Source organism: Pimephales promelas, chromosome 24 (assembly GCF_988280905.1).
Source record: "Pimephales promelas chromosome 24, fPimPro1.hap1.1, whole genome shotgun sequence".
Classification (NCBI taxonomy): Eukaryota; Metazoa; Chordata; class Actinopteri; order Cypriniformes; family Leuciscidae; genus Pimephales; species Pimephales promelas.
The window spans coordinates 14,238,204-14,664,852 of NC_142792.1; the positions used below are offsets into that span (position 1 = coordinate 14,238,204).

At 37.5% G+C, this 426,649-nt stretch overlaps 24 protein-coding genes and 2 long non-coding RNA genes across 39 annotated transcripts; 14 read left to right on the forward strand and 12 right to left on the reverse strand.

Moving 5' to 3' along the window:
- Positions 1-30,485: 30,485 nt before the first annotated feature.
- Positions 30,486-55,318, reverse strand: apaf1 (apoptotic peptidase activating factor 1). 2 transcript variants are annotated; one of them, XM_039668366.2, is made up of 28 exons: positions 55,152-55,318; positions 54,558-54,778; positions 54,281-54,470; positions 54,005-54,202; positions 53,104-53,293; positions 52,868-52,980; positions 52,431-52,562; positions 52,067-52,305; positions 51,750-51,917; positions 51,541-51,672; positions 51,317-51,430; positions 50,993-51,177; positions 50,770-50,896; positions 50,567-50,692; positions 50,231-50,371; positions 47,971-48,096; positions 47,153-47,305; positions 46,727-46,855; positions 46,502-46,627; positions 46,282-46,401; positions 46,064-46,189; positions 44,302-44,418; positions 43,444-43,566; positions 42,488-42,616; positions 39,621-39,746; positions 38,687-38,812; positions 37,624-37,770; positions 30,486-31,259 (listed from the first exon to the last, which is right to left on the reverse strand). In XM_039668366.2, the coding sequence occupies exons 2-28, from the start codon at positions 54,693-54,695 to the stop codon at positions 31,101-31,103; spliced, it is 3,900 nt and encodes a 1,299-aa protein (XP_039524300.2). In that variant the 5' UTR covers positions 54,696-54,778; positions 55,152-55,318; the 3' UTR covers positions 30,486-31,100. The 2 variants fall into 2 exon arrangements, with proteins under 2 accessions (XP_039524300.2, XP_039524301.2); XM_039668367.2 differs by lacking the exon at positions 44,302-44,418.
- Positions 55,319-57,840: 2,522 nt separating this feature from the next.
- LOC148965189 (uncharacterized) lies at positions 57,841-59,036 on the forward strand. Its single transcript, XR_016149986.1, has 3 exons — positions 57,841-58,057; positions 58,142-58,400; positions 58,599-59,036. It is a non-coding gene; the product is annotated as an uncharacterized LOC148965189 (long non-coding RNA).
- Positions 59,037-59,088: 52 nt separating this feature from the next.
- On the reverse strand, positions 59,089-67,917 carry LOC120477014 (uncharacterized). Its single transcript, XM_089127051.1, has 14 exons — positions 67,406-67,917; positions 67,082-67,314; positions 66,071-66,171; positions 65,863-65,980; positions 65,579-65,659; positions 65,432-65,479; positions 63,673-63,798; positions 63,417-63,584; positions 63,188-63,345; positions 62,746-63,071; positions 62,470-62,648; positions 61,071-61,243; positions 60,774-60,988; positions 59,089-60,463 (listed from the first exon to the last, which is right to left on the reverse strand). Exons 1-14 carry the CDS (start codon positions 67,488-67,490, stop codon positions 60,216-60,218), a joined length of 2,259 nt encoding a protein of 752 aa, XP_088983177.1. The 5' UTR covers positions 67,491-67,917; the 3' UTR covers positions 59,089-60,215.
- Positions 67,918-72,678: 4,761 nt separating this feature from the next.
- Positions 72,679-75,152, forward strand: avpr2l (arginine vasopressin receptor 2, like). The gene is made up of 2 exons (XM_039668371.2): positions 72,679-73,574; positions 74,308-75,152. Exons 1-2 carry the CDS (start codon positions 72,686-72,688, stop codon positions 74,385-74,387), a joined length of 969 nt encoding a protein of 322 aa, XP_039524305.2. The 5' UTR covers positions 72,679-72,685; the 3' UTR covers positions 74,388-75,152.
- A 2,797-nt stretch (positions 75,153-77,949) lies between these two features.
- dnajb9b (DnaJ heat shock protein family (Hsp40) member B9b) lies at positions 77,950-80,352 on the forward strand. Its single transcript, XM_039668658.2, has 3 exons — positions 77,950-78,077; positions 78,576-78,806; positions 78,893-80,352. Exons 2-3 carry the CDS (start codon positions 78,590-78,592, stop codon positions 79,306-79,308), a joined length of 633 nt encoding a protein of 210 aa, XP_039524592.2. The 5' UTR covers positions 77,950-78,077; positions 78,576-78,589; the 3' UTR covers positions 79,309-80,352.
- A 1,690-nt stretch (positions 80,353-82,042) lies between these two features.
- On the reverse strand, positions 82,043-102,281 carry LOC120477023 (uncharacterized). Its single transcript, XR_016149775.1, has 7 exons — positions 102,132-102,281; positions 99,081-99,234; positions 98,344-98,469; positions 89,981-90,180; positions 84,215-84,305; positions 82,636-82,754; positions 82,043-82,489 (listed from the first exon to the last, which is right to left on the reverse strand). It is a non-coding gene; the product is annotated as an uncharacterized LOC120477023 (long non-coding RNA).
- spic (Spi-C transcription factor (Spi-1/PU.1 related)) lies at positions 86,375-89,291 on the forward strand. Of its 2 annotated transcripts, none has more exons than XM_039668388.2 (5): positions 86,375-86,501; positions 86,945-87,032; positions 87,139-87,260; positions 87,358-87,451; positions 87,698-89,291. In XM_039668388.2, exons 1-5 carry the CDS (start codon positions 86,481-86,483, stop codon positions 88,180-88,182), a joined length of 810 nt encoding a protein of 269 aa, XP_039524322.1. In that variant the 5' UTR covers positions 86,375-86,480; the 3' UTR covers positions 88,183-89,291. The 2 variants fall into 2 exon arrangements, with proteins under 2 accessions (XP_039524322.1, XP_039524323.1); XM_039668389.2 differs by having other exon boundaries at positions 86,375-86,483.
- Positions 89,664-92,632, forward strand: spi2 (Spi-2 proto-oncogene). The gene is made up of 5 exons (XM_039668390.2): positions 89,664-89,827; positions 89,984-90,080; positions 91,463-91,587; positions 91,674-91,893; positions 92,174-92,632. The coding sequence occupies exons 1-5, from the start codon at positions 89,825-89,827 to the stop codon at positions 92,485-92,487; spliced, it is 759 nt and encodes a 252-aa protein (XP_039524324.2). The 5' UTR covers positions 89,664-89,824; the 3' UTR covers positions 92,488-92,632.
- Positions 98,215-144,196, forward strand: mybpc1 (myosin binding protein C1). Its single transcript, XM_089126679.1, is given in 33 exon segments — positions 98,215-98,413; positions 104,707-104,724; positions 107,318-107,380; positions 108,189-108,464; positions 113,060-113,110; positions 113,558-113,599; positions 114,105-114,146; positions 114,851-114,961; positions 117,255-117,403; positions 117,493-117,610; positions 118,208-118,259; positions 119,603-119,659; positions 121,647-121,810; positions 122,386-122,518; positions 123,583-123,591; positions 124,243-124,367; positions 124,522-124,627; positions 124,719-124,885; positions 124,994-125,159; positions 125,872-125,978; positions 126,069-126,205; positions 126,290-126,449; positions 126,538-126,642; positions 127,731-127,919; positions 131,340-131,474; positions 131,563-131,730; positions 131,809-131,897; positions 131,993-132,185; positions 132,935-133,074; positions 133,258-133,417; positions 135,551-135,804; positions 137,251-137,437; positions 143,489-144,196. Coding segments are annotated over 33 exon segments (4,014 nt in total). The 5' UTR covers positions 98,215-98,391; the 3' UTR covers positions 143,608-144,196.
- A 1,374-nt stretch (positions 144,197-145,570) lies between these two features.
- chpt1 (choline phosphotransferase 1) lies at positions 145,571-153,301 on the forward strand. The gene is made up of 8 exons (XM_039668396.2): positions 145,571-145,995; positions 148,606-148,753; positions 149,018-149,159; positions 149,259-149,343; positions 150,831-150,962; positions 151,170-151,328; positions 151,430-151,555; positions 151,931-153,301. The coding sequence occupies exons 1-8, from the start codon at positions 145,762-145,764 to the stop codon at positions 152,045-152,047; spliced, it is 1,143 nt and encodes a 380-aa protein (XP_039524330.2). The 5' UTR covers positions 145,571-145,761; the 3' UTR covers positions 152,048-153,301.
- Positions 153,302-153,375: 74 nt separating this feature from the next.
- Positions 153,376-173,101, reverse strand: gnptab (N-acetylglucosamine-1-phosphate transferase subunits alpha and beta). The gene is made up of 21 exons (XM_039668391.2): positions 172,801-173,101; positions 172,473-172,558; positions 172,138-172,257; positions 170,884-170,934; positions 170,417-170,613; positions 170,118-170,182; positions 169,065-169,199; positions 165,719-165,880; positions 165,461-165,640; positions 165,166-165,336; positions 164,155-164,278; positions 163,775-163,981; positions 160,284-161,257; positions 159,429-159,628; positions 159,073-159,292; positions 158,512-158,625; positions 158,245-158,330; positions 158,063-158,161; positions 157,811-157,978; positions 155,478-155,568; positions 153,376-154,632 (listed from the first exon to the last, which is right to left on the reverse strand). Exons 1-21 carry the CDS (start codon positions 172,930-172,932, stop codon positions 154,561-154,563), a joined length of 3,654 nt encoding a protein of 1,217 aa, XP_039524325.2. The 5' UTR covers positions 172,933-173,101; the 3' UTR covers positions 153,376-154,560.
- Positions 173,102-174,842: 1,741 nt separating this feature from the next.
- On the forward strand, positions 174,843-178,899 carry dram1 (DNA damage regulated autophagy modulator 1). The gene is made up of 7 exons (XM_089127050.1): positions 174,843-175,071; positions 175,887-175,954; positions 176,516-176,658; positions 177,159-177,336; positions 177,529-177,587; positions 177,690-177,782; positions 178,382-178,899. Exons 1-7 carry the CDS (start codon positions 174,941-174,943, stop codon positions 178,421-178,423), a joined length of 714 nt encoding a protein of 237 aa, XP_088983176.1. The 5' UTR covers positions 174,843-174,940; the 3' UTR covers positions 178,424-178,899.
- Positions 178,900-179,729: 830 nt separating this feature from the next.
- On the reverse strand, positions 179,730-182,008 carry washc3 (WASH complex subunit 3). Its single transcript, XM_039668399.2, has 7 exons — positions 181,662-182,008; positions 181,427-181,525; positions 181,262-181,327; positions 180,975-181,085; positions 180,734-180,850; positions 180,565-180,629; positions 179,730-180,446 (listed from the first exon to the last, which is right to left on the reverse strand). The coding sequence occupies exons 1-7, from the start codon at positions 181,710-181,712 to the stop codon at positions 180,353-180,355; spliced, it is 603 nt and encodes a 200-aa protein (XP_039524333.2). The 5' UTR covers positions 181,713-182,008; the 3' UTR covers positions 179,730-180,352.
- A 320-nt stretch (positions 182,009-182,328) lies between these two features.
- On the reverse strand, positions 182,329-198,514 carry cwf19l1 (CWF19 like cell cycle control factor 1). 5 transcript variants are annotated; one of them, XM_089127044.1, is made up of 16 exons: positions 198,341-198,514; positions 193,977-194,052; positions 191,670-191,816; positions 187,967-188,051; positions 187,802-187,886; positions 187,609-187,710; positions 187,278-187,492; positions 187,081-187,196; positions 186,918-187,002; positions 186,201-186,350; positions 185,600-185,729; positions 185,342-185,421; positions 185,004-185,213; positions 184,529-184,648; positions 182,908-183,005; positions 182,329-182,767 (listed from the first exon to the last, which is right to left on the reverse strand). In XM_089127044.1, the coding sequence occupies exons 2-16, from the start codon at positions 194,003-194,005 to the stop codon at positions 182,623-182,625; spliced, it is 1,797 nt and encodes a 598-aa protein (XP_088983170.1). In that variant the 5' UTR covers positions 194,006-194,052; positions 198,341-198,514; the 3' UTR covers positions 182,329-182,622. The 5 variants fall into 5 exon arrangements, with proteins under 5 accessions (XP_088983170.1, XP_088983171.1, XP_088983172.1 ...); XM_089127045.1 differs by having other exon boundaries at positions 193,992-194,052; positions 198,341-198,513; XM_089127046.1 differs by lacking the exons at positions 191,670-191,816; positions 193,977-194,052; positions 198,341-198,514 and adding an exon at positions 189,237-189,373.
- Positions 190,059-193,082, forward strand: klhl42 (kelch-like family, member 42). Its single transcript, XM_089127048.1, has 2 exons — positions 190,059-190,194; positions 191,230-193,082. The coding sequence occupies exons 1-2, from the start codon at positions 190,161-190,163 to the stop codon at positions 191,685-191,687; spliced, it is 492 nt and encodes a 163-aa protein (XP_088983174.1). The 5' UTR covers positions 190,059-190,160; the 3' UTR covers positions 191,688-193,082.
- nrip2 (nuclear receptor interacting protein 2) lies at positions 195,752-218,880 on the forward strand. Its single transcript, XM_039668397.2, has 6 exons — positions 195,752-196,388; positions 208,032-208,394; positions 213,386-213,468; positions 213,779-213,906; positions 214,476-214,528; positions 217,545-218,880. Exons 1-6 carry the CDS (start codon positions 196,236-196,238, stop codon positions 217,662-217,664), a joined length of 900 nt encoding a protein of 299 aa, XP_039524331.2. The 5' UTR covers positions 195,752-196,235; the 3' UTR covers positions 217,665-218,880.
- A 10,697-nt stretch (positions 218,881-229,577) lies between these two features.
- Positions 229,578-237,630, reverse strand: itfg2 (integrin alpha FG-GAP repeat containing 2). Of its 2 annotated transcripts, none has more exons than XM_039668409.2 (12): positions 237,391-237,630; positions 237,134-237,229; positions 237,014-237,055; positions 236,084-236,258; positions 235,861-236,000; positions 235,637-235,785; positions 235,453-235,547; positions 234,398-234,451; positions 233,606-233,697; positions 233,267-233,384; positions 231,018-231,191; positions 229,578-229,726 (listed from the first exon to the last, which is right to left on the reverse strand). In XM_039668409.2, the coding sequence occupies exons 1-12, from the start codon at positions 237,484-237,486 to the stop codon at positions 229,647-229,649; spliced, it is 1,311 nt and encodes a 436-aa protein (XP_039524343.2). In that variant the 5' UTR covers positions 237,487-237,630; the 3' UTR covers positions 229,578-229,646. The 2 variants fall into 2 exon arrangements, with proteins under 2 accessions (XP_039524343.2, XP_088983175.1); XM_089127049.1 differs by lacking the exon at positions 229,578-229,726 and adding an exon at positions 229,898-230,656.
- A 365-nt stretch (positions 237,631-237,995) lies between these two features.
- recql (RecQ helicase-like) lies at positions 237,996-317,612 on the reverse strand. Of its 4 annotated transcripts, none has more exons than XM_039668405.2 (16): positions 317,473-317,612; positions 246,131-246,216; positions 245,626-245,669; positions 245,094-245,312; positions 244,707-244,886; positions 244,517-244,623; positions 244,234-244,432; positions 243,993-244,159; positions 243,849-243,924; positions 243,533-243,681; positions 243,330-243,447; positions 242,327-242,465; positions 241,396-241,490; positions 240,665-240,881; positions 240,461-240,587; positions 237,996-238,693 (listed from the first exon to the last, which is right to left on the reverse strand). In XM_039668405.2, exons 3-16 carry the CDS (start codon positions 245,639-245,641, stop codon positions 238,100-238,102), a joined length of 2,403 nt encoding a protein of 800 aa, XP_039524339.2. In that variant the 5' UTR covers positions 245,642-245,669; positions 246,131-246,216; positions 317,473-317,612; the 3' UTR covers positions 237,996-238,099. The 4 variants fall into 4 exon arrangements, with proteins under 4 accessions (XP_039524339.2, XP_039524337.2, XP_088983168.1 ...); XM_039668403.2 differs by lacking the exon at positions 317,473-317,612 and adding an exon at positions 246,410-246,512; XM_089127042.1 differs by lacking the exon at positions 317,473-317,612 and adding an exon at positions 239,068-239,207 and having other exon boundaries at positions 246,131-246,383.
- LOC120477032 (uncharacterized) lies at positions 257,603-318,439 on the forward strand. Of its 3 annotated transcripts, XM_039668400.2 has the most exons (17): positions 257,603-258,083; positions 263,209-263,328; positions 265,668-265,733; positions 271,249-271,432; positions 274,403-274,942; positions 275,032-275,484; positions 281,322-281,477; positions 284,542-284,757; positions 285,790-285,875; positions 286,433-286,541; positions 289,174-289,242; positions 296,129-296,362; positions 307,710-307,780; positions 307,893-308,003; positions 312,414-312,511; positions 315,533-315,602; positions 317,498-318,439. In XM_039668400.2, the coding sequence occupies exons 1-17, from the start codon at positions 257,931-257,933 to the stop codon at positions 317,747-317,749; spliced, it is 2,988 nt and encodes a 995-aa protein (XP_039524334.2). In that variant the 5' UTR covers positions 257,603-257,930; the 3' UTR covers positions 317,750-318,439. The 3 variants fall into 3 exon arrangements, with proteins under 3 accessions (XP_039524334.2, XP_088983167.1, XP_039524335.2); XM_039668401.2 differs by lacking the exon at positions 263,209-263,328 and having other exon boundaries at positions 257,626-258,083; XM_089127041.1 differs by lacking the exons at positions 263,209-263,328; positions 315,533-315,602 and having other exon boundaries at positions 257,612-258,083; positions 317,498-317,579.
- A 3,918-nt stretch (positions 318,440-322,357) lies between these two features.
- Positions 322,358-325,297, reverse strand: ascl1a (achaete-scute family bHLH transcription factor 1a). Its single transcript, XM_039668410.2, has 2 exons — positions 323,271-325,297; positions 322,358-323,176 (listed from the first exon to the last, which is right to left on the reverse strand). Exon 1 carries the CDS (start codon positions 324,271-324,273, stop codon positions 323,284-323,286), a length of 990 nt encoding a protein of 329 aa, XP_039524344.2. The 5' UTR covers positions 324,274-325,297; the 3' UTR covers positions 322,358-323,176; positions 323,271-323,283.
- A 2,985-nt stretch (positions 325,298-328,282) lies between these two features.
- pah (phenylalanine hydroxylase) lies at positions 328,283-343,278 on the forward strand. The gene is made up of 13 exons (XM_039668408.2): positions 328,283-328,436; positions 329,356-329,472; positions 332,684-332,867; positions 335,318-335,406; positions 335,851-335,918; positions 337,968-338,164; positions 338,268-338,403; positions 338,537-338,606; positions 339,597-339,653; positions 339,763-339,858; positions 340,955-341,088; positions 341,178-341,293; positions 342,554-343,278. The coding sequence occupies exons 1-13, from the start codon at positions 328,392-328,394 to the stop codon at positions 342,595-342,597; spliced, it is 1,353 nt and encodes a 450-aa protein (XP_039524342.2). The 5' UTR covers positions 328,283-328,391; the 3' UTR covers positions 342,598-343,278.
- A 106-nt stretch (positions 343,279-343,384) lies between these two features.
- On the forward strand, positions 343,385-350,811 carry th2 (tyrosine hydroxylase 2). Its single transcript, XM_039668407.2, has 12 exons — positions 343,385-344,072; positions 344,876-345,053; positions 345,139-345,227; positions 345,341-345,408; positions 345,754-345,804; positions 345,904-346,049; positions 346,129-346,264; positions 349,059-349,128; positions 349,284-349,340; positions 349,813-349,908; positions 350,266-350,399; positions 350,472-350,811. The coding sequence occupies exons 1-12, from the start codon at positions 343,842-343,844 to the stop codon at positions 350,635-350,637; spliced, it is 1,422 nt and encodes a 473-aa protein (XP_039524341.2). The 5' UTR covers positions 343,385-343,841; the 3' UTR covers positions 350,638-350,811.
- Positions 350,812-357,176: 6,365 nt separating this feature from the next.
- Positions 357,177-368,500, reverse strand: nup37 (nucleoporin 37). The gene is made up of 10 exons (XM_039668411.2): positions 368,368-368,500; positions 367,766-367,974; positions 364,149-364,273; positions 362,780-362,855; positions 362,389-362,483; positions 358,275-358,365; positions 357,962-358,143; positions 357,625-357,675; positions 357,448-357,541; positions 357,177-357,372 (listed from the first exon to the last, which is right to left on the reverse strand). The coding sequence occupies exons 2-10, from the start codon at positions 367,919-367,921 to the stop codon at positions 357,259-357,261; spliced, it is 984 nt and encodes a 327-aa protein (XP_039524345.2). The 5' UTR covers positions 367,922-367,974; positions 368,368-368,500; the 3' UTR covers positions 357,177-357,258.
- Positions 368,501-369,007: 507 nt separating this feature from the next.
- parpbp (PARP1 binding protein) lies at positions 369,008-382,474 on the forward strand. The gene is made up of 11 exons (XM_039667575.2): positions 369,008-369,192; positions 369,406-369,577; positions 370,533-370,766; positions 370,876-370,986; positions 371,809-371,979; positions 372,128-372,282; positions 374,682-374,859; positions 374,943-375,124; positions 375,655-375,736; positions 379,183-379,378; positions 381,769-382,474. Exons 2-11 carry the CDS (start codon positions 369,428-369,430, stop codon positions 382,071-382,073), a joined length of 1,764 nt encoding a protein of 587 aa, XP_039523509.2. The 5' UTR covers positions 369,008-369,192; positions 369,406-369,427; the 3' UTR covers positions 382,074-382,474.
- On the reverse strand, positions 382,426-390,164 carry pmch (pro-melanin-concentrating hormone). Its single transcript, XM_039667576.2, has 3 exons — positions 389,858-390,164; positions 383,776-383,944; positions 382,426-382,614 (listed from the first exon to the last, which is right to left on the reverse strand). Exons 1-3 carry the CDS (start codon positions 390,128-390,130, stop codon positions 382,565-382,567), a joined length of 492 nt encoding a protein of 163 aa, XP_039523510.2. The 5' UTR covers positions 390,131-390,164; the 3' UTR covers positions 382,426-382,564.
- Positions 390,165-399,770: 9,606 nt separating this feature from the next.
- igf1 (insulin-like growth factor 1) lies at positions 399,771-416,484 on the reverse strand. Of its 2 annotated transcripts, none has more exons than XM_039668413.2 (5): positions 416,175-416,484; positions 414,664-414,823; positions 405,467-405,648; positions 405,238-405,273; positions 399,771-403,332 (listed from the first exon to the last, which is right to left on the reverse strand). In XM_039668413.2, exons 1-5 carry the CDS (start codon positions 416,220-416,222, stop codon positions 403,273-403,275), a joined length of 486 nt encoding a protein of 161 aa, XP_039524347.2. In that variant the 5' UTR covers positions 416,223-416,484; the 3' UTR covers positions 399,771-403,272. The 2 variants fall into 2 exon arrangements, with proteins under 2 accessions (XP_039524347.2, XP_088982803.1); XM_089126677.1 differs by lacking the exon at positions 416,175-416,484 and adding an exon at positions 415,485-415,791.
- Positions 416,485-426,649: the final 10,165 nt, after the last annotated feature.

Below are 426,649 nucleotides of genomic sequence, written 5' to 3' on the forward strand. Positions count from 1 at the left end.
CTTAGACCTGAGTGCAAAAATGGAGGCTCTAGCCCCTTCCAGAGCTGAGATATCGAAACTCAAAAATTCGGCCCGAAAAAAAAACGACAGTGGTACCCCTTACGTTTTTTTTTTTGGGTGAAAAATTAAGTTTCTCCAATCTTCCCAAAACTCTGGATTCTGATAGAGGGCCATGAGACTTAGACCTGAGTGCAACAATGGAGGCTCTAGACCCTTCCAGAGCTGAGATATGGAATCTCAAAAATTCGGCCCGAAAAAAAAACGACAGTGGTACCCCTTACGTTTTTTTTGGGGGGGCCAAAAATTAAGTTTCCCCAATCTTCTCAAAACTCTGGATTCTGATAGAGGGCCATGAGACTTAGACCTGAGTGCAACAATGGAGGCTCTAGACCCTTCCAGAGCGGAGATATGGAAACTCAAAAATTCGGCCCGAAAAAAAAACGACAGTGGTAACCCTTACGTTTTTTTTTTTTGGGCGAAAAAATTAAGTTTCTCCAATCTTCCCAAAACTCTGGATTCTGATAGAGGGTCATGAGACTTAGAGCTGAGTGCAACAATGGAGGCTCTAGACCCTTCCAGAGCGGAGATATGGAATCTCAAAAATTCGGCCCGAAAAAAAAACGACAGTGGTACCCCTTACGTTTTTTTTGGGGGGGCCAAAAATTAAGTTTCTCCAATCTTCCCAAAACTCTGGATTCTGATAGAGGGTCATGAGACTTAGAGCTGAGTGCAACAATGGAGGCTCTAGACCCTTCCAGAGCGGAGATATGGAATCTCAAAAATTCGGCCCGAAAAAAAAAACGACAGTGGTACCCCTTACGTTTTTTTTGGGGGGGCCAAAAATTAAGTTTCCCCAATCTTCTCAAAACTCTGGATTCTGATAGAGGGCCATGAGACTTAGAACTGAGTGCAACAATGGAGGCTCTAGACCCTTCCAGAGCGGAGATATGGAAACTCAAAAATTCGGCCCGAAAAAAAAACGACAGTGGTACCCCTTACGTTTTTTTTTTTTGGGCGAAAAATTAAGTTTCTCCAATCTTCTCAAAACTCTGGATTCTTATAGAGGGCCATGAGACTCAGACCTGAGTGCAACAATGGAGGCTCTAGACCCTTCCAGAGCTGAGATATGGAATCTCAAAAATTCGGCCCGAAAAAAAAACGACAGTGGTACCCCTTACGTTTTTTTTGGGGGGGCCAAAAATTAAGTTTCCCCAATCTTCTCAAAACTCTGGATTCTGATAGAGGGCCATGAGACTTAGACCTGAGTGCAACAATGGAGGCTCTAGACCCTTCCAGAGCGGAGATATGGAAACTCAAAAATTCGGCCCGAAAAAAAACGACAGTGGTACCCCTTACGTTTTTTTTGGGGGGGCCAAAAATTAAGTTTCCCCAATCTTCTCAAAACTCTGGATTCTGATAGAGGGCCATGAGACTTAGACCTGAGTGCAACAATGGAGGCTCTAGACCCTTCCAGAGCGGAGATATGGAAACTCAAAACTTCGGCCCGAAAAAAAAACGACAGTGGTACCCCTTACGTTTTTTTTTTTTGGGCGAAAAATTAAGTTTCTCCAATCTTCCCAAAACTCTGGATTCTGATAGAGGGCCATGAGACTTGGACCTGAGTGCAACAATGGAGGCTCTAGACCCTTCCAGAGCTGAGATATGGAATCTCAAAAATTCGGCCCGAAAAAAAAACGACAGTGGTACCCCTTACGTTTTTTTTGGGGGGGCCAAAAATTAAGTTTCTCCAATCTTCCCAAAACTCTGGATTCTGATAGAGGGCCATGAGACTTAGACCTGAGTGCAACAATGGAGGCTCTAGACCCTTCCAGAGCTGAGATATGGAATCTCAAAAATTCGGCCCGAAAAAAAAACGACAGTGGTACCCCTTACGTTTTTTTTGGGGGGGCCAAAAATTAAGTTTCTCCAATCTTCCCAAAACTCTGGATTCTGGTAGAGGGCCATGAGACTTAGACCTGAGTGCAACAATGGAGGCTCTAGCCCCTTCCAGAGCTGAGATATGGAAACTCAAAAATTCGGCCCGAAAAAAAAACGACAGTGGTACCCCTTACGTTTTTTTTTTTTGGGCGAAAAATTAAGTTTCTCCAATCTTCCCAAAACTCTGGATTCTGATAGAGGGCCATGAGACTTAGACCTGAGTGCAACAATGGAGGCTCTAGACCCTTCCAGAGCTGAGATATGGAAACTCAAAAATTCGGCCCGAAAAAAAAACGACAGTGGTACCCCTTACGTTTTTTTTTTTTGGGCGAAAAATTAAGTTTCTCCAATCTTCCCAAAACTCTGTATTCTGATAGAGGGCCATGAGACTTAGAGCTGAGTGCAACAATGGAGGCTCTAGACCCTTCCAGAGCTGAGATATGGAAACTCAAAAATTCGGCCCGAAAAAAAAAACGACAGTGGTACCCCTTACGTTTTTTTTTTTCTGGGCGAAAAATTAAGTTTCTCCAATCTTCCCAAAACTCTGGATTCTGATAGAGGGCCATGAGACTTAGACCTGAGTGCAACAATGGAGGCTCTAGACCCTTCCAGAGCTGAGATATGGAATCTCAAAAATTCGGCCCGAAAAAAAAACGACAGTGGTACCCCTTACGTTTTTTTTTTTTGGGCGAAAAATTAAGTTTCTCCAATCTTCCCAAAACTCTGGATTCTGATAGAGGGCCATGAGACTTAGACCTGAGTGCAACAATGGAGGCTCTAGACCCTTCCAGAGCTGAGATGTGGAATCTCAAAAATTCGGCCCGAAAAAAAAACGACAGTGGTACCCCTTACGTTTTTTTTGGGGGGGCCAAAAATTAAGTTTCTCCAATCTTCCCAAAACTCTGGATTCTGATAGAGGGCCATGAGACTTAGACCTGAGTGCAACAATGGAGGCTCTAGCCCCTTCCAGAGCTGAGATATGGAAACTCAAAAATTCGGCCCGAAAAAAAAACGACAGTGGTACCCCTTACGTTTTTTTTTTTTGGGCGAAAAATTAAGTTTCTCCAATCTTCCCAAAACTCTGGATTCTGATAGAGGGCCATGAGACTTAGACCTGAGTGCAACAATGGAGGCTCTAGACCCTTCCAGAGCGGAGATATGGAAACTCAAAAATTCGGCCCGAAAAAAAAACGACAGTGGTACCCCTTACGTTTTTTTTTTTTGGGCGAAAAAATTAAGTTTCTCCAATCTTCCCAAAACTCTGGATTCTGATAGAGGGTCATGAGACTTAGAGCTGAGTGCAACAATGGAGGCTCTAGACCCTTCCAGAGCGGAGATATGGAATCTCAAAAATTCGGCCCGAAAAAAAAACGACAGTGGTACCCCTTACGTTTTTTTTGGGGGGGCCAAAAATTAAGTTTCTCCAATCTTCCCAAAACTCTGGATTCTGATAGAGGGTCATGAGACTTAGAGCTGAGTGCAACAATGGAGGCTCTAGACCCTTCCAGAGCGGAGATATGGAATCTCAAAAATTCGGCCCGAAAAAAAAACGACAGTGGTACCCCTTACGTTTTTTTTGGGGGGGCCAAAAATTAAGTTTCCCCAATCTTCTCAAAACTCTGGATTCTGATAGAGGGCCATGAGACTTAGACCTGAGTGCAACAATGGAGGCTCTAGACCCTTCCAGAGCTGAGATATGGAATCTCAAAAATTCGGCCCGAAAAAAAAACGACAGTGGTACCCCTTACGTTTTTTTTGGGGGGGCCAAAAATTAAGTTTCCCCAATCTTCTCAAAACTCTGGATTCTGATAGAGGGCCATGAGACTTAGACCTGAGTGCAACAATGGAGGCTCTAGACCCTTCCAGAGCGGAGATATGGAAACTCAAAAATTCGGCCCGAAAAAAAAACGACAGTGGTACCCCTTACGTTTTTTTTTTTTGGGCGAAAAATTAAGTTTCTCCAATCTTCTCAAAACTCTGGATTCTTATAGAGGGCCATGAGACTCAGACCTGAGTGCAACAATGGAGGCTCTAGACCCTTCCAGAGCTGAGATATGGAATCTCAAAAATTCGGCCCGAAAAAAAAACGACAGTGGTACCCCTTACGTTTTTTTTGGGGGGGCCAAAAATTAAGTTTCCCCAATCTTCTCAAAACTCTGGATTCTGATAGAGGGCCATGAGACTTAGACCTGAGTGCAACAATGGAGGCTCTAGACCCTTCCAGAGCGGAGATATGGAAACTCAAAAATTCGGCCCGAAAAAAAACGACAGTGGTACCCCTTACGTTTTTTTTGGGGGGGCCAAAAATTAAGTTTCCCCAATCTTCTCAAAACTCTGGATTCTGATAGAGGGCCATGAGACTTAGACCTGAGTGCAACAATGGAGGCTCTAGACCCTTCCAGAGCGGAGATATGGAAACTCAAAACTTCGGCCCGAAAAAAAAACGACAGTGGTACCCCTTACGTTTTTTTTTTTTGGGCGAAAAATTAAGTTTCTCCAATCTTCCCAAAACTCTGGATTCTGATAGAGGGCCATGAGACTTAGACCTGAGTGCAACAATGGAGGCTCTAGACCCTTCCAGAGCTGAGATATGGAATCTCAAAAATTCGGCCCGAAAAAAAAACGACAGTGGTACCCCTTACGTTTTTTTTGGGGGGGCCAAAAATTAAGTTTCTCCAATCTTCCCAAAACTCTGGATTCTGATAGAGGGCCATGAGACTTAGACCTGAGTGCAACAATGGAGGCTCTAGACCCTTCCAGAGCTGAGATATGGAATCTCAAAAATTCGGCCCGAAAAAAAAACGACAGTGGTACCCCTTACGTTTTTTTTGGGGGGGCCAAAAATTAAGTTTCTCCAATCTTCCCAAAACTCTGGATTCTGATAGAGGGCCATGAGACTTAGACCTGAGTGCAACAATGGAGGCTCTAGACCCTTCCAGAGCTGAGATATGGAATCTCAAAAATTCGGCCCGAAAAAAAAACGACAGTGGTACCCCTTACGTTTTTTTTGGGGGGGCCAAAAATTAAGTTTCTCCAATCTTCCCAAAACTCTGGATTCTGATAGAGGGCCATGAGACTTAGACCTGAGTGCAACAATGGAGGCTCTAGCCCCTTCCAGAGCTGAGATATGGAAACTCAAAAATTCGGCCCGAAAAAAAAACGACAGTGGTACCCCTTACGTTTTTTTTTTTTGGGCGAAAAATTAAGTTTCTCCAATCTTCCCAAAACTCTGGATTCTGATAGAGGGCCATGAGACTTAGACCTGAGTGCAACAATGGAGGCTCTAGACCCTTCCAGAGCTGAGATATGGAAACTCAAAAATTCGGCCCGAAAAAAAAACGACAGTGGTACCCCTTACGTTTTTTTTTTTGGGCGAAAAATTAAGTTTCTCCAATCTTCCCAAAACTCTGGATTCTGATAGAGGGCCATGAGACTTAGACCTGAGTGCAACAATGGAGGCTCTAGACCCTTCCAGAGCGGAGATATGGAAACTCAAAAATTCGGCCCGAAAAAAAAACGACAGTGGTACCCCTTACGTTTTTTTTTTTTGGGCGAAAAAATTAAGTTTCTCCAATCTTCCCAAAACTCTGGATTCTGATAGAGGGTCATGAGACTTAGAGCTGAGTGCAACAATGGAGGCTCTAGACCCTTCCAGAGCGGAGATATGGAATCTCAAAAATTCGGCCCGAAAAAAAAACGACAGTGGTACCCCTTACGTTTTTTTTGGGGGGGCCAAAAATTAAGTTTCTCCAATCTTCCCAAAACTCTGGATTCTGATAGAGGGTCATGAGACTTAGAGCTGAGTGCAACAATGGAGGCTCTAGACCCTTCCAGAGCGGAGATATGGAATCTCAAAAATTCGGCCCGAAAAAAAAACGACAGTGGTACCCCTTACGTTTTTTTTTTTTGGGCGAAAAATTAAGTTTCTCCAATCTTCTCAAAACTCTGGATTCTTATAGAGGGCCATGAGACTCAGACCTGAGTGCAACAATGGAGGCTCTAGACCCTTCCAGAGCTGAGATATGGAATCTCAAAAATTCGGCCCGAAAAAAAAACGACAGTGGTACCCCTTACGTTTTTTTTGGGGGGGCCAAAAATTAAGTTTCCCCAATCTTCTCAAAACTCTGGATTCTGATAGAGGGCCATGAGACTTAGACCTGAGTGCAACAATGGAGGCTCTAGACCCTTCCAGAGCGGAGATATGGAAACTCAAAAATTCGGCCCGAAAAAAAACGACAGTGGTACCCCTTACGTTTTTTTTGGGGGGGCCAAAAATTAAGTTTCCCCAATCTTCTCAAAACTCTGGATTCTGATAGAGGGCCATGAGACTTAGACCTGAGTGCAACAATGGAGGCTCTAGACCCTTCCAGAGCGGAGATATGGAAACTCAAAACTTCGGCCCGAAAAAAAAACGACAGTGGTACCCCTTACGTTTTTTTTTTTTGGGCGAAAAAATTAAGTTTCTCCAATCTTCCCAAAACTCTGGATTCTGATAGAGGGCCATGAGACTTAGACCTGAGTGCAACAATGGAGGCTCTAGACCCTTCCAGAGCTGAGATATGGAATCTCAAAAATTCGGCCCGAAAAAAAACGACAGTGGTACCCCTTACGTTTTTTTTGGGGGGGCCAAAAATTAAGTTTCTCCAATCTTCCCAAAACTCTGGATTCTGATAGAGGGCCATGAGACTTAGACCTGAGTGCAACAATGGAGGCTCTAGACCCTTCCAGAGCTGAGATATGGAATCTCAAAAATTCGGCCCGAAAAAAAAACGACAGTGGTACCCCTTACGTTTTTTTTGGGGGGGCCAAAAATTAAGTTTCTCCAATCTTCCCAAAACTCTGGATTCTGATAGAGGGCCATGAGACTTAGACCTGAGTGCAACAATGGAGGCTCTAGCCCCTTCCAGAGCTGAGATATGGAAACTCAAAAATTCGGCCCGAAAAAAAAACGACAGTGGTACCCCTTACGTTTTTTTTTTTTGGGCGAAAAATTAAGTTTCTCCAATCTTCCCAAAACTCTGGATTCTGATAGAGGGCCATGAGACTTAGACCTGAGTGCAACAATGGAGGCTCTAGACCCTTCCAGAGCTGAGATATGGAAACTCAAAAATTCGGCCCGAAAAAAAAACGACAGTGGTACCCCTTACGTTTTTTTTTTTGGGCGAAAAATTAAGTTTCTCCAATCTTCCCAAAACTCTGGATTCTGATAGAGGGCCATGAGACTTAGACCTGAGTGCAACAATGGAGGCTCTAGACCCTTCCAGAGCTGAGATATGGAATCTCAAAAATTCGGCCCGAAAAAAAAACGACAGTGGTACCCCTTACGGTTTTTTTTTGGGCGAAAAATTAAGTTTCTCCAATCTCCCCAAATTCTGATAGAGGGCCATGAGACTTAGACCTGAGTGCAAAAATGGAGGCTCTAGCCCCTTCCCGAGCTGAGATATCGAAACTCAAAAATTCGGCCCGAAAAAAAAAACGACAGTGGTACCCCTTACGTTTTTTTTTTTGGGTGAAAAATTAAGTTTCTCCAATCTTCCCAAATTCTGATAGAGGGCCATGAGACTTAGACCTGAGTGCAAAAATGGAGGCTCTAGCCCCTTCCAGAGCTGAGATATCGAAACTCAAAAATTCGGCCCGAAAAAAAAACGACAGTGGTACCCCTTACGTTTTTTTTTTTGGGTGAAAAATTAAGTTTCTCCAATCTTCCCAAATTCTGATAGAGGGCCATGAGACTTAGACCTGAGTGCAAAAATGGAGGCTCTAGCCCCTTCCAGAGCTGAGATATCGAAACTCAAAAATTCGGCCCGAAAAAAAAACGACAGTGGTACCCCTTACGTTTTTTTTTTTGGGTGAAAAATTAAGTTTCTCCAATCTTCCCAAATTCTGATAGAGGGCCATGAGACTTAGACCTGAGTGCAAAAATGGAGGCTCTAGCCCCTTCCAGAGCTGAGATATCGAAACTCAAAAATTCGGCCCGAAAAAAAAACGACAGTGGTACCCCTTACGTTTTTTTTTTGGGTGAAAAATTAAGTTTCTCCAATCTTCCCAAATTCTGATAGAGGGCCATGAGACTTAGACCTGAGTGCAAAAATGGAGGCTCTAGCCCCTTCCAGAGCTGAGATATCGAAACTCAAAAATTCGTCCCGAAAAAAAAACGACAGTGGTACCCCTTACGTTTTTTTTTTTTGGGTGAAAAATTAAGTTTCTCCAATCTTCCCAAATTCTGATAGAGGGCCATGAGACTTAGACCTGAGTGCAAAAATGGAGGCTCTAGCCCCTTCCAGAGCTGAGGTATCGAAACTCAAAAATTCGGCCCGAAAAAAAAACGACAGTGGTACCCCTTACGTTTTTTTTTTGGGCGAAAAATTAAGTTTCTCCAATCTCCCCAAATTCTGATAGAGGGCCATGAGACTTAGACCTGAGTGCAAAAATGGAGGCTCTAGCCCCTTCCAGAGCTGAGATATCGAAACTCAAAAATTCGGCCCGAAAAAAAAACGACAGTGGTACCCCTTACGTTTTTTTTTTTGGGTGAAAAATTAAGTTTCTCCAATCTTCCCAAATTCTGATAGAGGGCCATGAGACTTAGACCTGAGTGCAAAAATGGAGGCTCTAGCCCCTTCCAGAGCTGAGATATCGAAACTCAAAAATTCGGCCCGAAAAAAAAACGACAGTGGTACCCCTTACGTTTTTTTTTTGGGTGAAAAATTAAGTTTCTCCAATCTTCCCAAATTCTGATAGAGGGCCATGAGACTTAGACCTGAGTGCAAAAATGGAGGCTCTAGCCCCTTCCAGAGCTGAGATATCGAAACTCAAAAATTCGGCCCGAAAAAAAAACGACAGTGGTACCCCTTACGTTTTTTTTTTTGGGTGAAAAATTAAGTTTCTCCAATCTTCCCAAATTCTGATAGAGGGCCATGAGACTTAGACCTGAGTGCAAAAATGGAGGCTCTAGCCCCTTCCAGAGCTGAGATATCGAAACTCAAAAATTCGGCCCGAAAAAAAAACGACAGTGGTACCCCTTACGTTTTTTTTTTGGGCGAAAAATTAAGTTTCTCCAATCTCCCCAAATTCTGATAGAGGGCCATGAGACTTAGACCTGAGTGCAAAAATGGAGGCTCTAGCCCCTTCCAGAGCTGAGATATCGAAACTCAAAAATTCGGCCCGAAAAAAAAACGACAGTGGTACCCCTTACGTTTTTTTTTTTGGGTGAAAAATTAAGTTTCTCCAATCTTCCCAAATTCTGATAGAGGGCCATGAGACTTAGACCTGAGTGCAAAAATGGAGGCTCTAGCCCCTTCCAGAGCTGAGATATCGAAACTCAAAAATTCGGCCCGAAAAAAAAACGACAGTGGTACCCCTTACGTTTTTTTTTTTGGGTGAAAAATTAAGTTTCTCCAATCTTCCCAAATTCTGATAGAGGGCCATGAGACTTAGACCTGAGTGCAAAAATGGAGGCTCTAGCCCCTTCCAGAGCTGAGATATCGAAACTCAAAAATTCGGCCCGAAAAAAAAAACGACAGTGGTACCCCTTACGTTTTTTTTTTTGGGTGAAAAATTAAGTTTCTCCAATCTTCCCAAATTCTGATAGAGGGCCATGAGACTTAGACCTGAGTGCAAAAATGGAGGCTCTAGCCCCTTCCAGAGCTGAGATATCGAAACTCAAAAATTCGGCCCGAAAAAAAAACGACAGTGGTACCCCTTAAGTTTTTTTTTTGGGCGAAAAATTAAGTTTCTCCAATCTCCCCAAATTCTGATAGAGGGCCATGAGACTTAGACCTGAGTGCAAAAATGGAGGCTCTAGCCCCTTCCAGAGCTGAGATATCGAAACTCAAAAATTCGGCCCGAAAAAAAAACGACAGTGGTACCCCTTACGTTTTTTTTTTGGGCGAAAAATTAAGTTTCTCCAATCTTCCCAAATTCTGATAGAGGGCCATGAGACTTAGACCTGAGTGCAAAAATGGAGGCTCTAGCCCCTTCCAGAGCTGAGATATCGAAACTCAAAAATTCGGCCCGAAAAAAAACGACAGTGGTACCCCTTACGTTTTTTTTTTTGGGCGAAAAATTATGTTTCTCCAATCTCCCTAAATTCTGATAGAAGGCCATGAGACTTAGACCTGAGTGCAAAAATGGAGGCTCTAGCCCCTTCCAGAGCTGATATATCGAAACTCAAAAATTCGGCCCGAAAAAAAAACGACAGTGGTACCCCTTACGTTTTTTTTTTTGGGCGAAAAATTAAGTTTCTCCAATCTTCCCAAATTCTGATAGAGGGCCATGAGACTTAGACCTGAGTGCAAAAATGGAGGCTCTAGCCCCTTCCAGAGCTGAGATATCGAAACTCAAAAATTCGGCCCGAAAAAAAAACGACAGTGGTACCCCTTACGTTTTTTTTTTTTGGGTGAAAAATTAAGTTTCTCCAATCTTCCCAAATTCTGATAGAGGGCCATGAGACTTAGACCTGAGTGCAAAAATGGAGGCTCTAGCCCCTTCCAGAGCTGAGATATCGAAACTCAAAAATTCGGCCCGAAAAAAAAACGACAGTGGTACCCCTTACGTTTTTTTTTTTGGGCGAAAAATTAAGTTTCTCCAATCTTCCCAAATTCTGATAGAGGGCCATGAGACTTAGACCTGAGTGCAAAAATGGAGGCTCTAGCCCCTTCCAGAGCTGAGATATCGAAACTCAAAAATTCGGCCCGAAAAAAAAACGACAGTGGTACCCCTTACGTTTTTTTTTTTTTGGGCGAAAAATTAAGTTTCCCCAATCTTCCCAAAACTCTGGATTCTGATAGAGGGCCATGAGACTTAGACCTGAGTGCAACAATGGAGGCTCTAGACCCTTCCAGAGCTGAGATATCGAAACTCAAAAATTCGGCCCGAAAAAAAAACGACAGTGGTACCCCTTACGTTTTTTTTTTTGGGTGAAAAATTAAGTTTCTCCAATCTTCCCAAATTCTGATAGAGGGCCATGAGACTTAGACCTGAGTGCAAAAATTGAGGCTCTAGCCCCTTCCAGAGCTGAGATATCGAAACTCAAAAATTCGGCCCGAAAAAAAAAACGACAGTGGTACCCCTTACGTTTTTTTTTTTGGGTGAAAAATTAAATTTCTCCAATCTTCCCAAATTCTGATAGAGGGCCATGAGACTTAGACCTGAGTGCAAAAATGGAGGCTCTAGCCCCTTCCAGAGCTGAGATATCGAAACTCAAAAATTCGGCCCGAAAAAAAAACGACAGTGGTACCCCTTACGTTTTTTTTTTGGGGTGAAAAATTAAGTTTCTCCAATCTTCCCAAATTCTGATAGAGGGCCATGAGACTTAGACCTGAGTGCAAAAATGGAGGCTCTAGCCCCTTCCAGAGCTGAGATATCGAAACTCAAAAATTCGGCCCGAAAAAAAAACGACAGTGGTACCCCTTACGTTTTTTTTTTGGGCGAAAAATTAAGTTTCTCCAATCTCCCCAAATTCTGATAGAGGGCCATGAGACTTAGACCTGAGTGCAAAAATGGAGGCTCTAGCCCCTTCCAGAGCTGAGATATCGAAACTCAAAAATTCGGCCCGAAAAAAAAACGACAGTGGTACCCCTTACGTTTTTTTTTTTTGGGCGAAAAATTAAGTTTCTCCAATCTTCCCAAATTCTGATAGAGGGCCATGAGACTTAGACCTGAGTGCAAAAATGGAGGCTCTAGCCCCTTCCAGAGCTGAGATATCGAAACTCAAAAATTCGGCCCGAAAAAAAAACGACAGTGGTACCCCTTACGTTTTTTTTTTTGGGCGAAAAATTATGTTTCTCCAATCTCCCCAAATTCTGATAGAGGGCCATGAGACTTAGACCTGAGTGCAAAAATGGAGGCTCTAGCCCCTTCCAGAGCTGAGATATCGAAACTCAAAAATTCGCCCCGAAAAAAAAACGACAGTGGTACCCCTTACGTTTTTTTTTTTTGGGTGAAAAATTAAGTTTCTCCAATCTTCCCAAATTCTGATAGAGGGCCATGAGACTAAGACCTGAGTGCAAAAGCCCCTTCCAGAGCTGAGATATCGAAACTCAAAAATTCGGCCCGAAAAAAAAACGACAGTGGTACCCCTTACGTTTTTTTTTTTGGGTGAAAAATTAAGTTTCTCAAATCTTCCCAAATTCTGATAGAGGGCCATGAGACTTAGACCTGAGTGCAAAAATGGAGGCTCTAGCCCCTTCCAGAGCTGAGATATCGAAACTCAAAAATTCGGCCCGAAAAAAAAACGACAGTGGTACCCCTTACGTTTTTTTTTTTGGGCGAAAAATTAAGTTTCTCCAATCTTCCCAAATTCTGATAGAGGGCCATGAGACTTAGACCTGAGTGCAAAAATGGAGGCTCTAGCCCCTTCCAGAGCTGAGATATTGAAACTCAAAAATTCGGCCCGAAAAAAAAACGACAGTGGTACCCCTTACGTTTTTTTTTTGGGCGAAAAATTAAGTTTCTCCAATCTCCCCAAATTCTGATAGAGGGCCATGAGACTTAGACCTGAGTGCAAAAATGGAGGCTCTAGCCCCTTCCAGAGCTGAGATATCGAAACTCAAAAATTCGGCCCGAAAAAAAAAACGACAGTGGTACCCCTTACGTTTTTTTTTTTGGGTGAAAAATTAAGTTTCTCCAATCTTCCCAAATTCTGATAGAGGGCCATGAGACTTAGACCTGAGTGCAAAAATGGAGGCTCTAGCCCCTTCCAGAGCTGAGATATCGAAACTCAAAAATTCGGCCCGAAAAAAAAACGACAGTGGTACCCCTTACGTTTTTTTTTTGGGGTGAAAAATTAAGTTTCTCCAATCTTCCCAAATTCTGATAGAGGGCCATGAGACTTAGACCTGAGTGCAAAAATGGAGGCTCTAGCCCCTTCCAGAGCTGAGATATCGAAACACAAAAATTCGGCCCGAAAAAAAAACGACAGTGGTACCCCTTATGTTTTTTTTTTTGGGCGAAAAATTAAGTTTCTCCAATCTTCCCAAATTCTGATAGAGGGCCATGAGACTTAGACCTGAGTGCAAAAATGGAGGCTCTAGCCCCTTCCAGAGCTGAGATATCGAAACTCAAAAATTCGGCCCGAAAAAAAAACGACAGTGGTACCCCTTACGTTTTTTTTTTTGGGTGAAAAATTAAGTTTCTCCAATCTTCCCAAATTCTGATAGAGGGCCATGAGACTTAGACCTGAGTGCAAAAATGGAGGCTCTAGCCCCTTCCAGAGCTGAGATATCGAAACTCAAAAATTCGGCCCGAAAAAAAAACGACAGTGGTACCCCTTACGTTTTTTTTTTGGGCGAAAAATTAAGTTTCTCCAATCTTCCCAAATTCTGATAGAGGGCCATGAGACTTAGACCTGAGTGCAAAAATGGAGGCTCTAGCCCCTTCCAGAGCTGAGATATCGAAACTCAAAAATTCGGCCCGAAAAAAAAAAACGACAGTGGTACCCCTTACGTTTTTTTTTTTGGGCGAAAAATTATGTTTCTCCAATCTCCCCAAATTCTGATAGAGGGCCACGAGACTTAGACCTGAGTGCAAAAATGGAGGCTCTAGCCCCTTCCAGAGCTGAGATATCGAAACTCAAAAATTCGGCCCGAAAAAAAAACGACAGTGGTACCCCTTACGTTTTTTTTTGGGCGAAAAATTAAGTTTCTCCAATCTTCCCAAATTCTGATAGAGGGCCATGAGACTTAGACCTGAGTGCAAAAATGGAGGCTCTAGCCCCTTCCAGAGCTGAGATATCGAAACTCAAAAATTCGGCCCGAAAAAAAAACGACAGTGGTACCCCTTACGTTTTTTTTTTTTGGGTGAAAAATTAAGTTTCTCCAATCTTCCCAAATTCTGATAGAGGGCCATGAGACTTAGACCTGAGTGCAAAAATGGAGGCTCTAGCCCCTTCCAGAGCTGAGATATCGAAACTCAAAAATTCGGCCCGAAAAAAAAACGACAGTGGTACCCCTTACGTTTTTTTTTTGGGTGAAAAATTAAGTTTCTCCAATCTTCCCAAATTCTGATAGAGGGCCATGAGACTTAGACCTGAGTGCAAAAATGGAGGCTCTAGCCCCTTCCAGAGCTGAGATATCGAAACTCAAAAATTCGGCCCGAAAAAAAAAACGACAGTGGTACCCCTTACGTTTTTTTTTTTGGGTGAAAAATTAAGTTTCTCCAATCTTCCCAAATTCTGATAGAGGGCCATGAGACTTAGACCTGAGTGCAAAAATGGAGGCTCTAGCCCCTTCCAGAGCTGAGATATTGAAACTCAAAAATTCGGCCCGAAAAAAAAACGACAGTGGTACCCCTTACGTTTTTTTTTTGGGCGAAAAATTAAGTTTCTCCAATCTTCCCAAATTCTGATAGAGGGCCATGAGACTTAGACCTGAGTGCAAAAATGGAGGCTCTAGCCCCTTCCAGAGCTGAGATATCGAAACTCAAAAATTCGGCCCGAAAAAAAAACGACAGTGGTACCCCTTACGTTTTTTTTTTGGGTGAAAAATTAAGTTTCTCCAATCTTCCCAAATTCTGATAGAGGGCCATGAGACTTAGACCTGAGTGCAAAAATGGAGGCTCTAGCCCCTTCCAGAGCTGAGATATCGAAACTCAAAAATTCGGCCCGAAAAAAAAAACGACAGTGGTACCCCTTACGTTTTTTTTTTTGGGTGAAAAATTAAGTTTCTCCAATCTTCCCAAATTCAGATAGAGGGCCATGAGACTTAGACCTGAGTGCAAAAATGGAGGCTCTAGCCCCTTCCAGAGCTGAGATATCGAAAACTCAAAAATTCTGCCCGAAAAAAAAACGACAGTGGTACCCCTTACGTTTTTTTTTTGGGCGAAAAATTAAGTTTCTCCAATCTTCCCAAATTCTGATAGAGGGCCATGAGACTTAGACCTGAGTGCAAAAATGGAGGCTCTAGCCCCTTCCAGAGCTTAGATATAGAAACTCAAAAATTCGGCCCGAAAAAAAAACGACAGTGGTACCCCTTACGTTTTTTTTTTGGGTGAAAAATTAAGTTTCTCCAATCTTCCCAAATTCTGATAGAGGGCCATGAGACTTAGACCTGAGTGCAAAAATGGAGGCTCTAGCCCCTTCCAGAGCTGAGATATCGAAACTCAAAAATTCGGCCCGAAAAAAAAACGACAGTGGTACCCCTTACGTTTTTTTTTTTGGGTGAAAAATTAAGTTTCTCCAATCTTCCCAAATTCTGATAGAGGGCCATGAGACTTAGACCTGAGTGCAAAAATGGAGGCTCTAGCCCCTTCCAGAGCTGAGATATCGAAACTCAAAAATTCGGCCCGAAAAAAAAACGACAGTGGTACCCCTTACGTTTTTTTTTTTGGGTGAAAAATTAAGTTTCTCCAATCTTCCCAAATTCTGATAGAGGGCCATGAGACTTAGACCTGAGTGCAAAAATGGAGGCTCTAGCCCCTTCCAGAGCTGAGATATCGAAACTCAAAAATTCGGCCCGAAAAAAAAAACGACAGTGGTACCCCTTACGTTTTTTTTTTGGGCGAAAAATTAAGTTTCTCCAATCTTCCCAAATTCTGATAGAGGGCCATGAGACTTAGACCTGAGTGCAAAAATGGAGGCTCTAGCCCCTTCCAGAGCTGAGATATCGAAACTCAAAAATTCGGCCCGAAAAAAAAACGACAGTGGTACCCCTTACGTTTTTTTTTTGGGCGAAAAATTAAGTTTCTCCAATCTTCCCAAATTCTGATAGAGGGCCATGAGACTTAGACCTGAGTGCAAAAATGGAGGCTCTAGCCCCTTCCAGAGCTGAGATATCGAAACTCAAAAATTCGGCCCGAAAAAAAAACGACAGTGGTACCCCTTACGTTTTTTTTTTGGGGTGAAAAATTAAGTTTCTCCAATCTTCCCAAATTCTGATAGAGGGCCATGAGACTTAGACCTGAGTGCAAAAATGGAGGCTCTAGCCCCTTCCAGAGCTGAGATATCGAAACTCAAAAATTCGGCCCGAAAAAAAAACGACAGTGGTACCCCTTACGTTTTTTTTTTGGGCGAAAAATTAAGTTTCTCCAATCTTCCCAAATTCTGATAGAGGGCCATGAGACTTAGACCTGAGTGCAAAAATGGAGGCTCTAGCCCCTTCCAGAGCTGAGATATCGAAACTCAAAATTCGGCCCGAAAAAAAAAACGACAGTGGTACCCCTTACGTTTTTTTTTTTGGGTGAAAAATTAAGTTTCTCCAATCTTCCCAAATTCTGATAGAGGGCCATGAGACTTAGACCTGAGTGCAAAAATGGAGGCTCTAGCCCCTTCCAGAGCTGAGATATCGAAACTCAAAAATTCAGCCCGAAAAAAAAAACGACAGTGGTACCCCTTACGTTTTTTTTTTGGGCGAAAAATTAAGTTTCTCCAATCTTCCCAAATTCTGATAGAGGGCCATGAGACTTAGACCTGAGTGCAAAAATGGAGGCTCTAGCCCCTTCCAGAGCTGAGATATCGAAACTCAAAAATTCGGCCCGAAAAAAAAACGACAGTGGTACCCCTTACGTTTTTTTTTTTGGGTGAAAAATTAAGTTTCTCCAATCTTCCCAAATTCTGATAGAGGGCCATGAGACTTAGACCTGAGTGCAAAAATGGAGGCTCTAGCCCCTTCCAGAGCTGAGATATCGAAACTCAAAAATTCGGCCCGAAAAAAAAACGACAGTGGTACCCCTTACGTTTTTTTTTTGGGCGAAAAATTAAGTTTCTCCAATCTTCCCAAATTCTGATAGAGGGCCATGAGACTTAGACCTGAGTGCAAAAATGGAGGCTCTAGCCCCTTCCAGAGCTGAGATATCGAAACTCAAAAATTCGGCCCGAAAAAAAAAACGACAGTGGTACCCCTTACGTTTTTTTTTTGGGCGAAAAATTATGTTTCTCCAATCTCCCCAAATTCTGATAGAGGGCCATGAGACTTAGACCTGAGTGCAAAAATGGAGGCTCTAGCCCCTTCCAGAGCTGAGATATCGAAACTCAAAAATTCGGCCCGAAAAAAAAACTACAGTGGTACCCCTTACGTTTTTTTTTTTTGGGTGAAAAATTAAGTTTCTCCAATCTTCCCAAATTCTGATAGAGGGCCATGAGACTTAGACCTGAGTGCAAAAATGGAGGCTCTAGCCCCTTCCAGAGCTGAGATATCGAAACTCAAAAATTCGGCCCGAAAAAAAAACTACAGTGGTACCCCTTACGTTTTTTTTTTTGGGTGAAAAATTAAGTTTCTCCAATCTTCCCAAATTCTGATAGAGGGCCATGAGACTTAGACCTGAGTGCAAAAATGGAGGCTCTAGCCCCTTCCAGAGCTGAGATATCGAAACTCAAAAATTCGGCCCGAAAAAAAAACGACAGTGGTACCCCTTACGTTTTTTTTTTGGGCGAAAAATTAAGTTTCTCCAATCTTCCCAAATTCTGATAGAGGGCCATGAGACTTAGACCTGAGTGCAAAAATGGAGGCTCTAGCCCCTTCCAGAGCTGAGATATCGAAACTCAAAAATTCGGCCCGAAAAAAAAACGACAGTGGTACCCCTTACGTTTTTTTTTTGGGTGAAAAATTAAGTTTCTCCAATCTTCCCAAATTCTGATAGAGGGCCATGAGACTTAGACCTGAGTGCAAAAATGGAGGCTCTAGCCCCTTCCAGAGCTGAGATATCGAAACTCAAAAATTCGGCCCGAAAAAAAAACGACAGTGGTACCCCTTACGTTTTTTTTTTTGGGTGAAAAATTAAGTTTCTCCAATCTTCCCAAATTCTGATAGAGGGCCATGAGACTTAGACCTGAGTGCAAAAATGGAGGCTCTAGCCCCTTCCAGAGCTGAGATATCGAAACTCAAAAATTCGGCCCGAAAAAAAAACGACAGTGGTACCCCTTACGTTTTTTTTTTGGGTGAAAAATTAAGTTTCTCCAATCTTCCCAAATTCTGATAGAGGGCCATGAGACTTAGACCTGAGTGCAAAAATGGAGGCTCTAGCCCCTTCCAGAGCTGAGATATCGAAACTCAAAAATTCGCCCCGAAAAAAAAACGACAGTGGTACCCCTTACGTTTTTTTTTTTGGGTGAAAAATTAAGTTTCTCCAATCTTCCCAAATTCTGATAGAGGGCCATGAGACTTAGACCTGAGTGCAAAAATGGAGGCTCTAGCCCCTTCCAGAGCTGAGATATCGAAACTCAAAAATTCGGCCCGAAAAAAAAAACTACAGTGGTACCCCTTACGTTTTTTTTTTGGGTGAAAAATTAAGTTTCTCCAATCTTCCCAAATTCTGATAGAGGGCCATGAGACTTAGACCTGAGTGCAAAAATGGAGGCTCTAGCCCCTTCCAGAGCTGAGATATCGAAACTCAAAAATTCGGCCCGAAAAAAAAAACGACAGTGGTACCCCTTACGTTTTTTTTTTTGGGTGAAAAATTAAGTTTCTCCAATCTTCCCAAATTCTGATAGAGGGCCATGAGACTTAGACCTGAGTGCAAAAATGGAGGCTCTAGCCCCTTCCAGAGCTGAGATATCGAAACTCAAAAATTCGGCCCGGAAAAAAAACGACAGTGGTACCCCTTACGTTTTTTTTTTTGGGTGAAAAATTAAGTTTCTCCAATCTTCCCAAATTCTGATAGAGGGCAATGAGACTTAGACCTGAGTGCAAAAATGGAGGCTCTAGCCCCTTCCAGAGCTGAGATATCGAAACTCAAAAATTCGGCCCGAAAAAAAAACGACAGTGGTACCCCTTACGTTTTTTTTTTGGGCGAAAAATTAAGTTTCTCCAATCTTCCCTAATTCTGATAGAGGGCCATGAGACTTAGACCTGAGTGCAAAAATGGAGGCTCTAGCCCCTTCCAGAGCTGAGATATCGAAACTCAAAAATTCGGCCCAAAAAAAAAAACGACAGTGGTACCCCTTACGTTTTTTTTTTGGGCGAAAAATTAAGTTTCTCCAATCTTCCCTAATTCTGATAGAGGGCCATGAGACTTAGACCTGAGTGCAAAAATGGAGGCTCTAGCCCCTTCCAGAGCTGAGATATCGAAACTCAAAAATTCGGCCCGAAAAAAAACGACAGTGGTACCCCTTACGTTTTTTTTTGGGGCGAAAAATTAAGTTTCTCCAATCTTCCGAAATTCTGATAGAGGGCCATGAGACTTAGACCTGAGTGCAAAAATGGAGGCTCTAGCCCCTTCCAGAGCTGAGATATCGAAACTCAAAAATTCGGCCCGAAAAAAAAACGACAGTGGTACCCCTTACGTTTTTTTTTTTGGGCGAAAAATTATGTTTCTCCAATCTCCCCAAATTCTGATAGAGGGCCATGAGACTTAGACCTGAGTGCAAAAATGGAGGCTCTAGCCCCTTCCAGAGCTGAGATATCGAAACTCAAAAATTCGGCCCGAAAAAAAAAACGACAGTGGTACCCCTTACGTTTTTTTTTTTGGGCGAAAAATTATGTTTCTCCAATCTCCCCAAATTCTGATAGAGGGCCATGAGACTTAGATCTGAGTGCAAAAATGGAGGCTCTAGCCCCTTCCAGAGCTGAGATATCGAAACTCAAAAATTCGCCCCGAAAAAAAAACGACAGTGGTACCCCTTACGTTTTTTTTTTTTGGGTGAAAAATTAAGTTTCTCCAATCTTCCCAAATTCTGATAGAGGGCCATGAGACTTAGACCTGAGTGCAAAAGCCCCTTCCAGAGCTGAGATATCGAAACTCAAAAATTCGGCCCGAAAAAAAAACGACAGTGGTACCCCTTACGTTTTTTTTTTTGGGTGAAAAATTAAGTTTCTCAAATCTTCCCAAATTCTGATAGAGGGCCATGAGACTTAGACCTGAGTGCAAAAATGGAGGCTCTAGCCCCTTCCAGAGCTGAGATATCGAAACTCAAAAATTCGGCCCGAAAAAAAAACGACAGTGGTACCCCTTACGTTTTTTTTTTTGGGCGAAAAATTAAGTTTCTCCAATCTTCCCAAATTCTGATAGAGGGCCATGAGACTTAGACCTGAGTGCAAAAATGGAGGCTCTAGCCCCTTCCAGAGCTGAGATATTGAAACTAAAAAATTCGGCCCGAAAAAAAAACGACAGTGGTACCCCTTACGTTTTTTTTTTTTGGGTGAAAAATTAAGTTTCTCCAATCTTCCCAAATTCTGATAGAGGGCCATGAGACTTAGACCTGAGTGCAAAAATGGAGGCTCTAGCCCCTTCCAGAGCTGAGATATCGAAACTCAAAAATTCGGCCCGAAAAAAAAACGACAGTGGTACCCCTTACGTTTTTTTTTGGGCGAAAAATTAAGTTTCTCCAATCTTCCCAAATTCTGATAGAGGGCCATGAGACTTAGACCTGAGTGCAAAAATGGAGGCTCTAGCCCCTTCCAGAGCTGAGATATCGAAACTCAAAAATTCGGCCCGAAAAAAAAACGACAGTGGTACCCCTTACGTTTTTTTTTTGGGTGAAAAATTAAGTTTCTCCAATCTTCCCAAATTCTGATAGAGGGCCATGAGACTTAGACCTGAGTGCAAAAATGGAGGCTCTAGCCCCTTCCAGAGCTGAGATATCGAAACTCAAAAATTCGGCCCGAAAAAAAAACGACAGTGGTACCCCTTACGTTTTTTTTTTTTGGGTGAAAAATTAAGTTTATCCAATCTTCCCAAATTCTGATAGAGGGCCATGAGACTTAGACCTGAGTGCAAAAATGGAGGCTCTAGCCCCTTCCAGAGTTGAGATATCGAAACTCAAAAATTCGGCCCGAAAAAAAAACGACAGTGGTACCCCTTACGTTTTTTTTTTTGGGTGAAAAATTAAGTTTCTCCAATCTTCCCAAATTCTGATAGAGGGCCATGAGACTTAGACCTGAGTGCAAAAATGGAGGCTCTAGCCCCTTCCAGAGCTGAGATATCGAAACTCAAAAATTCGGCCCGAAAAAAAAACGACAGTGGTACCCCTTACGTTTTTTTTTTTTGGGCGAAAAATTAAGTTTCTCCAATCTCCCCAAATTCTGATAGAGGGCCATGAGACTTAGACCTGAGTGCAAAAATGAAGGCTCTAGCCCCTTCCAGAGCTGAGATATCGAAACTCAAAAATTCGGCCCGAAAAAAAAACGACAGTGGTACCCCTTACGTTTTTTTTTTTGGGTGAAAAATTAAGTTTCTCCAATCTTCCCAAATTCTGATAGAGGGCCATGAGACTTAGACCTGAGTGCAAAAATGGAGGCTCTAGCCCCTTCCAGAGCTGAGATATCGAAACTCAAAAATTCGGCCCGAAAAAAAAACGACAGTGGTACCCCTTACGTTTTTTTTTTTTGGGTGAAAAATTAAGTTTCTCCAATCTTCCCAAATTCTGATAGAGGGCCATGAGACTTAGACCTGAGTGCAAAAATGGAGGCTCTAGCCCCTTCCAGAGCTGAGATATTGAAACTCAAAAATTCGGCCCGAAAAAAAAACGACAGTGGTACCCCTTACGTTTTTTTTTTGGGCGAAAAATTAAGTTTCTCCAATCTCCCCAAATTCTGATAGAGGGCCATGAGACTTAGACCTGAGTGCAAAAATGGAGGCTCTAGCCCCTTCCAGAGCTGAGATATCGAAACTCAAAAATTCGGCCCGAAAAAAAAACGACAGTGGTACCCCTTACGTTTTTTTTTTGGGCGAAAAATTAAGTTTCTCCAATCTCCCCAAATTCTGATAGAGGGCCATGAGACTTAGACCTGAGTGCAAAAATGGAGGCTCTAGCCCCTTCCAGAGCTTAGATATCGAAACTCAAAAATTCGGCCCGAAAAAAAAACGACAGTGGTACCCCTTACGTTTTTTTTTGGGCGAAAAATTAAGTTTCTCCAATCTCCCCAAATTCTGATAGAGGGCCATGAGACTTAGACCTGAGTGCAAAAATGGAGGCTCTAGCCCCTTCCAGAGCTGAGATATCGAAACTCAAAAATTCGGCCCGAAAAAAAAAACGACAGTGGTACCCCTTACGGTTTTTTTTTTGGGTGAAAAATTAAGTTTCTCCAATCTTCCCAAATTCTGATAGAGGGCCATGAGACTTAGACCTGAGTGCAAAAATGGAGGCTCTAGCCCCTTCCAGAGCTGAGATATCGAAACTCAAAAATTCGTCCCGAAAAAAAAAACGACAGTGGTACCCCTTACATTTTTTTTTTGGGCGAAAAATTAAGTTTCTCCAATCTTCCCAAATTCTGAAAGAGGGCCATGAGACTTAGATCTGAGTGCAAAAATGGAGGCTCTAGCCCCTTCCAGAGCTGAGATATCGAAACTCAAAAATTCGGCCCGAAAAAAAAACGACAGTGGTACCCCTTACGTTTTTTTTTTTGGGTGAAAAATTAAGTTTCTCCAATCTTCCCAAATTCTGATAGAGGGCCATGAGACTTAGACCTGAGTGCAAAAATGGAGGCTCTAGCCCCTTCCAGAGCTGAGATATCGAAACTCAAAAATTCGGCCCGAAAAAAAAAACGACAGTGGTACCCCTTACGTTTTTTTTTTTGGGTGAAAAATTAAGTTTCTCCAATCTTCCCAAATTCTGATAGAGGGCCATGAGACTTAGACCTGAGTGCAAAAATGGAGGCTCTAGCCCCTTCCAGAGCTGAGATATCGAAACTCAAAAATTCGGCCCGAAAAAAAAACGACAGTGGTACCCCTTACGTTTTTTTTTTGGGCGAAAAATTAAGTTTCTCCAATCTCCCCAAATTCTGATAGAGGGCCATGAGACTTAGACCTGAGTGCAAAAATGGAGGCTCTAGCCCCTTCCAGAGCTGAGATATCGAAACTCAAAAATTCGGCCCGAAAAAAAAAACGACAGTGGTACCCCTTACGGTTTTTTTTTTGGGTGAAAAATTAAGTTTCTCCAATCTTCCCAAATTCTGATAGAGGGCCATGAGACTTAGACCTGAGTGCAAAAATGGAGGCTCTAGCCCCTTCCAGAGCTGAGATATCGAAACTCAAAAATTCGGCCCGAAAAAAAAACGACAGTGGTACCCCTTACGTTTTTTTTTTTGGGTGAAAAATTAAGTTTCTCCAATCTTCCCAAATTCTGATAGAGGGCCATGAGACTTAGACCTGAGTGCAAAAATGGAGGCTCTAGCCCCTTCCAGAGCTGAGATATCGAAACTCAAAAATTCGGCCCGAAAAAAAAACGACAGTGGTACCCCTTACGGTTTTTTTTTGGGCGAAAAATTAAGTTTCTCCAATCTCCCCAAATTCTGATAGAGGGCCATGAGACTTAGACCTGAGTGCAAAAATTGAGGCTCTAGCCCCTTCCAGAGCTGAGATATCGAAACTCAAAAATTCGGCCCGAAAAAAAAACGACAGTGGTACCCCTTACGTTTTTTTTTTTGGGCGAAAAATTAAGTTTCTCCAATCTTCCCAAATTCTGATAGAGGGCCATGAGACTTAGACCTGAGTGCAAAAATGGAGGCTCTAGCCCCTTCCAGAGCTGAGATATCGAAACTCAAAAATTCGGCCCGAAAAAAAAACGACAGTGGTACCCCTTACGGTTTTTTTTTGGGCGAAAAATTAAGTTTCTCCAATCTCCCCAAATTCTGATAGAGGGCCATGAGACTTAGACCTGAGTGCAAAAATTGAGGCTCTAGCCCCTTCCAGAGCTGAGATATCGAAACTCAAAAATTCGGCCCGAAAAAAAAACGACAGTGGTACCCCTTACGTTTTTTTTTTTTGGGCGAAAAATTAAGTTTCTCCAATCTTCCCAAATTCTGATAGAGGGCCATGAGACTTAGACCTGAGTGCAAAAATGGAGGCTCTAGCCCCTTCCAGAGCTGAGATATCGAAACTCAAAAATTCGGCCCGAAAAAAAAAACGACAGTGGTACCCCTTACGTTTTTTTTTTTGGGCGAAAAATTAAGTTTCTCCAATCTTCCCAAATTCTGATAGAGGGCCATGAGACTTAGACCTGAGTGCAAAAATTGAGGCTCTAGCCCCTTCCAGAGCTGAGATATCGAAACTCAAAAATTCGGCCCGAAAAAAAAACGACAGTGGTACCCCTTACGTTTTTTTTTTTGGGTGAAAAATTAAGTTTCTCCAATCTTCCCAAATTCTGATAGAGGGCCATGAGACTTAGACCTGAGTGCAAAAATGGAGGCTCTAGCCCCTTCCAGAGCTGAGATATCGAAACTCAAAAATTCGGCCCGAAAAAAAAACGACAGTGGTACCCCTTACAGTTTTTTTTTGGGCGAAAAATTAAGTTTCTCCAATCTCCCCAAATTCTTATAGAGGGCCATGAGACTTAGACCTGAGTGCAAAAATGGAGGCTCTAGCCCCTTCCAGAGCTGAGATATCGAAACTCAAAAATTCGGCCCGAAAAAAAAAACGACAGTGGTACCCCTTACGTTTTTTTTTTTTGGGCGAAAAATTAAGTTTCTCCAATCTTCCCAAATTCTGATAGAGGGCCATGAGACTTAGACCTGAGTGCAAAAATGGAGGCTCTAGCCCCTTCCAGAGCTGAGATATCGAAACTCAAAAATTCGGCCCAAAAAAAAAAACGACAGTGGTACCCCTTACGTTTTTTTGGGGGGGCGAAAAATTAAGTTTCTCCAATCTTCCCAAATTCTGATAGAGGGCCATGAGACTTAGACCTGAGTGCAAAAATGGAGGCTCTAGCCCCTTCCAGAGCTGAGATATCGAAACTCAAAAATTCGGCCCGAAAAAAAAACGACAGTGGTACCCCTTACGTTTTTTTTTTTTTTGGGCAAAAAATTAAGTTTCTCCAATCTTCCCAAAACTCTGGATTCTGATAGAGGGCCATGAGACTTAGACCTGAGTGCAAAAATGGAGGCTCTAGACCCTTCCAGAGCTGAGATATGGAAACTCAAAAATTCGGACCGCAAAAAAACGACAGTGGTACCCCTTACGTTTTTTTTTTTTGGGGGCGAAAAATTAAGTATCCCCAATCTTCTCAAAACTCTGGATTCTGATAGAGAGTCATGAGACTTAGAGCTGAGTGCAACAATGGAGGCTCTAGACCCTTCCAGAGCGGAAATATCGAAAATCTAAATTTTGACCAGAAAAAAAAAAACGACAGTGTTACCCCTTACGGTTTTTTTTTTTGGGGCAAAAAAATAAGTTTCTCCAATCTTCCCAAAACTCTGGATTCTGATAGAGGGCCATGAGACTTAGACCTGAGTGCAAAAATGGAGGCTCTAGACCCTTCCAGAGCTGAGATATGGAAACTCAAAAATTCGGACCGCAAAAAAAAACGACAGTGGTACCCCTTACGTTTTTTTTTTTTTGGGCAAAAAAATAAGTTTCTCCAATCTTCCCAAAACTCTGGATTCTGATAGAGGGCCATGAGACTTAGACCTGAGTGCAAAAATGGAGGCTCTAGACCCTTCCAGAGCTGAGATATGGAAACTCAAAAATTCAGACCGCAAAAAAATGACAGTGGTACCCCTTACGTTTTTTTTTTTTTGTCAAAAAAATAAGTTTCTCCAATCTTCCCAAAACTCTGGATTCTGATAGACGGCCATGAGACTTAGACCTGAGTGCAAAAATGGAGGCTCTAGCCCCTTCCAGAGCTGAGATATGGAAACTCAAAAATTCGTCCCGAAAAAAAAAACGACAGTGGTACCCCTTACTTTTTTTTTTTTGGGGCGAAAAATTAAGTTTCTCCAATCTTCCCAAAACTCTGGATTCTGATAGAGGGCCATGAGACTTAGACCTGAGTGCAAAAATTGAGGCTCTAGACCCTTCCAGAGCTGAGAAATGGAAACTCAAAAATTCGGCCCGAAAAAAAAATGACAGTGGTACCCCTTACGTTTTTTTTTTTTTGGGCGAAAAATTAAGTTTCTCCAATCTTCCCAAAACTCTGGATTCTGATAGAGGGCCATGAGACTTAGACCTGAGTGCAAAAATGGAGGCTCTAGACCCTTCCAGAGCTGAGAAATGGAAACTCAAAAATTCGGCCCGAAAAAAAAATGACAGTGGTACCCCTTACGTTTTTTTTTTTTTGGGCGAAAAATTAAGTTTCTCCAATCTTCCCAAAACTCTGGATTCTGATAGAGGGCCATGAGACTTAGACCTGAGTGCAAAAATGGAGGCTCTAGACCCTTCCAGAGCTGAGATATGGAAACTCCAAAATTTGGCCCGAAAAAAACCCCACAGTGGTACCCCTTACGTTTTTTTTTTGGGCAAAAAAATAAGTTTCTCCAATCTTCCCAAAACTCTGGATTCTGATAGACGGCCATGAGACTTAGACCTGAGTGCAAAAATGGAGGCTCTAGCCCCTTCCAGAGCTGAGATATGGAAACTCAAAAATTCGGCCCGAAAAAAAAACGACAGTGGTACCCCTTACGTTTTTTTTTTCGGGCGCAAAATTAAGTATCCCCAATCTTCTCAAAACTCTGGATTCTGATAGAGGGCCATGAGACTTAGACCTGAGTGCAAAAATGGAGGCTCTAGACCCTTCCAAAGCTGAGATATGGAAACTCAAAAATTCGGACCGAAAAAAAAACGACAGTGGTACCCCTTACGTTTTTTTTTTTTTTTGGGCAAAAAATTAAGTTTCTCCAATCTTCCCAAAACTCTGGATTCTGATAGAGGGCCATGAGACTTAGACCTGAGTGCAAAAATGGAGGCTCTAGACCCTTCCAGAGCTGAGATATGGAAACTCAAAAATTCGGCCCGAAAAAAAAAAAACGACAGTGGTACCCCTTACGTTTTTTTTTTTTGGGCGAAAAATTAAGTTTCTCCAATCTTCCCAAAACTCTGGATTCTGATAGAGGGCCATGAGACTTAGACCTGAGTGCAAAAATGGAGGCTCTAGACCAGTGTTTCCCAACCCTGTTCCTGGCGGCACACCAACACTGCGTGTTTTCTTTGTCTCCCTAATCAAACACACCCGATTCAACCCATCAGCTCATTAACCCACCTGATTATGAGCTGATGGGTTGAATCAGGTGTGTTTGATAAGGGAGACAAAAGAATACACGCAGTGTTGGTGTGCCGCCAGGAACAGGGTTGGGAAACACTGCTCTAGACCCTTCCAGAGCTGAGATATGGAAACTCAAAAATTCGGACCGAAAAAAAAAACCGACAGTGGTACCCCTTACGTTTTTTTTTTTGGGCAAAAAAATAAGTTTCTCCAATCTTCCCAAAACTCTGTATTCTGATAGACGGCCATGAGACTTAGACCTGAGTGCAAAAATTGAGGCCCTAGCCCCTTCCAGAGCTGAGATATGGAAACTCAAAAATTCTGACCGAAAAAAAACTAAGTTTCCCCAATCTTCTCAAAACTCTGGATTCTGATAGAGGGTCATGAGACTTAGACCTGAGTGCAACAATGGAGGCTCTAGACCCTTCCAGAGCGGAGATATCAAAAATCAAAATTTCGACCAGAAAAAAAAAAACCACAGTGTTACCCCTTACGTTTTTTTTTGAGGGGCGAAAAATTAAGTTTCCCCAATGTTCTCAAAACTCTGGATTCTGATAGAGGGTCATGAGACTTAGACCTGAGTGCATCAGTGCAACAATGGAGGCTCTAGACCCTTCCAGAGCGGAGATATCGAAACTCAAAATTTCCACCAGAAAAAAAAACGACAGTGTTACCCCTTACGTTTTTTTTTTGGGCGAAAAATTAAGTTTCCCCAATCTTCTCAAAACTCTGGAACTGATAGAGGGCCTAGAGACTTAGACCTGAGTGCAACAATGGAGGCACTAGACCCTTCCAGAGCGGAGATATCGAAAATCTAAATTTCCACCAGAAAAAAAAAACGACAGTGTTACCCCTTACGTTTTTTTTTTTTTGGGCGAAAAATTAAGTTTCCCCAATCTTCTCAAAACTCTGGATTCTGATAGATGGTCATGAGACTTAGACCTGAGTGCAACAATGGAGGCTCTAGACCCTTCCAGAGCGGAGATATCGAAAATCAAAATTTCGACCAGAAAAAAAAAACGACAGTGTTACCCCTTACGTTTTTTTTGGGGGGGCGAAAAATTAAGTTTCCCCAATCTTCTCAAAACTCTGGATTCTGATAGAGGGTCATGAGACTTAGACCTGAGTGCAACAATGGAGGCTCTAGACCCTTCCAGAGCGGAGATATCGAAAATCAAAATTTCGACCAGAAAAAAAAACGACAGTGTTACCCCTTACGTTTTTTTTTGGGGGGCGAAAAATTAAGTTTCCCCAATCTTCTCAAAACTCTGGATTCTCATAAAGGGTCATGAGACTTAGACCTGAGTGCAGTGCAACAATGGAGGCTCTAGACCCTTCGAGAGCGGAGATATCGAAACTCAAAATTTCCACCAGAAAAAAAAAACGACAGTGTTACCCCTTACGTTTTTATTTTGGGGCGAAAAATTAAGTTTCCCCAATCTTCTCAAACTCTGGAACTGATAGAGGGCCTAGAGACTTAGACCTGAGTGCAACAATGGAGGCTCTAGACCCTTCCAGAGCGGAGATATCGAAAATCAAAATTTCCACCAGAAAAAAAAAACGACAGTGTTACCCCTTACGTTTTTTTTTTTTTGGGCGAAAAATTAAGTTTCCCCAATCTTCTCAAAACTCTGGATTCTGATAGAGGGTCATGAGACTTAGACCTGAGTGCAACAATGGAGGCTCTAGACCCTTCCAAAGCGGAGATATCGAAAATCAAAATTTCGACCAGAAAGAAAAAACGACAGTGTTACCCCTTACGTTTTTTTTTTTGGGGGGGGGGGGGGGGGGCGAAAAATTAAGTTTCCCCAATCTTCTCAAAACTCTGGATTCTGATAGAGGGTCATGAGACTTAGACCTGAGTGCAACAATGGAGGCTCTAGACCCTTCCAGAGCGGAGATATCGAAAATCAAAATTTCGACCAGAAAAAAAAAACGACAGTGTTACCCCTCACGTTTTTTTTTGGGGGCGAAAAATTAAGTTTCCCCAATCTTCTCAAAACTCTGGATTCTGATAGGGGGTCATGAGACTTAGACCTGAGTGCAACAATGGAGGCTCTAGACCCTTCCAGAGCGGAGATATCGAAAATCAAAATTTCGACCAGAAAAAAAAACGACAGTGTTACCCCTTACGTTTTTTTTTTTGGGGCGAAAAATTAAGTTTCCCCAATCTTCTCAAAACTCTGGATTCTGATAGAGGGTCATGAGACTTAGACCTGAGTGTAACAATGGAGGCTCTAGACCCTTCCAGAGCTGAGATATCGAAACTCAAAATTTCGACCAGAAAAAAAAACGACAGTGTTACCCCTTACGTTTTTTTTTTTTGGGCGAAAAATTAAGTTTCCCCAATTTTCTCAAAACTCTGGATTCTGATAGAGGGTCATGAGACTTAGACCTGAGTGCAACAATGAAGGCTCCAGACCCTTCCAGAGCTGAGATATCGAAACTCAAAATTTCGACCCGAGAAAAAAAAACGACAGTGTTGCCCCTTTCGTTTTTTTTTTTTCTGGGCGAAAAATTAAGTATCCCCAATCTTCTCAAAACTCTGGATTCTGATAGAGGGCAATGAGACTTAGACCTGAGTGCAAAAATGGAGGCTCTAGACCCTTCCAGAGCTGAGATATCGAAACTCAAAATTTCGACCCAAGAAAAAAAAACGACAGTGGTACCCCTTTCGTTTTTTTTTTGGGCGAAAAATTAAGTATCCCCAATCTTCTCAAAACTCTGATTCTGATAGAGGGCCATGAGACTTAGACCTGAGTGCAACAATGGAGGCTCTAGACCCTTCTAGAGCTGAGATATCCAAACTCAAAATTTCGACCCGAGAAAAAAAAAACACAGTGGTACCCCATTCGTTTTTTTTTCTGGGCGAAAAATTAAGTATCCCCAATCTTCTCAAAACTCTGATTCTGATAGAGGGCCATGAGACTTAGACCTGAGTGCAACAATGGAGGCTCTAGACCCTTCTAGAGCTGAGATATCCAAACTCAAAATTTCGACCCGAGAAAAAAAAAAACACAGTGGTACCCCATTCGTTTTTTTTTGGGGGGGGGGGGGGCGAAAAATTAAGTATCCCCAATCTTCTCAAAACTCTGGATTTTGATAGAGGACCATGAGACTTAGACCTGAGTGCAACAATGGAGGCTCTAGACCCTTCCAGAGCTGAGATATCGAAACTCAAAATTTCGACCCGAGAAAAAAAAAAACGACAGTGGTACCCCTTTCGTTTTTTTTTTTTGGGCGAAAAATTAAGTATCCCCAATCTTCTCAAAACTCTGGATTCTGATAGAGGGCCATGTTTGTGTTCAAACTCAAACCGCTTCAAACTCACCTGGCTTCACTTCCTCTCGACGCTCAAGCAAGTCCTGCTGCAACACAAACAAATTCAACCTACATGCAATCCTGGACAAACATATCTTTACAGTCTCCAAACAAACAGCTTCAGCTCCAACCATACATATGCACTGCTCAGCTTGACATTGATATTCGGACATGACAGTGTGCTGCCTGTCTACTTACCGAGCAGCTGCCAACAGGAAGTGTCACAAACAGACGGAGCGTGACCACTGCCGTGTCAACACTGCCTGTGCATCAGAGTCCTCTTCCCTCTCGCATTCAATAAGCCACAAACATTTCCAGTTACATCTACTGAACCATTTACACTAAATACATTCACATTCATCAATAACAGACAGACAACTTTGCCTTGGTGTTCATTCACTTTATACTCACATTAAGACATGCCAAAATCATTTACACATTCACCCTTTGCTAATCCCAGGGTGTACTTGCATTTTTATTACACTTTTAACACAATGCTGAAAAAAAAAGTCATTCCACATTACATTTCTCGAGAAACCTACACACATACTGTGCTACATCTTACAAGTGAGCCTCTCCAGATTCAATAAATACAAAATCCATGGTTGGGACATAGTTTACCTCAATCACTTCGATTAATTAAAGCCCTTACGTGAAACGCCACTGCCACACATAAAACCTGAGCTTCCCAAAATAAAAATGCATACAAACACAGCTACAAAAAATTATTTTCACGCATTAAGGCATCGGGTCAAACACATGGGCTCAGATCAAATCCCACAATGGGCCATGAAGCTTTCACATCTTTCTCTGGTTCACAGTAGTTGCACTCAAACACAGATTGTCGTAGTAAAGAACAGATTATGAAACATCACAAAAGCATCGTTTTCAATACAAAAATCTTCAATTCATTAAGGAACAAAAGTTCTCCTGCTTTAAAAACATTACCAATTCCACAGTTTTGACAAATACTTTAGAGATTATAAAAAAAAAAAAAATTCTACAATCCTCCTCCCTCCACCTTTTTTAAATTGTAAAGGATTCCAATGCCGTCCACAGTCAAAAAGGTGCTGAAATCAGGCGACACGTGAACCTTCTTCAGATTGGCTCCCATCGTGTAAAACGTCTGCAGGGACTCTCCCGTCTCCACGCTCCACCACTGCAACGACAAAAAAAAAAACATACAATGAGCACAATTCCAAGGGGTGTCATGACAAAAATACAGATTTTTACCAACGCCACAATACGGAAACCATCAAAGGACCCAACACCCACACCTGAGGGTCTCCGTTCCCTACAGCTGAGCTCCAACGCTCTTATTCCGCTCAAAAATCAGCAAAGGAAATGTTGCTAAATGACTGTGAATACTAGTGGGTTACAGTGCCCAAGCGGCACCGCTCTCGCTTCGGCAGCTGACTAAATGAGGCCGCCGTGCAGCTACCGGCCAAACAGTCAGCGGTGATGACAACAGATGCCTCCAACCGCAGTGCTTGTTTTTACACTCTCTGCGTGCAGATGCGCAAACACGGCACCCCGGCAGACTCGTTAATCACGCGGCCCTTGTGAATTGATGGCTCTCGTTTGCATTTAACAGGCTCGTTCTACACAACTCGTGGCTTTGTGCTAAAATCTCACCGCCCTGATAGTGTCTTGTGCCCGGAGTACCGAACCTCCAAAAATAAAGCAGTCAGAGAGGGACGTTTCTTTTTCCCTTTCCCTGATGACCAGGCTTCAAACAACGCACAGAACAACAGCGTGTACAAACGCAATCTTGATGAAAGTGACGAAGCTTTTTACATAGTCGTGTTTGATTCGGTCGAATGAACAAATCACCCGAGAGCAAATCAAATCATGTCCAAATAGGTCTTAACGCTAATTTATTCTTTCCACTGGATGAACGTGTGATGTAGCCTAACCTTTAAAGTTAAGGAAAGTTGCTGTGTAAAAATTAAATCATCTTTTGATGCTGGTAGCCTACATTTAAAAGCGTAAAGTGCAAGCAGACATTGGCGTAAAGACGACAGTTGGAAAGAACACCTTTTTTGTCCTGTAAACACTTTATGCAAACCAAAAAAAATACAACACATTCTGCTCACAACACACGCACATTTCCAGACATCATGCTAAGAACAAGTGGTATCAGTAAAAGGAACAAGACCTGCTTCAATTATTCATCTGGCCAAGGCCAAGCCTCACACTCTTGTTTCTCACACAGTGTGTAGTGTAGTACAGTCAACAGACACACACCTGATCTTGTTCTACTCCTCTCCAGATGAATGATTGTGCACCTTAAATGCAAGCCAGATGACAAGAACCAATGGCAAAAACCAACCAAACTGATTTGTAACAAAGGCCACATTGTCCTCGGTTTGACGTGTAGCATCATTGTTTGGATTTAGCCAAAGTAGATCTTTGTAAAGAAACTTCTTGAAGTTTCCTGACCTCAGGATCTCAATCAGGAGAACGGGGAGAAGACATCAGATTGGTCTGCCGCTACATGACTTGTGTGTTGAATGAATAACGGGGGAGGGGGAGTGACCCATTTATGATTGATACAAGTCATGAACTGCAAATCTCCTGAGAAATAACATTTCCTCACACAGAAGCTGACAGCGATGGTTGAGGTCTGAAGATCAGGGGTTGGCCGTCGTCCTCCATACCCTTGGGTGCCTCACTCAAGTTGGGAAGTGGAAACGGCAACCCTGCTACTAGTTTCCTCTCCTCCCTTGCGCGTTCTGGGTTACAGACCGCAAACAAGGCTGGCCTATCAAAACCGCATGCAGTTGCCGGACAAAGTGATTTTAACAAAGTGAGACGGTTTCCAATTAAATGGAATATTCAGACCCAGAGAACAGATAAATTACTACTTTCCGTACTGCACTTCTACTTCTGTTCTCATTAGCAAGTAACAAACAATCAATCGACAAAATAAAAGCGAGCAATATTGCCATTACAACCAATTTTGGACCGACAACCACATGGGAGTCTTATGTTTGCAATTATCACAGCATCTATTTTTATACAGCACTTTTAACCACACTCACATCTGGAGCTGGAGAGAAACAAGAGGAGAGCCCACCTCAGACTTCAGCTAAATTATTCATTTAACACCTCAAAAGCTAAAATATTGATGCAGACACCGAGACGGACAGTAAAAGTCCCTTTTCCTTTATTTCCACCGTCTTTGTACTGTGTCCCCTCTCTCATTTCACTGCCTGCGGTGTGTGGAGGAAGCCTCCACTGGGACCCACAAACACCACAGTATGACAGAGTACGCCGTGGTGTCGGCCCTCCGTAGCATCGTTCCCATGGGAACGCGCTTTGACGGGTCATTTGCTGGGTGTCTGGGCCGAATCGCTGAGTCACGGCACCGACGCACGCGTCTGCCAGCCCCAAGCTAAACGTTCGGCAAATGTCTGCCAAAATAAAACATTTCCCTCAAAGTCAAACATCTCCCCTCTGGACAAAACCAAAATGTAGGACATCACTCATCAAGTACACTAGGACATGGGTGTAATGACATTTTAATAGGGAGTTAAAAGGGATCATTCATCCAAAAATGTCATCTACTCATTCCAAACCTCATTTCAGTCAAACAAATTGTATGGTTTGAAAATTGCTTGGAATATACTTTAACAATAGATGCATAACTGAAATGTTCAAATAAACTGATGCGTTTTATATAATAGTTGGGCAAAGCAGCCATTCCCATAGCACAAGAGAAATGTAGAAAGTGGAGCAGTGACAGGTGTTGCGATCTGTGTCAAGCTTTCCTACGACACAAGTGTTTGTTCTGCCGATTGCAAACACTGAAGCAAATAGATTGAGTGAATTCTCTCAGAAACTATTACATAACAAAACACCAAAACTCCCCCTAAAAATGCTTATTTTACCTACAAACAAAGTCTCACTTAAATTTGGATGAAAGATACCGAGCAGATCATTTTTATCACACATAGATTTCTCATACAATTATCGGGGCCAAGCACAAGTCGTGTCAACGTGACTGGAAGCATCAGAGCAACTGCAACAATGAACAATTAAAGACATTAACAATATCACAGTCATTGGTAATTTGATCTAATGGTTTTTCACTTTCAACCACAAGGTGGTGCTACCCAGAAACTGAATACCATCAGACCATGATGCCAAAGACTCAGAGGTTCGTAACAATACACCATTGGGTTTTTAATTTACAACTAAATTCAAAATGGCTGCCACCCAAAATGGAGATAAAGGAGATATAATGGACATAAAAATTGGGTATTGGATAATCATCCAATCATCCAACCGCATTATGCACTGAATGTAAAAAGAGACTAGCTTGATGATTTGGCCAAACCATTTAGAAGTTAAGCAAAGAGAGACATTTTTCACATCACTTGACCTCTTGGTGGCACTGTGAAGGTAGCCTCAGCTCAGGTCATGGTTATTATTACACACAAGCTTGGTCAGAATACACTAAAGCGTTGCAAAGATCTATACGCGCACTTCAAATTTGTTAGCACATTATTCAAAAACCGTTTGATGAATCAACTTCAATTCCTTAACTTTGAACCACATCATCTTCAGACCATGCCGACAATTTGCAAAATCAGAGCAACAGTCGAGAAGTTCTCATAAGTGCTATGGTGAGAGTTCAGCTGTGTGCCAAATCTCAACTTTCCCACAAGAGCTTCTATGGGCTGATAGATTTCCAAAGCAGAAGAATACGGTAATAGGAGCGGCAACACCTTCGGTGCCTGGCCATCAATAATAATCCTACCTTTACAGGCCTCTTTTGTGTACCGTTCCATAAAGTTACATCTCATCCCATTCACCAAAACTGACTTCAATGGGTTGACTGGGGATTTTTAATTAGTAACAGCAGGTTATCATTTAAACCTTTTAAAATCAAACTTCAAACTCACAACTTGGCTTATAGAAAATTAACAATCACCCAGCAACTCTTTCAGTCCCTGGCAAATCCATTCTCCCTCAGCTTCTCCTTTCAGTCACTATCTAAGAATGTCGGTGAACGCAGTGCAGAAACAAACAACAGTCCTGACTGCGGGACGAGAACAAGTTACACCTCCAGACCCAACGGCCCCAAGTGTTGCTACCGCTTCAAAACAAATGGCTTTTCTCACCATTGTTCAACAGTAGAAACAGACAAAGGAAATAAAGAGTCTCTTATTAGCAGGTGAATGCTGTTGTGGGACTCAGAACTCTTATATCACAGCAGTTTATTGCTCTGTCTGGTAGAGGTGAAGGTCTGGATGCCCTGGAGCTGATGTGTGTGAATTACTAGGAGTCTCCAAACAGCCAGCCAAATCCTCCAGAGAAGAAACACATGTGAGTGTGAGAGAAACAGAGTCAGGCAGTGTGATTTAATGCGTTTGAGCCTCTTCCTCAGTAAAGGTGTAATATGCTGTCCTCCAGGAAATATTTTTCTCTTGCAAACGAATATTGTCACACACCCACAGCTACAATCACCATTTGTTTATTATGAGTGAAAGCCTTTATCAATCACAGACATACAGAAAACATTTACCTCTCAGAGAGAAGGGCAAAATTAGTTATCCACACTCATACACGCATAAAGAATGATGCTATGCGTTACCCAAATATCTGTTGCCAGATAAAAATGGATGCGGACTACAGACATCCTGATGAATGAGACTGAAAGGCAAAAGTATAAAGAGACAGATGCCCTGCAGATTTGTCCCCTGTGTCTGTCCTCATTGAGACAGGACATCCAGCCCAACCCACTTATCCACAGAGAACAATTCATGCTACATTTTATTTCAATAAATCCTAATGCAAATATGTGTGTTCAACTTTGCCTTGGTGAGACTTGCAACAACTTCAAAACAGAGAAGTCTGATACTTTTCCTTTCCATAGTGTACGCATTTCAGAGATGAAGGAGAATAAATGCTAATTTGTAATATACAGCAGAAACTATTTTCACTCACTACATTATGAACTGCTTAATAGTGCCTGCATATATTTAATAATAATAATAATAATAATAATAGCCCCGCTTTGTTATTTTGATAAACTGGACACCATAACGTCACAATAACATTAAGAGCTTTTACTGTGAGCACTAGTGGAACTGAATGAATTTTTACAAACACGAAACATGTGATTGTACTTATCTGTGAATGAAGCCAATCGTGAAATGGCAGTGATCCCAGCTTGTGCTATACATCGATGTCATAACTTGACACGCGTCAACACCACATGACTAGCTACTACTGCAGCTCAAATTCATGGAGGACATGGTAGGCGTAAGCCACAGACCCACTACCTGCAGCCAAAGAGTCTGCTTGTCCGTGTCAGAGTAATAAGACGAATGCGTTTGACAACCTAGTCTGCAGGAAGTGCCAATCAACAGCAAGTCATTTTTGTACACTTTTGTAGTTAGTTACAAACCCTCTCCACATCCCTACGCACATTTTTTTTTGCAGTGATTCATTGCATTACATTTTATTTACTCAATTGGTGACAGGAGACGATTGGACTGGATTTGAACTTGCACCACTGCATGAGCAACCCAACTCTATGAAATAAAAGCAAATTATAAAATATGGAAAGGAAATAAGTCCAGGGATCATTTACACAAGTAGGCTAATTGACCAAAAACAACCCATTCCGATGAAAAACGGACGTCACTCAACATCCTCGTAAATTCTCAAATCAGAACGAGTGCATCTCTGCAAGCGTAACGCGTCACATCTCACACACCTTCCTTCGTGTGGTCCAAACAGATTTACAGCAGGTTTGGTTGGGTTTGATGAAGAGCTTTGGCTGGGGATGTGGAACCGACGCATTCGATGATTAATCTATCATTTGATATCACAGACAGCGGGATCCTGAGTGAGAGGACAGCCGGTGATCAATCAGAGCTTGTTATCGGGTCTCCGACGGACCCGTCGCTCACGCGCAAGAGCAGAGGGTCAGCGTGATGCACGAGCATTTGATAAACTGACGGATTGATGCGAGATGAAGCATCATTACGCCAGTGACACTTACACAATGTACAGACGGCTCAGAGTATATTAATTAAGTCGTCGCAATGTGTGATGGATAACGGGTGACATCTTTGATGGAAGTTAGTCTCGCTCTGTTCCTAACATAATGTGCCTCTGTGACATGAGCGATTGGACAAATGTCTGCCTGATAATAGAGATGAAATGATGACATCACAAAACAAACTAGAGAGAATGGAGGTACTTCATCCTGGTAGGCAAGGCTGCACCTTAAAAGTTACAAATAAAACATTTACGGATTTTTACTAAATGGCTAATATAAAGATTTTGTTCAACGTAGCAGGGTTTCAGACCAATTCTTTTACAAAGCACACTACAGTGGATTCACTCTTCAAACGAAAAACAAAAATTGTACCCAGCCCTAAACAAGAACCCTACATGCAGCTTGGATTGAATTCACCAATAAAAAAATACAAATAAAAACTCGTTCCCAATAAACCCAGAATTGTTTGTTTGTAAACGGCAATCGATCTACACGATGCATTTACCTTGACATATCCGCCAGTAGAGACGAGTACTGAGTCATCAGGTGAGAAGTGCAGGTCGGTCACCCATCCACCGTGGAAAGAGTCCATTGAGTCCTTCGTGTCCCGGGAACAGATCTTCAGGAGAGCTCCATCCAGCATGCTCCACAGCTTCAATACACAAAACCATACACCATTAATGTCACACAATCTAAAATCATATTGTACTGCACAATATAAAGTAGATCCACAAAGTGTTTTTTTTTTTAATAAAGCATCAGTTTTTGTACAAATTTGATCAGAAATCGCTTGAGAAAATAAAACAGCCTTTAGAATGGATATATTTGCATTTGGCATGATTTACAGATATTAAACTAATGTGCACATTTTCCACTTGTTTCTCAGTGGCAGTAAACAGCATTAAATAGAAATGTGAGCTTTGAAAAACAGCACCACAGGCCATGAATTATAACATCACAGCATTTCTCACACTCTCGGTTTGTGGTTCTCTCGCTTTCCCCATTTTCCCCTTTCTCTCCGCAAGCAGCATCTTTAATTGATGAGGTAGAAACTTTCCCCCAGTGCTGCTCAGAAGCGTAGAGACAGACAGTTTGACAAGTGACAAGCAGGGAATGCTGAGTTTTGAGAATTGTGCCATCGAAACGTATTTGTCCATATGTCGCTTATTTTAACATCTGTATTAATTCCAACATCTTCATTTGCTCTCAACATAGCCATAATATCCACACATTCAGTTTCAAAACTCACCATAATTGAAAACTTTGCAACCATATTTAACTACTGACCCTTAAGCATGCACTGCTGTTATTCTGATCTGAGAGTAGCTTTACTAAGATTTACTACCAAACCAGGTATTTGAGAATTGGAGAATAATTCAGAAAGCGTTCATTTCTTTTTAGAAATTCAAATTTAGACGTACAAGTTAGTCTAACCTGACCTTAAGTCAAATAAAAATCAAGTAACGCATTATTACCAAAATCCTTTTGAAATCTGATCATGGACTCGATCAGATCTTTATACCTCAAAACAGATGAAACAGTTTCAAGTAGTTTAAGATTTGATTCACCCTTATTTCTCCATTGTCATCGCCCGTTGCAAGTCGCTTGTTGTCCCAAGAAAATCTGCAGCTGCGGACACAGTCCTTGTGTCCCTTCAGCAAAAACGTCATCTCCCACGAGGCGCTGCTCCACACCTTAGGGAACGAAACCAGCAGTTAAAAGCCATTTTACTGCATAAACTGAATAGGAGCAAAACTGAACTCCCTCCGCCACACTGCTATTTTGTGCCATGTAAAAATCTAATCTCATTGAGAGATCACTTTGTGAGAAGATTAATAAATCTAATAATAAATGGGATGGGAATGCCTCAAGGGTGAGCAAATATCAATTTTCATTTTTGGCTAAACTGCTGCTTGAAATATTTGTTGTCCTAGCTCTAATTTTAGTCACTTAGTCATTGAGGCGGCTCCATTTGGCATGAATGATTTTTCTGATCAGCCCTCCAAATTCACATTGCCATTCTCTCTCTCTCTCCGGTCATTGAGAAGGTCTGGCAGACATACGTGAACATGGCGTCTCATTAGAAAGCTGGTAGAAGCAGTGTCTCACAGATCGAGAGAACTTATCCTCGCACTCTCAGACGAGCAGGCTGGACTCTGACCTCCGATAACACAAACAGAAGACGCTACGCCTTTGTACCGCACTCACGTAGAGTTCATTAGCGAGTATTTGGCATCGTTAACGCGAGCACCCTGGGCTCAGTGAAGATACGCCAGATAGTCACCTAGCCCTGTCCTTACACTGTAACAACACAGACGGGCATCTACAGTAAACAAACTAGCGGTGTAACAGGAGCAGGTGTTTGCACAGTCAGAGTCCAGGAACTAGACAGAGGCAGGTGAAGCTCTGACACTTTAACGTAAAGAATCTCTTGTCCCTGCTGGACAATGAGGCTGCTGTGACATTGATCTAATGTATGCATTTGTGCCCCTTTTCACTGACCTTAGCGGTCCTGTCAGCCGAGGTTGTGGCAAAGAGCCATCCGTCAGAAGACACGTCACATGACAAGACGGCACCCTTATGACACTCGAGGTCTTGCTCCATCTGCCCTCTGTTCAAATCCCAGACCTGCAACAGAAAGAAAGACTACTTTTGCTGAAAATGCCAAGAGACGCATCCCATGACCCGTGATTTGATTACATGAATTAGTTTAAGTTTTAATTAAAAAAAATTAATATCCATTCAGGAAACCTAGCATGAAAGGTTGCTAGTTTTATTTTAAACATTTCTGTATTTCCCCCTTAAAATAATAACTTTTCCAAACTCAGAGGATTAGATCCAACAACTGTAAATATATCCAATATAATACCATAGTTAAAAAAAAAAAAACATTCAAAAAGGGAATTGATCATTTTGGTTAAAAAAGTATTCTATTTGATTTATCATTATTTACTAGAAAGTTACATAAATACAAAAAAGAACAGAAAATAGAAAAACTCCCAATTTCCTTTGAGTTCCTAACAATACAAATCAAAGATTCAAGCACATCTTTTCATGGAACAACTGTTCAAAAATGTCATTTAAACTCACCATAAAATCCACTGACAAATCTTATATGGAACTGTTTATTCAAATATTTACATTTACATTAAAGATTACGATGTGAATTTTAAAAATGTAATTAAAATAGCTTCCGCTCACGCTGGCAACAACTTTTTATTTTAACCCTCAGGTGCTCTTTGTTTCGGAGTCACACTTGTTATTTTCCAGGTCAAAAGTGACCGGACACCTAAAAATTACATTTCCTCCATCCCAGTAAAACCAATGCAATTTATTTTTCTTCTATAACATTTATTCTTTGTAATTTAGTATTTTGAGACAATTTGACTGAATTTATTAATATTTATGCTATATTTATGGTCTATTTTTGCCATGGAAAAATGTATATATTTTTTCTATATATATATATATATATATATATATATATATATATTATTTATTTTTTTCAAAAATTTATTATTGCATTATTTTACATTCATATAGATTAATATTTTAGAGTCTAGGCCTTCAGAAAAAAAATATTTTTTTTAATAAAATTAGCACCATCTGGTTACAGTAGAGAGAAAAAGTGTACAATCATGGTGAAACCACTATGGAGAAGCATGTGAATTCCCCAGATGTTTATGAACACTTTTTTTTTTTGGTGGATTTAAATTCAAATTTGAGAATTTTTGTGTTTTTGTCAATTTCCCATTCATTTCTTATGGGGGTCATTTTTGACCAAAGACCACAAGTGTGACTATTTTTTTAAGACCACTTAGCATGCTCAGATCATGACCTAATTTTTTTTGTGTATTCACATACATAATGCCATAAAAGTCACCAAGTTTCGTAATATTCCGATGAAGCTGTGATTTTTAGAAATTCAAAACAGAAAATTTTTCAGTCAGAAATGACCGAAGAGCACCTGAGGGTTAAAGGTTGTTGGAAAAATCTGTTTTCACATCACAATAGAGAAGAAAAGACAACAAACTCCAATTTAAAGGAACCATATGTAAGAAATGCATTTCAATAAATCATAAAATGGCCCTGATGTCACTACACATTAAGAAGAAGTTGCAGCTGATGTTGACATGTGTTTTGGTCTGATGCGCCAAAACCTCCACCTATCTACCAATCATGAAGTCAGAAGTGTTGTATCCGGGTTGCCAACTCTGCTGTAGTTACCACAGCTGCAGCTACAAATTGGTCGGATAATTTTTTTTTTTTAAAGTCTAACGTCTAACTCGTTAAAAATGTAAAATGTTGAGTAAAATGTCTTCTCAGCCTGATTCAGACCTCAGTGATTAGGTACCCACTGTCCTAAGTGATAGCAGTGCAAGTGCTACCCCCTCCTACCCCCTTGTAGCCTGTGATGTGATGTGTCCCACTTTTTGTAGCCTGCTTGTTTTTTTAATTAAGTTTATCTATTACGTTCTACAGATAAAAATAGTAGAACGACATGTAATTTTCACATCACATTTTAGCATTATGGACATGTACTGCAGGGTAAGTTAAAAAATACAGCTGGTTGATTTCAAAGCGTCAGCTAAACGAATAGCTGTATCTTTGATATCGGTTACACGCAGTGACAGAGGCTTGTGCTGGCGTTAATGACAGATACCTACCGTTACAAGTTAGACTAACAGCTACTGTTCTAACAATGTAGATGTACAAGCGTACATCTTTACGATTATATTTGGCTAATCGCCATTAGTACATTTTTGCCATATATAATTACTTTGCAAACCATCTCTCATGAAGCATAAACCTAAATAACAGGAAAAAAAAACAACACTTGCTGTGTAGGACTCGTCACTCGCCATTGGAAGCTCCTTGTAGCAGCCTACGTTCCTGCTGGATCCTGCAGCCTATCTGGCAACCTCGAGTCAGGGAGGGGATACACCACTCTACAGTAACTTGCTGTTTTGGCCACAATCTTACATACGGTTCTTTTAATGCCCACTTTAAGCATCTCAAGTCCAATTTTGAGCCCTATTTGTGAAAAGTGGCAGGAAGTTGTGGACCATGTCAAAACTGTAAATGCCTACTGCCAGAGATCTTGAAGAAGTTTACAAGCAATTATCCGCATGCATCTAATTACAGTTGCCTGCGTTCAGTCCATAATTTGGCCTTGATGATGGTTCTTACTAAAAACGACAGTCAATAGAAACGACCTAAATGTGGCCTTCACGTCATCCTTCACACTCTGCAGTGTGTAGTGTTGTGAATGCAGTTAGTCACTAATGGTGCATTTCTTGCTCAAATATTCTTAAATGAAATTCAGAAAAAGATTTGAATGCAGGATAGAAGGTAGACGTTGCAAATACCTTAACAGTGCCATCAAACGACCAGGAGAATAGATGAGGAGAGGAAGAGGAGTTCAAAAGGTGGAACTTCCTGACTGGCTCCTTATGACCCTCCAGCAGTAAACACTCACCTGTCCTCCACTTCCACACCTGCAGACAGACAAAATGCTCAAACCTTCATCCTACTACATCCTAAAGGTCTTAATAGTTGTCACCATCCGTTCTTGCAGTATTTTAACAGGCGTGCAGCTGTTTACAACCATCAATTGCTAAAGTTATTCCCCTCACACTTCCTCTCCTTGTCATCAACACAATGAATAAATGAGCCCTGTAATAACCCACTGCCTAAAACTTCTCTAACAGAACAGCTGCAGCACGAGTTTGTGGGCATGTGGCGTAATTACTAAATTGCACCTGCAAATCAGTGTTGTCATTCAACTGTCCTTACAGCCAGAAATTTATGCAAATAAAGAGGTTATACTAAAAAAGGTGCAATATACCAACACACACACACAAAGTAATGTCTCTGTCCACACTGAAACGTTGCATAAGATGAAGGGAAAAACATTTTATATAAGCAGGTGTTGTAATTGTTTTTTCTTCTTCAACATTCCAATAACCACTAATTCATTCCCAATAGATGATTCTTTGCATTTGACTACGGCCCTGTCCCAAATGTAACCCTGGGCCCTTGCGGTCTTCCACGGGGTAATGCCACTTTGACTGTCAGGTAGAAGTCTACCGTGTAGCTCGCTTCAGTGTCACTATCGGTTGGAAATAGGCGAGCACCCTTTTGAAATGTAAAATGGTAAAGAGGACACCCTTCTGCTTATGGACTTAACAGTGGCCATTGTAAGTCCACAAGACCACAAGTGTGCCATTTGGGACAAGATCTATGATGTTGCATGTGGTTTAGTTATTTAAAGTATTTTCCTCTCAATGATCTCAATTATGAGAAACAGCTGCAAGTGAATTACCCGGACAGTAGCGTCTTCTGAGGATGTGATGAGGGTTTCACTGTCGTCAGTGAACTGACAGTGGTGAACAGTCCTAGTGTGACCCGAGAGCTTCACCGTTTTTCCAGATGGAACCTCAAACACCTTCAGAGAATGTAAAAAATTAAATTAGTGCATAATAAACCAAATTTCAATTGCATTTGATTACTTGTGCTTAATTACGCATTTCTCCAATGTTTATGAACTACAACTAAAACTTAGGAAAACACATGAGATGACAAAAATGGCTTAAGAGAGGGGTACGTAAAGAAAAAAAATGGAGAGAAATTAAATCAGAGAGACAATTAAGGCTTTTTTTTAGTAAGACTACAGATAGTTGTACCCTGCATTGACCTCGAGATAAACCACTCATTACGAATCTCAAACTTTGCCAGTTAATGCTATACATCCTAAGCAATTTATAAGAGCACACTTGAAGGTGGGTCAGACAGACTGACTATCGGCCCTCTCTGCTGCCTCTAAAACTTCAACACAAACTTAAAGCTGCCTGGGAGAACAGGCTGTATTTTTGAGGGGGAAAAAAAATAGGTATGTGTGTATGCTGCTGTTCTATTATGACTCGAGAGCATCGCCAGGATCAAATGCTGCAAAAAAGCAGATTCAGAAGTCATGGATGTATGTGTACAGAACACATGAGGTCACATGATCCTTCAGAAAATATTCTAATATCCTGATTTGGTGCTCAAGAAACAATTCAATGTCAATTTAACACAATCAAAGTTTAAAACATTGTTAAAATAAATGTCGTTATAATAATAAATCGCAAAAAATGTGAATGGCCTAGAATACATTTCACACATACACTTCCACTCACCATACCTGCACTGTACCTGTCTCTAGCCCTAGTGCCAGCACAAAATCACGCTGTAAGTTCAGCAGCTGCAAGGTTCTCCATCCAACGTTCTTCAGAAACTGTCTAACTTTCACTCTTCCTGTCTGCGCACACAAACACAGTGCTCATCTTTCTACAACTCTCAATTTGTCTGGGATCTCATTGATGCCAGGCTCTCCTTGGGGGTGGGGGGAGAACCTGCAAGAAATGCACCATTAGAGACTAACTGCATTCACAACACTACAGTTCATTTAGATGTGGGTAGTTAGTACGCTTTGCTCATGTTTTGCTCAGTAGCTATTTGGCGCCCTCTGATGTTTCATAATGGTACCGGCATTACTGCAGATGAAGTGATACATTTTTTCTAAAGAAAGTTTAGAAGTCAGCAACTATCAACATTAGAATGACCAAAGTTTAAATCCATAAAAGTGAATTGGGCTATTACAATAAATGACATTTAAATAAAAATAGTTAAACAATCACAGTGGCTTCTTTTGTATTGAATCTGGAACATTAAGTTATGCATTTTACATTATGCATTTTACATTACATAACACAATGAGGCTGATATGGAGTGGAGTGATCTAAATAGATGGTTGTCTGGCACTGATACCATCAGTTAGCTTAGGAAGCTTCCCCACCGTTCCAAACCAGTGGTGGAATGTAACGAAGTACAAATACTTTTTTCACGTATCTTTACTTTATAATAACTTTAGAATAAATAGCGCATACTTTTTACATTTACTTCGTTACATTTTGCAGCAATTATTATACTTTCTACTCCACTACATTTCTGTTACTTTTTCATTACATTTTCTGATCAGTTTTTCCCCTGCCAAAACGTAATCTGACCATCCGTTCGTTGCACGTTTGTCTCACCAGTGACGTTTGGTTGCCATAGATATATCAACCCGTCACACTAAATGCGTCTCGGACGCAGTGTGTTTATCGTGCAATTTATTCGCCAAAATGTGTTTTTACGTGCATAGGAAACGCACCGCGTGTAATATACGTTTGGTTAGGATTATGGCAAGCCAAGAGGTTCAGAATTACACCATAAATTAATCGCGTTTACTGCCAAACATAGTTATTAACATATAGTAAGGAGGAAAAGCATGATGTGTATACATTGCCTAATTGCAAGCTTGTTTCAGAAATGGTGACAACAACTTTTTTTCCATAATTATTGAACATCATTATAGGAGTATTAGGTTGAATGAGTTAGAATTAAATGTTTTATTAATAATTAAAAAATAGACATTAAGAGAATAAATTGTTATGCAATTACTTTTACTTTTTATACTTAAAGTACATTTAAAATCAGGTACTTTTTACTTAAGTATGGTTGCCATTGTGTTACTTCTACTTTTACTAAAGTCAATATTTATCTGGTTGTTTGTACTTTTACTTAAGTACTGAGATTCAGTACTTCCTCCACTGTTCCAAACATATCAGTCACATCCATTACACCACAGCACACAGGAGGACTACCCTCGCCTCCAGAACCATGACATTCACTACAGACAGAAGGGAAGGGTTTGGGAAAGGACGGGCGAGAGATTAGAGGGCTGAGTGCAGTTGACAGCCACTGTAAATCTCATTGCCTGAGGCGAGTCAAAACACCCAAGCATCTTGAATGCAATTTTTACCCAGAGTGCCTTGCATGTCCAGAGACTCCCATTCAAAACAAGTAGAATATTAGAATGAGACAACTGGCGATGAAGATACCCCACAGGTGAGCTGCAGTACCTGTACAGATCCATCCTCAGTTCCCATTGACACAAAAGCAGCATTTCTGCTGATACAAGTGCAGCGAATCCTGGACGGCAACTCTTCACTCTCGAACAGAATAGCGCCAGTGGATGCAGTCTGTACCTGACGTTTCACAATGCAACGTCACATGTCATAAAATGCAATCAAACAAAAAACAGCTGTAAGCTAACGAAAGATGCTCTGGTGGACCGTACCTGTAATCGGTTTCTGCTGTCGGCAGCCACTATCGTGACGTCGCTCTGGGAGAAGAGGACATCAGTGTCCCGCTTCAGAGCCACAGCAGAGGTGGTGTGAACTCGGTCCGTCTCCCATAGCTAGACAAGCGTTAAGACTTGTTGTGATGACAGATCAATACTGAAATAATAACTGCAAGAGAAACACTACAGGAAGAGACAGGGACCAAAGCTAGCTTACTCTGATGGTCTGATCATCAGAAGAGGACAGCAGCAGTGAGCCGTCAGGTGAAAACTGGACACAATGAACCCAGCTCAGGTGACCGTTGCATTCGGCTTCCTTTTTACTGGTCTCGAAGTTCCACAGCTGAAAACCCAGAGTTAGAAGACAACAATTAGGTTTGGAAATCGGCACTTAATCGGCACATTTTAGCGCTGTGGTGTGGTGTGGCGTGGTGTGGCGTACCTCCACAGTGTAATGAGAGAGAGCGACGGCCAGCAGGCTGCTGTTGGGACATGCGTGGCAATACTGAATTGTGCTCAGACGACTCGTCTTCATCTCCAGCAGCAGGTCTGATGTCTCGACGTCAAACACCTACATGCGTACAACAGACAATAAGACAGAACCAATGAGCACAAGCAAAAATCACCCAACACAGTACACTAATCTTTTCTGACAGCCCGAGTACTGAAAGAGGAAGTTTAATTAAACCTTTACCTTTAATTTGTGCATCAAAGAAATGTATCATAGGTTTTTCCTATCATAATTTTAATTAGTTTGTGTGATAGGCGTGAATCAGACTTCAAAAAATCAAGCTGTTACAGGCACCAAATCAAAAAAATTGAGTGGCAGTGCCAACTCATTTCACAACAACACACAAAAATCACTTACAAACACAGCGTTCCTGGCAGCACAAATGATCCGTGAGCCGTCAGCTGACCAAGTGCTGCATTTCACAATGGCTTTCACTTCATCGTCACTCTCTGGGAAAAAACTGTTGACGTCGATCGATTTCCACTCGTTCGCAGACGACACCTCAAACAGCTGCCGGACACAAAAGACAAGTGCAAGAAACGCATAAGAGGGATACAAGCCTCTGATACAGGTGAATTTAAATACACAAAACATCTAATTGTACATCAGAAGTCTTGTTATTTTAAATAAAATCAAATAAATGCATGCATTTAAAACTATTAAAAACAGAAATGTATAACACTATAAAAAGTTAGAGCCAGACCGATATATCGGCAGGCCGATATTATCGGCATTTTACAAACTATCGGTATCGGCAGTTTTAATGGCCGATAAATGAATATTTCAAAAATAAAATAAAAACGGACGAAACACGCTTGAACCATGTCATGAGTGTTGGAGTTGTATAGTTTGTCCAACAGAGGGCACTCTACACCGTTCCTGTTGGCAACACTCATTGAGTTGGTCACGATACATACATTGCTTGAATAACAATGAAAAGATCACCCCCATCAGTTCTCTTAACTCAAATAAGCATGACAAAATTTGTGACTATCATGTCCAGTTTCAAATAAATAAATAAAATATCGGCCGATATATCGGAATATCGGATTTTAAAACCCAAAAATATTTGTATCGGTATCGGCCTTCAAAATCCTTTATCGGTCGGGCTCTAATAAAAAGTAGAATTATAAGCAAGCAAAAACTAGGCAAAACCAGTTTTAAAATGGCCTCACCTTCAAGGTGCCGTCACTGGATGAAGTGGCGAGGTAAGCGTCATTAGGGGAGAAGCAGCAGTGATTGACCGGTTCCATGTGTCCAAACATAGTGTTTTGAGAGGTCTGCTTGTTGGGGTTCCATAGCTGGAGCAAAGATGGATAAAAAAGGAAAGCAGTGTAAAAAGCAGGACACGTGGATTCAGGAAGAAAGGGATGTGCGTTTTGTGTAGGGCTCTTGAACACTCTCATGTTTTATGGAGCAGGACAGCTAATATAAGAAAAACAGGAACTGTCTTGTGTTCAACACATCTGCTGTTACACTCTCTAAACCTCATTTCAGGGTGTTTCTTTCGCTTCTCATGCAGAGATATTCCACGAAATGCCCCTTTTGTGTTCACACCTCCACTGGATGGGGGGGGGGGGCTGCTCTCATTACGTTTTTGACACCCTCGATCACTGTTTTCGCACCCTCAAATGAATACAGCAGACTCCTGCTGTCACACTCCTACAGATCTCCCACAATTCTCTGAACATTTCACAAGCTGTAAAAATTACACGGCTGCCCCGTTCCCCTCCTCTGCTGTTCCGAGTGAGCATCCTACCAGCTGTGACTCGCATTACTCATGTTCGCCAAATCCGACTCTAAATGTGGAAAGAGGAAATGAATGGAGCAGAAAAAGCAGATAAGGATTTAATTATCAAACACTTTGGAGCACGTCTAACCCGCTATGCACCCATGATTTTATTAGAATATTAATACTCATTGGAGGGGTTATTGAACTGACTCACTGAACCAATCATGTCAGACTCTAAGGAAGGATTAGTGTTTACAAGTGCTTAAAGGGATACTCCACTTTTTTTGGAAATAGGCTCATTTTACAACTCCCCCAGAGTTAAACAGTTGGGTTTTACCGTTTTCGAATCCATTCAGACGATTTTCTGATATGTAGAAGAATATCAGTAACCAGACAGTTTCTGGTCTCATTGACTACCATCAGTGGTGGAATGTAACGAAGTACAAATACTTCGTTACTTTACTTAAGTACATTTTTCACGTATCTTTACTTTACTTAAGTACAATAAATAGTGCATACTTTTTACTTTTACTTCGTTACATTTTGCAGCAATTATTATACTTTCTACTCCACTACATTTCTACAACTTCTGTTACATTTTCGTTACATTTTCTGATCAGTTTTTTCCCCTGCCAAAACGTAATCTGACCGTCGAGCCCGTTCTCATCCTAAAGCGCCATATCAGACGCTTTTGCAAAAGCGTAAATATCCAACGCACATGGCACCCTTTAACGTGAAATGAGACGCAGATATATTTGGGCAGATGGCGCCCCCTAGTGGTCTAACCCTTACACCAGTGACGTTTGGTTGCCATAGATACAGTATATCAACCCGGCAGTATATCAACAGCACGGCCGGTCACACTAAATGCGTCTCACACGCAGTGTGTTTATCGTGCAACTCATACGCGAAAATTTGTTTTTACGTGCATAGGAAACACACCGTGTGTAATATATGTTTGGTTTGGTTAGGATTATGGCAAGCCAAGAGGTTCAGAATTACACCATAAATGAATCGCGTTTACTGCCAAACATAACATATAGTAAGGATAAGCATGATATTGCCTAATTGCAAGCTTGTTTCAGAAATGGTGACGTTTTTTTCCATCATTATTGAACATCATTATAGGAGTAGGCTATTAGGTTGAATGAGTTAGAATTAAATGTTTTATTAATCATTAGAAAATAGACATTAAGATAATAAATTGTTATGCAAGTACTTTTACTTTTAATACTTAAAGTACATTTAAAATAAAGTACTTTTTACTTTTTACTTAAGTATGGTTGTCATTGTGTTACTTCTACTTTTACTAAAGTAAATATTTATCTGGGTATTTGTACTTTTACTTAAGTACTGAGATTCAGTACTTCCTCCACCACTGACTACCATATGGAAGTCAATGAGACCAGAGACTGTCTGGTTACTGATATTAAAATGAGCCTATTTCCAAAAAAAAGTGGAGTATCCCTTTAAGGTTAATTAGAATTACTAAAAATATTCATACAATGTAGTCAAAAGTTTCACACTCAAAGGTTTAGCAATAAATTGGATGCAAAAAGCTTGTTTTTAAAAAAAAGAAAACGATTATAAAAAAGTAAATTCTATAAAATAATTTATTTAATCGTTGTCAATTTCTAAACTACAAAAAAAAAACAAAAAAACACTACATTCAAAAGTAAAAACCGAACTTAAAAACATCTGACCTTGGTGTTGGTGAATTTGTCGTTTGAGCAGGTGGCCAGCAGGACACGTCGGCCTGTGTTGGTGAACTGGCAGTGGTTTATCTGTTCCTCATGTTCCTCCCCAAACACTTTGATAAGAATGCCTCGCTCAACATTCCACAACTACAACACACAAGACACTTCTCATCCTCCTGACTCATTTTTGAACGATTTACACACACAACACAACCCTTTGTATTAGAAACTATATGGAGGTTTGGATTGGAACAACATGAGGTTGAATATTAAAACAATCATTCTGGAGACAAAAAGATAGTGACCTACAAATAAAATTGGCACGGGGACAGACACACTGACCTTAACCTTCCTGTCACTGGAGCAGGTTGCTATTTGACGGTCATCGGGGGAGAAGGCACAGCACAAAATATCTTCGTCATGAGCCTGAAGCTCCACAAGTTTCTCTCCTGAGGTCGTTTTAAACACCTAATGAGGACATATATATTGTCACATAAAACAGTCACATAAAACAGCACAGCGTCAGGACACAAACAGATATTTACCCGCAACATCTTGCTGGCCCCACAAGAGGCAATCTTACTCCCATCTTTGGAGAAGCAAGCGTAGTAGACGGACCTCTGGTGAGGATGCATGACCAGCCGGGACAAACTGTCCTTATTATTTTTGTTCCTAAAGGTGTCAAATCACACTTTCAATCAAAATGTCATTAACTACACGAAAGCCACTGGTCCTGGATGAGGCAGTCTGAGAGGGAGGGATACATACACCCAGTCCAGATAGAGCTGCCCTCTGCTGGCCCTTCTCTGCGCTTGCATCAAGGCCTGCCTGTAAACCTCGGAGCAAGCGGGCTGAGACAGAGCCAACTGCACTACATCAGGAAATGGCCTCTGCTCCAGCTGATGTCCGTTCAGAGAGAGGAACTCCTGAAACTGCAGTCTCACCTCACTATTCTGTGTGGAAAACACATTACAGGCCTTTTTATACAAGTTGCATTCTATGGCCATTTCTTCCCAATAAAAAAAAGTACATTTTTGATCAAGACATACAATTGAGGAACATCAGCAAATCTAACTTAAACTTTATAAATACCTCTTTGTCTAGTATTTCACCATATTCTACATAGTCGTTGATGAGATGGGCCGATCCCATAACCTGAGCTTTTTCTTTGACCCAGTCCAAGGAAAACATCAGTGAGTAAAGCTCCTAAAAAAAAATAAAGGATTAAAAATTATGTTCAAAATGGACACACATAAACACATAATGGACACTACATAAATTTCAAAAGGAGTGGAAGCGTTAGTGTAGGTCATTACCTTAGACAGTCCCGCTTTAGCCATGTGGTACGGCAGGAAGTGGTACCAATACAAACATTCCTTATCTCCAGAACTGGGTGGGCTTTCATTATAGAACTTCTGGTACTGACGGACCATCTTTTTATGTAGTTCCTACAGAGGAAATTAATTCAGACCATGTTATTTGGTGTTTTAAAAGAAAAAGAAAGATGCAATATAACGAAACTCACAGCAATTTGATCACGATTCTGTTCAGTGAGGAAGTCCAGCTGCAGATCGTGAAGGTAATAGAGATACGGCCGCTGGTTACAGTCCCGAAACAGCAGGGATTTATTCACAAATTCCTGTAGGACATCCTCCACCTCCTCCAACTCAAGACCCCACAGCACTGACAGAACCTGCATGACAAAAAACAAAAACAAAATAAACTTACAGACTAATTCACAAAAGTTACTTAAATGTCCATTTTAATGCTGTCATGCTTGCAAGTATGAGAACCATAAATTAGGAATAAAAATAAGTGACACCATGAGATTTTCTGTCTAACCTTAGCAGGCACTTTGATGTCTTTCTGCATGATGCTCAGGTCTCTGTATAGATTTTGGTGTTCAGGCTCCAGAACCTGCAGGCTGGCATCCATGGCCTGATCCAGGGCTTCGTAGTCATAGGACGATGACTTGCGGATCCGCTTGAATTGCTTCCTCTGCAGCAGCCGAAGATAATAGCTCCAGCGGTCAGGGAACTCCCTCAACAGAGCTCCAATCAGAGAAACCACCAAAGGAGAACCTAATGGAAGAAGAAACATTTACAACGGTCAGAGATGTGAACATGACACTGTGAACATAAGGTGAGATAGAGGACAGGTGAGAAATGCAGTGATCACATTTAGCATAAAAAAAACCGAGTTGTACCTTTACATTCGCTCACAATGCTGCGGGCCTGTTCTGGAAGTTTCTGTGGTTTCCCATTGACATACAAAGAAAGAATTTCCAGGGCTTTATCCTCATCTAGACCGTTTTCAACAGGCACTTCAAATCTTGTACCTTCACAAAAACAAACAGGATGAAACCTTACATTTCAATCAAATTAGAACGTAAAATAAATTATGCAAGATAACAGCAATAACACAGACAAAAAAAAAAAAAAACATTTCTCCCATAACCTCAACTGAAAATAGCTTATCTCCAAGACCAGAGTTAATGTAATTAATGTAATTTCATTTAGTGCACGATTTGCCAAGCAGGCACAATATCCACCTTGTCACTTGCAAAACTAGACTTTTTAGGAATAATCTCTCACAGTGTCAATCAATCAATGCAAACCGGACACACTAAAATTGAATACTCACCGCTTACGGAGTCAGTCAGACCTCGGTTGCGCGTGGTCAGAAGAACTCGGCACTGAATATCAAAGGACCTGAGAACAGAGCTGTCCCAGACATCGTCCAGAATCAGCAGGGACCTGATGGATGTACATAAGAGGAAGCAGCTGATTTAAAAGGGAAGGCAAGTACCTTAAAAAAAAACATTTTTATTCAGTTTTGAAGTGTTATAGTAAAAGAGACCATATGCGTCCAGCACTCACCTGGGGAATCTGCGGAGTATCAGGAACCGCAGGCGCTCTTTGGCCTCCTCCACAGAGCAGGGTGGCCGATGACTGGCTTCTGAACTTTGACCCTGCTCCAATCGGAAACATAGAGACTGCATCCTTACTAGCAGGTCTGACCGCTCACATTGGCCAACAGAAAGCCAGTGAATACCATCTGGAAAACAATCTAAAGAGAAAAACGCATAAAATAAGCTCACTTTTAGCCCTGTGGGATTTTAGGAAAATAAACTTTTATAACTTTATCTAAAAAGCTTATTTTTACTTGATTGATTCATCCAAAAAAATGTGCGTGAAATGTGCACAAACGATTTTAAGATCAAAAATTTCATCCTAACATGACTATAACTATATTAAAGTATGTTGCATTGATTGTATTAACCAGTATTATCCATATGTAAAACTAGATAATGATTAAATATAATTCCATCTCAAATACACTCCATCATATACAGTTAAAGAGTAAGAAAAGCTGTGTTATAGTTTCAGCTGTGAGGTTTCTCTGAATAACAGGATATATATATATATATATATATATATATATATATATATATAGATAGATAGATAGATAGATAGATAGATAGATAGATAGATAGATAGATAGATAGATAGATAGATAGATAGATAGATAGATAGATAGATAGATAGATAGCACTATGAGAGGTCTATAATCTGGGTCTGCATAAAATATATTGTGTTTGAACTGGTGAGAATTGCAAATTTGACACTGCTAAAGGATCGGTCGAGAGCACGTCGAAAAACAGCGGCGATTTTGACGAGAGTGCTGAAAGGATGCAAAGAAAGCGTGTGCTGAAAGCCCTTATATGGAGATGGTTTGTGCGCGTTATGCAAATGAGATTCTAAATACACAAGTTATTACCCTTAATGAGGGCATGGTCTCGAACAGCCTCAGCAGCCATCACGGACTTCCCTGAGCCCGCCATGCCAAAAACTGTAACCCAGCCTGATGTCTTCTGCAGCTGGTACAGCTTCTGCCGGATCAGGTTCAGCAGAGCGGGACGGCTCACAAACACCACGGGTCTCTGAGGCACCCCGCCGTCACTCAGAATCGCCTGGACTACAACAAAAGCAAATACGCTCATATCTCATACTTCAAAGACAAGTCCATACATGTGCAATTGGCTAAAGTGGTTACCAGAGGGAGACACTCCATCAGCAAAGCTCCTCTCTCCCTCGGGGCTGAGCAGTGGCAGGTCGCTGTGAAGGAGGTTGGCTAGATCTCCGTAACTCTCTCTGATCAGTGCATTGTATAAGGAGATGTATGCCCTGTTGTCTTTCCTCAACAGCACCTCGAGCAGGGCTGCCGCCTGCTCTCTTCTAGTGACCTGGAGAAGCAGAAATAAGGAAACTTGACTTGAATTCCCTCTTTATAGAAGTAAAACAGCATGTTTAAATTGAACACCACAACAAACCTTGTTAAGCACCATCGCTTCTTCATCATTCGTCAAGACGCCATCGCTGACCATGTGGTCCATCAGGTAGGAGGCTTTGATGTCCTGCTCCAGAGTGGCTTTGGAGCGCAGCAGACAGCTGCGAGCACGTTCCTCCATCTCCACATAAGCAGCGGCGCTCTTCTGAAGAACACGGCAGTTGATTGCGTGTTACTTAGCGCAACATGGCAGTCTGCATCAAACTAAGTGGAAGAAAGAGTACAAAAATACAATTTTATTTACACAAGCATGGGCCATATTGCAGACAATCAAAAAAAGTACCATCTGATCTGTTTAGTTACAATGCTGATTTCTGTTAGAAACTAAGTTATTGCATTTTTGAGATCCTATAAGGCCTGTTCACACCAAGGACAATAACTAGAACTACAAAGTTGTAATACCCATTCAAATTCAGAATAGGGAAGTCTACGCTACATTACAACTACTGGCTATTTTGTTGGGTACACCACCATTACACATTAGCCAATAGTACTGATTAATAACTGACCTCCGATCAGTTAGTTAAGAGAGGGAGAGAACATCTAAATTAATTTTAAAAGGCATGCGCATACTTACAGATATTGTGCTTCGCGGAGAAATAATGGGACATGACAGAATATTTCCTGCTAGACTGAAACCAGTGACGTTGAGTGAGACATTCCAAAGAAATCCAGTTTAAAAAGCATTCCAATTGTCCGTCCCTGAAAATGAGCGCTTCCTGCTTTTTGACACAAACAACTTCCCCGGTGCGCCTAGACCAATAGCGAAACGCCATGAAGTCACGTGACCAGCTGAGGTAATGCAGAGTTTGTTATGACCAGTCTATGGTTATGACTGTAGTCTCAGCCTCAGACGTCACGCCCACGGAACGTTGTCAGTCTGAAGGTCTGGCTACGCGAGACTATTATGACTGTAACTAGGCAGACAAACCACACATCCAAAGAATACATTTTTAATTGTTTTATTTTATTTGGTAAATTTTTCATCCATAAACAGAAATTTATGGGATCACTCCCTATTTTCTCACATTTTTTGGTTGAAGTAGACTCACTGCTTAAATCTTTTAGTTTATCTAGCAATAAAAAATGTAATAGATTCCTGAAAATATATGAACAATTATTTTGTATTGGATCAGATAGTCAAGATTAAACAGCTTTATATCATACATTGCTTATTTTATTTGTATTATTATTTTTTAATTTTTTATTTTATGTTTTATAATTGTGTAATGTAATATAATTATTTTTATGGCGCTTGATTTGGAATTATTCTGTATAATTTGTCTTTGCTTTACCTCTTTTATGTTCTCCTGAATGTATTTGTTAATGTATATGTTTCTTCAATAAAAAAAAAAAATAAATAAAAAAACAGTTGACGCTTTGTAGGTGCAAAGTCAAAACTATGGAGGACCAGGAGTGCCACTTAAAAAATCAAATGAAGATTTAATATATCAATTTAATAATTCACACATAAAAATGTATATAAATAAATCACTTTTAAATGGACAAATTAATAGACATTTATAAAGTTGTTTATTTAATTGGTGTTTTTAAATGTACTGCAATAAAACCATAAAACAGTAAATAAATAAATCAAAATTAAATGTATAAATAAATAGACACATTTAAAATTGTTTATTTAATTCATGTTTTAAAACGTAGATTAATAAAACAATAAAAACATACTTAAATAAGTGATTTTAAAGGCACATGTTAAATCACCTTTTTAAAGCATTTGTCAAACCATTTCTCTATCTATTTGCCAAACGCTTTTCTTTTTCGGTTTACCAACTGCTTTTCTTTATCCATTTGTCAATCGAGTAAAAAAAAATGCCATTGGACAGTACACACGTGGGAGCAACCAATCACCTTTCGCCTGTCTCCCGCTTGCAAATCAAATGTAACTCGCACTGTCATTGGACAGTTAGAGAGACCATACGTAACGTCATCAGCGGGAGTTTGAAGACGGGTTTGGCGAGCGACGGAAAAATGGCAGGTGTTTTCAGAGGGATTGCGAATGATTTATTGACTTTAGCTGATTTCTGCGGACGAAATTCTCCTCTTGATTATAATTATATATATAAAAGGGTTTTAGAGTTGAGGGAAGACGTTGCAAATGCAGCGAATAATTGTGTGTGCACAATAAATGGAAGGATTATTTACAATAAATAAATGTTTGATGAGGCTCAGAGTGTCTTACTTCCAAATATACTTGAACAACACCAGTCGTTGGATGTACCAGCAGAAGAGACGGCAAGATTTATCGTGTCGCTAAGGACAGTCCGACGAAACCTTGCAAATCATGGTTTACTATGTAAAAGAAAATGTTGTATTTTTTTCCTGGGGATTATCACGCTGATACGTAGTACTTCCGGACTTTGTGATCTTTGTGCACTGCCACTTCCGTTGAATCACCGATCTGTTGGTTGTATTTTATCCCAGCTTTTATGTAACGTTAGTGTTAAAAAACTGAAACAGGAAGTGCTTCTGGGACAGTGTTGTTTACATCTTGCAAAATGGTCTATATGGCATCCCTGGTAAATTAGTCTGATTTACTAAAGTGCCGGCTGCAAACAAACGTGCTACCTTGTTTTATTTTAAAGTTTTAATCCATTTCTTCCTTACACTCAATTCAGTCGGGAATCCATGAAAACTTAAGTAGGGTTGGCGTTGTTGTTTAGATTTACAAAGTGGAACAGAGTAGTGACATAATTAGTTTTCGTCTCGGGCATTGTTGAACTGCATCGGAAGTGGACATGCACAAAGTTGACAAATCCCGCCCATGAAACCCGGAAGCGTGATAATCCCCTTGCTAGTTTTAACCAACGTTACAGTGGACAGATGGTTTCAGCATGTAAACATTAGGCTGGATATTTAACGTTAAGTCACAGTTGAGTTGGTTACGTGAAGGTGGACAATTCGATTTTATGTGAATGCTTAGTCCCTGTAAAGTCAAAATTAAGTATGTGTTCTGAGTTTGTAATACCACAAAAAAAAAAGGTTTTAATAGCCACCCAGACCATTTTGAATGATAAGAAAAAGCCGCCAAATAGATATTAAAACCTTGAAAAAATAGATCAAAGGTAGGGGGCGTGTCCGTTGACTGTGCTGAAACCAGATTGTGTTAAGATTATTTGTTTAGAATTGTCTTTACAGGGAAAAACACATTTGTTGCAAATTTGCACACATTTGTTGGAATTTGTTTCATTATGATAAGATAATTGTATATAATTAAATCATACTTTGTTTTTAGGAAACGTGACTTGTACACCTCCATTACGAATGAGGAGTTGGATAGAATAACGACGGAAATACACCATAGATACCCCAATGCTGGCTACAAGATGATCTTGGGACACATAAGATCCAGGCAACTTCATGTACTGTAATGGTAATTCATGTAATGGTTGCCCGCTTCATGGTAAGAACCAGAGGAACAAACCGACATTCACACATCACAGGAAGAAGTGTGCACAACCAGAGGTTGGCTTGTTGCCTTGTAGCCAAATGAATAGCGTTTTCCTTTACTGGACTGCTTTAAATTGAAGTTTTTTTTGTTTATTTAAGAATTGAGCGGTTGTGGAGACATGTCTTTGAACAAGTAACAGACCTCTTCTACACCACTTTTCATCAGTTGGAAGATGAAGGATGGCATAATCCAGACCAAGATATGGACTTGTTTGCCTTGCACTGGTCTTGCATGCCACAAATTCAGAGGCATCTGCAAGAATTTCGGAGTGCCTGGAATAGTCACAGTCTAAGATCTGCAGGCAACAGAACTCCTCTGCAGCTTTGGTCGAATCATGAGAAGGAAGGCTCAAGATGGGTAATTATACAGTGATCTAGAAAATTACTTTGCTGGAAGCAGAGCCCATTTTTTCATTTATTATTTCTTCACTGATAAATTGTCTGATACAATGGAAAATCTAAAGAGTAAATATTTAAACTTAAGTACTGGTCAATTAATTTAATTACTGTTTTTAATTATGTTTTCTAAATGGTTTTCATATTGTTATTGTTGTAGATTGACATTGATGATGAAGTTAGGGAAGATATTCAAGGGCAACAAGCAGAAGGTGTTCATGTTCCTGAGTTGGATCTGCCTCGAAGCTTGACCGAAGATGAGCTGGCAGCATTACCAAACCCGGATGTACCTTTCTCGGAAGCATTATCTGTCTACAGGGAAACAGTTCTTGCTGTTAAACAAATGCTTGGTGAATCATAGTCTTCTTTTAAAGGTTTAAAAACTTTAGGCATAGATTTTGAATATGTATATAAGACAGACCTATCGTATTGTTGATCAGAAATCACAAACACAGTAATATCAGAAAAAGCATTTAATTTAGTTTTTTTTATGCATAACATGCTGTTAACTACATTTTAAACTATCCATTAAAACAATGTTGGTATGACGAGATTAAATCAACACTCCCACTTTTTGGGACTTTAGCTTATTCACCATATCCCCCAGCGTTAGATAAGTCCATACATACCTTTTTCATCTCCATGCGTGCTGTAACTCGGTCTCACGCACCTGCCGCTAGCCTAGCTTAGCACAAAGACTGGATGTAAATGGCTCCAGCTAGCATACTAATCCTCATAAGTGACAAAATTACACCAATATTTTCCTATTTACATGATGTGATTTGTAAAGTCACACATTTTCTAACCGTACACAAACTGGAAACTAGATTCTGAGAAGGCATAATCATAATCACTCCACCCAAGTAGCAGTGCTTTGCCTTCTGAGAATCTAGTTCCCAGTATGTGTACGGTTAGAAGATGGCTGTGTCTCATGTAGCCTTGTTATTGTAAATCACAACATGTAAACAGGAAAATGTAGGTGTTATTTTGTCACTTATTGGGAGCAGTATGCTAGCTGGAGCCATTTACCTCCAGTCTTTGTGCTAAGCTAGGCAAGCGGTGGGTCTGTCAGACAGAGTTACAGCATGCACAGAGATGAGAAGGGTATGTATGGACTCATCTAACTCTGGGGGATACGGGGAATAAGCTTAAGTCACAAAAAGCCTTTAACTGTCATGCATCAATTGTCAATTATTAATTGGTGTCAATGTTTACAAACTTCTTTTTTTTTGCTACTGCTTTTAGCAATGAAAAAATCCTGTTGTACGAACCTAAATGGTTCTAGTGCATTGCCATTGTCAATAAACCAGCGAAACTGTTACATTTCATGTTGTTAAATAAAACATCCCTGAATGATAAAATGCCCTAACAACTGTAACATTTCATTGTCAAAAAAACAATCATATTATTTTCAAACAACAATGTATTTAAACTCAACCCTTATGAGATGCACTCATCATAAGGTGGTAGTTCATCTTACTCAAGAGTGTATGACATCTTACTTTCTTTAACCAAACACAAATGGAGTAATAATAAATACAATTCTGTTCATAGCTTTGTAATGATACTGTTGATCACAATTCAATATGAAATTCTAGGATTTAGTTAAATGTTTCTCCACTAATGTTTGGCTGAGGAAATGAAGATGTTGTACAACTAGGTTGGACTGAAGGTGAGTAAATGAAGAGGTAAATTTTATTTATGGTTTAACAATTCCTTTAAATGGATGGTCTGGAGTAAATCCCTTTGTACATCCCTTTAATGCTCATGTGTTACACTACGCTACTCCAAATGTTGGTGCCCACAGTATGCCGTTGCTCATGTTTGTCTTGAAAGACTCGTAATTATAATGGATGGGTAATTTTAAAACAATGTTACATGTGTTTGCCTCTGGAAATATTTTCTCTGGTGCGTCGTGCAGAAATTCGATTTGGGGCTGCTGCAGAAAGCCATGGGGTGGAATGACTGAAGACCCTGAAGCAAACTCCAGCACATTCTCCAATGTCAGTGGTGCACATTCTTCATCTGTAACACATGTAGATATTCGGTCTAACAAGTGTACTGTTAGTGCCATTCCAAACAAGCAAAAACAATTACAAGGTGGGTTTTTCCACCTTTAAATAATTGTGTATATATATAAAAATAACTAAATAAATTATCCAATCATTCATTCACTATCAGTGGTGGAATGATTTATTTAATTACATTTTTCACATATCTGTACTTTACTTCAGTAGAATCAACAGTGCATACTTTCACTGTTATTTTTGCAACCATTATCATACTTTCTACTCCACTACATTTGTAAAATGTAAAAAAATATATTTGTAAATACCCTCAACATCAATGATCCAGTCTCTCCAGAAGCACAAGGTCCTGGTCTCTAGCTCTCTCTTATAGCTGTCGTGATCTGAAAGGTTTGCTTCAAAAAGTGATGCCAGGTCTGAAGATCTCAGGGGTTTTTTGTCTTCAACAAATATGATGTGAAACAGATCTGTGTGTGTCTGCATTTCTTGAAGAAGTCCAAGGGTCTTAAAACCATCAACAAACCTGTAAAAAAACATGTAGAATTTACAAAGAACAAGGTATGAAAACTATTTCAACAAATAAGAACGTTTTTAATACTACGTACTGTTGCAGTGCAACATTGCATCTCCCATCAACATAATACTCCACAGCTGACTGTACCAGCGTGTCCCGCTGCTTAAGAGTACTAATAGATCTAAAGGCTCCAATTATGGACAGGCAATCTTCTGCCATTTCAATGGCAGCTTTGGCTTCTGCAACCGTTTCAGCGTCTTTTATCTAAAAAATACAAATACAAACAGTCGTGCTACAGCTACAATACAAAAGTACTGTATTAAAGGAGTAGTTCTCTTTTGAAAAACTTTTGCTGATAATTTACTCGCCCCCATGTCATCCAAGATGTCCATGTCTTTCTTTCTTCAGTTGAAAAGACGATAAGGTTTTTGATCAAAACATTCCAGGATTTTTCTCCATATAATGGACATAGTGGGGTCCAAAAGACAGTTTCAGTGCAAACTGATCAAAGGGCTTTAAACGATTCCAGACGATGAATAAGGGTCTTATCGAGCGAAAGGATTGCTCATTTAAAAAAACAAGTTTAAGTTTTATAAGCTCAAATGCTTGCCTTGCTCTGTTCTGTGATGCGCGTTCGTGACTCTCCTGTTCGAACTCGTTCATCAAAACAAACAAATCTTTTTCCGAGTCATTTGGTTCATTCAATGCACAAAATGACTCAAAAAAAGATTTGTTCATTTTGATGAACGAGTTCGAACAGGAGAGTCACGAACGCGCATCACAGAACAGAGCAAGGCGAGCATTTGAGCTTATAAAACTTAAACTTTGTTATATATTTTTTAAATGAGCGATCGTTTCGCTTGATAAGACCCGGTTACACTTTATTTCGATAGTCACTTTAAACGTTCTACTAATTATAAATAACTTTTCAACTACATGGCAACTAACTCTCATTAGAGTATTGGTAAATTATAGCAGACTGTCAGTAGACTGTTAGGTTATGGTTAGGTGTTAAGGTTCAGGTTAGGAGAATAAGTTTACTTGTAGTCGCTTAGTTACTTACCAAATAGGGGGACCAACAAAATAAAGTGTTAGCAGATATTAAGCTGACAGTCTACTAATACTCTAATGACATTTAGTTCACATGTAGTTGAAAAGTTACTTATAGTTAGTAGAATGTCTAAAGTGGACTATCGAAATAAAGTGTTACCTAAGACTCTTATTCATCGTCTGGAATTGTTTAAAGCCCTTTGAACAGTTTGCACTGAAACTGTCTTTTGGACCTTGAATCGTTTGGTTCCCATTGAAGTCCATTATATGGAGAAAAATCCTGGAATGTTTTCATCAAAAACCTTAATTTCTTTTCGACTGAAGAAAGAATGACATAGACATCTTGGATGACATGGGGGTGAGTAAATTATCAGCAAAAGTTTTTCAAAAGAGAACTACTCCTGCATATCTATTTTTAACAATTTAAAAAAAATACTTACTTTGCAAAGCATTTCTTTAAAGGTCTCATCATCTACTTCATCCAAGGTTGCAGGACTGCTGGGTTTACCACAAACCTGGAGAAAGAGCTTTTCTGAAAAGAAATGTGGCCCCATTCCTCCATGAATTATACAAACTGATATCATTTGAGATATCTGCCTGTAGAGACCTTTATGCAAAGCTGTAAAGAAAATTTAATAACCAAAATATTTTAATGAACTACAATGACTTAATGTTATGAAATAATTTTAAATAAGACCTTTGGTTTAAATGCTTACCTTCACTGTCGAGCCGCAACCTCTTGCTATTTTCAGGGCCCGCAAATATGCTAGACTGTTGGACAGCCTTAAGGAGCAATCTGAGGTACTCTCTAGTTGGACCACCACCGTCCACAGCCCCCTCTGCTTCTTTTGTATCATCAACAAAAACGACATCCAGTCTTGCTCCGAGATTAAATCTTCGCCGACTAAAAGCCTGAACAGTGCTTCTTAAAATGTTGTGGGTATTGCCTTTGTAATCCCGTACTATATTGATCTGATTACTAGTGGGACTCTCATCGTCTATTTTGGCGGAAAGGCGACTCAGTATAGTTTGGAGGTCGGTCCTAGAAAAGAATTTATTATGAATGCAAATAATAAATGATGACATTTGTATATCAAATGGGATACAGGTATTTAGATGACAATGGGTTAACTGAAACTATAACACTTTAATTCTCACTTCTGAACAGTCTTTTCCTGCTCTGATTGAGGGCAGAACGATGTCAGATGTGCATTAGAGGTGCTAGGTTGATCCGATTGGCTGGCAGTCCCAGAAGAATTATAATCATCATTATCATGGTTCTCATAGTCATCAGGTGTAAGAATGGTCTGCATGAACTGATGAATTACATAAAACAGTAAATGACAAGCTAAGAAAAAAAAAAAAGTATAACTTTTTGTAAATCTACCTCTGCATCTTCAGATGAAATCCACTGCACAAAAAGTGTGGTTGGCCCTCTGATATTTCTTTCAGAAATTGTTCCACATAGGTCATTTCGAAGTGGTGGTGATAAGGCTTCCTGAATTTGGAACCATTCTGTAGCATCCTCCACCTCTCCAACAAAGTCAAACAGTGCCTATACATTTTGATGATTTCACACTTAAACAGTTTAGACTTTGCATGCCAAAAAACAAACTATAAAAAAAAAAAAATACCTTACCTACCTTAATTGATTCCGTTAAAATAAATTTCCTGGTTCTCATTAACCCACTCGGATATTTTACTTTTATTGGCACACCATGGGCAAATTCAGGTATACTCGCCATTCGCGCTCGTCTCTCATCTATTGCCTAAAATAATGTAGGTAAGTTTCTGAATCAAACTGTTATAACAAAACAAAATACAACCATCTTTTTTATTGTAACAAACTGGCAACTGCCCACATATCAATTTACAGAGACGCTAGATCTTCACCATCCTGTCTACATTTATATAAATTTAGTCTATCCCAATTTCTGAGGTCTAGGTGTGCCTTGTGTAAGGGTTTATGCCCTCCGAGGTGTCCATTGTCAGGTTTTAATGGACGACGGCGAGGCGTGAACCGGCCGACTCGCAGCGGAGGACGGCTGCCTCCGCCGAAGTCCATTAAAACCTGACAATGGACACCTCGGAGGGCATTAACCCACTTATACCATGGACACTTGACAAATAAAACATTTTTAAAGCATTAGTTTATATTTTAATTAGGCTAAATCTAGATTTACAAATAATAACTTGCCTGACGGTTTATTTAGCAACCGGAGATATTTATAGTCCGCTCAGCTTGTAGAACCCTTCAGGTTCAAAAACGCATTTTTTTTTCATGAAACACAAAGGTAGGCATAGTTATTTTTTTTATTACACATAAAACAATTAATCAAACAGGCTCCTTAGGCTTGAAACGCTGTACTCTCCTCATGCCTTGGTTGTCTGGACAGCTGCGTAAAACTCCCAATAGAGTAACGTTATCTCCAAACTCCCGCAGGGTCTCATTCAGAGCAGTAGCGGTGTAATTTTCAAAGCTTGAGTCCTTTTTTTTTTTTTTTTTTGAAAAATAAAGTCTCTGAGTGTATTTACTGCCCATTTCTTATTTTTTTTTTTTTCATCTTGATCTCATCTTTTTCGTCTTCTATTTGATTCAATTCTCCTGGTGTTATCTCTGTCTTTGTCCCTCATTGTTGTATTAGTAGGCTATGTAATATCTAACTAACGTTAGTTTGTTTTGATAGAGCAAATTGTTAACAGATACTTTGACTGCCTGTTGCTATGGTTACTCACAGCTGTTGTGGGCAGCGCATTTATTTATTAATTTCGAACGGTAAACAGGCAGTTTCACCAGAACTACTTTACTAGGTGTCCTCTATCATTTTTTAACGGACACCCTGCAGCCACTCAGAATCGAGTATTCACCCAGACCATGGTATAAAGCACTGTAACAACACCTTACCAGGACTTTTAATTACTCCCTTTCTCTCAATACCTAAATGATATTTTAATAATATCCAAAGACTATTTTCTCTATGATGATGCTTTTGTACAATTATTCAGCTTGTAATTTCGTTTAGTTTATCTGCTAAGCATCTACTATGTATAAGTTGTGTTACACATAAATATGTATTGTCTTAAAGGAGAACTCCGGTGCAAAATGAACCTTTGGTCTAATAAAACATCAGTACCTAGTCAACCGTTCTCTGAGATTTGATTTCATGATAATCGAATGTAAAGAGTTTTATCTTTAAAAACTGTTTAGCGTATAATGCTAGTACTAGGGGCATTGACTAACTAAAACAACATCGCCAGTTTATACCACTAACAAGGCTCAAAATAGCCCCACACTAACACAGTACTATGTACCAATGTTTTATTAGACTAAAGGTTCATTTTGCACTGCAGTTCTCCTTTAAAAAAGGCAGCAACATCCTGATTTCCTTTACTTAGACTTACCTTTTTGCGGTTATTTTCAGATTCTTCAGTATTTATCTTCTGAAGTTCCTGAAACATATTACAAATTCAGACACTCCATTGTAATGCAGACAGAAAGATAACACAATGTCATCAGGGGATGTCTGTTATCAAGTTTACCCTACATACTTTGGCTTGATCTGCAATCAGAGACTGGTTGTATTCCTCATCCTGCTCCTCACGCATCCTCCGCCATTCACTTAAAGCTTCCTGTCAAAATTATGAAATAGGAAATTTAGAAATATTAAAGACACTTCTAAAAGCATCTACCATAAAACCTGAACCACATAAATGTGGATAATGCACAAGATCACTCTCTTCTTGTTTGAGTGTTTTGAAATACTAATATTGTGAACCTACAAGCACAAACCTAATTTGAAGAAAAGCTCTTAGCAATGCAAATTGAAGTTTACCATGTCTGTTTTTTCCTCTGTTAAATCGATTGTCTGGTTGATGAATGAATCACTGTCTGAGGAATGTGGTTGGTGTTCGTTCTCTAATAATGGTAGCAGGGAACATTCAGTCCTTGGCCTTCAAAAACATGAAATTAAAATTTGTTAATAACCTACCTTACCTAATAAGAAACTGAATATTAAATCGACCAGTCAATGTTATCCATACCTGCAGCCCTCAATGTGAACTTTAAGTTCATTGAAATTAAACTCTTTATCACAGAGAAGACATCTCTCCATTGGGCCAAGCATGGGAGATTTACAGACAACCTTAAAAAATTCAAAAGCAATCTCAGAATTTTAGATAACGAATTCAAGGAGTAGTTCAGTTTTAAAAAGAACTTTTGCTGATAATTTACTCACCCCAATGTCATCCAAGATGTCCATGTCATTCTTTCTTCAGTCGAAAAGAAATGAAGGTTTTTGATGAAAACATTCCAGGATTTTTCTCCATATAATGGACTTTAATGGGGTCCAAATGGTTCAAGGTCCAAATGAAAGTTTCAGTGCAGCTTCAAAGGGCTTTAAACGATTCCAGACGATGAATAAGGGTCTTATCAAGCGAAAAGATCGCTAATTTAAAAAATAAATAGAAAAGATTTAGTCTTATAAGCACACATTCTCGTCTTGCTCTGTTCTGTGATGCGCATTCGTGACTCTTGTTCAAACTCGTTCATCAAAATGAACAAATCTTTTTTCGAGTCATTTGGTTCATTCAACGAATGAAATGACTCGAAAAAGATTTGATGAACGAGTTTGAACAGGAGAGTCACGAACGCGCATCACAGAACAGAGCAAGGCGACCATTTGAGCTTATAAAACAAACTTTTTTATTTATTTTTTAAATGAGTGATCGTTTCGCTTGATAAGACCCTTATTCATTGTCTGGAATGTTTAAAGCACTTTGATCAGTTTGCAGTTTGCACTGACAGTTTTGGACCTTGAAACTGTTGGAGTCATTGAAGTGCATTATATGGAGAAAAATCCTGGAATGTTTTGATCAAAAACCTTAATTTCTTTTCGACTGAAGAAAGAATGACATGGTCATCTTGGATGACATGGGGGCGAGTAAATTATCAGCAAAAGTTTTTTTTTTTAAAGTGAACTACTCCTTTCAGTTGTCTAGAATATAATAAGCACACATTAATTGAAGTAATTTACTGTAGTAAAAAAAACTTACAGAACTGGACAGTTCAATGTCTTTTTGCATAGGACGTATGTAGATGACAGCGTGTCCCATATTTTCTTTTAGAGTCTTAATTGTGTATCCTGTGTTTGGGGAAGGCAACACCACCAGATTCCTAGATCGGGTCATGCCTGATGTTTTTAAAATCTCGAATCCCCCACAGTTACCAAGTTTTGGATATGTAGTTAGAATGTAGTCTTTGAAATCTTCTGCATTATTTTCATCACCTGTAAAAAAGAAAAGATAAAGCAAACAATTTTAAGCAAAACTTTTGTTTAACAACTTTTGTTTATAAACAAAAACATACATGATACCCACCAAGAAATGTAACTTTTTTCTCTCCTAGTCCTGCAGCTTCCAGTTCCTCCCTTTCATATTTATTTGGTGCAACACTTTGTGTCATGCTACTTAAGCAGCAGAAAACTCTTGTGAAGCTACTGCGATGTCTTGCAGAACGACTACGGCGACTTAAAGGTCTCCTGCTGGGTTCTGCTCCATAGCTTGCGAAAAGTCTATTTACTTCAACTGTAAATTTGAAAACAATGTCAATGTAAACTTAACCCATAACAATGAATTTTAGAAATGCTTTGTTTAATGTGCATGTTTTTGTTTATTTTTAAATATAACATTGAAAAAACATATGACAGAAATTGTTAGACGTTATAGACCTTAAAGGGTTAGTTCACCCAAAAATGAAAATTCTGTCAGTATTTACTCACCCTCATGTTGTTCCAACCCCGTAAGACCTTCGTTCATCTTCGGAACACAAATTAAGATATTTTTGATGAAATCTGAGAGCTGGATCACTCCTGCATACTAGTCCATAGGCTTCTTGAGGGATTGAAACTTGCCGGCCTCGAAAAGTTATTAGAGACATCATTAAATAGTCCAAGCAATCTTAACTTTATCAAGCAACGAGAATACTTTTTGTGCGCAAAAACAAACAAAAATAGCGACTTTATTTCAACTATTCACTTCCTTCTCCATGGGCCTGTAGTCAGTTAACGTAGTGTGATAGCGTAGAGCTACGTCACATGTAGGCTCACTATTGGCCGACGCTGGTCATGTGTGTGATGCGTGTGACGTACAATAACAGAAGCTTACGCTAATAAACTAGTAACCTGACTCGAGGCAGAGAGAGAAGGAACTGAATAGTTGAAATAAAGTCATTATTTTTGTTGTTGTTTTTCGCACAAAAATTATTCTCGTCGTTTGATAAACTTAAGATTGAGCCACTGAAGTCACTTGGACTGTTTTAACGATGTCTTTAATAACTTTTCGAGGCCGGCAAGTTTCAATCCCTCAAGAAGCCTATGGACTAGTATACAGGAGTGATCCAGCTCTCAGATTTCATCAAAAATATCTTAATTTGTGTTCCGAAGATGAACGAAGGTCTTACGGGGTTGGAACAACATGAGGGTGAGTAAATACTGACAGAATTTTCATTTTTGGTAAACTAACCCTTTAATAGACCTACATAGATAGCCCACAGGAATAGGGTGACCACCCGTCCCGCAGCATTTTCACCCCTTGTCCCACACGTCGCATATTGAGAAAAAGTCCCGCATTTTCATCAGTCTATTGGTTTTTAATTGTCATATTAAGAAAACGTGCATGCGTTCTTTCACCTTTTTTAAGAAAGCATTTTATTTATTATTTTTTCAGCGTGTTTTTTCACCTAGGCTATATTTAACAGCGGTTCGTCATAAGTACAAATCCAACACACGTGTTTTATATCTTATCCAATGGCTGAAAAGAAAGGAGTAAACACGGTCACTAGTAGATTGTGACGGCTGTCAATCAAAATGTGGAGCGGGGATTCGTTCCATGTGTTCCCTGTCAGAAAACAAATGGATAATTCGGTCAATTAAAATTTTAATTTAACAGAATTTATCCTCTGTTGTTTATTGCCTGTTGTGGTTGTTTTAATTCACATCCTTTCTAAAAATATTCAAGTTTTTAATATATTCTTAATATATAAGACTGTCTATCTAATTTCATGTTGTTTTATATTTTATTTGTTCATTGTTTATTTTGTTGGATTTTAGTTGGACTTGGTCAGAACTATAATAGTTATCTACATGATGCCTGCTGCCTTTGGGCTCAGTGATGTTGAATTTAAACCCATTTACACCTGGTATTAAAATGCGATCTGTATCCAGATAAGTTATCCGGATAATAAAAAACGCATGTTAATGCAAGGTGTAAATGCGTTGTGATCGGATCTGGCTGACCACATCCGGAGGTAGTCTGGCTCGCATTGTGTTCGGATCTTTACTAGGTGTAAACGCAAAACTGATTTTTGTTAATGTTCATTGCTTTATGTGTTTGACCCGCTAAAATCCTGATTTATAACTGCGACATGACCTGACAAAAAATCAGCATACCTTGGTTAAAGAGCGGCTAACGTTAAATGCAGTGATTTGGCATATTTTAACGCACAGCGCAGGGTCGAAACAAACGACGACCAAATCAGCTGCGGTAAATTACGTTACGGCCAAGAGTCAAAGACATCAACTGAACTGTGGCTTCTTTCGGCCAAGACACCAAAGAAAGACGATCATGTGCCGAGAGAGCAAGACCTCGTGGTGGCGTATTGGCGATATATTTTTAACTGGATGTTAGCGAAGGGTTATTAGGCAAAAAAATAAAGTGACAAAATTGATTCGTTAGCAACATTGGTGGTTGTGTGCGCGCCTGTGAGAGACTAACGTTAGGCCAGGGAGGGGCGTATACGCGACAAATGCCTCGTTTTAATGGGTCATATTATTTATAATATCACAAATTATATGTCATAATATTGGCATAAATTAGATGTGACCAAACACATTCGCATAGAGTCAAACAACAAAATTTAAGAAAAGCAACTTTTCTTACCGTCCACTGCGTTCTCGTTTGCATGTCCTTGAGTTTCAGATGTTCGGTCTGGGACAGCATTAGAATTAGAGGTTAAAGCATCCACCTCATTGGCAAGTTTTCTAAGAATATTGGCTATATCTGCCATTGTAAGTGAAGATATAGCCAATATTCTTGAAGTAATTATTGTGTAATATCTATCTGGTAATATGCAAGATGTTAAAATGGCGCCACAGAAGCGAATTAAGCGGGACTAATGCCTTGGTCTCTCTAACTGTCCAGTGCGAGTTACATTTGATTTGTAAGCGGGAGACAGGCGAAAGGTGATTGGCTGCTCCCACGTGTGTACTGTCCAATGGCATTTTTTTAACTCGATTGACAAATGGATAAAGAAAAGCAGTTGGTAAACCGAAAAAGAAAAGCGTTTGGCAAATAGATAGAGAAATGGTTTGACAAATGCTTTAAAAAGGTGATTTAACATGTGCCTTTAAAATCACTTATTTAAGTATGTTTTTATTGTTTTATTAATCTACGTTTTAAAACATGAATTAAATAATCAATTTTAAATGTGTCTATTTATTTATACATTTAATTTTGATTTATTTATTTATTGTTTTATGGTTTTATTGCAGTACATTTAAAAACACTAATTAAATAAACAACTTTATAAATGTCTATTAATTTGTCCATTTAAAAGTGATTTATTTATATACATTTTTATGTGTGAATTATTAAATTGATATATTGAATCTTCATTTGATTTTTTAAGTGGCACTCCTGGTCCTCCATAGATTGGTTGCTCCCACGTGTGTACTGTCCAATGGCATTTTTTTAACTCGATTGACAAATGGATAAAGAAAAGCAGTTGGTAAACCGAAAAAGAAAAGCGTTTGGCAAATAGATAGAGAAATGGTTTGACAAATGCTTTAAAAAGGTGATTTAACATGTGCCTTTAAAATCACTTATTTAAGTATGTTTTTATTGTTTTATTAATCTACGTTTTAAAACATGAATTAAATAAACAATTTTAAATGTGTCTATTTATTTATACATTTAATTTTGATTTATTTATTTATTGTTTTATGGTTTTATTGCAGTACATTTAAAAACACTAATTAAATAAACAACTTTATAAATGTCTATTAATTTGTCCATTTAAAAGTGATTTATTTATATACATTTTTATGTGTGAATTATTAAATTGATATATTGAATCTTCATTTGATTTTTTAAGTGGCACTCCTGGTCCTCCATACAAAACAACATGTATTATGTATGTTACTTAGGCAAAAAATATGCAAATTAAACATGAGTTTTGTTCTTAAAAAAAAAAAAAAAAAAAAAAAAAAACTAGGCAGACAAACACATGACAGTAATTCCTGAATTAAAAAATGAGTTTATTTTTGCTCTTCATAATTTAGTCTTTTTTAATTGGTAATTGTTAATATTGATTATTCTTTAGTTTTTATTTATTCCATTTTATAGCCTTGTTCTTAATACCCTAAAAATTAATATATATAATTACCACAGAAGATTTAGAAATCGTGTTTTTATGCCTGTGTGTTCTAACTTCTAAATATAGCTATTTTGTCTGCAATAAAATAAAACACAATATAATTTTGTTATAATATAATTAACCTGCAGATTATAAAGATTTTTAAATGTCGATGCAAACTTTGTGCAGCAGCCAGCATTATGCTTTGCACTGAAAAACATGTCTACTCCAATACAGTGTCAATAGAAAAATAAAATCTAGAAATAATTCAATTCAATCATATATAGCAACTTATTAGTCACAAGCCTCTTTAGTTAAATCAAATATCAAAGTCAGTTCATTGTCTGCAGTGTTTTCTTAAGTTACCGTTAACATAAACACCAAAGGCTGAATGACTTTACTAAGTTCAGTGACCTCAAAATGTTCGAGATTCAATATGCAGTTTTAATATGAACTTTATTGTTAAATGAGGCTGTGGTTATGACTCTCTCTCTCTCTCTCTCTCTCTCTCTCTCTTTCTCTCTCTCTCTCTCTCTCTCTCTGTCACTACAGTTCACAGTGGTCTATTTGTGATCTTAATAATTATATATGATAGTACACTCAGTTATGCAATTTACACTCAATAGGCTACACTCTATGTATTTGAATCGCATATAACATTTAGATTAGACCGTTTTAACATTAATGCGATGCATATTTGTCTGTCAGGCTACACAATTGAAACGTACAAAAATATCATTATTTGCATCTTGATTGATCTAAATAATCATATTTTCAAAATGCATTAGAATCAGTATAAATCAGTTCATTGTGTGTGAGAGATACATTCAGTTAAAACGCATGAACAATTTTGAAATGTATGAGATTGACCCTATATCGGATTTATTGATTATAAACCTGGTTATTGTGTTGGCCTACTTAAAACACATTCGGTTTTTGAGTCAAATAGGCCTACATCACATTAAATGCATGTTAAAACTGCATAATTCGAAAGGATGAAAATGTACACGCAAGAATACAACCCTCACTGACAATTTTCAATGTGTGTGTGTGTGTGTGGGGGGGGGATTTGAATTAGTATTTCAAATTTTTATTTAACCCATTATTTGATGTATGACTAAATGCCTGACGTGCATGCGTGAACACAGGTCGTGTTGGAGTCTTGACCAATTTGTGCCATAGCGCACCGCGCCGCGTTTGCGTCATTGCTCAACACCTGCAGGAGTCAAACGCCCGAAACATTACAAATGAACGAGTCAGGTACTAAGGTAGGAAGGATTAAATTAACAATGACAGATAACCTTAATTGCAGCAGCGGTAACGTCTCCAGTGCGCACGAGGCGTTTAGTTTATCCGATGGACACTTTGCGCTCGTGAAAGCTGCAGTTCTTGGGGTTATTTTCGTGCTGGCAACATTTAGCAACTTATTCCTCCTCCATGCCCTCTGGAAAAGACGCAAAAGACACACCCGAACGCAGCTGTTTCTTCTGCACCTGTGCCTGGCTGACCTGGTTGTCGCTTTCTTCCAAGTCCTGCCGCAGTTATCCATGGAGATTACGCACCGGTTCAAAGGCTCCGATCTGGTGTGCAGATCAGTTAAATATCTTCAAGTGGTCGGGATGTTTGCGTCCACGTATATGATCGTGGCCATGACCATAGATCGCTATCACGCGGTCTGCAAACCCATGGTGTCGTTCTTCAGGGGGTCTTTCCGCAGGTATGTTGCCATAAGCGCCGCCTGGCTCATCTCACTGGCGTTCAGCGCTCCGCAGATGTTCATCTTCTCTCTCCAAGAAGTTGAGAAAGACGTTTTCGACTGCTGGGCGACATTTCTTGAGCCCTGGGGCAGCAAAATATACATAACGTGGATCACTTTATCCGTGTTTGTACTACCAGCCGTAATCTTGATGTATTGTCAGATAAAGATAAGCGCAGGGATCTATTTCAACATGAAGAGGAAAGCCTTGCAGGGCAGCACAGGTGATGGGCGCTCCAGCACTAAAGGGATATCAAGCGCAATGCTGAAGACTGTCAAAATGACTTTTATTATCATCCTGGTGTACACCCTCTGCTGGAGCCCATTCTTCGTGGTCCAGCTCTGGTCAGCTTGGAGTCCAAGCAGTGCACCCACACAAGGTAAGTCAAAGCTGTCCAAAAGTCACTCTGAGATGCTTCCATTTTACATTTATATGATTTAATACAGCATTTTTCGATACAAAAAAATAACATAACAGTGAGTCGCATTGAAAAAACAACAAGATGACTAATTATTAAAATTACAGTAGCATAAACTAAGTTTGATTTTAGATGATCCAAAGAGCATGTTGAACGTCAGTGACGCACATCTGACCCGCCTACCTGTAGAAAGAGTGCAGCATCTTAAATGGCTTTTAAATATTATCATAAAGTATTTTACAATATTTTATTTGTCAATACTTCTACCCGTTTTTGACTTTTTTTTCTAATAGATTTAATGTAAATAATGTTACAATTTAATGGAAATGAATATGTTGAATAAAATACAAATGAAACAAATATGCATTTCACAGTATAACAACAAAGCTATGATAACAGATGTGACTAAATGACCATTAATGTATATGAGCCATCATATGAGCATATAATTCTGTTGCAATAACAATCAATTTCCCCACAGCTGCAGATCTACAAGATACATAGCCATTAGTTAAACCATTCACTGGCCCACAAAGGACCCGATCAGATTAAACTGCATTACGTTTTGGTTGCCTGCAGACACCAGATGGTGCACACAGCTAATATTTTTTGCACAGAAAAGTTCCACGTTTGAACACTTAGGTGCATTTTGTTATTTGTAACTGTGATTCTTTATCTCATTTCTGTTCTACAGGGCCAGTGTTTGTCACTATCATGCTCCTCGCCAGTCTTAACAGCTGCACAAACCCATGGATCTACCTCTACTACAGCTAGAACCGCACAGACAACAAGGTCTTGCTGCTGAAGACTGCATGAATATGGCCCCATTTTTTAATAAGGGAAGTGATTTTGGCGATGGAAAGTTCTAGTTTAACTTGGCATGGTCATTTTGTTTCAATTTGTAAAAAAAATCTACTATTTGAACTGCTAATGAAAATGAAGGAGACCTGTTTCTCTTTTCATTTTTTTTTTCACTAAGCCGTCAAATGTAACTGTATATATTCACTATGATTTACATTTAATACAGGCCTTTCTGCACTCACTGACATCATTAAGTCTTGTATCAAGAAACAATGGCTCCTTTTTAAAGAAAAGCAAGGTACTGTAATTATTTCCTAGGATGCATTATGCAGGCAAGTGAGCAGTATATGTGATTGTCTATTATTGTATAGACTTGGTCACGTTTTGCATGTCTTTTGTTTCATTTTTTAAACATTGTGTATGACCCTACCTTATCTATGTAAATTAGAGATTGGGTTTTGGTCAATGCAATTCATTTAATTGTTTTACATTCCTCATTCAAACAAAAATGCAAAGGAGCTTGTGATAAAAAAAAAAAAAAATTGTGTGACGGTTTCCATTGTCACTGTGATGACGTCTTATTTTCACGCACACAAATTTCTTTGTACTGCAAAGCTTGTTTTCTTTGAAAGTCACTTCACACATTTTAAAATCCGCTTGAATCCCTATAAATAAAGCTAAATGAAATGGGAAAGTTCCTTCACAGAGAAACCCGGATTCATATAAACATCAGTCAAGATTTTCAGCGATCAGTTTCATAATCATATTTCCCTCCAGGAATTTCTCTCTTCTATTCACTTCTGTTCCCATAAATAATAGAGCAATTTTTAATATTTAATACACCTAATATAGTTCCTCACACATTTGGAGTATAAAAGCAGACCATCCTTTGAATGAGAAATCTCTTACGGGTTTAATTATTCCAAAAAATATGTATGTGTATTAGGGCTGTCAAACGATTAATCGCGATTAATCGCATCCAAAATAAAAGTTTGTGTTTACATAATATATGTGGGTGCACTGTGTATAATTATTTAATATGTATAAATACACACACATGCTTGTATATATTTAAGAAATATTTTCATGTATATACTGTATATAGATTTATATATAATTTATATTATATTTAAATATAATTATTTTATATATAAATATTTTTTTCTTAAATATAGGCTACATGTGTGTATTTATATATATAAAACATAATTTTACATAGTGCACCCACATATATTATGTAAACACATACTTTTATTTTGGATGCGATTAATCGCGGTTAATCACCCTATTTTAATAAGTCAGGGCCATAATTGTGCACTTATAGATATTTTTAAAAAAAAAATCCTATTTATGCACCAAAACTTCAACTTTCATTTGAAAAACAATGAGGTAAATTAATACAATGAAGGTCTTGATAGTCATGTGCTTATGATTGTAAAAGCATGCCAAAAAGTATCTAGGCCTTATAGAACTACCGAACAACACAACAAAATTTGGTTAGCCTTTTATTGCAAAAACACTCTTTGGATTAAAGGCAAAATGAAAGCCTAAGGCACCTGTATCCAAGGTAGCCGTTGGAAAATGGGATTAGAGCATATTTAGAGGCAGATAAAAAACGGTGGAAAATTGAATAGACATCATAGTACACAAAAAGACCAACGGCTATGAGACTGTAAGGGTTATGTTATTTAATGTTTTTAAGGCTACTAAAACCTTTGCCATTGCGTAGCCTACTGATGTCTCTGTTGTCAAAACGATCCTGCTCACACGGATGTACAAAAACAGCTAAAAATATTCTTTCAAATATTTTCTTTTGTGCTCAGCTGAAGTGCTTTTCTAAGGCACCTAATGACATAACGCTACCTTTTGCCATTCAAAACCATGTTAATTACTGTGAGCCATACACAAAATGAATAACTATTTTTAAGCTCCCTTTAGTATGTGAATGAACATCACTTCTATAATGATGGCATGACCTCTGCCACACTGACACCATGTGGCCACTAATGCATGAAAAGAAAGACAGGTTTTATTAAATCCATTTCATGTCCTCACACTAAAACAATATAAACCCCTTTAAATAGGCTTTATTTGTGCATGAGGACAAATTGTTTACAGAAATAATTAACTTGCAGTTTGTCACGAGGGAGCCTAAATGTACTGAGGCCTTAGACTGCTGATAGGACAAGGACGCTGTTTGTAAGATTTTTGTATATATTTATTACATATTCAAATATATGGGGGTAGGTTGTAACACATACTGGGGTAAGTTGTAACAATTACACAAAAGAAGCTAAAATGGATGCCATACTACATGATATGCTTCAAAAACAGGTTTATTGACATAAAAGAACAGTCTCACTCCCTCAGACTGTCTGATTGACTTTTTCAAGAAGTGTTATAACCCACCCCACCCCTGTCAGTCACTGTTTAGCTAGCTGTATTAGCATACTGGTTTGGAATTGGCAGGGGAAAACTGTCTCACATGTTGCCTAAGAAACTACATTAATGTAATTAAAACTATTTTATCTGCAATAGTTTAGATACTAGTCAAAAAAATTACTTTCTTACCTAAAAATCAGATTTTTCACTATAAATTCAGAATGTGTTGGTTTCCAAACTTGACAACTACCATGCAGTATCAGGGAATGAAACTATCACACAACTCCTATCTTATCCCTAAGTGGCAGAAATGGTGGTGTTACAACTCTCCCCGTGTTACAACCATACCCGGTCTCCCAAAGGACGTGACCACTTTAAATGTTTTCTAGGGATCACGTAGGCCTACATGTCTCAAACAGCTTCAATGTAGGATCTTCCGAAATAAGTTACATGACACCGCCAACTAAAATATTGCATCTTTTTAAACATTGTAACAAAATATGTATCAAAACCTTACTAAAAACAATTATGATAAATAAATAAAAATACTAAAGTGATACATATAGGCTATGTGAAATATAACTGCAAAGCTTTTATTCTTACTATATTACTTTTCCTTAAACTCCTGCTCCACAGACATGATGATCTTTAGTCTATACCCTTAGATCTTTAGTATCTATCTATCTATCTATCTATCTATATATGAAGAGTTCAGATGAAAAAGCCTCTAAATGCCATTTGAAATTTTCTTCTTTAATGATGATTTTTATCAAAATTGTATATTTAAGTTCAGTAATTTCACTTAAATGGCAATGATAATTACTTATTAATTGTTATTTAGGTGAAATTACTGAACTTAAATATACAAGTTTGATAAAAATCATCATTAAAGAAGAAAATTTCAAATGGCATTCAGAGGCTTTTGCATCTGAACTCTTCATATATATATATATATATATATATATATATATATATATTATGATTATATTATATATATTTTAAGGCGGTCCTCCGTTCCTCCCAGGTTCTTCCAAAGTTTGACAGCACAGAGTACACTTAGCGTGGCAGTGGCACACTGACCAGAATCCTGCTATAGAAACAGGAACTGACGCTCTGAATGTGCTCCCCGATCTGGACCAATCGAAACGCTTGTAGTCATTCATCCCGGGAATCGACCAATCGCGTTGCGAATCGTGGTACAGTAACTTCAGCGCTGTCAAGAGAGCTCAGAAAAAGCGTCAGCTGTTCTGTTTGATGTAACTTTGGGACAGAGACCATCAGGTAAGTTAAACCAGCAGATTTCTTAAATCGTTAATATTCTTAATATTATACATAAAGCTGCTCAGATAATAATAATATGTATGTCCTATTGCAAGTATTTCTCTAAGAATAACGAACTTGTATGAACCTGTCAAGAACGGCTACAGGGCATAAAAACACAATAAATAAATAGCAAATTATATTTTATGTGAAGCCCTTTTTAAGAAAATATATAGCATGTATATGTTTTACAGACAGTGCTATCTATCTATCTATCTATCTATCTATCTATCTATCTATCTATCTATCTATCTATCTATCTATCTATCTATCTATCTATCTATCTATCTATCTATCTATCTATCTATCTATCTAATACATAGGGCCTAAATAAATTCTAAATATTCTCATACATACATTATTACATAGACACTTATGTACTACTGTGAATTTTCTCTTGACAAAAAAAAAAACAAAAGCAAATGAACTGTGATCTTGACTCTTATTTCCTGTTGACAGTTTTGACCACAGACATGGCAACAGCTCAGTCAGTGTTCTCTGTGGCTGTGAGCATTCTGCTCATCGCAGAGCTGATTCTGGCCGAGAAAGATTACTACGAGATCCTGGGTGTACCCAAAGATGCATCTGATCGCCAGATCAAAAAAGCCTTCCATAAACTAGCCATGCGGTATCACCCTGATAAAAACAAAAGCCCTGATGCAGAGGCAAAGTTCAGAGAGACTGCTGAGGGTGAGTCAACACACCCATTCAAATCGCTTTTCTGAACATTATAAGTGTAGATCAGTTGTTAAAGCTTCATATTTTTCCATTCCCAGCATATGAAACATTATCAGATGACAACCGGAGGAAGGAGTACGACCAGACAAGGAGCCGTCCGTTCTCCAGGGAGGGCCCGAGAGGAGGCGGGGACCACTTCCGTCAACATTTTAGCTTCAACTTTGAAGATATATTCAGAGACACTCACACGCATGGACACAACCCTCACATGCACAATAAAAGACATTTCGAGAGCCACTTTCAGGCCCACGAAGAAGCACACAGGAGGCACTTCCAGAACTCTTTCGGCAGTGACATGTTTGATGATGTGTTTGAGAATATGGAAAGGATGTTCTCTTTTAATGGACACCAGACTCAGACTGAAAACAGGTTTCACAGATCCAGCAGGCAGCACTGTAGGACTGTCACACAGCGAAAGGGTAACATGGTCACAACATTCACCGACTGCTCTTGAGTTAATGTGCACGTGGAAATGTCTTCCAGTTGTCTTCATTGAAATGTTTTGGATCATTACTGATGACCTCGAAAAAGTCTTATGCAAGAATCACACATTACTGGACCAAACATCCTCAGTTCAGGGATCCTAAATCTGACTTTATACAAAATGCACCATTCACAACAAATTCATAATGTTATCAATAGTTTTCAACATTAACACATGGCGACCTGACCAGGTATTCTTACAATTTTAGTATATTTACATGAACATGTATTATTTCATCATTTATTTTTGGCCCTTTAAGTATATGTTTTATTTTGGCATTTATAAACTTAAAGAGTCGTTCTGTTCTTTTGTTATAAAGTCAAGATTTAGGGTCTTGAAGCATCTCTCACGGTAAAAGGCTTCCACGTTTAAATCTGAGGCTTTAAAACACAATTGTGTTTACCATGAAGTGCCGCTGCATGGCTTATTTGTGATTTTCAGCCTGTTTTAACTTATTTCTGAAGATCCTAGAACCTTGAAGCTGTTTGACACATGTACGTGATCACTAGAAAACATTTAAAGTGGGCATGTCCTTTGTTTACATAATTTGTATATCTTCCATCTCGGCTAACATGACACCAGAGCAAGTGGCTCTTTAGAGGGGGAAGTCCCTTACATGTGCAATAATTATTCAAATCTTCCTAATAGAGGGAGGATCCTGTTAGCTGTAGGGATTTCCTGGAAAAGAAAAAAAAAAAAAAAAAAGCAGCCATATGATCAAATGAAAAGCTGTGCTTAAAAAACGGTTACTGTTTCTCGCTTTGCTATCATGTTAAATTTCCATGTTAATAGGAAGGTTTGAGCAACTACCTGAGGCAGTTGTACAAAACGCCATGTACAATCATTCATTTTCATATAAATAACTATTGAAAAAAAAATCGTACACTCCTTGTAGTTCCGTAAATGTGGATATATTTATTTGGCTGTCCAAACATTTTAGCCATAGCAGCATAACCCGTCTCTCAGTAGTTTAATCTGAATGCTTGTATTTCCAATAAACAATTACCTCATTAAGCTTTGTGAACTGTCAGAATGAACAGCAATATTAACAACCATACTCGGGTTGTCTACTATTTCACTGTGTTAAAAAAAAAAGGCTTATAAAATAATATATAATTCAAGCAAACACATGCTTAGATACTGCATTAAATGGAACTTTTGTTCCATTATAGAGTAACACAGTGCCCGTCCACTTTTTTTTAGTATTTTTCGTAACACATTATTTTGATGGTCCACTTTAGACATTCTACTGACAACAAGTAACTTTGCAAGTACGTCAGCGAATTATTTTAACCCGAAAGTGAGTTGACATTTTTAGTTCAATTTAGCTCATTTGACAAGTTGCAGATTTACTTAAAGTTGCAGAAGTTTTTTGTTTTTTTTTGTTGATGGTCATGAAATATAGTGTAACAGTAAATTTTGAATTAATTTCCCCCATAGGGATTGTAAAAAAGTCAGTTAAGGTGGAGTAGGTAGAAATTTCCTAAAAAAAACCTTTTTCCCAAATTTGTTTAAACTGTCTATATATACTATACTTAAAATGTATATATATATATATATATATATATACATAATTAAAATGTAAGTACTCTGAAAAAGAAAGTATACAAATCGAGTGTCAGTACTCCTCTCAGTGTTGCAATAAACACAGCTCATTATTTCATTCACTCCCACCCCCTCCCATCTGGGATCCTTACAAAGCCACGCCCCCAAAGCACATGAACGCGCGCTGCCAACCGCGCTCAGCTGAAGGACGCGTTTACCAGCGCCGCGGAGAGGAGCAGTGCATATAGTGACATCATGTCACAATTAAATGTAATAAAATGCCTAACTTTATCATTATTAATATAAACAACTAACATGGCATCACTTTTCAGCCCCTGGTTGTCAGTTGTCGCCTTTTCAAATACTGTCTTCCTTTTTTGCCTGGTTTTCCTTTGCTGACTGTATATGGAGGTAACTGAGAATTTTGACTGCTCTTTCTTTGCCATAATTGTCATTCTTCCTAGCTTCAGTGCACAAGATGCACGTTTCCACTACTCAAGCAAACGTGTGCGCATGTGGGCTGCTCTTATGCAGCAATGCTGGTCGCCATGGTAGCGAGGGAGAGTGACAGTCGCCAAGCCAATCATTTCTTTCGTCCCGGTTGGAAATAATGAGAGGACTACAGACACTCGATTTGTATACTTTCTTTTTCAAAATACTTACATTTTAATTATGTATTGGTATACATAGACAGTTTAAACAAAAGTTTTTTTAGAAAAATTCTACCTACCCCACCTTTAAAAGCAATGGACCAAGACAATCAACTACACGGTGAATCATAACACTACAAACTTTGATTTGAAGCAAATGTTTTTGAAAATTTGTGTGCAAGATTTCTATAGAGAAAAACCAGGCTAAAACACACCGTAAATAGGCCTTAATATGTAGGGAAAAAAACACACCCAATTTAGCAACACAAGCCACTAGTGTCGCACCGCGGCCGCCGCATGTGTCCTCAAAACAAAAAGCAGCATGTAGTCGACAGAGCATCGAAGAGGCGTCGTACTATGATCATTTAAACAAGTTTTATGTCAAGGTCAGTCAAGATGGGAAAAAAATCATACATTTCTGTGCAAACTTTTTACGCACCGATACAATAATTGCTGTCTGTGGTTGTATATTGTATATTGTAAAATTTTTAAAAAATAGCTTGCAGCAATATATGGATAAAAAAGTATGAAAAGTGAAGTATGAACTATGAACTGAACTGGTTAATTTTAAAATTTGAACTAGTCCATGTAGAAAGTGAACTTTCCCAACACTGTGCATATGCAGGACAATGTTCCAAATGCTAATACAACGCAGTCCAGAAAACTTGTTACAATGCTCATATTTGTCTCAGTTTTCCCTCTTTTGCATCATGACTTGAAATGATCCAAAAAGCATAATCGGAAGGACATCTGATCATCATAATGAGTCACAAATGTGCTTATTTCATTAGTGACCAAGAAATAGTTCAGTATTTGAAAAATGTTTCCTTCATTTTACAAAATGTATGGGGAAATTGTACCTTCAAAAGATTATGCTGCAGACAATGTCGTGAATTCAACAGCAGTGTGATGGGATATCAGGAAGTACCTTATCAGGAAGACTCCTTAAGATGCCACTGACAAAAGAACAGATGAGGTATTTATTTACAAATTTGGAAAACAAGAAACAGATGTCAACAATCAACAGTGGAACAGGATTTTATTAACACAAGGTTATTTTAGAATGAAAATTCAGCAATTAAACAAGTTATAAATCACTCACATCAGTCCTTCAAGCACAGGTTCAGATGCACAACAACATCTGAAGAACGGGCTGGGTTATTGTAGCTTTGTTCAATTCTGCACTTGGGACCCCTCAACACAGCACAATTAAGGAAGTGTCTGAAATATGAAAAAGACAGTATATATTATGGCACCAAACTCAATATTTGCTTACAAGATGCATATTTATCAGGTTTTGCAGCATAGATATACCCTTAGGTGATTATGACTTCTCACAATGGTGTTCAGTTTAAGGGACATGGGACGACAGACTGTATGAAATTAAATATGCTGTTTATTGTCAACCCCGGAAAAAAACAAACAAAAAAAAAAACAAGGAACTGGAAAAAACCCCAACAGGAAAAAAAATTGTCAGATAATTGGGTGTGTTCTTGTTCTGGAATTCTGTGGCAGTTGATGGGAAAAAGCTTATCATAATATCATCGGCAAACAATTTAAAGCACAGTATGTTGCATATTTTAGCTGATATGCTTTTGTAATCTAAACAACTAATCAATAACAATAAATACAAATGTTTTAGCTGCTCTTAAAAGTTGAAAGGAATACAACAACTTTACTTTTGTAACCAAAACAAATAATTAAAAAAAAAAACTGTATATTCGCATTCAAGAGTACAAAAGGTTTGCTCACAAAAGTCTGCCATTATATATATATATATATATATATATATATATATATATATATATATAGCAAACAGGCTTAACAAGAACAGTTTCAGCAGTATTGTTTTCTTCCCCAGAATTGATAAGCCACGTTATGGGCTTACTTCATCAGACAGCTTGAGTGATCTATTTACCTGTGCAGGCACTTTGGGAACTTATTTTGATTGGGTGACTAGCAGTAAATAAAGAAGTTGAATAGGAGCTATGTTGTGGTTACACTGCCCTTCCCTCATTGGGTTTGGTATTAATGGTCCTTTTGAATAGGGTTTGAAGAGAAGGGGAAGGAAAGCAGCTCTTTGTTTGAAAAAGATAAAGCCCTCGCTACTGCTTTGCCAGAAAATGTAAATACTTCGGCAGGCGTGAGATGCATACATAAATTCATAAACCATTGGACAAATTCCCAGAAACATTTAGAGAGAGAGAGAAAGAGAGAGAGAAGAATCCAAAACATAGTTTAATTTTTGTTGTAGATTCTTTTTTTATAACTACACTGTACAAAAATATTGTTGGTTTAACTTACAAAAATTAAGAAACCTTAAAATTTTAAGTTGATAGAACAGGAGGAAAAAGTGACTTAATACAATGAAGGATATTAATTTAATAATCAGAAACTCAAAATAATAAGTTATCTGAACTAAATAAATAATTTAAGTTGATTTGACAAAAGAAAAAAAATGTTGTGATAACAAATCTTGAAAATATATATTTTTAAAGTGTACAGTCATCAATTCAATCATCATTTACATTTTTTTTATTGTTAAGTGCTCAATTATTGCATAACAAATAAAAATATATATTTAAAACAGGGAAAGGACTCATTGACACTGTGCGAAACAGATTACCTTGCAAATTGAATTACCTTACTTGTAAGTCACAGTGGAGGAAAGGTTTACATACCCTTCAAGCACAGTCTCCCACATTTTTATCATCCACAGCAGACAGGAAACAATTCCACACTTTACCACAGATGTTCCAGAACAGTTAAACCCTGACAACAGAAAAAAAAAAAAAAAATAGTTGAACAAATGTAACTTTCTTGAGAATATTTCCCAGAAATGAAACTGCACTTTAAATTATATTTACATTGAGGAAAATAAGTATTTGAACACCCTGCTATTTTGCAAGTTCTCCCACTTAAGAAATCATGGAGGGGGCTGAAATTGTCATCTGTCACTGTGAGAGACATAATCTAAATAAAGCATAAAGACACTTCCCTGCGTCCCAATTCGCTTACTTATACTACACCCTAAGGGTATGTACTCTTTTTGTGAAGAAAGAGTACATACTTTTGAGTGTGTAGCAAAAGAGTAGGCAAGCTTTGGGACATACTATCACGTCATCTTTAACGGACAGCTCTGTCGCGTGCTGCGTGCATCCTGCCAACGTAAACTGCCCTGTCAATCATCTTGTCACAGTTCAAATCCTCCATTCAATCTAATTTGATTTTCTACCGTTTCGGAGAGCACGTTGATCTGCCAGTCATGGGTCTTTCATGCAGATACTCTCCTCATGTTTGCAATTTGAATATAATGATGGATTTAAAAGGTAACGTATATTTAGAAAAGTTCACAATGCTGCTACAGATGCAATATAATGTGGACAACATTGAATAAAATCATTTCGTTTTCGTTAGATACTGATAATTAATCACACAAACCTCTTTATCTACACCTCTCAACATAACCGCGGGACTCGCGCGTCCTCCATGACTGTAGTTTCTTAACACTTTTCCCTCATCTTTGTAGTTCTAAAGGAATCCTCGTAGATGAAATCCTAGAAGATGTGCAAATTGAGACTAATGCTGTGTTACTTTGATTTGAATCCCTCACGTAACCTACATTAGTGAAAGTCTGACTAATTCATAGCATTTGTCTTTATTGATGTAGCTCCAATAAAGTTATCAACAAAAGTTACTTTCCAAAGCCCATTTTTACTCATGGTTGGTGCTCATTTTGGAGGTGCAACATGCATGCTGTCAGCTTTCACCAACAAAACAGTGCACAGTATTCATTACATATTCAAATGTTTGACTTTATGTTGAGCGCTTCAATGAATTTTAAGTGTCCAAACAACCAACATAACAGAATGACAGCAGAAATCATTTGCCTGGTGATTTACAGTACAACTGATTAACTATTATCAGTTGTTTACACAGTGTGGGGCTCTACATTTTTCAACAGCACACTTTTCTAGCATATTGATTATGCACCAGATCACAGCGGTATAATCTCAGTCGACCGAGGTCTCATAAAATGTATCTGTATCTTTTATCAGTTAGCCTCTTTACTTTCATTCGCTGCACACCTGAAAGGGGAACTTCAGGAGCCAGTCAGTTGATATTTAAAACTTGTGTCATGACAATGAGCAATGAATTAACTGTTGCTTTACAAGCTTAGAGCAAAAAAGAACTAAATGTATTAAAATAGGACTGCATTTTGGCGTTTTCCTCAAACAAAGTGTGTGCTGGAAGTGTGTACTCAATATTTTAATCTGTCAAGTCTTTCTATGCCTCTTTAGTTGACAATCGCACTAATATGAATGTGAATTGAATTGAAGAAGGAAATGATTATCTTTTTTCTTTGTTTGCTTTGTAAGAAATGATGCATTGCATTTATTAGAAAAACAGAAAAAGAGCATTAAAAATCCATGTTTTCTTTCAGTGTCCCAATTTCCCAGCATTCCCCAGGTTTTCTCTTGCTGTGATTATCAGAGCAGTTATTGTTTGGTGTCTCTCAAAACTTTTTTACGGGACCAATAAACCACAGTGCCGTTGACAGCTTCTAACCTGAAATGCAAATGTTTTCACAAAGGAGAAGGAATCCTTTGGATAAACTAGTGGTTAGTCACTCTTTCTCTCTCTCTCGCTCTCTCTATCTTTTTTTTTTTCATGGATGGAGATATGGAGATTATAGAATAGAGGGACTATGAGTTTGTGTGTCTTCATTTCCAAAAAGAGAAGTAGAGTATCATTGACTGCTCCATGTTATGTTCACGTGGCAAATTTAAATGGACCCATGTATATAACAGGCCGCATTGGTTAGTTGGACAGTGAAACAGAAGTCAATATATCTGTCCACTTATAATCATTGAGACATAGAGGCTATTACCAGTTCAACACAGTAGAGATCTACATAGATGAAGTGTTAGGTTTTCCAAGGCCAGAATGGTGAGTTCTTTGACTCAGGTGTGTACCAGTGTGATTATAAATTGTTTTGTAGTGTTTATTTGCCTGATTATTTAAAACGTGTTGATCCATACATTATTTAATACTTGTATTATACCATATGAAGAGTTCAGATGCAAAAGCCTCTAAGTGCCATTTGAAATTTTCTTCTAAAATGATCATTTTTATCAAGCTTGTATATTTAAGTTCAGTGATTTCACTTAAATGGCAATGAAGATTACCTATTAATTGTCATTTAAGTGAAATTACTGAACTTAAATATACAAGCTTGATAAAAATGGTCATTTTAGAAGAAAATTTCAAATGGCATTTAGAGGCTTTTGCATCTGAACTCTTCATATATAGGCTATATAAGCTATTTATTATATGTATTATTTACATATTTGATGGGAAGACAGATTTAAGATGTAGGAAATTCTGAATTGTACCTCTTTTTCTTACAGGGGTCTCTTGAAAATGACATAAATCAAGATTTTCAAGATGCCATTGATGTAATTCAGCGTCACTCTCAGACACGGCACTACGACACGGGTATGTAAATATAATATAAAATTAATATAAGTGTCAATAATGTCATAATGTGCTTAATAAAACATGTTATTATTATCATTCATTCTCTGCTGATTTGCTCTTTCAGAAAATAAATCCTATGAGAATTTGGAAAGTCAACAGTCTTCTGTGAGACACGCCATCTCTTACTATCAGTTCACACCTCATTTTGAGCCTCCGGGATCAATGTATGACTGGAATGAATCCTCAGTAGGTTTACAACTCCTACAATTTTTCACTTAGCAGTTAGGTTGTGATACTTATACTTGTGTTTTGTGACTAGAAAAGCTTCTCTCTGTATCAACAGGCATGGTCTCACATTGTACCAGATGTGTGTCTGGGGCCACCGAGTTCTGCTGAGCCGGTATTTTACTCAAATTTACCACAGCGCCACGGAAAAGGTACAACGTAACAACAAGTTTGTTTGTGTGTTTAGAAATGTGATAATTCAATATGTAGGAAAGCATGTACTGATGCTAAAGGGACGTTTTTTTAACTGAATAGCAATAACTGTAGGCCTACTGCAGTTAACTCAGCTGAAAGATTTTAGGAATCATAATCTAATTAATAAATAATATCCTATTTTTTCAACAAAATTGAGTTCATCATAATTCAAAAGTGCTGAATGCATTGCTTTTCCTCATTAGGTCGTAAGAAGTTGCGGTTATACGAATATCTGCACGAGGCTCTTCACGACGACAACATGGGTGACTCTATTCAGTGGACGGACCGAGGTAGCGGCATCTTCCACTTCATCTCGAAAAATAAAGAGAAACTGGCCGAGTGCTGGGGTCAACGAAAGGGCAATCGCAAGACCATGACCTACCAGAAAATGGCGCGCGCTCTCCGCAACTATAGCCGCACGGGCGAGATTGTGAAGGTGCGTCGCAAGCTCACCTATCAGTTTAATCCAGCTATACTGCAGCGACTGAGCTCACTGTCAGGCTACGGCTCGGGCCCTGCGTCCAGAGACATGGCCCTTCATCAGCAAGGCTCTGCTGAGCATGTGTACTACAGCTCTCCTCTCCCGGACTGTCATTACTGGTACGGCCAATACTCTTACCAGGCCGAGTATGATCTCGCGACTGTGCTGACAGTGCACGAGGATCCCAAAATAGGCGTTTCAGTATAGTTTTTCTCAAAAGAGCTGAATCCTAACGTTTCATAAATTCAAAGTTTAACTCTCTCTGTCTATTATAAGATAGGGGACGCTTTGAAATAAACCTTGACATTGTAAAGCTGTTTTCCTAGTGCATTAGAAATGTTGTAGGACGTGAACATAATGTTCAAAAGTTTAGTCACTATGAATTTTTTTTGTTTGTGTTAAAGGAAATTAATACTTTTATTCAACAAGGAAGCATTAAATTGATTAAAAGTGACAGTAAAGACAATCATAAAGTTTATATTTTAAATAAATGTAGCTCCTTTTTTTTTTATTCATCAGAATCCTGAAAAAAAAAATGTATCGCTGTTTCCACAAAAAAATATCAACTGTTTTAAATATTCATAATAATAAGAAAATGACCGCCAAATCATGCGACTCTGAAGACTGGAGTAATGATCCTTAAAATTCAGCTTTAAATCACTGGAATAAATTACATTTGAAAGTATATTGAAATGGAAAATAGTTCAATGGTAATTTTTCATAATATTACTGTTTTTACACTTTTTTATTTATCAAAAACATTCAAATTCTTAAAGTAAATAGAAGAAAAATATGCATTATTACTCTGTTAGGACGCCTGTGTGACTTCATAAATAAGTGAGTACATAAATTATTGCAGTAACTGCAATAAAGTAAAAGATAGTAAAAGATATTTTGCTATTTTGTATGCAATTAAATAACATTCTTACACGATCAAGTATCTAAAAGAGTCTTGCTTTTCAGAACTGTACTGTTTATCTACTGTTCTACAGCTATAAAAATGTATCTTCATATTTATATCTGCCTTTTTCAACTTGTTTACGTACATTGTTTTTGTGTTCAAATAAAGTTTGCCATTTAACTTGGTTTGTTTGTTAAACTCTCCATTGTATAGCCGCTGTATAAACCTTTGCGCTGATTTCTTTGCAAATTCATTGGGCCAAGCTTATCTAATTTCACAGCGAGAAGATAGTTTTGTGACTGTTTTGTGTGTCATGTTACAAACTGATCTCAAATCACCTTCCTCTTTGTAAGATACCAATCAAACACTAATGTACTGCTGCTGTATAATTTTCATACTGGACAATAAACACTTGTCTCCTAACAATTGCGCCCTTTCAAACTTTATGATTGAAGTTTTATCCATTACATTTCTCTCATCTATGTTGCTTTCATATTTTGTTCATGAATTCCAATTTCTCTATCATTTCAGCACAAATGAATGTGTTTTTAAGTGGAGCCTGCGTGCCATTGTTAGCTGGTTGTGGTTGTTATCTCTAAGAGTGGAGAGGATGTGGTTACTGGTTCCATAAAGGATGCTAGAGATGTGTGTTAGACGGAGATCAGGTTGTGTGTGTGAGTGTTTAGGCCAAAAGTAACTGTGGTTTTGGGTCAAAAGATGGATGGTTATTTATGTACGGTCGTAGATCATTCCAGAGAGGCCTGTTTACTCCCCCAGCCTTGTTACTGATAAAAACCAGTCTGTGCCATTTCAATGAGAGAGTTTTGTTTGAAAAGCACACTAATAGTAACAAATCTGTTTTTTTTTTTTAACTTATTGGTTATTCATTAATACTACAACACTTGAAACAGCAATACATTCAATAAGGATCACATCCGTAACACTAACATGGTAAGAACTGATAAGTTTTACAGTTTTGTTGTATAGTTTTTATTCTACAGTACAGTGGAGCCAAAACATTGCGAAATGTATCAATGTCAATATATCTAATCAAATATGTTTCGGGGGCCCACTTGTGTATGGGAAAAAAAAAATCTTTCTTACCAGAACAGTCCGCAGGAATATCAAACTGATTTGGAGGTGATTCTGGAATTTCTTGAGGAGCACTACAGACAGGAATCTCGAAGAAAAGCCATATGGAACAGTAAGAAAAAACCTTAAAAGCAGAATTCACCCAAAAATGAAAATTCTGTCATCATTTACTCACCCTCATATCATTTCAAGCCTGTATAGCTTTCTTTCTTCTGCGGAACACAAAACATGATATTTTTAAGATTTTTAAAACTTTTTTCCACCATCCATGCAATGAAAGTCAACCATTGTAAAAAAGCACTTCATTGTTTTGAATGTGCATGTATATATATATATATATATATATATATATATATATATATCACTGTAAAAAATATTCTTGGTTTAACTTAAAAAATGAAGTAACCTGGTTGCCTCAAAATGTTAAGTTCATTGAAATGAAAAACAAAAAACAAAAACGTGTTAATATAATGAAGGAGATTGATTTACAGTAATCATCAGAAACTCAAAATATGTTATCGGAACTACGTAAATGATTTAAGTTGATTTGATAAAAGAAAAAATGTTGTGATTACAAATCATGAAAATATGTTTTTACAGTGTATATTTAAACTGTACTTGCAATGTTTCTTAACACATTTTCTAACAATTTCTAATAACTGCTAATAGTCAAAGTTTTACTTTAAAGTACATTTTAAATCATTTTGTCATGCATAAAAAAAGTTGACAAACATACTAACACACGTCACTGTGTATTGTTGTTGGTTTAACTTAAAAAAAAAAATTAGTTAATACAATGAAGGAGATTAATTTAATCATCAGAAACTCAAAATATTATGTTATCTGAACTGCATAAATTATCTAAGTTGATTTGACAAAAGAAAAATGTGATTACAAATCATGAACATATTTTTTTACAGTGACATTTGGGTGAAATAAAAGTGTTGAATATGTACAAATCTGATAGCATTTTATTTTATTTTAATTCATTTAGCTGACGCTTTTATCCAAAGCGACTTACAATTGCTATACTGTAAAAACATATTTTCATGATTTGTAATCACAACATTTTTCAATTTTTTTTTCATTTCAATGAACTTAAAATTTTAAGGCAACCAGGTTACTTCATTTTTTAAGTTAAACCAACAATATTTTTTTACAGTGTACTTGATCATTACAAATGTGTAATTACAAACCTTTTGAATACATAGTTTAAACAGAAATTACATTAAAGTATATTTTAGTTTATCAATTTGTGTTATATGACATAATAATATAAATGTAATATAATATGAATACATTCTATTGCCATTAAAATACAATTAAAACATTGCATTCAGTATGGACTAAAGTTATATTAAGTGTGTACATTTATTCTTAAGTGCATTCTTATTATTTAATGACTTTTTTTTCACAAAAAAACACTGACATTAGTAGTAAGGATGACCTATTTAGGGTTTATCACAACTAACTTTTTTTGTAATGCAATGGCAGTGAGGGATCTCTGTGTCATGTCAACTGATGAAGTTGTGAACACGTCTGAAGAGAAGCAACCTGGTGAGGAGCACTTCAGCAATGTGTTAGAGGAGGAAAAGTCCCAACTGCAGTTTTCTGAGCAGGTGAATATATTCAGTTCAACATATCGTGTCGTTTTTGCACTCATTCTTTTCAATATTAAACCCAAGAGCTTTTGTCAAATGAATAGGTCATGGGATCTCTGGCCAAAGCCAACGGATCTGACTCATATACAGACTGCGGGATAAATTGCATCGGCCCCACCGTAGTCGACCAGTCTTCGGTCCTTCACGATGCACCCGACGGGCGAGTGTTAAATGCCGTAAACGGACCAGAGAGACCTTTAACTCCTAATACAACACCTGAAAAGTGTGCCGAATCATTGCCCAGCATTACACCTGCAGAGAAAGGTCAGTTCTGCTTTTGTGGTTTATTTAGATGCTATCTCAAAGGTGAGGAATAACCTAGGGGAACTGCAGCTCGGGAGCGGCTCGTCCTACCCATAACTGCCAAATAGAATCTCAGTTCTCTCTAATTTCTCTGGTCTTGTGCGATGCTTTAGAGATGCTTATCTTAATTACGCCTATCACAATACAAGCCTGTTTTAAGGGAAATAGTTTCCATAGGCATTCGGCCACCCCTTGCACACACATAAACGCTGTTCGACCGCAATTGTCTCTATGATTGCAGGGAAAAAGCTACGTCTTTTCCACTTCCTGTTCGAGATGCTGGAGGACCCAGGCATGGCCCACTGCGTGTCATGGGTGCCGGCCTCAGCTGGCGTCTTTCGCTTTTCTGCAAGGCACAAGGAGCGTGTGGCAGAGCTGTGGGGCCAGAGGAAGGGCAACCGAATGCCCATGACCTACCAGAAAATGTCCCGTGCCCTACGCAATTACGCCCGCTCGGGGGAGATCATTAAAGTGAAAAAGAAACTGACTTACCAGTTCAGTGTTGCTACCCTCTCTACTTTACAGAATCAACATAGTATAAAAAGAAAGCATTGAAATGAGAGCTCAATGATTGTCACCAGTGTTTTAAGGTCATTATGTTACTCTCATGATATCTTAATTGCCTTGGTAATGGGAGAACGGTAAAATTAGTTTCTTATTTTTTTCTTGCTCAATTATGTTTCATAAGAGGTGATAAATAGTGGGTTTTTTTATACTTTTAAGCAAATGATGTACTTTTTGCTGTTCTTTGCATATCTTGATACATAAAGTATGTCTTTTTATTATCATTTTCTTTTGATATTTTTCTATTTTTTTAATCAGCTTTTAAGCTGGCAGTTGAAAAGAACAAAACCAGATAAAAACAGACAAGATGTCTGCTTCTTCCCGCACTGCGCATTTGTTCCCAGTAGGTGGCAAAGCTGCTACACTGCTATTATTGTGATTGTCACTCAGTGATTCACTACAGTTATACAGTTTTTTTACTTAAATATTAACAACTTATTTTTTTTTACAGTAAAAAATCATTGATGCTGTATATTACAAATCCGCAAAAATCATTGCAAAGCATCTTCTATATATTTTTGTTCACTTTAGTGCTATTTTAGTATTATTTATATTATACTGTATACTATTTTAGTTTAGGTTGTAGCAATTTTTTCATTTTTTAGGTTTCCATTTAGCTTTAACTTATATTGTTCTTAGTACTTCAACTTATTTTATTACAATTAGTTGCCAAGGCAATATTTGTAATTGTTTTTTTTTTAAGTTTAGATTTTTCAATTCTTGATGCATTTAAAAAGCATGTCTTTTATAAACTTGTCTTTGATAAATAAAATTGTATTTGTGTACATTTGCATATATAGTCAATCCTATTTTTATTTTTTTTAGAAATGTAATGTGCTTTTATCATTTTTATATTTCTATTTAGCTTTCATTTTATTATTTTTAATACTTCAACTTATTTCAGTAATTTGCCAAGGGCACATTTGTCATTTTCATTTGTTGTTTTATAAATTTACATGATATATCTAATATTTGTACCAGCTTTATTTCAATTATTTCTATTATTTTTTACAGTTTTAGATTTACTTAACAACAAAGCCGGTTTCAATTCAGTGGGTCAAACCTGTTATGTTATTGCATAATACATTGAAATCTCAAGCAAGTGAAATCTGTGAACAAATTATGTTTTTCTCAGAACAAACTTTTTCTTATCGATTTGTCCAATTACACTGTAAAAAAAACTATTGTTGGTTTAACTTAAAAAAGTAAGTTAGTTATAAGTTAATTTAAGTTCAGTCAATACAGTTAATAATTTAAGTTGAGTTAATACAATGAAGAAGATTGGTATAATAAATAGAAACAATGTTATCTGAACCACATTAATTAACAAAAGATACAAAGTTGATGTTACAAATAATGATTTTTTTTTCATGCATGAAGCCAAACAATAACTTTTCGTCAATATTTTGAGCATAATCTAGTATTTTGACATTGTGAACTTATGAAATGTTAAATGTGCATCTGTTGTCTTTCTTTACAATAAATGCCATTCGGTTTGAGATTTTGTTGCATCTACAAATCATACATTTTTAAGCCTGGCTTAAGCATTCAAATGCTTTTTGGAGCCATGCACTGTAAGCAGCTGTTGTGTTTTTTTTTTCTTCACTGGCATCAGTGAAGATGGACGTAAAGCTGTTGACAGCACCCTACTAAAAGACACATTCTTGGTTTAGTCTCCCTGACTGACTGACCAGCCACAGTGTCCTCCTCACACATTGTAATTTGCCATTCAGAGATGGCGTTTCTCGCCATTTATAGTCCCACAGTGTTTTCTTTAAAGGAAGGAGTGAAATCTATTTCTGCAGCGAGTATTCATGCTTTACAGGCTCACTATATCTAAAGCACTGCCTCCATTCTATTGAACGTACTGAATCTTAAGGAGATGCCGAAATTCGGAGATGATATCAATTCGTCTTTTGTTTAATCGCCTATGTGTGAGTGTGTGTGTGCATTTGTCAAGGCAGGTGCCACTGTGACTCTCTCGTCTGAGCTTTTTATGGTGACCGTGAGAGCTAAATCCCCATGGGCGACATGAACCTTTAACCAGCAGTCTGGTCCAAATGGTTTTGTGTGAACTTTGTGGCAGGCCCACATGATACTTCCCCAGCAGCCTGTCTTAAGGGTTATAAATGGGCCCCTCGTTGGAGGCTCTGCTACCAACAAAGGCCAAAAAAAATCATGCTTAAAATCAGTCAAGATGGTTTGTGATAGAAGAGTATGGCACAACATTTATAACCTCCTTATATCACACATAGGCAGGTCGAGATTCCAATTTAATTTTGTTAATGCCATTGCGACCACACGCTTTTGAAAAATTCCCATTCTAAACGTGGATTTCTTTGATGGCAAGTGTCACTACGGATAGAATGGCTGCTGACTCATTCCCGTCAAGTCGTTCAGAACAAGAACAGCCTGAAATTACTAAAGACGTCTCCTGGCTTAATATATAATATGCTACTGGCTCAGCAGAACCATCTTATATGACGTTCATGTGACCGTTTGAGAAGTTGACTGTTGTTCTCAATCTTTGCCATATTCATGTCTGCAGTTCATCTAGACTTTCAGAGACAACACAAGTTCCACGTTCTTAGAAATGTTTTGTGTTCATATAGGTTTAACATGCTTTTGAAAACTGTTTAATTAATAAATATCAGTTACGAAGAGTCGCATCACATTTTGTCATGTCATAAAAATGAGAAATCATTTGACAGTTTAAGAGACTTGCTTGGCACACATATTATTCCAAACTAACTACGGAATATGGTTCTTTTTAGTAATGTTTGATGTTTGTTACCAGGACATTTGTATCACTTTTTAATATAATGCACACCAAAATATCAGTACGAATTTCTGAATATGAATTAGCATAATGTTATTAGTTCAAGGAGATTGATTTCAAATCTTTATTATTTGAGATGCATTTCAAATTTCTAGAAATAATAAATCAAATTAAATGGAACTGCTCACTAAGACAATTAAAGCTTTGTTGGCTCACTGTGTAATGGCTGTCACGTCTGCAAGAAGCAGGGCCTGATTTATAGTGAAAATTAAAGCGTTAACAGGATAATTAGAGTCTTGACAATGACAACAATCCCATCATCTTTCCATGCTTCATATGTCAAAAGTCAGAGTTCAGGATGGCCTTCTAATTATAGACTTTAAAAGCATTGCTCAGGCATCTTAGCAGAATTTATAGTCCCGGTTTGTTCATATCACCATCATCCACATTACATCCACATCATCTCTGGCACTTGAAGTGAATGTTTCCTATTTTTCTCACTAAGCCCTAAATATCACCCAAAGGCCTTCTAGGGAAAGGGTGGAGCTTAGACACTAGGAACCCCTGGATGACAGCATCACCTAATAATATCTATTTCACCCTATAGTCAATGCCCTTGACATGGGCCTTGTGGCAGGGTCGTCTCTTCAGAACAAACACATTGTTACTCTAGACGTTTTTATGTTTAAAAAGAATAAATACTTTTTTAAAAAAAAAGTATAAAAACAATGTATTATATTTTACTATTATCATTGTATAATTTCTTATTATATAATATTTTTAAATTATAAAAATATATATACATATTACATTTCTTCCATGAATTTTATAGCTTTACATTTTATTCAATGTTATTTATTATATTATTATTATTATATATTAAAAAATTAAATAAATGGAAAATGTGACATACAGTGGTGTGAATAAGTTTGGACACCCATGCTAAAGTTGCCTAAAAAGAGGAATAAAAAAATCATCTTTTGGATATTGATCTTAAAAATGAGGAAAACTCCAACCTTTAAGGACACAAATTTTCTTTGCGAATGAATAATGTATCATAAATAAATAAATGTTTTTCCTTAAAATACAGGGTGCATAAGTCAGGGCACCCCTATGTTAAATTCCCATAGAGTCAGGCAGATTTTTATTTTTAAAAGCCAGTTATTTCATGGATCCAGGATAATATGCATCCTGATAAAGTTTCCTTGGCCTTTAGAATTAAAATAGACCCACATCATCACACACCTTCCACCACACCTAGAGATTGGCATGGAGTACTTTCCATAAGATCATCTTTCAATGCAAATCAAACCAGCTATTAGGCTAACTGAAGTAAAACCATGCCCATCTCTAGGTGTGGTGGAAGGTGTGTGATGATGTGGGGATATTTTAATTCCAAAGGCCAAGGGAACTTTATCAGGATGCATATTATCCTGGATCCATGAAATAACTGGCTTTTAAAAACAAAAATCTGCCTGACTCTATGGGAATTTAACATAGGGGTGTCCTGACTTATGCACCCTGTATTTTAAGGAAAAACATTTATTTATTTATGATACATTATTCATTCACAAAGAAAATTTGTGTCCTTAAAATTTGGAGTTTTCCTAATTTTTCTAATTAAGGCATTAAGATCAATATCCAAAAGATGATTTTTTTATTCTTCTTTTTAGGCAACTTTAGCATGGGTGTCCAAAATTATTCACAACACTGTACTTTTTATATCATTACACATTATTATATTGTATTTTATTTTATATTTCATTTCATTTAAAAATATATAAATTGTACATTTTACATTTTATTACATTTTATTAAATATTATTTATTATATCTTATTATTGTATTATTATAAATTATAAAATATATCATTTTATACATTACAACTATGCCAATTATGAAATTATACATGTGGGGAGCAGGTCCCTCGACCTCGTCCTGCTCGCCACAATACACTTAGAATAGATATTAATTTTATTTTTATACATTATCATTTTGATTTTAAAGGAGTAGTTCACTTTTAAAAAAAACCTTTTGCTGATAATTTACTCACCCACATGTCATCCAAGATGTTGATGCCATTCTTTCTTCAGTCGAAAAGAAATGAAGGTTTTTGATGAAAACATTCCAGGATTTTCTCCAAATAATGCACTTCAATGGGAACCAAACGGTTTAAGTTCCAAAAGACACTTTCAGTGCAAACTGTTCAAAGAGCTTTAAACGATTCCAGATGATGAATAAGGGTCTTATCAAGCGAAATGATCGCTCATTTAAAAAATAAATAACAAGGTTTAAGTTTTATAAGCTCAAATGCTCGCCTCAAATGAGCGTTCGTGACTCTCCTATTCAAACTCGTTCATCAAAATGAACAAATCTTTCCCAGAGTCAACTCGTTCATTTCGTTCGTTGAATGAACCAAATGACACGAAAAAAAAGATTCGTTCATTTTGATTCATCGTCTGGAATTGTTTAAAGCCCTTTGAACAGTTTGCACTGAAAGTGTCTTTTAGACCTTGAACCGTTTGGTTCCCATTTAAGTCCATTATATGGAGAAAAATCCTGGAATGTTTTCATCAAAAACATTAATTTCTTTTCGACTGAAGAAAGAAAGACATGGATATCTTGGATGACATGGGGGTGAGTAAATTATCAGCAAAAGTTTTTTTAAAAGTGAACTACTCCTTTAAAGCAATACCAACTTGTCAACAGAAATACCGACTTTTTTTTTTGCAATGCAATGTTATGTAAAACCCTATCTGACTCCAGCTGGTGAGGAGACAGGGCACAGCGAGCCACATCTAATCCCCTGGACTTTAGGAGAGAAGGCGAGGGAGGTGTTAGGGATCTTTTTGGGCTCCATTATCAAAGAGAGAGAGGAGTGGCTAGGATGAGCGCTATATAAACCCCATTTATTCATCACCCCCAGATCTGTTCCTTTCTCCTTCTCGTGCCTGCGTTGCCCTCATCCTCATTGGCTTCCACAGACTCTGGTGCAGCTTTCCTCACCCCTGTTTCTCCATCATAACACCCCCTGGCTAAAGGACACACACTGGGCAGCCCAGACTCACCCCTGAATCCCTCCAACTGGTGCCAGGTCCACCGGAGAACGGCTCAACATGCCTGAGCCCACAAAGAAAGGTGAGAACCAATTCTGTCCATCATCACGCCACAGATCTCGTAGTCTGCTGGGAAAACTGCAGCAAAAGGTAGAGAAACATTTTAGGGTGGCAAGACATTATTAGCATTATTCTACCAAATCAAGACATACAACAACATTTATGAGTGATATCGCCTCAACCTTACTAACAAACATGCTGATAACACATTGTGCTGTTGATTTGCTTCACCTGTTTTGATTCTAATCTAAAGTTTATGAGCCGAATAGGCTTGAACTAACACAGACTTCACCTTGGTGAGTTTGCCCAACTCCATTTGAGACACACATAATATACAAAGTTGAAGTAAAGAATGCAGATAATTGTGTATTATCAGTTGTGTGAGATGAAATAAACAGTGTACAGAATATAACGTACTAAAAAATATAGAGTGAAATGTATAGGTCAAGTTGGTTGGTTAGAAGTATGTACTATTTTGCTGCATCCTTACAGTCATAATATGATCAGGAATTCTGGGAGCGATTTTGGGATTCACGTTGTGCTGGATGATGAGGTGATCCAAGCAACTTTATACAAAGCAACTATTGTCATGACTGTTGCTATGATGGATGGCACATAGTAAAGGCGATTAGGAGAGCACAGTCAGCTGAGCTACACAGGATTCTGGGTATGGAATGGTGATGACTTACCCGGCGCTGGGTTACAAGTCCTAGAGCCCAGCTTTACTGTGGTGCCAGAGGCATCGCTGATGGATGATGCAATGCCGATGGCCCAGTGGGGATGCTACGCCTCCAGATGGACAAATATTTCAGGGGTGATGATATGGAGATCAGCTTCCATTGCCTATTGGATGGATGGAGAAATATGAGGATGCGGCATTGTGTGTTCTTGTCCTTTGAGTTTCATTGCATTATTATTATTATGCCAGGCAGATTTGGAAATTTGGAACTGCGTCCCCATCCCTTATGCGATGAGATTTCATCATTCTTGACAAGCATTGACAACTCATTAAATTTTATTTATGGTCAGGCTTTAGCCTTTGTCTGAGGATGACTAATATTTTAATATCTGCCTCAAAACACATTCACATTGGAAAGGATCCGTCCACCAATGGACAATGGGGATTAAGAAGCAGAATGAGGCAATCTTGGAGACTGATGTTACGGCTGCTATTTTGATGATGCTTATAAGCATGGTCATAAACAGGATTCATTTCTGTAAATGGTTTGCAGACGTGCCCATCACCAATCACCAATGCCATCCAGTTGACTGAGCAGATTTTTAAGGTCTTGAATGAAGGGATTCTGGATAGGATGCACATGGTGACTAAAAGGCCTAAAATCATTTTCTTAATCAGTATTTTTGTATTCTGAAAGGTTTTGGGTTGATTACATGATGACTGAATTTTAATTTTGGGGTGAATTATCCTAAAGAGGATAAATAACATTATAATGTATCTTCAATTAATTTAATTTAATTTATTTTTAAAAAAGTACCTACATTTTAGCTTTAAAGGGATAGTTCACTTTGAAATAAATTTTTGGTTTGTTTTAGCTTACCTCAAGGGCATCCAAGATGTAGGTGTTTTTGTTTCCACAGTAGTTTCAATTTTGTTGTTTTAGGTCAAACCGTTGTTGTCTATCAGTCATATAATGGAGGTCTATGGGGTCCACCTTAAAGAGTATGCACAGAGAAGTCGAAATTAAACATGATTTAATGACTCGTAAATGTAAGTACACATTGATGGCCTAAGACACGAAACGAGCGGTTTTGTGTGAGAAAACGAACAGTATTTATATCGTTTTTACCTCTTGTAACCAGATCAGATCACTTGGACGTGGCTGTGGTTACAAGAGGTAAAAACGATATAAATACTGTTCATTTTCTCACACAAAACCGCTCGTTTCGTGTCTTAGGCCATCAATGTGTACTTACATTTCCGAGTCATTAAATCATGTTTAATTTGGACTTCTCTGTGCATGCTCTTTGAGGTGGACCCCATAGACCTCCATTATATGAGTGATAGACACAAACGGTTTGACCTAAAAATGTCAAAATTGAAAATACTGTGGAAACAAAGACACCAACATCTTGGATGCCCTTGAGGTAAGCTAAAACATACCAAAAATTTATTTCAAAGTGAACTATCAATATTGTTTAAAACAACAAATTTACTATTACCATTTAGCTTCTCAAGTAAATTTATCTTGTTTTAAGGTCGTTTCAATATTTTTACCGGAAAAAAAAGACACACAACTGTGATTAAGAAAATGCTTTTTACAGTTCAAGTAGTTCCTTTCTCAAGTAACAAACAATGAGACTTCCAATTGGTTACTGTGAAAGATGAAAACAAAGTAGTCGATGTGCCAACTGTAATATTTAAAGTACAATGGATTTCACATAGAGTAGATGCCTATCATAAATAAGCTAAAGGGGGAGTTTGAAAAATAAAATGATTGTTCTCATAAATTTGAGGGAACAGCTGATGGGGGGGGGGGGGAGGTTGGGGTTGCCGTGGAGCGTTGACTCCAGGCTTTAAAAGGCTGGATGAGGGATGAACAGGGCTGGACCCCCAGGGAACAGGATTCCAGACCCCTGGAATAGTTCAGAATGAGCAGACTTTTAATCCCCATTGCTCTCTCTTCTCTCTGTTAGTCCTATCTTTCATCCAGTGACTTTATGTCTCTCTCATCCTGAGAATCCCAAGCTTGTTTGTTTGAACTTTGATCTCTGTGATAAATAATATCGAAGGATGGAGGTTATGACTTTTCTCCACATATGACAGCATCCCATGGGAAAACAACAATGGAAGGAAACAAAAACTTTAGTAGCCTGTATCAGTGAAAGTTTATCTCTGGAGGCGCATCAGAGTAATAGCTGCCCTTTGACTAATGACTTAAAGATACAGTCAAAGGGGAAATAATCCGAATGTCAAACCCTTCATTAGGGTGGCGTACATCCAAGGTCCAAAATTAACTTTTTCACCGGCTAATGGTGAAACAGATCAGGTCATTGTGTCACTCGCAACAACATATTCTCTCTGTGAACTTAAGAGACCTTGTTTTTTTAATTCTACTGTTTTTTTATGTGAGAAATATTCAACTTTTAAATATATGAAATAATATTTTAGGTATCCTATTTGTAGATGGCCATTCGTTTTGAATTATGCACGTCAATAACTTTAACTATTGTGCATTATGTAACAGTTCCTTATAATGTTACCAGCCAATTGGAAACTTTTACTTGAGGGAGTGTTCATTTTTGGACCCTGCATGTCTCACTTTCACTTTTTTCTTATTCAAAGAATTCGAAGTGTCATTCCTTCATGTCAGTTCCCACTCATAAATCAACACCCAGAGAAACAACACATTCAAGCTGTCATCTGCTCTCTGATGTCTGTCATTATCAGTGCCAGCACAACTTCCACGTGCAATTGGACTTTGTTTCTGTAGAACTACAACAATTAAAAAAGACTGATTCTCAAACTAAAAGCTGCATCTATCCCCTTAACCTTTTGATTATGGAAGTTTTTCAGTCTGTGTTATTTGTGACAACCAACACAGTGCATTTGTTTATCAATTAAATGCATGTAACTGAAAAAGTTCTTTAACTGAAGGACTAGTAACAAGTGTTTGTGTGTGGAGGGGGTCAACATGAGCCTGTCTGTCCTCATGACAGCAGTAGGGACAGCTGAACATACCTGCATGCTGTTGTGCTGCACTGCGATGGTAAAACAATACCTTTCCGAATTGTCGTTATTGCCGGATGAGCCAGGGAGGATCTCGAAACGGGCACAATGCCACACAAGCTGGCTTAACGGTGACATAAATGACTCTTTAATAGGTGGAAGGACCAACGTCATTGCCAAATCTGAGCTAAGGTGTCCAAAAGACGTGACCTGTAGGATGGCATCATGCACATGATAAAAAAAGAGAGAGACATAAAATAAGATTAGATATCTCAAAAGACTAACTCACTTGCAAAAACGTCTTGATTTAATATTATTACATTTATATACAATAAGCACAAGACAAAAAAGACGGGATCAAAAAAGATGAATAAAAATCTAATTGTATTAATAATTACTATTGCACTGTAAAAATGAATATGCTTTATCTAATCAATATAATTGTGGCAACAGATTTCAAGCAATATTATTAATTAAATTTAACAAATTAGAATTGAGTAATAATTAATCAAATTATTCCTTAAAAGTAAACCATTTAAAATGAGTAAAGTTTACACCAAAAAATGTAACGTCAAAGATTAATTGAGATTTTTTTTTTAATATCTCTTTATTTTATATTGCCAACATTGAAGACACCTGATGTTAACAAGCAGAATCACTGAAGGAGAAAACCATATTTTTAAAACAAACACCGATCACCATAATGGTGACTTCAATTTATGTTTGTTTGGTTGTTGTTGTAAGTTTTACTCATTTTAAATGGTTAACTTTTAAGGAATTAATTTGATTAATTATTGCTCATTTTTAAAATTTGTTAAATTTAATTAATAATATTGCTTGTAATCTGTTGCCACACTTTTTTTGATTAGATAAAGCATATTCACTTTTACAGTAAATAAATAAAGTAAGAATTAGGTGTCTCAAATGACATGCAAAAACATCAAAATTTAGTTTTTTGCATTGTCACGTCATGCAACATAGTAAGGTGAACAAATTCTGTGCCTCAAAAGACTCATTAACATGCATAAAAACAAGATTTATATTGATAATTATTATTATTTACATACTGTTTAGTGGTGAGATCATTACAATAATAATAATAATTATTATAATCATCTTTTTAGAGATCAAATCCCTACTCTCAGATGTTAGTTAGAACATCTAAATGTTTCTTTACATTTCTGATGGTCCCATATAATTGTGCGTCAAGTCTCGTGAATTCAAGCAAACCTTATGCATTTTGACAAGTCTTTTGAGAAGTTTTTAGCTACTCCATAAGATGACGACTGAGGAGACAATGCAATATACGTAGAACACAAAACTGAGTGACAATGAACTGAAGATAATGAGATGGACTGAGAGAAACAGCAAAAAACGAGGGAGCTAAAAGCTGAGAGATGTCAAAAAAATCAACAAGCTAAACGCACAGGTGTTCACATTGGCTTCTGACAGCAGGGGGCAGGAATGGAGCGGTTGTTCTTCGAGTGTTTCATAGAGATCATGATTTGTGCCATGATCAGACTAGGCTGGCATCCTCGCAGAATTCACAGCAGCCCATGCCAAGGCAACAGAAGCGGGTCTCTGAGACAAAGCTGCTGACATTTACATCACATAATAACCCAGAGGAAGGTTTTGTTGCTCTTTAAGAGCTCAGAGGAGTTTGCGATGATCCAAGTTCAACTTGCTCTGAAATGTTTTAAACATCCCTGGAAGTTTGAGATCTCTGACTATGAGCGCAGATTTTTGAGAACTTTTAAAACATTTTAAAATTTGTGACAAAGTTCAGATCTCCTTTCTTTGAAACTATAAAGGGGACTTTGAAAATATTAGGTGTTTTTGTAAATCCGAGAAGCAGGATATTCCAAAAGTCTCCATTACTCTCAAGCAATTTGTCAATTTGCATTCCTTCTGTTCAGGTGTCTATCCAGCAACTGGGCAATGATTGCTCAAAATCCCATCGCATGACCTCATGTTTGTCTTTTTATATGCATAAATTTAGCATCACAGCTTTCTAAGTAAATTAAAAAATGATATTAGATCATTTGCAGCTTTGTCTGCTTTAAAAAGAGTCAGGTGCCCATCACGTGTCATATGGTGATCTATATATAAAACAGCTGGTTTATTTTAGAACTATCATACCAAGGGATGTATGCGCTCATTGATCTTGTTCGGCTTTTATTTAACTCCTCTAATCATATTAGGGTCTGTAAGAACACTTTCATCACGCTCTGCTGGGTTTACTGTCATCATGTGCTTCTTTAAACTGTTTGCTCTAAGTCTAGACGCACCGCAACTAACACAATACTGCACACTGAGACATGCTTTAAAGACAAATAAAGCTCATATATGTCTGTACAAATACGTACCGTAGCCCAAAAGGTATACAGACAGCAAAATATCATTATATTTGATAACAAAATATTAAATCAAGTGGATTTTATTTTAAAGACAGCACACGCACATTTGTTTCCAAATGACACTTGGATTTTTTTTTTTTTCATCAAGTGTCAAAAAATGTATAACCGGGGGCCAGTAGCCATCTAATATTGTAGAAACATTTAAAGCTTAGCTTGCCAAAGTTAAAGTAAACTTCATGAAGCTGTTTTTCTTTCTTTTTTTCCTGACAGATGATGGCCAACCTGAAGGTGAGTGGTGAATTTCTTCAGAAAACCGTTTGCCTCACCCTGAATGGATAAACGAGATTCAATAGTTGGGAAGGGAAAAACTTTAAACAGAGTCTGACTAGAAATCATTGGCTACTTAAATTAATAGAAAACAGAAATAACACATTTTATTCTAGATTTGCTAAACTATAGCTAATATATTTAGCTCCGGTGAAACAGTATTTTAAATGGGGGCTGCTAGACCTCAAAATATCAAAACATTCATTCTTATCATATAATCAATACTTTAGTAATCCCGGGGCATTACTAGTACAATTTGCTGTTGACGGTGTATTGGAAACTAGTGTCAAAGTGGAGATACTCGTTCAAGTAGCCGCGTTGGTGACAGTTAGAAACAGTGAAACACAAAGTTTCGAGGCCAAAACATTTAAGGTACGCTAACATTAAAACACTCGATTTTTCACATTTTTGTCATAAAAGGTCAATTGTTTATTATCAATACTGTAGCAATGTAAGAGCACAAAGATATTACTTAAAAATCAAGCGGCTTTCAGTTGTTCACTGAGTGCGTCGATCGATAATTTGAGAAATTCACGACAGCATGGATTTGAAATGATTGGATTTCGACCACAAAAATTTGCTGGAAACCAGTAAACGTGACTGAACACTCCGACTTTTTTGGAATTTAGATTATTCACCATATCCCCCAGAGTTAGATAAGTCCATACATACCTTTTTCATCTCCGTGCGTGCTGTAACTTTGTCTGACGCACCCACCGCTAACCTAGCTTAGCACAAAGACTGGATGTAAATGGTTGCAGTTAGCATACTAATCGCACATTTTGTCACTTATTTGGGATTAGTATGCTAGCTGCAACCACATGCATTTATTTACCTCATCCAGCATGCATTTATTTGATCAAAAATACAGAGAAAAAAAAAACAGTAATATTGTGAAATATTTAGGGCTGTCAAACGATTAATCGCATCCAAAAGAAAAGTTTGTGTTTACATAATATATGTGGGTGCACTGTGTATAATTATTTTGTATTATATATAAATACACACACATGCTTGTATATAGAAAAAAATATTATTTATATAAAAATATTTATATTTATATATAATAAATATAAATATTTTTATAGAAATAATATTTTTTTTTCTTAAATATACAAGCATGTGTGTGTATTTATATATAATACAAAATAATTATACACAGTGCACCCACATATATTATGTAAACACAAACTTTGATTTTGGATGCGACTAATCGCGATTAATCGTTTGACAGCCCTAGAAATATTATTACAATTTAAAATAATTGTTTTCTATAGCCTATAATTTAAAATGCAGGCTAATGTTTTCCTGTGATGCAAAGCTGCATTTCCAGCATAATTACTTAGTCTTCAGCCAGTGTCACATGATCCTATCTTTCTAATATGCTGATTTCTGCTCAGCCTCGGTTTATCATCAATGTTGGAAACAGTTGCTCTGCTTAATATGTTTTTGGGAACCTGTCATACTTTTTCCAGGATTCATTGATAAATAAAAAGTTAAAAAGAACAGTATTTGTTACATAACATTTATAATTTGAAATAAATGCTATTCTTTATAAAATGTATTCATCAATCCTAAAAAAAAGCATCACAAGTTCCAAAATAATACTAAGCAGCACAACTGTTTCCAACATTGATAATAACTAAGAATCAACTAATCTTAGAAGGATTTCCGAAGGATCACGTGACACTGAAGAATGGAGTAACACAGAAAAAATTATATTTTAAAGTAAGCTATTAAAATAGAAAACCAATATTTTACATTGTAATAATATTTCATAATATTACAGGGTTTTTTTTTGTATTTTTGATCATTTACTGCAGGCTTGATAGGCAAAAAGAAAATTTAAAAAAATATATTGAAGTATTCTAGGGAGTCACATAGGCTACCTAATAAAGTGAATAAATAAGCTAATTATAATCAGTAGGCTACATTCTTGATACAAATACACCACCGGTTGATTCTGTTTGAGTCTCTCTTTATATGACATAAGTTGGGTATTTCTGCTTTAAACAGCAAAGTACACATTCAATAAGGTCTTAAGCACACAGCACTGGTATAGCTTAATGTGCGATCATGCATGGTGGCCACAGCAGTGCAAATGGGAAGTGTTCACACAGATTAGTCAATGCTATGCCTTGATCAGTTATCAATGGTCTGAATCCCTGTATTCTGTCCAGAAGATCATGGGTTGTTGATTCAGATGACATTTCTGGCCCATGTTACCAGTCTACTGAAACATACATGTAAAAATTAATAATCATTGTTAAATTATGTCTATTTCATCCTTTAGAGATCATTTTCTTTTACTCTCCAAAACAGGAATTTTTTTTGGAGAGTTTTTGCCTGTATTTTATAATTGAGGGAGGTCCACTGTGTGTTTTTGTGTATGTAATGACATTTATATCTAGGCTATATATGTATATACGTGTCTGTGAGTGAGTTTGTATCGTCTCCTGTCCTTCAGCATATGTATGTGTCTGTTTGTGTTGCTGACGCTTCATGCTTTGAAAGAGGCACTTGCATTCCTCCGCTATGTCTGTCACATACTCAGAGAATGTTGCCCCAGTCTCTGGCGACGCCCCATCTGAGAACTCGGTTGAGATCACACCAAAAGGTAGGTGTTCAACCACATCCCCACTTTGCTTCCCTTCGCTTCTCAGTTTCACCCACGGCACTCTGACCTCACGTGTGTGAGAGTGTTTGTGCCACTGTGATTTCCACCAAATTATCACTTTGTGACCACAACAGTTCAGGTAAATCATCGCACATACAGTACAAACTATGGTAAACACACACACCTCATGGCCCAAAAGGTTCACGCGAACACTACGGTGGTCCACACACCTTAACCCACACCTCCGTCAGTACTAATGCCTGTTCTGGTTTATGGATGACAGGATTTTCTTGAGTAAATGCACATCTGTATATATGGAGAAGTTTGATGTGAAGGTATAGTATATGAAAAGAAGCAAATGACACCCGCAAAAAGGCATCAACTGTTTATTGTGCTTTCAAAATAAAGCTGACTGCATTAGAAATGCTATTGGTGTGTACAAATATATGGATATTTAAAATTTTAATATATGTATATTAAATTACTAAATTATATATTTGAAATGAATATGTCCTAAAACATGTACAGTGTACAGATGCTTGCACAGTTGGATGTACTTTGCTTCTTTTTGGGATTTACAGTTTCATATATGTACAGTGACTACATCTGTTTTGGTCACCTGACTAAATTCAAACGGCCCTAAAAATGCGTAAATGAAAATAAATATGTATATTAAAACACATATTTGACTTATTTAAGTGACCAGTTTAGTTACTGTACATCTATATGAGAGTGTGCATGTGTAATCTGGGTTGAAGTTGGCTTCCTGAAGTCTTGCTGCTCTAGCCTGGCTGTGTTTGCTATACAGAGGCTAAAGCGGCAACCAAAGACACAGAGGTCATAGTGACTGTCACAGAACCAGAGGCAGCCGTACCCATACCTGCTGCTGAGGCTCCACAGCCACAACCCATAACAATTGTGGTGACTGAAATAGAGCCAGTAGAGGCTGAGGTCACAGACACAGGGCCAATAGTGACAGAGCCTGTAGAGAATGGGCACAATGAGCCAGAGCCAACACGGGCTGAGAAGCTCGTCGAGGTGACTGAGGTAAAAGAAGAGGAGCCCAGCACCTCAAAAGTTCCTGGTGAGTATTACTAAGAGTAAAACTCCAATAACAAGTTGTCAGTGTTGGGGAAGCTATACCTTTAGACTGTAGTTTGCAAAGCTACAAAGCACATAAAACAATGAGGACTGCAATTGGGCAACAACATTTAACTTGCTTGAAAAAATAGCAGTGTTTCAATGGTTTGGAAAACTGACCATTATTGTTGTGAACGCTCTGCACTGTAAAAAAGAATATGCTTGTTTATCTAATCAAAAAATTGTGGCAACAGATTATAAGCCTTATTATTAATTCAATTTAACAAATTAGAATTGAGTAATAATTAATCAAATTAATTCCTTAAAAGTTAACCATTTAAAATGAGTAAAACTTACAACAACCAAAAAAACATAAATTGAAGTCACCATTATGGTGATCGGTGTTTGTTTTAGGTTTCTTTTAAATTTACGGTTTTCTCCTTCAGTGATTCTGCTTGTTAACATCAGTCTTCAATGTTGGCAATATAAAATAAAGAGTTCTTAATTAATCTTTGACGTCTGTCTGTTAGTGAGATATTTTTGTTAATTTTTTTGGTGTAAACTTATAGTTAACTTTTAATGAATAATTTGATTAATTATTACTAAATTCTAGGGGTGGCACGGTTCACGAAACCCACGGTTCGGTTTGTATCACGGTTTTAGGGTCACGGTTTTCGGTTCTGTACGGTTCTTGTTATTTTTTCTTTTAATCTTAACACTCCAGAAATGTACTTCAGCAAGTGATATATAGCTTAATTATCCACACTTTAGGATACAGTATTACAAATTATATTCATGCAATCATGCACAAACTGGATTTGACTCTTTGACTTTAAGCACATTTTGGGACTATCTCAGAGGAAAGCTAGGTGAGATTTAGATACAGCAAGAGAGAAGAAATTGACATGCTTTTTGTTTATTTGGCAAAAAAAGGAGAATGTGTATCACTATCTCTACAAGAACTTGTGCATTTTTATCACATAAATCTTATTTACACAAAGAAATTAACTTTCATGTATCAACTGCTAACTTAGCTCTTACCAAAATTCTATCTTTTAAAAGAAAAAGAGAGGAACTCTTAAAACACTGTCTTTTAAATGGCATTGCCTATAGATAATTAAGCTATAGCAATAGCAATGCCATAAACATAAAGTGAAATTTAAGTTCAACCTTAACACAAAAACAGTATCAACAATGCTTCTATTCCCAAAATGTGAGGGTACTTTTTTCCACTTAAAATTAAAGTGCAGGATTTGGAAACATATGACTGAAGCTCTTATCTAAACATAAAGTGCCACTGTAGCGTTATATTAAAATATCATAACATGAAATCCAAAATGTTCCCACACACCGGACTTATACCATAGACTTATACGACGCTGGCGCATCCTTTAACTCCCTCATCTCTCCCACTTGCCATTTCTCCGCGTGCCGTCCGTGACCGCGCTCCATACTTCACTTTTACTGGCTTGTTTACTAACTTGAACCGGCGCTGCACAGAGCGATCGGTAATGACATCAAATACCGCGAAAGTGATGAATGCATACAGAGCCGACTCGCGCTAGTTTGATGTTATTCACCGATCGCTCTGTGCAGCGCCGGTCCAAGTCGAACAAGTTTATGTCGCGCGAAAAGAAAACACACGTCACATACGGGCACGAGGTTACATTGCGCATGCGATCGAACCGTGAGACGCACACACGCACCGAACCGAGACAAGCGAACCGAACGGTTCGGGTGTTTTTTCATGTACCGTGCCACCCCTACTAAATTCTAATTTGTTAAATTTAATTAACAATATTGCTTGTAATCTGTTGCCACAATTCTATTGATTAGATAAAGCATTTTCATTTTTACAGTGTGTTCACATTCAGAGATAAGATAGATGATGTTCAACTGGTCATGTGACTTTTAAATAGTTAACCACCCCAAGACAACCCACTCCATTCAGCTTTTTTTAAGTCTTCATTAATGTGTAAAACATATTTTTCTTTCTTCTACTTGCACTACATCAATTCTAGCTGAGCTACTGTTACAATGCTAAACGTTTGTAGTGAGTAAGATTATAGTTACTTTCTCCCCAACACTGCAAGTTCAATACCATCCAGGTCAAGTACATGTGGGCAAAGTTGATTTCAAGCAAAACTTTCATAATCACTGATAGCAAAACAAGCATTAACTCGACGAAACCATTTGTATTTTCCATCATATTTTGTGTTATAATGGCACCACATGTTTTGACCCAGGTGTTCCTACAGTAGGCCAGATCTCTCACTAGCATGCAAAGAAGTTTTCTCACACTTCAACCTGTACAGGAAAGTATGGAAGCTTGTTTCTGCCACCGAGTAAAAAAATAAAATATATAATTGTGACTTTTTATCTCAGAATTCTGACTTTTTTAGAGATATAAAGTCAGAATTGCGAGATATAGTCAGAATTGTGAGATATAAAGTCAGAATTGCGAGATATAAAGTCAGAATTGTGAGATATAAAGTCAGAATTGCATGATATAAAGTCAGAATTGTGAGATATAAAGTCAGAATTGTGAGATATAAAGTCAGAATTGCGAGATATAAAGTCAGAATTGCATGATATAAAGTTAGAATTGCGAGATATAAAGTCAGAATTGCATGATATAAAGTCAGAATTGCGAGATATAAAGTCAGAATTGCATGATATAAAGTCAGAATTGCGAGATATAAAGTGAGAATTGTGTGATATAAAGTCAGAATTGTGAGATATAAAATCAGAATTGCGAGATATAAAGTGAGAATTGTGAGATATAAAGTCAGAATTGCATGATATAAAGTCAGAATTGCGAGATATAAAGTCAGAATTGCGAGATATAAAGTGAGAATTGTGAGATATAAAGTCAGAATTGCATGATATAAAGTCAGAATTGCGAGATATAAAGTGAGAATTGTGAGATATAAAGTCAGAATTGTGAGATATAAAGTCAGAATTGCATGATATAAAGTCAGAATTGTGAGATATAAAGTCAGAATTGTGAGATATAAAGTCAGAATTGCGAGATATAAAGTCAGAATTGCATGATATAAAGTTAGAATTGCGAGATATAAAGTCAGAATTGCATGATATAAAGTCAGAATTGCGAGATATAAAGTGAGAATTGTGTGATATAAAGTCAGAATTGTGAGATATAAAATCAGAATTGCGAGATATAAAGTGAGAATTGCATGATATAGTCAGAATTGTGAGATATAAAGTCAGAATTGTGAGATATAAAGTCAGAATTGCGAGATATAAAGTCCGAATTGCGAGATATAAAGTCCGAATTGTGAGATATAAAACCAGAATTGCGAGATATAAAATCAGAATTGTGAGATATAAAGTCAGAATTGCGAGATATAAAGTCAGAATTGCATGATATAAAGTCAGAATTGTGAGATATAAAGTCAGAATTGTGAGATATAAAGTCAGAATTGCGAGATATAAAGTCAGAATTGCATGATATAAAGTCAGAATTGGGTGATATAAAGTCAGAACTGCGAGATATAAAGTCACAATTGCGTTTATATCTCGCAATTCTGACTTTATATCTGGCAATTGCGACTTTATATCACCCAATTCTGACTTTCCATCTCACAATTCTGAGAAATAAAGTCAGAATTGCGAGAAGTAAACTCACAATTGCGTGATATGAAGTCAGAATTGTGAGATAAAAAGTCGCATTAACCTTTTATATTTTTCATTCTATGGCGGAAACAAGCTTCCATAGGAAAGTCCTTCAAATCAAATCATTTTCAAAGATCCTTTTTTTGTTTTTCCAACTTTAGGTTGCAAATGTTACATTTAATTCCACTTTCTGTAGTCCTTTAAGCTCTGTACTCACAGTGCCTGCAAGATACGTGACCTTTAGCATGCATGTGTGTGATGTAAATCCCAGAGCAAGCCGAAAGAGTAAGAAAAGTCCAGAATAAGACATAATCCAGTTTATAAGTAGATATGTATTTGTGTGTCCTCTAACATTTGAATTTATACTGATCAGCATCTTCACTGAAGAAGTCTGCTAAGACAATAGTTACCCCATTAAAAGGTATGCCAATGGAAGACAGAGAAGTATCAGTCAATTGTGCATTTTGTGTGGAGATGTGTGTATGCTTTTGTTTTCTCTGAAGCTTTAATTATGTGGCTTTTTCAAGCATACAGACACGTTGCTGAAGATTAAATCTGTTCCTGCAGCAACAAAATGAATCTTCTGCAATAGTTTCTTTGTGTATTGCAAAATAATGCTCATGGGTTTCACCGAAGCCAAAATATAACCTCACACTTCCTTCCATCCACCTGTGTTGCTTCATGGCCTGCATGGCAGGCCATCAGATAAGCATGTGGTCGTATACATATTTTGCTTCTGTCTTTCCTCGCACACGTATACACAACTGCAACATGCCATTCATCTCATTCTTGTCAAAAACACATGTAAACATTGCCAGCATTCCATCTTTTATTTGAAAGCGGGTTCATGGTGAATTTAAAGTTCATGTTTGACCGTGCAAAAGCATGCTGTGTTTTGCTCTACGGCTGGAAATGGAGTTTAGTGATAGGCGGGTGTATGTGTCAATCACACCTTTATTTCAGATAAAGATGATGATGTCACCGCCAGCACCCCATCACCTCCACCTCCAGCAGGTTGGTAGCCATGATGACCCATCCTCATCAAATCACTAATGTTGTTGATAAAACAAGCTAAATACGTTTTCGAAAAGGAACGCATGTATGCAAAAACATATGCACTTGATGTTTGTGATTTTGCCTGACTCCTAAGCATTTAGACCCTTTATATAAAATATAATCATATATCTTTATAAAGGAAGAGTTGACATCTGATCATGTCTGATTTCTGACATAATACTATGCTTGTGCATTGCAAACATGCATAAAGTTTTTGCATATAATACAATGATGTTTTTTAATGATGTTTTAAATGTATAGTAAAGGCAAAAAAAAGCGAATTAAAAAGGAAACAGTATTATTTAAAAAAGCTTTTTTTTTTCTTCTCTATTTTAGGCCGATAAACAACCCTTACCTTGGCGAAACAGATACTCATAATGAATAATATGTTGTTTTCTTTCACAGAGAATGGCAGCACACCCAAGAAACTTTCTATTGACCTTCCTAGTAAGAGTCTTTTTATTAATTAATGCCCTCATCACTCTTGATCCAGGAGTTTATTTTTAGATTATATGTGAATCTATTCATTTGAGCAAACAGGTTCAGGATTAATGAGGTTACTTACAGCAGATAGAGATCATTGCCCTGTGAATTTACATTTACTTCCAGTGCACCATGGCTACATAAGTGAAAATTCCTCTGAGGATGCTGGATCTTTTATGTCACCATAAAACGTATTTCTTACGTCATGAAGCATTACTAAAATTTTGTATTTTTCATTTTATAATAAAATTAAAGATAGGCTACAACTGTAATAGTTGTATGTAGATTGCAATCGAGCACAATGATTCCTGAAAAGACATGTACGGAATGACGCATGACATTAACAATCTGTTCCTGCTTTCAGTTCATGTTTATATGTGCTATTGTGTGTTACAGTGTGTTGGCCGCAATGGACTTTACAGTATTATTTCTTATAATATGCTGTAAATTTCTCTCTGTCTTTGTTTAGATGATAGCGACCCTGAGTCAACCAGGGGGAGAAAAGACTCAGGTAATTCTAACTACAGTAGACGCTTTAGCGGATCCCTAGAAACCAGAAACAAAGGCCGAGATAGGTCTAGTCAAAGCATCATAAGACGCACAGTGGACAGCCAAATGAGACCGATAAACAGATACATTTGGCAAGAGCGCTGTAATAATCCCAAACCCCATTTTGGAAGAAACTGATGGGTTTTGGAGATCATTTACTTTTTCATACTCCATGGGAAAATGAATGGCACAGTTCATTGTTTTATTTACACAAGATTTAATCTCATTGATCATTGACTATATAAAAAAATCTGTGAAATCTCATTGAGCAATCAGAATATTTTCCGAAATGATTTTGCTACGCAATTTATATTTACACATGTTAACTGATTCTCTCTTTTCCCTCTTAAAGGTCACTGTTCAGTGTCTTTATGCTTTCCATGTTGCTTTGTGGCAGCAATGTGTGATGATGATGTGTCACTGTGTGTTTGTTGAGTATGTGTGTCAGTACAAGCAATTGGACGATTGCAAGTTATATATGGATTTCAAACACTTTATAATAACTTTCAAATTTATTTGAATAGGAATATAGATGGGCATTGACATTAATATTTCAATTTGCTCTACCTAAGTATCTAAAAAGATTTACACATAATATGAAAGTTATTATAAAGCTACCAAAAATGTATAAGTGGGATAAGTATGATCTTTCTCCTAAATGATCAGTGTGGTCTCTGGGGGATGGACAGCCTCCTGAGGACATTGACAAACAGATTGATACTCCACCGCTCTCCACTCTGTTGATTGAAAAGCCCCAGGGTGGCTCCATCACTGTAGGTCAGTAAATGCAGCTTTGTAACGGTTCCCGTTCATTCTTAAAGTGCCTCTATTACACTATTATTTCAGCTAACTGACGCCTTGGGAAGCATTTTGACCATGCTTCAATATCTGACTCTTTAGGCACCCTTTAGCATCAGTTAGATGACGCCCTAGGATCGCGTCTAACGGGGTGGATCCACTTGTCCGTGCGATACTTCAGTCGTGCTGCACTCCACTTTATTCCTATGGGTGACGTCACACGACTTTAACACGCCCGCAAAGCATTCTGGGAAGGCAAAACTTCATTTAGAAAAATGCTGCACATCAAAAAGCTGGCCGATGCCCATCTTTATGCAAATTAATTCCGTTGAACGCGCCGCGACTATCCAATAGAAGTAGAGCATGTGGAGACGGGGGGAAGTCTCTCGCAGGTCCTCTGTTCTAGACTGGCCGCAGGCTCAAAACTTCGCCCATAGCGGTAAACTTGAGGAACGCCCATCAAAGTACAAATGTGGGGAGGCGTTGCGACACCACGCGACTGTCGTGTTGGACAAGTGGATCTCTACCGTTACCCTTAGGGTAGAGATCCACTTGTCCGTGCGATCCTTCAGTCGTGCCACACTCCACTTTATTCCTATTAGTGACGTCACGCGACTTTAACGCGCCTGCAATGCATTCTGGGAAGGCGGCGCTCCATTTAGAAAAATGCTGCACATCAAAAAGCTGGCCGATGCCCATCTTTATGCAAATGAAGTCCGTTGAACGCGCCGCGACTATCCAATAGAAGTAGAGCATGTGGAGACGGGGGGAAGTCTCTCGCAGGTCCTCTGTTCTAGACTGGCCGCTGGCTCAAAACTTCGCCCATAGCGGTAAACTTGAGGAACGCCCATCAAAGTACAAATGTGGGGAGGCGTTGCGACACCACTCGACTGTCGTGTCGGACAAGTGGATCTCTACCTTTACCCTACCCCAGACCTAAACGTACCCGCATCATCTAACTGACGCTTTACCTTTAGCGTCATATGACGCCCTAGGATCGCGTCATGTAACTGACACTAAAGGGTGCCTAAAGCGTCAGATATTGAAGCATGGTCAAAATTGTCAGTTAGATGACGCCTTGGGATGAGAATGCGTTGCCTATGCTTGTTTTTTCAGAAATGACCTTTCATGTAGTGTGTCGCAATGATGCTTGTGCAGGTCTGCAAAGTTTCAAAGATCAAAGTGTGCGAAAAAATATTTTCTCCCAAGAGGAAGAATCGAATCTGTCGTCAGTAATTCATTCCAGTCTTGCCTCCAGCACAAGGTTTGCAACAAATTTGCATAATGCCTGCCTATGGCTTTCATTGGCTGTCTGTAAACAACATCTACTTTGATCCACCTTTAAACACTAGCCGAGGCCTGGAAGAGTTTGTTTTGTGGGTCCCACTTTATATTAAGTGGCTTTAAGTACTATGTACTTACATTTAAAAATAAGTACAATGTACTTATTGTGCTAATGTTGTATTATAAATCACTTTTGCTGCTATTGAGGTGTAATACGGGTAAGGTTAGGGACAGGTGTGGTGGTATGGGTAGGTTTAAGGGTTGGTTTAAGTGTAAGGGATGGGTCAGCGTAATTAATTACAGACGTAATTACATGCTGGTATTTTTTAAATATAAGTACAATGTAAAAACCTGTATGTACACAATAAGTCCACTGTATCAAATTATTAATTTTAATATAAGTACATGGTACTTAAAAGCCACTTAATATAAAGTGGGACCGTTTTGTGTTTTCAACATGTCGAGAATATGCTGTTTTCTTGGCTGCAAAAGCAAATCCACATTGCATGTACTTCCAAAGCAAAGCAGGCTCTTGGAAAGAAGGTGTTTAGAGAGACTCTTTTAGAAATGAGGTGAAATGTAGCCTATATTATGAAACTTTTTCTTGAACTTGGATGCATGTAAACCTGCATCCAATGTAATGGTATTGGGGGTGGTGATGGCACAGTGGTGATAAGACACATGCCTTTGGTGTGAGCGACCCGGGTTTGAATCCACTGTGAGACACCAATGTGTCCCTGAGCAAGACACTTAACCCCTAGTTGCTCCAGAGGCGTGCGACCTCTGACATATATAGCAATTGTAAGCTGCTTTGGATAAAAGTGTTAGCTAAATGTTAAATGTTATTGTAGGAGACCTCCAAAACCAAATTAGGAACTTTTAGAGTAGCACAATAGAGGCACTTTAAGCTCTGATGCACATCTTTAGGATCTCGCAATGTTTATTCAACAAACACAACTGCAGTATGTTTTATTTTGTTGTTTGAAAGGTGGAGACATCAGCTTCGTTGCTAAAGTGGAGGCCAAAGACTTGCTTCGCAAACCAACCATTAAGTGGTTCAAGGGCAAGTGGATGGATCTGGCTAGCAAGACTGGGAAGCACCTTCAGCTTAAAGAATCTTTTGATCGCTTTTCCAAGGTGATCCCGTTCAACCAACGTATTGTAACGAAGCATTTGCATAACTTTCCTATTCTCTAAGTAATATTTGGCATTGTTTTTCCCTGTAGATCCACACCTTTGAGATGCACATCATTAAGGCGAAGGAGAACTATGCAGGGAATTACAGATGTGAGGTCACCTACAAAGACAAATTTGATAGCTGCTCTTTTGACCTGGAGGTCAAAGGTTTGTTTTCTGATTGAACACAACGAACACTTACTAAGACACATGCACTGCCAAGTTTGGGTCATTACGATTCTGAAGAAAAACTTTTATTCAGCAAGGGCACGTCAACATGGTCAAAAAGAGATACTTGTAATGTTAAAAAAGATTTATATTTTAAATAAATTATGTTTATTTTACAAGAATCCTGAATCAATGATTTCACACACACAAATTTGTCAGCGACAACTATTTTCAACATTGATAAACATAAGATAAAAATGAGTAGCAAATCTGCATATTAGAATTATTTCTGAAGGATTATGTGACACTAAAGACTCTACTAATAATGCTGAAAATTCAGCTTTGCCATCACAGGAATTCATTAGAATTAAAACATTTATTTTAAATTGTTATAATATTTCACAATATTACTGTTTTTACCCAACACTATTTTTGCTAATCAAATAAAAGCAGCCTTATGACCATTAGAGGCATCTTTCAAAAACATTAAAAAATATTAAAGACCTCAAACTTTTAGTATTATTTTAGTAATATTTAGTAATATTTTTTCCCTTTCGTATCGTATTTCATCCATTTTTTCTTTTTTCTTCTTCTCAGAAATCCCCGAGGGTTCTCAGAGCATTGACATTCGCTCAGCTTTCAAAAGAAGGTAAAGGGGGACCATCCTCCCCCAAATAATTTTTGAAGAGAAATATATAGAAATGTTCAGCAAAATGGCTGAAATGTTTTTTAAATAGTGCGGTTTAGTAAGTACTGTAATTAATCATTATAAAATATAAAATAATGATAATATTACTTTAAGTAGCTATAACATTTCTAAATTCTTGGTATATATCTTGGAATATTTGAAGGTAAAATATATCAGTGATATATCAAATTAAATAATATATTTATCAATTATTTACCATAGGGCTGTCAAACGATTAATCACGATTAATCGCATCCAAAATAAAAGTTTGTGTTTACATAATAATGTGGGTGCACTGTGTCTAATTATTTTATATACATATATATATATATATATATATATATATATATATATAAATACACACTCATCCTTGTATATATTTAAGAAATATTTTCATGTATACTGTATATAGATTTATAGATAATTTATATTATATATAAATATAAATATTTATATATAATTTTTTTTTCTTAAATATACATGCATGTGTATGTATTTTATATGTACGTATATATATATATATATATATATATATATATATATAATTATACACAGTGCACCTACATATATTATGTAAAAACCAACTTTTATTTTGGATGCGATTAATCATTTGACAGCCCTAATATATATATATATATATATATATATATATATATATATATATATATATATATAGATTATATGATACAATAGGGTATCACTCGAAATTTAAAAATAAATCCTCCTCGACTTTCAAAAACATAAAATATTCTTTTCCAACATAAATGAAGCATTACAGTGACATCTTCTCTGTGAATGTTTAATCAATTAAAAAAGGACTTCTGTTCCAGTAATCCTCAACAAACCGATGTATAAACATGGTTTGATGACGGGCTGGGTTACCAGAAAGTTCTCAGTTAACCATTTTTTTTTTCCAATTTATTTACCACCAAATCAACCCGTCGACAAAACCAACCAAACCAATGTGTTGAACTTGTTCAAAGGCCAACGCTTGCACTGGGAACTTCCACCCCAACAATGTATCAGAAAGCAACGCAAACTATCCAAGCTCATACTGTTCTCCCAAAGTAACATTGGGAGAATCTGTCATGAGAACACCCTTGGTAGTTTGTGCACAAATCAATTCGCCCAACGCCAGTGCTTTGGTACTCGGCCGCCAAGCGAAAGGTTATTGTGTGCACCTCAATCATGCATTCATTTGGATGCAGAGATTGCAGGCTCTTGCGTTGTTCTTTTAGCATTGTTTGATTCTGATGTTTGTGACTTTTCTGACTCAATTTCCATTAATCTCTTGTGAACAACAGCAGTGAAGGCCAGGACGATGCAGGCGAGCTTGACTTTAGTGGGCTTCTCAAACATAGGTGAGAACTCCAGTCTGGCCCCCAATGGGGTCCAATTCTTACTTTCTTTCTTTTTTTTTTTTTGGACCTTTTTTTCTGATGCCCTGACAGTGGTGTCTTTTTCTTCAATCCTTCTTTTACACAGTTGTTAAAAAGCCAACAATACATTTTTATGTCATTCACTGCGACAAAGAAACCACTCTGCCCTTAACCATCCTGTAATGTGGAAAACAATATTTATGTGCCATTTATTGTTATTATTAATACAGATATTGGCATATAATTAAGTGGAAGTGTATTTTGTAGCCAACATAAAGGACACAAAATATCATCAATCACACAAACTTATTTTTGGAGTTTTACCTCTTTTTTTGAGGTTTTGCTTTAGTATTTTGTTGTTAGCTAAATAGCAGAAGTTAGAGGAAAAAAGTTTGAAAATTATCTTGGCTTGTCTTTTTTTCTCCCTCACGCATTCAGACAAGGCAGGTTAGTATCTTAGGTAATTAAACGATTAGACGTTATCACTGGTAAGTATTATAATCCTTTAGCTTCCCAAGCATGACCTGAACAGGAACTGTATAAGCAAGAGTGTTGGCCTACTGTAGTCTGGTAACACTTTATTTAAAGACAGCATTCATTAAAGATTCAGCAACACTCAGCAATGATGGAAACGAACCTTTAGCATTCAGATCCTGACGAAAAGGGCACGTTTTCCACTCATTTGCGAGTTGTTGGTGGAAAACTTCTACATGAAGCTGTGAAATAGTGTTATCGCTACTTTTGTTAATGCAATCTTGGTTTATACTCGAGAAACGAGACACGCAACTGCAACTGCAAACCTTCGCTGTTCTTAATACTTGCTTGAGCAACTGCAGACTTGTTGAAACACACATTAAACACAAGAAAATAATAATGTTACCACCGGACATTCAGGGAAATGTCTGTGTAAGAAGAGGGCTGAATGACAAAAGCTGATGATTACTAATTTAACTGTCTCACCCTGATCATGTTTAAGGACTGTGATCATGTATAACAACAATATTCACTCCTAATAAACCCTGACTTCTAACCCTAATATAAAAGAAAACAACTACATTGACAAATGCGTTCAGATAGGACTTCTACAAAGAGATGGGTACAGTTTAAACTACAGGACAGAGTCAACAGATTACTATTAATGAATTATAATTAGGGCTGTCGATTCATTCATATCTATCTATCTATCTATCTATCTATCTATCTATCTATCTATCTATCTATCTATCTATCTATCTATCTATCTATCTATCTATCTATCTATCTATCTATCTATCTATCTATCTATCTACCTTTCTGTCATCATAATCTCAATAATAACGTTCTTTCTGCATATTTTAAACATTGGTCTATTTACTTATAAATCACTAAGACCAACAATTAAAAAAACAAAAAATTTTTGTTGTTGGTCTATATGCCATATCAAGTTGAAAAGGATAAACTTTTAATAACGTATTCTGAGGCCTGCGCTTAATTAATTTTACATTGACAGCTCCAATTATAAATGTTCCTAATATAATTTTCATTATAATGCATTGAATCAAATGTTACATTTTTAGTAAATGATTTGGTTTGGACATCCATCATGAGCTCGATCATGTGTTAACCACATGATAACCCAATGTTCTCCCCTTTTCACTGACTTTTCCACTTATCCTTTCCAATCTTAGTGGAATTGAATAGTAATAGCTTCTCACTAAATTCGTGTCCCCAATCATAAACAGTACCATCCCTTCCTTGATCATGTGATCCACCGTGTAGCTAAAAACTAGTGAGGCATCTCTCCCTGTAACAGGTTACCAATGACATAGCAGGGATTTTCCAGCCCATCTCTTTGTGAGACATGTCTTGAGGAACTAGAGATAAGGAGGATAGTAGTGGAACATCCCAATCTGGTTCCTCAACACATGTTGAGAGAGAGCCCTAGCCATGACCTCTGACCTCATACTGTCTTACTGCTCTGTGATGTCAGGGAGCATAAACAAGAGGAAACTCCTGATGTGGACGTGTGGGAGATTTTGAAAAAGGCCCGACCTGATGAATATGAGAAGATTGCTTTTACGTATGGCATCACCGATCTCAGAGGCCTACTGAAAAGACTGAAGAAAACCAAAAAGGAAGAGAAAAAGAGTGAAGGTGCTAAATTAACCTTTGTTAGATTGATAATGTGCAGTATGCACTTCAGATATATTGTTAAAGCGATAGCTCACCCAAAAATAAAACATCTGACATCATTTACTAACTCTCATGTCATTCCAACCTCATAAGACTTTCATTTATCTCCGGAGCACAAATGAAGATATTTTTAATCAAATATGAGAGATTTCTGTCCCTGACAGCAACGCAATATCACTTTAATGCTTCAAAAAGTTCTTAAAGAGGTTGTAAAACTAAGCCATTTGAATCGAGAGGTCACTTTATGTGATGAACAGATTGAATTTAGACTTTTATTCAAATATAAGCGAATGCTTCCAAGTTTTGTAGACTGTCAATGAAGGGACAGATTTCATTTAAAATACAGTATCTTCATTTGTGTTCGGAAGATGAACGAAAGTCTGACGAGTTCGGAACGACACGAGGGTAAGTAAATAGTGACCGAATTTTAATTTTTGAGTGAACTAACTGTTTAAATTGTTTCTTTTGAAAATGCCACAGAGCCAATTTCTTCACTTGAAAAACAGTTATTCATCTGCATTCATTTTCCACTGCAGCATTTGCCAAGAGACTGGATCCTGCATATCAGGCGGACAAAGGCGGAAAAATCCGGTTAATTGTGGATCTAGCTGACCCAACTGTGGAGTTAAAATGGTACAAGAACGGACAAGAGATCCGCCCTACTCCAAAGTATGTCGCCTCCTTTCATTCAGGAACACGCTCATATGAAACCCTCTGTAAATGCCAACCTGTTTAAAACCCCTTTATTTATTGTGTTCTTTGGCTTGCTGGTCACAGGGGATGCAGAAACACACACCTTCTGCACATGCTACACACACACACAAGTGATCCATCAGCATTTCATACCCGGCAAACACACAACGTTCTTAAAACATTAATCTGTGCCTTATGATAACTTCCAGAAATGTTTAAAGGACGTTATGTGAGTGAAGGCCAATGTGAAGCTCTTGAGCTACATTTGAAGTTTTAAATGTAGTGTACAATGAGAAATTAACAACAGGAAAAAGGCACCACCACCCTCACAGGACTTTAATAGAGTTGCAAAAGCTACCTGAAAATTTTACATTAAATGCATATTTATCTCTTATGATATGCAAAAATGTTTTATGGTAATATTGTACAAATAGTATATATATATATATATATATATATATATATATATATATATATATATATATATACTTATTTATTTGTATTATAAATATTTTATTTATATTTTTTAGTGCACCGATTAAGCTATTTGGCTTGTAAGCATATATTCCACAAGAAAAATATTCTTTGTAAAATGCTTAACAGCTTAAAACGTCTGCAAGAAGTACATGAACGCAAGTGTGTAGTTTATATAATGGTATTACTTAATGATATAAAACTATAAAATGATGCTATATACCGTTTTTTTTTTTTTTTTGGCAACAAGTTATTTGAAAATTATGGCAGCGTATATCAACCCACTAAAGCCATTTGGGTGGTCCATGCCGTTTTCTGTTTGCTTATCTTCAATGATGGTCATCCCAGGGATTCCCTGCTTTTTGGGGGAATCTCTCTTTTTCTTCTTCTCTCTCTATACAACTGTAATACTAACAGCTCTTCCAGTCCTGTTTGATCTAGGCATGATGTCTATCTATCCTTTCTGTCTGTTATGCAATGGTGATCCCACCTGTCTGCTATAACCTCCACTCCCACCAACTCCACCCTGTGCTCCGGCTGCTCTGGCTCCTCTATTCACCACAAAGTAATAGGAAGTAAGTCAGCCAGTCCTCGGTACTGTCTTGTATATCTGAACCAAAGGAGTGACCCCATTTCTGCTGTATGGATCACTTCCGATGATTTAAGGTTCCATGTTGTATATACAGTATAAAATATTGCAATGGAATGAGAATAACAAATCTACAAATGATTGAGCTTTCACAAAAGCAAGAGTGCTGCCGTACTGAATATCAGCACACACACAATTAACACACCACATGGACAGTTATTTAGTCATTTTTTTCTCTGCCAAACGAAAACCCTTATAAAAGATGCCAAAGCAGTGAATCTATAATTAGATCAACCAAATTAAAGGAACTGAACTACCTGTTGTATAATATCAATAATTTCTGCTTTCTTTTTCCTATCTTAGACTTTCAATAGTGGAATTCAATAAAAGAGATAGCAAAAGACTGACTGAATAAGAATGACTAAAAGACAGAATGAATAAGTAAAAAAAATGACCAAAATAAATAAATAAAGATGGGATAAATAAACAAACATTGCTGAAAGCTTTTAGCTTTTGACGCAACACCTAAATATTTTTCTTGACAATCCTGCTGTCAATATTTAACTGATCGTGCCATGATGTTCAACTCTTAACTTTGAAATGTTATCTTTCCGTAACTAATGAATTGACTGTGCAGGTATATCTTTGAGCATAAAGGCACTCAAAGGATAATGGTTATTAACAACTGTCAGATGAGCGATGACGCTGCTTACTCAGTCACTGCCGGAGATGAGAAGTGCACCACTGAACTGTTTGTGAAAGGTACATCCACTCACAAGCCTACCAGACCATTTCATACTTGAAGTTAATTGTGATGGGATTGATCAATAATGACTGGTTTAACATCTTTCATCTTTCCCCAACACTGTCTGCCAGTGTTTGATTATGTAATCCTGGTCTCATTTGGTCCTCCTAGAACTGCCTGTGAACATAGTGAAAGAGCTGGAGCCCGTAAAAACCACAGTGAACGAGAGAATTGAACTGGAGTGTGAGGTGTCTGAGGAAGGAGCAAAAGTTAAATGGTATGTGTGATGGACAGTTTAGATGTTTATGTGTTTGACACGCAAGTAAAACGAGTAAAACACGACCTATTATGCTGACGGTCTGGTAAAGGATGAAGAATGGAGTGGAGGTTCCCACAGGAGTGCGATCACGGTACCGTGTGAAAAGCGAGGGGACCAAACACTGGCTGATCATTGATGACGCCTCAAAGGACGACACTGGCACCTACTCCCTAATGGCCACCGGGGGCACCAGTCAGGCTCACGTTCAAGTTGACCGTATGATAATATTGTTTTTTTTTTTTTTACAATTATTGAAAGCATCTTTGTTTCATCCCTGCTCATTAAATGTTCTTCCTTCCTGTCACATGCGATTGGATGATTCAGTGAAGCCTCTGAAGATTTTAATGGATCTGCAGAGTGTGACTGTGATGTTGGGTCAGCCTCTTAAATTGAACTGTGAGATTTACCCCGGAAATGTCCCGGGCCGCTGGTACAAGAACGGGCAGCTGATCCAGCCTAATGACCACATCAACATTTTGCACAAAACCAAGTATGCCATCTTACACATTCAAAATTAAACCTTAATCACCAAGTAATCAGCTCATATAGTGCATGTAAATATTTTAGAAATATGTGAATAAAATGTTGCCACTGTTTCTAAAACTAGAACTGTATCAACTGGAGGCCCCTATGGGAAAATCAAGCTTAAAGGGATACACTTTTTTTTTTTTTTTTTTTGGAAATAGGCTCACTTTACAACTCCCCCAGAGTTAAACTGTCGTGTTTTACCTTTTTTTGAATCCATTCAGCCGATCTCCGGTTCTGGCGGTACCACTTTTAGCATAGCTTAGCATACATCATTGAAGTGCACAAGACCGTTAGCATTTATCCCAAAAAAATTACCAAAGTGTTTCAATATTTTTACCTATTGAAAACTTGACTCTTCTGTAGTTACATCGTGCACTAACTAAGACAGTCGGAAAATGTAAAGTTGCGATTTTCTAGGCTGAGATTTTCTAAAATGAGTGTATTTCCAAAAAAAAAGTGGACTATCCCTTTAAGCTAATAGCTGTGGAACATGGTAGCTGGCCAACCAGCCACCATGGTCCAAAATCCATCCTGACCACCTTAACTGGGTATGGCCAGGTGCTAAATGTTGTTGCAGGTCTGAGAAGGTCTATAACAGTGCTGCTTCTCAATAGGAGAGTGAAGGATGACTTATATATCCTCATTTTCATTTGTGCTTTATATTCAATCTACAGGAATCACAACCTCGACATTGAGAGCGCCACCATTCATGATGCCGGCGACTATACCTTTGTTCCTGAGGGATACACACAGACGCTGTCTGCCAAAGTGCACGTCATAGGTACCAGTAACAATCCAGAATTTCTCTGATTTTTATCGTAGTTTTGCTAATAAGCTCTCTGAAAGAATCCCATTTGGATTAATTCTGCAGATCCCCCCAAGGTGCACTTAGAGGCACTGAATGTCCAGGACAACACGGTGACCATTGTGGCCGGAAACAAACTACGCCTGGAGATTCCCATCAGTGGAGAACCAGCACCCAGAGTGGTGTGGATGAAGGGAGAAAGGGTGAGTGATGACCAGAAAATATAAAGAAATGTATATTTCAGAATCAGAAACACCTGGATTTAACTAAGCTAATGGGTTTTTCAGGTCATCCTTGATACAGGAAGTCGAGTTCGTGCAGAGACACATGCAGACCAGACCTGCCTAACTATTGATGTCACAGAAAGAGAAGATACTGGAAACTACAAGATCGTCCTTCAGAACGAAGCTGGAGAAGACACCGCCAGTGTTAAGGTCAAAGTTGTGGGTAAGACACTCTTCCCTGAGAGAACATAATATTTGTTTGGGTGATGTCATTAATAAGACGTAAATCTCAAAAATTTTGTTTCATCTAGATATCCCGGATCCCCCTGAGGCTCCTCTAGTTACTGATGTGGGTGGAGACTGGTGCACTATGACATGGGAACCTCCACGCTATGACGGTGGTTCCCCCATTCTTGGTAAATCAACTTCCTGTGCATAAAAACCGCATCAAATTTATATTTTAGAAGCCTGCTAATTTTAGACTTTGAGTTATTTTAAATTATATGTCGAAAAACACATTGGAATTTCTCTGTAATCTCATTACACTACCTATATTTTTCATGTCTCTTATACTCACCAAGGCTGTATTCATAAAAAGAGCATTATTGTGAAATATTACAAATAATTAAAAATAACCGTTTTCTATTTTAATATAAAATCATTTTTCAATTAAATGTAAATCATTTCCTCCATTATGCTAACATTTTAAACATTGTTTTACATAATTAGTCATCATGATGAATCAAGTGTTCCCTGATGAACAAATAAAACAATGCTAGTAAAGTTCAGAAAGTTACAGTATAATAGATTATATAGTAGATTACAGTATATAAGTAGACCTCTGGGAAAAAAAAGAAAAAAAATCATGACATGACCGCTTTAAATATGCAGTTGTGCATTTGAGGGTCTTATTATTATCATAACATATTTATAAGTTAAAAAGGCCATATTATGCCCCTTTTCAATGTCTTTATTTTGTTTTTGGGTTATACTAGAATAGGTTTTCACGCTTGAATGTTAAAAATTAAAAAAATTCACATATTTTACGTTGTTGCAGCACCTCTTTTTACAGTCTGCCAGTAACATTGTTTAGTTCCTGTCTCAATGAAGCACAATGTGCTTTAGCACACCCCTCCTTCTGAAAAGCACAATGTATTGTGATTGGTCAACCGCTTATCATAACATATCATATCATAATCGAAAAGCGTAATGTATTGTGATTGGTCAACCGCTTATAACATATATCATAATCGCTTTAACACACTTGCACCTTTCATTTGCTTATACCTTAGTTGGGAATTATCTAAATATTGCGGATATTATTATACGATTAAAATCAAGGCATTTTAGGGAGTCTAGAAACAGTGTTTGTTTACTGAAATACAAAATAACTCCCTTTGGAGTGGACTTTGTGTTTTTTATGCTCAAACAGCAACATTACACTCTAAAGTAAGTAGGAAAAGTAGAAAAAGGTCTTTAAAACATGATTTTTGATATACCACAGGATACTTCATTGAGCGAAAGAAGAAACAGAGCTCTCGATGGATGAGGCTGAACTTTGACCTTTGCAAAGAGACCACCTTCGAGCCCAAAAAAATGATTGAAGGTGTGCCGTACGAGGCGCGCATCTTTGCTGTTAACGCTATCGGTGTCTCCAAACCCAGTGAACCCTCCAAATCTTTCATTCCTCTGGGTGAGTACACAAGTGGCTCAGCTGTACTGTCAATGGGATTTTGTGTCTCTTTGAATCAGTTATATCGAGAGCACCATCTCTATTACGCAACACAACACGCAGTATGGTCATTTAGGCATTTGCCATTAAGCAAGACAAAAAGCACTGCAGAGACGCCAGCGCTTGTCTGTTCCTATTTGGGCTCCTATGCGACAGGTGTTGCTGTGTTCACACCAGTATCCAAAACATTCAGTCTGTGACCTCCACAGCAGAAGCCTGAGATTTAGAAGATACTGAGTACGACTTTATAATGGCTGCCAACTCATCTGCGGATTATTATGTTATGAGATCAGATACTGTCTCTACTTCAGTCACAGCTTAAACGCGAAGAGTTGTGCGAAAATAGAAGAGTCCAGACAAATGAGACCCCTCATGAAATTCATGACATACCAGGGTGATCCTCTCTTCTCACATGTGTTCGTGTGTGGAGGTACACGCGTGTGGCCATTAAAAAGTTCTTCAAAAAATATGTTTTACGTTCCATGAAAAAGAAATTGGAACAACAACAGGGTAAAAAAATGCTGATATGAAAAACAAGAAAACAATTATAATCTAGGTAAATGATTACTCCAACTGGAATTATCTAAGGCCCTGTTTACACGAGAACACTCGCGGGTGAAAACATAAAAATATTTTATCGGATGTGCCTTTCGTTTACGTGGCGACTGCGTTTTTGAGGCTTAAAAACGCAAAAAAGTGAAACCACCCTCCAGAGTAGAAATCTTAAAAACGCTCCACCGCCGCGTTCCCGTGTAAACGGTAAAAACGCAAAAGTTTGCTTGACAGTGAAGGTTGTACGCAGGCGCGTGGACTTGGTGTTGTAGTATGCACTCCTAGCCGCCTGAAGTGCATACTACATTGAATTTCACACACTTTTGCTTCACCATTTGCACGATTTCCCACACAAAACGCTCGTCTTAACGCAGAATAACGCCACTTTTGCGTTTTCTCTTCAGAATCGTTTCCATGTAAACATAGCCTAAAGCTTGATTTCAATTAGTTTATGGTCACAGAGGCTAAAGTGTAATATATTCATATTATACACTCTTGAATGTGTGAATCAAGCTCAGTTTTAATGGAAATAAAAACTAAGTAAAAAATAGAAATGATGCATGTAATGATGAGAACAAATTTACAAAAATACTGCAAAATATAATCAGTAACATTAATTATTATATGAATGGAATATATATATATATATATATATATATATATATAAATTATGTTTGAGACTATTGGTAGACTATATAGATCTGACTAAATGTAAGTAAGTAATTAAAGTTTATTTATAGAGCACTTTTCACAGATATAAATCACAAAGTGCTTTACAAAGTGCAACCACAAAATAAAACAGTATACAATCAGTAAAACTTACAATATTTAAAGACCCCAAAATAAAACCCAGTTAACTAAATGCTTGTCTAAATTAAGATGCCTTGTAAAATAATCGACCGAGTCGGCCACACGGAGGAACAAAGGCAAGGCGTTCCACAGTCTGGGGGCTACAACCTGAAAGGACAGGTCTCCCCGGGTTTTATAGCGAGTCTTTGGGACCATTAACAGACTCTGGCCTGAGGATCGGAGTGCACAGCCTGGGTAGTATGTGCATAACAAATCAGCAATGTATTGAGGGGCCTGACCATGTAAAGCTCTAAAAGTTAAAACTAATATTTTAAAATCAATACGCAATTTGATGGGTAGCCAGTGTAAGGAGGACAAGATGGGTGTAATGTGAGATCTTGTTGGGAGCCTTGCCGCAGCATTTTGAACCATTTGAAGGCGATTTAAAGTAGATTTGTTACAAAAAGTAAAAAGAGAGTTACAGTGAATCTAACCGTGCAGAAATAAAAGCATGGATAACCACTTCGAGGTCAGAGTCTGATAAAATTACCCTCAATTTCGCGATATTTCTTAGGTGATAAAAGCAATTTCTGACCAAAAGTCTAGAATGGCAATCCAAAGACATTGACTGGTCAAACCAGACACCCAGGTTTCTGATGCTCGATTGGACAGAGGAGCTCAGAGAACCAAGGTTTTGAAGGATGGAAGGTATTTTATTGTCTGGGGCAACAATTAGGGTTTCAGTCTTTTCCGAATTTAATTGAAGACAGTTACTAGCAACCCACGATTTAACTGAAGAAAAACATTCCAATAAATCTGTTAGTTTGTGGAACTCGGAGTCGTTGAACGAGCAATACAACTGTATGTCATCAGCATAAAAATGGTATGACACATTGTTAAAATGGCTCAAAATTTTTCCCAAAGGGGTAATGTACAGTAAAAACAAAAGTGGCCCTAGGAGAGAGCCCTGTGGAACTCCATTCAAGACTGGAGTGGCTTCAGACAGTATATTATTTACATATACAGAAAATGTTCTGTCACTCAAGTAAGAGGAAAACCACAGCATTCTGTGGTCCACTCTATCAAACGCTGATGATAAATCCAATACCGAGTACCTTCCAGAATCAGCAGCCATGTGTACTTCATTAGACACTTTGAGGAGAGCAGTCTCAGTGGAGTGCATCTTTCTGAAACCAGATTGATATTTATCAATCAACTCACTAAATGAGAGTATAGATTGAATTATTTTTCTTTCCTTTGCATTGCACATTGACATGACCTTGGCATTTGCCAAACATTGGCAATACAAAATGCAATTAATACATGACAATTCTTACATATAGCCCCGTTAAGGATAGATGTTATCTATGTTTTGAGAATGTATCAAACACTCTTGAATGGGGGAAGAATCAAGTGTTAATGAACAAAATAAATGGAAAAAGGCAGAAAATATGTAAGAAATTATGCATTTGAAATACATAATTTTTTATGGTTTTAGAAGGTTTATGGTTTAAGACTGGATAAGGTATTGTTCTTTTGCACACTGAAGAAGGCACGCGCCGAAACGCGTTTGTGTAATAAAACTGTATATGCAAAGTGCGGCCTCTCTCTTCCATACATGCATTGTCATTATTAGGCCAGCACTCTTAAAACAATTTGAGATATAAACTTTGAGTGAAGCCTGCTCCAACCTCCATTTATTTATGGTTTTAGAATAAAATGTATTTGTATACAGTATATAATATTTGTATGGTAGTCGAAAATTAATTGAAAAAATAATTTTGGGATTTTTTTTTTGTATTCATCTAAGGATAAATTTGAGAATTATAATCCTATACTAATCTAAAATAAACAGATTACTAAAAATTGAGAAAAAAACTAGTATCTAGGATGTATATTTTTGTGATTTTTTTTTTTTTTGAGTGAGACTTAATACTTCATTATGCATCTAAGAAAGCAACTGAAAAAATATTTTGTTTGGATAACAAATTATCCAAAATATCGACAACAATAATTACTACCTTCATGAACTCCTACTAGCTGTGACCAGTGAACCCACAATGCTGGTGGTGGATGACGTCACAGATGACACAGTAACTATGAAGTGGAGACCTCCAGACACGATCGGTGCTGCAGGACTTGATGGGTATCAAATTGAATATTGCATTGAAGGAAGTAAGACTACACACATATATGATTTGAGGAAGTGGTTTTTGGTGGCTTTTCATGCCATTTTGCCCTCATGCAATACTTCATTTTACAGCTGACGAATGGATTCTTGCTAATAAAGAGCTGACAGAAAAAACGAAGTACACTATAACTGGTCTGCCAGTGGAGGCTAAGATCTTAGTACGTGTCAAGGCTATAAATGCTGCTGGGGCCAGTGCACCACGCACCACCCAACACTCCATACTGGTGAAAGAGGTCATCGGTGAGGGTCAAGTTAACTACCACTTTCATTTTGCTATTTGAAACACCTTAATGTAAACTAATAACACGTATCTCACAGAGCCTCCTAAGATTCGCATACCTCGACACTTGAAGCAGACGTACATTCGAAAGGTTGGCGAAGTCGTCAACCTCGTCGTGCCATTTGTGGTGAGCCAACAGATCATGACAACAAACCCCAAGCTTATCGAATTCTTCCTGCTCATGACAGAAAATGTCGAAACCTTTTTTTTTTCATATTTTAGGGTAAACCAAGGCCAAAAGTAATCTGGTTGAAAGAGGGTCAGCCGATTGAACAAACCATCAGCATTCGTAACTCAGATTGTGACAGCATCATGTTCATCCGCAAAGCTGAGCGAAAACATTCTGGGAAATATGAACTGAGCGTACAAGTGGAGAATCATATCGACACGGCCATGTTGGACATCCAGATAGTCGGTTAGTTAAGAAAAATGCAGTTATTTTTATATAATATACTTACTATTTTAGTATTTATTAATATTTTGAATTAGGTTTCATTTTTATATTTTAATTTCAGTTTATGTTTTATTAATTTTGTAATTTTTATTATTTTCTAAATATTTATATTTATCTAAAATGTATTTTTATTTCAGTTTAAGTAATTTTAGTATTTATGTAGGTCAAAGTAATGTTTCCATTTTTTTAAATTTCTATTTTGTTTCAGCTTTATTTCAATTATGAAATGATATTTAATAGTTGCAGTTAACAATAACAATGCTGAATATTGATCATGTTAAAATTAATTAGATTAGTCAGATTAATGATTAATCTGATTAATTATAATACTGTACAATTTCAAGATATATAAGTGATTCAGAGAAATATACAGTGGATATAAAAAGTCTAGTATACTTTGTATATTTCACATGAGCTTGATGATTATTTAATTCTGAATCTGATAACAGTTTATAAAAGAGTGTGGACACTCACATGCAGTTAGCTTTTATTTTTACCTCTTTTTTCTCTGAATTGTATGGGTTGTAATTTTTACATTAAAGATGCAAAAGTTCTGATATGATTGATCCTTGTTTACTTTTTTACATTACAACCAGGTAGTTTAACATGGGTATAGACTTTATATCCACTGTATGATGTAGAGCTAACCTGAGCCCACCAAGTTCTTCATCACAGCACCATTGAACATATTCTTTTGCTGTCTGTCCCAGATCTCCCAGGCCCACCACAGGCTGTGAAGATCGAAGAGGTCTGGGGGAATAATGTAGCACTGGATTGGAGCCCCCCCAAGGACAGCGGCAATGCACCCATAACAGGCTACACAATTCAGAAAGCTGATAAAAAGACAATGGTAGGAACAAAACCTCTATGATACTAATATTTAACACACATTTCAAACTTGCATAATATAAAGTAAAAGGTTTTTTCTTTATTATATTGGTTACACACATACACGTTTTTGTTTAAAAAAAAAATATGTGTGCAATATTTTAAGGCAGAAAGACTGACCAGCATGTGTGTGTTTGTGGCACAGGAGTGGTACACATGCATGGAGCATTACCATCGTACCTGCATCACAATTTCAGATCTGGTGGTGGGTAACGAGTATTTCTTCAGAATCTACTCTGAGAACATGGTGGGCTTAAGTGAAAATGCTACTGCCACTAAAGACAGTGCTCTCATCGTGAAGGAAGGTAAGGCTCTGCTCTGCTCTACTCCTACACATTTGTAAATTAACTGCTTGTCTAAATCCTTTTTTAAAGCTGCAGCAAGTGATTTTTTTAATTAGATGCAATTTATAAAATGTTTGGATGTCCTAAGAATTAAAGAATCCCATTACTGTATACTTTTTTTACATTTTCAATGTTCTTTAAATTTTTGAGCATGAAAAAAGGTCAAAAGCATCTACAAAAAAAGGGGACGAGGCCTGGTTGAGTGACGTTAGTAGTGGGTATGGGGTAAGACGTGTGACATTTCCAAAACGGTTCACTAATCACAACACACTGATCCACCTGACCAATCAGAGCACATTGCGCTTTTCGGAATTCATCAATGAATTTCGGAATCATTGAGGCAGGAACAAAACCTTGTTACTGTCAGACTGGAAAGAGAGGTGCTGCAACGCAATGTAAAATATGTGAAAAATACGGTAATGTGTTTTCAACATTCAAGCATGAAAACATTCTAGTAAACCTCAAAAATAAAATCAATACTTTGAAAGGGGGAAAAATATAGCATCTATGATGGACCTGTAAAGAGCAAAACAGAATCTTTGCATTTTAGCCAATCTAAAAACTCACTTTCAGCCAACCTCAAATAATGGCATTCATTTGGGGTGGGACTACTAGGGGAAGTGTTTAAAAATAGTAAAGTAAACCTTGATTGCAGTTTATGTCGATTTGGATAAAGCTGTGTGCTAGTGGTGATGAAATAGCTTGCAGCAGTTTTAATTAAACAAATTTGCTTTTTAGTGGTAATTTAGGCCTTGCTAATGTGGATGTTTTTGTGTGTTTTTTATTAATAATCTAAGAAATTGCAGAGGATAGATTACAGTCTTGGTACCCGAGGGCTGATGTCCTAATTAACACTAATTTACTAATCAACGTCCTGCTTGGTCTGTCTTTAGTCAGGTTTTAATTGAAATGCACGCCCCTGAACATGGTGTAAAGGAGGGTTGCTCAATCCTGCTCTTGGAGATGAAGGATGTGTCCCAGTTTGGATACGTATAATATTAAAGTATATATGTTGCTGGGAATGTAAAGTACATCATTTGAGTATTTACAGTGTGCCAGTATCACAGGCCCTCTTACTGCATACTATGGCATGACGTCACATTTTGTGAATTTTCACGCCAATTCGGACCGGACTCCTCCACACAAAATTGAGCCAACACGCTGATAGAGGCAACCGTGGTGGACAGTCAAGAAGTCATTCTTTCTATTACATTATGGTTGGCTCATAAATGTACAAATGAAGACTCTTTTTTCTTAAAGATTTTTTTTCTTTAAAGTATCTTAAAGTATCTATCTTAAATTAAAAACCTCCACATAGCCTCTTTAACAACATGTACTTACTATAGGTTTAGGTTTAGGGTATGTTTTATAGGGTTAGTTGCATGTAATTATGCAGAATTTACTGTTATTACTATAGTAAGTATATGTAACAAAAATCTCTAAAAAGTTGCAACTTACTTTAAAAAGTACCAAACACTACAAATAACTGAAATTATAATAAAAACTGAAAGAAAGAAAAACTAAAACTAATGATGAAAAAAAAACTAACTGAAAATGAATAGAAATGATTAAATAAAAATGACTAAAATGCCATTAAAATTACTAAAAATACATGAAAATAAGGATACAAGCTAATTCTAAATATCAATAAACTCTAAAAGTATATAAATCATTCTCAAATAACACTGTTTAGGATGCACTAATCATAAACTTAGGTTGTGTTATAACGGAAAATATGCAAATTGGGACACTTGCCTGCAGAGTTTGGCACATGAACTACCTGAACCTGTTAATCAAGGTTTGGTTTTTGAGCAGGATTGCACACTCGGTGTAAAGTCTGAGTTTTGACTCAAAGGAACTATCCTGGAATGTTAAAGGTATGTTCTGCACTTTAAAGTAGCCTCACAATTTGATGATTCTCCCTGATACGCACTATATGCTACAAACATAAAAGATTTGTTTACTAGCCACAAATTACTGTGATGACAGTAACCATGTATGTTCCCAAGTGCAGATTTAATCTTTAACAGACTGTGTGCGTCACGTCTTGCCAATGCTGATGATGAATGTTGTCTCTTCCTCATCACACATAAGGGATATTCCCCCATGATACAGCTCTCGGCTTGTATCATGCAAAGTCCCACTCTCCCTTCCCCTCTCACTCCTCCTCCTCCTCCTTTTCCTCTCGCTCTTCCTCTCACTCTCAATCAGGCCTGCAACTGAAGAACCCACAGTATAATGACCGCGACTTTACTGAGCCGCCCACTTTCACTCAACCGCTTATCAACACCTTCGCCATTGCTGGGTACAACGCCACCCTGAATTGCAGTGTGCGTGCCAACCCTAGGGTAAGTGACTGGCAGGACACTCTACTAGAAAGGTATGGGAAATTCAGATCATCTGGGATACGTTTTGGCGAAAATACGTTTTGTGAAATAATGTCCCCTTAAAAAGTGTGCTTTTGCCATCATTTTTTCATCACCACACACTGTTGGTTTAACTTAAAAAAGTAAGTAACCTGGTTGCTTTAAAATTTTAAGTTCATTGAAATGGAAAAAGTAAGTTAATACAATGAAGGAGAATGATTTAATCATCAGAAACTCAAAATTATATGTTATTTGAACTAAATAAATTATTTAAGTTGATTTGACAAAAGAAAAAAAGTTGTGATTACTAATCATAAAAATATTTTTTTACAGGTAATTCCATTTTCAACTGTTATTCACGCACATTTAATTTAGATCAGAAGACATAAAGGCCCCGTTTACACCTGATATCACTTGCCATGTCATTATATTACTGCACTTGATAAAGCACAATATTATTATAAATAACTGTTTTCTATTTTAATATTTTTAAAACATAATTTATTCCTGTGAAGCAAACCTGATTGTTCAGCAGGTTTTAGGATTATTCGATGAATATAAAGTTCAAAAGAACAGCATTTGATTTGAAATAGTAAAGATATTTATAATTTTACAAAAGATTTCCGTAACTTCTGATCACTTGTAATGCACCCTTGCTGAATAAAACCATAAATATCTTTTTTTTTTTAAACAAAACATTTTATTTAGCAGATACTTTTATTAAAAGCAAATGATCTGTGTCACTGAATATAGCATAATGAGTCAGGGCTATATAAACAACTCTTCGATTGTATGGTTCTTAGCTCTGAATTCATTGACATGGATAGGCGGTCTTTCACCGACACATCCGGATGTACAGTATAATCATAAATGCAACACAGTCACATGAGTTTCTGACAACCTCCGAATATAATTTGACTAATCTAATCACCACACATTTGTTTAAATCTATATTTAGCACTGTCCATTAAATAGTTGCTAATACCAGGTTTAAACAGCGTCAAAGAAATTCAATCCCTGCTAAGTAATCTGCCAAAGTACAAAAAATAAGGGTAAAATTGATAAGCATTGAAAAACGTATTGCACGAATTCCAATGATCAATGGAAACCACACAAGGTTGTGGGTGATTCTGCAAGGCACCAACCATGTGCTCATGGCTTTACACCAGTAGTTAGCTCTTTGTGGCCTGAACTGCGAGAGTCCCAATGGGCTTAACAGCACCTGCTAGTTATAATCTTTGAGCACAGACTCACTGGATCATAACATTGTATTAATGTCAATAACTCAATACTCTACAGTAACTAACACATGTGAGAAGAGTAGAACACTGTGTGTTTGATGGATTGATACTGCTTTGGTTCCTCTTCACTAGTGATGTTATCTGTTGTTTCCTGTGTATTCATACTATACTCCACAACTGCTCTCAGCCTAAGGTGATCTGGATGAAAAACAAGATTACCATCATAGACGACCCACGTTACCGCATGTTCAGCAACCAGGGTGTGTGTACGCTTGAGATCCGAAAGCCCAGCCCGTTTGATGGAGGGGTTTACACCTGCAAGGCTGTCAATGACCTTGGAGAGGCTCACGTGGACTGCAAACTAGAGGTCAAAGGTAGTCTGCGCATTAATTTGATCATCAATATGGATATAACTTCTTAAGAACACTCCTTTAAAGAGATACTCCATTTTTATTTATTTTTTTGGCTCATTTTACAACTTCCCCAGAGTTAAACAGTTGGGTTTTACCGTTTTCAAATCCATTCAGACGATTTTCTGATATTTAGAAGAATATCAATATCCAGACAGTTTCTGGTCTCATTGACTTCCATAGTATATATTTTTTCCTACTATGGAAGTCAATGGGACCAGAAACTTTACTTCTTCTAAATATCAGAAAATCGGCTGAATGTATTCGAAAATGGTAAAACTCAACTGTTTAACTGAGGGAGTTGTAAAATGAGCCCTTTAAGGGGATACATGCCTAATATAGTCATTTAGTGATTCAATTGGGAATATTACATCTGATTTTTATTGAAGAGGGATGTTATAGGGATGGCCCTGATATACTTCACGAATTGGAACGAATTGGTCGTTTTGAACAAAATCAGAACAAAAACATGAACTGAACTTTCGAGAAAAGTTCACTCTAGCTGGTATACGCATTCAAACTAGCATTGGTCCGTGGTGATTAAATAATACGTAGGTAGGCGTGGCTCTGGGGCTCCGCCTTCGTTGACATGGAAATCTTCTAGTTCATTTCTTCTATTCAGACCATCGAGGTCAGACGTCACATACGCGAGTAAAACATGAATATACTGGAGAGCTGCTTTTATGTTTAATACTGTAAAGCTGCTTATTTTAAGGCAATATATTGTATTAAGTGGTTTATAAATAAGCATGACGTGACGATTGGAGACATCTTTTGTTCTTGAGAGGAAGATACGCCTCACATATTTATATATTAATCTAAACGACGCTACTGTGTTCACTAACAGAATATCGCTACAAACGTATTTCAAACTTCTTTTCATAGATATATTATTAGTGAAGAACGAAAATTAGGGTGTATGAGTATATCGGGGCCTTTACTGTTGAGTAGAATGCGTTTACAATGAGGTAACCAACAGAGCTTAAAGGGTTAGTTCACCCAAAAATGAAAATTCTGTCAGTATTTACTCACCCTCATGTTTTTCCAACCCCGTAAGACTTTCGTTCATTTTCGGAAAACAAATTAAGATATTTTTGATGAAATCTGAGAGCTGTCTCACTCCTGCATACTAGTCCATAAGGGATTGAAACTTGCTGGCCTCGAAAAGTTATTAAAGACATCGTTAAAATAGTCCAAGTGACTACAGTGGCTCAATCTTAACTTTATCAAATGACGAGAACACTTTTTGTGCACAAAAAAACAACAAAAATAATGACTTTAGTTCAACTATTGAACGAAGATTGAGAGTTGGAACAACATGAGGGTGAGTAAATACTGACAGAATTTTCCTTTTTGGGTGAACTAACCATTTAAACAAAAGACTGAATGAAGAGCCTGACAAGGGGGTTCATTTGCCTTCAAGAGTGCCTCAATACGTAACACAGTCTCATCCCAAAAAGTCATATAACTGACGTTTTGGGACGTATTTTGACCATACGTCAATATCCGCCTTTTTAGGGCCCCCTTAAACGTCGGTAGATGGCGATCCCGGGCCGTCATACAACTGACGCTTTCCCTTTAACGTCAGTTAGGTGACGGGTTAGGTTTAGGGTTAGGTTTAGGTATGGGGTAGAGTTAGGATCCCATAACCTCATCTACCGACGTTTAAGGGGGCCCTAAAAAGGCTATTATTGATGTATGGTCAAAAGACGTCCCAAAACATCAGTTATATGACGTCTTGGGATGAGACCGGGTTGCAATACGGCTTCATTTCCAACCTAAACACTGTTTTTACACCTAACCAACCAATTATTGTGCACACGATTCCAGCACTTTGGTCCACCGTAGTTCCAATACCATTTTTTGTCTTTTAAACTGGTAATATGAAGAATGTCTCAATCTCGTTTGTGGATTTCAAGGGTAAGTACATTGTTGGAACAAGCCTTAATTCTCTCTTACATGGTCACACTTGTTTATAATAGTACTGTGTAGCTTTTCATCATATCGTGTTTAGACAAAAAACAAAGCCGAGTTTGTTATGAAGCTTTTTTGAGCTATTTGTCTCATTTCTACAGTATGTGCATTTAGTACAGCTGTAAGATCTCTCTCAACAAAATATGACCATTTAAGTATTTTGTGTTCGCAAACTCCATTGAATTTGCAACAGCATGCAGCAAATCCAAATCAATTTCATCTCACCACTGTGACTGGACCACACATCCCATAATGCAACAGATTGTAGAAAGCAGATTCACATGGTCACACCCATTGCACATTGTTTAGCAGGTCTGTGAGAAATCCTAGACCTGATAAAAACTCAGATTACATTTGCATATTAGGGCCTTTATCATGTACTGCTGACATGTTTTCATACTCTGTCATACATTGTCATTTAGCTGTTTCCCTTTTGTTAGACTGTGGTATGTCCTTTAACTCCTTCATGTTAAATCTGTAATGACTAAGTCAGTGATAGACCTATAGCACATATAACTCCTCCATGTAAACTTTGGGTTTAATCCGTATTTTCTTTTCTCCCCCAGTCATCACTCAGGAATAGTTACTGTGTTGTTCTCATTCAAGGTAAGCTTTCATATGGTTTCGGGCATATGAAGCTTATTTTTTCATTCATTCTGCATCCCTTGGTTGCCAATAATTCTGCTTATGCTCTTTGCTGGTGTGTAATGCTCTAGAATTTGAGAATTATATTCCTGAATCATGAATGTTTACAGGATTCTACAAGAACTCCAAGAACCAGTTTAAGGTTCTATAGGACAACTGGGTGAATGTGATTTCACCAAGCGCAACATCGTTGTTGATCCTGGAACAACATTCCAATCAACCAATCATATTTGAGGAACAACTTTACTGTTTATGTCAAGTGTAGACTTACAACCAGGGTTAGGTGCTTCTACATCAGTGTTATTCACCCATTATGTCCCTCTGATTTAAGGGATATGTTATGGGTAGGGTCAGGATTAGGACTAGATTGTTGGACAGGAATGTTGTTCCAGGATCAACAAATTATGTTGATTCAGGTACATGTATTAAAGAAATCGTGGTGACCAGGAAAACAGAATTTATACTGTGCATGCTTTTGACAGTCAACCAGTGTTGGGGAATGTTACTTTTAAAGGGACACTCCACCCATTTGCATTAAGATTTCCATTGTCAGAAATCTAGTCTTACAACTGAATGGTCGTGCAACACTCTCTCATTTTCCCCTGAGACGAGAGAAATCCGCTATTTACGTTTTTCACTTCCTCCTACAATGACGCAAAAATCGTCATTTTACATCATTGTAAGAGGAAGTGTAAGAGGGGGGTTTGGGAAAGACTACAAGCACTAGATCCCACACTTTCAAACCCGCCCATAGGGGGTTGGACCTAATGCGCTAACAGACCTATCACAGATCAGTGCCAGTGCGTTTGATTTCACCGGCAGAAACTTTTTGAAAATATGGACAAAGGTACTGAATATGCAGACGGATGCATTATGGATAGGGTTGGGTACCGAAATAGGGAAACTGTTCCGACGTAAACAGTTATAACCAGACCGAATAAGAACGAAATTTTCCTCTATGTCATGAGGTGCACACACGTAAAGTCTCTCGCGCGCACTATACGGTTTGGAGCACAGTCTTGTCTCGCATACGTGCTCTTGCTAGCTCGCTCTACATTCCGGGAGATTTTAACTCATTTGCATCCATCAGGGAGCCATTATCAATATGCGGGAGACTCCCAGAACGTCTGATAGCGAGGGGATTAATGTAGATGCCGAAGACAAAACGCTCCAAGTTTTGGCTGCATTTCACATGTAAAATTACGCGTCAGAGTAAGTGTGGCGATTGTCTGAAGCCCATATAGAATCATGCCAATTCATTGGCTGATGGCGCGGGCGCTGCCTTGACGCTCTTACATCGTCCTATTATATTAGCGCGCATTATCTGATTTCATTGTGCAAAATGATTTCCTGGCGGTAGCGTATAGTGGAGCTCAACTCTCACATTGAAGGGTGGAGAAGTGGGAGTGGCCTGCATTGCAATGCACTATGGGGATTGTTGTCTACAATCCACAAGCACTAAGAAGTAATTTTCTGCCTTTTATCAGGCAAGGACAACCCAAATTAGAAATTTATGATACTATTATACAACATTTATGACCCACTTTCAATACATATTCATGTCTCCACCGGTGGAATTACTCTTTAAAAGTTAGAATTTGGTGCTAATCATTATAATTATAAATTCTTTTATAAATTACTTTTTTCTCAACAGCGTCTAACTGAGACTCTTTCTCCTCCAGAATGGAAGCACTATGCTTGGCTTGCAGGTAGGGCTGTAAAACGATTAATCGTGATTAATCGCATCCAAAATAAAAGTTTGTGTTTACATAATATATGTAGGTGCACTTTGTATAATTATTTTGTATATATATATATATATATATATATATATAAATACACACACATGCATGTACTGTATATTTAAGAAAAAAATATTTATTATTATTTATTTATATATAAAATATTTATAAATTTATATAAAAATATGTATAAATATTTATTATTATTAAATATTATTTATATATAAAATATTTGTATTTACATATATAAATTATATATAAATCTATATACAGTATATACATGAAAATATTTCTTAAATATATACAAGCAAGTGTGTGTATTTATAAATATTAAATAATTATACACAGTGCACCCACATATATTATGTAAACACAAACTTTTATTTTGGATGCGATTAATCGCGATTAATCGTTTGACGGCCCTACTTGCAGGCATTTTTTATACTGTAAATGTTACTTTAAGTGTTCGTCCACCCAACATAGTTTGCATGCAATGACACAGTTTATACTACAAAAAGACTTTTAAAGTGGCATATTTACCAATACCAGCACTATGTAAGTTTTAAAACCCAAAATATTGGTTTAGGTGGGGAAAAAAAAGTTTGCGCTCTGTACGTCAATGATCATGACGCACTCCTTAGACAAATATCCATCATGCTCAAACAACTCCCACAATACATGTGCACCTATTTCTCCCAACATGCCTAAGAGAAAGGATTTCAAGTGTACATTATTAAATAAAAAAGTAATGTGTATCAATTACTTGACAAAATAAATGTAACAAGTAACAAATACTTTATACTGCTAAAGTAAAATCCTAGTAATTATAGACACAGGAATTGCCACAAAATTGGATGTTACCCCTTTTTCTCTTGAGACTAAGCGAACAGAAGCAAAACTCGATTCTGATGTATAATCTCTGCAGGTGCTTTCACTGTGAACCTATATGTATGTGCTTTGTATATTTATAACGATGGTCATTTGCATATGCAGCTTCATTTATAGCACATTCAACCAACTACTCATGCAGCTCAACATGCTACAGCAAGCAAAGATAAGACATGCAATGATGAAATATGTTATGAGCGCCTGAATAGCTGCAAAAGCTTGCAGAGATTTGATTGTACTCACTGCCTCAACATTTTTTCTGCACTTGCCAAACACTGACACATTCCTGTCCTGATTTTACTGTCTTCTTCCTTTTCTTCTTGTCTGTCTCTACTTCTTCTCTCTGTATACATTAGCCCCCAAAAAGTTTTTGAAGTCACACTTAAAAATGGCTGAATGTCAATGCATTAGGGTCATGCTGAAATATATATATATATATATATCTGTAATAAGTAAAAGTGTGTCTGCAAACAAATGACGTTCAGGCTTTTAACTTTTGACTTTTTTCTGTATCAATATAATGCCGGAAGTTTAAACAGATGTCTTAGTAAACAACCATCTACATTTTGAACTATTGTTTATCATTTGGGGTGTCTTTCTTTAAAATAAATGACACTAGATATGGTATGTTATATAATACTAAGACTTTCAGACATTTTTAAGTATGGCTTATGGCCACTGTATATGTGAAGAGCCCACATAAATCTCATAGTTTCAGTGTTTTCAGTGTCATATCTCTGACTCTGTCTATCCTTCCCTTTTTCAGGAGGTTTTACGTTCTTTGAGCTGATGAAGCGTGGCGTTCCCTTACACCTCATTGATAAGTACATGAACGAGTCTAAGACTTCAGAGAAGTCCGAGTGAGAGAAGAAGGGATCCAACTGAAGGCTGGTTCACTGAATGATTACCCAGAAACCCATGTCACTACTACAAATAATGGCATATGTGTCTTTGGCATGGTATGCTTTGTTCAGAAATGGATCTATAGTTAGAAAGTCTGCGTCTGTCACTGTGAAATCATGTAAAGCTGTGTTTTAAGAATTGTCACTGAAACTCAGATGCATGCCTTTAGTAAACTGGATTGTAGCTTCAAAATATACCCCAAATAGACATTTTATTGTGAAAAACATTGAGCAGTCTGTTACAGATAAAATATGATGATGCAGTTCCTTTAAGTTTTTTCTGGGTTTGGGAGACGAGGGTGGTCCAAAGTCTGGGTTTTGCCGTTTCAGGCTTTCTTTTTTTTTTTTTTTTTGCCGTTTGATTTTACCCCTGAGTTTTTCAACCCCTTTCCATCATTCTTTAGTGAATCTACTGAAATCCACCTCGATTAGCAATGTTAATACTGTACTACTGACAGATCAGACATCAGACATATAAGTCAGTGTCAGAGAGACAGGTTTGTCAAAGGTTGCTTGATAGTACATGCCAATGTTCATTTTAGCATGACAGTTGAATAAATGTCTCTATATGATTTTTTTTTCTGTTTCTTTATTGTTTCCGAAAGTTTCTTATTTGAAAAATTACTTTCTGCAATATAGCTTTGCCCCTTTCTCCATTTTTAGCTTATTTTGGGCTTGAGTTTTTGTTTTGCTAGATCTGACAACACTGTTCTTTGGGCACAAAATATGTTTTATTATCAATCTATAGTCTATTATCTGGCTCTATATATATTTGGGTTTCAAATCATATAATTCTTAATTCTAAATATTACTTTCATAAAAATCCATCCCTTTTGTTTTTTTACACTGTAAAAATGTATATGCTTTATCTAATCAAAAAAATTGGTCTTATAAGCAATATTATTAATTAAATTTAACAAATTAGAATTGAGTAATAATTAATCAAATTAATTCCTTAAAAGTTAACCATTTAAAATGGTAAAACTAACAACAACCAAAAAAAAATTTAATAAATTAAGTCGCCATTATGGTGATCAGTGTTTGTTTTAGGTTTGTTTTAAAATGATTCTGTGATTCTGCTTGTTAACATCAGGTGTCTTCAACTTTGGGAATATAAAATAAAGAGTTGTTAATTAATCTTTGACGCCCGTCTGTTATTCATATGTTTTTGTTATGTTTTTTTTGGTGTAAACTTTACTCATTTTAAAAGGTTAACTTTTAAGGAATAATTTGATTAATTATTACTCAATTCTAATTTGTTTAATTTAATTAATAACATTGCTTGTAATCTGTTGCCACAATTCTATTGATTAGATAAAGCAATTTTACAGTGTAGGTAACCATTAGGAAATTCACTGTAAAAATTATGGTTGGTTTAACTTAAAAAAAGTAAGTTACCTGGTTGCCTTAAAAAAAGTGAGTTCATTGAAATAAAACATTTGAGTTAATACAGTTGAAGGAGATTGGTTTAATCAAAAGAAACTCAAATGAATATGTTATCTGAACCACATTGATTGTCTAAGCTGATTTGACAAAAGGAAAAAGGTTGATATAACAAATCATGAAAAAAATATCTATAAATATTTGACCCTAAATTATATCTAGTGCATGAAATGTCCAACATATTATTATTTGTAATTTCTAGTAGTTATTTTTATTAGCATCTAAACAAAACTTTAAATGTTTATGTAAGTTTTAGTAATTCGATTTAAGCCAAAATTAGAAATCTTGCCTTTGCAACTAACCTAAATAAGAAGTCAATGTTTTTCATCTAATATTTATATTGTATTTCAGCTTATTTCTTATTTTTAGAACAAAAAGATTTAAATAGATCAGATATGTTTTTAATAGATAATACATATTTAATAGATATGTTAATAACAACAAGACTGCCTCTGTTGGTCAGACGCAATACAGCATGCATTTAAATTTCCCGGCTGTGTCCTCTTCCGGACCGCAGTTTCCTGCACCTCTATGTTTATCTGCTCTCAACTATTAGGAACGGAGGAGCATGTCGGTTCCGCTCATCAAAATGTCTCTCCACACGTAACCACCGCAAGCTAATGTCGTCTTCTATGTGGTCACTTGGGGATTAGGACCAAACCATTGCACTGACCCTGCCAAAAGAGCGATCATAATGTGCGCGTGTCCGGAGCCGCTGTCTGCGGTCCAGCTCAAGCGCCTGGAGGAACACAAGTACAGCGCGGCCGGTCGCTCTCTCTTCGAGCCGCCCTGCCAGATATACTGGAACTGGCTGGTCCAGCAGATCCCGACATGGGTCGCGCCGAACACGCTGACCATCACTGGACTCATCATTAACATCGTAACGACGGTCATTCTCGTGTATTACAGCCCCACGGCCACGGAGGAGGTGAGTTCAGTTCGGGCGCGAGCGAAACTTTGAGTGACAGCGTTACGTGTTTCGTTCTATTTAAATGCTCTGACTGGCAACGTCAGTTTTAAAAATAAACACTCACATTTTAGGCTTGCATTGCTTTCAGCGGTGCTGAACGAAGACTATACACACACACAAGTAACGTTTCATAGCTTCGTCTTTGTGCATTTTTAGGACGCTGTTTCTAGTTGAATATTGGTTTATCGATTCATGTTAACTGATGTGTTATGAAACTGGGCTATACTTCCTTTTAAGGTGACGTTGCTACAGTGCTACAGTGAGCAATATTAGTTAGCTACATGTACTTAGTTGTGAGATTAGGGTTTGGTTTAAGCTATACTGTTATTACTACTATATTATAGCCTACATGCAACATGTTACTACAAAGTGTTGCCTGCTTGGAAGGCATTGTAAGCAGCTTTCTCAGATTTATTGACTGTGAAGGCCATGCAGATCATTGTTTGTTATTTTAGGTGTTGACCCTCTCTATCTGATTCCTGGCGGCCCTGTGACCACATGTCACAGTACCCTGTGTCATATTTCCAGAATCATAGTCCACTGGCAAAGTCCAGATTCTTCTGTTTATTGCTATGCAGTTTTGGAGATTGCTGTTGAATGCACAACTTTAACCCACCTGTTGCCAGGATAGAACATAGATAAAGGGGGTGAACTTTGACCCGGAGACAAACTTATCAGGTTGGTCAGGTATTGGTTATGTCATAATCATATATTATAATTAAACAATATTTCATGATGAGCAAGAGCTGCTGTATTGAATATTAGCACAAGGCCAAGCCACAGGTAATCACAACTGTGATATTCACTACTACACACTGTAGAAAAAGTATTGTTGGTTTAACTTGAAAAAAAGGTAATAATCTGAGTGCCTTTATTTAAGTGCATTGAAATAATAAAAAAGAGTAAATACAATGGAGGAGACTTGTTTTATTCAACAGAAACCCATAATATGATGCTATCTGAACTACATCAATTATCTAAGTGGATCAATGCTGGGATAATAAATCATGAAGGTCTGTAAGATTTAAGTAATTAATGCTTTTATCAGTAAAAGTGACAGTTAAACCTTTATAACGATACAATTTATATTGATTTAAAATAAACACATGTTCTTTTGAACCTTTTTTTTTTAATCAAATAATCCTGAAAAAAAGTATCTTGGATTTTCCACAGAAAATATAAAAACATTTTTAACACGGATAATATTAATATTACCTTTTAGTTTTTTTTTAGCGCAAAATCAGCATATATTATAATGATTACTAAAAGATCATGTCACACTGAAGACTGGAGTAATGATGCAGAAAATTCAGGGTTACCATCACAGAAATAAACTACATTTAAAATATACTCAGATTGAAAATGTCACTCAATTTTTGATCAAATAATTGCAGACTTGCAGACAAAAGGCCTGCCAGATAACACACACATATCACTATTTTAATCCACATTTTAAGGTCCACATTTAATACGACAAACATGCACAGTGCATCATCTCATATAATGTAAATGATCAGTATGTGTACTGCTGCATAGGCCTGATATTGAGTTCTCTTAACAACAATCACATCCAAAGTCACAGACTTAACATTATTTAACACATTAAAAGCCTTCAAGAGATTTTTGAATGAAAAGTACTGAAGTGATGGATCTGAAACACAGGGGATTTATTCTGTTTTGTGAATGTGCAGTGAAACCAGATGGCCTGCATGTAGGCTCTCTGGGATATCGACCCTGTAGGCCACATGGACCTTTGCCCATATTAGACTTTTACACTTACACACACAACCCTTGATTTAAACAACGTGTACATAGTCTTCTAATTTCGCATTATCCACGTTTATGGGTCTTTTCAAAGCACTACACAATGCCATATTGGTTACTCATGTCTTTATATGGTATTTTTTTCAACCTTTATCCCTTATTATCACCCCTGTTACTCTATTACACCCATGCTAATATGCTAAATCTTATATTTCCAATCTACATAGAGGCATGGAATGAATAATGGGGAAAAATACGCCTAGATAAGTAAGAAACGGAGCATTAAAGCAAACAATCTAGGGCAGACAATTACGCCCGTCTACTTAAATCATTTCACATTTGTACAGATTATTTCCTTCATATTATTTGATTATTCTCACTCTGCTTAGCTTGAATAATAAATGGCTGATGTGCTTCTTTCCCAATGGGAAAATAGTGGTTTTAACTGTATCTATTAAAGGAAAGAAGATAAAAAAAAATCTCCTTTGTGTCCTTGTTTGCTATCCTTGACAAGTTTTTTTTTTTCAGTCTTGCATAAAATAATACAAACCATCCATATCAGTAAGAGGTCAAAGATTAGTTTGAGGGTTTGTTTGCTCTCTCTTGGCATAAGAAATCTGCGAGCTTGAGTGGTTGAATGTAAAAAACTGCAGATAAATGAACAAAGAGCATTTAATATCATTTGGAAAAATGATTATGCCTCATTGGCTTTAGTTGAGTCAAACAAGAAGAACCAGGTCTTCAAAATGCTTATTTTTTCAAAGGCCTGGCCTTTATTTTTTCCTTCATATCTATCCTTTTTAGGCTCCATGTTGGGCCTTTATTCTCAGCGCCTTAGGTCTCTTCATCTACCAATCGCTGGACGCCATTGATGGAAAGCAGGCCAGGCGGACCAATAGCAGCTCAGCTCTTGGGGAGCTCTTTGACCATGGCTGTGACGCCGTTTCAACAGGTATAACCAGCCAGACAACTTTTCATCCTTTATTTACGAGTAATATTTAGTAGTGCTTTCTAAGGCAACCATCAGTATTATACTTACAGTTAGTAGTTTGATCAAACCTCTTTTAAATTGACCCAGTAAGCAACCAACTAGCTACACCCTAAAACATGGGGGATATTGGGTAATACTTTCATTGATTAGCAGTAGATTTATGCTGTTTGTTGTTTATTTACATCTGTATATATTAACCGCATTCTAATTGGATTGCTCTCTTAGTGTTTGTTGCCGTGGGAACGTGTATATCCTGTGGGATCGGCGCTCACCCTAACTGGATGTTTTTTTGTGGCTTTGTGGGCATGTTCATGTTTTTCTGCGCGCACTGGCAGACGTACGTGTCTGGAACACTCCGCTTCGGATTGTGAGTGCATCTGTTCATGGCTTATTCGACTGAATTCATTGAACCTGTTTGTGTTTTGTTTTTTTCAAACTGTGTTTTTTTCTTGAATGGTTTCTGCAGAGTTGACGTGACAGAGGTCCAGATTGCTATTGTGATCATGTATATCATGACAGCATTCGGAGGAGTGAGTCTTTGGGAGACTAGGGTACGTCAATCACCTTCTCTAACAGACAGACCTCTGAGTTTCTTTGTCATAACATTCATGAACTCACTCCCATTATAATCACTGAAACCGTCTACACTAGGAAAGTCCAATGTGGCCAGTCACAACACACGGACGATACAGTCATCAATATACTAACTAGATCATTATATAATTATTTTTCCTCATGTATGAATTCACATTAATTATTTTTAACTTGTTCAAAACACTAACATAATAATAGTATTAAATTGAGGTAAATATAATATAAACCTATCGATATAATTATAATTTTAGTATTGTGGATAAACAAATAAACATGTAAATAAATAAAAGCTCATTTATATTATATCTACCTAAATGTATTTAAATATAATAATGTAAATATTTTATTTATTTACACCGTTTATTCACAATAATAATAATTATAATAATAAAAAGATAAATGTAATATCTTTTTATTAGTGGTTTGTTTATTTACAAGTTTATTCTCAATAATAATATTATTAGATGGTGCATCTCAAGGGGTTTATCCTAATTAATACATTTGAATAGATATAATATAAATAATACATTTAGGTAAATGTATAACATTTATTCATAATGGTGATATATTAATACATATGATATAAGTAAATGTTAGGGCTGTCAAACGATTAATCGCATCCAAAATAAAAGTTTGCGTTTACATAATATATGTGGGTGCACTGTGTATAATTATTTTGTGTGTGTATATATATATATATAAACACACACATGCATATATTTAAGAAAAAAAATGTATTTATATAATATTTATATAATATATGTTATAAAAAATATTGATATTTATAATATATATATAATATAAATTATATATAAATCTATTCTTTAAAAAATATTTCTTAAATATATACATGCATGTGTGTGTATTTATATATATAAAATAATTATATACAGTGCACTCACATATATTATGTAAACACAAGCTTTTATTTTGGATGCGATTAATCGCTTGACAGCCCTAGTAAATATAATTTATTATACTTTAATATAATAACCTCAGTTGCAGTGTGACATGCAATTGGGTGCTTCCAGTGTACACATGGTTTCATGTAATTCTTTTAAAAGTGTTCGGACTATAATATTACAAAAAAATAATAATAATTCAACCCTTCAAAACTGTGAATCATGACAGAGCCCCCTATCTGAGTGTGTTCTTAAAGTAGACCTTCTGTCTTTTGCTCTCTGCCTCCAGTCCGAATACAGACTGTAAAAAGGTAAATGTAGGTAAAAACTGCTTCCATGGCTACCAGTCACCCATAGACATTATTTTGCCCAAAAAAGCAGAAAACAGCTGATTACTTCAACACGCGCATCAGTCTTTTCAAACCTCCCCATTTAAAAGCATACTCAGAGCTTCAGCCTCACCCTTTCCCAGCACCCCTGCTCACATGAGCCACGAACTAACAGATATTCTAATATTATATATTCTCATATGTTTCACCCAGTTGCCTGTTCTTGGTGTGAATTTGCAAACCTTTCCAATTCTCGGCATCATCGGCGGGTTCCTGTATTCAACCTATAACTACTTCTACATCATCCTGAATGGTGGCGTGGGCAAGAACGGCTCAACCGTTGCAGTAAGTGCACTCCAGCAGTGCTTGGGTCATTACAGTCTTTGTTGTTTTTGTTCTTTAAAAGCATCGAATCCCATTGCAGTCATGTTTTTTTTAGCTTTGGGCTTCATATGATGACTCATTTTCAAGGTTTAACAATGCAAAGTAAAAAAAAAAAAAGTGGTCTTTGTTAAAATATAGGGTAACTTAAACAGTGCACATCTTCCTCAGGACACAAGTGTGTTGTCTCCTGGTCTACACATCGGCCTCATCCTCACTCTGGCCTTCATCATCTTTAAAAAGTCCTCCAGTCAGCTTTTCGAGCACCACCCTTGCCTTTATGTTCTTACATTTGGCATGGTGATCGCCAAGATCTCAAATAAGCTGGTGGTGAGTGTTTCTCATGTAGCTGGTGCCTACATGAGCTTCTAACAGTCATCTAAAACCATCTAAAGTGTATCAGGTTTTTTCAGGTATGATTTGCTCTACAGGTGGCCCACATGACCAAGAGTGAGCTTCATCTTCAGGACACAGCCTTCATTGGTCCTGGACTCCTCTTCCTAAATCAGTATTTCAACAGCTTTATTGATGAACACATTGTACTTTGGATCGCCATGGTGAGCCGAAACCATTAGCGGGTCAAACCTTCAGTGTAGGAATTCAATTTAACTGCTTCAAACATAAGTTTTCGAACATACTATAAAGCTGTGTGGTTTCTGAGCAATGTATGTTATGAGCAAATTCTGGAAGCTTTTTCCTGCCTCAGAATAAAAAAATAAATTTTTGAGATATAAACTTTAAATAACTTTAATTTTTTTTTAAGTTTAAGTTTTTTTTTTTCAGAATTCAAACTTCATAACACAAGTTTATGTCTCAAAATTCTGAGAAAAGTCTTTTTTTTTTTTAATTCTGTCAGAAAAAAAATCTTCCATACAAATAGCATTTGAGTCAAAACTAAACAAGTCTGTCTCATCTCAATCACCGTTGTTTAGGTGCTGTCCCTGGTGGATCTGGTGCGTTACTGCATGAGCATATGCCTGCAAATCGCCTCCCACCTACGAATCCGGGTTTTCAGCATCACCCCACAGGGCCACACCCACAGAGACTGACAATTTGCCCGGCGGGAGGAGAAAGCAGGATGTAAGAATGAAGACGCCGTCCCGCTTCTCAAGCTAGAGCAGGAGAACCCCACAAACCAAAACCACAACGGCCTTGACAATGTGACCACCACAAACTAACAGAACTGAACGTTTTGCCAGGTTTGACCTGACCATCTTGAGTAAGAACAGCTCGTATTGTTTTTCCACACTAAATGTACACTAGAATCACTCACTGGATCAAAAGAAAAAGTTTAGACACAACAAAATGTACAAAACATGGCCTCAGGGCCAGAGCTTCACTTAGCCAACTTCAAGTTTTCTGTTGCCTTGAAATGGTTCATTCTGTGCTGGAACGAACTATAGATTGTTATTATTTCAAAGAATACATTGGAAATTGTTGGGAAATCAAATCATTCACTAAAGATGAATTGGCCAAAAAGTTTACATGGCCCAAATATTTCTAATCCAAAGCATTTGGTCAAAGATTAAGATTATCAATTATCAAAAATAGCCCAAAAAAATAATAAATGGGGGAATTTTGTCTTACTGTAGTATTCATCAAAATAGATTTGCTCTTTGCTTTTTGGGTTTGATCATGTTGTCAATTTTTTTTTTTTTTAAGAAAAAGGGAAGCTACAACTGCAGTTTGGGCGATCAATTAATCTTCTGCTTTTTTTAAATCGAATATAAACCTGTTTTTCTACATAATATAATATCCATAATTTCATTTAGACACATTTTATACCTCTGATCTTGGTAAAGTACAAAAGAAAAAAGTATTGCAAATTTCGTTGTTGTATTTAAGACCTCATATAGTCGACAAACTGCCAATGGTTTACATCACAGAACCTTTTTACCGTTTAGGATTTTTACGGTCATTAAAAAAAGCAGCTATTTGTAGATCTTGTGAGACTTTGCATAAAATAAAAATAAAAAATAAGATCCAGAAATCAACTTTGCCCAAACAGCCATTGTAGCTTTTTGTGATTGTCCAGTGATTACAGTGTATGTATTTATTTGAATAATCTGACTGAATTTAGTGTGAAATTAAGTCAAGCCTGTCGAACAGAACAAAAATAATAATTGAAAGAACTTAATTGTCAAGGATTGTGGCTGTGTTAAAAACAGGGACAAGGATTTTTTCGAGGGGGTTTAGAGGGATTATCCTTTGTGCCCGTTTTATGATGCACTATCTCTGCCTGCTTAGAATCATCTCCTCCCAAAGGGCTAATAAAAAAATAAATTTTGTGTGATTTGAATAGAGCTCTGTCTAAATTCATTTCCTCTTTCTGAAAGCGAGAAGCTTTCGAAGCATTCAAGGCATATCAAAGCATTCATGATTTTGAAAGACTTTTAATTGACAGATTTTGCGGTTTCATTACATTATGCCATTCAGATTATGTTCATCAAACTCTTTTTTCAGCTTGAGCAAATTCCCAAAAAAAATAAAAAATTAAAAAGAGGCACAGTTTCTGGTTAAATTTACAATTGACACAAAAGTGGTAAAGTGTCAGTATAATTTAGAAACCTAAAACGTATTTAGAAAGAATTTTAATAACCTACATTTCCAAAATAAAACAGTGATATGCTTGTATATTACGATTATGTCCTTCATAACCTAATAAATAAAAGTAAACAGGGAAATACGTCTCAGAACAGCATTATCATTCAATGCGTTATTATAAACTCAAACCTGTTTTATCAGGTACGTACGCCCTGCAGAGGTTTGGGGTCAGTAGTTGTAACCTATGAGCAAGCAAAAAACAACAATTCCCTTTTAAAGACAAGTGAAGGTGAAGAGTTAATTAATACACATGAGGGCCACAGGCAGTGGCATCTGAATTTCAGACAGTTGGTATTTAATGTCTCACAAAGAGACAAGCACGTGAAGGACTTCAAGCAAAAACGACAGTCATTAGAAAGAGAAAGAGAAAGAAATGGCTCCTTTTTGATGATCCTTGCTCGAATTACCAAGTTTCAGGATTGCCGTTTGGTTTTAAATACACTCCCGGAGATTTTTGTGCCACTTTGGAATAAGCAAGAGAGAGCAAGACAGATGCAAAAAGCCAAACACAAGGCAGAGAGTTCCAGCCGTGCATCAGAGTCCACCGCTTTCATTCATGTGGTAAAGAAAGGCACCAAGGATGAGAAAGGAAAGACAATACAAAGAGAGCAAGAGAAAGAACAACCCTTTGCAGGTAGTACTTTACCCTTGATGTTCCTATTTCAAATCATCACATTTCAAACACTTAAAAGGCAACTCACACTCAATATTGAGTTCAGTTCACATTCAAGACAACCTGGAGTGGAGTGTGATCGCGGGACGAGAGAAAAGCCGCTTGCCTCACGGCCCGCAGTGTGCCTCACTAATGCCCCTTTGTGAAGGAGGCCTGTACCTCGAAGTTTCTACATCAACTTCATCCAGTCACCTCCAAATGGGCTAGTTTATCTGACGGCATTAACGCGAGTACTTCTGTGGTACTTCGTATTGTCACGACACACCCTCTGAGAGAGGAATAACCTCACACCCGCTCTGGGTTCACATCCTTGCTGACCCTGCGTCTGGGGAAAAGCCGTCGTTTCAACATGATCAGCTGAGGGACAGAAAGAAGAGGAAGAGAAAGGAGTGTCAACCAAATCTGTTGTGAATGCTGTGGGTCAACTTGTGACCGACACATGATACGCGTACAGTATAGAAACAAGATTTGACACATGACCAAAAAAAGGGAAGGAAGAGGAAAGAAAGACTAATAATTGACTAAAACAGGATTCAGAAGGTGATTAATCATTAATAATTCTTTAAAATTGTTTTCATTGTACTTTTTGTCACTTCAAGTACTCCATAAACACTAACTAAAAAAATTAAAAAACAACAACAATAAGTGCTGCATATAAGCGGGAACTACATCAAGAGAAACAGGAAGTTAACGAGGGAGGCTGTAAATCTGTTCTGAAGATTGTAATTAAGCCTGTTAATGTGCCAGTCCGTCAGAGATGATGATGCAAATAAGCATGCATGTATGGCAGCAGGGGAAGCATCCACTGATAATGCATCATATCCATATTTGTAACTTCTAGTGAGTGTTCACATTACTGTTCTGTCACTAAGTAAAGACGAAGACATTCTGGTCTTTTAAAAGGTCACTGTGTCCATTAACCTCTCCAAAAGACAGAAACACGACCCTGCAATTAATAGTGTGACTATTTGCTGCAAGCTGCCTGGTTGATCAATCATCAGGATGATATTTTTGCCTTTAGCATATCCTTAAAAGAACACAGGTGGTTGCTGGGTAAAATTCGATATATTAGTTGCTAATGTTATTGAGACTATCCATTCCCGACTCAGCTGACTGGACACAGTGTGTGTGTGCGTGTGTGTGTATAGTGAAATAAAGAACGACAGAATGCAAAATGGACATGTAAGCCAAGCCATACTGACCTGCTCAGCAAAGAAAGACATGACAGTGAAGACGACTAATGTCACCAGCACACAGTGGGTCCAGAACTTCAGCTTGTCCCTGTATATTCGCCTGTAAAACAAGGGGTTAAGACAAGGTTACATGGTTAATTTAACCCCTGCTAAAAGATAGACTGCATACTACAATTTGGATACAAGCAGCATCAATATTCATTGGAAAAAAACTGACGAATACACTACACTGTCAATAAGATTTTTTGGTCACACTTTAGATTAGGGTCTAATTCTCACTATTAACTAACTATTAACTATGACTTTTGCAATCTCAAAATTACTGCTAATTAATAGTTAGTAAGGTAGCTGTTAAGTTAGGTATTGTCTAGGATTAAGGATGTAGAATATGGTCATGCAGAATAAGCAATAATATATGCGTTTTAAGTACTAATAAACAGCCAATATCCTAGTAATATGCATGCTAATAAGCAACTAGTTAGAATTGGAGCCTAAACTAAAGTAACACATTTTAAAAAAAATGCTTTGAAAGTCTCTTATGCTCATCAAGGCAAAAAATACAGTAAAAAATAGTAATATTGTAAGAAACATCTATATATCTATTTTTTTTAATTTTTTTTTAATTCTCTGTTGAACAGAAAATACAAAAGAGCAGAATTTAATAGAAATAAAAATGTTTTTGTAAATGTATAGGCTTCTAATCACGATCGCTACCGGGTTTGTCTCAGCCCGCCCAGTTACATCCAGTGCTGCGTCAGAAGCCGGTTTTGCATTAGATGGAGATAATGGCAAATTACACTTGCTGGTTACAAAAACGTGAATGACGTTAACACTGCGAGGTAGTTGAGTTAGCTGTCACACATGAGAGTAAAAAAGAGCAGGGCTTTAAATTATATATTTCGAGCTACTTCAGTTTATATTTCAGTTTCTAAAATCGTTGTCTCCATTTCTGAGAAAATGAATTTTATTAAAGTTTTGCCTGCAGAACGTGCTATGCGGCGGAAGTAAAGAAGCTGGCTGAGATCCTACCGGACATACGTCAGCAGGGTTCGTGCATAGAGCCTATTGACTGTACTTTTAATTGATTTAATGCATTCTTGCTGAAGAAAATTGTATATTAGATATTAAATGAATCGTCGAATCATTTGGGAGTCGTTGAGCAAATCAGTTAAAAATAAATGCATATTGTAAGACGAATAAAGTGTTTTTTAACCTTGCATGCACGTTAAACTGTTTTTGGGAACTCCTAAAACAAATGCTATGATAGGGGCTCATTAAAGTGAACTATCCCTTTAAATAATTTTATTTTCTAATATACTATTATGATTTTTTACTCTTAAAAAATAATAATTAAAAGACTATTAAAAAAATATGCCATTGACCCATAAATCCACAACTGGCCTGTACAGTGATTGCTGATATTCACTGCTGTCAGCGCACAAGGGACGGGATCAGCAATGCTGTTTTAACTCTTGCCAGAATCAGAACGGTATATTTATCAAGACTGTGATTGACAGTTCACAGTGATACAAGTTCTGATGTCACCCAGCAGGCTGTCGGAGGTGAGAGGGTGACAAGGTGACATCATCATCTGTGAGGAACACCGTTACCCCTTTGTCACCTGCATGTTCACGTCCGTCAGGCCCAATGGGGTGGGTTGAGCCTGGTAGAGCCCAAAAATAACACCCTTCCCCTCGGCCCAGGCAGGTCACACGACTCTGATGGGGCTTTATGGGGCATCTGGGTGTAACAGAGAGCCGCTCTGGCTGAGTGAGCATGAATGGTGAATGTACTAGTCATAATTTCCATCCTGTAACCCTCCAAAGCAGCGGCGGGCACACAAACCCTTCTTCAACCTCCCCCCCCCCCCATTCCCAGAATTCCAGATTGCGATGACAGCTATCACCCAACTTCACACAGTGATGACAGGAAGAAACGTTTACCACATTCACAGGAGTAAAGCAACAGAAACAGGCTATAAATCACACACTACTAGTACTAAATGTAAACAGACTTGTGAAACTCATTACAACAAACCAGATATATCACTGCAACAATAAACCTTTATAGAAATCAAAATATAAGAAGATATTTTGAACAATGTGCCGATTTTTTTTCTTCCCACTATCATTAAGCATAATAAACCTCTTTATTTAGTTAGCTTTATTCCAACAGTTTTGTTTTTTTCTTGTCAGCTACATCCATTACAGTTTCATGTCAAACTGTGGTATGTACACAGACCTGTTTGACTTGTCTTTGTTAAATGCCAAGCTACTTTTTCATCTATGTGAATCGCACATCGTCAACAATGCCTGTTTGTCTGTTTGTGACTGAATTCTTACCACTCCTGCAGCTCTGTCATGTGAAGGAAACGGTTTCTGTATTCTCTGGGCAGCTCAAACTGAGAGGACAGCGGGAACATGGACTCATAGAAGTCCCTCAGAACAGCTTTGACCGTGCCAGCGTCCTTATGGCTGTGGTCAATATTGTCATTCAGGCAGATAAACTTCCTGTGGTTAAAAAAAAAAAGGGGTTAAAGTGGACGAGGTTTCCCATTGTGCACAACAAAACAGGACCGCCGCCTCTGCACGTACCTAGGGTTCTTCCTGATGTCATCAAGCTGCCCAACTACATGAGAGACGTTGGTTCGTATCATCTTAAAGGCAATCTCCTCCTCGCCCATAATTTCAAACCTGAAAAGAACAAGCGCCTGCATAACTAACCCGGTCTTATAAGAGATGCTGAAGTGTTTTTGAGAAGGTAATGAAAGGCCTACTTGTATTTATTCTGGTCCCTGAAGGCTTTGTGGATCCGGTCTATGATGGGTTTGCAGTGGATTACTAAACCTTTTGTGACGGGTGGCTGCAGACACATCAAAACATTAACAGTACTAACACAGACACAGATAGAAGGGCTGATAATACAAGACTTCTGCCAACTACAGCATTTTTAAGGTTTAGAGACAAAAGCTATTCATGAAACAAGCTGTTGATCACTTAATATCCAATATGAAGTGTTAGCGGTTTTGAACAGTGGTTCTCACCATGCTGGGGTCGTAATAGGCCTCCTGGGTCGGGCTGACGGTATGGAGCTGCGTGAGGTTGGACGGCAGAGTCTTAGAGCAATTTATGAGCATCTGCTCCAGACTGGTCAAATCCTGTTTACAGTCAAATAAACAAGCATGCATTTCCTCAACACAGATAATCACATGGATGGTGACAACAAACTTGGTAACACATGTCACAAAATCAAAAAGTTTCAATTTAATTTCAATTAATTTATTTTATAAATTAAAATTTTTATTTTATATTTCTTTGAACTATAAAAATTGTATTAAACAAATTTGAATTAATTTACACTAAAAAAAATCAACTACATTTTAAATATATTTTTGCATCATTTTTATTAATAATTTTATTTTTACATTTAATCAAATGACATTTTAATTTAAAATTATATTTTATTTCAAATTACATTTTATTTTACATTTAAACACATTTCTTAAATAATTGTATTACATTTTCAATTTCAAATGAATATAAACAATTAAAATGACATGTAAATTCAATTTTAACTAAAAATTCTCCCTTCTGAGTGGGTGTACCTGAAGGCTTAAGGGTAATTCATGGATACGTGTGGCCAACGTGCGGATCTCACGGTCGGACAGCACACCCGAGTGGTCCGTGTCGATTTCGTCAAACACTTCAGATATATTGAGCTGCTGCAATGCGCTCATCAAGAAGTAGAAATAAGAGAAGGCAAACTGCATGTCCTCAGAGTGACGCACACGGTGGGATGAGGTCTTATCAAACTCCTGAGGGAAGCTGAAGGAGCAAGATATCAAGATAAAAGTCATGCCTTTCTTCCTAAAATCTGAAATTCGGTGGCCAAACTTTTGGTGCATTGCTACTCTATAATAATTTAGTCAATTCAACATTAGGTGTGTGTTGTGACTCTTACACGTCCTGTAGTTCTTGCATGATGAGTCTATCAATCATGTGAGGCATGTGGGCAGGCACTTTGCGGGAAGTGAAGCCGAATTGAGCGTTCAGGAGTCTGTTGACATAGCGGAGTGAATCAGCAAAAGTGTCCTGCAATCTGCGTCCAGTGGCAGTCTTGTCAGCCGCATACTGCAGTTCTCTTTGTAGACGCTCCTCTTCCTGTGATGCACAAAAAAAAAAAAAAACATTATTTATGAAAAGGAGAACCTGCAATACTCAGTGTAGCAGCAAGAATTCCTGCCTTTCAGTTACAAGAGTCAAATGGCTGTTTGTTTATATTAGAGCCCGACCGATAAAGGATTTTGAAGGCCAATACCGATACAAATATTTGTTGGTTTTAAAATCCGATATATCGGCCGATATTATTATTTTTATTATATTTATTTCAGAAATGCACAACAAAATATTGAGTTAAGAGAACTGATGGCGATAACTGATGTTCTATTAATAGTTATTAAAGCAATGTATGTCTCGTGACCAACTCACCATGAACACACTTCACCGATTATCTCACTCGCAGATAACTGGTTCTCTCTGACTCTGGCTGGATCAGCAGGTTACAGGATGCGTGGCGCGTTATACACGAGTGTTCCCAAAAGGGACGGCGTAGAGTGCCCTCTGGTGGACAAACTATACAACTCCAACGACATGGTTGAAGAGTGATTCGTCTGTTTTTATTTTATTTTTGAAATATTAATTTATCGGCCGTTATAATTGGCGATACCGATATTTTAGAAAATGCCTAATATCGGCCGATAATATCGGCCTGCCGATATATCGGTCTGGCTCTAGTTTATATATACACGCGTCTCACCTCCAGCAGATCCTGAAAGAACTTCCTCTTCTCCCATGGAAGGAAACCCCGGTCAAAGCTGGTGGTGTAGTACTGGAGTTTACGACCCACTGGCCCTCTGCCTTCGTTCTCTGAACCCCTCTCCTTAGACATGTTCCCCATCAGGTTGCTGAGAAGCTTAGACGCGTGAGATTTCTCCATGTCGAACAATCGTGGTTGAGCTTTAGGTGTGACACCATCAATCTTGACTGGGACAAGAGATGGATGGACACCTGGTTCCAATTCAGAGTTATCTTCGCTTTCTCTCTTAACTCTATCAGCCTGATGTTGACCGATGTTGACTTCGTTCCAGTGTTTTGCTTGTTCGTTCTTGTTAAGTGAAAGCTGAGCTTTGTCTTTGTACGGCTCCAACAGCAGAGCTTTGGTCAAATTATAGCCTTTAATAGTGATGTCGCCCAATTTTAGCTTATTGTCCAGCTTCTGTAACTCAAGTTTCACTTCCTCTGGCAAAAGAGACTCGTTTAACGCAGGTACTTGCACAGCATCTACATCGCCATGGGATTTTTCTCTAACTCTAGGGCCTTGTTTTTCTTTGGGAACATTTTCAAACAGGACCTCTGGTTCTGGGGTCACTAGGGTCGGTTTGGGATCCTCGTCTTTCTCGCGCACTGGATCGGATGCGTTCGATTTGGGGAGCTCTCGGGTATCCACGGCGACAGAGAAAATCATGGTGAAGTCGTGGTTGTCGGCCCCCTGAAAGGTAAGGTTGTAGTGGATCTGGGTGGCATTGTGTCCAGGCAGCAACAGCAGATGGATGGTCTTCCACTTGTTGGCCACAGAAGTATGACGGACTGCTGGGTTATCAGCAACCTGTGCCTCGGACACGCGGTTAGCCAGGCCTGAGAAGCTAAAATACGGTCGGAGCACTCCCTGAGGCAGGGTGTAAAGCGTCTGGTTCCTCCGGAGGACAACGCGGTGGAGTTGGTTGAAATTATCTTACAAATTCAAAAACAAACACAAAATAAGTTAATTCTGATCAAACACTTTCAGACTTTCAAAAAGCAGTAAAAGTGGTTCTCAAGCAGGAGGCCGGGCTCCACTAGCGGTAATGTTTTAGTTACAGTTTAATAAGTTTTAATATTTTTGCCAATACTGTATATTCATTTTAATGTTAATTAATATTTAATATAATTTTTTAATAATCTAAATTAAAAAAATAAAAATAAATTGTGTCTATATAACAACACCACGACATATTATAACATGTAAGCCATGTGTGACAAGCCAAGTACACTCTTACTGCTTCCATAGGAATTACATTTAAGAGGGTTAGTAGCAGTCAGGCACTGCTTATTAAATGCATTTGATTAATGGATCATCAGGAAGTGTGATCAACTCTATTAAAACAGAAGTTTTGGCAGTTTGCTGGTTAAGACCATTCAGGTGTGTGTTAACACAATGCCAAGGCGGAAAGACATTAGCAATAATCTTAGAGAAGCAATTGTTGCTTCCCATCAATCTGGGAAGGCCGTTTCAACAATTTGAAGTCCATCATTCTACAGTGAGATTATTCACAGGAGGAAAGCATTCAAGACAGTTGTCAATCTTCCCATAGTGGACATCCCAGCAAATTCACAGGGCTGCAACAAACGATTATTTTGATAATCGATTAATCTAACGATTATTGGAACGATTAATCGACTAGTCATCGATTATTTTGCCAGCTAATCATTAAGTTTGGAACGATTATTCAGCTTTTTCAATTAGTTAAAACATTGAGTTATACATATTCTTACTATAATATAAAAAGAAAATCAGTTCAGCTTTTGAAATAGTGGTTTTAATGAACTTAGAGCCAACTAAACTCTTAGTTTAGAGTCATTCTCTTTAAGTTTAACTCAAATCACACACAAATGCTCTCTAAGCATTGTTTAATAAGCCCACTACTTTTCATAGAACTGAAACAGAAAAAGGGTCATTACTTCAGGACACAAAAAGGGTAAAATGTTAATCTGCAAACCATTATTATGAATATAAAATTACAATAGTTTTTTTTTTTTTTTACCTGAGAATTGAGCCGACAGAGATATTCTCATTCACCTTTTAATTTACAGAATGAAAAAGAAAAAGTAACTGCCATGATATTATTCCTAACATCTCCTTTTGTAAGTCTTTATGATTATGGAACAAAATACAGGCAAGTAATAAGACTATAATACCTAACTTAATAGTGTTACATTAATAAAAACAGCCCTGACTCCTAAGCTCAAACAAGCTTTATTCTATGCAAAATAAATCATCACATTACTGTAATTATATTATTATTGATGATATTATTACTATTAATAGTATTGCATGACCTAATAATACGTTACCACTAGCTACAGTTAAGTTAGTTAGCTCCAGCTGGAGAACACTCGATTCTCACCGGTGTAAGTGCTCCAACATGCATGTTGTGCTCCCGTGAAAAGCATGTATTGTACAAGAAAGCATTGTTGGTTTTAAGTTTTGTAAAACTTTGCAAAACCTTGCTAGTTCGGATTCGTTTGCACTCCGTCATAATTCGCGCTGTTTTTTTCTTTTATCGCCCTTGCAGTTATAAAGGGCTGCATTACACTCTAGCGCCAAAGCGCCGTAGCGGTCAAATCGCGATATTGCACGCCCTTACATTAGGTCACGTGAGAACAAACGACTACTCGACAACAAAGTCAAAGATATTTGTCGACAATGTCGACTAATCGTTGCAGCGAGTTCAGACCGTGCAATGCTCAGAGAAACTGCAAAATACCCAAGAACTACATCTCAGACTCTAGAGGCCTCAGTTAAGGTTAACAGTTCATGGCAGTATAGTACTCTTAGAAAAAGACTGGAAAAGTATGCCATGTTTGGAAGGGTTGTAAGGTTACCAGACCTCTTCTCTCTAAAAACAAGATGGCAGCACGGCTTATGTTTGGAAGGTTGCATCTGAACAAACGTCAAGACTTCTGGAACAATGTCCTTTAGACAGACAAGATCAAAGTGGAGATGTTTGGCCCAAATTCCTCCACAATGATATGAGAGACTGATAAAGTCATACAGAGAAATTGTTACTTCAAATTATTGCTGCTAAAGGTGTAATTCAATTATAGGGTGTAATTCGTTTTGTACACATTGCTTCACCATTTTGGCTTTATTTCTAGTAATTAAATAATGACACAATGTAATGTCGTGTTGTTCATCTGAGGTTGTATTTGCCTAATTTTATGACTTGCTAAAGTCATTCAAAAGGGTGAGCTTCTTTTTAATAAATATACATTCTGTACATATACAGTAGTGTTTAGATTCAACCTTAATTAAACGCACCTGATCCAGCTATTAATCAAAACCTTCAGGGTTGTTTAAAAACTACAGGTATGTGGGTTGGAACTAAACTCTGTGGGACTTTGGCCCTTCAGGAGCTGAGTTTGACATCTCTGTGACCGAGTTGAGCCCCCTAAACTCAAAAAGGTTGAGAACCACTGGTCAAGACTCACCCTGTCCACAGTCGCCCACATCGAACCCACAAGCCAAAACGTTGCACGCCTGGTCACAGAATTTATCAGCCAACCAAGAGTTAGCGCAACCCTGGTTACAGAAAGACACGCCCCCCAGGCCTCCGAGAGCACCTGCGAACTGCCAAGGCTGCCCGCCTCCGATCACAGAACCGCCCGCTCCTCCAAAACGACTGCTGCCTGCAGTGCCTACCAGGACAAAATACATGTATAAAATAAGAAATAACAAGAAATTATGAAACAGACACGAGGCTGTGATCAGAAAGTCTGATCATGAAATAAAAAATGAGCGATCATGAAATAAATAAAAAAAATTCTGACTAAAGCCAGAATTTTGGGGTCAAATGATATTGTCAAAGTACCTTGACAGTCTCCTCCATCCCAATCACAGGCAGAGTTGTTGCAGGCCTTGTCGCAGTAACCGTCTTTGATCCAGGAGCCTGGGCAGCCCTCAGCACAATTTGGAACGGGCCAGGTGAGATACACCTGTGAACATGGAAAACATCAGAGGTGAAGCACAAATAGGGTTGAGTATTGTTTGACTTCGGACAACTTCAATTCACTTTTATTCTAAGCTTTATAGCAAAAGATGTAATTGTAACTGAACAATATGAACAGAAATCAACAGGCTAATGAACACTTAATTATAAAAATACCATAGCAAAAACAACTAGCCTAACTAATATACATTTCAAGCGTTAGTAATCACTTACTAGCAATCATTATTACAATCAGCAATCACCCGAATAAATACTACTGAACAAAGATATGATCAAAATAAACAGTTTTAAGATTTTCAGGTACATAAACTGTAAATCCACTGTAAAATAACACTGCACTTTATAAATAAAACATTCATTACAAATATAGTTAAAAAAGTCAAGTACAGCAAGTGAATTTGCTCTGTCTTTTGTTGATTGATTAACGTTATAATAGAGACGGCAGCAGGAATATTAGGCTGTTGTCACTTTAAGAGCTGCGCAGATCCAATATACTGTTACAAATGCGTTTTCTTTGTCAACTGTTTACTCAAGACATTACGGACTCGTTTACGAGGATATTTTGATATGTTTCTGTGTGTATTTGTCTGTTCGAGTGCAAAAAGAAGGAGGAAGAGAACTCAGCTCAGTTTTGCACACTATACAGTATGAGACGCGGCTTTCTGTGCAGACGTTTTGGATGTGTGTGTAGAACAGAAAACATGAGATGCCTGAATGGTTTAAAATCATATTAAAATGCACACAAAGGAATCGATAAGAGTAATTGAAGTCTTAAGCTTTTAATTTTCGATTTTCGATTCCCAACCCTACACAAGGAGTTGGAATAGAAAGATGATATATTTTAGAATAATCTACATTGACAGTCTTTCTGACCTTTTGACCTTTGGAGTGGCTGTAGAAGTCATCAGGCCACACGTCCTTGCCGAACATGACATCATCATTGAGGTAGATGAACTTTTGTGAAAGTCCTGGGATCCGGTGGATATGGGTCTCTATGGCAGGAGAACTGAACGTAGGAAGGTGAGACTGGTTGTGAAAAATGTCCTGAGAGACAAAAACAAACAGCAACAACATAAAAGACTTTGTCAATTTGGTCTAGCAGAAAAACACCCAATATTAGTATTAGCATGCATTACAATACAAGCCACAAAGATGTCCTAGAACTCACCTGGTGAGTAACCACTGAAATACGTGGGTTATCCAGGTTAAGCCAAGAAGGTATCTGTCCGTTGGTGACAATAAAGATATGGCGCACCCAGGGCGCATGTTTCTCTATGGAACGTAACGAATAACGCAGCTCCTCATTGTCTTCAAAGCGACTGGCAGAAACATCCTCATCCTGCTTAGACTGAAAGAGAAGAAGACTTTACAACAACGTTATTTTTTAGTGAATCGATCATTTATCAAGCACATAAAATGCGTATACCTGCGAGATGGCGGTCAAGTCCCAAAACAGGTACGCCGGGCTGATTGTGAGCTCTTTTCCATCCAGCGTCAGGTTCTTCTTGGCCTGCTGGGTAAGGTCCGTAAAATCCTGTGCTGTGTTCAGGTGGAGGAGAGCAATGCTGGCCTCTGAGTAGAGCTGCAACTGAGATATATATACACACACATATACAAACCATCACTCAGAAGCACAGACTACTTCCTCCAATATCAGACACAATATATGTAATAGGATAAATCATTTAGCTAATTAAAACTAGAGGGAAAAAACATACATGCGTACATTATCGTTCAAAAGTTTGGGGTCAGGTTTATCATTTTATATTTGCATTTAGCAAGGGTGCATTAAAACATTTCTACAAAAATATTAAGTTGCTCAACTATGTTCAACATGGATAATCATAAATGTTTCTTGAGCACCAAATCAGAATGATTTCTGAAGGATCATGTGACACTGAACATTTCTAAAAATTCAGCTTTGCCATCACAGAAATAAATTATATTTTAAAATTCTTCAACGATTCTTTAAAATTGGAAGTGTTTTACTGTATTCACCATTGATCAAATAAATGCAGCCTTGTAAATGTAAAGCATCAGTAATGTAGATCAAATTGCCGCATCTGAACTCCCACAGGGCTTCCCGCATGACTGAGGGGAATTAACTTCCATAACCGGCACTGAAGGAGCGAGCGTGTGTATTGATCCAAAATGATGTGCTGGTGTCCTCAAAGCAACTCTGTCCTAGTTAATTTGTGCTTATCAAATCCCCATGATTAATTGTGCCTCAACTTTTCAAATCTTTCCCATGGCACTGCTGATTCATATGCACACACCTAGAGAGAGCGTAGAGAGCAACTTTTCTTCTTTTGGATGTCAATTTCCCCATTATTTCAAACTTCCTCTATCAGAAGAGTGTAGAGATCCAGATCCACCACAACCATGTGACTGCCAGAGTGCAGCCAAGCTCCTGTGATGTGTTTGCCTGTGTGATCATGTTTCCCCCAAAACAAGTTTTATCACTTGTCACAGTGCTGTTTACAAGCACAGGGTGCTCATTGTTTCCGTTCCCGTACCTCCGGTTAATGCCAAACGAAGACTGCAGTCAAAATAGTATATCTATCAATAGCATATACACAGAAAACGTGTTTCCCGGAATACCAGCTCCGCCGTGAACTTCTGAAGAAGGCCTTTTCGCTAAGCTTTCCACAATTAGAAAAAACAACCTGCGGGACCCAAATAACAGAGGAAAATAGGAGGAAATTTCAGTTTTAGCTTTCTTTGGAGACAAATCTGTCCCCAAACTATAACAAAGCAGACCTCCCACACACACACACTCACAGGCTGTATTTCTAGTATAACAGTGTGTGCACTGGACAGAGGTCAAGGGAGAGCTTTCATCAACATTGCAAACAGGCTAACACACACTATAAATACTAGCCCTCTCTCAACACTCAACTTCTCTCTCTCTCTCTTTCTTTATCTGTTCCTCAGCTTCTCCCGTTGCTTTTACCTTATGTGACCCACATTTGGATTGTAGACACATAAAATACAAGAGGAAAAAACCCTAGAGGACTCACTCTTCACACCTCCTTCAGGAATACAATAATGAGCAGAACATGAAATGGCAGGAAAACAAGATTTGCAATACAAAAAACACAAAGGAGAAAGACACTGAGTGAGTGCTATTAACGAAAAGAAAAATCATGGCAAGAACTTTGTTATAAAGGCAGAACCTTCAGCATGAAGATCTGATGAGGAATATTGATGACACGGTGGGCTGTGGAGATTTTCTATTGGATGGAGGGAGCAGGACAGACTGATTTATCGGCATTTTCCGAACTATCGGTATCGGCAGTTATAACGGCCGATAAATGAATATTTAAAAAATAAAATAAAAACGGACGAATCACGCTTGAACCATGTCATGAGTGTTGGAGTTGTATAGTTTATCCACCAGAGGGCACTCTACACAGTCCCTGTTGGCAACACTTGTTCAACACTTTTGACAATGTGACTGAAGTATTTCTTTAATAGCGCGTGACGGTTATAGCAGTGAGACGTATCATCTCTCCTTGGCCTGTTATATTGAAAATGTATGTTCTACAATTTGCAGTATAACGTTTTTCATTGCTAAATTATGGCTCATCATAAGACTAGCTAACCACAAAGCTAGTTAATGCCACTATCGTCAGTCGGTTCTGTTGTGACAATGAAAGAAACAAGTTTCTTTTTAAAATGCATTATGATATTATTTTAGTTAAAACTCATAAATAACTACAAATAACTAATGTTAGGGAAATCTGTTAATGTTTTGTTGCGCGTTTCTGAAAAATAAATAAATAAAAATATCGGCCGATATATCGGATTTTAAAACTAACAAATATTTGTATTGGTATCGGCCTTCAAAATGCTTTATCGGTCGGGCTCTACAGACAAGTTAAAGATAAGAGTTACAAAGGGAATGTGAGATAAAACAAGTCAGCAAAAACAACATGCGAGCAAGAATAAATGAAAACAAGCAAGGTTGAATGCAAGAACAAATACAATCAAAGAAGAACAAACACGGTGATCAAAAACAAACGAAAGTTAATGAAATCAAGCACAAGCAAAAATCAGGCAACAAAGTCAAGCAAAAAAACAAAACAAGAACAGCCATCAAGAATAAATGAAAGCAGGCAAAGATGAAAAAAGAACAAACAAAAGCACAAACAAGCAAAAAGGAAAAAAAAATAGCAAATACGAACAAAAGCAATCAAGAAAGTAAGAGCGAATGGAATCAAAACAAAAGCAAGCAAGTACAAAGCAACGGCAGAAAAAAGAAAGTAACAGGCAAACAAATCAAGTATTGTGATATATATATATACAGAGCTCTGTGGGGAGACAGAGGAGAGGTAGAGAAGGTCACCTAAACCCTGACTCCTTTTCTAAGCACAGGCTGGCTCCGGGCCATTTCAAACAGTTGCTGTACTGTTAACCCCCCTGTCACTCCGCTCAAGTGTCACTGTAATACCCTGAGCCCTTGTCACATGACCGCAGACAGCAGGACGGAGCCCACGCATTGCCCTAACAAATAAAATAAACATTGAGATATACAACACACAGAACACTGATTATTATTTTATAGTTAAATGAATGCCGAGCAGTTTGATAGCCAGAAATACTTCAATTTGACAGATACGGTAACATCATTGGAGTTGTTGATAGATGAAGATCTTAAAGTTGTCTGCAGAACTTACACAGACAGCCATGAATTTCTCCAATCTTGTGCGCCACCTTGTGGTCATTTCGAAAATTGCATTGTACTGATTGTCTCAATTGAGACGTTTTACCTGTTTGATTTTACTTGTGACCACAGCTGGTAGTTTGACCCGGAGCTGCTCGGTTTCCTTTAGCGACCCCGGGAAGCCGCTCAAGTAGGCCATAGTGTGCATGCGGACCAGCCCTGGAGCCTCTTTATCAGTCGTCTGCCACAGAAACACAAGGTTTCACAAGCATTTGTTTTATAATGAAAAACAGAGATGATGTAATGCATTGTAACTGACTGAGCATGTCAAATAAGAGCCACAGACAAAATGTGTAGTGATGTCGGTTCCCAGGAGCAGTGTTGGGAACGTGAAAAGGACATTGTAAGAGAGTTCCTCTTGTTGGTTAAACCATAAAAAAAAAACAGAGTTCCCTTTTCTGTGAATGACTTTGCCTATTTTCCCTAAAAGCAGCATGAGTTTCTGGTTTTACATTGTACACTCAAATTCAGGTGTGGGATATTCCTGCTTCCCGCTGCTCGGAAAATGATGTATAAAGAAACAAAATTCCAATGCTAGCATTTGATTTGCAGGTATACGATACACAAAATAGTGTCATTTTACAATAAACTAAAACAGTATATATTATCATCTTTCAAATTTGCAATCTTCATTTTTATTTCAGCTCAAGTGTTGTTATTTTGTAATTTTTGAAAAAATATTTCTATTCAGCTTTCATTTATTTTTGTCAGTTTTAGTCATTTTAGCATTTAAACGTATAATTTTCAGTTTGTTAAGGTTTTGTAAGTTCGAAGGTTTTTCCATCTAATTTAATATTTTATTCAATTATTTGAAATACGTTTTGGTTGTTTTAATTTTAATTAGCAATAACATTGATCCAAAACTGTATTATACAAACAATTTTCAGCAAATGTAATGTACTGTTAGTAGGAACCTGAAGATTTTGTTTAAGTGAATGTTCATCTGGTGCTCCATAATTGGGTTATGTCATACACCCATATCTTGGTGAAAGCTGGAATTGAATATGTCCAAATGTCCAAGTTAAAGTGAAATTCCAAATTTTCAAAGAAAGCAGAATTAGTCAATGAGGAGTGTTACGACGGCAGTTTGATTTCTCACCAGGTAACCTCTGCTGATGGAGTGTGTCAGGAGGTCCTTCAAAGCATCTGTATGGGCCTTTTCAGCTGCAACGGGAAATATAAGATGTTAGACTAATATTATATATATATATATATATATATATATATAAAGCCCAAACTTTACATTCAAATCAGCAAGTACAATTTTTGCCATTTATAGAGTTGATATTAATTAGCGAGTCCATGAATGGCTTGGCTATGCAGAGCATTCGCAGCTTGTATGGACTGCATGCACTTTATACATTTGAGAGTGCTGTGAGAAGTAGGTTATAACTGTACCTTCACTGTGGGAGTGGAAAAGAAGAACAGACACGCTTGTGGAGGGGACGAGGGGTTTGGCCACCTGTAAGAGTTGTTTTGTAGAGGACAACGCTGCTGAAAATGTTGGCAACTCCTTCAATGTTATGTTGGCAGGAAGGGCTGGATCCAGCACCAGCACAGGGCCCATGATGCAGTGGGACAGCAGACATTCTGGCCTATCAGTGCACACAGACTGAATTAAAGTTCTGATCTCGATCTAATCTTTATGAGAGGTGCAGCCATCCACATAACCATTCTGTAGAGCTGTATTTGCTTTTGACACAGGAAAGTGCTTGAGACATAAAAAACAATGTGGCTGTGCTGTGACAAAAGCTGTGAAACAGGAAATGTATACCACACAATATTCAGACTGCTTTAAGTCTTGCAGACACATGATGGGAAGAGAAAACAATTTTGACTTATTTCTACTTAGTTAAAACACTCACCTTCCCTTAGGAGTGTCAGTTATTTCAGAAGCATTTTTTCCCAGAAGCTCCCTAAAAAACAATGAAAAAACTTTTGAACAATATGTGTGTGTGTGTGTGTATTGGGGGCGGGGAAAAATCGATTCAAATATGAGTCACGATTCAATCCTCTACCTATTTGCAATGATTCACGTATTTCAAAAATGTATTTCTAAAGTGTGTGTTACACTACTTAAACTTCGCTGTACTATTTGAAAGTTATTGACACGTTAGTGTGTTATTACTGTGTAATAGTATATTAGATGTGTGCATTATTTCTTAAAGGGACAGCAGCCTCATAAACTGTTCCCATCTGTTTCATTAATGTTAATAGAAAAAACTTATGACTGAATCAATTTTGTATCTTTAATATGAACCAATTTATATTTAATTCACACAGTGAAGACTATACAGATATTCATTGATTATTCAATTTCTGTAATATTTCTTACTACATGGTAAGAAACCTAGGCTACTGTAGCTGAAAAACATATCTGACTTGCTTTTTTGTTCCTATTTTTAACATCAAAAATAATATTGCTTTATTAAAGAAAACTGCCAGTCATGTGTGTAATGATTGCAGTCATCTTAAATGACATTTGTTTTATAACATTGGGTTGACTAAAATAGGAAGACTAAATACATTTCTAGGTTCTCATTTAATTTAGTGGGATTATTTCTTCAAGACCTATGAAACGATCTACGCAGCCAAATAGGAAAATAAACACAAAACTATGTATATATCAGCTCGAAATGTAATTAAAATTTGAGAATCAATTTTTCATTGAATCATGACCTCAAGAATCGATTTGTGAGGTACCAAATGATCCCCACCCCTATATATGTATGTACAATATACCGTACATACATATATAGGGGTGGGGATCATTTGGTACCTCACAAATCGATTCAAATCCAGTCTTTGAACCGTTCAAAACAACAGCATTTATATGAAATAGAAAGCTTTTGAACACTGAACATTGTTTTTGAGCTTTTGAAATGTTTATTGAGCAGCAAATCAGCATATCAGAATGATTTCTGAAGGATCATGTGACCCTGAAGACTGAAGTAATGATGCTGAAAATCCAGCTTTGCATCACAGGAATACATTCCTGACGAAAGCAGTGGAAGATTAAATAAATAGTCAAAGTCACACTATGCAAAATATTTCCAACCATGTGCGGATAAACAAATACTACATTAAGTGTGTGTGTGTGTGTTTTATGGGTTGGGTACCTCAAGGCCTTCTGTTCTTCTTCCAACTGCTGTCTCACAGTACGAAGATCCTTCAGCAGGCCGATGTCTGTGCCGTTCACCCAGGTGTAAACCACATCGATGGGCATCGGTAGGCAAAGCCTGAATTATTACAAGCATATGAAGCAGGGAAGGTATGTGAATCCAGGAGCATATATACAAAAATGTCCATTTTCTAATTATATATATATATATTACAACAGTAGTGACAGACTTGAAATAATCAGCTGAAGTGTCCCTTAGTGAGTGTTCAGATAACAGGGCTTTATTACTGTGTGTGAATGAAGTGATGCTGGTTTCATTGATCTGTTCCTCACCTGGTCTGAAAGGACTTTCCTGCAACATTATCTCTGTAGGAATCAAACAAAACATGGTACTGATCTCGACTCCACTCTACTACAACCTGCAAACAAAAAACAAAACAAAACCAGCCAGTCAATACACAACAGCAAACCCAGTTACGTTACTACTAGTGCGTAAGATTTCCAACCACTATGCAACAGTTCACATTGCACAATCAGCTTTGATCAGTAATCAGTGATTGACACAGAATGCACAGATAAGATACATGCACGGCCTAAATGCGAATCTAATAAAGCTAGTATACTTCTACCGGATGAATTTCACCCTAAATAGTGTACCTACCTCTCCAAACTGAAAGGCAGACACTATCATGAGGACTAGTCCTCCGAAACACAGGTACAGTCCATAACGATGAGACAGGCAGGTGTATGTCTGCCGCTGCAGCAGTTTCAGTACAGAATTAATTATCAACATGACTCTCCCCGGCCTTCAACATCTCTTCCTCCATAAACACTTAATGCGGACACACATTTCCAAATAATTTCATTACACTAAAACATGCTGTCACATGACCGCACGCTCAACACTCAAACGCTGTAGTTCCGTAGTTCCTTCTGTGTAGTGATCAGGTGATGATGAACGCCGCTCGATTCATGTACAACTATGAACATGACAGACTCGCTGCTGCCCTCTAGTGACGAGGAGAACGAGCACTTGGGTACTTCATGCAATTCTTGTAAAGTGGGCCTATTTAAAACTTTAAAAAATAACTTTTTCACACATTTAAATATGTTTTTAAATTATGATTTATATATTGATTAAACTATTTTACATAACTTAATCTAAAAGATGCAATGCTCATTTTCTGTGTTGATTTTACAACTCCCTCAGAGCTAAACAGTTGGGTTTTACCGTTTTCGAATCCATTCAGCCAATTTTCTCATATTTAGAAGAATATCAGTAACCAGACAGTCTCTTGTCCCATTGACTTCCATAGTAGGCTATATATTTTTTTTCCTATGGAAGTCAATAGGACCAGAAACTGTCTGGTTACTGATATTATTTAGCCGCTGTACTGAAAATGTGCTTCATCAATAGCTGCATATTCACATGGATTTAATGTTAGGGTTTATTAGTAGGTTTTGAGTTAGTGCAGATGACAAGTAGCAGATTCACAAATTTTCTGAACACTAGCTGTCAAAGTTCACCTGCTTTAAAGGGATAGTTCACTTTGAAATTAATTTTTGGAATGTTTTAGCTTACCTCAAGGGCATCTGAGATGTAGGTGTCTTTGTTTCCACAGTAGCCTATGTTTCAATTTTGATATTTTTAGGTCAAACCGTTCTTCAGTCATATAATGCAGGTCTATGGTCACCACCTCAAAGAGCATGCACAGAGAAGTCTAAATTAAACAAGATTTAATGACTCATAAACATAAGTACACATTGATGGCCTAAGACACAAAAACGATCGGTTTGTGTGAGAAAACGAACAGTATATCGTTTTTACCTCTTGTTACCACAGCCACAAAGAGCCCGCGCCCTCAGATCACTTGGAAAATATCAAAATTGAAACTACTGTGTAAACAAAGACACCTACATCTTAGATGCCCTTGGGGTAAGCTAAAACATTCCAAAAATTAATTTCAAAGTGAACTATCGCTATTAAAATGGGCCCTGAGTTCAGTGCCAAGAGCGAGTATCAGTCGCTCCTTTTTCACAATCTTTTTGATAGTTGTGAAAACACCATTATGAAGGTTTTCTTTTGCTATTTTTTACACAAAAAATATATTTAACGTTAAACGCTATAGAAGTTTTCCCAACTAGACGCTTTGAAATACTTTGGCCATCACCATAACAAGCTGGATTAAGGGATTAGATTTATCGATAGGCTAACACTTTACAATAAGGTCATTAGTTAACATTATAATGCCTTAACCAACTTTTAACAAAGAGATATTGTTTCAGTATTCCTCTTTGTTAACGTTGGTTCATAAATACACAACTGTTCATTAGTTCATGTTATCTGAGGTAGGCCTACTTTGGATAATATTAATGCAAATTTCTAGAAAATCATTTACTAGTAAATGTTGAAATTAATGATTAGCTAAAGAAAAAGTAGTTAGCCTAATGTTAACAATTTGAACCTTGTAAAGTGTTACAGCTTTATCTAAAAAGAAAGAAAGAAAGAAAGAAAGAAAGAAAGAAAGAAAGAAAGAAAGAAAGAAAGAAAGAAAGAACCTCTGTGTGTTGTTCACATTTGCTTTTGTTAACAATGTATATCATGAGTAAAACAATGAGGAAGAGAATCAGATTCCCATCGAACACGTGACACGATAGATACAGTTATAAACCTCGAGTTACTTTGCATCATCCAGACCAGTATATGTTCAAGTGTCCGTGTCTAATATCTGAGGTGATGTTTTCTTTGCTTTTGTCTCCGTGAATGGTGATGAACCGTTCACACTCAGCCCTCATGCGAGATGGTTTGGTTTTTGGAAGGAATGTGCTTTTTACCTACTTTTCTGGTAATCTGGTCATCGAGCACATTCATAATATCTTATATCATCGCATTGTTTCGACGAGATGTGGACGTTGTCCTTCCTTATATAAGGTATGTGATGTGCTTTTTTACATTGTGCTTGATTTTAGTTTAGATGCAAATCTGGATTTGACGAATTTAGCCTACACCTCTTAACATAATAGACCATAAATAGCTTATAATATTAGTGACAAGTCCATGTTTTAAGCGGGTATTTATAAATAGCCTAGACATATAAAGGTCCTAGTTGTAAGAATTTCAGGGGGAAAAAAGTTTTTGCTGTTAGCTCGTTTAGTTTCGTTTTCTATAATATGAACGTGGCTCAACTGGCTCGTGTTCAAAACTAGGTTAGTATGCAGTGCAGGAAGCTCTACGAACTAGATATCCTGAAATAAGATTAATATAATATAATATATCCTAATATAATATAATATAATAACATGCACACACATATTTCATATAATTAGGCCTATATAATATATTCTGTAAAAACACCCTACATTTTTATTGTTTAAAAATAATAACAAACTTGTGTAAAATACTTATTTTAAAAATATTTTTTTAAATAAATAAGTAATAATCAATATTTCCAAAGTCACATATTAATGTACTGTAATGGTGAGGCCATGATTGCACTTTTATTAAATGTCACTCTGTAAACTGTGGACTACACAGTTATGATTCAATGTTTCTGAATTCCTTCATATGTGAATGTTTGGTAATACTTTATTCATAGTATCCTTATTACATGTAGTAATAACAGTAAATTATGCATAATTACACTAAACTAACCCCTCAACCAAACCCTAACCATATAGTGGGTACATGTTGTTGGGTAATATTTATAATTAGACGTTTCTGAAAATCAGTCGTTTACTTTTTTTCAGTGATACAGGGGCAAATCCACCTGAAAGCTGTGTGTTTGGATTCATGTCAACAATCACTTCGTTTGCAGGTATGACTAATAATCAGCCACTTTCTGATTTCAGTTCGATTTGATTTGATTTCCGGCTCATATTTCAGAAGACCAGTTAATCTCCCAGCAGCAGCTTCAGGAAACTCCCGGCTATCTGTGTGTCACAAGAACCTTTTGGAAATTGTGCAACTTTTTAGTCAACCGCAAACTGTTTGATTTTGACATGTGAGAGGAAAGCAGTGGGAATGTCTCAAATATACGTTATATTGGTAACAATGGAACCTCACTCATTCTGGTCTCACTTCTCTTTCTGCTGAAAACGAAAACACTTTTTTTTTTCCCACCCGTGACACACAGCTGGAGTTCAGGGTTTTACAAAACTGCAAACAAACCCTCAAACAACAACTGCAGAAATGAAACCTAATGCCAAATCAGGTTAAAGGTTGTCAGAGCAACAGCCACCATGGAAACTCAAATGAAATTTTAACCAATATAAAGTATGCAGAGAATGTATTCTGTTGTATGTGCATGAATGAATATTGTTGACTGTATTGCACAGCAAATTTCAATTCTTTAAACTGATGAAACTATGTTTTCCAGCCTTTGCTACTATGTATGCTGAATATAAATTTGTGGAAAGAGTCTACGAGACAACCGGTGCTGTGTCACCGGGTCTGAACAAGGCTTCTTTTGCTGTTGGCGTCATCTCTTGCGTCGGCATGTGTTTGGTTGCTACATTTCAGGTATGTCTAGTTTAGCCACAACTGAAAACTCTTTCAGAATTGATTCACTTTTGTTCTTTGGTGTAACACAACATTTATATTTTGAAAAGTGTTATTTTGTGTGTCTATATGAAGAGTTCAGATGCAAAAGCCTCTAAATGCCATTTGAAATTTTCTTCTTTATGGATGATTTTTATCAAACTTGTATATTTAAGTTCAGTAATTTCACTTAAATAACAATTAATAGGGAATTATCATTGCCATTTAAGTGAAATTACTGAACTTAAATATACAAGCTTGATAAAACTGATCATTCTAGAAGAAAATTTCAAATGGCACTTAGAGGCTTTTGCATCTGAACTCTTCATATAAAGAAAGTCAGTGGGTTCCAATATTGTTTTGGACCCCATTGACTTTCACTTTATGAACAAAAGCAGAAAAAATGTTTTGTATGGAATCTGGATGGAATGACATGAGGGTGAGTCATACATGAGTGATGACTCTCATGTATGCTGTTCTAGGAGACGACGGTGATGGCAGTCCATGATCTGGGTGCTTTACTATTCTTCATCTTTGGAGCTATATATACTATCATTCAGAGCGTGATCTCGTACCGTGGTCGTCCTTACGGACCTTCTAAGTGGATGTGTCATTTCCGTGCATTCTTCGCTGCAGTGGCTTTTTTAGCTATTTTTCCCAGTATCCTTTCTCAGTCTAACATGTGCTGCTGGTTGACATATTAAACATAGTTTTGCCAATGTAAACATGGCATGCATCTCATTTCATCGCTATTCATCAAAGTCCAGTGTTGTGATCCCAGCATGCTGGATTTCCATATGAACTCATGCACTGTTTCAGATCAAACTGTTTGTCTTTAACGCCTCCTTCCAGCTATTTTCTGTGCCGTTTCTGTTGGAACCAGCAAACCTCACTGGGACATCAATGATAAGGTACAACTCAGTTCACTAACCAGACATTTCAGAGCTCAGATTATAGTAAAATGTAATATTGAATGTTTAAAGTTGACTTGACTTGTTTCCCTGCTTCTGAAGGACTACACACTTCATATAGTGAGTGCTGTGTGTGAGTGGATCACTGCCTTCAGTTTTGTCTTCTTCTTCTTAACATACATCCAAGAGTTCCAGGTGGGTGTGTACATAAAACATTATGAGACTTACACTACAGTTCAAAAGGTTTGGGGGTCAGAAAAATAAATAAAAATAAAATTAATGTGTTTATTCAGAAAGGATGCATTAAATTGATCAAAAGGAACAGTAAAGACAATTATAATGTTTTATTTCAAATAAATGCTGCTCTTTTGAACTTTCTGTGCATCAAAAAATAAAATTTTAAATATATTTAAATATAATAAAGACATTTTAAGACGATTTTAAATATATTTAAATATAATAAAGACATTTTAAGACGATTTTAAATATATTTAAATATAATAAAGACATTTTAAGACGATTTTAAATATATTTAAATATAATAAAGACATTTTAAGACGATTTTAAATATATTTAAATATAATAAAGACATTTGAATTGGAAATAATATTTCACAATATGTTTACTGCATCATAAGTGACTTTTAAAAACATTAAAAAACTTTGACCCTAAACGTTTGAACAGTAGTGTATGTGGTATCATTGATTTTCACATTATTTCAAATTTACCTTTTGTGAAATTCGTTTTTAGTTCCTCTTAGATAAACTTAACATTTCTTTTATTTCTTTTTACAGCAATTCACCCTGAAACTGACTGTTAATTTAATAGAGTATTAATGACTGTGACATCATACTGTTATTGGAGTTATGTTTCACTGTTTTTGGTGCATTTTTATTCATATAATTGTATTTTTTTATACAACTTATTAGCTTTTTTTCACGTTGAAAGATCTGTATAATCATTTGCAGTGTATATTTTTGTAGCTTGCACTTTGGTCTTTGGAAAAAAAAAGGCATGAAACGTACTTGAAATGTAATACACTCTAACAATTAAGAAAGTTTTATCATAGTGATTCTCCTTTTATAATAATCAACCAAGACAAAATAGCACATTCATATTTGCATTTAACCAATCTTTGCTTCGGTTGTTTTTCTACATGATCATTTAAAAAAAAATCAGTGCAGCTGAGAGTGAACCACAGGTATTTTTTTTTTTTACTCTTGTTGTTTATGCAGTGCAATGTGAATGTAAGTCCGTTGATTGCACAATGTGTCCGATTTTGTAATTCTGGAATAAAAACACATGACAATGATGATGATGTGCATGGCTTAAGAGAAGTGATTGCTTTAATGTTTCTAAGGAAAGGAATAACAGCTGCATACACTACTGTTTAAAAATGTGGGGGTTTTAGACTTTTAAAGAAATTAATACTATAATTAAGTAAGGGCGCTGACCAAAAGTAACAGTAAAAACATTACTAATGTTATATCAAAAAGGAAATCATGTTCTTTTGAACTTTCTATTCATCAAAGAATCCTGAAAAAAATAAAACTGACTCCACAAAGAAATGAATCAGCACAACTGTTTTGAGCATTGATGAAATGTTTCTAGAGCAGCAAATCAAAATATTAGAATAATTTCTGAAGGGTCATGCGACACTCAGACAATCAGTAATGATGCTGAAAATTCAGCTTCACCATCACAGAAACAAATTATTTATAATGCATTGAAACAAAAATCAACTAAAATATTTCACAATATTCCAGTGTTTACTGTATTTCTAATAGGGCTGTCAAACGATTAATCGCATCCAAAATAAAAGTGTTTTCGTGTTTACTTAATATATGTGGGTGCACTGTGTATAATTATAAAAAAAAAAATATATATATATATATATATATATATATATATACACACACACACACACAATAATTATACACAGTGCACCCACATATATTATGTAAACGCAAACTTTTATTTTGGATGCGATTAATCGCGATTAATCGTTTGACAGCCCTAATTTCTAATCAAGTAAATGCATAACAGACTTCATTTAAAAAACATTTTAAATTCAAGCCCGCAATAATAGCATAATTTATAGTTTGAATAATAGTATGTTAAAAAAACAACAACACATTTAAATGATTTTGAATATAACTTTTAATAAGTTACTTTGGAAAAGACAATGTACGCAAATCTTCAATGCTATGTTACATAATTAGTATCAGAAACATAAAATTAAATTAAATAGGGCTTTATGTGGATTTTGTGGTTGATATGACTTTTTTTCAAAGTCAATTCAAGATTGTTCCAACTGGAGATGAAAAAAAAAAGAAATTTCCCACAGCACCAATTTTAAAAATCTATTTCAGAAAAGATTAACCAGGCTGCTTGTGGCCATTTCATAAAAACACCCAATGGCATCTTTTTATTGTTATTGGATACACATATGTACATGGCAAGAAATGACACACTTCACATGAGAGTAGTACTCAGACTTCAAATATAATCAAAATCATCATCCGCGATCTTACCTAGTGAGCACCTGCCCTCAGAAACCACCACAGATTTCAAGTATGCCGTCTCCATGATGTAGCACAACCTTTTAAGGCCATCACTAAATGTCCGTCCTTTGTAGGGACATTCAAGTGCATTAACCCTGCTTTGACATGAGCAAGATTCACGACAGCCTACATACAGTAGGCCAAGACCAACAAGGTCTAACAAGTCCAGGCCAAGTTACCTGTGGGAGGGGGCAGAGCCAATCAATCGCTGAAGGATGATTCGCTGTCAGAGCTGTCATCATCTTGCTCTTCCAAGGCTTTTTTGCCACCACCTGGAACAGGAGCATCAGGAGTACTGAAAGGATACAAAAAAATAAATCTATTAGCTATAACACAAACAGCTCATAATCATACAAACAGTGATAATCAACTTATACACATGCATGATTTTATTTACGGTCATCAACACTTACTCAAGCAAACTAGGGTCCAAACCGTCCAATACCATCTTATTTTTAATGGCCATAGCTGGAACACCCTGTGAACATAGGAGTAAAATTTGGGCATACACATTTGACATGACATCAGCCATAATAAGGGAGTAGGTTTGTTAATGATGAAACTTAAGAGAAACACGCATACCACTTGCACCATTTTTAGGTATCTGGCATATCTCGGGTCCTTGGCTACAGTCATGATGTTTTCTGCTGGGACCTCTGCTTTTGGCTCCTGAGGGGCCATTTGTGTTTGCTGAGATGCCTGAATGGAAAGGGATTTTGTGTTAATACTGACCAAAGGACTTCCTATGAGTGGCATTATGTTATAACAACCTCAGAATGCAGTGACATTAATAAAGACATTAATATAACAGAATAACTGTTACCTCAACAGGGGGGCCCGTTGCAGGACTGGCTTGCACTGCAGGGCCGTTTGTCACAGGAGATGGTCTCACTCCATCCACTGTCACTTCTTCCAAACCAGGAATAGAGGCTAACTGAAATTTGTTTGTATTATTTAAAATCATTTTTTTAATTTATTTGTTTAAATGTAATGTTCGTGTATTTATTTTTATTCATTTCAATCTTATTTTTAATAATTGTTTTAATAAAGTTATTAACCATTTAAAAAATAAAAAATAAAAGTTGAACCCCCTTAATTGCCTTGACATACCTTTGCTTCCAAAATGCTTAGTGTGGTCTCAATCTGCTGGATTCGAAGTGATACTGTTGCTAGCTTCTGTAAACGCAAATTCCATCAGGTCACTGACACTTCCCAGAATGTAACGTTATAAGTTGAGTGTTTCTGTAAAGATGATGTGCTGACAGGTGAACATACCTCCTCACAAACTGTGGAAAAGCGGTTCAGGAACCTGACGGTGTGGACTATGAACTGATTGAGGAAAGCTACGATTCTTCTCTGTTGAATGGCTGGAACCTTAAGAAAAAAAAAATGTAATGATCAGTTTCAGACCAGATGATTTGTGCACATATGAGTTATGTGAAAAAGAATTCATAGGTGTCAGACGATCATGTGAGTAGCAGCTGATGTTGCAAAGTAAAAACACACTCACCTTTGTAAGATCTATTCCTGATCCCACAATAGGTAATCCGTCCTCGTCCATTTCAGCAACTCTGTTGCGTTTTAATTATCACAGACACAGATTTTTACGCGTTAAAAAACGAGTTGGCAGTGAGCATCAAATGCATCGTTGTGAAAACACCTCCTCACGTGACTTCACTGCCGTACTTCCGCCTTCTGAACATAATAAAAGCTCCCAAACCCTTCTAACTTTAATAAATACTGTTTTGTTTTACAAATAAAACTGTAGAGTAATTCATTGTTACACAAATCTTCTTCCACATATTTATATTTGGACTGTTTACGTTTGCTTGCAACTCAAAAGTCCTTAACACTTCCACGTTACCATAATAAAAGTCCGCTCCCAAAAACGAAAGTCGATTTTAAGAAATGTAACATTCGAGTAAATGTTGAGTTTTATCAATAAATATTTATTGAGAATAATCATAATTGAGAGAATACGTTATATAAAATTGCTTTACTATTTCTAATTAATTACTAAGATTGAAACAATGTCACAAACACACACACGTCGCCTATGAGATGACGGGTTATATTTCAGACAGCAGAACTGTTTGTGTACCAAGCACAAACAATTAAAATGTCAGGGGTTTGATTCATGCTAACATAGTAGACCAAGAAAAGGACAAACACCAGCAGAGAACGAAACCAACACTTATTACAAGAGGGGGAAAAAAATGCAGATTTTACAAATTTGAAAAATGACCTTTAATTAGGAGTCACAAAACAAAATTCCACATGTAATGGCATCCAATGAAGTAATACATCACCAAAACAAAGATATCCATTTCCTAACTGTTGCCAAATGAAAGGAAAAGGAAAGCTTCAAAATTTAAAAGGAATAAAAAGATAAAATAAGCAGTTTTGGACACATTTAGGGAGTTCACAAACATGATTGATGGTGTTAAGGTCAGATGTATCTGAAGTGCTGCTCAGTCATCAATTGTGAAGTCAAAGGGCTCAAAGTCAGAGCGCACTTTTTTGGCCTGATCCTCCTCCTCTTCCTTTGTACATTTACACTCTCTCCAGTCAGCTCGCATGGGGATGTTCAACACCACCTCGCTCGCCAATACTTCCCTGTGGCAGCACACAAAGGATATGCACAGGTGGTTATGCTGAAGCAAATTTTTACAATCAGGTCAAACACATACTAATGTTTGTTTATAACTAGTGTATGACTGCGCCCAGTTGATGAACTGTGCAAGTGTAACAATTACCTGCCAAACTGCAAAGGGAAATTTTTCTTGATGCGATAAAACAACTTCTCGCCTGTATCCAGCTCCACATAAAAGTAGGGTGTTCCTGGAGGAGCAATCTGCAATGTGGGATATTACAGTTCATCTTTACAGAAAACTTATCGTCTCATCATGACTTGCTCACGCATTCCCTACAGAGATTATGTTATATAATTCATAAAAGCCCCACACAGCGCGTTGATCCCAGAAAACTGCCGGGAAATTGCCAGAACACCTTCTGTGTGAACTCTGCATGACTCTTTTGCTCTTAGAAGAAAGTTTGAGTTCGTCATCAACAAAGAAAGGACGAACTAATGTCTGCAAACTGGAGCGAAGCAGAGACCAGGAGCTCCTCACTATACGCGCTGAAGCTGAGATCGTTCACCAGCTTTGAGGAAAGGTATGCGCGTGTAAATGTTTGACACGTACGTTACACGTCTCATCCTGACGTCATGTGTCTTTACAGGTTGTGTGTGAATGCACTCACAGATCCCGGCAAATTACTGGCAGTGTGAATGAACCGAAATCAAACAATCCCGGGACAAATGCCGGGTCACATTATTTGTGTATTTTCCGGAATCTCCGTGTGAAAGGGGCTAGAGAGGAATTTGGGACACTTTGGATTTAGAGTGGACAAACAATACACTTCCCAAATGACCTATGATACATAAAAAAAAAACAATTAAATGTGACCACTCAAACAGTTATTTAAAAAAAAAAAATTTGTTAAATTTGATTTTAGAACACACATGACTTTGTTATTGCAGGTTAGACTACAACAAGAACAAAAAGTGAATAGAGTTGCATATGCCAACAAGTAAATAGATTATTATTTTTTTATATAATAATAGATTATATTAACAATATATAATTTAAAAATAAATAAAACAATGACATAACTTAGTAAATATAATTTAAATAAACTTTGTAATAATAATAATAAGAAGAAGAAGAAATTATTATATTAATAGTGTATGTATATATAAAAATATATATTAGTATAAATTATAATATGAGTATACAATTACATGATTGAATTAACAGTATATTATATTAATTTAAATAAGTAATTTATACAACATAATAATAATAATAATGATGAGAATGCAATAAGTTGCTATTTTAATAGTATATATATTTAAAAATAAATATTTATATAATATAATAAATAAATTATTATATTAAAAGTATATTGAATTTAAATTTTTAAATAATAAATAAAAACTAGGGCTGTCAAAACGATTGATCGCAATTAATTGCATCCAAAATAAAAGTTTGTGTTTACATAATATATGTGGGTGCACTGTGTATAATTATTTTATATATATATATATATATATATATATATATATATATATATATATAAATACACACACATGCTTGTATATATTTAAGAAATATTTTCATGTATATACTGTATATAGATTTATATATAAATAAGTATTTTATATATAAATAATATTTTTTTCTTAAATATACATGCATGCGTGTGTATTTATATATATACATAATAATTATTTTATTTTGGATGCGATTAATCGTTTGACAGCCCTAATAAAAACTCTTTGAATTGTTCAGTCTGAGGGAGACCGATGGTGTGTACCTGTTTGAGGTCTGTATGAGCAGGAATCTCCATCAGTTCCATCTGCTGCTCTTCAGCTTGTGTCATGAACGCCTCCTTGATGTCTTCTGTACTGCACTTCTCCATGGGCACCGGCACAACCTGAGGATGACGAAGAAGAGAAGTTTCCGTCCGTTAATCCCATTATGCGCTGCTATCTCATAACTTTAGGAAATCATGTATTTGGTCATCATTGGGAACACGTCCCTCAGAAATGATTACTCGTCAATGCAGACAGATTGTCTATCCACTCAGACTTAAACTGATGAAATGATGTTGGAGTCTGAGATTGGTGGATGGTGTGGCGTCTCTCACACTCTCCGTACTGCAATAAGTTTACCAGACTCTCTTTTTCATATATGTGGTGCTGTTTAGACTGACCTGGGATCTGTGCAGTTCAGTCTGTTCAGGCAGACACCACAATCTCATTTTGAATGACACAATATTTTATATGGACCTGTAGTTGAAGGTGCTGGCTGCGGTAGTTCCTCTCAAACAAGACGCACCGTTGGCCTCTGCTTTTACAGAACTTCTTGAAGGCGGTCTTGTATTTCTCCATCTCTTCAACCACCTCTGATGCCAAATCCACCACTGACTGGTAATGTCCGATGGGCAGCAGAAGAACATGGTCATGAGTAAGACCACCCTTAGCGAGAGCCACGTAACACTGGAAATAGAATACTGACATTAGATCAACATGAAAAAGCAACAGGAGAGAAGTCTGTCATTTATCAGTTGATATATTTTGTGACCGTATGCCAAACCAGTTTGGCAGTACATATTGTGTAAACTGACGTGTGTCCCGATGCTTATGACCAAGTGCTTCTCGACTTCTGGACTGGCAAGGCAGAACCAACAGGGTCCAGTGGGCTGTGCTGTTATAAAAGCAGAAATCAAGGTCTGTCAAGAGCAGCAAGCAAAAATAAATTCACATCCTCCCCAAAAATCAACTCTAAAAAGAAATGAAATAAGTCCTGCTGAGTGTTTCTAAATGAGGTAATAAAAAGTTCAGTTTGATCCATTAGAGCATCTCTGAGAAGTGAATGGACTCACGGGGTTTTCTGGGCTGCTTGGGCTGATTGGGTCTGTCCCCGTCCGACTGTCTCTTCCTGCCATGTTGATGTTGCTGGTGATGTGGTTTCTTCTGCCCCAGATCAAAAAAGAACTGGGATGCTGGTTCCTCCTGATCAAAAAAGATTTTATTTTATTTTTTTGGAAGAAATTAATACTTTTATTCAGTGACAGTAAAAAAATTGATCAAAGAATCCTGACATTTTTTATTTCAGTAGCCACTAAAATATTAAGCAGCACAACTATTTACAACATTGATGTTGTAATACGAAAAGTTTCTTGAGCAGCAAATCATCATATTAGAGTGATTTCTGAAGGATCATGTGGCACTGAAGACTGGAGCTATGATGCTGAAAATACAGATTTGCATAACAGGAATATATTACATTTTACAACATATTAAAATAGGAATCTGTTCTTTTGAATAGAAATATTTCACAATATTACTGTTTTACTGGATTTTTGATTTTGAGGCATATAAGGATGTGTTAAAAAAAATCATTCTGACCCCAAACTTGATGAGCAATTAGTATACATCACCTGCATATTACTACTATTAAGGAAAGTTAAAAACTGTACACACCTCCGCGTCTGCCAAAGAGGGTGTCGGTCTTTCTTTCTTCCCATCTTTTGTAGGTTTCCTGTAGGGATTTTCTGTGACATCCTGAGGTTGTTTGACTAACTCTGTGGGGTCCATGGTTTTCATCGGGACAATGTTGAATGCATACAAGTACTGAGAAAAAACATAAACTTTACAGTTAAACCATGAATTCAGTCTCCATGCGCCACAGGTCTTCATTAAAAATGAAATATGTAGGGATGCAGAGATATTAAAATTCTGTGCATTAGTTTTCATGTTAAGGCAGATTTTAAATTTAAACAATTTTGTCTAAAATTAAAAATAAAATAAATTGTTTAAATGCTGTAAGTGAATTCAGACATAATAACAATATTAGACAGCATGAAAATGGACGTTTATATATGCTATTTTTTAATTAATTGAAATAAATTGATACACCAAAATAAAGAATTTAAAAAAGAAAAAGTGAAATATATATATATATATATATATATATATAAATAAAGCAACTTACTTATTAAACTTATTAAAATAAAGTTGTTTTCATACTATAATTGTATATTACTATGGTGAAATTATAATGACTAAGTCATTGTAAGATGATGACAAAAATGGGGTTAGATGTGTAAATGTAATATAATCAAATCTAATGATATCAGTTATACAAATGTTAAACACACACACACAAATGACAAAAAACATACAAAGAAACAAAAATACCTTCTTCTTGGCAGGATTGTTGACTCCTGCCAGGGCAATGAATCTACTGACATGCTGAGCATTCTGTTGAAGGACCACATGATTCCTGCAAATGTATACACATTTTGTTAGACAAAAAGCATTTGAAAAATGTCAAACATTTCCTGATGCTGTAATAGCACACCTGTAGGGCAGCCTCTCATAATGGACCCCTTCCACTCCTGCAAAATGGTAGCGGGGCTTCAGCTTGTCAGCGAGATCTGCGATGGTCGAAACCCCACAATACTTTGTATCAGTTTCCTGAAAAGGGCAAACGATTCTTAAGCACACGATCAGAAAATACCTGAAAAATGTATTAAAGAAGCACAACAAAGCACTAACGGGACTGTTTCCATACTGCCACACGCCTCGAGGCCACTGCGAAGACAGGAGAATGTCCACACCTCGAAATTTAGAGTTGGACAGCAGAGGAGCCACCAGGGCACTGAGGTCTTTACGGGTAAAGCAGTGTGAGGGAGCAGGTTCCTGTTGTGATTCTCTGCCACTGACATAGGCGATCTGAAGCCCAGATGCACCTGTGAAAATGCCCCTTCGACCTAGGGAAAAAAACAAGCGTAGTTGACAAACCTGAGCCCAACAATACATATTAAGCTCAACGTAAACAGCAAAGGCATATGTTTTATAAAGATGACAGGTTATAGATCCATCTTACCGAGACATGTGATGTTGTCTGCCAACTCGCAGCCATCAGAGTTTGGGAAATACTTTACAGCCTCTTGACTGGCTGCGCCGAGAATATATGTGTGAATTGGTGCTGGGGGTTTAGAAAGAGCACAGTTTAAATCAGTACATTTGTTTGGTGTTATTAAAGGAATACATTTTAAAGATATACAAGGAAACCTTACCCTTTTTTGCACCAGATTTGTATGTTTCCCATTCCGATTCAGCCTCGGGAGAGGTTCCAAAAAAGTCTCCAACACACAGCAGCAACTGCAAAACAAAACCGTCTAGTTAAACCCACAACTGTCTCTTTCTTATGTTTGTCGCTTAAGATACACGTGCAGACTCACATCAAATTGCCCGCTCTTTTTCTGAATAACGTTCACCCGGTTGAACAATGCATTTATTCTTCCTTCAACGTCACCACATGCGAGACTGAGAGGGAATGAAACATTAAAGCAGCGTGAAAACAAAACACGTTGGTTAATTATATGTACACCTCCGCCTTTGCTGTTATTTATGTGTGTAAATTACTTATAGAGATGTGTAACGAACCAGCTAACATTCACATGTGACGCTTTTTAAACCAAAATCAAAACTTACACTCGTAAAGGCTTGTCTTCCATACCGAAAAAAATATATAAATCTTTTTTAGACTCTTAAAATTAATGACCCTTCTGTCTGAGCATTGGCGTTAAATTGTGTGCGTCGACAAAATAAACCCTGCCGCAACAGGGAACAAATTATTTCGACCGCTCATTATGAAACATACATCTGAAGGTGATTTTTGTGGAGGGGAGGTTTTAATACTATTAAATAATACATAAATTGGAGAAAATACCATATTTAAAGAATATAATTTGTAAACACGATAATAGATATTACAAACCTAAACGCACATCAAGTTTCTCTGCGGAAGAAATAACAAGGTGACACAGTAAAAGCGTACGCTTCCACTATGCGCACATTATTCATAATATTTTCTCCAGCGATTATCCCTTCAAAGAGTAATTTTATCGATTAAATTGAACATATAATGTATAAACTAAAAAAATGTTATGTACTTTTAAAAAACATGCTGGGGCGAGCAGGACACCACCACGTGACGCAACACAAACCACGAGACCAAAACAGGAACTGTTTTACATTTGAAAGTGTACAGTGTAATAAAATAAAATAAACTGCCTTATTATTTATACCACAACAGAGATTTCTGCCGATGAGAAATGCGTTTAAACAAGTGCCAAGATATCGCTTTAGTTCAGGAATGCGTATTAGCTGACTGTCTAAACCTGACAAATTAAACATGTTTAAACACGAATATTAATTTATTAAGTACTATTCCTTAAGTATATGCAAGCCATACGTTTGTTTTAACAATACGCGTTTGTTAATGGGATCTATGCATGCATATCAGCAGACTCGGATTCTATGCGCTGAATATTTCCATATATAGACTTTGGCATCGAAGGATGAAAAGGCGTCTCTAATCACATCTGAAAAACAGCCGCTGACCCCAGAACAGGAGACATGACATCCCCCGAGCAGATTATAGAGATCGTGATGGATGACAAAACGTACAATGTGAGTAAAAGCAAACTGATCGAGAAGAGCGATTACTTCCGCGCGCTGTACAGCTCAGGGATGCGCGAGTCCGGGGAGGATTCGGTGCAGCTTCGGGGACTGAGCATCCCGGGGCTCGAGTTGGTGCTTGAGTTCATCAACACCTCCAAAGTTCAGGTGGCCAACGAGACTCTGGAGGACCTGATCGAAACCGCATCCTTTCTGCAAGTCACTTCCATTTTAAAACTGCTCCTCTCGGAAATCAGGCAGGAGAATTGCGTCGAGCTCTACAATCTCTCTGAAGTCTACGGGATGCATGATCTTAGGAACGCTTGTTTGAAATTCATGAGCTGCTATTATCATGTCATGCTGCGCAGGCAGGAGTTCAAGAAGTTGCCAGCTGTTCTGCGGGATCAGATCCGAGATATGCGCATGAAAGGTACGGCCACTTTAGTAGTAATAGGCGATTTCACTGACACCTGTCTGGATCTGGCAAACCAGGACGAGCCGTGGTCCATGTTGAGGTATGACGAGCTTGAGCAACGCTGGAAACCTCTAGCCAACAACCTTCCTCCAGACATGATCAATGTTAGAGGTTACGGATCTGCTGTGCTGGACAACTACTTGTTTATCGTTGGTGGATATAGAATGACAAGTCAGGAGATCTCGGTGGCCCACTGCTACAACCCCTCCAAGAATGAGTGGAACAATGTGGCACCTTTGAACCAGAAGAGGTACAATTCACTCATGAATCATGATGTGTCCAATTATTTGTGGTTTGTCTAGTAGTGGAAGGGATCAGTAAGTGCTCTTTTGGTTTCCAGATCAAACTTCAAGCTCCTGGCCGTGAGTGGGAAGCTGTATGCGGTTGGAGGTCATTGTCTGGGGACGGTGGAGTGCTACAGTCCCGAGCAGGACTGGACGTGTGTGGCGTCACTGCCTGAACCTCTCGCCGAGTTCTCTGCCTGTGAGTGTCAGGGCATGATCTACGTCATGGGCGGTTATACCTCTAGAGGTGTGTCTCACTGTCTGAGAGTTTGGTTCATTCACACTCACACACTCTAACTGGCATTAGACTTCATTTACTTTCTTTTACGTGACTGGTGGTCGTATGGTGAACTATGTATATTATTCCAAAGAAAACAATGATTGTCTTTACTTACTCCAGATTTGGCTGATGTCATCAAACCCTTTTTTTAAAATAGATTTTACAAGAAGAAAAAAAGTTTAGACAAACATTTATTGCTCCTTTTAATCAATTTTATTAGGTCATTTAAATGTCGTTTTTTAAATTTAATCTTTAAAAACTCTCAACATCCATATACTTTTTTTAGGGCTGTCAAACGATTAATCGCGATTAATCGCATCCAAAATAAAAGTTTGTGTTTACATAATATATGTGGGTGCACTGTGTCTAATTATTTTGTATATATATAAATACACACACATGCATGTATATTTAAGAAAAAAAATATTATTTCTATATAAAATATTTATATTTATACATAATATAAATTATATATAAATCTATATACCTGAAAATATTTCTTAAATGAATACAAGCATGTGTGTGTATTTCTATATATAAAATAATTATACACAGTGCACCCACATATATTATGTAAACACAAACTTTTATTTTGGATGCGATTAATTGTTTGACAGCCCTAAAATTTTCATACAGTGTATGAAATGATGGCTAAATTCACTTGTAGAATTACATATAATTGGTGTTTTTGAATTTATTTAGATGAAATATTATAGAATTTTATTACCAGTCGGATATTTGTCGGTTATAACAAAAAAATAATCAATGTAATTGGCCATAATTTTAGTATTGGTACAAGATTACTTACTTCAAGTGAGTGTTAGATTATTGGTAATCTAAAGGCAAAAATATGAGAAATCAGAATTATTTTACTTAAATTAATTTGTACTTTTTCATTAAATGACATTTTGCTCATATATACATTTTATGTTTCATGCTGACTTTAATTTTCCGTTAAAATTATCTTAAAATGACCTCAGGTTTTGTCCTAATATCTGACAGATAGGAACACCAGCGTGCTGCGCTACTGCCCCGTATTGGACACGTGGTCCGTGTTCCATTCCTGTTCGGCTCATGTGCGCAAGCAGCAGATGCTCTCAGTGGAGGACACCATCTACCTAGTGGGTGGCTACACGCATGAGCTAGAACCTGCAGAAATGGGACGGCGGAGGTTAAGCCATACGGAGGACATGCTGACGGTACAGTCCTACAACGTGCGGACGGGAGAATTGTTGCAACTTAAGGAGAACACGTCAAAGTCGGGTTTGAACCTCACCTGCACGCTGCACAACGATGGCATCTACATCATGAGCAGAGACGTCAGGCTTCCAACCAGCCTGGAGCACCGCGTCTTCCTCAAATACAACATTTTCTCAGATGCCTGGGAGGCGTTCAGACGTTTCCCTGCTCTGGGACAGAACATGCTGCTTTGCTCACTCTACCTGCCCAACGTCCTCTGAGGGGATCTGGAGAAGACTGCCGACCGCCGGGACACACGGATTCTATTATAGCGAGCCCAGACACTTCGGAAAGGACAAGGATCGCCACACCAGTTTACTTGATCAGAATGATCAGCCAGCACAAAGAACCTGCAGGAGATATTAAAGCGATAGTTTAGACAACAATTTCAATCTGGTTATCATTTCCTCACCCTCATTTTGTTCCAAAAACATTGAACATTCTTGATCGTTGAAAAAAAGTTTGTAATGACACGAGGAAATTATAACAGAATATGTATTTATTTTTATTTAGGTGAAATAGTGCTTTAAATGATTACTTCTAAATAAAGGTCAACATTTTGAAAAAAATCGTTTAAAAAAAAAGTACAGTAAAAATATATTTAATATCTCCATCAGAAGTTCTCTGAAAGTGCCCTTGTAGTCAAAATATATTCCGTAAAATAAATATTTTTTCTTATTTTGGCAAAAAGAGAGAACACTATAAGAGTTGCACCGAACATTTTCAGCTTGCACAGAATCTACTAATTTAAATGCATGTACATGATCTTAATTATATAAAACTTGACATATACTACAAGTGGAGGCTTCACATTCATAGAGCCTGCAGATTAAATTAACCCTAAACTTGCACCAGCCAATTAAATAGCTAAACATAAAGGGTAATTCAGCGCCCCGAATGAGACATCAAAGTAGTTCACCTCAGAATAAAACAATCCCATTATCATTCACTCACCCTTATTTCATTCCAAACCTGTATGAATGCCTTAGTTTTTTTGGCTTTTTTTGGACCATAAAGTGAAAGTAATGGGGTCCAGTATTGTTTTTGGATCCATTGACTTTCCTTATAAGGTTAAAAACAGTAAATAATAAAATATTTAATTACACTTATTTTGTGTTTTGCAGAAGAAATGGTGAGTACATATTCATTTTTAGGTGAACTGAGCCCTTAAGTGCCAGACTAAATGGTGAATGTTTAAGACTGTCAGTGCCTGAAAAGTAGTTGATTTTTGACTTAATTACTCTTAATTATTTTCTTCCAATGACTGTATATCTGGACAAGTGTCTTAATATGTGCTGCACAAATGAAGCACAAATACATAAGCGCCTGACCTAAATCGCTGTGATGTATTTTTGCATTTGGTTGAGTGAGATGACCTGATGTTAACGTGAAAGAAAAGGATATTATTTTGTTTTTTGTGTTTTTTTTTTTAAGTGAAGGACTTTATACTTATGCACAATTTACTTTTGGTTTTGTAGCATTTTGATTATTTTTCATATGTTGAGCCGAAATGGATGATGGTTTTGTTGAACGTTCCCAAGTTGCCTTGCTATGTAAAGGTTGTAACAAGTCAAAAATAAAAATGTTCAGGTAAGCAAATAAAAGGCTTTATATTGCTTGTTTCTTTTCGTGTCTTTGCATTTGGCAGATGTCACAGTCACTTGTCCTCCTTAGTGAGGTCACCTTCTGTCGTAATCGGCTGTCCATCAGATCAGCAGTGTCATCATTGCATCAAATTGCAGATTCATTGCCTTTGAGTTTGAATCTGATCGTTGTCCTTCATTTATTGTCTTGGCATCTGCACAGTGAATTCCTGTGTCTCATAGCATGTGTATGTCCTAGCATGACTCCGGTCACTGGGTCTAAATGTTGAGCAGGTGTCCGAGCTAAGACAAGCCACCTGTAATAGAGGAGGATGGTGTTGTCAATCTTTTTCTTCTAAAGTGTAGGAACTCAGAAGCGAAGACCAGGATGTATCTTCTTATGCAGGATTCTTTATTTCTGTTGCATCACTGTAGTCTGCTTCATCCAGAAATCTTAGCCAAGTCTAACTAAAGCAGTATACATTGTGTTTTATATACATTTCAACTGGGAGAATTACATAGAGGTGGAGACACTGAAACAAAGCAACGTAAATGCATGAGACCCGAGAGACAAGAACTCCAAGACAAAAGGTCTCAGTGATTAAAATAGCAGATGTTCAAACTTGCTCTACAGGAGTTTTCACCCGGTGAGACGAGAACATGAAAGGCATGGCCTTCTCGTACGGAGTCTGTTTGCATATAAAATACTATTGTATTGGAAATCTAAATTAAACACGTTAATAAAATTAGTAATCCTACATTAGCAGTGGAGGGCCAATTGTCCGTATCCAAATCCTCCACAGCACACAGGTTGTTTACACCGGGTATCAAGATGCTTCTGTCTTTTGTGTTTAACACACACTCTAAAAAATGCTGGGTTGTTTTAACCCAATTTTGGGTCAAATATGGACAATACTTGACCCTAACCTGTGTTCGCAGTACCTGTTGCCAACCATTTGTCTTCTTCAGTCCTCATCTTCCGCTAATCAGATCCACACTGCACCTGGAAAGAAAAGACACTGTACTTTATTATCACTCAAGCTCTTATCTGAACTTGACTGCCATTATTTACCAGTGTGCTTCAGCTGATCCTTCGCTTTACCTGTACTGTGTAGGATTGAAAATAATTGAATATATTTGAAAATGAAGTGTTTCTATGACGACAGACTTGAGAAGGATCAGCAGAGTTCTATAAAAATGATTGACTGATGATTGATTGATGATGACGAGTAAAGGCAACTAAAGAGACAATTATATAAACTGTTTGTCATAATTCATTATTTATCAATAATAAGTGTACTTTTCACCATATCTTCAGGAATTCATGAATAGAAAAGAGGTTGTCTTTAAACACTGATTGATTAGTAAATCTTCCATTAATAGCCTATACAGTTCATATTGCACGCTAAAATCAAATAATTATATATTTATAAAGATAGATAGATAGATTATAGATAGATAGATAGATAGATAGATTTTTCCCCCACTTAAAGATTTCTTGACAAGCATCATGATCTACCCTGTCATAATAACATGGGCAGTTAGTCTATGCATTACTGGAAGGCAAAATTTCTAAATCATCTGTTCTAGATGTCCTTATGTCCTTGTTGCAATAATATAGCCACTTGGTGGTGCTACAACTTAATTCATAATGCATATTTTCAACACACGCACAATTATTCATTACAAATGGACATAATGCAAATGCAGATGAATAGAGTTTTTAAGTATTAAAACAATAAGATCATAAATCCTGATGAAACCATGAAAAACACATGAAGCACTGCAGATAAAGAACAGGCAGCAAAGAGCAGTGATTCTTCTGTATTACAGTGACCTCTTTTTAAATAGCCAGCAGCGTGATTTGTACTGGTTGGGAATTGGGGGCTGAGTGGGGGAAGTGTGTCTTTTACCGATTTTCTCTGGTACACCATGTGGCCAAATGATAATATCTCCAGCAAATCAGAGCTGAAGAAAGAAATGAGGTATTGCATGGCCGTTTAATGTGTCACTGCTATAGTGAGCTGACTCTAGCTGATGGCTCTCAAGCTAAAATAAATGCAGCGGACACAGCTTGTTCTACACTGTTAAAAAAATATATATTTTCATGATTTGTGATCACATGATCACAACATTTTTTCTTTTGTCAAATCAACTTAAATCATTTATGTAGTTCAGATAACATAATATTTTGAGTTTCTGATGATTAAATCAATCTCCTACACTGTATTAACTCAATTTTTCCAGTTCAATGAACTTAAAATTTTAAGACAACCAGGTTACTTCATTTTTTAAGTTGCACACAATAGCATTATAATGTATTTACACACTTTACGATGCTTACATTATTATTAATGTACATAGTCATGTCCATTAAATTTTGACGTAATACATTTTAATGTAGGAGGGACAATGCCTTGGTGTACTACATATTTATAAATCTTTTGTTGCAGGGTGAGCAGATTTTCAACCACACAAGAAAGTCTATTACAGTTTTGTCAAGCTTTAGAATGAGAAGGCCAAAGACGAAGGCCAAGCAAATTTCAAAGAAGCCTTCATCATTCCGAGATCATTAATGTTACATGCTGAAAGAAGTCACTTTGAAAAGACAATATGGGGAGAACGACACAGACACAGAGAGAAGTGGGAGTGTGAAAGAGAGGTAGGTGGAGAAAGAAAGGGGAGGTGGAGATTGAGAGAGGAGAGGAGAGATAGAGCGCGAAAGGGAAAGAGGGGAGGACAGTTCGCCTCTGCAGCGCTGCAAGGACAGCGTGAACATCGCTAGGACACAGACCGACTCAAGCTCTCAACAATCACACCTTCTTCACCATGGCAACCACGCCAATCACTGCACTGGACTGACAGCTGTCAATCACAGGAGGAGATTATCAGGATCACCTGCTACAGGAGAGATTACAAGCTACAATCGGGGACTTAAGCGGACTAATTCCAACTTGTGTTTGGTTACGAGTTGTCATCCAGGGGAAAATTGGCCATTTTTGATCCCTCAACTGATTTACGCCTGCATGCGTTCACATGTGCATGCTTTAGTACGTAGCCTACGAGGTTGTCTCGCTTTGAATCAGGGTCACCGTCTTGCTGGCTCTCACCCGTCAGTGCAGTGCCAGAATAAGCTTCAGTGTTAGCGGGAAGCTCTGTTTATTTAGCCTCTCATCCACGAAAAACATGAGTGAGGGCAAGAAGGAGTTAGAGATGAGGGACAAAGCCATCATGCACCAGCAGAGGAGACTGAAGCAAGCCACCCAGTTCAGCCACAAGGACTCCGCAGATCTCCTGCCCCTGGATGGGCTGAAGAGGATGGGCACTTCCAAAGACCTGGTGAGTGGCTCTTTTGTTGATCCCTAAAATGGTTGTGACAGTCAAGAATTTACTTATGTAAATACTGTGCGTGAATATGTGGAAGGAGTCATGCACGCAGCATTATATATATGCAATCCCGTCACACATGCTCACATGATGCATTACTTAGCGCTTCAGGCATGGCTGTGAATGTTTCTGACACATCAGTAGATCCGGTTGCAGTTCCCCCCCCATGCTGGAAGATGAAAGTCACACACTTTCACACACGTCGTAGTTTATATCATGGTGAGGACCTCCCATTGACATTTATTGTACTTGAATCAAGCTAATTATAATTACTACACTATTACTCAATCTCTTTAATTAAGTGATTCCTTTGTGAGGAAATTACGAGGTTGGGGACAAACATTTCGTTCTTGCTTATTGCAACCTATTTTTTATTAGGTGGACCTTATGGTAACCTCATTATAAAATGAAGAGTTCTGATGCATAAACTTTAAGTCAGTATGACGTTATTATTATGTTATTTAATAGAGAGCTTAAGTCCAGCCCCTCCGCTTCCGGGTCATGGGACCTTATTTTGGAAAAAAATATGTATGGTAGTCAATGGCGAGAGACAACTTATCTTTTTATTCCGTCTGAACTGTGCCCTGAATTACACATATGATGTTTGTCAAATTAAAAGATAATTCTGAAAGTCGAAAACATCGCAGTTTGTCATAAAACAGAAGAGTAACTTTTAGTTTTATGTGAAAATCGCTCAATGAACTACATCTCCCAGGAAGCGAAACAACGCGCGAGATCCGCTGCTCGTGTGTGTGCAGTCTGGTACAAAACACTCGTAACGTTACGATTATAACGTAAGACTGTAGAAACAATGACAGACGTTAGCCTCAGTAAAGTTAGCTTCATTCATTGAGAGAAAATGTGCGCCTTTGGGGTTTGTAGTCTTTGTAATTATGTATTTTCACAGTCTTATACCTCAACGGTTTCACATCAAACGGCGACTTTCTTGACTTTAAAATGTATCTTTTAAATTGACAAACATCATATGTGCAATTCAGGGCACAATTCAAACGAGATCAAAATTCTCTCGCCATTGACTACCATACAATATTTTTCCGAAATAAGGTCCCATGGTGGTCGACCGGAAGAGGAGGGACTTAGGCTCTCTATAATGAAAAAATACTGCATAAAATATGTAATTAGTTACTAAATGAGGTATTGATTCATTTAGGCACAAGGCAGCAGGGAATCACAATCGTGCTTAAATTCAGATTAACACAACTGTGAGTTTGGTATTGCTTTCATACAGTAGTTCAGTAAGCAACAAGTTCATATTGAGTCAGGCTACTTAAACTTGCATAATATGGCTACTTTCTGTAATTTTGCTTTGCCAACTAAAAATATTTCCAAACGAAGCCAACTGTCATGCATATTCGAGCATCACATATTGGCATTTTGTTTTTTAATTAATCTGCGTGTCAAATTCAAATGGTCTGGTGAATAATTCAATGACTCATTAAATGAAAGCAATGTTTTTGAATGGGTCAGTGATTGTATCCGAAATCGCAAACTAAGTAGTTACTATATTTGATAAGTACATTTTGATACAGTAATGGGGAAGTATGAATATTAGGACACAGGAAATTAATTAAAACGGTCACTTGACGCCACCTAACGTCATAACCTGCATAAAGAGTCACTGACAATGCCCACTTCTAATGCACACACTGATCGAGATTGATGACTGCAACTAATAGTTATAATTAATAATGAATTATATTATATATTCATTATTCATATATATATATATTGAATATTTCCACAGAAGATTTCTCACAGCTTAAGCTCTCTAGCTTTCCCCCATATATTTTTACTCATCAACAGCTTAGAGAGAAATTGGTGGACAGTGGACACACACATAATATAATGGGTTATCTCATATCAAAATAATTCAAATATCTTACCCCAACGGTTACAGATACCCTTTTCCATGTTAGTCCCTTTACAAAGTCTCAGTGGCACCACAAGTTCCCCACAATATAAGTTTGCGACTACCTGAAACACACAACAATAAACCAAGAGGTAATGTCCTATTAATTTAGTGATATCTTCTTCCTCTATGCCATTAAATTGTCTATCTACCATAATACCCGTCTCGCTGTCATCTGATTAGATGGCACATACCCAAGCTCCCAGTGCGCACTCCAAGAAACCTTCAGAATATGAGCGTTCGAGCATGCACAGTCACGCATGCGTGTTTGTATGTGTGCCTATGATTAGAGAGTGCATTTAAATGATCTCCATGCACAGCAGGGAAGAGCTGAAGCTAGTGTGCACAGCTTACGATGTCAGAGCCTCTAAAATGTGGGAGCTAAAGATAACTGGCTGTCAGTGGAGTCGTTTGTCTTTACACATCAATTTAAATGCACCATGTGTCTCAAAGAATATCATATTCTGTTTTTTGTGTTACTGTTCATGCAGCTGTTTCTGAAAATCACGATATGGCTTTTGTTATCAAAAAGAAAAAAACAATTCTCTGCCTCTTTCTTGATTCATGAAGGCTGTCATAAGCAATTATTCAACAGATTCGATTTTGACGCTCACGGTTGGCACAGATGTGTCACGCTTGTCCTGCCGTGGCGAGTCAGAGGGCAGACAGATACCTACTGACAGTTGGACAGATGGCCTGTCTTGTTGCCCTCTACACTGGACTGTGTACCTCTTAAAGGGAAAGAGGAAGATTACGTCAAATGTTTGTATAGATGAAGTGCAGGGTGTGTAATACAAAGAATTTTGGAGAAGTTGAAGGCCCCAAATAAAGTCCAATTCAATTTATACTTATAATGTAGTGTATTGCATATGAAAATGTTTTACAGCATTTCAACAACGTTTACATACAAGGGTTACCTGAAGAAAACTCATTGTTCGCATTCTCATTTATCTCAATGTTAGTTGCTCGGCTGGCACAGGACCCCTAGAAGTAAATAAAAAATTATATATATTCAAAAAAAATAATATTAATATTTTAGATATTTTATTCCATTTCTAATTTAAAATTGATATAAAATGTTATAATTATTATAAATAAAATATAATTTGTATAAAATTTTGTAATGTGTGTATATATATATATATATATATATATACTAGGACTGTCAAATGAGTAATCATGATTAATCGCATCCAAAATAAAAGTTTGTGTTTATATAATATATGTGGATGCACTGTGTATAATTATTTTGTATATATATATATATATATATATAAATACACACACATGCATGTATATTTAAGAAAAAAAATATTATTTATATGTAAAATATTTATATAATGCTGATTCATATCATTTTGAAACTGTTTACACACACATATCTATCTATCTATCTATCTATCTATCTATCTATCTATCTATCTATCTATCTATCTATCTATCTATCTATCTATCTATCTATCTATATTATGTTATTGTATCTATATATATATATCTCAGAGGACAATAACATACAATTGACGATACCAGACAAAGAAGTGAACAAAAACAGGGCTTAAATATATGGGGAGTGTAATCAAATGGAACAGGTGTGGGAACTGATAACAACCAGGGAAACTAACTAGAGAACTACAGGCAAAACAGGAACAAAGAGGAAACGAAACATAAACTGAACTGAACATAATCAGTAAACTGTGAGAGACTGTCAAATATTTTTGAATAATGACCGCTAAACTATATTATTAATATATTTGACTCCTCTGAATGTCACTAATGGCTGATTCACACTTAAATAGTGTATGTATATGCCTGTATATGAAAGTGTGTATATACCATGGAAATGGTTCTAGAACAGGCATCCTGGTTTACTGCTCTAATTAACCTACACGTGTCATGTGAAATTGTTCCTGTTACGTAACCGTAGGTTTGTTTTTCAGCTCTTTGGCCCTTAGGCCCTCTGCAATCCCTTCTCATACTCAGAGAGCAAAGCAGTGAGCATGAAAAGGGCACACTCAGATCAGCATTCATGCACAGAGTGGTGGATGGAGTTAAAAAGAGAAAAATGCACAGACTCCTACCGTCCTTACTATGCTTCTTAATGCACTGAAGAACTGTGTGATGTTTATTGAATTAGTCCAAGGCTGAACATTTCTCACCATACAAAGATGAGGGCAGACAGTGACTATATGACTGAATATATGTAAAAGAGTTGTAGCACGTGACTGACAGCCTGCTTGTGTACATGCCAGTGATTTCTGCAGAATTTTGTTTTAAAGGTGTGTGTGTGTGTTATATTACAATGCAAAATAGCTGCAATGAATTGCATCTACCCTAAAACTTTTTGGTAAATCTTTGGTAATGTTTTATGCATGTTTGTGACAACTGTCATTAAGTGTCATTCGCTCAGTTATGACATTTTTAATGCAAATATGACATTGTTTGAGATGTCTTTGTCATGACAACTTGACATTACTAAGACAACACAACCTGTCATAAACATGACAGATTAATTATCAAACTTAAGAAACCACTTAGCTTTATTGGTTAACATGACATTAAACTGTCATAACTTTTTAATGGCAAATTCAATTAGTACCAATGTAGTTGAGGTCACAAAAAATATTTATGGCACCGTTATAATGGCCTCATGACAGCCAATGTCAAAGCCAACCACATGACAGTTTAACTTAATTTTATGTCACGTTGTCATGACAAAGACACTGACAGGTTTTGATGTTATGGTTTATGTCAAGATGTCATTCAAAATGTCATTATTGAGCAAAAGACACTAAATGACAGTTGTCATAAATATGCATAAACCCTACTTCATATTCAAGACATATGTCATGTCATGGTTATGAAGGTGTCATGTCAGTCTTATGCACACCCCTTTTACTATTGACACAAAAACAAAATCGTGTGTAAAAATTAATAACAAGTGAGTAATGGGGAGCTTTGTGTCCTGACTATAACTCCTCAGTGGCCTCATTGATCCTGAAACATTAACGCTAATTATCAGGGTTACTTGATGAATGGCTGAGCCTTTTTTCCTCAGCTCAATCCCTCTTCTCAATCTCTGAGGGATTGTGAGGAGCTGAGATACAAAATGTTCCTTTAGGACAGATGCTAAAAATACTACCTGTGTCAGGGGGGGAAATAAACAGCTGTACAGCTTCATAGAAGGTATAAGGGAAAGGGTTAAGATGAGGGAGAGAGAGAGAGAGAGAGAGCGCAGCTGGCTGTCTGGTGCTGGGGCGGGAGATCAGCCATTAGGCAGGTCACATGACTCTCTGAATGAGAGAGAGGAGGCTGTTGCTGTCTGATAATGAGCTATTAGCAGTTAATCACACAAAGAGAAAGAGAAAGAGAGCAAGCTCTTTTGGGGCAAAAGCCCCAATCATGCAAGTACACTCTTAAAAATAAACGTTCTTTACTGGCATCCATGGTTCCATGAAGAACCTTTAACATCCATGCAACTTTTCAAAGTACAAAAGGTTCGTTATAGTGGAAAAAAGCAGGTCGTCGTGCAGGTCACTGCTCAATTTGTGCCAACAGGTTATGGTACAAAATGGTTGTGAAAGGGTCAGTTATTTCACCATTAATAGACACTGACCCCTATTTACCCACAATTCAACAGTACCGTTAAGGGCATGCTGTTCTGGGCCACAATTTTCTGATAATCTGTCAGCTTGGGACCGATATTTTTCTCATTCAGACATGGCATGGCAATTGCCCCCAAACTACCAATAATAACACACATCTAATTCACAGACCTATGCAAATGAATCATGAATCATTCATGAAGGCCCTTGCAGCGTTTACAAGTTAAAATGGATTTTTAAATAATTGTTCTGGTGGGACTGAATAGATTTAGAGGGGAGATTTGATCAGTCTGAATTTAAAATGACAAAGAGAGTAATGATGAAGTCTTATGAGAGTTATGAAGTCTAAGACTATGAAGTCTTTACTTAAGTCTGAAAAAAAACCACATACAAAAACTGCTCTTTTAAGCGTAATGTTTCGTAACTGCATTGTTATGTCCTCCTTTAATCACTGCTTTACCTTGACTGTATTAAGAATCTTATAATGAAAGGTGGCCATTTCTATGTCCTTTCCTTTTTTTTGCATCTGGTGTGTCAATGACTTTATATAATCTGATGCACAAGGTTACAGAGTCTTTTCAAATCAACAACTATCAGAACCACACAAGAGCATCACTCTATCAAGGCAACATGTAGTGACAGCCAGCTCTCAACGGAAAGAGAGACCGAGAGAGAGAGAGAGAGAGAAACATACAGTATTGCTATGATCAATCCTGTCAAAATCAACCTACAAAAGCAAACCCAGATAAAAGGAAAAACGGATAAATCAGTTTTGTTGTTTAAAATCAAATTGAAAAACTATTTTATCTGAATTAACAAGCTAATTATCTCAGAATTACGAGATAATTTTTCATGGAAAAAAGGTTTTGCTCTGTTTTTCTGAATTAATGACTTGATTATCTCAAAAATTAGGAGTAACTCATTAATTCATAAAAACAGAGAGAATTTTTTTTCCAAGAAAAAAATATCTCATAATTCTGAGATAATTAACTCGTTAAGTGAGATAATTCAGAAAAACAGAGCAAAAACTTTTTTTGGAACAAAATGACAAAGAAATAAAATTTTGGACTATATTTGCAAAAGTTATAATCGTTTTTTATATGTGTTGTCGTGTGAACTGGGAGAAACGGCGTTTTAGGTTCTCTCTTGTTGATTCTGAGGATTCTGATTGGCTTGAATGGCTTTATCCTTAACCCCTACACTGCCGCCAATAGGTTTGGCATAGTTATGATGGCGATCGACGCCGTATTTATGCGGGTGTGCGCACGATGTTATTTTTGAAAACGGAGAGGGGGAAAATAGTCGTTTCGCTAAATACCCAGCTTTGTGAAAACGTGGCCTAAGGCAATTGAAGGCAAAAGAGGGTCCAGCCCAGTCCTAGCAATCTTACTAATGAAGAGGCCGGTGAGTGCATAGACGTTCTCAGATTACGAAGGTGAATCCGAGGATTCCCACAGAAAATGAATTACCCTAACTATGTATTTACATGCATGGTCACACACCTCATTAAAAAGAAGAGTGCTAAATGAGGTTCATTACAGCCCAATTAACTTGATGTGTTCACATACATTATTCATCTTTTCAATAATAATAAAATCAAATAATGGGCGTTCACTGCAAGTCTATTCTCAACAGTTTTCTCCATTCAGAACTAACTTAAAGTCACTCAGAGATTCATTTGCAAACATTATTCATTAGATAGACACATGGAGTGCGTTGATATGCATGATGTTACACTGATTATGATTAATTACTATAGTTAAATGCCCTACACTGTGTATTTTTGTTTTAATAATGCCAGTTTAACAACCTGAATTGGCACACTTTTATTTTTCTGACATCATCCCGATTTTACCCTGCATGTTCTGGTTATACACATCTAACTTCACCTGCATCCTCGTTCAAAACAAGTTAAGCTTACAAGAAGATCAATATGTCCTTGTGAAACCAGTAAACAGCAGAGCAACAGAGCAAGCAAAGATCCTGGCATTTACCTTTTAGTTTCTCTTTTTAACCAACCAGACAAGTTATGGCCATCTGAGCAGAAGGACAAACAGAAGTTGGGATTGGTCTGTCTAGCTGTAAGAAACAAGAGCAATGCATTTGTTTTCATGCAGGCAATGTGATCGATTAAATCAATTACAACAATCTAATTTACCAGCCTTTGGATGTACAGCAGCAATAAAGAGCATCTGAAGCATCGTCCACAGTCAAGTCACAGCTGGATGGGTTTCCTCATTTTGTAAGAGGGTGTCAACAGGAATGTAAGGGCTCTCGTGGAGGTCATCTCATTAAAATGAGCTACGCAATAGCATCTCAGCCTTTGACTCTGTGTAAGGATACGGTCTTATCAGATCACACGGTCTCGGATTTTGTAAAGATCAATGAATAAGAGAACAGATTGCTGCAACCTCTGACTTTTTATTTGATGAAAGAAGATGAAAATCCATAAATCTGTAAGCCTTGAATAAATGCCCATTGAAAAAATGCCACACCAGGCTGATCTTATAGCAAAAAGTCAACTCAATTGTGGCTGGGGAGTCTGCTGACGGCCATGCTCTCTTTTTTCGATCAATGTACAAAAGTCTATTATAAAAAAATGCTATCACACGCCGTCTAACCCACAGCAGCGGATCAATAGTGTTGTTGCATAGCTGGAGGAAATAGTGATAATGTTTTGGTGAGCTAACACATTTAGCACCATGCTAGAAAAATGTTGACACAAGAAAGTCTTTATGACTCAGTGCTCATGTACTTTGGATATGAAAGACCTAATTTTCTTTCTTATTGTGGTTTTATTTTCTCCACACTGTAAAAAAATATTGATGGTTTAACTTAAAAAAGTAAGTAACCTGGGTTGCCTTCAAATTTTAAGTTGATTGAACTGGAAAAAGTGAGTTAATACAATGAAGGAGATTAATTTAACCATCAGAAACTCAAAATAATAAGTTATCTCAACTAAAGAAATTATTATAAAGTTGATTTGACAAAAGAAAATATGTTGTGATAACAAATCTTGAAAATATTTTTTACAGTGCAGTAAATGCATATGTAAGAATCTTTTTACATTATGATTATTGTAGAATATACTATCCAGAACACATCTATCATCTTAAGCTGAATTTTTGAACAGGGTGAACATATGCTTTGAGTTACGAAAGAACGGCACATGTAGAAGATGAAAGAGATGGGATAGAAAAGGGAGGGAAGATCTAGGTTTCTCTGTGTATTTTCAGCTTCCCCTTTGAGAATATCTGAATGGTACTTTCAAGAGGTCCTTATAATTGTATTATTAGAGGCAGAGAAAATTTTAAAAGCAGATCAAATTGCAGTCTGGTCTCCTCAGGTCGCCCTGTTGTGGAAATGGCATCTGTTCTCTAACAAAGTTATAGGGAGAAGCAATGTCATAGACAGTAACACAGCACATGCACTATGTACAGTGCACAGATTGCCTTCTTTATCCAATATTCACTTATCTGTCATAAACAACAATCTGCAGGATTTGTTTCTGAGATATTTTGCTACACTGTAAAAAAAAAAAAAATGTGTTCAATTTATGGTAAAATACCGGCAGCTGTGGTTGCCAGACATTTACCGTATGAAATACTGCAGCAAGACTTTACGGTAACAAGGTTTACAGCCTTAACTTGAAATTTACAGAAATAAACCGTATTTATTTTCTGGCATAATGTTAAATTGTCGACCAATTGAAGTTTAATATCCGTTTTGTACCGTTGTAATACACGGACAAACCAACAATCACAGCAGTGATAGGAGTCACATGATATATGGAAGCTCATCACATGAACCTCTTCCACAAGTAACTTAATATCGATTTTATAGAAGCTGCACAGTGTCATTCACTTAAACATTAAACACCATCATGGTAATTTTAACTGTAAATTATACAATGAGTTGTTCATTTTCACTTTAAAAACTGTAAATTTAACGGTATATTACAGTAAAATTACATTAAATTTACCATTAGATCTATCACAGTCATTTACCGTGTATGTTTTTCACTGTTTTTCAGTCTTTTACCGTTAAAATCACGATAATTTTTTACAGTGAGCTACAAGGAAGGCAAATGAAATGGAAAAAAGGCATCAGAAGAAAGCTTTGAGGAATTTTTATTTTTTATTTTTAGTGTTATACTGTTAGCCAGTTGAATGAGACTGAATTGTTGCAGTTTGTTAAAGAGGGTTGACAGAGTGACACTCAGAGCCTCAATAATGACTATATAAAAACACGATTTTTCTTCCAATTTACATTAAAAGCATGCTGGAAGTTAATGGTGTCTTTCAAGAACTGTGGCCAAACACACTTTAGCACTGATTAAAGTGATGGGAGTCGTTCTGGAGCCGTCATGTTTGTTAATGGAGTTGCCTTCAGCACTCAGTGTTTAATGTCGGAGTTGGGAAATGGCGAATGACTGATAAAAAAATTCGTAAAATTGTATATTTCCCACAAGCATTCAAACTGCAGCAATGTAAAAGGGAAAAACAATTAACATGTATTGTCAAAGTGCTCAGCAAAATATCATTCTACAAAATAGCTCCACTGGTACTTCATTATAATGCATGAGGATCTTATTGAAAGAAATTAGTTTGTCAAAAATTGGAAATTACTTTTTCCCCAGTAGTCTTACTGATTTATATATCTATATATATATATATATATATATATATATATATATATAGTACGTTTGAAGTAAACCAGTATTCCTTATATGCATTTTGTTGCATATATGCACAAACACTTTAGTCACATGACAATAATTTAATTAAATGTATTATTTAATATAATATAACTTAATGTAATATTTATATTGTGCATATTTTTATTTAATATTTAATTATATATAAAATATTACATTTAATTACATATTTTTATATAATAATGTAATCATTTTTTTTTTCATTCCAGTTTTATGACAAAAAATAAAAAATAAATAAACAGATATTAATTATATTGGTAAATTATTGGTAACTTTATTTTGATGGTCCCTTTTGAACATTCAACTACATGTCAACTAACTGTCATTAAAGTATTAGTAGACTGTCTGCTTAATATCTGCTAACTCTTTATTGTTATGTTACTCCTCCAACAGACATTCTACTGACTATAAGTAACTTTGCATGTCAGCATATTCTATCCCTAACCCTACCAGTCTACTAGTACTCTACTAACACTCTAGTGAGAGTTAGTAGAGATGTACACTCTCAGAAAAAAAGGTACAAAAGCTGTCACTGGGGCTGTACCTTTTCAAAAGGTACACTTTTGTACCCAAAGGCTGCATTTTGGTACCTTAGTGGTACATATCACCTCATGAAATGGACATATTAGCACCTAAAATGTACATATTAGTACCTAAAATGTACATATTACCACCTACAATGTACATATTATCACCTACAATGTACATATTAGTACCTAAAATGTACATATTAGCACCTAAAATGTACATATTAACACTTAAAATGTACATATTAGTTCCTAAAATGTACATATTACCACCTAAAATGTACATTAGCACCTAAAATGTACATATTAACACTTAAAATGTGCATATTAGCACCTAAAATGTACATATTAGTACCTAAAATGTACATATTAGGACCTAGAAATTGACATTTGATATTAGCACCGAACACGTGACTTAAAAGGTAAATATTAGCACCTAAAATGTAACTATTATCTAAAATGTACATATTAACACCTAAAATGTACATATTAGCTCATGAAATGGACATATCAGCACCTACAATGGAGAAAAGTTTACCTTTTGAAAGGTACAGCCCCAGTGACAGCTTTTGTACCTTTTTTCTGAGAGTGTAGGTGCGACGTTACTTATAGTCAACTGAATGTGTCAAAGGGACCATCCAAATAAAGTGAAACCATTATACTTAATTTGAATTCTGTATTAGGTAAATATAGTAGAACAACCAGGTTCTCTATGCATATTGAAAATTTGCATACTATCTAAAATACACAAACTGCAGAAATATATTGCAGCCATAGCAATGAATAACATCACTTCCTATTCCTGTGTGCCCCATACAGCAGCCCCACAGCATCGTGCAGCGACGACTCATGGAGGGCAACATTCCACGTTTGCGTGGAGAGGCCCGGGACATCCCGTCTCTTGTTCGCTCACCCCTGGCAGACAGCAAAGAGGGCGGAGAGCCAGAGGAGAGGAGCGAGAGCACGGTGGATGACTCCACGGAGGAGAGGGAGTCTCCCGAGGAGAGCGAAAAGAGCCTTAGGTCTGACGAAGAAGCGGATAATGAATATGAAGGGGACAGCAGTGATGCAGGAGGGAAGACAGAGTCCAAACAGAAAGACAAATTAGGAGATGAGAGGAAGAAAGGTCTAAAAGAGGGCGAGAGAGCATCCTCCCTCTCAGCTCTAGTGGTCCAGTGTAAGGTAGGCATTCACACAGATGAACTGAGCTGAGCTGAGCTGTCTGTGCCCATAATAGAAGCGTAACAGCTTGCTGTAATGACAAAACACAAGCTCTGGCTCCCTATGACTCATGCTTTTATTTTCCTCACAGTCGATTGTTCTCGACGGTGGGGTTTGAGAGGGTTTTAGAGGGCCAGTATGCAGCTAAAAGCCCAAATCAGTGAAAAACCACATGCAAAGTTTATAACAGAAATGACGTAACTGGTGTGCAAGTGACTCATTGTGACATAACATCTATCTGACCCGTACTTTTCAAAGGTTCAAAAACTCATTCATAAGACACAAGGAACTATAAGATACACTACCGTTCAAAATTTTGGGGTCGATACGAAGTTTCTTGATCACCAAGGCTACATTTATTTGATAAAAAAATAGTTAAATACAGTAAAATAGCCTAACTTTAAATAAAAATTTTTTCCTGAGATGGCAAAGCAGAATTTTCAGCATTCTTCCAGTGTTCAGTCACATGATCCTTCAGAAATCATTCTAATATGCTGCGTATTAAGAAACATTTATTATTATGATCAATGTAGAAAACAATGGTGCGGTTTAATTTTTTTCAGGATTCTTTGATGAATAGAATAACACAGTCTCATCCCAAGACGTGACGTCTTGGGACGTCTTTTGACCATACGTCACCATCCGCCGTTTTAGGGTACCATTTAACGTCAGTTAAATGACGATCCTGGGACGTCATACAACTGACGCTTTACTTTAACGTCAGTTAGGTGACGGGGTAGGTTTAGGTCTGGGGTAGGGTTAGGATTCGATAGCGTCATCTAACCGACGTTAAAGGGTACCCTAAAACGGCGGATGTTGACGTATGGTCAAAAGACGTCAGTTATATGACGTCTTGGGATGAGACTGCGCTGAATAGAAAGAACAGCGTTTATTTAAAACATGAACCGTTCTACACATAGGAGCAAACCAGGAGAAGCAGCAGCATGATCAACACACTTACTAAAGACAATAACTGATGGGGATCAACTGAAACACAGGGCTAAATATACAGGGGACATACAAAGGCAACTAAACTAGTCACAGGTGAAACACATTAGTAACTAAGGCAACTAACAAGTGAATTTAAAAGACTAAACTGAAAGGAAACACATGAAATACAGGCACATGTCTTACCAGGCCGATAACGATAACATTAAAAATGAACATATATCGGCCAATACCGATATGCTGGCCGATATAGCGTGCATCCCTAATATATATATGTATATATATATATGATTTAATTAATTGACCGTTACAATTTGTTTTTGCGGTCTCTTGTAAGTATAACCCCAATAACGATAGCAAATAAAATTGTAATGGTAAAATAAAAACAAAAATAGAAAAACAAAGCAATTAATTTATTCATGCCACAATGCACTCTGGGTGAACACTTCCTCAGATCACAGACAGAATTAAGTTGACAAAACTTAATGGATTAAGTACTGTAAGATTAAGTTAAGTTAATTTCAGTTAAGTTCAGACTTAAGTTCACAATTTTACACTTTTTAAATGATTATTTTAAATGATTTCCTCAAATCTGAAAATAACTCTTCTAACTTTCCCTGATGTTTTAAGGTTTTCCAGCACCATCCATTTCCATTAAAAGGTTCTCTGTTTTACTAGAGCCGACTGAACATCATCAAAATGGCCCATCTCGCAGGACCCCCTCTCCATCACCCTCCATTCATGTAGTGATTGAGCGTGGTAAAAATAGACCCTAAATTAAAGCAGATTAAACCAGGCTTGGGTGTGAACCAAAGAGCAGCTTATTTCCTCAGCCTACACATGTCAGCTGACAAATTCAAGAACAAAACCAATCAATGGACCACTGAGCTCAGATTGGGCAATCATGAAAATGTGTTGCTACCTGATTAGCGTGTCCAGCTCACAGCATGGTATTAATGAAGGCCAAAATACACAGTTAACAGAGTTTAATTTGTCATAATGCCCATCTGACTGCAAATTATTTATTTATACTTAAAAAAGTAAATAAATTAACAATTGCACATTTCATTGATCTGACATTAAGATTTAATTAATTACTTCCTCGCATTATTATCATCAATCAAACAAATTCAAACCAAACAAATGAATCAAGGTTATTCACTATAAATACTATTTTTAAAAGTTTATAATTGCCAAATTTAAATATATTTAATGTCTAATGAACAAAAATGAATGGTCAATAGTAGTAGATTAGTTATAAACGAACATTAACCTCATAGTTTAATAAATACTGTTAAAATTGTTTGTTGTTATTTTATTTGACACCTAATATTAAAAATGTAACCCTATTGTATAATATTCTCTTTTTCCGAAAGAGACCACAATGTGATGCAAGAGACAATTGCTGGGTCATTATACAAAAAAACATTTGACCAATTGTACTGAAGTATTCCAAACATGCATGGATTTAAGTTAAATGAGTGGAAAATCTCATTTGAATGTTCCAGATCACACGTGGATTCTGAATGAACTGAATGTTCTGGAAAACACATGCAGTTGCGTCGCGATAGGTGAACTGAAAGACGGAACGAAACCATCAGCGTCTAATTAAAGCTTGGGTAATGAAGAGCCAGATAAATGGGGCAGCGGGTACTGGTTCATGCCTCCTCTTCTGCAAAGATACAGAGGCAGCAATTCAAGCACGATTTTGCTCCATGCAGAGCATCATTATAGATGTATCGCACATGCAGACATACACACCCATTTATAATAGCAGCAATCAAATAGACACAACACAGCTCACAATGAGTTTGACTGTTTTTATAGCGTCCACTAGCGGGTGCAAGGAAAGACACTGAGAAACAAATTAATAAACTAAAACTAAAGTCACAGTTTGTCTCATATGGTGTTTCCACCTCAGTGTGTTTCATTTAGCCCATCTCACATCACAACAAAACACTTTCAACACTGCAGAGGAAGAAACAAGTGTGAAATAAACAATGCAAGGAAGTGTGTGTGGAACATTCTTGCGGGGTCGGAACAATGTGCGAGAGGGGCTCAAGGGCCCCGCGTTTGTGCACAATGAGAGACTGACGCACTGGTGCGAGAGATGGTGTGTCCCACCTCTTATGTGGTAGGAAAGTTGCGGGGGTGACAGCTCACCTTGAGTGACAGGAAACTCAAAGAGGTTGCAACACAGCTATCATCCACTTATTTATCTTTAACGGTGGAACAGTGCTGACGCAGACCTCATCCCTCACTCATTAACTGAGCAGTTAACAAACAGGCGAAAATCTCAACAACGCTTTAGCTGTGTGTAGGTGGAGCCATATTGTCTTTAGGTCCTCATGCTGAGAGACCATATGCTAAAAATAGGTTCCAAATCCCTCGAAATATTTCAGCTGAGGCTTCCTTCTCTCACGGCACTAATTTATTATATCAAATAATAATAATAATAAAAAAAGTATTGTTTCATAAATGACGTGTACTCTAATTCAAATCAAGTCAAATACTTTTCTAAATGGCTGTACTTACTGTACTGAAAAAAATCACGGTAAGTTGTTCTTAGAGGGTTTAATCTAAGCAATTATTAATTATGAAATGAAATGGTATATTTTTTATAAGAGGGAGTTATGATGTAACAGCAACGACACTTCCGATATTTACACGTTTCCATTTGCGAACATTAATTAACATTAGTTAACATGACCTAACAATTTTCTCAACATTTACTAATACATTATTAAAAATCTAAGTTGTATTTGTTAATATTATTTAAAGGACCTGAGCTAACTAACAATAGATGATGAAATACTGTACTAAATGTATTGCTCATTGTAAGTTCACTGTAAAAAAAAAATTGCTGCCTTAAACATCCAAGTTGATTGCACCTAAAATGTCAGTAGTTTCAACTTAAATGAAATTAAACTGGCTTAAATTAGTTGAATCTGGTTTAACTTTGAAAATTGCTTAACTTATTTGATGAGTTAAGTCAATGTAAAAACATAAGTTTTCATACTTATTGATCATATCAATTTTTACAGTGTAGATAATGCATTACCTAACATCAACTAACGGCCTTTTTGTAAAGGGTTACCATAATATCTCCACTACAAATTAAATATATAAATTAAAATATATTTGTCTTCTTCATTCTTCCTATATGCAGACATGCACATTTTGTTTGAAAATTAAAAAAAAAAAATACATAAAAGGTAGTATTTACATATTTACACTTTGTCTTTTTTCCACACAAAATGTGCATACTTGCACATTGTAAGTATGAAAAAAGAAGAAGCTAAAAATAACGTTTTTTTGCGCTGATCCATTAAGAAAAATGCCAGAAATAGCACATATGGAGTAAGCTATTGTATTCGTTGGTAAAGTTACTGTTTAAACAAATGTGATTTGACCTAAAACGTGGAAGAATCCATCAGGAAACAAACGGATGGCTAATAAGTTAAAAGACAATCCACTAATTCTGCCAATACAGAACAAATTATTTACACATAAATGTCAAGCAAGCAGCATGATGGGCACTTAGACCTTCCAAACAGCAAATGCTGCAAAAGCACAGGGTCATTGTTCATCTGAGGAGCTCTGAATTCTGCAAGCGCTGATGGAATTTCAGGTTAAGGGACAGACGGAGAATAAACTGACTCACTGAAGCGAAACGACAGGGGCTTCCACAAAGCAGTGTCAGTCCATTATTAACCGAGACTATTATCCTCAGACGCTGCTAAACCATCAATCCTGATACTGTCACACAATGCAAAAACAAAACCTGGCACTGACTATTTAAAAGAGCAAGAGCTAATATCTGTTCTTCAACATATTGTAGTGTCTCAGCTTGGAGTCGGTGAGAACGTTGTTAAACTATTGACTGATAATGTGTTCTGGTAGGCTATTTAAAAGTCCTGCCACATGAAAAAGGCATCACAAGGGGAAAAGATTATATTATCAGGGAATTCAACTGTCAAGACATTTTTATTTTTATTCTGCAGAGTGGAGATGCAGAGGTGATGTTATCCATAAACACAGGGTGCCAACACAACCACATCTCTAAAACATGCTGCAGACGACTGGGGTAAGTTTATTTCACACACACACACACACACACGTTGGGTTTTTAGGGGACTTTCCAAAGACATAATGGCTTGTATACTGTACAAACTGTATATTCTATCCATACCCCCCAAAACCCATCACAGAAAACTTTCTGCATTTTACATTTACAAAAAATATCACTTAGTATGATTTATAAGCTGTTTTGGATATTGCCATTGTCATTTTGTCATTTTTACTTAGTCTGAGACTAGGTTTAAGCCTTGTTTGTGAAACTGGGCATAAAACCTTAATAAAATTTAATACATCATAAATGCTTGTGTTTATTTCAGACTGAAAACCAACCAAGACGACAAACCTCTAGACAAGCTGCAACTCAGTGATTCAACAGTGGAGGCGGTGAAGTCCCTGCACCTGCAGCTGGGCAGAGAAAGAGTTCAATGCACTGCCCAGGTCATAGGTCAGATTTCAAAGTTTCTCCAGTCACTTCTTATGCACTGCCTGATGCATTAAAAAAAAAGCAACAAAATAAAACAAAAAAAGGCACAATTCAACGGTTTATTAAATGTTTGATTTGACTGAATACAGAATAGCTGAGACATCCAGGATATTCTCCTTAGCAGAACCGGTTTCAACCAGTCACGTCTAAATATAAGTTTAATGCAAAGAGAAAAGTCTTATGAGAGTGTGAAAAGGCATTTTAATATAACAGATTTCAGCTTGTATTTGCATACAGCTTTCAGAGTAAGCCACTGACCTTTTCCAGTTCAGTCTGGGAATGTTTGAACAAAGAAATGTGGGCAGCACAGAGGAATTATATAACAGAAGAGGACATGACGTGGGCACGGTGGCGGTCGTGTTTCGTCCATGCATTGCATACAGATTTATAATAAATCTATAGCGATGATGCCAGTTTTATCAAGCCACCTCACGTGCTCTTCTATTTAGAGAACGAATAAAATTATGCTCTCAGGATTTTTGCTCTTTTTGCCTTCCACATTTTGAGTCTCACTTCTCGTCTGTTCACAGAGGATGCCACGTTTGAGGTGCGTCTGGGTCTACAGACTCTGCTGGAACTCAAAGTAAGCCCTGCGTTTATTCAACCTTATCTTCAGAGTCCCAAGGGGCATGATTTACAATCCACGCGTCTCTGGCTTTTAAAAATTTTGTATTTTCAGAGTGAGTTTTAAATGCATGCATAAGTATTTTTGAAAATCACTTGCATCTGCTACTGCAAATCGTGTTGGTCATCTAGATCAGATGTTGCAAACTTTTTAATGCTTCTGACCCCCTATATGATGATTCCCTTGTGTATATCTTGTGTATATTTTCGTGTATAAGAATCAATTTATACTGTAAAAAAATAAAATAATAATAATAATTATATATATAAATATTAATAAAATATATTTATTATATATATAAAAACATATATAAAATATATTTATTATATATATATATATATATATATATATATAAAATATATTTATTATATATTTTATTATATAATATATATATATAAATAATATACTCTACATATTTTTTTTAGTAATCTATTGCTGTCGATAGAATAAAATATTTAGAAATGTTGATTAAAATTCTGTAGTTTCTTTATGATCATATATCTAAATATTGACTCAGTTCTGAATATGGATATTTCAAATGCCAGGGAAAAATTCCCCTTTGAGATTTACATGAGTTATATGAGGAGGAAGCTATGCTATTAAAAGAAGAGAAAATCCTTTTTAAAGTATGACAGTGGGAGCGAGAAAAGGGGATGTCAGAGAGAAAGCTAGAGGATGAAAGTGTGGAGGACGTGGACAGTATCTCTATAAGTATATGCAAATACTATTCTTGTCAGAAGAAAAAGATAATGTATGCAAGGAGAAGGATCTGAAACCAATGCGGAAATGTGAAGACAAAAAACAGGAGAATTAAAACATTTTCAGCCACTCTTTTCACCTGGAATATATAAATGCTCTTCAGACTGTTACATGTACAGTAGCAAACAACAACAATAAGGCCTGTTCACCAATAATTTTGCACAACACAGTAATTACAGTTTGTGAGAAGCAGTGACCAAAGTCTGTCCTGTGACAGAGGTGTTTGGTTTAACTAATCAGATTTAGAGAAAACAGATTGTAAAAACTGGTATCAAATAAATGTTTTTTTTTTTTTTTTATAAAAAGCCATTTTTTCCTCAGTTCCAGTGGTTACGTAGTTGCTTGGAATGTCCTTGCCCATAATTCTTTTCATAAAGTATCTAAAAATAGAAAATGAACTAAGCAGCTGCAAAGGTGTCATCATTTGTTGCTAGACCAGCATGATAGACCGTTTTACTGAACGACAGACGGAATGATAGATAGAATAACAGACAGATTGAATAACAGACAGACGTATAGAATGATAGATAGAACAAAAGATAGAATAACAAACTGAACGACAGACAGATGTATAGAACGATAGATAGTACAAAAGATAGAATAACAAACAACGACAGACAGAATGATAGATAGAATAACAGAAAGATTGAACAGACAGACGTATAGAATGATAGATAGAACAAAAGATAGCATAACAAACTGAACGACAGACAGAATGATAGATAGAATAACAGACAGATTGAACAACAGACAGACGTATAGAATGATAGAACAAAAGATAGAACAACAAACAGAACGACAGACAGATGTATAGAATGATAGATAGAACAAAAGATAGAATAACAAACTGAACGACAGACAGAATGATAGATAGAATAACAGACAGATTGAACAACAGACAGACGTATAGAATGATAGATAGAACGAAAGATAGAATAACAAACAGAACGACAGACAGACTGATAGATAGAATAACAGACAGATTGAACAAAAGACAGACGTATAGAACGATAGATAGAACAAAAGATAGAATAACAAACTGAACGACAGACAGAATGATAGATAGAATAACAGACAGATTGAACAACAGACAGACGTATAGAATGATAGATAGAACGAAAGATAGAATAACAAACAGAACGACAGACAGACTGATAGATAGAATAACAGACAGATTGAACAACAGACAGACGTATAGAACGATAGATAGAACAAAAGATAGAATAACAAACTGAACGACAGACAGAATGATAGATAGAATAACAGACAGATTGAACAACAGACAGACGTATAGAATGATAGATAGAACGAAAGATAGAATAACAAACAGAACGACAGACAGACTGATAGATAGAATAACAGACAGATTGAACAACAGACAGACGTATAGAACGATAGATAGAACAAAAGATAGAATAACAAACTGAATGACAGACAGAATGATAGATAGAATAACAGACAGATTGAACAACAGACAGACGTATAGAACGATAGATAGAACAAAAGATAGAATAACAAACTGAATGACAGACAGAATGATAGATAGAATAACAGACAGATTGAACAACAGACAGATGTATAGAATGATAGAACAAAAGATAGAACAACAAACAGAACGACAGACAGATGTATAGAATGATAGATAGAACAAAAGATAGAATAACAAACTGAACGACAGACAGATGTATAGAACGATAGATAGAACGATAGAACAGATAGACAATTAGATAGGATGGCAGACAGATTGAATGACAGAGACAAACTGATATAGATACACAGACAGATAGATAGATCAACAGACAGACACAGATTGAACGACAGACATAGACAGAACAATAGATAGACAGACAGACAAACCGATGAAACGTCAGAAAGACAGATAGAGCGACAGATTAAATGATAGAGATGGACAGACAGACAGATCAATCATCATCGTCAGACAGACAAATAGAATGATGGATAAAATGAGTGAGAGACGGGCAGATACTGTACATACAGACACAGATTGAACAACAGACAAGAGATATATAGACAGACAATTAGATAGACAGACAGACAGATGATGGATAGATAGAATTCTATGGAATATTTGATCTTTTGTAAAGGTCTGATCAGTCAGAAAAGCAAGAACTGTGACAATGAGAAGTCAATATAATAAGTAGTAGAATAATACACCAGATGTGATACTCTCTGATGATCTGCTCTCTATTCCCAGTGCTGTGTAGACCTGAACTCCAGAGTGCTCCGTCTCCACAGCACAGGGCAGGAGCTTCCCTTCCTGGATCCACCCGCTTGCAGCCAGTGCCATCACCATGACAACAACAAAAACATGTGACCTCGGACCTACGTGCCCAAGAACCGCCATGACCGTACCCGTGTAATCAGAGAGGAAGTTGACGGAAGGACGCCTGCATCTGGTCTGTAGTGTTCCCTTGTGCCAGATCAACATAGGCCTCTCCTCTCTCGCATCTTTCCTTCTTTATTACTCATTGTTTGTTTCTGTGCAATTTACAGAAATCTGCCAACTATGTTTTTTTTTTATTATTATTATAATTTGCTGTGCTGAATTAGTTTTGATTAAATGTAATAAAGCTCAGGAGGAAGGTCGTGTTCTGACATGTTAAAATTGCCTTTATCAAAATGACAAAAGGGGATACTATTGAACTAATGTTTGAAGACTGATGAGTAATATTCTTTAAGTGGTGATTTTAATTACAATACAAGTCAATTATATTCTTGAACGTTACAGTAACACTTTGGGATCCCCAAAACCTGATTTTATACTTTTAAATGTGTCAAAAAAACAAACAAATCAGACAGTTTCTTTAACAAAAACCTCAAATTTAGCTAGAAACATCTCACCCGAAACTGCCTTTAACTAAACAAAGACTGTGTTTTCAAACCCCACTTCCCTTTATGCCCCCAGATGATAAGGAGGAGAGCCAGCCCAATCAAATGTTAATTGAGTCCTTGGGCTGCAATCTCACTCAATGACCCCAAACCAAGCAAAACACTTCATCTGCATGATTTTATGGACTTTTCCATTTGCATTTGTCTGCTTTTGGTACGTCAGAGTGTGTAACACCTATTGAACGGTTAATTTCTCCTTTTCTAGAACCTAGTTTCTAGAAACCCTGTTCAGTTGCTGCTCTCAGCTTGTCCTCCACCTCCTATGCCTTGTTCATTGCTCTGTTTTTCCACTCATAAGCACAACTAGACTGCCTTAGTACAGCCACTAAAATGCCAACCGATGACCCAAAGGGCATCTATGTCCCACACAAACTCCCTCTAAAGAGTGGGGGTAATTAAACTGTTGGCACACAATTCTCAATAACCCATATCATCCAGCCTTTTAACACTATGGATGACCTTTCAATGTAGGATGTCCATATATTTGCCCATTTTATGTTCTTCTCTTTCTTTTCACGCTGTGTTGAGGGCCAATTGTATGAGGGGGAAAAAAAAAGAGTTTATTTTTTGGTGTTTTCTGGTTTCCTTTTTCTCTGAACAGTATTTGCCTAAACAAAATAAATATGTATTCTGGCTATAAAGGTCTCTGGTCTTCGTCAATGCACAGCGTCTTGAGAATCTCAAACCCAAGGGGGAAAAAAAACACATGCACTACTGTTGTCGAAAACACTGTGCCGCTCCTCACTCACAGGTTCACATGTTCATTTGCTCAAGGCAGTCAACAGCCTATTTTAAGCTGCTTTCATCTGATGATGGAGGGAAAAGATGTTCCCACAACCATTCAGAGCAACATGGGATGACATCATTGACCCTCCACTGAGGGCAGGCTGCTCCCTTTTCAACCAGCATGAAGACTGGAAACACAGCCAAGAAAAAAAAACATTAAATCCATTCTATAATAAAAGCAAAGAAAAGATATTCTAATATATAATAGTTCTAAAATTACAAAATTACTGAACTAAACAGTTTTCAATGTAAAAGGCTACAGGGTAATTTGTAGGTATAGCATTCTTATGGAAATCTCATTGTATTTAACATTAAATATGTTTCTACTGGCTTATATTGCGTCATTCAAGTTTTTTTTTTTGCGTTCATTGTCAACAAACAACTTAATAGTCATAAAAATAATCATTAAAGGAGAAAATGAACCTTTGGTCTAATAAAACATTGGTACCCATTCAGTCGACCATTCTCTGTGATTTGTTTTCATGATAATCAAATGTAAAGAGTTTTATCTGTAAATCTGTTTAGCGTATAAAGCTAGTTTATGAGGGCATATAATAAGTAAAAAGAAATTGCTAGTTAATACCACTAACAAAGCTCAAAATAGCCCCATACTAACAGTTTAGACTGTTTTCCTGCTGTGTATTCACAAAGTGGATGCTTTATAAAGTACACTTACAAAGTTCTCAATGATTCGTTTTGCATCTAGGGACCCTTATTATGTTACTGTGTTAGTGTGGGGCTATTATACTAGCGTATATTAGTACTAGTAGTACATATAGCGTTACTACATATATAGCATTATACACTAAAGAGTTTTTAGAGATTAAACTCTTTACATTTGATTATCATGAAAACAAATCTCAGAGAACGGTTGACTAGGTACCAAAGTTTTATTAGACCAAAGGTTCATTTTGCGCCGGAGTTCTCCTTCAATAGTTTTTCATGAAAATATAACAACGCTCCAGGTTCTGAAACAACTGTTCTGTAATGCAACGAGCCACTTGGGAGGGGTAAAATAATATTGTCCATTACAGCAAGTAATATCACAGCATCTGTAATTCACTTTTATCAATACAATCAAATCCAGACTCGTAAAGCAAATCCCTCCCTACATTATTTTGCACAGTTTCAGTTGAATTATGGAAGAAAAATGCACTGTGGATGCCTTTTTTGTGGTCTTTAAGAGAGAAAAGAAATTAAATTCAACATCAAATCACTTTATAACCGCATTTGCTTCAGCACGACAAGACAGCAGTGATGTATAACAGTCTATTCATCTGTAAATGGCCGCGTCGCACGCTGTGCCCCATGTCTTTCTGTCACATCCAATGATGACTTGAATAACAGATAATCCTGTAAAGCCTCAGTTCCACACAGAAGAGTAGAAAATGCTTATTTTTTTTTCAGCCAGTGCTCGCACAGAGATGGGCTCTGCTACTGCTTCATAACCCACTGTGCAACGGGGGGCCTGTGGCCTTTTCTTCTGACTCAGTGCACATGCCACATCCTGTCACAGTTTTAAAAGACGTCTCATTGTATCGGCGCAATAATATTATTTGTTTTGCAGATTAACAGAACAGCAATGTAACCTCTGACACGTAGTTATCTGCACGATTTGCATTTGCAAGAAGAATGATCTGTGTATGCAAACACCTGCAAAAAGATAAATAAAGATGCAGCAGAAATCATTGACTCAGCACGCTCATCAGGCCAGGCAACATTTTTCCAATCTTCGGTTGTTTGATTCGTTGAGCCTGTGTAGCTTCTTATACCATACTCTTCTGAAAACCTTGGTTGTAACGATTGTTTATTGCGAATGTTTCCATTAACCGATGTTATGCAACCAGAACATAATATTTTCTCTCACGATAAGTCATTCCAAAAATCATGGCCACATATGGAGCTTCTGAAAGCTCTTCTCCCTCGTTTCTGCTTCAAGATCTTGATCAATTTGGGCGTTTCTTTGTTGTTTAGAACCAGTATATCTGTAATTTAATAATGAGTTTAATAAAGAACCCTGTCTCGTCTTCTGTCAAAACATATCATGCTATCTTTAAAGGGGTGATGAACTGAGAAATCAAATTTTCCTTGAGCTTTTGACATCTAAGAGGTCATCATATTATAAGAATATCCTGTACGTATCCTTGTTAGTCCAATAAAAGCTTTTATTGACACCAGCCTCAGCAAACGACTCGTTTTTCAATGTCGGGAACAATGGCAGAAGAAGAAGATCAACACGGCCGGTTTAGCCCCGCCCACCGATTCGCGTATTCACACATAGCTAAATAACTACCTTGTGATGACAAGAATATTATGCAGCACCTGGTTGCACCTGGTTGTGGAAGACAGTCGCTGCATAAGCTTCCTCTGGATTCCAATAGGACTGCATGGATAAACTTTATTTTTAAAGACGTTCCAGCTGATGAGGTAAAACATCGTCGTCTGTTCGCTTCATTTCACTGAGGATTTTTTTGTAAACAAGACTGGATTTGCAGACCGATTAAGATTAAAAAACGGTGCTGTGCTGACTATATTGGATCCGACAGGAATGGTACAACGCACGGACTCTGGGTCGAACATCTATGGGCGAATCATTCCGGTTGCCATTTTACAACATTGGACGTTTTCAAAACAATTTCCCCCAAGTGGATCGACGGGTGAGTTGAAACTCATTATAATATGCAAAACTGTTATCCACTCACAGCAGTAGGCGTTTACTTCCAAGTCTTCAGTGCGAGACACAGCGTTTTTCAGCTAGGCTCAAAACTAGGTAAGGGTACAAAATAGCCAACGCATTCTCATCCTTTAACGTCATATAGAACGCTATATGACAAAACGGCGCTATACTACGCACATGGCACCCGTTAACGAAAATATAACACGTGCTGTGAGGGCTAAGTTTAGGTGTGGGGTAGGGTGTGCGTGTCATATTCACGCTAAAGGATTTATAACGTCTTGGGTTCGCGTGTTATATTAACGATAAAGGGTGCCATGTGCGTAGTATAGCGCCGTTTTTGCATATAGCGTTCTATATGACGTTAAAGGATGAGAACGGGCTGAAATAGCCTATTACTTGTTCATTTTAATGTTTTTGAATGCAAAAACCAAGCGAACGTCATAAGTTGACCTCAGACAACAATATAATAAAATTTAAAAAGCCAGTTCATGACCCCTTTAAAGAACGATCATGTGACGTTTACGTACGCCAGTTGACCTGTAAATGCGAATTTGCGAATTGTTTTTTTTTTTTTTTTGAAACTGAAATTTCAATACAATTTTGGTAAATACATCACACTTTCTGCTAATTCTACATTCGGCAATCCAAACTCATGAATTACTAAAACCACATTCCATAGCAGTTTTGCGAAATATTCCTTTTTCGAGTTGCCTCATGCAAATGTAAAAACATTTTTGGGATATAAGGGAGTTTTTGCGAAATTGACGTGTTTCCATTGGGAGCATTTTAAATTCTCGATTTCAATTTGCGCAATTTGAAGGGTAATGGAAACGCAGCTAGTTTTACCTTTCAATCAGCTCGAACAAGTCTGGCCATTCCCCACCCGAGGCATCTTAACCCACATAACTGCTACTCGCTGGATGCTTTCTCTTTTTCAGACCATTCTCTGTAAAACTTCGAGATGATTGTGCATGAAAATACCAGTGGATCAGCGCTTTTTCAAATACTCAGACCAGCCCGTCTGGCACCAGCAACCATGGCACATTCAAAGTCACCTTTTGTTCCCATTTAGATGCTCATTTTGGACTTTAGCAGGTCTATACCTATATGCCTAAATGCATTGGGTTTCTGCCATGTGATTCCTAATGCACCTACCGAGTGTATACTCTATTTATTGCATACAAGCCAAGATTCTTCTGTACCGCTCCTCAAAGGAAACAAGTTTTAGTAACATGCTTATTTAGTTACCGAATGGACAACAGACAGAACACTATTAGTAAGGCTGTTATTTGAAGTGTGAACAAGAAATCCAGTGGGAGTGCATAAGATGTATGAGACTAACAGGCAGGGAATGAGCTCCCTTACAGCACAGGTGGGTTTAGGGGTCAAGCTTTGATTGACACCTCCATAGAAAAGAACAGAAATAAACAGAACCTAGTGTGAGCAATCTGCCAGCCCCTTCTCGACCCTAAATCCTTCCACCACCAAAGGCGTTGTGATATTTTGCCGAGAACACCCCATGGTGTCGGATCGGGCAAAATCCACCTCGGGTGTGCAGGTGGAAAGAGAAGCATTGATTAGAAGAAAAGACTCGCATTCACGCCAAGAGGAATAAAGAGGAAAGGGGCATCTTCCTGTCCGTAATGAACACGGCTAAGGGCAGAACACAGCGGAAGGACCACAGCAGTGTTTAATATCAAGATCTAATGAGCTTTGCACCTCTAATGGCACAAGCCAATGAGGAACCACTACAGAGGAACGCATTAAACGGAAACCCCGCTGCCAGCGGGATAAACATAGGGGCTTATTAAAACTGCCATTTGTGTTTCCATCGACAGGAGCGCCTCTGAGGGGGCTGATGAGATGATGGAATGACAGACTATCAGGACCAGCACCAGTAAAGCTAAGTGTCCATTTAAAAAAATGGCTGGAAAGGAGAATGTGAAAGCCGGCACGTGGGGAATCTTGCCGCCTTACTGTCAATCAACAGGCTGGAATCCCTCTCTGTCTCCACATGAGAATGAGCACGGGTGCACGGGAGGAAGACAGGCGCATGCATTAGTCACAGGGATTTGAAGAGGCATAATCTTTTATGATTCACTCCTTTCTCACCACAATCATAAGTGAGGGGTATTAAGAGGCCAGCGGTATTAATTAAAGGCTTCTCTATTGCACATAGGAACTGGGTGAATTGAAGATAAAGTACCTTAATCTGACCAAAATACGAATAGAGGGTTAAGGTAAGATGAGTTTAGGTAAGACAGACATTTGGGATTTTGACCATAGACAGTAAAAGAAATGGACACGGGACTCCATAGATTTCAATGGAGAAAACTGAAGCCCATTAGAAGCACTCACTTCCTGATGGCTGAGGGCATTGCGCAGGCTCAAACCAAAGGGGTAATCCATCGCCCGGAAGTTGAAGCCGGCTGGGTGCCGCCATCTTGTCACTTGAGTTAGCATTTCCATTGACTTCCATTCATTTTGGCGTCACTTTGACAGCGAATAACTTTACATCTGAGGCGTTTGAAGACTCCATTTGTCCATTATTTATTTCTAAAGAAACACGACAATGTATAAAATGCTCCATTACCTTGTAGCTTATGTTATGGCCCGTAGAAGCAGTTTTTTGTAAAGTAGGCTAACGATTGCGTCATAACCACACGACTCTCTGTCGCACAGTAGAGAGATTACCGTATGGACAGGAGGAGAAGCTCACAGGCAATCGGGGAAACGTGGAGGCAAAATGACAAAATAATTAATCAGAACACCTAGCAAAAGTTTCTCCTGCTTCTAGCTCATGGACAGCTCCTATTCAGACTCACCGCCTCTGCAAGTTTCGGAAGGGAATGATTTAGATTTCTCATGCCACAGCCACTAGAAGACAGACGGGTTGCTCACGTCACTTCTACGTCGTCAAGCTCTGTTTGAGTCGGTTTGAGTCTGCTTTGAAGTCCTAAAAAAAAAAAAAAATCTCTAAAAATGGGCTTCACTTGTCTCAATGGAGTTCCAATGAGAAGTCTTAGCTGTCTTCAGCTGTGCCAAGACAAATCTGAATTGAAATCTGAAACAAATCTGTTGATAAAATATTTTCTGTTTTTATCTATGGGCACTATGTCCACCCGATTGCCTCATAGACAGTAAAAGATTGCGCTAGAGACATTTGTTTGATGGTGAAAAATTATACTGATGTTATGTATGGCAATCCAACCTATGGCAATAAGCAATATATCTGAATTGAGAGATGCAGCAGAAGTGAAGATAATAAGTCAATCAGGGTTTTTTTTTTCCAATGAAATTTCAACACAATTTTGGTAAATACATCACACTGTCTGCTAATTCTACATTTGGCAATCCAAACTCATGAATTACTAAAACCATATTTGCATTTCTCATTACATTTTAATAATCCATAGTAAATGAGCATGTCTATGCTGATGAGTCATAAGACCAAGCAAAATTGAAATTACAAAATCATTTACATAGTATGAGTCACATTCAAGCACCACAGACAGCAAACGCTCATTGATGCAATTAACCTTGATGCCTTGATGCATTACAGACGCCATGCGCATTAACACAAACACAAGATGACACACTTGCACATACACAAGTCCACGTGTGCAAACAGGCCGAACGGCCTCTAGAGAGCCCGGCTCCAGGCTGTCAGATGCCATAGTCTTCAACTTAGCCGAGTCTGAATTTCTCCATCTAGCGTAACCGATTCTGTCGCACAGTTTTGGAGAGCAGTGAGATTTTTTCTCTCTTTTTTTCCTGGAGCTTCCCAGGTGCATTCAATATATCTTTGCTAAGAAATCTTCTCTGACACTCTTTGACCCACTCAAATGGTTTAGAAAGAAAAACAAATTGCGCGGTGTCCAAAAAATTGGAATGACGTGTATGTGGCACAATATTCTCTTTAGCCTGTGTGCTGAAATTCACACAAAAACACGTTCAAAAGAGTAGCATCTCGCACAGACTAAGGAGTTTCGATCACACTAGTTGCCTATGTTGTCACCGAGAGACTGAGGGTGTAGGCAAGCTAACATGCTAATCGTTTAATGGTGTGCTAAGTAGGTAATGTATACTGTGCGGTTAGCCAGAAAAACATAAGCTATTTAAAAATATATATTTTGCAATCTACAGTGAAGGTATATACTGTTAAATGAATGTAACAATTTAAAAAAAAACATTAATTGTCGTAATAACACAGTTCAAAAAAAACATTAATTGTCGTAATAACACAGTTCAGATGATGTACAAACACATTTTTTGGATTTCTAAAGAGGTAATGAATAATTGAGTACCCTTTAAATGCCCTTTCAGCAAGTGAAATAAACAAAATAAAAACAGCCAGTTGTCCTTTCAGACAGCTACTTAGTGTCACAAACAATGTCAACACTGTTTGTTACACTGGTTCATAAATGTAGCATGGAGCAGATGCTCATTGATTTTAATGGTGCATTCTGGGAAATTCTATGTAATTTTTCAGCGAACTAGAACGATTTTGACAAAGGAACAAGGCCTAGAAACTTCCTGGGAAGTGCACTTGATATCGAACAAGGGATTGAGACATAATAAAGATAAAGGATTCTCAGAGGAAATGACAGGTAATCTTTGCTTTAACAATGAGTAACACCTGAGGCTTTTCATCGTTAAACACAGACCCACTAAAGTCTGCTGCACAAACAAACAAACAGCTGAACCATCTTTCATATGTTGGCTGTAGAGATTCCCAAGGGAGATCTGTTCTCAGGGTCAGCTTTCTGCTGGCTTCACATCAGCTAGTTTTTTTGCGCAATGTTTTCTTACAGCTTGGCAACAAATTCAGTTCACATGGAATTAAGCAAATGCACAGCTCATTTAGATATGGGTCAGAAAGTCAAAGTGCCAGGAAGACACGTCAAAATGAAATGTTTCCTTATGACTAAAGACTATCGAAAGTACGGCACACACAACGCCACTAAATTCGGTGTGACCCTGAGGAGTTGGTTTCTCTGATGGTTACTGTGCCCATTTACGGTAAAACAGGAAGTGTGATAAGACTGAGAGAGTGCTGACCATTCAGTGTCTTTATGCTACTCTGCACTTTTAAGGGTAAATCATTTTGAGCATGGCTTTTTGGGTGGCTGAGGGATCAAGCTAAATTCCAGTCAGTGAACTGCTGTCACATTGCTCCAAATTTAGTAATAACAGATGATGATAGATGATACACACAATAATTTCTTCCTAACTAATAACATTTTAAACAAAGAACTTAATAGTACTTTTGAAAAATATTTTTTATTTTACACAGCATGGGTCACCGCATGGGGGCTGCCATTTTGAAACACCAGTGTTATTGTTAAACAAGGGGCTGTTTACATGACACCGTTTTCAACTAAAAACAGAAGACTTTTTATGCGTTTTAGCCGTTCAAAGCACTAGCCGTTAGCATTTTGTGTTCCTGAAAAAGTGTTTCAAAGTGAAAGTTTTTAAAGGTCTCCATGTAAACAACAAAAACACAAATCTGTGAAAACAAAATTGATGTCATGCACATGCATATTTAGTGTTCAATCTATAGTTTCATCGCCATCTAATAGTCAGGCAGCAGTATACAACGTTTTTAGTTGTTTCCGTGCATCCGTGTGAATCGTTTTGACAAAAACGATATATTTTAAAAAAAATATATAAAATTGACAAAAGCATGTTACGATATTAAATGTAAAAAAGCTAATTCAAAGTAGGCTATTAATAAATTATATAACAGTATATAAATATTACTAAAATAACACTGCACAAGACCATGTTTGGGGAAACGGTTTGCTTTTTTTTGGAACCCTTTTCACTCTCAGAGAAAAAGTATATTAATATTAAAATATTGTGTTTTTTATTTGTACTTTATTACTTTTTATTAATAACTTGATAATTATAAGATTATAATTTATTTATTTTTTAGCTTTGAGAGAATCATGTTTCTGTACATAACTTTTAACGGAGAAATCCTAAAAGCCCGTTCGGACTTGGAAAAAGCCAGAAAAACACATTTAGTTGATCATTTACCGACTTTAATAACCTGTTTCGTTCACCTTCACAAGATTCACATTTGCTGAACGCCAGCATGTGAACTCTTGAGAGGGTAAAGAGATGTTTGTGTTCATAAATTGTGTCTGGAGAACAACTATGTTCTGCGCTAAGCGGCAGTGCAGAGCTCAGAAACGCCTCAAGGGCAGAAACACACAAACACACAGGGGACTGACAGTGTTTCAGAACAACTGAATTTGCAGACACGGACACACTTCAATGTGTCCTCCCTCCTCAGCAGCAAAAACCCCCATAATTCATGATGACACCTGAGCCAAACATTGCTCTCGCTCTGAAGTACACACACACACAAACCTTGAAATCAATGTGTCCTCCTCCTGCACTCCCGAAAGCAAAGTATCCCCATAACCCATCGATAATGCATGAAGCTCCACAGGCTCAAAGCAGGTGGTCGGACACGGAATCCTCCCCCTGGGCTTCTCCTACATCTCAGACACAAGGTGTGCTTCTCAGTACTCAAATGGACGTTTCCTCGCTCCTCCGTCCTCCAGCCTGTGACCTGGAAACCGATCGTACTCTGCCATTTCAAACCTCTAATTGCACTGCGAGGAGGAGAGGCGCGAGGAAGCTTCCTGAGGAGTCATGAGCGAGGACACACAGGTGTATCCTTCCCTCGCATCCTAAAGGTATGGAGCTGAGCACAGAAAGGAAACGAGGATGCACAAATAAGAAATGAGAAACCCCATTTCCTTGAGGCCTTTTGCTCTATTCCTCTTCACCTCGAGTTCAACACGGCTCAGTAATAATCATACCTCTCCAACTAAAGCTATTCCCGTTTACAAAGTATTTTTTGCAATCTGTAATATTTTATACTTAACATGCTTGTTGTGTTAAAGTAATTCACCAGACTTTCTGAAACAAGCTCAGACATTTAAACTTTAATAATTATTTACAAAATGTAACTGGGTGGAATCTAAAAATAAGCCATTACATAGTGAGGGATTGAGAATTAGCTTACACAATTGTGTCAAAGTTCAAAAGTAGTATGTTTTAAGCATCGTTATCACATAAAAATGATTTGTTATTTTCTAGAATATTTTAAAGTGAAACAAACCAACTAACTAATACCACAAAATATAAATGCTTGTGCCGTTGTTTTCTTATCAGAATGATGCCACTTCCTGTAGGATGATGTCACTAAAGAACAGGACTTTGATAGTATGGAATATTACAAGAATAACAAGTGATGTTGAATCAGTAGTTGAATATACTTATTATATAGCAAGAATGTATTTTTTAGTATAGTACTGTATAATAATAATAATATATAAAAAGTTTATTAAAAATAATGAATTGAGCTACATTTATAACAAGAAGGGATTTTTAATAGGGCTGTCAAACGACTAATCGCATCAAAATAAAAGTTTGTGTTTACATAATATATGTGGGTGCACTGTGTATAATTATATATATATACACACACACACACACACACACACACACACGCTTGCATATATTTAAGAAATATTTTCATGTATATACTGTATATAGATTTATATATAATTTATATTATATATAAATAGAAATATTTTATATACAAATAATATTTTTTTCTTAAAATATACATGAATGTGTGTGTATTTATATAGATAAAATAATTATACACAGTGCACCCACATATATTATGCAACCACAAACTTTTATTTTGGATGCAATTAATCACGATTAATAATTTGACAGCCCTAATTATTAATATTTTCAATAGAATCTCATGATCAAACAATGGATCCAAATGATCAGAAAGGAAACTGACGAATGAATGAAAGCAAATGACAGGCATAGACACAGAGCAAACATCCAGATGTAGTTTTATTAAAAGTCTATTTACAGAAATGAAGATCTGTGTTTGAGAGTCGTGATTCAATCAGTGCCATCTCTCGGTATGTTCTTGTAGAGCACGTCTCCAATGAGTTTCCGAACCGCTACAGTGTCACTGATATCTGTAAGGTGCACAAACAAACACAACCATATTGTTTTTATTCTTTTATATGGGGATAATTCTCTGCTTTCCTGCAGAATGTAAAACACTGAAGCAGTGCAAAAAACAAAAGCTTATTTCAAGTATGTGTGTGTGTTCTGCACAGAAATGGGCCAAATGCATCGCATGAATGAATTACAAATTCAAAAATGGGTATGAAAGGACCCTTTGCTGCTGTCAGAATCCACTTCAGACTCATGTAAGATATTTTGGAAACTAAGAGTGGAAAGAAATGAATTGTGGGAGTTTAGGGGGCATCAGAGCTGCAAAAAGCCTTGCTTATTAATTCATGCCTCTAATGCTTTTTAAAAAAAATTCTTTTGAATATATTTGCATAAAATAGTCATTTTATATAAAGCCAAATTCAACTACAACAAACCATCCAATCCACTAATTGAAATTTGATCAACCCTCTTTGGGAATTAAAAAGGTGTCGGTCATTAACCTAAATTTAAAAGCTGCTTCTAACAAGAAAAAATACATTTGTTAAATATTCAGTGACAAGACATCTGTTTTAAAAGCCTCATTTGGTATAAACCTCCACTTATATCCTACAAACACCACTAATAGTCTACCAACTATAGCTCTCCATCTTTCGTGATTCCTCTCACCTGCAGGAGTTCATGGCGGCTGTGTCCCGTGGCACGGTTAGCTAATCACGCTTTGAAAATCACGTTGTGGGAGCACATCAGACTCAGAGGATGAATAATTAACAGTGGCCCCAGGAAGTCAAGCTGGCTTTTCATTAACAACTGTGCATGAGGCAGGAGTCTGAGTGAGCAGAGTGACCTGACCCCCCTTTGGCCCAGTCAACTGCTTTTGAATACGAAGGCAAATTATGCCGCGTCCCAAGAAATTGAAATGACGGGGCGCAAGAACGAGTCTCTTCAGCCTGTGTGGTGGAATTTGCATGTAAACACTTTCAGAAGAACAGTTATTTTTTCACCAGTCCAAACTGAAAAAATTTATTTTACAACATAAAATTCTAGATTGGAGTTTAAAGCAATTAAAAAACTTAATTTTTCTTATAATCAGCTAAAACATCTCAAAGTTTCAACAATAAAACGCATGCTTTTCATAAATACATTTTGGCATATTCTGTCTTGATGAGTGCTTATAAGCTCAGTTAGAAATGCATTCAGAAACTTGATCTTGCCTATACATCCTATATTTTCCCCGGCTCCTCCAGATGGTTACTGTGGGCAATGTTGAGCTCTACAAACAATCACACACACACACAGACGTCCACTCACCCACTCCCAGTCTGTGAAGCAGGTCTGGATACTCGGGTCTCTCTTCCAGCACACTCAGCAGGTTGGTGGGCTCCATCCTCTCCAGCTCCACTCTCCAGTAGACATAGATCTTATGGTTAAAGCTCACATAGACCAGGCAGGGGCTGTTCCTCCCATCCTTACATGCATACTGACCTAATGGAGGAAATAGGAACATGACAAAGAGGACACATTATAGACTATATTACTGACATTTAATAAAAAAATAAAATTATAACAGTGTAAATTACATTATATAATAAATAATAATGTATTTATTTATTTAAAAATATAATTAATCTACCTATTAAAATATATTATAGTAACTAATTTATATCATTAAATCGTTAAATAACCAATTACCAACCAGTTAACATGATTAAGACAATAATGGCAACTATTGTTTCAATATTTTTGATTTTATATATTATTTTATTAAATGGAAAGCTGCCGAACTAGATTGTGATTGGTCAATACAGCATTTTAGCCCTGTTTAAAAACATTCTATGGTAACAGTTATGATGTCAAACATCTGCTCATGAAGTTACTGTACAGCACCCATAGAGACCAACTAGTAACATTATTAGTTTACATTTTAGGGACTAGATCTTCTAGTAGAATTGTAGCTCAAAATTAAATAAAATAATTAATTAAATAAGCAAAAAAAAAAAAAATATATATATATATATATATAATATTTACATATATTAATATTGTATATTTAAAATAATAAAAAATAAAAATATATTATAAGAAATAAGTATCCCAGTAACTTGTTGCCTAGATTTAATGTAAAGAAGAAATGTTAAGGTTACACCAATCCTTCCCAGAAATCACGGAGACATATAATATAACATAAACCATGACATTGATTGTTTAGTAGTCTAGTTAATTTAAAGGTATTTGAGTTAACGCCAGATACTATTAAATTGGACACAAACCATGGTATAATGTATGCAAAGGCTCTGTTTACTATAAATGCTACTATAAAAACATCGATCAACCCTTTTCAAGCTGATAAGCGGGAAAGAATGCTTATTAAATCAAATTACACCTTTGCATTTTTGTTTACACATTCAAGTGGAAATGAGTGATCAGGACTTCACTGGTGCTGTATAGACAAGACCACATAATGTTTCACACGGCGTCTGGTCTCTTTAGCATTAGAATACGTTTTTCTCCAGAGAGACCTTGCGTGTAAGAGCAGCCCTTCTCCTCGACATTCCCGTCATTGAGCAGACTCACAGAGTCTGAGGCTGAATTTTAATGAGTGCACGGCTCCCTCCACATTTGCTCTCTGCATTTTCACCAGATGGAAATGAAGACACAGGTGTATGAGCTGATAAACATTACACGGACTGTGTGAGGCTTTGTTGTACATGAGTCAGCGGTCTTTCAATGTCAACATGAATGCAAGACGTTTTTGTGTGCATCTATCAATGTAATCCTCTTAATGCAACGGTTTCAATACTTCAGCAATGTGCACTGCGATGAAAGAAAGAGAGAAAAAAGGGGATAGAAAGATGCAAGCAGAAATGAAAGAGACCAGTATAGAAATGAGACTATTTTCCACCTTGTAGATCAGTTTTCTAGCATAAATTAATATTAAAAGTAAAATAGTATAATCTTTATTAGACAGATGGATGGATGGATGGATAGATACAGACTGATTTCTAAATATAAAAAATTGTTGATCATGATTTCAAAATAAAAGTTTAAACCTTTGCTCTGAATTTTCATATTTTGATGTCCATGTGTTTAGAAATTACAGTGGCTGTAGCATCTTAAGGAAGTGGCCAAATATTAAAGATTGAGTGGACATTTGAATGCAGACCTGGTTTCACAGACAAGGCTTATTAAGCCAGGATTAGACCTTTGTTAAATTAGGACATAAACGTGCCTTAGAAAAACATTACTGGTGTGCATCTTGAGACAAAACAATGGCACTGACATATTTTAAGATAGTTAGTAAGTTGCTTTCAGTTAGAACATCTCAAACATGCATTTTAGTCTGAGACTAGACTTAAACCTTGTCTGTGGATCCAGGGGTAAATGTTGTTTGGCCAATATTAAAACAACTTGTTTTTTAATTACCGGTACAGTAATGAGAATTTGGGGAAAATATGCTAAATAATTTCACAATAGATTTTTTTTTGGTGAATCTGTTCCAAAGATGTTTTTGACAAAAAATAATAAGATTCACCCTGATAGAGACTATAAGAGAAGCTCACCAGCACAGAATGCATTCACATTCTCATCAAACTGGAATCGGACCACCATACGCGTATGATCGATGATGTAAGTCTGGCCGTCCCAGGCACAGGCCACCACTTCCTCTCTCCCATCACCCTTAACACATGTACAAAAACATACCAAACTCTCATACACATCAGGTAGAGCACTTTCATTTTTTGTTGCATTTTCTTGTAGTCAAACATTTATGAAACATGAACAAAGAAAAGTTCTAGTATAATTTCTTTGCAGATGGTTTGATATTTTATATGTGGTTCAATTATATATACTGTGTATGCACTTAAATGGTTTTTGGGGCCACATACACACAGACTTACAGTGACATCCAGCTTCTGGAGGGCAAAAAGCTGGTGGTCCACCTGCACAGACCACAAGAGCTTCTCAGAGCTGTCCATGAGCTTCAAAGTTCCTGAAAGACCAATTCAATGAAAAACAACCACAAAATCTAATGAAAAACAACAACAGCTATAACATCAATCCACTGCTGTTTTTGATATATAGATAGATAGATAGATAGATAGATAGATAGATAGATAGATAGATAGATAGATAGATAGATAGATAGATAGATAGATAGATAGATAGATAGATAGATAGATAGATAGATAGATAGATACTGCTGTCCAAACAATTATATATATATATATATATGAAGAGTTCAGATGCAAAAGCCTCTAAATGCCATTTGAAATTTTCTTCTTTAATGATGATTTTTATCAAACTTGTATATTTAAGTTCAGTAATTTCACTTAAATAACAATTAATAGGTAATTATCATTGCCATTTAAGTGAAATCACTGAACTTAAATATACAAGCTTGATAAAAATCATCATTAAAGAAGAAAATTTCAAATGGCACTTAGAGGCTTTTGCATCTGAACTCTTCATATATATATATATATATATATATATATATATATATATATATAAAACAGGTTTGAATTTGTACTGTGTAACTGAGTGGCCATGAAGAATGACGAAGAGTAAAAAGCCAATCTTTATACACACCTGAGCCCAGAGTGTCCAAAGAACAGAGTGAACAGAGAAAACACATGTGCTGGACTATATCAAATAACCTCTGACAGATAATGGACTAATCAGACACTCACCGTCTAGGGTGCAAAGAGCAAACAGGCCACCTTTAGACGAATCATCCTTAGAACCTGCAGAAAACAGAAATAGGTTATGTCAATAGATTTGTTTGTTTGTTTGTTTGTTAAATTCTGAGAATGATTTGTGATTAGTGATGGACTAATATTACAACTCTTATACATAATGATGCTATAAATACATTTTTTAATAAAAAAATATAATACAAATTAATATAAATATACTAATACATATTTTTTAAAATAAACATATTATTATATAAATACATTTACATATATATACTATATTTACAATTCTTTTTTTAAATGTTTATTAAAATAATACATTAATTAATAGTAAAATGGTATTTTTTTATTTTTTTTAATAAAATATTTAGATTTTAAATAATATATATATTTATATTAATTTTTTTATGTATATATCTTGATTATTATTTTGTTATTAATTACAAAAACTTTTTAATATAAAAATATTCTATACACATTTTTTTGTTTTTTAACATGTTATTATTTAAAATAAACATAATTATAAAAAGTAACCTAAATATGATATGTACACTTTATTATTTTAATTAAAATAACATGTATTTATTAAAAATACTTTTATTTATAATTTATTTTAAATTTCATTATTAAAATTTATAAATAAAATTCTTTATTATATTGTGTAAATAAACAAACAAACAAACAAAAAAATACTACAAGCTATCAATTATTTTAAATTCTACAAGTGAATTTAGAAATCATCATAACATTGTAATAGATGGTAAAAAATAATAATAATTTAAGTAAGTGTTAGATAGAAAAGTAAAAATGTAAAAATGAGCATGTAACCATACATCAAATATCAACCAATACCATTAAACTGATATTTTTTTTATTTTATTTTTTGTGGTTGTGGTGGTGGTGAGCCAGTGAAAATCTTGGGAGAGCAAGTAAAAATCACAACTACTAGTGAGTCAAACTATACTCGGCCAGCTGCAAATTTTGTAAGGATATGTGTGCTGCATCCCCAATATTCAATCTAAATGTGTGTGAGCATGCTCTCTCAGTACCTCTGCAAATGCTACCGATCAAATGAGTGGACACGTTCTTGTTATGGATGCGTCCGGAGGTAAGATGAAGGACAACGTCTCTGGAAGAACCCTCCCTGGGTACACACAACACACCCTGAATTACTCCCAAATCCAGTCCTGGATATGGTTTGCATTATTTAGTACCTCACTGAGATTCTCTCACTTGCTAGGAGATGCCGTGTTTTCTTCCCCAGGTCCTGCGGCGCCCTCTTGTGTCCAAGAGCACGTCAGAATAGCATAGCCACAGCCAGGCTGAGACACCATGAGCTCAGGGAGACCTTCTGGACTTGGGTTTACTGAGAGACTGTCAACCTGGTGAAAGCAGAAAGGCTGTAATAGTAGTTTGACTTCATGTTGGCCTGACGTTTGGTGCATCTAGTTCAGTACCTGACCCTCCAGAAGCCATTTCTTCAGTAAGACCAGCTGACCAGAGCTCACATCTGAAGCATCAGAGGGTTCCTCCCACCTGAAGGCCCGCACCACCCGGTCCGTGTAGCAAACGACAAGCTCACAGCGCCCGTCTCCATCTTACATGCCACAAACACTTCAATATTCTCATGACTTAAAAAGGTTTAGAAACATTTGAGCACGTCATATGCAAACTCCTCACCGATATCACTGATGAGCATGGCTTTGGTATTGGCGGGGATGTGCTGGGTGTAACTGGGCTTCTGTTCATCACCAATCGAGCCGTCCTGCTGACTTGAGGAGTCTGACTTGGCTGCAGAAGCACTGATATCAAACAGGTGAAACCAGCCTTCCGCACCCACTGCCACAACAAAGTTCTGACAGAGAAAAAAAGAAAGTAATTTAACAAAAGCAATGAAAAACTTAAATACATAAGATTTGTGATTATTATAATTAATAAAATGAAAGAAAACTAACAAAAAGTACTATGGAACAACAATGTTGTTGTTGTTGTTTTTTTAAATAAAAATAAATAAATAATATGTAGACAGTATAATTAATTGATAAATATGAATTGCTATTAATAACATAACAAATTATGAATTTACTTGCATAAAAAGTTATAAGGTTTTACCAAAAATCCATACATAGATTACATTTAAAAATAAAAATTATAATTAATAAGTATAATATTAAATAATAATGTATTTACTATGAATAACACACACAAAATAATTATTTAATATGTTTTCTATAAATCTAATTATAATTAATAAACATTTAATTTGATTAAAATAATGTATTTACTATAAATATAATACATACACAATCAATATATTATCTATAAATTATAATGAATAATTTTACATTAAAAATGCAATATTTTGTGTGTATATATATATATATATATATATATATATATATATATATATATATATATAATGATTTTGGTCCCATCAAAAACGTCATATACCACGGTTTACCATGATGACATCCTTGTAATTATCTTGGATTACTATTTAAATGCCATGGTACATGAATAAAGTAATCATTGATCAATAGGTCATCTGATACCATCACAGGCACCTTTTTTTGTGTTTTTTGCAAGGAAGGAAGAGAATTATAATCTTACCCTTCCTTTGTTGCAAACATCTCCCACTCCAACACATGTTAACTGTGAATAAAAACAGCTTGATTAATACAAATACATTCACCACGGCATTAGTCACTATTATTCATTGATGCTCCTCACCATGCCAACACATGTTCGCGTGATCCACGGCTTACAGTCATCATTTTTATAGATGTACAGCTTCCCACTAGTGTCACCCACCACCAGCTCATTCAGCTGCAGAAAAACATCTGGTTTACTTTATGTACAGAAAACTTAGCTACTGAAACATATAGCTACTAGTGAATATGACAGCGATATGACGTTAAACACTAGTCATATGACCTGGTGGATATAATACACCGAGTCATAAACTAAAAGACACTTTTGTAACTTACAGAGTCATTATCTGCATCGCCAAGACAGATGGCGTGAGGAAAGAGTGTTCCTGTGAAGTCTAAACTCACGCGCTGCACGTAACTCACCGAGCGCATGACCTTTCAACTATACACACTGCAGGCTAACGATTAAAATGTATTAAACAGCAATAAAAACACTCATTTTCAGATACACCTTGCATTCAGTACAAACAAATGCACATGATCTGTTTGGGTTTCGTTATTTCAAAATAAAGGTCCGTGGTAACTTAACTGTAATAAGAGCCCCCCGATACACTAAAAGACATTATATTTATTCAGCAATTATGCATTAAATGTATAAAAAAATAATAGTTTATTTAATAATGTTACCAAAAAAATGTTTGTTTTTTTCCCAAATAAATGCTATTCTTCTGAAGGGCAAACCCTGAAAACAATGTATCAGGGTTTCCATAAAAACAAAACAAAATCATTTCCTCTAAAATGTTTTATGAAATCGCCAACCAATCTTGGTCGTTTGAAAGATAAGCCTAAAATCATTATTTATATATTTTTGGAGTTTTGAACCACTACAGCAGTTCTAATTATTTATTTACTTATTTTTGAGGAGAAAAACAGGCAGTCAGAACCCTCCAAATGTGTTTATTTAACAAAAAGATTATTTACATATTCAAACTATTGAACAATTAAGGTCAAGTTTGCAGAACAGAAATTAGAAAGTAAACATAATTCACTGTATGAGCTTTCTCCTCATACTAACACGAGTCCATAAATTCCTGGCACCTCTGGATATGGTCGTCCTCGAAGGGAAACGGAGGCTTTTGAAGGGTTCACTCATACAAGTCAGCATCCCAGGCTGGGAGCTTTCCAAATGCTCTTGGGAAATGTAGTCGATTCTTCTTAACTGTTTGTTATAATAACTGTGCAGATGGTGTAGTTCCTCCACGGCAGCTGAAGAGATGATAGATAGCTCAGAAGGAGTGCTAACCAGATTGGCTCTAGCTTGGTTGGCATTAGCAGCACTGTTGATTGGCAGTGGTTTTTGCCTCTTTTTCGGCTGTACGGGGTCGTTTTTAAGACCCTTTTCTTTTTCACTTGCACAATTCTGTGCTTGTACAAGATTGACCTCAACATCAACCTCAAATACGGAGGCTGGCTTTACATACTCGCTTGCTTCTGAAACAAGACTTTCAATGTGGTTTTGAGCGAGTCTCTTCTCTATGTTTTGGTGATTCTTAAAGATTTTAGTTTTGCTTTGTCCCTCAATGGCCATATTGGACACATCGACCTCTGCTTCCTCTTGTGTATCAACTGCTTGATCATCCTGAGGAAAGAGAAGAAATTAGAGTTATCAAAATTTGTAGGTCTGTCTTTAAGATGAATGCAAAGCTATAGTAAGGTTATTGGTTATGGTTAGCTTAAATTCTAATGAAGACTTTTCTCTACAAAACTCCATGCACATCAAAACACCACATGCGGACACATTAAATGGAAGATTTTAAGAATATGTCATAGCAAAGAAATAATAAATGAGGTTTGATTTAAACATAAACATCATGACAGGTGACACTTGTAAAATATGAGCACAAGCGGGAAGAAAAAAAAAAGATAGTGGTAGATGTTTCCCTCATTAAATGCTTACATGTTTCTTAAGCAATGTCTACATGCTTTTGAGAATAAGGAGTAAGTGAACTGTACTTTTGCTTTCTTCTCCTTACGGACTAGGGAAGAGTCTTGACTTTCTTGGCCACTGATTTTTTGTAGTCACCGTCAGCCGGTCTTTTTCCTTCTACTTTGGTACTACTTTTCTCCCCGGCACTTTCTGACACTTTCTTTACCTGTGGGGTGGCACAACAGCTCTTTACCTGTTGGGGTCTTAAAATCATTTGGGTGAGTGGTCACTATAAACTGTAGGAACACAAGAAATAAAAGGGGTTACTGCATGTTCAATGAGGGACCATGACAACTCCAACTGAAGAGGTTTAACTCGTGATAGGAAAATGCTTGTGTTACATTTTGGGCCACTGTTTGTAGACAATCCAATTCCACTATGACTGCTGGGAAAGGGATGTTTAGAGGCTGGTAAATGCATAAACTGAGAAGAAGTCCAATTTGTTTTTGCATCAACTGGACCACATTGATCTTCTGAGACAATATTCTACTTAAAAAGGCACATAAATCACATACCACTGAAACGATTCTGATTAGAGAATTTAAGGATACAGTACGATCTTTGACACAGCCAAGCTAAATTAGAATCAAGTAAAAAGATTTTTGCGGCTTGTTCAAATTAGCAAATTTAAGTGGATAAAAAAATAAAACGTGACAAAATGTTCAAGACTTGCATTCATTTTACTTTGTTAAAATGAGCTAATGCAAGTCAATTCATGAACATTGTATCACAAATTAATTTCATTATTCAAATCACCTAAATTTGTTAACCTAAGTTTGTGTTTGGGGAGTAGATCTGTAGTTCCCACCATGTGACTGCATTGGGAGAGTAAATTACTAAAATAAATGTTTTGTGTTTTTCAATGAAGAGAAAAACATTTGTTTGAACAAACTTTATTTTAGTTTTACTGACCTAAACTAATTGGGTGGAAACATTTAGCTTAATTTGATTGCTATCTATTTGTAGTTTGGTGTAAAAATCTAAGCTACGCAAACACTTTATGAATGTGTTAGTTACTGGGTAAAAAAAAAGAAAAAAAGAGTTAACTACGTGAACTGTGGTGCTCCCCTCAAGCACTATGATGGCATCTACCTGAAACAAAATAAGACTGGAAGAGGTACAATAAAATAGATCAACAAAAAAGCTCAGTAAATACTACAGATCAGAGACCAAAGGCCAGATTCAATATACACATCACTAAAGTAAGCAAAAGTCTAAATGAAATGGATAAATAAATGAAATAAATATTTGTATTACCGTCATGTAGCAAAAAGTAACATGTTTGAAATGAATCTGGCCAATCGTCACCATTGAAAGAGGTTCAGGAAAGTATTAATCAAACAACTATTAGGAAAAGTTTAAATCTAGAATTTGCTAGAAGAAAAACAGGACGCCTGCTGATTTTGTTGACTGTCTTACGGTAGCAGGTGACACCACTCTCCTCATCTTCATAGTGATTGAGTGACCGCCGCTCTTCAAGAGAGATGCCTTACGGCCCAACTTCAAGTAGAAGTGGGTTGTGTAGGGAGTGAAGCTAAAGTCCTCACTTGCATATAAAAGAGAAAAGAGTAAGAGAATAGATCTAAAAATGGAAAGGAAATAGTTCACAATCTGTAAAAGTACCTGAAGTAGCCATGCAACAAAAGGTGGATGATAATGGACTCCACCTCCAAGCGTGACAAGGACGTGACCTTTATCGTTTTGCGCCGCTTAGCGGGCCCTTTGCCCATCCAAGCCTCGCAGACTTTCAGAGGGGTCAGTTTTTCATCCAGAGAGCTGGCCATTTCTACTATCTCAACAACGTCTCGAGCATGCTGAGTGATGTCCATAGTGATGTAGTCTGAAAAAATAAAAACATCACCCATTGCATAAGAGGCCTGCGGTCACAGTAGGTGAAATTGTCTGAGCAAATGGTCAATTGTCTGTGTAGATCAGGGGTGCCCAGTCCTGCCTCTAGAGATGTACCTTGCTGCAAAGTTTATCTCCAACCCTGATCAAACACACCGAAACCAGCTAGTTAAAGACACCCAATATTCAACCCAAAAATAGTCATATAACCACTGCAATAAGTCCAAAGGTAAACAAAAAAACTGCACAGTGCTGCTTTAAGATCTTCAGGACCCAGGGGCACTTGATAATAAAAGACAGGACTGTTGGATGAGGGTTGGATCTCATCTCTGCAGATAGGTAGATCTCCAGGAACAGGATTGGGCACCCCTGGTGTAGATAAATGAATCACAGCTCACACAGACAAGCAGCTTTCTACTGTATTGGTCAACACGGTCAATTTGTTTGACCAACTTAACCCGTTGGGAAATCTTTCGTTCACATTAAGGGAGGTAATAAATGCTTACCACTGCCGTGACGACAGACGTCGCACATTTGGTTGCACTCTTCATCATCATCCCAAACTTCGTCAAAATGAACGGCCATCATAGCACGGCGACACCTGTGCACACACATAAGAGTCTTGTGTTCAAAAATAATAATAATAATTCCAAACAACCCTTAAATCAACAGTCATATAACTTCCGGTCTCATCTGATCGATTTTTGAAGGCAGCATAATGATTTGATATCCTGTGCTATCCATTCTGTGACAGTTGAGCTAAAAAAATGAAGGTGACATCTGAACGTTGCAGTTGGTGGTCAGTTTGAGTGTAAATGTATGTTTTATTAAATGTTTGCTTGGCTTTCACAAAATCTTGCTATATTTTGCTGTAGATCATTAAACCATTACGGCTTTCATAAGCAAACCCTGCCTACAAAGTCATTTTGGCAACAAGTCAGCTGGCTAATTTTTCCAGACACAACCAAAGTGTGCAGTGGGGGAGGAGGTCGCCAGGACAGGTGTAGAAGCACTGATAAAACTAACAGGCCACATGGAGTTAACATATAAGGCATTAGTAATAGGTTGCTTAATACGCCAGTCACATGACAAAGGAACGAAAGACTCGGGAGGTGAACTAATCATGCTTTTCATAATTTATCTGTGGGTGCATTAATTCCTTGTTTGGAACATGCTAAAAGATGTGCCTGTGAATGTGTACAGGGAATTTAACTTTATAAAAACTACTTGAATTAAGGGTAGTTCATTTTGCTGAACGAGACAAAAGAGTTAAATAATCTGATCTTCCTGTCAATATAAACCATATAGTAACACTGAAAAAAAGATAAAACACAGAACAATGTTTCACAAACTGAAAAATCAAAATTTAGAAATTTAGAGACCAAAACCAGGAGCCATGTCATTGGTATCCTGAATATCCTGTGTATTTTGACTCACCTGTCCACATTTTGACAATATGCTATCATATTCTGTAGCTTCTGCTGCCCAGTATTCTCCATCACAACCATTGTGCTTATTCTGAAGATATCCATAAACCCAAAGAACACGATACAATCTGCTGGGGCATCATCCCTTCCTGGAAAAAAATAAATGAATAAAAAGTAAAGTTAAAAAAAAGTCAAGTCGCAACAGACCCTTTTTTTCCCGAATTTTGACAAGACAAGCTGCCTAATAATAAAAAAAATATAAGGCATGAACTTCATTGGCATCCATTGGTTGTTGATTGGATGAAGGCAGATTTAAATGTGACATTGCAGTTGACGAACACTGACTGTAAGAAAGGGGGCGGGATTTAAAGGAGTAGTTCACTTTAAAAAATATTTTGCTGATAATTTACGCTTCCCGATGACATCCAAGATGTCCATGTCTTTCTTTCTTCAGTCAAAAAGAAATTAAGGTTTTTGATGAAAACATTCCAGGATTTTTCTCCATATAATGCACTTTACTGGGCACCAAACGGTTCAAGGTCCAAAAGACACTTTCAGTGCAAACTGCAAACTGTTCAAAGGGCTTTAAACGATTCCAGATGATGAATATAAAATAAATAAATAAAAAAAAAAAATAAATAAGTTGAGAATTAAAATTAAGTCTGGGCTGCTCTGGAGAAAAATCCTGGAATGTTTTCATCAAAAACCTTAATTTCTTTTTTTTTTTCCGACTGAACAAAAGAAAGACATGGACATCTTGGATGACATTGGGGTGAGTAAATTATCAGCAAAAGTTTTTTTAAATGTGAACAACTCCTTTAAGCAGACTACAAGTCACACAGCACTACATAAGTCAGACTAAAAGTCTGTCATTTTACAGCAAGATTGAGCTATGACATTTTGATAAATGATGAGCTCAAAAACATTTGCATAGGTGATTTATTTACAATAAGATCAATAAATATCTTGTGAGAAAGAAAACATCAACATAAAAGTATCAGGATGATGCCTACCTGCACGTCCACTCTCCTGATAATAATTCTCAATAGATTTGCTGAGGGTGTGATGGATAACAAATCGCACATCAGCCTTGTCAATGCCCATTCCAAAAGCCACAGTGGCAACGACCACCTGCACAGACACAAAAATAAGATAACATTACAAAAAAAAACCCCAAAACAACAGGTGACAACAACAGTAATTCTGTAGGTGCAACCTGGATCTTCTTGGAGGACCACCGCTGATGCACCAGAGATTTATCTGAAGGCTCCATGTTGGCGTGGTAAGGCTGAGCAAGAATATCCCTCTTCTGCAGGTCCGTAGCCACAACTTCTGCATCCTTTTGAGAGAACACATACACGATTCCTGCAAATACAACATTTTTTTTTTTTTTATTAAGAAGTTTTTGAATAAATAGTGAGCATTACTGCCCATTTAAAACAATGCTAAAAACAAAAAGCACGACGCACAATAACAATATGTTTATTCTAACCACACGCTACCATCTCTTCGTAGCAATTTAATTGATTTACCTGACTGGTTTTTGTATCTTCCCCTGATCAATGCTGCAATTTGGTCGGTACAGTCTATGTTTTCTTTAAAACGAACCTGTAGAAGTGAGATGACAAATTACTCTGTACTCTTCTAGCAGTGACATCATAGAATGATTTGCATACCTCGTAGTAAAGGTTAGGTCTGTTGAAAGGTGCTGTCAGAGTAATGGGTTCCTGAACGCATAGTATCTTCTGGCAATCTTTAAGAACGTTGCTAGTTGCGGTGGCAGTCAGTCCGACCAATGGGACATTGGGGAACTGGCGCTTTAGGATACCCAGGAGCTTGTAATCTAAGCAAAGGAATTAAGTACAATTTAATTATGGGTTAGAAGCTTTACTCAGCCTGGATGATGAAAAACCTCACCAGGTCTGAAGTCATGCCCCCACTGACTGCAGCAGTGAACTTCATCCACAGCGATGCGTGCCAGCAGACCCATCTTATAGGCCTTTTCGAGTTTGGACATCAGTAGTTTGCTCTTGGCAATTTTCTCGGGGGTAACATAAAGCAACTTGAAAGGGCTGTCTTTATCGATCATCCCTGCCAGGACCCGCTTAGAGTCCTCCTGCAGATGCACATGAAGATCAGCACCTGAATGTGAATCAAAACAGTACATCTAGATGTACAAAGTACATCTGTCATACTGTACCTTTGTACTGGAGGCATTAAGAGTGACCGCCGAGACATTTTTGGACTTCAGAGACATCAGTTGATCCTCCATCAGAGACACCAGCGGGGCGATAACTAACGTAAAACCTGGAAAATGCGACCACAGGAATTCACATCAAAGCATTCAAAATATGTTCTTCATCTACCAAAATGTCTATGAAAGCACAAACCCTTAGAGCAGAGAGCTGGAAGTTGGAAACACAGGCTTTTTCCTCTTCCGGTGGGCATTACCAGGAAAAGGTCTTTCCCTGACATGCTAAGGTTGATGGCCGCCTGTTGCAGGGGACGAAATTTGGAGATCTGGAACACACTACACAGCTTTGCCTGAACTTCTTTAGACCATGAGAAATCTGAAGACAGAGCAACGAACAAAAAAATCATGTAGATAACCAATGTAACATTTAATACTTTGTGGCTATACTGATTTTGATTAAATTAATGCATCCAAATTTTTATTTAAACATCCCAAAGCAGTCACTTTTAGTATAAAGCTGCTTTGGAACAGGATGTATTGTGAAAAGCACTGTAAATATAATTTATTTAAAAATGAGTGATACCTGACTCCTCATAGTGCTGTAGGTCCTGTTTGCTGAATGAGGGTTTAGGAGCTTTGCTGGAACCGGAGGGCTGTGCCGAGCTGCTGGCTCCCTCCAGGATCTTCAAGAGTTTGTTTTTCCTGGAGTTCAGCTTTGTCTGTTTCTCCAGCAGCTCAGAGATCTGCAGTTCCAGCATCTCCAACTCTGCTTCCACTGAGTCCAGTTCTGCTTGTGCATCATCTGCAAAGAAACGGACTCTCTTTAGTCTCAGTCTTGAATATACTAAACTAGTACGCATTTCTTAGGGAGCATGTACGCTATTCTCATCCATGCACTCATTTTCTACGAACACACTAAGCAGTTTTTCCAGGATTCCAGGAAGGACTGCTGCATAATTCCCAGTGTCTCACACCTCTGCATCTCTAATGAGTCGAGCTTCACAGGGAGATGTAATGATGTCACACTCAAGGGAATAATAAGACATCCTGATAGTCTAATTTATCCACACACACACACACACGAGCATACATAATGCAGAAGACAAGATACTTACCAGTAATATTCGCCATTTATACAGTTCTTCAAAGATTATGATGACTGCAAGAGAGGGTTAATCAGTATTTTTTTTTTTTGTTGTTGCATAGTTTGACAGTAAACAATTTTTCATTTAATTCTGGAAACTTTTCATTCTTGTTTAAAAGCATAAACAAACCAAAATGTAATGATTTTTTTTCTTATCAAAAAATTTTGTGGTTTAAAGGATGTTTACAAATGTTTTACTGGGAACCAAGATTACAATTATGATTGTTAAAAAACTCATACATGCATCATTTCAAAAATATATCTAGTCTTTGAACAAAATATTAGACAGTTAACATTAGACCTGCCAACCATTTTACACAGACCATCTTCACTTAGTGTTGATAATAATAGATAATAGATCTGAGCAATGCAATACACATCATTTTTGTATACGACATGAACGTGTTCAGAAGCGCGCCATGTTAAACAGAATTTAAACACATTAACTGTTTGAAAACGCATTTCTGCTAACTCACCGCTGAGAGATCATCTGCTTCTTTCACTTTCTCTTGTTTGCACCGTTTACACCAGATCAAGTCCTCGTTGCCCCACGCGACCATTACTAACCAATCACGGACATGGAAATTCAAGAGTTGAGACGAGACAAGAGTCTTGTGCAAAAGAAAAATAAACCTACGGTACTGTTGTCGTATCCAAATACTGCTTAAACTAAATATAGTTATTAATGCATTTCATGATTTACTGGGGGTAGTTCAATGGTTTTATGTAATACATGTATTACAAATTATACACACCTTCAACACTGTTAAACATTGGAGACCAGGAAGTGAGTCTTATTTTTCATAATAAAAGTCCATAAAATGTTTGCTGCTGTGAATTGTAGACATTAAAATCCTGAAAACACTACACACTCTTCAACACTCTTTTTACATGCGCAGCGCACTAGTTTATTTAATTGGTTTACCAACAATGTCAGAAAAAGTGGGTGCTGTGGATCAGAATTCTATTAGAATTCTATTAGAATTCTTCTCAGCATTCCCACTAGTTTGACCTTGATTTTGGTGGTATTAGCCCGGTTTTGAAGCATTCATTGTTTGAAACATGAATGTTTTGAGTGAATTACTGCATTTTATGAGTTACTGTCAGTTGTGGATTAGAGAATGTTAAGGCTGTTTAAAATAAATGAGGATAAACAAATTAAGTCATGCCAATGTGTTTTACTAACACAATCTATCCGTCTTCAGTTAGTTCTATTTAGTGTTGCAGGAGTTCTGGAACCTGGTTTTCCATAATTTGTAATATTTGCATTGTCTTAACTTGTTTGAACTATCACAGTTTTAAAAAATTTAATTCTTTCAAATTTTGGTTTGGATGAAAATTCAGCTGCAATGACAACCATCTCCACAAGAGGCTGTTATAAACCAGGAAATAGTTTCATTTGCTTGTCCTGATCCATAGAACCTGAAAAAAAAACATAACTTCTTTAATTTTGTTCTTCCTGCTTTTTAAGAGGGTATTTCCGCTCTGTTCCATTTACACTAAAATTCAGTCAATGTAAATGAAAAGTAACAAACAGCCTAAACATGTAGCCTACACTATTAACTCCATGTTGGAATTGGGTCGCATTTTTATACTTATTTAGACAATATTATTTAGGTATAAATGTGGTTTTATTACTTTTTTAATGATTCCTTGTTTCAGCAAACGTTACAGTGCCTGGTTTTTGCCCTTCCCTGTGGAAGCACACTGGACTGGATTATCTGCTTTCAAGAGCACTGGTGATTAAGCCAAGATGTGTTCCATATGCATCACACAAATGCCTTTAAGACATTTTCATGAGCCAGTAAGTGAACAAAGCAACTTCCCTTCTTCAAACTTGCTATGGAGGGCAGCACTTTAATAAAAATACAGCAATATGCTTTCCTCTGAGAGACTAAGTCCTGTGTATCCCTTCATGGCGACTTCAGTGTTTTCAGCTCAAGGCTCAGCTGTTACATGCAGTCAACGCGACACTTATTTTTCCATTAAATATACTTTCGGGTACAGTGTAATCAAATGTCATTAAAGACAGACAATTGCGTGTCTATATTTGAGGCGTATGAATGTACACCAGCATTGAGAACGACAATGGTAGTCCAACACTAAGGATCTGTTCTCACAAGTTCCTCGGCCTGAGCAGATGTGCTCTGTGACATTTAAGCATTGCTTTAGAAAAAAAATCCCCCTTCTAATGATCTGAACCGCAACGTTAAAGGAAAAAAGAAACGAATTGTCATGGGTGTGCTGAATTTAAGCGTTGCTCCTAATGACAGTGCAGTACATTGGAAGATAAAGCCAGTTTTACAGGCTTAAAAATACACTTGAGATGAAAATATATCCCTATCTTTGGTTTTTGTGTGTGACTTGGGGGGTATGTAATAATATTTTACAATTTGAAAGTTTTTACTGTATTTTTGATCAAATAAATGCAGCCTTCTTTCAAAAACATTTAAAAACCTTACCAACAACACCTTTGAACCGGCACCAGTGTACTCTTTTACAGTATAAATTAACGTTTATTATGAACACACATAAATTAACACTGAATGCTATTTTATGATTTAGATTATTAAATAATTATTTAGAAATTGTTGTCCATTGATAGTTAATGCATTAAGTGCCATACTGTTAACAAATGGAACCTTATAAAGAGATGATAAGTTAAAGGAGTAGTTCACTTTTTAAAAAAAACTTTTGCTGATAATTTACTCACCCCCATGTCATCCAAGATGTCCATGTCATTCATCGTCAAGATCACCCCTATTCATCGTCTGGTGTCGTTTAAAGCCCTTTGAAACGGTAATGAATATCTCATTTGGACCTTGAACCGTTTGGTCCCCATTGAAGTCCATTATAAGGAGAAAAATCCTGGAATGTTTTCATCAGAAATTAATTTCTTTTCGACTGAAGAAAGAAAGACGTGGACATCTTGGATGACATGGTGGTGAGTAAATTATCAGCAAAAGTTTTTTTAAAAGTGAACTACTCCTTTAAGTATAGGGATTTTTCAATTTTCTACCAGGTTAAAAGAAATCAGTAAGTCCGATCACTTAAAGGTAGTAAAGTTATTATAACATAACTTTCTGAAACAATTTGAGATACCAAAATGTAATAGGCCTACTTAGAGTTAGAGGTTTGTTCAAATCCCCCATTTTAAGTAAATTCAACAGTAATGCACGTTCGTAACTCACTTCATGGAGAGGAAGACTGTTAGAGGAACCGAGTGGACCCTGTTTTGACTGATGGACAAGGAACAACTCCTGCACATGCTCCACATGTGGATTGTCTCACAGCTCTCGGCTCGAGTCCACAGGGGTGCTGAAGAATCTGCACTGGCCCTTCCTCTGCTATTGTACCACTTCTTTTCTTACACATAAAGACTAGAGAGAGACAGCGGAGGAAAGGGGGGCCGAAAGGGGTCAAGGGAAAGTGAATGAAACGTTTTGGAGGCTTTCAGCAGTTCAGCTCGAGAAGGAAGGATGAATGAGTGAGGGAGTGACAGAGAGGGACATGGAGAGAAGGAAAGAGAGAGAGAGAGAGAGAGAGTGGCGGGTCGAGCGGGCAGCCACATGGGCAGTTCTCACTCGGGATAATGAGAGTCTTTTCTGCGGCACTTAACCTCCAAACGGCACGCTGGGAACCCACAGCCGCGCGAGCTGGTCCACACAACAGCCACGCTCGGACACGCTCGCCCACCGCTTAATCAAATTTTACACCCAGCGCAGTGCCCCCCCCCACTACACGTGGCCCTGACAGCCTCTCTCCCAGGATCACACTCACCCAGAGGCCATGCAGAAGAGAGGAAGAGAGGGAATGCTAATGAAGATGAACAAAACTTTTAAAAGGGATAAAAAAATCGAGCACATTTTCTGCAGACACAAGTGGTTTTTTGGAATAGCGTGACACAAGCTACATGTTGTTTGGGTAAAGCTTATTTCAAGCTGGGGAAATCAATGGAAAGTTGCCCCAAAATGTTCTTTATTTAAAACTATTTTCTCCCCAAAATAATAATACTATATTATTTACTTTAATTTTACAGAGCTATTGAGTTCACTGTATCTCAACTTGTTCCCTTCCTTAAATTTGACTGGATGGGTGCTGTTAACAATGCTTTTACTGTTTGCATCACTCTGCTTGACTGTATTTATTCCAGACAGGCTGTCAGTCTGTGCATTAATGGTGTTTTTCATTACCTCTTTCTGCAGGGTACGTAGCATGGTGACAACAATGAGAATCATAAATTCATTCAGTGAGTGAGTCATTTAATCATTCATACAGCTGATTTGTTTAAAAACACTGACTCATTCAGGAAAGAAACAAGTGTCTATCTTGAATAGTGAGCCATTTAATCATTCACTCAACCGATTTGTTCAAAAATACTGATTCATTTATCTATGAAACGTGTGACTTGCTGAATTCAAAATAGCATAATCTTACTATAAGAAATAACAAGTCTTTTAAGTGAATCATTGATTCACTCTGATTCGTTAAAAAACAAGTTCATTCCTCAGAGAAACGAGTGCACATTAATATCACTGCAAGAAATAACAAGAGTGTATGCAATTTCATATTCAGCCACAGTCTTTTTAAGTGAGTCATTGATTCACTCATATTTATTTGTTTAAAAACACTGTCATTCATCAAAAAACAAATGATGGAATTTGGAATAGCATTTTGAATAGCATACTACTTTATTATAAAGATATGGCAAAGATATTACAAAAATGCTAGTTTGCTTAAAAAAAAAAAAAAAAAAAACCCTGATTCATAAAGGAATGAAACTATAGCCTATACCACTTGGAGACTTGCAGCATTTTCTGCTTTCGTTTTAGAACTATTTTCATTGGTGGAGCAAAAATAGACTAATTGAAAATAATTTGTTACTCAATATTAACTTTTTGTTGATTGAACTTGTAGAACAGAAATATCACAGTGGAATGAATTATTCTGCAGTTATACATTAAGATTGATTTTCAAAAATTGTGGATAGCGTAACCAAAGTCGACAAAAGCGTTTCATTTTTAACAGCATGTTGAGAAACAGTTCTTTAAAAAAAAAAAAAAAAAAAACAAGAACCTTAGAATCTATCTCAAGACCCTGTTCTATTCAGTTGTGATCCGTCTGGTGTATTTTGAAAGTATACAATGGTGGAAAGAACGTTGAAGAATGAAAGAACGTTGATTCAGGCTTGGGACGGAGATAAGATTCAGAGTTTACAAGCCTCAGGGCGTGAATGTTAACAGGAAACAGCAGCACTTTTGTGGCCAGCCTGCGTAACAATCAGCCCACAGAATGAGAGACGAAACGCACCCCTGGGTATTAGAGAGCGCTCAGTGCGACAGCTACCTGATGAGCCCAGCAGTGAAGGGACGTGGGTTGCTGAACATGGGTTGGTGGCCAGGGACGGCACTCCATCCTCTCTTGAGCAAACACAAAAGCAGGTTTCCCCAGCACACTGCAGTCACTTTCTCCTGTCACTCAAACAGTCCCCTCGGATCCCTGATTGTCTCCAGGTGAGTGTTCAAGTGTGACTGGCCAGTAGTGGTTTCACACCCTTAATCCTTAAATCAAATCTAAGCTGGATCAGAGCAATACCATTTCTGTGTCGAGATTAGATTTGAAAGCCAAAGTTAAAAGGACGCTCCGGGTTAAATTCAACTTGACATCTATATACAGTATCTGTGACATGCTGTCAATTATCCAAGAAAGCTATTTTGTTTTGTTAAAATGAAAAAATGTACGACACAAAATGTGTTGACAGAAATCTACTTACAATGGATATCTATGCAATATGTTGTCCCATTTAGTACCTCAATTATTACAATTTTTTTTAAAACTCTGAATAGTTTCCTTTTACACACAGACGGATGAGTCAAAATGAATTTCCGTAGTAATAAAACCTATTTTGTATTTAATTTGTAACATTTAATAGATAGATAGACAGACAGATGGATTTTAATGGATTTTTACATTTAATAGACAGACAGATGGATGTATACGACGGACAGGTATACCGTGGAATGATAATGACAGATAGAATGAAAGAGACATGAGCAAAAACAATGTGTGTTTGCAAGACAGATCCGATAGTTGAATCGTGGTCTCTCCCACGCAAGGCTTCAGACTGTTTGCTTTGACTCTGTTCTGAATGCAATGGAGCTGTGTCTGCTCTGTGATATGATATTCTGCTTACAGTGACACACCTCCTGCTGAAATGCACAAAGACATTTGTGTGTACAGTCTAATGGTCTATAGCTTGTCCTCACCGTTATATCACCTTTAGGAAGCTCATGCTTATCAATCAACACCTTTAATTATGTGCTTTGCAACCGTGACATCATGCAACCCCGGTATTTCAACATGCAATGCCCCCTGCCCTGGTGTATCCGCCTGTATGGGCCTGCATGGCAATAACCTCTGCACGTAATTTCACCAGCAGAGGGTGACATTTTTCAAGTTCCTTTTAGATGTTTCCCGGGGCAACCTCCTCCTTATTCCTATATGGGCCCTCCCTTCAGAGGCCTAACCTCTTCTAATCCTCCTCCCCCCGTTTCCGTGGAGACGGCTCAGGCGAGCAGGTGACGCATTGACAGGGAGCAGATGGTTCCCCGTGGAGGTAAGCATGGCTAAACAATAACTCCATACTCAACATAGAGCTTTTCTTTCTAAACTCTAGTCTCTCTCCTAAACCACACACACACACACACACACACACACATTTGAACTCTCATATAGAGACTTCCTCAAAACATACACACAGCCCCCACACCCTCCTCCATTTTCACCCAGCTGAAGCCCTCTCCATTCCTTTATAGCAAGCGCACACACACCATCACACTACCCTAATCACAAAACCATGATCATACTCACACACAACACTAATGCGCTCCCCTTTCATCAGGCACACTAAAGAAATGCCAGCTTTCTCCATGGCACGCGCATATGAGATGGATGCAGAACACGATGTCGTATAGATGGATTATTATTTAGTGGAGGTAATGATTCTGGATCCACAATCAGGTTCTGGGTAAAGAGATATGGAGAACATTGAGATGTTTGGCTGATTTGTTAAAGGAATTTGAAAGAGTTGTGTAAAAAAGACACGGAAACAAAGTGTTTTCAAAGGAAAAAAACTACAACTTTACGTTAAAAAAAGAGGTTAAGTAATGCTAATAAAAATAACTTTTGATTATATAACATTATAATATACATTAATTTTAATTGATATAATTATATAAATTATTATTTGTATAATATATATATATATATATATATATATATATATAGTTATACAAAATTTATATTATACATAAATATAAATATTTGATATATGAATCACATTTTTCTTAAATATATACATGCATATGTGTGCATTTATATATACAAAATAATTATACACACTACACACACATATATTATGTAAACACAAACTTTTATTTTGGATGCGATTAATCACAATTAATCGTGATTAATCGCATCCAAAATAAAAGTTTGTGTTTACATAATATATGTGGGTTCACTGTGTATAATTATTTTATTTATATAAATACACATATGTTGTGTATATTTAAGAAATATTTTCATGTATATACTGTATACAGATTTATATATAATTTATATTATATAGAAATATTTAATATATCAATAATGTTTTTTTCTTACATGCATGTGTGTGTATTTTTATATAAACAAAATAATTATACACAGTGCACCCACATATACTGTATTATGTAAACACAAACTTTTATTTTGGATGCAATTAATTGCGATTAATCGTTTGACAGCCCTAATATATATATATATATATATATATATATATATATATTAAATACACTTTATATACATGCTTTAAGAGAATAAAATAATACAAACATTTTTCAATTATTAAGAAAAAATTGGAGGTGATTTATCTCATAATAAACAGTGCAATATAACTTATACCTACTTTATCCTATTGTGATTATTGATGGCATGTATGTCAAAATCTTGTTAAAATTCACTTTAAATTCATAGGTGAACTGTTTTTGAATGAATCTGTTGACTTATAATACTCATTCTTCACAACCTGCTAGAGTACTGATGAGAAGAGTCACCAAATGAATAAGTGTGAAGTCTCTACGGTGAACTGAATCAGATTTCAATATTCCCTCTATAGCTCTTAATGTTTTTGTTGTCAACTAAAACTTAAACTATTAAAATAAAAATATTAGATGAAAACGTAAGTTTAAAAATCAATTATTTATGCGATTGACTCTCAGCCAACAAGATATAATAGTAAATTAAATTGTCTATGCAGTAGCTAGACGAGCACAACTTTCTGTTGAATCCAAAAAACTATGTCTACACAAACAACTAATCACCTACAGTAGTAACCTAGGAGTTACTTTCTTTCACTGCAGTGCATACTGTGCGTGATTTACCTCAGGTCAAACGTGTCTTTTGGGGGCTGGGAAATGTTGTATGTGTACGTGAGTGTGTACAGCGGGTTTGGGAGGGATTATTATGGAGATCAGCTAATGCATGTTGAACATTGCATTCTGGTTGAAGTGACTATAGTGTGGAAAGCACAGCACAATGCACAAACTCTAACATTTTTTTTTCAACTTTCTCTCTCCCTCTTTAAAAGCCACACTTTCTCCCAAAGCACCTGGAGATCACAAAAAAGAGGATGAGAGAACCCCTCCCACCCCTCCCCTCCCAATTCGCACACATCAACCAACTCCACACTGCGTCTACCTATCAATACAGTGAGTGTGGACCACGGGACGCTGTTCGGGGTGGGCTACGCAGAGCCTGAGGCTTTGCCATACAGCCTCACAGCAAGGAGCCATTGAAGTGCTCTGCCTCCATAATGGAGTCACTAATAGGTGCCCATTCAGCAAGGAAAGTGTTTTCTGAAAAAAAAGAAGGGGAGCGAAAGAGCGAAAGAGAGAAAGGAAAGTTTTAGGGGAAGCGGCAATCACTATGTACGCTGCCTTGAGTATGTAAAATTTATTCAGGCCTCCTCCCACAAAAGCCCCATCCCACATTTTTTTCTTCTTCTTTTCACTGTTTAGGAGAGTAAGGGGGGGAAGAAGAGAATAACAAATCACTATTGAAAGGGCTTTATAGAGAGTTTGGAGTTCTCTTTTCTTCTTTACTTGTAGATGGGGTGAATAGCCTGTCCAGGAGTGAGTACAGGCCCGAGTCCAGATATTGTTTGGATGTTCGCAGTTTCTCGCCTCTGTACGCTCTCTCAATTAGCTGCGCCTCTCGGTCATACATGCCCTCACAAATCTGCAAACGCTCAATAACACGGCTAACATCTCTTTTGAGATGTTTAATGCATATATTTGATCAGTTTTTTTTTATCATTTTTGCAAGCTAAATGCTTTTTAACAATGTTTTCATGTAGCATGCATGCTAATAGCGACCTAGCCTTCGTTTACATTCTCAAAATTCTGTTTCTAGTTTGTTAAAAGCATAATTAACCTAAAAATTATAATTCAGCCATCATTTACGCACCCTCGTGTCATTTCAACACTGTTTCTGAACATTAAAGAAGATATTTTGATATTATAGATATTAAGATATTACACTTTTTTTTTGGTTACCAACATTTTTCAACATATGTTCTTATGGGTTCTGCTGACTTTTTTGGTGAACTGTCCCTTTAATTGAATATTTCTGGTTCAGCTGAAGGATAAAATTGATTTTGAAAGTTGTGCTTGGCTGTCAGTATTGAATATGAATGTAGGTTTTGCATTTTTTTTTAAACTTGGACTTGAATCCTAGCAGCAACATAAATAAATAAAAATAATAATAATTAAAAAATAATAAATAAATAAATAAATAAAAGCTTGGTCATCACCGTAATGATGCTCTAGAAGAATCCTGTCTGGAATCAGTTTCGGTAGGTATAATGCGCAAACTTTGCCTGAGAACTCATTGGCTTATAGGGCAGCGAGGCGACAACCTAATCTTTCCTAATCTTTGTTAATCAAGATGTTGGACCCGGGTCCAATATTCCTATAATGGCACATTATGGGCTCAGAGAGCAGAGGTCGAGATATTTGCCACAACCATTTTCCCCAAGCAACATCGCTCAGTGGGGTGGAAGTAGCTCCACCGATATAGTGTCGCAAGGACCATATTGTGAAGAGGGAATGTTAATGCAGAGATGCAGGGAGGCCTTATTGTACTGCATGTGTCTGTTCTGGTTTGACAGATTGATGGAATGGGAGTATAACGGCCCAGTGTGGGCTCTCAGGCTGAGATGAAGTTTAGGACTATGAGTTAGTCCCACAGGGGGTTCAGGTGTCCTGCTGAGATGGGATAAGCCCAGAACCACCAGCTTTTGTCCCACAGCTTTTAAGCAAACAATACCTGGCAGAATGGCTATCTTATTCAAAGACATTGACTTAGGCTTTCATATGATTCTAGGATGCATATTTCAAAGTCTTTCATGCACATTCCAGGATTGGATGAATTTAGGTTCAAAGCTTGATAACACTTCAGTTTCCTACTTCACACTTTCCTATTCATTTTATTATTTCTCTACAAATGAAGGGCAACAACTATATTACTCTGAGCCAATAGAATCTGCTTTTCTCTCTTTACCATTTGTCTGACAAAGCATTTTTCTGCCTGTGTCTTAGCAACTGACTTTGTTGCATCTGGATCACACTGTGGCTTGCAACAATCTTGTACTGATTTTTATAACAGGATCACATTTTCTAAGAATCATCTGTCCTGATACCACGTTGATGAAGAAATTTATATTTGAAAAAAAAGTACTCTAAATCAGTCATGTGGTCCAACAAGCAACAGCAAAAACATTATTAAAGAAATGTCTATTAAGGAAATATCTTTTAGCATGGTAATTACATTTATTTGTAATATATACATATACCTAGAATTAACAAAAAAAAAGAATATGTATATATTGAAATGAATATATATTAACTGTACTTATTTAAACGTATATTTAATGGTCTAAATGGCACTAACATGAATACACTCTCAGAAAAAAAAGGTACAAAAGCTGTCACTGGGGCTGTACCTTTTTAAAAAGTACACTTTTGTACCTTAAGGGTGCATATTGGTACCTTAATGGTACATATTAGTGCCTAAAATGAACATATATCAACACTTAAACTGTACATATTAGTACCTGAAATGTACATTAGCACCTATTAGCACCTAAAATGTACATATCAACACTTAAAATGTACATATTAGTACCTGAAATGTACATATTAGCACCTGAAATTTACATATCAACACTTAAAATGTACATATTAGCACCAAAAATGTACATATTAGCACATAAAATGTATATTAGCACATAAAACGTACATATTAACACCTAAAATGTACATCAACACTTAAAATGTACATATTAGTACCTGAAATGTACATATTAGCAACAAAAATGTACATATTAGCACATAAAAGGTATATATTATCACATAAAACGTACAAATTAGTACCTAAAATGGACAAAAGTGTACCTTTTGAAAAGGTACAGCCCCAGTGTCAGCTTTCGTACCTTTTTTCTGAGAGTGTACAACTTATTTTTAAATGTCTTAATCTAGATTTTTTGAATACTTTACGTGACATTGACACTCATTCTAATTGTTTACCTGGTGATTTTCTCTTTCTTGTAACCAACCAAAAACAGAAAAGTTTATATGTTTGCACAGTGTTGACATTTCTAGTATATCACCAGGGCAACAGGCTCACATTTGGTTAATATTTCCCCTGACTTTTTGGCTCTAGCTAAAGAGTGAACGAGCATAGGACAACTTCAATCCTCTCACACTAATGAGATATGATTAAAACGGCAGATAGACAGCAGTCCCACTGACATACACGAGGGGAAACACGCAATCGCGCACATTCCCACTAATGAGCTTTGATTTGTGGTACTGATAGTGTGTGTGGTTTCCTTAAAACGACTCTGTAAATCCTCAATAATGTAATTAAGCAAGATGGCAGATTTATGCATGCAGCAGGACATAACTTGATCTTGCACTCTGAAAAGCCCCATGCCTGTGCCGCTGCTGTCCACTGTCTTGGGCTTGTGGGTGTACAATTCTTCATTTTCGAAAAAGATGACTCACCTGGCTGGTTTAGTATAATCATTAACAAAAGCAATGAGCTCTTGAACCAGTCATTCCAGGGAGCAAGACCACGCTGGAGGACAACAGAAGCCAAGACAGCTCATTCTGTCCAAATAAACGCCAGAAACTTGGAGCTTGAGTGTTAAAAAGTTGCAACTGCAGAAAACCTAACATGTTGACAACTGAGGAAGTGCCTAAACGACACATTTACAGCTGGAAAGCCCATTCTGTAGGAGGCACTCAACCCTGTATCGGTCACCCTGGGAGACGTGTCAACAGCAAGGCATGGCATCTTAGCTCCAGACCCCAGCTCTGGAGAAATACGGTGAGTCTCCATCACACCAGGGTTTTCCAAAATCCTTTAGCAAGGATAGCATTAAGCTTGGCCTGTCAGTGGATCTCTGATCTCTGCTTTAAAATTGAAATGAAAAAGCACCTCGAATCGACTCCCTATTGAGAGGATGAGGAAGCCGACGACAGCAGGCCTGAAATCGGAGCATCTGCCCAGGTTGAATGTTAATGAATGTTAAGCAGGTTAGCTGCTGGGGTGTGCAGCTTTATGCCCCCCCAGAGAGCCTCAGAAATTGGGCAAGGTGCTAACTCCTGCTATTGCTATTGTAGCAGTAGCACTAACCATATTGATCTCTGATGCTAGCAGATTAGGGCATAAAGAAGGCTCTGTCCTGACTGTGGGGGTCCGCTTCTGATTCTCCGGTCTCCTTTCGGGGTCACAGGATCTGTGGAGCCCATCTGACCCCACGAGTCAACACGTACACACACCATTGGATCTGCAAAGGTGGCGAGGATGGACACTATTAAGCCAGATTGGTTGGACGGTTACATTCATGGCTCATCATAGCTGACCCGGCGAGCGGCAGTGGGCCCTTGGTTTTGTGTATGTGTTTTACACCGGTCTCCTCCATGCTGGGGATCAAGGGCTGCTCCTTTTGTGGAGTATTAATAGGGTTGCAGTTTGGAGACCTCATTGTTTTGGGGGAAAAAGGATTTCCTCATGTTCGTGGTGCCTTTGTGATTTGATTGATGTTCTGTGTTGTAGGATTGTGTGTGGATGATGTCAGGGTGTGTGTTTGTTGTGTATTAGTTTGGTAATTCTCTTGTTGCGGACGTCTGTGTAATGTGGTTTGTCAGAGATTGCTCTATACGCTTAGACAGGGATCTGCTTATATCAACTCAATTGTGACTGAATACTTTGCCTTTCTAGGCTAAATGGCTACCAGTCATCAATGGGGAATTTGTTGTCTGTAGTCTTATAAAAATGAATCGTGTGGTATAAAGTCTTCTGAAGAGACACAATCCTTTGAACAATGGAGAGACAGAAATCTCTCAGGGTTCATTAAAAAATGTCTTCCTTTGTGTTTAGAAAAAACTTCTGTGACAAAAAAGATGACTGAATTTTTATTTTTGGGTGAATCATCCCAAGGATAGTTGAAGAATCAATAGCAAAAGCTACGCAACAATTTCGACTCTAGGGGAGGGTAAAAAATATAGATTTTCTCAATAATGATTCTTAAAGTCCTTTTACTCTATTTTCAGTGTGACAATGTGTAGCTTTCCATCCTGCACATCACTGCCAATTCTCTGTTAATTTTTAAAATGAATGTGCCCCAATTATGTTTTTTCAAATGTTCCTCATGCAGTGTGTTTTGTGAATGTAAACGTTCTGTAAAGTTGTAAAGTCGAAAGTGCACAACAAATAAATGTATTGTCTCCCAAAAGAAAGAATCGACTCTGAACCGCCTAAATGAGTCATTTGAAATTCGAATCCCACTGCGTACCGCTTCTAGAAGAAACATTTGCAGAATGCCGGCGTTGTACATTTGTCTGCCCGTGTCCCGTCTTCAAACACGTCATTTTACTGATGACTGCTTTTTAAATCGTTGCTCTGGAAAGATGGGTCAGTATATTTGGGCCAACTTGCTTCTTAGAATCACAAGTATGTACAATTATGATTAATTATTGATGTTTACAGTATTTTCTACCGGGTGTTCAAAATACTTTGTGTTCTATATTGTGTCTAAGTTTCTGGTTATAACTGTCTTACTGAAATAGTTCTGCAAAGCAGCAGTGGGCCACTATTACCTAAAACTGTGTCTATTAATGCAGATTGTCCAACGCATTCTCATCCTTTAGCGTCATATAGAACGCTATATGACAAAACGCCGCTATACTACGCACATGGCACCCGTTATCGTTAATATAACACGCGCTGTGATGGTTTAGGTGTGGGGTAGGGTAGGGTAGTCTCAAATTACGCTAAAGGATTTATGACCCCTTGGGTTCACGTGTTATATTAACGATAAAGGATGCCATGTGCGTAGTATAGCGCCGTTTTGTCATATAGCGTTCTATGTGACGCTAAAGGATGAGAACAGTCTGTCGTTCTTACTACTTTGAGTAAAGATAAAGGATGGAGCAAGAAATAAACTAATAGGGGTACTTTAATATTTAAACCTGTATTAATGTTTCCCGCCCTGCTGTTCAGCAATCGCATCAAGAGCTTGTCAAATCAAACTGCTAGTCAAATCGAACAGATTGGGAAGTCTGTCTCGCTTCCCAGCCTCTCGTTCTACAACAACCGTAGGTCCTCTATCTCAACTCAAGGTTCATCTCTCAGCAACAGCACATTTTTAGGAAAAAAAAGTGTAAAAATTTGTACAAATGCTACCTTTAGGGGTACAACAGCTTGCCACTTGGGCAGTACCCTTAAAGGGACAACTGTTGACCTTGAAAAGTTGCATATGCGATCAATTAACCCTTTAATGTATTTCAATGAACCTTTTAGGGGTAAATATAGGTACATACACTCACAAAAATGCTGGGTTGTTTTAACCTAATTGTAAAATATGGACAAACCCAGCCATTGGGTTAAAAATGTAATTTAAAAAAATTTAACCCAATGGCTGGGTTTGTCCATATTTTACCCAAAATTGGGTTAAAACAACCCAGCATTTTTTAGAGTGTAGTTGTCAGGGACAAGCTGTTGCACCCCTTTATGACAAAATGACCAAAGCAGAGTGATCATCGTGTACCCGACTCACCGCTTCAATGATCGTCCGTAAACATTAATTAAGTCTTATGTAAGACAGACTGTAATAATTGGAAAATATGCAAGAAGTTTGCAGACAGATGCACAAGCCAAGGAAGGAGAAGAAAGGACCACTTTGCTTATTAGTGCATCAAGTAATTTGATCTTCCTTCTTCCACCTACTTGTTATTGACAAGCTTCACATTTCCTGCGTCCCTGGACTAGTGGAAGAGCATTTCCTGTCTGGCCTCAGTCTGTGATGCAATGGCAAACAGCCTCCCTGACAGGAAAAGCCCAAAGGACAGGGGCTCTGCTGCGCCCCTGAGACACTGAGGCAATGGAAAGCCCATCTGCCTGGAATTGGCCTAATCTCATCTGGTGAATTGGACGATGGGATACAAAAAACACCAATCATGCCCGTCCAATTTCATTAGAGATCTCAATGATGAGAAGTTCAGAGAGGAGATCAGAATGGTGTGGGCTGACTCCCTCTATGTACAGACCTGCTTATGTTTGCTCGAGAGCTCTGATTGAAATAAGACCATCACCCTGTGACCTCCAAGACAGGGTGTTGGATTACGACATGAATATGACATCTAATCAAGGCTGTTGTTCACCCAAGCTGCCCTGATGTTTAAACGCAGTCTGTCTGGTGTTGTGACTTTTAATGAGTCTTACGGTCTCATTAGGTCTGCTGGTCTTGTCTGTCCCTTTGCCAATCTGTGAAGACTAAATATTACTGTTTTTATTCACAACAGCACAAGCCCTATTTCCTTCGGGTTTCTATTGTCCTCTGTCTCCCAAATATCTGTGCTCTTATAACTTTGGATCACATATGGATCCAAATATACTTGAATTCTGTTTCAAGGTGTAATTAGGGAGAAGGCAGGTTATTGTGCTCCAAGAGGCCACAATTCAGCTATGGGTTTTAGGCATTGTGCCGCGTCCAGCAGTCGATTAAGTGAAGAGCATGATTATCTGTAAGAGACATTAAGTACTGTCTGGAGTATTGTTCAAGAATCATTTCCAATTCTACAACACCATTTTGATTCACAGCTCTGGCCACTTTGGTTTTAATAATTTATTCAAATGCTATAATGATGGTAAGACCAATAAATAGAAGTGTAAAAATGCATCAATCTGATAAGAGAAATATGTTACAGAGGTCATCACAGAGCAACAGCCCCATATTTTTGTTATTCATAATTATGTGTATCCATTTGAGCAAAGTTAACTGCTGTTTTTTTTTTTGTTTGTTTTTTTACAAATTGCTATCTATTATGTTTTCTGGGATAATTGTAGTAGTTTATCACATGAATTAATTACTTTTAATTCTATGACATAAGTCTCTGCATTACTCTAAGATGGTCATTTCCCCCCTGTACATGACAGATTTTATTTATATTTTGATGATTGGTTTAGTTAATTTTCTGTCACATGACATTCAAATCTGTAACTCTATTTGATAGTGTACTTAATATTTGTTTGTGTTAGTTTACTGTCATATTTTTTCAAGACTGTGATTGTAAAGTCATTAAGATTTTTTTAAATGTATTTTATATTCTGCAGAATTTTTCTATAATAGTACAAATGATATATTTTATTATTATACTTTTATTAAATTTTCGGCTACATTTCACGTCTTTTTGTATATAATTATTAGGCCTGTCAAACGATTAATCGCGATTAATCGCATCCAAAATAAAAGTTTGTGTTTACATAATATATGTGGGTGCACTGTGTATAGTTATTTTATATATATAAATACACACACATGCATGTATATATTTAAGAAATATTTTCATGTATATACTGTGTATAGATTTAAATATAATTTATATTATATATAAATATAAATATTTTATATATAAATAATATTTTTTTTCTTAAATATATACAAGCATATGTGTGTATTTACATAAATAAAATAATTATACACAGTGCACCCACATATATTATGTAACCACAAACTTTTATTTTGGATGCGATTAATCGCGATTAATCGTTTGACAGCCCTAATAATTATGAATCAGCCCAAAATAATTGGATCGAATCATGAACTAATTTCAGATTTCACAATGCACCGCTTTCAAAAGGGGAAAAAAATCATGAATTCATCAAATTGTTGTTGGATAAAAATTTGCATCTCTACTAATGATATGTATCCTAAAGCTTCAATGGATAGCCTTGTTAAAATCTGCATGGTGGTCAGGTGCGCAGGCCACAGGCTTTGAATGTGGCTCTTTCATATAAAAAAAAAGATCCAAAACAAAACTTTAACACGGTCCCATCCTGAAGCTTTTAGAGAACAATGCCGCAACCCGTCAATAGTGATTTTCTTAATGCTCCTCAATGGACAGGTTCAAGCAGGCGTTCAATATTCTTCCTTTGGTCCCACCCACAGGTGGGCTGGTGGCTTCAGATTGCACAATTCCCTGCCCCAGTGTGCGACCGCTGTGAAAGAGAGGAAAAACCACCAGGCTGCCAGGCTGGAGCTGACTCAGAAGCTCTGGCATCTGCCACAGTAAGACTGATGACCTTAGAGGAGCGAGATACGTGACCTCAGTGAACGGGGACAGGGATAGACAAGAGGGATGGTGATGGATGAGTCTCTGTTGGAGCCCTGGGCCACAGGTCAGATAGATGAGAGTGTCCAAGAGTGAGTGAAAAGAAAAAGAGAGCTGTAGCGAAGGAGATGAGACCCCCACAGGCTAGTTGTATCGCAGCTAGAGGCTAAGATAGCTGATGAGAGCTTGATGAACTCTTCAGAAAGGCTGGTGCAGTGGTGGGTATTCACCATTGAGATGCATCACAGCTCTCAGGCAAAGACAGAGGTTCAATTGACATTCTGAGAAGGAGGTCTATGAATAAGTGTGTGCGTGTGTGTGTTCATGGTAATTTAGCCAGTGTCTGCATGAGGAGATTAAGAAATCATTTCCACAAATGTGTCCCAACATTTTCATCTTTTTGCATCATGACTTTGCGTAAACATACACGCCACTTTCAAGTCAAGTGGCGTGTTATCTATACGCATTGAGCTATCCGCGTGTACGTACGCGCCGTTAAATGTTCGAGCGAAACTAAGCAAAATGTAGATCTACATCTGGAGCGATATTTTTTTCATAGGATGGTAGGGGAAGACTCATAAATGGTATTAACCCCAGTGACGGGTAGGTTTAGGGACGGGGTTGGGGTAGGTGACCATATATTTATATATACAGTAATGTAACGTTAAGTCAACGCCGTTCATAAACACGCTGAAGAGCGATTATGCGTGTTGATAGCACTGCAAAAATGGAAATACGAATTGCCGTGTCGTACATTCGCCATTTCATGAGATCAGTCTGTTTTTTTTCTTCTTCGTATTTAATGTTTGCCTGTGTAAAATAAGGCACAATGCTAGGGTGTTGTAGATGGTTGTCAGGGTGTTGCTAAGCAAGGTGTTTGAATGGGTTTTTAACATGTTGCAACATTACGCTTCCGCCAGGTGGTTATTTCTTGCTGGCCCAAACGAGACAATGCATTTTTCTTTCATTTCACTGTCAGACAGGTGGAAATCAAAAGTCTGATCACTAAAACACAGGTTTTCAAACTTCCGCATGGGTTTGCAAGAGGGTGTTAGAGGGTCTGTGTAGAATTTGAGAAAACTTGAAAAAAAGATTTGCAGTAAGTATTTTTAGGCCTGAAAAAAGTTAAACTGTCAACTTAAGATTATAATTCGTTTTTAATGCTTGCCTGTGTAAAATAAGGCACAATGCTAGGGTGTTGTAGATGGTTGTCAGGGTGTTGCTAAGCAAGGTGTTTGGATGGGTTTTTAACATGTTGCTACATTATGCTTCCGCTAGGATGTTCTGGGAGGTTATCCCTCGTTGGCCAATGAAAGAACCAATGCATTTTTCTTTCATTTCACTGTCAGACAGGTTTTCAAACTTCCACATGGGTTTGGAAGAGGGTGTTAGAGGATCCATGTAGAATTAGAGAAAATCTAAAAAAATATTTGCAGTAAGTATTTTTAGGCCTAAAAAAGTTAAACTGTCAACTTAAGATTATAATTTATTTTGTTTAACCCTAAAACCGTATTCTGGACAAAAGTGGGCAAAATAGTTTTGATTTATTTTTAAAAAATACTTCCCTTGATCTGAGCGGTACAAGACTGGGCTACTTTTCCTAAGTTTGCCTCCTGAACACACACCTTTTTTTTTTTTTTTTTTTTGACTGAATTCTACAATGTTAAGTGGGTGAAAAAAACCCTCCTTAATCTTGTATTTGGGTCAAAAATGGGCACCCATAGAAATGAATGGGAAAAACTGTAATTTAGAGCACTCTAAAATAAGCCAAAATAAGACACCAGGTGACAGCAAAGTCACTTCATCTTTAGGTTTTAGCTCTAAGAACTTATTGGAATGATATTTTAATGTAGTTAAAAAAATAAAAAAAAATACAACTACAAATAATTTACATAGAAAATATGGTACTTTTTGAAGTAAATAAATTCAAAAATACCCCCAAAATAAAAAAAAACACCATAAATGGAGAGACAAAACTTTATCAAAGACAGTGATATAACATTTATAATAAATAAAAATTAGGATCACACCTGTGTCCTCTGTGCCCACATTTGTCCACAATTACAGGATTAAGGGCTATAAAGTGAATACGGTTTGAGGGCTACAACAAATAAAAGCCACAAGGCTTGAATTAGGATTTATGTCCATAGCACAAGTCATGCAGGATGAGTTATGCCCTATTCAGAACAACACCACAACCCAAAGTATAATTAACAATAGAACCATGTTTGCCTCAGAAAACATACCTAATTACTGTCAATATCAGTCTTATCTAAACCTGTTTTCTGTCCCCCAGGCACCATCATATTACTTCTGCTTTGTGAGACAAGCCGTCCTGTGGAACAGAGGACAGCATCATACGGTGAGTATTGTGTCAGAACACCAGTAGACACGAGACTGACACGAGTAATCAAACTTCATCAAAGCACAATTCCAATTGATTTAGCATGCCGCATATTGACATAATCAAATAAGTCATGACTGATATTCAAATCTGACTCTTATAAACAAACACTATCGCTTGGAAACACACATGCACTGTTGGCCCGTGCCCATCCACCTCACTGTCTCCGTCTTTAAGAGGCCAGAGACTGTGAATGTGCCACAGGCAACAGAGAGGTTTCCATGGGGACAGCGAGTTGTGTGGGTTGGCTTCCTGTCTTGGCCTCTGGTTAAACAAACAAGAAAAAAAAAAGAGACAAAGATCAACCAGCCTCTTACTGACTAATTTGCATCTTTAAATTGTACCGGTACAATCTGCCAAAGCTCACAAGTATGAATAAACACTTATGCTTTGCTAAACACAAAAACGCACACCCAGGCTGACACACACACATTTTCTGCCCTCTGGATCACCTCGGCATATGCTATAAAACACTAGGCGCATCTCCGTATTCAAACCCTCTGAACTTTACGGGGCTGTCCCAGTCCAAACATCTATTGAGAACAAGAGACCATTAACCCACCCATTTGCTTCATACCTCACGGTCTCCATGGACATTGTCGCCACTGAGACGACATCACGAGTGCCGTCAGCGCCCTGAATACTGTACGCCCAAATGATGACACATGCACAGGTGGGCAAACACACTCATGGGCCCGCCTCGCTCCGCAGACAAACACTGCTGTTTACACTGTGATTTATGCTTTGGTTTGGGTTGCATTCTGTTTGGCATGACGTCCTTTTTTAATGGCGAGTGGAGCTAGACTTTCATTTTTGTGCTCATAAGAAAGAGGGTAGCCACAGGAAGGCAAGCGACAGTCAAACTATACAGGCATCCGATGGGGAGACAATGGCATGTCTGTGTTAGCACTCAATAAGAGGCTAAATTCTGACTCTGGGTCAGTGAAACGATGTTTAGAGTTGAAAGTTGATTTGTGACTTTCTTTATATTCAAATACTTATAATATTTCAGCTTAATAAGTAAAAATAATGCCTTGCAGCATTTACACATTTTATTTGCTTTATTTTGTACTTATTTAGACACAATATGAGAAACGTGGGCGCCGTCATCTTTAGAATATTATCTTTGAACTTCCGGTTTTGCGGTCGCTCTGTATATTTCTATGGCATCGCTGTCGAGGAGTAATTAGCTGGTGAAGTGGATTTACTTATTGTAGACTTAACAAAAGTTATCATGAGCATTGTAATGTTTATCATGATCATTGTAAAGTAGATGTCTTAACAAATGTCGACCGAGAAATGTTTTACGAGCAGTTCATTCATACCTATGCAAGATCGCTGTGGAGATACAGACCGGAAGTCAAAAGACAACGAGCGCAGCGCTGAAAAGGGGCGGGGCTACATAAGGTCTATAATATCAGGCATAACATCACATTAAAGGAATAGTTCACTTTAAAAAAAAAAACTTACTGCTGATAATTTACTCTCCCTCATGTCATCCAAGATGTCCATGTCTTTCTTTCTTCAGTCGACAAGAAATTAAGGTTTTTGATGAAAACATTCCAGGATTTTTCTCCATATAATGGACTTCAATGGGGACCAAACGGTTTAAGGTCCAAAAGACAGTTTCAGTGCAAACTACAAACTGTTCAAAGGGCTTTAAACGATTCCAGACGATGAATAAGGGTCTTATCAGTCTTTTAAAACAAAAAACAAAAAAAAAGTTTATGAGTTTTATAAGCTCAAAATCAACATGAATGAATCTTTTTTGAGTCAATTCTTTCATTTCGTTTGTTGAATGAACCAAATAACACGAAAAAAGATTTGTTCATTTTGAACGCTCATCACAGAACAGAGCAAGGCGACCATTTGAGCTTATAAAACGTAAACTTTTTTTTTTAAATGAGCGATCAGCTCTTGATAAGACCCTTATTCATCGTCTGGAATCATTTAAAGCTCTTTGAACAGTTTGCACTGAAACTGTCTTTTAGACCTTGAACCGTTTGGTGACCATTAAAGTCCATTATATGGAGAAAAATCCTGGAATGTTTTTATCAAAAAACTTAATTTCTTTTCGACTGAAGAAAGAAAGACATGGATATCTTGGATGACATGGAGGTGAGTAAATTATCAGCAAAAGTTTTTTTTTAAGTATTGGCTTAATCTGTATTGACCAGTTGCATCTCTAAATTGATATCTTTGGAAAGAGAAGAAAAGGAAAAAAAATAGTTAGAATAATGTTAGTATGTGTGTAGTGCAGGGACTAGTGTTCAAATTCTGATCCAATAATACATACTAAAAGTTTGGAAAGATTGTTAAGACAATTTAAATGTTTATTTTTTTAAGAAGTCTCTTATGCTTACCAAGGCTGTATTTATTTAATATAAAATAGAGTTAATATTTGCTCCTCAAGAAATCGTTCTTACTATTATCAATATTGAAAACAGTTGCTGGTTAATATGTTTGTGGAAACCGTCATACATTTTACATCAGGATTATGATGAATATAAAGTTAAAAAGAACAGCATTTATTTAAAATAGAAATCTTGTGTAACACTGTAAATGTCCAGACTGTCTGGTTTCTCATTTAATGCATCCCTGCTGCATAATCATTAAAATCTCATTGACCACAAATCTTTGAACAGTAGCTTTGAATAATTAAAGCTAAATTGCAAATTCACAGCCAGTGATCGACATGAGCATAGGACTTTTGATATTTCGATAACAAATCCGGAAAAAAACATATAAGTTCAGTGTCAACATGAGGGTGAGTATGACACCCTCATGAGTATGCTATGTGGAAGGCGCAACTTGATTGGACATATCCCTATCATATAGGCCTATATCCTTTATGAACATTCACGGTTGCTTGCTCTGTACTCTGCGGGATGGGGAAAGCAGTTTTGGACAGGGCAAAAAGTTTAAAAGAGAAGGTGAAGGGGGTGAAGAGAAATAGAGGAGATTGAAAAAGTAGCCTCATTGTCTGCCGGGACAGAAAGTAGAAAGTTGCTCAGAATGCTAAGCTGCATCTGAGCCTGGCTTCTGACACGAGCGGCTAATCAGATTTGGTCCTCCCAATCCTAGAGACTCCACAATGCTTCCCACTGTCATCTCTTCCCCTCCTCTCCTCCACTCCTCTCTTCCTCATCCCCCCGTCCCAGAGCAAAGCTAATTACGGCGCAGGCAGAAACACAAATCTGGTTGATTGAAAAAGTCACTCTTTTTCAGCAGGGTTTAACCTTGTTAGCGCTAAGCCTGGCTTTCTTAGACGTCAGGCCTTTTTGAGAGGAATCCTCTGTTCCCCTGCAGACAGAGGCACAGAGACACACTTCTGTTTGGCCCCAATCGCCATGCCGCCCCCCCCGGCAGAGGGTTCACACAGAGGCAGTGCTATTAAGCGTGCGTGTGTGTACATGTGTTTGTGAAGGGACTGAGGAGTGTATGCTGGCCTCTTCTTGGTGCGGGCCATCTGGGACTCTGGTTTACAGACTCCCTACATTCACGAGCGTGCGCTTGCCCATCTCCGTCAGAAGGCCGTCCGGCATGAACACACAAGGTTAATGACATTAGTACAGGCGGTTGTGCGTGTGTGTGTCGCAGTGCAGGCCGCCTGACGCCAGGGGGTCATGTAATTTCCTGTAGGCCTCTGAAGAGCCCACACACTGGGGCAGAGGACCCTCAGGCCCGACATGGGGCTACAAACACCATTACAAGGTCAAAGACACTCAGCGTTTAATATACAATGCCACTTTCAGAGGACTCCAAGCTTTTGCAAGTAAACGCTTCGCTTTCGTGAACGTTGGCATTGGAGCTGATGCACACTAATAAGGCCCAATTTTTAAATGAGTAAAACTCCCTGATACCTACACAATATTAGAGTGTGCCCAAGTCAAAAAAAGCCAAAAGTTCACTAGATAAGCATGGCGTCAATGTAACTGCATTTCTGTTCAGTTTATCATATGCCAGGCCAAATTCACACACAATGTGCAACTCATTTCAACATGAGGTAGTACAATGTGAGACGAGTTACATGCAAAAGTTTAATGCTTTGGGAAAACAATTGTAAGTATGGGTTTCATGATTAATCAGAATAAAATCCTTTAGCGTGATTATCAAATAATACAATTTTAGGTATGAAGTTCATTTAGACGTGTACATCTCATGATACGGTCTCAGTTAGAGCCCGATTTCATGAAAGTTCGTATCTATAGCACGAATGTCATTTCTCGTGGCATATATACGCCAAAAAGTTTTTGCGTTTATATGGTACGCGTTTTTTTATATATATATTTATTTATTTTTAGTAAAAATAAATTGAATGTATTTATTTATTATTAATAACTACAACAAACATAACAACAAAAAATATTATTATTAAAAAAAGTCTTAAATACTTGTTTTTTTTTTTCATTTTACAGTTAAAGTTTATACAATGCATTATTATTATTGTTATTATAGTCATATTTATATCTATTCACAACATTTTGGGCTAATATATATATATATATATATATATATATATATATATACACAATTGTTTTTTCAAATCATTTGTGCTGTTAGTGCAATTATGTGCTTTAAGTTATCCAGAACATAAAGGTTTCACTAACCTCAACAACATTTAAAAAAAAAGTTAATGGCATAGGGATCCTTTTTAGGCATTTAAAACAGATGTGTTGTGACAGGAGGACAGAAAGAGAGATCGAATGAATGAAAAAAATGATTGAGGGGAGATAAAGGGTGAGGACTATCTGTTTGTATCAGAGGAGAGGCTTCATTAGTGTCAGAGAGAGAGTGTAAAATGGTTTTGGGTCACTGCTCTGAGCTCCAATAACGCAGGGAACAGGGAGCACATGTCCCCTTTGATAACATTGTCAGCTCAGACATAGAGTGTTTACTCTGCAATTTACTGTCAGTCAATTCAAAAGGGATAAAGACATCAAGACGTGTGTGTATTTGTGCTGGCTAACATTGCCCTGTGGCACTGGACAGGTTAAAACTTGCTCTCTGACAGGTTATAAGCAGTGTGGCACCCATCTGGCTTCACAAAGCAAAGAGAAAATGTGCAGGCACACACACAAACACAGAGAACTGCTATAATTACCAAGATACTATTCAAATTCCTGTATGAATTTACGTTATATGTTTGTTATGTACTATAAAAAAAGGCTGTGAATTAGCTCAGGAATGCTGCTATTAACCCTTCTAAATATCAATAATGACAAACTGCTGCTTCTTGCTTTCTTTCCCCCCCAAAATCAGCAACTTAATTGAGGAAAATGCTAAATATATGTGAATATCATGAATGAATATTACAGGCAATATTGAATAATTGTTTCAATGAGTCAACACTAGGGGGCACTACAGAGAGGTGATTTTTCAAAGCAAGGCTGAACCAATGAAGTAACTTTCCAAATGTTATTTTATAAATGAATAAAATGAACATAAACTTTTTTTTTTTAAATCTTTTCAGGCTATAAAGCGTGAGAATGGCCCTCCACCCTTGTGTTCTCGCTTTCATGCTCATATGGAGGCCTGTCCTGTCAGTTTTAGAACCCAACATTTCCTAAATGCGCACTCCAGACCAGGCCCTAATCGTTTGGGGCAAAAACAACAACAGCAGAGCCTGAGTGCTCCACAACCTCAAATATGGCCAGGTTAGTATGGCTACAGTCCTTTTACTGATATTTTTTTCATCCCAGTTAACTGCCATCACCTAAATGCATGAAAAAAATGAAAAAGGAAGGACATTGACACACATGATATATCTGTTATCATTCGGTAATTTGGTATGTTTTAATTATCGGACGATACTGAATGTATAATTATGCATGCTGATTTCACCATTTAGATTATTTTGCCATCTTCAGTCTCTAAACTCTTATTTCTTTAGCCAATCTCAAAATCAATTTTTTATATTGTACATTATAATGTTGTGATGGCTAAATTTGCCTAAATTCACAATTTTACTGTAGTTTATATTGCTTTATTAATTTTTTATTTTTTTAGACAAAATTGTATAAAAAAATAATATTGGCTATTTATCTATTTTTTGGCCATTGTATGAAAATAACTATTGACTTATCATTATTATAATTTTAATATCGTTTAACCCCTTATTTAAATTAATCGTATTAACACATATGATCTTCCTTATCAAAACACACTCATAACCCAACTAAGCTTTGTCTTTTTTGCTCAAATTAAACAAAATGGTCTGACATTTAAAGTATGAATCTAAATAAATGCCATGTATCCATTATGCCCATATTTTGTGTGTTTACTCCCTCCTGGTGGCTTGATACTTCCATTGGGCCTTTGCTATGGTGTGAAGGTATTTGGGCAGGATTGGTCATTAACGTGCATCAGGACCCTGTCTTTCAGAGCGAGCTTGGGAGTCAACAGAGATGGGAGCATAACTCTACATCACAAGCCAAAACTAATTATACAGCCATATGGTGCTCAGAGACTCTAACAATCAACCCCGACCTGCCTTTAGCTCCCCAAGGAGAGAGTAGGGGGGCGAGGCCACAACAGTGTGATATGACACATGTCGTTCACACACATACATTGTGTGTGTGTGTGTGTGTGTGTGTGAGACTGTGACAGATGGACTAGGCAATGGTATTGTAAGAACAGCAGTGCAGCTATGTCCTTTCCAGCCTCTCTCTCTCACTTTTTCTCTTTCTCCTCACTCAATCCTTTTCTCTCGCTGTTCTGTCCTCTGACTCCTCAGTGACACAGACTGAGTGGAACAAGAGCGTATTGTGTAGGGGCCTCTGGTCTGCTTCAACACAGGCCCCTGCTGGGAGGACTCACACCATACTGGCCTGGGGGACAACATACGATAAGGGACAAGAGCCAGAGACGGTTGGTTTATTAGTGAATGTTTTTCCCGTTGATTCCATGGCCAAGAAAAAAAAAAATCTCCACAGCATGAAGCTTTCAATCTGGCAGGGATGCGCAGCATTCAAAGTTTAGTTGTCTTCAATTAAGACACAATTCCTAGATTTTAATTGAAATTTACACAATTTTATATTTATATTAACAAATTTGAAATAGAGTTTATTTTTAATCATTTATATTAACAAACCTTGCACAAAATTTAACATAAAACAAAAAGGTTGATAGGCGATAGATAGAAGGATATACAGCCAGCCAGACAGCCAGACAGCCAGCCAGACAGCCAGACAGATAGACGGACAGACAGAGAGATAGATAGATAGATAGATAGATAGATAGATAGATAGATAGATAGATAGATAGATAGATAGATAGATAGATAGATAGATAGATAGATAGATAGATAGATAGATAGATAGATAGATAGATAGATAGATAGATAGATAGATAGATAGATAGATAGATAGATAGTTGGATGGATGGATGGGTGGATGGAAGGATGGAAGGATGGATGGATGGATGGATGGATGAATAGGTAGGTAGATAGATAGATAGATAGATAGATAGATAGATAGATAGATAGATAGATAGATAGATAGATAGATAGATAGATAGATAGATAGATAGATAGATAGATAGATAGATAGATAGATAGATAGATAGATAGATAGATAGATAGATAGATAGATAGATAGAGACAGACTTTTTTATTGCACAAATTCAATAAGCTCAGTGGATATGGGGCCCACCCAAAACTATTTAGTCCCAAACTCTGTGAATTTTAGCCACAACCTTTGTAATAACAAGACATCTTCACAAAAACAGAATTTTTTTCATTGTGATTCCATCAGCAAGAGAAACCCCATGAAGGAATACTGCAACAGAACAGTGAAAATCTCTCCCAGCAGGCATCGGCATCAAGGGCCATCAAAGACAGAGTGGGGCCAGGCTCATTTGTTTAGTTTGCTGTCATTGCATCCATAATTAGCTATATGGGGTTTCTAATCCCAATTATGAGAATGAGTTCCTTCATATAGTGGTCGCAAGTGGTAATTATCATATCTTAGAGTCACTCTGCATTCTGAGCTGGGAACTGGACAGCTGCTCCTGCAGAGGGGCAGCGTTTTCGAGGGGGGTGTCCGGGGCCCTTGTTAGGAACCAGGGGCCCGCAACAGGCAAAAGACTGTTTGCTCTGAGGCTCAGTGGAGTAGGGTAGCATCAGCTATTGGGCTGGGTGGCCTTTGCCTCTCTCCTCTCCTTTTTAGCTGTAAATGATGATGAATACGCTTTCCGCCTGACCCTCATGCAGGACCCCCATGTTAATTATTCAGGACCTCTTTTTGTGTGTGCCCTGAACAATGCCTGTCATTAAGCCAGTGTGTGTGTGTGAGTGTGTCGTGTTCATCTCTACATGAGACAGCTGCAGTCTGGGTGCTCTGTGCTACGTGTATGCTATGGTTTGCTTAGTGAAGGATTTCTGCTCTTGTGCATTAGTGATGCACTTTCTCATTTGCATTTTTGAGTAAAGCTTCCCCAAACCTCACTATCCAGAGCAACAATAACCTTGACCCAGATGTAATCTCTCCTTTGGAGAGGGATGTCCAATCCTGCCCCAAAGGAACCACCATCCTGCAGAGTTGATCCTCCCTGTCCTGAACCTCTGCTACCCCTTAGAGATGGGTTGACCTTATATTCACGTTCATTTCAATCTCTTCTTTTCCCAGATCTCAGGAAGCACCAACACATGGATAATTCCAGTAGAAATGCTTCAAATTTGTTTCTGCCCCATGTACCCAGATTCCCTATTTCTTCAGCACCCCCAGCAAGTCCTTCTCTGACTCTTAGGTTTGTTGATGAACCTCAGAGATCCCAAACCCCCAATACACACTTTCAGCTGACAGATGAGGAAGAAGATGCATGCTCTGCTCCACAAGTTCTGAATCAAGGGCACCCCAAAATGGCTAAAGAAGAGACAATGACACCAACGACCCCAATATCTACCCCGACAACCCCCAGCATAACAGCCACCCCAACAACTCCAGGCACCCAAAGAACCCCAAGTACCCCAACAACTCCAGGCACCCAAAGAACCCCAAGTACCCCAACAACTCCAGGCACCCAAAGAACCCCAAGTACCCCAATTACTCCATGCACCCCAACCTCTCCTGTGACCCCAAATTCTCTTTCTGATTTCAGCCGCCCTTCGTCCAGCCAGTTCAGCCGTAGCACAGACCTGAACAGTAGCTTCTCAGAGGCCTTGTCAGGTATCTGTTCTCCTTATACTGATTTACAAATGTAAATGGTGAAATGAAACCTTAATTGACTTATCTCTGCACTCTCTTTATGTTATCAGTGAACTTCAGTGTTGACCATTTTGCTGATAATAGCACCGATGATGAAGATAATCATGCTTATGACCTCAACGAGAATAATGGTTATCAAAAGGGCTGCTCTACTTCTCTCCCCGAGCTTCACTTCAGCTCTGCAGGAAGTTTCAGTCAAGCCAACTCACGAATGGAAGTCCTTCAAGCACATCTCTCCAGATCTCTCAAGTCCTGCAAACAAGAAACACCTTCCACTTGCTTGCCAGACACTCCAATTTACATTTCTAAAACTCCTAAATCACGGCAAACCTCAGCCGCCCAATGGTCCACAGATGAAAGCCTGCATGGACGCCTTGGATCCAGCCAGACTGACCTGAGCATTCAGTCTCAAAAGCCTGTTTGCTCAGCAGCAGATAGTCAGTCGGAATGGACCCTTTGGCCAGTGCTGCCTCCCATTATGCCTCAGGAAGATGAACCGCAAGGTGAGTTTTAAAGGAGAACTCCGGCGAACAATGAACCTTTGGTCTAATAAAACATTGGTACCTAGTCAATCGTTCCCTGAGATTTGTTTTCATGATAATCGAATGTAAAGAGTTTTATGTCTAAAAACTGTTTAGCGTATAATGCTAGTACTGGGGGCGTTTACTAAGTATAAAGAAATCGCTAGTTAATACCACTACCAAGGCTCAAAATAGCCCCACACTAACGCAGTAACATAATGAGGGTCCGTGCAAAACGAAGCATTGAGAACTTTGTAAGTGTACAGACCGTTTAATAAGAAGATACTTTATAAAGACAGTTCACTTCGTGTATACAGACAGGAGCCATCTTAGGAAATGAAAACAAATCTCAGAGAACGGTTGACTAGGTACCAATGTTTTATTAGACCAAAGGTTCATTTTGCGCTGGAGTTCTCCTTTAATGGGATATATACATTATTGTTGTAAATATAAGCTATAAACTATAATTACTATAATATAAACTATAATGACTACAAGAAGCACTTCAGAAAATTGTCAGTGTAATTGTGTAAAACAATATTGTGCTTTGATGTTTAGCAAATTTTTCTTTTTTGCATTATAATGCATATTACCCTTGTTATTCTTCTGAGTATATTTTTCAGAGATTACATTCCTGAAAGAATGGACAAATCTGATCTCACACACACACCTCCAAACACTGTGTGCTTTATTAGACTGACTCTTGTGTATTCATGCACACACGCTGGGGGTCAGTTGGGCCAAATAGAATTGAACATTCACCATACCTCAAACATGAAAGAGAACAAAAGAAAATCAAAGTCCTACATCATGACCATGAGCTTCAGCTTTCTCGACACAGGGACTAAGTCATAAATATGGCAAGGAGCTTTTCTCTTCTCTTCTTTACTGAAAGCAGAGGGAAAGCGAGGGGGTTCTTTTGATAGGGAATCAGGCTGGTACCGTTTGATTCCCCAGTTCAAAGCGGCCAAGGCCTTTACAATGGGGGATGTTGTGGGGGATGAGGGAGGGAAGCGATGATGCCGGCTGCGGCGTGTTCTTCCCTTAGCTTTAGCCTCCCGCGTTCCCTTCTTTCTTCCTCTTTTCTCTCTCTATTCTCTCCGCTCCCTGAAAAGCAGACGTGTGGAGCCGTGGTCATAAATCCGAGCTGACCGCCGCCTCTCTGACGGGTGAACAGTGAGTGAGCCTCAGCTACAATGCGTATCTCTTAGATGCCCTCCATGCGCTAATTTACCGTCCAGTCAGGAAAAAGAGCCGGGCCACTGACATCTGACTCAAACGGAGAGTTCATGAAAGAGAGCAAACAATTCAGAATTTGCAGAGGGGTTTATTCGTCCTTTCTCTCTCTTTTTTTTTCAAAGAAATGATAAAGTGACAATCTGTGCCTTGTTTACTAATTCATGGGGCCAGATAGATAAATATATCACTGATATGATAGTGAAGCTGTGGTTTAGTGGGAAATGAAATGCAACAGAAGGACAGAAACTTACACTTGGGTGGGGTGGGGGTATCAGTGACCTTTTCCTAATTTGTGTGTGTGGTTGTGTGTACAACACTATAGGCTAGTCTAGTATTTTGGGGGAAAAAAAAAAAAAAAAAAAACGCCTTGCTGTCACTCCCCATGCTATGGTCCAGCAGTCAGTGGCCAACCCTACAGCGGCCTCTTTCAGTCCCATCTAAAGAGTGTAACTGTCCTTGACAATGAGCGGGACCCCCAGGCCTCACTGAGACTGCCCTACCACACACACACTGCCTGGCCATGACACTCTCCATACCATTTGGCCAGAGAAGGAAAGTTAAGCTATTTCACACTAACTAAGAGAATTAGCCACTAAACATTTTGACTCAACAATTTAAACAGTTTAAACAGTTTCTGCTAATTTTATTTTAATACAATTGTCAACTTTCAAATGTTGACTTGAATGAGGATGAAACGTATTTTACATCAGATTTCTAATTGGTTAGCAAAAATATATGTGCTCATTAATCTATATTTACTTCGTTCAAGTAATGAGTGTATAATATGCCATTGAAAATACATATTACTTACATACATACGCCATGTTGCCCCTCCATCTTGAAAGAACATTAGCCAAAGAGGGACATACCCGTTAATTCAAGCTTCACCTTTCGCGTTTACGTTTGAGTTAACACTCGGGGACGAGGTCGAATTGGAAGCCATGAAAGCCAGGGAAACTCTAAAGAACTTTGGCAAACTATAGATAAATTAACTGGAAAGGCGCAAACTAAGAGCGGAATAATAGAGCTGAAAATAAATGATGAATTCCACAAGGATGGACAAACAGTTTCAAACCATTTTAATGATTATTTTATTGACTCAGTGAATGAAATTATTCAGCATGCCTCTGGACTGCATCATCCTTGTTTACCTCAGCCACCTGTTAGTGATCATGATGAAGCTTTATATTTTAAAAGCATTGATGATTTTAAAACAGATAAAATAATACAATCCCTATATCAAATTCAAAAGCTAAAGACTTTTGGGGAATTGATAGCTCTTTAATTAAAAAACATAGGGAGATTTTAACACCAGTTATTACGGATATCGTGAATAAATCAATTGAAGAGAGCATCTTTCAACTCCTATATACAAATCTGGATATAAAAATGAAATAAGCAACTACAGGCCTATTAGCATAATGCCTGTAGTATCTAAAATACTCGAGAAAGCCATCATAGAGCAGCTAACTGATCACCTCGACCGTAACAATTTGTTGCACCCCATGCAGTTCGGCTTTAGACGTAACCATTCCACCGATGCAGCCTGTTGCTATCTGACAGAGAATATAAGGGCCAGTTTGGACGGAGGGGGCACAGTGGGGGCCGTGTTTTTGGACTTAAGCAAGGCATTTGACACGGTGAACCACAGTGTCCTCCTGTCTAGGCTTTCTAAGTATAATCTGTCTATAGAGACATTAAACTGGATACAATCATATCTAGCAAACAGGATGCAATGTGTGAGGGTGAAAAATATATTGTCCACTCTGAAGCCCAGCAAGGATCAATTCTGGGACCCTTGTTGTTTAGTATTTATATTAATGATCTCCCAGCTGTGTGCAAGGGCGTGGATATCATCATGTATGCAGATGATGCTGTCATCTACACACATGGGAGGGATACGGAGCAAGTCGCCACTAAATTGTCCTTATATGGACAAAATAGGAAATTGGCTAAACTCTTCTTGCTTGACACTAAATACTAAAAAAACTGTTGGAATGTATTTTGCTAAGTCAAACAAAATTAAATATGTGCCTAACATCTATTTTAATGGGCAACAAATTACCATTGTGACAGAGATTAAATATTTAGGTGTCCATCTAGATCAAACGTTAAGTTTTAAAAAACATATTAAAAGAATGACTAACTCTATTAAATATAATATTTCTATTTTTAAACACATTAGGAATCGTTTGACAATTGAGGCAGCTTTCATATATTTTAATGCTATGATTTCCTCACACATCACATATTGTTTGTCCTGTTGGTCTCAGGCCAACGAAACCACAATTAAACCACTTAGATTAGTCTATAATCAGGCATTAAAGGTGCTTGACAGAAAAACCCAGCACTATCATCATTGCAACATTTTTCGTAAATATAAAGTATTACGTTTTGATTCCCTAATTTTATTTACAAATTTAAGAACTGTTTTTAAAATTGTTAATAACCTCAATTTTTCACCCTTAATGAAAAATTTCATAAAATTTTATTCGGAACAAACAAATCGAACTTCTCGATCAACGGTTCATAAAAACTTGGCTATCCCGAAAAGATCATCCGCCTTTGCACAAACAGCTTATTCATTTAAAACTATAAAACAATGGAATCAACTCCCCAACAGTTTAAAGCTGTCTGCAGATGTGAACCATTTTTCTAAAAACTTAAAGAAATACATTCTTGATAACCAGCTGTGTCAGCATCAGTGCGTTTAATGTATACATTGTGAGTAGAGATGGTCCTTTGAATATGTTCTCTCATTTTGTATCTGATTGTTTTTATATGATAGTCATAGACTAATATGTGTAGCTATATTACTATTAATAGTTGTTTTGCAATGTTCTAATGTCTTAAATTGTGTGCACTTGCCCGGGGACTGCGGATAAAAACTAGCTTCGGCTAACTCTGGCACAAAGCATCTCTTCGCAAGATTAATGTATTTTGTGCATTGTCCCTGATAAATAAATAAAGAAAAAAAAAATGTTAATCTTGGACTACATTGGCCACCGTAGGAGTTTTCGAATTCGGAATTGAGAGGAACAGAAACTAGTATTCACCTTTTCACCGCTAGATGGGGGTAGCTTTAAATAAATCAAAACTGACAACTGACAAATGAGGTATGTTTATTCGCAACATGGCGTCATGACTTTTGCGTAAACATACAAAACATACAACATACGCATTTTGAGCTATCCGTGTGTAAGTCTACGCCGTTAAATGTCTGAGCGAAACGAAGCAAAATATAGATCTACATCTGGGGAGCGATATTTTTTTTTCCTAGGATGGTAGGGGAAGACTCATAAATACTATTAACCCCAGTGACGGGTAGGTTTAGGGACGGGGTTGGGGTAGGTCATATATTTATATATACAGTAATAACGTTAAGTCAACGGCGTTCATAAACACACTGAAAAGCGATTATGTGTTGATAGCACGCCAAAAATGGAAATACGAATTGGTCATTGGTCATACATACGCCATTTCATGAGATCAGTCTGTTATTCTAAACTTTCTTACAAATTTTTTTTGTTATTGTGAGGTGGAAAGGAAGCTTCCATAAATATTAGCCACATATAATGAACAACAGTCACCCTTGAAAAAGCGAATAAAGATACTACTATAAGCCACTAAACACTTAAGTCTTTCATGGAATAGTCCTGTAGGTTATTGATAGATAACAGAATTTAAAAAAAATAAAAATAAATAAAAACAGAAATTCACAAAGTTTCATTTTCATTACCAGGGCATTTCTGTCCCCTTTCAGTGGCATTTTAGACCAAGATTTGAGGTGCTGCCTCCATCCAACCTATAGGCTGGTGTACACAAAATCCATGCGCACTCCCTTACATTCACATACCATCTCAAGAAGCACTTGGCTGAAGATGACGGGACGCTTGACAGCACCAATATGCTCTGAAGTGTCGAGTCAAGTCCCTCCATTGTGTGTGTGAGTGGTAAGCCGAGGCCTGCCTACAATAGCCGTGCGTCTGTGCAAGTGAATATGGAAGCCTTGGTTAAAAAGCCTTGTTTGTCTATATATATAGATGCAATATACTGTGTAAACATCTCTCTATAGACTCTTTTCAGGAATTTGCATTTTATCGCAATGAACGTTTTGACCTAGATCGACCGGGCTGAATGAATATCAACAACCAGCATCACACCCTACCTATGTATATATATGTTTATGAATGTCTATGTGAGTCTGAGATGAGAATAGAATATGTGTACATATATAATACTGTGTACACAAGGGACTTTCAAAGAACAGTTGTTACAAGGCACTCAGCATTCTAAAAGACTGAATCTGTTTATACGTTTACCACAGAAGCTATAGGCTAAAAGTCATTCTCAGAACTGAGACAGTGCTGCAGGGTAGGGTGGGATGTTGGTTGTTGTTTAGTTTATTGAGGACTTGCTAATATTCATTCAGCCCAAGGCAGTAATAAAACCTTAAGCTGGTATAACAGCTGAGGAAATAGGTCAAAACGTTCATTGCAAACAAAATGCAAATTCCTGAAAAGATGTTTAAACAGAATTGCGTTTGTATTTACACACATCATGTGTTTGGCCCGTTTCAGGGCAGTGTATAACAGAATCGACCCCTGACTCCCAGTCCAACAGGTCCCAGTCTGATATCTTTGCTGAGCTGGATGATCTGGCCCCTCGCTCAAGTTCCTGTGTGTCCCCAGACCACCCACCCGGGAGTCAAACTGACCGATCCTCACCTACCACAGGTAATATTGGACACAATCCAAACAGAGGCTTTTTATATTGGCATTCTACTATATGCAAATATACGTGATTGAATAGGGCCTGGAATATTTCCTTTGTAATACGTTTTTTTTCTTCTATCCAAATTATTCCTGTGATGCAGGAATAGCTGAAAGCTGAATTTTTAGCTGCTCTAACTACAGTATTCAGTATCATGTGATCCTTCAGAAATCAATTATAACATGTTTGATATATTTTTTTTTTATGTTTCTTAATAGAAATTATAGCATTTATTTGAAATCTAAATATTTTCTAACACTATAAATAACGCTAAAGTATTCATTTTTATTAAAAAAATCATACCGATTCTAATCTTTTGAATGGTAGTGTATAATATATATATATATATATAAACATTACTGTATATATATATATATATATATATATATATATTTCTGGTAGCACTTTAAATCCCCCAACTTGTGTAAACTTCATTTACCAGTGTGTTATATATATATATATATATATATATATATATATATATATATATATGTATATATAAACATTACTGTATATATATATATATATATATATATATATATATATATATATTTCTGGTAGCACTTTAAATCCCCAACTTGTGTAAACTTCATTTACCAGTGTTATATATATGAAGAGTTCAGATGCAAGCCTCTCTTGCAAGAGTTAGAAGACTCTAAATGCCATTTGAAATTTTCTTCTTTAATGATGATTTTTATCAAGCTTGTATATTTAAGTTCAGTAATTTCACTTAAATAACAATTAATAGGTAATCTTCATTGCCATTTATGTGAAATCACTGAACTTAAATATATAAGCTTGATAAAAATTATCATTCTAGAAGAAAATTTCAAATGGCACTTAGAGGCTTTTGCATCTGAACTCTTCATATATATATATATATATATATATATATATATATGTATATAAACATTACTGTGTGTGTATATATATATATATTTTTTTTTTCTTTTTTTTTTCTGGTAGCACTTTAAATCCCCAACTTGTGTAAACTTCATTTACCAGTGTGTTAACCTGCCATTGTCTCATACGTTGCCTTGCAGACATTTTTTCAAATCTGTTTTTGTTGGAAACTTAATCCTTCACTTGGATTCACAGTCTTCACTCTGCCCTGAGGATTATTGCCGTGTGCGTATGTGTACCTGGTATTCCCTACAATATGACAAGGATACACAAGGATAGTAATACCAGTAATATTTGAGGAAATCAGCTTAAAAATCATATAAAAATGTATTGAATTTTTTTTCTGTGGTGGGTAGGTTTAAGGGATCATAAAAACAGTTTTACAGTATAAAATTTGAATCATTATATCAATAGAAAGTCCCCTCCATGTCTCTCTCTCTCTCTCTCTCTCTCTCTCTCTCTCTCTCTCTCTGTGTGTGTGTGTGTGTGTGTGTGTGTGTTTTTAATTTGGCTGTTAGGTATTCACAAGGTGTCTGTGACCTGACTCCTGACCTGACCCTCTCACCTTTCTAGCTTCCAACCAGAATGACAGTTCTTGTCATATTTTATTACCATTTTCTATAGGGAATAAACTGTGATAATGTGAGAAATGTTGACGGTGTCTGAATAAATTTTGGTTCGACTGTATGTTGTGTTTCAGATATTGGTGTTCCCACCAAGCTTAAGTAGCATAACCAGCAAGACGTGTAGGTTTTTGCATGTTTTTTTCTCTAAAGGATTAGGAGAAACATCTAAGACAAAAACTGATACTAAAATCAGACATTAGTGAGAGGTCTTCAGAGAAGTAATTTCTTCATCTGGGGACATTTAAAAAATTAGGTGATTGTTACACGTTATCCCTTAATCAGTATCTTTTTCATCACATTTGTCTCCCCATCTTTTGTCTGAGTAACTCTGAAAGGCACTGGTTAACAGAAATTGTAATCAAGTGCCTTTAAAAATAACGACTTAGGTGCTAAGATTCAGGGTTCATAGTGAGAAAGTAGAGTGAATTCCCTGAATTGCCACACCTCAGTGTAGGTGGGAGATTTGCATATGTGGCCCATAGCGATAGTGATGCCATTTCCACAGGGTGTGATTGCAAACACAGGCCCCTTATGGGACATGATGAAAGTGTGATCCTTAACCCTCTTAAAAAAGAAGGGGAAAAAAGAAAGGTAAGCCTAGTACACAGATTTCAGACATAGGTCAAGTTAACAAGTTCACAATCATCGGTTTATTTTTACATTTAAGCATTTAAGTTGTTCAACCCTTGAAGCCCTGAATATTATATTATATTATATTATATTATATTATATTATATTATATTATATTATATTATATTATATTATATTATATTATATTAAATGATATTATATTATATTATATTATATTATTTTATATTATATTATATTATATTATATTATATTATATTATATTATATTATATTATATTATATTATATCTAGAGTTATTGGTACTACGGTAAATGTAACTTAAGTTGTAATGTAAATAACCTGGGCATTATGTTGTCATAATTTATATATATATATATATATATATATATATATATATATATATATATATATATATATATATATATATATTAATATATATATATATATATATATACACACACACACACACACACAGTAATATATAATATATACATCCAACAGGTTTCCTCAAAAAGCAGTCACATGGAACAGCCCAAAGGGGGAAAAATGTGATAAAAATGTAACTTCATAAACTTTATGGTCATTTTGGATACATGAATAATCAATAAAATATTATTGCATATATTTTAAATGATATAAACATATAATATATTAGAATTTTAATTCAAATAATTCTGCCTATATTTAAAAAAACAAACTACGATTACACATTCAATTTAGATCATTCTTCCAATTTATCACTGATTTAACAGAAAAATCTTGAATTTTTATTTGATTTATCATCCATTCAGTATTAATTAACTTTAATTCAATTTTCACTAAAAAACAAGGCAACGAAAGTGCTTTTATGTCACCTTCACATCAACTTAGCTGGCTGATGCATGCCTGTCCTTTCTATTTTTCCACAGATCTGAGTCCTGGACTTGCAGCATTGACTGTGGGATGTGATTCTGGTGATCTGGGATCTTTGTCCCGCGTGCAGCTTTTGCTATTGGACCGAAAAAGATCTGAAAGCCCTGGGTCCATCCCAAGCCCCGAATGGTGTTACACTCCGGACGGGGAGGAGTATGAACCTGGCCTTAGAGTCTGGAGCTCGGGCATTCCCCAATATTATCAGTCCACAGGTACATTACATATCATATAGCAAGCTGCCAAGCACCTGTCCAGCGTAGCGGTAGATGTGTGCGTCTGTTTGTGTGTGGGTGTGCACACGTATAAGCTTGCCTGTCTCTCTGCGTATTTGCGCGTAAAAAGGCAAACCCAATGGACCCATGCTATCTTTCCCCGTGACCTCACATCAGATTGCGATGTTTACATTCACGAGCAACAGCTCCTTGATTGCCTTTAAATAACTGTTTGGAGGGAAAAAAAAATTCCAAGAGGAACGGTTGATTTGAGTTGGGGAAATTTGCCATTTGTGCTGTGTAAAGGAGAGGGCGTCGGGGAATAACGTTACGGGTGTGCCGATTGTTGGCCGTCCTTGAGGGTTATGTTTTCAGTATTTGTCTCTGTGCGTGTGTGTGTGCGACCCCGTTGCCGTTACCTTTGAACCAAAGCCGGCATGCCTCTCATCTGTTCCAGGGCGCGCGGCTACAAGTCCTTAACTGAAGCCATAAAGATGTAGCGGTTTGTTGCTCCTCCAAAAAAATCTTTATGGAGTTATGAAAAAGTCATATTAATCAAGATAAAAAACGGGTCAAGTTTATCATTAACCCAAAACCTCAGTTCATCCACACGTCTGGTCTCGACGGCCCCCCTATCAGGACTTGATCCTGCGATGCGGCTATTGTGCATTGTTCAAGCGCAATCCACAGATAAAGGCACTACAAAGGAAGCCCACGTGTGCCGGATCAGATTTGGGTGCAATCTTGATGGGATGTGTTTTGAAATAGTGTTAATGTGTTTCTAAAGTCTGGCACAAACACGCACGGCAGCGCGTGGAGGCCAGGCTCCTCGCTAGGTGTGTCTGCACCTGGCATGCTCCGACTAGACAGGTGCTGCTGCAGGTTTGTGAGGCACCATTTCTATCAGTATTTGCAGAAGGATTACGGACCTTCAGTCATGTCAAAAACAAGCATTAATCACTCATATGGTCCCTCTTCATGTATATTGTAAACATGGCTGTTGTCTTCAACCGTGCGTGTGTCTATTTGCAGTCTCGGACAACCGCAAACCATTAAGTAGCAGAAACAGCAGCCAAGATTCTTTGGCAACTTTCAAGGGACACAGAAAGTGCCCTGGGGTGAGTACCTTGCTCGTAAAACCATTTCAACACACACATAGAGGAATCTAGGAGCGACTTTATGGCTGTCATTTCTGTATGGAGGCGACTGGGGGATTTCTGCTTGCTGCTGGGTGGCAGGTGTGGGGCTAATCAGTCAATACGGACAAGAAAAAGGTGCAGCCGCTAGGAAGTTGGGCTACTCTGACTTGCCACGCTGATAAGGGGGCTGGATTTTAGGGCATGGATGTGCCACAGTGGGGCCATAGGGCAAGGTTTAGGAGGTAAACAGTGTCAGCAAGGGGTACGAGGACACAAAACACTTGATGCAGGTGCAAAGGGATGGAGGCATTAATCTTTCTTTTATGAAGGGAGGCGGAAGGCGAGGGGAGGGTGGCGAAACATGAATGTGTTGTAAGCTGCTGTCAATTAACTTCTTGTACAATAGATTTTCCCCAGGACTGATTACTGTTCAGGCCATTGCTTCTTTGCAGCCCACGCTTTAACACACACGTTTACATTTGGTGGTTATACACTCTTGTGTTGACCTGTTTGTGTGTTCATTTTGGTGCTTTTAGCCCATCAATGTGGAGAGTGGATCAAGGACATCATCCTCTTGTTCTGTCCGCTCAAGAGTGTCTGAGAGCAGCTCTAAGAACCGAAAGAAACCCACCAGTGAGAAGCAAGGTGCACCATCACTCACACCCCCATACACGTAACTGATTTGTTGACTGTTGAGAAATGACATCTGACACAGATGAATCAATGCTCATTTCATCTCCAAAGCCTTTCACTGCTGATATCAAGATTTTTTCATGTGAAAAAATCAATTGTATGGTTTGCTTCCATGAATGTTCCAGGTTCAGTATTAAGCTCAGGTCACAACATTTGTGGCATAATATTGATAATCCCTTCTTTTCTTAAAAATAAAAATAAGCAAAAAAACTACAGTGAGGCACTAACTGCGGAAGTGAATGTGGCTAGTCCAGACACGGTAAAATAGCCTTCAAAACAAAGTTGTTGCCTTACATTTTTAAGCAGTACTATCAACTTGGATATTTAAGTCATTTTAACTTAAATCACAATAAACTGACTTAAAAAAATTATTAGTTAATTCTTGTATAACATAAAAAAAGTTTTAAAAAAATGTTTAAATTAATTTGGATGAGTTGTTTTACAATGTTATAACTTATTGATCATATAATTTTTTTTACAGTGTATTCACTGTTTCAAACGTATAGCAATAAAACCTAAACGATATGCATGTTAAAAATGACTTACTATTTAAGTTATATCCAATATTACAACTTTAAAACTTAACGTCATAAACCATTACAAGATGTAAAAAAAGGATGATTTAAACAGCTTTACAGATCAAACAAAACATTAATGCACACTAAAGGTTAGGGGCTGGTATAAGATTTTTTTTGAATGATTTATTTTGAAAGAAGTCTCTTATGTTTGCCGTTGCTTGAGTGAAAACAGCAATGTTGTGGATGTATTATCGTTGAAATAGTTAAAAACTGTTTTCTTTTTAAAATGTAAATGTAATTTAGTCTTCAGTTTCAGACGATCCTTCAGAAAAATCCGTCTAAAATGCTGATTTTGTGCTCAAGACACATTTCGTTTTGTTAATATTTTTGTGAAAACTGTGATAATTTTTTTTGGATTCGTTGCTGAGTGGAAGTTTAAAAGAACAGCATTTATTTGAAAAAAAAGAAAGAAAAGAATTATAACAGTTGAAATATCTTTAATCCTCACTGAATAAAATTCACATAATTAAAAAATCTTACTGACCCTAAAATTTTAAAAGTTGTAAGTAATTATATGAAGAGTTCAGATGCAAAAGCCTCTAAGTGCCATTTGAAATTTTCTTCTAGAATAATAATTTTTATCAAGCTTGTATATTTAAGTTCAGTAATTTCACTTAAATTACAATTAATAGGTAATCTTCATTGCAATTTAAGTGAAATTACTGAACTTAAATATACAAGCTTGATAAAAATTATCATTCTAGAAGAAAATTTTAAATGGCACTTAGAGGCTTTTGCATCTGAACTCTTCATATACTGTACATTTTCTCTCCTCAACATCCGTTTTATGTTTTTCTTGTTCTTTAAGCTCACGAGTAGTTTTTTTTTTGTATTAATCAACTTTATGCTACATAACTTGCATGTAACCCAGAATATTCCCTTAAACATTCATCAAAAAATTAAACCAATTTGATCATGAATAAACATGCCGAATACACATGTGATCATATTTAACAGCTTTCAGACTCAGACCTAATTTCCAGCATGTGAGTGGTATAACACACCTTTCATAATGTCCACCTGAGGGGAGAATATCTGCACATGTGCTCAGAGTGTACAGAGTAAAATGGCCGGTTACATAAACTAATCTTAAGTTAGTCATCTAATTTTTTTTCTCTTTAAGACTGGATATAAATGACAGATTTTTTATGACAGTTACATTAAAAAGTAGATTGGTCAAATTTGAATTACCCCTTGACTAACTGCTGGTTGGACAAACATAGTGGCTACTGTATATTTATGCAACTGGCCTAAGGTGCCACTCCATGGAGCTCTCATCGCTGCCAGGCCAGTGTTTGGTATCCTTGTGCCTCTGGTACAGTTAAGCCACATAATCCCTCTGAGAGGCAGCTGCCTGATGCCAGGCCGGTCTTCTCTGTGTGGCCATCTTATAAATGAAATAAGTGCCTAGAAAGAAAATGCTCCTATAATGTAGCCTACTCTCATTCTACCTCTCATGATGCAACCTTAACCGGAATGGAAAAATCCAACTCAAGCCAATTCAGCTTTGGCACTGAGGTGAAGCATCTGCCATAGCTTTGAAGAATAGCGTTAATGACCAACATTCGTCATTGTGTTGAGGAAGTAATGTTCCATGTTACTCAATCAGTCGCCTTCCTCCATTAGCGGCTCAGACTGGCATATATGCAGGGCACAATGTTGCCCCACAAAACAACCCTGTTCTAAAGCTCAATGACATTTAAAATAATGTCCTTAGTCTTCTGAGGTGCTTAAAGAGTCAGTTCAGTTTTACTCATCTTCATGTCATTCCAAACCCATACGTCTTTTACTTCTGTGGAACACAAAAGAAGAAATTTTGCCGAATGTTAACAATGATCTTTTCCATACAATGAAAGTAGGTGGTGCCCAGGCGTGAAGCAAAAAACAACAAAAAAACAAAAAACACACAGCTGATTTGGCTTGTTTTATGGGAGATGCCCTTACTGCGGCAACCCAGGACTGAAAATGGTTCTTAATCTGTAAATAAAATCCTGTTTCTCCCCAAGGTTGCGAGTTGCAAGATGAAGATGTCCCGCTCTATTTGTCGCCACTCTCCCCCAGTGCTTTGTTGACAGGTGAGTGGTATTTTGCTATAGCACCAATGGGGTATTGACTAAAAAGTATTTTCTTATTTAGCCCCAACACCTAAAGACTGGGTTAGTCATTCGAGATTTCCCAAAAAAATAAATAAATAAGGGACCTTGGGTTCAGTTCTTTCATGACGCGGGCAAATAAAAGTAATTCACCTCAAAAGAGATGTTACTCATGTAACCTAGGAGACAGTGGGAGTGTCTGAGCACAACGACCCTCCTCAAAGTCCAAAGACATGGTCACTCCCGGGGAGAGGGTCAGTGTGGGGTCGGTGCGAGGTCAACCCGGGGTCGGTATGTATTGAAGAGGCCTCAATGTGTCTAAAACTGTGGACATGAGATTAAAGCTTCCTGCTGAGAATACCATGTGGATTATCACTGATTGAAACTCAAAAATAAGCAAAAACCTCTTAAACGTCTCGATTTTAGAGGGGAAAGTTGGAGAAATAAAAGAAGAAAGCACATTACTCACCATCAAAGTCACTAATGTTAAAGGGATAGTTCACCAAAATGTTTGAATTCTTTCATCATTTACTCACCCTCATGTAATAAAGGTCAGTGGGGTCCAATGTTGTTTCAGACATCAATTACTTTAGTTATATGGATACAAAGTTCTTTACATGAGGGTGAATAAAGTGAGTGGATAAACGTTCAAAATTTTGTGGAAAAATCTACTGTACAAAATCTACTACATGCCTTGGTTGTCTTATAGTTTTATACTTTTTAAGCAAGTAAATGACATCCCTCTTCAGGTTGTAGTACACATAATCTTTGCTGATTTAAATAAAGTAAACACAAGAAGAACTTTTAAGTTGTTAATAACATTTCAAGATTAAAAGTTACTGTATTGAAGCAACTTAGGTTTTCTTGATTATCCAAATATCATTGTTTTTGTTTTTTGTTTTTTTGTTTTAGGAAAATCATGTTAAAATCTGCTTTTAACAAACGTTTATTTATTGCAGTATATATTTTGCCCTGCGCAATATAAGCTGCAGTGCTATGATCATAAAACCAAGCATTTAAATATCTTACTAAGACGTGTCCGAAATTGCACAGTTTGGGCCTGTTCTTTACTCCTTGAGAATGAGCTCCATATTCTCATATTTCACACAATGTGAACCATAAAAGCCTGAGGTATCAAATTTGATATAAATATTTTTTATTTTAGATTTTATCTAAAGGTACAATTAACTGTTCCATTTAATATTAATATCAATATCAGACTATTATTTAATATGTCAGGCTTTAGGGTTCAATCAATCAATAATGACATAATCTGCTTATTTGTGTGTGGTTTAGTCCGATTTAAATTTATTTAGCTTTTTTCTTATGAGAATAATACAGTGTGTGTCAGGCAACATTAATTATTCATCCGCTCGAAGAAAGTATTAATTTTCGAGTCATGATTCGCACACACTAATGAAGGTGTTTCGGACACTGCACAAAATGACACATGACACGGTCCCGATTCCCACCAGTTTCGGCTCCCTGACCACTCCTTTGTCCTCCTGACTCGTGTATTCATAGGTGTCCTAATCCCTTTTTGTGACGAAATGGCAACTATTGCTTTTCTCCTGGTCACTCGGGTGACCCCTGAAAGTGTTTATTATAGTCTTTAGCATTCAGCTGAAACTGAAGATGTCACAGAGAGACATGAATGTGCCATCATCCCGGACAATAACAAGGGCCTAAACCAGACTGACCAAGGAGGATTGTTCTGGAAGACACCAGGCACTGGCCAAAAGATTAAGGGCGTGAATGAAAGAGATGGGGAAGGAGAGATTAGCCGTGTTCGGAGCAGGATCGTTTCACCCTAAAACAGGACCACACACTGACACAGTCACTTTGCCACCATTGTCTCTCTCCCACTGTCACCAAGGGCTCGGAAGCCATTGTTTGCCAAATCCTCAATCGTTTGGACAGCGCTGAGACCCGGATACCGACTCTTTGATTGGCACTTGTCAGCGCTGCTGGAATGGAATGACGTGTTGGGAAACTGAAGATCCAGAAAGGACAATCAGTACCATGAATAATAATCAAGGAGGGATTTTCCCTTTTACATCCACCCCTCCTTTTATTCTGCCAAAAGATGGAGGAGAATGGCTTTGGGTGGCACTGCTGAAAGCCTCTTGCCGTCCGATTGTGTTGTTGACGCTCATCCCTTTCTCAAACACACAAAGAAAGAGATACACGGTCAACCTTCTTGCTTCTTTCTGGTGCGCTGGATGCTCGGATTTCCACATGGGAGGGTGGGCAGGGTGTGTGTTAAGCAAGGCGGACCAGGGGAGGTTCGTGTTTTGTCCTCTATGGCCTTGTGAGCACCAGGGGAGGGCTAGATGTAGGATTTGACTCTGCCACTCTCAGCCAAATCCAGCTATCTGTCTCTTTCAGGCCGGCCAGTTGGTATGGTAACCTGGCGTGTGTGGGTTTAAGATGGTTTCTAAGCAGGTCAGTGCCTTGTTTCCAGATTTGACCGTTAAGTAATCACTGTTCTGCACTGGAGGATTAGGCAGTGTAAGAAAAGGAGGTTTTACAGGGAGAGATAGGCTGTGCTGAATGGAATTAGTTGAGTTTCGCAAATTACCCTGTGAAACTTGATTTCACACAACGGTCAGAGTCTGGAGATGTTTAATCCACTAAACAAAATACACCTAGCTTTTAGAAACATACAGTGCTCATTCTGAATCGTATGTTGACTCAGAATGTATTGATTTGGTAGATCATTCCATGAAGTATAAAGTATTTAAATCTGTGCAATTCAAATTGGACAGAAAGGTCTCTAATAGAATGAATTATCAATTCAAATGTGGGTTCACTATGTTATTTTAGAGCAAAAATCACTAAAATGTGCTTTCCCATGGGTGACATCTCACGTGTGAAGACTTGCAAGCATTTTTGTTATCTTCTTCTTTTTTCTTTTCTTTTTTTGATAAAAACAACAAATGTCTTCCACGATTGGCTGCCTTTAAAATTTGCATGAACAGAAAACTTTCCAACATCAAGTTTGGGCTGCAGCAGTCTGCTTGCTTAGATTACAAGGACCAACAGTCTGTGGATCATAAACTATGAATCATAAACTATGTAAACCCGTTTGCCCTTGCAGGATTTATGCAAAGGTGCCTTGTTGTCAGTATTCTCACGTTGCACAGAGCTGATCACAGATCCATTACGGCCCGTTTTTAGAGCTGAGCAAGTGCTTAACTGTCCATTTTCACGTCTCATTTGCTTGTTTTGCAAAACCATAAAATATGGCTGGTGTTTTTCGCACCATTAAAGGCTGAGCGTGATGTATTGGCATCTCTCAAGGTGAGAAATCCAAAACAGCGTCAGCCTATATGATCAGAAATGAGATAAAACCTGCTCTTATCAACAATATCCGAACTGTGTTTAATCATAGTTTATTTTGTAAATTAAAAAAAAAAAGTTTATTTGGTATAAAGTAAACAAAAAATGTCCTAAAAATCTATGTAATATTTTTTATAATTTTTTTCATCACTGTAAAAAGTAAAGTTGACTTAACTTGAGGAAAAAGTGAGGAAACCGGTTGCCTTAAAATTATTAAAGCTGCAGTCCGCAGTTTTTCCTCTTTGTTGCTATCTCTGTACGAAATCTGCAATTGCAGTCATTCTCGGAATTATCAACTTTATGTGAGTTGTTCTTCAACCAGGGTAATCCACCAGCCGGAAACTGAAGTCTCCCCGGGGGCTGCCATTGGCTAACAAGCATTCACCTGCTGTTAGCATTCCATTGACTCCCATTCATTTTGGCGTCACTTTGACAGCGAATAACTTGTTTAAAAACAAGTTTTTGTAAAAATAGGCTAACGATTGCGTCATGGCATGCGACTCTCTGTCGCACAGTAGAGAAATTACCGGATAGACAGGAGGAGAAGATCTAGTGCAATCGGGTGGACATGGAGGCATAAAGTCAAGGGAGAAGCCCATTGAGAGTTGTAAAGTTGCTCATTGACAGCTAATACTTACAATTTCCGTCTCTGCAAGATTCGGAAGGGAATGATTCAGATTACTCTTGGCACAGCTACTAGAAGACGTACAACTGTGAGACAGGTTGCAATGTTTGAGGAGAGTGTGCAGCTGTCGGTGTGGATACTGGCATTCAGAATCACAGATTATTCTTTTTGGAAGTATGACCAACATAATCATTCTCACTGGAAAATGTAGTAAGTAACATCCACTTTTGTTCTGGTTCTGACATTGCAGGAAATCACGCTGATTAAATCTAACAATCGCTTATAAGTTTTCATATCACGCAAAACCGAGCAAATTATACTTTGTTTTCAACAACGTCAGCATTGCGTGACTACATGTAATGTCCTTCCTTCCGATATGCATCATTGTTTTCGCATGGGCTGGTTGAAGTCTGTTTTTTTTTTCTGTAGCCACTCCAAAGTCTGAACGAAGTCTTTTAAATTTTACAGCGTGTGAATATGTTGTAACTGGTGATTGTGGTTTGAACCTTTCTGGATCTGCCATCAAATTGATACGTTTAATTATATCAAGTGCTGTGAGAAAAGGCTATAAATCTCCACCTCCAACATCCTCACACGGCACACGCAATATAGCCTACTAGCCGAGACTCTTCTTTATGTGTCCAGATGTGACGTAATAGCCCCTTTCACACAGCGCGTTGATGAAATTGCCGGGAAATTGCCAGAACGCCTTCTGTGTGAACGCAAACACGACCCGGGATTGATACCGACATCGATGTCGGGTTGGGGACCTAGTAACATTGCCGGGATCAGTCCAGCAACGCATGCTGTGTCAACAAAAGCCAGGACCAATGCCGTAAGAGGTGTGTCATAGTGATGACGCCCGTGCCATCGCTCGCCTCTGTTGCTCTTAGAAGAAAGTTTGAGTTCGTCATCAACAAAGAAAGGACGAACTAATGTCTGCAAACTGGAACGAAGCAGAGGACAGGAGCTCCTCACTATCCGTACTGAAGCTGAGATCGTTCACCAGCTTTGTGGAACGGTATGCGCGTGTAAATGTTTTCGACGCGTACGTTATACGTCTCATCCTGACGTCAAGTGTCTTTCCGGGATATTTACGGGTTGTGTGTGAACGCACTCACAGATCCCGGCAAATCACTGGCAGTGTGAATGAACCGAAATCAAACAATCAAATGTCGGGTCACATTATCCGTGTATTTTCCGGAATCTCTGTGTGAAAGGGGCTAATGACACAAAGAAATGCTTGAATCTCCCGTGGAAATCCACCAGTACCACTGGAATTAAAAACATTGGCAGTAAACGAGCTAACTTTGGACAACTATGATTAGTGGCATTTTATTAATTGCATTTAGCATTGTTTTACCTTGCTGTCTATAAAACTGAACAGACTTGCAGCCCATTTCTGGATCTCAACCACTCTCTCCAAGACATTTACTATTGAACATTTACTGTAATCGCAAATGTAGAAACATGAGGTTGAATAATTAACAAACCCACCCCTGGAAATTATGTGCAGTTGTGTTAATGAGAACGAGAGCTGATTTTCCTGTTCTCTTCTATCTCACACTGTTGCACAAAGCCACATCACAGTCCAGTGTTTTAGATTTAAATGCTGAAGAACACACAATCCAGAAACCCCCACAGGTTCAGTGCTAATCGATCTCACTCTTTGTGTCTCTAAACGCAGGAAGTGCTTTGTGAGGACTTCTCAATGAGTTCTAATGAAAGCTGCTAATTTGGGACCGCTGGTAAATTAACAGACCTCCAGGTCTCTCAAGAGATCATTTTGCTTTTAAATGGTGTCTTTGAGGAAGGACAGAAAATGCGATTATGAAGTGTTAAGGAGGAAGGAAACAGAATAAGCACATTTTGAATGGAAGAGTTAAGGGGAACATTTGAGAATTCTGCCACAGACAATCTGATTCACAGAAAAAGCCAAGTAAAGTTACAAAAAGAAAGAAAGCATTGTTTGTGGTCTCACACATTGATAAATACATATAATTCTATCCCTGTTGTATGTGTTTCAAAATGCACAAAATGAATTGTAGATTAGAAGAAGCATTTAGAAGAAAAAAGAATATTAAAGGTCAGCGCAGCAGAACATTTTTATGGGTGGTCTCCATCTTTCCAGGGCCAAAAAAAAAGGGGGTTTGGGGTCTGGGAGCCCCAGGGGGTGGCAAGACAGTGCCATTGGGATCTGTAAATAATTATAAATAAATCGAACATTTGTTGAATTTTCCATTATTACTATTGCATTCTGCTTTCTAAAGATTGGCAGAAAATCTTGATTTTTTTTTTTCACTTTGCAGCCATACAAGCAATTCTTCATATTTTTGTTGCACATTTTTTTTAAATGCAATATATTATAAATATTCTAAGAAAAAAAAAATGCATTCTGTGAACAATTTATATTTACTTTTAAACTGAATTAAATGTTATTATTAATAGGGCTGTCAAACGATAAATCGCGATTAATCGCATCCAAAATAAAAGTTTGTATTTACATAATATATGTGAGTGCACTGTGTATAAATATTTTATATATATATAAATACACACACATGCTTGTATACATTTAAGAAATATTTTCATGTATATACTGTGTATAGATTTATATATAATCTATATTATATATAAATATTAATATTTTATATATAAATAAAACAATTTCTTAAATATACATGAATGTGTGTGTATTTATATATATACAAAATAATTATACACAGTGCACCCACATTTATTATGTAAACACAAACTTTAATATTGGGTCCGATTAATCGCGATTAATCATTTGACAGCCCTAATTATTAATTTATATTAAGCCACTAATCACAAGTCAGCTGCGCATTATTTAATAATCTAATATGCATGTTATATGGTTTGATTTCTGCTAAATTAAAGAAAGCCCAGCAAACGAGGGGACCATTCTAGTCCTGCAGTGCCCAGAGAGGAGTGACTATGCTGAAAAGCACAGGAACAGGTCCGACAGACTCCGAGAGAAGAGGAAGAGGAAGAAGGAGATCAGGAAGACAGAGGCCAGGAAGAATAAAGCCCTGGAGATTTACTCCAAACTGCAGGATGGAAAAGACCCGGCAGAGCCCACTCGTCAGAGCCCTTGCTCTAAGTTTGAGGACTGTAAGTACAAATCCATACGACAAGTCACTTATTACCAATCTACCATTGTGAACTGGCAATTTAAACAGTTGATTGATAAGGTCCTTTCAGTAGGCCACCATTTTCATTTTAAGGCCAACAAAAACGCTCACACCATTCAAACAGAGAACCCCACCGCTGTAATATGACACTGTGTACACACTCGTCGTCCCACCATCTCTTGTTTAGTTTTGAGCTCGGAGCTTTGCACTTGATTTTTTAATTAGCTGTGCTTTCGAGTGCCGTTCTGCCCATCTACGCCAATGGTCCCAATTTGCTGGCCATTTTCATTATTGGATATGCGGTTTGGAGTGCTGAGGAGAGAGGGGGTGTGTACTGAAGGTCAAGGTGAGGGGGCGGAGCCCCAGCTGGGTCACGGGAGGTCACGGGGCTTGTGTGAATGCAGGGGTATTGTGTGAATAGGCCTGATTGGACAGGTCCCTTCAGCTCCTAATCAAGCACAAGAGGAGGAAGCATGCAGCTGTCGCTCACATCAGAGATGAGTGTTGCTCTTTGTGTGTATGTGGATGAAAGTAAGAGGAGTTTGAAAGGGAGAAAGTAAAGAGAAATGTGCTGAAAATGTTAATGTTTCGGTATGACTTAAATTTGTCCCTGTTTTAAGTTCCCTTGTTCTCCTGTACCAATTATTCCTATAGGATTCCCTCAGAACTAGACGGCATTCACCATAAATTGTGTGTATGAATATGTGTGAGGCCTCTCAGACACGTGTGAGTGTGGCTCCTCATTAGGGGCTCAAAAGGCCTAATTGGACATGATTCGTACCCACTCTCTCCATACTGACCATAAAATCAATGCACAAATGGCATGTGTCCAAAAATAGGCCTTTTCCCTTCTTTCCTCTCTGTTTTTGTGGTTTCCCTTTCTATGAACCCTACCTGCAGAATATATTCAGTGTTTGGCTGTCTAAATAGCACTGTTTTTCATGGCTGCATTCAGAATATAGAATACTAGCATACTACATACTGGACAGTACTGTATATATTGCTATATATTGCTTTTTTTTAAGTAGGCCTATATGAAATTCAAATAGTGTGCTGCATTATTTTCATGTGACCTCACATTTAAATCAGTGCGTTGCTTCTAGTGTAATAAAAAAGGTGAATTAGTATATTTAACGTGATGGGATGAAGAAAAAACAATAGCTATTGGGGCCTTGAATTAAGAAATAGATGTCTCAATGGCTATGTTTAATTTGTTCCAACTGCATTCTCTTGTTAAATTGTGGTCATGTTGTATTCATTTGTTCACTTATTTAAAGGAACAATATGCAAGATTTTTTTCGCCACCAGGGGTTGCTAACCCCTTACAATAACAAAGGCGTATATTAATGACGTATATTCTGCATTAAGCGGAATTATGGATCTTGTCATCAAGTTAATGGATCTTTTATGCATGAGTGAATACATTGATGTTTTTAACATGACTGTAGTATGAAGCAGGGCAAGATTGCTAGACGTATACCAGCGCCACATGCAACGCAAGTCCCTCGGCTATAAAGGAATAAGGACATTTCATTCTACCGAACTACATGCAAGTGCTGAATTACTCACACAGGTCAGTTTATTAGACGAATTAAACTTGAGGTAACGCAGCGCTGCTTCTCTTGCTCTAAGGCCGTGTGTCCACCAAAGTGTTTTTAGCCAGCTGAAAACGCAAGACGCTCTGCTGAAGACGCCGTGCTTTGAGCGATTGAGAGTGATTTGGCAGCGCAGCGTTTTTTCCTTTGAGACGTTTTGTTGCTATGATATAGAATATGATGATGATGCTGATAGAATGATGAGCGCTGCGTTTTATCTAAAGTTGAAGATTTTTCAACTCCCAGCGACCAGTAAAAACGCCGGGCGCTCTGCGCTTCAGCGTGAAAAAAACGCTCAGCGCCTCGTTACGCTCATGGCGTTTAAAATACGCGGCGCTCCCATTGAAAACAATTGAAAACATACGCCAGGCGCGTGGAAAAACGCTTTGGTGGACGCACGACCTTAGAGTTACACTATCACACTAAATGGGCCGTGTGAGTGTGTTGAATGTTGTTAGTTAGGTTGTTTGTTGGCTGTTTGAGACTAAGCTAGATTAACATTAGGGAATAACATGCAGATCATATTCTAACTTTTCATCATGTTGAAGTACATAACATTGATTAGTTTAATGTACATTTGCTCAACTGTCTAATAAAGTAACATGCAACATTCGCGTCTCTGTCAAGTCGTAGTTAGTCGCGGACGTTGACCTCTCGGCATCTCGAAAGATGTTGATCTTAGTTTTAGTCCTCGTTTTGTCTCAAAATCTGCTTGACATGGTCCAACATGTTTGAACAAAACAACAACAGTGTGAGCGTCCTTCTAGGTATAACCGGCATAACCAACTCAGTTGTTCACGTCTGTCGCCAGGTTACTTTTGCCGTACGAGGTCAAACCTGGCGGAAACCAGGGGTGACGTGAATATTCCTTGGTTAAAATCGCAATTTTCTCACGATTTACAAATAGTTGAAAACATTTGGGATATTGTAAGTAATCAACTGAAGAAAATCTATAACATTGTCCTAGTGGTTTTGGGATATTTTACTACAGAAATCCTGCATATTGTACCTTTAACCATTTAAAAATATGCTGAAATGCAGTCATTATGGAAATGCGCACAATTGGGAGTTTCGTGAGAAGACGTCAATTTCCCAACCAGATTTAACTCGTTTTCATTTGAATTCTCTGCAATGAGCAACAAAAAGGTGCTGGAAATTGACAATTTGCAATGCTTTTGACAATCGACAATAGAGCCAGACTGATATATCGGCCGGCCGATATTATCGGCCGATATTAGGCATTTTCCATAATATCAGTATCGGCAGTTATAATGGCCGATAAATGAATATTTAAAAAATAAAATAAAAACGGACGAAACACGCTTCAATCATCTCTCCTTGGCCTGTTATATTGAAAATGTATGTTTTACAACTTGCAGTATGATGTTATCTATTGCTAAATTATGGCTCATCATAGACTAGCTAATGCCACTATCATCAGTGAAAGACCGCTAACGATAACATTAATGAGCTTGGAAACCACAATGAACTTTTTCTGCCTAAATAAAGTAATGATTACTGTATTTATAACTAGCATATCTCTAGTTACAGTCCCTGCATTGTAAAATGTATGTTATACTTGCGAGGAGTGAACATTTAAACATAGAGAAAAAGTATCAAACGTATCTTGTGCAGAAAAGTTAGCTTTTCTTTTACACGTGTGTGAATCCAACAATATTTAATAAAAAAATATATATATCGGCCGATATATTGGAATATCAGATTTTAAAACCCAAAAATATTTGTATCGGTATCGGCCTTCAAAATCCTTTATCGGTCGGGCTCTAATAGACAATGGACCTTTGTTGCCCACGAACTTTGGCTGATGTGTCTGCTGCACCATTAATCTTTCAAAAATAATGTGTCAAGAATGAGATATTTGTGTGATGAAAGGAATATGTATTTCATATTCCATTCTTTGTGCACTTCTGTGTGCTAGACTCATGGCCAAGTGTAGTAGGATTCCAGGAATTTAATGCATACAGAAAATGTGTTTACAACACTATCACACTACATATAGACCTATATATACTGCAGAAATAATACGAGTATACGATATTATTTATAAATCCAAATACATGCATACTTCCAACTATAGTATACCAAAAGCAAATGAGTTGTGTCTGAATGTGCAGTATTCATTAGCTGTGCAAAAGATACCTGGATGACCTACGCTGAGTTTCTGAAAGGCACATCCAAAGGGATGTCCCATGAGGTTACAGGAGAGCCTGCACATAACATGTGCAAATATTAGAGAAGAGTGGAATAGCTGTTTTCGGTAAGAGGACAATGCCAGCATTGCAGTTGTAGTATGTGTGAACTGTATTCATACTACATACTTTATCGAACATACAATATCCAGCATTCTGACAGTATGCGATTCTGGATGCAGAAGGTTCATTCAGTAAAAATACTATGAGTAGAATGCTATTCCAAGCATAGCCCTTATCTGTTTCTTCTGGTCACTTGGAGAAAGTGAAGATCTCTGATAAATGTTAGCATTGAAGGGGAACACCTGGTAGACCTGAAACTGCCCCACCCTGCTTGTTTGCAAGTCTGCCAGGTTAGTGTTCAGACCATGTAGGAGGCTAACAGTTGTTGTTTTCTCACTGATGAATGGCTTCTTCAAAAGCTCAGCATCCTGAAAGGCCAGAAAGTGTGTGTATATATGTGTGTGTGTTAGTGGTACAGTGGCTTTATGTAAGTGCTGTTTGCACAGTGCTAAAGGATGGAGTAGCGTGTGTGTGTTTACTATTAGCTCAGAGTGACTAGGCAAACAAACAGTCCCGCTATTGACAAGCACGAAGCATGGAATATGCTGGCTGTTTTCAAAGCTCGCAGCGAGAGGGAGAGAAGTGAATCTGTCAAAGACTCTATTATGCGGCAACCAAACAGAGTGGGCTTTTCCACAATGCCCTTAATAAAGGGACAATGTCAAGGAGAGCGGTGGCAATAATAGCAGATGATTTGGCCATTGTGGGGTTATCGCTGTAGATAAGTTATAACAGATGATTTGCCCTTTGTGAAGTTATCAGTGGAGATCAGGGTGTAGTGGTTTGTGAGGGATTGTGATCTGTGTGTATGTGTGTTTGAGAGTGCATGGCATGCCGCCAGCAGGAGGAGTGTGTTGCCTGTGTGTGTCTTTGTTTGTTTTTCACCCCTCCTTTTAATGGGCAGTAAAGGGGCGGAGCCACGTGTCCGGTGGCCAACAACAAAGCTTGCTTCGAGAGGTCTGCCAAAATTTCCCCCCTGCACTTGTTCAAAGGGACCAAAGTACAGTGCCAAATTTTTAAAAATCAAGGAGCACAGCAGAGTTGGACGGCCTGTGTAAGTTATTTGTCAGTTGGGTCGGCACCACAGTGGCCCGCACGTGGCATACAGAGTGCACACGATGTGTGTGTGGTGTAGGATGGGGTATAAGCTACCTACAGTGGTCACAAAAAGTAGTTTTTACACTTAAGCTAAAAACATTTACTTTAGTTCAACTTGGGTCAAGGATTTTTGTGGATGTATGACGTCCGCTGCCCTCAAGTTTACAGAGGTATTAGGTAATACACACACACACACACACACACTCTCTTTTTTTGTTGTTTAAAAGATTGGGTTGTGGTATATTTATTTTAAATACTGCGAATGACACTTTACTTTGATAATTTGAATCAATGCAATCAAATTAATACTTTTCAAAGTGAGTCTCAGGTGAGCAAATACTTTTAGGACCGAATATATCTTTAAGATCTGACACAAAAGTTGAAACTGGAAATTATATATTGATTTTTTTTTTTCAGTTGCGTGTTTGGAAACCATTAAGTGTCAAAGATGTAGCAACTACAGGCACTTTTTATGTTTCAGAGGTTTTAATAGGCCTAGAATCTTTCTTTCTTTCTTTTTTTTTTTGATTTATGAAAAAAATACAATCTCAGAAAAAAAGGTACAAAAGCTGTCACTGGGACTGTACCTTTTCAAAAGGTACACTTTTGTACCCAAAGGCTGCATATTGGTACCTTTGTGGAACATATTAGCACCTAAAATGTACATATTAGCACCTCAAATGTACATATTAGCACCTAAATGGACATATTAGCTCATGAAATGGACATATTAGCACCTAAAATGGACATATTACCACCTGAAATGTACATATTAGCTCATGAAATGGACATAGCACCTAAAATGTACATACCTAAAATGTACATATTACCACCTAAAATGTTCATATTAGGGCCTAAAATGTACATATTAACACTTAAAATGTACATATTACCACCTAAAATGTACATATTAGGGCCTAAAATGGACAAAAGTTTACTTTTTAAAAAGGTACAGCCCCAGTGACAGCTTTTGTACCTTTTTTCTGAGAGTGTATGGACTTTGTAGTATCCTTGTTCCAGACCTTTGAGTATTTCAATCAAAAATCAATATAAAATGATTTACCAATTTTTACACACACACACACACACACACACACACACACGCACACACAAAACGACTGTCTGTCACTTTGGCATAATTTCCATCATGTACAGAAATGATGGTTTTATCAAAAGGAAACAGTGACAGCAGAGAGCTTGAGATGAAAAACAAAAACGGGGAAATATCACTCGTGAAAAGAATATTCATGTATCAATGACACTTTATATATGTAAATTTAGATGTGACAATATAATCAATCACTTTGTTACTATTTTCAGAACCTTGATGTCATTTTTCACAACTCTAGACACAAAACTCACAACCAATGATCAAAATGATGATTCAAAACTTTAACCGATTTCTCAATTGCTTGGATACAACTTAGATCATTTGTTAATTCAACATAAATCACCTTCAATATGACACAACTTAACCTCAAAGTACTACTATTTCAAAAGGCTATTTACACATTACATTTCAAATGAGTGTCTATTCATTTCCTTACAATGACCTAACTATCAATTGAACCAACTGCTCAAAATGATAAGTAACTGTTGCAGTACTCTCAATGCATAGTTGTATGGAAACAGACACACAGCCTTCCATGTTTACAGTAAATCATGAAAGTTTCAAGATAAGAGATTCATTGTCACCAATTAGTGTGGAGCATGAACCAATTAGACAACAATATCCATGGATGTAGCCTAATATTTTATATTTTTGATTCCAATAAACCTATGTTGTGAGTGTTTTGCATCAATATATCACACACTTTGTTCCACTATGTCTGTATTCCCTTGCCACTACTGCATTACCTTTACAGAGATGTGTTTATTGTACATGTAGAACCATAATGAAACCTGGATCACCTATTTTGTTCTACAATATTTAATGATTGTACGATGATTAATGATTGTGTGTGTGGGAGATCTATAATTATGTTTCAATGGTATTTCACAGTAAATTTGTTTTTTGAACCAATGACTGTGCAAGTGCAAGATTTTTTTAAAGATGTGAATGCACAATGCAGTGTTTTGAATATTAGACAGCCCGTGTTACAAGTGATAACCGTTTTGAGTTTTGTGTCAAGATTCTGTAAATAGTAGCAAAGTGATTGTAAAAAACTGTAAGATGCAAAAAGCGTAATGAAATTAGCCTTAACAAGGCAAAAGAGCCTTCCATTTTTTTTTCCAAAATTACTTATTTCCACCAGAATTAAACACAATATATGAAGAGTTCAGATGCAAAAGCCTCTAAATGCCATTTGAAATTTTCTTCTTTATTGATGATTTTTATCAAACTTGTATATTTAAGTTCAGTAATTTCACTTAAATAACAATTAATAGGTAATTATCAATGCCATTTAAGTGAAATCACTGAACTTAAATATACAAGCTTGATAAAAATGATCATTATAGAAGAAAATTTCAAATGGTACTTAGAGGCTTTTGCATCTGAACTCGTCATATACACAATATATGGTGGAAATGACACTGTGGTGTAAATGTGCATGAAATAAAATGTAAAATTCTGCATTCTCCCTGTTGTCCACATACATGTTGGTCGACAAACAAAATAGTGAGTATGTGCTTTAAGAAAGTTTATTTTGAAAAATCCAAAAAGGCTGAAAGCACTTTTCTTGGTTTGACCGTTATTGCGCTCAGCACATACGTTTTTGATTGTCATTATTTGACATTTACTGTATGTAAAACAACCCCAATCTGAGAAAAGAGGTCATAGTCTGCAGATTCAGTTTGACCTTATTAGTAAACTATGTAAGGCAGTCTTTCTGAATGATGATGAACATAAACAATTAAGCAACAGGATTAAATATAGAACACAAACAAACAGGGGTACAAATCGGCCCCCATAAAGCACAATGAGTCTCTGTGTTATGGATGATAGAGTTATTTTTGAGCGGGAGTGCGTGTTTGTATGTGTGTCAGAATGTGGCATCATTGGCCTTCATGATCATGACAAACTTATTTTAAGGCAAAAGAAATAAAAGTTAAAAAGTTACGTTTTAAGAAAGTAAGAAATAATTGTACACTGAATAGCAGAAATGGACATCCATTATTCATTGGCTATGAAAGGACGTGCAATCAGTGCATTGCAGTGAAGTTCTGTCCTGAAGAATGAGTGTTAAATGGGATGTGACTGCAGTTTTCTATGGCGCGTTTAGCCTTTTTCATAGAACCATTCCGGCTTGAGGCCGTCAGCCCTCGTAGCGGAGTGACTCTGTCAAAAAAAAAAAAAAAAGAGAGCAACAAAGCACAACGTGCAAATGTGGTTGACGGGGTGCACGTCGCCCGGCTCTCGTCACACTTCCCTTTTTCCCTGGCTTCCATTTGCTACTGAATTGCCGTCACTCCCATTACAGATTACGAGAGAAGTTCTGTTCTTGCAATCACACTTTCACCACCTCTTTTTTTTAAGACTTCTTCTCTTGATTAACATTTTCTGCTAGGCTTCACACCAAAGGGCCCAACCTGTGTGCAGCAAAGCCCATGGTGAAAAAAAGCCATCATCCGCTGAAGCAGAATCAGATAAGGCTATCAGGCGGTAGGCGTTAGCACAGGAGCTTTGTGCCCCCTCCATCCCCCTTCCCGCACGTTTGCCTGTGCTTCCTCCCTCAATCTCTCACTCCACTGCACCTTTTGTTCCCTTGATTCCACGGCATAGACCCCCCTACAACACACACACACACACCATGCCACAAATCTCTGAGTGGACCGGTGGCCTGAACTGGGATGCAGCACTCTGGTGGGGTCTAAAAGACATATAGTGGAGTTTAACAGAGGACTATAGTGCAGTTCAAAGGCCTCGGGAGGAGGTAAAATAAGGAATTTGATGGAGCTGCAGACAGTCAGAAAGTGGTGCAGGTGCAAATAGATATGTACACATGCTTAATGTTTTCCTAAGTGAAAAAAATTATAACTGATATGCCTACAAAAATACCTCAAATTGTGTTTCATTTGTAAACCAGACTGTAGGTGACTTCATCAAAATTAATTTCAAAAATAAAGTTGACTTTTGAACAACAACAAACAAAAAAACTGCAAAAAGTATTTTCTTAATCTGTGTTTTTGTGTTTTCCATTAGCAGGAGGTGATATTTTAGATAACCAACTTTTCAGACTTTAAAATAAAACTTTAGATTTATTTATAAAGAATATCTAAGTTTATTTTCCTCGCCTCATTGGAAAATATAAGCATAAATCTATGTTTATATTAAAAAAGAAAAAATGCCAAGAGCATAGATAGATAGATGGATGGATGGATTGAAAAATTAAAGATAGACCGACAAAAAAAAAAGAGCAAAAATAAATAAATAAATTAAGTTTAAGCTTAAAAAAAATGTGCATTGGTAAATAAATAAATAAGCTTAAAAGAAAAAATAGTAAAAATAAATTCAGTTTGTGAACTGGATAAATAAAGTATAAAGAAAATAAGCAAATAAATAAATAAACAGAAAAAATGTGAATTGGGTAAATAAATAAATAATATCTAAAAAAAACAAAAACATGTATACTTATTTTTACTGGACAACAAGACTAAAACAGTGAACAAAAGTCAATGGAGATAAACAGGAAATTGGGGTAGATAGGGGAAACACGGTTGGGACATGCCATAACCTGCTTCTCCTAAACTGCTTGTATGTTGTCAGCATGTGACCATGTCACAACTCGGGCTGCAACAAGCTGCATGCTTTTTCCATGGGTGCTTTTTCTGAAAGTGTGCATGTATAGCTGCATGTCTCATATAGGGTAAATCCAGACCAAAACACATGAGCGACAGGACCAGTGGCAGCAGGACCAGCAGATTCAGTGTCTTGGGAGCATCCGAGACAGATGAGTGCAGATAAAGCGAGAGTCAGTGAATACAGATCAGTGCAATGATCCGAACAGATCACTGTTTCAGATTTGAAGCTAAATCCAAGCGCTGCCGAGGGACCGGGGTGACACCAGAGCGCTCGCTAGCCGCAGTTATTTGCAAACAGATGTGCGTCCCTGGACCGAGAGGTTTTGATCAATCAGGCCTTAACAAGTCAAGTTGACTACATGCGAATGTAACACTTTGCATGAGAATGGAAGAGGCCATGCAAGGCCCGGGTTTGATTAGGGGTAAGCTGATAAATGGCAGATTGAATCGGACCCCTGTGAGCAGGCCGCAGCTCATTGGGCCCAGTGCTTTAAATCCACACTGATATCAACTCTTTCTACCCTATTCTTCTGCCTCGCTCATGAATAGATCCATTATTCAGTGGATTCTGTCTATCATTCTCATTTGTTTCATGTATTGGAGAGGCAGCAGCTTAAATGAGCTCTCCACAGATTTCTTTCCTCCCTATTCTTTCTTTTTTCTTTTTAACTTTCCTGTTCTGATCCTCTTTTCCTAACTCATCATTCCCATCTGTCTGTCTCGCCAAATGGTTAAGTTTCTGCCTTTGCCTATGATTCATTAAGTGGTTGGACTCAACTGATGGCTTTAGCTTTTCTATGGTGTTGTTCTTCAGGCTACATAGATGATTTTTCAATTAATACTTTTATTCAGGAAGGTGACAGTAAAGACATTTGCAGTGTAACAAAAGATTTTTTATTTCAAATAAATGCTGTTCTGAACTTTTTATTAATCAAGCAGACCAACTGTTTTCAACATTGACAATCATGCAAAAAGTTTCTCGAGCATCTAATCATCCTATTAGAATGATTTCTAAAGGATCATGTGACACTAAAGTCTGGAGTAATTATGCCCGAAAATTCAGCTTTGCAGTCACAGGAATAAATTACATTTAAAAATATATTCAAAGGAAACAATTATTGTAAATATTGCAATAATATTTCACAATATACTGTGTTTTTGGTTATAAATGCAGCTTTGGTGAGCATAAGACACTTCTTCTTCTAAAAAACATGAAAAAATCTTACAGACCCCAAACTAGTGTGCATCTATAGTCTTTGTTATAGAGTTTCTGACTCATATTTAAATCATAATCTTTAGTAGACTCTCTCTTTTTGCTTTCACTCTATAGACTAAACTTAAACTTTCTAGAAAACTACAATTCATTACATGGTAAATCAACATTTAGCAATAAATGTACCTTCTGTATGCACGTTTTTCGCAACACTTTAAAATAAGGTTTTTTATATATATATATATATATATATGCTGTTAATGTATCAGTTCAAGTTAACTGTTGTTTATTGTAGCTGTTGATAGCTGTTGATGTTGTAACTGTTGATTATTGTGTTTATTGTTTATTGTTGTTTATTGTATAGATTGTAAGCCACATTAATACATTTTTGTGCTTGTTTTGCAGTCGATTTTCTGGCAAAGTACTGCATCCTCAATCAGGAGAAGCTGTCAATGTACAAAAGGGCTTTTGAGGCTGTGAGTAAAATAAAATCCCGCGATTTTCTCATCAAAAACAACAGTTTTGCTCATTTTCATATTGGTAAAGACAGTAATCTTAACGGTCTTTCACTGTCTACTCTGCCTGCAGGCTGATTGCGATGGAGATGGTTATCTGAGCTGTTTCCAAGTGCTACTTGCCCTGAAAGAGATCATTCCCCCAGAACTTCTGACTGAAGAAGAGGAAATATATGTGTACAGGGTGAACGCTCCCTTCACAGACAAATATATGATCTGACCACAATTTATTTGCATGTACTGTCTGTGTTGTTTTAGCACCCGATTCACTATTCATGCAAATCAAAGTAACAGCGCAAACACACCCTGAAAATCTGTGCCGAACGTAGTTTGCACAGTACAATTCCTCATCTTGCAGGGCCCTTATCAACACCAAACAAACTTCTTTACACCATATATAAGCCTGGTTGTGAGACTCTTCTGCATAATTTGATAATTTGGATTTAATCAATTACTACTGCCATTTCTCTTTTAAACAAAATTCAGTTAGTGCCTTAGGTGTTTCATTTATCTATAATAATTAAGTTGGCTTGAGAAAGCCAACTTACTGAAATCCTATTTAAACTTATTATTATTATTATTATTCTTCTTACTCAAAATTTTCTGACTGCTACTCCTCCTAGAGCTTTAACTCTACAAACTCCAAACTCGGGTCAGACCTTCAGACTGTTCTGACTCGAGTTGCTATATCTTTTTAGACTGATTCGACTTTCAGATTTCTTAAAAATTAATATTAAAAATCATAAAAATCCCATTGACTTTCATTGCAGCATGGTCAAATTGAGCCAAGACTACGGTGGCCCAATAGCGTACAGCAAAAACTCAAATCTAAATTCCCTGAAGCCCTAGACTCAATTAAACTACCATTCTATATGAACTAATGAACTTATCTATCTATCTATCTATCTATCTATCTATCTATCTATCTATCTATCTATCTATCTATCTATCTATCTATCTATCTATCTATCTATCTATCTATCTATCTATCTATCTATCTTTCTTTCTAACAAATCTATCCATCTTTCTTTCTACTTAACTAATCTATCCATCTTTCTTTCTAACAAATCTATCCATCTTTCTTTCTAACAAATCTATCCATCTTTCTTTCTAACAAATCTATCCATCTTTCTTTCTAACTAATCTATCCATCTTTCTTTCTACCTAACTAATCTATCCATCTTTCTTTCTACCTAACTAATCTATCTATCCATCTTTCTTTCTAACAAATCTATCCATCTTTCTTTCTACCTAATCTATCCATCTTTCTTTCTACCGAACTAATCTATCCATCTTTCTTTCTACCTAACTAATCTATCCATCTTTCTTTCTAACTAATCTATCCATCTTTCTTTCTAACTAATCTATCCATCTTTCTTTCTAACTAATCTATCCATCTTTCTTTCTAACAAATCTATCCATCTTTCTTTCTACCTAACTAATCTATCCATCTTTCTTTCTACCTAACTAATCTATCCATCTTTCTTTCTAACAAATCTATCCATCTTTCTTTCTACCTAATCTATCCATCTTTCTTTCTAACAAATCTATCCATCTTTCTTTCTACTTAACTAATCTATCCATCTTTCTTTCTACCTAACTAATCTATCCATCTTTCTTTCTAACAAATCTATCCATCTTTCTTTCTAACAAATCTATCCATCTTTCTTTCTAACTAATCTATCCATCTTTCTTTCTAACAAATCTATCCATCTTTCTTTCTACCTAACTAATCTATCCATTTTTCTTTCTAACTAATCTATCCATCTTTCTTTCTAACAAATCTATCCATCTTTCTTTCTACCTAATCTATCCATCTTTCTTTCTACCTAATCTATCCATCTTTCTTTCTAACTAATCTATCCATCTTTCTTTCTAACAAATCTATCCATCTTTCTTTCTACCTAATCTATCCATCTTTCTTTCTACCTAACTAATCTATCCATCTTTCTTTCTAACAAATCTATCCATCTTTCTTTCTAGCAAATCTATCCATCTTTTTTTCTAACTAATCTATCCATCTTTCTTTCTAACTAATCTATCCATCTTTCTTTCTAACTAATCTATCCATCTTTCTTTCTAACAAATCTATCCATCTTTCTTTCTAGCAAATCTATCCATCTTTCTTTCTAACTAATCTATCCATCTTTCTTTCTAACAAATCTATCCATCTTTCTTTCTAACTAATCTATCCATCTTTCTTTCTTACTAATCTATCCATCTTTCTTTCTAACTAATCTATCCATCTTTCTTTCTAAATAATCTATCGTTCTTTCTTTCTAACAAATCTATCGTTCTTTCTTTCTACCTAACTAATCTATCCATCTTTCTTTCTAACAATTCTATCCATCTTTCTTTCTAACAAATCTATCCATCTTTCTTTCTAACTAATCTATCCATCTTTCTTTCTAACAAATCTATCGTTCTTTCTTTCTACCCAAGTAATCTATCCATCTTTCTTTCTAACAATACTTTCTTTCTCTTTCTTTCTTTCTTTCTTTCTTTCTTTCTTTCTTTCTTTCTTTCTTTCTTTCTTTCTTTCTTTCTAACAAATCTATCCATCTTTCTTTCTAACTAATCTATCCAGCTTTCTTTCTAACAAATCTATCCATCTTTCTTTCTAACTAATCTATGCATCTTTCTTTCTAAAAATTCTTTCTTTCTCTTTCGTTCTTTCTTTATTGATGCTAATAACATGCTAATCATGCTAGCTTTCTGCTAATCATGTTAGCTTCTTGTTAAAAACATGCTAGCATGATGCTAGCTACATGCTAATCATGCTAGCTTCTTGCTAAAAACATGCTAGCATGATGCTAGCTACATGCTAATCATGCTAGCATGATGCTAGCTACATGCTAATCATGCTAGCTTCTTGCTAAAAACATGCTAGCATGATGCTAGCAACATGCTAATAATGCTAGCATGATGCTAGCTACATGCTAATCCTGCTAGCTTCTTGCTAAAAACATGCTAGCATGGTGCTAGCAACATGCTAATCATGTTATTATGATGCTAGCTACATGCTAATCATGCTAGCATGATGCTAGCTACATGTTAATCATGCTAGCTTCTTGCTAGCAACATGCTAATCATGGTAGCATGATGCTAGCTACATGCTAATCATGCTAGCTTCTTCCTAAAAACATGTTAGCATGATGCTAGCAACATGCTAATCATGCTATTATGATGTTAGCTACATGCTAGTCATGCTAGCTTCTTGCTAAAAACATGCTAATCATGCTAGCTTGATGCTAGCTACATGCTAATCATGTTAGCTTCTTGCTAAAAACATGCTAGCATAATGCTAGCAACATGCTAATATGATGTTAGCTACATGCTAATCATGCTAGCTTCTTGCTAAAAACATGCTAGCATGATGCTAGTAACATGCTAATCATGCTATTATGATGTTAGCTACATGCTAGTCATGCTAACTTCTTGCTAAAAACATGCTAATCATGCTAGCTTGATGCTAGCTACATACTAATGATGTTAGCTTCTTGCTAAAAACATGTTAGCATGATGCTAACAACATGCTAATAATGTTATTATGATGCTAGCTACATGCTAATCATGGTAGCATGATGCTAGCTACATGCTAATCATGCTAGCTTCTTGCTAAAAACATGCTTACATGATGCTAACAACATGCTAATCATGCTAGCATGATGCTAGCTACATGCTTATCATTCTAGCTTCTTGCTAAAACATGCTAGCATGATGCTAGCAACATGCTAATCATGTTAGCATGATGCTAGCTACATGCTAGTCATGCTAGCTTCTTGATAAAAACACGTTAGCATGATGCTAGCAACATGCTAATCATGCTATTATGATTCTAGCTACATGCTAATCATGCTAACAACATGCTAATCATCTTAACTACATGCTAATCAAATTAGCATCAAGCTAGCTACATGCTAATCATGTTAGCTTCTTGCCAAAAACATCTATCTATCTATCTATCTATCTATCTATCTATCTATCTATCTATCTATCTATCTATCTATCTATCTATCTATCTATCTATATTTCTTTCTAACTAATCTATCTTTCTAACTAATCTATCCATCTTTCTTTCTTTCTTTCTTTCTTTCTTTCTTTCTTTCTTTCTTTCTAATCTATCTTTAAAACTTCATTCAAACTTCAAAACTTCAAACGCTCTGGTCCGGCTTTCTCAAGCCAACTTAAAGTTTGTCATCAAACTTTTTTTTCTAGTTTTAATAATAAAATTGCATTTCTTTTCATTGTTACACAGAACGTTCCCCTAACGTTCCCAAATGGTCCCATGAGGTTATTTTTTTGGGAACCAAACAAGAACGTTAGGTCATGTTATTTTTAGGTTCCATCTTTATAACGTAAGGAGAATGTTCCGGAAACATTCCCTTAACCTTAAGGGAAAGTTCTAGGAACGTTCTGGGAACCAAAATCTAACGTTCCCAGAACCTAAATTTGTTTGCTGGGATGTTTAATATATAATAAAAGAAAAATATAATAAAATAAAACAATTTAGATAGAAAGTTGTGTTGTGTTTGCATTGAAAAATAATATTTTACATATAATATATTTAAATAAGTATATGATCTGTTCTCAGATTCTGGAGCTGGTTGATTTCAGAGTGACAGAAGGCCTTACGGATCTGCGCCTGTTTGCTGTAGTGGCCAGTCTGGCCCAGAAAATAGCCACATTAGAGTGAGTCGACAGGCCAAGCATTCAAAACACACAATAGCATTAGAAGAGGAGTCACTGACCTTCCATAAATAAGGATGGGTAGTTCATAAGTGTTTGTGTGTATCCGTTTGTAGCACCTATACCATTCAATTCTACAACTGAATGCACACCAGCACTTGTCTTCCTGCTATGCGATTCGAGGGTGACCCATGACAGCCTGGGCGGTCGTGTGTCGTGTTGAAGTCCATTACTGTGATGAGGGTTTGGGGGCATTTGGCTGTGATGCTACACTACAGCCCATATGCCAGAGATTCCCACACACAGGCTCTTTCATTCCTGCTCACTTTTTTTAGGATCTTTAACAGCATCCACTCAACGCAGGGGCCCATTCTGGGTTTCCTGGGTTATGTGTGCGAGGGGATTTGGGGTCACGCCTCTTCGCTGATTTACGGCATCGCTCTTTGAGCATGTGAGCGATGCCTTTCCCTATGCTAGTGGACGAATGCAACAAATGAAAAGGAACAAGGCTGTTTCTTTGGAATGGACACAATAGGGACATTTATGTGCTTTAACCTTTTCCATCAACCTCTTCTGAACCCTTATATGGATTTGACCCCATTCATTAGCTGATATACACCCATGTTCACTCATTACAGTGGTAATAACCCTCGTAGAATGACAAAATCCACTCCGACTGCTTGTTTTTTTGCGTGGATGTCCAAAATCTCTCCTGTCACCTTTTGCTCTCGCCATCTATCAGTGCTTTGGCACTTTCTTCTGGAGCTGGTCATGTGCAATCCCTCAAAACAACGTGTTTTCATCCACCTGTGTGATTTTTGTGGGTCGGAGGGTAGAAGCGGCCTGGGTGGGCTGCGTGTGGCCCGAGTGTCCACAGGTTCAGTTCCAGTGACGAGAACAGTAAATCTATGGCTTAATTGGACTGATTCAACCCTGCGAGTCAATGCGTGACTCACTGCACCAATTCAGAAGGAAAAAAAAACGGAGGGAAACCTGAACCGACCTCGTTTAGCATCCCGCCTCTCTCTCTCTTGCACTCTCTGACCCAGTCATAAACACACTTACCGCCAAAACCTGCTTGTCAAAACAACTCCGCCCAAACTTTAAGTGGGTCACCCGTCTGCCCCCCTCCAAAATCCAACCATATCTTGCAACCCCCCCCCCCCCCCCCTTCCAGAACCGCCAAAACTTTGGCAATTACGTAAGCACGATGTCCGCGGTGATGGGGCGCAACAATAGAAATGGGTTAGAGCTGCTATTATCCTCCTCTCTGTCTCTGGTGCGCTCTCTTTTGCCCCAGCTATTATCCACGGTGCAGTTTGGGCTCTTTTTCTGCAAACCAAGTGCAATTAATGATCATTAGCTGGCCTGTCTCCCCTCATTCCCATCAAACCCCCTGTCTGACCGCAAGCCCAGATGAACGGGCCAATAGCGGTTTGTCTGAGGGTGGCGTACCGGCAGCTATTCTCCTCCCAGCATGCTCTCTGAACGCAGGGGCTCGTTAGCACATGGGATGACCATCGTTGTGCCACACGCTGGACAGTGGAGTTCTGTCCCGTCTGAATAGGCGCTGTCTCTGAGCAATTATCCCAGTGTATGCGCGTGCAAGTGTATATTTGTGTAGATGTGTACTGGTCACATCGCTCCAGAGCGTGTCCCCTAAACACCCTCCTCACACTGGGGTAGGGTTTTATTTATCCGTTATTGTGGCGGGTTGGCCCTGTGTCCGAGATCATTGTTTTAGGGGACAGGCCATAATGAGCAACCACAAAGGGCTCAGAACACTTTAGCATCATTGCCCCCCTCACCCCCCATCAAAAACAATGTGCCACACGATTTCGCTGGAAAAAGTACCCGCCAAAATACGCTAACATTTACCAGATATCCTTGCATAACCCCATAGACCTCCTATTTATATGTGTGTGTGTGTGTGTGTGTGTGTGTGTGTATTAAGGCTGGGTATTGAGACAAATTTCACAATTCGATTTGATTTCGATTCACAAGCTTGCAATTCGATTTCGATTACGATTCAATATCGATTATTTTGGATATCAGTTACAATAAATGGCCATTTTTCTCAAGGGAATCAAATCTCTAAACTAATGCTGTAAACTATGGGAGTCTAGTTGTAGCCTATAGGCTTTATTAGCCTAATATGAAGGTAATAATCAACTGTTTTGTAGCTATACAAACACTTAAATTACACTTTTATTTAATTTTTATAATAAGCAGATTATATGAAATATAAACATTTAACTGGTGGCTGTCATAAAAACTTGCCAGATTTATTCAAATATGCATTAAATATTGAAGAACATTAAGATTATAATGCATATGTAATATGGTGTCTATATTTAGCAAAATGCTCCTCTCTAGAGTTATTTTTTCTAGCTGACTAACGTGGGTTTTCTGAGGTAAATATGACGATACATTGATTACAAGCTGCTTAACTGACGTCTTTCCACGGTTGAAACGCTGATTGAGCGAATCAATGTGACATGATACGGATTTCGATAAGTTGTACTCTATCTTTAACACACTTTCAGATGCTCATTGATGTTTATTTCGTGCTGTAACTGGTATTATTAACCCGGAAGAGAGATCAGCGCTGCTGTTTCTCTTGAGCTGCGCCAGAGCGATCTCACGCCACAGCGCCAAAACGTTATTTATGTTTTTGAATTTCTAAAGAAAATGGACGTAATTTGAAAATTGAGACTTTGTTTCATATCAATAGTAACAAAGGACAAAGATTATTGCGATTTTTTGGATGCGCGCAGCAGCGATACAATGTCCCATTCATTCAAACGAAACAGGATGACTAATCAATTCTTGAGATTTAAGAATCAATATCAATTCGTAAAAATAAGAATCAATTAATATCGAGAAATCGATATTTATTACCCAGCCCTAGTGTGTGTGTATATATATATATATATATATATATATATATATATATATATATATATATATATATATAAAATTATTCAAACATCAAAAATCTCAGACTTCTCTTTTAATTCACAGTGATTTCATGCGCTCCCTCGTCAGCAAGATGGATTTCAAATCTCTGGAGATTAAGCTTTATAAAGCCAAGGTTTGTTTTCTATTGACAATAATGATATTTATCGTGATGTGTCATACTTGCTTCATAGCAGACTGTTCCTGTTCATATGGCAATTCTGTCCCTCTTTCTTGTTCTCCCTCTCTCAGTAGGAACTAATTACAGTGAAATGGAGACCATAAAACACTTTAAAGGCCAACTCAAACGCGGGCTTAGTAAAACTAGCTGTTTCCGTCAAGCACCTTGCATGTTCATTGAGAGCTGGGGTAAAAAAAGAGAAATTGCATTTTCTCTCATTTTTCCTCCAGCCTTTTCCCCCTCCCTCGTATTCATGGATTACAGGCTGTAATCTCATTAAAGTGGCCGTCAGTGTACATCCAGTGCAGCGTGCTCTGTAATCAAGCAAAGACATACTGCTCATCTTGGATAAAGCAGAGGTATAAGGTGGCCATTCAGTGGAAAGACCCGACCGGACCCATTGAACAGAAAGGGCCGGCTGCTGAAAAGCGTAGAGACATAAAAGTTGATGGCGGAGGCTGGGGAAACTGAGCCCCTGCCTGGTCTTAGGTGGAGAGGGGAGGCTAATTACAGAGTGAGCTGGGCTTGAATTGTTATCCAGGGAGAGGAGAGAGGAGAGGGCACTTTGCCAGGGGATTACAGGACACACACACACACACACACACACACTCACTCACTTTTAGTCATTACCTTGGATGCATTTAACTGTGCAAACAGGTGCGCTCACAGAAGAGTAGGAAAAGGCCGCTGTAATTTGAGCCAACTCTGGCACACGTGTGAACCCAGCATACGCTTTCACTCTCTCACACAAACATACAGGTTATACTGACATCAATGACTATCCAGAAGTGTGCAATAGGTGATGACTCGGGCAAGATGAATGTATTCACTCACAATGGATTTGTACATGTGAATGGGGGGTTATATGTAAAAACTCTTAATTACAAGGCCCAGGAAAATGCCTTGTAATTAAGAGTTGATTAAAAAAAGGTTTTATTTTATTTTGGTAGTACTACACTTTGATACACAGACACAAAAAAAAAGGCCAAACCAAAAATGGCTAAATATTTAAGTGGTCTCTGTTAATGGTCTTTAACATTTTAATCTCAAATCCCGGTCAGATAATTAACAAGAATTGCTCAAATACGGAATAGCCTTCACATTTCTGCGATTGTTTGAGCCATGTGGGTAAACTTGCAAACGTTTTTTTTTTACAGTGTTGTTCCACTCAATGTTAATGGTTTCAAACAGATGAAAAATGTCTCACAATTCGTTTGAGTTTAATGTGAGACAAATAGGGTTCAAATCTGGACTCTGACAGGCCAAAACATGAGCCTGATGGACTTGTTCTTGGTTGTCTTTGCAGTTTGGGCAGGAGAATTGTCTTGTTGAAAAGCAACATATAATCATTCCTCTTTAGATAACAACTTTTCATTTGTGGGAAGCAAGACATACTGAAATATTCTCAAAAGCATTAAATGACTTTTCACAGTGAAGTAGCTCACCATCACCATGCAACTCGTGTTTCACTGTGATTCATCACTCCACACACAACTTTCCATATTCTGCCAAATCTTCATTCTTTATTTGATGTATTTCCAAGACAGCAATGGCTTTTGTAATTAGTGCATTTGCTTAAATTTCACTAACTTCCTGAACAATATTTTGTGCTTAAACCAATTAAAAGAATAGTATTTAGCCATTTTGGGCTTCTTGTTTTTTGCCCAGGAGTGCAAGTACATCTGCAACAGTAAAGCACTCAAAATAAAACCTAATTTATAAAAAAATATATCCAGAATATTCATATTTAGATCCAGTGCACCTGCATGCCTAATGTAAGTGTCATAAGATCTGACATTAAATCCATTGATGCTATTGCACTAACCTGAGTATGCATGCTTGTCCTACAGCAGTTGTTCCTGTTCTTACTGGAGGCCCAGACAGGGGGCGCTGGGGCGCCAGAGGGATGCATTGAGGCAGAGCAACTCCTAGTGGAGCTCAAGGCAGGGGGCATCAGGCCGGAGCACGAGGCGTCGGTGAGACGGGAACTTCGCAATCTGCGCTCCCTTGACCTCCTCGACTTCCTTGCTCACCTGCCTCTCTTCATCCTCATCCACAACTCGGTGATCGCCAACCCCTTCGATGACTCCAATAACCTGTGATGATATCAACAAGAACTGTTTACACCAATGGTTATGTCATATTAACCCCAGTGCAAAACATTAAGAACACACACACATATATATAATACACATGATCTGAAAAAAGTTTAGGGTTGGTAAGATTTGTTTTATGTTTTTGAAAGATGTTCAGGCTCATCACAGCTGCATTTAGTCATTTAGCAGAAGCTTTTATCAAATCTGAGGACTAAATCAAACAAGTCATCGTGAAGAGGCAATAACAACACAAGAAGTGCTCAAAATACAAAGTTCAAACATTGCTCAGAGTAGCAGAAACTGGCAAGTAAGGATTTAAAGAATATCTTTTTTTAACTTCATTTATTTTTGTCATTGAGTTTCTTCATTTATTTGAAGAAAATAATAAATAATAAACAGTAAAAACAACTTTTAAATATTATTACAATTTAAAATAATTGTTTCTATTTGAATATATGTTGAAATGTAATTTATTCATGAGATGTCAAAGCTAAATTTTCAGCATCATTACTCCAGTCTACATTGTTAGTTGATCATTCTTATATGCTGATTTATATTATATTATATTATATTACTGTATATTATATTATATTATATTATATTATATTATATTATATTATATTATATTATATAAATGGAATACAGGTCGGGCAACTGGTGAAGTAGAAATATTTAAGAGTAATCAAACTGTTCCGCTGCATGCTAAAAAAAAAGTACAGAAATAATAAATACGGAAACAAATACTGATCAAAAAATATTATGTTTAAGTGTCCTATTTAACCTGCATCAATAAAAAAGAACAACAATGTTTTGTTAATTATTCTTTCATCATCCATGTCAAAAACTCTCCAAAAAAAGGTCACACTGTAAAAAAATATTTTCAAGATTTGTTATCACAACATATTTTCTTTTGTCAAATCAACTTTATAGTAATTTATTTAGTTGAGATAACTTATTATTTTGAGTTTCTGATGGTTAAATTAACCTTCATTGTATTTAACTCACTTTTTCCAGTTCAATCAACTTAAAATTTTAAGGCAACCCATGTTACTTACTTTTTTAAGTTAAACCAACAATATTTTTTTACAGTGTAGTAATCACAACATTTTTTCTTTTGTCAAATCAACTTAAATAATTTATTTAGTTCAGATAACATATAATTTTGAGTTTCTGATGGTTAAATTAATCTCCTTCATTGTATTAACTCACTTTTTCCAGTTCAATGAACTTAACATTTTAAGGCAACCAGGTTACTTACTGTTTTAAGTTAAACCATCAATATTTTTTACAGTGTTGACTGACTGTGTTGTCAAAATGACAAAACTTCACTCCGTTTCCTGAAAAATAGTCCATAGATTTAATTTACTGCAAAAGTCTGCATCCATGGGCAGAGCCATCAATGCTGAACATAGAGGAGTGCTGTCTGTGGTACTGAAACCACAGTGTTTGCTCTGCACTCTTCAGGGCCACAGTCGAGCAGCTCATATTTCATGCAGGCTAGAGGCTTTATTAAATGTAATTCACAATTTGGTGTATACCGAGAGCTAAAAGTTTGCGCAAACATGGTCATCAAACATCCTATCATCACTGATAATCATTCACCATAACTAGAACTCATTGAGAAAGAGGACAGAAAAGCTTTGACAAGCGTGGAGAGCACCGTCACATTCAGACATAACAAAAGTGAGCATTTGTATAAGAAAGAGAAGCGAGGGGAAAAAAACTGAAAAGGATCGAGGTAGCGAGAAAAAAAAATGAGAACGAACCGGTCTCATTTAGCCTAAAGAAATGACCGCAGTTCTCTGTTAGAGATTGGAAGTTGTGAAAAGCTCTCTGGGCACTCATGAGGAAGTGAGTGCTGTCTAACAGTCTGCGTCTTTAGATTTACAAAGTCTGTTGAAGAAGTTGAGAGGCAAGGATGGCAGCACTTTCAAAGGGAATGAAAGGAGGCTGGAGAGGAGTGATAACAAGAAGTCCCCATGAATTTCAACAGGGAGAACATCAGAGGGGCCCGGATCACTAATCAGTGTGGGTTACATGCTGCCGCTCCCGTTCTATTCAGGCATGGCATAATGAGGAGGCAACATTCTGCCACAAAGGGATGGACACGCGGACCGGCTCCAATGGGCTGTGCGTGCGCACAACTACACACTACTAGCGTTCCCTTGGACACAGATTGACCATGAATAGTTTCTAAAGGGAATTGGTGGTGGCTTGAATTTTCAGGTTAGACACAAAGCACATTCACAACAGGTGACCGGAAAAGTTTAAGCAAGACATTTCCATTGCTTTCTGTGTGGGAAAGAACGAAACAAATTTAGATTTTTTTACTCTAGCAAACCAACAATTATTCTGTAAATGTTATATGTTTTTTTTACATTGCTTTAACTCATCGAAATAAGTTCTGCGATTTTAAACTTTTTATGTTATACACAACTTAATTTCAATCAGTTTAATGTGATTAATCACTGAAACATCCAAGTTGATTGTACTTAAAAATGTAAGGCAGCAACTCATTTACAAACCAATAATTAGTAATGCTTCCTGCAATGTCTCTTAATAAAACAATGTCCTTGAACAAACTTATTGGATGGGAGCCATATTTTATTATGTTTTCCCAGCTTATCTTTCAGCGACAGACAGAAGCCATAAAATCAAGTGGAAAATGTGTTTCCTCCATCTCAGAGATCTGGATTCATTGATTTTTTAAGGACTCGGAGCCGGGGGAAATAAAGAATTGCCTCTCTTCCCCAAATTAATTTCACACCAGATAGATAAGAAGCTATATCTATTGAAATGTAACTAACAAATGGGCCCAGTGCGCTGCAATAAGACGATGCTCGGTCAAGTGACTGATGGATAAGTGCAAAAATTGATTTCCCAAGCTATAGTTGACATTTCAGCATCCATTTTGGATGGTGGATTAACATGTCATAGAAGTTAAGTCTCAGTGAATCACACAGTTGCAGGGAGAGACAACTGACTTGGTATGATTTCAATTTAATGCAGTTGTTGACTTCTCTGGACAGATCTCATGACAAAACCTATAACTATTTTGCGATGTGACAGTTCCGTATCAATTTTTGTGAATCGTAAGGAAAAGTATGTGGGTTTTTTTAGAAAGAAAAAAATGTAAACATGAAAGTCCACCCCTAAATGGAAACGTATAGTGGATCGTCCGAGAACAGTTTTATACGAACACTCTAAATAATGCTGGGTTGTTTTAACTCAATTTTGGGTCAAATATGGACAAATCCAAACGTTGGATTAAAAAATGTAATTTAAAAATGTAACCAACTGGCTGGGTTAGTCCATATTTGATCCAAAAGTGAGTTAGAACAGCCCAGTATTTTTTAGAGTGAATTAGCCAACAATACGTCAAAATGTCAATTCCGAATTACCATGAGAGTTTACTCCCAACTTTCAGCCCAGCTACGAACCTGTCTGGTCGAGCTTCTCCGTCTTAGGCCTATAGCCTACCCTAAACAATGCTCGCGCTACTTTCCTCTGGGACATGCTTTTTTTTCTTCTTCAACACCTGCCTCTTGTATACAGCACTCGCTTCCAGACGCCGTGTGTTTTTAAAGGGGCAGTTGTTGAGTGCGTGCCGCGCGCTGTTGTCAGAAAGGCACACGCGCCTTCAGCCGACTCCACTCGAGCGCCACACACGCGAACAGAGCCTTTCAATTCATTACAGCAGGCACGCGCCCGCCCCGCGCGCACACACACTTTACCTGTCAAACTCCACGACTGTTTTTTTTTACTTCACGACTGCGAGTTATTTATGTGTAAACTTAACAAAAGCGTTTTACTAAATGCGTTTGTATTTTGGATCAGTGACGTCACACTCGTTTTAAGATAGGCCTATTTTAAGTTTTTCATTAAAACGCAATAGAAAATTAGGCAAAAATTAGGCAAAATTTCTGAATGAAAAGTTATTTTGATATTTTTGCTGGGCCTAAAGTTAAAATGCCCTAGGTGGTAACTGTCCAGGCTAAAAGAAAGAAAAAGATTAAAATTAAGGCTGATAATCTTGGAGAAAATACGAATATTTTACTACATAAAAATATATTAAGAACCATCTTGCCCAGTGCGTCCACAAAAGTCGTAGGCCTATATATTTCTCAGTATTTTAAATATCGTATTCCCTCGCTTTAAGTAGCCTAACATTGTTTTTAATTAAATAATAAATAATATAATAATAATAAATTATTAACAATAATAAAGGCAAATAGCCATCTTATGTGTATACACTCTGAGTACTTGTTCCTGTATGCTCTCTCTGCCATTCTCACCCACAAAAGTGTGAGTAGGGTGAGCCAACAATATGTTTATTTTCCAAAAGTGCTGTCTTCTCCAAATTGGCATTCATTATGAGCGCATGCAGTCTGTGAAACGGTCCAGTATGCTGGTCACGTCTCCTCCTGCCTGACAACAGGCAGACTGCCGAGGCTTAGCAGGCTTATCACTTTTGTTGCTCATAAAAAAGAAAATGTGCAAGGAAAATCTACACTTGACACTTGATTGTGTTCTTATAAAATTGCGTTGAGTAATCAACAAGATAATATTTTGCAATACACAAGCAAACTCAAGAAAACATGTTTCTTTTAGAAACTTTTATTATGAGACTAAACTGTAGAAAATATGGAGATAAGGCATATACTTATTTTCTGAAAGATGCAAACCCCAGAATTGTAAAGGCAAAGTGGAACAGTGTGGAGACACAAAACACCTCCGTTTGGACAATAGCTGCATAACCTTTGATCACTTCGAGTCATATTACAATTGCAATTAATTCCTATTAAATAAGACACGTTGGTGTTGAAATTTAAACTCTTGAGTATTAAACTCCTCTAAAACCCCCACAACCGTAAAGGGAATTGCCAGCTGCGATGCATTTGAGACTATAAGTCTGAATAAGCGAGAGGTAATGAGCAATTTACGGCAAGCTATAGGTCAAAAAATATATACATATTAAAAGGAATGTGTACAAAAACATCTATAAATCTCTTACATACAAAAATAGCTTAATATATTTAAAAAAAACAAACATTTTATACAAATAGAACTTCATATAATAAAATTCGCCAAGTTGGAAGCATAAAGTTGTGAGGGGGTCTATCAAGGCAAACCTTCTTTGATTACATTAGCATAGGTAAAGAACAACGTTTGCTTATTGTTGTTTATATGCCACAGTGTCGTGGAAAGTCATTTTAAAATAGATTTCTTGGGCGAATGCGCTGGAAGGACTGGTCTCCCGCTCTTTCCGTTTAGTCCTTGGCTCTTTGACACTCGGGACCCGTGGTTTGCATGGGCCATCTCTGGGTGTGGATTCGAGTCTATCCGAACCGGACCGCAGCGCAAACGCAGTGCTATGTTCTTGGAGGACATCCGAGTTCCTCCCAAGTGAGTGCTGCGATTTTTATGCGTTTCCTAGAAAGAGAACATGTCATGGTGAATATCTTGCATGAGCAACAGCAACAAAATATACAAGCGCTGCAATAATGATGTTCTGATTCATACTAACCTTTCGCGAACGTTCAAAACCAGTTGGTGAAGTCCAGGAGCTCTTGTTCTTCTGGACTCAGAGGGTCGTAGGAGCCCTCATCTGAAGAGTAAGAGGACACGGGCGAACCGGCCATAGAGTTCATGTCATTCGCGTAGTTCTGGGAGATGGTGGGTGACAGGACGCCCGACTGGAACGCCGCGCTCACCGCGTCATGCTCGTCCAGGAGCTGCTGGAGCGCGCGGATGTACTCCACAGCCGAGCGCAACGTCTCCACTTTGCTCATCTTCTTGTTCGCCGCTCCGTTGGGAACGTGTTCGCGGAGAGTGGCAAAGCCGTTGTTCACCAGCTTTACCCGGTTGCGTTCTCTCTCGTTCCGCCTGGCCACCGCGTGCGGCTGCTGCTGAGGCAAGCTGTACCCGAAGCCGGCGAAGTTGAGCCTCCTTTTGCACCGGAGCAGCTCCGGGGAGGATGAGCGCTGCCTCTTCGCCTGCTTCGATGCGGACTTGTTGCTGCACTGGCTGTCGGTCGGACTGAGTTGGATGCTCTGCGAGGCAAAAAAGCAGGCAGGTGGCATGAACTGCTGCTGGTTTACGCTTATTTCCATCTTGGCAGTGATGTCCATTTCGCGGATGGGAAATAAAGAGCGAGGGAAAGCACAAACGTTTCTTTGGACTGCCCAGTGGCCGTGCGTCTTGCTCGTGGCGTTCACGTGTGGCTTCAATGGGCAGGGGTGCTCCGGACTCTCGACCTGTTCTGAGTTAGGAGATGGAAACAGCGCGGCCTTTTCAATACGCCGACGGCTAGCCGCGCGTTCTCCTGACCACGCCCCCTGAGATGCGCTTGCTTTGCGTACGCCAGGCGCGTGCCGCTCCTGCCACTGAGTAAACAACTTCTCGTAAAGAATGACTAGAGGTGTTTTTCGGTTATGACAAGTGTTTCTCGAAGAACAAACACGCACACACTTAACTTCGAGCTGCAATGAAGGGATCCCGTGACCTTGTAAAATTAAACTAGGGCGCATTTTGATTTTTCATTATGGCGCTTAATTGAGAAACGCGTCATTAAACTGACGATTGATAATGTTAAAACACTGGGAAAAAAAGATTGAGAAAAATATAAAAGAATCGAGCATGTTTACGGACACGATGCTAATATAGACACTAAAGTTCATGAATTTGTTCCAATTTTAGGCTTTTATGATAATGGCAGAATAATTAGCCTACAGTTTATCAGGAAAAAGAGTTTAGAAACAAAACAATTCATAAGGAGAGAAAACTATCAAATATTGTTTAAATAACTACTGGCATCAATGATAACAATTTATAACATTTCAAACATATTTGTCCTGACATATACGGGAAAAAAGCAAATGTAGTTTGGAGGACAGATAAATCAAGAACATGGCTATACTTTAAAAAATGTGCGAATGATTTGTGTTGAGAACCCCAATTTGTTTAATTTAATCACATACGATCACATTTTCTAAATAATAAGACCCACTTGTTCACATCCATTCAGAGGCGAACAAACTCATTCAAAGCACTTTGCTTTCACTGGACTCAAATGTAGGCTATAGTTTAGTTATGAATTCACGCCTGTCACGGTAACGGTTACATTGTTAACGCGTTACAACCATACAATAATATTGCTCCATATGTAGAGAGAGAATCTTTAGGGAATCAGAGCGCAAGATGAATTCGGCCAGTCATTATAAGAAATCATCACAGCTGGAAAGGCGGAACGGATGGGTTATTTTGTGGACGCGCGTTATGAAAAGCTCCCGACATTTCATTCAGTCTATTTGCTTGCATTATATCTCTCGATTAATTTCGCTTCTTTCATAGCATGATAATGGCACATTACTTTCAACCAACTTTGTTTGAATGACTCTGCCTGCGCCGGTGTTGTGTGCGCGCGCGATGCATGTGGAGCGGAGAGGAAGGGGGGCAATAAATTGTGTAATTTCTCTTAGTTGGCTGAGGCATTCAAGATCAGGCCAGCATTCAAGCACCCAGCCCCCTCCAACTTTCTTTTCTCTCCCTCTCTCTCTTTTCCCCCCTTCTCCTTTTTTTTTTTTTTTTTTTTAGAGCAGGGCGTTTAGAAAAGAAGCGTGGGTTCTATTCACTCCGGCTGGGACTCTCTGAAACATATCCACCATGCTCTGTCAGTGCATTTGCAGAGTCCAATTAGCGTTTTGTAAGCCCCTCTTTCTTTCATGATACTCTAGGCTCAGGGAAGGTTCCAGTCAGTCATTCCCGGGTGTAATAATTAATATGGCATCTGGGGCGTCTGAACTTCTATTGAAACACCTCTCGGAGAAATGCTTTAAATTAATAAAAACAAAACAACTCCATACAAAGACGTTTGTTTTCTCGTTTTGATATCCAGTCAATTTGTAAGCTGTTAAAACTACATCGTAAAGTTTTTTTTTTGTTTTTGTATCGCTTCAATGACTATTCATTGCTCCTTTTGGAGCAGATGCGTGGCGTTTATGCACTTCTATTTCTGATGTTAGTGGATGAGAGCATGTTGAAGTAAATGAAACGGTCATATCATATTCTTGAAACAACCGAACACCGATTCCTTGTTAAATGCGTGCGCGTGATTCACACCCAAGTGCCCGCGCATGAAAGTCTGCAGCGCGCGATCCACTGCAGTCATGCAGAGACATAATGTATAGGCAACAACATGTCTACTGCACATATGTGCATAAGATAATCCTAAAACACTGTTACAGAGGATCTACAAGTTGTTGAACAGTTATTTGGAATATTTTGGGTTCCCCAAAGAACCTTCATTTGAATTATCTAAAAAACCTTTTATAGCCTATAAATAACTTAACATGGATATTTAAAGTTCTTCATGGAACGAAAAACAACTTTTAATTTTAAGAGTTTTGGGGGCTAAATTATTTGGTATCATACTTTAAAACAATTGCAATTAAAAATGATTAGAAACTTTACCAGTATTCATATTATATGTATACATGATATGGTCAATAAATTATGGCAACATGTTTTTAAATTGCGTTAACTTATCAAAATGAGTTAATCCATTTAAAACCTTTTTTAAGTTATACAAGATTCAACTTATTTTTAAGTCAGTTTAATGTAATTCAAGTTGAAATGACGTATTGTAAAAATTGCTGCCTTAAATTTTGAAGTATAGTGTACTACATTTTTATGTAAAATGAAAAAAAGTGACATTTTTTATTTTTAAGATTATGTTTTGTAGGCCACTTTAACTAAATAAACTTCAGCTATGTTTTTTTTCTTCTTTTTTTTTCCGAAAAACTCCCCATAATATAAGGCAAACGCCAGATGTGTTGGTCTTGAACATGTGCATGCACCATATCTTGATGTGTTTTTGTGATAACATTTCTATACAGAGGGAGGGATACTGCATCCTTACCTGAAAACATCTGCAGGTGTTGAAGGGTAATTGTGTCCAGATGTTCATTCAAGAAGAGTCTTTGCCTGCTGTTGTGCAATTTCTGAGGACTTCAACTCTCAATAGATCAGGTAGTTGGGTCATGGTCCTACATCTCCTGTGTAAACATAGACATAATGCAATATTCCCATATCCTACAGGGATCACATATTATTCTAACATCAATTTCCGAGGTAGTAGGCTGATGAAATGAATAGTGCTTTTGTATTGGACTGATTCTAGGTGTGATTTTTATACATTAAGTGTAGGTCTAATTGGTATTTAATACAGTATAGTGTACAATAGGCTATTAGCCTTCTTTGTATTGAACAGTGGATAACGGAATGGCTGGTAAATGGTACAGACACATACTGCCATCTACTGGAGAAGTCATGATTGGTTTGTGCAAGAATTTGTGCGTGTATGTGTGTGTGTAAACTCAGAGCCTCCACTTTGTCTTTTTGTGTAGTCTGTTTACCAGTTTGATTATGTATGTATGGTCCTGTTAATGTCACTGCATGTCTGAGACTCGTCACAAGCATTTCAATGCCCACTTTTCCCAGTGTGTTAACAGTGAAGATGATAATAAATGCCTCTTGACTCCATGAGGAAACAAGTTTATAAATCTTACAGAATAAATTTTTTTGTGAAAATGTAAAAAAGCAGAAAGTTTTCTGTGATGGGTATGTTTAGGAGTATATAACATACAGTTAGAATAGAGTATTTGTACAGTATAAAAAAACTTAGCCTATGTATGGAGAGTCCTCAAACAAACCAGACGTGTGTGTGTGTGTGTGTCAGACAAGTGTCAACGTTGCCTTAACTTAAGACAAATTAAAATACTGATTGATTGGGGGGTAACTGTAAACGGCAGAGGCCATATTCTTTTTTTAACATAACGTTACAAGATGACATTTCAATGGTGTTTGAAAAGCATTTCGATAACCATAAAAGTTACATTATTAGTAAGTTAGAAGAAGTGTATTACCTGACGACTGACGTCTAACAGACACGACACGAGGATGTATCCAACAGGCTTAGCCTATGCGATACGTTGTTGACAAAACGTGACAAGTTTACATTATAAATATATAACACAGATGTTAGTGTTGTTGTTTTTAGGAAGATTTTACATATACTTGTTACATATAGGCCTATTATAGGCGATAAATGCTCTTATAGTAGACCTCACTAACATTGTATATCGTAGGCTACTGGCTAAACACGTTCCTTCACCTGCTGGACTCAATTAGCTTGGCGCCATCTCGTGGTCATAAACAGAACGTCAATGTAGCCTTAGATAAATTTTTTTTATATATATATAATTTATAACGGCATCCTGCATCAGTTTTTCCAATCTTGAAAACTCAATCCCTTCTAATTTGATTAATTATTAAATCAACTATGTAACCAATAACATTGTGACATCAAGATTCGAAGCAAAAAGGGCAAAGTAATCGTTACGAAATGCTGACTTTGAACTTCATCCTCCTCAGCCAAAAAAACTCCCCCTGAAAAATATTTCCCACTGGAGAGCCTCCTCCATACATCCCCGCGGTTTATGGGCAACTCGTTGCGTGACAGGCACACGGGCAGTTTTAGGGGGTGTGGTGTCACGTGGTACTTTTAAATCGATGGAGTTTTGGATGGGTTGTGCAAAGTTTACAGACACATCCAACAAATCAGCATCACCTGAGGACTGAAGCAAGAATGGACGCAGGTCTCAATCAGATGAACGGGGAACTGGAGAGAAAGGTGAAGATCTTTTATTCTCAAAGTTGACTATTATTATGATTATTTTGCTGTATTATTTTAAATAATGTATTTATTATAGCACTTCCCCAACATTAGAGGGAAAACAAAACAAGAATAAAGACATGAAATATTCACAGAAATATTAATCTGATGCTCTCAAATAAGTCAAAAAAACATCGTTTTATTTTTTATTTTAAGATAATTTGTGTGCCTCAAGGTGTAATTTGTACTTAAGAGAATATTATGGATTGAAATTTATGAAATATCAGAAACATTAGTCAATAATACAGTATAATTGCTTTATTTTGCTTGCCCTGAGGTTTATTTTGTTCTTTAAAGTGTATTATGGCAAAATAGGACGGAAAAATTATGATATGATCGACATTTTGATTCAAAGGAATGTGGGTTCAAAGGAATGTGAGTGTGACTTTGGTCATGAGTTTTAAAGTCATTCTGCTCACACACACACTACTACTACTACTACTACTACTACTACTACTATACTTTTGAAGCAACATTAGGATTATACAATGGTTAATAAGATAATTCTACATTATTCTAAACCTACACAAACCTACTGACATTGAAGCAAACATTATTTCCATTTATTTTTACACTAATTTCCGATTAGAAAGGTGAGTGTACCTTGATAGTTAGCCATCAGTAGTTTAGCTGCCAATGTGTAACAGACACTGTTGAATCTTTAAAAACGAATAACTAAATAAATAAATACATTTTTGCACAAGCAGAGATGGGTCAATGAAAGATTAACTAATGTTCTTTTTAAGGACATAATAAAGTAATGTGGTTGCTGATCAAGTAAAACAAGTGCCAAGCCCTAAAAAAAATCATTTTATATGATGGATCTGCACTCATTTGATGCGTGTTGATGATGAAGAGTGTTTATCTTGTTTAACAGGGCTCTCTGACCTCATCCTACCTGGAAGAACCGTTAAACAAATCAGGAGTGGTGTCCTGCATCTTCTCTCTGAAAGAGGAGGTTGGCGCTCTTGTAAAAGCTCTGAAACTATTTGAGGTTAGTATCCATCTCTCCATTTTCTCTCTCACTCTTTTTCCCGCTTATTTGCACTTGCATTTATCTAAAGCCAAAACATGAGGGTCAAGGTCAGTGGAATGATAGGACAGAAATGCAACAGAACATATCTGTGGCGTATTAGACAATACTGATGTACACTCAGCTGGGTTAAACAAGTTTATGACATGCCATCCGTTCATAAAACCGCAAGGAAATGTTGACCTCACAACACCATGATATATTAAAGGACAAATTTGCAGATTTTAAACCAGCTTTGTATTGTTAAAATAATGTTAGTTTAATAGTATAATGTTTTCTTGTGGGATCTGAAGGATTATGTGACACTGAAGACTGGAGTAATGACGCTGCTTTTTAAAAATATATATTCAAGTAGAAAACAGTTATTATTATTTATTTCTCAATCTCACTCTTTTATTGTATTTTTGATCAAATGGGTGTAGATGTAGTGAACTGACACATTTTGTTTTGTATAATATACTGTACTCCTTAGTATGAGTTCCGAAAATATAAATCTCAAGGGAAAAAAAAGGCACAGAGCTGTTACTGGGACATTTTTGTACCTTATTTACCCTTAAATAGTACATATTAATACCTTAAAGGTACATGTTAGTAACTTTTAGTGTTTGTACCATAGGGTACTGCCCCAGTGACAACTCTGTCCCTTTTTTCTGAGAATAAAAAGAGCAATAATAGGCTGAGAGAAAGCTTAAGGCCATTGTGACCTGTCCATGACGTAGATGTCACGCGCATAGAAAAATCAATAATATCAAGCAGAATTGTGCTTTGATGAGATGAACGGATTTTACACCCAGACTCACAATAAGAAAAAAGTGGTTACATCTGCTTACCTTTGAGGTTCTAATATAGACCCTTTAGGGCTCGAAAGGCTGTACATAAGGTATTTTTTTTCCTATTTTCCTATTTTTGTAGGATAAACACTCTGACACTCATTGACAGGTATATCAACATTGAAGCTTTGTGTTTATGCCACAATACACAAACACTTGTGGACATGCTTACAGTGTGTGTCCTGTAAGAATGCCAAGATTCCTTGAATCATCTCCAAAGTGCTTGCCTATTTGAATCAAAGTTCAGTATACTTTATTTTTGCATGTTGACTTTTCTTTTGCCTACGTGCAATGAAATATACTCCCAAGTAGATTGACTGAATGCATTTCAAGAAATTATAACTACATAAGCACAGTGAAAAAAATGAAACAAAGTGCATTTTTTAAAGAAATGCATGTTGTTGTTTTTTCTAAACGCAAATAATGGTCGACAACAGAATGTTTATGTGCAGGAAATACTGACTGCAGAAATGATTGTGGGTTTTATTCATTGTTCGGGTATATATTTTAAAAAGACATCACAATAAACATTAAGGTCTTTTGAAGTTGTCTTTATTTCAAGTCGACTGAACACAATATTTTTAGTTTATCTCAAGTCAAAATCCTTTGTATGATTTAGTTAAGGTGAAATTAAATTATAAAATGCCAAAATATTATTATATTGACCTACATTGACATTTTGGCTTATGTCTAAAGAAAACATTTTTTATAATAATTCATCATTTTACTATATAGGAATATTTTTTTAATGCTAAATTAAAATGTATTTTAATCTAAAATATAATGTGAGAAAAATTAGAACAAATTAGAGTAAATTAAAGTAAATTGCATTGCATGCCAATACATGCAGTGCTTTCCTGAAACTCTAGAATCTTGAAATCCTAATTTTCTCTGGTGCTTTCGTTCAAGTCAATAATGGATATGGGCCAAACTTGCACCCCCTAATGCTACTATAAAGATAAAAGCTTGGCCTGTGGCTTCTGATTGGTTCTTCTGTACCACCCTACTCCACCCCCTTAAAACACCCCCTACTCCACCGTCAATTTTTCCACACACTTTTGAGTGACCCATAAGTAAAAGCAATTTCCTCCTGCCTATTCATTCTTAATGGATACAATACCAATAATACTGTTCATCAATATCATAATATCTTTATATTTTAGATTGTTAGGACGATATAAAACACAAACCAGAAATGGCTTTGTGGCATTATACATGCAAAAAACAGAACGAATGCAACAAATGTTCTGACTGAACCCGTTGACATGCTGACAACCATGCAGAAAAATAATGCCTCAACTTTCTGCTGTTGTGTTTTGATGGTAAAGTATGTACCCAAGATTCATATGGACTCAATCAGAACCACATGGAATGGGAGGGAGAATATTACAGATGAAAAGGGACCAGAGAGGGTCGAAGGCATTGTAAAACCCATCCGCCTTCTCTGCGGGCCTATGGCAAACAGCAATGAGTGTCCGCCCTCTGTGAGCATGTAAACTCATAAATACAAACACATTTTAACTTGAACTGTGCAAAAACACCCTCAGTCCTATTGGCTGAAGAAAAGCTCTAGAAGCCAAAATGTGTATTTCACAAATGTTTGTTTGTTTGTGTGTGTGTGTGTGTGTGAGTGTGTGTGTGTGCAAGTTTGTATTGTAATATACTAAATGTCAAGTCCCCCCCCCCCCCCCCTGATAAACCCTACACAATTGGGACAAAATGTTTCCACAAATGTAGCATTATTCGAAATCATAGTCCTTGTGGATAATGTTTTTGGTCCCCATGAGGAACAGCTATCCCAAAACACTTCCCATTGGAAAATCAAAAAATGCAAGAAGCTTTCTGAGTTTAGGGTGTGGAAAATACAGTTTGTACAGTATAAAAAACAGTATGTCAGTGTAATGTCCCCATACACACAGAGTAATGCCTCCCGTTAATTAAAAGTTAATTATGAAAAGGGAGGAACACACACAGAAGCCTATCAAACACTCTTAATCATGTCATGTTTGTGATATATACTTCTATATACTCTTGCTTTTTTTTCCTTAGATGTACTAGCTTAGAGTGCCACCTAGTGTTGAAGAAAGACTATACAATTTGAATGTGACAAAAAATTTAGATTTCGAAACATCCTAAAACAGGAGTAAATATGAAAAAAAAGACCTTCCCTTGATCATAATATAAATTAGAGTGAATAAATATTTGATTAAATATATACATATTTACGTTTATATGAAATTGGCCTTCTGAAATAGGCCGAACAAGCAGTTTGAATCATTGAATCAATTGAATCATTTTAAATGATGTAATCCACATATAAACCAATTGTCTGTATTTTGCAGGAGAAAGGAATTAACCTGACCCACATTGAGTCCCGTCCATCACGCAAGAACAAAAAAGAATATGAGATCTTCATCAGCGTGGATCAAGCCTCCTATAAAGCAATGGAGGAAGTTGTTGACAGTCTGCGCACACAGATCAGTGGCCAAGTTCACGAGCTGTCTCGCAACAAAAAGAAAGACACAGGTGAGACACAGGGCAACTCATCGCTCCCAATGAGGGGAAAGAAAAAACACATTTTCAGGTCAGAGAGAAACACTACGAGCAAGAACAGCAGAGTAACCGAAATAAAACACATGTTGTAATCGCTCATAAATGTCATTGTGCAGATGGATGGCAAAGACCCTTGCTCTCAGCCTCTCTAATGGTTGTTTCCAGAATTACATTAGTTTAGTTTTTGAGGACAAACAGACTCATAGAGATGGACTGAAATGTCTTGTTGTAGTCAGTTCAGCAGGGTGGGGGTCAAAGTTCAAAACAAAGACTGACAGACCAACAGACCCATTACAATTTCCCCCTCTATACAATAAGAAAACACAGAGCAGGGACATTTATGAATATTTATGGCCGATGAGGAAAACCAGTCAGGGTCTTCAGTTGTTGGCCTTTTGTTCAGACCGCCTCAGGCTCACTGTTGAACTATGTACTGATGGCCGGACCTCCAAAGAGTTTAACTGTCATAAATCTAGACGATACACAGTTGTGGCTGCTGTAGAGCGAGATTTAGCCTCATCGCCCTGGACTCTCCACACAATGCTTTCTGTTTACTACTGTGTCATCCATCTCTGTAAGCGACTAATCGATATTAGCAAGTTCACATATCCACAGCTTAGTTAATTAATCTCAATTTAATAAAAACCCATTGAATTGAAACACTATAGATCTCATTGAAACCGAAATCAGGAATTTCATTGGAAGTCTTTGGGGAGAATTAAAAGAGGAAGGCAGCTCAATTTGATCAAACCTCATTTATACACACTGTAAAAAAATATTGATGGTTTAACTTAAAAAAGTAAGTAACCTGGTTGCCTTAAAATTTTAAGTTCATTAAACTGGAAAAAGTGAGTTGATACAATGAAGGAGATTAATTTAACCATCAGAAACTCAAAATTATATGTTATCTGAACTAAATAAATTATTTAAGTTGATTTGACAAAAGAAAAATTGTTGTGATTACTAAACTGTAAAAAAAAATATTGTTGGTTTAACTTAAAGTAAGTAACCTGGGTTGCCTTAAAAGTTTAAGTTGATTGAACTGGAAAAAGTGAGTTAATACAATTAGTAGATCAATTTAGTAGATCAATTTAACCATCAGAAACTCAAAATAATAAGTTATCTCAACTAAATAAATTATTATAAAGTTGATTTGACAAAAGAAAACATGTTGTGATAACAAATCTTGAAAATATTTTTTACAGTGCAGAAATTAATGTTATTTTAAGTGTAAATGTGTCTAAATTGTCTTTTTAGTTGTGGGACTAGTGGTCTAGGTGGATAAATTGAGTGAAATTTGGGGATAGTTATGAATAATCAGTTATTTCACTCTTCTTACATTAGCATGTATATTTTAGTCTTTTAGTCTTCGATTGTAAGTGCATGGCTATACCCTTGGGAAAAGAAGTGCACTTTTTTGTATTGAATGTGCAGTGTGCATAAAAACATATTTAAAAAAGGAGAAAATGTCATTTAAATGGAAAAATGGAAAAAAATTTGAAAAGTGCACTTTGTAACAAAGTCAAAAGTCAGTTTTACTTTTTTATCATGTTTAATAACCTTTTATTGTGCACTTAGAAGTACACTTATTTATACTAAAGCGGATGTTAATGACTTGATTCTAATTTTAACTGTAGTTTGTTATTTGATCATTCATTTAAAGTTCATCATTACCACTGTGATTAACACTTTACAATAAGGTTTTATTTGTTAACATGAATGTATTAACTGAGCAATACATTAGTTACTGTATGTTCAGGTTACTTCGCAGTGCATGAACTAATGTTTGGATTTTAATAATGTATTAGTACATGTTGAAATTAGCATTAACAAAGATTAATAAATGAGCAGTTCATTATTAGTTCATGTTAACAAATAACTAATGTTAAGAAATGAAACCTTAATGTAAAGTGTTATCGTAATAACAAATACAATTTGGGGGTCAAATACAGACAAACCCAGCCATTGGGTTACATTTTTAAATGACATTTTTAACCCAATGTTTGAGTTTGTCCATATTTGACCCAAAATTGGGTTTAAACAACCCAGCATTTTTTTTAAAGTGTATATTTAAATACATGACAGACAAGTTTCAGTAGAAATGACAGTAAATTGTAATTTAGTTTACCATAAATTCCTGTCATTACATTCAGGAGTACACTTCAAAAAGAAAATAGGTTTTAAATGATGACAACACAATTAATTAAATTTTAAAGTATAATACATTTTTACTTAATTGATATTAGCATCCAATTAGTGTCCAATCGCACTTTCAAGTATATTAAGTATATTATTAATATACAAAATGAGTATATTATATACAAAAAGTATATTATTTCCATTTAAATTATTATTTATAATCGATTGCTGTCAATATCGATTGCATTGAATATTCCTTTAATCAACACTCTTCTTTTTTAAAGTTCCATGGTTCCCCAACGTCATCCAGGACGTGGACCGCTTTGCCAATCAGATTCTCAGTTACGGGTCCGAGCTGGATGCAGACCATCCTGTAAGACACTGTGTGTGTGTGTTGTCTGTTTTTGAAGTGACCGTCTGTGTGATCAGAGAACAGAGCGAAAGTGACGTGAGAGGAACATCTTCATTTTTATTTCAAACGCATGCGTGTGTGTGTGTGTGGGTGTATATTTGTTGACACGTAGTTGGTCCATGCGACGCTAAAAGCCCACAGTCAGGATCTGCATCTCACTCTCTATTCTAATGGAAACGGGCGGGGGCTCTCAAATTGATGTCATTGCTTTAATTGAGCCCCTGTAATTATAAATAATTGCCCCTTTCCAGCCGTCATTAAACTGAAATGCATTCATCATGAGCAGCAAACACTCTACAAAGGCTTCATTTGAATGAGTCTTCTGCCTCAGACTAAGGCTACTGAGAGATCAGAACTAGCCACAGATCCACTTTGTGGACTACCTAACATCGCTCTCATTCACAGGGCTTTACGGACCCCGTGTACCGTGCCAGGAGGAAGGAATTTGCTGACATTGCCTTCAACTACAGACAGTAACTATTGCCCTCACTGTTCTTTCTTTTGTCCCCCTCTTTCCCATATATGCCTATAGGGATTGTCCCCACCTCTAGCGCTTTCCCTGTTGTTTTGTTGTGCTTTCTATGGAAAATTACTCCTACTGCCTAACAAAAGGGCTAAATTACAGGGTCCCAGCGCAGTCCGGAGCGCCGGGAGCTTTGTCATCATAATTGAGATGCATTATTCACACGGGCACTACAAAGGGCAGGAGCGTTGAATGCTACGCCCCCTGAGGAAGCTCACATTTACATACATGCTCCATCAATAATAACACCACTCATCACTCCTAAACTTATTCTCACTCAGATATGACGTGCAAGCTCGTGTATGCTTAGTACCCTGACATTTGTGCTTATTTCGGTTACTTACAACATTTTAAAGGCTAAAATCTGATTCCACTGTATACTACAGTTGTACAACACTTGTTTGCTTGTTTAGATAGGTGGTTTTAGTATACAAATACAAAGGAACCCAACAAGCATTTGTAATCTTGGTTCACCCAAAAATTTAAATTCTGTCATGTCGCATCGCGTCAGTTTTATTTATATAGCGCGTTTTATAATACAGATTGTTTCAAAGCAGCTTTACAGTGATAACAGGAAAATAATGCAATAAAGTATTTTTTGGCTAGAAGAAAATAGTCTCATTGCCCAGTCTCAAGTTCAGTGTTGATTCATTTCGGTTGTAAAAATAATTGAAAAATACTTATAAGGTTCATTAGTTCAAATTAGTTAATTACCTTAGTTGAAATTAATTTTTGATATGTTTTAACTTGCCTCTAGTGCATCCAAGATGTAGGTGTCTTTGTTTCCACAGTATTTTCTATTTTGATATTTTTAGGTCAAACCGTTCGTCTATCAGTCATATAATGGAGGTCTATGGGGTCCACCTCAAAGAGCATGCACAGAGAAGTCCAAATTAAACATGATTTAATGACTCGTAAATGTAAGTACACATTGATGGCCTAAGACACGAAACGAGCAGTTTGTGTGAGAAAATGAACAGTATTTATATTGTAACCACAGCCACAAAGCGCCCGCGGCCTCAGATCACTTGGACGTGGCTGTGGTTACACAAGGTAAAAACGATATAAATACTGTTCATTTTCTCACACAAACTGCTCGTTTCGTGTCTTAGGCCATCAATGTGTTCTAACATTTACAAGTCATTGAATCATGTTTAATTTTGACTTCTCTGTGCATGCTCTTTGAGGTGGTGACCATAGACCTCCATTATATGACTGACAGACACAAACGGTTTGACCTAAAAATCTCAAAATTGAAAATACTGTGGAAACAAAGACACCTACATCTTGGATGCCCTTGAGGTAAGCTAAAACACATCAAAAATTAATTTCAACTAAGGTAATTAACTAATTTGAACTAATGAACCATATAAGTATTTTTCAATTATCTTTACAACCGAAATGAATCAACACTTCGTGAACATGACAAACAATGAACAGCAGGATTTTTATTAAACTAACATTAATAAAGATAAATAAATACTATAATGAATTGCTCATTATGAGTTCATGTTAGTTAATGCATTAACTAATCAATAGTTAATAATTTAGTTCACATATCTATACAACAGATCTGGAGAAAACAGTGATGTCATCACCCAGCTCAATTCAGTTCTCGTACAATGTAGTCAGATGTGTCAATGCAGGCAGATCAGTAATAATGTTGAATATTGTCATTATTTACTCACCATCATTGTCCCAAACATATATTATGGGGAACATAATAGGCATTTGTGTTTATATAATGTCATAGGGTCCAAAACACAAAATACTAAGACATTTTTTTGTTTCAGGTTTAGAGCGATGATGTCAGAATGATGACAGAATTTTTATTTTTGGATTATGGGATGGATAAAACTTTATAAGTGTTTTTGTATTATAAAACTAAATATCTTAGTTTAAAAATATGTAGCAAAGCAAAGTTTGTTTTAAATAATACAACTATAGAGACAAACGTGTGTGTCCTAAACATGAGCTAAGCACCTCTCTCCTCTGTTAGTGGACAGATTATTCCACAAATTGAATACACGGCTGAAGAGAAGGCCACATGGGGGAAGGTTTTTCGAGAGCTGAAGACTCTGTACCCTACTCACGCCTGCCGTGAACACAACCTTGTTTTTCCACTGCTGGAGAAGTACTGCGGCTACCGTGAAGACAACATCCCGCAGCTAGAGGACATCTCACGCTACCTGCAGTGTAAGATCATCTTACAGTAGAGCTGGCTTGAAGTCATACAATGTAAAAGTGAAGATTTAGTGTGTGAACTGTACTCATATCTCACCCTTTGTTGATTCCTCAGCATCCACTGGTTTCCGTCTGCGTCCCGTGGCCGGTCTCCTCTCCTCACGTGACTTCTTAGCTGGTCTCGCTTTCCGAGTGTTTCACTCCACCCAGTACATTCGCCATAGCTCCAAACCCATGTACACACCTGAACCGTGAGTATACATACCAAGAAGCTGCCACAAATCTCCATCTGCAAAATAAATAAATGTCACAAATACATTTTTAGAATTGTGAAAAGTGATCATATAATACTGGTAATAAAACAGCATGTATTTATTTCCTCAGGGACATCTGTCATGAGCTGCTGGGTCACGTCCCACTGTTTGCCGACCCAAGTTTTGCCCAGTTCTCACAGGTTGGTTACCTTTACATGCTTTAATATAATGTACAATAATATAATATGCATGATATTGTTACAGTGGTTTCAGTTTTTGTCTTTGTTCATCAATTGCCTCGGTTTTTGATTTGCCCTCATGTGTTACGCCTGTGTCTTGTTAATTATTAAATTTAGTCTCTAGTATATGTCCCTGTGTTTTTAAAGCCCAGATCTCATCAATGTACAGATGTAGTTCTGTTTCCACTGTTTTTATTTTGATTAAAAAAAGCTGCTTGCAAATCCAGCTCTTTTATTTCTGTCTTTAAAAAGGAAATAGGCTCATTTTACAACTACCTCAGAGTTAAACAGTTGAGTTTCACCGTTTTCGAATCCATTCAGCCGATTTTCTGATATTTAGAAGAATATCAGTAATCAGACAGTTTCTGGTCTCATTGACTTCCATAGTAGGAAAAAATATATACTATGGAAGTCAATGAGACCAGAAACTCTCTGGTTACTGATATTCTTCTAAATATCAGAAAATCGTCTGAATGGATTCGAAAACGGTAAAACTCAACTGTTTAACTCTGGGGGAGTGGTAAAATGAGCCAATATCCAAAAAAGTGGAGTATCCCTTTAAGTGAATTTATTGTTTAGCCTACTGACTCTTGACCAGTAGATTTCCATAGGAAATAGAGTAAATAGTAACTGTTTTGTTACACAACTTACATTTTTATTTTGTGACAGAAATAAGCCTCCATACACTCTAAAAAATGCTGGGTTGTTTTAACCCAACTTTGGGTCAAATATGGACTAACCCAGCCGTTGGGTTAAATTTTTACATTACATTTTTAACCCAACATTTCGGGTTTGTCCATATTTGACCCAAAATTGGGTTAAAACAACCCAGCATTTTTTAGAGTGTAGAATTAGGCTTGTTAGCTGAGAATAAAATTTGATATTTGATATTTTAAATGTGCATTTTATCAGTGTCATGATATCTAAATGTGATGTTTTCGGTCTGATCAGGAAATCGGAATTGCCTCTTTGGGCGCCCCTGATGAGTTCATAGAGAAGCTGGCCACAGTAAGTAGATTAAAAAGAAGGATTTTTCACATTTTAACTGAGGCCGAGTTATAAGACCACACATTACATTTGGCTCTCTCAAATTTTTTTTTTTTATTATTATTTGTAGGTCTACTGGTTCACTGTGGAATTTGGTCTGTGCAAGCAAGGAAATGAAGTTAAGGCTTACGGTGCAGGTCTGCTCTCATCCTTTGGCGAACTGCAGGTGCTTATGTGGTGCCTTTCTACTTCTACTTCCCTGTGCTCCAATATGGTCTAACTTAAAGGAGTCGTTCACTTTAAAAGAACTTTTGCTGATAATTTACTCTCCCTCATGTCATCCAAGAAGTCCATGTCTTTCTTTCTTCATTCGAAAAGAAATTAAGGTTTTTGATGAAAACATTACAGGGTTTTTCTGCATATAATGCACTTCAATGGGAACCAAACGGTTCAAGGTCCAAAATACAGTTTCAGTGCAAACTGCAAAGTGTTCAAAGGGCTTTAAACGTTTCCAGATGATGAATAAGGGTCTTATCAAGCAAACGATCGCTTAAAAAAAAAAAAATTAAGTTTTATAAGCTCAAATGATCACCTTGCTCTGTTCTGTGTGACTCTCTTGTTCGAACTCGTTCATCAAAATGAATCTTTTTTTGAGTCAATTCGTTCATTTCGTTCGTTGAATGAACCAAATGACATGAAAAAAGATTTGTTCATTAGTTCGAACAGGAGAGTCACGAATCATAGAACAGACCAAAACGACCATTTGAGCTTAGAAAACGTAAACTTTTTTTTTTTTTTTTTTTTAAATGAGTGATCGTTTCGCTTGATAAGACCCTTATTCATCATCTGGAATCGTTTAAAGCCCTTTGAACAGTTTGCAGTTTGCACTGAATCTCTCTTTTGGACCTTGAACCGTTTGGTTCCCAGTGAAGTGCATTATATGGAGAAAAACCCTGGAATGTTTTCATCAAAAACCTTAATTTTTTTTCAACTGAAGAAAGAAAGACATGGACATCTTGGATGACATGGGGGTGAGTAAATTATCAGCAAAAGTTTTTTTAAAGGGATACTGAGTGCACGCACTGAGACGAGAGAGGTATCAACTCGTCTTAGTTAAGGGAATAACATAGTTTAATATGAAAAAACGATCGAGTATCCCTTTAACAATGTGAACTGGGTTATCACTGTGAGCTTTAAGGGAAAAGAAAAAGTTTTTCTTTTTTTAATGGTATGACTGGGTCAAGAGTCATACACCGATGGACAAAAATATGGCCACAGTAGAGATCAGACTGATGTTTAGATGTTATTCTATTGTCTTGCAGTACTGTTTAACAGACAAGCCCAAACTCCTGGCCTTCGATCCAGAGAAGACCTCAATGCAGAAGTATCCCATCACAGAGTTCCAGCCCGTTTACTTTGTGGCTGAAAGTTTCGAGGACGCCAAAGAAAAAGTCAGGTAAAGTGACTCTAGTTAAATCAACAAAATCTGTCTTTTCTCTGAGAGTATTTTTTACAGTTATCTATGTGCATTTCTTTTTATTACAGGAAATTTGCCGCCACCATTCCCAGACCTTTCACTGTGCACTATAATCCCTACACACAGAGCATTGAGGTGCTGGACAACACTCAGCAGCTGAAGGACCTGGCTGACAGCATCAGTGGTGCGTCTTCAGTATGAATCTCTTAAAACTGTGTCCTCCCCATAATTATACAAGAAGGAATAAAGTAAAATCAGGATCTTCAGAAGAAATTCTGTTCTGAATTTAAAGAAGGGGACTCTTTTAAAAAATATAAAAGTACACTGTAAAAATGACACTAATAAAAAAAACTAACTGGTAAAAAAGTAAAAAAAAAAAATTCTCACTGTAAAAAAAAATGTTTTCTTACTAAACTTAATTAACTGTGTTTATCCAATTGATTTGTCCAATGTATTTGAATTGAGAAAATAAAAGAGTTATCTTAAAGGAGAAAAAAAACTTTTGCTGATAATTTACTCACGCCCATGTCATTCAAGATATCCATGTCATTCTTTCGGTCGAAAAGAAATTAAGGTTTTCGATGAAAACATTCCAGGATTTTTCTAAACTTCAATGGGAACCAAACAGTTCAAGGTCCAAAAGACAGTTTTAGTGCAAACTGTTCAAAGGGCTGTTCTGTTCGTAACTCTACAGTTCGAACTCGTTCATCAAATGAACTAATCTTTTTTCGTGTCATTTGGTTCATTCAACAAACAAAATGAAAGAGTTGACTCGGGAAATGAACGAGTTCGAACAGGAGAGTTACGAACGCGCATCACAGAACAGAGCAAGACGACCATTTGAGCTTCTAAAACTTAAAACTTTGTTATTTTTTTTTTATAAGACCCTTATTCATCGTCCGAAATCGTTTAAAGCCCTTTGAACAGTTTGCAGTTTGTACTGAAAGTGTCTGTTGGACCTTGAACCGTTTGGTTCCCATTGAAGTCCATTATATAAATCCTGGAATGTTTTCATCAAAAACCTTAATTTCTTTTCGACTGAAGAAATAATTACATGGATATCTTGGATGACATGGGGGTGAGTAAATTATCAGCAATTTTTTTCTCAAAAGTGAACAACTCCTTTAACTTTTGGGAGTAAGTAAAAACAAAACAAAAAAGGCCTATGCAAAAAAGAAACTAATTATAATGAGTTATTTTTACAGATAATTATTTCATAACATCTTCGTTTTGAAACATTTAACTTGTCACAATAATTTCTACTCATTTTTATTTTAACACAGTTTAACATAATTTTCTTCAACCGTATAGTGAAATTCAAGGTTAAAAGTGTCATTTTTGCACAGTTTTTTTTGCTCATATGAGCAGGAGATTTTTGTAGCTTTATTTGTTATGTTAATACGTTTGAATTGAATCCACAAATTCATGTTTGTCTTTTCCCCAGGAGAGATCTCAATCCTCTGCAATGCTCTGCGGAAGATGAAGTGAAACGATGGAGATTAAAGAAGGAATGCTGTAAAATCAAAGAAGCTTCATAAGCATCATCTATATATTGCTTTTAGGTTCATCTAACATCACTTCTGTAGTTTTGCTAGAGAGCATGCTATTAAATATTAAATTAGTCATTATGTATTGCATGTAGACCATATTTATAGCCTAGTTTTTGTAGTCGAAATATATGTAGGCACCACGTATTTATCTGTCTGTTAACGAAATAGCACGAAACATTATAACAAATCGCATGTAAAATACCGGAAAGCTTCGGGCATTCTGAGGCGCGCATCTCGGAATATAGGAAATTTGTTATTTTATATGATCATGTAGAATATTTTAGAATCTTGTTTAATCGTATACAAATACAGATTGCCTACCGTCCAGAATTTACTTCAGCTGTTGATTCTTGTTGTCGCACAATGTTGCTGTAATCAATGAATCACAGGATCAAAGGCTTGTCGAAACGAATTGGCGGGAGTGCTTTTATTTTTACATGCGTTTATGTTTTATTAAACCAAAGCTTAATAATTTTCAGTTTCGCTTGACTGTAACGCAATTCAGCATATGCATTTATATCATTTATCTGTGACTTAAATGTTATGCATGCATTGTCACGTGTAGGCTATAAAAGAATGAATAAAAGGTATTGTTATTATTAAAAATGAGTTGGCTATATATTTCGTTTGTATATAATTTATTATGGAGGCCTATATAATAATTAATTTATTATTACCATTAGCCTATTATTTTATAGCATTAACGCTTGAACAGCATGCGCACAACACAAGTCAGTTTCAGTACCTTGGAGAGCAGCACGATATCAATGCCCTAATTTTGCATCATTTAGGACCCTAAAAACAAAATATATTTATATATTTCTAATAAAGACTCTCTTTGGTCTGACCTTTCACAAAAGAGCGTTTAGTTTATGTAATTTGTCGCTTTTGGCCGCGAAGCACCTGTGAAATGTCACGTGTCACGGCTCTTAGCCTTGCTTCCCGTGAAACAAAAGAGACAAATTCATGACGCATCTCAGGATAAAATCAGAAGTGCATTTGCGCAACACATTTACATAAAGTCCCGCACGATATAAATCGCAAGGCTGTGTCCCCACAGTGAACTATAGAGTTTTCTCCGCTTTTGGGGTAGTTTTGAACTCCTTTACTGCAACACAACGATTAATTGGACATATTTAGGCCTATTTTAGATATATTGGTCAGTTGTTCCCCTAAGAATCGATGAAGACGGACAGTATAGTGCAGAATATCCCGCTGGGCGGCAGAAAGCGCAGTCTGATCGAGGACGCGCGGCGCGACAGAGAGAGCGGCTCGTCATCTCCGGGCCCGTCGCGCTGCGGGGACAGCTTCGTGTTTGAGGAGGACAAGAGTGGAAAAGTCACCCTTAACCTCGTCTTTGCTCTCAAAAATGAGAAAAACGCAGGATTTTTTAAGGCTGGCAAAATATTTGAGGTAAATTTGCTTTTTTTATTCATTAATTAGCCTACAGGTGTTGCAACACACACAATTTGTTTCAACGCCTGTTGTGTGTCTTAAACTTATAGCTATTTGGTTTAATATTCCAAACTATAAAATTCGCAGTTTTGTTATTTTGTTGCAAATAATGAAGTTTAAAAATCAAGCCAATGTTAAAACAACGGTTAATTTTACGTTGTTACAGTGTAATTACACAAATCAACTTCATTAACTTGTATTACTTACTATGGTGCTAAGGTTAGGTTTAGGGTTTGTTACTTTGATTATGCAATTTTACTGTAATTACTAAGTATCCTACATATAGCCCTGTACACTCTTAAAAATAAAGTTTTTTTTATTGCCATCTGTTGTTCCATGAAGAATCTTTAACATCCATGGAAACTTTCCATAAAAAAGGTTCTTTAGATTTTTTAAAGTGTTCTTCACACTAAGAAAAAGAAATGGTTCTTTTAAGAACTGTTCACTGAAAAGTCCATGGGGAAACCAAAGCGGTTCTTCTAAAAGCAGCACTGCTTTTGCGACCTTTATTTTTAATAGTGTAACTGTCACCTTAAAATAAAAATGTTACCAATAGAAAACATGGAAATTTTAAGTTCTGTGCATGAATTTAATCAAACATAATGTTGTACTACATTATTATACCATGCCCATTAGCACCCCATTAATTTTAATTCAAAATGGCATGGCAGAAACAATTTGTAAGTACCAACAAGTGTTACAGCTGATAGTTGTAGTGTTCACACATGTTTCAAATGTTGTGTCTGGTTTTTGCAACTAAGACATTCGAAGCCAAGCTCCTTCATCTGGAGAGTCGGCCGAGCAGGAAGGCGAAGAATAGCACTGGAGAGGATCTGGAGTTCTTCATGAGATGTGAAGTGCACTGCTCCGACACTGACATTTTCATCAACTCCTTAAAAAGAGTTGCTGATGAAGTGCGAATAGTGCAAGAGGAAAAAAGTAGGTGATTCAGCTGTTCTATATTGCATATGACACCAGAATAATAACATTATTTTATAATGTCGATTTCATTTTGATCCTACAGTTCCCTGGTTTCCAAAGAAGATTTCCGACCTGGACAAATGCAATCATCTGATAACAAAATATGACCCTGATCTGGACCAGGACCATCCTGTGAGTGAACAACAGTGATGGTTTTAAAGATGGACATTATTTTTGATCGGGATTTTATAATCCTAGTTCTTGTGCGTTTTTCAGATCAACTGTAATACTATTGTATTATTCAGGGATTCAGTGATCCAGAATACAGAAAACGAAGGGAATTCATTTCTGCAATGGCTTTCAACTATAAGCAGTAAGTATATGATTTTTTTATTAATCTGAAAATAATAATAACAATAATAATTATTGTCATTGTAAAACAGTATTGTAAAACTAATTAATCAGATATTTTTGTTATAAAAATGTAATGTATAACTTAAATAATGTATACATTACTGTTAACATCAATTAAAAATTAATAATTATTGTTACTATTATTATTATAAAATGTGCATTGTGTTATATTTTACTAATTTGTTCAATATATATATATATATATATATGTGTATGTGTGTGTGATTAATTCATGAACTTTAATCATCAACTATGTAAATATATTTTAGGAAGAAGAAAAAATATCTTTCTTTTGTCATTGTAGTGGTGACCCTTTACCTGTAGTGGTTTACACTCCAGAAGAGATTGCAACTTGGTAGGTTTTCACATTATGAGTTTGATTGCAGTCGTCACTTCTTTAACTTTATGTACATACGACTGCATGAGTCTAAGAGCGCTTTATGTGATGAGGCAGGAGGGAGGTCTACAGGACCCTGAGCAGTCTGTACCCCAGTCATGCCTGCAGACAGTTTCTAGAAGCCCTGGGCCAACTGGAGAGCGAATGTTTGTATGGGGAAGACAAGATCCCTCAGCTCGGAGAAGTGTCTGCTTTTCTCAGAGGTAAAGCTGCTTATTTAATTTCTGTGTGCAAAAAAGTTCAAGCTGCGATTTACATTGATTTGAATGTGCGTTTGTCTAGAGAGGACAGGGTTTCAGTTGCGGCCAGTGGCAGGGCTGCTCTCTGCTCGGGACTTCCTAGCCAGTCTAGCATTCCGGGTGTTCCAGTGCACCCAGTACATCCGTCACCCTTCAGCTCCCATGCATTCCCCTGAACCGTACGTACAGTGACACATTTTGCAAAACTTTTTTTTTAAACTCTCTTTACTGTGTAATGTTGCTGTCTGAGCATAAAACATGTCTGCAAAGTTAAAAAGCACAAAGCCCACTCTAAAAAGAGTTATTTTCTATATCAGTTAGCACTGTTTCTGAACTTCCTGAAACGCCTCGATTGTAGTCAGGAGTTTTCTTCCACCTCATTTAAATAATTCCTGGCAAAAGCATACACAGAAAAAAGGGAAGAGGCCTGGTTTAGTCTTGAAACATGCAGTTATGGTAAGGGCCGTGACATTCCCGAAACACTCACAACACACTGATCCAACTGACCAATCAGAACACATTGTACTTTTTGGAAGGAGGGTCTTCATAAACACCAGACCTAAATAGAGCGTTACTGACAGACTGGGAAGAGAGGTGCTGCAACAATGTATACTTTGAGAAAAATTGTGTTTTTTAAACATTCAAGGATTAAAAACACTGTAAAAATGAAAATGCTTTATCTAATGAATAGAATTGTGGCAACAGATTACTATGGAAGGCATTTTCTGCCGAAATTAAATAAATAAATTAAACGATAAAAAGTAAAAATAAAACAAGTTTAACCATTTCATTACAGAAAATGGTACGCAGAATATGTGACAAAATTGATAATGAAATTAAATGATTTCATTTTCATTTTCAAGGTGATAGTGCATCATCCCTGTCAAATTGAAAAATAAAATGCAATTGGTGATTTCACGTTTCATTTTCACTACAATCTCGAGGCAAGACTGCCAATATTAAAATGAAAAGGCAAAAGTGAAAAGAAACTGCAAATACAGTTTTCACAAAGCTTTTTTATTAACATTCACGCTATAATAGTGACAGAAATCAAATTCAAATGTAAAGTTTAGTTTTAAATTTTAATCATTTTATTTCCTCTTTTATTTCACAGTTTTCATTTTCGTTTTCATTTTCAAAGACAACCTGTATGCAAATTATATGTTAATGAGTGGGTGTGGTTCGCAACAACGCCGTTGCGTGGAGGAGGGAAAATGTCGGTTATGACCAGTATAGCAGCAGAGTTAAACCAGCTTGCAAGTATTTCGGATGATGATGACTTCATTTTGCTTCGAGTTGAATCTATCTTAGACACACTTGGGCACTTTGCAGCCGTCACAAACTCCGATGTCGATCATCTAGTTGTTAATAATCTAGGTGAGGTTGTGCAGTGCCTTCAGGCAGTAAATTGTCCGGGGAGTCTCGTCGGCCCGGGTCGTCCAAGGTATGACATCCCAGTAGAAACGCTAAGGATGTATCTTCTAAATGGTTTTACTGCTCAAGAGGTAGCAAACTTATTCGGAGCGAGCGAGAGAACCATCAGACGGAGGATGAAAGAGCATCATATGAGGTAACGGAACTGAAGCGAACAGCTTTCACCTTGTTGCACGTAACGTTATATTTAAAATGGACCCTTTTCAGTTTTCACGGACTGGTTAAGTTACATTTCCACGTTTAGTAGTAACATCGTAAAAGTCAGCAAAGCGTTTTTCATGTAAAATATATATTGTGCACTTTATTTGTAATTTAATGTAGGCCTACATTAAACGAGACTCCCCGGACAATTTACTGCCTGAAGGCACTGCACAACCTCACCTAGATTATTAACAACTAGATGATCGACATCGGAGTTTGTGACGGCTGCAAAGTGCCCAAGTGTGTCTAAGATAGATTCAACTCGAAGCAAAATGAAGTCATCATCATCCGAAATATTTGCAAGCTGGTTTAACTCTGCTGCTATACTGGTCATAACCGACATTTTCCCTCCTCCACGCAACGGCGTTGTTGCGAACCACACCCACTCATTAACATATAATTTGCATACAGGTTGTCTTTGAAAATGAAAACGAAAATCAAAACTGTGAAATAAAAGAGGAAATAAAATGATTAAAATTTAAAACTAAACTTTACATTTGAATTTGATTTCTGTCACTATTATAGCGTGAATGTTAATAAAAAAGCTTTGTGAAAACTGTATTTGCAGTTTCTTTTCACTTTTGCCTTTTCATTTTAATATTGGCAGTCTTGCCTCGAGATTGTAGTGAAAATGAAACGTGAAATCACCAATTGCATTTTATTTTTCAATTTGACAGGGATGATGCACTATCACCTTGAAAATGAAAATGAAAATGAAATCATTTAATTTCATTATCAATTTTGTCACATATTCTGCGTACCATTTTCTGTAATGAAATGGTTAAACTTGTTTTATTTTTAATTTTTATCGTTTAATTTATTTAATTAATTTCGGCAGAAAATGCCTTCCATAGATTACAAGCAATATTATTGATTAAATTTAACAAATTATAATTGAGAAATAATTAATCAAATTATTCCTTAAATGTTAACCATTTAAAATGAGTAAAGTTTACACCAAAAATGTTAACAAAAATATCTCAAACAGTCAGACGTCAAAGATTAATTAAATACTATTTATTTTATATTGCCAACATTGAAGACACCTGATGTAAACAAGCAGGATCACTGAAGGAGAAAACCGTGATTTTAAAAGAAACCTAAAACAAACACCGATCACCATAATGGTGAATTAAATTTATGTTTTTTTGGTTGTTGTTGTAAGTTTTACTCATTTTAAATGGTTAACTTTTAAGGAATTAATTTGAATAATTATTACTCAATTCTAATTTGTTAATAATGTTGCTTGTAATCTGTTGCCACATTTTTTTTGATTAGATAAAGCATATTCATTTTTACTATTTGATATTTTAAATAACTCTATTTTAATGTCAACAGTGACTGCTGCCATGAGCTACTTGGACATATCCCTATGCTTGCAGACAGCGAATTTGCTCAGTTTTCACAGGTACTACAATGAAAATGTCCATATTACTACATAACAAATAATTTAGTCAAAATAGATTAATTCAATTAAGTTTATATATTACAAAAAGGCCTTATTTGAATTCTCTCAATACTGAATAACAATTTGTATTTGACACTGAATCGTGTACCCTACAGGAGATTGGCCTTGCCTCACTTGGAGCATCAGATGAGGATATTGAGAAACTGTCCACTGTGAGTACATTGAAATATTCAGTGGGAGAACACTTATGGTGTATCAAAGCAAGTCTTTAGTGCCCCCTTGTGGTGCTAAATTTAAATGACAAATTCAAGAACTGATTAAAAAGCCATTATCTATAAATATTCTATCAAAGCCAGCCATTTATAGTAGCCATTTTTTATTTAGTTTCCTGTATGTATGTACACTGAAAAAAATAATATGCTTTATCTAATCAATAAAATTGTGGCAACATATTACAAGCAATATTATTAATTAAATTGTACAAATTAGAATTAATTAGAATATTCATTCGATTAACTATTACTCAATTCTGATTTATTCAATTTAATAAATAATATTGCTTGCAATCTGTTGCCACAATTTTATTGATTAGATAAAGCATATTCATTTTTACAGTGTATGTACTATATATGTTTGTATGTGTAGCCTATCAAAAGTCTAATTTTTTCTAAATTTCACACACAGCTGTACTGGTTTACAGTGGAGTTTGGCCTCTGCAAGCAAAACGGAACAGTGAAGGCCTATGGGGCGGGACTTCTGTCCTCCTATGGAGAACTTTTGGTAAGACAATTTATTTATTTGTGTCTTTGCTTGCTTGTTTGTATGTATAATCTTGATGCACTCATTACGACCAAGACTTGCAAAAGTCTCTTTATGTTTACCATAACAAAGTGAAAATAATATTGTGAAATATTATTGCAGTTATCAAAGTAACTTTTCAGTTTTAATATATTTCAAAGTGTCATTTGTGAAACAGTTCTCAATATTATCAATGTTGACAGCCGTGCGGCTTAATGCTTTTGTGGAAAACCATGATACATTTTTTCAGGATATATATTTTTCTTTGATGAATAGAAAGTTTAAAAGAGCGGCATTTATTTGAAAATTAAACGGATAATGAATTGTGTCTTTTACCAGTACGCCCTTTCTAATGAGCCCCAATATAAGTCATTCAACCCAGCCGAGACTGCAGTCCAACCATACCAGGACCAGTCATATCAGCCTGTTTACTTTGTGTCCGAGAGCTTTGAGGATGCCAAACACAAGCTGAGGTGTTTTTTTTTTCTTATGATCTCTCTTCATGGCGGTTATTATTACTGACTGCTATTGCTGTTGTTCCACAGGCAATATTCATCTACAATACAGAAGCCCTTTTCCATTAGATATGATCCCTACACTTGCAGCATGGAGGTCCTGGATGAGCCTTCGAAGATCCAGAATGCTTTAGGGCGGATGAGGGATGACCTGAAGATCTTACATAAAGCTTTGGAGAGGCTGGGACAGAAATAAACCTATCACCAACAACAACTGAAACCCTGAATATCAATACTGCATATTTTATTACATATAAATGAGTCAATGAGTCCCAGAGTTTAAATGTGTGTATATGTGTCAGCACCTTGTCATGTATGTAATGGACAGTTTGGTTTACAAAAACAATAAATATATTTATTTTGACTACTGCTACAGTAGTGTAATATGAATATGCAATGACACCTTCATGCTGAATTCTGTAGAAACTGAATTCTGGTATTAGAAAAAGGCAGACACAGACATGGCTGCCAAAGGAAGTATAAGTCTACGCTCACTGTGACACTGGTGAGGTTGAGACAGAGACATGCTTTCTCCTTCACTGTGGTAAATATAAAGAGGTGAGAGAGAAATGCTCTGACAAACTGTCAAACCTCATGCCACAGTTTTCCAGTTCAGTAAAAACAGATCAAATGCAGATGTTACTAGGGGAAAGACAGTTTACTCATCAATTTCCACAAAATTCATCTTTCACAGCAGCACACCATCTGCAACCATTACTTTAACGAATTATAGAGCAAACCCCCTCGGCCAAAAGGCAAAATATGTGTTAGAGATCTGTAGAGTAGACAACGGACAACCCCCGAAGAGCAACTAACATCTCCAGGACATTGTCCTTAGTACTAGTACAGTTTATGCATGCTCCATGATAGAAACACTAGTTAATGTATCCTAATCTTTACCATCTTCCTATCAAAATAATCCTCATTTAATGCCATACACATTGGTAAAAAGGGCATAAAGCATAAAGGGGCACATAAAGGGGCACAAACTGCCAGCTTTACTCCAATCATTCAAATGAGTCAGCTTACAACAAAGAAACTTTTCCAGGTTGAAAATGGCACCTTTCTTATTGGTCAAGCCGAACTTGAAAGGTGTGACCCCTGTGTGGGTTACAGTGACCATAGACAGTGACCTCTACTACTTTTCTCTGAGACTTCTGGTTGCTGTTCGTGTGGCACCTCAGCAGGCTTTAACATATCAAATGTGTAACTTCAACATCAACGAGTCAAACTAACACAAGTTCATAATCATTTCTTCGTTCAACGTGGAAGAAAACGTACGGAACCGGACGCTCGTTTAAGTATTGTACATTTAAATAACTAACGTTTCACAGCTGCTTTTAAACTAAGAAACTGATAGTTCTGTTCAGTACTTCACTTTAAAAAAACAAACAAACTTTTGCTGATAATTTACTCACCCCCATGTCATCCACATCGATGTCCATGTCTTTCTTTCTTCAGTCGAAAAGAAATTAAGGTTTTTGATGAAAACATTCCAGGATTTTTCTCCATATAATGCACTTCACTGACTGGTAACCAAACGGTTCAATGTCCAAAAGACACTTTCAGTGCAAACTACAAACTGTTCAAAGGGCTTATAATTCCAGACGATGAATAAGGGTCTTATCAAGCGAAACGATCACTCATTTAAAAAAATAATAATAACAAAGTTTAAGTTTTCTAAGCTCAAATGGTCGCCTTGCTCTGTTCTGTGATGCGCGTTCGTGACTCTCCAGTTACTAATGGAACTAATGAACGAATCTTTTTTCGTGTCATTTGGTTCATTAATGAAATGAACGAATTGACTCGGGAAAAGATTCGTTCATTTTGTGAAGTGCATTATATAGAGAAAAATACTGGAATGTTTTCATCAGAAACCTTAATTTCTTTTCGACTGAAGAAAGAAAGATATGGCACCTTGGATGACATGGGGGTGATTATCAGCAAAAGTTTTTTTTTTTGAAAAGTGAACTACTCCTTTAAATCATATAATTTTACACGTGTAAGTTATGCGTGATTTGTGTGTAGGCCTATGAGTTTGTTTAGATTAGTTGTTTGTGATTTAGTTAGATAAAACTTGTGCACATTCATGTGAGTTGATTCTAGCCACTGACTGTAAATCAACGTCACTTTAACGATGCGATCACAGCTACATGCTAAGAAAGAGTTATTTTTCTGTGGCCATGGAAAATATCCTTTCTGAGAGTTGATATATGATCAGGATGGATTGAACAGATTATTTAATCGTAACATTAACTGAGCTACATCAAGTAGCTTAAATTCTATAAACTGATCCAAAATTAGTTATAATTCATATTTCCCTTTTTAACATCATAAAATGAATTTACTGATTTGGCCCCCACAGGAAAGCACAACTTTTAACAGGCAGCTTAGATGGAGGTCGGAACAACTCAACTGTTCTAGGCCTACTCATACTAAAAGATTAGACTATATTTGTCTCCATGGCCCAAGCACAGGCCAAATCGTCTTCAAGGAAAATCCACAAAGCGAGGAAACAGGTCACTCTGCCCTGCAATTCATTGAGTTCAGTTCAGGGGTAAATGAGGCTCTATAAGCTGGCTGGCCTTTGTTTGCCTTGAACATGCTGAATAAAACGAATCAGAGAGAGGAGAGAGAGAGAGAGAGAGAGAGAGAGAGAGAGAGAGAGAGAGAGAGAGAGAGAGAGAGAGAGAGAGAGAGAGAGAGAGAGAGAGAGAGAGAGAGAGAGAGAGAGAGAGAGAGAGTTTGTCAGGCAAATAATGTAATAAATCTAGGAGAGAGGAGAGGAGCAGACATCTGCTTTCATAAACCAAATTCAAGCACTTAATCGTCTCTCGTATCTCATTTTACACGGCGCTCAACCCAACCCACAAATCCCTCTGAAAACCATAGCTTGAATCTGAATCCATTACTAACAAAACAAATGTGCATTGCCATAGCAATACAATAACCACTGATGGTTCCAGTGAAATTCAAATCCCAAATGCTTATTACGTCACATCAGAACATTGGTGTCACTGAATGCAACAAAAGGGGTTTCGGAAGTAGGCTAATTCCATTCATTTTCTCCATAGGGGAATTGCTTTAGAAAGCTAACTTAGAAATCTTTAAAGACAGACCTACTGTGAGTGTGAGGGTTATTTATAACAATAAAGGGTGTTAATTGTTGATATATGCTGTTGCTGAAGCCATCAGCCCACATTATTTTAAAATATTTTTGTAAATAATCAGAATTCCTGGTTTAAAAAAGAAATCAGTGCATGATGGAGATCTCACTGCGGTCAAAAATTCTGGGATTTGGTATGCACATGCACACCTATGGTAATGTACCAAAATACTGAGAAAAGCTATATAATCTAATAGTATTGTGACAAACAAATTGCACAAAAATAACTGTTTAGCACCCACCCACTCCCATTTGTGCAGAGGTACCGGAACCAGAATTGTTCAATTCTTTACAATAGGTTTACATTACTGTTCAACTACTTTTTTTTTGCCATTGGTTCAACTAACAAAGAAAGTGAAACCACTAGTCTGGTCCTCACAAGATTTTATCCAGGAGAGCCCTCATGAAATTACATTATCTCCTGGAAATCAAAAAGAGGACTCCTTCCTTTTGTTCTTTTTCGCTTTGTCTTAAGTAGTGAATAGGATTATGCCTTTGAGCCATACGGAAGCTCTCAACTTGGTTGAAGCTGCTTTGATCATGGTGATTTTTTTAGTCATTAAAAGTACTCGCCAACTTTGAAGGCTTAAGGCATTAAGCCTTTGAAGGAGGGCTTGCGTAGGCTTTATTTAATGACAGAGAGCATCTGCTGGAAGAAATGCCGAAGCGTACTCTATCACAAGGGCCATCTTTCCTGACACGGGATGACTAAAATATTCCAAAGAAAAAAATGATTCTTTCCTATATGATGCATACTCTAATGCTCTGATTTTGATTAAAAAGGAATATTCACAGCACTCTGGCACAACCCTCACTACTAAGTGTAACCAGCCACCAGATGGCAGTCTTGGATTAATTTCGATAATTTAAAGTAGATTTTGGAAAGGTGATCATCTAGTGTATTACATTTCCTGAAAAAATCCTTTTGTTTTTTTTTTTTTAATTTTTTTTTAATAATTTCTCAATTCTCTTCCAGAGAGTTATTGTATCCTTTGGAATAATGTCTCTTGAGTGAGAGTATGTGGAAGAGGCTGACATTGATTCTCCAAGCTATATGCAGCTGGTCCTGCACCAGCCACGTTCAGTGCTACCAAAGCCTTGTTTCAGACCACACTGAACTTATTCAAACAAAGCCAGCAGACCAGGACAGCAGTAGCATGTTATGATTGCGGATGGTGGTGTGCTTCTAGACTCCAAGAATCATACAGGCTTGTCTTTCGGGCTTGAAAGAGTGTAGGTTCATTACACCCTCTTCTTTATGAACCCGTTTCAATCACACAATATGCCCTACTGTTACAAATGGAGCACATGCAAAATCTCACATGGAAAACTTCTCTAGGGTTGCTACACTTAGTCATGAGGTGCATGCAGAAAAAAAGGAAATAATATCATAGAGGAGGACCCATACAGCTCCTCGATTGTCAATAAGTCTTTTAAAATAATATGTTAAGCATGACAAGTCTCAGAGTGTTTGGTATGGTAATGGATATGACAACGTTGATAATGGTCTTAATAGATCAGAATATGCCTGCTAAGCTGCTGCTGCTGAGCAACATGGCTTGAAACTGCCAATATACACTCACCTAAAAGATTATTAGGAACACCATAATACTGTGTTTGACCCTCTTTCGCCTTCAGAACTGCCCTAATTCTACTGGCATTGATTCATCAAGGTGCTGAAAGCATTCTTTAGAAATGTTGATGAAGATTTGTGGGATGCACATCCAGGGCACGAAGCTCCCGTTCCATCACATCCCAAAGATGCTCTATTGGGTTGAGATCTGGTGACTGTGGGGGCCATTTTAGTACGGTGAACTCATTGTCATGTTCAAGAAACCAGTTTGAAATGATTCAAGCTTTGTGGCAAGGTGCATTATCCTGCTGGAAGTAGCCATCAGAGGATGCATAAAGGGATGGACATGGTCAGAAACAATGCTCAGGTAGGCCGTGGCATTTAAATGATGCCCAATTGACACTAAGGGGTCTAAAGTGTGCCAAGAAAACATCCCCACACCATTACACCACCACCACCAGCCTGCACAGTGGTAACAAGGCATGATGGGTCCATGTTCTCATTCTGTTTATGCCAAATTCTGACTCTACCATCTGAATGTCTTAATATAAATCGACTTATCAGACCAGGCAACATTTTTTCCAGTCTTCAACTGTCCAATTTTGGTGAGCTCTTGCAAATTGTAGCCTCTTTTTCCTATTTGTAGTGGAGATGAGTGGTACCCGGTGGGGTCTTCTGCTGTTGTAGCCCATCCGCCTCAAGGTTGTGCGTGTTGTGGCTTCACAAATGCTTTGCCGCATACCTCGGTTGTAACGAGTGGTTATTTCAGTCAATGTTGCTCTTCTATCAGCTTGAATCTGTCGGCCCATTCTCCTCTGACCTCTAGCATAAACAAGGCATTTTCGCCCACAGGACTGCCGCATACTGGATGTTTTTCCCTTTTCACACCATTCTTTGTAAACCCTAGAAATGGTTGTGCGTGAAAATCCCAGTAACTGAGTAGATTTTGAAATACTCAACCAATGACCATGCCACACTCAAAATTGCTTAAATAACCTTTCTTTCCCATACTGACATTCAGTTTGGAGTTCAGGAGATTGTTTTGATCAGGATCACACCCCTAAATGCATTGAAGCAACTGCCGTGTGATTGGTTGATTAGATAATTGCATTAATGAAAAATGTAACAGGTGTTCCTAATAATCCTTTAGGTGGGTGAATACACAACACACTGCTGTGAGCAATTAAGACATGCCTCTGCTGTACACGAATTACTCATAGCAGATCTATACAGGTGGAGCTGGGGAAGGTGGAGGGTTTCTAAAAGCACGTTGCAACTGCTATAGCAAATGCTGAACAAGTATTTGAAGGTTGAGCAGCGAGCTCATTGGCAACTGACGCAGGACCCAATCAGCTAAAACCAACATAAATACAGAGCATATTTGTTAAAGAAAAACTTAGTACATGAAAAAAATCTGATTTGTTTTTGTGTTCTTTTTTGTCATTGACCCAACTTTTCTACCTTTTGGCCTCACACCTTCCTACCCACACAACTGACCTGAGAGAACCCTTGTTCCCCCCTTTGAGACTCTCCTGTGTTTTTCTTGGAAAAGCACGACTCACGTCGTCTTGTGTTCCCCTTGCACTACAGTTTCCCATGCTTGTCTTCAACTTCAGGGTTCAACTGTTGAAGCACAAATAGCATTGCGGCTCTATCTCCCCCACCACACATGCGTCACGGTCGAGTGGAGGAAGTTCCCCTGTAGTGTAAGGAATGGGACTGCAGATTATTATCCTGGTGGAGTCAGTGAGACAGTCTATATGAGCACCTGTACAGAGTTTTTTTCTCACACTCAATCGTTCTGCAATGAAAACTGCCAGCTCCTGCCGCTTGGCGACCTTTGGCTCAACTTTAAGCCAGCTTGGCAGAACACCACACCAAAAACTCTGATACAATGCTTCGCAGAAAAAGGGGAAAAAATTGGGGGGAGAGAAAAGTGTCTCATTTCCCACAATTGTTAGTCTGAGTTCTATAAAATAAGACACAGTGGAGTAAGTACAGTGACAGCGCATGAAAAATATGACTTTATTTATTGAAAAAGCAAAACAGAAGAACTCTCCAGTTGATTTCCATCCAGGTTACATCTCCGTCATCCAGAAGAACAGCTTTCGGTCCCCACCGACGACACAAAGAGGCAGGGTCTTATGCCAGCTCAGACCAGCCCCCACAGACGCTGAACCAATCATCACAGGCTGCAATGACAATTGTGTACCATAAGGGGTAGGTAGGTAGGTAACACAAACAAACAAGTACATCAATTTACAAACCTGTGGATGGCCCAGGTGATGCACCAATAACTGACTGTTTATTTTTCCTGGATAGCCCGTGGTGGCGAAAAGATTTTCATTTGCCCTTGACCATCTGTAGAAGAGAGGCCATCACCATTATAGTCATGAATGCAGTCCAACAAATAATGAATGATCTGATATTTAGTGAAAATGTACCGGAAATGTCTAGCCTTCCCAACATGAGCTGGTCTCTTCTCCAGTGGATAACTACAGGCAAAACACATCGGTATCATTTACAGACAGTTTACTTCACTCCTACATTACAGCATGATCCGAAACTCCTCCACACTAAATCACCATAACGACATTCAAATGAGCAGGTTTTTGGATGTCCGACTTAAAATCTTGATTCTCAGAAAGATAAACTAAATTAAGTAGAACAGGGGAGATAGTAGACAATATGCCTGGGTCATGCTGACCACATTACATTTTTTAAATCTGCTTTAAAAGTTTTGAACGATGACGTTGACCACAGAGACAAAATTGTGTTTACCTGGAGCGGGTAATGTCCCAGATCACCCAATCATTGGCCACCACGGCTCCAACCTTAATAGTGTTTGTGAGACACCAGTCAGCTGACATGAGGGGCATCTGCCCGCTGTCCAGAGACAGAATGGCATGTTGTGTAACAAGGTCATAGAAGCGTATAGTGCCTTTCTTCTCCGCCACCATCAACTGTATCAATCAAAGATATACAGTATTTTGATTTGGTATACATTGGTAGTCTGAAACCAAACTGAAATTCTGGGACTTAAAATCAAATTTGACAGTACACATTAGCTCTGTACAAGACTTTTGTTTCTGACCTTACAGATGTCCTCGGGGTGCCAACAGACGCTTACACCAGGGGAACGCAGTCTGAATGAAGTGGTTTCATGACCATCAAGGTCCCACACTCTTCAGGAAGGAAAGCAACAATATAATTTTCAGGTAAATACAACTTAAAATGCAGAGATACATTTTGTGAATTATGTTACAGCTTATGATAGTACTTAAACATAAAAATCTATGGAAAAACTACAAGGGAGTGAAACAAGCCATGTGTACTTTTAACTTTGATGATGTTCTTTTTCAATTTTTCCCAATTCTAGTGTCTGTTCTGTTAAGAAAATTCACAAACTAAATCCAAATAAGGGGCGCAATAAATTCACAGAGACAAAAGGAAATGGGCCAGCAACAGGAAAAAAGACTGAGGCCATTTATGGGTTATTACATCACCCCTGTCCTCATGTGTTCTTACCCTTTCAAAGGCATACACAAACTAAAAAAAGAAACTGTCAGAACCAGGACACTAATCGAAAGCAGCAAAATCATAATCCTAATAAGAGCTCAATTAGGCACACAGAAAAAAGCCAGATGCCAAAAATAGCTTCCCGTCAATGCGAAACCAAAGCATAAACCGCTAACCTAAAATAAAACAACAGGATGACATAAGACTACAGAGTTTGAATACAACTTCAATAGACGAGTAGGCATTAGTGATACCATCATTCAGGGCACTTCAAACAAGGTATACATTTTATCAGTATGCATGTTCCTTGGGAATCAAACCTATGACCTTGGAGTTGTTAGCTCAAGCAGTTGAACTGCATGAACCCTTTTCTGCAGCTGACCTGCTCCACTGAGAAGCAGGACTGCCAATACCTCCCAGGCACAGAAGACTTTAACTCCAAATCTGCTTCTCGAAGTTTGTGAAAGCACCCTAGGACAAGTAAAGGTACAGCAAGAGGCCTGCAAGGAGACGCAATAAATCATTTGGGCGGAGAAGACTGGAGATCAGATTCTGGATGGTTTCACTGGAGATCAGATCTTGGGTTTACTATATCACACGGGCCCGAGTGAAGAGAACCACAATTTCCCTAAAATGAGTTAGAACTGTGGAGGTTTTCTGGGAAAGCGAAAGAGGGGGAAAAAAAGAAGCCTTCCATTAATGGGAAAGACGCACAACCGCTTGGTTGATGAGGTCATTGAGAAGTCTTCATCAAATGAAGGCTCCAAAGCCTGTCTGAATGTCAACCGTGCAGTTGGGTAGATTGATATCTTCAGCTGGGCGGTACTTGGAGGACATGCCTCATGCTCAACAGCTCTCAGACAGGGGTCTTTGTAAGCATCTGAGCTCTGCCCAATACATTTGCCAGGAACTCCTGAACTGTCTCCCCGAGTCTGGGTCATCTCTGCTCTGATCAAGCTCCTTTGAGTGAGGTTTCAGACCACACCACACAAACATGGTTAAAACCCCTTTACTCAGAACCCCTCGCCAAGCAAGAGTTCAATTGCACGCAAAACCAAAACCGCCAGCCCTGACAATCGCCAGGGTATTCAAGGAAGCAAAAAGTCAGCTCTCTACAACCCTGACCAAGCCAAATGAGGATTAAGACACTAAGCAGACAAAAAAGTGGGAAGCATCACAAACAGTGTGCTACTCCTATTGCGTAAGGCTCTTCAACGACTGACGCAGCATAACACGCAACAGCCACGTACAATACGAGTTGAAAGAGATGGAAGTGTTTGAAGTCACAGAGGATCTGAGAGGGAAAACAAGGGGAGGGTCTGTCTGGCTTGTCTGTGTTTTCCCACACTGCACAACCGGGAAGCTGAGCCGAGCGTGTGATGTGATTTTTAGGATGGGGAAGGGGTGTGAAATGCTGAAATTGAGTTAAGAACTGTTGAAACAAACATTTATGGTGGTGACCAGGTCAGTGGCTAATTCCTTGTCAAATATGATATGAATAACAGTTCAGACCTGACCTGTTTAAAACAACAGTGTTAGTAGTTTTGTTTATATTCAGGTGCTCTCAGCAGCCAAGATAAGACGTTTTTGTGGTCTGGTATAATTTATCAATCATGAAGGGTATGAAAAGTTTAAAACCTCACACAGAACCTGGAGGGCAAAACTAACCTGAAAACAGCCATCGTAACCAGATTCACTTTACGGACCATAATGGATTGGTTTCAAAACCGAGTAAGCTTAGTGCATAGCACTACATTTAGGGAACATATTCTAAGGTACTAATATGAACCCTTTTGGGGTATAGATAAAACAAACGTGTCTCTTAACAAGTTGTTGTACCTCTAAAGGTAACATTAAGGTACCTTGCATCAGTAAAAATCTTAGACAGCACCAAATGTATCCTTCTTAGATGAAAAGTTATGTGTTATCATTTTAGCAAAACTCTATAGCGGAAACATTGTATGTGCATCCATACTAGCATCCAATGCTGGGGACAAAGATCCCAATATGCTGCTGAATAGAAAAGTTGGTATTATCAGCAGGGAAGGTGTCACACATGCAAAAACATGCTAGCTAAAAAGCCAGATTTGTATCAAAAGCACAGTTTGTGTGGCCTGACTGGAAAAGGCTCACTCTTTCTCTAACATTAACCTGATCTTTCTCTTGTTCCACCTCGCTTGTTCCTCCTGCGTCCCATTTTTTCTCAACGTGACAGAATTTAAATCTTTCTGCAGATGGAGCGCTCCACTGTTTTCTCTGGCTCCACGGGAGAGGGAGACTGAGGCTTACGGCGGATGTTTCCTGCTTCGATCCCTTCAGTGGCCCCTCTACTCCCCAACCAAACACACCATCTGACACAAAACCTACTGACCAAAGCAACATATATCAACTAGCTGCCTCTAAATTCTGATGGGCATGTGTAAGGTATGTTTTTGGAGGCCACAATAGGTAACATTTTCCTCACGAGCATGACCACAATGAGACACCAAATCTCAAATCATGATATCAAATCTCTCATTTGAGCTGGCAGTTCAGGATTAGTAATATATGGTAACTGCAGTGGTTTGCACCTTACTGTGCTGTCGGGTGGGCCATGATTTATTCATAAGAAATGGTTATTATTTAATCAAAATAATAAGCTGCTTCTCCCTGGGCCAGTCTTAGGGATTACAAAAGGGGTTTCAGCACATCCAGGATCCAGCAGAGAAGAAGCCCATTATTGCCGAAGCTGAAAACTGAAACGTCTCATCTCCAACTGTGATAAAGATCATCGATTCCTTCTTTCATCAAAGCCTGAAGCCCCACCAAAATCAATAAAACAGCTGCGAGAAGAGTGATGGACCTACTGTAGATCACTCTTATTCTCAATGACGCCTCACCCCTATGATGAGTGTATGAAAACATTATCGCAGCGCAATGGGTCAGTGCTAACATACTGTGTGCACCAAGATTCAGAGCAGAGCTTCAAGCTTGATGGGGAAGATGAAGGTTAATATCAAACAAAGGATGTAATATCCACAAGGCAATGGCACAGAAATGGCAACATCACCTGATCATCATGTTAAGAAAGCATAGTTCCACCATCCAAACTTTAAGAAGTATACCATAAAACTGTCATGGCATGGTCCGCATAAAAGATCCAGTTACTGAAATTTGGATCTCTAGAAGGAAAACTACCGTCTTGGTCTTCATCCACCTTGAAGCCATTAAGGTTTGCAAGCTGGGAAGGCTAAAGTCGGGCCATTGAGTTGTGGCAGGCCACAGCACTACAACATCCAGGTGTGTCAGTTACATGGTTCTGACGCAAAAGGGAAGACCCGAGACTCCAGGAGTGCTCTCTTACATTACCTCTGACTGCCAGGAAACCGCACTTACCTCAGTGGCTGATTGGTGGGGCCACATTCAAGAAGCTCGTTAACTGCGGCCGTGGAGAGGAAAAGCCACGGCTACTGATTGGATTTCCACGTTTAACCAATTACTTAGAAAAACTGTGCAAGCAAGTGGCGGTTGACGCTTACACAGACCAACAGTGAGCCATGTTGTGTTTAGTGTTGGGTTTCAGTGTGGAAATTTGGTCAAGACTTTCTGCATCATTAACAGAGAACAGAACACACTCACACACACACGCACACGCACATATATATTTTCACTTTCTCACACTCATACACTTGGACTAAAGTGCAACTAACCTGCAAGTGTGGTCATCGCTGACAGAGGCTATTTGCTTTCCTTCTACAGGTTCAAACACTACATGATTGATGTAGCTGGTGTGGCCTTCCATCAACTAGGCAACACAAGAAATCCAAAAATTGAACAGTGAACAAGTCAGCCGAGGACACAGACAAACTTTTCCGTACATTATCACACCCATCTTGACATTATAGATATTGATATATTTATATTTTTGAGCCTTTTGACAATATTTGTGAACCTTAAATGATAATGATCATTGATAGTTCAATCGATTTTTCATTTGAATTGATTCAGACCTCATGAAATCGAATTATTTTTTTTATTGTAATTTTAGAACACCAGCAGAATCATTGCGAATACATTGAATTTTCAACAAGAAAGGGCTACCTTTACATCGCAGGAGTTGTTTTGGAGATTGGATGTCCACAGCCTGATTTTTTTGTCTGCCGCTGTGGTGCAAAGCCTGAAACAGGAGCACATTTGTTTTCTTTCAATAAAACTGCATTTAGCCACCATCATGGGTATGTGGGTGTGTAATAAACCACCACACTCAGAAGATAAAACACCGGAGAGATTAAAAATGTTTAAGACATACGACTCAAGTCAGAATATCATCACGCCATTTGTCTGTTCAAAATCCAACCAAACCAAATAAAAACAGCTCTACCACTAATCAGCAGCAGCAATTATTCACACAATTACACTAACTCACCTCTGACAAGAAAAACACTTTCAGTTAGAGAATCGCACGCACATTTTGATGTTACTATACCACACACAGACACAAAATCTTCTTACATCCTCAAACAAATAAGAATCACACGAGTTCTTGCCATGAAAGGTCCAATTACAATCACAAAGTTCTATCAACATGTTCATTTACGAGTTGTCTTTGGCTAGATTGTTGCGCAGATGGCGTAACATCACAAAGACACCGATCATTTACATGCCAGCAGTACAGCCAGGCAACCAGTCAACCTGTCAATAACCTCTGACTCTGTGTCAACCCACACGTCCAGGAAACATTAATAAGATCTCTAGTACTCCGTTCCCAAGAGGTACACCTACAATGAAGAAAATAAACCCAAATAAGGGGCAGTGCACACAGTTAAGCACGCTACACCTTCCGCTCTGACCACAGCATGGCCAGGAAATAACTCTGCCCTTCCCATGCTGCTAAAGCTACAGGAAACTTCCCCACCGGGAGCAGAACACTCCCAAGTCCAGGAAGGACATGTCAGACTGACAACATCTTATTCAATTCTTGATACAAACCAGATCAAATTAAAGCTGTGACAGACACTTTCCACTGCTTGACATGAACATACAAATCTTGGTAATTAATTGATGCCTGGAAAATGGGTCTCTCAGTGATAAAAACATTCTGAGTATGTTTGTGCATGTGTGGTAAAATATCTCAACTCTCAAATATCGCAATTGACTCAGACATCAATTAGGATGCGAAATTCAATAGTGCAATACAGAGAAAGCATATTTATCTAACATTTAAAATAACATCAGGATTTGTGTGGTAAAATAAATCAATTATCATATGCTTTGTCTGAGGCTCTAATGAAGAGAATGAACCCGGCTGTAGATGAAGAACTATATGGTGCCTGGCATCAAGACCTGCGCTCCTTCCATAGATCATCATAATTCCACATCTTCTATTACAAACACAAAGTCACATTATAATCCATCAGTCTCATTCGGTTTCACCCCTGCATAAAAACGCAGTACACGTCCAAAGCCGTACCTGATGACGGGAGGGAGCTTGTCCAGGCGGGTTTCGGGGCTCCATGCGATGGCATCCACGCGTACTCCATGCTTGAATACTTGCAAAGAGATGAACTCTACACCCTCGACCTCTGTGTCTTCCTCCTGCACAAATACAAATCACTAGGCTGTGGACACCATCACTTAAATGACAGACAGGACTAGATATGTTGGCTAGACACCATCCTGGTAGAAAATGTGTATACTGCTTCTGTAGGATGCATACGTAATTTGGCTGAATCTGAAATTGCATACTCGCTGATTAGATTTTTTTTTTTTAACAAGCATTTACTTTGCCACAGTTAAAAAATATATTTTATGTAGTGTGAATGTCTATAGTTTGAATGCTATCCAATCATACGATAGTAAACCGTCCATTAGAAGCGTACGTTTTGCCTACTGTTTTATGAATACTGTAAATTCGGACATACTATTTTCACACGCTGCTTATTGACGACTATATTAAAGGGAAGTATGTAGGGATGGGGCCGATCCGATCCAGTATCGGTATCGGGACCCGATACCAGCGTAATTCACGTATCGGATTTTTCCGATCCAACCTGCGGAGAAATCCGATATTTATGATCCATGTCTGCGCTTTAACGTTGTCTGCTGAAATGACTCCAAAAGGGATTCCCCGGGCCTGCTAGTCTGCTAGCTGGTTGCAAACTGTGGAATGGATATCCTGAACGAAGGTGCAGCTCAATCATAGACTGTAAAAAATAGGGCTCAATGAGACACACAGACCCCCGCTCAGGAAATCCATTCCACAGTTTGCAGCCAGTTAGCAGGATAGCATTGAGCTACCAACATGTTCGCTGTGTGGAAATCCTATGGTGGAAATACTTCACACTGGAAACACCGCAGCAGAGCAAGACAGCAAAATGCAATGTTTTTGTAAAGCCGTATAAATTAAACTATTTGTCTGTGATGCATGTTTGCAATTCGCAGTCCAGAAGAGAAAGAGAGAGCTCTCTCACGCAGTGCCACAGCAAGCACAACACGACAGCCCTGCTTAATGCGTGACGACAGAGGACAGAACTAAACATTCAAACGTAGCCTGGTTACATTTTAGATCTGTGATATTAGTCGGATTTCCAAAGATTAAAGAATGTATTGAGGTAAAAAACCATTAAAAACAATAGCCGCATTCTGTCTAGCCAACTTCCCATCGCGGCGGTGCACTGTCATTTCTCCTTAAAACTAAAACTTTAAGACGGAATCAGCAGCACGATCGGTGATTGTTGTAAAATGCAGTCTCTGCTGTTGCTAAATTGCGGGACGCTTTTAATAATAAAAAGAGCTATTAAAAGCACAAAATTTGCGCAAGAGATCTGTTCCCAATGCGGCACGCGCTCCGTAACAGACCGCAACAAGACAAGCAAATTATACTCTGGGCTTCATATGCGCGTCCAAACGATCAAATGTAGCCTGCACAAAAATGTCAAAACGACCGGCTTGGAGATTAACACTTAAACCACCGTTTATGTCTAAAATGAACGTAGTTATGGAAATAGTTGGGAGAAAATATGGTGCATCAGTAGATATGAAATCTGAACTCGTTCTTAAAGGGGCAGCAGTATAAATGTGACGATTGCGACATTACTGAGAATCAAACAACAAAAGGCAAAGAGAAAATCACTCACAGCTCTTGAATGAATAACTTCAGCTTTAATAAGCATAAATCTATCTATGATAAACTTTGCAGTGCTATTTTACTTTTGATTACTTTATTATAATTCTTTTTAGACCATACCTGAATAATGTTACTAGACCTTCCTGAAATTAAAGCACTGTGTAGGCCTGTATAATGTGTATCTTTGTTTAATTGTCTATCTATTGTTTATATCTATTGTTTAATATATATATATTGACATACATACGTACATATCATCCTTGCTTGTAGAGAGGAGTTTATTTCAGCATCATATAAAATCAACAATAATGATAAATAGTGTTAAAGCAAACACAGCTCTGGTATCGGAAAAGTATCGGTATCGGCCGATATCCAAAGTCAGGTATCGGGATCGGATCGGAAGTGAAAAAATGTGGATCGGTGCATCCCTAAGTATGCATAGTATGCAGCGATTATGCAATTTCTGAATGTCTACATTTCCTAGACAACCTCTTTTGCCAATATATGTAGTATGCAATACTATATCCCATAACTCGCATAAATGTATAAGAATTGGCCTTTAAAGGGATAGTTCACCCGAAAAGGAAAATTCTGTCCTTAATTACTCACCCTCATGTCGCTCCAAAGTAAACCCGTAAGACTTTCGTTCATCTTCGGAGCACAAATTAAGATATTTTTGATGAAATCTGAGCAATTTCTGTACCTCCATTGACAGCTACGTATCACTTTGACACTTCAAAAAGTTCATAAAGAGATCGTAAAACTAATCCATATATTATCTGCAGAGACTCAATCGCTTAATATGACGAACAGATTAAATTTAGGCTATTATAAACATCGAGCAAACTTTTTGTGTCTAAGTGGTAGTTGCGTAGCTATCAATGGAGGGACAGAAAGCTTAATTTGTGTTCCAAAGATGAAAGAAATTCTTACGGGTTTAGAACGACACGAGGGGTGAGTAATTAATGACAGAACTTTCATTTTTGGTTGAACTATCCCTTTAATTTCAAGTGTGATGAATGAACATAATGCATAATACTTCTAAGAGCTGCTTTAACCTTCAAATGGTCTTCGTTTCCTGTTTACACTTCTGGGCTTTGGGGTCTATAAGACCCCAACAATTGACTGAGTAATAGTACAAAAAATTTACATTTTTAATCATACAAATAATATATCTTTTTTTTGTTTACTTCTCATCTATTCTTTAATGCTGTGTTTTTGGAGATATAAAGTACTTTTGCATCCATATACCACACAATTCCTCAACTACACCATTAGCTTGCATATGAAATATTGTTATGATACATTGCATTTATGCTCTAGTACTAGGCCTTCATTTCTGTTAAAAAAAATTCAGATTTATGCCGGATTTTTTTTTTTTTTTTGACACATGCAGTAAATCTATTTAGTTTTTTTTTTCACATTTCCCATTCATTTCAATGTGGGGTCAGAACAACTGAATCAAGCCCCGTTTTTTGTGTGTGTATAGATAGATAATGTATGAAAAGTCACAAAATCGTATTCCACTGAGATGAAGGGAACCTTTTTTTCATTAAGTAAAAGTCCCCATGACCCAATTGAGGGCTACTGAGTTTTTTCCCCCATATATTTTTTTTCCTAATATAAAATAATGACATTTCAATTCGATATGCAACTTATAATTAGTTGCAAAATAATATTTTGTCAGTGTAGACAATTACATTTAAGCAGTGTTTACTTTTGACAGTAAAACCGCTTGTGTCCACCTTGCATCCGCATTCTATCCACCCTAGATAGTATAAAAGATTAGTTATCTTTAATATTATTTAGGGTGTTTTGTTCAACCTATAATGGTTCACCAATGATCAAATCACAGACAGGTGTGCTGGAGATGGATTTTAGTAAGGTTTACAGATCTACATGAAGTTTATAGATTATAGAGAGTGCCCTGAATGATCAATCTGGTGGATTACTGTTCTTACCTTAAAACGACAAGTGCCCACGACTACATACTGGTTTCCTCCATACGCCAGGAGTGACGCAGGTGAGCCACAGTCAAATGGACTGAACTCCACAACATGAACATAGTCCTCGCTGGGCACTGTGTAGGTTGCAGAGCGAACTGTATCATCTGGCATCTTCCATCAGACGAATCTTTGTTATTTGGGTGAAAAGGATTTACTTGTCCTTTCTAAATGATAAGTAACAATGGAAAAACATTGAACATGTATTTTATTTGGAAGAAATGGTAAACAAAAGTTCACTAAATGTTATAATATATCTATAATGTGCAGTGATAGGATGAAATGTGTGCCGTGTAGAAACTCATGAAAAATAGATAGCTTCAAATATATTTTATTAATTAACTCTACAACTTAATCTCTGCTGTACCTCATATGCTATGTTATGTAATAATAATAATGAATACATTACAATTTATTTACGCTCTCCGTACACTTGTTTTCACTGTCGAAGTTGTGTGAAGTTGAGCTGCACTTCTTTCAGATAAGAGACCGCACACCGATGTGTAACGAGTCTATCCTATTCATGCGCATGAAAATAAATATTAAAGCTATATACAAACCTGATATAACTTTATGATCGTCTGGTCGAATAAGTTAGCGCTGTCGCGCATGCAATGCTGTGATTGTTTTCAGCGCGCTTTCTGGTCACGTGATCGCGTTTGTTTTCTTCCAGGTTAGTAACGTAATCGTGACGCAAGCCCATAGATCCTCCTGTCTGATTCTGATCTCTTTCTTTTTCTTTTTGGCTCATTAGAAAAAAGATGTATTAACGCACTTCTTTATTTTGGTTTATTGTAAATTTCAATTTTGCCCCTGCACAACTTTATTTATATTTTGTTGTTAACTTATAAATAATATAAATTAGACATTCTAAATGTTTTACTGATCTTATTATTGTGGACATGCTTAATAAAATACACAAACGACATAAACAAATGTAAAACGCATTGATTAATGCTTTAGTTTATTGTCAGTAATGATTATAGGAGTGTTTGTTGATTTCTCTAGAGTGTAGACGAAATGAAATCATACTCCAAGGGAAAATGTCCTGCCATCTGCACTTATAAATAAAATGTTTTAAAAGAAACGATGGATGTAGCTCTCATATTCCGAGTTGTATTGTTTATTTGCATATCGTTTTGAAAGAAAACAAACGGGACTGTTCCGTAACTTCCGTTGCGCATTTGACTTCCTGTTTGGCGGGGGCGGGGCCAGCAAGACATCCCACTCTGTGATTGGTTCAGACGTCCTGCTATGTGTATTTAAATTTACAGGCAGCGCTCCAGTTTAAATAAAGTAATAAGTTAACTTTTTTACTGGCGTAGCGGCTGTTTTCCCACATGTTTCACATTAGAGACATCGGACGCGTCTTAATATCAGTGTTGGTAAGTTGACCAACGAGGTTTGGAGGTTCTGTTCCTAATAAAGTGCAAAGGAATATGAAGTGCATCTTGTTCCTGACTGTGTAATTGTGATTTGCCTAGTTGATGTGGACTTTCTGTACTAGCTCAGAGTAGAGTTGGAAAGCTAACGTATATGTGATGCTGTCTGCTCATAATCCTTTCATTACTGACCTGCTCAATTTTCTGATCCCGTAGTACATTTTGTAAAGATTGAATAATGGTGGTTATGGAGGAAAGCCTGAGAACACTGACCAGGGTTTTCAGGAGAGAGTGTCACCGGGTGTTGGACTCTGAGAGGACCACCATCCAAGGGGCTGATGGGATGCTGATGGTCCTACAACTTGCTATGGCTGGGGTCAACAAGCAGGTAATGTTGTATAGACTTATTTCACATCTTTAGAAGTTATTACTTCTCTGGGTTATTAATTGTTGTCAGTAATTAATGATTTTTAGTCACCAAGCACGAATGGTTGTATCGCAGGTCTGTAAAAGCATATTGACTACGGGGCCAGTAAGATTTAAAAGAATTTGATATTTTAGACAGAAAGGATACATTACATTGTTTAAAAGTGACCATAAAGATATTTATAATGTTACAAAAAAGTTCTATTTTTAATAATGCTATTCTTTTTTTCTAAAGACTTAAGAGTCCTGAAAAAAAATCAGTTTCCATAAAAATGTTAAAGGGATAGTTCACCCAAAATGAAAATTCTGTCATTATTTACTAGCCCTCACATCGTTCTGATACTTTCTTTCATCTTCGGAGCACAAATTAAGATATTTTTGATAAAATCTGAGTGATTTCTGTCCCCCCATAGATGGCTACGCAACTACCACTTTGACACTTCAAAAAGTTCATAAAGAGATTGTAAAACTAATCCACATGAATTGAGCGGTTTAATCCAAAATTTCTAAAGAGATTCGATCACTTTATATGATGAACAGACTGAATTTAGGCTTTTATTCACATAAAAACATTGAACATTTCATTAAAATATCATCATTTGTGTTCCAAAGATGAATGGAAGTCTTACAGGTTGACATGCATGTAAGTAATTAATAACATTATAATAATTACCCCTTTAAGCAGCACAACTGTCGATAATAAAGAAATCTTTCTTGATCTGCAAATTTCCAGATTAGAAGAATTTATGAGAATCCTGTGACACTGAAATTCAGTTTTACACATGTAGCAAATGCAATAGAAGAGGGAAAAAAGCAGTCACAAGATTGAATCATGCATTTTGTTCCATATCTGTACATTTTCTGTGGATCGGTTGTGCGTAATATGCTTGTCCCTGTGTTTGCTCTTCTCCTGACAGGAGTGTGGGGACTTTGGTGTTGCTTTGAGTGAAGTCTTGGCTGCCTGGAAATACTTCCTTTTGGATAAGCTCCAGCTATCCCACAATGATATCCCTCTTCCACAAAACTATGACCTCATTCAAAAAGAGTATGACTGCTTTTTGAAACGTACAAATACTGTGGACTTGATTGACGTCTTCATTATGTTCAAGGAGCTTCGGCTAAATGAGGACCCTGAGGAGCCCCTAACTGCGGTGAGTGCTGCCAGTGGGCCATAGATTTAGATGTTCTTTCAGTCGTCTTTCTGAAAGATCTTTAATCTGTGGTGTGTTCTTTAATCTGTGTTCTTATCTTGATATCTAGATGCAACTGTTTCAGTTTCTCATTGGTGAAAAGGAGAGTTTGGGAAAAAATGAATCTTTTCCTGTGTGTCCTGCAACTCCTTCTAACAAGGCTGGGATCTGTAGTCCACAGGTAACTAGAGAAGGACTTATTTTATTTTATTTTATTTTTTTTGGATCTTACTCATAATACCAAGAAATTTCCACAAGAAAATTAAATGGATATAAATATATACGTGCACACACACACTTTTGAAATGGCTGACCTCCTTTGAAACGTACCTATATGATTATGGTTATTGTCCAATAACCTTCAAAAAAGACAAATATGAACAATTAATTGGCACTTAATAATCCACCTCAGTATCCTATGGAACATTTTTTAAAATATTGCACCTTAACAGCAACTAAGGAGGTCGAAGCTTAACAAAGGGTTAATTAATGTTGATTCTGGCTCTTTTGCTGATGTCAAGAACTTTCTCTAGTTTTCTTTTCCTGGCTCTCATTCTCCCCTTTGTTTCCTGTTAAATTTCACACCCGTGGATGTCTCTTATTCAAAAGAACGTGAATATCATATCATTCAGAAGTGAGAACAGGATGTTTTAAAAGCACTTTGTATAGTGTGTTGAAACTACTGTTACTCTTGCCCAGTTCTGTTCACAGCTGCTCTGTTGGACTCTGATTTATGTGCGAGTAGACGCTAGAGTTTGCCACTGTAATACTGGGGGTGATGAAGTTTATGAGCCTGGCCTGTTTAAGCTTAAGGGGTTGTGGAAAAAGCCAGTCCTCTATACAACATGAGTCCAAGTCCGCTAACTGACTCATCAGTAAGGAAGAACGGAAGAGTATGAACTGTTCCTGTTAAAAAAGCAAACCATTTACTCTTTCATTTTACATATGAGTTTTAGTACAATACAAATCATCCCACCTAGTAGTTGTTAAATTTTTCTTTCAGATACAGCGAGTCGTCAGGAGAGTTTTCTGTTCTTATTTGGGCCTACTGGTGAACTGTAAGAATGACCTGGCCCTTGTGTACACCCTGGACAACCCTAAACGCTCTCTGGGGCACATCGCCTTTACTGACCTGAGACATGCTGCATGCAACAACGGCTCATCTCTTTTCTTGGTGAATTTGCAATGACTTGCACTTTTAGAATAGAAAAGATTTAATTTTTTCTATGTAAAATGTAAATAAAAAGATGTTTAGTTGAACAAATGTAGGTTTTTTTTAAGCTTAATGTGAATGCTGATTAATTGCCTTTTTGCATTTTCAGACAGTGACATCGTTTATCAGGGCCATACAGCTGGGAGGAAAGGGGTACGCCCCACCTGAATCTCACCCCTTAAGGAAGCACATAAAGGGTTTATCGGAATATCTCAATTTTGTCGATCAGTGTCAAGACATTTTAGGAGAAACCCCCAATCCAAGGTATGCTTTCACGCATTATTTGCCCTAAATAGGAACTCTAGGAACCGTGTGTCCAACATTGGTAAATGTAGAGCCGCAATGTGGACTCAAGACATTTGCAGTGTTCAAAATGGACTCATATATATACATATAAATATATATACATCAACATTTAATTTATTTGAACATAAATATTGTAGTTATAGTATTAAGTGAAGAATCGGGTATAATTCCATAAAGTTTCTAGTTGCTCACTTCACTTCACACTGTTTGAAATTTAATATTGATAATATATTATAATGTTGCCCTTGCATAATAATAACCCAATTTTGTGTAAAATATCAGAGTATTTATTTATTTGGCATTGGCAAGTATATATATTTTGTAAAGCCAGTAAGTTTGAGGAGTATACTTTTCTAATAGCCATTGCTTTGAATCAGTAGCAAGGAATGTCATGACCTGGCCTTGACTTCCTTTGCATCTCTCTATCATAAGTGCACGACCCCAGATGAGAGATAGAAGCCTTTGATTTATACAGATTTTGTATCGCATTGCTTGGCTCAAAGAAAATGTTCCTGATCTGTATGTAGATCTGTTGGTCTCCTATCTTTAAAACGGATCCTCTCGTCTTTTACCCGTTATCTATCGATGCATGTTCCTATTCTCTCAAACGCAGCCTTTAATGACGTCTGCACCAGTATTAATGAAATCGCCTGAATTGTTCAAGCATGTTTATCTGAGGAACATCAAAGTGTGTTGTTCTAAACAGCAAATGGCGACTTGTCCCACCTTAGTTTGATAACTCTGATTAAAAGTCATAACACTGATATTCTGCCATGATAAGTTGCACTTCAAAACATCCAAGCAAATCTCCACTAGACATTTGGCAGCACAACACTTGGAGCTGCATTGTATGGATGATTGGGGTTATTCAGAATGGACGCAAGATCATTTCCTGGAGTGCATCAACTTAATTTTTGATGGAAGTGCCTTGAACCTAGTGCATGTGGCCCTGTTCACCACCACCACGTCTCTTCTCTGATGAGAGAGTGCGAACGCTGAGCCAAAAGGGGTCTTTCATCGGCCTGCTACCCTGCCTGTGCAGTTCCCCACCTCCCAGCACCTTGTGGAGTACTGTATTACCACACACAAACACTCCTTACGGGGGAATCGGGGTCTCTCGTACAGCTAACATCTGTTTTCCCAGATGATTCTGTTACTGTAATTCCCTTTCTCAAAAGCAAGGTCAGGGATTCAGGGCGGCCTCTTTCCCGCTGCAGCCCAAATGTTTACATTTATTAATCTCTTCATATATTCACACATAAAGTGAGGTGGAGTTCAGCAATAGCACTGGTCTGGCACTAAAACCTTCTGGATCCTCCTAGACCACATTTTTACATGAGTTATGGAGTGGTCACTTTAGATTTTAATCATGCAAAATTATTTTTCTGCAATAAATGTCATCTTTTTATAATGAATAATTAATATTCAGGAGTTTGACAGTCATGGAAAATCTGAAAGCTCTATTTTTTTAAAAGGCCTAGAGAATCATTTCAGTGCAGTGAACTCATTGTTATGTTCAAGAAACCAATTTGAAATGATTCGAGCTTTGTGATATGGTGCATTATCCTGCTGGAAGTAGCCATCAGAGGATGGGTAAATGGTGGCCATAAAGGGATGGATATGGTCGGAAACAATGCTCAGGTATTTAAACAATGCCCAATTGGCACTAAGGGGCCTAAAGTGTGCCAAGAAGACATCCCCCACACCATTACACCACCACCACCACCAGCCTGCACAGTGGGAACAAGGCATGATGGATCCATGTTCTCATTCTGTTTATGCCAAATTCTGACTCAACAGAAATCAAGACTCATCAGACCAGGCAACAATTTTCCTTTCTTCAACTGTCCCATTTTGGTGAGCTCTTGCAAATTGTAGCCTCTCTTCCCTATTTGTAGTGGAGATGAGTGGTACCCGGTGTGGTCTTCTGCTGTTATAGCCCATCCGCCTCAAGGTTGTGTGTGTTGTGGCTTCACAAATGCTTTGCTGAATACCTCGGTTGTAACGAGTGGTTATTTCAGTCAAAGTTGCTCTTCTATCAGCTTGAATCTGTCGGCCCATTCTCCTCTGACCTCTAGCATAAACAAGGCATTTTCGCCCACAGGACTGCCGCATACTGGATGCGTTTCCCTTTTCACACCATTCTTTGTAAACCCTAGAAATGGTTGTGCGTGAAAATCCCAGTAACTGAGCAGATTGTGAATCTTGCTGTGGAAAGTTGTGGAATCCCTGAAAAACCCATCCAGAATGTTAATGTACAAAAGTGTCCCACAACAATGGCAGTTGTGACTGCACATTTAGGATTGGTGAAATTTGAAAATATGTGTTTTCTTGATTGTCTGTCTTTTCCCAAACAGAGAAGCTGGATCCAAGTTGGTGTCTAGGATTAGAGCTGCTTTGGTCAAAGGCCGCAGTGCTGGAGACCCAGTATACCTTGCAGCAGAGGACACTGACAAAAGTCTCAAGGAAAGGATCAGTCAAATACACACCACGCAGACGCAGTCAGTGGTTGACACAGGAATTAGTCCAGCCAGGGTAAAACATAGTTGATGTACTCTATTTTCGGAATTTCTCCAAACCAGCATTATTAGTAAGATACAATGTTTATTTTTTTTTAGCCCAAAGCATATGCCATAAACCACTCTACTGCCTATGGGGGCCGAGAGACTGTGAAGGTTCTGATGGCCCTCTTGGATGAAGAGGCACTAGCCCCGCCCTGCAGGAACAAGGTGGAACTGCTTTCTGAAGATCATGCGATTCTTAATGGCAGCGCTGGAGTTTGTCTTCTTACCCTGTACAAGTGAGTTACACCACTTTGATGGTACGATTAAAAGGCAATGATCTTACAAATTGACTATGTAATGAGCAGTCGTGGCCTAATGGTTGGAGAGTCCGACTGGTAACCCAAAGGTTGCGGGTTAAACGTACTATACCATTATTGGCATTTACATGGCACTTTCATTTTCACTAATCAAAATTATCCCCATGGAATTCCCTTGCGAAAATGACTAAAACACTGTACGGTGCATGCCAGGTCGGTAGTTGTCAAAAATGGTAGTTGTTAAAAAAAAAAAGAAAAATTCAATTAGTATCATTGTTCCTGTTTTCTTCAATTATGCAAAAATACAGTTGTAGAGTTAGTAGATATTTCCTGTCTATTTGATCAGTTTAGTCCCCTTTTGACAGGTGTGGCAAAAAAAGTTAATTTGTGTTAATTGGACTAATTCAAACTGACTGTTGTTGCAGTTATTTATTTTTATGTCGAATTATTAACACCACGTTTTATTCTTCAGTTATTCAACTTGTTCTCGTTCCAATTTGTGCCTATAGATCTCCAGAAGCTCCTACGGGATCCTCTCCAAAACCTTTACGGAACCGCGTCTTGAGCCAACAAGAACATATCAAGTCCAAGGTAAAGAATCATCTGGGTTGTAAGCAGAGACCCTGGTCTCAAATAGCGGTCAAATAAAAATTGAATGTGACGCTTGATTTTTAAAACAGACAGCAAGTAATGCATGTTCACAAGCTATATCATCTGCTTCCTCTGTTTTGTAATGTGCAAATTTATACCCTACAGCTGTTTTTAAAGCAAGGTGCTTGTGCAGCGGGTTTCATGTTATATAAAAACAACCACTGAGTGTGTAAGTTAGTGTAGTACAGTACACTCCTAACTTGAACTAATAACCTCTGGCAGTGATGCGCACTCACACTTCAAGCCTATCTTATCCAGAAAACATTTTAAATGGTCTTGGTGGGCTGTGAGAAGAAAGATTATATTTGCATGTGCTAAAAATGTCAGATTGTCTTCTGGCCTTGTAAGGATTTATTTTACTATTTGGTCATAGAATTTTTGAAAGGAATAAATCTCGTAATATGAAACTGCTTGAATGGGAACTAAATGAGTTTGTTTCTGAAACCAAATTGAACTAGTCTCTGGGTTGCTAACACGTTTTAAATGTGGGGATGAATGGCACTTTAATTTTTAAGGACCGGGCATCTTCACCAACCAAGAAATGGTGAGCGCTCTGTGAACATGTATGCTAGGCACATTTTGTTAAAAGGCTTCTTTATTTGATTGCGCTAGCAGATGTCTCTTTAGACCTCCACTTTGGCCGCCTTCCTGTGTTAGTGAGCGGTAATGGTCCCCGGGCAGCTCACCGCTTCCTGAACTGGACGGGCGGAAGCTTTTTCTGCATCAATTTCACTTTGAACATGCCATATCAGTGGCGTTACTCAGCTAGCAAGGGAAACTTGAAAGGTTATTATTTCCTGTTGTCTGCAGAATGACTTTATCCAGTCGTACTCCAACGGTTTCATCACTAATGACTCTTTTCCAATGCTGGTACGGCTCAGTACAGTTCGGCTCGCTTCGCTTTTCCACTGCGTGGTACGACTCGGCTCAGCACGGCTCGGTTCGCTTTAGCTTCAAAGTGGGCGGGATTATAGTCTGATCCAGAGCCATAGAGAGAAAGAGCCATAGAGCCATTCTCTCTATGGCTCTGGTCTGACCGTTATAGTTTATCCAAGTAGTTTTAAAACAGGTGCTACAGCAGTGGCTGTATATGGCTATTTAAATCTAGTGGGTTGAATGTCTCGCAAATACAATGATGCTGGTAGTGACGATTCTGTCTCACCAATCAGTGATCTGCAGTGTGTTCACGTCACATTTTAGTATCGATACTGTAAAATGGTATTGCCTATGTTGAGGTTCCAAGCGTAAAGCGAGCCGTACCATACCATGCAGTGGAGAAGCACCACAAGTGAGCCGTGCCGAGCTGTATTATAATAAAAAATATTATCTAATAAACTGTAAAAGTAGAATAAATAATAATAGTAAAAATGGGTTATTCTGAATATACATATATTTGTGTTATTAATAATCCGTGCATTTTCCAAAATGCTTATCCTATGTTGTCACAAGGATGCTGGAACCTATTCCAGCATTGTGGGCTGAAAGCAGAAACACCCTAAAATGGATGGATGGATGGATATTTCTACTTTATAAACATTCTTTTGTTATAATAATAGTTGTAGCAATAATAATTTTTAATAATTTTTTCAACATACAGGAACACTATGAGTAGTCTAAAATCCAGACTTAAAGGAATAGTTCACTAAATTTAAATAGAGCCAGACCGATATATCGGCAGGCTGACATTATCGGCCGATATTAGGCATTTTCGAAAATATCGGTATCGGCAGTTATAATAGCCGATAAATGAATATTTCAAAAATAAAATAAAAACGGACGAATCATGCTTCAACCATGTCATGAGTGTTGTCAAAAAGTGCAGGTAAAGGGATAAGCAAGCTGACATAATTATAAGGTCGCTTATAACTGTAAGGCAATGTAGGGACTAATTATTATTTAATTTATCAGAACTTTAAAATATTTTGATGTTCCTCTGTTCCGTTGTGACAATAGAAACAAGATTCTTTTTAAAATGCATTATCATATTATTTTAGTTAAAACTCATAAATAACTAATGTTAGGGAAATTGTTAATATTTTGTTGCGCGTTTCTGAAATAAGAATAAGAATAATATCGGCCGATATATCGGATTTTTAAAACCAACAAATATTGTATCGGTATCTGCCTTCAAAATCCTTTATCGGTCTGGCTCTAAATTTAAAATTCTGTCATTTATTGTCCCTCAAGTTGTTTCAAACCTGTATGAATTTCTTTCTTCTGCTGAACACAGAATTATATTTTGCAGAATGTCGGTTGAAAAACCCCATTGACTTTTTTTCAATGGGGTCCATCAACTGTCTAGTGACCGACATTCTTCAAATTATCATCTTTTGTGTTCAGCAGAAGAAATAAATTCATAAAGGTTTGAAACAACTTGAGGGTGAGATTCCTTTGATCTCACTGCTGTGCTGCTAGTGCTGTGTAAGCTGACTCCTTGGGTTTTTCTCAGGGCAGGTGTTATTCAATCCTGCGTCATTTCATTGTATGCCTTATAAACATGAAGACACACCCCTCATCTTATTGAAGCCTTAATGATGACGTTCATATCAGAGGAAGAGGAAGTAGCTGGTGGACCCAGCCTGTCGAAGTTTTTCTTGGGCTCTCTCTTGGCGTTCAGTCAGGGCTGCCCAATGTACCATATAAGCCTCCCAAATGAAAGCACCCAGTTTGACCGATACTGTTGTTTTAGGTGCTCTTTTGAGAAGTGCTTTGAAAAGCTGCACTCAAGCTTTGATTTCCAAACCCCCTGCCCCGTTTTCTCTATGCTTTGCAGTCCCACCCAAGTATGCCTGCAGTATTTTTTATTTTTTTACTTTGCTGAATTCCACTCTCCAACTGCGGCCGGCTAGCCTAAAGGGAGAGAGCCTTGAATCCTGATAATCCTTAGCAGGGATGGATCAAAGGCCCTGAATGTGGTGGATCAGCGCTTCTCGGAGACCCTTGAGACCTAGAGAGGTTCACTACCCCTGTTCAAGCTACCATTTCCTTATTTCATGCTCCTCACGGCTTCCGGACCGCAATATTTATCTTTGTTTTTGTATATTTTCTCATAAGATTTTAGATGTGGTCGTTTCCACCCATGTTGTATCAGCAGGGCTGAACAATACGGACGATCTGATGAGGCCAGTGTCAGAGTGTTTCTGGGTAGTTGATGGGACTGTTACTTGTCCTCTCAGACCAGTGCTGCAGTGCTACATTCTTCATTCATTGACCTTATTCATGTCTAGCAGACGATTTGAATATTCTTGGCAATATAGCACTGAGTAGCATCTACATATACTTATATAGTATACACGTACATGAGAATAAGCTGTTCACTTTTTTTTTGAAACCCAACACTAACTGAAAATGTATATTTATTGACCATTTTAACACTTTTCCCCCAGGTTGTGCGGCCAACCATCCGCTCTCAGTTTGCGTGTACGTACAAGGGCGATGAGCTGCCCCTCAGCCGGGTGTTGGAATTTCCAAGTGGTAGCCAACTTCCCACCTGTGCGCACCCTGCGCCCAAACGAACCATCTCTTTACATGCGTCTGTGGAGGAAGAGTGTGACTCCCCTGGGATGGACAAAAGACTCAAAGGTAGTGTCTCTGCCAAGCTTAAAGGGGGGGTTGACTGCTTTTTTTTCTTTGCATGATTGTGTTTATGGGGTGCATGTATTCGTGGGTTTTCTTTTTTAAAAAGTCTTATTTTTCATAAAGTTCACCTTTATTGTAAGCCGCGCTCTCCTCTGTCCTCGAACGACCCGTTGACTTCCTGAGTCTATGAAACCACTCCATCAGAAACAGGCAGTGGGCTCAGATTGGTTAGTTTGGGCCGGTGTGTTGTGATTGGCTAAACTGTCGCTCACGTTGTCCGGAAGGTTAACGCCCATTACCTATATTACCTGTTCCCTGGTCCAGAGCCTCTCAATATATGGCTCTGCTCCGGTCCAGATGTAAATGATGTCGAACTGCAGCATCAGTTTCTGATGGAGAAAAGCGGCGATGAAAAGAGTCAAGCAGAACCTCACCACACACGGCTCTTACTAAACGTTTCTGAATGATAATTTGCTACATATTTTAACTTTATGCACGTTTGTTTTACAAAAGCATCTGACTGGCAAAACTAGCAACTGACTGGCTACTAATGTTATACTCAAACAGCGTTGGCATTTACGTTCTTGATCAAATCGAAAATAACGTCATAAAGCATATATACATGAAAAATACATTTACAACATTAGTACAGGTCCATAATGTTTGCACGCACTTGTCGTAGACGCAAAATAGCATAATTAGTAGCCTAGTGGCTATAAAGCCAGCGCTGGTATTTGAAAAAAACTAAAACACAAGGCTAAGTCTGGAATTATACATGCATTTAAAATGATAAAGTCTTAGCCCATTTACAGGTTGTGGCCCAACAACTGCTGCCTCTGGTTTTAAAGTTGGAACTGCTTCATGTTTTAGTAACAGTTTCTTGTTGAATCCGGTGTTGAATTCGTGGAGATTCTGGAAGCTGTCTTCCGTAAAATGTGCAGCACAGAGAGCTAAATTACGATCGTCATTTTCAGGAACATAATCAAACATAAATTGTATCCATTGTTGACGAAGTACAGCGTCCGTGGGAAGCTCGAACACAGAAGACCTGACAGCTGGATGAACAACACACTCGACGAGACGCAGAAATATGGCAATGCCCTTTTTTGTATATTCCGGAGGGAGGGGTTGATGCAAATCTATGGGTTAGTGACGTCTAAAACCCAGCTGTAGTCCGAATCGAGTCGTTTTTGTAGGCAATATACTTCCTGATTTTTAAAAGATGATATCTCTGCTTGCATTGAACTTTAGGCGCTGCAACTTTGCAGATACCGTTCATGCACCAACAGCAACATTACACACTATTTAAAATGAAAAAAAGTGAAATCGCAATCAACCCCCCCTTTAAAGATGTCACTCTTTCGTTGTGTATTAGCTTTGAGACCACGTAGATGCTGTTGTGTCCTCTTAAAGTTGACGAAATTAAATATGAAATCTTAAAATCTTTAGGATTTCTCTTGAGAAACGGTGGCGGAAATATTTATATTGACTAATCCTGCATGCCACAGACCCATGTCCTATCAAAGGCTCTCTAGAATTAGTCCCACCTCCCGTAACAAACTGGCAAGAAATCTCTTCAAGTCATTTTGTATTTATGTATTGTTTTTGGGAACACTTCCCAATTCTCACTATTAACTAGTTGCTTATTAGCTTGCATATTACTATGATTTAGGGCTGTTTATTAGTACTTATTAAAGCACATATTGCCTTATTAATATTCTGCATGACCATATTGTACATCCATTAATCCTACCCAATACCTATCTTACCAGCTACCTTACTATTGCCTCAAACTCCTAATTACTGCTTGTTAAAAGTCATAGTTAATAGTGAGAATTAGACCCTAATCTATTGTGAGACCATTTTTTTTCCCTCTTAACAAGAGGGCTCAGTTCTAAGTGTACTGAATAACCTTCATGCTTGGTCTATTCACTGCGTACATACGCAAAGTGCTCCCCTTTTCTGACGCCACACAGTCGGAAAGATGCCCAGGTCCACCTCCACAGCCCAGGCCTCGATCCCTGCTTGGGGACTGGTACTTAAGATCAACCTTTAAACGATTCCCCATCCCATAAAACCTGGCCGCCCCCACATCTGTTGTAAAAGCCCAGAGAGCTCATGCTCCTCTTCCCCCCTCTCTTGCTTTTTTTTTTGTGGGAACGTGGGCTTTGCTCCACCAGGTTAAATGACAAATGTTCAGCTTCAGCACTGTAAAATAAACACACCGCCTGTTAAAGTGCAGACTAACGTCAGCAATTTCATCATAACCTTTTCTACCCTTCCCGTTCTCTGCCCTCCCTCTTTTTTTAATTCCCGTTCATTGTTTCACCTTATTCTCAAATTCCAATGTTTTTCTTTTGTCCCCACTTGTTTTTCTGTGGATGTGGACCCAGAGGCCACTAACTTGAAGTGTAAAGGTCCCAGCGAATCCGCTATGGGGGAACATAGTGGAAATGCCTGGAAGCAAGCAGGTGGGAAGGGTACCCAGCCAGAACCGTTCCGAAGAGCAACCGGGACCTTGAAGAGAAAGCTTGCCAATAGAGAGTGCGCTGAGCATGGAAAAGAAGAGAACCAGCCCCCTCAGAAAAGACCCCCTGCCAAGGCTCCCGCTGGAGGCCTGGGGAAAAGGAGCAGTAAATCTGCCGGCAAGAAGCTCATTGCTGGTCAGAGCAAACTGACTGGATTTTTGAGACTATAATTTACGCCGTGAGCTCTTATTGATGATGATGATGATGATGCTGTTTTGGCAACAAGCACATATTTAATTTATTGGTAGTCTAAATGCATTTAACGGGGATGGTTCACCTGAAACTGGTCATTTGCACCCTCATTTATTTTTGCCATGAAATATCCCTTTAAATGCTTTCACTATCCCTTTAATAAAAACAATCACATCAACTTCAGGGAGACAGGGAACTCCTCTGCAGATACTGACGTGTATATATTTGTTTGTGGGCATGTTTGAGATGTATTTTAGTTGATGATTGTGTGAAGGCCTGGAGTACATTTCATAATGTATGCTTTCTGGTTTCCTTAAACATGACCCATCATTTGCAGATTTTAATAAATTTTTTATTTCCGTTCTTTGAAATCATACAAGTATGTTTGTTGTCTTTATAATTCGAGGATCTTGAAGGATCAAGGGAGAGCTGGGAATATCACGCAGATGCTTTGTCAGCTGCTCTGTTTTCAAGCTTGCCAGCAGGGCCTGTATACTCTTCCTATCATGCACCTCAGCACTGTGAAGAGAACAGGAAGAGCAAAACAAGATTAGTATTAAATAGAACTGGAAGACAACTTGATTACTCATGGGTAAATTCTCTACTGATAACTTTTTTCCACCACCGTTTTAGAGGGGTTTGAACACCTAGAAAACCATCTGAGTCTGGCTCTATTTATGGTAATCTATTGTTTTTCATAAAGTTATGGATGTCAGGTACAGCTTTTTACCCATTGGTAAATTTATATTGTAAAATGTTTTCCATCCATCGTTCATCCATTTTTCCAGGCTACTCGGATGCTTCTCAATACTCAAATCGATGTTTCCTTGCTCCTCCTGTTACCTGGAAACTGCTTGAACTTGGCCATCTTGAAGGGCCTCTTAATTCACAAAATTGCATCCCGAGGAAGCTTCCTGTGGAGTCATGAGCGTGAATACACGGGTGTATCCTTCTCTTGCGTCCTAAGGGGGTGAAGCTAAAATGTTTGTGGCAGGGATGCTGGAGCCTATCGCAGCATCTTTGGGAAACTCCCTAGAACAGAGTTCATAATATCCATCCCAGGAGGGTCGCTTCCCTGAAAAGTTCAGCTCAAACACTGAAGGCTTTGATGAGCTTGTTCAGGTCTCTTTGATTAGGGTTGGAGCTAATCTCTGAAGGGCTTTGGTCCTCCCCTAGATCAGTGGTTCCCAACCCTGGGCCTGGAGTTCTCCCAAATCAAACATGCCTGATTCAACTCACCATCTCTTTAGTGGAGACTCCAGGAGAGACGGGCTGCATCTGATATTGCATGAATGCAACCTTGTCGTACTACATTAGCCATGTTGCCCTTATCACATGACCTACCAGTGTCATTTCATTTGTCTACTATCCCATGAGGCCACAGGAGAGGATTTGTGAAGTGTCCATCACTTATAAAATCTTGCCGGAAGTAGGTCATCCTTGCCTTCAAGTGGCTTTGACCCCAAGACTTTAGATTTATGTGTCGGATAAGAGATAAAATAAGGTACTTCAGGACCAGGTTTGGGGAACACTGCCCTAGATGGATGGCCAATTATTTAAAAAACTTAAGAACTGCTTCAAAAGCACTTTCACACTATTCAATTTCAGACTGCTTTCATGGCTAGGTAAGAATATCTCACCAGTGGAAAGGAGGAAGATAAGAAACTTGGCAGTGCTTACTGTCTATGTCCCTCCTGCCCACAGGAATGACATCATTCACGCTACGTCGCTCATCCCTCATGTTGAATCCATCCAGACCATGATCCGTCCCACGTGGCAACAGTACAGGGAAGTTTCTTGAAAAGGCAAGGTTTGCTTCCTTCCCAGGAGACTCGTTTATTCTTGTGTCCTGATGGAAAAGGGAAACACATAAGAAAAAAATCTGAACGTGAGACAACCACTTGAACAGAAGCAGCCTAACTCAAAACACTGCTCCCTCTACAGGCATTTTTTTCTGGAGAATAAAAGTCTGAAACCACACATGGAGATGTTTAAGTTAATTTGAACAACACGCCCAAGGGCAGCCTCAAGTAGATCCTTCTCCATAACTGCTCCCAAACTACTGGAGCAAATCCAGTGCATGGAGCCCCACATGGAAGAAATGTCAAATTGCGACAAAGTTTCCCATGCCTCGCTTAGCCAATTTTCACAATATCACCATGGGCCCTTTTATCCATAGATTCCATTTCCCCTCTTGTGACCGTGTCCTTCCCATAGTCCTCTCCGACTGTTCCATTACTGCACTGATAATTGTAGCAATGTGAGGACAATTCAAACTTGAATTGCGAAAGCTCTGTTAGATACCCATAGAAACTAGCCACTATAGCCACCTGACTCCTAGAATGCCAGCAAAATCGAGTTGGTATGATTTCTTAAAGGAAAATCGTTGCTTTAAATGGACTGAAACCAAACTTGTAAAGTGCCTGGAAATGTACAAGTGTTGGCAAATACAATCTTAAAAAAAAAAAAAAAAAAAAGATAAGCCTAGTCCCCGACTAAAATGCATGTTTGAGGTGTTTTAACTGAAAGCTACTGACATATCTTAAAAGGTTAGTTCACCCAAAAATGAAAATTATGTCATTAATGACTCACCCTCATGTCGTTCCAAGCCCGCAAGACCTCCGTTCATTTTCGGAACACAGTTTGAGATATTTTAGATTCAGTGAAAATGTATGTACGGTATACTGTCCTTGTCCCGAAAGGAAATAAAGACATTCTCAAAGTAGTCCATGTGACATCAGTGGTTTAGTTAGAATGTTTTGAAGCATCGAAAATACATTTTGGTCCAAAAATAACCAAAACTACGACTTTTATTCAGGATTGTATTGTTTTCCGGTTCTGTTGTCAAACCGCTTTCATGAGTCCACAGTGTTGACGCAAGACTGCAAGACGCTGCTGACGTGTTATCTGGTGTGTCCGTGTATTCGGGTTCAAATAAATATGGCTGGGCAAAAAACTGCAAGTCTTCCTCTGAAAAAAAATGCAAGTCGAAATCCTTAGACATGTTTGTGAAGATTGTTTTGTTTACAGCGTGTGTCTCCCTCGGACTGTATACTAAGCTTGGACACACCAGATCACACTTCAGCGGCGTCTTACGTCAGCAGCGTCACTGAATGCGGCTTGACAACAGAACCAGAAGAGAATGCTGAATAAAGTCGTAGTTTTTGTTATTTTTGGACCAAAGTGTATTTAATGCTTAAAAAAATTCGAACTAACCCACTGATGTCACACGGACTACTTTGATGATGTCTTTATTTGCTTTCGGGACAAGGACAGTATACCGTGTATACATTTTCAATGACATAATTTTCATTTTTGGGTGAACTTACCCTTTAAAATAGGTCGGTACCATTGTTTTGTCTCAAGATGCACTCTTGTAATGTTTTTCTCTTAAGCACGTTTATAAAAGCTACTTAAATGGCCTAATTGAACTAAAGCCTAATCCTGACTTAATCTAAGCCCTGTGCGTGAAACAAAGCCTTTGTTTGTCAACTGTAGTGAAGTTTTTTATTCTTCCACGCAACAGACCAGGAGACTCTTGAGGTATCTTTCACGCAGAAGTTCTTTATTACGTCGCTGTAGTCATCTCAAGGATAGTCTAAGATAGTCTGATTTAAAAGAACCTTACATTCTAATTTATACATTTCAAAGAGGGTGGGATTACCTAAAGGTGGAAAACATTAAATTAACCATGTTAATAAAATTTGTAATCTCACATTTCCCCCTCTTGAGAGTACTAATAACTCTCACATTACGTACAAATTTAAATGATTAAAAGTTCACTCTTGTAACTTTTGCTAGTTACAGGCATGTTCTGTGTTTGCTTTTTCTGTAATTACATGCTGACACAGAAAACAAACATGCAATTAGGGTCCGTGAAGCTCTTACGGAAGAATTAAACTTCAGTTACATCTGGTGTAATTTTTGCTGAAAGATCAAGACTGTTTAACCATCATGTTTGTGCACAAGTGAGTCAATGCAGCCATCTTCGGCTGTGGCCTGCAACGTTTCCAGCAAAACAAGGATTCTGGAGTCTTCACATTGTGCGATGTCCTGGTGGTTACTACATCTTGATAATGTTGATGGACTGAAGGTTCCGTAAGTCTTTTCTCTGCGTTGTGTATTTTTTTTTTCTTTCTTTACTTTGGTAAGAGTTGGCTCGGCAGTGGGTCTCGTTGTTTTCTGGAAGTGGTGTCTTCATACGCAAGTGAAGACGTCTTTGCGTATGGGTCTCGGGACAGCCATCAAGTGGTATCTGCATACAGGAAGACAAAAGACAGGAGAGCAGTATTTCTTCAAAGACATGGGTTGTATCCTGCTGAGTAAACACTGAGTCTGCTATTGTTCCCTCTTTCCCTATTTCTTAATTCTTGACACCTAAAGAAGACAGTGAGGTGAGGATGAGACTAAATGGATGGGGAAGGCCTATGAGGGAATCTTCGCCCAAGGGGTGACCCCCGACGCATATGGCATTTCGGTTCTTCCCTTGGGTTCCTCACGGGTTCGTGTCCTTTTTATGTCCCTGTCAGTGGGCAGAACTTTGCAGAACACTTTGCAATGTGACAGAACACTTTTCATTGTGATACATGATACCAAGTTTCTTTTCTTCCTTGACACAATACTGCCGATCAACATTATTTGATGGGGCACATGCCACTTAGGCTCTAATGGCTTGACCTGTCCTGTGACATGTGTACTTTAATCTGCGAAACTCAATCATGAGTTATTTCTCCTTCATCCTCAAACAAAACATCAGTCGTTGTAGACATCATACGTGAGAATGGGTGAGGGTAGTTAAACCAATTTCCCCAATGGGAAAAGGTGACAAAATTGACTTTTGCTTCATTCATTATTGCGGACACTGCATGTGGGCATTTACAGTCTGACCTAACAGTATTATTGATGAAAGGCCTGTGCTGTAGAATACATTTAAGGCTGTGAGTTTACTTAAAGCAGTTCCCCCAAAGGAAAAGCTGAGACAGTCACTTTCCTTTTGTTCCGTTAAACAAACATAAGTTTTTTATCTCTGTTGTAAGTTACTGGGGAAATTAAGCACTCACAGTCCAAATGGTTAACACGTCAACAAGCTGCCCCACCCGTTTAAAGACGTGGGGAATGGCGGCTTCAGAGTAGCAAGCAAACTGAGAAGTTGGGCAAAAAGGTTGCCTTCTTTAAAATTCTTTCTGCTTTTTCTACACTCTCTGCTCCAATGTCCCGGCTGACCACAGTAATAACACCTGCCCTCTCTCTTAGGACATTTACGTTTCTGTGGGTTTTCTGTGCTGACCTTAAAAGAAGCTGCTGCAATTTGTACTCTTGCCTTAACATCAAAATCTCTTTCCCAAGCAGTTAACCTGTCCAGGTTACTTCTAAGACTTCTGTGAGACCAAGTCAAATCCAAAAATGGCAAAGCTCTTCTGTAGTCAGCTATAAGGCCATCTGACCAGATGCGGACCAGCGGTCCTTTGTCATTGAGTACACTTTCAGAATCATCCACTATTCCACTGTACGTTACAGCTGACTGACAAAACCTCTCAGTATATTCATTCACAGTTTCTTCTTTCTTTTGTACACAGTTTGTAATTCTAGACCAATCTATCTTGGGTCCTAGGATATTCTTTAGGATTTTCAGAACACCTTCTCTTGATTCATCTTTTCTGGCATGTTGCAGTTCAGAAGTAACAGCAGACTCAAAACTGTTGAATTCAGATTCAGTTAGAATTTGAGACATTAACTGTGTGATTTCTGTTAACGACATGTCGTAGAGACGCATTTTGCTGACCAATGCTCTTCTAAATTCAGTGAACTGTGTGCGTGCTGGCGGTAAACTCTGGGACAATCTCTCTATGTCTCTAGGTCCGAGCGTTGTAGCAACAGTTTGGATTTGAACAACAGAAGCACTGGAAGGAACACTTTCTGACTGTTCAATTCCCTGCGGTCTTTTTCTAGCAGCACACACCTTCACTGAATTTACATGCTTATCTGTTACTGATGGGATGTCTACATCTCTTTCAAACAATGCTTGTAAGTCAGGAAAAGTTTCATCTGACTGTTGGTCTTCAGTGTTACATTTGGCTGAGGCCTGGCCCACCTTTGTCTTGAAACAGGACAATTGAGTCTGCAATTGTTTGTTCTGTTCATTTAACTTAGCAATACACCTAGCTTGTTCCTGTGCAATGGATAAACTATATTCTTTGTAACAACAGATAATGGCTTTCACATTGTTCTTGCGAATACTTGCTCCAAGCACTTTTTTACAATCTTCCATAGACCATACTTTTTCTGGGTGAATGCCAAATTTCTTTGTCAAATTCACTCTGACTGACTGAGTCACTATGGAGTCCATGTGCTCTCCTATCAATGACTTAAATTCACTATCTGACCACAATGGAGTGGCAAGGCCACTTTTCTCAGTTGTAGGAATCAACCTAGCATTCGTCACAACCATTTTGTGAGTTTCTTTGTTATCACACAAAACAACTAACTTTCTCTGATCAACAGAGGCTACACTTGTTTACACAGATATACTGTTGTAAACCTTCTTTGACAGAGCAAAGGAAATCCACAATATTACTAGCACTTTATGCTAATACTTCCCTGTTTGTACAGAGGTTCTCTAAAGTAAATTTTTAGAGGGTAACACCACAAAACAACAAACAAACAACACAAACTATTAGCATGTTGCGCTAATCTTCCCTGAAAGAAAATGGAAAGGATCTTTCACCTTCCAAAATTTTTAGAGGATACGACCACAATAACTAGCACAAAAATGCTAATCCTTCTCTGCGAACAGAGGTTATCACCAATATTAACACGTAATGTTAATCTTCCCTAAGTTTAGAGGATATCTTCTCTAGCAACGTAGAGGCACTATTCCGTTGAACAAAACTTCCCTGACTCATTCAGAGGATATCTTACAACTTCCCTGACTTATTCAGAGGATCCCAAAATATTAACATTTAATGTCAATCTTCCCTGCCTGACAACAGAGGATATCTATCATCTTTAAAAGACCACTTTTAAAGGATAACTTTAGTTAATCAAACACTACAGCTGCCTGATAACTCTTTCTCTGACGGCGCAGAGGCACAACTTTGGTACTGGTCTGGTTCTTTGAATAGAGTGAAACTCACCGAATCGTTGCTTGTATGAAAAGATTCAGTCTGGAACTCAGTCAGAAAAGTTCTTTTTGTTCTTGTTCTGGAACTCAGTTCGCTTTGAGATCTTGTTCTGCTTGAAGTTTTCAAGATTCAGTTGAGATTCTCTGTTGAAATCTTTTGTTGCTTGAAGTTTAAGTTTCTGGATTCAGGTAAGATTTCTCTATCCGGGTCACGGCACCATCTGTAGTGAAGTTTTTTATTCTTCCACGCAACAGACCAGGAGACTCTTGAGGTATCTTTCACGCAGAAGTTCTTTATTACGTCGCTGTAGTCATCTCAAGGATAGTCTAAGATAGTCTGATTTAAAAGAACCTTACATTCTAATTTATACATTTCAAAGAGGGTGGGATTACCTAAAGGTGGAAAACATTAAATTAACCATGTTAATAAAATTTGTAATCTCACACAACTCAACTAAATCTTTACTTATATCACGCATTTTTTAAAGTGCTTTACAATGCACTTAACTGACTATCTATTTTTAAAAGTTAGTCAAAAGCTAAGGAATAAAAAAGATTCAAAGCAGATTTTAAAAATGTTTACCGACAAGGCTGGTCTCACGTGAAACAAACTGAACATTAAATTGACATGCAAACACTTACAGCAAGTATGAAGATGCGTTTTGTCCCGTCTTCATCCACCAGTCTGCCTTCTATGATGGGGTGTCTTCTGAATGTGAGCTGCCCAGGTCCTATTTTACTTATATCATCATCTCCTGCTATCGATGCCAGTCTATCTTGGTCTGTGCGCTCTTCATCCATCATAACTTTGGGCAGAGCCATTGTTGAGTGAGTATTCAACTCAACTAAAAGTGCAAGTGCAAACATGAGCATGTATGCCATGATCTTGGGCGATGATGGTTGATTTGCTCGCATGAACCTGACTTTGCACTCGCATGTCCTCTAAGAAGCAAATGTGGTGTGCTTTTATAATGTCTGATGATGATGAGTTGGCCATTTTGATCTATTATTTGAGGTATTGATGACTTCCATGGCACTTCTTTGGTGAAAGTGGTTCACCTTGACATAAAGAGGTTGATGACCATCCGCAGGGAAGATACTACGAGGATTATCTTTTTAATGTTTTTTTTTTCTTTTCAAAAAGACCCAACTGTGACTTTGTAAAAGGCCAAATAACATTTCATTGTAAATCTGGAGAAAAGGGAGTCCCCTTCCACCATGACTTTTGCACCCCTACCACACTTTGTTCTTCAAGCTCATGCAGTGAGTCAGAGGTTGTGCACTGAAGTCACATTTTGTATAATATCTAAAAGCAACGGTAGTAGTAATCTGCTACAAACATTTACAATATGAAAGAAATGAGCCTCAAAGAAGGGAGAATGCCTGTTGAGACCTCATCCTCCATCAGATATTTCCAGTTCCCTTGGTGCCGCCTCCTCATGGTATTGTCTAATACCTTCCTGTCCTTTTTTTGTTTGTAGGTCAGTGCTGGATTATATGTAATTTAATCATAGGTAGAACTTTGACCTCTCAAAGAAAGGAGGCTTGTGTTTGTGGTCTTCAACGGACCAATTTATTGAGAGAGATATTCTGAAGAATGATGTGAGAGGTAGGTAGGTGTTCAAGCCTACATTCAAGACAATATCTTTCAATAAGAAAGGCATAATAATGGCAGCAAACCTTCAAAAGGGGTAATATCCCCTAGCCTGGTTCAACCAGACTCTTGTATATTTCATTTCAGTAGAATTGAAAGAAAATGAAATTGAGCGGAAGTGCGCAGGAGGGCGCAGCCAGGCTAAATAACCCCCTCCTAAATTACAAATGTAAAGAGTTCCTTTACCCAGGATTAAAAGTGGTTTACAACGACAATAACTCTAAGTGCGGTATGAAAAGTGCACTACAGTATATGTATGTTCACATTAGCGACGTTTCACCAGCAAAAGAAGTCCATCATCCATTGTCAATGGTGTAGTTAGTGCATGAAGCACTGCTTACACAAAAGTCACTTTCATTCAAACCAAGCAGCTTTCTATTGGTCAATGCAGTGAATTTGCTTGGATAGATTTGGAAAATGTGAACAAAGCATTTGAAAATGATTCGCCCTCACAAGAAATTTCAGATTGTGCAGATTTCTATTGAAATAACTTCTTTTTGCCTGCAAAATTCACACCTTAAAATTATTGGGGTGATTTCAGACATCGCTTGAGCTTCTCCTATCTTTTTGATTGACTCATGAAAAGATCATCAGGGCTCACAGGAAGCCCTCTTTTAAGCTGTAATGGCACATCACAAGATGGTAGCTATCTGATGAAACCACATTTGGTCACACACAATCTTCGTTTTTTGTCACTTTTGTTGTTTTAGTAGTCACAGCCCAGAGTCCTTGGGTACTTCATCAGAAATCAGAAGTGTGTTTGCATTGCTCTCCTAGGCTCCTCTTCAGTTCTTATGAAAACATAAGGGTTTTCCTTATTAACATCATGGAGGCTGTTGCACATGCAAGAAGAAATGGGACATGAATAATAGTTATTGAACTCAGCTGAAGTGATTTTACTTGGAACACTCAGCCTTTATTTAGTGAGTATTTGTGTTGGAGTGAGAGAGCCTCTACTGAAGGACTCAACTGGTCTATGGAGACACTGCTGTTCCAGCAAGAGTACAACTGAACTTCATAGTTTGACGCTCTGTTATTCTAACCTCTCTTTCTCTGTTGCCACTCCACTTTCTGATGTGTCTCACCCTTCAGAGCTACCTCTTCCCACCTTTAACTGCCCTCACAACAATAATCTAATGTTCTGATGTGCAATTTCATGCTAACATTCGTAGATCTCCTTTCATGCTTCAATTGCCACCATGCTGAAATATGGTGTACATTTGTGGTCTTGCTTATTTTATTATTATTATTTATTTTTTTTGCCAGGTTTTTGAACCTTTCGACCTCAGCGTAACTGAAATGTTAGCTTCAGTTAAGTTAGAGGTAATCTCTATTAAATACATTATGTTGAGTGATTCAGTCATCACTTTAATTTTCATTGAGTATTTTAATTTCATTATATTTTCTTCAGTAATTGACTGAACATTGCAGTGTAATTATTTATTTCAACATCAACAAGAAGATTTTAGGTTCAAATGTATATTTTAGGTGCTGTGACTGGTTCCCCCATCCCTAGTTTAAAGGGTTAGTTCACCCAAAAATGAAAATTATGTCATTAAAGGGTAACTAAACCCCTGGTCAGAGCCTGACTCCACCCACTGGCAATATTTGAAAAGTGGGTAGACCCCAGCGGAGATAGAGGGGACGAAATAGATCCTGATTGTTTCCAATATTCAAAATTCCAACTCCCGACTTGCTACAGTGGTTTTGATGAAACAAGCTGGTTTTTATACTGCCGCTCGTACCAAGAGCGTGGTGAGCTGAAACCTGCGTACGTCACGAAGTGCGGAACATCCAATAGGAAAATTGCTCAACTGCTGTAGCCACCGTTCAACCTGAAGAGGGCAGCACTAAGACGTTTTTTACACCATATATTGTAGAAATAAAACACTTTATACACAAATGTCAAAAAAGTTTCTCGAATCAATGACTGGTATTAATAAAGATCCATTCTTACAGATCATTAACTAAAAAAGTTGGTTTAGGGTTTAGTTACTCTTTAATGACTCACCCTCATGTCGTTCCAGAAAGGAAATTAAGACATCAAAGTAGTCCATGTGACGCTTGTCTGAGGTATAAAATAATGGTTACCTGTAAGCCAATCACATAACTTTTGGTTATGATCTGTGTTATTCGCCTCCTCAGCCGCATCAAACTTCCACTAACCATAGAGCGAAATACCGGATTGAACCTGGCTGACCGAGTTTTGCTGCCTCCTCAACCTGATCCTCCATGAGTGCAAACAAGGGGGACACAATCACAACTATCGCCTTGCCGGCCTTTGGCCTGCCCAGTTTCTCGCTGACGATTGGTAATATTTGATCAATTAGACTTTTCCCAAAATCTGTCGGGAGTCGGGCCACAACATCACCTTCATTCAAAATGTTTTACAAACACTCTTCTTGTTCGGGCTTTAGTTTGCAAATGCCGGGAATATTCTCCACAACGAAGCGAATTACATCCTGTGTCTCCATGTCCGTGGTCGTTTTTGATTTGCCTAACCAAATACAATCTCAAACTTGGTGCTTAGCGTCTACGTGACGGCTCTCAGCCCACCCTCTGTTCATTGATTGGCCTGAGAGACATGTCGATGTCTCAGGGCCCTTTTGCACCAACCTTGTTTGGTCCGGACTTTCTGACTTTTTTATTTCAGTCCGAATCAAAATTACAGGTGTGAAACCTACCCTGTACCACAGTCCGGACCAAACAGATGAAATCTGGTCAGACGAAAAGAGGTAGTCTCAGTCTGGATCAAACTGAACAAAGGTTTGGTTAGTTTCTAGTGTGAAAGCATTTCTGTATGGTTCGGACTTTCAGACCTTTTACAGGAGGTTCTGATGGTTCCCGCATAGACGAAAAAAAGAAGGTGATGGCCAGTGTTGTGCAAGTTACTTCCAAACTGTAATACATTAGGTATTACTTGTTACTGTTATTTAAAAGTAATTCATTACCTTACAATATTACTGTCTCAGAATTGTAATGCGTTACATTACTCATGTATTACTTTTGAGTTACTTTCACCAAAATAACTAAGTAGAACTTAACTTTTGGGCTGTAACGATATGCAATATGAAACCGAAATCGCGATTCGCCACAAGACTCAGATCCACGAACCTACAGAATCGCGACACACCTCTTCCAACTCCCAGCGTTATTCTCCTTACCGTCCAGATCCAATGCTGCCTTATCTTTAAATTAGGCTATTAGTATTATTTGAAGTTAACATTATAAAATACGTAGACCTACACCACAAAACTAGTTGAGGATAAATTATTAAAATTGGGGAAGTCCAGCATTATGGACATGACATTTGCAGATAAATTCTCAGAAAAATTCTCAGAAAATACATGTATTGAAACATATATAGGCTACTTCCTTAAAGGACTCCAGACATTAGACAAATATCAGTCTATGTTTTATTTTTAATATTAGGGAAAAGACGCACATTCATGCGTGACAAAAAAATAGGAGGTAAAATATATTTTTTGTAATTTTGTTAATTGCACTGCGCAAATCGGATGAGGAAGGGTTGGCTCTCCAGTCTCCATAAAACTTAAAATATTCATTTTATTTTAGTTTTCGTGTTCGCATTTATGAAGAAAAAACAATGTTACAGACGCGATCGCTCCGAACTGGCACTAAAAGACTGCTTTAAAACTTTCACATCTGTTGCCTTTTAAGAAGTAAAGCAGACAATACACTGTAATACAACTGTAATACAAGCCTCACTGAACATGTAACGAGTAAAATATTACTGAAAATTGATTAGTAATGCCTTACACTACTGCGTTACAGCAAAAAGTAGTATGTTACTGTAATGTATTACTTTTGTAATGCGTTACTCCCAACACTGGTGATGGCTGAATGAGCCGTGGTAGCACATGGGGAGATGAGGAGACGAGGTTTTTAATTGATGACATCATAAGAAGTCAACTTGCAGTCTTCTCCTCCTTTCCTGCCGGCGGTGATAAAATGTTCACACGACGAGGAGGTTCATTCGGCGAATTTGAACTAGCGTTGTGTATAGTTGGTGTTGCAGGTAATTCTGGAATAAAAATAACAATACAGTTGCAATGATATGCGTCTGTTCATTCATGTTGTCAAAGTTACCCGCCCAATTGACAACACTTATGTTGACGTCAGACGCACACCCATTTACAAAACCAATCAATGTCAAGATGCAGCCTGAGAGACACGTCGATGTCTCAGGGACCTTTCAGGGCCCACCGACCTTGTTTGGTCCGGACTTTCTGACTTTTTTTAGTTCGGTCCGAATCAAAATTACAGGTGTGAAACCTACCCTGTACCACAGTCCGGACCAAACAGATGAAATCTGGTCATACGAAAAGAGGTAGTCTCGATCCGGATCAAACTGAGCAAAGGTTTGGTGTGAAAGCATTTCTGTATGGTTCGGACTTTCAGACCTTTTACAGGAAGTTGTGATGGTTCCCGCATTGACGAAAAAAAAGAAGGTGATGGCTGAATGAGCCGTGGTAGCACATGGGGAGATGAGGAGACGAGGTTTTTAATTGATGACATCATAAGAAGTCAACTTGCAGTCTTCTCCTCATTTTCTGCCAGCGACGATAAAATTTCGCACGATGACGAGGACGTTCATTCGGCGAATTTGAACTAGCGTTGTGTATAGTTGGTGTTGCAGGTAATTCTGGAATAAAAACAACAATACAGTTGCAACGATATGCGTCTGTTCATTCATGTTGTCAAAGTTACCCGCCCAATTGACAACACTTATGTTGACGTCAGACGCACACCCATTTACAAAACCAATCAATGTCAAGATGCAGCCCACATAGATGTTGACGTCAGGACGCAAGTATGTCACGTAAAGTTCTTTAGTTCGCTCGCATAATTGCAGTGTGAAACCAAACCAAAACTTTCTGAAAGTATAAAATGTATTAGAACGTGAACTTTGGTTCGGACCTTGGTGCGGACTCTCAGGTGGGAAAACGCCCTTAGACTGAGTACAGAAGCGAACTGAAATAGAGCGAAGTACAAGAAGTTAAAACAGAAGTACTGACTGTGACTTTTGATTTGCTTCTTTGCAAATCTATCCTTTTGCCGGAAAACTGGAGACTTGAACATTCTGTAATTTAAGCATTGCACTCCAATGGAAATCCATTTGTGTCCTCTGAATATTTTACATGGGATTTACCAGAGGTGATATATAACAACATCAGAATTTTGGCATTTTTTTTTTCCTGTTACACAGAATCACACTTTTGGCCCAGGATTTGGCCCCATCTCGCCCCATCTCTCACCTCATGGTCTTTGCCACTGATGGATCAGGTATCCACTCCAGAATTGGCAGCTGAAATACCCAGTAATGGAAAAGAGAGAGTGGTCTGAATGACAGGTTGTTTTTTTTCATGTGGGATAAAGTTACATACAATTATGGCTGCTGACTCAAAGATATTCCACTCATTGCCGGTTTGAATTAAAAATCACATGTGGATGCTTCTCTTTTGAGGAAAAGCATTAATTCTTCAAGAGAACTGGGAGCTGTGTGATGACTTTAAATAATGCAACAACAAAAAAAGAACTGCGGAAATGGACTGAAAGATTTAAGCAGTGGGACCGATGAACCAAGCACTTTGTCAGGGAGCATCTCATGGGGACATTTAGTTCCTTTGCTTCTCATATCAAGGGGCACGCTGTAAAGTGGTCAAATGCGTCTTGTGGTCAACAGGGACACTTGATTTGATGACATCACCAGTATCATCACCATATTTCCCAAAGGATTCTAAAAAGACCGGGCATGTTACTCTGTCCTATTGTGTTACTCACGTCCTCGCAAACCATACATTTTCATTTTCCGAAGACGTTAAAAAGCGGCTTTTGATCATCCTTTGGGAAACCAGGAGAATTTGCGGTCACGATTCCAAGATACTCTCCCCATTGATCGTATTACCAGATTATTTTCTTTACTTGTCTGTTGTTTGGTGGTGTAGTAAATGATGGGTTCAGGGCTGGAGGGGCCAATGAGGGCTCAAGCGGGACCATGGTGGACCGAGATGGGGTTGGCTTCTTTGTTACCCAGAGAACAGACCATGGTTTCCAGGAACAATGCAGCTGATGAGAAACTCTCCAAGGAAAATATGTGTCTGACATCATGGGTTCTTAAAGCTCGCAGCTGAGCCAACACTCTCTTGCCACAATCAGCTCCCAGTGAATTTCCACTGCTGACGGAGGGAGCGATCTAGAGGTAGAGGGTGAAAGGGAGTGTGTAGGGGTGTGGATGTCGCCTGCTACCTTGTGTATACGTGAAGCCTTGTATGATGACTGGAGACCTATGAAGATTTTGGTTTTGATTATCGGTGGACTTTTATTCTGTGGCATTACAGTAATACTCGTATATGAAACGGCTTTTGCAATGCTTTATAAATTTAGTGATGCAACACATGCAACATGAAACAATGTAAGGTGGGACTTAATTGTATGCATCAGGATTGGATTGTGCACAGTGAGCTGTGAAAAGTGACTGAATTTGGATTTTGATAGTTAGTCCATTGGAGTTTTTTTTATGATCCACTTGAAAAGTAATTTCAAGGGCAGAGAAATTTTGTATGTATTTGTTATTTTAGTATTTTTTATGTATACTATCATGGCATTTATTTATATTTTGAATTGGTATTTTTATACTTTCATTTTAATTTGAGTAATTGTGTGATTTTTATTAGTTTTTTTTTTTTTTACATTTTCGATTCAGATTAAATTTATTTTAGTAAAATATTGCCCACTGAAACAAAATGTTAAAGCAGTTTTATTTCACGAAAACACTGTTTTTAATTTTAGTTTGCAGTAACAACACTACTAGTATTAAAAAAAAGTAAATTGGGTGGATTTTAATGTTATGTTGTCCTTTTAAATGCCAGGATATGTGTTAGTAACTGCAAATACTCATACAGGAAGAGACGCCATGGACGAATATGGGAGAATTTCTGGACTTCAATAGACCACCGCCATTTATGCATTGTATTAGTGTGTTTTACTTGGGCAAGTTAAGCTGTATGACATTTGATAACACAACAGAACGTCTATTTTCATTTTATTCATCCTCCTTTCATCGCCTGCCAAGCTGCGTTTGTTAGAAAGTGTTACAGCTTATGTGTTTGTCTAGTAATCAAAACAACACAAAGCAGTCAAGTGCTAGTGCACACCTGAATCTGATTATTTTTTCTGAACACATGGTGTTTGGAATGAACCTGTTTCATCACTGGCTGTTCAAGCCCATATTGTAAAGCTGCCAGATGTTGCAGTGCAGCCGACAGATGTTGCAGTGCACCTTACCCCCCCCCCCCCCCCCCTTCATGCACAAGAAAAATAAAAAATGAAGCCTTGTAGCAGTGAAACACAAAAAACCTTTTTAGCCCTACATTAATTCTATTTCTTCAGAAACTACTGTGGAGAAGTTTGGGAATGAGAGAATTAGACCACAAGGTCATTGAAAAGACAATAGCACACACGTAAGTTGAATGAGCTCGAAGCTTCAGTTTCAGGGTTAGGTCCAGGAACCGTGTCCTTAGATGCACTCGGCACTCTGAGAGCTACAGAAGGCCTGGTGGAAATACTCAAGCTTGCTTTTTAGCTAATCCCTCTGAACTTGACCAGCTGATGGGAAGCTTCTGCCTTCAAACAGCTGTCATTGATTACCATTGCTGGATGCCATAGGGTACTGACATGTTGTACGTGTGAGGAGTGTCATAATAGACTAGAATGTCATTGGAACATTTAATAGGATTCAAGTGTTTTCATGGAGTGTGGTTTGGACGTCCAGTGTCTACTGATTGTTTGTGTTCTTGGCTGACTTTTTTGGACATTCCTATTGTTGCTTTAAAAAGATACTGAGAAACATAGCAAATACATAATTTGTTGACTTCTTTTATTGTATTTTTATGGCAGTTTTTATGACATTGTGGAGATCTGGTCACCATTTAGCTTCACCATATTGAAAAGAGTAGTGCGAACATTCTGTCGGGTTTGAAACGGCATCATGAGTAAATGATTGATCTTTCCCTTTAACAGAAGTGTAAAATTACATTCAATTAGCAGATGTTTATAATGTTTTTGTTTTTTTTGTTGGAGGTAGCATAGACCAAGTCAGGTTTGGATAATCTATTCAATGGTTTCTCTGGTTTTGCAGAGATTCCAGAACTATTTGCCGACTATAATTTGTCTAATTGGGCATAATCATTGATTTGGTATTACAAGGAAAAATGGATAAAATAAAGATTCAAAATAACATTGAGACAACGCCTGCCAGCCGCCTGTTCCACATTTCAAATTATGTCTGCTGAACATAAGCCAGGTGGCCAGTTTATTTATTAAAAGGCTTGATTGTTCCACTATATATCCATTAAAAAGTGCTGACAACAACCAAGAAGCTTTGTCCCGTCACTGAAAAAGCTGAATGTGCAGCGTCTTGTCAGGACAGCCACTGCCTGATTTGTCTGTCTTGGCGGAACTTCATATTTTAGGAAGTATCGCTTTGTCATCCGGCTAATGTGCAGTTTCAGGGCATTAATGTACTATTTGGCAAATGTTACACCTTGATCACTTTTTAGAATCCAAGGTGCTTTGCGAGGGGCAAGAACATTGCCTTGAAAGACTTTTTGAAATCAACATTTTTGGAGCTTCATTTGTGTTAGCTTTGAGTTTTTCTCTTTTGGGAAAACGAGGTAAAAAAATTGATGACTCATCCTGCTCTAACAGACTTTTTGTCCAATCAAATACTCTCTAGAAGGAAAAGCCCATCCACCCTGAAACTGACCAGCAAGTTATGTAACTAACATTTATTGACTATTCAAGTCCAGCCGACTTCCTGTTTCATACGGAAATGCAAATGTATAGTTTCTGGCATTTATAATCACTCTGAGACTTCAGTATTGACAAGTGGTTTATTCAGCAGGAATGGTGAACAATCTGTCAGTATTTTCATATTTTATACAGAAAGCAATTGAGCACCAGTAATGAAAGCCTCACAATCAAAAAAAATAAAAATGGTTTAATGATCAATGCCCAGAATCCTCTAATATTTGTCATTCAATTCAGTTTCTGTCTGGATTTATGTAGACGTGTTCTGATGAGCAGTCTTAAATCCTCCCTTTAATTTATGAGGAAACAGAACCACTTCAAAATAAGCATGACATTTCTGTAACAATATGTTCCTTAATGTGTCTAATTAAAGATTCAAGAAGTTTCATCAGTGCTACCCATGATATTAGCTACAAAGCTATAACCAACAAACCAAAGTCTTTGGTATTTTGTGAGGACCTTTTGCCGGAGGTCTATTACAATCAGATCATTTGTGCACATTACATCGATATTCTGGGTCATGATTCTACATTGTTCTATTGTTTCGAATGAGAAGATATGCTCACTTTTAAAACAAAAACCGCCAAGTTCAAAAGTACAAACACTTTAAGACACAAATTTAGGTTGTCAAAAAATAGATAGTTGCCTTTTGTACACTAGATAATTTATCTTTAGATGGCTAATGTGCTGTTATTTAAACCATAACCTTTCTGGTGTAATTTAAATAATTTTGGTGCAATTTTCCTATTAAACCTCCTTAGGCATATCGTAAGTAAAAACACAGGCAGGTGAAAAGAAAACCAACGGTCCTGAATGGGCTCGCACAGTGTTAGCCAAATTACACTGTTTTTAGCTGGTTGAACTCTACTGTAACTCTATTATTACTCAAGGGGAGAGAGGTCTTTCTCGTCTCTGTATTACACTGAAGACAGTTTTGCCCCATTTCCTTGCCAGTTACAAATACTTAAGTTGTAGAATCAGTGCCAGGATGTCAAAATGAGTGTAGTGCACATGAAAAGCTTCATTGTGATGGTCAAAATCTTGGTAATGTTGGAGATTTGCAATTCACAGTACTCTGTCAAGTTATTTGGCATAGGGACATTATGTTGATTCAAAAATATGAATAATTAAAAAAAAACAGCAATTAACCATCTTGGGCTTCATTTTTCATTTCATTCTTTTTTCCATGCATTCACAACGCTCACAAAAATACTTTCTCTCGCTTACATTGATACCTTATTGAAACAGCTTAAAAATAAAAGAATACTATTACAATGGTGGCCACAAGGCTGTGCAAAAGGGAAGACTTCCAACATTGAGCTTCTGTTTTCAGCCAACCCCTGCAAGTAACAAATTACAAAATAGCACCATTATACAGTGGGTTGATCTCTTATATGGTTCCGCTATATGATGCCATCACATACGATTATGGTTAGAGAATGCAAAGGTTAATATAGGTTGAATATAGATACAGAGTAAACAGTGTGGGTTGACATGATCCGATGGGTTCAGAAAAGAGGAAAACACCATGCAGAGGGACTGTGAAAACACCCCGCGACCCCCTCTGACAGCCACTTAAAGTGGAGTGTAGAGGGATAGTTCACCCAAAAACACAAATTCTGACTATTTGCTAAAAAACGATTTTTACAGGTTTTTTTTGGAGTGCATCAGCGCCTGTTCACTTTTTTAGTGGCGTTGGTTCCAGAAGTATTTCTCCCATAGGGATTTCAAAAATGTCTTTGTTAAAGCGTTATAAGTCATTAACCAAGTCAACCAGCTACAAGGTAAATTATAACTCTACAAACTTAGATTTGAAGCAAAAAAGTATTTGAAAAGCGGCCTTTGTGCACTTAATGGATAAAGAACTACAATCCCTGAAGCACTGCGGACAGCATGATCAAATTAATTTGGAAATTCATATATGTATATAAATATTCAAATATTTTGAGAGTGTAGGGAGATGTCAATGATTATGTCATTCGCAGGGAGTGGGCGTGGCTAAAGAGATCTTTTGGCACTTTTGACTTATTCTGACTCTGATTGGTGGATTTTTTTGTGTACAGTTTCGTGGGAAATGTAGTTTTTCAACACAAATGCCACTGTTAAACATGATTATTTTCAAACTAAGCTGAATTAATGCGGGCTGATGGCTTTAACAGAAGCAAATTCTATCGATTAACAGCCTCATAGCACACTGTAAGGCTGTCTTTTTAGATTTATAAGTTAATGTTAAAAATCTATTTCCCTATGGAGAAAATGAACGCAGTTTTTACTTCTGGAACCCTAGTGTTGCACTCTATAAAGCTCCAAAAATGGACAAAATTGACATGATAAAGCACAATTCCTGTATATTTTTACTGTGTGAGCCATAAAGTTGTATTATGCTAAAAAAAAAGTTGCATTTTCCTAAATATTATATTGGAAGTTAATGTAAAATGAGTATAAAGAATGACTTTTTGGGTGAAATATCCTTTTAATACAGCTAGTCAGTTGCAGTCCGGCTCATGCCACCAGTCTTTCACTATAAAGATGCAAACCTGCAACTTTCTGTTTAATGAAAAGTAGTTCCTTAAACATATTATGTTCTTATTGATGTTCATACCTTCCAATTATTAATTAGTAAGTTTCTGCTCGGTCTTTCCTGTGAGTGCTGATACACTGGTGTAAATGCATGCGGATAACTGTTCGAGTGAATGGCTTTCACCTCCCATTTTCTAGGTAAACCATGCAGTTAAAATTATTTAAAAAAAGAAGCAAAGATCCCTCACACACAATTGAAAAAAAAAAACACACACAAGTTGTCCTAAGTGTCCATCATTCCTAAATGTGTTCTCTAGAGCACCTCAGCACATCTGCATAAGGCTTTTTGTATAATCCCTCTTGAACTGCTCTTGCACAATGAGTCAAATAAGAAAAAAGTGATTTGTTTTTAAACGTCAGCCGTATAGTTCAAATTTGCGAGGGTTTCATCTGGTATAAACTGTCTAGACAGCCTTTCTAGTCAACACTGTCCATGATCTCACCGCGAACTCCTCTCTTGGCAGCGTCTAATATTTCTCACAAAGGCAAAAAAAAAAAAAAGTTTGAGATAAAAATAATACAGCTTTCTTCCACTAGATCCAGATTGTGATAAGATTTATAAGTAACTTAATGTGTGTGGGGCATCAATAGTCACCTATTACCTCTGTACCAGAGGCCATCCATCAGAATTCAGTGGAATATGAACATTTAATAGGTGCTGCGAACTAGAGTAAGGCCAATTTATAGGGCTCTGACACATTTTTTGTCACTTTAAAAAGCTTTCGGCATCCATAATGTGCAACTGTTCACGCACAAGGAGGATAAACAGTTATTATTTGACTCTTTATAGCAGCTAATTTAGTATTTTCCCCCATTATAGAATGGTGCAGTGCATGGAAATCATCAGATATTCAGTAAATCATTTTTTTTTTCCTTTTTCTTTTTCTTTTTTTACAGTGGAGCAAGCCCCTGGAAGACCAGTCTTTCTTTCATCCCGTTTTCCACTGTCCAACAGTTTCGCTTGTCTCTCTTTGCCGTTCCCCCCGCCGTCCTACATGCGATAGTTTCTGCCCCCTGTGTTTCCTCGGCTTGAGTTCTTCTGATGAACCTCCTGAAAATAAGAAAGAGAAAGGCAGTAAATGTAATTCAGATGATGAGAAGTAACGCGGAGAGCAGAACCCTGCCCGTAACAACACAGCTGTTTGGTGATTATTTCATAATGCCGAGGAAATCTACTGTCAAAGCAACACATCAAAGGTTTCACCGCAGCAAGATTAATAAGTGTAATTCACAAAAGCTAAGCTGGGAATGAAACCGCATGCAGGGAAAGGCCGGCATGAGGGTCCAGACTCTGAACTCAGCGTGCAGACTTCTAAGGTGACCTTAGACTCGGCTTCCAGTGCATTACGTATGGGTGCAGAAATATGTCTGCGGAGAGCGTATGCAGGTCTACCACAAAAACCACTTAGGCAGTTCACTTGCTAATGGTTTTCTTTTTCGAGAGAGGATGACTGAGAGCACTTAAAAAAGGATGGCCCACATTTGGGCAGCAGGGGTGAGGGAAGAGCTGCTTTTTCCTTAGTATGTATCGTAGCACAATGTACTGCCATTATTCGCTCTGTTCTGAGATGACGTAAAGGGGTGGCACACCAAAAAATCAAACTTCTGTCATCATTTACTTACTCGTTTCAAGACCGTATGACTTTCTTTTTTGAGTGGACCACAAAGGAAGACATTTTGTAAAATGTGGTTGCTCTGTTGCGTGCAATTGCAATAAATGGGGACTGGAGCGCTCAAGCTTCAAAAAGAAAGTGAAAGTTTCAAAAAAGTGCTATATTAGTCTTCTGAAGCCGTATAATATAAAATTCACTGATCTTTCCTGCCATGAGCTGGTAACAGCTGGATATCTTCAACTGGATCATTGAGTTAATGAGTTGAACTTGAGGACTGGACCAGTCTTGCAGAAAGAATCATTCAGACTGATGTTGTTAACTGGATCAATGGAGTTAATTCAAGATGTGAGTCTAAATAATTTGTTTGGACATTGCTATTTCATTTACATTTTCAGCAAAGAATAGCTTAAATAATGGCTTTAGAAGAAAGTATAAATGAGTTCCACTTTATGCTACCTCAAATGTGTATGTCTGTCTGTCTGTGAGTAATTTTAGAGCTCAAAAATGTGTCTTTTGCACTGGGGAAAAAAATCAGTAGACATTCTTAAATCAATATATATTTAATGTAAGTGAATTTATACTTAAAACAAAATAACTGCCAAATATCTGGTTAAATACCAACTAAATCTGGGTGAAAACTATTATTATTATTATGGTAACGCTTCCTTTTACAGTCCAGTTACCCATTTTAGTAACTAGAATTACTGGGTAATAACTAGTACTACCCCTAAACCTATCCCTGTTCCATGTACTTACCTTAAATTAGCCAGTACTTTCTAGGTAAGTACACTGTAAGTACGTTCTTACAAAAAAATATTGAAGGTTTAACTTAAAAAAGTAAGTAACCTGGTTGCCTTAAAATTTTAAGTTGATTGAACTGGAAAAAGTGAGTTAATACAATGAAGTAGATTAATTTAGCCATCAGAAACTCAAAATAATAAGTTATCTCAGCTAAATAAATCATTATAAAGTTGATTTGACAAACGAAAATATGTTGTGATAACGAATCTTGAAAATATTTTACAGTGTATTGACAGATATTTTTTAAGAAAAAACTCAGTTTTTCAATTTTTCTTGAAACGTTGTTTTGCTTTTAAAGTAAATATACCTTGATTTTAAGAATGTTTAGATATCTGTACTGGAAAGCAAGACAAATACACTGCGAAAGATATTTTGTGTGTTTACCGCAAAAATCGGAAAGTCATACACGCTTGGAACAGCATTAGAGTGAGAGATTAATAAAAATGCACTAAACTTGAATGTTGTTATAACTCAAGCACCCTCATGCACATACGTATAGCACTGTAAATTACGGCTCGCTCTCAGACTGAGGGAAGACTTACCTTACAGGAAGAGTGCCTATGTCCAGATATAGGTTTCTGCAAGGTAACACAATCAGTATGAACTAATATCAACCAAATTAGTCAACTAATGTTGCATCAGCATTATATATTGTATACATCTGATCTGTCCCAAGGTTTTACAGAAATGTATGATTGTGTCAAATGCTCTTTTGAATAATGGTACAAATGACAATAACCAAGGAGACATCACAAGTATATGGCTGCACACCTTTGCTGTCCTGGTGATGTCCGTGTGCCGTTGCGCTCGTAGGGATCGTGGAGTTTTGCCGGTTTTCACAGGTGCACAGTACATCTCAAGGCGCCGCAGTTCGCAGCTCTGAAAGCAGCATTCGTCCACAATGCCGTAGTTGTTCGACCGTCTCGAATTAGACCCATATCCTGTTGGTTTGTCTGTTGGGTGCATAGGAATAACATTAAGAAATAGTCTTCTGTATGGCGAGAACATCTGATACACATACGAAAAGCGAAAGCCCTCGTGTAAATCTTCGCTATGAGGGAGGATCTGCACTTAATGGCGAGTTTAAGGTACGTTAAATAAAAGTCTGTCATCACATCAAGTTCAAGCCCTTTATCCATTTTAAGACTGGCGTGGCACCAACTCATGAGGAACAATGCAAGGTCATGCTCCGAAACGCTAAATCTCAAAAACTTTCGGTTGTAACCGCTAAGAGGCCGGTCATGAGAGCTATAATATCTTAGTGATGCAGCCAGATATATGGACGCGTTAATGACATGAATTTCTTCAGTGTGAAATTTACAGGGTATCACTTTGCAGTGGACCCTTCTTGGCAAGCCTCCTAGTTAAATGGAGGTCACTCTGACACAAATGTTTATAATCTCACGTTTTGCTGTTTAAAACCTGATATCTTAAACTAGCTCACTGGTTTGGGAGGCCAGGATTGGTCAAATCAACCTAAGGAGAGAAATTCCCTGCTCAGCACCAATGTTCCTGGTAGGCTAGGATGAACTTTCCCCAGTGTGCTTGTTAATGTCGCTGCTGAACTACTGTAGGTGATAATTATCCACGTGAAAGAACATGAAAAATGAAACTCATGGGTATACAATTTTGTGTGCTGCAAATGAGGTCAATGCCCTATTATAAAATGGCCTGGACATTATGTTTAACGATGAGGGTGGGCTACTTAACGTGTAGAATTCGGGATTTGGGTTGCCTGATCCCAAACAACGTTCTTAAAGTTAGCACTCAGACACCTGACTAAGTTAGCGTTTCTTTGTCGCCAAATCACGGTGGCTTTAAAAAAAAAAAAATATCCCACTCTCCATTTACAAGTCACCACTTGCATAGGGCAATATAGCTCCGATAGGCTTTTCCCAGTTACCAAATGAAATAATAATAATAATTTAATATGGCATTTACAAGAAGGAAATGCCTTTCCCTTTCAGAGTTAATAGCTTTTGGCTTGCAGGGCTGCCAGTGCTGACAAAATGCATTAACTTCTGCTTTGCACTTGCTTCACTTGCTGACAGTGTTGTTTTGGAAAGAGAGGTGCTCGAATTCTGACAAACATGCATCCCTGCAGACTGCGTGACTCTTGGGTGCCGCCGAACATATTGGGGAGAATAGGGGGCGCTGTTATATTCAAATACAATTAAGTTTTATGTTGGACACTGTTACTGCTAGACACTTGATGGCCACTTTTTCAGATTTTTAATTCGATTTAAATTTATATAATCCAAAAAAATGTTATTATTTACCATTATTTTGTCAGTGTTTTGTGCCTGTAATGATTATGTTTGAACACTAGGCTTTTTACTTGTACAGTTACAAAATGTAAGAGTCTCTCAACGTTTGTTCTCGTTGAAATCTTGAACTAAATATTCAATTTTCATAGGATCAAGGGTTCATTTCGATTTGTAAGCTATGCACCATTTAAAAAACAACAACAACACACACACACACACACACACAAATAATTATCTTGCTGTAAACATCAGGTTTTCACACGCCGGTAAAATTGTTTTCTGGATGCATTTTTTTTTTTATCCTTTTCTAAAAAAAAAAAAAAATTAACATCTGCTGTTTTCCTCAAAATAGCTCATAGGCCCTTCATGAAATCCATTGAGTAGTGGTCTAACAGGTGCAATAAACAAAAGCAGCTCTTATAATGCAGTGTAATCGGTTTAAATAGGTTTTCAGAGATTTGAAATGCTGAATTTTAAGAGGTCAAAGTTGTAATCCTCAAATATGGTATTATTGTTAGATCAGCCATGATCCAGCACTGGTCTGCAAACCTGTTTTCATGTTTTGTTCTTTTTATCAGCATGACGAGCAGATAAGAGTCTTGTATGTTTTTCATTTTCCACATAAACTGTCCATAGATTAGGTCATGCATTTATTGAAGATTGCAGCATTGTTGGATAGATTATCAATCGGCTCTTTCATCCCCTTCCCCGGTAAAACCATCAAGCCATTGACAACATCGTGAGAGAGCTGAGAGCACTTTGCAAAGCATATCTCCATCACAGTGATTAAGATCAATGCAGTACCATCTGTTTCAGTGTTGCAAAAGCACAACCGTTTTGTGTTCCCACACTTTTGGGTTGACACCTTTGCTTCCAACTAAACAGGCGCATCAGAATGTGTGCATTCCAATGAGGAACACCGCTGGAAAGAAGCTGACTTTCACAGCCAGCTTCTTTGGTTATTGAAGAACAGGGAGTTCTTGGAGTTGCTGCCATAAGCTGCTGCATAGTGTCAGGAAGTTTACTATTCACTGGGGACTATGAAAGCTGCTATAGTCCTGGAAACTACCTCTTTATCAATGGCATCACAAAGAGTTTATTGCAAGATGTAGTTTCCTTCCAATTTTTTCCCCTCCTGGCTCTTTTTGCCACTGTTTACTATACATAGAGATGTAAGCTCTTGATTGAATATGAACTGTTTGCGGTGTTTAAAGGTTGTCAACTGCCAAGTAACGTTTTACTGTTTATGTCGAAAGGCTGTTAAATGTTCTAACCAGGGTATTGTGCTGATATAGGCCTATTATTGTTGTTGTTGTTGTCTATTTAAATGGTAGACACATAGATATTTACTTGTGGTGTTCCTAGTCAAAAATGACTGGCCTACAGAAAAATTGCTTATAAACCTTTCGCTATGCTATATTATCACCAAATTTCACATTCAATCTTTGTCAACTTGTTTTCTTTCAATTAGGACAGGTTTAAACTGATTGATCACAGGCTTTATTGATCTGATCATTGTTCTGAGGATTAAGTTGAATTGATCAAAGTCAATGATCTTACGATCTCTGTGAAAAAGAAAGCATATAATACTCAAAATAGTTTGTTTGTGTACACGAACACATCTGTGCATGCATGCACAGGGACTTTATCTTTGCAAGTACACATACTAGTGCAATGATGAGCATGCTCCTGAACACTAGATGTTTCTCCTATTTTTGATTTTCCCCATCATTTTTGACCAATTCAAGCTACAATGTCATCAGTTTCAAAAAATAAATACAAAACCTGTTTGTAATTGAAAGAAAACAAGTTCACAACAAGGTTGAATCCAATGTTTGGTGATTGAGTAATGAAAGATTGATAAGTATTTTTTATAGGCTGGTTTTTCACTGGGAACGTCAAAAGTGTGAATTTGTGCCATTTTGTATAAGATAAAATCATTTCAATACAAACTGAGGCGCAAAATGAACCTTTGGTCTAATAAAACATCGGTACTTATAGTCTAGCGATTTCTTTTTACTTAGTAAATGCCCCCAGTACTAGCATTATACGCTAGTACAATAAACAGTTTTTAGAGATAAAACGGTAACACTTTACAATAGGGGTGCACTAATAAGCATTAATTCATGGTTAACTAATGCACAGATAACACTGAATTAATGTGTAACTAATGATTATCTAAACTATTGATTAATGATTATCACTTTAGGAACTAATTAAGAGTCTGTAAGGTTAATGTATTAGTTCATACATGAATTGTTATTAATTAAATATGCAATTGTGGATTAATTCCATAATAACTCATTTTTTTAACTAATATGCTAATTACCAGAATGAGCCAAAGCCTTGTATTTCAACTTCCAGATAATATAACAGGTACACTATGCATTAATACATGATTAATTACTTCATTGTTAGTGCAAAATCATGTGCAAATTACTACAATTACTAAATGACTAGTTAATAATGATGTGCCCCAACAAGTAAAGTCATAAAATAATGATACCTTTGCAAATCATTAGTTAATGATTAATTAAAGCAGACAACTGGAAGTTGAAGTGCATAGCTTTGACTAATTGTGGTAATTAACACATTAATTTACACTATTAGTTCATAAAATTTGTTATTAAGGAATTAATAGACAATGACACATTGAATTAATAGCAATTCATGTAGTACTTAATCTATTAATCATACAGATTCTTTATTAGTTGCTGATGCAGTAATCATTAATTAATGGTTTAGTTCTTCATGAGTTCTACGATTCTTCTACGATTGACTGGTACCAATGTTTTTTTAGACCTTTGCGCAGGAGTAGAGTGACAACCAGTGCATTTTTTGTTCATATTTTATCTATATTGACAAAATTATCACCTTTTTACACAAAAACTGGGGTGCATAAGCTCAGATCAATGAAGCCTACGATCAATCAGTTCCAAAAATACAAAACCTAACCAAATTAAAAGAAAACTAGTTGACAAAAAAGATTGAATCCAATATTTGGTTATAATATAGCATACCGAGAGATTGATAAGCAATTGTTTTCTGATTTAAAAATCCTCTTGGCTCTGAAATCCAATTCCCATGTACAGTATACATAGTCTTGATGGGCGCTTAGCTTTGGTGAGAAGTCATTTGTTTGTGTCTCTTGTAAATCAGACACAGCCAAAGCTTGAATATCAGGCTTTGTGGTTAAAAAACAACAACTTCTTCTCACCCAAAAAGTGCTGGCCCTAGAATACACAGTGCCCTCTGCAACATCTTTATGTCCAGTAGAACAACGGGGCAGGAGGGGGCAGGGGTCATCCAGATCATCCTGTAATCCCATATAATCCGGTGCTGCTCTAGGACAAGAGCCAAGCCTGACTGTGTGCTGTTGATGTGTTCCTCTCTCCAGCTGCTTCAGATATAATGAAACCAGACAAAACTGAAAAGTAGTCCTATCACTGACGTGCGTGACAGAACGTCCAACTTTGCTACTGAGTGGAGGTCATCTGCAATCTTTCATCATTGATTGATTAATTCTTGATTGACATTCTGTTTCTTTTCTTTTAAAGGGATACTCCAGTTTTTTTGGATATAGGCTCATTTTACCACTTCCCCAGAGTTAAACAGTTGGGTTTTACCATTTTCGAATGTATTCAGACGATTTTTGTTGATATTTAGAGTTATACCAGACAGTGGTCTCATTGACTTCCATAGTATATTTTTTTCCTACTATGAAAGTCAATGAGACCAGAAACTGTCTGATTACTGATATTCTTCTAAATATCAGAAAATCGGCTGAATGGATTCGAAAACGGTAAAACTCAATGCATTAGTGGTACAATTAACCTATTTCCAAAAAACGTGGAGTATCCCGTTAAGAGGTGTGCTTTCGCCCTTCCTATGTAAAATACAAATCAGTCAAATCATATAACGTTACTTGTGATATCATGGCACTGATTAACACCATCAGTTGTGATTGGCCAAACTTTCCAAGTTGAGTGTCAATTGAATAATTATGGCCAGAAATCCATTGATATTGATCGTAATATGTTTTAATTGTGAGTGTTGGCAGAACAGGCATTCAAGCTGTCCAGAAATGCTACTCATTTAGCTGGTTCATTAAAGAGTTACTAAACCCTAAACCAACTTTTTTTAGTTAATGATGTGTAAAAATGGATCTTTATTCGAGAAACTTTTTTGAAATTTGTGTATAAATTGTTTTATTTCTACAATATATGGTGTAAAAACGTCTTAGTGCTGCCCTCTTCAGGTTGAACGGTTGCTACTGCAGTTGAATTTTCCTATTGGATGTTCCGCACTTTGTGACGTACGCAGGTTTCAGCTCACCACGCTCTTGGTATGAGCTACGCCCTTGGCAGTATAAAAACCAGTTTGTTTCGTTTCGTCAAAACCAGTCATAAGTTGGAATTGTGAGTATTGAAAACGATCAGGATGGAGTGTTTTAGCATCTATTTCGTCCCCTCTATCTCCGCTGGGGTCTGCCCACTTTTTCAGCATTTTTCAAATATTGCCAGTGGGTGGAGTCAGGCTCTGACCATGGGTTTAGTTACGACTTTAAGCACAGGCTTGTGCAATCAAACTACATTTCCCATAATTCTCCACGGCAACGTAAGAATAATACAATACACAAATGAAAGCATCTGTTAACACCTAATGTGCATTATTCGCTTTTTATTTTCTTCCATTTTCATTAAAAGCTTCCAATGAAATAGTCCAGAATGCGTATTTTACTCTGACCATAATTAATTCGGATGTGAGAACATCCCAATCTTGAATAAGGCAATCTTCAGCAGAGATTTCCCTGTCATCCAGAGTTGCCAGATCATTGGAGATTCTTGCAAATTTGTGAGAGGAGACTTGCACCCACTTCTGGCCAAATTGTGATTTTATGGCATACACTGAGCCAAAACTTTCCACGTTCCCAGTGTGTTTGAGTCTCGGGAATGGGAATGCATCACGAGGTACACGCTCAGGCTGTTGGCAGACACCACAGGTGCTTTGCTGCAAATGATGACTACACAGCTGAATGACCATGCCCTCCCAAAGGGCAGCTTTATGTCAGCACAAACACATCTGGCCACGAAGTGCCCTTTGTAATAAGCAAGCAGGATGTTGTGTTCTAGCACTGCCTCACTCATTCCGGAGTCCCGCTCCTCTCCAATAACCCCTTAGAACCGAAGACAATCTGGGATGAGACTGCTGCCGAGGCATTTCAATGACAACCGAGGATTTCTGGGTCAGGTCAACAGTTGGAAAAAGTGACTACGCTGTCAATTTCTTCTTCGCCTGCATCTGTGTCTTCCTGTTTTCGATGTCTTCAAAAGACCACATTTGGTTTCAATAATAGTTGTATTTCACCTTTCTATCAAGATAATAAAGTCTGAAGTATTGAAATGTGAGTGGAGTGACAAGGGAACTGGTGAAATGGGTCGTATAAAAGTAACTTTAATTCTATTACTAATGATGTATCCAGAATAATAAGTGTTAAAAAGTTGGGGTTGTTGGGGCACACAAGAAATTCCTTTAAGTTTCAGACATATAAGTCAAAGTCAAATGATCCGTGTAAAATCGTCTATTTGCTCTTCACCGAATCTGTCACGCTGATGCAATAACTTCACGGAAAGTTCAGATTAGCATAAACATATTTATTTTGGGCTCTCTACTGACAAAACAAACACATGTCCATTGACAGCCATGAGTTATCCAGCCAGCTCCTTTGTGACCACTAAAAGCTCAAATGTTGTTGACTGGAAACTTAAAATGTCAACTCTAACTTGAAGTTTAATCTTGCTTCACTTTAAGTGAATAAAATGTGTCTCCTTAGAATCAGTGGGTTCTGTCCACTTGTCAAAATAATCACTTTATACGTCATCACCGGTGGCCTGAGACTCGCATACTTTCTCGAGCCATTTGCACATCGTAAATATCTCATCGGGTAATTCAAACAGATAGCAATATATGTGGAAAACTTTGTGATGTGATGTAACTGGTCTCATTTGGGCGGCTGAAATCAAATGTCATAGACAGGGCAATTGCTTTTTCAGAAAATAGGAAGATTCTAAAATTAGAAACATTTTCTGACCCAGTTACTGAGTTGACATTGCAAAATAGTTATCTGGTTTGAGTTTTTTTTTTTTTTTTTGAAGCAACCCCGCTTTAAAAAGTTCACTCAAAAATGAAAGTCACTGCGTCATGTTTTTCTGCATATTTCATGTTGTTAATAGGGATGCAAAAAACACCAGCCAGCATGTGACCGACCTTCAATGTTGAAAGAATGTTTGATGCTAAATGTTGTAAAAAGGTTAACAAAATGAATATAATCAACACTAAATCAATGTTGCGATATCAATGTTGAATTGCAAAATCTAAACAAAAATTCACAGTAATTCAACATTGAACATTGATGTTGATTCACCCTTGAATAAACATTGAAATGATGGCCGTAGAAAAGTTCTCCCAAGTATTATATCTTGTTTAGGCTGATGATGAGATTTTCTGTTAATAACTAATTGTTTGATGATGAGAAGTCAACACTTACTGCTAAATATCTTATTTTGTACACCAAAGGAAAGAAATCAAAATGGGTTTTGAATGAGTCACTAAGAAATTACAATGCAAATTTATGAGTGAAAATCCAGCAATAAACACACTTACACTGTCAGAAAAAAAGGTACGAAAGCTGTCACTGGGGCGGTACCTTTTCAAAAAGGTACACTTTTGTACCTAAAGGTACAAATATGTACCATGAAGGTACCAATATGCACCCTTTAGGTACAAAAGTGTACCTTTTGAAAAGGTGCCGCCCCAGTGACAGCTTTCGTACCTTTTTTCTGAGAGTGTAGGAATCAAAATAGATTATCCTGTTAAAGAAATTAGCTAAGAAATAATGCAGATTAAATTTTAATTAATGGCATGATTAAGATAAAGCCCATAAAGTAAGAACAAAGTACAGCAAGGTCTCTAGAACTCTCTCTGCCTTTGATTGGGACAACTCAAGAGTCAGCAACTCTCATGGTTTGTGGGAAAAAAAAGAGAGATTTAAGTCTAGGATTCAAAATGGTTTTCTTTGGGTAGTAATAAGATGTGCACTACATTCATTTGCCCTGCCTACTCATGTCTGCCAAATTCCAACAACCTCATTTTTGGGACAAAGCAGCTGGCTGATCTTCTTTAAATGTAATACTCAAGCATCAGAGCATTTCTTTCAGCTGCTTTTTGGCATTGCAACTGCTCACCTTACAAAGTGAAGCAGCAATCACATTACATTCATAATGACATTTCAGAGTGAAAATTGACAATTCATTTGTTTCCCCTATAAAAATGCATGTTACATACCAGAATGCATGCATAAGTCATTTAAGAGGTGGAGCAATGTAATTATGTAGTGAATATATATTTGAGGAAAGCTTATAAACATTTATATTTAGAATAGCATGCACTGGTTAATCATGCAGATTGCATTGACATGTGTAGATTTAGGTTATTGTTAACTTTCTATCCAACATAACAGACAAAAACAGCAAAACCAAAGGAGGAAAAATTGGGGGAAATTGGACAGCAAGACTTGAAAACTGATGCTTTTCTTATTTATGAGTGGCGCATTAGTGCATGCACGGAGAAAGAGGAAAAGAGAGAGGGAGGGAGAGGAAGAGAAAGAAGAGCAGTTGATGAATAAATAAAATGTGCACTTACTGAAATAAAACCCCCTGTCTCCACACACAAACTGCAGCGTGTCTACAAGCTCCGCCCCGCACAGCGTCTCCGGCCCCGCCTCCAGTGTCGCGGGAGTCAAGGCGAGTACGCACAGCACCAGTGAGAGGGTGTGGGTGCACGAGAGACAGCGCATGGTACACTGCATCCCAGAGAGAGAGAGAGAGAGAGAGAGAGAGAGAGAGAGAGAGAGAGAGAGAGAGAGAGAGAGAGAGAGAGAGAGAGAGAGAGAGAGAGAGAGAGAGAGAGAGAGAGAGGAACCAGAAATACATAGATCTATGCACTGAAGCATAATTCAGGATAATGTACATTTTATTGGTATTTTATTTATATATTTATTGTTTTTATTTTATTTACTGATTTATTCTTTCCTCGTATTCTATCTATCTATCTATCTATCTATCTATCTATCTATCTATCTATCTATCTATCTATCTATCTATCTATCTATCTATCCATACATACTGTACATCAACCCATACATAGCCTACATCAATCCATCTGCACAGATGTTCCTATCATTCATCTTTCTAAAACTGCTTTTGCATATCAAATAGCCCGTATCCAGGTATGTGCCTGGATATTGAGGATACTAAAAACAACTTCAACTCATTTATCACTAGAAGAATGACACGCACACTCACACACAAAATAAATAAATAAACGATTCAATGCAAACTAAAGTTGAACTGTTCAATGCACCTGTCTATACATCTATAGCTACTTTAGCGCTCTTGCTTTAACTGAATGTCTCCCAATCAAAACCCCGTTTCTGTGGTGGCTTTACAAGTCAATTGTCCTACCTCTGTCTGCCCACAATCTCGCTAAAACAGAGCGCGTTATTTCGAGCCACTTCTCCACGCGCGCTTTGAAGTGCCTAGTTCTCGTCCGTGCCAACAGGATACTGCTGCTTTAACCCAGTTGTCCGGTAAAGGAAGAGCGCGTTTGTAAACCATGCATTTTTGGGGTTGCTTGGATAAAAGATTGGAACTGGAAAGCTGCAAAGCCGCCAAACCCAAAAAGGAAGCACTTTACATAATAAAGAGAATATAATGCGCAAACACACAACGCACAAGTAGCTATGCTGCAAAACCTTCTGCCAAAGCCCTAATTCGTGTCAACTCAGCAATATAAACTTTTAAGGGTCGTGATATAGCCTACAAGTTGGTGACTTGGGCACTGCGCAAATGTACTCCCTGGTGCATCATGATATGACTCACCACACACATCACGCAATCTGTCGTAAGTCTCAAAAGTTTGCCATAATACAGCTGTCAGATCTTTAATGTGAAATACTTTTGCATGCGCGTGTCTAATGTCATGCACATTGCGTAAAGATGCAGATTGGTCATTTATCAAATTTGAAATTGAGTGCAAATTGTCTTAAAATATCCCTCAGCTCAGTCTATATCAATGGCTATTGCTTCACTGAGAAATCAATAATGGTTAGTCTAAGCTGCTTCTTTGCTTTCAAAGGAAATAGGTTAAGTTACCTTAAAGGCATCACACCAATGCCCCTGGAAGAAATGACCGCTAGACATCCCCTTGGGTCTCCAGCAAAAGCCCAGCAAAAATGAACTTGTTTGAAGTCATTAAAAAGCGAGAAAGAGGATGAGATGCGGGCAATGTCACATCTCAATATTCCGACTTTGTTCCATTGCGCAGGCTCGTTGTGGAGAAGTGAGATTTAGCGAACGGGAGACGGATTTGGAGAGAAAATCCCTCACATTTATCTACATTACAGAGACATTTTCAACAGGAAACAGCTGGGGCAGCATTTGCCTTCTCCTCTTGCTAAGTTACTCATTAAGGATGTTGGGCACCCTGTCAAATAACGTCATCTGTTTCTTAGAATAGGCTTGAATTTGGATCATTCTAGGACTTACTAACAGATCAGAAACGATTGCATTGCAGAACAAAAAACGAAGAGGAGAGTTACAGAAAGTGCTGTGTTTTTTAGAAAGAGACAGAAGTTGAATTTAGAGTCACTCCCATGCGTAATTTGGACGATGTCTTTTTCATCACGATATTCAGACATAGGGCAATGCATTATGCTATAGGCTACATTTAAAGTGGATCCACTTTTTAAAAGTAATTTCTAGTCAGATTATTTTCGGGACTTTTTAAAACTAAAAGTTCTTGTTATAGCCTACAGTAGCTATAAAATGTCAATGTAAAAGTGGTAATGGCAGTATTTTTTGTCAATTTGAATCTAATAATCTAAAGAGCGCGCGAATTTTACTGACGGTTTCCTCCTGACAAACGATTATTTTCGCGCGCCTCAGCACTGATATTTTCAAGATTTGTGACAACATTTTTTCTTTTTTCAAATCAACTTAAATAATTTATTTAGTTTAGATAACTTATTATTTTGAGTTTCTGATGATTAAATCAATCTCCTTCATTGTTTTAGCTCACTTTTTCCGTTTCAATCAACTTAAACTTTTAAGGCAACCGGGTTACTTAATTTTTTAAGTTAAACCAACAATTTTTTTACAGTGAATTTAAAAGCACAATATAACAATTTTGTAACTTTTTTTTAAATTCTGAAACTGAAAATCGCTTCTCTATCAATCTTAGCAAAACGTATATTGATTTGTTAAATGTCGATTTATTTTGGCTTCTGGACACTAGAATAAAAGATTAATCCATTGAGAATATTTACTCGCTAAATATTGAGTATGCATTTGCTAAATTTTTAAGTACAATTAACTTGAATGTTTCAGTCATTTCAACTTAAATTACATAAAACTGATTAAAAATGTTATAAAAAACGTGAAATTTGCTCAACTTATTTTGTTGCGTTTAAGCAATGCAAAAACATATGTTGTCTAACTTATTGATCATATACATTTTTTACAGTGTTATCACATATATGTAAAGTTTTGTTTTTTTTCGAAGTAATGTTGTAACAGCAATGCATGCACAAACGATGCCACATAGCCTAAAGTAACAAAAAAAATATCAGTTCAAACCGATTATCGGTCTACTTGCGCATTGTGCGTATTCTAATATCTGTCACTACTGTATTATTTTTGGAATATGCTCCAAATACTTTAATCTGCTGTGATGTGACAATAAAATGATCTGATTTGATTTCGAAACTGAACCACACAATATCCACACTCATCAGCGCATACATGTGTAAAACACTGCAATAACATTATCCGTGGAAAAGGAGTTGTCGACTATTTATTTGATATAATTCCTGTCTAGATGATTGATGCTTAGCCTGGCTTCTTGGGTACGTTTTGTCGAAGTACGGTCTGGCTGACCTCAGAGGAATGAGCTCTCTCATTGCTTCAATGAACAGACATTGCTTTCACTGAGACTTGGGAGAAGATTTCTCTCCACTAATACCATCTCATAGTTCACACGATGAGCCAATAGAAGTGCTTACATAGTACAGTCTCTCTCACACGCTCGCAGAAAAGTGGTTAGAGGGGACACAGTAGTCAATGTGGAAGGACATGTTAATAGATGGCCAGTCTTACTGATTCTGGAAGCTTTTTGAAACCACCCAATAACCTCCTGCTGTGTGTGGTCAGTGTTCAAATGAGTTAGACTGGCGCAGACATGTCTGTGATGTTTTTCTCTTGCTGTTTTCATCAAAGAACAATGATCACTGATGGTGTCGGCAATGGGTCGGCCAGCAGGACAAGGTTTTGTTCAGTGGTTAGCGATGTTGTTGAAAGACCATTGCCACAATATGGCACATGGAGAGTTGATCTGACCCTTGCAGCCTGCATAAGAAATCAAGGTAGATTTAACCATGGGATGTGGCATGAAATTAAACTGTAACAATATGGAAAACTTGTTTAATGCCAATTAACTAACATAAAAAGTGATTATGCTGAGTCAACATATAATATTCTGTTAAAAAAAAAAAAAACGGCCTATATTTGCTGAGCAACAGTGGACAATGAATCTAATTAGTATGTACAGGATGAAAAGAACATTGGAAAACTCTTTACAGATTTACTCTTCAGCAAAGCCAAATGAACGGCGAGTCCCTTAGAGGACTTCTCAGCTAAGCTGACAATGGTAACATTGCAGTACCATGGTGTTCCTGAAACAGCATGGTGCCATTGGCAAGGTCATGGGTGCAAATCCCATCCTTCTGAAAAGAAGTGCACTTCTAATACTTCAAATCTTAAAAGTATTTTCTTAAAAAAAAAAAAAAAAAACTATACTTGCAGATAAGATAATATCAACAAAATAAAAGTCTACTCATGACTAACACGCTTAGCCTACTTTATTAAAAAGTCACTTTGTAATAACATTTCATGTTTGAAATTGTTCCTTATTTAGTATCCTTACTTTTGATAATTATAAGTTTAACTAACTTATTTTTTTTCAACTGTAGCTATAGTGTGCTAGTTGATATTATGTTAAATGTGTTAAAAGAACAAAATTGCAACTTCATTATTACAATTGTGTAATTAATAAACAAAAATATTTAAATACATTCAAGTTTTAATAGTATATATTAAAGTTTATTTTAGTTTACCATATATACTTATCAGTACATGAAATATCATAACGATACAATTCTAATTCACTTTTAAATACAGCTAATTGCATTTCATTTGAATTTAAGGTACGTACATTGTTGCACTATTAAATAATCTGTTTAAAGTTAAAAAGGCATTTGATATTATATGGGGCGGGTCACCTTAAGGAGGAGGTGGCTATTTTGAAATCACATACTATTGCATACTATTATGGTAACAAATAAATATTTTGTGGCTGACTTTGAATTGAACATTTCTGCAATGGCATGGGTCACTGCTACATTCACTCCACCAGGTGTCAGTATCAGGTAGGCCTAAATAATTCCAAGATGAATGTTATATTTGCAAGCATCAACCAAAACATTGCATGTGTGCATGTTTAAGCCAACAAGAAATTTCAGATCACTGAACATTTTTTAGTTGGAGAGATCTTATTTTTTTTTTTAGTAATGTAGGCCTACTTTATATGCACAGCCATGTATCATTTGAGCGAAGTCACGCAATCACTAAGTACTTAAGGATAAACCCTTTGAATGTGGTTCTTCTCCACAACAGCTGTGAATGGAGAGTACAAGTAAGATGAGTTCAAACCACAAGATCGTGTTTACAGAATGAATGAATTACCCCCACCAATCCCATCCCCAGTGCTGTGAGACAGCTACATGTAAAGTAATACAGTGGTTTTTGTGCTGATGCCTTGCTGTGTGTCTGCAAGTCTGGGCAGTGGAATGACCTTCTCTCTCTCCTTGCTCCACACTGGGCATCGCTTAAATTCACTGTACCTCTGCCAACTTGCTCTTCTTTGGAGCGTCTGCCTGCTGGACTGTATGAACCCACTGACCAGGAAAAATCCCCCTCCCCCCTCTTCAGACTCTAGACAATGCCTGTGTTATCTGTCTGGCTCAACCTGCCTAGCCTGCTGAGTAGAGGTTGAGATGGTGGTCCCTGCTGCTTCATTCAGGAACAATATCAAATCAACATTTCATGTTGTCCCTGAACCATTTAGATGGTTTAGATGCAATAATATGTTGATTCATGTTGAAGTGGGCACTCGCAACACACAGTAAGAGTTAGGCTCAAGCAGAAGCAGGGTTGAACTGTCCTATAAAAGAAGCAGGGTTGAACTATTAAACTGTAAAGCATAGTTCAATAAATGGCATAATGTTTGAAATGTTTACATATTTTATGTTGAATTTTTCTCAGTCGCAGTTGCTACAGATTTACCTTTTTAAAGGAACTAATAGATATAGCTACATAATAATAAAAACGAATAAATAATGGATTAATAAAGCACATATTGCTAATTAAATTGGTTATTCCTGAAAGATCCCATTCCTGAAAGATCCCATCCAATTTTGACCATTCTTCAATATCTGACGCTTTAGGCACCCTTTAGCGTCAGTAGATGACACCCTACGATCGCGTCTAATCCTAAGGCCGTGTGTCCACCAAAGTGTTTTTCCACGCGCCTGGCGTATGTTTTCAATTGTATTCAACGGGAGCGCCGCGTTTTTTAAACGCCATGAGCGTACCGAGGCGTTGAGCGTTTTTTTTTTTTTTTTTTTTCACGCTGAAGCGCCGAGCGCCCGGCGTTTTTACTGGTCGCTGGGAGTTGAAAAATGTTCAACTTTGGATAAAATGGGCTATATGCACGCATAAGTTCCGCATTTGACGAAAGGATGCTCGTCCATTTCCGGTTGTGGAGATTAAAGCGGAAGAAAACCGGAGAAAACGGGATTATGGCAGAGTCTTCAATATTTACTGTCCTCCCGTCTTTGAAACGAAACGTACATAAGTTTAGATGTAATTTTATATATAGTTATGTTTATTTAATATAATTTTAAAAAGAAGCATAAACACAACGAGGGATGTCTGTTTTATCTGTTTTTGTGACTAACGTTTCATTAGTATAACCATGGAGTATAAAATTCAATATAAATTCTCGGTATTGCATTGGACTCTATGATCGGCGGAAGTTATCGAGCATCCCTAATGCTTCACCGGAAATAACGCCGTGCATAGAGCCCATTGCAGCGCTCATCACTGTCAATTTTTACCCAGCCGTCCAATCACAGCGGAGGAGGGGCGGGACTAATACCACACCGACCAACTGTCAACATTCAAACTGCTGTGGATATTATGTATCATAGCAACGAAACGTCTCAACGGAAAAAACGCTGCGCTGCCAAAACGCTCGCTTTGGTGGACACACGGCCTAACCCTACCCCAGCCCAGACCTAAACCTACCCGCGTCATATAACTGACGCTAAGGGTAAAGCGTCAGTTGGATGGCGCCCTAGGATCGCGTCAGTTAAGGGTTTCTAATGTTGAAGGATGGTCAAAATTGTCAGTTAGATGCTGCCTTGGGATGAGAATGTGTTGATACATACAACACAAAGGGCCTTTCTGATTAAGTAACACTATACGATCCACTTCCATAATGCATTGACTTTTGTTGAAACTCTGTCCTTTAATTAGCATGTGAGACAAGGACTGCAATCATTCTGTCAGCTACCATAACAACTGGACACAATGCTTCCTGTTGGAATTTCATAAACTGGATACTGTAATCCTCTGAGTGGGTGAGATAGAGAGAAAGAGAGTTTGTGTCTTTTGTTCCTCTTGCTTACTTCATGATGTGTTATCAAACTGTCATCGGTCAAATGTTATGTTTTGCCGTTCAGTGTTGCTATGTGGTGTCAAGTTTTAAGTCTGTTTAAATATCCTCCTCAGACTGACTTTCATGTTGGGTTTCCATGTTGGAAAGTCGAGAAATCAAAGGTTTATGGGAAACTTCTTAGCACTCTTTCATACATTAAAGAACAAAGTCATGGTGGGTCCCGCCTGGGAATGTCATCTGTGTAAAACATTTGACTTGATTTTTCCACACCCAAGCTTAATGTCGATGTGTGTGTCGCTATAAATCTACGGAAAGAAAAAGAAAATGAGAAACACGTCACTGATGCTAATTGCAAAATAAACCACAGATCTGTTCATATTGGAAAAAGCCAAGTAAACAAAATGAATGAATAAATAAATAGAGCCCCTATTATGCAGCTAATTACGCATCCCATTTTACTTTTTAGAAAATATTTGTATTATTTATTACATATTAATAACATTTGGTGCAACTTTTATTAAATTTTGTCAAAAACTCCACTTGATTATCAATGAAAAGTAGGCCACTGTAACTTTTACAAGTACACAGTTTTATGTTCATTATATGGCGCAACAAGAAAGCACAGGTCATTATGACAAACCCATGCCAGCTTGTAAGGTGCAATGAAAGAACAATCTTGTCAATGGACTGCAAGTTTCAGCTTTTACACTCACTGCCAAATTCTTGCCCTTTATCGTATGAGTAGATGCTCGCTGAACCATGTGAACAGGGAAACCTCTGCTGTAAATGAAGATGGGGCAGGGTTGGGGATGCTCTCCCCTCTTGCTGGCACAGGGGATTGGGTGGGGTGTCTCTTTACCCGCTGCCTGGCACTGGGCATTTCCAGGAGTGCGGCTTTGCCAGGCCTCAATTATGGGGGAGTCATCCAGAACATATTGTAGCAATTACAGCTCCATATAAATCAATATGCTTCTGCTTAAAAAAGTGATCTGATCCCGCAGCACGCTCTGGATCAAGTCTCCTTCGGGTCCATTTTGATTTCTGTCTCCTTTTCTAAAGGCAAGAGCATTATTTCACAGTTCGAGAATGATTAAGGTCACTGAAACCAGCTTCACATTTTTTTATTTTTTTTTTGTAACCATAAACCAGAGCCATCTTGGAGGTTAGTGGAAGCTAAAGGCTATAGTCTGTTGTCAATCTTATTGGCAAGAAAAACTTTGGTCTTAATTTGCAGCTTTAATATGTTTTTGTTTTGCAATTTAAATAATGAAATAATATACATATTACATATATAATTGATTAATTAATTTTACTATATATATATATATATATATATATATATACACCTGCCCACTAGCACCTCACTGCATGCATGCCTATAAATGTGAATAGGTGTGGATGAAATCCACTTAGACAATCAGGGCTTTACAACATTTGTTATATTACGCCATCTTGTGCAGAAAGATGGTACTGCATCTTTCTCATTTATTATTATTGAATTATTACAGTATTTTAGACGTCATCTGCATTTAATGATTATACAATTATTAAGCTAAAAAGACGTACAGAAATTAAGGAAAACACAATGCAATGCTTTTTTTTTTTGCTACTAGCCTACATAAACTTAGTTTAATGATTTAGACCTGAATAATGTCACTGACAAATTTTAATACCCATTTAGTTGGGAAAAAAAAACGTTACAAATTAAAAATTAAAATAATTATTTAGTCGTATTTTACCTGATCAAACTCTAATTGCAAACTCTATACCTTACTATGCTAACATTATTTGAGAAGTTTCCCTCAACCAAGTCCAGGACACTTCATTATCGATACTTATCGCAATTTAAAAGCCTAAATTTCATATAGCCTAGAATATTTTTAAAGGAATTTGAGACCTTATCTTCTGAAATGTGATATGTGTAGCCCTATTGTTTAAATGTGTAGTGAGATGTGTAACCTATATTAGGCTGCTTATAGAGGATATATTATTTTAATTTCATGTTGTGTGTATATATGGGGAAGTGAGGCATTATTGAAGTCTAAGGTAACTATAGGCATGTTAAATAATGATGAATGTGTGTAAAGTGTGTTCAAAAGACAGAGTAGCAAAAAAAAAAGTGTGATTGGCCTTACGAAAAAGAAGTATCCTTCAAGTTCATTTTATACTTAAGTAATGTTGATGTAATGTATTTAAAGTACACTTTATGTAGTAAGTTTACTAATATCAATGTGTACTTGAAGTAAACTTGTAAGTGCACTTGATTTACTCTGATCTGATTGGTTCAATAAACACGCAGTCACCAGAACACATCTTTATCTTTATTTGGCTCAAACATACTTTTAATGCACACATTGGCTACATGTTAAATAAATAAATAAACAAATCAATAAATCATGATTGCTTAAGCTGTGCACCAGGCTGACTGACATTCATATTGAATTTCGAGCTGGTGTAAATGTTATTTAAATTTTATACATTTTATAATCTGTTACACCACCGAGCTGATGTTAAACTTTAATACCTATTCTTTATGTAATAATACCATTCTGATGCAGTGTTTTAGAATATCATGTCTCTGTTCATGGTTTTTAGTTATATATTTTTAAAATATTGTCTTGCACTGTCAAAATTGATTCCGATTACTTCTCTGTGACTGATCAATTATATGTAGCAATAACAAAATGCTTTCTCTGTGTCCAGATTTGACTGTAATGAAAAACTAATACTAAAATCAACATGAACTCAACTTGACAAAAAGTAATTATGTCTGAATAAAAAATAAGCACGGAAAAAATTAAACTGAAGAATACAGATCTTATTTATTTTGCATTAGCATGAAGCTACAGCTTCAAAAAAATCCATGAATTACGAATAACAGTTAAAAGCTGCACATTTTTTTTCGTTACATTTGGGAGATTTACAAATTACCTTCACAAATTTGCTCTTGCGCATTAAAAATGTATTTTACACTTGCGATCTTATGGGCTACTCTTTCACAAATCTTACCCCGCACATACTTATGACATCATTTTACCTTCATACATTTCTGTTTTATATCAATATTCTAATCAATATTGTCCAACAATGTAATAAAAAAGACAAACCTATATGTACACTCTAAAAAATGCTGGGTCAAATATGGACAAACTCAGCCATTGGGTTAAATGTTTAAATTACATGTTTAACCCAAATTTGGGTTGAAACAACCCAGCATTTTTTGGAGTGTAAATATATGAAACACTCTAAAAAATGCTGGGTTATTTCAACCTAAATGTGGGTCAAATATGGACAAACCCAAATGTTGGTTTAAAAATGTAATTAAAAAAAATGTACAGTTGAAGTTGGGATAAAAATTTTTAAATGACATTTTATTTGGGTTAGTCCATATTTTACCCAATTTTGGGTTGAAACAACCCAGCATTGTTTAAAGTGTATGTAAAAAAAGTATATTTAATAGGCTACTCGATCAAAAGAATTAACACAACTACAAGCCAAGTATACTTTAAATACATACTTACACTTTTAAGTATATCTCGATTAAAATATTGAGCACAATATATCTATATTCCTGGTATCACATCACAAAATACTCAATCTATTACACATCTTTAAATGTCTATCATTTGATTTATTTGTGCTTGTGTAACTGTTAAACTCTTATTTATATTTCATATTAAATGAGGGATCACTTTGTTTGAACATACAAGCATACAAACAAATATAACGTGGATTTTAAGGTTCCTTTTTTGAGTGCAAAAATGTTCTCCATCAAATATAATACAACTCTAAGTTTGTGCACATGGATGGAAGAGTTTTAAACACAATAGCTGTAATAATTACTATTATCAGCTTACAACAAACATTTCTTGGTACACATTAAACATTGAAATTTCTTTAAAAATAAAGTTCTACCACAAAAACACTTCCTTTAAATATCTATGAATATAAATATCCAAGAGCTTTGTGCCATGTGACAGAAATGGCATATTATTTATTATCAACAGCATCAATAACCATACAGTAAGGAAATATCTCATACACCTCAGCTATATTATTAATGAAACAGCTAGTCACAAACTTGCTGATTACTGATTATTACAATAAACTGTATAGAAAAATGTGACCATAGAGGCATCTGAGTGGTGTAGTCTGATAAAGAGTAACACATTATTGCTAACTTTTTTAAAACAAAAAAATACATCTACGTGGAAGGTAATTATTCCATATATCCACAAATAAAGCTTTTGTTGTATAATGTGCATGTTTTAACCTGTTAACTGTCACCCCCCCCTTTTTTGAATAGACATGAAAATGCACATTTCGAACTTAAATGGTTGTAATTCAAGAATGCTTTGGAATATAGACATATGATTGGTCTTGTTTTAAAAAAGACATTTGGCAGATTTTTGTAGAAGTGAAATAAATTAAGAAAGTGAAACAGAAAAAAAGTTATAGAAGTTTGAGTTTATGGAAATGTACAATGTAAAAATATTAATTATTCATATTTTACATAAAATATATATTTTCAAAACCTGGGCTACTCTAAAATGGCAGAAAGATCAAAGCCAAAAATCTGAACAAGTTGTGTTTCAAATTTTAGGTTGATATCTCAAAAAATGAGCTTTCAGTAAGATTTTGTTTGAGCGCAGTACCAAACTTTTTCACTAGGGCACAATCAGACTCCATTACTGCCCATATAAGGGCGCCTGCATTTCCATTCCTGTTTTGAGTGATATGAACCATTATTTTCACATTTTTCAAACAATTTCTGAAGTAGAGATCCTATTCAGAAGTAGCATGGGAAGTTTGGCAGATTTTGAAATGAATTGAA

Bases quoted from the DNA above. Each gene is read 5' to 3' on its own strand.
- apaf1 (XM_039668366.2), bottom strand. From the start codon at position 54,695: ATGGAGGAACGTGCTCGCAGCTGTCTGCTGCGCTCCAAAGCCACTCTG. The intron at 51,673-51,749 runs GTGAGTTTCGTT...TTTCCTCTGTAG, and splicing joins AGAATCGTGATCAAATTGCT to GAACTACATAAAAAGATGGT. The intron at 38,813-39,620 runs GTCAGTGAAAAG...TCGTTCCCTAAG, and splicing joins CGGCTGACAGGACCGCTAAG to GTGTGGAGCAGCGCCTCGTG.
- LOC120477014 (XM_089127051.1), bottom strand. From the start codon at position 67,490: ATGACACAAAGTGTTGCACCAAATAAATATGAAAGGGAGGAACTGGAA. The intron at 63,346-63,416 runs GTAGATTTACAA...GTAATTCATCAG, and splicing joins TTTCATCTGAAGATGCAGAG to TTCATGCAGACCATTCTTAC. The intron at 62,649-62,745 runs GTAAGCATTTAA...TTTTCTTTACAG, and splicing joins GTTGCGGCTCGACAGTGAAG to CTTTGCATAAAGGTCTCTAC.
- avpr2l (XM_039668371.2), top strand. From the start codon at position 72,686: ATGAACGAGTCAGGTACTAAGGTAGGAAGGATTAAATTAACAATGACA. The intron at 73,575-74,307 runs GTAAGTCAAAGC...TCTGTTCTACAG, and splicing joins AAGCAGTGCACCCACACAAG to GGCCAGTGTTTGTCACTATC.
- dnajb9b (XM_039668658.2), top strand. From the start codon at position 78,590: ATGGCAACAGCTCAGTCAGTGTTCTCTGTGGCTGTGAGCATTCTGCTC. The intron at 78,807-78,892 runs GTGAGTCAACAC...TTCCATTCCCAG, and splicing joins GTTCAGAGAGACTGCTGAGG to CATATGAAACATTATCAGAT.
- spic (XM_039668388.2), top strand. From the start codon at position 86,481: ATGGTGAGTTCTTTGACTCAG. The intron at 86,502-86,944 runs GTGTGTACCAGT...TTTTTCTTACAG, and splicing joins TGGTGAGTTCTTTGACTCAG to GGGTCTCTTGAAAATGACAT. The intron at 87,452-87,697 runs GTACAACGTAAC...TTTCCTCATTAG, and splicing joins ACCACAGCGCCACGGAAAAG to GTCGTAAGAAGTTGCGGTTA.
- spi2 (XM_039668390.2), top strand. The intron at 90,081-91,462 runs GTAAGAAAAAAC...ATGCAATGGCAG, and splicing joins AAGAAAAGCCATATGGAACA to TGAGGGATCTCTGTGTCATG. The intron at 91,894-92,173 runs GTCAGTTCTGCT...CTATGATTGCAG, and splicing joins CATTACACCTGCAGAGAAAG to GGAAAAAGCTACGTCTTTTC.
- chpt1 (XM_039668396.2), top strand. From the start codon at position 145,762: ATGTGCGCGTGTCCGGAGCCGCTGTCTGCGGTCCAGCTCAAGCGCCTG. The intron at 149,344-150,830 runs GTACGTCAATCA...TGTTTCACCCAG, and splicing joins TGAGTCTTTGGGAGACTAGG to TTGCCTGTTCTTGGTGTGAA. The intron at 151,556-151,930 runs GTGAGCCGAAAC...ACCGTTGTTTAG, and splicing joins TTGTACTTTGGATCGCCATG to GTGCTGTCCCTGGTGGATCT.
- gnptab (XM_039668391.2), bottom strand. From the start codon at position 172,932: ATGTTGATAATTAATTCTGTACTGAAACTGCTGCAGCGGCAGACATAC. The intron at 161,258-163,774 runs GTGAGTCTTGAC...TGAATTTGTAAG, and splicing joins TGTGGGCGACTGTGGACAGG to ATAATTTCAACCAACTCCAC. The intron at 159,629-160,283 runs GTGAGACGCGTG...TGTGCATCACAG, and splicing joins TCTTTCAGGATCTGCTGGAG to GAAGAGGAGCGTCTACAAAG.
- dram1 (XM_089127050.1), top strand. From the start codon at position 174,941: ATGGTTTGGTTTTTGGAAGGAATGTGCTTTTTACCTACTTTTCTGGTA. The intron at 175,072-175,886 runs GTATGTGATGTG...ACTTTTTTTCAG, and splicing joins GTTGTCCTTCCTTATATAAG to TGATACAGGGGCAAATCCAC. The intron at 177,783-178,381 runs GTGGGTGTGTAC...TTCTTTTTACAG, and splicing joins CATACATCCAAGAGTTCCAG to CAATTCACCCTGAAACTGAC.
- washc3 (XM_039668399.2), bottom strand. From the start codon at position 181,712: ATGGACGAGGACGGATTACCTATTGTGGGATCAGGAATAGATCTTACA. The intron at 181,328-181,426 runs GTATGTTCACCT...TTGCGTTTACAG, and splicing joins TTTCCACAGTTTGTGAGGAG to AAGCTAGCAACAGTATCACT. The intron at 181,086-181,261 runs GTATGTCAAGGC...AACAAATTTCAG, and splicing joins TAAGCATTTTGGAAGCAAAG to TTAGCCTCTATTCCTGGTTT.
- klhl42 (XM_089127048.1), top strand. From the start codon at position 190,161: ATGATCTACGTCATGGGCGGTTATACCTCTAGAG. The intron at 190,195-191,229 runs GTGTGTCTCACT...AATATCTGACAG, and splicing joins GGGCGGTTATACCTCTAGAG to ATAGGAACACCAGCGTGCTG.
- cwf19l1 (XM_089127044.1), bottom strand. From the start codon at position 194,005: ATGGTTGGCAACAGGTACTGCGAACACAG. The intron at 185,422-185,599 runs GTGAGTCCATTC...CTTTTATAACAG, and splicing joins CAAGCAGCCCAGAAAACCCC to CACAGCCCACTGGACCCTGT. The intron at 183,006-184,528 runs GTACACACCATC...CCCACATTGCAG, and splicing joins CTCATACAGACCTCAAACAG to ATTGCTCCTCCAGGAACACC.
- nrip2 (XM_039668397.2), top strand. From the start codon at position 196,236: ATGAGTGAGGGCAAGAAGGAGTTAGAGATGAGGGACAAAGCCATCATG. The intron at 208,395-213,385 runs GTAGGCATTCAC...TTTATTCTGCAG, and splicing joins CTCTAGTGGTCCAGTGTAAG to AGTGGAGATGCAGAGGTGAT. The intron at 214,529-217,544 runs GTAAGCCCTGCG...CTCTATTCCCAG, and splicing joins AGACTCTGCTGGAACTCAAA to TGCTGTGTAGACCTGAACTC.
- itfg2 (XM_039668409.2), bottom strand. From the start codon at position 237,486: ATGCGCTCGGTGAGTTACGTGCAGCGCGTGAGTTTAGACTTCACAGGA. The intron at 236,001-236,083 runs GTGAGGAGTTTG...GTGGCATGTAAG, and splicing joins CATGCTCATCAGTGATATCG to ATGGAGACGGGCGCTGTGAG. The intron at 233,385-233,605 runs GTAAGTCTGTGT...ACATGTGTTAAG, and splicing joins TCCAGAAGCTGGATGTCACT to GGTGATGGGAGAGAGGAAGT.
- recql (XM_039668405.2), bottom strand. The intron at 244,160-244,233 runs GTGAGGTTTTTC...TCCTTTGCTTAG, and splicing joins GGGGCATGACTTCAGACCTG to ATTACAAGCTCCTGGGTATC. The intron at 238,694-240,460 runs GTAAGACAGTCA...CTCTTTCCTCAG, and splicing joins GAGTGGTGTCACCTGCTACC to GATGATCAAGCAGTTGATAC.
- LOC120477032 (XM_039668400.2), top strand. From the start codon at position 257,931: ATGTTGACAACTGAGGAAGTGCCTAAACGACACATTTACAGCTGGAAA. The intron at 271,433-274,402 runs GTTAGTATGGCT...TTCTTTTCCCAG, and splicing joins ACAACCTCAAATATGGCCAG to ATCTCAGGAAGCACCAACAC. The intron at 275,485-281,321 runs GTGAGTTTTAAA...GGCCCGTTTCAG, and splicing joins TCAGGAAGATGAACCGCAAG to GGCAGTGTATAACAGAATCG.
- ascl1a (XM_039668410.2), bottom strand. From the start codon at position 324,273: ATGCGCCCTAGTTTAATTTTACAAGGTCACGGGATCCCTTCATTGCAG.
- pah (XM_039668408.2), top strand. From the start codon at position 328,392: ATGGACGCAGGTCTCAATCAGATGAACGGGGAACTGGAGAGAAAG. The intron at 338,404-338,536 runs GTGAGTATACAT...TTATTTCCTCAG, and splicing joins CCCATGTACACACCTGAACC to GGACATCTGTCATGAGCTGC. The intron at 341,294-342,553 runs GTGCGTCTTCAG...TCTTTTCCCCAG, and splicing joins CCTGGCTGACAGCATCAGTG to GAGAGATCTCAATCCTCTGC.
- th2 (XM_039668407.2), top strand. From the start codon at position 343,842: ATGAAGACGGACAGTATAGTGCAGAATATCCCGCTGGGCGGCAGAAAG. The intron at 344,073-344,875 runs GTAAATTTGCTT...TTTGCAACTAAG, and splicing joins AGGCTGGCAAAATATTTGAG to ACATTCGAAGCCAAGCTCCT. The intron at 349,129-349,283 runs GTACTACAATGA...TGTACCCTACAG, and splicing joins AATTTGCTCAGTTTTCACAG to GAGATTGGCCTTGCCTCACT.
- nup37 (XM_039668411.2), bottom strand. From the start codon at position 367,921: ATGCCAGATGATACAGTTCGCTCTGCAACCTACACAGTGCCCAGCGAG. The intron at 362,484-362,779 runs GTAGCCCTTTCT...TGTGTTGCCTAG, and splicing joins ACAACTCCTGCGATGTAAAG to TTGATGGAAGGCCACACCAG. The intron at 357,676-357,961 runs GTAAACACAATT...TTTTGCCTGTAG, and splicing joins TGGGACATTACCCGCTCCAG to TTATCCACTGGAGAAGAGAC.
- parpbp (XM_039667575.2), top strand. From the start codon at position 369,428: ATGGTGGTTATGGAGGAAAGCCTGAGAACACTGACCAGGGTTTTCAGG. The intron at 370,767-370,875 runs GTGAGTGCTGCC...CTTGATATCTAG, and splicing joins CTGAGGAGCCCCTAACTGCG to ATGCAACTGTTTCAGTTTCT. The intron at 374,860-374,942 runs GTAAAACATAGT...ATTTTTTTTTAG, and splicing joins CAGGAATTAGTCCAGCCAGG to CCCAAAGCATATGCCATAAA.
- pmch (XM_039667576.2), bottom strand. From the start codon at position 390,130: ATGCGAGCAAATCAACCATCATCGCCCAAGATCATGGCATACATGCTC. The intron at 383,945-389,857 runs GTAAGTGTTTGC...CTTTTCCATCAG, and splicing joins AACGCATCTTCATACTTGCT to GACACAAGAATAAACGAGTC. The intron at 382,615-383,775 runs GTAAGCACTGCC...TTCTCTTCACAG, and splicing joins GGGCAGGAGGGACATAGACA to TGCTGAGGTGCATGATAGGA.
- igf1 (XM_039668413.2), bottom strand. From the start codon at position 416,222: ATGTCTAGCGGTCATTTCTTCCAGGGGCATTGGTGTGATGCCTTTAAG. The intron at 414,824-416,174 runs GTAACTTAACCT...TCTGGGATGCAG, and splicing joins ATTGGTGTGATGCCTTTAAG to TGTACCATGCGCTGTCTCTC. The intron at 405,274-405,466 runs GTGTGCAGCCAT...GTTACCTTGCAG, and splicing joins ACATCACCAGGACAGCAAAG to AAACCTATATCTGGACATAG.